The sequence below is a fragment of the Monodelphis domestica genome, chromosome 2, assembly GCF_027887165.1.
Source record: "Monodelphis domestica isolate mMonDom1 chromosome 2, mMonDom1.pri, whole genome shotgun sequence".
Taxonomy (NCBI): domain Eukaryota; kingdom Metazoa; phylum Chordata; class Mammalia; order Didelphimorphia; family Didelphidae; genus Monodelphis; species Monodelphis domestica.
Genome location: NC_077228.1, coordinates 61,427,153 through 62,003,868, shown reverse-complemented (window position 1 = coordinate 62,003,868; position 576,716 = coordinate 61,427,153). Strand labels below are relative to the sequence as shown.

General features: G+C 38.0%; 3 protein-coding genes, 2 long non-coding RNA genes and 1 pseudogene across 7 annotated transcripts; 5 read left to right on the top strand and 1 right to left on the bottom strand.

Annotated features, from left to right (window-relative positions):
- The first annotated feature begins 8,776 nt into the window (after nucleotides 1–8,776).
- On the top strand, nucleotides 8,777–21,224 carry CREG1 (cellular repressor of E1A stimulated genes 1). The gene is made up of 4 exons (XM_001371447.4): nucleotides 8,777–9,502; nucleotides 14,399–14,518; nucleotides 15,511–15,695; nucleotides 19,502–21,224. Coding segments are annotated over exons 1-4 (600 nt in total). The 5' UTR covers nucleotides 8,777–9,208; the 3' UTR covers nucleotides 19,503–21,224.
- A 25,679-nt stretch (nucleotides 21,225–46,903) lies between these two features.
- On the top strand, nucleotides 46,904–144,114 carry CD247 (CD247 molecule). The gene is made up of 8 exons (XM_007480707.3): nucleotides 46,904–47,172; nucleotides 125,411–125,514; nucleotides 125,966–126,022; nucleotides 127,821–127,904; nucleotides 132,718–132,750; nucleotides 134,470–134,526; nucleotides 135,131–135,172; nucleotides 142,756–144,114. The coding sequence occupies exons 1-8, from the start codon at nucleotides 47,115–47,117 to the stop codon at nucleotides 142,819–142,821; spliced, it is 501 nt and encodes a 166-aa protein (XP_007480769.1). The 5' UTR covers nucleotides 46,904–47,114; the 3' UTR covers nucleotides 142,822–144,114.
- A 5,919-nt stretch (nucleotides 144,115–150,033) lies between these two features.
- POU2F1 (POU class 2 homeobox 1) lies at nucleotides 150,034–411,586 on the bottom strand. Of its 3 annotated transcripts, XM_056815491.1 has the most exons (17): nucleotides 411,452–411,540; nucleotides 309,197–309,318; nucleotides 288,081–288,146; nucleotides 245,207–245,307; nucleotides 219,106–219,159; nucleotides 216,514–216,633; nucleotides 214,611–214,790; nucleotides 211,858–211,984; nucleotides 197,739–197,833; nucleotides 189,782–189,955; nucleotides 185,484–185,625; nucleotides 182,316–182,461; nucleotides 179,358–179,537; nucleotides 176,452–176,557; nucleotides 168,114–168,456; nucleotides 167,058–167,146; nucleotides 150,034–163,741 (listed from the first exon to the last, which is right to left on the bottom strand). In XM_056815491.1, exons 2-17 carry the CDS (start codon nucleotides 309,228–309,230, stop codon nucleotides 163,428–163,430), a joined length of 2,271 nt encoding a protein of 756 aa, XP_056671469.1. In that variant the 5' UTR covers nucleotides 309,231–309,318; nucleotides 411,452–411,540; the 3' UTR covers nucleotides 150,034–163,427. The 3 variants fall into 3 exon arrangements, with proteins under 3 accessions (XP_056671469.1, XP_056671468.1, XP_056671470.1); XM_056815490.1 differs by lacking the exon at nucleotides 309,197–309,318 and having other exon boundaries at nucleotides 411,452–411,586; XM_056815492.1 differs by lacking the exons at nucleotides 309,197–309,318; nucleotides 411,452–411,540 and adding an exon at nucleotides 292,055–295,395.
- A 176-nt stretch (nucleotides 411,587–411,762) lies between these two features.
- On the top strand, nucleotides 411,763–440,427 carry LOC130457092 (uncharacterized). Its single transcript, XR_008916093.1, has 2 exons — nucleotides 411,763–411,870; nucleotides 431,254–440,427. It is a non-coding gene; the product is annotated as an uncharacterized LOC130457092 (long non-coding RNA).
- A 56,641-nt stretch (nucleotides 440,428–497,068) lies between these two features.
- LOC130457615 (U2 spliceosomal RNA) lies at nucleotides 497,069–497,160 on the top strand (annotated as a pseudogene).
- A 36,282-nt stretch (nucleotides 497,161–533,442) lies between these two features.
- LOC103106422 (uncharacterized) lies at nucleotides 533,443–575,090 on the top strand. Its single transcript, XR_008916092.1, has 6 exons — nucleotides 533,443–544,864; nucleotides 545,846–551,109; nucleotides 553,568–553,630; nucleotides 558,036–558,150; nucleotides 560,444–560,500; nucleotides 561,437–575,090. It is a non-coding gene; the product is annotated as an uncharacterized LOC103106422 (long non-coding RNA).
- Nucleotides 575,091–576,716: the final 1,626 nt, after the last annotated feature.

Here is a 576,716-nt window from a genome sequence, read left to right as displayed (position 1 = left end):
GATGCAGAGGGTTTTATAACCTTGGCCTCTTCAGTATCTGACCAAGGTCTTCAGATACCTTCATGGCCATTGGAACAAAATGTTCTTATCCACTTATTCCACCAGGGGAAGTCTTCACATGCTTGGGGTGGACATATCCCACCTCACCAACTCACCTGGTTTAGCTTCTTTGCCAAGACAGTTTTACTGGGATGTGGCTGCTGGTCATGCAAAAGCTTCTTGGACCCAAAGGTAAGAAGAGTTGGCTGAAAGGTGAGCACCAAAGGTGGATGAAGAGCTCTGAAAGGGCTCAGCAAGCCCTCCTACGACACACTCCAAGATAATCTCCTTTTAAAAATTTTTTTAATTTTATTTTGTCAATTTAGAACATTATTCTTTGGTTACAAGAATCATATTCTTTCCCTCCCTCCCCTCCATTTCTCCCTCCCACCCATCCTTTCTGTAGCTGACATGTAATTCCACTGGGTACTGCAAGTGTCCTTGATCAGAGCTTATTTCCATGTTGTTGATGTTTGCACTAGGATGATCATTTAGAGTCTATATCCCCAAGATAATCTCAATTTGTGGTTTTCTAAATCAATATGAGGCAGGTCTGCAGGATCTGTTTTTGTTTGAGTTTGACAACCACTATTTTAAGTCATTCACAAATAATAATGCAGTCACAATTTTTAAGCACTTTTTTTTTTCTTTAGGAAATCATGCTGTGGGTCCAAGAAGCTAGGTGAGTACCATGCTTGGAGTCAGGAAGACCCGAGTTAAAATCTATGTCCTTAAACACTTACTGTGTGACCCTGAGCAAGTCATTTAATCCTATTTGCCTCAGTTCCTCATCTATAAAATGAGCTCAAGAAGGAAACAAAAATCCCAATCCAGTATCTTTGCCAAGAAAACCTCCAAATGGGGCCACAAAGAGTTGGACGTGACTGAAACTCCTGAACAACAAAAGTTGTCCAATAAGTCTTTAATTTCTTCTTTTGTAATGTCTTTGAATATACTTGGTGGCTACTCAGATTCCAAACTTCTTCCTTCAGTCACAGAGAGTTTTGCAGGATTATTTTCCTTTTGGGCTACCTTCCCATCTTTCTTGAATTTGGGGCTCTGTGATATTTGAGCTGTGAGAGTGTTTCTTCTTAATATCAGCATCTACATTTAGCTGCTAGATCTAGTTCTTCCTTCAAATGGGACACAATTGACTGCTACAAGGCTATAATTTCTGGTCAAGCCTCCAAAGAACCTGCCTTGAATCTGTCTTTACTTATGGGTACTATATGTCTGGCATCATCAGTCATCATATCATACTGGTACCAAAAATCATCCCATCTGCACTCTAGTCCTTTAAAACCTTCCCTTTTCTTTGGTTTCATCAATGGGTGCTCTGGAGGGGCTGTTGCTTGGGCTGAGGAGCCTCACAGTCCAAGAGTGATAGAATCATCTTACTGGCTGTTCCTCCATGCCTGAAATGTTCTCCTACCTCCTGGCTTCCCCGTTTTCCTTCAAGAACCAGACAAAATCAGACCTTCTTCGCAGGAAATCATCCCCAATCCTCCTTAATTCTAGTGCCTTCCCTTTATTATTTCCAATTTATTCTATATTTCACTGGTTTGCCTATAGTTGTATGAAGTCTCCCCCATTAGACTGTGAGCAAGGGCAGACTGTCTTTTACCTTTCTTTGTATCTTCAATTCTTAGCACAGTGTTTGGCTCATAGTAGGAGCTTAATAATTGTTTAGAATGACTGAAAGGCTCTGAACAATAACTCACAGCTGACACAGAGATCTGACATATGTTCATCAGTCAATCAGTCAACACATTTTTTATTAAGCACCTATTAGATGTGGTAGGACCTTAGGACACAAGTACAAGGAATAAAATTCTTTAGTTTTAAATAAAAGAATTTATTTTCAGGTACCTCAGCCCCTCTCTCCCATCCCCACGCCATAGAAGTCATTATCTGGCATAAAGATGTGTGTATATATATATATATATATATATATATATATATATAGATTATATCTTTTGTGTTTCCACATCTCGATTCTTCCTCTGGAGATGTACATTCACAAGTTATTCCTCAAGTATTAAATCTGTTGTCATATAGAATATTCTCTTGGTTCTACTCATTTCACTCATCATTATTCCACATTTTAAAAAAATTAACCTGCTCATAATTTTGTATGAAACAATAGTATTCCATCATAATCATATACCACAATTGTTTAGCCATTCCCCAGGTGTCAGACATCCCCTTGATTTTGTGAATTTTAGACTTACTCTACCCTGCTTAGTCTAACAAAACAGGAATGTCTACACCCTACTTAAGGATTAAGTTCTTTCAATCTGTACTTAGTAAGCTCCTTTCACATCTGACAATCTTGTACATTCCTTAAAAAGGAAAACTTAGAAGTTAAGTAAAAATGAAAGAGAAGATAGATCCATAATCTTATACTTCCTTCAGTGTCATACAGTTGAACCAAAGGTAGATGAGCACCCCTGAAAATGGCTGTGTAAACTCTCACACCAGAGTCCTCTTTGTACACCCCATCACCCCACTCTCACCTGTGGTGCCAAGAAGTTTTAGCATGCCCAGCAGCCACACCCACTAAAAGCATCATGGCGGACAAGCTAAATCATGTTGAGAGTAACTGACAAGCCTCAAACCCTTCAGTGAGTTAGAGGGATGTCTACCCCAAACATGTGAAGACTTCCCTTGGAGGAATGGGCTAATGAGAACAATTTGCTCCAATGACCATGAAGGTGGTGGAAGTAGTGCAGTGGAATGCTTAGAGCTTGGTCAGGCATCAAAGATGCCAAGGTCATCCATTGCACCCTTGGACCATTGCCAGTTATCCTGAACTTTTGTCTTGCCATTGGACTTCAATGACTCTGGAAGAAAGAGTGAGGTTGATGACTTTGCATAGTTCTACCTCACTTAAATCCAATTCACTTGCCAATCACTCCCTGATGTCACTGGTCCCTTTGAAAACAAAAGACCAGCAATAAGAAGTTGAATACAGTTAGGTAAACAGAGCTATAATCACATACTTCCCCATAGGAAATAAACTTCTCCTAACAAACTCTATAGATAAACCAAGTCCCATTAGAGCAGCAGTTCTCAGCCTCTCAATTTGTAGCAATGAGAATACATAATGCATATCAGGTATTTACATTCCAAATCACAACTGTAGCAAAATTACAGTTTTGAAGTAGCCACCAAAATAATTTTTTGGTTTGGGGTCACTGCAACATGAGGAGCTGTATTGCGGGGTCACGGCATTAGAAAGGTTGAGAACCACTGCATTAGAGATTAAACTACTGTGTCAGAGGATTCACAAACAGACTGATTGAAGAGGAGGATTTACATGTTATAAAGGAATCCAGGACAATTGAGATTCTTCCTCTGGCTTTTTATCTAAGGAATGTTTAAGTTCATAAGTAAATTTTCAGATCTCTTGGGACAGATTTTGGTCATGTGAGGTTAATATATAGGCTTTTCGGTTTTCTTAAATTGTAGGACAAATGGTCGGAAACCCAAATAATAAAAGAAATAAAAAGTTTCCATATCAGTGTCTAACTTTTACTTCTATCCACATTACTTATGTTACTGGCTTGTTCCCACATAATAGCATTACTCCATCTCTGTAAAAGAACCATATTACAGTTTGAGCTGCTTTTACAAGTTGGCAAACACCCTAATCAACACCTACTATATTAACTAATTCTTACAGTACTAAAATGACTAAAAAGACAGGGAGGGGCTGCTGCATGAGAGCAAAATTTAAAAAGACAAATACTTTTCAGCTTTTAAAAATAAAGAGTAACGGGAAATCAAGCTTAGAATTATGAAGAGAACATGATCTTACCAGTATAATCAAGACAGCCACATTACAGGATTTTAGAGCTAGAAGAGATTTAAGAAATCATTCGATCTCACCCTCTCATCTTACAGATGAAGAAACAGAAAATCTAAGAGATAAATGTATACACCTACGGTCATAGAACCATGCTCTTATGTAGATAGAGGCAACCCTTCCACATCCTACTATGAGATGAGTTTTTGTCCGTCTTTATAAATATTTCAAAGATCTCTTTCCTCTGGTTCTTTGAATACATTTTTAAAATTGTGTTATGTTGAGGTCTTTTGTCATTAAATTATCATTATTTCTTCCAATCTCTGTAGAACTTAACTGCCAGAAACTTCCACCTTGGAACTGGTAGTTGTTATTCACTAAATCCAGGCTCCATCTGAGCACTATACTGGGACTTCTGCCTTTTGGTAGGAGCTAGAAAAGATGTTCTGTAGCATTGGTGACGTCAACATGGAAATCTAGAAGTCCCCAGTTTATTTAGTTTGAGGGTAGAAACCCCAGGTTTTGACCTTGTCACAGGAGAGGTTTCCCCCTGAGGGAAGGTCCCTCTTCACCAGACAGTGAACTTCCTGGTAGTTTGGGTGGGAACAGCTAATCCCATACAATATTAAGCATCCCTTTTGTCCCAATGGTTTCTCCCCCTAGGCTAAGGTCCATGACCAAGGTGACCCAGGCCTGGGCTGAGTCTTTCCCTTTTGTGTCCTTTGTAGGGCATCAGCCCCTCACTATTATTCCTGCCTGGAACTCCTCATTTTCCTTTCTCACCATTGTAAAGTCAATCAACTGTCCCTCTAATCCTAAACCCCCCAGGTCATCTAGAGTGGTATATAGGTTCCCCAAGTTCTTTTGTTCCCTGGAGTCCACCCTGAGTCGGTGGCACTCCCAGGAGCTGGTGACCAGGGCTTGACTCTGTGCAGTCTTGGAAAGCAGCTCTGTTGTCCTATTAGTAGCGCTAACCCCTTTTCCCTTGAATGAAGAGTGATTTTTGACTATTTAATAGTTCTGTGTTTTTTCTAGTTGACAGTGACAAACTCAAGCAATATACTCTCTGAGAGCAGGGATTGTCATTTCATATATTTGTATTCTGCATTTGTATTAGTGTCTTGGGGGTTTACACACGTTCATATCCTATCAGCTTAGTCCAGTGGTACAATTTTTCTATGTAATGGAGAATGCTAGGATGTTTGCTTCTGGGAGACTCATGATAATTAAAAGGAATTGCCATGGATAGACTATGGAACATGTGGAGACATTATGCAGGGAATTCTGTTATTGTGTTTCTAGTTGTGTCTGACTCTTTGTGGCCCCAGTTGGGGTTTTCTTGGCAAAGACACTGGAGTGACTTACCATTTCCTTTTCCATTTCATTTTATAGATGAGGTAACTAAGATAAATAGGGTTAAGTGACTTGCCCAGGGTCACACAGCTAAGAAATATCTGAGTCCAAATTTGAATTCTCTTCAATGACTGACTCCAGGTCTGGCACTATTCACTATGCCACCTCACTGCCTTGAATAATTGTATATTGTTACTGAATCCTGTTTAAGATGCTTGTGAGTGCCATATGTTAAATATGTCTTTATATATATATATATATATACACATATATATGTGGCAAATAAATATCTGTTCTATACTTGATTCATATTATACAGTGATACTCCCTTATTTAGGAAGATCATAGATGAGCCAAAAATGAAGGCAAAAAGAGTCAGAGTATAGGAAAGGAGTCTAAATCTTCTCTTAGGTTGTTAGGCTCCCTCAAGGGAATGAGTGGTGTGTGGGTCCAGAGTAGACAGGTCCTTTAGTGGACAAAAAGATCCAGTCCTCCTGGACTATTTGTGATTTTAAACATTAGTGTTAACTTGTAAATAACACAGAACTATCAACTATCAAGAAAAACCAAATCAGGGGGCAGCTGGGTAGCTTAGTGGATTGAGAGCCAGGCCTAGAGATGGGAAGTCCTAGGTTCAAATTTGGCCTCAGACACTTCCCAGCTGTGTGACCCTGGGCAAGTCACTTGACCTCCATTGCCTAGCCCTTACCACTCTACACAGTATTGACTCCAAGATGGAAGGTAAGGGTTTAAAAAAACAAAACAAAAACAAATCTTTAATCAGGATAGGGCTAGGTCCAATATTTAATTCTTTACTCAGAGTTTGGTGGCACACCTTTTTCAGGGTATAAATCTGTTATCCCTGGGAATGCTACCATATTAGATGAGGACTCTGAGGAGCCATTAAAGTTAGGGAGTTTAAATACCTTTCTAGGTAAAACTTGGGGGCTAAGGATAAGAAGGACAGTTGATTGACTTTATAATGGTAATAAATGAAAATGAGGAGTTCCAGACAGGAATAACGGCTAGACTGATGTTTTACAATGGACACAAAAAGGGAAAGATCCAGCCAAGGACTGGGCCACCTTGGTAGAGGGCTTTGGCCTTAGGGGGAAGAGACCATTGGGACAAAAGAGATACCTAACATCTTAAAGTCTATTGTTAGTCTAAGAGGCAGTGAAATAGGACTTTCTCTCTGGGAGGAACTCTCATGTGACAAGGTCAAAACCTGGGGTTTCCAGATCTCACTAGGCCATTAGTTTGGGGCTTCTAGATTCCATCTTGACCTTATGACATGGGCAGTGTACCCCAGAAACTCAGGCGAACTATTATCAAGGAAACTCCCTTGCTCCCTTCCATCCTCCCGACTCTGAACCTGGAAACACCCAATGACCCCTCTTAGAGTCCCTAGATGACTATCTACCTTTGAATGTCCTCTAGACTTAAGATGGACAAAGAGATGAATCTTTATGCCTCCAGGCAGACCCCAGACAGATGACCACCTCAGCCCACCAAAAGCCTGAGGGCTTACCACTCTAAGTCACATCCCCACCAGGATGTAGCATCCTAGCCCCAGAAGTGATGTCCTGGGGGTGTGAACAGCCTTTCCTTTCATGCTGTCCTCCCAAGGAACTGCTCCCCATCTTGCTGTCCCACCTTGCTATCCTCCTAGCCATTCTCAACATTACTTCCTAAATTAATAAATTTCTCTTTTTGTTTTTAAGCTAAGTCTTGCATTCTTGCAAAAGGTATCCTTCCCGAACCCCAGGGGTACCCATCTAGACCCCCATAACATTTAGATATGCTTCATAGACAGTTATTTGTGTCAAGAAATGTGCACAAGGAACTACATAGTATTCCAGATTGTTACAATATTAACCAGTTTTAATAAGAAGGTAAACAACCACTTTTTTTATTTAAAAAAAAAAGGAAGTCTGCAAAATTGTGCAACAATACAGGGGTAGAACATAGGGCAACTCTACATTATTGCAAAACATGCTGGCTTCCTTGTGTTAAAGTACTTGAATGTAACTTGAGGTAAAAGAAGAAGTGGTTATGTTTCCTAGTCAAAAATGAAAATAAAGTAAATTTATTATATAACAAAAAATTTCTTATTGTGTTGTTTGGACATAGTTTTGAAAAAAAGAACTGAATTTTAAAAAATAAATCAATGCAAGGTCCTCAAATTCATATTCTATTTCAGAAATATAAAGTGAATAACTTTTTCAAGTCAGAGCTCTGAATAATTTTTAAAAATTATTCAAAATTTAAAACATACTTACCCAGAAGAAACAGAAGAAAATAAAGGCCAGCTTATTAATCACTTGACTGGTTTGTGAATGTAATTTTCATTTTATTTTAAAAACCTATATTTTACAAAATGCGAATGGATAAGGAGCCCATTTGTCATAAAAACATAAGAGAGCCACTGGAGTCCATATAATAGGGGAGATATATGCAAAATGGTTCTTCTTAAAGGAAGATTAATTTCACAGCTGATCGGTGTATGGATAGGACTCAGAAGAGTCAAGTCAATCAAGAAACATTTATAAAGTACCTATTATGTGACAAGCACCTAGGGTCTCAGTTTCCTCAACAATAAAATGGAGGTGTGGGAGTAGCATAGAAAAAAGCCCTAGGGTCCCTTTCAGTTCTTGGTCTATTACTCCAAATCCATTGCTTTTCACTGTAGTTCAATGGGACTTGCCTGACTAAAGTTACTTGCTTATTAAGTGATAGCGCTAGGATCTCTTTGAATCACTTATACAGTAATTTAAGAAGAAACCAATAAAATGCTTTACCCTCTGGATAATAAATTTTTAGAAGTCTTAGCTCAAGACTGAACATATATAAAAGGTTCAGATTAGGAGTTCTTCACTTGGGGTCCCTGAACAGCTCTCCCCCCCCCCTTAAAATATCTATATTTTAATGTATTTGGTTTACTTTTAACTTTTTTATTTTATGCATTTAAAAACATTACCGTGAGGGCCTCCAAAACTTCCTGAGTGACCCGGGGCAAATCACTTAAACCCAAAAGCCTAGCCCTTCACTGTCTAGGAGAAGATAATGTATCTATTCTAAGACAATAAGAAAGGGTTTAAAAATAAATAAACATTACAAAGGATACAAGAGATTTATCTGACTGTTCCGGGAGTTCACAACCGGTTCTCCCAGAAAGCTTTAAGAAAGCCTGATTAGATAAAACTTTTCAATTCAACCAACATTTATTATGCGACTACTGAGTTCTACGCACTGTGTTAAGCGCAGGGGATACAAAGAGACAAAGGACAGTCCCTGCCTTCAGGGAGCTCACAGGCAATCATATGCAAAACAAGTTCTATACAGGATAGTTGGGAAATGTTAAGACTGAGGGAAGGCACTGGAATTAGGAGGGTTGGGAAAGATAAACGCATGGATGCGCCAGATTAAGGGGTTTGGGTGTGTTGTGAAGCCCTGGATTCCCAACGCTCTGCTACCCCAGACGGGCCACTGTTAGGACCAGGCTCTGAGGCTACCTGTGTCTATCACAGTGCCACTGTGTGTGGTTGTCGTACCCAGTTAATTCCCGGAAGCCATTTGCTTCACCCCCAGTCAAAGAGGGCACGGAGTTTCAGTTAGCCAAGGGATCGCCGCTACCAACATGAGTTAACAAGGCTGGAAGGATTTATCTAGCGCCTACTGTACGCCAGGAATGGAAGTGGGAGCTGGGAATGCCTGGAAAGGCAGCCTCCTGGGGTCACACACTGGACAAAGGGGGCAGATCCCTAAAAAGAAAAAACCGACACCCGAAATCCCAACCCCGCCCCCCAGGCGTGGTCTCGAGCCGGCGGAAGACTGTAAACATCATATCACGTGCTCAGCAAGCGCGCATCCAGGCCCTGCCCCACTCCAAGCTCGGCTCCAATTGGCCCAACCCAGGGGCGGGGCTTCTCCGTTGCTTGGCCTCTGCCGGAGGTAACATAGCTAACCCGCTGGTCCCAGACTTGCTTCGGTCTGACCACTGGCACTATGCACTCTCCGACGACGGCATCCTCGCCCCTACTGCTGCTCCTGCTGCTCCTACTGCCCCCTGGGCCTGCGAAGGCGTTCGAACTGCCACCCCGTGAGGATGTGGCGCGCGTGGCGCGGTTCATAGCGCACGTCTGCGATTGGGGTGCGCTGGCCACCGAGTCCACGTTGACGGCGGTGCGCGGGCGGCCTTTCGCCAACATCTTCTCCCTCAGCGACGGGCCCGTGGACGCCAGCACCGGCGTGCCGTACTTCTACCTCAGTCCGTTGCAGCTGTCGGTGGGGGATCTGCAGGTGAGGCCCCCGAACCACCCTACCGGGCAGGCAGTGAGCAAAGAGCACCGACAGAGTGAGGGTCCCAGAGCAAAGAGCACCGACAGCAGTGAGGATCCCAGTCCCATGGGACTCTGGCTAGCTCCAGGGGCGGCTTCTTTCAGGACCCGAGGGAGGAAAGGGAGAGATTCGAAGGGAAGGTACTGTTCAGACAGCACTTTTCAACTGTTACTTGGTACTTACAACAGCTTTGGGAAGCTAGATGTTATTTAGACACTCGTTTTGCAGTATAGGAAACTGAGGCTAAGAGGGTTAGTGACTTGGCCAGGGCCCCTCGGCTAGTAAGTTTCTGAAGCTAGATTAAAAAAAAAACAAAAAACCACCAACATTCCGAATCATAACTGTAGCAAAATTAGAGTTTTGAAGTAGCCACCAAAATAATTTTTTGGTTTGGGGTCACCACAACATGAGGAACTGTATTGCGGGGTCACGGCATTAGAAAGGTTGAGAACCACTGGGCTAGGTAGTGGGGATTAAGTGATTTGTCCAGGGCCACACAGCTAGGAAGTGTCTGAGTACGGATATGAACCCAGGGGCCTATCTTTCCAGCCACAGATCCACCCAGGTGCTCCCTGAAGCAAGATTTGAATTCGGGTCTACTTGTCTGAGTCCAGGTCCCGGCTCGCCCTCTATTGTGGATAACTTGCCATTTGGGTAATTTACAACACTGAAATCACAAGTCAGTCTCCCCTCCCCCAAAACAAAACAAAAACTACACTACATAAAAATAAAAAACAAGGTAACTCTTTGTGATGATCTGCTAAATAAGACCTTCCACGTATTCTAAAAGACCCAATTTACATCTCAATTCTCTTTTTAATTAAAAATCTTTTTAACCCTTTACAGGGTGTCAATCATTTCTTAGGTGTCTTTCACAAGACAGACAAGCAATAAAGGCTAGGCAATGGGCTTAAGTGACTTGCCCAGGGTCTCACAGTTAGGAAGTATCTGAGGCTACATTTGAACCCAGGATCTCTTGGTTCTAGGGCTGGTGCTCTATCCACTGAGCCCCCTAGCTGCTCCTCTGTGTGGTGACTTTTCTTTATTTTTTCTTTTTTCTTTATCATATACATGTATGGAAGAGTTGTTTTAATTTTTTAGTTTCTTAAGGGCAGGCACCACATCTTAATTTTTTTTTTCTCGACAGCACCTTCAAAACTGGTTCTTAATAGTTTTTGCTTAATAGAAAAGTGGGATCACAACACTTCACTTGTCAGCCTTCATGGTAGTTGTGACTCAGGCCGATTACGGAGTGACATGTTGGCCCCAAGAGTGGGTGGGGTGGGTGATCCTTCTGAGGCTGGGGGAATTAACTGCTGGGTGGGGGTGCCAGGACTGCCTCAGGCCTGGCTTGGGAGTTAATGTTTTTGTTTTTTATTTATTTATTTATTTTTATTTATTTATGTTTAATTAATTACATTAATTACATCATTTCTTCAAAGATTTACAATTATTCTTTTGGGCAAGCTTTTTTTTCTTTAAGTTTTTCTTGAAATTTTAAATGTTGGTGTTTTTTTTTTTTTAAATATATTTTATTTGATCATTTCCAAGCATTATTCGTTAAAGACATAGATCATTTTCTTTTCCTCCCCCCCCACCCCCCATAGCCAACTCGTAAGTCCACTGGGCATTAGATGTTTTCTTGATTTGAACCCATTGCTTTGTTGATAGTATTTGCATTAGAGTGTTCATTTAGAGTCTATCCTCTGTCATGTCCCCTCAACCTCTGTATTCAGGCAGTTGCTTTTTCTTGGTGTTTCCACTCTGGCTTGGGAGTTAATGTAAAAAAAGTACAGAAAACCAGCACCAACTGAGACCCAAACTGTGACTTTATCTAGCAGTGGCACATTTTACTAGTCTTATATCCCAATAGATAGGAACTGTGACCTTGACTTGCTCAACAAACCCCTTTAGTTTCAGAAGAGCAGGTCTTATCTGGATCATACAACAGGAATAAACATTTTTAGTTTTTTATGGGTTCTGTCTGCCTATGCTATCCCAGTACATGGTGATTCAGCCACTTTGGACTAATGAATTTTAGAATTAGCTACTTGGGCAACTGCACTGAGTTTCATATCACAAACTCCTGGAGAGAGAGTGTTATGACTAAAGAATATAAATAAGTTCCTTAAGGGCAGAGACTGTTCCTGCTTTTCATTATATCCCTACCACTTTGCACATTGCCAGGCATATCAAACAAATGCTTAATTGCGTGTGGATTGATTAAAGACTAAAATTAGGCTCATAAACAGGGAAGAGCACTTGAAAAAACTTAATTGTATTGTAATTATTATTCTTTATAGACCTAGTTGCAAAACTTGTTTAATTCTATTGTAATTATTACCTCTTAATGAAATTTATTTCATTGATTTCAGTAAGGCAGGAATTTTACAAGCAATTACAATCTTACAAGTTTTTACAATTTATAAGTTTTATAATTTTATTTCTTATCAGAGACTCTACATAAATTAAAATTAATGGAAGCTTATTTTATTTACCTGAGTATCCTACGTATAGGCACAAAGAATTTAAGAGTGAAAAGGGACTTTTTAAAAATTTTTTTAAATTTAAAATTTTTTTTATTTTTATTTGGTCATTTCCAAACACTATTCATTGGAAACAAAGATCATTTTCTCTTCTTCCCTCCCCCCTCCCACCACCTCTCCCATAGCCCACAAGCTCCATTGGGTATCACATGTGTTCTTGATTCAAACCCATTTCCATGTTGTTGGTATTTGCTCTAGAGTGTTCATTTAGAGTCTCTCCTCAGTCATATCCCCTCCACCCCTGTAGTCAAGCAGTTGCTTTTCATCGGTGTTTTTACTCCCACAGTTTATCTTCTGCTTGTGGATAGTGTTTTTTAGATCCCTGCAGGTTGTTCAGGGACATTGCATTGTCCCTAGTGGAGGAGTCCATTACCTTTGATTGTAGCACAGTGTGTCAGTCTCTGTGTACAATGTTCTCCTGGTTCTGCTCCTTTCGCTCTGCATCACTTCCTGGAGGTTGTTCCGGTTCACATGGAATTCCTCTACTTTATTATTCCTTCGAGCACAATAGTATTCCATCACCAACAGATACCACAATTTGCTCAGCCATTCCCCAATTGAAGGGCATCCCCTCATTTTCCAATTTTTGGCCACCACAAAGAGCGCAGCTATGAAAATGAAAAGGGACTTTAGAAATGATTTAGCTTCTTCATTTTATATATGTGGATAATGAAGCCTTGAGGAGTTAAGTGATTTGTATGAGGTTTCCTAGACTGAAACCTGAAAAGATAGAATTTGAACCTGTGACTGCTTGGATGAGGAAACTCCCTGCACCCATGAAGCTCAAAAGCTGTTGGAGAGTGGCCAGTGCAGAAGCAGCCAGCTCACTAGAGGAGGATGTCCTTGGGAAATGGTTAATGCCATAAGTGAAAATACAACACAACATAGAGAATGCTGATCTGTGGTTTTCTAAGTTGGTATGTGGCCTCTTCTGAGCACTGTGAGGTCAGCATCTGAGGCTATGTCTCCCTATCTGCCTGTATTACAGTGAAGCTGTTTGGGGTAATGGAAGAGCTTAGGAGTTGGAGATCTGAGTTCCAATGCTGGTTCTGTTCTCTGGAAGCTACCTGATAGTGGGCAGGTGATTTCATCTTGCTGTACCGAGTTTGTTCACCTATAAAATGAGGTTGTACTAGATGGCCTCTGAGCAATTGAATCAGTGAGCCCTCCAACAGTAAATTAATCACTTCTCCTTCTAGACTCTAGGGTAGTGGCATCAGAGGTTTGGGCTTCCTTGTCATGTTGGAGCAGAGTAAGTCTGAGCCAACTAAAACCACTAGATCTTTTCCCCAGGAACCCATCTGTGTGTTGCTTCCAGCCTGTTGTGGCAAAGCTGGCATTTGTGAACCCGTGTTTTAATTCTTGACATTTATTTGTTAAATATTATCTTACTCTTCTTAACCCATTGACTAGCATGTCACGTTCTTTTTGGATCCAGATTCTAGCATCCAACTCTTTTCTCTTCAGGCAGCCTGCAGATTTGATGGCCTATCAATCTATGACTTCACTCAGCTAATGGATTAGAATGTTAAAAAAAAGTAGGGGACCGGGTAGATTCCGAGCCAGGCCCAGAGATGGGAAGTTCTGGGTTCAAATTGGCCTTGTGATCCTGGGCAAATCGCTTAACTCCAATGGCCTAGCCCTTACTGCTCTTCTGCCCTAGAACTAATACTTAGTATCCATTCTAAGACAGAAGGTAGGGTTAAAAAAAAAAAGTAAAAAGCACAGACCCAGGGATAGATTCCTCTTCCATTAGACGTCTCTTAAGTTAAATGTTGACCCATTACTCTTTGGTACAGTCATTCATTCATTTCCAAGCCTACTGTGCTTTCCTCCTTTTGCTTATTATATGCTGTCATCCAGCCCATCTCTTCAACCCTTATAATAAAATCTAAGTATACTATATAGTATTCCCTGATCGACAAGGGTAGATACTGGGCCAGAAAAAAGAGAATGGGGTTGTTCTGGCACGAACTGGTCTTGATAAAGGTGTAGGCTGTCTTTTAATAATTATTGCCTTCTCAGAATCTATCCTTTTTCTGTTTTTGAAAATTGGGACATTTGTCCTCCAGCCTTGTAGCACCTCTACCATTCTCCATGTTTTTTCAGAGATCTCTGGCTGGTCTTAAGCATGCCTGCCACGAGCAGAAGATGTTGTCTCTACTGGTGATTACTTAAAGCAAGAAAGTGAAAGAAGTGACTATTAAAAATCTGTGATAGTATTGGAGGTTGCATGTCATCGGTGAAATGTATTCCTTTTCCAGATGCCACTTAACAGAAAGATTTCAGAGTCTTCCTTGTCATTCTGCAGGTGAATCCCAATGCCTCTTTGACATTGACTTTGGCACAGACTGATTTTTGCAAGAAAGAAGGATTTGATCCTCAGAGTCCTCTTTGTGCTCACATAATGCTATCAGGAACAATCACTAAGGTAAGTCATTATGCTATAAAAAGAAAGATAGATTTAAAGGAATGTGACTTCATTTTTTTATTCACGTAAATAAGAACTTAGTGAACTTAATTATATTGATTTGTGATTTAGGCTGTAGAAGAAAAGTATCCTTGGTAGGCAGCACAATATAGATGCAACATTACTGGGACTGAATTTGAGAAATAGTGAATGATGGCCAGGTGGAAATGAAGAGACAAAAAATGTAGGTAAAAGGTCACCAGCATTTATCTTAAAATTACATGAGCTGTCACAAACGCCAGCTTTGCCACTGCAGGCTGGAAGCAACACACAGATGGGTTCCTGGGGAAAAGATCTAGTGGTTTTAGTTGGGGCAATCTTTATTTGAAGAGTAGTTGGGAATCACTAGTGGAAAAGGAGAAAATGGCAAAAATAGCAGAGGGAAATTAGATTCTAAATATTGTTCGGGCCAATTCTACACTTTTAATAAGTGTTTTGTTATTGAATTTTGCTTAAACATTTTAAGTATTTGCCTCCAAATGTATATTAGTTTGGGGGTTTTGGTATCCCTCCTTCAAATGCCCTTTCTACAGTTAATGTCTGTCAGTAATGTATGTAATAAATTAAACATGCATATTTGTATTAAGAATTTTAAAGATAGAGAAGCTATCATAAATTAAAACCATTGCAATTAGTACAAATTGTCTTAAGTATGCTCAATAATACCTCCCATCCTCCAGGGAGATAATCAGTTCTAATAGTGTTTTCCTTTTTCTTTATGGCTGTCATAATGGCCTACAAATAACTTTAATATTTTAAAAACTGAATTATCATTTTAAAACTTCCCTTATCTTATTTCTTATTCCTTTGGCTCCAAAAATCAAGATTTATAACTGAATCACTGTAGATTTTTAGAACTATATATTCTTAATATATCAGAGTAAAGTATTAAGAGGTAAGGATTTTTATTTCCAACAGAGAAAAATATTACAATCTTCTTTGATAATTTTTAGGTGAATGATACAGAAACAGCCTTTGCAAAAAAGTCATTATTCAGTCGTCACCCTGAAATGGAATCATGGCCTTCAGATCATAACTGGTTCTTTGCCAAATTGGCTATAACCAACATCTGGGTCATAGACTACTTTGGTGGAGCCAAAACAGTGACACCTGAAGAATATTATAAAGCCAAACCTTAGTAAGTACCTACCTTCTTTCTGCTAATTTACTGTTTCTAGTAGCTATGCACTTGTTGCCTGAGCTCCCGGAATTGCTTAAAGTTGAAAGCCTGTGTTGAATTTTATTACAGAAGAAGGTCTCAAATATTCCATTCTCAGAGCAGGTAAAGAAAGGGCTCAGTGGATTGAGAGCCAGGCCCAGAGATGGGAGGACCCGGGTTAAAGTGTGACCTCAGATACTTCCTAGCTGTGACCCTGGATAAGTCACTTAACCCCCATTGCCCAGCCCTTGCTGCTCTTCTGCCTTGGAACCAGTACACAGTATTGATTCTAAGATGGAAGGTACAGGTTTAAAAAAAAAATTCCCTTCCCTCCTTCCCCTAAGTGTATCATAATCACCAAAGGAGAAAAAAGGGAAGTGCTTATTATTGATCTACTCAATCTGGCTCTTCTAGTCAATGAGCTAATATCTTAATTAAGAACTGTCTAATCTATTAAACCTATAGGAATATTCCTAAAGTTTTAGGTCACTAGACTGAGTCAGTAGGCTAGTATATCAGGAAATCGGGATATTGGGTCAAATTGAAGAAGAACTACAGAATAAAAAGAACCATGGCAAAAAATTGAATGAGGAGAGAGGGTCCAGGGAAAGGGGAGAACACATTTTGGCAGAGGAACAGGCACTAGGGGTTATGATTAGATTCCATGGAATTTAGGGAAGAGTTACTGTTGAAGGAAAGGGGGAAATCGGGAATACCAATGATTCTCTCACAGCTCTGTGGCCATCTTCTGAAGCTATTTCCTGATTTCTTCAGGGATTAACACTTTCTTAAAATTACCTAGTTGGTATTTATTTAAGTTAGGTACCTGTTTTATCTTTCAGTAAAACAGGAAGCTCCTTGAGGGCAGGAACTATTTTGTTTTCATCTTTGTGTCACTAGCAGTCAGCACAATGCTTTACACAGAGTAGGCATTTAATAAGCGTTTGAATTTAAATGACTTGAATTTTGAGTAGCTGCTGCCATTTACAACATTTTTTATATTGAATTGTACTTTATACTGTCCTAATAACAAAAATAAACATGGAACACAGTACAGTCTTACAAAATACCTTATACACTTCTCATTTGAGACTCATAATAGTCCTTTAAGGTACAGAGTATAAATGTTGTTATTCTCATAATAAATGATGATGAGGAAACAGGCTGAGAGGTTGGCATGTGCCTGTAGTTACAGGATTAATGAAAACTAGAACCAGAACTTAAACCCAGGTCTCTTGGCTCCAAGTCCCAGGCTCTCTCCACAACACCACACCGTCTCTACACATTATAGAATTGTTTCATTTGCAAAATAATTCAAGTGGAATATAAATCAACTCAATTCTTGGACAAAAAAAAAAGGAGCATAGGGATTAAGATTTGGGCCAGCATGGTAGAAAGAAAACTTAAAAACTTAAAATTAATTTAATCCTGGACTCATCATTGTGATGTAGGAAAAGAGAACAAACATTTTTGTAAAGGAATGTTAATCAGGAAATTGGTTGGTGAACAATTTCTTTTGAGGGGAGAATTATTTACTTTATACAGAAATAATTTTAGTAGTCTCTTCAGGTGTCCTTTCAAAGTGAGTATTACATATTAGAAGTTAAATGCGAAATTCTAAAATTGCAAAGAGAAAAAAATGAATTTCTTTGAAAACTACAGCAACTAAATCACATCACACATCTTTTTCCCTTTTTCCCAAGCATAAGTATTTGTCTTTAAAAGTGCATTATTTTTCGAAATGGTAAAAAGCTTCTTAAACTAGAATTTAATTTTGATTAGTTGTGATACTTTAAGAAAAGTTTACTCTGTAATAATCACCATACATATCATTCATCAAGGCTAATACTTAACTAGGGTGAAAAGAAGAATATTCAAGTATTAAGTTAAATCAGCAAGCATTTCTTAAGTACCTACCATGTTTGAGGCACTGGTGCCACAAAGAAAGTCCAAAAATTGTTCTTGTTTTCAAAGACTTCCCAGGCTAAAGAGAAAACAACCTGCAAATAGCTCTACACATGACATAGATAAAGGATAAATTAGAGTTAATCAAATAGACTAGAGAGGACTAGGAAAAGCTTCTTTGCAGAAGGGGGGACTTTAGCTGAGCCTGAAGGATTCCAGAAGGTGACGATGAGGAACGATGCGAGACACATCAGAAAAGGCAGAGTTGGGAAGTGGACTGTCACATTTGAGGAAGTGCAGGCCAGGCTGGGCAGGGCTGAAAAGCCAAGTAAGTGAGGCTTTATTTTTGTTTTGGGAGGTGTCCTTGAGTGTAAGGAGACCAGGCAGTCCAGGAAGGAGCTGCCGGTCTTTGTGAGGCAGCATCAGGGTGACAGGAAAGGACAACAGGACTGGGAAACTTTGAATAAGGGGGCATGAGAAAGGGAAAAGCTGGAGCTTTTCATCAACTCATTTCATAGCATCTTGAATTTTATTGACCAGAATGTTTCTTTGCTAACCCTTCGGGTAGTATATGCTAAGTTCCCAAGGAAAACCATTCAAAGACAGAAGAAAAAACCCATGGTTTTTTACCATTACAAGGTCAGCATGAGGAAGTTTGCTTATAGGCCTCATTTTTTTTTCCCCTCGAGTGAACAGGGATAAAGACCCTATTATTAGGGGCAGCTAGGTGGATTCAGAGATGGAGATCCTGGGTTCAAATCTGGCCTGAGACATTTCCTAGCTGTGTGACTGGGCAGGTCGCTAAACCCCTATTGTCTAGCCCTAACCACTCTTCTGCCTTGAAACCAGTACACAGTGTTAATTCTAAGATGGAAGGTGAGTGGGTTGTTTTTTTTTTTTAAGGAACCTAATATTGTAGGCCACTGACCAACAGAAAAGTAAAAGCAGGCAAAATTTCTGAGTGACAAGGAGAAACAAAATGTTTAGATGTTTTAATCTAAAACAAGATTATTATATATATAATGATATTTTTAAACCCTTACCTTCTGTCTTAGAATTGATAATAAGTATCATTTCCAAGATGAAAGATCAGTTCAGAGTAGGCAATTGGGGTAACTGACTTGCCCAGAGTCTGAACGCTAAGAAGCGTCTGAGTTCACATTTGAACCCAAGACCTCCTGTCTCCAGGCTTGGCTCTCTATCCACTGAGCCACCTGGTTTTCCCCTAAGCTTCTATATTTTTTTCTAATAAATTCAATAATTTCAAATATTTTAGTTATAACATGATTAAAGTAAAAAAGGAGGGAGAAATAAAGGAAAAGGGAAACAGCTATAGAGAGAGAAGTAGAGAGGCATATGTATATAGAAAGAAAGACCTGGAGTTTTAGGGAAACTTGGTAGAGTAGGAGAAAAAAACATTAGATTTATAGTTAGAAGGATGTGGGGTATTAGGGCCATCTGCCACTTATTATGATTCCAAATCTGTGAAATGGGAATAATACTTGTATTATCTGCTTCATTGTTACTGAGTTGTTATTGATAGTTTAATAAACTATTCTTTTTATGTCTTCCTGTTCCTTGATTATCACCTATTCACGACCATATTCATGTTAACTAGTAATCTAACCATTATTTTCACCCAACTTTGAAAGGAGTTGCTTATTGAATCAAGGTAACCAGAGCAGCCCACCAGGTGGGACATTATCTTTTCAACTAATAATAACAAAAACAATATTGTTTCATAGATAAGATGAACTTAAGTAGAATTCTAATACTTTGATTTGAAAGTACTCTGTTTCTGGCCTAGAATAAATTATTTTAAAATACATGTTGTATTTTTAAACTCGGTTGAGTAAAAAATTATTTTCTCCCTTCCCCAGGTAAAGAGGAATATGATCAGTTCCATCAAGATGCTTGAGCCACTTTGGAATACCTAGAGAATCTGCTTAAAATTCCGGGTGTGATTTTGTAAAAGAAAGGAAAAAAAAAACAACTTATTTTTACATACTTAATATTTAGGTCAGAAGCTTGCTGGGAGAATTTTTAGATTTAAATATTTTTTATGATATTTTGGAATTTGAGCAAGTTTGTTTTTTTAATGAAATAATGTCATTAATGAATCCTGGTTCCATTGAGTATCGGTTTCCTTTTAGTTTTCCTAGAAATGAAAGTTGCACAATTAAATTGTCCTTGGAGATTGAAAGCTATTTCAGCATGTGTCCTTTATTCTTGAAAATCTCTTTGCCCACTAAACCTCTACTATTCACTCACTACCTATTAAGGCCTCTGATAGTTTTATCTGAATAGGATGAAAAGGGGTTAATTTGCCCATACACTGAATGTGCCTGAATCTTGCCAAACAGGAAAACTAAACTCAAACGGAGTTTCAAACAGCTAATCAGCTTATGTATGGTGATTGTTGGTGGGGAGGGTTCTTGTTTTACAGGAACAAAGTTGGACCATGAAGAAATTGCTGTGACAATAATATAGAATCAAGTAGGCATATGAAGTTTGCTGTTTATGCTTTTTTTACTTTTAGCAAACTTCATTCAGACTTCTTTAGAAGAAGTCTTGGTCGGCGAAATTTCCTTGTCTAGGAGTTCCCTACAACAATTAAAATCACAGGGCCAGTTCCCATCTCCTATTTGAGTTGTACAAAATTGATTATTGTTTTAAGATCATTTTCATTTTCTTCATAAATGTCACAGACTAAAATATTTCTTCAATCTCCAATAATCATTTTCATTTATTTGAAAGTGTGTGCAAGTAGTAACACAATACTTGGGATCTCTTCCTAGCTCTGTTATTGACTGCTTTTTTTTTTTAACCCTTACCTTCCATCTTGGAGTCAATACTGTGTATTGGCTCCAAGGCAGAAGAGTGGTAAGGGCTGGGCAATGGGGGTTAAGTGATTTGCCCAGGGTCACACAACTAGGAAGTGGCTGAGGCCAGATTTGAACCTAGGACCTCCTGTCTCTAGGCCTGACTCTCAATCCACTGAGCCACCCGGTTGTCCCTTGATTGATTTTTAAAATGCTTTATTACTAAGTTGTTTAAGCCATAATCAAGAGAATGAAATAAGGATGAAATCTTATAAACACCATATAAGGTCCTTTTAGAATTTCATTAAGATCAAGTCCTTATAGATTTGTCTTACCTTGAATTCTGCCTTAAAATGAATAATAGCTATTCAACAAATATTTGTATTGTAAATTGATTGCTTTTGAGGTTCTAGCAAATTTATGTAACTCGGGGAAACACAATATCTGAGAGTATTTAGCAAGCTCTTCAGATGCAGTGGGGTTTTTTGAAGCCTACTAGCTAGCTTCCTTAAAAATGTCTTAAAGGGGGGAAAATTATTAATTTACTATATACAGAAATAATTTCAGGTATTCATACTCTTAAAGTATGTTTTCAAAGGGTGTGTTATGTTAGGAGTTAAATGCTAAATTCTGAAACTGCAAAGTGAAAAATGTCTTATACTTATAGCATCCATCATGCTCAACTAACTAATGCTTTAAAAAATATTTTCCATAGAATTTCTTTATAAACTTGTTTTTTCAAAGAACTAATAATTAAAATTAACTTATTCTTTAATGAAAAGTGTGTTTGATTTATTGTCATATATAAAGTTTTCCTACTGATTTTTGCTTTCTTCTGGGCTTTCTCTTTTTTTCTTTCATTTGAACTGGGCTCTCACATTGACAGCCAGAAAAGATAAATTACTATTTCAAGGCTTGGCTGATGATCTTTTGATTAAGTACAGGATGCTTTTCTTCTTTGTTGCCAAAAAGCTAATCATGTCCTGAAATTTATGGAAAAGCCAGAGTCCAGCATGTCGTTATGGAATCTTGCCTATATAGTAAAGTTACCTTATGATATGAATTAGGATGAAGGTGACCAGGCTGGTTTTCTCCTTTTCATTTATTGTTAGCTTTGCCTTGGAAACATCTATTCCAGTCCCCTCTATCTACCATATTAAAAAGCCTTTTGGAACTCAGTTAAGTTTTCATTTTTCTCATAAAAGTAAAGTGAACCAGCAGGTGCTTGCTTTTCTTTTAATTAAATATAAAGACCATCAAAACCTGAAGCAATACATTCTTATTGGCCACCAGAGGGTACTGCAGACCATAGTCTTTTGAGTAGAGGAAAGTATTTTATGCTAGAATTGGGGATTTGTAGCTAAAAGACTTTAAAGATTGTTTAGTACAACCATCTCATTTATCAGAGGTTTATGGTTGAAGTATTGAAAGATAGGGATGCTGAATAACCTCTAATGTGGGTTCATAGAACAATTTAGAGACATTGTAGTGATTTAGAATTGGGGAAAAAGTAGTAGATGAGTATCAAAGTTGTAACAAGATGGAAAACTTGATGTGATATCCTCAGAGCAGGTGGACTAATTGTTCTTTCTGTTACACCTCCAAATCATTTTCCACTTAATCACCACAATAATCTTCCTTTGGCACAGGTCTGATTCTACCCAGACACCTTGAGTTGGCTCCTTGTCACCCCAAGGATGAAATACAAATCCCTGAGCCTTGAACTTGAGCCCTTCTACAGTTTGGCTCCAGCTTACTCTTCCCCTTTTCCCTCCCTAGTTATTTCATATCATATTCGTAGTTCTAGTCAAACTGGAATGCTGAGCTATTCTTCACACTCATACATCCCATGGCCCTCCTCCATTTGCCTTAGGCTGACTCATGTATTTGGAATGTTTTTTCCCACTCCACCACTTTCAGGTATAAATCTCTTCCTCCAAGGTTCATGAGTCTCAGGTGGCACCTGAATCTCCCAAGAATCCTTCCCTGATCCCTCATTTTTTAGCACTCTACCTCCTAAATTACTTTGTTTACTTTTTTTGTGTGTGTTGTATCCCCTGCCTCCTATAGGCTGTATGATCTTTGTGGACCCATTTTGTTTATTCCCAGCACCTAGCAAAGTGCCTTGCATAATAGTAGGCATTTAGCAAGTGCTCCTTGAATCATCTCCCATTTATAAGTACATAGAGCTCAGGAGTTGATTCAGCAATTCAATTCAAACATCTTTTATTTGTTAAATTCTTATCCAGGTTAAATGACTTGCCCAGAATCAATTAACTAGAACATAAGAGCCAGGTCTTAAAAATAGGTTTTTTGAGGCCAGGGCCTTCATGGCTGCATTTATTTGCCCTATAATTTGAACTTCACCAAAATGCTTAGCAGGAAAAGTCAGGAGGTCGGTGGGTGGGGGGGATTAACCCTCAAGAAAGGATGGTAGTAAGATGTTTTAAGATTCACATTTAACTACTTTTGAATTTGAATCTATCAACTTTATAATGCAAAATGGATCTTAGAATAACTTGAAGTTTTGAGCTCTAAAGGAAAAACACAGTTCTGTTCTTGGTCAGCATCAACAGAAATACATCCTGCTCATTGGGAATGTCTACGTGATGGGAAGGCTTCTCATCGTTCTCTGCCTCACATTGTGAGCTTTTCTTCCCTGTCACTGGTGAGAGTATCATTTTTGCCTCTAGTTTTATGTAGGTCCCTGGAGCAAAAATCCAGGGTCAAACTAGGGAAAACCTTAACCCTTCATCTTCCTTATCAGGACCCTAAGTACAACAAGCTAAGATCATAAACCCTTTTTTAAGGCTAGAATATAAGTTTTGCAGGACTTGGGCAGAGGTGATTCTGTTTGCCTATTGCTCATTATTCACTGTTTGCTCTGCCCTGTTTTTTCCTTTGTATCTGTCCAGCTATTTCCTCCTATTTTTCATTACCTTCCTCTGAACTTGGCTTTCTTGCTACATTTCTAATATTTTGGGGTTTCAAGGGTAACTTCAATTTGCTTGCATGACCTTTTGGGAAGTAAAGCTTTAATAAGAAATAATGCAATACTGTGATACAGCAGATAGAGTGCCCTTGGCCTGGAGTCAGGAAGACTGAGTTCAGATTTGGCCTCTTGTACTTGTGTGACCCTAAGCAAGTCCCTTAACTGTTTGCCTCAGTTTCCTCCTCTGTAAAGTAAGCTGGAGAAGGAAATGGCGAAACCATTCCAGGATCTTTGCCAAGAAAACCCCAAATGGGGTCACAGAGTCAGACCCAACTGACAAGTATCTGAAGTAGATCCTCCATTAAACTCCCCACTTAGCTGCCTAATGATGTGCATTCTACAAGGCAAATGCCAGTGGAACTCCAACTTTGGCAGGTCCTGCCAGCTAGAAAGGGTTTTTTTTGAGCATGCTATCACAAACTTGCTCCAAATGCCTGCCAAGGAAGGTGGGCCTCTCATCCTCTAAAGAAAAGCAAGCACTTTTCTTCAGAAATACTCATTTAACGCATCTGGCTAATGAGCTGATTCAACAAGCATTTTTCAAGCAACCTAGCAGGTGCCAGGCACTGCACACTGGGACCACAGAAAGATAGTCGGTTCTTGAGGTGTTTACAGGGGAGACACCATTCACACAACCATAAAGGAACCAAGTAGGCCCAGATTGGAATAGTCGAGAGAGAAGGCAGCAGGCGTGACTTGTAGAAGGTGGGATGTTGGCTGGGACTCGGAGAAGCCAGGGAGGGTTAGGGTTCTAAATGAGAAGGGGAGAATGAAAGAAATCTAGGATGGCTCGATGTTGGGTTTGTGTTTGGGGCAGGCTACGATGGAGTTTCTGATCATGAATAGGAGCAAATAAACACGAGAATTTGATGTTCTTATAATATTTTAGGAAGTTGAACAAAACATTCCTTACTTTATGCCTGGCTTACTCAACTACTTACTAGCTGTGTAACTTCTGACAAGTCACATAGCCTCTCTGTGCTGAAAAAATGGGAATGAGAACGCCTTACAAGCCCATGACTTGTGAGCAAATGGCTTTATTTCCATAACAGGACTGGGTAAAGTGAAACTAGCAACTAGACAAATGTGAAACCTTGCCCTTTTCTTATTTAGCTTAAAATTGGATAGTTTTAACTTTATGGTGAATCTTTGTATAAAGTGAATAATCACTAATATTATCTTTTAGGAGGAAGATCAAGGTTTTAATATATAGATTATAATTTTATATTATTAATTATAATTATATTATATTATTATATTATTTTATATTATATTTTATATTATAATATAATTATAATTATATATATTATATATAAAATATAATTATAATAAGCAATTATAAAATTGCTTAAAGTGATGTAGACTGACACAACCTGAGTTCAGAGACTGCTTTATTTTTGTAACTCTCCCAGTGCACAGCAGAATGTGCTTCTGCATATTGCAGATACAACATTGTTTGAATGAATGAATGAACCAATAGCAGCAGTACACACTGAAAGATAATCGAGGTATTCACATAAAAAAACATAGCTTGTGCTTGTGGTTACAGCTTTAGACTATAAAATATATATTTCAGGTACATTGAAGATTATAAAGCCTTGTGTACATTCAGATTGAGAGAGCAACAGACTTCTAGCACCATTTTATCTTTCTGCAGTATTGTCTGATGGATGGGATTTTCCCTCTTGAATAAAAATGAAATTTTTAATTCTTAGTAAAGCAATAAAATAAAGTGACATTTTTATTTCATGGAGCTGGTTATTAACATTTTTGGAGGTAATTACAAACTGCCAACCACCATGTAGCTTCCAACACCAATTATCTTGACACTACATTAATTGGTTTCTTGCTGTTAAGACTTGGGGTTTAATTAATTTTAATGAGATATCACCAATATGCTTATATCTTTGAACTTAGACATGGTCTTGACCTAGGCTTGGCTATGAGTCCCATGTTTGTAGGCCAAGAAGTTACTTAAACACGAGAGGGCAGTGAACTCCACATACTCTTCCAACAGATTAGAAAAGTTAAAGTTTTGGTTCTGTGTGGCTCAGCAGAAGCTGATTGTTCCTTGAACCTGAAAAAAACAATTGAATCTCAGGAGAGGCTCCTAAAAGTCCAGGAAACCTGGCAGAGAGATTGGGAAATGAGATCTCAAAAATTAGCTTAATACCCAACCCTTGATTGAGTAATGAAGTATCATGTTAGCAAACAGGAGTAAATATTTTTTGTTGGTGAGCTCACTGCTAACTGGCAGAGTGAAGAATTCCAACCGAACCAATTAGTGATTGTTTTCTTGACCTCAGTATCACATGCAATTATAAAATGGATTACACAAGCCACATAAGAAAATCCATCTCATGCCTCACGTTGCATATTTGAAATGGTATGCATCTTCTCAGAACAAATTAATATATGCACGTTCCATGGGTGGGTAAAGAGCTACTCGTCGGCAGACTATTCACACCCCTGACCCCCATTTCATGAGAGAGAGAAGGATTGTTTAGAAAAAAATGAAAAGGCTTTATTTGTCATCATTTGGATGTCCTGTCCAAGGCAGGAAAACTGATCTACTGACCCCTTCCTATTTCAACTGCTTGGGCATCTTATTCCAAGAAAGTGCTTGTACTTTTGCACTTTCCCGTCTTCCCTATCTTCACCCCTTGGTGAAACAGTTCAACTCTAAATTCTATTGTAATCATGAATGTTTTGCCTCCCTGATGCCACTGCTGATCACATCTTGTGGAACCCAAACCCTAGATTATTTCCACTAATTGCTTCCTCTTATTCATGTGCTCCTGAATGGACCCAAAGAATAATGAAACTGTTTATTTTCACTCACCAAAGTAGCTATTTCAAATATTCTCATCCTTCTTCTCACCTCCCATAGTACTCTTTCCTTATACCCTTTCTTCCATTTACTGAAAGTTCCCTCCTCTCCCCTTATCTCAGTCACTTGGATATCTTTCCCCATTGTCTCCTCCTTCACTCCTGTCTGATTTTTGAAGTGGCCCCATGACATGTGCCCATGATTCCATTTCTTCCTGTCATCTCCACTTTTCCTAATTTTTAATCTCTTCCTGATGCTCAAATCCCTCTATCCTTTAAAAAAACAACAACAAACAAAAAACCCTCCTTTAAATCTGGTCATTCCTGTTAGCTGTTGTCCAGTCTCTCATCCCCTTCTCAGCTACACTCCTTGAGAAAGCTGTCTACACCTTAGTCTCTTCTCAGTTCTCCTTATCAGGCTTCCAACCTCATCATTCAACCAAAACTACTTTCTTTCCAAAGTTATCAATGATCTCTTAATTGCCCGATCTAGTGGCCTTTTCTTAATCCTCATTCTTCTTTTACTCTGCAACTTTTTAGGATGTTGATTACTCTCTTTTTGGATCCTTATTGAAATGTGTAATGATTGAATTTAGGGGGAAACTGAGGCAAGGTAGAAATTAGTTTCTCTCTGAAAGGAGTATTATATTTTTAGAGGTTTATTAAAGATTAAAATATAAAGAAAACACAAGTAAGAAAGGCACGTGTCTAGGCCCAGAGAGCCTATTCACAACCACTCACATCTTGCCTGCTAGGTGGAGAGCCGAGTGTCCTCTGAAGAGCAAATAGGGAAGAGAGTCAGTAGCCTTTACAGCCAGGTTAAATAGAAATTTTTGACCTCGCCCAGGTGGAAATCTCAGCGGGATTAGAGGGCATTTTGGGAGCTAGCAAGGACTCCTGGGGTTTGGAGTCCAGAGTTCAAGTCTCCATTTTTATAAATGGGAGCTAATATGGCACAGTGAATAGAGCACCAGGCTTGGAGACAGAAAGACTCATCTTCCTGAGTTCAAATCTGGCCTCGGATACTAGTTGTATGACCCTGGGCAAGTCACTTAACCCTACCTGCCTCAGTTTCCTCATCTGTAAAATGAACTGGAGAAGGAAATGGGAAACCACTTTAATATCTTTGCAAAAAAAAAAAAAACACACACACACATACAAACAAACCCTAAATAGGTCACAAAGAGTCAGAAAGGACTAAAAAATATTATGACCTGGATTTTCCTCTGAAATTTTGTGACTGTTCTCTCCTGGCTTTCCATCTACTGTTTGATCACTCTTCCTCCCCCCCCCCCCCCCATCTCCTTTGCTTAATCTCATTCCTGGTCACTCCTGCTATAAACTATGGGTGATCTCCAAGTCTATCCTGGCTTTACTCCATCAGCTTCTACAGATTTGATGATCCTATCTATTCAGATGGTCCCTAGATCTCTATCCTGCTTTCATCTAATTCCTGAACTCTAGTCTCACATCACCAACTGCCTTTAGGGCATCCCACATTGTGTGTCTTATAGGCATCTCAAACTCAATATTTCTAAAACAGAATTCATTATCTTCCCCCAAAACTCTCCCCCTTTCCCAATCTCCCTATTTTTTAAAATCCTTTCCTTTTTTCTTAAAATCAATACTAAGTATCAGATATTCCAAGGTAGAAGAGTGGTAAGGTCTAAGAAATTGGAGTCAAGTTATTTGACCAGGGTCACAAAACTAGGAAGTGTTTGAGACCAGATTTGAACCCAGGACCTCCTGTCACCAAGCCTAGCTTTCTATCCACTGACCCACCTAGCTGCCCCAATGTCCCTCTTACTATTGAGGGCACCATCCCCATCATGCTCCCAGGCATCCAGGTTCATAAACTCAGCATCATCCACAAACCTTTATGTTCACTCACCTCACCTATCTAACCAATCACCAGATCCTCCGATTTCTATTGCTACCAAATCTGCCACGCTGGACCCAGCCTTTGCTACTCGTGTCCTGCTTACCTCTTGCTGGACTTCTTGCAAGAGCCTTCCGATCACTTCTCCCCTATTGGAGGTCTTTGAACCAAGCAGGGTGGCCGCTTTCCAGGATATCATAGAGAGGATTTAGTTCATGGGTAGATGGCTTCTTAGGTGCCTTCCAATGCTGAGCTTTTGTGATTCTGTGGACAGAGAATAATTTTAATTTAACCAACAGAATAAAGAAACTGAACAGATAGCGTACTACTGGAAAGCTTTCTCGTCCTTTAAGACTTTAAAAAATCTTCCACCCTGATTGACTTTCTTCCATGGCTCCATGTTATTCCACAGCACACATTTCCTTGCTATTCATTCCATTTGAGGCTATACTGATGGTTCAGACACATGCCCTCTCCCTATCCAAATGAGGCTGGGGATCTCCATTTCCTTTCCCACCTTCTACTCATCCACCTTTGCCTCCCTCCCACTCCACTCCCCAAATCTGGACTCTCACTTTCTCTCTCCTTCCCTCCTTCCTTTCTATGGCAACGCCCAGGGCTAGCCCCTAGATGCATGTGATTCCCGTCATCATTGCCAACAACAGCAGCAGCATCTCTAGTATTTAAGATTCACAAAGCACCTTATAAGAATTATTTGATCCTCACTCATTCTGGGAGGCAAGTGCTCTTATTACCCCTATTTGACCAATGAGAAACTGAAGTAAACAGGTTAAATGCCCAGGTCAGACAACTAATAAGCATTTGAGGAAGGATTTGAACTTAGGACTTCCTGATTCAAGGCCCAACATCCTTCTTTCGATCCACATCCCCTTCCTATAGAGATCACAGGAATGAATATAGACTTCTCTCCATTTCCATGTTGTCTGGTAGTTCCGTCTTCAGCTTTCACTTGGTGTGTCAGTCTCTATCTCCATTTTTGGGATAATCCCAAGAATGATCTGAGGTTTATGAGCTCTTGTCATTCCTGATGAAATTTTTGAAGCTCTGAAATTTATTCTGAACAAAGATTTAGTGGGACAGTGAGAAAGTAGTACTATCGAATTCGGACTCTGCCTATGCTGGGTTCTTCCCTTATTGTATGCCCCCAAAGTTTGAGAACCTCTGGTTTTCAGAAATAGTAAATTATCTTGATCTTTCAGCATCAATTAAGATATAGAACCATTCAAGCTGAAGAAGGTAGATCCATGTGAGGCTGTTCATGTAGAAAAGGAAAAAGGAAATAATAACTATCTGAGAATTCTTCTGGCGACCAGCTGGTTAATAGTATGGAAAATACAAGTCATATTCCTTGTCACTCTCTTGTGAATCTCCATCAACCTTTCTGTAGCAAAAATTATTTTCTTCACTTGGACAGTGTGAGATGACAAATGTGTGACAAGTTGTCTGAAACTCTTAATTACTTAGCAGAACCTGAAATCATCATGAAAAGCCAACATAAAAGTAGTTTAGCAAATCAATCATTCAGTCAATAAACATTTTTCAAGCACCTACTATGTGCTAGGAACTAATTATACTCTAGATATATAAAGAAAAGTGAAAGGTACTCCTTGTGCCTAGAATTCACAATCTAAAAGAAGAAATAACCAAATAACTCTGTCCCCCAAAAAAGCTATATCTAGGACAAATTGGGAATAGTCTTGGAGGGAAGGTACTGGAATTAAATATCAAAAAAAGGCAGGCAGAGTTGGGAAGGAAGAGCATTCCAGGCATGGCTGCCGATGAAAATGCTTAGAGAAATCAGGAGATGGAGTGTCTTGTGTGGGGAATAGCCAAAGCCAGTGTTCTTAAGTCACTGTATGGGGAAAGGAGGTATAAAGTGTAAAAATACTGGAAAAGTTGGAGTAGGGGGCAGTTTAAGAAGAGTTTTAGACATCAGAAGAATTTATATTTGATCCTGGAGAAGACAGGCAACCACTAGAGTTTATTGTGTAGGAAGATAGGTCATTGGTTTAAGATGCCCTTAACAGCCAAGCGGAGGATGGACTGGAATGAGGAGAGCCTTATGGCATGGTGAACAACCAGCTGGCCATTGTCCTAGTGGTCCAGGTGGGAGGTGATGAAGGCTTGGACCATGATGGTAGCAGCATCTGAGAAGGTGGTGTATTTGCAAGATGGCTCAAAAATGAAATTGGCAGACCTTGGCAATAGATTGGATGTGAGTGAGGAGACTGCGTAAGAGATGGTAAGGAGTCCAGGATAAACACCTAGTTACAAAAGAAGAATAGGAGGAAGATGGTATCCTTAACAGTAAAGAGAAGTTTGGAAATGGAGAGGGCTTTGGGGAGCAAGACAATAAGTTCAGTTTTGGAGATATTGAATTTAAGATGTCTGTAGAATATCTAGTTCCAGATGTCCAACAGGCAGTTTGAGATGCAAAACTGGAGATCAGCAGTGAGACTGGGGCTGGATGAGTTGACTTGAAAATTATCTGCATACAGATGACAACTGAATCTATGGGAGCCAATGAGATCTCCAGATGAAGTATAGAAGAAAAAAGGGAAAAGGTCCAAGACAGAGCCCTATGACATGGACACTCATAGACATGGCCCAAGTGAAGTTTCAGAAAAGGAATGGTCAGATAAGAGGAGATCCAGGAGAGAATTATGCCCTAAAAAACTAGAGAGAAGAAAATATCCAAGAGAAGAGGGCGATTGAAAGTATCCAAGACTTCAGAGAATTTAAGAGAAATGAAGACTGGGAAGAGGCCATTGGATTTGGCCATGAAGAGATCCATTCAAAAACCATCCAGAGCAGCTGCTAGAGATGTCCTTTTTTTTTTTTTTAGCCATAGTAAACCACTGGCAGAAGGAACTTTCATTAGAACTTTGGCAACATTGCTAAAGATTTAATTCTTCAAAAGCCTTATGAATTTTCTTAGAAGTAGTATTTCTATTGCCTCTCTGATTCTTCTCTTTCTACCCCTGAAAGAAATGAAATCTATTCCAGTCACAGATCTTACCCCACCCAGTCTCAGTGATATCTGTGAGGTCAAATTTGCCTTCTTACACATTAGAATCTCTGGTTCACTTTGCAACTCTAAGTTTAGGATATAGTTTCAAAATCATCCAGTGGCCCCTATCCCCCCACTCAGGAGGAAGCCCACTGGCCAATAATTAAAGAATCACCTTATTGCCTGAATTTTTAAGAGTGAAAGGGGAAGAAGAGAAAAGAAGAGATGTAAAAGAGAGGATGATAAGAAAGAAGAGGAGGATTAAGAAAGAGCAGGTCCACTCTTTTGGGCTAATGATAATAGCTGGCAATTTGAAGCTTTTTAAGGTTTTCATTGGGTCTGTCAAAGAGAGGATCCTTCTTTAGCTTGTTCCATTTTGCTTAACTATTATGAGACATTTTCAATCTTTAAAACCCTGTTAAAGAGGAAAGAAAGACAGAAAAAGAGGGATAAATGGCAAGGAAAGGAAGGAGGGAGAAGGGAAATGGAGGAAAAGAGAAAAAAGACAGTAAGATAGGAAGAAACTTCACTTTTCATTGCTATTATTGCATGCAGATTATGAGCTGGATTGAACTGATTGCAGGTTGCAGCTGGAGCAGAAAAGATGTGAGCAGCTTGTTAGGAATGGATTTGGAACCCAAAAATCTGCAATCAAACTCCAGCTCTGCCACTTAACACCTGTTTGACCTCAGGGAAGTCAATCAACCTCAGTGGACCTCAGATTCCACAACTATAAATGAGACTGTTGGAATTGATTATCTTTAAATTCCTTTCCATCTCAAAATCTATGATCCTATGATCTGCTTTTTCATTATAACTTGGTCTCTAAGTACCAAATTGTCCCAAAGGGCTAACACTTAGAATTTTTCCTTTGTAAAAGATAATCTCATATTTGCTCAGATAACTGAGAACTGAACTGGATGTTTTAGAGATGAATTTCAACCTCTTCTAGAATTGTCTTCTAATGATATCTCAAGATATCATTAGAAGATCAGTCTTTATTAAGTGCCAATTTATATCCAGCCCTATATGGAGAATACAAAATAGGAAGTGATGAGGAGAGGGGAAGACAAAGGTACTTTGGCACTTGAGGAACTTGAGAATTATTTTGACTCCCCATTGCATCCCCATTCTCCACCCCACCCCCACATACACAGGGTGTGCCTCCATACCTGTCTCCTTACCAACACCTTATGACAGCCATATCTAGTTTCCTCTATGTGTGAAGACAACAAAATAGCCCAACTCCTCTGAACTTATCCTTTCCTGGAATCACCTATATGCAAACATTTTAAAAAATGCTTTAAAAATTTATTTCTCTATATTAAATATTAAATAACATAATATTAAATATTTTTAATATTTTTACTGTTTACTTTTTAAAATTTTGTGTTCTAAATTCTCTTCCTCCTGCCTCTTCTCTACCTCTTGAGAAAGTAAGCAATATGATATCAATTATACACATGAAATTATGCAAAGCAATTCCACATTAGCCATGTTGTAAGAGAAAACACGCCCCCACTCCCCACCCCCAAAAGCTAAGAGAAATTTTAAAAGTGAATAAAGTATGCTTCATTCAATCTGCACCCCAAATTCATCAGGTCTCTCTCTGAAAGTGAAAAGCAGTTTTTGTGATGGGTCCTTTGGAATTGTCCTGAATCGTTGTCTTGTTCAGAATAGCTAAGCCTTTCAGAGTTGATCATCATTACAATATTTGCTGCTACTTTTTATGTATAACGTTCTCCTGGTTATGCTCACTTCATGATGCATCAGTTCATATAAGACTTGCTAGGTTTTTCTGAGACCATCCTGCCCATCATTTCTTATAGCACAATGGTATTACATGTCACAACTTGTACAGCCATTCCTCAATTGATCTCCAATTCTTGGCTACCAGAAAAAGAGCTGCTAGAAATGTTTTTGAACGAATAGGTCCTTTTTTTTTTTTATCTCTTTGGGATACAGATTTGTAGTGGTATTATTGCTGGTTTAAAGGATCATTTATAGTCCTTTGGGAATAGTTCCAAATTGCTCTCCAGAGTGTTTGGACCAGTTCCCAACTCTACCAACAGTACAATAGTGTCCCTGTTTGCCCATCTCCCCACCAACATTTGTCATTTTCCTTTTCTGTCATGTTAGCCAATCTGAAAGGTATGAAGAGGGACCTTAGAGTTATTTTAATTTGCCTTTCTCTAGTAAATTGTGATTTAGAATATTTTTTCATGTGACTACTGATAGCTTTGATTTCTTCTACTGAAAACTGCTGGTACACATCCTTTGGCAATTTATCAGTTGAGGAATGACTCTTGAATTTTTAAAAAATGTTCCCCTAGTTTCCTGTATAACCAAACTCTTAATCTCACTCCCATGAGTTCTGAGCCCTTCTCATGGACAATGACATGTGGAGCTTTGTTTAATGGTGCTAAAAGAATCCTTATCAAGATGTCCTAGATCTAAATGTCCAAACCCTTTAACAATTTGGAAACACTGTTCATCTTCCTTGTACTTCTGAAAAAAAAGGTGGGGGGGAGAAAGAAAGAGAAAAAAAATTTAGAAAAATTGGCTATAACTGCCCATGGAACAGGGTTGGTTTGGGATCAAGGATTTTTGAGGCACTGAATCCCCTCCCAGCTTCTAATATTTGTAGTACTAGAGGGTCATCAGGCCTAGAGCCTCCCCATGATATTTCCATTTAACACGGGTCCAGGAATCACAGATTTCTGACTCAAATTTCCACCCTAATCTAAAGAGTCCACAACTCCCCAGTCTTTTGCCCTATTGGGACCCTAGAGCCTATTCAAAATGAAATGTAATTACCGGATACCCTATTAGAGATGTAAAAGTTAAAAATAAATCTCAGTAATAATATTATATTTTAAGAGATTTATTAATGATCGTTAGAAATCAAGGAATAAAGAAGATACAAAATAAAGACCATGTGCCCATGACTGATTAGCCATTTTTTTAGTCAACCCCACTCACCACCATCAATGCTTATGCTACTTCCAAGAGAGGGAGCCTCCAAAGCCCACGCCCTTTATCCTCTGTCTACAGGAAGTATGTAATGACAGGAAGTCAGTGGGCTCTTGGGATATGTAGTTCTTTTTTTTAGGGTAACAGATTTTCAATCATACAGAAAGGTGTTTCCCCACCCCAGATAAAAGCACTGAGACTTGGGCACCAATAAACCTGTTGCAGCCTTACCCCTTGGCATTTCAACCACCAGGGTCTTTTCCTACCTCCCCTTTCTGTGCCTGTTTGGACCCATGAGTAGCTAAGGCCTTCGACCCCAGCTGCTACTGCCTCTGCTGGTCTGGGTGCATCAGTCTTAAAGCAACCACCCGTGTGTTAGCTCCAGACAGGTGACAAGGAATCTCCCTGCCACTAGAGTCCAAATAGCCCAACTTTCTGGCCTTAACCCCAAGTCTGAGACCCAGTATGGCTCCAGAGCCTGTTCAAGGCTTTATGGAGTCACCTGGTCCCAAAAGCAATGAGGATTCTTGCTCAGACCTCTATCATCTCCATTGTGCTGACAACAGAATATAATGGTGGTGAAGACTCTCAACTTTCCCACTGCCAGACTTCCTAGGATTTTATTGAACCAGAGGGAGAAAAGCATCCAGGTCGTTGCTGAAAGCCTCGACCTAGTTGAGCTCTATTCTCCTACTTCCCCATCCCAATGAAAGAAGTGGTATTCTGCATTTCCTAATTTCCTGTGACTTAGAGAAGACTCCCTGTTCCCCCACCCCAAGTTGTGGGGATTCCCTGTTTCTCTGAAAAGCTGACTGGACTTTCTGCCTCTTCCCTTCTTATCACCAATCAGATTGGGGAGAGTGTGGGGCTTCACTCTCACCCTTGGACAGAAAAATAAGTAGTAGATCCAATTTTTAAAAAAATGATAATGTAATAAAAATGCTGTAACCTAGAATCCTTAAATTATAAAAATTCTTCAGAAATACCAGTGGAAGGACTGATGTAAAAAATAGACTCGAATACAGGACTACAATCCCCATGAGCCTTTGCTCCACTTCCCCAGAATGCCTTGTAATCTCACCTGGGCCGAGATCGAGAAGATATTTAAGCAAAGGCTTTTGAAGGGCTCGGCCTTTTTTTTGGACTGCCGTTTTTGGAGCAGAGAGGTCTCTTCCATGATGTGAGGTTATTTTGTCTAGGCCTCTGGCCTAGGCACATGTTTCATACTTGTATATTCTTAATCTTTAACCTTTAATAAACCTCTAAAAAATATATATTCCTTGCAGAGAGAAACTAATTTCTACCTGCCTCAGTCTCCCCCTCTCCCCTAAATTTTATTCATTACACTAGTGAACAGAATGACAGTAAAAGAGTTTATGAAATATATTTATCACTGTTAATATTCCCTTTGTGAAAAGAAGAAGGAGATCCTGTGGGGTGAGAGAAATCTACTGGAATACTGAACAGTAACAGACAGAGTAGGGCTTTGAGGGAAGAGATGGTAGGGAGAGGGAAAAATTGAGCCTCTTTATTGTCTACACCTCTAACCATTCTCAATTTTTTCCTTTTCTACAAATATTGAGGAAAACATGATCTGGGTCTTTGGAGAAAGAGAAGCATTTGAAGTGGGCTGAAATATCCCACAAACCCTGCCAAGTAGCTATACGCAGTCAAAAGAACATAGAACTAGGTGGGATCAAGGGCCACCAGAAGAGGTATTTAGAAAATCATCCACTCTTCTGCCAGTTTGAGGATCTGTTCCAGCACAGCTTCTTGGTAATTGCCTCCTGCCTGGTATCCCTTTTAGGAGGAGTCATTTTGCTAAAAATGGGGACACATTTCAGCCTTGTTGGAGGTTCCTCCTGTGCTGGCACCTTCACACTCTCTGATGAAACTTTAAACAGCACCCACACATACACCATTCCCACCTCTGTACAGGAGGAGATTGGCCCCCAACTCTGGAACATGGGGGTCCCTGGAAGGACCATCCATGTAGACCCCATGATTGTCTGCCTGAAAGATCCTAGCCAATTCCCCCATAGGAAGCAATACCACAGCAGCCCAGAGGCCGGAGCAGGACTGCAACCTTTGATAGATACGTTTCTTCAGCATGAGCTTCCTCCCTATAAAAAAACCCCAGTGGGGAATATTAGATGGTGCAGGATTTAAGGTGCACCCAATTGTCCCTAACCCCTAAACGATGCTAGCTAGCCCAGATCTCTGGGGACACATTGTTTTTCCACCTTAGACATCAAGGATACCTTTTTGGTGGTCCTCAACTCTAGGACTCTCAGTTCCTTGTTGCTTTTGAGTTGACATCGCCATCTGACCCCCTCCCACAACAATACACATGGATGGTCCTCTTTTCTGAAGGCTTTAGGGTCTGCCTCCCTCTATTTGGCAATGCCCTTAGCAGGGATCTAAGGGATTTATGCCTCAACAACAGCATGGCCATCCAATATGGAGATGACATCCTTATCTGCAGCCCTGATTTTGAGTCCTCACCTAGAGACACCATCAGGACCCTAAACTTTCTAGGAGAAAGGAGATACAAGGTCTCAGTAAAAAAAAAAAAGGTCTAGATTTGCCAACAGAAAGTATACTATGTAAGCCATGAGCTAAACCCTACCTCCCGATCCCAGATATATGAAAGAAAGAAGACTATTCTGTCCATCGCTGCCCCAGTGACCAATAGACAACTTAGAACCCTTCTACACATGGCAGGCTTCTTTGGTATAATGGCCAAACCATTGTAGGAAGCAACTCCAGGCTCTGATTCTCAGCCTCTGCCCTGGTGACCTAATCATCGACTGCTTTCACTACCTTAAACACTCAGCTCACATCTACCCCAGCATTAGCTTTTACCCAACCTTGACAAACCTTTCCCTCTATTTGTGGATAAGAGAAGGAGACATGCTTTGGGGTCCTTCTTTAGACCTTGGGACCCAACCACCACCCCGTAGCCTACTTTTCTATGCAGCTAAACACTGTAGCTCAGGGGTGGCCCCCCTACTTTCAAGCAATTATGACCAACTGTCATGCTGGTGGAAGAGGCTGCCAAGCTGACTCTTGGGCAGCCCCTTGAGGTTCAGACTACCCCACTGGGTCCAGAGTGTCCTTGAAACAGAAGGCTGACCAGCTGCAGACTTACAAAGACCCAAGCCTTGCTCCTAGACACACCTAACCCAGCCTTGAAAGTGCATCACACCTCACCAACTATCAGATATACCGCTATCTTCCTTAGACTGAGGATGTAGTGCCCTTGGTTCCCCCTTCTCTTCTTTGCATCCCTAAGACTGTTATAATACCACAATGGATCCAAAGTATCATCTTCCAGCTCTCCAGGACTGTAGTCCGGGGAGAGAACTGGTGGGTAATCCAGCCTCCCTTTGTGACTCCTGTAAGGCTTTCCTCCCCTAGAGTACCCGGTGGTGTTCCTTCATACCCCATTTACTTTCACTATTGCATCTTTTGCTATTTGGCCTTTGACTATTAATTGCTTTGTTAAATTTGTTGTCTCTCAGCTTTCCCAGTTCCAGTTCCAGATGGTAACATCTGAGTGACAAGTATACTTCCAACCACTGGATGCCTTTGCTGTTGCCTTCCACTCCCAGAAGTAGCCTTGTGATGATCCTTATCGCCAGTACAGGACCCTGTGCTCATCCCTGATCCTGCACCCCTATTCAGCAGGAAGTAGTTCCAGAAGCTTGACCTTCATCCCCATCCCAGTTCTTGGTGCTGTTCTATTTGGAGTGGGAAATGACGTGGGCTGAAATGTCCCACAAACCCTGCCAAGTAGCAAACAATCGAAAGAAACAATGACCAGTTGATTAGAATGGGGCTACCTTTCATAGAAGACATGAGTTGCTTAGATTCACAATTATGAGAAAATTCATGTCAGTCTTTAGACATAATGTAGGTCATTGGTTGGGGTCTCTGGACAGCAAATACAGGTGGTTCAGTTTCCTAGGAACACAGGACTAGGTTCAAGCAATGCTCAATTTCCACAATCACTCCTTTGGAGTCTGCACAAATAAGAGCAAAACTTGACCAAAAGTAGCCCCAGAGCATCAAACATATTAGCATTCTATTTAAAATGGAGTTTGCTTTCCTAAGTGGACAAACAGAGTGAACTATGGGTAAAACCACACAGATCAAAGTAGACCATAGTTAGTTGACATCAGCTCCCTGGAGACACAGAGCAACAATTGTCCAAACAAATGACCCCTTCCTTAGTAACTAATCAAGATAAAAAGCATTCCTGAAAAAAACCCCTACACACTTTTCACACTTTTACCTTTATCTCTCTCTCTTTCTCTCTCTCTCTCTCTCTCTCTCTCTCTCTCTCTCTCTCTCTCTCTCTCTCTCTCTCTCTCTCTCTCTCTCTCTCTCTCTCCCTCTCTTTCTCTTTCTCTCTCTCTCTCTCTCTTTCTCTCTCTCCCTCTCTCTCTCTCTCTCTCTCTCTCTCTCTCTCTCTCTCTCTCTCTCTCTCTCTCTCTCTCCCTCTCTTGCTCTTCCTCTTCCTCCCTCCCTCCCTCTTCTCTCTTTCTCTCCCCAACCCCTCTCTCCAGTTGTTTCCTTTCAATGGAGTCAGATTGAGCCATCAATCAATTCTTTGGATGAGTCCCAATCACTTTGTCCCACATTAGGTTGATGAAGGAGGAATTAGGTGTAGAAACTTAGATGTTTGAGGTTGAGAAGTGGTGACCTAGAGAACCAGATGGATATCTATCTGTCTCTATGTCCTGAACAGTGAGGCAGGAGCAGCAGAGCTAAAATCATAGTGGGGTAATCCTGGGACCCTGAGTTTTCCCAGAGCATCCTCTCTTTTCTCCTACTTCCTACACAAAAATTTTGTTGTAGATGGCTGTATAAACATGGAATAGGCTCCAAACCAGATGTTTAAGGGCATCAAAGCAATAGCAAGGAGTCTGGGAAGGAATCTATGTGTGACAGGGATGTGAATACTCTGAAAGACTCCATTTTGAGTTTTCTGGGTGCTTCATTTAAGAAGGACATTGAAGAATGGCCAGAATGGTGAAGGGCATGCTCTATGGATTCATTTTTCACTTCTAGGATGGCCATTTGCCTGGTTCTGTGCAACAATAAAAACCAGACATCGTTAGTCTGACATCCATCTGAGTAGTTATTTGTACCATCAAACACCAGCTCTGCTCAGAGAGCTTTTGTTGTTGTTCAGTGATGTCCAGACCCATTTGGGATTTCCTTGGTACTTCATGAACCCATTTAGGGTTTTCTTGGCAAAGATACGCGTGGTTTGCCATTTTCTTCTCTAGCTCATTTTATAACATAAAGCAAGGTCAATAGAGTTAAGGGACTTGCCCAGGGTCACAACAGTTAATGCCTGAGATCAGATTTGAACTCAGGGAACCCTGTGTTCTACTCGCTTCACTACTTCTTTGCTTAACTAACTGCTAAGGCCATTTCTTTTGCACTTGCTCCTCTTCCAAATCTTTCAGTTGCTGCTTTTTAAATTGATGTAAACAGTTTAAAATTCATTATTGAATGAATGGTAGAAGACTGGTCCCACTGGTCCCTTGGGGTCTGGTTGGGTTGAGGATCCAGCTTTGCTTCATAGTTAAAAGGAATGTTGATTTGATTATCAGTCTCTGAGCAAGAGGTGAAAAGGTTATGATGGCACATATCTGTGAGGAAATTAAGGGCTGAGTGCCCAATGTACATAACAGAGCCCACCTATGAGTAGCATGAGGGGCAGCCCCAGGATCTTGGAGTACAAACACCCCAGCAGAGGCTCATCTTACCTGGGCTCAGTTCATGTCTGGTTCATGGTCAGGTTGTGTCTGCTATTCCCACCTAAAACTTGGTCCATACTGAAGCAGGGTTGTCTACTGTTTATAACTAAAAGGATTAAAACCTTTCCCTGAAAACTCACAACCATTATTAATCACAGCAGACAAGGCGATAGCAGTTACAAGATTTTCTTTGTTTATAAGGAGATATAGGACACCCCTGGACACTTTGGAGGGAGACAGAAAGCTAAATGAGCACTGGCTCCTTTGGCTGAAGATGGAGATTAAACTTCTTTCTCCTTCTGCTTCTTCTCCTCTTAGAGGCTGCTATCAAGTATACCATCAGTTCTGAGTGCCACAATCTTGCTGTTGCATTCCACCAGAATTCTGGAGAAGGGAGGAAGAAATGAGGGGAACTGGCCTCCACAAACCAGTCCAGGAGGGACTCTACCAATGACACTTCCTCCTCCATGGTGCAAGATGGATGGCCAACTCTTCTCAAGCTTCCTTTTCTCAGAAACCTGTAAAGTCAAGTTTAAAGTAATGCCCCCAAACTGGTGAATCCTAGGAAGATGTCTGCTTTCATACTCTGTCTCCATAGCAGCACACACAGTCCAATAAATGAAGAATCCATGGGCCTTCCTGATGGTCAAAAAAGGAGTTAGTAGAGACAAGATGCTTATAGAGGGGCCAGGGTTGTTTGAGGTACTCACCATCAACCCACTTGGGTCTGTCCAGGATTTCATTCCAGTCTTGAGTAAATTAGCTCTTCTCTCTCTCCCTCCCTCTCTCCCTCTCTCTCCTTCTCCCTCTCTTCCTCTCCTCCCTCTGTCTCTGTCTCTTTTCTTTCTTTCCTCCCTGTTCCTGTCCCCCCTCTCTCTCCCTCTCCTCTCTCTCTCTGTCTCTGTCTATCTCTCTCTGTCTATCTCTCTCTCTCTCTCTCTCTCTCTCTCTCTCTCTCTCTCTGTCTCTGTCTCTGTCTCTGTCTCTCCCTCCCTCCCTCCCTCCTTCCCTCCATCCCTTCTGCCTAAGGATGAAGTATGGAATGAGAGTGGTCTTTTGTTCCTAGACTGGGGGCCAGTAGCTATCTTTCTATCCTCATTATACATTATTACCCTCAACATACTCTATAGTTCAGCCCAAATAGTCTCTTTGATCCTCACATCTAGCATTTTGTGGTTCTTCCCATTTACATTACTGTGGCCATTAGGTATAAGATTTTTTTAGCTCTGCTTACTTTTCTCTCACCATATCATGTAAGCCTCTCCATGCTGAAGGAATATTCCATTACATTCCTGTACCACAATTTATTTGGTTGTTTTTTGTTCAGTCATATCTGACTCTCCAGGACCCCATTTGGAGTTTTCTTGGCAAAGATACTGGAGTGGTTTTCTATTTCCTTCTCCAGCTCGTTTTACAGACGAGGAAACTGAGATAAACAGAGTTAAGTCACTTTTCCAGGATCACACAACTAGTAAGTATTTGAGGCTAGTTTTGAATTCCAGTCTTCTTGATTCCAAGTCCAGCACTCTATTCACTGCCCCACAAAGCTATTTAACCATCTCCTAAATGATGGGCATATACTTTGCTTCTAATTTTTTGCTATCACAAAAAGTGCTGCTATTAATGTTTTGGTGTATATGAGGACTTTCTTCTTATTGATGATCTCCTTGGGATAAAAAGGCTAATAAAAGAGCTTCTGGGTCAAAGATTATGGCATCTTAGTCATGTTTTTTGCACAATTCTGAATTGCTTTCCAAAATGTTTATACTAGCCCAGATCGAATTGCTTGTCAGAGAAAAGAGAGAAGGGGAGGAAGACGATACAGATCATATGACTTTGGAAAACTTGTGTGGAAATTTGTTACTAAAATAAAAAATTAATAATAAAGAAAAATGATTCTACTGAGTCACAGCTCTACTAAAGGCCTCAAGGGAAGGAGAGACATTGGCCCTAAACTTTCAGCTCCAAGGCAATGTCAGAAATTGATAAAGGGCTGTGGAGGTAGACCTAGGCTAGTCTATAGGCTTTTTGAGAAAGGAATAAGGCAGAAAAAGGCAAGATAAAGAAATGTAAGGCATGGGGAGAGTCTATCTCTGCACATTGACCTGTCTTTGAGCTTAGCTTGTTTTTTTCTACTCAGAAGCAAGCAACAAGAATTGATCATGGGTCCTAGAATGCTGATCCAAGGAGAGAGTGAAGCTAGGACTGATTTAGAGGTGCCATAAACCAAACCAGTCTAACTGAGTAAATTTACACACCATAGTCTTAGTAAAAGAACATCAGGACTCCTCTGCCTCTATGAGGAGACGCAAGCTCTTCATTTCTTCGGAGCAGGGTTATGAGTAAATTGGGAATCATGACATTTTCTGTAAGAGCAAACTTCTTTCTGTTTAACGTCATTTTGTGAATGAGTCACATTGCATAGCTGCTTGCCTTGTAAGGGTTCAAAATTAAAAGTTGGACTGAATATATAAAAATGTGGTTGCTGAAATTATTACTCAAGTCAGAATGACTTTATAGCAATTTATTTATAAAATGGAGAGGGAAAGAGTAAAGTAGAGAGATGAAAGAGGGAGAGAGTAGAGAAGGTATCTATCCTACTACACTAAGTTTTTTGCTCTGGCTCCTGGCTCAATCCAGGCAGGGCTAATTAGTCTTCAACCAGATGGCCCTCAGCCTTCAGGCAAGGGCCTGGTGATGAATAAAGCAAGGGCTTCAAATATAAAGCCTCTTCCAAGACAAGGGCCTCTCTAGAGGCTAGTTCCCCCCAGAAAGCCAGAAAAAAGGAGTCAACCTTTTCACTCACCCATGTGGTAGTCCTAAGGGAAGGCCCAAGAGCTGCCTCACCAATGTCAGGGTCTTAGGTCCACAAAGAAAATCCTTCACAATCCTTCAACTCGAACTCTGAACTCTGAAGGACTGCCCCTCACAGGAAGTTACAACTGCTTTTAAAGACGCTTCTTTGCGGCACTTCCTGTGCCTTCCTCCACTTTATGTGGACCAATTTCAGTCTTAGAATTTTCTTAGGACTGCCCAGGGGGCAGTCAGTCATTTCTGATTTGTCACCCACTTTTAGCACATGTGGGTTATAGACCACCCCCCACTCAAGCACAAAGTGGGGTGTATACGCTTCTGGTGATTAAATCTAAAAGTGGGCAAGGGGAGAGTTAAGCCCATCTTCAAATCCCCACTGTGATCCTTTGGGAGACTAGTCTCCCCAATGGATCATTTAACATAATCATCTTGTACCCCTAAAAATCTTCTAACTACAGGTGCATACAATATTGTACCTTCTAAGAGGAAACTACAATAGTTAGAGATAAGAGAGAAATAGAAAAGAGAGAGAAAAAAACCAGTGTTTGCTAGACACTTTGACAAAAAGCCAACTAGGGGGAAGTCCCCTTTGGCATAAGAGTTTACCTTCAAAATAAATGTATTCAACCCCTTTCAGTTCAATCAATTGCACCTCAAAGTTCATTCTGGATCTTGTTGATGCCATGTAGGTTTCTGCAGGCATCTTTCTCTAAACAATTCTTTTTTCTGGATTCAAGGAGTTAGCAAGCTTCTTTCCCTGAAAATTTTCTCAAACAAAAATTTAAATTGTGCATTTTATAAAAATATATACAGCCTCTAAGTGCAACCCAAGTATATCTGCCTGCGAAAACAATATATCGAATTGAGGTGACTTATGTAAGTTCCATGATCCCCAAGAAAATAAAAATCTGTTGAATTTAGTGGCTGGGGACAATGATCAACTGGCGTATGGGAGCCATGACAGGGTCTAGGGCTAAGATGATTGAGTTATATAGACCTTACACATGAGATATTGAAACTATGAGAGAGCAAAGCTAGGATTGAGTTAGGGGCACCATAAGCCATACTAGTCTAATGGAATAAATCTACACACCCCAGTTTTAGAGTAAGGGACAATGTTTTGTGTGATAATGAACCCAGAGTGAATTGCTTGCCTGCTCCAGGAAAGAGGGAGGAAAGGAGAGAGGCAGACAATTTGGATCATATAACCAGAAAACTCATGCAGAAATGTATTATTCCATGTAATTGATTTGAAAAATTAATCAAGTAGAGTAAGGGGCATCTACTACTCACAAAAAGGGTATAACTAGGGGAAAGAGATATTCAGTCCTCCGAAAGTCACCAAGAGCTTAATGTTTCTCTGGATCATTTGCTGAGATTGGGTTCAGGGCATAAATGTTGGAGGGGGGGTGACCAAGAGGGGATGAATACCAGACTGGCCCTCCCAACTGAAGACAAACAGGTTCTTGGTCTGAATTGGTGATTAACTTTTGCTCTCAATAAGCCTATTTTAGGGTAATAAGAGATAAAGATTGAACCTGTAATTGATAGAGGATATTATTAGATGAGGAAACCTCTTCTATTACTGTAGGTCTCTGCAATTTATATATGCATGCAGCCTGCATGCAGCCCCATGCAGCCTGCAGAGATTCTAATGTATAGTTTAGTGGCCCTGGTTTCTATTTGAGTTTGACACCACTAGGGTAGAGAAGTAAGAGGTGGTGAGTTGCCCAGAGTCCCACTAAAGTACTTGTCAGAGGCAGGATGGGAAGGTGGGGCACAACATGTCAACAGATAAGTGTGTATTGACTATTTGAGGAGGAAAGAGCAAGCTCTAACGACTTCCTGTGTGAGATGGTACACCAAGAGAGTCTTGAAGGAAGCTAGAGATTCTGCAACTTGCTTGGGTCCCTTCTAGCTCAAATGATTGATTCTCTGATGCTGATGTTTTTTGACCACAGTGTTCCATTTGAGGTGGGAGAAATAAGGGGAAATTAATTTTTTAAATTAATTTTTCACATCAATTCACAAGGATCAAAAGTATGCCACACTGATGCCAGTTGAGATCCTTTCACTCTTGGCTGGTCCTGGTATTTCTTCTGTGTTCCATCATTATCTTCATCTGCTGCCATCCTAGGTCCTACATGGTTTCCTCTTCTGTTGGAGAAATGTGATCCATGATAGACTTTGTTCTCTGGAAGGCTGCATTGACTCGCTTCCAGAGACCCAGAATTTCCTCTCACTGGCTTTTTAAATCTCCATTCCTTTCTACACCTCTCTAGCTCTCTAGCTTTCCTAATTCCAAGGTCTTTTGATTTCATCTATTAGCTACAACTCACCGATACCAAGCAGTATTGGGGTCAGATTCATGGCTTATGAAGGAGACGTTTTCCTTGCCACTGCCAAGGTCTTAACCATGTTAATTTTGTTAACAGGGAGTCAATCTAGTCACATAAACGACACAGGAAGGCCTTACCACCATCCTCCCAAGTGACATATCCCTTGATCTCTAGCCTGAAACCCAGCCACTGTTGCTGTTGCTCACCAAAATGAAGCTAATTCCAGTGACACCAAAAGCTGTTTAATTTGCAACACCCCCAAGGTCATTGATATTCTGGTCAAATCAACCTTCAGCCTTTCTAAATCCCAAAGATTCTATGGAGAACAAATTAGTTCTGTGGCATATTGTGACCCAACTTCAATCCAATCTAATCCAACAATTATTATTAATTTTTTAAATTTAATTGTTTAATTTAATATTAATTGTTTTTATGTGCTTAATGGGTATCGGGGCTAGAAAGACTATAACAAAACAAAACCCCAATCTCAAAGAGCTGACATTCTACTAAAGAAAAAAAAAAACAGACTACAGGACCATGGAGTTAGGGCTGGAAATCTCTATTTATAATTGGAAGCTGTATCTGCCACCTAGAAGTCCTCTAGTCCAACATGCTTATTTTGAAGATAAGGAATGTCTGATTTCCAGTGATCATCAAAACAATATGGTACTGGCTAAGAGCTAGAAACATGGATCAGTGGAATAGTCTTGGGGTAAATGACCTCAGCAAGACAGTGTTCAGAATGTCTGATTCCCAAAAAGGCTTAAGGACCTGATTAAGGTAATATAGGTTATGTTAGCAGTCAAGATTCAATCCCAGGTCCTTTGACTCTAAAACCACCTTGCTTTGGCCTGCAAAACAATAACTTTTAAGAGTACCTCCCAATGGCCCATTCTACTTCATCCTCATTCAGCCATTTTTCAGTAGTGCCCAATACCTTGTGACCCCATTTGGGCTTTTCTTGGCAAAGAGACTGAAGTCATTTGTCATTTCTTTCTCCAGCTCATTTTACAGATAAGAAAACTGAGGCCAACAAGGTTAAGTGACTTGACCAGGGTCACATAGCTAGGAAGTGCCTGAGGGCAGATTTGAATTCAAGTCTTTCTGGCTTCTGACCTGGAGCTCTGCTCACTGTACTATGTAGCCGCCCTCTCATCCTAGTTAGTGTGAAAAGTGACCGATGAAGGCTGACCTCACTCTCCAATACCAAATCAGTCCTAATCTTGCTGGAATGTACTACTGAGTCTATGAAACACTCCCCTGTCTTGCTTATCACTCAATTCTCACAAATCCTTGAAGAGACTTGGGGTTAGTCGCCTCCATTCTAGCAGCAAAGTAGGACATTTCTTCTGCTCTAAGCCACAAGGTCGAGGGGGTGGGGGAGTCACATTTGTCACCAGCATCCCTGCTGTCATGTTGGAAAATGTGCAAAGGGTTGGCGAACATGGTTGGGGCGCTGGGGTGGAAAGAGCACCTCTGGGACTTCTTGAAGTGGCCAACTCTATTCTTTCGAATGTCCCTTGCAAAATCTAAAGCCTGATTTATTCATGTCAGTGAGTCCCTAGCACCCAGCAGGTTCTGTCAGTCAGATGGGCAACAGTATGGGGAGGTGCAAAAAAAAGGGGGGGGGGCAGGGAAGAGGCAGCTCTCAGTTTAGCAAGCAGCTGGGTCATGTCTGTCCGGGATCCAAACTCACCTGATCCCGAGAGCACGTAGCGTGCAATTAGCCATTTCGGACACCCCTCCGGAAGAAAGGAAAATGAAACATCAATCCTAAGATGAGAGAAAAAGAACACACACACACCCCTCCAAAACCTCAAACCTCTGAAGCTTCCTCATTGTGAACCGAAAGGGGGAGCGTGTGCTAGGCAGCCTCCCCGTTGGCAGGTGCTTTCTGAAAGATCTTCTAGTCCTCGCACTTCCTGAGGAGGCAGCCAGAAGAACAAAGCCCTCGGAGGTAGCTTTTCTCTTCATCGTCCCGGCCCCGGCTGCCAATTGGCCTCCCGTCCCCCCCAGCACCATCCTGGGGGAAAGAAAGAGATGAAGTGGAAGGAGATTGTTATCGCTGCCATCCTGCAGGCACTGGTCCCAATTACAGGTAAGGCCAGGTTTTCAGATAGCAGGGGGGACTCTTTTAGAAATCCATTGGAGAAGGGCGGGCAGAGAAACAAGTCTCCTCATCCAGTCGCCGTCCTTCGGGCATCAGAGAAGGGGAATGGTGATGGAGGAGACAGGGTGGGACGCTACCTAGGCTCCGTCTATCCTTCTCGTTAGAGGACAGTTGAGCACTGTTTCAGAGCTCGCCGATCTAAGAGGTAACTTTCCTACCGTCTCCTGCCTCTCCCAGATAGGGATTATTTTTCTATACATAAAGAAAAAGTCCACAAGGGGAAATGAGCAGGGATCAAGTCACAGGAGCTCCACAGTGGTGGCCCTGGGAAGGGACAAGAGGAGGCAGACCTGGACCAGAAGATGTCATCGAAGCCATATATCTTTTGGGTCTTCTACTTGTTATCAATCCTCTTCAGGTTCTTCTTTGTGAATAGTATTCTCAGGGTGAACAATGAAGGTTAAATGGGTCAAGAGAAAGAGTTGGGAGCTGGAGGGTAAAGGGAAGAGTGTTTCATTTACAGTCAGTTTCTCCTGAGTCCTCAGGAGGGTAACCAGCAACTTCAGCCACACCAGGGTTTCCTTTTGGGTGTCATCAAAAAGTGTTTATGAAAAGACCAGACTTCTAAAAGACTTTGTCACCATTGGCCCTGTGGATCCACAGATTAGAGACAGATAGACAGACAGACAGACACATCCAACATGGCCTCTATAACAGCCTCTCCTATCATTCCCTAGGCTTACAGGGGTTGGAAGGGTTGGGAAGCTAGAGGACAGTGAGGGAGTGTAAAGTTCTTGGTGCTGGCCTCTTCTAGAGACACCTCTGTTGGCAAAAACCATCAAGCAACTTTGTTCCAATATTCGGGATTATTTAATAGAACCTAAGGAAGAAGGTGAATGGGTAGATTTGGTATCGCCCATCTCATAGGTTTAGGGTTTTAATTTTTGCCAAGGGTGGGATGAGCCAGGTTTGAACTTAAGAGAGGTGGAAAAGGAAGCTGGAAATGGAAATGGCCTTCCAATAGATATAGACCTCTCGTCATATCTAGTTGCCACCACTTTACATAGTCAGATATCCAACTCTACATTCTCAAGCATCTTGGAGATGAGTGAGAAAGTTGGGACGTTAAGAGAACATCATGGCGACCCATGCCTCTATGAGGAGGCACAAGTTTTCTTTGGAACAAGGTTAAGGGGAAATGGGGCATCATGACATTTTCTGTAAGAGCAATCTTCTTTCTGTTCAATATTGTCATCTTGTGAATGAGTCACATTGCATTGCTATTTGCCTGTAAGTGCAACCAAAGTATATCTTCCTGTGAAAGTGCTATATTGGATTGAGGTGACTTAAATGAACAGTAAAAATGTGTTGAATTTAGTGGGTGGGGATAACTGATCAATTGTCATATAGGAGCCATGACAGGATCTAGAGCTAAGCTGATTGAATTATAAAGACCTCACCCATCAGATATTGCCACTATTCTGGTTTGTACCTTTCCTCCCTCAAACTAGGGGGAAGCTTAGCTGTAACTCCAAACTTCAACATCTACAGGACACTGATGGACAAATGTTTAGGGGATAGTATCACTAGGGAAGCTAGGGAAAGGAGAAAGGAAAGGCAGGTCATTTTACGATAGGGCAATGATGGCGAAGAATAAACCTGAGATTTGCCTAATGGGGACTGAATAGGGAGATGAACCCTTTGCCTTTAGGAGACAAAACAGAAAGCCGGTGGGCTAGCTTGTCCACTTCTCTTCATACCTATTGTTTCGATGTCTGACCATAACTGCCCAAATGAAAATGATTTCACTTAAGGCTGTTGACAGAAGGATTTTTTTTTTACACGGTGTCAGTAGCAGCCCAGGCCCTGATAGAAGAGCTCATGAGGAGTTTGAATACACACTCCAAATCCATTGTGGAAGAGGAAAAAAAACAAAGAGCAATTTTAGTCCCAGAGGCCAAGTCTGTACAAGTCCTTATTGAATCTAGCAGTGTGAAATGATAGAAAGAATCTTGGATTTGGAGTCAGATGACCTGGATTTGAAGCCTGGTTTCACCATTTTACTACCCATAAGACATTGGGTGAGTTGCTTCATCTTGATGGGCGTTAGTTTCCTTACCCATGGAACAGAGCATCAAATTAATTGACTTTTAAGATCCTTTCTGTCTCTAAAGCTATGGCTCTATGAAATGGCTACAAGCTGGAATTGGAATGGAGGTCTTTTGTTGATATACCTTTTTGAGGAAAAAAAAAACCAACTTAAAAATTATATTTGTTTCATTTTTACCGTGATTTTCACGGCATCGCCACCACCTCAAGTTTTTCTAAAGCTACAGTATACAGGTAATTCTGTAAAGCAACCAAAAAATAAATTAAAAAACAAAAACAAACAAAATAATTGCCCAATTTATTGGCTTTTTGGGAAGATGACAAACTTAAGTCTAGAAGCATTTGACATAATATACGTATTCACACTGCAATGATCAATTCTGTATTTGTATCCTGATTAATGCTTCTCATCTATGCTCCAGGGATGTTCCTTTTTTCCCAAGGTAGAGTTAGGGCAGGAGACTAAGAATATTATGTGTGTCCCACAGACAACCCCAAAGGACTATTAGCAGTGATCATAACCTTTGCAAATGAAGCCAAGGGATCTTTATGTTTGACTTCAGGAGACTAGCTGAACCTGGTCCTAATATATACTTGAGACTTGCAGAAAAGGGATATGAATACTTCCAGTTTTTCTTTGCTTATCATCATCCAATTATATTATAAAGCAAGTAATGAGTGATTCAGTCCATCCAATGATGCTCTACTCATAAATCTCACTGGAGATTTATAGCATAACTAGTCACAAATTTAGGAGTTTAATACTAATCCCTCTACCTTGACCCACAAATGTCAAGGATTTGACTGGTCCCATGATAATATATATAAGTATCTTGTTATTATTTGTTTTATAAGGAAATGTCTTCAGGAAAAAAATCTATTTGAGTAAATTTTTTGTCCTAGGACTCCTTACATAGAATTGACTCAATGAATATTTAAAAGAAGAATCTATCTGATTTTCAATGACCAGATTTGTAAAATCTAGTCATATTTATATATATGTAAATATATATATTATATATCAGCAAATATATATTATACATAAGCAAATATATATTATATGTATAATATATATGCAATTCTGGGTATAGATAAGAATGTTTATATGTGTAATATCTAACTGGGTCTTCAAGAAAAACTCTTTTAACATAAATTTAAGAGCAATCATTATACAACCTTCCTAGGATAAGTAACTTGCATCCCGCTGGGCTGACAGAAATGTTTACGAATAAGAGGGATATTCGATGAAAGTGAATGGGATCTTGTTTATGCTCCTAAACATTCTTGTTTCACTGACATATAAGAGTTGATCACTCTTTGTAACCTAGCACTTCTCAGATTTCTTGGCCCATGAGCTCCTTGGAGAAAGGCAAAAATCTCTTTGGATTTGCTCTGGCACTTAACTGTGCTGTTGAGTCCCCTACAAAACCCTGGAAACCCCATAACAATTTTGTCTTTTGCTTGAATAAGTAACAATGAGTGTGACTGTTTTAAAAAATGATATATGTACATGCTGTGTGTGCTTTGAAAAACTATTTGAAAAAACTAATATATAAAAGAAAAACCCATCAATAAAATGAAAAAAAAATAAATTCAACAAGGGACACAGAAACAAATGGCAGTTTTACTTCTACCCTCTTAAACTAAATATGCTCTGTTTTTGTTTGCTTGTTTTAAATCCTTACTTTCCATCTTAAAATCAATACCGTGTATTAGTTCTGAGGCAGAAGAGCAGTAAAGGCTGGGCAGTAGGAGTCAAGAGACTTGCCCAGGGTCACACAGTTACGAAGTGTCTGAGGCCAGAGATGAACCCAGGACCTCCCATTTCTAGGCCTGGCTCTTAATTCGTTGAGTTCCCTCACTGCCCCCTAAATATGTGCTGTTTTTAAGCCAATGTACATAGCCAAAATATACCATTTCATATATAATTCTCTTTTTTTCCCTGACAAGTTTCACAATAAAAAAGAAAATGTACTTTTAAAAGATATATTTCACAGTGTGATTTGCATTTTAGACCAGTTGAAAGATAGTCCAAGAGAACCCTATTTGGATCTAGAACAGCCTGGAGATCTCATTTTGAGAACTCCTATTCTCTTGGATCTATGTTGGCAAATAACTGGCAATAGACCGAAATTTCTTTGGTGAACTAGAACTAAATAATGCATTTATACAATGCTAATACAATTAGTTGATTCTGTTAATTTGGTCAATTAGTTAATTTTAAACACACACACACAACACGATGAAGTCTGGATTGTTAACTGCACAGTACTAACCAGGCTTTCATAGCAGGGGCTAAAGAGTTTTTCGAATTGCAATAAATCAAATATAGTCATTTCATTCAGCATAAAAAACAAACATACTTATTAAATGACCATAAGGTTAAAATAATTCTGATTTTACTTTCTATTGGACTGGGTTTTAAAAATATCTATCAGGCCTTTTTCTCTTAAGAACATAAAGACGCTATATAATATTTCCTTAAAAATGAAGCAGTTAAGATGGCGGGTCAAATAGTATATTACAAAGGACCCAACTCATACCATCCCCTGTGACAAGAGAAGGCGTTAATGAGAAAAAATCAACAGTTATTAAAGTAATCAAAATGGCGGGGGATGGGGGAGAGGAAGGGAAGGGCATTTAGTATATTCTCCAACTTGACCTAAACCATCATGGAAAACACAAGCATGTTTATGACTGGTCTCTTTCTCATTATATTACTTTAAAGTAGATCAGTGGAAAGACATGAATGAAAACAACTGAAAGACACCAGATCAGTGGAAAGCTTTTAAAAATCATTTTGTTGTTATTGTTAAGTTGTTTCACTTGCGTCTGTCTTTTTGTGACTATATCTTGGCAAAGATATTGGTGTGGCTTGTCATTTCTTTCTCCAGCTCATTTTACAAATGAGGAGACTGAGGCAAACAGGGTTAAGTGATTTTTCCAGGGTCACCCAGTTCTTAAGTGTCTGATGCCAGATATGGACTCAGATGAGTCAACTTGACTTCAGGTTTGGTGCTCTATCACTGCACTATCCAGCTGCCTTTTAAAATTCCTTAGGGGGCAGCTAAACTGTTAGTATGGAAAACAACAACAAAAATTTCTTGCTTTAATGACTATTATATGAATAAATATGTGGAACCCTCCAGAGGCAAAGGAAAGGAGATTGCAGGTAGCAATTTAGCTCTTATATATATTTGGCGCAGGCAGGGAGGAGACCTGGTCTCAGCTGAGCCTGCCGCTGACTTGCTGTATGAATTTGGGCAAATTCTTCTATTTTCTGGACCTCGATTTCCTCATCTGTCAAATAAGAACTTTGAAATAGATGATCTCTAAGACCCCATCCAGTGTGAGTTCATAAAATTAGATTATAAGCCAGGCTTTAAAAGTCAATCAGTTTAATCCTCTTAGTTTTGAGATGAAGAAACCGAGGCCCACAGTGGTGAAGAAACCCGTCCAGCATCATGAAGGTGGTCAAAAGTAGAAGAGGAATTTTAACTTGGGTTCTTGAATTCTAAATTCAGTATTCTGGATTTAGACTCTGAGGTCTATGACTAGGATTTATAGTTGAAATGGACAACAGGATAAAGAATCAGAAAACATGAGCAAGTTCTCGATCCGACCAGACTAACTTTGGTCTACTTAATCCAATCCAGATTCTGATTATTTCTTTAAGAAAAATTTGAGGAAAATTATGTTTTACGGAGACAGAATGCATCAGTACACAGAAAGCAATGGGCTATAAACTGGAAAATTTGGGGTCTGGTATTGACTCCATATTCTTCTACCTGAGTCATTTTCCCACGTGGTACCTCAGTTTCTCCAATAGAAAAAGGAACAGAATGCTTCCCTCTCCTCCCCCCACCCCCCAACCCAGAGTGGAAGGATCACTGGACTGGGAATTGGGTACCTTGGATTACAGTCCTGCCTATACTATGAACCAATTGGGTGAGGCATTCTCTGATACATCAATCAAATGAGACTGTTGCACCAAATAGTGTTTATGGTTCTTTTCAGTTCCTCTATTCTGTTATTCCCTCTCAAGGGAAAAGTAATAATTTTATAAGATTGGTGATAAGTTTTGAGTTCTTCAGAAAGGAAAGGGCTTTTATAAACCTTAAAGCACCTATAAAAGTGGGCCATAATTAGTTAAATAAAAGGTAGGAGTGTTATCTAAAAATGGAAATAATAATACTTTTTTAAAAGCTTGGGGGAAAATTATTGGGAAAGTAAACTTCAGTTCTTCAGGGATTCATGACTTGTGTGGATGCCCCTTGAACAAATTCAGATCTCAGTGCTGCCATGCCATAGTAAAGGATGGTCACAAATGGATTAGATCAAAATAATGACCTGGCAGCAAAATGCCTGAAAGTTAGCTGCTTTGAACTTAGCTCTATTAATTAATTAACTTAGCCCAAATAATAGGTGTACAGAGAATATATCCTAAATGTACATTTTTCCCCACCCGATTTATAACTCATTACCTCCTGAAAATCTAGAAAACAACCTCAGAGTCAGTCAGATTATTAGGCCAGACAGAGGTAATTCCTTTCTCTCCCATCTGTATTTTTTTCCCCAGTCCTCCCTTATAACAAATATAGTCAAGCAAAACAAATCGATACACTGGCATGGATCAAAAAGGCATGTCTCATTCTTTAAAGCAAGCATATTACCAGGACTTGGGTATCAGGATTGCAACGGGTCATTCTTCCAGCTTTTTCCTTTCTTTTCTAAGTAGGGGTTAATTTATCCTCTGGAGTTGTCTGTGATTCAGACCTGGTCTTCTTAATCTCTTGCCTCCATTCATTCTGTAGCTCTAGTGCATTACCAAGAAGGAAGGAGAATCGGGGGAGGGAGAGGGAAATAAGCATTTATTATCTACCGTGTACCAGGCACTGTGCTAAATGCTTTACAAATATTATCTGAACTGATCCTCTCAAGAACCCTAAGAAGCAGGGACACGTTTTATAGTTGAGGAAACTGAAGCAGGCAAAGGTGATCTCTGCCAAGATGTGGGTGGCATGCTTCTGAAGCCTCAACTGGCTGCTCCACTGATCAAAATTCCATACTCTTTCAAAGGGATTTTCCTTGAAATCAATGTGGTCAGTTAGTAAATTGCTCTCCTGGTCCAACTCATTTCACTCTATCAGTTGATACAAATCTTTCCAGGGAGCTTCTATTTAGACTGTAATTTACTCAGGTGCCTTTTCCTTGTGCCTTCGACAGGGAGGGAACTTCAAGTCATTTCAGGAGAGGGTGAAGGAACTAAAGATATTTCACCTGAAGAAAAACCTCAGAGAAGGGCATGATCGCTGTCTTTAAAAGTCAGTGTACCGAGGATGCATCAGTGAGGGATCGGATGATTAATCTAGGAGCTAGAAGCAGAGGGTAAAAATGACAAGAACACAGATTTCAGCTCAATAGTCAGATAGATTCTTAATCATTAGAGGAATGGTTGAAAAGGAAATGAGCAGACTCATGAAATAAGGAGTTCCCCATCCCTTAAGGCGTTCTACTGAGGCTTGAAGACTACTTAATAAGGATGTTGTAGAAGACATTTCAGGCTTTTGATCTGGGGATCTGAACCAGAAGACCCCTGAAATCAGCTACTCCAATGCTAGGATTCCATACAAGGACCCTGGTTTAGGACAAACCTTGGAACTGTTAAAAACAACCACCACCACCACCAAAAAACCCAACCACCCAAACTGTGGCATGGTAGTTGGATCACATCCTGTACTATAGGAGGTAGGTATTAATCAAAGGAGTGAATGTTGGGTGTGGAAAGGAAACTATCAACTCCTCCATTCCCTGCTACAAATCTTCCGTATCCCTTGTTCTTCATATCCATCATTTCTTTCCATAATAAATATTACATGGGCTAGAGGAGGTGTAATGGGGGGGGGCGGGGAAGGGAGGCTCTTGAAGTGCGTAAGACCTGTCAATGTGGAGCATGCTAATATAGGAAGTGGTCAAGGGTACCACAATGCTGTGAATAGCCATCCTCTATATTTGTTTTGTCTGTTATGTCCTTAGATAATAATTGTGCAGTTGGGCAGTTGATTCTTAAAACTTGAGGGAAAGAAAAGAAAGAAATGAAGGGGCAGAGAAAAAATAGAATATAGATTTGCTTCTTTGCTCAGTCCAGTCAAATGACCCTTGGCTATATTAATCAATATATTAGTTATTAATCAATGTATAAGATAATTTATACAGACTGATTTTTGAAGAAGATTCTTATGAAGAATTTACTTTGACAAACACGGCTTCCTGTTTGAGAAGTTAGAGATATTTAGTTCTTTGCTGGATATTTTCATTTAATGTAACTCTCCACTTTGATTATGGTCCAGTAGATTGGGTTTGAAGCCTAGGACCCTAGATTTTGGATCAGGGTTCTGTCCACTTGCTGCAGACCAGTAAGTTCAGCAAGTCTTGGGCGAAATTGCAGAATCATAGAATGTTAGAGGTGGAAGGAACTTTAAAGATTATCTGACTACCTCCTTCATTTTACAGAGGAAGAAACCGAGGCCCATAGAGGGCAAAGGATTTACTCCTCCAAATCACAGCTAGTTATGTTGTAAGAGCAGGACTCAAACTGAGGTTCTCTTATACTAAGCCCTTTGCTCACTCCTCTCCATAACTCCATGATGTTGGGCAAATCACTTCCTTTCTCTTGCTCTCAGTTTACTCATTTGTAATAATGAGTTTAGAGTAAATTACCTTTGAGGTTCTAGCTAGAGCTAAATTTTATAAATATTTTTATATATTTATATATGTCCTATATGTATTTCATGGTCATGTTAAATTGAAGTTAAAATATTTCTAAAATATTATTGTCCTTTGGAATTTTTGCTACAATTCTGTCAAGTGAGATTTTCAACATAGTTCTTTTTTTTCTTCACTTTTAAACCTTACCTCTGTCTTAAGGCAGAAGAGCGGTAAGGACTAAGTAACCAAAGTTAAGTGACTTGCTCAGGAGCACATAGCTAGGAAGTATCTGAGGCCATATTTGAAACCCTGGTCAGGTCCTCCTGACTCAAGGCTTGGCATTCTATCTCCTGAGCTACCTGTAATGCCTAATCTTTTTTTTTTTTAATCTAATGTCCCACTGTTAACCAAATATATTTTAGACTGAATGAAAGTCCAAGAGAACCCCTGATGAATTTACTTGGAGATATCACTCTGAGAATCTATTCTGGGTCTATAGTTGATTATAAATCAGCACCATAAATTGTCAGTGAATCTAAATTCCTTTGGTCAGTTTGGTAGGAACAAAGGTAGCATCTATAAAATGCTAAGACAAATGTTCCATTTGGTCCATTCGATCAATTTGCTAATTAATTAAAGGGGGTGGGGGAGGAGTAACAATAATTGGACAGGCAACTAGATCTTGTGAAATCTGCCTTCAGAGCAGGTACTTAATAAAAGTTGATTGAATTGAATGGGTCAAATGGAATTCAGCCACTTTATCTGGCCCGCCATATTTCAGGACTTAAAAGACAAAGGTACTCATCAAATGACTGTACATATGTATATGTGTGCATATAGGTATAGATGAGATGCATAAGATTATTTTATGTGTGTGTGTGTGTGCGTGCCCATTTATGTATAATTTGCCTTTTTCTTCTTCTATCTAGCCTGAGATTTCATTAGTGTTGGGAGCTTCCTTTGAAAGACTTTCTCTGCAACGCAGGTCAACTTTTACTGAAACTTAGCTTGAAAGAGTTACTTGTTTGAGCCTAAGAGATAATGTCACATAGTGAGTAGAGAGTAGACCTCCAAGCCAGGTGGTTAGACTAATTTCTATCCCAGATTCAGATTCGGCAAGTCACTTAACCTTTTAGTGCCCCAAGAAGTTCTCATATTTTATATCTAATATACAAATATTTTGGCTTGCTATGATCAAAGAACCATCTAGAGAAGGAAGGAAAGAACGAATATCTATTAAGCACCTACTTTGTGTCAGACACCATAGTAAGCACTTTACAAACATCTCATTTGATCTTCACAACAACCCTGGGAAGTAAGTGGTATTATGATGCCCATTTTATAGTTCAGGAAACTGAGGCAGAAGTTAAATGATTGTCCAGAGTCATGCAGCTAGTGTCTGAGGCTGGAGTTGAACGCAGAACCTTATTTATACCATCTATTTACAAGGCAGCCAAAAATACATAAGGAAGGCTGTCTGGACATTAGGTGGGATTGCCTGTGGCAAGTTTATGGGAGGACTTGGAAAGGAGTCTGCTGAATGAACAGATATGGGTGGATTATGATCTGCAATATCGGAAGGGATATCCTAATGGATGAGATCATGGGTCCTTTTCAAAATCCGGGTTTCTTATTGAAGTATAGTTATGAAGTACTGCTCATTTTATGTGCATGTAAATATTTACACGCATGCCCCTAGTTAATTAAAATTTTCATGTAAATCACATTTTTGCAAATCAGTTCACATTTTAATTATATGAGAAAACCTTCCAAAAAATGGCTTCGTAAAGCAAAGAGTGATCACCCCCTAATTGGTAAGTTTTGTAAATGTGGGCACTATTCCAGGCTTTCTTAGAACCAAGAATAGTAGTAGTCTCTCGGTAACCAAGGATGACAATTGTCTTTGTACACTTTCATCTGTGGTGTAGATGAGTGTGCACAAAAAAAAAACACTTGTGCGTGAAGGAGATTTAAGTGGAAAAGTCAATGCACAGAGACAGTCCCACTCTCTCGGCGTTGGAAGCCTGGGTCCAGTGGCAGGAAAAGTCGTTACACCTGGAGACTTCCTCAGCTGCAGTGGATGGCCGTGTTGTCCAAGAATACCTGGACCTAAAAGACCCATTATTTCAACTTTTGGTTCCTCCTTCTTGTGAGAAGGATTATTTTTGAATAACAAATGTTAGGATTTAAATAGATAAACCTTAGGCTGGCCTAATTTTAATCCCAGATTAGCTCTTCTGTAGGACCCAAACTAGATGTTTTCAGTTACACTACTAGTTCCTGATGCATGCTCAACAAATGCAAAGTTTTTTTTTTATGTTACTTTAGACAAATAAGGCCACAAAAAGAAAAACTAATAATATATAGAACACAGTTGAAGATCAATCAATGTTAAGGGTGGCTTCCATTGGAAGGAAGCATTAGAAGGCCACAAAAAATCTTTTGCCAACTTTTGCTTAGGAATTCAGAATTCAAATCTACTCCACTAATTAGAGGATTAAATGGAACACTACTCCTCTCCATCAATGTGGATAACTGAGGACTGACTGTCTATCTCTTGTAGATAGCATATTCTTATCTCTGAGCAATGTGAACCATAATCCGTTATATGTGGTTCCATTGAAGCAAATCACTCTATTGCCTGGATGAGAAATGATCACAGAGATTTTGGTCAGGAGATTGGGAGAAATGAAAGAAGGTGGAAAGTCCTGAAGATTCTGGAGCCAGTTGTGTCTTAATTCCAGCAATGGGTTCCAGTCAGAGCTGCTAACAAGGACCAGAAGAGGAGAGAGACTGAACCAGGAACCATTTGGAATCTGGACCATCTGGGAATGTTGTAGAATCCCTGCCTGTTCCTTAAATTACATTTAATTGTAGGGTTCCTCAGACAATTTCTACAGCTCTCAGCCATTGTTTTGAGTGCATGTGTGTATTTGTGTGTGTTCTTTGTTCTTTGGTGAATGAGGATGAATTCTGCTTGATCTGACTTGTGCAAAAGTGCCATATTATTTAGTAAACCACAACAAATTCCCTTATATAAAGAAGAGAATGGAGAAAAAATTTTTATTGAGTTTGGGAATCCATAGAACATAAAGAGCTGAGTTATAGGCAGATGGGAATTTCCCTGGCTTGTTGTTCATCTGGTTCATAGGTTGCTAGAGAGGGGGGAAATGGAAAATAATAATTCTCAGAACTCGGAGTTGAAGTTCCACATGTCATCTCCCATGGTGAGTGAGCCACTAGCGAAGGGTTAGGTCAGACTCAGAATGGCCAAACAAACAAACCCTAAATCTCTCCGCTTGTTAAAAAATATGTATGACCAGACTACAAAATGTTCAATGATTGTCTCCAATAGCTGTGCCTATGACTCTTTGTAGTTCTATTAAATGCAAAAAACAAAACAAAAAACACTTAATTTTCTATCATGTGAAGTTAATCAATGGCAAACCAGTTCCATAGAAGATACAACCTGGTTGCTAAGATTACTAAAAGTAGGCTCCCAGTTCTACAATCTGATTATTCAGACATTCTAGTTCTATACATAAATCAATCCATATCTATCACTGATCACTGAGTATGCACTTAGTCAAACAGTCTAGCAAACTGTTCGATTCAATCAGATTGACATGGCCAATCTTATATAGACGCCAAATTCAGGGATGAGAGATGCCAGAAGCCAATGGTAGGCACTACAGACATAGTGGCAATTTTTGTCAAAGTCTCAGTTTGCCTACAGATGGATTTCTTCAAGATCTCAAACTGAATTGATTTTTAAATTTGTGGACACGTGGTCATCTGCTCACTAGCGAATGACTCTGCTAAGGGAAAATCCTTAGCTAGGACTATTTTGGCTGGTTTCCTAGAGGAGTAGATGCTAGGAATGGTGATCTTTTGTTGATCAACTTTTCCAGAATCGCCAGGCCAACTGAAAAGATGCTCCATTTAGAGGTTTTGTCTGGTGCTCTAATAATATTCATAGCTCCTTGTACACTTCTCTTCCACCCTGTTCTCTTCCTCCCATAGTATTTCATTAAGCTATGCACAAACAAGCCTTGTCCATGCATCATGCCATGTTAGTTTCCACCTTAAATTGCCGCCATTTTGCCCATAGTGTTTCTAGCAATGATTGAATACTTTTGCCCCAGCTAAAGTCTTTAAAAGGAAAGAGTCAGCATGAAAATTAGGGTCATAAGCCAAACAGGTTGTACTGAGTCTGAGCTGGAAAATGCCACTATTATGCAAGTTGGCCTCACTTTATACAATAAATTCATTCCAGGGAGAGTTTGGTGTGAGACAAATCATATTTTAGATGCGACCAAGAGCATGCAATTTAAAGAATCTTATGGCAAATTATTTTGAAAATGGGTGGATCCTTTCATACTATAAACAATCCATACCTTCATGTCATTCATCTGGTTTTTAAGTGTGTCTTTAAAGGTTTCTTGAGGTAGAGATAGGTATACTGTTGTTTTGTTGTTTTTTAAGTGAGGCAAACCTGTTATTTTTTAAACTTTAGTAGCTTAAAATGTCACTAAGACGTTGGGGACATCTTGTATTAATCTGGGCTTTGGAAGGAGATGACATCATAAGAATCAGCTTGACAAATTTCCAGAGGATTGGAGAGAGGGGTTGTAGGAAAAATATATTTTACAGAGCCTGCCACCAATGTCCCACTCTGGAAAAGTATCGAATTCAAAGGTTGGAGATTGGGATTCAAATCTCAGCTCTTCAATTTTCCTAGCTGGGTGAATTTCCTTCCCCAGCTTCCCAGAACCCCTTTATGCATTCCTTATTTCTTCTTCCATTAGAATATAAGCCTTTTGAGAACAAGGACTGTCTTGTTTGTTTTTGAATCGATCCCCAGCATTTAGCACAGTGCCTGTGTTTAATAAGTGTTCTGCTTTTCTATCCGCCATATTCCTAAGTGATCCTTGGAGGCTTCATCCAATTTAAGCTGAAAGCTAGTACAACCTGATACTTCTTCCAAATTCCATGACCTCCAGGAACTCAGCTGAAAAGAATCTTCATTCCCAAAGCATTTGTTCATGCTCTGTGATAGAAGTCATATTTCCAAGGGCACCAACACATGGGTTTGGCCACTTTTTCCCAAGTTCCTATGGCTGGCAGGCCAAGGGTCCTAAACTAGATTGGTTCTTCTTTAAAGATCCTGGGCAAGTCACTTGACCCCCATTGCCTAGCCCTTACTTCTGCCTTAGAACCAATACAGAGTAGTGATTCTAAGATGGAAGGTAAGGGTTTAAAAAAAAAGCATTGGAGTTGTTCTCAAGGCTTAAATTGGTTCAGAGCACTAAGACTGGGGCAGTTTTCTGGTTGCTTGATTACAAAAAGGGCAGGGGTGGGGGGGGGGTCCCAGTAGTTCCCTCAGGCTCTTGACTCTGTGATCCTCATAGGCAACACAGTTAGCAGGAATCCCCATTCAACTGAATCAAGGCCAGGGTCTTGAGCGTCCTTTCCAAGCTACAATTAAATAGACCTTTTGTTAACTATTCCACAAATGCCTCATTGTGTCTTAATCTCCAATCTGAGATGCCAGACTGTCCCAGGATAAAAATTCCTTGCAGGTAGGAATTCTTAGCCTTTTTAGCAATCTGGTGGAAGCGATGGACTTCTCAGAATAATGCTTTTAAATACATACAATAAAATATGTAGCATTAAAAAAGAAAACTAATTATATTGACACATAGTTATCATTTTTTTTTTAAGTTTACTAACCCAGGAGTCTGCTAGATGGCTCAGTATATAGAGTCAGGCCTGGAGTTGGGAGAGTTTGGGTTCAAATTTGACCTCAAAATAGTTCCTAGCTGTGTGACCTTGGGTACGTCATTTAATCCTCATTGTTTATCCCTTACTTACCACTCTTGTGCCTTGGAACCAATATTTAGTATCACTTCTAAGACAGAAAGTAAGGGTTAAAAAAAAAAAACAGTTTGCTAACACCAAAGAACCCCGGCTCCAGGGCATGGTCTTCAGTTTGGGAATCAGCTTCTATTGTTTCTTTTTTGCCAGAGTATTTATACTAAATTTTTATACCTTTGAAATTTCAGCACCCACAACTATGACTAGTTATTTCATCCTAGTTAGGGCTGTTTAGCTCAATCTGAGAGAACAGATGTCTCGGGGTGTTAAATGACTTATCCAGAATCACACAATGAACACAGGACTTAGATACTCCTTACCCTCACCCCGCTAGCCCTACCCTTCTTTTAATCATAATTAAGGTTTCTGTTTCTTCTTTCTGGCATAAGGAGGCTCCTGGTTATTATCATGGCTACTTAGTCTTGTTAGTTAGAACAGCCGACCTGCCCAAATCTTTTTTCCATAGAGCTTATCATTCACCATGCTATGATTCCAATGGAAGAAGGCAATAATAATAATTAACAACAATAATTAACCAGAATTATGGTTGGCAAAGCACTTTATAAATATTATCTCGCTTGACCTTCCTAACAAACCCAGGCGGTAAGTGCTATTATTATTTTTCCTTTTTTTTTTCTTTTTTTTTAACAGTTGAGGAAACTGAGATAAACAATCGCGCCAGCACTAGAAATCCTGGTTCTTTTGATGCTGATCAAGGTCTCTGTTTCCTCTTTCTGGCTTAAGGAGGCTCGTGGTTATTATTATTGCTACTTAGTTAACTACGACTTGAAGGTTTCTGTTTTCTCTTTGAATCTTAAGGTGGCTCCGAGTTACTGTTGTTACTTTGTTCCTAGTGATTTGCCCAGGGTCACTCTGGCTAGTAAGTGTTCCAGGAGGGTTTCTGAACTTGGATCTTCCACCATCTAGCCGGCTCTGACCTTTCTGTCGGTGCTAAGGATTGCAGAGTATTTTCTATACGTTAACGACTTTGTGGGAAAAGGTACTGCTTTTTTTTTTTTTTTGGTCTCATTTTATCAGCCAGGAAACTGAGGCTCGGAGAGTTCACACTGCAGCTCTCAGAGGTTTGTCTGAACCCAGGTCCAAGTTAGGATCCTCTGAAGGATTTTCCCCACCGCTCTAGAGACGCCCAGGGGAGAACTCGGTCCAGAGGTATAGCTGAAGGCACAGAGGCATTCTTTTCTGACCTGGGCATTTAAGAGGCAGCATCCCCTGAAGAGATGTTGCTCAGCCAGTACTTGTACACGTAGCGATTTTTATCGTGGCTCAGCTGGTTCCTCCCCCAGCCCCTACCCCCACCTCCCACCCCCAAGAGATGGAGTAAATGAGTCTCACTCAGAAGTGAGGTAGCCTGCCTGGGATTCCAGTTTCACCAGGGGTTGCCCTTCGGAGAAATGTCTTCAGCATATTCTCTACTCTCGAAATGAACATGAGCACCCGTGTACACAGAGCCTATAGAGCTGCTTTTGGTAAAAAGGCAGCTTTCGTTCACATGGACGGATTCCTGCCCTGCACCTGACACCTCCGCCCCATAGAGCAGATAACGACCCGAGGCGCTCCTCAGTACAACGCCGCCCCCTCCCTTCCCCCCAGCAGGGAGAACTGGACCAAAGGCAGATTCTCAGGTCAATGTCCCAGGTGGCTCAGCTGAAGCAGGATGACCACTCAGGTCGGTTCCTGTCCAAAGAATCCGGTTGGACAAGTTCCTTGGGAGAAAGATCATTAGAAAAAAAGTCCCAGAAGGTCAGATCCCATCAGGACCCATGAGGTCAGACAGTCCACTGGCCGGTGTTGATCAGACCAGAAATTGAGTCAGACAGAAGTCATGAGATTTCCACAAGCAGTAAGTGGAAGAACAAGGATTGAAGTTCAGTTTCCTCTGACTACATATATAATATCCTTTTTTGCTACACCACATTGATCGTTGGATACAACCCACTTTACAGAAGAGAAAACTGAGGCTCAGAGAGAAGGGTCCTGTGGATGTCCAGTAAGGACCAGAGGCAATATTTGAATCCAGTTCCTCTGACTCTCATTTGATTCAACATTGGGGTCTAGAGCTATTTGAGACATACGATTTAAGGCTGACTTAGGCATGAGGAGGAAAATGGTCATCTTGGTGTGTTTTGACCTCTGGCCACGTGTGGGTCACCCCTGGAGGGTCTGGTGGATCAGTTTTTGTTGTTGTTGTTCAGAACAGGGACTTGGGCTGCAATCTAGGATTTCCCGATTTTTCTTGAATGTGACAGAAAGGTCGGAATGGGGAATCAAAAGCAACTTTATCAGAGGAAAACAAGCAACAATTTACCTGCTTGGTTTCTTTTTCCTCTTAGCATTCATGGGGAAATGTCTATAGATACATGGGGCATAGAAAATGGTGGAAGAGGCTCCTTTGCTTCTCTCTGCTGCTAGAAAATGGTGGTCATGCACACTAGCACAAAAAGGGGTTCTGAGCTTAGAGCACTGGCAAAAAAGCATCTCCACCTGCCTGCTTGGCTGGGGGTTAAAAAAAAAAAGCAAAAATACTGCCTTGGGGGCAAGTTTTCTTTTCTTTTAAAATATTTTATTGATAGTTTTTTTCACATATTTATAACAGCCACTTCCCAATGACTCCCCAGCACTCCTCTTCTCCAAATAGAGTCTTCCCTTGTAACAAGTAAGTCGAGTCACAGAAAATTAAAAAATATTGTCTGTCTGAAAATGCATGCCTCCTTCTGCACCTATAGTCCATCATCTCTCTACCAAAGAGCAGCTGAATAGCATGGTACATAGAAAGCTGGATTTAGCATCAGAAGGCCAGAGTGCAAATCTTACCCCACAAACCGGCTAGATGTTTGGAACTGGGCAAGCCATTTAACCATCGAAGCCTCAGTTTTCTCATCTGTAAAATGAGGATAATCATATAATTTATTTCTTAGAATTGTTGTGAAGATTAAATAAAACAATCTAAATGTGTGCAAGTTGATACAAAAATCTACATATTTATACAGCCAATTGTCACAGCCTTCCAGAGCAGGAGACAGGAAGACTCAGCTTCCTGAGTTCAAATCTGACCTCAGACACTTAGTAGCTGTGTGATCCTGGGTAAGACACTTAATCCCTTAAATTTTTTTTTTAAATCTTGTTAATTAATTAATTAATTTTAAATTTTTATTTAATTGATTAATTTAGAGTAGTTTTCTAGGATTACAAAAATCATATTCTTTTCATCTCCTCCTCCCAATCCCCTCCCATAGCCGATGCACAATTCCACTGGGTTTTACATGTGTCATTGGTCATCACTTAATCCCTTTTTACCTCGGTTCTTCATCTGTAAAATGGGACACATTAGAGAAGGAAATGGAAAATCACACCAGTGTCTCTGTCAAAAAGACCCCATAAACCATGGAAATTTTTTCTTAATTAATCAAAGTTTAAAAAAAAAAGACCCCATAAAGATAAAATCCACGAGGATATGGAGTTAGACACAACTGAATGACTGAAGAATCATATATGCTATGTTATAGGATATGTTCAGTTTTTCTAAGTTTAATTTATAGAATTAAATCCAGATTGTTTTCAGAAGAGTGGGACTTTTTCTTTACAACACCCACATTCTATCCCCTGATACCGATACTACATTTGACTGATAATTTCCATCTCTATGATAATAAATAAATGGCTGAGTTCCTGGGGGGATAGAAACAATTAAGCACTGGTAGATTTTAAATCTTAGCTAGGTTCCTTGGGCAGTATTTAATTGAAAGACGTCAATCATTAATTTATTAGCTATGGCCTTTCTTCATTTTTTGTCTCTTATATCGTCCTACTTTCTTACCTTACTTTTACAGCCTTATTTATGGGAATCTTTAGGACAAAGTCAAGAGGTCCATGTTTAGGTCCTCTGCCAAGGAGATATCCATAGATTTGTTCATATGGAGACTTCGACTGACTTGTGAGTGCCTGGCACTGTCCAGTAGAATGAGTGCCACCAGTATCATCCATCTCAAGGAACTAGGGAGCTATAGCCATTTCACATCCAACCACCTATAAGACTGAGGTGGATAGGGCATTGGAGTCATCCAGCATGACATTCCTCAATTTTGTATTTCTTGGAAGTTCTGTTCTAGACTCTAGAGATGGGGCAGGAACTTTAGATAGACAATGGAGTCTGATCATTGTGTGGATGAAGTAGCAGGGAGGAGATTTCACCAAATCAAACAATCAACAAGCATTTTTAATAAGTACCTACTATGTATCCAGCACTGTGAGGCTACAGAGACTAATAAAGTGAAAGGAGTCCCTGATCCCAATAGGCTTTCAGTGCTTATGAAAACTGTTTTCCTGGGTCCTGAAGAAGGCTAGCCATTCCCCCATCATCTCTCTCCCCAGATCCACAGCAGCACTGGATCTGGGGAGAGGGGAGACAGGAGATGGCTAGCCTTCTTCAGTGGGCACTGACTCCTTTATAATCTGGTCATTTGAGATCAAGGGAGATGGATGTTGATGATTTGGAGAGGAGACTGACAAGACCAAAGACTGTAGTGCCAAGAACAGGAACCCACAGGTTTGCCCATACAACTGCAGCTGCACACCTGTCGTGAGACCGTTGTTCTCAGACCTTGGTTCGTCTGGGGGGTCTCTGCGGTACCATTGGTCCAAAAGTGAAGAGGACATTTTCGTGAGTTTTGAAATAATTTTTTTCCCTGGATGGTCCGTATCACCAGTGGCTTTTGTGAGTATAGGAACCAAATTCAAAATTCAAAATGCAGCCAGTGCAGGCGAAAGGCCCAGCATTGTTGGCTGGTGGCCTTTATAAGGAAAGGGAAGCTTCAAAGAGGCTGCAGCAGGTGGCTGAAGGCATGAAAGGCACTCCTCTTAGGCTTTGTAGCTGCCTGATATGGAAGATTTAGTTTCATTTAACTCAAATATTTGGCACCTCAGCTTATAGATACACATGCCCAGAAATACACGTGCACCCATGCTCACATGTATATATGTACAAACAGAAACACACATGTACATGTATACATATTGGGGTATATTTACACGTGTGTACATATTGTTAGATTGTAAAGACAAGCAACTTTGAAAGTAGTATGAACTCTGATCACTGCAGAGACCAATCACAATGTCAGAAGATCAGTGCTTTACCATTGCTACAAATGAACCACCGATGAAGAAATTTACTTTGTGTGACTGTATATATTTTTTACAAGGGCTTTGTTTTTGTTGTCATTTTTCTGATGGGAGGGAGAGAAAATAGATGTTTCTGTTCACCTCCCCAACTCCACCCAAAATAAACAGATAATTGAGGGAGGATGGATCATGGACTCCTTTGGCAATAGGGTGAGCCTATGGATCCCTTCTAGGAATAATGTTTTTAAATGCATAAAATAGAATACACAAGATTATAACAGTAGCCAATTTTAATGAAAATATAGTGATTATAATTTTCTTAAAAACAAGCTCATGGATATGAGGTTAAAGATCTCTGAATTGGATGATCCCTAAGGGTTCTTCTAGTTCTACATCCCATGATATTATGAAATTGTTTCTATCTACCGTAAATCCATAGAAGGTCACTCAGTGCCCTGACTTCAGATTTTCAGGACATTGGATCAAACTAAATTATCTCCACTATCATGATAATCTGAAAAAAGACTAATGCCTTTTCAAAAACTTCATTCTTACGAAATGTTTCCATCTCAGTCACATTTTCAGCTCTTATTTACATGGTCATCATCTTTCACTTCCCTTCTAACATGTTGTCTGCTAAAAATTTTTCTTTTTTTTTTGGTGGACAGTTCCTTAAAAACACCATAACATGAGAATTGTATTTGAGACTGACTTTCATCTTGAATCTCTCCTTTATGCTTGGGGAGGTTAAAGTTATCCCTAATGTGCCTCAGCATTTTAAAGTAAGACGAGCCTTGATTCGAACCCTCATCTAGGGTCCTGGTCAAGGTCAGCCAAACATCTTTAGTATATGTTTATATAACTCAAAATATTCCATTGAGGAACAATCTATCTTTAGTTCTTGTCCCTTTAGTAACATCAGGGCTGAATCCATCCACAGAGTAGCAAGTAGCTGTTGGAAAGGTCAACATTGTCCCTATATTTAAACATAATATAGCTTTAAAGAGCTCAATCAAAAGCTCAAAAACCTAAAATGGTGGTAGAAGGCCAAGGAGCATCTCTAGCTGAAGGAGTATTTTCTGCTTGGTCCCAGACAATAAAACAGAGTAATGTGTGAGGAAGTGTTAGGCTGGATGGAAGGAGAAATTCCCTAAGAATCAAAGCTGCCCAGAAGTGGGATGGGGTGCCTCAGGAGGTGATGGGATTCCCCTCACCAGAGAATCTGGGCAGGAAGAGTGGGGGGCCTTTGTTGAATGTGTTGTATGCTGTGTGGCTGCTTGACTGTGCAGTGGATAATGTTGTATTTAGAATGAGGAAAGCTGTTTATAAATCCCAATTTACTAACTGTGTGAGCCCCGGCAAGGTATTTTCCCAGCCTCTGTTTCCTCATTTGTAAAATGGGGATAATAATAGTACTTCTCTCAAAGGGTTATTGTTAGGATCAAATGAAAAAATATATAAAGTGCTTTGTAAACTTGAAGCTTAGCTGTTGTTCAGTCATTTCAAACATATATGACTTTTGGTGACCCCATTTGGGTTTTTCTTGGCAAAGATACTGGAGTAGTTTGCCATTTCCTTCTCCAGCTAATTTTACAGATGAGAAAACTGAGGCTACTGTTATAATGATTCTTGTTCAGGTACTACTGAACTAGAATTCTGAGGTCCCTTTCAGCTCTGGGATTCTGGTATGATCTATGTGTCAACTAACTCTGACAATGACAACTCTGTCCATACTTCCTTCCATGGTTTCACATGAGGCAATAAGCAGAAGGTGTTTATTTTTTGAAAGAAGAGGATGACATGTATTCTTTCCCCCCCTAAAACCCTTACTTTCAGTCTTAGAATCAATATTGTGTATTGGTTTCAAGGCAGAAGAGCAGTAAAGACTAGGCAATGGGTTTAAGTGACTTGCCCAGGGTCACACAGCTAGGAAGTGTTTGAGATCAAATTTGAACTCAGAACCTCCAATATCTGGGCCTGGCTCTCAATTCATGAGCCATCCATCTGTCCCTTCATGTATCCATTTATAACATACCTGGGGTTCATTATCCCTGCTGTCCTGCCTCTAATACCTTACTGGGTGACCTTGGGTAAGTATCTTAACCCCCTGGACTTCAGTTTCCTTAGCTGTAAAATGACTCAAAGTGGAGAATTGAAATTATTTTGCCAACTGATGCAGGGGGAGATGGGTTGGAGCCCAAATGACAAGGACACTTACTTTAATATTATTTATTGCAAGAGCCTCCAGGCTCAATAATTTCAGCTTCCAAGACCTGAGAGTACTTTACTTCATGGGTCCTTGCTCCTCCTAACAATTAAATTACTTTGTCTAACAAGCTCATTATTAGGCAAGAGAGGGAGAGGTCTGGCTTATTTCTATAAAAACTGCTGGGTGGTACATTGCGATCATCCCTAACAGATGAAGACTTCCCCCCCCACCCCCATTTTTTCCTCCATGGAGTTGATAAGGGTGAGGAGAAAAGTAAGATGTTTTTAAAAAGAAAACACAACCTTAAAGTGAGGTTTGTTTTGTTTTTGTTTTTAATGTAAATACAGCATCCTGTCACACTGCAGAAAGAAGGAAGTAGAGCAGGAACAGCTGGATCAATATGGCAAGAATTATTGTAGTCCATTAGGCTGGTATGAGATGCTCAAGGATTTCCTTCGCTTGGAAAATGAAAAGCTGCCCCATAAAAGGTGTTGTCTGCCTAGTCATCATAAGCTTTCTCATTTTAATGGGATATATTGTCCTCCTGGAAGCAACAATCTCCTCTAGGTCATGGTTAAAATGATTTGGGTTCAATGTCGAAGTCGCATTACAGAGAGAACATTTCTACAATGCAGTGTAAGGAATAGACCATCACCCAGTATAAATTCTACGCTGGCCCCAACAATGTGCAGAGATCTCGTGATTAGGACCCAGTTACAACAGAGTGAGGCTCCCTCTAATGTGTTCAAAGCAACTTCGACCAAAAAACCATTAAAGGCATGCTCTATGAGAGGCTCATTGCTAGACAAGGAGGGGAGATCCCAAGATGGAATCATTCATATTGTCTGCCCCCAAAGCATTTATATTTTAATGGGGGAGATGGACACAAATGAATACAATGAAGTGTAGCTTGTGATAAGGGCAAAAGGGAGATGCTTGTAAGGTTCTAGGAGATCTAAAGAAGAAGGAGCCACTTCCAGCTGGAGGGTATGGGGGAAAGCTTCACAGAATGGAAGGCACCTAAGATGGAACCAGAAGTGTGCTGAAGCCAGCTCTCACTGCTCTTAAAAGCCGATAGTTAAATTTTCAATGTGAGCACTCACATTTTCAAAATTGGCAAACTCTTGGGCTTGATTTATTATATTTTTATTGTCAAGTTTTAAGAAAGTAATTGAGAAAATGTCAATGATGCATTTCCCCCTGGAGATCCAGTTGTTAAACATATGCCATCACACTCCTGGATAGGACCAAAGGACAGTGTGACTGTGTGTGGAGGGGGAGAGGTCAGTATACCTGGTGGTGGAGGAAGATATCTGTCCTAGAGGGACTGTGAGGAATAGTTTGTATATAAGAGAAAGAGGTAGAAAAGGATTGGTTGAAGAAAGAAGGAAGTAGAACAGCTGGATCAATATGGCAAGAATTATTGTGGTCCATTAGGCTGGTATGGGATGTTCAAGGATTTCCTTCGCTTGGAAAATGAAAAGAAATGGTGAGTGATTGAGTTTAGCTAGAATATAGATAATATTAAGGGTTATGGACAAGACTAAAGAGATAGGTTAGAGCCACATTGCCAAAAGATTTGAACTTGATTAAGGTTGAGGAATTTGTTCTTAATTTGGCAGGCAATGAGGAGTCACTCACTGGGTCCATACATGAGAGGATCAGGGCGATATATTAGGAAGATTGAGTGGAGGCAGATTACCCACTTGGGAGAATATTCCAATAGGAGACATTGACCTGCAATGGGAGTGGAGAGGAGGAATGGATTTCAGAGCTATTGAAGAAGCGTGGAATAATTATACTTCACATTTGTTATTTCTATGAACATTTTGCCCTAGTAGAATGTAAGCTCCTTGAGAGCAGGGGCTATCTCATTTTTGTCTTCCTGCCCCAACCACTTCTCACATTTTCTCTATCACTTTCTTAAAGCTAGACAATAAAAAATGCAATAAATCAATCCCTAGACAATAAATCAATTACATATAGGTGCCAACTCTGTACTGTGAGAAGTGGTTGGGATAGGAAGACAAAAATGAGATAGTCCCTGCTCTCAAGGAGCTTACATTTTAATTTTTTGAAGCGATTTCACATATATTATTTAATTTGATTCTCACAGAACCCCCCCATCAGATAGGCCAAGTTTTATTTGCCACTGTTTTGCCAGTAAGGAAACTGAGAGTCAAGTGACGCCCCAGATCAGAAAAATTAGTGGCAGAGTTGTTATTTGTGCCTCTGTCTTTCAACTTCAACTTCAAGCTTTCCATTGTACCACTGTTTATATGAGTACTGTAACCTCAAAGAAGAAAATAAGCTTTACTGAAATGTGCAAATCAACTTCCATTATTACACACTATTTTCATTTGCTATTTTGTTTTCAGAGACAGTTTGTTTTAAGAGGTTAAAATTTCCATTCCTGATTTTACCAGAAGAATTATATTTAGCTGTGAGTTTTGGAGCAAATTTGATCGATCTATTTTGGCAAAGGCAAACTAGAAAAACACATATGTCATAGATCTATTCTTTGTGTGGTATGTGTGTGTGTGTGTGTGTGTGTGTGTGTGTTTTCAGAGAAGTTAATCATATAGGATATAGATTTGCCTGATCTTTTCAAGGACCTCCCGTTAGGGCAGAATTTAAAATGGATGAATTTTCAAACTCAATCTGTTCCCAATGGGAGAGAGTCCCTAGAGCCACCATTTTTTCAGTCTATTCCTTTAGGAATTGATCATGTTGTTCCTGGATGTTCCTACATCATGGCCTGAAGTTTAGAGAAAACCTAGATTTCTCTCAACACTTCACTGGCCAGTAAGCAGCTATGGAGAATAAGTTTGGGGTGTACAACATAGTGGAAATTCTGACCTCCCAGAAATACCAGAAATATTTTCCAAAGCACATTTTTCCTTCTTCCCAACCCATAATGCTCAAAGGCATCCATTCTCCCTCCCTCCTCCATAAATACCACTCAAACAAGAGTCCAGGATCTGCGTCTATTGTTTACTTTCTTTTAATATCATCGACGTAATTTTGCACATGCCCAATGAAAGGTTTGTAGAACAGACTCAACTATCATCTCACTCTATTTAGATAGTGAATGCCATTAGGTTTTCTTAATTAGTCTCCAATAATTTCATAGTTTGACATTCCCGTGGGTTTCCTGGTGTCTATTCTGGTGTCCAAAGTTCCTCTGGGGAATTTGTTGGTGCCCATCAAGTATGGTTTATAATCCAAGGATTCCTTCTCATGAGTTCTTAATTCCCCAAGATAAAATATTTATCCCCCAAACCACTCTAGATAGTTCTAAAGGTAAGGTAAGCTAAACCAGTTGAAGATGCACTTCTAAGATCATAAAATCCTATCCTTATGTACAGGACACCTTCCTCCCTCAAGGTGTCCATTTCCATTTGCTCTTCCACTACTCCCCCTTCCCAACTCCTAAGACTTCTGTAGAATAATACCTTGGCTACCATTATAACTATGATCCTTAATAGCCAATCCTATGGGACTTAGTTAATTTAGTCATTGAAACAGTCTAATCAATCCATTGTTCAGCAGCCTGCTATAAAACTTTATATTGGTCCTAGTGATGCTTCATCTTATTAGACCCAGACATCTTTTTACATTTTTTAATTGGAAAATTTTATTTAATGAATTAATTTAGAATATTTTTCCATGGTAACAAAATTCATGTTCTTTCCCTCTCCTCCCTTCCAGAACATCTTTTTGGACCATCATTATCTTTTTGGATGCAATTATTTAGTCTAGTACATTGGCCATCACTCCCAGGTTTGTGTCATCTACAAATCCGGTGGACATACCTTTTATCCAAGACAATGATGAAAATGATCCCTTGTGACAACCTTGAGGCTTGACAAAGATAGTATAATCCAATGGAAAGGGATTGACTTTAGACTCAGAAGATGTGAGTTCAAATACTGTCTCTGATAATGATTACTTACATGGCATCAGATAAATCACTTAACCTCCATGAACCTCAGTTTCTTTGCCTATAAAATGAAGGAATTGGACTAGTTGGCTTCTAAGATCTCTTCCAGTTCACACAAACACTCATATTGGCAATAACAGCTAACAATTATATGGCTCTGTAAGGTTTTTAAAGTATTTTGCAGATTATAAGCTTAAAAATTAATATACAATAACTCCAAGTTTCATATTTAATAAGATTTATTAATAATAACTAAAATAAAAAGCTAAAGTAAAAAGGGAGCTAACTCAACTATGGCCCCAAGAGAAGAGAGTGAGAGGCAATTACACACAACTAAGCACGCAAGGTGGGGGATGAAAGAGGAAAGGGATGCTAGGAGATATAGTTCAAAGGCACACAATTTTCTATTTATACAAGATATCATCTTATTTGAGCTTCACAATAACCACGGGAGGTAGATTCTATAATTATCCCTATTGTACTGATGGGCAAACTGACATAGACAGAAATTAAGTTACTTGTTCAGGGTCCCACAATTACTTCCATATCTGAAGCCAAATTTAAATTCAAGTCTTCTTGATTCTAGACCTAGTTCTCTACCCACTAAATGATGCTCTATCTTGCTGCTTTGCAGCCTATTTACTTAAACTTCCATTACCCAATGAATGACCTACAATCTTGATTTCTCAGAAATTGTGGTATTCCATGATTCATAGTCACATGACCTCACTAGAAGGATATTGGTATTCTTAAAAAAAAAAAAGATTGAGTTTTTGTTTGAGGAGGAGCTTGGGGTCATTGGAAATGCTTGCTCTACAGTTTTTCAAATATAATCTTTCCCTTTCTCTTCTTCCTATTCATTTCTTAGCCCAGTTTATCTTCCACGTATCCAAGATATATAGACTGACAAACCCATTCTATGGGTCATCTATCTAATTGCCTGTAGTCCGGACAATAGGCGTAAAGAATACATCCAAACTAACATGTCAAGATTTATATTAATCTCAGTCAGTTCAAAGCCACAGAACAAGACTCTTCAGCAATGTCACCTTTGCTGTACGGTCCATAATCCAGCCTATGGATGTCAAAGTCCTCATTTCATCCCTTTGCGCCAATTTAGAATATGGTCCCAGCCCAAACCCTCCAAAGTGAGACCCTGATTCTCCACCAGGATTGAACAGACATCAAGGCATGCAAAGAGCTGGGGGCAGCTTCATCCCATACATTTGTCCCCTGATTGTTGCCATGGAGTCTTTGAGTTATGAATGATTGGGGGAGGGAGGTAGAGAAGAGATTTTAGGAGAGTCTGTGACCTTGATAGCCCGCTATGTTATCTAGGGCTATAGGAACAGTTGAATTGACTTGGAGGTAGTCCTCAAAGCCACAGAATCTTAAAGCCTCAAAGAGTCTTGAAGCTCACCTTTTCCTCCCTCTCACTCAGTCAGGGTAGCCCTTTGTCAGCATCCTCAGAAAGATGAGCATCGAGCCTCCTCTTTGAGTCCATAATAGCAGGGAGGGCTAGCTAAAAGTTCATGTGAAAAATATCTGAGGGTTAAGCGGTCTACAGACTTCGTATGAGTCAACCACCTATAAGGGCTGTCGAAAAGCAAAGGCTGTATTCATGAGGTATGAAATCTAAGACAAAAGAGCTTTGTGTGGAGCTCTACTTTCGCTTGGTCAAACTGAGTGGTATGTTGGTTTAACAACCTTTTTTCAGAGAGTGGGGAAATGCATACAATTTGCTTTTAAAAAGTATTCATTCAAATACCTTTACCTTCTGTCTTAGAATAAAAACTATGTTTTGATTCCAAGGCAGAAGAGCTGTAGAGGCTGGGCAATAGAGGGTTAAGTGACTGGCTCAAGGTCACATAGAGAGACAGTTATCTGGGGACACATTTGAACCCAGGACTTCCTATCTCTAGGCATGGCTCACAATCCCTTTGAGTCACCCGGCTGCCCCCTATGCAAGACATTTTTGAACCTATTCTATATTATTAATATTTTCTCCTCCACTTTCTTAAGTCTAAATAATCAATAGAACTATGAAATCAAGCTCTGATCTGTTGCATATTTGTTGATTTCCTAGATGAAAATTTAACAATTGACTCCTGTGAGTTGGTTTGAGCTGACTCCAGGATACTCCTTACTCGTATCATACCTGGAATATTGTTTCCACTTCTGAGTGCCTCATAATAGCTATTAAACCTTGAGAATCTTTTTTTGTTTGTTTGTTTTCCATACAAACAGTTTGGCTGCCCCTAAGGATTTTTAAAGGGCAGCTAGGTAGTACAATGGTTTGAACACCAGACCTGGAGTCAAGAAGACTCATCTTCTTGAGTTTAGATTGGCCTCAGACACTTGTTTTTCAATTTTGCTTTCTTCATTCCAGTGTTACCTTTTTGTACAGCATCCTCACAATGTCGTAAAGACTAACTGCTTTATTCGGCTTAGTGCAGCAGAGAGAATTTGAATTTATAAAGTTTGCTACTTTCTATTTAAACACTATGGTGGTTCAAAACCTTTCAGTCACTTAACCCTGTTTGCCTCAGTTCCTCATCTATAAAATGAGCTGGAGAAGGAAATGGCAAACACTCCAGTATCTTTGCCAAGAAAAGTCCAAATGGAGTCACAAAAGGCTGGACACACAAGAAACAACTGAACAACAACAACATTTTTTTCAAGATTTCCACTGGTTTGTTGTCATTCAGTTGTTTTCAGTCACGTCTTTCCACAGATCTACTTTAACGTAATAGAATGAAAAAGAGACAAGTCAGAAATGCACTTGGCTTTTCCATGATGGTATAAGTCAAGCTGGAGAATGTGCTGGACACCCTTCCATTTTGATTACTTTACTAACTGTCAGTTTCTCCTCATTAATAGCCTTCTCACCCCATAGGGGTTGGTAAGAGTTGGGTCCTTTGTATTATACTATTTGATCCACCATTTTAACTCTGAATTTTTTAGGTTCCTCATTTTAGGAGGAAAACCAACCAACAAGATTATATTCCGAGTTAGGCAATCAGAATATCAAGGGGAACGAAAGCCATACTCCACTAGGATGGGTTAATGAAACTATAGCTGCTTAGCCTGGAGAAGAGAAGATTTAGGAGGGACATGATAGCTGTCTTCTAGCATTTGAAGGATTATCATGTCTAAGAGGAAACAGACTTATTCTTCTTGTGCCCAGAGGGCAGGGGGAAGATTAATGGGAGGAAGTTACAAAGAAGCATATTTCAGTTTGACATAAGAAAAAAAGCTCCCTAACAAATAAATTTCTCCAAAAAGGGAATGACTTGCCTTAAGGGGTAGTGAGTTCCCCATCACTAGAGAGTTTTCAATCAGAGACAGAATGACTATTTGCTAGGGATATTGCAGATGGGCTACTGCAGTAATTCAGGTAGGTGTTGACATAGATGATTTCTACAATCTCTCCCAACCCTAAGATTATTTTAATCTTTCTGTGCACTGCGTGGATGCTCAGTACCCCCTAATAAGCCCTTTCCATTTTTAGAAAGTACTTCTTTACTCTGGGCCAAAACTTCTTTCTTTGTAATTTCTACTTCTTGGTCTTAGTGGTGTCTTTGGTAGCCACAAAATAAGCCTACTACAAACACCTGCAAATTGGTATTAAATACCTCCTTCTCTCTCTGGAGTTTGGGTATTCAATGTCTTCCAGTAGCCAGACATCTCCACTCTAGGGAACTGTGGAGAGTGGAGTGAGGCTGGCCACCTCCTCAGCCCCTTGTCCTGGATCAGGGTCTGCTGAGGCTAATTCATGGGCAGTGCCATGGTGGTGTTTTGGACAGAGCCTGGATGTGAAGTCAGGGGATCCTGCATCTGAATCGCACCTCTTCTATTTACTACCAGTGTGACCTCTTTGGTCCTTAGTTTTCTCATTTGTAGAGCAAAGCAGTCAGACTAGATGATCACTGAAGTCCTTTCTGGCTTGCTCTTTGATTTAATGATCTCAGACAAGGCAGATTGAGAAATTAACCCAGAAATTTGAGGCAATTCTTGACATCGGACAGCAAAAATAGATCACAGATTGCAGGTATATTTTCTTCCATCATCTCTGTATAAATCTTTTAAGTGCCTCGTTTTGTTTTGTTTTTTACTTTTTTGTTGTGTTTTTTGTTGTTGTCTTCCTCACTAGAAGGTGAGCTCCTTGAGGGTAGGAGTGGGGCATACACATTTAGCAGGGAAGAGAAAAGGAAAGGAAGAGAAAAATTTACAGGGCATCTGTCACGTGCCACACACTGTGCTAAAACACTTTTTACAAAAATTATCTCATTTGACTTAGTAAACATCTGTTGAATAACTGTCATCAGAGGAATGTGGTGTTCAAGTCTTGCCTTGTGCCTGAGGAATGAGAGATGTTCCACCATGAGTGATGTCTTGTAGATGGTGTGATCATGGTGGTCAACCAGAGAACCACCTCAGAGATGGGTAGCAGAAGAACATAGGGCTCCATCAGGCATGAGCGTATGTAGATGTATCTCAGACAGAGATCAGTGGTCTTAGTCCTGAGGTTTAGTGATGATGTTGCTGTCTCTATCCCCGACAGCTCTAAGTTATAGATGAAGAAGGGCTAAGAGAAAAAAAAACGATGAAAAGAAAATTCTCGTTTCGTGGGAAAAGAAGAATAGAGGAAGAGGAACCAGAAAGAATCAATCAATCAATCAATAAGATTAATCAAAAATCCATTCTGTACCAAGCCCTGTGCTAAATGCTTTAGGGTCAAAGACACAAATGATATGGTTCCCAACCTCAAGAGTTTATGTTGTATCAGAAGAGACGACACAGCCACATAAGTACTTATACACAAAATATAGGACCATAAGGAATAGGGACTAAATTGTAATTTTATTGGCAAAGGGAGCTTCTGGAGGAGGGAAATCCTTCTTTCTACAGAAAACAAACATAAGAGAGGAACACAGATCTCTCTGAAAAGAGAGGAAGAGGGAAACAGGCTGGATATTATCAAACCAAGTTTCAGAATCTATCCTCCCATGATCTAGTTCAGTAAATTATCAGCCAAGATAGTTCTTGAATAAAGAAGGTCATGAGGATCTCCCTTCAGGGAGGTGATAGCCAAGCAAATGAGTGAACTGGAAGGACTATTCTATCCCTCCTAGGTTCTCCCTGATGCTAAAGGAAGCTTTCAGTCCACTGTGGAATGAAGATACCATATTGAGGAAAGTGAGAGCTATGCATAGGGTTAAGTTATCAGTTGATTAACCAACAAGTATTTACTGAGCTCCTTTTGTGCCCCAGTCTTGTGAATATAGCACCGTACATCCCTTCAATCACTCTATCCCTAAGCATTTATTATCTAGTATGTGCCTGGCAAGAGGCCAGATACTGGGGCTATGAAGACAAAAATAAGTTTGTTTCTGCCCTCAAGTAACATATTTTAGCTACAACAGCACCATGTTCAATGTTGGAGCCCTGAGCAAAATTTTGCAAATGATGTCTTAGAATTTTAAGAATCAGTTCCAAGGCAGAAGAGCAGAAAGGGCTAGGCAATTTGGGTTAGGTGACTTGCCCAGGGTCACACAACTCAGAAATATGTAAAGCCACATTTGAACCCAGGACCTCTCATCTCTGAGCCTGGCTCTCAATCCACTGAGTCACGTAGCTGTCCCTAGGCATAGGCTTATAAAACTCAGGATAACCTTCAAAGGAAATCACTGCTTAAAGTTGAACTAATATAAGTTCTTTTAGAGCAAGGCTGGCATCCTTGGCATGTAGTACTGTTCCTGGAATATAGTAAGCACTTAATAATTGCTTTTTTTCCCTATTCCTTAATTCAATGATCTCTGGGGCAATAATTGGAGGAACTCTTGGGTGGGATTTCTATTTAACAGCTAAACTATAAAACTCAACACCAACAAAGGGACCTGCCTATGCCACTTGGTAATACTGGATATAGAATGCTGACTAGAGAGGCAGAAGCTCTGTGGTTTGAGCATTTTTCAAGCACCAACGTTCCCAAAAGGCTCCATTTTCTTATCTATGAAATAAATACCTCAACTGGACAGAGATGAAAAAAAAAGGAACTGGACGGATTTTCGCCTGCCTTGCCCCTCCTCCCAGTTAACCCTGTCTACCCTCACTCTCACCATGTCTCCAATCCCTAGAGAAAGAGAAGGAGGATTTGAAAAAAAAAAGATAATGAAAGAAAAACACAGAGAGAAGGAGAAAATGAAGGAGGAGGAGAAGGAAAGGGGAAGAGATGAATGAGGGAGTAAAGGGAAGGCAGAGATTAGAGGGGAAGGGAGAAATAAGGAAGGGAAGAGAGAAGAGAGGAGAGAAGGGGATAAGTGGAATTACAAAAGGATAAATGATGGGACAATGTTTTACTTTTGTTACTGCTTTACAACCTACACAATGTTTTCCCACACATAGTTTCAGTCGCTCCTCACAAAGACTAAATGAGACAGAGAAGATATTCCTATTTCACAGAAGGCAATGCCTTGACCAAGGGAAGCTGGATAATAGTGCAATGGCTAGAGGGTTGGAGTTAGCATCAAAAAGACCTGAGTTCAAATCAGATCTTTCCTATATGTGTGATCTTAGGCAAGTCAATTAACCTCTGTCTGCCTCTGTTTGCTCACCTTTAAAATGGGAGAATACTCATCACCAACCATTCCTCACAGGGTTGTTTTGATGATCACATGAGATAATGTTAATAAAGCACTTAGCACAGTGCCTGATACATAGCAAGTGTTTTCTCCAAGTTCACACAGTACTAAGTGGCATAGACAGGACCTGAACCATCTTTCAGGGATTCCCCAGATCTACAGATGGAAGGAACCTTATCTGGTTCAGCCTTTTCACTTGGAGAGGTAATGTGTTACTGGAGGGAGTCCGAGGGCTACAAAACTCTGGAGTGAACCCACCTAGAGTAAAATGTAATTGGGGAATACTTAACAAAATAAATTAAAATATACTATAGTGTTAATATGTGGTTTTCTAAGACAATATACAGTCAGTCTAACACTCCTGAATTAGAACACTAAATCTGAAGTCAGGAAAACCTTGGTTTGAGTCCCACCTCCAACACATTCTAGTTGAATGCCCAAGGGGAAGAAAGGGATTATGGGAATATCTAAGTAGATCTGGAAGGGATATTAAGATTTCAACCTCTTCATTTTACAGATGAGGAAGCTGATGCCCAGAGAAGTTAAAAGTTAAGATAACTGGAGTATCAGAAACGAGGTTCAAAGCCAGATTCTTGTGTCAAATAAACTATTTTTTTGCTGCTAACCATTTTCTGAAGGGACAGTGATACCCTATTTCCTACTGGATGGAAAGGAATCTATTCCTGAGAAGGGGAATATGTGGGTTGAGGTTTCCCCCCAAAGCTAGCCCTTCCTCTGGGATGCTGTTTATAATTTTGCCTTAGATCAAGCAAGCAGCCCATGATACAGTGGAGGAAAATTCTTGTGCCTAGGTAAGGGACTTTCAGAGAAGACTCACAGGCCATTTTGTTTTTGTGGTTCTTTATTTGTATCTACACTGGCTTCTGAAATCACTAGCCATAGCCTTTTTTTTCTCCCCAAATCAGTGGAAAATATTGGGGCCCCAAATTGGTGAACAGAAGTGAATCAAGCCAGCATTATCATTTCACTCAATACATTTCACTCAACTCAAACTATTACGCCCAGCATTAAGGCCCTGCCTAGGACTGTCTCTGTATTTTGGGGTCTCCGTGTATTTCTCATGTATGTGATATATGTGCATATACGTAAATACTCACATACATGTACACATATACAGATGTGTATATATACATATGCACACATATTCTACATATTTAAATCTTGTTTTGCTTTACTCTGGACCTGTGAATTCATTGATGAGAACTCCCAGTATGGAAACTCCATCCAACTATGCATATTAGCAACTCATCTACAATTAACTAAAAAAAAATAATCTATCAACTAGCAACTCATCTACAACTAACTAAAAAAACAACTATCAACAAGCTAATGTCTTAGGTATAGAGGTATAAAGAGTTTTAGTGACTAATCTGGCTTGTGTCAGAGTCAGGTCATAAACCCAGGTCTTTATGATTCTTCTTTTATGACACATGATAGATAGATACACAGACAGAAAGGATAGGCAGATAGTTCAACAGATTTCTAGATGGATAGATGGATACATATATATATATATATATAGATGGATAGATGGATCAATAGATTGACAGAATGATCAATGGATAGATGAGTGGATGGATAGATAGATAATGGGGATAGGTAGAACAGAAAGACAAACAGGATGGACCAGATATAGATTGATCAACTGATAGGTGGATGGATGAATAAATGATGGAGATAGGTAGGTAGGAAGATTGATAAGACAGACAGGATGGGCAGATAGATCGATAGATTTCCAGATGGATACACATACATACATATAGATGGACAGATAGATCAATAGATTGACAGATTGCTCAATGGATAGATAGTTGGGTGGATGAATAGATGATGGAGATATGTAGGTAGGAAGATTGATAAGACAGACAGGATGGGCAGATAGATTGATAGATTTCTAGATGGATACACAGATACATGCATATAGATGGATAGATAGATCAATAGATTGACGGATTGCTCAATGGATAGATAGTTGGATATAAAATAAATAAATAGATGTTAGAAATAGGTAGGTAGAAAGATAGATAAGATATACAGACAGACAAGATGGGCAGATAGATCAATAGACTGACATGCATCAATGGATAGATGGATGGGTGGATGGGCAGAAGGCTAGTTGGATTGACAAGCATGTATGAATTTAAATATACTTCAATACTCAGAAAGCCTGGGATTTCATTAGTGCCACATATTAACACACACACACACACACACACACACACACACACACACACACAATGCCACCTTAGTACATAATCTGAAGAATTGCTGAGGCTGAAAAAAAATCATCATCTAGTGGGCAACCTTTTGTTAATGACACTCTTCAGTTAAGGACTAGCTAAGGAATACTATTATTAGTTAATATTCCCAATAATTAAGGAAACTTTTCAGTTTCCTCCTCTGTAAAGCGAAGGGGTTAGAATCTTAAGAGTCCTTCCAGATCTAAATAAACGTGCCCTTTCTTCAACAGAGGTCCCCGGGGAATCCATAGAAGCCTGGGAGACTGAAGGTTGTCTCCATTCAGAAGAATGAGATGTCATTTGGCTTTTGTTGAGCCCACATCTAAAATGGATGAAAAATATCAAATACCCCCTCAGTCTCTGCCTCACAGGGTTTGTGTTGAGGTCAAGCAAGGGCAAGACACAACAGCTATTTTTCGTTAGACATGAATGTCATTCTATTTCTGAGTAAGCGAACACTGTCAGACAGCAGACAATCTGTTGCCAGAATGGTTCTTAAAGGTTCTCCAAAACAAGGTCAATAGAGTTCCCGTTTCATCACCCAACACTGGATTTAGTCAATGGGATATGAGTTCTAATCCCACCTCTGCCATTGATTACCAATGTGGTCTTAAGCAAGTCTCCTGGCTTCTGTTTCTTTATCTAGAAAACAAGGAAGTTGGACTAATGACCTCTAAGACCCCATCCACCTCTCACCTTTGCCTTCTGTCTTAGGATCAATATCAGATATTGATTCCAAGATAGAAGAAGGGTAAGGGCTAGGCAATGGGGGTTAAGTGACTTGTCCAAGGTCACACACATTAGATATGTCAGTGGCCACATTTTGAAACAGGACTTCTTGTCTCGAGGTCTGGCTCTTAGTCCCCTGAGCCACTTTGCTGTTCCCAGGCGTAGACTTTCATATTTCTACATTGAGGTTGGGGACTGGGCTATGGAGAGGTGGGGTGGGGGAAAGGGAGAATAAAGCTTTGAAAATATTTTTTTCCCTTTCAGGCTATACCTATAGTTCTTTTAGTTTAGGGGAATTCCCCAAATAGAAACTTCTTCTATCCTTGGTATCAAGTATTAGAGAGCTCCCTGGGAAACAGAAGTTTTGAGAGGTCCAAAGTCATACAGATGTATCTTCTAGTGGTAACACTTCAGCCAAGGTCTTTCTGACTCCAAAGTTGATTCACTATTTTGTTTACCTTACTACTTCTAAATATATATAAAATATGTATTAGGTGGACAGCTAAGCAGTGAATAAGAGCCCCCAATTAGATTTAGAAAAATCTGAGTTCAAATTTGGCCTCAGAAACCCTGGGTACGTCACTTAACCCTGTTTGCCTCAGTTTCCCTATCTGTAAAATAAGTTGGAGAAGGAAATGGCAGACCACTCTTTGCTGAGAAAACCCCAAATAGGATCACCAAGAGTTAGACACAATGAAACATAACTGAATGTCATATATGATGTATGTTTACATAATATTCTGGGGGAGATGCACCAAAGTGGGCATACATGAGGATAGGAGATCAATAATGAGGTTATGATGATAGTTAAGGCAAGAAGGTTGGGGCTGTGTCAGTAGAGAGAAGAGTTGGGATTTGGGAGATATTATGGAGGTAAAAACATAAAGATTTGGGAACTGATTGGTTATGTGCGATAAGAGTGAATTAAGCAATGGAACCAATATTCAGATTGATTCTAAGGCAGAAGGTCAGGGTTTAAAAAAAGTATATATATACTCTACAGAAAGTAATCCTATGTCTACATATCTATATGCATACACAAATATATTGACATATGTAATTTATTTATATTTTTATTTCATATATATTTGAAATTTCAGATCAGAAGAAAAAGTATTCAATAGCCAACTTTGACTTGTTTCTTCTTTCTTTCTTTCTTTCTTTCTTTCTTTCTTTCTTTCTTTCTTTCTTTCTTTCTTTCTTTCTTTCTTTCTTCCTTTCTTTCTTTCTTTCTTTCTTTCTTTCTTTCTTTCTTTCTTTCTTTCTTTCTTTCTTTCTTTCTTTCTTTCTTTCTTTCTTTCTTTCTTTCTTTCTTTCTTTCTTTCTTTCTTTCTTTCTTTCTTTCTTTCTTTCTTTCTCTCTCTCTCTCTCTCTCTCTCTTTCTTCTTCTTCTTCTTCTTCTTCTTCTTCTTCTTCTTCTTCTTCTTTTTCTTCTTCCCCCTCTTCCTTTTTCTCCTCCTGTTCCTCCTTCTTTTCCTAAACACCTTGTTCTCTGTCTTAGAATTGATACCAAGCATCAGTTCCAGGACAGAGGAGCTGTAAGGGCTGGACAATTGGGGTTAAGTGACTTGCCCAGGGTCACACAACTAGAAAGTGTCTAAGGTCAGATTTTAACACAGGTTCTCCCAATTCCAGGTCTGGTGTTTAATCCACTATGCTACCTCGCTGTCCCTTGCCATGTCCCTTCTGGTGAAGAAGGAAGGGCATGGACTGAAAGGGAGACCTTGATGCTGGACCATGTATCTCACACTGAACCCCTCATGTTGACATGATGAAAGCCAGCTGAAGTGGGGTTTGATACTGTGTTTTATGCATTTTTAAAGCAGTTTTTGAAGAGGAAAATGCATCAAACTTCTTTCATTTTAAACTAACTCTGAGGAAGGGCAGTAGTACAGGAGGAGCACTAAAGTTGGGCAAAAGCTAAGGTTGGCTTTGTGAAAAAAAGGAATATGGCCCTGGGGCCACTCACCTCTCCTCTTTGAAAACAAGGCAATTCCTAGGGCATTTTACCTCCTATGGAATTTCGTATATCTTATACATGAGATCCAGTCCCTGCTATATCTGAATTTAGCATTGGTGTCCGTCCCACACCTATATCTCCAAGAAAGGTCAGCCCAGGAGCCCGTTTCCAAGCCGCTCTCCCCAGAATGGAGCCAAACTTCTTTCAAAATCTACAGGTGAAATGTCTAACATTCAATCATTTTTCAGTCCTGTCCAACTCTTTGTGAGTCCATTAGGGGTTTTCTTGGCAAGTGATTTGTGATTTCCTTCTTCAGCTCATTTTACAGATGAAGAAACTGAGGCAAACAGAGTGAAGTGACTTGCTCAGGATCACACAACTAGTGTCTGAGGTCAGATTTGAATTCAGGAAGATGAGTTTTCCTGGCTCTCACCCTGGCCTCCTAACCACTATGGTAGCACTAGAAAGGACGTTGGAGACCATTTAGGGGGAAAACAGTGGAAAATGGGAAGTATAAACTGAAGTCAGGGGGCTTGTGTCCAAATCCTGCCTCCTCTGTGACCTTGGAGAAGGCACTTCACTTTCCTGGAACTTAGTTTTCTTTTCTATATAATGAGGGACTTGGACTAGGTGACCTTTGAGGTCTCTTTCAGTTCTGGAGCAAGGATGGTAGCGCAGTCCCTGCATCTTACAGATGAAGTAACTGAGGGAGCCTGGCAGGTAAGTCAACAGCAAGCCTTTAAAGGCTTGTTGATTTGACTTGCTTGAGGACATAGACAGGCATTCCTCATTTTATTGTACTTCCTTTTATTGCACTTCACAGATAGTGCATTTTTTACAAATCGACCGTATGCATGGAGCAAGTCTATGGGCACCATTTTTCATGTGAGTCTGTGCTCACATCTCGTCTCTGTGTCATGTGCTGGTAATTCTCACAATATAGCTAACTTTTTCATGATTATTCTACCTGTCATGGCGATCTGGGATCCGTGATTTTTGCTCTTGCTCTTGTCATTGTTTTGGGGCGCCATGACCCGTGCCCACATAAGACAGAGAATTTAATTGATAAATATGGTGCATGTTCTCCCTTGGCCACTGACTGGCCATTCCCTTCCCCATCTCTCTCCCTCTCCTTGGGTTTCCCTATTCTCTGAGACAACATGACTGTAGCTGGATCAATGAACACCCCAACGATGGCCTCTGAGTGTTGAAATGAAGGGAAAAGTCGCCGGGTGGGACCAACTTCATTGTCGTTTTATTCTAAGAAATCTTCCCAGCCACCCCAACCTTGAGCAGCTAACAACATGGAGCCAAGACCTTTTACCAGCAAAAAGACTACAATTCTCTGCCGGTTCAGATGATGGCTAGCAGATTTTAGGAATAAAATATTTTAAATTAAAGTATGTATATCCTTTTTAGACATAATACTACTGTACACTTAATTGCACAAATACAATTTATATATTATAGTATATAAAAATATGATTCGCATTATAATATATGTAGTATTTGTAGTGCATAGTATTCATATATACTATATAATATACCTAAAATATATAGAATGTGTGTGATATATGCATATTGATATAGGCATATTATATTGATATACACATCACATATTATATGTATATGATATACACCATATATGATTTATATTATATGTATATTGTTAAATACATATAGCATGTGTGTATGTGAGTATATATACTATACATGTATATTTGTAGAAATATATGTATATTAACTTATTTTATTATTATTTATATAAATTATACAATTTTATATATTTATATTATATATTAAGCACACATATAGATATATATACTATATATTATCTACATGTACAATAGGTATAATATGCATTTTATATAGTATATGCATATTTATATATACTACATAGCATATATAAACACACATGACTAAATATGGTTTTAATATACATATATTTATTTTTAATATACATTTTTATATATACATATATTTAATGTACATATATTAATATACTGTACATATGATAATATATTTATACATAATAATATAGTGTATATATGTATAAATACTCTATATTTTAAAGAGTGCAAACTAAATAATATAAACTATAGCATTATACACTACTTTCATATACATTGGAGAACCAAAAAATGTGTGGGTCTCGCTTTATTGAAGTGTTTTCTTTATTTCGGTGGTCTAGAACCAAACCCTCAACATCTCCAAGGTCTGCCTGTATAAGTAAGCAGAGGCAGGAGTCAACCCGAGTCCTCTCCAAGCCCGGCACATTTTCTTCTCTTCAGATTCTATGGGTCAAATAAAAAAGCAAAAATGATGTGTAGGAGGAAGGGAAGATTGGAATCCCCATCCCTGTCTTTCTTCCTGTCTTTGTCTCTGTCTGCCCTTTATCCCCACCTCTTTCTTTCTTCATTCGCATCTCCCCCTTCTATAAAAGCCGACGAACAGTGGAGTAGCTAAAAGAATAATATATCATGTATGTAAAAAGAAGCAGCCGGGCTATCTTCAATTGACTCTTATTCTAGATGCAAAGGGAATTAGAATTGCCTCTTGGAGGTACCAACACAAGCGAGTGTGACCGGGTGGGATTGCTCTCCTGCTTCCATTTTGATGGAGCTGGCATGGATTTTTATCCATATGTAAGAGGTCAAATATGTGTAAAATAGAAAGTACATACAAAATGTATGTACACAGTCTCTGCTCACATGTGTGTGTTTGTGTGTGTGTGCGTGTGTATTTATACAAATATACAACTAGTTCGTTATCCTTAGGCAGAAGTGAAGAGGGCTTCGCTTTAGACAAACCTCTCTTCCCTGTCTAATTCCGACACTTAATCGCTGGTGATTCTTGGCAAGCCACAACGTCTTTGAGGCTAAATTTCCTTGTCAGTATAATGGTAATATTTGTGCTCCCCGCCTCACAGAGTTGTTGTGAGGACACAATTTTGTAAACCTTGAAGCTGTCATTGTGATTACACACACACAGCCCCGGCTCTCCCTTTTTCTAAGAAACGAGTTTACGATGTAGAAAGCCCCTCTAGGAGTTGTCCTTTATCTCTTCCATTTTTATTCCATGATGACACATCCCTCCTGGGAGAATCCTGTCCTCAAATTTTTATTAGGCTTTTGTTGGAGGCTGGATATTGAGAACCCCGCAGATCCATTATGTGCTTCTCCGAGCTCTCTTTCAAGTTGCCTCTTAATGAGGTGCAAACTAATGAAATGTCCAGTAACACAGCTGCCCCTGCTGCTGGTGGGGGTGGGGACGGAGTTGGCTTAGAGGTGGGGGGATGCTCCCAGCCCACAGACATCCTGGTCTTTTAGAGAAGCTATACAGCAAGAACTGAGCTAACCCACTGGTCGCCTTCTGCCAGTAAGTGTACCCACACAGGATAGGGGGGTGTGTTTTGTACATAGCTCACAGGGATCACTCAGTAAATATTTGGTGAAAACGTGACTAAACATTTGCTAAACAAATTAGTGTGCTTACCTTGGATGGTTCTTTTCCACCACAGAACCATGAAATATTAACACTGGAGGAAACCTTAGGGACCATTTGGTCTATTATAGAGCCTGAGTCTTTGAGTTCATAAGTATTGGGAACTCCTGGCTGGGTAAACTCTCTCCACTAATACAGATGACCCACTTGTGTTTAATGTAAAGTAGAGAAAGGTTGGACCAAATGACAAAGGGTCACAACAGCTTCTAGGTCAAGAGTGTGTAAAAATTAAAATTAATCTACAATAATTTCAAATGTATTTTATAACATTTATTAATAATCATTAGAAGTAACAAAATAAAAAGGTAACCAAATAAAACCACGTGTCCATGGCTAATGTACCCATTCAAAAACCCCGCTCCACCACAGTCGTCGACAGGAAGTTTATGGACTCCTGGGAAATTTAGTTCAAAGGCACAAGATTTCCAATTACACAAGTGAGACTTGAATCCCAGTCTTTCTGCCTTCTAGGTCAGTTTTGTCCACTAGGGACACTCTGTCTTTGGTTCTGAGAACCATAATGAGATCCATATTGGCTACCATTACTGGAAAGGTAAGCTGCTCTACTGCCCTATGGTTCCACTTGACATCTAGGGAAACTTCCACACCAAAGTATCCCTTCCTGGCCACCCCTCTCCTCTGTGTATTATTTCCATTGGAATGGCAGCTTCTTGGTATCAAGTTCTGCCCTCAATTTTTTGGATAACTACAGTCTAGTGAGCAATTATGGGGCACATTGGATAGAGTGCCAGACCTGGAATCGGAAAGACTCATCTTCTTGGGTTCAAATCTAACCTCCAATATTTATTAGCTGGGTAACACAGAGCAAGTCATTTAACCCTGATTGCCTCAGTTTCCCCATCTGTAAAATGAGCCAGAAATGAAATGGGAAACCATTCCAGTATCTTTGCCAAGATGGGGTCATGACTGAAATGACGGAACAAAAAACAAGTGTTTCATTCTGAAGGTCTCCCACTAGTTCACAACCTCTGAAGTTACTGTTCTTGACAGTTCTTACCTCTGCAAAGCTCAGATGAGTTTTCAAGCAAGGTCTTTTCTTGCCTGGCCCCTTGGTCCATTTCTTTTAGTTTCAAGTACAAACTGCTTTCTGGATAGTAGCCCAGCCCATCCTTTTGGTATGGATTTTCCCTGGATTCTTTTCACAAATTTCTGTTGACCATTTCCCTTGGTTATAGAAGTTTGTGGCTCATTTTCCTTGAGCTGAGAATCTCCATCCTCAGTTCTACTCTCCCCTGGTCTGCTCTTCCTATTCTCATGGGATTGTAGATATAGAATAGAAAGAGACCTTCAAAGTCGACCATTTTACAAGAGAGATTGTGACCTGTTCAAGACCATACAGTTAAATTCCAGGGGTAGAAATCTAACCTCCGTCTTCTGTTGCTTGCTCTTCAATACCATGATGGGGTTTGGTTTTTTCCTGTCTCTGTCCTCACTCTTAGAAACACTTCTTAAGGGAAAGAGAACATCAATAATTTAAATAAGCCCACCTCTAAGTAAGGAAATAATAATTTATTAATAATTAGTATTCACCTTAATAATCTAATGTGGAATAATGATTTATTAATGATTAATAATTTATCAAGTACTTACCATGTGCCAGATACTATTCTAAGCCCTTTACAAATATCTCATTTTATATTCATAACAACCTATTATGATACCCATTTTACAGTTGAATAAACTGAGGCAGACAAAGGTTAAGTGACTTGCTCAGGAGTATGTGAGTATCTGAGCCTGGATTTGAACTCTAGTCTTCTTGCCTCTAGGCTAAACAACTCAAGTTTCCTTAACTATGCCTTAATCTGACATTATTTTGAGTCCTTTTACTTAGGAGAGGAAGCATGATGGGTAGCTTATTTGGGTTGGAGTCAAGAAGACTGGAGTTCTGATCCTACCTCTGATATTTGTGACCATGGACAAATCACTTAAACTCTCAGCACCCCTATAAAACGAGGACAATAATCCATGTAGTACCTACCTCAAAGAACTGAAAATAAGGTGACGTATGTAAGGTTCCCTATAAATGGTCGTTGTTGTTATTGCCTTCCTCTGACTCAGTTACAGTTTCAAAACGTCCATCTTAAAATGTGGTCACCAGAGTCCAGATATCATGTACATTAGCTGGCCTTCAGAGTCCCATTTATAAGGTAGATGGACATTGTTGGGAGGGTCCAGAAATTTTGACGTCCACTTTGTATTTGAACTGACTTTGTGTGCTAGATGACTGTGGGCAGAGTTGGAGAAGGGAAAAGAAGGTAATATGGATGTTAGGGGGAGAAAGCCCCCACTCAACTTCTCGAATCCTTCCAATACTGGGGAGCTCACTACCTCTATAAAGCTATCTGCTGCATTCTGTGATAATTCTAATACTTAGGAAGTCTTTCATTACCCTGAGCCAAATCTACCCCCTTATCATTCTTATTTACTGGTTCTAGTTTTGTCTTCTGGAACAGCAAAGAATAAAGCTAAATCATCTTTGTATTCTCTAGTGGTAGCCACAAAAGATAACCTGAGACTAGCAGTGATGGAAACCCAGAGGTGGAAACCTTCTGTTTGAATGTGAAAGCCTAGTCATTACTGAATTTTTCCTACAGTTATATTATCTGTACTGTTATCATCTATTGTTATTATTTAAATAACAATTTAAAATAATTTAAATAACGGCACCTCATTCTTTAGCATTTTATCATTTACAAAGCACTTTTCTCACAAACATCTTTGAGGTAGGTAGCACAGATATTATCATCTCCATTTTTCAGATAGAGAAACTGAGACTTGGAAAGGTTAAACAACCTCCCTGAGGTCCTAAAGCCACCACAGTACTAAGGGGTAGCTGGATTGGTGTCTGATGGATCCAACTCATCAGACATGTTTCTGACATAGGTTCAAGAATCCCCAGGCCACCTTTGCTTCCAATACTGACACAGAAATCTTTCAGTGGGCAGAGCTGCCTTCCCCTCGCTACTTCCCCAAGGAATTTTCTTCTCTTCCCTCTGGTTTATACCAAGAGGCGAGGAGAAGAAGGGAGAGAAAAGAGCTTGATCTAGTCTTGGCAAGTATGTAGGGTCTTGGCAATTTGGGGTCATTACCAAACAAAATGGGAAATGAATGTAAAAACTTAGCTAGATCTTTAAGTGCCCCATCCCCATCCTGGCTTTTCCCCTTCCCCATCAACCAGGTAGAATCTGCAGAGAAAAGGTCCAAGAACATTGCAGAAGAACCCTTGAAGAGGGACTGGACTGGAGTTCTCACTCAATTAAAAAACAAGCATTGATGTAGCATAGGGCGCTCCCCTTGGTGCTGGAGAAACAAATACAAAGAATGAAACAATCCATACTCCCAAGGAGCTCACCCTAAGGCAAAGATGGCAAGAACTAGAGTACAGAGAGGCCCAAGTTCCATCAGAGGGGTATCTTCAGGGTCATGGCATCTAGGGAGAGGTCCTAGAAATGTGAAATATGCTTCACTCCTTCTGGATCCATCTTTCAGCTTGTAGATACCTGCCAATGGGCAGTTAAGGTCAATCCTTTCTAACAATAACAGCATTTAAATAGCACCTATTGTGTACCAGGCATTACAGTGATTACTAACAGCTAACATTTATATACTACTTACTATGTGCCAGACACTATGTCAAGCACTTTACAATTATTATCTAATTTGACCCTCTCAATAATTCTGGAAGGTACTTTCTATTATTATTCCCATTTTACAGATGTGGAAATTCAGGTTAAGTGACTTGCCCAGGGTCACACAGCTAATAAATGTCTAAAGCTCGATTAGATCCCATGTTTTCCAGACTCCAAGCATAAATGCTATAACCATTATGCTGCCCATCTGCCATAAGTCACCCTTTTGGGGTCTCAGCTTCCTTATCTATAAATGAGGGGGTTAGATTTAATAATGGCCCCTAAAATTCTTTTTGCCATGGAGTCTATACTGTCCTAAGGTCCTTGGATCTCTCAGGTTCCTTCCCACTGTTCATCTATATGGTGACCAGGAGACTCTCTATTCTAACATCTTTCTAGCCCCTACCCCTACTATTTTAAAAAAATTATTATTATTTTTTTAAACCCTTACCTTCTGTCTTGGAGTCAATACTGTATATATTGGCTCCAAGGCAGAAGAGTGGTAAGGGCTAGGCAATGGGGGGTCAAGAGACTTGCCCAGGGTCACACAGCTAGGAAGAGTCTGAGGTCATATTTGAACCTAGGACCTCCCATTTCTAGGTCTGGCCCTCAATCCACTGAGCTACCCAGCTGCCCCCCCCTATTTTATTTTATTTAATTTATTTATTTATTTATTTTTTAAAAACCCTTACCTTCTGTTTTGGAGTCAATATTGTGTATTGGCTTCAAGGCAGAAGAGTGGTAAGGGCTAGGCAATGGGGGTCAAGTGACTTGCCCAGGGTCACACAGCTGGGAAGTGTCTGAGGCCAGATTTGAACCTAGGACCTCCCATCTCTAGGTCTGACTCTCAATCCACTAAACTACCCAGCTGCCCCCCCTACTATTTTAATAAAATATCAAAAAATTGGTAGGTGGTGAGAAACTATGTGGGAATGAGTATAAGGTGAAAAGGGGGGAGATGTGTCCTCTCTATCAACTACTCTCCAAATGGCAATGGCTTCTCTTTCTAGCAAGAAAGGAAATGGTATTTCTTTGAAATCCCTGCCGATGGAGGGCAAAGTGATGGATCTTGGTTGGTGTAGGGGTGGGGATACCCAAGCCCTGGAGTTTGATTATATTTGGAGGAGGGCAGGTCACTCCATCATTTGGGTTGCCCTCAGGTCCTGGTTCTCATCTCCTCTGTGGCTTCAGATAACTCATCCACATTAGTGCAGGGGAAGATGGTGGCCATCTTTTTGTAGGAAAATGAGTGGAAGAGAGAGGGGGGAATGAGAGATGGAGGCAGAGAGGAAGGGAAGGTGGGAGGAGGGGGAAGGAGAGGGCTATCCAGGAGAAAGGATGCAGAGGAAATGATGTGTGTGAATTATACTACTAAAGGTCAAGTTGCTCCTAGAAAAAGACCAAGCAGGAATGGAAGGGGGTGGGAGGAAAGGGTGCAGGGATTGTATGTGGGCCCAGATCAAAAGACCTGGCAACCAGCACTTGGTTGATGGGGGTAACAGCAACAGCAATTTTTTTCCCTGGCTCTTTTCTTTTTCTCTGCCTCCCTAATTCTCTTCTTCCTCCCCATCATAATGGGTAGCTCCATATCAAATAGACCTTTGATGGTGACCTTTCAGCCATCGGCATTAAGTCTGCCTTTTCTTTAATCCTGGCTCCCATCTGTTCCCAGCTCCCACCCAAGAACAGGCAGCCAGCCTGCATAAGAGACCAGGCTTTGAGAGTTTCCATTGCAAAGGACATCAGTTCTGATTTGTGGGCAGCAGGCATTTACACAGCTGCCACGTGTGGCCAAAGCCAGCCCCAGAAAGAGGGATCTCTGAGGAGCCTTGAATTGAGCAGGAAGTGGTCAAAATGATGCAGTGGGGGAGGAGGGACCCTAACACTGAGCTGTGTCTTCTCTGTGGCCATTTCCTCCTTTGGGGTACTTATTAGCCTGGTGGGGAGAGACAGAAATCTTCTGGGGTGTTTGCCTACCCAAGGAGGCACCTTTGAGAGTCTCCTTCCCACCGAATATGTGAAGGAAGGAGGAGAACTATTCTTTAGATTACAGATCAGTGGACTTCAAGCTGGACAGGTCCTGATAGGTCATGGATCCAGCCCTATTATTTCAAGTAGACTAGAAGTTCTTGGAGGGAATAGATCATTTCTTCTTTTTCTCTTTTTGGAATGTTTTCTTCTGGTCTGATAAGAAAAAAATAATAAAATTTACAATTTTATTAATGTACAGGACTCCTTGGGTGAGAAAATCCCTCCAGTGATGCAAATCAGCAATTTCTCTGTAATTTATGGTCTTGGGTTCCCAGGAACCCTGAGAGGTTAAGTGATTTGCATAATTCACAGAACTAGTTAGTTGGTCAGTCAACAAACACTTAACTGCTTACTATATGCCAAGCATTAAGCAAAGAGGTCAGGAGACAAAGAAAAGGGGGGAGAAATGGTTCCTGAGTTCTAAGAGGAGAGACATCATGCAAATAACTGCACATTTAAGGTCTGTCAGAAGCACGACTTGAATTCAGATACTTTATTTGAGTCCACTGTCCATTATTGCTTCTCTTAGGTACCTGTTTGTTGAAATTAAACTAATTTTTACAGATGAGGAAACTGAGGCCATCAAAAAACTCATAAAATATATAGATGCCAGATATGTGGTTAAGTAGTTCAGGGGTGAAAAAGCCCCAAAAGAGGATCCTTTGGCAAATTACAACTTGTATGCCATTCACATTTGAATTTATGTTAGACTGTATAAGTGAACATTACAAAGGATTATTATATTAAAGGTTTTAACATTTTTGAAAAAAAGCTTTTGGCTGGGGCAGCTAGGTGGCTCAGTGGATAGAGAGAGTCAACCCTGGAGACAGGAGGTCCTGGGTTCAAATCTAGCCTGAAATCCTTCCTCACTCCGTATCAATTCTAAGTAAGGGTTTTAAAAAAAAAGAAAAGAAAAAAGATACTGTCTTCTGCTGATAATAGGAATCCATTTTCTCAACTGTAAAATGAAGGTGGTGTATTTGATCTTTAAGTCCCTTTTCAATTCTGGCATTGGAATTGAAATCTAGAAATCGTTTCTAGAATTTTAAAAATGGGGGTAACCTGATAAACAAAGCCTTATTTATGCCCTGGGGTGCGCATGCGGAGGAACCCTTCTACTATCCTGGGGAATTTCCCTCTTTTCTTCTCTCTTAACACTCATTATTAACTCCAATCCTCTGGGGAAGAGGCAGGACTATTTTACATCTTATTTCCCACCCCAAAGATGATGATGTCTTGGTGGTGACTAATGTCATCCAGGGTAGAGAGAGGACACTTATAACACAGCCCTTCGGCAATGTCTGAAGGTCGGAGAGCATTCAGTCCAAAGGGATTAGAGTGGGTTTTTTCAGATATTCTCTTCACTCTTACATGGGGGTGAAAAGAGAAGGAGGACCCCTTGTGCACATGGCTCTCCTTCCCTGGAAATTCTCCCTGCTCTGAAAGGTTCAGCTTCTCCCTCTGGACTTGGGAAGTTTGGGTCCTTGGTGAGCAGAAGGGAATGGGGGAGGGAGGGGGGATGGTGAAAGGGAAGGTGAGGAGGAAGATAATGCTCACAGACTGCTAAAAAATGAACTTTGCTGGAAAGTCTGAGTGGGAAGAGAGGTTCACTCCACTCCACTCAATCTAAACAAGCTACAGATTCAAAACAAAGCCTGAGGGAGAGCCAGCAAGCCTACACTGCTGAAAAGCCTAGTGCCATTTATTCATAATGAAGGACACCTGGGGCCAGCAGAATCTGACCTTTCCTTTTATTTATTAAACAAAATTTGGTCATTGTATCTTGGTAATGTCATTAATTTTTCATATCACTTCATTTCTGAATATATTTCCTGCTGCCGCCCCCCCCCCCCACACACACAGTGAGCATTCTCTTCTAACAAAGATTTTAAAAGAAAGAAAAACAATTCAAAAAAATCAACCAATCCACTGACTGACAATATTCCCATTCATAGTAACGTCTGACTCTTTGTGACCCATTTGGGGTTTTCTTAGCAAGGATACTGAAGTGGTTTGCCATTTCCTTCTCCATCTCTGTCTTATTTTATGGAGAAGGAAACTGAGGCAAATAGTGACTTGCCCAGGGTCACAGAGTCATCAAGTTTCTGAGGCTTAATTTGAACTTAGGTCTTCTTGACTCTAGACCCAGCTCTCTCTCCATTGCTTCAGCTATCTGCCCCTCTCCCTACAAAAAAGGGAAGGAGACATTGTCATCTGTAAAATGGCAAGGATTTTAATTGTCCTACCCATCTCACAGGGTCATTATGAGAGTCAAATAAGGTTATACACATACAGCATTTGCAAATATGAGAGCACAATATAAATGTTATTTTATTTAGGACCTTATTTTTCAGAGTTGGGAGAGATCTCCATAGATTGCAATCTAGTCCAACCTGTACCCAAAAGAATTCCTTCTACAGTATTGATCATCCAGCCATTTCGGGGGGGAAACTCTCCTTTCTTAAGGAGAAACCTAGTCTACTGCCTCCCAAAGCCCTTCAATTCCACTTTGAGACAGCTCCAATAGTCAGAAAAACTTCCTCTAACATTCAAACCCAAGGCTGCAAATTTCTACAGGAACCAATAGGAATTAAATTAATATTTTGAAGGCAAAAGCCCAAGAAGCCCTGCCCCCTTCCTTTTATTGATGTACAGCCCATAATGGATGCAAACATGGTATAACTATGTTATATGAGGAATGTTGATGGACAGGTCAGGCTACTCAAGAGGGAGAGGGGATAAGATCCCCTCAAACAAACCCAAGTTCTTTTGGGGGCAAGTGGAACAAGTCAAATCTCTCTTCATCATGGCCACCCTTCAAATGCTTAAAGATGGCCATTATGTCCCTCTTAAATCTTACCTTTCTTTTCTTCTTTAAAGCACCTAGAATAAGCCAAACATGGTTTACAGTGAGGGAAATGTTTTCCTCTTTCTTCTTCAATCCAGCATCAACCTTTGGCCATCCCCCTTTGACAGAGTTTCATCACTCCAGCTTCTCTTACTCCAGCACTGTGAACTTCAGGAAAGTAAGAAGCCCAGCCTGTCATGGGCTGTGTAGACTAAGTGTGTGCTCAGCAACCTGCTGAGGACAAGCACTGCAAAAGAAATTTGTGAAAAATTATAGCATTATGTCAGAATATGAAGATATGCTATTTCAAGCACCTCCCTTTCCCTTGGGTGCGAGACAGAGACAAAGAGGGAGAAACAGAGAGAAACAAACAGACAGACAGATAGACAGACAGACAGACAGATAGAGACAGAGAAACAGACAGACAGAGGCAGACAAAGAGAGAGAAACAAAGACAGAGACAGACAGACAGACAGACAGAGAGACAAAGAAACAGGCAGAGAAACAGAAAAAGAGACAGAGACAGAGAGACAGAGAGAGATAGAGACAGAGACAGAGACAGAGACAGCGAGAGGTACAGAGAGATACAGAGAGAGACAGAGAGAGACAGATCTTGTCTTATACTAGATGAGGAGATACATCTGATTTAATTGCACAGCCCAGGATGTTATCTTTATAGAGAGAAAAATTCTGTTCACATTTCTCCTCTGGCTTACTGGCAGGAGAGTAAACTAGCCCCCTTTTTTTGTGGCAGTTCTAGAATTTAATAAGTGTCTTTGGGGGAGGGCATGCTTTTAATGATTCCAATTTAATAAGGCTTCTGAGTCTTTGGGGCAGGGGTTGGGGCGCCCACCCACTCACACCCTCCTGATAACAGGTGGCTCTGCCAAGAGGGGCATGGGCTCAGCTGGGCGGGGGCAAGTTGGGTGGGTGGGTGGAGAAGAGATTCATATCTAACTTTAAAAGAACTGGTGTAGACTAACTTGGAGGGCCCCCAAAGGCTTGGAGCCTGAATCAGGGGAAGGATAGAGGTTTTTGGGGTGGGGATAGGGGAAGGAGAAGGGCCGGGGAAGAGATAACAGTGAGACTATTTATATATCCTGTCCATATTTAGAATTTAGGCAAAACCAAAGCAGAAAGCAAACGAGCTGGGGGATGGGGTGGGGGAGCAGAGGAAAGGAGGGGGGTCTATTGCCAACATCTGTACATTGGGGGTGTAAGAGGAGACTAGGGGGAGGGGAAATGTTTTTAAAGGTTCACATGTTCGAAGGGCTGTTAGCAAGCTGAAGCCAGCTAGTCTCTTTTGTGCCAGAATAAATCACTAGACTCCACAGGAAGGCATTGGAAGGAGGCAAATTTGGGAATTTTGGCTTAATACAACAAACAACAAAAGAGCATTCCATCCAGCTAACAAGACTCATCCACCCAACACATGGGCTGGGTACCTTGTCAGATAATGAGCTTCCCAATCATCAATGCTTTCAAATCTAGAAATGTCTCAGGTTTCTGTATTGCACGGGAGGTTGCACTAGTTGGCTTGCAAGAGGACCTTACAATTCCCAGATTCTCTACGTGGTCAGAGTCTGTCCTTCAGACTGAGGAGAAATGAAGGAAGGGCACAATGCCCGGGGCTGGCCCCATTGGTGGTCATGGAGGAGGTAAAGAGACAAGAGAAACTTGGCAGGAAGGGAGGAGAGAGAGAGGTGAAAAGAGGGGGAGGAAGATGAAGAGAATGGGGAGGCAAGTCGGTCTTGGATGATTCAGCCGGGCTCCCCCTGCCCATTGCCCTCCACCCACAACAGTCCCGGGGGCCGATGGAGAGTATGGACACAGCTCCTGGAGCGATGCTGAGTATGCATGGTAGGATCATTTCCCAAGTGGAGGGGGCAAACTTTCTCCCTAGAGCAATAGATTGGCAAGTGGGATGGTGCAAAGTGATGGCTGGAGCAGCAGCTAAGGTGCACCTGTGTGTCCCCCAACTCCCCATCTGTTATTCTGGCTCAGCCCCGGCTCACACAGTCCCAGAATTCAGCACTAGGGCGCCATCAAGGCTTGAACCAGGCAATGTCTAGTATTGTCAGCACAGATAGAGAAATGCTTTCTCAAGTATACATTTTTATATTCTTTTCCTATGTCTTCCCACTGTAGCCTTTTGATTTATGAATTTCCTTTAAAGGAGCCCAATGCCAGCTTAAACCCCTCTAGATAGACAAGAGGGCAGATTTTGGAAGTCAGAAAATATCCATAACTGTGGATCAAGAATGAAACTCATTTTGGGTGGGTTCCAAGAGTTATCCCAGCCCTGAGTTAAACCCTCAAATTTTGCATTTTTGGTATTTCAGCAAAGCAAAATTTTCCACATCTGCTCCCTTAGCCAGACTCCCCTTATGTCTGTGTGTGCCCATGAATAACTAGTTATTGATGGACACACAAAAGGATTTTGAAAACCACCAGCAAACACTTCCAATTTTGTGAGTTGTGAAGGTTTTCTGGAGGTCATTCCAAATGGAATTTCCTTCCCCCCTCAAACCCCACTCCCTCCGCACCAGATTGGAGTCAATGAGCCAGACTTGATTCTCTCTGTGGCAAATCAAATTACGAAATTATGAAATCTTCTGAACAAGTCAAAGTCGTGAGTTGTTGCCGTTGAGTTTCATATTTGTTCCTGGGATTTTATTAGCGAATGATGATGAATTTTCGAGATCTGGTTATCTTGAAAATGAAACGTGAAAGGCCAGCCGTTCCTGGAAGGGGAGAGGTGTTGGTCTTGCCGCAAAGAAGGCGGTGTTTGGACAATGAAATATACCAGACTGAAAAATGGTTGACCCAGTATTTGTCCACTTTAATTACAAAACTGAATCTCCTACACACACACACACACACACACACACACACACACACACACACAGTTCTAGGAGCACGAAAATTGAAACAGCTGTCGTCTCTTTCTCCTAAGAATTCCTCCCGGCATATCAAAAATGATCTCACGACAGAAAACCCAGTGGAACTCTAAGCTTCTGTTTGACTAGCCAGTCCTTTGGTCTCTTGATTCTTCTAGTCAAACAGATTCTACTCATTCAAATTTGAATCACTCTCCAGCTGGCACAGATCTCACTCATTAAGCCAACAATTTTCAGAAGATGTATTTCTATTTTGAACCCTGCTTAGACATTTCTGTTATATCCATGTTTTGGGTTGTGATTTGTTTTCTCTGCTTAGATACAGCCACTCAGAAACTCAACCCAGTTTGCTAGTTAGGAGAAAGTGCTTTATTATTATTATTTATTATTATTATTATTATTATTAACCACCATCGTAACAGCTTTGTCTGGGAGCTGCTGACAATTTGCTAAAATAGAACTACAATTCAAATTACAGCAACTTGGCTTAGGGAGAAAATAGCCCTAGAGAGAAATACTGTAAATTCAGATCACCTCAACTCCAATGGAGAAAGGAGATTCTATTTAAAAATTTAGTGAGGGTGGGAGGAAAGAGAAGGGGATTTGCAGGTGGGGCACATGGCCCCCCAGAACTGCTTTAACGTACAAGGGTGGCACCCTTCTTCAGCTCTCAGTCTTTGAACTAGTTGTCAGCGATGTAGAGAGGGCAGAAAGAACAGTTAAGTCCTGAAACGTTCGGCAGATTTCCCAAATGAGCCCATTGACCTGAGCTCATTGTGTGTTCCTTGGAACTTAATTGAGAAAGTGAGATTCTATGTCAGCTTCTGTTGGGTTATCAGCAGACCTTCTTTTAGGAGTCTTCATATTAAATTGATTGATCATCTCCCAGTGGCCAGGAGAGATGTTTTGGCTCAGCATCAAAGCACCCTTCAGAGAAACCTAGGTTGTGGAAGATTTGAAAAATGGTTTCAGTGGAAAAATTGACTCTGTTCAATAATAAATTACAATGATATTTTGTATTTATATAGCACCCTTCAACCGAGGGAGCTCCCAGTGTTTTATGGATATTAACTTGCTGATCCTCACAATAGAGAAAAGATAATTTTGTTGATTTAATATTTTTGGCATCTTCTTTTTGGAAGGAAGTGAGAACATTAGATATTACAGTGAAGTTTTCTCTTATTAATTTGGAGGCAATAAACTGTCCTTTCATTTCTACATTGGAAAAACCTTTATTATTAGACATCACATATGAAATTAAAAATGAATAGCGATGTCTAAAATGTGTGTGTATGCATTTATATATCTGTGCGGGTAGGGTATCTACATAAATATTTAATTTTTATGATCTAAGCCTTCTCCCTCAGTTTTCACGAGCTAGAATTTATTAGCTGCTGAACAGTGGACCTATTATTTGCTTTTGTACCTAAATGATTTAAAAGTCAATTATGAATTGGTTAAGGGGATTGGTGAGCTATGGTGTGCAATATGAGTCTTGCAATTTCAATTTGTTACCAAATGTCTGGAATGAGAGAGGTGTTCGGGTGCTGGGGGAGCAGGGTGCGTAGAGTTGCCTACAGCCTAATAGTACCAATATCAAGACAGACAGAGGCTTTGGGTCACTGGGAGATGATCGATTCAGTCAGGTTTTATTGTTGGGACATTGTGTGTGTGTGTGCACGCGTGTGTGCACAGGGGGAGGATAGGTGCCCACATATAAATCTGAACACTAAACTGAGATGCTAAAATTGCCTGAAACGCCAGAATAAAAAACAGATCAACCTAGGGAGGGTATTGGTTGTCCCTAATGTGCTCAAATCCAATAGGTTGTGGTGTCTGCAACACTGGTGGCAATTAGAGAAATTGCCAACTAACTTGGGACCCAACTCCAACCTCAGTCTTAGCTCCAGGGAAGGAGTATAAACTTTTATGGCATTTCTTATTTCTCTTCAAAGTGCCTGTCTCCTGTGTCCCAGTGAGTTGAGAAATGCACCAAAGGGAAGTAATAACCGAATACACTGGAATTACCAGTTAGATAAGTCCCTCAGGGAATCTATATTCCTTGATCACTCCAAAAGGTATTTTTTGGGTGGCCCAATAAGTACAAATGAAAGAGGACATACGAATGGAAATCACAGTGTAAGATTCCTATTAACTCCTTGGACTGGTCATTTGTTGTTGCTGTTTGCTTATATTTGTCTAAAAGAGAAGTAAAGATTAGACTGTGGTTAATCTTCAAAATAGCCAGTGGCTAATGGTGAGACATCGTTTTAAAAAATTGGACAATATTATAAATAAAAAGTCAAATTTGTGCATGAAATTATTATGAAGAGAAAGAAACATAATGATGCTCTCTAAAAAAAACAGCATATACCTGGTTCAATTTCTAGTAGAATTCAGCAGGTTTGTGACTCTCCGATGGGTCTTGAAGGAAGAGAAAAATAAGTCAGTAGTTGTGTGCCTAGAGAAAATGAGGATGTCAGTTCACATCTGCCTTGTTTGATTGCAGTGAATGGTTTCTTTTTCCTAGCAATAATAGTGATTCTTCTCCTTATTTTGATGTTATTATTATGTATTTTAATGCTCATTTGTGTCGGTATTCATCTGGAGATGAACCTTTCTCAGCTTGGTAAGGCTGCTCCTTGGATGACAGACACACAGTCTGTCCTTTACTGGGTCAAGCCTTGTCTTTGAGCATCATAGCCAAGGTCACCATCATGGCATGCTGAGGCATAGGAGTGAGACTTTAGTGGAAGACTGTCATCATCATTACGGTTATTGTTATAATAAATTCATTTACATTTGGATGGCACTTTGTGATTTATAAAGCCCTTTCGTGTTCCCATCATCATCCCATCAAATTATTCCAATTCTGCTTCCATTCCACCATAGCATATGAAGAGGATCAAGTATATTTTCAAATATAAGGTTATCCCTTTTTGTTTCTTTAATGCTATAATCCACAATTCATTGCTTTTTGGTGGTGCCTTTTATTGATTTTTCTACCTTGTGGGCATATTTTTTTTAACTTTTATCTTCTGTCTTGGAACCAATATTGGTTCCAAGGCAGAAGAGTGGTAAGGGCTAGGCAATGGAGGTTAAGTGACTTGCCCAAGGGGTCACACAGCTGGGAAGTGTCTGAGGCCAGATCCATGGGCATATATTAAATAAAATATTTATTTTATATAAAAAAATTTAATGTGAAAAATATTCACAATTAAAGTCAATACTCTCAGAGGCAGCTAGGTGGTTTGTGGGTAGAAAGCGAGGCCAGGAGATGGAAGGTCCTGGGTTCAAATTTGATCTTGGACAAATCTTCCCTGTGTGACCTTGGGCAAGTAAGTAACTTAACCTCAATTACCTAGCCCTTACTATTTTTCTGTCTTGGAACCAATACTCAGTATCAGTTCTAAGACAAAGAAAGAGTTTTTTAGAAATCAATACCTTCTACCAGTGTCTTGCCCCTGTGCCATCATGGTATGGAGATGATTTTGGAGTCTTGAAAATCATATTGGTGGTCTTTGAGCATCATCCTGCTTCAAACACTTGGAGTCATGCTGAGTGTCTATCAATTTTGGGACTAGACTAGATAAATTCAGAGGGGGACCTTGACCAAGGAGAGCTATGTTATTCTAAGAATCCACTGAATGCAGATCCGTAAACAAGCAGACAAAAAAAAGCCCTAAGAAAACAGAAAATGGCTGGGAGGTTCTTCAACATGAGAGAGAGAGAGACAGAGAGAGAGAGAGAGAGAGAGAGAGAGAGAGAGAGAGAGAGAGAGAGAGAGAGAGAGAGAACCTGGGTACTCCATCAAAGCATCCTTGTTAAGGCATAGAGGGACTGTGATCTTCATGAGCAAAGGAATTTTCCATATCATACCAGTGAAATTATGGATCCATGAAATAGATAAAAGTAATTTATATTCCAAATTGTATGAGAAACCTAGCAATTCTTTGAGATCTTCTCAGGGATCATAGAAATAAATGATCAGGGCGGCTAGGTAGCATAGTGGATAGAGTATAGAGCACCAGATCTGGATTTAAATCTTTGTGACCCTGGGCAACTATTTAACCTCAGTTACTTAGCTTAGCATTACTTAGCATCAATTCTAAGACAGACCGTAAGTGTTTTTAAAATTGTTCAAGATATTAATTAGTTAAATAAAAAATTTCAATTAAAATGTACAAGATAGGAAGTAACATTTGGTTTTCGTTGCCACTGACACTGTGCACCATAAAGATGAATTTGCAATTAATGTCCAAACCATCTTTCATTCTTCTAGGAGAGCTATTTTGTTTGTTTTGTTTGTAGGCTGGTTATCGCCATCACTACAAAACTGCTTAAGAGACGTGCACAGGGGAAGTTGATGGCTTGGGTTTGGAGTCCTATTTAAAATTTTTTCTTAAGCATGACTATTAGCATTTCTCCTGTCGTGAGAGCTAATAATGAGCTGGGTGCAGAACTTTGCAAGGTGGCCAAAGATCCCACAGCTTCAGCCTCCAACAAAGTTAATTAGGTGTAAATCTCGGACTGAGTGGTTAGTTGATAACAGAATAAATCTACTCTGTTGTCAGCAGGATGAACCAGAAGAGCAGAGCTCCAACAAGAAATTTCTATGCAGTAAATATCACTTAAATTCCTCTCAAAGTTGGAGCCAGTGTCAAAGTCCAAAAAAGCAATATTCCCTGGCTATCGCTGTCAGGAGTGTGTGTGTGTGTGTGTGTGTGTACGTGTATGTGAGCAATGTATCATCTGAACACTCAAATTAACAGAGAAGAAAGATAGCAAGCTAATATAGCCCAGCCGAGCGCTCCATGAGCTGCTTTAGCACTAGCCTGAGAAATATGAAGAGGGCACGGTCAGTCATCAATGACCTCCGAATGACTGGATGCTTGGAATTTCCTGGCAGACCTGGCTAGATAAATAATTCCTGCTGTGAAATAAATCCCCCAAATATTTCAGGAAAGCCTGTGCTTTTGCCCCACAGCTAGTGTAGCCTAAAGATTTGAGAGGAAATATGGCAAATGTTTGAGGAAAGAGGATGGAATGGATCTTTTTGGTGACAAGCTCATTTCACAGGGTTAAGGGAGAAATGGGGGTAGGGAGGATGGAAGAGAGCTATGTTATTCTAAGAATCCACTCGATGCAGATTGGTAAACAAGCAGACAAAAAAAAAGCCCTAAGAAAACAGAAAATGGCTGGGAGGTTCTTCAGAGAGAGAGAGAGAGACAGACAGACAGACAGAGAGACAGAGAGACAAACAGACAGAGAGAGAGAGAGAGAGAGAGAGAGAGAGACAAACAGACAGAGAGAGAGAGACAGAGACAGAGAGACAGAGAGACAAAGAGACAGAGAGAGAGAGAGACAGACAGACAGAGAAACAGAGAGAGAGACAAACAGACAGAGACAGACAGACAGAGACAGAGAGAATAGAAAAGAAAAATTAAAGGAAAAAAGAAAAAAGGAGGAGAGAAAAGGAAAGAGTCATAGAAAGAAAGAAAATGGAAGAGATGCGAAAACAAAGAAAATGAAGGGAAAGGAAAACAAAGACCAAGAAAGGATGGAAAGAAAAATATGAAAGGAAAGCAAGAAAACAGATGAATACTGGTGTTCCACAGCCTTCTTGTTAGCTGAATAGCAACGTCTGCTTAGTGCTTTTTTTTTTTCCCAGAGCCATTCAGTAAGTCCTGTTCTATAGTATTATTTTCTCCCCTTCAGGGTATTCCATTTTGCTTTCTAAAACAGTGACCTTTTTAAGTTTTAGGGCTTATGTTTCCCACTCCCCACCCCCATCTCCCAGGTGCTTCAAAGCTAGACAGCCTCTAAGTAAAATTCCCCCTCTCTCTCCTATTTATAACTGTGGTATGTTTCTCCCAACCTGCTACTTCCAGGGATACAGAGGAACATTTTCCGAGGAAAAAAAAATTAGAAATCGATTTGGTCCATAAAAGTGCTTTGTTCTGTTTGTTCTTAAAGGAAACAGGTCCTTCTTCTCCTCCAACTTACGGGCACATCCAGATATACATACATTTTCAATTTCCCGAAAGGATCTATTCTGCAACTATGCCTTCTCAAAGCATCCCTTGGATGGAGAAAGGCAGGGTATGGAATTAGCTTGCACGCTGAAGCCAGGGTGGACCTAATGGCTATCTGGAGCACATTTTGATGGTGATGGCTAAGTGTTCATGAAACGTCTGCATTGGGGAAGTCAATAAGCCATCTTCAGTGGCTCGGATCAAAAATTGTGGCTCAGTAGCAGTACCCGGGCTTGTCGGCAATCTCTGGGTTACTTGGGTTCAAGCAAAGAGGCACCCATTTCAAAGTTCATTGTAGATGAATTCACTTGTTTCTTAATTAAAGAGCTATAGAAAAGACATTGCAGAGGAAGACTTTTTAGAATATGTCTAACAAAAATATAGCTGTAGAGTCCTCCGGGTTGACATATTTTGTCAGTATATACACAATTGTAGTAATAATAATAATAATAATAGCTAACATTTCTTTAGCACTAAACTCGGTAAAACTGGCAAATGCTTCTCATATATTATCTCATTTTAGCTACACACAGAGACTTTCAATTCCTTCATAGACTCACGCCATCTCCAACTAGGGTATTTTGTCTCTGGGCCGGCGGTACCAGGGAGATGTGTTTTATTAGCCAGTGTTAGAATTTCTGCAGGGCGTTCCATTTGCTCATTTCATCTGAAGGACGCTTCCAAGGCTGTGAGCTTCCTAAGTCAGCAAATAAAAACATGAATACCTGCTTTATAGATGCTACTTTGTGTGTTTATTGCATGTAGCTTTATAAATCTCTGTAAGATGCACTTACATGTGGTTTATAAATATATATGTATATATATATATATGCATATTATTTCTTTCAAAACCTACGTTATTCCTGCTGTCTACCCTGGGAAATCATACCTGAAAACCAGAGTTGTGACGAGGGAAACAGCCCATCATTTCAGAGCATATTTGAATGTTCTGATTTGGCTTGACAGTTTTAAGAAATATACATTGATTAAGTTCCAATTCAATCTGGTTCTTGCAATGGTTTTTTGTTTTGTTTTGTTTTTATTTCTTTTGTTATATTATTGTTAGGGTTTTTTCCTCTAAGAAAAGTATTTATTTTTTTAATTTTTTTACTCATTTATTTATTTTTTCAGTTACATGTAGAAACAATTTTTTTCCTCAATTTTATCTGGACTGTCAGTCTAGTGCTCTTATCTTTTTTTCCATTTGAATTAATTTATTTAGTCAATTTAGAACATTATTCCTTGGTTACAATAATCACATTATTTCCCTCCCTCCCCTCCACCCACTCTTCCCGCAACCAACGTGCAATTTCATTGGGTATTACTTGTGTCAAGAAAAATATTTAAAATATTTGGATTCTTTTTTTTTTTCAGGTAGTTGGTTCCATGTGGTGTTTGGCAAATTAGGGCAGCTCGTTTGGGCTTTTAGAAACCATAAATTCCTCAGGTAATGGGCCAGCAGCTATTCAAACATTTGCACCTAGCGGAGAGGCAGGAATGAGTTCTATTAATCGTGTGTCTTACCAAGTGTTCAAAATTACAGCGAATGTAAGAGTGGGCTTCTGTGTGCTCTGTCTGTCTGAGGATTATGGATAGCTAGAAGTCTGAGGGTCATGGGTCAGATTGGAGACCTTGCAAATCCCAGAGAAATTTCCTGTGCCGAATGACATATGGCATGACCTTCATTGCTTAATAGCCAGGAGTGGTTCATGCTTTCGTAGGCAGACCGTGCACAGAAGTCAGAGCAGCTAGGTCATTGAAGGGAGATGGCGGAAAAGAACTGGGGCTCAGCAAGCCCAGGACAAACCTCTGGTCATTGAAGGGGGGGATTCTCCAGAAACACAACCCCTTCCCTCCTCAGTCTTAAATAACGGTTTCTTAATAGTGCCTTACTTCTGGGTTCCTAATTGAAAAAGAACCTGGGAAGTAAGTGCTTATTTAGTTTTCCTGAAGGGGGAACGGTGGGAGCTCGAGGGTACAAATAGAGAAAGAACAAGAGGAAGAGAGAGCGAGGAAAGAATGAAGGAAAGAATAGACACCAGTGTGAAGAGCGAAGAATGAAGGAGAAATTGGGAGAACCGGAGATATTGAAATCGAGCAAAAAATAAGACTGAGATTGAGAGGCGGAAAAAGAGACAGGAGGGGGAGGTGGGAAGAGAGACGGCTGCAATAAAAGTAGGATGGTAGACCTCCTTCAAGGTGTAAATAAAACTCAGACTTGCCCCTCTTATCGATTGGGCTCTGGCTGTGTATATTCCGGCCACGTCCCTATTCCACTACAGAGGCAGAACTGAGACAGGCAAGAGTGGCACAAATGCCTCTCCATTATAAATGGGTCAGCAGCAGGAGACTGACTGTAATAGGAAAGACTGCTTTAACCCTCTTGTGACCAGGGCTCAGCCTCAGTGGAGGAGGCTGCTTTCATGCTGCTTCTGTTTAAAATCCCCACCACAGAGCCTCCCATGTGTGCCTCCCAATGGCACAGCCATACATATATATATATCCTCTTGTGTGTGCATTTATACAAATATATAGACAGGGACATCATTTACACATATTTGTGTGTGTGTACACCTAGGTTTGCACATTCACTCATGCTTACTTACAGGCATACACACTACTACTATACTGACACATGGAGGGAAAAGGACACACGGATACAGTCTTACTCTCCAACCAAACTGAGTCCATTTGCTAATGCAAAATGGAAGCCATATGCAAATGTCTGCCTGTGATCCTGCCTCTTTTCTCTTTAAACCATGCCCTTCCTGGTAGGTTACTTCCACCTTTACATGAATTTTTCCCTTCCATCCCCATCATGCCATCTACCCATTCCATGGTACCTGCCACCTTCTTCCCCAACCTTTTCATCTCAAGAAGTCAAGGAGATACCATTGATCTTTGGGACCATACCCAACTATCTCCTCAACTGGCCATTTTTCTCTTGAACAAGAGAACTTTGTACTCAAGGAAGCAAGGATGAAGCATCTTCAAACATGCTTGGCTTCAACTTCTAACCTCTTGTCTGGCCATAGGAGAACCCTTACAACCTTTTAGACCTCCTGGGAGCCTTACTGGGAGTCAAATCACCTTTGTGAGCTGATCATTTCACTGCAGATAATGTGCCCATGTTAAATCCTAGAATACCTTCTCATTGCCCAACACATTCCCTACCATCTCCCAGATTGTCCGGGCTCCAGGAATAGAAAGAAATTTGTATTCGTGTAAGTAAAATGTAATTAGAAGAGAAACCTCCCTGGGGAAAGAAAGTCATCAAAAAGCATTTTAGAATCAAATATGTATGGTTCTACCATATTTTAAGCTGTCTATACCACCCCCACCCCCATTGGTGCGGATGGGTGAGAGTTTGGCTCTCTTGCATTTATTGCTATGTTATCCCTGGGATACAGACTGGAGATCTATATGATTATCCTCATGTTACAGGTAGCGTGACTGAGTCAGAAGAGATACAATTGTCATACAGATATCATATAATGGTTTGTTCATAAAAATTTTTATACAGTCTGGTTTGTAGGTATTATCTCACTCACTATGTCAGTATGAAAGGATTGTAGGACCAGAGGCTTAAGACTGTAAGGGACCTTAGAGACTCAGAGGGCTCCAATCAAGCAGAATATTGAGTTTGAGAGCCCATTATTTCTGTCCTTTGTAACCCTTCAACCAAGAGTATAGACTGCCACATTCCTTCTGGAAAGAGCAGGTGTACCATGTAGAGGTTGAAGGTTTCTGGCTCCTCGCCAACTTTTGGGGTGTGAGGGGGGAGAGAGAGACAGAGACAGAGACAGGGAGAGACAGAGACAGAGACAAGGAGGGAGAAAGACAGAGAGACAAAGACAGAGACACAGAGAGAGTGTGTGTTTGCATACGTGTCCTTGTGTGCCCACCAGTAAGGTTGGTGGCAGCGGCGTCGGCGGCAGCCTGTGGGACCTTTGATCCATGATGAGTGCGTCACAAACGAAGGCTCTCATCGAGTGGGTTTTCTATGCTGTGTTGGCAAACTGAAAAACACACTTGTGTGTGTGGGAAATCTCTCTTCTGTTTTGTATTGCTCTCTGTCTTCAACTCCAACCCCTTTGATTCCCCCTTTGCCCATCTCAGAAGTGACTTGGATCTCAGAAGAGGAGAAAGTGTCCTACGAATCACAATGAATTCAGAGGGAACCTTAGGTTTGAGGAATCCCCTGACCTCCTTCTGACAGACTCAGCTCAAACCATGGCTCCCATTCAATGGGGATCCATTTACAGAACTTTGTAAAAACAGAAAACAGAGTTTTACTCAATCACTTGATTTCTTTGCTGTCTTAGTTAGCCCCTTTGCGGGGTTGGGAACAATGAAGGACCTATGGCTTGGGTAGAAGGGTATAGGTAGAAATTCTAGGTTCAACCCCAAATGTGAAGACACAGGTAACGTCTCTGTATTCTCATCTTCTTCCCTTGTGCTCATTCCTTTTCTCCTCAACCACTGAGGTCATCCTCAATGAAAACAAACTGAGCTATACTCTGAGGAGACAAAAAAGGCCCAGGACTGGAGGCCACCAAGGTAGGAAAACCAAGGCTTCCCAGAATACTTATTTTCTTTTGTGGGGATTGTGGAGGCTCATGAGGAATATAAAGATAGCTCTCTCTTCAGGCAATTATCTGACCGCTTGAGAAGGCTGCCCTGTCCCATCCTGTATTAATGTTAGGAATTCCAATGTAGAAGCATACTGTCATTCATATTCATTTATTTACAGTTTTATTTGGGGGTTTTGGTTTTATATGAGTATTTTCTTACAATGGTGACCAATATGGAAGTATGTTTTTCATGATAATACATGTATAACCCAGATCAAATTATAATTTTGGAAGGGGTATGTTGAAAATTGTTATTGCACGTAACTGGGAAAATACAATATCTTTGAATAAAAATTAAAATAAAAAAAAAGAATTCCAATGTAGGTCTCGTCTTCTCTGAAAGGTTATAGACTTAGAGTTGCCTAGGTTTGTTAATAGGTTTGATAATAAAAATTAGCATCAGAGAAGAGGCATGGTAGAATAGTAGATAGGAAAGCTGTCTTCAAATCAAAGGAGAACCTGAATTCTAGCCTGCCTCTGATGCATAATATCTGTATGTATCTCTATAATATTACATAATGTGTAAAATGTCATATTTGATCACCATAACAGTCCTGATTAGTCCAAGTATATGTACTCCCATTTTGCAGATGAGAAAACTGAGGCTCAAGTGGCATCATCATTTTTCCTCCTTCACACAGGACTTTGTACCTTTCTTCTACTTTCATTTATTAGTTTGTATCCAAGTTGTGTATCTGTATGTGAATATAAAATCCATAAAGATCGAATTCCATGATTAGCACAGGGCCTCACTCATAGTATTTCACAAATTTTAGCTGAATTAAACTTGTTTATTTTATTTTTCAAATGATGGTATAAAGGTATCAAATGATACCTTTAACTAGGTAACTTCATCTGGCTGGTGCCAATATTGCTATCTCTGGGGCAGCTAGGTAGCTCAGAGGATAAAGAGGTTCTGAATTCAAATCTTTTAGACACTTCCTGGCTGTATGACCCTGGGCAAGTCAATTAGCCCCAATTGTCTAGCCCTAACCACTCTTCTGCCTTGGAACCAATAAAGAGGTAAGATAAAGGTATTAAAAAAACAAAACAAAATTGTCTCCAACTTAGAGATGAGGAAACTAAGACTCAGAGAAAGAAGTGAATTGCTTCATTTCACACAGGTGGGAGAGCCTGGGTTTGACCCCAGGACCCATGTTCTTTTACTAAGTAAGCAATGGGCATTTCCATAAATAAGAGACCACTTTGGGTTCTCACCCGGGAAATAGAAAGCCCTCCCGTAGTCTCAAAAATATAGTCTGTCAATTCTGAGAACTGCTGTTGTGATGACGTTTGGAGTCCCCCTTTGTAAGAACAGAGAGAGAAAGAGAAAGAGGGGAGGGAAGAAAGGGAGGGAGGGAGAGAGAAGGGGGATGAGAGGGAGAAAAGAAGAAAGGGAGGGAGGGAGAGGGCGGAGAAGGAGAAAAGGAGGGAGGTGGGGAAGAAAGAGGGAGAAGGAGAGAGGAAAGGAGGAGGGGGAGAGAGAGGGAGAGCGGCACAGAGACAGACCAAGAGAGGAAGAGAGGAAGGAAGAAAGGCGGGAGAGAGAGGGGGAGGGAGAGACCCCCTCCTCCTTCCTGCCCCCTCTCTCATGGAGGGTTAGAAAGGCTCACAGAAAGGCTCACTGCACCTCATTTGACAGCTCCCTAGAGCTTTTAGGTTCCCCCATTAGAACCCGAGGGGTATCTCTGCTCCGCCACCCCAACCCTTCTGACAGAAAGAGCGCTGGTTTCCGAGACAGACCCAGGCATGTTCCTTCCAGAATGACCTCTGGCAAGACACTGCAAAAATGACCTGGCGATTGAACTAGATTTCTAAGGTCCTTTTCCGACACACACGCACAAGCGTGTCTAAGTGTGACTGTGGATTTACATGTGTGTTTGGGGGTGTGCTTGCAGTATGTGCTGAGGCTAACCAGGTCTCCAGAGTCAATCGATCAATCCGCAAGCATTTATTGGGCTCCTTTTAGGGACTATTTAGGGAGCTACCCGGAGCAGAACATGCCTCGAGGGTCGGACACCTTTCCTAGCCCGGGGCTGACAGCAGGGAGACCCTTAGGCGTTTGTGCCTGGGTCTCCACTCCTCCTACTCCTCGGAGAGATACTTCTCAGAGCGAACCTGGGTCGGGGGAGTTAAGGGGGAGGCGGGGATTGGAAGGGGAGAACGGTGTTGAAATAAGGGACCGCATGTGGGGGCGTGCGCAGGTTTCTCGGTGTGTGAGCGCCTCAGATGGAGAGATCCTGCGGTGATAACCCCCCCCTCCCCTCAGAATTTCTACGCTGCACAGGAAACCTCCAACTCAGAGACAGCTGTCAAACTCCGAGTAGAGGGGAGGTTGAACTGTTCTCTCTAACCACACTGAGAGAAGCTGGGAGGAGGGAGGGCAAGGAGGGACCTCACCAAGAAAGGGGCTCACTGCGCTCGGCTGGGAGGGAAGGCAGCCAGGGAAAGGCCAGTTGGCTCCTCTGGTCCTCCCTCCTGCCCCTAGGTTTCATCTCCCTCCTCATGAAGGTGTCTCTGGGTTTTTTCCCTTTTGAGTTTTTCCTTTAGGGCTCGGATCTTTGGACCCTGTGAACCCCAAGTCAGGAGAGAGAGGGGCTGAGCTTTTTCTGCCTGGAGAGGAGGAATGAAAGGTCTTTCTAGTTGTCCTGGAGATTTTCTTAGAAAATACTCCCCTCTGGGAGTTTACCGCAGCGACAGCTGCCTGATTGCGGGCGCTTCATCAGGGGGGACACAGATTAAGGGAATTGTGGGGGATATAGATGAAATTGCCCCCGAGCTCCCCCCTTAACTTCTAATCGACTCCTTGGATGATGCTCACAGACCCTCCCCTGGAGAGCCTCCTCCCCTCAGGGCTGAATTCTTGTAAGTCTCAGAAATGATTCTGAGAACAACTGTTTTAATAAAATTTGGAGTCCCCCTTCCCCCTTGACAACAGAGGAAGAGAGAAACCCTCCCCTCCTCCTTCCTGCCCTTTCTCTGACAGAATGAGGAGGGACTGGGCCAAGGGAGGAAATATGTAGGGGCTTGGCAATGATACTGATCATTGGTGCCCCTGCACCCACCGGTCTCTGGGATCTGCCCGAGGCCTGATAGGGAAGACATATCTCATGCTGCCCCCTCCCCAACTCCCATATGAATGTGGGGCTATGGGCATATGTGTGGGCATGTATGTTTTTCCGTATTACTAAAGATGAGCTCAAGTATGAAGACTGGACATGCCTAGAGCACACCCTGTCAGATCTTCCTTAATAATCATGGCTAATATTTATGGAGTACTTTAAAGTTTGCTTTTCATATTATCTCATTTGATTCTTATGACAACCCTACCAGTTAGGTGCTCTTATTACCGAAGTGATATAGTAAATAGAACACCTGCCACAGAGACAGAAAAACATGAGTTTGAATATAACCCCAATCCTCAGTTTCTCTATCCCTAAAATGGGGATAAGAGTACCTAACACCCAAGGTGATTGTGATGATCAAGTAATATAATACTTGTAAACTGTTTAGCAACTCTATAGAAATGCTATCCATCATTAACAACAGCAGCATTTTTATGGCTATCCATCTAATTAGTTGCCTCTGTAACCAGAGTATATCATTCCTCATACTTGGTTTCCAAAAACTTAAAATTGATATTTATGTAGAAGTTTAAAGTCTACAGAAGTGCTTGACATGCATTGTCCATTTAATCCTCTAGAATTATGCCCAAAAGACTACAATATTATTTTGTTGTTGAGTCACTATTCAGTTGTATCTGACTCTTTATGACCCCATTTGGGATTATCTTGGCAAAGATACTGAAGCAATTCACCACTTCCTTCTCCAGCTCATTTTACAGATGAAGAAACTGAAGTCCATAGAAGTAGAGACTTGTTTGATGCCATATGGGTAATAAGCAGCAGGACTGAGATTCTAACCTGTTCCTCTGACTCCAAATCCAGTGCTCTTCTCACTCTCCCACATTCTCTTCTCAAAGAGCATAACATTGGCAGAAAGAATGGTCAGGCTTACTCATTCCTGAATTTCACCGAGGGAAGACAAATTCCCAGTCTACTTGAGAGATATTTTTCCAGGATGTCATGTATTTCAGATGGTCAATGAAGATCAACATTTATTAAGCACCTACTATGAGCCAGGTACTATGCCACAAAAAGAGGAAAACAGACAAACAAAAACTACAGTCCCTGCTCCCAAGCACTCCATACTCCAATGGACAGAAATTATTCTTTTTGTCTAATCCAAATGTTTTCTGGTGTAATGAAATCCATTTGCTGAATGTAAGGGTGACTTTCCCAAGATTTAGAGTGTTCCAAAAATCTTAGTAAAGTTTTATTTTTTTTTTAAGCCCTTACCTTCCATCTTAGAATCACTACTAAGTATTGGTTCCAAGACAGAAGAGCAGTAAGGGCTAGGTAATGAGGGTTGTGACTTTCCCAGGATTGCACAGCTAGGAAGTGATAGGGTCAGATTTGAATCCAGTCCTATCTTCTAGGCCTGGTTCTTAATCCTTTGAGTCACCCAGCTGCCCCTCCCCACACCCCTTTGGTACAGTTTTAAATCCATACAGTTTTTAAAAATTGTATTAAGACTTAAAAACTGGATAGCTTTTGAAAATTGTACAGTTTTTAAACTGTGCTAAAACTTTTGGGACAACCTTTCTATTCCAAGATATGTCCCAGAATAGGTATTTTTGAGAGGAGCCTGGGCAGAGGGAGAGGAAGGATTATTCATCTGGGTATGTCTGAGCCTTTGGGGGCCTCTGTGTTGGTTCCCCTCAATCCCCTAGCCCTCTCAGGCATCTCTGTACTTTAGATTCCTCAAGCTGCTGCCTCCTCCCCAAGGGCACCAGATTTCCTGTTTACTAGGCAAGTAGCAGCATCATCAGTTGTGTGGAGGAAGCTGAGGGAATCCTAGAGTCCAGGACTGAGAACGGTTGTGTGGAAGCTATCTCACTTTTCTGAGTCACTAAGGGACTAAGATTGGCTTCAGGGTATTTTTGTACGTGTTAGACAGCAAGAAAAGGCTTCCTCCCGCTGTGTTGTTCTCTTACCTTTCTTTGTAATGGAAGGAAGGACTAGACCTAGAGTAAGGAGACCTAGATTCAAATCCCAGCTCCAGATCTATCTATCTATCTATCTATCTATCTATCTATCTATCTATCTATCTATCTATCTATCCATCCATCCATCCATCCATCTATCAATCCATCCATCCATCCATCCATCCATCCATCCATCCATCCATCCATCCATCCATCCATCAATCCATCCAATCTCTCTCTCTCCCTCTATCTCTCTCTCTCTCTCTCTCTCTCTCTCTCTCTCTCTATCTATCTATCTAGAGAGAGAGAGAGATTGGAGTAGCTAGGTGGCTCAGTGGATCTAGAGAACCAGTACTGGAGACAAGGGGTCCTGGATTCAAATTTGACTTTAGACACTTCCTATTTGTGTGACAATGAGTGAGTCACTTAACCCCAATTGCCTAGCCTTTACCACTCTTCTGCCTTGGAATAGATACTTAGCACTGATTCTAAAATGGAAGGTAAGGGTTGAGAGAGAGGAGAGAGACAGAGAAAGGGAGGGAGAGAGAGGGAGAGAGAAACAGACAGAGACAGAGAGAGGAAAAGAGAGTGAAAAGGAGAGAAAGAGGGAGGGGCCAGAGAAAGATTTTTAAAGAGTATTCATGATAGATATAGATGAATAAAAAGATAGATATAGATGGCTATAGACGACTGATGAATAGATGAATAGACAGATAAGATTAAGTGGACAGATTAGACAGATTACAAGCAAGTAAAACAGCTGCTGTCCACAAAGAGCATCCATTATAATGGAGGGTGGAGGAGCACAGACCATAAAGGGAACCAAGAAAGCAAAGGCTGAGGCAGGGGGAGGGTAGTGTTCCCCTTCAGCAGGGTCTAATGCTGGAGGGCAGGGAGGATGGTGAGCTGGAAAGTGTTGTAGAGGCCTGGTTCTGGGTCACAGCAAGTCACCTAAATGTCTCTGAGCACCTAGAGCATCATTCTCAGTAAGATGGGGATGATAATAATTGCCCTACCTACCTACCACACCTGGTTCTTGAAATGGGTAGCTCAGTGGCTTAGTGGATAGAGAGTCAGGTCCAGAGATAAAAGATCCTGGATTCAAATCTAATCACAGACACTTCCTAGCTGTGTTACCCTGGGCAAGTTATTTAACTCCCTATGCCCCAGCCTTTACTGCTATTCTGCCTTGGGACCAATACATATTATGGATTCTAAGTCAGAAAGTAAGGGTTTAAAAAATGGATTGGTTTATTAATTGATTTTTATTAATTACTTTTTATTCATTAGAATTTTTAGAGTTTCTTGAACAGAACATGTAATAAGTATGTGTTTGATGAAGAATATGGAAGAGTTCTTCAATTCTAGTAACACTTGACACCCTAAATTGGTACATGTCAAATTTGTTATTTAGTCAGATTTGTTTGTGTCCAACTATTTGTGATCCCATTTGGGCTTTTACCCAGCAGAGATCCTGAGATGGTTTTCCATGTCCTTCTCCAGCTCATTTCATAGAAGAGGAAACTGAGGCAACAGTGTTAAGTGATTTGTCCAGGGTCACACAGCTAGTAAATATCTGAGGCTGGATTTTAACTCAGATCTTCCTGACTTCAAGCCCAGGGCTCTATCTATTAACCCCTCTAGCTCTTTAGGTCCACAAATCCCCCCCAACCCTGATGTTTTTTCAGACAACTATTGTCTAACTGTATCTCTTCTATATTGTACCTCTGAAGCTGGTTTTTTAAATCCAAAAGTGAGACTTTATGAATACTATCCCTATTGAATCTACTCATATTAAATTAAATTTGGTTAAATCTTTTATTTAGCCTGTCAAGATCTTTCTTGGATACTGGCTTTCATCATCATCCTGTTTTACAGATGAAGAAACCAAGGCACAGAGAGACTCAGGGACTTCCTTAGGGTTTTCCTGACAGCAAGGAGCAGAGATAGGAATCTTTTGGCTCCCATTCAGCCCAGTGTTCTTCCTCCCACGGGCTGCTGGGTAGCCTCTCTGTTTAAATAACAAGAAAACACAATTCCATTGTGTTGGGAGCATCAGATCAGAGGTGACACAATACATAGTAAGATTGTTAAGTGCTTTGGAGGAGGAGTTGGCTGTGAGCTGAGATCACAACAATAGAGGAAGGAGTAGGTGGATGGGGGTGTTAAGGAGGCTAGAGCAGGTGGCATCCTGGTTGTTGGGTGAGCTCTGATTCCAGATGACTTGTTTGAAAGAACTCTGAAATGTCCCAGGCTATGCAGATGGTAGGAGATCTCTTAGTCTGTGAACTCCTTGAGAGCAGAGATGGGGCCATATTATCTTTGTATCCATTCTAGTGCTCAGGACATACAATGGCGATCCTTGGTGAATGTACAGGTAACACAATCCTTATCTAAATATCTGGGAGATTCCTTGACACTCCTAGAAGAACAAGAAGGTGTGAGGCTGTGCTGGGGGGGATAAGAGTATCTCCCCCCCACCCCTTTCTCTAGGACCAGGGCGATGTGTGAAACTCAAAATTAGCTATTCCCAGAGTTTGTACAGCAACAAATTTAGGACTTGATGCCTCATTTCCTCTGTCCATTTGTTGTTTAGTCATTTTTACTTGTGATCAACTCTTTGTGACAACTTTTGGGGTTTTCTTAGCAGAGATACTGGAGATTTGCCATTTCTTTCTCTCTTTTTATTTTTTTACAGATTTTTTATTTTATTTTATTTTATTTTTTTATTTTACAGATGAAGAAACTGAGACAAACGGGTTTAAGTGCCTTGCCCAGAGTCACACAAATATTAAGCATCTAAGGCTAGATTTGAACTCCAATTTTTCTGACTCCAGGCCTGGTGCTTTATTCATTCTGCCACCTAGCTCCCCTGCTAGCTATTTGTCCACAAAAAATCAGAAAACAAACAAGCTTTGTGTGATTCTGGGATATATTAAGAGAGGTATAGCTTCCAAGGGACAAGGAGGTGGTAGTTTTGCGTAGCACAGTGCTTGGCACATAGTAGGAATTTAATAAATGTTTATTGATGTTTGATTTTGCTATATTGCTATATAGAACTCAAGTTCTATGTTTGTTTTGGGGAGACACATTTTAGAGAATATGGATAAGTTGGAGAGCATCCTCCAAAAGGTAACTAGGAGGCACCATAGTGAACAAAGCATCAGGCTTGGAGTCAGGAAGATTCATTTTCATTGAGTTCAAATCTAGTCTCAGACACTTATTATGTGACCCTGTGCAAATCACTTACCTCTGTTTGCCTGTTTCTTCATCTATAAAATGGGCTGGAGAGGGAAATGGCAAACCACTCCAGTATCTTTGCCAAGAGAACCCCAAAACAGTCATAGAGAGTAGGACACAACTGAAAAACATCTCAACAACAGTAAAATCTGAAAAGCAAATAGAATAATGCAGAACCTTGAATTTATGCCACTGGGAGTAGTGGATACTTACTGGCTGTATCACCCTGGGAAAGTCACTTAATCCTGTTGGCCTCAGTTTCCTCATTTGTAAAATGAGCTGGAGAATGAAATGGCAAATTATTCCAGTATCTTTTGCCAAGAAAACCCCAAATGGGGTCACAGAGTCAGACACAAATGAAATAATTAAAAATTTACATGTGTGTTTCTTGTACTTCTGGACATATTCTGCATATACTTAGGTGGGCACATACTGTCTTCCATAGTCATGTGGAAATTACTGGAGAGGAAGAAATGTTTTGCCTTTGTATCTCTAGGTCAGGCTCATAGATAAATGTTTGATGATTGATCAATGATCCTTCTGACACTGTACATCAGTCAACTTCTGGTACAGGACACCATGGAGGGATGCAGGATCCCATCTCACTTGACTTCTGGGAAGATCTTTTGCTTCAGCTAAAATCTAAATGATGGGGTTAATCTCTACTGTGTGACCAAAACGCATGCGTCCCACTTGTCACTGGCCCTAAAGTTATGTCATCCCTTAAAAAAAAATCCAACCCTATTACTTCTCTTTCCATAAGCCCCCAATTCCCCCAGAGGTCTCCACCCTGCTGACTGTGCAGAGTGTGAAGAAATATTCCTTTTTATTTGTTCTGAATTTACAGGGCCATAATTTCACTGTTCTCATTTTATAGGATGAGTTAAGAAGGAACAGCTGTGCAGTTTTCAGGAGGACCTTTCAGAATTGACAACAACTCAGTATATTGTCCCCAGATCCTCCGGTCTAGGCTAAAAAAAAGAAAAAAAAGAAATTCTTATTTTTGTGTCTTTCATTATGAGAAAATCTGAGAGGCAGGCCTTCATTGCCTTCCCCTTAACCATTTCCCTTTCAGAGCTGACTTCAGGCAGCTTGGTGGCACAGCATTTTGATAGCCCTTTGACAGTGGCAAGAGACTTCACAATTATTATCTCATTTAATCCTAACAACAGTTCTTTTTAAAATTTCTTTAAAATGAAAATTTTTATTTAATTAATTAATTTAGAATATTTTCCCATGGTTCCATGATTCATGTTCTTTCCTCCCCTCTTCCTACCCCTCTCCTGTAGCCAAAAAGTAATTCCACTGGACTTTACATATATCATTGATCCAGTTCTACTTCCATATTATTGATAATTGTACTAGGGTGATCACTTAAAGTCTACATTCCCATTCATGTTCCCATTGAACCATGTGATCAAGGAGGTATTTTTATTCTGTGTTTCTACTCCCACAGTTCTTTCTCTGGGTGTGGATAGCATCTTTCTCAAAAGTCCCTCAGAATTGTCCTGGATCATTGCATTGTTGCTAGCAGAGGAGTCCATTACATTCATTAATAACAGTTCTAAGAGGTCAATATTATTAATATCCTCATTTACAGATGAGGAAACTGAGGCTGCGGGGACTTCAGAGACTTGCCCAGGGTCACACAGCTAGTGACTAAGACTGATTTGAATTATCCATGGCTCCACCTACAGCAGTAGATATGCAATCTGGAAAACCCAAGTTCAAATCCAGCCTTGGACAAACTCACTAGTTGGGTGACACTGGACAAGTCACTTCAGTTTGCCTCAATTTCTTCATCTGTAAAATGGGGATGATAATAATAATAGCACTTACCTCCTAGGGTTGCTGAATAGAGAAAATATATGTAAAATGCTTTGCTAACCTTAAAGTGGTATATGTATGGATGTTGGTTATTATCATCAAGGGGCAATAGCTAAGACACTAGGGCGAAATGGTCTTGGGCAGGCAGTGGAGTGTGGACAACTGGATCTGTCTATAGTTAGGGGGTCCGAATTCTCCTTCCTAGCTGTGTGTCCTGGAGTGAGGCAGTTTACCTCTCTGGGCTTCCTCATCTGAAAAAAAAAAAATGGAAATCAGAGTTCTGGTACTGTTTGCCTCCCCAAGATGGTTCTGAGGGAAATATTGGCTAAAACTATATAACAATGTAGGTCATTGCCATCGTCTGCTGATAGGCATGGAGAGAATGAACCCTTTGACCCGGAGGAGGAAGCCTGAGCCCCCTTGGCTCCCTGAGTGTGGCTGGCTTTGCTCCAGCACCCCCACCCCAAGCCACACCCCTTCTTTGCGGTGTATTCAGTGGTAAGATAAGAAAAGTCAGATCCTAGGCTTTAGAGTTGAGAGTGGCATCAATTTCTCTCTTTCTCACTCTTTCCCTCCCTCCTTCTTCCCCTCCCTCATTTGGCAGAAGCTCCCCTGTAACAGCAAGGCTAGAATTACCTGCTTGTAAAGTGTGCTGATCACTCCTTGTTCACAGTGTGAACAGAGTGCTAGACTGGGAACCCAGGACCCTGGAGTGGGTGGGAGGGAAGGGAGAAGAGGAACCCGAAGCTCAGAGAGGTAAGGGATTAATTAACTCAAAAGGCAAAGCTGAGCCTAGAACCCAAGTGTCCTGCTTTTCAGTCCTGTACTCTTTCTGTAAGACCATGCATGACAAAGGGCAGCATCCCTCTATTCTTCGAGGGCAGTTCCTCATCTGGGAGTCAGTCTAGCCCTACTGATGGATGGAAGAGTCCTGTACTTTTGTTGAAGTGGGGGTGGGGAGAGACAGGGAGAGAGGGAGAGGAGGGGAAAAGGAATGAGGGACAATATATATATATAGAGAGAGAGAGGCAGAAAGGAGAGTAAAAGGAGAGACACAGAGAAAGGGAGAGAGAGAGAGGGAGAGAGACAGAGAGACAGAGACAGGGAGAGGGAGGGAGGGAGAGAGAGAGAAGGGGAAAGGAATGAAGGACAATAGAGAGAGAGGCAGAAAGGAGAGGAAAAAGGAGAAAAAGACAGAGGACAGAGAAGGGAGAGAGAGGGAGAGAAGGGGAAAAGGAATGAGGGACGAGAGAGAGAGAGAGAGAGAGAGAGAGAGAGAGAGAGAGAGAGAGAGAGAGAGAGAGAGAGAGGCAGAAAGGAGTGAAAAAGGGGAGGAGGAGGAAGGGCGGGAAGACAGAAGAGAGAGAAAAAAGAGAGAGGAAGGGATGGGGAGAGAGGAGATAGGAGGGAGGTGATAATGAAAGAAGGTGACTCACAGCCCCCTCTCCCTTCTCCACTCCTGTGTCTAAACTGAGAGCCTGAGAGCCCGGGAATGAAAACTGACATGGTTGCTGGGAGGTGGGAAGGGGCTAGGCAGAGTGCTGGCAGAACAGAGCTCAGCCATTCATTTCCATCTCACTCGCTGTTGTCTCACTTCACAAAGAGGTCAACCCCCAACACTGTCCTAATTCATATTGCATCCCCTGGGCACTGCTGGGATGGGGAATTGCACCTGCAGCCTGCAGGTGTGCCAGCGTCCACTAGGGGGAGCCAGCCCCTTGTCTAGATTCACAGCAGGTCCCACCCGCTCCCAAATGAGAGGCAGCCAGGAACTTAAAATCTAAAGGAGAAAGATACCGAGATGATAGGGTCTTGGGGAAAGGACCAAAGAGAAAACGCAGCAGCTAAAATGCTTCTGGGAACCGGAAACCAAACCAAACAAGCAAAAACAAAAACAAAAACCGGACCCAGAACAAAGCCCAATAATTATGGTCCCAGGCAACGTTGCAAATGTGCAAGAATCGTGGGTTCTGCTAATGGCTGCCTGTGTGACTTTTGGCAAAGTGTTCCATCTCTCTGGGCTTCAGCTTCTTTAGAATCTTCTTTCTCTCCCTTCGAAGCTACTCTTAGGGGTCTCCTTAAATCTCCCCCAATTACATTCTTCTCTCTGGATTGCTAATATTCTTTCCTTCCTCCAATATGATCCAATCACTCTGTTTGTACATCTTCTCCCCCTCCTCATCTTTTATTATGCTTACATGCCATATACATTAAGCCCCCCCCCCCAATAAAATGTAAGCTTCTTGAGGGGAGGGATTATGTCATTTGAAGAATGATTTGGGGGGCAGCTGGGTAGCTCTGTGGATTGGGGGAAACAACACACATGGGAAAGTCCTGGGATCCTTAGATCACAGCAGCAAAGCTAATGGCTCTTCTTCAATGTCCTTTCCATTGACAGAGATATAGATATCAGATGCTCAGCCAAAAATATGTATCTGTGCCTCCCTCCTTCCACCTTGCATGGTACTTTACACACAACAGATGACTAATAAATGTTTCTCGATGAATGAACTATCAGGTGGTCAATGTGTATGATTCAACACTTATACTACCATTGCATCTAGCCAACTCCTTAGGATTCAGCAGGTGCTCAATAAAGACTCCTTGATGGATGCCAACCGTGCCAGATAAGCAAGGTGAATTGGTAGAAGGAGCATTGATCTTTGAGTTAGAAGGCTTGGGGACCTGGATTCAAATCCTAGCCCTGTTCTTTGCTTTCAGAAGGATGTTGGATTGCCATGAAGAAAAAGCTTCATAAAACTTTTATTTTAAACTCTTCCCTTCATCTTGGAATTAATTGGCTCCAAGGCAGAAGAGCAGCAAGGGCTAAGCAATTGGGATTAAGTGACTTACCCAGGGTCACATAGCTAGTAAGTGTTTGAAATCACATTTGAACCCAGGACCTCTAGTTTCTGTCCACTGAGCCACCTACCTTCCCTTCTTCATAAAACTGTAAAACTAAACCAAAAGGCATGTAAGTTATTGTCCTAAATAGGAGTTTACTGTCTTTGGCTTGACTTGGGGCTAGGTGACAGAGTGGAGGGGATGGAAGGATCTTTCTCTATCAATGGAGGGAGGCTCCCAGCAAGCTGAGAGACTTTTTTCTCATGAAATTACATTTTCCCCACATGTTAGTATACATAGATTGATATAAATGTAGTCCTTATAGAAGAGAGTTTGAGTAAAAGAAGAAGATAACATTTTTCTCCTTTCCCCTTTCCTTAATATTTACCTTTTCAGGTATTCCTTGCTCTTTGTTTTTCAGTATCAAACTTTCCACAGAGCTCTGGTCTTTTCTTTGCAAAAAGTTGGAAGTCTTCTATTTTGTTGAATGCCCATATTTTCCCTTGGAAGTATATAGTCAGTTTTGCTGGGTAGCTGATTCTTGGTTGAAGACCCAGCTCTCTTGCCTTTCTGAAGATCATGTTCCATGCCTTACGATCATTCAGAGTAGAACTTGCAAGGTCTTGTGTGACCCTGATTGGCATTCCTTTATATCTAAATTGTCTTTTTCTGGCTTCTTGTAGGATTTTTTCTTTTGTTTGAGAGCTTTGGAATTTGGCAATTACATTCCTGGGAGTTGTCTTTTGGGGGTTTAGTGTAGAAGGTGTTCTGTGAGCTCTGTCAGTGGCTGTATTACCCCCTTGTTCTAGAATCTCTGGGCAATTTTCTTTGATTATATCTTGTATCATGATGTCGAGTTTGGTGTTTATTTCTGGCTTTTCTGTAAGTCCAATTATTCTTAAATTATCTCTTCTCCCTCTATTTTCCAGATCTGTCACCTTGTTGGCGAGATATTTTATGTTCTCTTCTAATTTCTTGGTATTTTGGCTTTGCTTTATTAATTCTTGCTCTTTTACACGATCGTTGTCTTCCAGTTGCCTGATTTTGGCCTTTAAAGCCTGGTTTTCCTTTTCAGTTTGGTCATACCGGTTTTGTAGATGCGTGAATTTCTTTTGCATTATTTCCCACTTTTCCTCCCAGAAGGCTTCCATCTTTTTGGTCATTTCTGATTCAAATTCTTCATGGGTTTGTGGAGAGTTTCCATTTCCTTTGGAAGGTTTCGGAGCATTTTCTTGTGTATCATCTTCTATCTCCTCTGTATTTTGTATTTTGGCTCTGTAGAATGTGTCCAAAGTCGTCCCTTTCTTCTTATTTTTCTTGGGATTTTGGGGCTTCTGTGCTTCTGTGGAGTCTGCCATCTCTGAATGGGGAGGATTAGCTTTTCTTATCTCTGTCTGGTGTTCAGAGGCTTTAGTCCTGGGCAGATTGTCCGTTCTATGAGCTTTCCCTGGGTTAAACTGAGTATGCCTTAAGGCAATGACTTTCACTGGATTTGGAATGGAAGGGTCGGACCAGGGGGCCACACTCTCCCCCGGCTCTCTCTGTTTCCCTGCTGCTAAGGTGCCCCCTCGACTGGACTGGGTCGGGTTGCTTTCCGGAAGTTGCCTTCAGAATAGCTGGCTGTGAGGCTGTTTTGTCGGCCCTGAGGGTTGCTGTTGTTTCAGAGAACTCTGCTCTCTGAGGGGGTTGGGGCTGCGGCTTCTGGAGCCTTGGACTCTGCGCTCCTACCCCTTAGGTCCAAGTGATCTCGGGTTCTGGCTTTTGAGGAGGGCCTTACCTTTTGATCCAGGTCCAGGTCCAGGAGGAGGATTCCCAGGGTCTATGCTGTTGATCGTTTTGAATTTCAGCGCCTTAGGAGCTTATAGTTTGAGATCGGTCCAGAAGGGTTTTCCGGAGATCTGAACTTTAGCTTTCTCTAAGCTGCCATCTTGACCGGAAGTCCTTCTCATGAAATTATCATGCCTAGAAACAAGTCCAGAAGAAGCCTGTAAGTGGAGAAGGTAGAGAGAAGAGAGGGGAGGTCATCAAGTTTAATTCATTGTATTACACATGAATCTCACCATCTCTGAAAATGCAATTCCTTTCCACAGAGGCCCAGGATTTTGGATTGGCTGACCCCAGACTGTGTTATCTTCTAGATGGCATCCTCTTCATATATGGAGTCATCATCACGGCCCTATTCCTAAGAGCAAAGGTTGGTCTCTATTTGATTTTTCTTTCTCCAGATCTGTGATGTCACTGGTTTGGGGAATTCCCATTTTGGAAACTCCCTCCTCAGGTACCATCAAATGCTTGGTGTTATATTAGAAAGAGTGAATTTGGAGTCAGAGGGACTGTTTCTAGCTTCTTCTTTGCATCTAGCACAATGCTTTGTACAGAGCAGGAGATGCGCAACTGTCTGTAGGATTGGATTAGTTTGGGAGCTCCAGCTAAGGAACTTCTAACCTGCTGGACCTGATAAGTGACAAGTTACAGAAAAGTCATTTGGTGCCAGAAGCACCTTTATTTGGAACCCAGAGGAAACAGGGAGCTCTCTCTTGGAAGCAGTTGACATAAAGGCCAGCTGGCTAGTCCTTCATTTTCAGGGAGTCCTGGGCATATGCATATCAGGTCAATATTGTTGTTCTTTCTTCCTTTTTCTTTAGTTCTCCAAGACTGCCAGAGTTTCTGCCTACCAACGAGATCAGAACCAAGTCTACAATGTAAGTATCTATGTTGTATCTGCCTCTGTGTGTGTGTGTGTGTGTGTGTGTGTGTGTGTGTGTGTGTGTGTGAGAGAGAGAGAGAGAGAGAGAGAGAGAGAGAGAGAGAGAGAGAGAGAGAGAGAGAGAATGGAAAATGTTATTAGAGGTCAGAAAGAATCACTACATTATTGGTTTTATGGTAGCTATGTGAATTACGGCATTATACATATTATTATCTGCATTTTATAGATAGAGAAATTGAGGCTGAAATATTGATGGACTTCCCCAATGTCACACAGTAAGTGTGGTAGGCAGGATTTGAGTTTATAGCTCCAGTCTCCAAATCTATGGCCCCGCCATGTTTTCTTGCTGACCTGATTTTTTTAGAAGAGATCAGCCAGTCCATCACCTGGAGAACTCCAGGACCAAGTTCCTAAGCTGTGTTTTTCAGAGACAGCCTCCATTTTGATCCTTCTGTTCTCTACAGTCACATCCCCCCTTGAATGATAGAGTTACAGCATCTTCAGGGAGGCCGGGGAGCTACGCATCTTCTGGCACCCTCCCACTGTGCCCACGAATGCCCAGTCAAAGATTGAGGCTGATACCCACCAAAACATAACCGATACATATTTAAGACTTGGTGGAGTTAGTTTATAACCTACAAACATGTAGGTTAGGTGCAACAATATTGCAGTTGCCGTGGCTAAAGAAAGTTGCTCTGCCAAAGGAAAAAAAAGAACAGAATTTTGGTCCCCTGGTGTGATTTCTATTCTATCATCTGGATAGTGAGCCGGAGTTAGAGTCAAATAGGGATAGTTTACAGTCTCATGTCTTATAGGCTGAAGCAGAGAAGGCCAACCTTAGAACTCTGGTACACTGTTGCTTCTCCAATTCTCCCCGAGATGGCTCCCCGACTTTGGCACTGACATTTACCACCCCCATAGGGATTGCTGATATCTGTGATCATCTGCTCATCTGCACTGATCAGTGGCTTGTTAGCAGTCCCTTTGTAGTTTTCCTGGAATCAGCCTCAAACATCAGTTATAGTCCCCTAAGATTTATAGTTCCTGGGGAGCCAGCTGGAGACCTGTTCTATAGAGAGGATCACTGATCCCCTATGTACCAGAGCCCCCAGAGGGTTGGGTCTTAATGTGCCTGTGACAGCCTACAACCTTTATTTTACACTCTAGCAGCAAGGGTTTTTTTGGGGGGTACAATTATGCAAATTTGTGGCAATAATATACAAATTGGCCATGTAGTATTTTCTCCAGATTTACTAGGGGAAACCAGAGATTCTTACCTTAGATCCAGGGTAGATTCCTATCTGAGGCAAGGCAAATACAGCCCTGCTCAGAGGGAGATGCTCCACCTTCAGAGATCGCTTCCATTTCTACCATTTAATGCTCTCCAGGTTACTGGGAATCCCAGAGATTTCTGGAGCTGTTAATGACAGCTTTTTTTGATATGGCACATGTAGGATAATTCTTCACAATAATCCTGGGAGGTAGGGAGTAGAAATATCATCACCTTAATTTTGCAAATGAAAAAAGTGAGGTTTAGACTCCCAAGTGAGCTCAAGACACAAATTCTAGTGTTCAGGTGGCAGGAATAGTGACATACCAAACTGCCTGGGAAGAGTCAGGGTGTGATTGCTCTTCTTCTGGTGCCATTTCCATTACTTAGATCCTCTAAGTGTCTGTTTTCATCTTCCCTGTCTTCCCTAAACCCTGGACCCAAATTGCATCATTCTCTAGAACCTTTTCCTTTCCTCCCCTTGATCAGTCATGCTCTTCTGACGCTTGCCTTCCTCTTTCAGGAGCTCTCTATGGGACGAAGAGAAGAATATGACATTTTAGATAAGAGAAGAGGAGGCCATGACCCAGAGATTGGAGGAAAACAGGTACCGCTCTTTCTATGGCTCCCTTTGCTCCTATGTTACTCGCTTTTGGATTTTGCTCTCTGATCCCATGATGCTTTTTCTCACATGTCCATTCATTTATTTCTGCCCAGTGCTGATCTGAAGTGGATTATTATTCTTTATCCTCAGCTGCCAAGCTCCTCTCCAAATGATTGATTAACATGGAATTTGAGAAGCCCATCAGGAGTTATAAATCCTTAGTCTCTTCCCACCTACCCATAGGGATGTTCTTGACCCACCATTGGAGAGCCCTGATTTTGTTTGTTAAAGATGCTGGATGATTATTCACATTGTCAGTCAGTCAATATTTTTGTAGCATCTCTGCTGGGCCATATACTAAGTACTGGGGTTACAAAGAGGGACAAAAGACAATTTCTGAATGGGAGAAGCTTACAATTTACTGTGACGAGATCCAGCCTCCCCTGTGACCAGGATCACATACTTATAAGATGAATGATCAGGAAGAGGACCATGGCAGAAAGCTAACTGGCCTCATTTAGGGATAATTCTTCATCATTAAAGTTTCTTGAGGCATATCCTTCCAATGTTGTAAGATAAGTAGTGCCAAAATTACCATGAAATGATATATATAAAGCATATTTAAATAAAAATGCTAATCATTATGAACCCTGCCATATAAATAGTAGAACAGAAAGAAAGGATTATCTGTGAAACTACAAATGTCTATCCCATTTAATTTGCTATTCCTTTAAAAATCTACAATAAATTTATATAATATATTAAATATGAATTTAAAATCTATGATAAATTTGATTTATAACTTTCAAAGCTGTCCTGCTTGTCAGGGTTCAGTTCTCTTTTGTACATTTCAGGAGCACAATTCAATCCAATGTATCTTTTGTTGCCCCATGCATGCTTCTCTTCTGGAGCATTTTGGTCTAAATTTGCCATCTTAATTTGCCAACTTCACACTACCTTGAGAGAGGAAACAGTTAGGAGGGGTCTGAAGTGGCCTGTCCTGTTCATCTTTTCTTCCTGGGGAAGGAATTAAAATCATTATTTCTGCCTTAATGATGGGTGAGTTTCTTGTTAAAAAGAACAGAAAGATTTCTAAATGGGAAAAAGGAAAGAGCCAAGAGTGTTTCTTTCACCCAATTCCACTCCAAAGCCCACTGGCTGTCAGGTTTGGCTTTACTACTCTAGGCATGTATTCCCACAGAATTCTGGGAAAGGAAAAAAAGAAGACATTCTCCTTGCTGAGTATCAGAGCTTTCTCCCTGTGGTTGTCTAGGTTGGTCTAATATGTAGGTTCATGACTTTCCATAGACAGGCTCTATTTGGAGCATTTTCTTCTAAGCCCAGGGGATGAGACTTGATTTGAAAGAACTGCTTTGAGAATCTGGAACCTTTTCTCCTAAGCCATTAGTAGACCCTCCCTGTTCTAGTGCTCTGTGTCCCTGGGCAAGTTCACTTAACCCCAGTTGCCTGGCCTTTGCTGCATTTCTGTCTTAGAACTGATACTAAGACAGAAGGTAGAGATTTAAAAAAATACCCTTCATGAAGGCTTTACGTATTAATTCATTTTATACACTTTCCCATCCTCCACGACCTCTCTGAACCCCCCCCCCCCCGCCCCCGTCCATCCTGTGTGTCTTATTTGTACTTGAGATGCTGGCCTATTGTTTCCCCCGTTGGATGGTAAACTCTGTGACTGTCCTTTGCCTTTCTCTGAAATCTCTAGCATTTGGCACAATCTGGCACACAATTGACCCTTAAAAATATTTATCAACTGCTTGGCATAACTTCTGTACCTACCAGGTACATTTAGGGAAACAGAAATAAAAATGTATGCAAAGAATAATGAGAACTAACTTTATACAGCACTCACTAGGAGTCAGGCATCATGCGAAACACTTTCCTTACAAGGACCCTTGGAGGTAGGCTCCCTTGTTATTCCCATGTTACAGTTGAGGAAACTGAGGCAAAGAGTTGAAGGCACTTGCTCACGGAGCAGGTCTCCATATCAAAGCAAAGTCTTCCAACTATGGGAGTAGAAACACAAAAGAAAAACATATAATGAATCACTTGTATATGTGGGGATGTGATTTGGGGTTTGGGCTTTAAAAGAGCGCTCTATGGCAAAGATGAATACTATGGAAATAGTATCAAGTGATACTCAGTGGAATTTGTACAATTCAGTGGAATTGTTTGTTGGCTGCGGGGAGGGGGGGAGAAGGGGAGGAAAGAAAATGAATCGCGGAAACATGGAAAACTATTTTTAAAATAAATAAATAAAGCAAAGTCTTCCATCTCCAAACATAATGTTCTTTGGTGGTAGTGTTGCCTAGTGGATAGATCACTGCGCACAAAGTCAGGAAAACTTGGGTTGAAATTTCAGCTCCAAACCCTGGGAACTGTGTGATCTTGGCTAAGTCACTTCAACTCTGCCTTTGTTTCTTTATCTGAAAAATGGAGATAATAATGCACATCCCATGTAGGATTGTCCTGGGGATCAGATGAGTTAAGGTAGCTGAAATTCTTTTCCAACTGGAAAATACAATGTAAATGCCAGCTCATCACATTTTAGGATGTACAGAACTATTCACTCTGCCATTTGATGCTTACAGTCACTTGGTGGAATAGGCAATCACCCCCATTTTACAGATGGCTAAACAGAGTCAGAGAGGCCAAGGAAACCCAGACATGGAGCATCAGTGCTGAGATGCTCTGGGAAGGTCTCCAGGGTTGTCATTGGGGGGAGCTGAGATTTTCTGACATCCGTTCCAAAGGATCGTCTTCTTAAACTTCTAGCCACAGGTAGGGCAGGTGCTCTCCAGCCCTTCTGCTTGCCCCATGCTGTATATCCCACTTTTCTTGATAAGAAACCCTTCCTGCAGCCACCCCCGTGTCTCCCATACAGTTCACAGATGTCCCGTGCAGCACCTTCTCACATCTGGTAACCAGGGACCCAGGCAGCCTCTAGCTGGCTTCCTGGATGTCATTCTGGAGGTGTTCTCTCTGATGCTAATCTCCCCCTGGGTGGGGGGACCTGGGGGTGGAGAGAAGGGGAAAAGGGGTAAACAACCACAGGGAGGTAGCATATTGATGTGCACAAAGGGCTTCTCTTTCCTCTACTGTAGAAGGCACAGGGTACTTACTACACACTTGGGAGAGCAGCACCAGAATGCTTTGGGGTTGAGTTGGGTGTACGAATAGCTTTTTTACATTTTCTCCAATCCCTCATCTTCTGTTTTAAGTAGCCATTCTAAGATGATCTGTCAAGGGTCGCACAGCTAGGAAGAATCTGAGGTCACATTTGAACCCAGGACCTTTCATCTCCAAGTCTGTTTCTATCCACTGAGCTACCTAGAAAACATGATTGTCCCACTGAGTCAGACCACTATTCCATCCACTCCAGGGTTCTTCTCTATCAATGACTTCCAAGGACCATAGGATCATAAATGTAGAGTTAGAAGGGAATTTAGGACTCCTTATGGTCTAACTCTCTTAATTTAAAGCTGAAGAAATAGAGACCCACAGAGGTCATGATTTGCTCAGGGTATCACAAGTAAAAAGTGGTAGATCTAGATTTGAACCTGAATGCCCTCACTGCAAATCACTATGGCATCCCGCCTCTCACAATTCAATTCAGTTCTCCAATACTGCTCATGATACCTTGGGCAAGTCACTTAACCTCCCTTGGCCTCAGTTTTCTCATCTGTAAAATGAGAGGCTTGGACTAGATGACCTCTGACATCCCTTTCAACTCCAGAGTTATGACCCTATAATCCCATTTCAACAAATATTTATTTTTTAAATACATTTTTATTCCTACTTTTTTATGTTGCCTCAGTTTCTCCCTGTATCTTCCTATCCACTTATAGAAAGTCATCTCATGTAATAAAATTATTTTTTTAAAGAAGGCAAAAAGAGGAAGAAAAGGAAAAAATCAGCAAATTCATTTACTACATTGAAAAAGTCTGAAAATATAGGCCATGTTCTTTTTTTTGGGGGGGGGGGTATATATTTTAATAACTTTAAAGTCACAAAGAAAAGTTCAATATATATCACAATATTTTTAGCAGAACTTTTTGCAGAAGCAAAAAACACAAACTAAACAAACATCAAGTAGGGAATGGCTAAATAAATTTTGGAATATTGAAAATATAGGCCATGTTCTATACCTCTGCAAAGGGGCTGAGGGGAGGAATCTTCTCAAATAATATCAGTCAGCAAAGTTATGTAGCATTATAAGGTTTACAAAGCACTTTCTAAATATTGCCTCAATTTATCCTCATAATAGCCCTAGTTGGCAGTTGCTATTATAATCCTCATTTTGCAGAAAAGGAAACTGAGGCAGATAAGTTAAGTAAATTGCTCAGAGTCACACAACTAGCAAGCATCTGAGCCTGGACTTGAACCCAGGTCTTCTCAATTCTAGTGTTTTATCCATAATACCCCTTAGCTGACTCACCCTCATTCCATGCTGCTTTTAATAAATGCTTATTAGTAGCAATTAGCAGCTAGGTGCCATAAAGTGCCAGGCCTGGAGTCAAGGAGATCTGAGTTCAAAATTAGCCCCAGACACTAACTGTGTGACCCTGGGCAAGTCACTTAACCCCCATTGCCTACACTTACTGCTCTTCTGCCTTGGAACCAATACAAGGTAAGGTTTAAAAAAAAAAGTCTTAGGAGAAGTAAGGGCTTCCTATCCCCCAGAAGCAAAAACAATCCCATACATTATAGAAGACACAATAATTGCTTGTATTCATTCTCCATGCACTCAAGACCTTCCCCCTTCTGACTATTTTTGCTGTTTTTTTTTTCTTGGCAGAGAAGGAAGAATCCTCAAGAAACCGTGTACAATGTGAGTAGAGGAGAGTGAAATACATTCCTAAACCATATTTTTTTTCAGTCACCCCCCAGCCAATGGGCACCCAGTGTGCTTTTTTTTGGGGGGGGTGTTATAAGGGGAGGAAATGTGGAGAAAAATGGATCAGGGAGTTGAGGCAGCTGAAATCAATGTAATTCATCAAATATTTTTAAAATACATTTTATTTGTGCCTTTAAAAAATATCATATGTGTAGTGAAATGAGCAGAACCAGAAGAACATTGTACACAGAGACTGAAACATTGTGAGACGATCAGATGTATTGGACTTTGTTACTAGTAGCAATGCAAGCAAGAATCCAGGGCAATTCTGAGGGACTTATGAGAAAGAACGCTGTCCACATCCAGAGGAAGAACTGTGGGAGTAGAAATGCAGAAGAAAAACATATGATCAATCACTTGTTTTTATGGGTTTTGGATGTGGTTTCTAAAAGATTATTACAAAAATGAATAATATGGAAATAGGTATTGAGTGATAATACATGTATAACCCAGTGGAATTGCTTGTCAGCTTTGGGAGGGAAGAGGGGGAAAGGGGAAGGGAAGTACATGAATCATGTAACCATGGAAAAATACTTAAATTAAAAAACTATAAATAAATAAATAAATAAATATCATAGGGACAGCTGGGTAGCTCAGTGGATTGAAAGCCAAGCCTACAGATGGAAGGTCTTATGTTCAAATGTGGTCTCAGGCACTTCCTAGCTGTGTGACCCTGGGCAAGTCACTTAATCCCCATTGCCTAGCCCTTATCGCTATCTAACTTTGGAACCAATACACAGTATTGATTCTAAGACTTTTTTTTAAAAGTCACAATCATTTTAATCTTCTTCTCTTAATCATTTAGCCTTCATTTAGGAAAAACAAAAATAATTAAGCAAAAATGTTCAACAGAGTGACAATATCTACAATATCCAGTCCTAATAGTCCTCTGTCTCTCTGCCCTTGGAAGAACTTTCTGTTCTCAGGAGGCTTTTATTGGTTTCATGGTTACTCAGAATTCAGTTTGCTTTTGTTGGAATCATGTATATTTGTGGTACAAGAGAGAGGGAGGGAGTCAAATGAAGAACAACAGGGTCACACAGGGATAGTGGTTATTGAGACTTAGCTGCTTACTCCAAGGAGAGAGCAGATGCTCATGGGGAAGTCTTGGTACATGGTTCAGAGTCTGAGGGCAGCACAGAGTAGCCATTGCTTCAGGTATACAACTGGCCAGTGATATTTGCACTAAAGTCAAGTCCCAAGGCAACTGGAGGCTCACAGTTAAATAGTGTTTTAGATTAAAGTTTGATATGGCATTAATAGGAGACTTCTTGCAAGTTCAGGACTGTTGGAAAAGGGTCCAAGTGGCAGTCAAAGAAATAGCCAGCTTAAGAAAGATGTTTAAAGAAGGTCTGACTATTTATAGATGAATGGGCGATAGGGGAAAGGATATGAGACTTCAGTCACATAGCATCTTCCCTGGGCTGCTCTGCTAAGCTCAGCTCAGAGTGAGGGGGCCTGACCAAGCAGAAGAACCCCAAAGACAAGGCTAAGGAGGGAGAAAGGGAATGGAGAAGAAAGCAAGGAGAAGCAAGCAAATTGTGAAATGCTCTTTGAAGTAGGGTTTGAGGTTTGTGAAGGAGGAGAATGCCATTTTCAATATTGAGAATTTTCTTTTTTCTTCTTTCTCTTCCCAACACTGTTGCTGCTCAGTCACTGCAAAAAGACAAGATGGCAGAAGCATACAGTGAGATTGGAATGAAAGGCGAGGTGAGTACTGTTTTTTTTCCCCCCTTTCTCTTTGAAGGCTCAGAGGGGGATTAGAGCAAGAAAATTACCAAGAAAGTCCCCTAAACTGAATCTTGTCATCAGTGCCCTAAGTCAAAATCAACATGGTAGCTTTTAGGTTACTTATGCAAAGGGATTAATACTATAAATATTATGAGTCCACTGAATTTTGCACCTGTCATATGTACCTAGAACCTGCTCTCCTAATTTAAAAAAAGACAAACATCTGAGTCAATGGACTGTGTGCTATACAGAATGGGCAAGCCCTGTCACAGTAAATCCTACATCTGGCAAGTGCCATTGTTTAGTAAAACACTTTCCAGTTCCTGGAGAGTAGTCATCTTCTTTGAAATTCCCTTAGATAAAATTCCAGATCAATCCAAACACTGGCTAATTAACTCTTGGGAAGCTGATTTGCCTTCCATTATGGAAAAAGAGGTTAGTGCATCTCTCATCCAGAGAGGAGAGAAGAGATTTTTCCAGATGGTATCCAGGCTTTAGCCCTCAAGCATCATAGCCATAAGAGCTTCACTTGAGTGGGAAGTCTGCCTGTGTTGATCATCTTTTTCTTGGTTCCCTTCCATAGAAACAGCGGAGACGTGGCAAAGGAAATGATGTCCTGTACCAGGTAGGGACTTATTGCTTATGGCTGCACTCTAACATTCTCTGACACTTTAACTGCCAAAAATGTAGCATTTTCTGAGGAGGCTTCTGTTACCAGGACCTTGGGGTGTTTGGGGATGGGAAGAGGTCAGAGATCTTGCTTATTGGATATACTGGGTCATCGCTGAGAAGCTCATTCAGCCTCCTTGGTGCTCTTTGTGATTACAGATAATGTAGTATGGGAGGCTGTAGGTAAAATTACATCTGTAATATTGTGAGAACTTGATTAAAACAACTTTTTGAGAATTTAGGTGCAAAGCACTCTGGGTGTATGTGTACTCTTAAATTTATTTCTGGTTAGACTGGAATATTAAATTGATGGTCACCAGGGATTCATTTTATTTCATCAATTTAGAACATTATTCTTTGGTTACAAGAATCATATTCTTTCCCTCCCTCCACCCACCCTTCCCATAGCTGACACGCAATTCCAATGGGTATTACACGTGTCCTTGATCAAAACCAATTTCCATGTTGTTGATGTTTGCACTAGGATGATCATTTAGAGCCTACATCCCCAGCCATATCTCCCTCAACCCATGTAATCAAGCAGTTGTTTTTCTTCTGTGTTTTTACTCCCACAGTTTTTCCTCTGAATGTGGATAGTGTTCTTTCTTGTAGATCCCTCAGAGCTCTTCAGGATCACTGCATTGCCACTAATGGAGAAGTCCATTATATTCAATTGTACCACAGTATATCAGTTTCTGTGTATAATGTTCTCTTGGTTCTGCTCCTTTCATTCTGAATCATTTCCTGGAGGTCATTCCAGTTCACATGGAATTCAAGGATTTAATTTCTAAATCCCAAAATGAATTAATAAAGTAGAATGGAATTTATAGTAGTTTTATTTACAATAAAGGGAAAATATTAAGGATGAGATAAAAGGAGAGAGAGAGAGAGAGAGAGAGAGAGAGAGAGAGAGAGAGAGAGAGAGAGAGAGAGAGAGAGAGAGAGAGAGAGAGAGAGAGAGAGCTCTGGTTGCCTCAGAGCCACGTAGAAATTCTAAGCCCCAGTCAGGGGAAAGGAATCTCAAGACGATGGGCCTTTCTTGAAGGTTCACACCTCCAGAAAGACAAGGAAACTAAGCCAGCCTTTACATTCACCATGGTGACCATCTAAAAGGAAAGCAGTCTGAGGTCTCCTGTATGAGCTCCTCCAGGGGTCCAGTTCCACAGCCAAGTGTCTTCACTACAAGTCTGAGTGTCTGTCTTCCAATCTCTCCTCAAGTGTCTGTCTTCACTCCAACTGTCTTCCAGTCCAACTCCGAGTGACTGATCTTGATTCATCCTGTGTGTCTCTGTATCCTCTATTTAAAGACCCTTTTCTCTTGTGTCACCTCCCCTAAATTTTATGTCGACCAATCACAGCACACACTCCTCTTCAGGACTGCCCACTCAATGTATGAAATTGGTGTTCACACCTTTTGTAGTTAATTAACACCTTTTGTAGTTAGTTAACACCTTTTTGTAGTTAAAATGGGTAGATCAACTTTAAATACTGAGTTAACACTTTGGGGATTAAAATCTAAAAATAGAGGATTACAATTCAATCTTCACAATAAAGGAAGAGCTAAGTACCTTCATTGTTACAATCAGGAGATAGTCAAATCCAATCTTCACAGTACTCAGTGTGAGCATGCAAATGGGATGCTGGGTGAGAGTCCTGGGGAGGAAATTCTATCCACACAATCCCCCCTGTGATTCCATTGGGAGGTAAGCATGTTGGAATCTCCCAGATTTACATGCCTAGTCTCCCCAATGAATCATTACACATAACCAGCTTATATTTCAAAAGATCTCTTACTGAAGGTACATATGATATTGTACTTTCTAAGGGGAAATTACAATAGTTTGGTAATGAGAGGGAAATAAAAGAGAAAGAGCAAAACCAATGTTAGTTGGAAGCATTGACAAAAAGCCATTTAGGGGGTAATCCACTTTGGCATAAGAGTTTACATTCAGAGTAAATGAGTTCAACCCCCCACAGTTCAATTCACTATATCCCAAAGTTCATTCTGGATCTTTTTATGCAGTATGTGGTTTCTGTAGGCATCTCTATGTCGCATTCTCCAAAAGGTTCACTTTCCTGATTCAGGGAGTTAGCAAGTTTCTTTTCCTGAAATTTTCTCTAAAAGATTTTTAAACCCTTGAATTATAGGATAATGTCACAATAGGAAATGACAAATCAGAGTCCACAGGAGGCTGATCAAAATGATGAGGGAGTTGGTATTCTGGGAAACCTAAGAACAGTTAAAGGACTTGGGAATATTTAGACTGCAGAGGAAAAATCTAAGGAATGGTGTGAAGGCTGTCTTCAAATTTCAAGGACTTTTATGTAGAAGGATCACAGTCAATCATTAATCAATGAGCATTTGTTAAGTGCCTTTTTTGCTGTTCAGACTTGTCCTACTCTTCATGACCCTGTGGACCAGGGCACAACAATACTGTCCATGGGGTTTTTGTGGCAAAGATGCTGGACCATTTTGCCATTTACTTCTTCAGAATTTAAGGCAAAAAGAGTTTAAGTAAGTGCCTTGTGCAGGGGGAAGTCTTCACATACTTGGGACAGACACCCCTTAACTCACCTATGGATTTGTCACATATTGGTTACCTTTAATGGACCAAAATGAGTGGATAAGAAAAGTTTGTTCCAATGGCCATGAAGGTGGTAGAAGCAGCCACTGTGGAGTGCTTAAGGCTTGGACAGATATTGAAGATGCCAAGGTCATCAATGCATCCTGGGCCATGGCCAATTGTCCTGAACTTTGCCATTGGGCTTCAATGACTCCAGAAAAGAGAGCGGAGATGGTGACTTTGTATAACTCCACCTCACTTAAATCCGAATCATGCACAAATCAAGACATTACCCTGTGATGCTATTGGTCCTCTCCAAAAATGAAGAACAAACAGTGATCACTTGCTCAGGATCACACAGCTAGTAAGTGTCTGGGGCCAAATTTGAACTTGGATCTTCTGACCTCCATGCCCAGCCCTTTATCTATTGAGTCAGGCAAAAGCAAAACCATTGGCATAGGACTGTGCTAAACAGCTGGGAATAGAAAGAAAGGCAAGAAATAGTCCCTGCCCTAAAGGAGCTTGAAGTCTAATGGGAAAGATAAAATACAAACAATTATGTACAAACCAAATACTTACAGGATAAATAAGGAAATCATCTACCTAGAAAAGGCAGCAGAATTAAGAGAGGTTTGGGAAGGGCTTCCTGTAGAAGATAGAATTTCAGCTGGGACTTGAAGAAAAGCAAAGGAAGTGTTGGAAGCCAGTAGGCAGAGATGTGAGGATGGAGGGCATTCCAGGCACAGGGCAGCCAGAGGAAATGCCCAGAGCCAAGAGCGTCCTGTTTGTGGAGCAGCAAGGATGCTAGTGGTATTGTGTATGTGGTATGTATGAGGTTTAAGAAGACTAGAAAGGTAAGGGGGGCGTACATTTTATGTTGGAAGCGTCCCTAGTGCTCATCTAGTCTGATGCCTTCATTTTATAGATAATGAAAGGTAAGGTCAAGTTACTTGCCCAAAGTCACATGCCAGAGTTGCTAATGACTGATAAGGAAGAAAGAAAGAAAGCATTCCCCTTACTGCTGTCACCAGCGCCAGTAGGGGGCAGGGAGAGGAGGCAGGGTAAGAAGCACCTCTACGGAAGGTAGCTAAGTGGTGCAATGGCTAGTGCTGGTATCCAAGTGGGGAGTTTTTTAACATGTTTTTTGACTCCAAGATGACTGGTCCCATCACTTCCTGCAAATAAAGGTAGAATAAATGGAAGCAGTGTCAGCTTTTACATTCTTGGGCTCAAGGATCACTGAGGACAGCGACTACAGCCATGAAATGAATAGCCGTTTACTCCTCAAAAGGGAAAGCTATGGCAAATCTGGAGAACACGCTAAAAAGCAGAGGCATCGTCTTATTGGCGAAGGTCCATAGAACCAAAGCTATGGTTTTTCCAGTAGTGACGTATGAGTGTAAGAATTGCATTGAAAGAAAAGCTAGCGCCCCAGCCTCCACGTTTTTGAATTGTGGTGCTGGAGAAGACTTTTGAGAGTCCATTGGACTGCAAGGAGATCAATTCAGTCACTACTTAAAGAAATGAATTTAGATTATTCATTGGAAGGTCAAATACTGAAGCCCAAACTTAAATACTTGGTCCACATAATGGAAGACAGAAATCCCTGGAAAAGACTCCGATGTAGGGAAAGATTGAAGACAGAAGGAGAAGAGGGCAGCAGAGGATGATATAGAAAATATCATGGAAATAAATGAATATGAGTTTGGATGGACTTCAGAAGATAGTGGAGGATAGAAGGCCTGGCCCACCCCAAATATGACTGAATCACAAAACAAAATTTCCACAAATTTTATCCAAACTAAGATTTAAATTCATGGAATAATGGAAAGAACTTTGGCATCTTTCTTTAAAAATATTTTTTTTATCATCATGCAAAACCCACTTCCATATTGGTTAGAGACCACTTATACAAAACCAAAACCCTCCAAGAGAACCCTAAGTACACTGATGTGAAAGATGACTTCAATAGTTCTTTCTCTGGAGAATCCCAATTCTTTTTGGGAAACCTTGGTCAAATCACAACCTCTTTGGGCCTCAGTTTTCTCATCTGTAAAATAAGGGGGCCCAACTATATGAAAATCTAAGGTTTCTTGTAGCATTGATCCTATGATTTTAAAGTCTTCTGCTCTACCAATTGAGGTTGAGCTATCATATTTATAGATTATTATATGTAATATATTTATACATTTACATATTTAATATACATAAGTACATATATATATTTCTAGAGTACTTTAAGGCAGACAATGGGCTTTCTTCATAATAGCCCTTTGAGGTAGGTGGTACATGGACGGTTATTTCCGATTTACATAATTTAAAAATGGATCTTGGAGAGAGAGAGAGATCCAAGGTCATGCAGCTCCTGAGTGTCCAAATCTGACTTCAAGTTCTGAGCTCTTTCCCCTACAGTGATCCAGAACTGACCCTTTCTGGATAGTTTTGGACATCTGGAGACTAGCTCTCCTGCCTTCCATTTGCCAGAGGCAACAGGAGTTGGAGGATGAGAAGGAAGAGAAAAGGGAAAATGAAGGACCCCCCCCTCCCCAAGAAATTGGCATTATTATAGTTAAGAGCTTCATCTCTACAAATAGCTTCAAGTGATTTTGCAAATGGGAACCAACCTACCTGCTGGCTGGCATCTCAAATCCAGTCCCCAGTGACTTCCCTCCTCCCCTTCTCCCCCCTCCTTCCCCCAAGCTGTTCAGTTTTCACAAATGCTTCCAAGCATCAGAGTCCTGTGTTGCCTTACCAGGTGCCTTTAATGTTTGTCTGAAAAAGAAGTCTCCACTCACACTGGGGGTGGCAGTGGTGTGGAGGGAGAAGAAGCCAGAATAAGGCATTCTGGCCCTTCTGGTGGGCAGGACCACCGAGGGAGTCTGACCAGCCTGGGGACAAAGTCTGATACCAGGGAGGTCATGGGGAGAAGGCGAGCTCTCTCCAGCCCTCCCCATCTCTTGGGCTCATCTTCCTTGAAGGTGTTCATACCTGCGAGAAGTCCCAGCTGTTCCACCCTATTGTATATGGCGGAAGAGTCAGGAGAGCAAGACTGGAATCCCAGTTCTGCCACTTTCTGTGTGGGTGACCTCTGGCTGGTCACTTCTCATCTCCTCCCCTCTAAAAGGAAGGGGTTGGACAAGTCCATCCTTAAGGCTTTCCCCAGCTCCAGATGCTAGATTGTTGGGCCACAGATGGAGGGGACTGTTATATATACAACCACACACATATTATATACATCATTATTATACATTATTATACACATATGTTATTCATACATTATTTAAATTAATTTTATATTACATCATCATATTATATATTATATACATTATTTACGTATTTTATTTTCTATATTATTAATTATATTATGTTATATTATACATTATATAGTATTTAAATATTTATTTATCTATTATATTATTAATTTTATATTATATGTTTATGTATAATACAGACATTATTTAAAATAGTTTATCTATTATATTATTAATTTTATTATATTATTATATTATACATTAAAATATTTTATTTATCTATATTATTAATTTTATATGTTATTATTATATATTATATGGACATGATTTAAAATATTTTCTTTTATCTCTTATATTATTAATTTTTATATTATATTATTCATTATATAGACATTTACAATATTTAATATATTATTAATTTTAAATAATTTTTGTTTCTAAAATTTTATTTTTTATGAAACTATTTTAGACTATTTTTATATATATATGATATCACACCCCCTATTACTTGTCACCTTTGGGAGGGATCTGAATATTTGGGAGGGAGCAACATGGAGGAAATGAATATTTCCAACCATGCGTACCCCATCCCTGGCAGACATTCTAACAACTTACCCTTACTCAATCTTCCAAGAGGTCTGGTTTTGAGACCTGTCTGTTGTTAAGTCCAGGAGTCTGAGGCTGAATTTGAACTCAGGTCTTCCTGACCCCAGGTCCAGGGGTTTAACCACTGTACCACCTACCTGCCCCCCCTTTAAACCAGTAGCCTCCACCCTTATTCCAATATTCTCCTCTCTGATAAAGTCCAGCAGGATGAAAGGCTCACAAATCCTGTGACTTCCTCAGCAGCAACAGGATGAAGAGGTGGTAAAGGATGTAGGGATTTAACCCCAAAGGTCCGAACCAGAATGGCCAGAAGCTTTGCAACAGCTTCTTCAAGTCCTTGTGGTGTAGACAAGAAAGTTATCTGTGCTTTGGCAGCTAAGTGGTACCATAGTGTATAGAGCACAGGATTTGGAGTCAGGAAGACTCATCTTCATGAGTTCAAATCTGACCTCAAACACTTAGTAGGTGAGTGACCCTGGGGCAAGACACTTAACCTTGTTTGCCTCAGTTTCCTCATCTGTAAAATGAACTAGAGAAGGAAATGGCAAACCGCTCCAGTATCCTTGCCAAGAAAATCCCAAATAGAGTCACAAAAAGGTGGGCACAATTAAAAAAAGATTGAATAACAAAAAAAAAAGTAAAAATAAAGCATTGGACAGAGAGCTGATTTTGGAGCCAAGAGGACCTGAGTTCAAGTCCTGCCTCTGAAATCCTCCTTGTCTGGGAGGTCAAGTCACTCAGCCTCTTAGTGTTCCACTCAGTTTTCTAAAACTATTTTGCAAAGAAGGTGCTGACCAGTATTGGTAGAAGGAATTTCCTCACCAGGGAGTTCCCTGTGCCAATGACATTATAGACCTCATCTTTGACACTAATGAAGCCAGAAATTATTTTTAATTTTCTGGTTTCTTTTACAAACTTTGCACCCCCTCTGTCACTGTGTCAATGTTTTGTACCCGGCAGGTGATTCATAAATGTTTCTGGAATTTTGTTCTTTCCCACCGAGAAGACTTGAGTGGCACTCTTGGCTAAATGGTGCTCAGACTCTGGTGGCTGCTGGTTGTGGGTAAAGGATTCCAGGGAATCCAGCCCTTCTCACCATCTCTTTCTGCTTTCCCCAGGGCCTCAGCCCAGCCACCAAGGACACCTATGACGCCCTCCACATGCAGCCCCTGCCTCCCCGTTAACAGGAGTCTCCTGGCACCGACCACCTGGACAGGTCTGCAAGGACATTGACATTATAGCTGGCCCCACCAAGAAGAAAGTCCCTCATTTCCCAGCAACCAAAGCAGCCTCTCCTTACTTATGGAATGTATCTCAAGTTACCATTTGGTCCTGTCAAACTCCTGACTTCGGTGAACTTGACTTGGAATCTTGTTGGGGATTTCCAACCTCAGGGGTTGAGATTTTTTAGTAACAATAGTAAAAGAATAATATTTCCCCAAAAGGTTACCCAGCCCTCTTCTCAAATCCACCACTCCTGGTTCAGGTGTCTTTAGTTCCAACGTAGCCAATCAATCTCCATTTATGAAGTGCCTCCTAGCCTCCTAGCCAAAGCATCAGCTGGTGAGCCCGCCAAGCTAGGAGAAGACTTCCATCTCTGGTTTTCTCCTACTTCTGCCCATGTTTTTCTTGGGACTCAGTGCTCAGAGCTGTGCACTGGATGGATGTCCCAACCCTCAGAGGTGCTGTTGGCTTCTGTGCTCTAGAGCCTTCAAGCCACTGCTGGTGTTCGCTGTTGTTCAAAGAGTCTGTACTGACTCCCCCATTAGGATTTCTCCCCCCCTCCCCTTGGCTTGGCTCTTGCTCTAAATTTAGCTTCTCTGTTTTGTTGCCCCCACTCAATTTAAAATTTTTTTCCCTCCCTCATCCTATTTTATAGTGACTTGTCCATCCTAAAGTCTAAGAGCAAGAATTAGAAGGGACCTGACAAGTCATCCAGTTGGACCCCTTCATTTTACAAAATGAAGAAATTGAGTCAAGTGAGTTGCCTGGGGTCATCTAGCTGCAGAATCAAGATTCACACTCAGGTCTTGTGTCTCCCGAGTTCCTGTGAAAGGAGCAAGGAGAGGATGGAGTAGGCCGGGTGGCATGGTCCATGCCAATATGGTGGTATCTAAATATGACTGAGGAAAGTGGGTGCAGAGGATAAAACTAGGTGGGGAGCTAGGAGAAGTGATAGTAGTTTAGGCAGAACCCTACAGGAATAGGGATGGGGCATTGGAAGAGAGATTAAAGAGGCCATTGTCTTGAAGGCATCCATAGATAATCCAATGCCTCATGAGCTCATAAAGATTAAATCTGATGGTGGTGCAACTCTGGGGGGTGGGGGAGAGAAGGGAATGGAAGAGAAACCAACTGGAACTCATGTAAAAGGACACGGCATAGACGGAAAATCTGACATTTGGCCTTCTGGGTTTTATTTATACTTGTTTGCTGAATCCATGTGATTTCCCCCCAAATAAACGCTTCAATGAAAATGCTGTTTTATGTTTAAAATAATTAAAAGGTCACTTTGTTAGTCATAGAGGAATGGGCGGCTTAGTCACTGACAAATCAGCAGGCTGTTTTGGGGGTGGGGATGGACTGCCCTGGAGGACACTTGGGCAATTCCTGGATTTCCATCTGGAGTCCTAGGATTGCCTGGAATGATCCCAACATCCCCAGATGCCCAGATGGAACATAGTCTAGCTCTGCCCATTTGTATAGAGATGGGGAGCTTGGAAAAGCTGTAGCTTGGTCTCAGGGTCTTTGAAAACTAAAAGAATGAAAAAGGGTCATCAGTGGGGGATGAAAGGGGTAAAAGACACTGAGAAGCCCATTAAAGATCAGGAAATTAAAAGCCAGAAAGCTTTTTTTTAAACTACTATATTCCCTTTAAACTCAATAATACAAACATTGCTTATTTAACTACCAGGGAATGGAGTTGGGGCTTGACCTTTCCTATTCAACAGTAAGGACCAAGCCTGACAACCACCCCCACCACACCAGAGGCTGTTGTCTTTGTTGTTGAGTTCTTTCAGTCCCTTGTGATACCTTCTGGGGTTTTCTTGGCAGAGATGCTGCAGTGATTTGCCATTTTCTTTTTCCAGCTCATTTTCCAGATGAGGAAACGGAGACAAACAAGGTTAAGTGACTTGAGTAGGGTCACTCAGCTAGGAAGTGCCTGAGGCCAGATTTGAATTCAGGAAGATGAGTCTTCCTGATTTCAAACCCAATGCTGAGTGACTGGGGAAATTCTATGTTCTGTGTGTTCTCCGAGAAAGAGTTACCTCTCTCCTTATCGTCTCCTTTTTGGGATGTTTGTCTCATTTGTCTAGGAGTGTGAATAGGGGGTGAATTTATTAATTTAGGCTCAGTTCTTACCCAGTGAAAAAAGCCATGACATTCTCCCTTCCTCCTGGCTTTCATTCATTCACACTAATCTCTTATAATGGCCTCCATTGCCCATCATGGATCACTATCACTATCATCATCACCATCAGAGTTAAAATTTATATAGCTATGACCAGACCCTATGCCAAGCATTTATTTTATGATGATCATTTTAACAGCAACTCTGCCAGGTAGGTACTATTATTATCCTCATTTTACAGATGAGGAAACTGAGGCAAACAGTACCCAATTTGCCCCCCTTTTTTTTGCCCATACTTACGGCTAGTGTCTGAGGTGAAATCTGGATTTCTCACCCAGAAGTATCCTCTGGGGATCCACCCTCTGATTGGCCAATTCCTCCCAGAATTGTCCTTTTAGGACATCCTCCAGGCCAATCCTGATGTGGTTATTCTCCAGGCTTCTCTCCAGCCTCTGGGTTTTCTCTACCATGCCTCATAGGAGTATCTTCCTCCCTCCACACTTTCCTTCTGCATTGTCTTCCACATCAGGTTTTAAGTTCCTCGAGGGCAGGCACTGTCTGCTTTTATGTGCATTCCCAGGGCTCAGTATAACACACATACATATTTTACATCCCCAGTGCTGGGCACAATGCCAGGCAAGAATAGGCACTTAATAAATAAACTTGCCTAAATTTCTCCCCTGAGTTCCACTCTGGTATTACTAATGTGCTCGATGGATGTGTCTACGTGGATTTCCTATGGTGGCCGTCTAAACTGGTCCACAGAACTTATTTTCCCGCAGACCCATTCCTGCTCCAAATCTCCCTATTTTTGTTGCTGCATCACCATCCTTTGGTCAAGATCACCCTTGCCTCTTTCCTTTAACCCTCGTAGGCTACCAATGACTGAATCTTGTCAATTCTTCCTCTCCACCATCTCCAGCATCCCCTTCTCTCCCTTCACATCTAACCTACCCTAATCCCTGCTCCTTGCACCTCATCTGGGTTGCTGCCATAGCCTCCAGGTTGGTCACATTGCCTTGACTTCCTTCTTCAACCTTTCTGCCATCCAGCTGCTGGTGACTATGGGCTGTTCTGGTCAAAGAGGTCTTGCTGCTTAGTTGGTCCATCTTTGAGCTCATGTCTTTGCTGGGGGTCCCCCCCCCATGGCTACAATGTGGCCCCCTCTTTGCTTCTTGCTCATAGAATTTTCCTAGAGGCCTGATGGGATGCCTACGCTCATGTTAACACTTCTACTCTCCTGAAATTATTTTGTATTAACTCACTTTTAAAATTAATAATTTAATAATAATTTAATTAATAACATGTATTCCCCCTGTAAAATCCAAATAGAAACTTTTTTTTGGCCTTTGTTCCCCTAGGAAAGCAAAGTGTTTTGCTTGGAAGGTGATTAATATTTATTATCAGAGGATATGCAAGAGATATTAATGGGGGGGGGGAACAGTGGATCAGGGCTCAGACTGTGTTTGAGGGCAGAGGAAAGGGAGAGAATGGCAATGGTGAGAGAGAGAAGGAACGATTACTGAGTCAAGGGGAGATGGGATGCAGAGGACACGTGAAAGGGCTGGCCTTTCTCAGATACTTCTCCTTTGGAGACAATGGGGAAGAAAATGGTGGAGGGCTTTTTGATCTCCAGGACTGAGAGCAGGCAGGGAGGGTAGGACTAAGGGAAAGGAATAACCATTTATAAAGTACCTACATTGTGCTAAGCATTATACTGTATTTTTAAACAAACAATCTCATTTGAGACAAACAATTCTATGAAGATTATTGTTGCTATTATCTCCATTTTATAGTTGAAGAAACTGAGGCAAACAAGTGTGACTTAGCTAAGTGTCTGAGGTTAGATTTGAACTTGGGTTGCCTTGACTCCAGGCCCAGCACATTATGGTGCCAGCTCCCTTGCTCGGATTGGCAGGTGAGGGAACAAGAGAGCTGTGGGCAAAGCCTGGTTATAGTGTATATGTGTTTAATTTGAACTGGTAAAGGTAAGGGTAAAGGCTTTGAAGGGAGGTTCAAGGAAGCCGAACCACAGGTGATTGGGGCAGGAGTGGGGTGATGGTGGTGGAGACGGGGGAGTTGTGGGACAGAAGTTGCTGTGAGGCTATATTAAGGAATGAGGAAAAGAGAGATGAAAGAACAAGAGATGGATTAATTTTTGTTAAGGAAAGGCCATTTTTTCAGAGTTCAACATCACTGAGATGGTTGTTATGGGCGACAGTGAGATCTGCATATGCCCATTCCTGGTCTCTGAGGAGTCGAGATGGAGAGTACAGACATTTGAAAGGGTGATAAATAGGGAAGCCAGGGTGGTTCAAGGGCAGTTTTGTGCATCCGGGCACAGGTAAGGGTGAGGAAGATGGTTATGAGTGAAACTGAATGTGCAGCTGGTCCATGGGAGCAGCTGGCCAGTGATGGAGGAGGAGAGGCGGGTGGTTGATGGGCACAGAGGGAACTGCCAGTGGTGATCAGAGAGTACTGAGGTCAACTCCTCCTGGCCAGGACATGAAAATATGGAGCAACGAGCACCGGAGTAGACTAGGAAGATAGGAAACGTATTCTGGACAAGTTTCAATCAGTGAATCAATCAACCAAAAGCATTTATTATGTAGCTATCACATGCCAAGTACTGGGCTTAGCAGGGAGGATATGAAGGAAGTCATTTCTTCCAGGAGTTCACAGCCTAATGGGGGCAGCATATAAATGACTCAGTGGACGGAAGGGATCTCAGAGGGAAGGGGAAGAGGCTGGGGAAAGCCTCCGACAGAGATTTCTAACAACTACCTGCAGAAGTAGCTGGACTGAGTCTTAAACGAAGCCAGGGATGGAGGGGAGGAGGGAGAACATGGAGGGAGACAGCCAGCAGATGGCTCCATCATGGATGACCAACATCATGGATGTTGTGGCTGATCATTGCATACAGGAGAGTGAAGAGTGGCAACGCCGGAGAGGCAGGGAGGGTTGGGTTCCAAAGAGATTCAGATACCAAAGAAAGGGTTTTATATTGCATGATGGAGGTCAGAGGGGGCCACTGGAGTTTGCTAAATAGGGAGATCTTTAAGAAAATCCCTTTGGCAACTGAGTGGAGGATGCAGTGAGGAGAAACCTGAAGCCTGGGGGCCAAGTAGAAACCTAGAGCAGGGGATGAGCCCCTGAACCCAGCCTAGGCTGGAGGAATTGGGGGAAGAGATTTATAAGAAGCATAGTTTGAAGATAGAAAACACAAGACTTGGCCATTGAATAGGTGGGTTTGAGAAATGGGGCGAAGTTGACGATGACAGACTGCGGGATGACGGTAATGCCTTTGATGGTAATAGAAAGATGGAGAAGGTAGGGTTTTTGGGTAGCACAGAGGGCTGGAATCAGGAAGACCCAAGTTCAAATCTGGCCTCAGATGCTTACTAGTTATGTAACATCAGTCCAGTAACTTAGCCTCATTTGTCCCCAGTTTTCTCATCTGTAAAACAAAGTGGAGAAGGAAAAGGCAAACCACTCCAGCATCTTTGTCAAGAGAACCCCAAATGGAGTCAGTCATGAAGAGTCAGGCGTGACTGAACAACAATGAATTTTGTTTGGGACATATCAAGTTTGAGATGGTTATAGTACATCCAGGCTGAGATATTCCAGAAGATGGAAATAGTGCGATAGGAAACCTCTGGCCTAAGGTGGGGGTAGGGAGATATTAATAATAACAGCTTAAATTATACAGCACTTAAAGACTTTATTAATTATTATTTTAATTATTAAGATTTATATTAAGATAAATTAATAATTAAGATTAAGATAAAACAGCATTTTACAGGGGGTTTTTTTTCATCATATTTTACTTTATTCCTTACATTAAGTTTTATGAGATGAGTGGGGATAACCATTTTACAGAGGAGAAAATAAAAATTCAGGGTTTCCAAACTTGTATCCAAGGCAGGATAGAGCAGAGGTGAGGAAGATTGGGCCAGAGAGAGATGTCAGCAGAGGAGATACTCTCTGCATCACAGGGACGAGGAGCAGGAGGTACTAATGTCATAGAATATCTCCTAGCCATACGACTGGAGAAGACCGTAGACCCGAGATGCTTTGATGGAGAATTTGGGTCTGAGTTAGTAAATACCTGGTGTAGGGTCTCCGGAGAGCAGTGTAAATTTACATGGGATCAGTTCAGCCATTTCATCCCAGCATACGAAGGGATAAGGACACCGAAGAAGATAACTCACCTGTGGAGCTCCACAGCAGGCTTGCTGTTTAAAATTTATTCCAATTTAAGATCTATTAAGATTTGCTATTTCCTTCTCAATTTTACCAACCAAATAACATGTCAGATGTGAAGAATAATCTTTTTTTTTACTTTTAAACTCTCACCTTCTATCTTAGAATCAATGCTAAGTATCAGTTCTAAAGCAAAAGAGTGGTAAGGCCCAGGCTATTAGGGTCAAGTGTCTTGTCCAGGGTCACCCAGGAAGGAAGTGTCGGAGGCCACTTTTGAACCCACAACCTCTTAATCCCCAGGCCTGATTCTATTCTCTGAGCCACCAAACTGTCCAGTTGTGTTCCCGCTATTAAAGAGTAAGACGTTACAAATGTAGACTCAGATTTCTGAGAGGATTTCTCTAAGAACACTGAACATTCAGTATATGGTACTGGAGGTGGCACTGAATCCAGAAGAGTTAACTCAAATCCTCCACCTTCTGAGTAAAAGAGGGATGGGTACATGGGAACTTTGAAGAGTTCTCTTGGAGGGGTCCTCTCTTGGACGATCAATCAGGGCTCTGTTGTCAGATCACCAAAAGCAACCCAGATCTAAGGGAGGCCGCATCTCAGCTTGGTGGCTCTCTAATCCCATCAGGGGCCTGGGAAAGGAGGGTGACAGCTTTGACCATCAAACACATCTGACAGAGGTCATTGGAGACGAGACATTGGAGGAAGACTTGGAGCAGATGGAGCAGCTAAAGACAAGACGAGAAGGAATACGGTCTCTGTCTCTGACTCCCCCCTCCCCAAAGATATTGACAAAAAACCAACAACAAAACTTCAAAGAATTCATACGATGTTAAAACACTTGGAAAATGATTTAATGATGTTTACAACAGAAATGAACTGTACAGTTACAGTAAGTTTTATATATATAAAAAATTACAGCAGACAAATGCATCTACACAAAATCTACCATTTCATTCTGATTCACCGTCATCTACACAATCTCTCCAGGCCTACAGTCCCCTGTAGGTGGCCCCAGTGGGATTGGAGGGTGGGAAGAGGGGGGACAGGAAGGGTACTTTTAAAGAGAAAGCACCCCTAGTGTCCCCCCCACCCATCCACCCTCCCAGCCTCAGGAGACATCAGCTAATTTCCTAAACTTCAGGCCTTGCGCGTTTCAGGTTTTCAAAACCAAGAAGAGCTGTTTTCGTACGGGTACAGAGAACAAGACCTAAGCCTCGAAGTTTTTAGCTGATTCTCTTAAAAAATATTTATGTCAGAGGGAGAAGTGGCTGACCAGGCAGTCTGGGATAGGAGGCTATACAATAGCCACCTAGATTGCAAATTTATCTAAGGAGAAATGTAAGAGGACTCCCAATAAACCAAATGGGAATTGTCATTGCCTTGTTAAAGCTATTGGACAATTTGGGAAGGAATCATTTACACCCCATCTCAGTTTCCACAAAGAGGAACACAAACTCACATTTTAAAAGTAAAGTACACAAAAACAAAAAAACTCTGGGGGGCAAGGGCACTTATGGCCACTTGAGGCCCGCCATTTACAACAGTGGAAAAACACCCCTGAATCAATCTTCGTTTAAAGAAGAAGAAAAGAAAACATTTTTAGAAAAACAAAGTCACTGTCTCTTAAAAAAAAAATCCCAGCTGGGAATAGCAATCAGTGAAAACGTAATTCAAATCGAGAGTCTGGTGGAAGTTCATTACTGAATATTATGTACACTTAGAACTTTTTAATTTTCTTTTTTTTTTATTATGAACACCTAGGCAGTGAAAACTGTTGTGTTAATACATACATAGACACACCCAAAACATACAAAAATACTATTATTTCAAACTACTAAGAATAGGACAGTTCAGTTATTTCCATGCTATGACTTTAAGAGCATTACACTGAAACAAACAAGAATTTTAAACGACAATTTTTTTTAATATCCCAGAAATATACCAAAATATACATCTAAGCTTTGGAATTACTGAGGTTAGACTAATGCAAGTGCTGGGTAATCGTACTTAATACACGAGTCTAAGGTTCTGCAGGAAAGAAATTATCTTTGGTATCTGCATCAGGCTAATATTATTAACATTTGGATTTTGCTTTGGGATAGAGCTTGTATGACCCTAGAACCAAACACCCCCCCCATCCCCAATCAACTGAGATTAAAAAGATCCATGTAAAAAGTTCCTTCATTTGCAATCCCCCCACCCCACCCCACCCCCAAGTTAAAAAGTCACAGGCATCTACCTAGCACAAAAGGTTGAGAAGTACAATGCATAGTTGCACAGTAGGGCTGCAAAAAAGAGAGAGGGGGAGGAAAAAAACCAAAGAAACGAGAAGCTCTGATCATCTTTCATCGTGATTTCTCACAAACAGGGCAGCCGCTTCCAAGCAGTTGAAAGAAAGAAATTAAAGAACACAACCAAATGAGCCCTCAGAAGTGCACCTCAGCGTCTATCAATCATCACCCAGCCCTGAGGCTGAAGCACCTGGTGTCAGAGCCATCAAGCCTGCCCAGGTGCTCCAGTCTCTTCACCAATCTGTGGAGTAGCCCCTAGTGGCTGCCCTCACCCCCATTCCTCCCCCGGTCTCCGTGGCCGAACCCTGGTTATTGGAGGGCAGTTTCTGTTGGATTTTGTCGATTTTTCAAAACTGGGAGCAGTGCGTTCCCCTCAGAGTAGAAGAAAGCCATAGAGGTGGGACAGACCCAACTGGCTTTGTATCATCTCTGCCCTGGAAAACTGCTGAACAACCATTAGCCTATGGCAAGGATTCTTTTGTTTTTTGGTTGTTTTTTTTTTATCTTTTTATTATTATTATTTTTTTGAGCCAGCTAGGAGTCCCTCTGCCTTCCTCCCCACCAGCTCCCTCAAATGCCAGACCGCATCACAGATTGGAACAGTGCTGAAGACTCCCCTTTTCTTTGGTTTTTTTGTTTGTTTTGAGTTTATACAATCATTAAGAAATCTTTGGTTTTGGCTGGAAATTTTTAAAAGAACAAAACAAAACAAAGAAACCACCCTCCCCTGGCTTATAGCAGCAGTATCATGACCTGGCAAAGCTTTTTTCTCCATTGGGGGGGTGGGGTGAGGGAAACGTACATTCAAAGAAAAGGTGAAAGGACTGAAGACGCAGCTTCTAGACCGCCCGTTGGATAGAAGATTGTCAAATAATAATAATAATATTAATAATAATAATAATAAAATTAAATATTTGGATTTTTTTTGGTCATGTCAAAGAAAAAACGTGGAATGTGTATGCAGCAGTCAGCTGGGAGGAGTCTTTGATGTCCTTTCTTGGACCCCTGAGGCCTCCCGGGGAAGAGGATAGCCCCCAACCCCACAGGGAAAAGGCATTGTATACTTGATGGAAGAGCTGGGGCAGTGCTGGAGACACACATGGGTGGTGAGGGAGATGGATGGAAAAGGACAACACCGGACTGAGAACACCCCCGGGAAGCAAAGGAAGGAAGTAGTACGAGATTGCAATTTGCCCTCAGTTGCAGTAGCTTTTAAGCAGCGACATTCGGAGGCTTTGGGGGTCCCAGCCCAGGCTGCAGGTCATGTGATGCTATAGGCCAGAGTTCAGCAGAACTCCAGGGAGGGAGGATGTCCTTGGCACCTCTGTGGGGTTTGGAGAAAGTTAAAGCTAGTTACTCAGTCACGAGTTAGAAATGAGGTATACAATAAGAGCTTCTGTGCGGGCGCAGACGTCGGCCACCCCGAGTCACCTCTCCTCCTCTGGCCACTACCACAGATGGGAGAAATGGAACTACCGACGGGGGTCAGTGCTGGGAGGATCATTCTTCCGAGAGCAGGCCATGGGGCTTCCTACCCTGCTGCCCACTCAGACAGAGCCGGAGCGTTGGTGAAGAGCCCGCCTCTCCATTTACCTGAAGAGGCAAGACTTGCCCTACACCAACTAGTGCACAACTCTACAATCTGCTCCCTTTTCAAGGCTATCTTTGATGTCCTAAGTCCAACTAGGTCAGCACAGTCCACTTGGCTTCCTTCTGCCTACTCATCCAAGAGAGGGTGCCCAGGGCCAGGGCCCTTTTCGAATGGACACTGCCATTTTAATGATGGTGTACATTTCCCTTCCCTCCCTCTTTACTAATAAAGGGACAGGGAGTGGAGTGGCAAGGGTGGGAAGGAAGTAATTCATCATGTCCTATCCTTAGCTCTGCCATTTCCACCTGAAAGACATCCCAACTCAAGGAAGCTATAGGGATGGGATGCTCACTTCATAGTCTGGCTTTTGACAGCACAATACTCAACCAAAGAGCTCAAGACATACATGTTAGAGGACTAAACGCCACTGCCAAGTTAGCCGAAGAAACCCTCAACTGTTCCCATGGTGGTCTAAAAAAGGATATACAAGTAAATACAGAAAAAAATGGGGGGGGGACTTTACAGCAGATTTTAATAATTTTTCAGATAAGTTAGTTTTGAAATCTGAAACCTATGACGGTGTCCTGTTTTGGTAAAAAGAGATAGTGTGCCCTGTAGGAAGTGGGCAGATCCAAGGACGTGAATATTCAACTATACCCCCCTTTCACCCTTACTGACAGGTAAGTTTGATTTCCTTCCTCAGATTTATTTTCTGTAAAGCACACTTTGTTTTTCTATACTTTTTTGTTTCAAGTGCTCTTATCTTTGAGAAGTCATTTCTTTGAAATTCCTAATGCCTATCTATAACCCTACCTAGCTCTCTGCAAAGTCACACAACATTAATACCACTTTTACATAATGTCAGAACAGTAAGTCTTTGAATCACTCGGTCATTTTCTGATGGAAAGTACACTTCTTTACTCTCTTTCCTCCTCCTCTGGGCCACAACAGTACACCTGATAAACAAACTACTCAACTCCAAAAGTCATCTGCAGAGAACTTTTTTTCCTGAACAAATTGCTATGTATTAGAATAGTCTTTTAGTTCTCACACAGTCTTCACCATTCTATGCTACTCTTAAAAAATGCAGCAAGGATATAGGAATGCTATATGAATTCTAACACATTGTGCTGGTTTTATTACACTCACTGAGTATTCGGTTGACCAAGTTTCCTAGCAATTCCAAGACCACCATTGTGACACTGAGCAATTCTAGCTAGTCTTCACTGGGCCAGAGAACTGAACCACCAACAACTTTTCCCTAAAGCCGGGAGAAATTCACAAAGCTCCCTTAAGGGGGGGGAAATGGTGAATAGTGGTGAGCTAAGGGAAGGAAATAGAAACAAAGCTTTCCTAAGGTCCAGCTTTCCCCTCTTTTCTAATCTGCCCAATCCTGAAGAAAAAAAAAAAAAGCAGAGCCATCATTGGCCTATTGAAAGCTCTTGTCCTCCAACCAAACTGAGATGGATTTTCTCTAGAACTTGGCCTTTTGAGGCACATACATAACTCAAGACCCCCAGATGAGGTGTGCTGTCGTGAGGATGGAAAAGATCCTTAATTCTTCCCAAATAAGCATCATAACCTCCTCTAAATATCCTACCCCATGCCAAGAGAATGCCACAATAATAAATGTCTTCTATAAGAAAAACCACCCCTCTGACAGCCCAACTAGTTAGTTAGTCTCTTAAAAGTGATGTCTCACAGTAGCTAGTTTCCTTTGGGTACACCAGTTAAGTATGTTCAGGTGTGACGTGGAGGTTAGCTTTCGCTTCTTACATTTGATTTTTCTTTTGTTTGCATTTTTGGTCTAGAAATAATTAGCACTGCTATTAGAAAAGGAAATAAAGTTTTAAAAAGTGTTTTTCCTATCTGCCCTACAAGCACTACATTCAGTATCAGGACGAAAAGGGGGTAAAAGGGATCTGTTTTACTTTGAGCTTCCTATTTAGGTTAAGACACAATCATTCATTCACTTAACTTCTTTCCCCAAATTAAACAATATATCCCTATTCTTCCTTCCATTTTCCAATCGCCCAAACATTTGCAATTATACTCACTGAGTATCCACACATATACACTTCATTCATACATTCACTCTCTGCTGCCTAAGCCTTAGATCCTTACAGAGAAAATGATTCATTTGGAGGGGCAGGAAGAAAGGAGAAAGTCAGAAGGGAAAGAGAGGAGTGTATATGCATCTCTGTTGGACCCTGAACCCATGCAATACACTCTATCAACTTGTGTCCCACACTATGTGCTGTGCTGCAGTTTTAAAGCCACAGATAAACCAACCTAATTTCAATCACAGGAGTGATAGTTTCCTTTGGCAAGACAGAAAAAAAATCATGAGTAACATTTTCCTTCTAACATAATCAACTCTCTTTCTCATACCCTCCCCATCCCTCCCCTCCCAGCCCTATAAAGTTGTAACCTATAAACAGGATCCAAAATACATACAGCATAATCATGTTTATCAATCATAATAAACCTCAGTTCAACTAAACTCTACAGCTAGAATTATTTCCACTATTTATTTATAAAGTTTGATTTATTCTTTTTCTGATTTTTTTCCCATTTAAAATCAGTTCTGCAACAATGCTAAGCTATGTTGAGGTATTTCATGAAGGTGCCAGAAACTAGCTGCTACCTATAAGCATTATCCTCACAGCCCTATAGTACTATCATTCATAGAGAAGAGGGATAAAAGAATGGGAGAAAAGGGAGCCAAAGGCCATTTAAATCAGGGATTCTCCAATCAGCTATAAAATATCATACAAGAAGATTCACCTAAGATTATTGTTTCAAGTGGGGACCAAAAATATAGGAGTTAAAGCTATGAGATGTTGCCTGAATAGGACTAGTTGGAGGAAAGCAACAGGTCATGTGTTAAAAAGCAATCTGGATCTAAATTAGCCCATTGAGAAATGCTAGATCCTTTCCTCTTCTTATGTATTAGCTTTATAATTGCAATACATCTTTCCAAATTCCTCTAGGTGAAATCACAGGCTAGTCCAATACGGTCTCTTCTGAGTCCCATGCCTACTCAAGATTACACTGGAAGTGGGAATTCTGTGTGCCTTAACTAGACAAAGGATAAATACATGGTGCCTGATCTTTGTTATGACTGGATAGTGAGAAAAAGGATGGTATAAAATAAGTCAATCCTTCCTTTTCCATGAAAGTGAATATTCTATCTCCAGGTTTTACAGGATTGAACCCGAGGGAGATGTTTACAACGTGACCAGCATTTTCCTTGAAAATGTAAGATTTCAGTATTTTTCTCAAATGGCTAAGTTGCAATTAAATTCACATAGAGTGAACTCATCTAAGTAATTCATTTTCAAGCTTTTTTCTTTTCTTTTTTTTCCCCATTTCATCACCTTTCCTTGCTTTTTTGTAAAATTTGTCTTATATTTTTCTTCCTTTTACACTTTTAATAGATAGGCTAGAATGAGAGAAATAAAGTTGAAATACATTAATTTCAGAGATTGATTTTGAGAACTTTGATTAATCTACTTAATTCTTTAGACCTCTTTCTAAACTATTTCTTAAAGATTAATCTTGGAAGGTTCTTAGTGGTTCACAGAGATCAGAAGAGTCTGACAGCAACCCCCTTTCTGTTTTTTTGTTCATCCTCCCAGTCAGTCTCCTTAGGAAAAAAATGAAAAAATTCCTATACATTTAATATTTTCCTTTTTTTGTAAAAAAAAAAAAAAGTCCTGTGAGGATGAAACGAGTGGGGAATTGTACTTAATTCTGATCAATAAGTAGTTTAATTTGTTGGTTTTATAATTTTTACTTTACAGAAATGATTCTAATTAGGCCTAAGAGTTAAAAAAAGCTTACAAGAATGTTTTCTAGTTTTGCAAATGTATATGGTTTTAACCAGCAGGTTAAATGGTAATTTTGATGTTAAGTATTAGACTCTAACCTAAAAACTGAATTAGTTTTCTATGCCCTCCTCTATTTTTCTTGAATAACTTTGTCTAGATTTTTAAAAATGCAGAAGTTATTGACCACACACATTCCTTGAGCAGTCTAAAGGCTCATTGTGCCATAGACATCCCCCCCAAATAAGAATGCATAATTATATTTGTTTAAATAGGTATTATTTTCAGTAAACTGTTTAATTATTTTTAACAATGATTGGTGAAGCCCAATTTTTACAGTCATGCTAGATAATCTTACTAGAAATATTTGTCAGTTAAAAATCACTTTCTTCTTAGGATAAGCAATTTTTAAAGATGTATAGTATGAGCATTCCACATAGGCATGTCCATACCACATATCAGAGACAAATTCTTTTAGAGGTATTCTTTCAGGGATAAGATGAGCATATGTATTTGATCCATAGAGAACACTCTTATCAGGTAAATGAATTTTCAACAATATATTTTCAACTAATAGAATCCAAGATAATCAAACAGTAATGGTTTAGAATAAAATCACTCATAGTTAATTTCTATGTGAACTGTTAAAATGGCTTCTATAATGAATGCCAAATGAATGGCATATTAATTAATTAATTAAAATCAATTAAAGATAGCCTTCAAGGGGAAAATTATGTAAGTCTAGAAATCAAACCAATAATTTAGAATATTTAGAAGCGAAGAATTAGCAACAAAAAAGAAGGGGATATACTTTTTGAAAAACTTTTTATAAAGTTATAGTCCCAAATGGGAACAATAACTTAAAAAATTTCATAATTTCTCCCCCTTCCTCACAAATATTTTCCTGAAAAAGTGGAATGTTCAAGTGGAAGAAATATGCAAATGAGTGCTCTTCATAATCAACCAATTTAATTTCAGAAAGTATGTTTATAAAAACAATAAGCATAGGAATGGTGTAATGAAATCCCTAGGCTACCATTACAGTTTAGTGGATAAAGGGAAAGTTAATGTGGTATATTTAGAGATACTTAAAAGTTCATTTTAATGAGGTTAAAATTTGAGGTCAGTGTACAGATCAAAGCACACTTCACTTGAAGTGGTGATGTAAATATAACAAAGGATTTTAGGGGATGCTCAAAACACATGACTCTTGCAAAAAGAGTTTGGAATCAATTAGCTGAACTTTTTCTGGTACCATTACCGATATACTTCCTTTTTCCAGAAAAAGTCCATCAAGAGGTCATCCATTCCTTTCTATAAAAATCAATTAATGTGATATACTGTTCTGTGTATATCATGTGTGTTATCCAATATACCAAGTACAAGCAATGATAATGGTCAATTATTATCAATTTGAGTTCTTTTTATCCAGTTACAAATCTCAAATATGATTATTCCATTAGATTATATGTCATTCCAAATTTCAAGGGCCTAATGTATATGGTACTGAAATTTCTTACTAATACCTGTATAGCTTGTTCATTCAATGAATTCAAGGCATCATAAATTCTAACTAAACCTGTGTGTATTTTGTGTCAGGAACCAAATGTACTATGAAGAAAAGTCAATGCTGCACATCTCAGTCTGTTAATGTTTAGAAAGATTCATCCAACTGGCTACAAAGGCAAATGTGTTGGCTATTTGAAGCTTTTCCAGCCAGAATTATTTGAATATTGGGCACTTGATTATATTTTTTAGCTAAATCAGAACAACCAAGCATTTTATGAAATTATCTATTATGCTTGATATTCTTAATATTAATGTTACAAACCAAAGAGTTTTTATATGTTATGCAAAGAGGATTTCCATCTCTGTTCCATAAAACTAAAAATGAATATGCCCTGAGAGATTTGCTTTGTTGGAATCGGTCATAAATATTCCCTCTAAAATTCTACCCAAATTAACTTTATAGGGCCTGCAAAGTTTCTATTAAATCCATTCAATCCTTCTCTCCCAAAGAAGACTTTTTAAAATTACAATAGTTCACTAAGCCTGAATGTTGGTAATTTGGCCTATCTTTTCCATGCTGAAATGGGTTCCGACCTTTCCTTTCTTTATATTCTTACTAATTATATTCAGAGATTTTAAGAAGCAATAACAAAAACAAATAAAACAACCTAATTCTGAACAAATGAATGTATCTAGGCAGCAATTTTCTGTCATGTTTTATTTCCTCTATTTTAAGAAGCCAGAATATTTTCAGAGGATGTAATAAAATAAATTAATTCCAGTTCTACAGTATGAAAAGTGGGAGTTCAACTAAAACATAAAGTACTGCTGTTTGTCATCAAATTAAAGAGAAAAGAACCTGACCTAGGTAGCAATGGTAGATGCTGGGGAATTTGTACAATTAATAATTTTCCCCCAAGAAAAAATGTTAAATCAGCCTTGGGCATTAAAGGAAACAGGAAACAATTTTTCAATCTAGAAAGTGATCCTTCCATGTGAAGACATGATCTCAGCAACCTTTGTTTTTTTCTTACTTGTTAAAAAAATAATATTTCTTCTAAGCTTCAACTCATGCCAAAACCTCAATTTTTCAAAATCCATTGATAACAGGGTTGCTTTTGAATTTTCTCATGTCTATTTTGAGACCACACACTGACATATTTAAGTTAAAAGGGCAATTTTGAATTTATTTTTTACATTGGTACTATTAAACTTCATGTGTCCCACTGTCCCTTCTCTGAGTCCTTAGGTTATACTTTTAGATCAACACTGGAAGTGAACAAAATTTGTGATCAAATTTTACTTTTGATAGAGTCCAAGTCTACTGATGGATATGGGCATGTAAGAACAAGAGCCAAGTTTACAATGTGTTGGACAAATTAAATAGTGAGAGTTCAAGCAAAAGTTTTGTAAAGGAAGAAAGGACAACCCAGTTGAGCCCTAAAGAACTAATTTTATTCCTAATTGCAATCACTTTTCTGATAGTGGAAGTAGACACACTAGGCATCAATCACTGCATAGGCAGCTCCTTTTAACTTTTAGATCTCCTATAAAAGGCAAAAAATGTGGTTTAGGAGATGTTGCATCCAATTCAAAAAACACTTCTAGAAGTGATGAAAAAGCCTGGTATAAAAGAAGCCTAAACTGGATCAGCTAATTTTTTTTTTTAAAGCAAAAAGTGTGTGTGTGTGTGTGTGTGTGTGTGTGTGTGTGTGTGTGTGTGTGTGAATGCACAAGGAAATGGAATTTAAAATAAACATCCAACAAGCTATATTAGTGTTCTAGACATATTATTTATCAAGCTACCTTCTCTTATAACTCATATTGAAACAAACAAGGAAGAAATTTTTAAAAGTTATCTTTGTAGCCAATGATATAGTCCTTTAAAACCATAGAGATTCCTTATGTTGGCTTAAGGCCTATGTTATTAGTGGTTCCCCAAATAAAAAAAAAAAAACCAGAATATCCCTTTATCCCAAATTAGAATTATGAGGGCACTGATAGTACAGGAGAGAAAAGACCATCAGGTACTTAAAGCTTAGCATTTTCTTCAATAATAGTCTATTGGTGAATCTTATTTGGGAGAAGGACATTTTTGAGAATCAAATACAAAGCAAAAAATCCCTATCTTTTTCTATCCTCTTAATTCACTGAACTCCAGTCCCTGGGGACTTATCTCCTTTGGTAACAACTATGGAAAACCAATGCTGTAACCTCTAAACCAATATGGTGAGGAATTTAGCATCATCCTCCCTGAATCCTTCCCTCCTCATTCTTGCCGCTCCCAAAGGAGAGGCCCCATTATTACTGTGGGAAACTACAGTATTCATAGTCCTAAAAACATCTGCACAGACTAAAGCCATAGATGTTAAATCTCAACAGAATATTAAATTTATCCACATCAGAGGAATAATGGGAGGAAGAGGAGGAAAATTAGTAATCATGCTGCCATTTCTATTTACATACCAAACAAAAAAAACCAACAACCCCCAAACCTATTTATAAATCAAGTTAGAGTTTGCCCCAAGGATCATACAAATTACCAACAAAAAAGATTAAAAACAAGCAGCAACTTTTATATAAAATTAATAAAGGACAAATGAAAAAGAAATTGTCAGTAGCATCTATCTCCTCACTGTGTCTGAACTGCACTTATACAAACTAGTCCATTAGTACAGCAGCTTGCTAAAAAATTGACTTTGGTTCAAGCTTAGTTAAAAAAACAAACAACAAAAAAACAAAACCACACATAAAAAGGTGGACGGACATTTGTTAGCTTCCCTGCTTGCAGTTCACTAGTTTTGAAGGGTTTTCATGGGGGAGGGAAAAAGAGTGAGAAGAGGAAGGTAATTAAGGGTGGTAATTAAATACTCTGGGGAAAAGCATTAAAAAGCTTGAGGAAGAAATGGAATAAAGGAAGGGAGAAAGGTTTCTGACACTTCAGTGTTCACGTGAATTCCATATACATGAATCACAAATAACAGTGCACACTTGTGTCCACATTATTGTTTGTTTTTGATAGCAGGTAAAGAAAGATACAAATACACAGAATCTTAGATCCCTTATGGACCTAAGCAAAACTGAATAGTTATTTGAAAGAAAACTGCGTGCAAGCGTTTTCTGAACCCCTAGCACCCCACCCCCCCAAAGTGCATTCTTGGGCTCACCCAAGTTGAAAGCAAGCACACACAGACACAAAATGGAAGGAAACCTTTAGCTCCAACGGGCTGGGCAAGCTCAGGATGACCTGCATTGCAGCAATCCAGTCTCTTTTTGGACATTTTTTTGGTTCAGATCCTCTAATGGTATATTAAAGGAAAGAAATACAAAACAACAGTTCTAGCCTCTGAATTACCTCTCATCTCTCCTCATCCATCCTCTTGAACTTTTCCTTTTCAACTGGCTCATTTACATGGACTAGAAATGACCCTGAAAACACCTTCAGAAGCTGACTGCTACCTGCATTCTGAGAAGAAATGCCCATCGCTATTTGGATTTCTTTTAGCAGCAGCATTGCTAACAAACCACGAAGACCCTTCAGGTGTGTGCAAAGTCCCTGCATCTGTTCAAAGGACACGGCTCTCTCAAAAGTTATGTAGCTCCACTGGAGGGCCAAGGCCTCCTGTGTTCAAGAGTACCTTTAGGCTACGTTCTCAAAGCCCTTCTCTCTGGAGAAACAGAATAAATCAGTGGACAACCATCCAGCACAATTTCTTAAACACACACACACACACACACACACACACACACACACACACACACACACACACACACACACGGTAGAAAGGTTGTCATCATTTTAGTAAGTTGATTTGTACTTTGCCCAGTTAAGTTGGGTGAGAGAAACCTGAATATCATGATATAGGCCTCCTCCACTACATGAAATCATCTTTCCATGAAATAAGAGTAGAGGAGAACCACCAAGTCAGGGTTTGCAGTAGTCATTGCTCTTTAGAACCAAACCCTGTCCTGCAACACATCCATCTTCTCTGCAAAGTAAGAGAGAGCACAAGGGCACCCTGGGATCTGGATCTGAGGGTAGGTTATCCAATGGGTTGGGGTGAATGAGAGCTACAGTTCAGCAGGAATTTCTTCCCACACAAAAGTGCTCTAAAGGCACCGCCTGATGGGGGTGGGGTGGGGCTTGCACACACTGCCGTCCTTCAGCTTCTGCATCAAGCCTCTTGCATAAGTGGCCAAAGAAAATGATTTTCTAGCACCTCTGTAAGAGTCATCAAGGATGAGGAAACCAGCAAGAACATTCCCCAAAGTGAAGAACATATACTCTTCCCTTGTTGCCCCCCAATACTCCTCTCCCCACAGCACGGGAGCTCACTGAAAAAGGATCCAGGAGCAAGAGACAAACATGTCCAAACTATATATATATATGTATATATATATATATACACACACATAGATGTATGTATATATATATATGGATATAAAAAATAAAACAGCAACAACAATAATAATAAAGAGATACAGTAATACAGGCCTGCCTAAATTGTACCAGTTAAGAAAGGAACCCCCAACACAATTGATACGATTATAAACACCTTGTTATGACATAATGGCCTGTACAACAGACCCATAAAAATGATTTTTTTTTTAAAAAGAAAAAGATATTTAGACGAACAAGAAATCCCCTTCCTATGTTGGAATTGATAACCCACCTTAACTTGTCATCGTGACTGCTGGAAATGATAAGTAGTCCTTTTACTTAATTTTTTTTGTGTTTTTTTGTGTTTTTTTTTTTTACCATTTTTGGTTAGAAAGTTCTCCAATCCATGAAGCAATCCTGAAAAGACAGTGTTTATTACAAAATTAGGCAAATGTCTGTCCCATCTTTCCATCCTTCCTGTTTCTCTTTGTTTTCCTTCTCTCCCTTGTCCCCAGCAATATGGTGAGAGGAAGCCAATCAGATTTTCAGTTTTAAACCTAGCCAGTAGCCAAATCACCCTGCAAAATGAAGAAGGCTGGTGGCGGCCCGGCTGAACACCACTCACTGTGCCTTAGAGGCAGTGGTGGTGGTGGAAGCAGCCCCACTAGCAGAGGCCACAGTGAAGAGAGAGTTCTGGATGGACTCGGCTGAGGTGGAAGGGGCGTGAAGGCTGGCGACTGGCCCAGAGGTCCCTGCGGAGGAGGCTGCAGCTGCAGAGACCAGGCTAACGGGGTTGCTGGTGAGCAGAGAGAGGTTCTGAGGATTCAGGAACAGCGGGGCAGTCACGATGTTAGGAGTTCCTCCTGCATTGGCAAATACCAGGTTCCCAGTTGCGTCTAGAGATGTTATTGGAAGAGATCCACCAGATGCAAGAGCTAAAGAACAAAACCCAAATATGGGTAGGGATGAGAGTGTTAATAGGAGATAGGAAGATAATTTACAAAAATTATTTTATTATTTTCTGTGGCTAGATAAATAAAGGCTTATGCCACAAAATAAATCATATTTATAAATCCCAAATGGAGCAAATGGCTCAACGAAGCCCCAAATTCTAAGCAATCCAATGGTCTTGTTTTTCCAATATCCTAAGACTCTTGTAGGCTAGCTTTTAAGGGTTTATCCCCTTTTATGTCTTGCTGAGTTTCAAAATGATATATTATAGAATGAAACATGTTTTAAATAAAGCTTTCACTAGTTCTTAACTAAGTTGAAGGCTACAATTATTAAATCAAGTATCTACTTGCTTAGAAGGAATGTGGAATATTCTCAAGCACAACATAACTTTCATGTATTTTCTGTGAAGGAAAAAGAGCCCCTTAAACAATTACCTAGAAAGCTAGAAGGAACACTAGTGACCTAAGCAACCCTAGGTGAACTGACCAAAATTAGGAAAGGCTCCTCAAAGGAGCAAGGATATGTGTCTAAGGATAAGACCTACTTCTGGGTACCACCTTCACCCCACCCAGGTACCTAAGGATAGATAGTAAGTTTATGTCCTTTGGTATAGATCAAGTTCCTGATAGCTCTAGAAAAAGGTCACTGACACATATTATAAATGTTCCCAAATTAGAAGTTAGCTAATTTTTAAAAAAGGTCAAATCTTACTCTAACAATGTCTCTATAAGAAAAGTCTTCCCACTCTTGGCAATTAGTTTCATGTAACATGTCAAAATTCTAATAGAACAAAATCATTCAGCCCATGTGTAGTAGTAATTGTAATGAAAAAGTTTTGAGTGTACCATAGTAGGTATGGCTTCTAGATAGTTCATGCATTTTGTAATTTTTTAATAGGTCTCCTTTATCATTTCATCTTCCATTTTGTTGATGCTACACAACTATAGTGTCGATTTTTTATGATTGTACTTTATTGAAGTTAATAATTGTTCTCAATCTTTGATGATGCTGTGGAATTTTCTAAAACCATTACCTCATAAGCAAATAGGGACACTTCAGCTACTGTTTATGCCTTTATTATTTTTTTCTCTTATCTTACTGATAGTCCTGGCATCCCTGCTTAGTAGTAATGTAATTTCATGTATAATATTATCATTACTAAAGAGTACTGCATATGAAAAAAAAAAAGCAGCTCCAGGATCCTCAGAATTTAGTTCTAGCTGTCCCACTGCTTGTTTTGAAATGTGAGACAGAGTTTGACTTGGAAGAAACACTGGAGATCAACTGGTACAATAGTTTTATTATTCAAACTCTCCTAAGTCACATGGCTAAGTAGAAGGTTAACTCCATTTTAGAGAGGAACCTAAGGCTTTTAGAGGCTGATTGATTGGCCCAGGTCACCCCCAGCCCATAATTTAGGGTCACAGATCTCAGACTTACTTTGGTTAAGTGTCCAGTCAAAATTTGGACCCAGGCTTCTGGATTTGGCTAAGGGCTCTAATTTGATCATAATCTATATTAACTATAAAGGAAAAAACTAAAGGTCATTTCTCTGATTTAGAGCTATTACTTAGTTATCTTTCTTTGAATCCAACAACTAATCTTCCAAAACAAAGATTTTACAGTAATTAAATGAATTTTGGACACCATATGCCCTTTGTTTTGCACTATTTAAATGTATTTATTAGAAATCATTGTAAATTGTTGCTGAGTTGCCATCTCATTCCTTTTCTAGACTCAGCTTCCTGAGGACAATGACCATGATTCTATGTCCTCAAGCTCATAGTATAACTCTTCACGTAACAGGAGCTTGAGAAGGTTTTGATAAATTGAATGTTATGGGCAGCTGCAGCAGCCAACCTGCTGAAGAAATTATTTCATTTTGAACATTATTATATTCAAAATTATGTTGTAGGTTATTATGTTCCTTCAGATGGCATCGAGCAGATTTTTGGTCAAAGTGTTCTCACTTAGAGAGCTACAAGAAGCCAAGGATGAGTTGTGTACAGAATGGTAGAAATAGCTTTGCCACAGCAAAGTTCACTTTCAAGAAAATTCAACAAACATAACAGTTTTAACAAACACCTAACAGTATTAAGGAGACAAAGGTCTTGTTAAACGTTTGAATACAGTTGGCTCTATCGTTAGGCTCTTTATACTTTTAGGGAAAGTTCTGACTAGGAGACCAGAGTTCAGCAGGTTAAAATCTTCTTTAAAAAAAAAATTCTTTTTGATATGCTTATCACATTATAGGTCCTTTCACTCTGGAAAGCCGTAATTATTACAACATTTTTTCTTATAGCAAATTGAAATCTGCCTTCCCTCCATCTCCCACCAAACCTTCCCAGTAATTCCACAGGAAAACCTGGCAAACTGGCAGGAGTCAGGGATCCTGTTACTTCTTCCACAGCAGCCTTGCCTTTTACCTCCCCATACAACTTCTCTTTCAAACTGAAGGCCTTCCTTCCCTGATTCTCCTAAAGCATGATCTTAACTTCTTTTATCACCCTGGATGTTCTGCTAAGGATGCTCTCTAGCTTGTCAGTCTTTCTGAAAAGGTAGCACCCAAAACTAACTACCTGACTCTAGCTTTGCTCTGACCAGAGCAGAATACAATGGGATTATTCCCTCTTCTCAGATAGCCCTAGATGAGATGCACTGTTCTGTCTGCCAAATGACAAAGCTGGCTCTCAGTCACTTGAGTGCCACTAACTAAAACCAGTAAATCTTCTTCAGATGAGCTGTTACACTACTAGGCCTTCCTTGGTTGTTACTTATGAAGATAATAGTTGTGTAATGGGATGGGAACTATTACATTGCAGAAACCAAACAAAATTTCTCTACCTTATTCAATATTTTATTTGGGACAATTCTTTGATGAGGAAAAAAAGAAATCTAGATTAAGGAAAAAAAGTTTTTCTTTGAAAAGCAAGGCTAAAAATATCTCAACTACAGTATCTCTTGAATTTGTGAGACAAAAAAGTAAGCATTTTATAAACTTTATAAGCTATTCCTAGGGGATTCCACACCAGCCATAAATATAAACAAAACAAAATGTTGGTTTATTAATTTACCTATCTATGCCACCAGCTTCTTTCCAATCTTAAGCCAAAATGTGTTATTTTTTTTTGTTTTGTTCTGAATCCCCAAATAACAGCCACCCAAGTCCTGCAAAGCTTCTTTCAGTGCTGTTATATCTTCTTTGTCCTCAATAGTATGGATGACCAACAATCCTCTCTCACCCTCCCACCCCATTCCTAAAAAGGAATGGTCAATGATGAGAAAAATGTAACTGACCTTGAATTGTTGCGAGTGTACTGTTGCTCATCAGAGCTGGGCTAAGAGCACTGCCCAGTGTCCCTGGGTTGAGACTGAGTAAGGCACCTCTGTAGTTCCGAGGGAGGGAACAAAGACAGGGAGAAATAGTTACTTTCTAGTAAAATTTATCATCAGTCTGAGAATTAGCCATATAGAGAAAAGAAAATTCAACTGGGGCAAATGTATATGGAACTAGAAAAAGACTCCCATGGCTTTTCTTAGAACATCCAATTATCCTTGTACCACAGTATGATGAAATAGTGCTAGTGCTTCAGAGTGCTGTTTTTCTTCATTTTATTAAAGCAAAACTGTTGGCTGAGGTCATTGTCATTTTACATAAACCGTAAAATTTTATTTTAGTGCATTTAGATATTTTTCCCCCTCTTCTTTTTCAAGAGAAAAAATTTAACCTAAAGACTTAAATTTCCATGAAATTTCTCATTTTTTACAATAACAATATAAAATTGGGAACTGCAAAAATGGCTTTCTTTACAATCTGAGAAAATAGATGAGGAAAAAGCATGGCTGGAAAAAGATGCCTTTGCATCTTAAGAGTTAGAAAGAAATAGTTGATGTAGTTAATAGAAAAAAAAGTGATCTGGGTAGCTATCAGAATGATTTATATTTATTTTCTGATTCTACCACACATTAACTTTTTACCTCAGGATGTATACTGTAACTGACAATATAGTTGTGATATTTTGAGAGAATTTCAATTTCAAGAAAACAAAGAACTATTTTATGAGGGCACACGGGCCAGTTTTTGGTCTTGTAACTGGAGGTACATATTGTTTCTTGACTCTGTACTTCAAAGTATATTTTTGCAATATTAAGATATTGTCCACCTCATTTAAATATACCTAAGGCATTGTGAGTTTCTTGAAAGTGTGGTTCTAGAACAGCTAATTATGAAGGCTTAAAAGCAGAACATTTTGATTAAGAACTGAGGGTGGTGAAAAGACTGCTCTACATAAAAGGAACCCCTCCCTCCTTCACTCCTTTCACGAGAAGGCCTGAGAAAAGGCAGCTCCTTACCCAGCTGCAAACTGTGAGGGTGCCATCAGTCCTGGACTTAGTCCTGCTGCAGCAGCCATTGCAGCAAGACTGGCATTTGCAGGCAGCTGGGCAGCTCCTTGGAGGGCAGCAGCTGCTGTCTGCAACCCGGATGCTGTCACCATCACCTGGCTAGTCCCAAGAGGGGATGACAGAGGGGCGGAGGTGGTCTGTGTGGTGCTGGTCTCACTGGCACTGGACGCCTCAGAGGCAGAGGCAGAGGCAGAAGGGGAAGGGCTCAGAGAGGGGGGTGTCACTGCAGAGGAAGCTGGAGGTGCTGTAGAAATCACTGTTGCCGTGTTGTTGGAGGTTGTTTCTGTAGTGCCTGAAAGGAAGAGTTGGATTAGAAAGTGCAAACTTTATTTGAAAATCCTTCTTAAATAAAAATGGCTTTTTATCTGAGAAATTGAATATAGCCTTAATTAGGTCTTTTGTTTTTACACCATCTACTGTTCTGGTCTCCTACTCAGTGAATCTTGTTAGAAAAGAAAAAAAACAAACAAACAGTTCAGCAAAAACAACACATCCAGTACAGCTGAAACTCCAGATGACATACAATGAGTGAGGGACTGAAGAAAGCACATTTCTTCACCTTTTCTCCTGGGCTGAATTTCTTGGTCATTTTAATCAGATAGCTTTCAATTTCATTTGACTATTGTATAAATGGAGATTTTGAACCTTAAGACTTTATTCCCCAGAAGTCCTTAGTATTTCCCAGAATTCCCTATAATCTCTCCTGCATCTCCACGTTGGAGAGATCACGTTATTGGTATTTAACTGGCAGTAATACCTCCTATGCTCTCTCTCTCTCTTCTTGAATGATATAGCATCAGCAGTGATGGTGGTAAGGCAGGGATAATTTGAAAATGGCTAACCAGCCATGGGCATGTGGTTTTTATTTTGTATCCTCTTTATTCCTTGATTTCTAATGATCCTTAATAAACCTCATAAAATATAATATTTTTATTATTAGGGATATACATTTAATTTTTACATTGTTCTTTTCATTTACATTTCTGAAATCATCTATTGCTTCCTTTATTCAGCTTACTTCATTTTGTATCAGTATATATGTCTTCAGGTTTTTCTAAATTCTTTACTATTTGCCTTTTTATGGCACAGTAAAATTCAACTTCATTCATGCATCATAATTTGTTTAGCTATTTTCAAATCAACTGGGAATATACTTCATTTCCAATTCTTTGATACAAAAAAAAGTATAACAGTGAGCATTTTGGTTCTAGGGGGGCTTTCTATCTTTGAACTCCATGAATATGCCTAAAGGTGAGGAGCTCTTAGAAGAGTTGCTTTTCTCAAAGGCTATAGTATAATTGTATCACTAATCTACTACCATTCCTGTTTTATTTGGCTTTTTTTCTCTATAGATATTTCTTTATGTCTTCTCCTAACTTGATTTAGTTGTAACTACAAAAAATAATTTTAGTAAAAGAACCTTAAATAAAAACATATTAAAAATAGTTTTGAACTAGATCTAAACAACTGGAAAAACATTTAAATTAACCTACTTATTCAGTGCCATACCTATCAAACTATCAAGAAATTTTTTTTTTCTGAATTAGAAAAAAGCATAACAAAGTCCATTTGGAAGAATAAAAGATCAAGAATATCAAGGGAAATAATGAAAAAAAAGTGAAGCCTAGCAGTACCAGATCTTAAATTGTACTATAAAGCAGCGTTCATCAAAACAATATGGTATTGGCTAAGAGACAGAAGGGGGGGATCAGTGGAATTGCCTTGGGGTAAGTGACCTCAGACAGTGTATGATAAACCCAAAGATCCTAGCTTTTGGGACAAAACCCCACTATTTGACAAAAACTGCTGGGAAAATTAGAAAACAAAATGAGAGAGATTAGGTTTAGATCAACATCTCACACCCTACATCAAAATAAATTCAGAATGGGTGAATGACTTAAATATAAAGAAGGAAACTATAAGTAAATTAGGTGAACACAGAATAGTATACTTGTCAGATCTTTGGGAAAGTAAAGATTTTAAGACCAAGCAAGAGACAGAATATTATAAAATGTAAAATGAATAATTTTGATTACATTTTAAAAGTTTTTGTACAAAACCAATGCAACCAGAATTAGCAACAAATTGGGAAAAAACCTTTATAACAAAAACCTCTGACAAAGGTCTAATTACTCAAATTTATAAGGAGCTATATCAATTATACAAAAAAATCAAGCCATTCTCCAATTGACAAATGGGCAAGGGGCACGAATAGGCAATTTTCAGATCAAGAAATCAATAAGCACATGAAAAAGTGTTCTAAATCTCATAATTAGAGAAATGCAAATCAAAACAACTCTGAGGTAACACCTCACACCTAGCAGATTGGCTAATGTGACATCAAAGGAAATTAATAAATGTTGGAGTCCCAAAAATTGGGACACTAATGAATTTCTGGGAAAGTTGTGAATTGATTCAACCATTCTGGAAGGCAATCTGGAACTATGCCCAAAGGGGCACTAAAAGACTGTCTGCCCTTTGATCCAGCCATACAACTGCTTGGTTTGTACTTCAAAGAGATAACAAGGAAAAAGACTTGTACAAAAATGTTTATAGCTGTGCTCTTTGTGGTGGCAGAAGATTGGAAAATAAAGGGATGCCCTTCTATTGGGGAATGGCTGAACAAATTGTGGTATCTGTTGATGATGGAATACTATTGGGTTAAAAGGAAAAATGAACTGGAGGAATTCCATTTGAACTGACATTATCTCCAGGAAGTGATGCAGAGTAAAAGGAGCAGAACTAAGAGAACACTGTACACAGAGACGGATACACTGTGGCACAATCGAATGTAATGGACTTCTCTACTGGCAGCAATGCAATAATCCAGGACATTTCTGAGAGACTTATGAGAAAGAAAGCTATCCCCATCCAGAGAAAGTACTGTGGGAGCAGAAACACAGAAGAAAAAAAACTACTTGATCACATGTTTCGATGGGAGATATGACTGGAGATGTGGACTCTATAAACGATCACTCTAGTACAAACATTAATAATATGGAAATAGGTCTTGATCAATGACACATGTAAAACCCAGTGGAATTGTTTGTTGGCTACGGGGAGGGGGGTGGGAATAAGGAAGGGAAGAAGATGAATACTGTAATCATGGAAAAATAGTCCAAATTACTTAATTAAATAAACTTAAAAGTTTTGAATCTTTAAGATGAAAAGACAAATAAAAGAAAATAAAGAAATACAGAATAGAAAGAATTCACTATTAGCTTCCTACTTAGGAACAAAAACAGAATATGATGGATATCCTCTTAGAATGACGCTACCAAACTGCCCTGGAAAAAGAAGCTCCTAGAACCCCTTTCCCCTATCCCCATACAAACTTAGCATTTCTGAAATGTTTCCTCTCTACCAGGAACCCTAAGAATTTTTTATAGGTTTGAAAAGAGAACAAAATTAACCCAAAGATTTTGGGGGGGAGGGGGTAACAATAAATGTAAACGATCTCAGTTGGCCACTTAAATATCTTTTTTTCATTCAGGAAGTATTTGTAGCCTTACACCTGCTTATTATTGAGACAACAGACCATTCTAAATCTGACACTGATGTTATAAACAGGTGAGCTGTGAAGTTACTGTTGGGGAGTGGGTACAAAACCAAGTTCCCAGGAACACTAGGGGGGTAAGAAGAATGGCCAATATCTAAACAGAAATGACTGATGTCATGAGAACTTCTAAGACTAAAAAACCAATCCATCAAATACTAAGTATCAGTTCTAAGTTGGAAGAATGGTAAGGGATAGGCAATGGCGGGGGAAGTGACTTGTCCAGGGTCACATAGCTAGGACATATCTGAGGCCAGATTTAAACCTAAGACCTCCTATCTTGAGGCCTGCTTCTCTATCCACTGAGCGATCCAGCTGTCCGTATTTATGTAGTGTTTGCTTGGTCATGTTTATTAACATCAGTAAAGCTTGTTTTCCTCACTAAGCCTTTGGTATCTTATACACCCTTCTCTTCAGATCATCTGTATAGTGTTTCCTCTATACTCTCAAAAAACCGTGTCTGCTTCCAGTATGCATTTATTAATTATATATCTGACCCAACTTTGCTGCTTCTCCTGTTTTCATTCTCTTTACTGCCATTTCATCCTATCCTATAAGTATATATCTAGGACTGTGATGTTAGGTACAAGTGTGGTGGTATTATTGTCCTTGATAGAGAAAACAATTGTTATATTTCTGAAGGAATTTTGAATGATTTTGATGTATGGATAGGAAACACCATGATAAAAAAAAAGTCTGCAGGGACATTTAAAAATGACAAATCTTTGATTTTTCTTCTCTTTTTTTTTCAATCATTCTATTTTCATCCTTAAATTCTCTTCGAATTTCACTTAGTTGGACACTTTGCCATTCTTTCTCATAACTGTTTTATACTTGTTGCTTTTCTTTAGGAGACTGTGGGTATAAATGTATTTATACACACATATATGTATGTCTGTATATACATATATATCTGCATGCATTTTTAGATGAATTGTCTTATAAAGCAGAGCAATATATACCTATAAACACACAAACATATGTATATATGTACATTAATAAATATATAACACAACATACATTTATAAGCACATAAATGTATGTGTCAATATCTATCTGTATTTTCTTTTGGATATATTAAGTCTGAGATACCCTACAGGTTATCTAGTTTAAAATATCCAACACCCAACTGGTGATGTGGGTTAAAACTCAGAACAGAGAGAAGGCTGGATAAAAAGATCTGGTAACTATCTGCATACAGATAATAACTGAATCTAAGGGAGAGGAGATGAAGAAGAGGGTATATAGAAAAAAAAGAGAAGAGGGTCCAGGAAAAGTATGGAAGACACCTAAACTCTTAAGAGGGAAGAGGACAAAAAGAAATGACACTGACACCAAATAAAATAATTTTATATAGAAATTTAACCAATGTTAGGCCACAAAAAAATGAGATTGAAAGAGCCCAGAAAATTTCTTAGTCAGCAAGCAATTGTCTGCTGATATCAGAAAAATGGCTATTAAAGGCAATACTCTTTTAGACTACAAACTCACATACTGATGGATCTGTTCTATGAATTGTCTATTCAAGGGCATATCATAGTCTGGACAGTAGGCATTATTCATTCACTTGGACTTTCATATATAGTTAGGTTTAATTCTTGCTTAGAGTGTGTTTTTTACTTTAGAGGCTCAGTAATAATCTGGATGTTGACACAATTGGCACATCATCTAGAAACAGATATATCAGGAGAACTCCAACATGTAGGAGAATCCTTCCTTCCTTGTTAATTATGCAATGAACATGCTCCATGACAGTGGTAAAAAAAAGACTATGTTAAAACACCTTGCTTAATATTTTAAAAAGATTGAATCCAAATCATCTCTATTATTATAAAAAGGAATCTTGTACAAACTCTCATATCCATAGGATGCACTGAATCAATTACTTTTTAGTGTTAACAAACAATAAAGCACAGTGATACCTCATACTGTCTATACTTGGATTAAATTATGTGATTATAGAGTTGGTCTGTTTAGAACATCATTTCTAAAAGCTGCCTGTACCCATAATGAAGAAATGAAGAGGAAAATTTTGCAGATATGAGAAAACAGGCATTTGGATGGGCAGCTTTTGATCTTTCTCCTCTCACTTTTTAGGGAGATAAAAAGATATGATATCTTTTTCTCATCCTTTTGCATTTGCTTCTTTTTTGACAATCTTGAAAACCAATTCATCAATACACTTCAAAATTAAGTTGTCTACAGTATGAAACTCCCAGGTACATATTGGGATTACTTCAGTTCTTTTTCCATTTTTGTTTTCTTCAGTGTAACTTCTACTTCCTCGGTTCAAAAATCACAGGACATACAAAAAGGTAGAAAGGAAGAAACCTATCTTTATTAGCTTTGTTCAATTTCTATTAGGGCTAATTATTCCGATAGAGAGTCTGGGAATTTGGGCCAGTGTTTATATGAGGCTACCCCAGAGAAAAATTCCTTATTCTGTAGCTATTTGATAGGTTACTGGTCATATATGATGTGCTTGAGGGGGACTAATCTAGAAAAGCAGTGCAGTAGTCTATGGATCTAACAAACATTATTTATTTACAGAATTGAAAAGAGGTAGACAAAATAATTTTAGGAAAAAAATTGTGCAATTTTATCAATCTATTGTTTTCCTTTTACATCATATTTGAAAACTGTAATTCCTAGCCCCACCCTCAACTCAAAGATGGTCACTCTTGATCTTGCTATGATTATTACTTTCATGTTCGTGAACACTGAAATTCCTTCATCAGATTACAATCTATTATTATTCTACTTCTCCCTCAGCCTGGCAATTCCTCCCTAATTTACTCACTAGGGGGATGGATCTAAACATTTCAAACCTTCCAAGGCTCCAAAAGCCCACCCCCCCTTCTCAGTTGAGAACCTTTCTGTAAAAACCAAGGCCTTTTACAGTGTCTCACATCATCCAGGTTCCTTCTGTCACTGTTTACTCTTTCATTCCTGTCTTACATGGGGAGATAGTTTTTACTTATGACAAGGCAATCCCTCTCTATAAGTGACACCATTCCATCCCATTTTCTCGATCCGTTTGTTCTCTCCATCATCCTCTCCAACCTTTCCTTCTCTACTGGCTGCTTCCCTACTGCTTACACAAATGCCCATGTCTCACTGATCTTCAAAAAAGCTCTCACTTGATCTATTCAGGCCCACTATCTACCGGCCAGATTTCTTTTCTCTTTTGAAGTTAAATTCCTTGAGAAGGCTATCTATAATCAATGACTTCACTTCCTTTCCTCTTACACTTTTCAATTCCACAGTCTGATCTCATCATTCAACTGAAATTCTTTTTCCAAAATTACCAAGGATTTCTTTTAATTGCCAAATTGATTGGCTTTTTTTTTTAATCCTCATCTTTCTTGACTCCTCTGTAGCCTCTGAAACTTTATTACTCTCTACTTGTTGATAATCTTTATTTTAAGTTTCCCTGATACTACGTTTCCTGGTGCTTGCTTCTCCTTCCTGTCTGACAACTTTCTCTTACAGGGCTGTCTTAGGCCCTCTTCTTGTCTCTCATGACATTATTTCACTTGATGATCTTTTAAGCTCCCATGGATTCAATTACCATCTTCAGGCTAATAATTTTTAGACCTACTTATTTAACCCTAACCTTTCTCCTATAGATTTGCATCTCTCACAGCCTATTAAATATATCAAACTTATATCCCATTGACATATTAAACTCAACAGTTCCAAAACTGAATTCATTAACTTTCCTGCAAAGCCCTCCACCTTTCCTAACTTCCCTATTACTATTTAGAGTACCACCATCTTCCCAGTTACCCAGGTTTGAAACCTAGGTATCATACTTGATTTTTCCCCTTTTCCTCTCCTCCCCATACCTCATCTATTGCTAAGGCCTATTGATTTTACCTTCCTAACATCTTTTGTATATGCTCCCTTCTCTCCACATTACCTCATTTTGTTTAGACTGTTGCTATAGCCTGCTGGTTGGTCTGTCTAGCTAACACCTCTCTTTAGTCTAGCCTTCACTTAGTTGCCAAATTAATTTTCTTAACCTGTCATTTTCTTATTCAATTAACTCCACTGGTTCCCTAGCACCTTCAAGATCAAATATAAAATCCCCTTGATGGCATTTAAAGCCTTTGACATCCTGGCCCCCTCCTATCTTTCCAGTCTTCTTTTCCCCTATCCCACATATACTGTGATCCATTGATACTAACCTTCTAGTTATTCCTTTCATAAGACTCCATCTCCAGACTCTGGACATTTTCATTGGCTGTCTATCTTCCATATCAGGAATTCTCTCCTTCCCTCCCTCTACCAATTTCCTTCAAGTCTCAGTGAAAATGCCATCTACAAGAGGCCTTCCCCAATACTCCTTAATTCTTCCTTCCCTATATAGATCATTTCCACTTTATCATGTGTATTGTTGTCTATAGCTGCTTTCAGGTTCTCTCCCACTGGACTGGGAGCTCCTGGAGGGCAGGGACTATCTTTTTCCCTTTTCCTTGTATCCCCGGTGCTTAGCTTGGATCCTGGTCCATAGTAGATGCTTTATCATGGCTGACTGACTTAGAATAGAGCAACATTTCTTCTGAGGTATTTCTTTGATTTAGAAAAGGGGCATTTTTAAGGGGATCTCTCTGACTTTATAGTAGTATTCTTTAGAGTAACCCTGTCTTATTTGAATGTGTGCATCTTGCTGCACAGTTTGAAGCTTTCCTATGTCATTACAGCTACTGCTTTATCCCTGTCTCTTACCTGTAACAGAGAGATTAGTTACTGCAGCACTGGTTAGAGGGAGTACAGGATTGACAGTCAGGGTAGTGGCCGCACTGCTTGTCACAAGGCTTGGTGTGGTTGCCACCTAGAGGTGAGAAGGTGAAATATAAGTAAAAAGGCTTATACCTGAAAGGCAGTAAGAATAGTTGGGACCCCTTCAGGAAATGTTCATGGACCCATTGAAGGCTGAGGAGGACCCAATAGAATAACTTAGAGTAACCTTATACCTTTCGCCCCCAACACACAACTCAAGGGAGGATTTTTTTAAAGACATACAATACATTAGAACATTTTAAAAATTCTAGTTACAAAATACCAAAATAAGAAAACTATAATAAAAATTATTTTACATAAGCCACTATCATTGAAAAATAAATGATATTGATGTTACATAATGGAACTTTGCTATGATGGCTAGATACAGTTCTACTCAAATATCAATAAATCTTCATTTTATCTGTTTTTAAAGGTTAAGTTTTGTGGATATCATTTGTTTTTCTGGATATTCTTTTTTCCTCCAATCCAACACCAACAATCTCACTGAATTTGATAGCATGGATTGAAAAACAAGCAAAATCATAGGAATTTAAGTCCCCCCTTTTTCAGCTTCCCCAAATCAGTAAAAGATATGATACCAATTACTGGAATGTCTAACAAATCAACGAGCATTTATTAAACTCTTATAGAGAAAACTGTTAGGGAAATCTAGATTTCTGCTCTCTTACTGCCTAACTATTTCAAGCATGGGCAAGAAATTTACTGGTATCCCAGGTTCCTCACAAGTGAAATAACAGCAGAAAATATTTGCTCCTCTTTCCCCCCCCCAATATTGTGCACTGAAGCATTACTTAAGACAAAGCATGATCTATAAACCCAAGAATTACCATTAGCATCTGAGACTGCAGCATAAAAATCTGGGAAGAGTAAATTTGTGAAAATTATGAAAATTCATTGTATTAAGAAGTATTTTTTTTTTAAGAGAAGACAAACAGGAAAAATGCTAATAAGAAATGCTGTATTGTTTCTTCTGGTAGGACCATTACTCTGTACAAAATGAAGTTTTTACTTTATATCTAATTGGCTCCTTTATTTAATAATTATAGTCTAATAGTCTGAAATTACCTTTATCAAACCAACAAATAAAAACTTAGTGTGATTTTGGTTTATAAAACCCCCAAGTCCAAAAGATTGATTACAAAATTTTAAAAAAGAAACAAAAGTAGAGAAAGGCAAGTTGCATAGTCCTCTAAGTTTTAGGAAAATTGTTTTCAATTATGCACCACATTCACATTTAGCAATACCCAAGATAATTAAAATTACTATATATCTGACAAAGCCTAAGATAGTACTATATCCTTTTATAAAAATTAAGAGGTCATGATGGGTTGCTCATTACACTCTAAGGAGTCACTGGAAGAAATGAAAATTAAAATCACCTCAATGTTCCACTTCACACCCAACAGATTGACAAAAATGACAAAAAAGGGAAATGACAACCGTTGAAAGGAAAAACAGGAAGAAAGACATACTACTAATGCACTGGCGGTTGGCTTATGAATTGGCCTAGTCCTTCTGGGAATTAATTTGGAACTGTACTTGAAAAGTCACTAAAGTATGTTTACCTTTTAATGTAGCAATACCACTACTAGGTATATACCTCAAAGAAAGAAGGAAAGGACAAAAACCATCAGTAGGAGCTTTTGTTATAGCAAGGAATTATAAACTACAGTAGTGTCTATAAAACATGGTGGGATGACAAAACAATTTATGGTATCTAGTATATGAATGTAATAGAATACTATTACTCCTTAAGAAATTAGGAAAGGAATTGATTCTGAGAAACCTAGGAAGCTACATATGAAATTATATAAAGTGAAAGGAGCAGAACAGGAACAATTTACATAAGAGCTTATACATATGATGACATTCTATATAAGAAAAGAGAAAAGAAATTCAAACAATAATCAACCATGCCTCCAGAGGCTGGCCGATGACACCTACTTCCCACCTTTTGGCAAAGACGGTCATAAACTACAGAATTAGACAGGACAAACATTTTCAGATCTGCCAGCTTCTGTAGCTACCTTACTTATCTATCTTTACTTGTTACAAGGCAGTTTTAAATTCTTTTGTGGGAATGAGAAGAGGAGAAAGGGATAATGGTGCTAAAAGAAAACAAGAAAAGAGTATCAGTGGAGTATTTGAAAAAAATACATATAAGTGAACAGAAGGGAGGTCCAGTGGGAGAGAAAAAAGTAGGGCAGTTTTGGAATGGGTGTGCTGAATTTGTGATACATTTTTTAAAAAGCTGATTACAAGCAGTGTCATAGTTTCTCAGAATAGTCACATTTCTTTAGAACTACAGGATTTCAAAAGGTACTTAATTCAGTTGCCATTGAATCTTTATGATGTGGTCTGTGATAGCTTGCAACTACATAAAATACACATATGTGCATTCTTATTATCAATGAAGCAATCCAAATTTTAGTTTAGGAAATAGGTAAAAATGAAGAGTTTGCATTTCTTCTTCTTTTAGGAAACATCTTTTGCCCAATACAAGTAAGAAGTAACAATGTTTTGCTGGAGACCTTTGGAATCATATAAATATTATTTTCTGAATTTAGGTGATCAAATGACTAAAATAAAGGGAGAAGAGGCCAAGTGGAGTGAATATAAAATGGAGAAGAAACAAAGTGATTTACTTTTAACTAGGAATATCAGAAAGAATAAAGTGATAGCTACAATTGTAGATGTAAGAACATCAGCTTGGTAACAAATTTATGAATTGCATTCAATTAACAACAGTAAAACAGGATTAACTGACATTTAGATATTTAAGACATACTAATTTAATAAGGTTGTAGTGCCCTTTTCTTAATTCTTACCAATGAGGTTGGACTAGGGAAAATTGCTTTTATAGGTGAGCTGCTGGTCCCACCACTGCTAGGTGGATTGATCCTTTTCTCCTTCTGGCGGCGATTACAAAACCAAACACGGATCACCTCTTTTTCCATATTCAGTTGATCAGCAATCATGGTGATTTCTTCCGAGGTAGGCTTTTGATTCTTAAAGGAAGAAGTTTGGAAAAGAAAGAAATGACTATAACCCACAGGGTAAGATGGTATTTAATGATCAAAAAGCAGAGGACTAGGTTTTTTTTTCCCCCTTTTTTAAAGTACACATTTTAAAATATAGATATAAAATTAAAATAAGAAATTAGAAACTAACATAAAAGAGAACATCTTTTTAAACAAGGCACAGAGTTATTAAATTATTAGCCCAATGCCATACAATTAAATCTATGGCAGAGTCAGGAACTAAACTTACAACTTATTATGGGATCATGGTATTTTAAGCATTTGGGAAAAATACTGATGGATTTCAAATTTACAGAAATTTTGATGGACATATTTCTTAATTTGGAATAGTGTATTTTCCAATATTTATATAATGAAATCTACTATATTCAAGTTTTATTTCTATAATCCAAAAGAAGAAATATAATGAGATTATAATGGAGCCATAATGGAAAAGACAATAAAAATAAGAAAAGGTCAAAATATCGTTGATATTACAGCTCTGATCATGTTCATGATCATTATCCTGCTAAAAACTTTAAATGGATCCTCATTACAATAAATTAAGCCTAAACTTCTTAGGTCTCATTAAATACAGAACACTGGGTAGGCATGAAGATAAATGGATTTAAGACAGTATAACATAATAACAATGAATTAGAAATTCATTAGGGAGTTGCTATGCTAGTTCAAAAGGGGAGGTTCATTATGGACCCTGGTGGTTCAGTGGAAGCTTCATGGAAGAAAAGGCAGCTGAGTTGGGCTTCAAAGGACATTTAGTAATTCATTAGGCCTGGGGAAAGGATGAAAAGTAGTTAGTCAAAGTATAGGGATTTCTGGCATGAGTAAACACAGAGGAGAAGGGTATATATACAGTGCGTTCTAGAGACAGAATAGACTGCTTTGACTACAGCACTGAATATGTGGACAAAACTGGAAGAGTAGAATGGTGTGACAAAATTGTGGAAGCCTTGGACTTTACTGAGGAAGCAACAGATTACTGAGCAGAAAAGTGGTAAGATCAGATCTATTTGAAATGAAAATCCTTCTGAAAGGATGGATCAGGAGAAAGAAAGCCAGGAAAATCTATTAGAAAACTGTTTTCTAGATAATAGAATAATTATAGATTCTAGATAATAGATTATATACCTATGTAGATATATATAAATTCTAGATAATAAAAAACACTATTATGATGGTGTAGGAAGGAAGTATAATGGGATTTGTCCTAGGGAAGCAGCAATGAAGTAGAGAAATGCGTGATAGGTTAATTGGTGAAACTGAAAGGACTTGGAAATGACTGCATGAGTGATGAGGGAGAGGTTAGAGCAAAATATAACTAAGGCTGTGAGCAAGGTAAATGGGTAGACAGTAATAAATTTGGTAGATATTGGAATCTGGAAAGGCTTACTTTGGATTAGGACTTGAGTTGTTGGTATGAGTGCATTGTAGGAAAATGGTCAGGGCTAGAGAAATAGATTTGTGTATCTTCTACATAGAGCAGCAGATGAAGTTAAAGGAGTGAACATGTTTGTTAAAGGAAAGAGTTAAGAAAGAGAAGGGGGACTGAGGAGAAATTCTTGAAAAACAGTCGCATTAATATGTCAGGAAGAGAAAGAGCCAAGAAAGGAGACAGAGAAGGAACAGGAGGAGAGTACAATCTCTGAAGTCAATCAAAGAGAAGATGTCCAACATGAGGGAGTGGTCAACTATGTCAAAAGCAGCAAAAAGGTAAAAGGAGAATAAGGACTAAAAAAAAGGTCTTTGGATTTGGTAATTAGAAGGACATTGGCAATGCGAGAAAGCACCTGGTAGAATGATGGAGGCCAAAACCTGACAATAAAAGGAATGAGGAGCTGGGGAACAGCAGAGAAAGGAAAAGCATCAGGTGTAGACAACTTTTTCCAATCTGTGTGGCAGCGGCTGAGGAAACAGATGAGATGGTAAGAAGGGCCAAGGAAGTTTTGTTCTTTTAAAGTGGACCTGAGCATGCTGGTAGAAAGATGATAAGTAGTCCACATAGAGGAAAATGTGAAGATGTTTGAGGACAAAAGGATGGTAAGTTAAGAAAGGTCTCAGAAGAAGGAGGGAATAGTATCAAGAATACAAATACAGGAGGGATAACCCTTAGTGAAGAGTGGAGAAAACTTCACAGGGAAAGAGAAGCAAGGGGAAGAATATGAAGGAAGAAAGGTGGGAGGTGGTAGAGAAATCACATCTTTAATCTTTTTAATAAAATAGAAAGTCAGGTTACCTGTTATAAGTGAAGGGACAAGAGGGAGTCACAATCCATTCCAGGCAAATTAGCCTTCTCTTTATACCCCACATATGCCATAACATTTTCTGCTTTTACACTCTTGTCCATGCTACATGTTGTCATTCCTCCCCATTCTAATCCCCCCATACCTTCACCTACTGAAAACCACTACCTCCAAGGCCCAACTCAAATGTTACTGTCTCCAAAAGCCTTCCCTGATGCTCTCAACTAAGTGGTTGTCTTTCCTCCAGCTTCCATGTCACCTTGGACTTATGATTATGGAACATAACACACTTGTTTTTTTTTTTTAATTATAATCTCTGTCAACTTCATTCCTTTAGTTTCCATAACTATCCCCTTGAGTTAGTTGAAGTGTCTGATTCATCTTTGTATGTCTGCAACATCAAACATAGTGTTTTGTTCAAAGCAGAGGTTCAAAATTCACTCTTGAATAAATTGATGACTAATATTCAGATGTATATTTCCCTATCTGCAAAGTAAAAACCAACCTCCAGGAAACTCTTCTCTAAGGCCACACGAATGTTGGTCTCTATGCTGGTGCGTTTCTTCCTCCTGCGGTTCAAACCCTCAATCCCTGGCCCTGGAGAATTCAGGGCATTTGGGCTAGAGAGTGCTGAATCAGATGAGAGGTTCTCTGTATGAAAACAAATAGTAGCAATTGGTTTAGCTCAATATCTCAAGCTCTTGGTACTTATTAGCAAGAAAATTTAAAAAGTGGGAAAATAATTGAGTATCTTAAGCCGAGTTAAAATAGGACAAATCTTTAAAATACACTTCTAGACTGAGTTGGACACTATATTCCTACAGAATTCTGTGAATGGAGAAGACAAATCAGACTTTCACACTTAATCCACAGGACCCAGCAGGAGAAGAAAAGTACTCAAAAAACTTAATTCTTAGCCATTCTTGACATCTAAAGCCTTTCCCTGGTGGGCTCTGCTCTTTTGTTATTTCTGAAAGCATGGTGGGTGCTCCATACATTCTTTGTCTGTCCTTCATGGATGGTTACTAATAAATTCACTAGGGGAAGTAGCAATCTGGAAGGTCCTAGACTTAGGGTCAGGAAAGAACTATGCTCAGATTTCTATACTTATATTTGCTTATTCTGTGTCCATGACCGAATCCCCTGACCTCTCTGAGTCAGGGTTTCCTTAGCTATAAAATGGGGATAGTGACTATATAACCTACCATATGTTTGTTGAGAATCAAATGAAATAATGTATGTAAAGTACACTGAAAACCATAAAGGTAGCTTACATTGGAGAGCACTGATTTATAGAATATTATCATTATTCTTAAAACATTATTTTTTAAAACAACTTTTTCTGTTCTAGTAACAACTCTAAGAAAGAAGAGCAAGGGCTAGGCAAATGGGGCTAAGTGACTTGCCCAGAGTCATACAACTAGGATGTCTATGAAGTCACATTTGAATCCAAGTCTTCTCAACTCCAGATCTAGTGTATCCACTGAGCCATCTAGCTGCCCCTTTCTTAATTCATTATTACCACTGTTTTGATTTATTTTAGTTTCTGTCTGTGGGTCAAGATTTGGCATCTTGGGTAGACAATAACAATCATCTGCACCCATCAGTCTTTCCTCAGTTTGACCTCTTCCCATATCTCACTACTTGATCTCTAAGGTGTAAAAGAGTAAAGAATATGGCATTATCATTGTTTGGTATTACTCTTTATATTCCTGTCCACTAATTCAGATAATCAAGAAGGGCTCCTTTAGAGTAAAATCATGCAAAGTAAGAAGTCTGTTCTAAAAAATTTCAAGGGAAAAAAAAAAGAAGAGACACAAATATAATTGATTCCAATGATCTAAGAAAAGGAAGAACTGTCTAAATAGATCAATAGGATTGCATAGGGAACTCATCAACCAATTCAGATTTAAACAAGTTATTTAGAGGAACACAAAACCCAAGGCAGGTTAATACGATAAACACAAAAGAGAGCTGTGGTCCTTAAAGAATATAACTACGAACATTAAAGCTAAAGTTAACAGATGCTAAGAACAACAAAAAGCTTTTGGCAGGGATTGTGTTGGGGTTGGAAGATCAAAGAACCTCAGCTCAAACAGGTGGGATATTTCACCTGGTAATAATCTTTAGATTGAGAAAATTATGGAACAAAAAGTAGATGCCCACAGAACTAAACAAGACAAACTACATGTCATAATTTGCAGTTGTGCTTGCTAAACAGTCATTAGAAAGTTTTTGAAAAAAATCATGTAAAATTGGGAAAAGTGTCACGTACCAAGAGGAGGGCAAGATCCTGATTTTCAAAAAGGAATTAGGTACCAGACATTGAGGACACAAATACAAAATCTCTTCTTTTTGTAGCCGCGATGTCTGGTACATAAGAGTTTAAATAAATGTTTGTTAATCAACTCACTTGCTTTTTTGGACAGACTTACAAGACTACTAGATTGCAGGAATGCTAGTCATAGAATTTTTGGATTTCAAGAGGGTATCTGGCAAAGTCTTTCACAATATCATTGTAGATAAGATTAATTCAAGTTGTTTAACCATTTGCAAATACACCTAAGAGTATTTTTTTCCAGTTTGTTATCAACTTGGCTCTCTTTTGTCCAATAATTTTTTCAATCACGGGGTTGAAGACAGAGGTCAAAAGGATTATTAAACCTGAAGATGAAATGAAGCATGTGTATCTCATGTGTCAGGATCACAAACTAATGACAACTCACATTTATACAGGGCTTCAAGGTTTACAAAGATTCTGACAAGTTAGAATAATTGACTATAAAACTTATAAACAAAATTTAAAAGGAATACATGTAAAATCCAAGACTTTACTTAAAACTAAAAGCACACAAATGATGCTGGGGTAGCATGACTAAACAACAATTTATGTGAAAAGACTTAGGTGCAGATAGTCACAAAGTAGAACAAATTAAAAAAAAAAAAGAAAAGATTAAGCATCTTCAGTGTACTCTTTGACTCAATGAGCCAACACTGTGCCATGCTGCCAAAAAAGCAAATGTCACCTATAGCTGCCTTAACATGAACATAGTGCTGATTACTCTGCTGGGTTCTGGCCACATCATATTTGGTTATGTCTTCATTTCTGAGCATCATATTTTTGAAAAGACATTGACCAATTTGAGGTCAGATAGAAGATGTAACGAAGACATACGAAACCATGAGATGAGAATCTGGGGCATCTGGGCTGAAGAAGATATGAGTAGGTGAGGATGTTATCACACACTAATTTTAATTGTAAATAATTATCTGAATAGCTATAATCTAGCTATTAGAATTGTTTACGTTGGTCTTAAAGGATAAATCTAGGACTAATAGGTAGATGGCTGCATGGAATCTATATTTTGACTTGATCTAAGGAAAATCTTCCTACTACCTAGGAGTGATTAAAAGTATAATGGGGCTACCTAGGGAAGTAGAGATTTCATCCACTTGCACTGCCAGAATTTCCACAAAACATTTAAGTACCAAATTATGGAATGTGTGAAGTCATTTTTTATTGACTAATGGTAAAGTCAAGATGTCATATGCCACTTCTCCCTGGATTACTGGGGTTGAGGGCTTTGTGATACTGGCAATGCAATGAACAATACAGAGGATTCCAATCCAATAGCACCCAGTGGTGGCTTCCCTTTGTGATGCAGTCACCCACCTGCGTCATTGAGCCACTTCTCTAGAAGGGGCTTTAACTTGCACATGTTCTTAAAGCTGAGGTTCAAGGCTTCAAAGCGAGAGATGGTAGTTTGGCTGAAGTCATTTCCATAGAGTTTGCCCATAGCGAGCCCAACATCACCCTGCACAATGAGATAGAACAAAATGACAGAGTAGGGGGTGGTGAAGGAAGAGTGAAACAGAAAGACAAAGAGAAGAAGAGAGAAAGAGGGAGGGAGGGGAAAAAGAGAAAGATTCAGTTTACTAACTAGATTGGTTACAAATTTAGATGTCTAAGCCAAGTACAAGTTACTCAATATTAAGAAGATTCTCATCATGGTGGTCAGTAAAAATATGTGTTCTTTACAATACATACAAGTAGCTCACTTGTATGTAAAACAAAAACAAAACAAAACAAAAACTCATCAACACTACTGTATCAGAACTGTTATATTTTAAAATCTGTTTCCCTTGATTCCTTCCTTCCTTCCTTCCTTCTTTCTGGACTGGGGGTGGGGGGGGGGCAGAGGGCAGAAGGGTCTCCTTTTCTTGCCAAGACTGGAAGTGTAGGGGCCACTCCAAGGACCTATCCTATTGCTTATTTAGCCTGGAAGCTTTGACTCCATTTCCAACCTGGGTCGGTTTTTTCCCATCCTTAGGCAGCCTGATGGTGGTTTTCTCTTCAGGACTCTCTCCCCAGGTGAGTCCTAGAGACTCACCACCATAGTGAAAGGACTTAGCACAGCCCCCTGATCAGCTTTAATTACAATTCAGAATCCCTGAGCTCAACAAATCTGTTTCAGCTTCCCTCAGGTGCAGGGATTACAGGTGTGTGCACCATCACATCTACTCCTTCTCTGAATTTCTTTTTGCTACTTTATATCATAAAGGTGATTTTAAACATTTTAAACTGGTTATCTAAAAAGTATTCCACATATTCTAATTTACCATGGGTAACTAAGGCAATTAATTTATATTACTGTGTAACATTTATTTTGTTCTTAGACTGATTAAAAATGTAAGCTTCAAAATCATTTTATGTATTTCTTTCCTAACCCAATTTTCAATATAACAGCGCCCTATGATAAAATAACAGAATGTTGGAACTAAAACACATCTTAGATCATTGATTCCAAATCTTTCATCTCACAGATGAGGAAACTAGGGACAATGAAGTCAAAGAGTTAGTGAATGTCAGAGCCAGGACTTGATTCTATCCAAATCTAGTGCTTTCTTCGCTCTATGAAGCTACCCTTATAGTCAGATTATTGTTCTTTTCTTAATATTATTGCTGGCAACAATGGATGTATCTATTTTTTTAATCACTAAGTGTGGATTTCAAAGTTGATCCCTAAAAGCATATAACTGAAGAGATCACGTCTTTGACCATTAAAAGAATATATTCAAGAGCTCACAGTAGAGAGTTTTGACCCATTTAGTTATACTTTCTCAGAACTAGTAAACTTGCTAACCTTCTGACAAAAAAAAAAACACAAAACACCAGTGTCCTGAATATAATTTTTATATACTGGGGCTCTATATTTCTTGTGAATAAGGTAAAAGAAAATTTTTAAACACCAGGGAAAACGAAGACTCAGGCAGTTTAAATGACTCATCACAAAGCTGTCACTGCAGAAAGCAACCATCTTTCTGATACAAAGCATAATAAAATGAACTCTTATTATAAGTTTTGTCAATTCCCAAATAACAGGGACCAAAGATTTAAATTTTTGTTTATTTTCCAAGTCTTCTGTCTTTGCTTGTTCCTGTCTATTTGCTGTCCTTTAGACATTACACTCCCCCACTATATAGTGGGGGAGATAAGGGAGATAAGGATGGGGGTACCTAGAAGGAAGAAAAAAACTAAAATAATTCCTTTTTTACACTTAATAATAATCCTAATAAACAGAGAGGCACATTATTGAAACTACAAGATTAAAAAAGAGGCTTGGGGTGCAGTCAGAGATAAAGTATCTATACATTAGTTGCTTATTAATTAATTGATTGCTTTTCAATTAAAAAAAAACATTACTAAAAGGTACCAGGCCTATCCATTTATTTAAATATTTCTGTCCTGCTATATCACATACATGTATATATTTAGATAATTTTTGATGGTGAAAACTAGGTTTTATAAATCTTTTAGCACACTGTTTGGCACACCAATCAGATGCTTAAATAAATGGTTCTGATAATATTTTAGTTGTACCACCTCTCTAAATGCTTTGCAAGCATTATTTCAAAAATCTTTACGAAATTCTTTTATATTCTTAAAAATAACAACAATTTTGACAAAAAAGAGAAGTAAAACACTTATCAAAATGCATGTAAGACAGTGGTATAATAGTGAATAAAGCTATGTGATCGCCTAATTAAAACGGATAAGAGATACATTTTTTAATCTGCTTAATTTATTATTTGATGTTTTCCTAACTCAGAATTCAGTTTCTCATAAGTTGCTTTACCCATTTGGTTCATGTATAACCTGAACTTCATTAGACATCTGGCAATCTGGGAAAAAGAAAAAAAAAGGAAACAGGAAAAAGACAAAGACTGAGTTTGGAAACTATCTGATGTTCCATGAAATGGTTGTGTTATATACTAAGCCCTGTTTTCTAGTTCTAAAATGTTGAAAATGAAGTCATAATAAATATATCCAATTGTGTAATTGGATTGCTACTATTTAAACTACCTAATTATATGTGTATTTTCTCAGAAAATATTTGCATTTGATGCTTTGATCAAATGAAAAATATGCATACTTAATTTTTCTTTGTGAATTTCAAGTAAAACAAAAAATACATGAAACTACCTTTGATTATCTAAAATTGAAGTGTATAACCTTGCTTTTCCCATCCTTTGTCAATTGTGCTTTCTTCTCCTGATGCAGGTAAGGCCTCAGTATTAATATGTAATCTAAATATATTGATCTTTGCAGCTTTGGACATGAGAGTACTTAAAATCACCACTATAAGGAAACTCCTTAACATGAAAAGAAAAATAAAAGCCCATCACTGCTGCCAGAACATTAGGTCAACTTCAACAGAAAAACAAACTACTCTGGGCAAAAGTTAAAACACTGTTATAAATGTATTAAACGAATTTTCTCAATTTGGAATGTAGCACTTTGGAAATGTGCATTCTAATACACTAGACCATTTTCTTGGTTGTTTTTTAAACCCTTATCTTCCATCTTAGAATCAATACTGTGTATTGGCTCTAAGGCAGAAGAGTGGTAAGGGCTAGGCAATGGGGGTCAAGTGACTTGCCCAGGGTCACACAGCTAGGAAGTGTCTGAGGCCAGATCTGAACCCAGGGACCTCTCAAGTCATAAAAAAATGTGAAATGTTTTATACACAGATATGAGTAATTAATACAAATCTCACTTATTAGGATCATCTCATATGTACTTAATTACTTATAGCAAGCTCTTAAATTGCTCAACTATCCTAAAAGCAAACTAGTTTGTGTAGATACTTCGATCACCTTTATAACCTTTCTAAACTATGGACTCAACTTCTCAGCCATACCCTTTATCTTCTACTACATAATTTCTTCTCCTTTTAGATGCCAATTCATTCATTCATTCATTCATTCTCTCTCATACAGTCCTTTCTATTCTAATTGTTTTTTATAAAAGAATTTCCTATTATTTCACATGAATGTCCACATAGTTCATTTCTTTTCCTGCTTCAAACACATTATAATGATACTTTAGTGAAAGTATATAAGAAATTAGTTTTGGTGCTATAAGCAAACTCAGATTTCCTTTTAAGAATCATAATATTTGAAGGAAAAAATCTTATTAAATTGATTGTTAAATGTCAATCACATAATCCAATTTAACCTTATTAGAAATAATCTTTATTTGATGGTTTGATTGAAATTTGGGTATTTTTATTCCTTTGCAAAGTCTTCTAAGGGATGCCTGAAATCATCAATGTACTAATCTCTTATATGGTCTTAAAGGAGATGAACTTCAAGTAGCAAAACTCTCAGAACACTCTATAGCTGTCATCACTTATTACAATCTTAAACACAACCTACTGAGATAAATATTTATTTCAGCAACTATAATTTTGCTGAAAATCTTAGGGACTTTGGTCTGTTAACTTTAACTTTAGTTAGAAAATAAAGCCAAAATTGAGAAGGATATCACTTAACACCAGTGAGGTGCCAGAGCAAGAAATAAGAGCTCTTAAACAAACAAGCCCCCGCCCCCTTCCTTAGAAGTTATCTAGTGACAGAAAAAAAAAAGGTATGAAGGAAAAGACACGCAGAAGGGAAGTTTCACCATACCTGAGTGAATCCAAGTTTGATCCGTCTTTGTTTGAAAGTCTTGGCAAACTGCTCAAGCTCCTCAAGGTCACTGGGCTCCTCCAAGCTGGGTGTATCGATTCGCTTTGGTGTTGACTGGCTCTGTGGGAGTGTCTGAATTGGGGTTGCTGCTATTGTGCGTGTTGGGGTTGCTGGCTGTTAGACAAGGGACAGAAAAGTGACCTTCAATTTTACTATTACACAATGAAGAATGAAACTAATTTAAAAATATCAATACTCTTAAGAGATCCAGATCTGGATGCCAGTGAAAATAACTGTCAGTTTTTGAGTCATTTCTTCTCTATTCTCATGTATTTCAGTATCTGGATACCAGTCTTTCTTTCCTTCCTTCATTCTGTTCTTATACCAAATGATATGTATGTTTAAGAGCTCTTTAAACCTTAAATGTATTAGCTTTTAATTTTATTGTAGGCAACTTCAATATACATATTAATATTCCAACAAGAAACCCAGCCTCCCAATTCCAAACTCAATTCAACTCTCAAGGCTTCCTCCTTTGTACTGTCTTAGATCCACAGGGACAACTATAACCCATCTGATCATGCCTTCATCCTTTCCCACAATCTAGAAAACTGAAATTCTTCTTCTGACCATAATTTGCTATCATTCACTCTCTCTGGCTTTTTCCTCCTTCAATCTTATTTTGTCCTTTCCTTAAAATAACCGTTAGTCCCCTGAATTCTCTACTCTACAAGATTTTAATTTTTGTTTTATCTTCAATTTTCTTCCTTCTCCAGCCTTATCTCAATCATTAGCCCATTCAACACCACACTGTCTTCAGGGACTCTTAAGTCCCTGCTCCATTGTTTCCTCACTGTTCATGCCTTGCCAAGTTCCAATAGGTGGATGACTTCCACCATCTGCTTCTTCTGTTTCTACTCATAAGCTGCTGGCTAAGTAGGGCTGGAGAGTCCCAAAAATATATTGAAGAGACTTTTTCACCTTGGTTGGGCTCTCTTTGCAGCAAGGTAGCCCTTTGGATTCCTGTCTTACTGATCCTTTACCACCCTTCCCAGCAATGGTCCAAATCTTCCTTAAGTCTCAAGCTTCCCCCACTAGAGGCCCTCTCCCTTATACTTTACAGAGAAAAAAAGAAGATATTATCATGAGTTCTCTTTGTTCCTTTTCTCTACATGATAAAAACCTCTTTGTTTCAGCCTCTGATAAAAAGGTGGCCCTTCCCTTATCAGGGCCAAACCCCAGTTGCCTTCTTCTGTGAACTGCTCCCACAATCATTCTCTGCTCCCTCTGCCTCTAACATTTGTGGGGAAGTTGAGTGCTAGGCCTAGAGTCAAGAACATACAAGTTTAAATTCATCTCACACACTTATTAGCTATGTGACACTGGACAAATTACTTAGCTTGTTTGATTCAGTTTTCTCAACTGTAAAATGGGAATTACAACAGCACTGATATCTTAAGGCTGTTTTGAGATATTTGGTAAAACACTTAGCACAGTGTCTGGTACACTGTAGGCTCTTAATAAATGCATATTGCCTTCCCTTTCCCCTTTCTTCCTACTGACAACAAATATAACTGTCTTCCCTCCCACCCTACCAACTTCTATCATCCCCACTGGCTATCATCCCATATCCCTCCTCTCAAATGCCAAAAAAAAAAATCTGTCTACCTTTGTTGCTTCCCATTCTCATACTCTTTGCCTTTTACAGCCCTGCTTCTGACTGAAATAATTTTCTTCAAAGTTACTAGTGACCTCATTATAAGAGATTTTTTTTTTCAGGCTTTATCCTCCTGGTCTCTCTGTGTCAATCGACACTGCTGATTGCTTTCTCCCTCCTGACTTTCTTTTCCTCTCTGGGTTGTCAAAACATTGCACTCTCTTGGTCTCCCTCTTGCCAATCTGACCACTCCTTCAGGGACTCCTGTGCTAGACAATCACATTAATTCTAAACCCCTGAATGTGTATTACCCCAAGACTCTATGTCTTAGGCCCTATTCCTTTTTCTCTCTCAACTTTATCTTGGTGACCATCCCTATCTCTCAGAGGCTTAATTATATCTCTGGGTAGAGGATTACAGTCTTGTATACTGTAAACCTTAAAATTTCTTAGACTTATGAATGTTGGAAATTTCACCATTGGGAAATTTCATACTTGGAAAAAATTTCCTACTGATAGTAAGAACTCTATTGGAATGTGAAACCCCTTGGCATGGGAGGATCTTTCTCCTCCCTACCTAAGACTACTTTAGGACAGAAACCTTTTGCTAAACAATGGAAAGGGAAAGAACAGGAAGTTCTTTGAGTCATGATTGATTTGAGAATTGATACAATAGAGATACTTGGAATGACAGAACCAGGTCTTGAAACTACAATCTCCACCCTACTCAGAGTAAAAGATTTAGGAAGGGCTGCAGCAAGGATCAAGATTTAATTATTTGAGAATATGACCTTCAACAGACATGTGCAAAGGGGCAGACCTCTGGGTGGTCCTGGGTTAAGCTAGAGCCACCATTGGCAAAGGGAAGACATGGACAGTGATTGGTAGATGTGAGAACTGAGGGGAGGGAACTTAGATGGTGTCCTTAAAGATAGTGGGGTCTGAGGACTGGGGGAGTAGAGAGAGTTTTTTGCTCTGAGAGGTGGTTCTGAAGGAGGACTGAGGAGGTTGCTCTGTGGGAGGACCAGGAGAGAAGGCTGGCTCTGAAGGAGGAGAATTCTCTGGAAACATTGCTTGAAAGGAGGCTCTCTTGAAGGTGGAGCCTGAGGTTGGCATGAGAAGCCTTACCTAGAGAGATCTTGGGTGAGTGATAAAACCAACTGACTGATTTATTCATTCTTATTCCTTTCTTACTTTCTCTCTTTTTCTATTGATTAATCAGTGTATTATAAATTAAGTTTCTCTATAAAACCCAGTTGGCTTGGGCATATTCATAAATTGGGAATATATTCCCTGGTGACCATATTATATTTATATAAAACTAAGACACAGTAGAAAACATATTTCAGCGGTCATAATTGATATATATATTTCCCTTGCTCCCAAACATTTTAATTATCACAGTTTATGGCTCCCACTCTCTTATCTACAACTATTTAACACTCAAAACTATTTTAAATCTAACAATACAGTTAGTTCTGCAACAAGACTTAAAAAAAAACCCTCAAATTTGTTCTAACATGATTAACATATTAGCAAACAATCTGAGCATAAATAAAATTTTGCATTTGCTATTGTTGTGAGGCAGAAAATTATCCTACTGCACAATATAATGCATGAGCTCCAACTCTTCTAACTCCCACAAACTTCAGTTCTTTTTCAAGGTGAAGTGCCTCCTTATTATTTAACTGGTGATGCACTAGAAGCTGTGGCTTGAGGAGGGCTGTTCAGTAGCCATGTGTTTCTTCCCTCTCTTTCATTAACAGCATGTCTAGGCTTGTGTAAGGTTGCTCTCTTATTGTTAGGTAGCCTTTGCTTAGCACCAGGGGGAAGGCTGCAAGTTGAGACTGTAAATGCCACCATTATTTACTGTAATATTTATGTGTTTCTTAGCCATTTAACATGAGCATAAAATCATGCTATTTTGTGAGCATCGATATACATTTATTAAGTGTCTACTATGTGCCAAGGCATTGTGTGCTTTGTTTTTAAGATTTATTTTATTAGGGCCTCAGGCACTTCCTAGCTGGGTGACCCTGGCAAATCACTTAACCCCCATGCCTAGCCCTTACCACTCTTCTGCCTTGGAACCAATATACAGTATTGATTCTAAGATAGAAAGTAAGGGTTTAAAAATTTTTTTATTAGGCTTATAGCTTTTTTTTTTTGTATAACTGATGGAGGTTTTGAATGTTATACTGCTAAATTTCAGTTTCCCCAGGAGTGCTGTATTTTTTAATCATGCAGTTTTGAATGGCATGGTGATTATTAGCAATGCATATGTTGAATTATAGTAGAACTGTCTAAGACTAGAGTCTTAGCCTTCTACCTCAGTTCCCCCCACCCCGGTGCATCATCAACTGGCCAGAACACATTTTTGACTGGATTTCCCAAAGGGACCTCAAACTTAAAATGTCTAAAACAGACTTAATCTTTTTTTCTCTTCAAAATTCCTTTATTTCTCCATATTTGCCACTTCAGAGTTATCCTCTACTTTTACTTTTTCTTTTACTCGTTCCACACCCCCCAGCCAGGTATCTAAGCTTTCCATGCTATCTCCATAGCATCTGCCTGCCCCCCTTTACTTAAACGAGCTAGGACTCTGGTTCATGGTTTTATTCTTTCTCACCTGAGTGACTATATTAATTCCCTAATTTGGGCTTCCTTTCCCAAGTCTTTTTCTTCAAACCACACTCCATAAACTTGCCCCTGTGATTTTCTTTCAGCGTTCTTTGACCACACCACTGCCTTACCCAAGGGCTCCCTATACTCCCTCCCTCAAGGATCAAACAGAAGCTTCTGTTGGGCACTGATGTCCTTCACATACTTGGCTGTGATGTGTCTTTCCTGACTTTTCATACATCCCTTTCTTTTGTAAATGCTGCCTTCCAGTCAATGGGACTTCTTGCTTTCTCTGTGCATACAATGTGTCATCTTCTGACTCTAACTTTACATAGGCCTCCTGTCCTCCATATCTAAAATGCTCTCCCTTCTCAAATCTGCCTCTTCTGTTTTTTCAAAGACCAACTCAACACCACCTCCAACATGAAGCCTTTCCTGTTTTTCTCAGGTGCTAATATCTTCTTTCCTTACAAATTACCCTGAATTTATTTTGTATATTCCTCTATATAGTCATGTTGTCTCTTCCAAAAGAATGCAAAGTAAAATAAGAGGGTTTAATTTTTTTGTTTAATTTATATTATATAGATATATAATATAATTTAATTAATAATGTTTAATTTTTACCTCTCATTACCAGAGCTTGGCACATAATAATTATGTGCTTAACAAATTTTTGCTGATTGGTTGATTATAGGACTCTGAGATATAGGTCACTTAATATAACCTAATAGTTCTAAAATTTGTGAGATGCTATTTATTTGCACTTCTTCAATACAGTCTGTGTCATCTTAAATTTATGAAATATATTTATTTAGTGATCATGAAACATTCAATATACTTTTAATTTAATTATAGTTTCATTTTTTTTCTTAATAAGAAATCAGATACATTAACTTCTCAAATAACCTTAAAACTAGTTGCTGGAACATTATTATTATTTTTTTTGGGGGGGGGGTTACCATCAGGTTATATATGAGCTTATATGTAGGGTTAGATCCTAGGTAATATCTCATCGTCCTGAGATGGGGTGGTGGATTGTGAAGTTATGCTAAAGATACATAGACTAAGATCTTTTAAAAACAATTTTAGGGAAAGATATTACCAATAACCTGTACTAGGAAAGCAGACCTCCTAGAGAAGATGCTGTAAGGACTATCATGATTCCAGATGGGCTAAAAAATGACAGTAATAGAGGATGTTCCCAAAAATCAAATAACAACATCATGAGACTCTGAGAGAACCTTTGGATATAATGAACTGAATTGTCAAAATTATGTGATTATGTGACTATTTTTCTCTCTCTCTCCAACTCCAACCTTTATTATCTTATAAATAACTATACATTTATATACAATCTCCAGAGAATCTTAATCCTAACACAGTTAGGGTTAGAAATAGAACTATTGCTTTGGAGTTTTTTTTGTTTTTTTTTAAACCCTTACCTTCCATCTTGGAGTCAATACTGTGTATTGGCTCCAAGGCAGAAGAGTGGTACGGGCTAGGCAATGGGGGTCAAGTGACTTGCCCAGGGTCACACAGCTGGGAAGTGTCTGAGGCCAGATTTAAACCTAGGACCTCCCTTCTCTAGGCCTGGCTCTCAATCCACTGAGCTACCCAGCTGCCCCCATTCAGAGTTGTTTTTAATACAAGTACTACTGAGTTACTGTGAGCCCCATATTCTTTTCACTTGTGAATAATCACAAATATATGCTGTGGTTAAAGATGGAATCTATTGTTGTGATTTCTTTTCTTTTTTAAATTAACAATAGCATGAAGGATCAAACTTCTTTGACCTGTGTCTCAACAGGCTCAAATGGATGAACTGGCCTTGCTATCCAAAGAATAGGGTAACACAGATAATAACTGAAGTAACTATTAACCTGTATTAATCACCATCCTGCTCCAGTGAAGTAAACACAGTTTAAGCTCTTTTCTATAACCACATTTTGGAATAGAAAAACCTTCTCTGACTACATCTGGAGAAATAGATAGTTTATCTCCTGTCACTGCACTGTTCTGCACTCTTTGCAACTAATGATGGAATGAAAAGTGGAAGCGATCCCTAATCATAGGCCTCCATTTCACCTCTTCTAGCCTCTGATCAGGTCCCAACAATTCCAAGCAACAAAGGGCTAGTCTAGTCCATTTTTTGATAGTGGTACCAACCAGGACATTGTAGACCCAGGAGGCTAGACTGAAGCTAGACAAGCCCCAGAATGGTTTAAATAAGCAGGATTCATGTCCCTTAATTCTAAGCTGCCTTGGGGTTCTGAATAGTCTAGCCCTGGGTTCAACAGGTAGAAGGCCAAATGGAGGTCAACAATACTCTCTTGTAGGAGGGTAGCAGTTTTGATATCCAGAAGATGAGAGCTAAAGGGCCTATTGAAATCACTGAATTAAATTCAATTGTTTTAGATAAGACAAAAGAAGAAACTGAGGCACAGAGGCTAAAGAATTTCTTCAAAGTCATAAGGTTGGTAAACATAAAGCTAGTTAACTAGAAATGAGACTCTTGAATCCCAGGACTGTTTTTCTACTATAGCAAGCTGCTAGAGAGAGACTAACGATAAGCAAGAGGGGAAAGAGGGGATAGATTGGTTTCCAACAAAGGATCAAGGCCAATGATGGGCATCAATTGTGACATGAGTTTTCTGATTCAACTTGTAATCCCTATTGCCAATAGGAATACCTTTTAGTTTATATTTTCTCAATGTCTTAGTTTATGTGTGGTTTTTCTCAAAATAATCAATGCTTGTGATGGTCAGGAATTGAGGATCAACATCTATTAAAGAAAAGTTCACATTTCCTAAAAGTTTTCTCTTAAGGAGCTACAGGGTGCCATAGGACACAAAGCACTGGGTCTGAAGTCAGAATGATCTGAGTTCAAATATGATCTCAAACACTTACCAGCTGTGCAAACCTGGACAAGTCTCTTCACCTGTGATAACCTCAGTTTCTTTAACTGTAAAATGGGGAGATTCATAGCACCAGCCTCCCATGTTGGTGTGAGGATCAGACACAAAGCAGGCTCTATAGAAATGCTTATTTCCTTCCCTATTTTCTCTCCCTTTGTCTTATGGTTAAATCAGTCATTATTTTAAAGATCTTTATTACTTATCAGGATAGAGGAAGTGGTCAGAGCTAATTAAATTATATTTTTCTCTATGATCAACCTATAAGAAACCAATTAAGACCCATATCTCCATATGGTACTTTTAAAAAAAAAAAAAGAGCTTTCTTTGAAGGTTGAGTTGTTGCCAATGAGAAGTCAATGGCACAGCTGACAGAGGTCAGGGTCTGCATTCCCCTGACTCACACTTGCTATGTGATCAATGGAATTATATAGTATTTTAGCCCCCTTTTCTTTATCTGCTTTCTCTGTACACAACATGTATTTTATCACTGTACCTCAGATGGAAATGTGAGACTTGACTAAGGAATTAGATAGAAAGCAAGCACTATGCTAAAATCAAAGTGCAATTCCCTTTTATAAATAAATATGAAAAAAATTTTGAGGCGGTGTTTTTTTTTTTTGGATTCCGAGAACTTCTAGGATTAATTTTATCATCATACTTTTTCTATATCATTATACAAACCATCCCAACAACCAACCAAGTCCAATAGCCCAATAACACAAAATAATCAGGGACAGTAGTAATATCTGTGAAAGAAAACTGACCTGTGAGGTGAGGGTGATGCTTGGCTGAGACTGCAGGAGGTTGGCTTGGCTTTGCTGAGGTAGTTGTGTTAAAAGATTCTGCGCTTGTAAGAGGCCTGGAAAATGCAAGTTTTGTTTCTGAAACATTAATACTGATATTGAACACTGGCAGAAAGAACAAGCAATAGGAAAAAAAACCCCACCCCCATCCCCCAAACAACCCCAAAACCAAACCCCATTTCCCAGTAATATCATTATCTTAAATTCTTTATAACTTATTCAAGGCTTAATCAAATTAAATGTCATTTGTGCAATAAATTATAATAAGAGAACCACAAGAAAATGAACTTTTTAGGCTTATTTTTATAAGGAATTCTTCTATTTAAAAATTCAGTATTGCACTAACTCAGAGATGATACTGTGGACAAAGCCTATAAGAACAGTCCAGCAATCCAGGTTTGATGTTGGAGGTAGGGTGTGGGGGAAAGGCATGCACTGTGTATTATAAAATAAAATAAAAACCAAATTTATCAATAGGAATTTAAAAGAATACATTTCCATGTTTAAAGTACACAAAATGCTATTACTTTACATAGTCAACAAGTCAGGAACATAGGGGTGTCAGGAATAACCTCTCATTACACCATAATAGTATTTCATCGTATTTATATACTATAACTTAGCTATTTCAAATTTATGTGCACCTCCCTCAGGTTTCTACTCTTTGCCACCTCAAAGAGTTCTATTTTTGCATAACCTAATAGTTTATTTCCCTTATAACTAATCTACTCTTTAATCTACTTTACCTCTAATTCTCCCTCATCTCTTTCCCCCATTTCTTCTATTTCTTTATTGAGTGAAAAGTATTTTTACATCAATTCTATATGTATTCTTCTTTCCTTTGACCAGTTCAGATAAGAATGAGGTCCAAATGTCCTCTCACTCCCTCCTCTTTATTTGCATAGAAGTCTACCTGTATACCCTGATTATGTGAGATAATTTTCCTTAACCTTTCTTTCCCTAGACCTTAGATATTTTTTTCCATTCTCACCAGGCTTTATATAGTTCCTCTGACAATGATAGTTTAGAAAGGACATAGCTATCACCTCCATATATTTTAATGTAGTAGGTTATTCTTGTTTAATTCCTTATGAGTATTATTTGTTTCTTTTAGTAATTCTCTAAATTCTTATGTTTGATGTTCTAAATTTTGACACAGTTCTGGTCTTTTTATTTTAGATATTCTTGGAAATCCTCTAATTCACTGAAGATTGATCTCCCCTCCCCCCATAGGATTAGTTTTACTGTAGTCAGTTTTGCTGGGTAAGCTATTCTTGGTTGCAAGTTCATATCTTTTTTCTTCTTCTTCTGGAATGTAGTATTCCAAGCCTTCCATTCTTTTGAAGTGATGGTTGCTAAATCTTAGCTTCTGGATACCTGAATTCTTTCTGGCTGCTTGCAGTATTTTTTTTAAAACCAAGAATCTCACAATCTTATCTATAGTGATCCTGAAAGTTTGCATTTTAGTGTTTCTTTTAGGAAGTATGAAGTGGATTCTTTCTAGCTTTACCTTGTCCTCAGGTTCTAAGAGATCTGGAGAGTTTTTTAAAAAAATATTGAAACACAATGTCAAGGCTCTTCTTCTTTTTTTTTTTTTTTTGCTTATGGCATTCAGGTGGTCCAACAATTCTTAATCCTCCTGCCCATTTATTTTTGCTATGAAATATCTTTCATTCTAATTTTTTTCAGTCTTTTGACTGTTTTAGTATTCTTGTCTTATAATAATGTTGGCCTTTCAGTGGAATTCCTGCCAACCATCAAAACAAGGCCTCCATTTTTAAAACATTCCCTCTACTCCTCATCCAGTCTCTTACAGGCTCTTCTCTTCATGAAAGACCACAGGCTTTACCTTTTCCTCACTGCTAGCCCTTGGTTTAACCATGGCCCATTATGTACACTTCTGTCTCCCTCCTCTCCCCCTTGTTTTCACACAGCTTCTCATTTCATAATGAAAAATACCCCAGGGGTACCCCTCCACTATTACCTCCACCTTATTTTCATCCTTACCTCTGACTCATGTACATTTAGAAAGAAGCATTCTACTTACCTCTTTATTAACATTATTGCTGTCATTGACAGTTGCATTCATTCGCCCCTCCTGTACTTCTATTGTTTGGGGGAATTTCAGAAGCAAATAACCTTTTGAGGTTTGATTTTCTAAGAATGTTTCGAACACCTCTTTATTACTGAATGTTCAATTTTTTTCCTTTAAAATTGAGCTCAGATTTGCAGGCTAAGTTACCCTGGACTGCACCTTGAATTCCACTGCTCTTTGGTACACACTATTCCATTCCCTCCAGAGTTTTCTGGTGAGTGCAGAACAGTCCTGTGTTATTCAAATTTTCTATCCTCTGTATTTAAAGGTTTTACTTCGGACCACTTGAAGAATTTATTTTTTGTATTGAGTGGTTAAATTTAACCATTTCAGAATTTTCAGCCTTGGTTTTTTTTTAATTTCTGGAAGCAATTCGTAAATTCATTCAATTGGTATTTCATTTTCTATGTTTGGAAGTTCTAGGCAGTTTTTAAAAAAATATTATTTCTTGCATTATGGTGTTCAGCTTTGTGACTTGTCATGATTTTCTGTAAGATTTATAACCCTTAGGTTGTCTGTGCATTCTGTCTTCAAGATCAGAATATCTTGCTTAGATATAGAGCATATTTTCTATTAACATTATTGTTTTTTGCTTCTCTTCTTTCAAATTATCATTCAATTCTGAGTATTTATATTACCAATCCATTGTTCTTTCATTTGTTTCTTTGGTAACACTTGCCATCACATATTCATGTTTTTCTATTTCTCTAATTTTTTGGTGGGCAAGCCATAAATTCTCTTGTCATAATTTTTTTAAAGTCATTCAGAAATATATGTTGTGGTTCCATGTCCTCAGATTTCACAGGTTCTGCTGTTTCAAGTGTTTTATAGTTTTCTTTCATTTTGTAATATTTATTCATGGTTATCTCAACATTTTCCCTAGATTTAGAGGCCATATTTCCCTCTGTTGTTAATCTTTTCCCCATTTTCCTGAGATCTTTGGTAATTTTGGTCTCTTTTTCTCTGTATTTCTCTCATTGTTCATTCCCTGACTCCCTGCCCTCTGACAGTGGTTTCCCTAGAGACTAGTTCTTCAAAGCACTTCAGCCTCTTTCCATGCTGGGGAATTCATGATTAACCAGCCTGTCTTTACTCCCACAAGTGATTTTTTGAGGGGTAGAACTGGCTCTTTCCATCAGGCTTAGTAGAGTGTCTCATAGCTACTTTTCTTCTGTTCCTCAGTTCTCTGGCCTGGCATGTTGCTGCCATAGTAACTGGGGGTGGCTTCAATTTTGTCATTTGAGAGTTCAAGGCTCTATGAGGGGTGTAGTGTGGGACTGAGCTATATTCCAAGCCTAGATATGTGTCCTGCCCCTTTCCCTCTTTTCCTTCATCCATCTGCAGAGATCTTTTCAGCAGATCATTCTCTGGGGGCAAGGGCACTATCTACTATAACCTCAGTAAATTTTTGCATTTTGGATCCCAGATCTTCATGGTACTGAAAAGAGTATATAGTCTTGTTGTCAGGAATGTAGTAGATAATATGGAAAGAGTGCTGTGTGAGCTTAGAATATGTCAATTCATGATTTAAAAAAAATTTGTTTTGGTTATCCTAGCCTAGTAAAATTCCAACAGAAATGGATGCCATGGGGGCAGTTTGGTGGCTCCAGTGGCTTTGACAGCCAGATCTAGAGACAAGGAGGACTTGGCTTCAAATCTGACCTCATATACTACTTAGCTGTGTGACTCTGGGAAAATCATTTAACCCCATCACTGCCTAGCTCTTAACTGTTTTCTGTCTTGGAACCAATATACAGTATTGATTATAAGACAGAAGGTTAAGGGTTAAAAAAAAAAGAAAAGGAAAGAAATGGAGGCCACTAAACCATACATAAGAATTCCTATGGGCTGCATGTTGACTTGGAAAACCACATATGACATTATTCACGTTCTATTGTACTTTTTATTGATTTTCTTAAATATTTCCCAATTATATTTTAATCTGGTTTCAGCTGCAGGCTGCAATAAAACTCTGTCACAGAGATATCTGAAGTTAGTTTTTGTTGCACAGTTTTGGCTTGGAGAGGTTTCAGAGATTGTGGGGATTACAGAAAAAAACTGGTCCTCAGTCTTGATCACATGACTCAGAAGTCTATTGAGTTATTAGTTTTTATTTGGGTCATTCTAATTTTCAGAGTGTTTATTTTCTGGGCAAGGTTTTAGCAAGTTGTTAATTGCCTTTCCAAAATTCTTTCTTCCATGGCTCTCATTTCTTTTCCAGTGTTTTCCTCTAACACTCTCATTTTATTGATAATATCATTTTAAACCTTTTTAAAACTCTTGCTTTATCTCTTCTAGGAATTTAAATTGAATTTGTACTCAAGCTATATTTTCAGTCCAGATATATGGTACAATAAAAGGTTATAAGAAATATTGTTTCATAAAATAATAATAAACAATGGAGGGGAAAATTAATTTGCATAAAGCTTGGCATAAGACCCAATCTGAGCCAAGGTCACCTTAAGGGCACTTGTGAATAAAACTAGAAAACAAACAAAAGAAAAAATGGAAAAGAATTCTCGATTTTCTTTAATAATTTTTTTCTCTCAACAATGGAAAATAATTTGTTAAAGAAACCTAGGCTGATATTTGCTCATAATCTTCTACTATACGTTTTTGTAAGATTTTACAAATGTGTTTATACTTTAAAATGGCATTGCCTTTGGCTGCCACATCTTTTTGTTTGACACAGATCATTTGCTAGCTGAAGTGGTTTTCTAGGATCTTTTAGTCTTCTTGTTCTTATGATTGCTTTGTATACAATCTCCAGTCTGTCATATATCCCTTTATACACATCTAATTTTTCTTAATCAAAGCTTATTCAAATAGGTCATGTTAGAGAGCTGTCAAGACCACCCACCCACCCACACATATTCCTCCCCTCCAATTTAATGTTGGATTTTAATTTTCTTCAACAAGTCAAAAGTCTAACAATTTACAACAGGAAGACAAAGTAGAAATAATCCCCATATTGGCAATCAATCAATCAATCAATCAATCATCTTTGTCTCAAAATATAATATCTTAATCTTTTGTTATGTTGTTTGGTGTTTAAAGTCTGGTACTTTATGAGGAAAAAATTTATATACATATATAGTGATATATATGTATATGGTAATATATACAAACACACACACACACACACACACACACACACACACACACACACACACACACACACACACACCTGCATACAAATTTTGTGGGTCGCTAAGAAAATGAAAACAACCCCATTTTGACTGCAATTCCTCTATTTGTCCTTGATCCTGTTTGTACTGCTTCCAAGCTATCTTAGAGATTCTTTTCTGATGAAACAGCAAGGATAGTCCATCTATTAGGCCCTGCCCAATCAAGGATTATCACATCTCCTATTCCTACCCTGAAAGCCCCCAAGCAACAAGTCCTGTTTGATCCTAAGGAATCCTATACCCAATTTACCTCTTGCTTAAATTGAAACCTATATAAAACTTTGTCCTTTTGTTCTTCAAGGAATCTCTCTTATGTAGCTAGGGCCCCCTTGCTGGCAAACAAAATAAACTATTTGGCATCAATAATTTAACCTTCAATAATTTAACCTTCAGAGTGGGTATGCATGTGTACACATGTACTTATATATTTGTGTAGTCTTTACCCTTCCTAATTTCTTGATCCACAGCCAAATTACTTTGTCATCTTCCTAATTTCTACCTTCATAATAATTTCAGAGAATAAGGATTATACTGATTTAATTTTTTGGGAGGGCTTATTCAGTTTGTTGCATAATTTCTCTTACCTCCTTATCATATGCAACAAATGTTGAAACAAGAACCATCATTTTTATGATTGTTTTCCAAATCAAGCACATGAATAACTGAGTGTCCCAAGATGTTTCTTGTTGCTTTTGGATGCACAACAAAGCCAACTCTTCCAATTTTTATGAGACTCTTCAGGTAAAGTCTGTTGAGCCAGCCTTCTACTTCTTTCTTCTGGTTTAACTTATAGGGAAGCTGTCAATGTTGATACGATTTGGTTCCTTCCATAATATGTCCACTCACTGGACCTTGGATAAGGAGTTCATATTTCAATTACCAACCATTAAATTAATGTTTACATTTTTTCTAAAAATTATGATTCTTATCATCCTCTGCCTTCTTTTCTGTTACTCTCCTTGTAGAAGAAGAGAGGAATTGGGGGAGTTGGGGAGGGGGGGCACAGCTGGGTAGCTCAGTGAATTGAGAGCCAGTCCTAGAATTGGGAGGTCCTAGGTTCAAATCTGACCTCAGACACTTCCCAGTTGTATGACCCTGGGCAAGTCACTTAACTCCCATTGCCTAGCCCTTATCACTCCTTCTGCCTTGGAACCAATATACAGTATTGATTCCAAGATGGAAGGTAAGGGTTTATTTAAAAAAAAAGAAGAAGAAGAAGAAGAAGAAGAAGAAGGAGAGAAGAATTGGACAACAGTGATGCCTATCTATTTGGTGTGTTTCTTTGTTTCACGGGTTGGCATAAGCCTACCAGGCTACCAACGCCGAGAGAGTGGGACTGTCTCTGTGCATCGACTCTTCCACTTAAATTTCCTTCACGCACAAGTGTCTTTGTGCACACTCATCTATCATAGATGAAAATGCACAAAGACAATCGTCATCCTTGGTTACCAAGAGACTACTACTATACTGAGGATAAGACTGTCTGGTCTTGGCTGGTCTGTGGTTCAGAAATAAGACAGTCTATCACCAAATACAATACTCAAAAGAATCTTTTCAGAATGAGATATCTACAGTCAACTGAAAAAAGCCTTTGAGAATACAAGTTTCCTTCAAACCACAATGAGACATCAGAGGACTTTACATAAAAATGTAAAAACAGGCATATACCTAAAAGACAAAATCACAAAGCTATTTTCATCCAACCATTTGTTGAATCAAAGTGTGGAGAAAGCTTTGTATACCTCGATGCAATATGAAGATACTAGCTTTAATTATTGTTTTTCTAAGAATTTCATTCTTTGGCCAAATTGATAATGTAAACACTCAAGTTATTAGTCTCACATTGTTTGGATTAATCATAATTACTAATATACCTACAAACATTTAAAAATATAGTTATTTCTATAGGATTATTCGGTCATATAGGCTCAATTATCTTATGAAATCTATTTTAGGGCAGCTGATTATTAACCTAATGGTTATGATACCTCAATATCACACAAATGAAATATACCAGTCTTCAAAGCTGTTTTTCTAACTTCAGATAAAAACACTCGCTTTTTGCAAGATACGTTGTTGTAATGCTTTATTAAGCTCTGGTTATCAATGAAGTAGACTAATTCTCTTAAAAAAATCTGAAAGAACCTAGAAGCATCAGAGGAGTATGAAAGCAGACAAAAAACTCACAAAGCTATTATCAGTTCATTATTTTAATCACCTTAATTTAAAAGATGTTCCTTTACTATTCATAACATGAACTTTAGAAAGTTAACGCTATACTCTTTCAATTTGTTGGAGGTGCAAAGGCAGATAGTTTATGTTTAACCTTTTTCTTATTTAACCATTGTAAGTATTTGATTATCAGTGGAAGACACTGTACTATTCGTATCAATTGTTTCTGATCACCAAAGACATTTTCAAAATGGCCAGTCAGCAAGATAGGAAAAAAGATCAGGCACTTTTGAGTTATAAATACTTTTTTATGACTGTCCCTTGGCAATGACCAGGGGGTCGGGATGGCGTTATACACAGATCTTTCCTCCATTCAGTTAATGTTTATGGAACATCCAGGTAGAGCTATCTAGCAAGTAGTTAGAGATACAAGACTAGAACTAAGGAGAGATAGATTAGATGCTAATTTGTAGATTGAGGAATTCATATACATAAAGATGATAGTCAAGTCACTACAACAGTCATATGCAGGGGTTGGAACATGATCTTGAAAAGGTCACTGAGGACTGGTTTAGACAGGTAAGAAAAGAACAAGCAGAGACCAGTGTTACAATAATCCAGAGAGGAGACATTATTCAGATGATGGTGGCTAAAATTGGCTGGGAAGAGGCCCAGAAAGATGAAGATAGAGAAAGGGAGGTACTTAACTACCCTAGGGATCATCTTTCTTCTTTTGGAATGCAGGAACTGGACTAGCTAAGTCTCTTGGTTACCTTCTCACTCTCCATTTATAAACCTACAACAACTCACCCCACACAACAACTAGACTATTCTGGGTGGCTGATGTCTCATGACTATCTTTCCCCAATTTTTAAGAGGCTTCATTTATGCATCATATTTATTGAGCACCTATAAATACTTACAGAGAATCTATCACATATGCATAAATGGAGATTTTGAACCTTTGACTTCATTCCCTAGAAGTCCTTAGTATTTCCCAAAATTCCCTATAATGTCTCCTGCATCTCCATGTTGGCGAGATCACATTATTGGTATTTAACTGGCTGTAACTCCTCCCACTCTCTCTTTGGCATGATGCAGCAATCAGTGGTGATGGTGGTAAGGTGGGAATTTTGAAAATGGCTAACCAGCCACAGGCACGTGGTTTTTATTTTGTATCCTCTTTATTCCTTGATTTCTAATGATCATTTAATAAACCTCCTAAAATTTAATATTTTTTACTATTAAGATCTAATTTAAATTTTACAGTTGGCGACCAGAAGGGATGAGAAAAACTCTCAATTGTTTTTTAAGATAGCCTAGATAATTTTTTTTAAGCCATGTTTCTCCTGCCAAGGCTTTTTGACCACTCCACCCACCCACCTACCCTCCCAAACTTCAAGAGAACTCAAACTCTCTTTGGAGCTGTTGCCTTTTTCTTTTCTTACTTTTGCCCAGTTGCTTGCTCTCCCTACTGGCCAGGCTATTTTTAGCCAGGGGACTCTTGGCGAAGAAGAGATAAGCCACTTCTCTCATCCATCTGCTTGAGTCCATGTTCCTTACTTCCTCGCTACTTACTCAGGCATGCTGAGCCCCCCATCCTGATCACTCATTTAGCCCGGCCCCGGCCCCAGTCCCCAGAAATCCTCCTTCTGATCTCTGGCTCTGCTTCTAAAATGGGCCCCTGACTGGACCCTGACCCTAGAAGTCAGGACAGATGGTAAAAAACTGGGGTGTTCTTTCCTTAGGTAACAATTAGCCTCCACATGGCAGGGGACCTGGGGGAGGGCATGGTGGGAGGGGGGGGGGACGGGGAGAAGGAAGTCATTCTTCCAAATAGGAAGTTGATTACAAGTATGGCATACTCTATGAAAGAGCAGTACCTTGCCTATTTCAAACAGCTTCTACCATTCATGAGTGCATTGATCCCTTCACTTATCTTACCTGAGATTCAGGGGAGAATCAACCCTTTGCCATTCTGGCCTGCCCAGTCTCTAAGATTCATTCAATTTGGGATTCCTTCACACTATGCTCAGCAAGGAGTTCTCCCTCGCTATGGGAGATCCCACAGCGCTGACAATAGGGATCTGAACGGATAGAAAAAGGAACTTTAAAGAGACTGGAGGTTAAAATTTTAAGCCTTTTTAGACTCCAGTTTTCTTTAATTAAAGAAATTTGTATCTGTATTTCATTGTATTTTGCTGATTGTTTTGTTTAAGATTGAATTTTGTTCTTTTAAGTTCATATATAAATGTATTCAATACTATTCTGTTACACTGAATTATTTTAATGTACTGGGTTTTAAATGCTGTTACCTTTCTCCTATAACTATACTGAACAAATATTATTGAATAAACCCATATAAAAAAACAGCTTTTTTTTTTCTTTTCTATTTTGGCTTTGTAAATTGTCACATAGAGGATGGATAGACTTCATCAAAAAATGGTTACAATTGTATAACAACCTTTGGAAAATTTAATGAGTTAAATATCTCAAATTGAATTTAAGGGATCATTAGACATGATTTTTAGATTTTTTTTCTCTCACCTCTAATCATTTTGTCTGCCTCTTAGTTATTTGTAACAAGAGGTAAGATCCATTTTAGTAGCTGAAATGAAGTACAATTATAATCCCCACCTCCTGATGGGATATTATAGTCTCATACCAAAGGACCTGGGAAGTTGATCCCAGGACAAGGTACCCCTGGATGGCTCCCAAAAGAGGGGCATCTTTCATTTGTCAGCTAACTTTATCCTTTCACCAGAATGATCTCTAGATTCTTAGTGACATTCTTAGATCCAACATAAACAGTATAAAGGTTTTGATTTTTCTAGAACCCTATGCCACATTTTTGTAATGATGGCAGTAATAGATTTTTTAAAAATATCTCAGCCAAGGTTGAAACATTGCTACACCTGAAAAACTTGTGACAAGTATATATTAGGTTCTAAGGGTTTTTTCTTTAAATGTCATACAGCAGACTCATATAAAATATGATAGTGGGGATTTTGATACTTTTTGAGTGTGCATTACATGCTGTAGTACTATTCCTTATAAAAAAACTATTACTTTGTGAAAATCATTTGCTTACACTCACAGAAGATCATGGCCAGGTTTAAAGAGGAAGTGGATCTCATTTTTGATGAGAAACTTTTGTCTGCTACTTTTCCTTAGCTGACACAGTGTGCCAATGATTATAAGCTATATATTTTTTATTTAGGACCTCCCGTCTCTAGGCCTGGCTCTTAATCCACTGAGCTACCCAGCTGCCCCCTATATTTTTTATTTTAAAAACTTTTTTTTTATTGTTTTTGCTTGCATGTGCAATATACTATTTCATTTTTATTTTTTCTCTCCTTTTTATATTTGAAGCACATGTCACCTGTACTGAGATTTTCTTTTAACTTTTATAGTAATATAAGTTTAAAATACATTAGCTATAATGTCAATACATACCTAAAAAGCTTTAGACTATAAAAATGATGCCATTGATTGTTTAAAAAATTTTTTTATGGGACTTTGCTTAATGATTCTATCTGATTCCAGGAGAAGGGAATACAAAAAGAGCCATTGAACTGTGCCAAAGAAGCACAAAGCTACTTGCATAGTGCCAAAGAGCACAAGGTCAAACCCAACGAATCCCAATGGGATTGATGAAATTTTGAGCCAAGAAGCCAAGGAGACGTGAGGTTGTGGTGCTTGACATATGTTAAGATGCAGGACTCCTTGAACCACACCCCTTGTGAAAAATACTTTCTATAAAAGAATCTAACAATTGGCTGTTCTGGCTCCCCTATCCCTTAGAGTGAAGGTAAAATCAGACCAGGGAATGCCACTTCCCTATCACACAAAAATCTAGTCTCTATTCTGTCTTTCATAATGTGGCAGCTTTCTGTAATCTTGGCTAATAATTGGGTAAGTGAATAATTCCATATCACTTTAATTGGGCCCTGATTCAAGGAGCTGTTATAGCTTTATTTTCCTTTACTTAGAAGTTTTAATATAAGACTTTGATAGTCTATATTTCATCTACAAATTATTTTATCTTTTACTTGGATGTTTTAAAAATATTTTTTATTTCTCTTGCCAATTGATTCATATACCTCATAACTCAGCCATGAATTCCTAAATGATCCCTGTGTTCAATACCCTCTTTAGGAGGGAATGTATAATTATTCTAAAATGTAAAGTTTAAATTTTTTTTTGAGAGTAATTTTAGGTTGAGAAACATGCTGCCTCTCCGAATCCAGAAAATGAACTCTTTGGAGAAGGCACCATGAAGATGCCTGCACAGACTACAAGCTACACCAGAAGATCCAGAGTGAACTTCGGGATGTGGAGATTTGAACTGTGTGGGGTTGAATGCATTTGTTTTGTATGTATATGCTTATGCCGAAGAGGGCTGCCCTCTAACTGGCTTTTTGTCAATGCACCTATCAATCTTGGTTTTATTTTCTTTTCCTTTTATCCTCAAATTATTGTAATTTCAAAGTTGACACATTTATAAGACCCACTGGAGAGACTAGTCTTCCACGGATCTCAGGGGGAGGGGAGGTATGTATAAATGGAGATTTTGAAACTATGACTTCATTCCCCAGAAGACCTTAGTATTTCTCAAAATTCTCTATAATCTCTCCTCTGTCTCCACATTGGTGAGATCATGTTATTGGTATTTAACTGGCTGTAACTCGTCTCATGCTCTCTTTGGCATGATATAGCAATCAGTGGTGATGGTGGTAAGGTGGGGATTTTGAAAATGGCTAACCAGCCACGGGCATGTGGTTTGTATTTTGTATCTTCTTTATTCCTTGATTTCTAATGATCATTTAATAAACCTCCTAAAATATAATACTTTTTACTATTAAGATCTAATTTAAAATTTTATACATAGGAGGCAGTAGCTCTATAAAAATCTCCTAATTTTCTCACTTTTTCATTTAGTTTAGTTTGCTCAAGCATTATTAGATAACAGAAAAAAGTTTGTACATGTTATTTACTATTCTAATTTTAAAAATTATTTCAGTCATAACAATATTATTCTTGATTATTTTTCACTTCAAATTGGCTACATCTGGGACATAAAATGAGGGTTTGTGTTTACACAAAGATTTTAAGTTTATAACACTTTATTCATAACTCCGTAACGTAGGTCATGCAAGTTATTACACTTATATGCACTTATTTTTTAAGTGAGTGAACAAACAAATAGTTAAAGTCAGAAAGGCTTAATACTTATTAAACCATTTACTAAGATATGAAGAGGTCCTGTCTTATATTCCCTCCCTTCTTTCCATCCATTTACTCATCTATAGAATAAGTACACTCATTGGTAAATGATCTTCAAGCCCTGATGTATGAGTTAAACAGATATCCATGGTTAGATTGAGAATTTAAAAAGCATTTGTAATATATTATTATGGAAAAATTAATTCTGAGTTCTAAACAGCTAACATATTTCAAATGAGCTTTTGCCCATTTGTAAGATGGGGACTTCCTTTATAAGCTATGAGCATAAAAATCATTATAATGCTTGGTTTCTGTAATAGTCTATAAGAAATTTCACAAAGAAAGCAAGACTTGAACTGAGCCTTGACAGAAGGGATTTATAGTCCTGGTAAGTGGAAAACTAATGAATGCATTTCAAGCAAGCTAGATGGCACAGTGGAAAGAATATTAGGACTGTTGTCAGAAAAACTTGAATTCAAATTCAGACTCAAACACATATTCCCTGTGTGAACTTGTGGAGGTCATTTAACTTCTGCCCAGTTTCCTCTTCCGTAAAATGATTGATAATAACTATGAAGCAGTTAGCACACGATGTCTGACACAAAGTAAGTGCTTCATGAATGGGAGGTATCATTATCTTCATCACTACCATTATCATTGGAAAGCCAAAGTGGCAAGAACAAGTATGAAATATGAGACAACAGTAAAGAGATCAAATTGGAAATATATGACATGCAAAGATTACAGAAGAGCTTGAAAGGAAAGGAGTTTAGGTAGTAAGAAATTACTTTAGGCTTTCTAACAATGGAGAAATATGATAATGGTGGAATTTTAAGGAAGGTTAATCTGACAGAGGCAAGCAGATTGAAAGAAGGTTTAGAGATTGGGAAATATGGGCACAGAAAGGAAAGCATTAATTTAAGGTACATTTTAAGGAAAAACCAATCAGGCAATGAAATGGATGTGAGGTCTCTACTGATATCTATTATCCCCACCCCACCTGGTTAGTCGTTCCTTTAGAAGCTTATAGAAAAGGCAAAAGAGTAAGTTGGATGCACAATTTCTTGTGGTAATTTTTATGGCTGGCCCTTAAGAGTTTGATTCTTCTTCATGTGGTATGGGCCAGAAAACTCTCACTCTTATCATAGTAAATGATCAAAATAGCAATGTAGAACCTTGGGTAGCAGAATCACAGCTGAAGGTTAACATTTTCCTTCATGTACAGGGTCATAGATATTAATTTGAAGTTGCTCTGAAACTGACATCAAACAAGAATACTTTGGACAGTGCCATTTAAATTAAATGACTGTGCTAAATGGCAGGAAATGGAAAACTGTCTCCAGGACCACTGTGAAACAAGTAAAGACTACTGCAAATTATAGCTTTCAGATGGACTCACCCTGCTGCCCCTGTGGTGTCTGCGAGATGATAAACTGTGCTGGTTGCAAGTTGGTGGTTGGATGCACCAACACGAACTGTTGCAGGTTGAGATTCTGCTGTTGTAGCTGTTGTAGCTGCTGCAGATCCTGAAAAAATAAAATAAAATCTGTATCTGAGATGTTGAGGAAAGGGTTTTTTTTTAAATCTTTTAAATTTTATTTAGTCAATTTAGAACATTATTCCTTCCAAGAATCATATTCTTTCCCTCCCTCCCCTCCCCCCATCCCTTCCCATAGTTAACGTGCAACATGTGTCCTTGATTAGAACCTATTTCTATGTTGTTGATGTTTACACTAGGATGTTCATTTAGAGTCTACATCCCCAATCATATCCCCCTTGACCTATGTAATCAAGCAGTTGTTTTTCTTCGGTGTTTCTACTCCCACAGTTTTTTCTCTGCATGTGGATAGCATTCTTTCTCATAGATACCTCCGAGTTGTTCAGGATCACTGCATTACCACTAATGGAGAAGTCCATTACATTCGATTGTACCACAGTGTATCAGTCTCTGTGTACAATGTTTTCCTGGTTCTGCTCCTTTCGCTCTGCATCACTTCCTGGAGGTCATTCCAGTTCACATGGAATGCCTCCAGTTTATTATTCCTTTGAGCACAATAGTATTCCATCACAATACCACAATTTGTTCAACCATTCCCCAAATGAAGGACATCTCCTTATTCTCCAATTTTTTGCCACCACAAAGAGCGCAGCTATGAATATTCTTATACAAGTCCTTTTCCTTATTATTGAGAGGAAAGTTTAACCAGATCAATGCTAACTATAATTCCACAAAGGGAAAATAAGATAGACAATATTACAAATTCATTTACATCTTCATAGCAATGCGTATACTTCACAATTGCCAAAGAGCCTTCTTTGCTCTTGTGGTAGAGCAAATATTATTATCCCTAGATTATAGCTGAGTAAACTGAAGCGCAGAATTTCAGGAGAGGAAAGAATGCCAAAGGTCACCTAGTCAAAGCTATATAAGAACAAGAATTCCCTCCACCAGCATTTGTTCAAGACCAGTGTTTTCTTGAAGATCTCTAATAAGGAGGTCACATTGCCTCTGGAGGCAGCTTGTTCGGCTTATGGGCAATTCTAATGGTATTTTTTCCTAAGTGAACCCCAAAGTGTCTCTGCAACTTCCCTCCAGGGCTCCAGTCCTGTCCTCTGGAGGTAAGCAGCAAAAGCCTCATTCTTTTTGCATATGGTTGCTAAACCTCCCACTTTGGGAGCCAGCTGTCCCATATTCTCCCTTATTCCTACACTCCTTGTCCCTTTTTGGTTCTTTAGGCTAAACACCTCGTTTTCACCAAATTTTCACATGGAATGGGCTTCTGGCTTCTCATCTTTCTCTGGATGACATATTCAATTTTTTCCTAAAACAAGTGAACACAGTTTTCTAGATGTGGCCTCTTGAGAACATGACACATGTAGAGCTATTGTTCGATACTTTAATAACCATGTCCTTTCAATATAGTCTAAGACTAGATTAGTATGGGGGGGGGGGCACTATGTGGTACTAAATGATTAATAAAGAGGGACAGTTACCAAACCCTTGGATCTTTTTTCTCATGAAACACTGTATTAGAGAGGTAGAGTCGCCCAAGGTCACACACCTTGTAAGTGGTAGAGCTGGACCTTCTGAATCCAAGTCCAGCAACTTTTCCACTCTGACAGGAGTTTTTTCAACAGGTCTATCTATCATATTCAATGACAAAAACATACAAACTGGCACAGGAAAATAATAAAGCATATGTTCAGCTAAATATAGTATCTGTTGCTTCCCACTGTCCCTCCCCAGCATATACAGTATCTCAATAAAAAAATTATGGACTTTGGTGTGTCAGAATCCTCACTGTAAATATACAGAACAAATGTGTTTCTTTTTTAGAATCTTATTCATACTATTCAACCTGAAGAGACTGAAATGGGCTTTAAAAAATTATAGATTTATTTTTATCTAGATGTTTATTTTTATTCTAGATATGAAAATATTTCAACACTTCCATTATCTAAGCATTATTCATAATCATAATTTCTTTTTTAAAAGAAAAAAGAAATTGGCATTATATTTAAATCTTTTATTTTGTTCTTGGTAGAAAACTTTTGCTCAGTATCATTTTAAAAATAGCCTTTCATATGTTTTTTTACATCCATAAAACTGGCACACCATAATCTTGGCTTTTTTCTTAATCTAAGCAACTTAATTAACTATTCTTGACAAGTTATTTTCAGTTTTCTAAATAACTCTGATTAGTATTCTACGGATTTTCCCCATTTTGGACTTGCAATGTGAAAACCCAAACTAAACTAAACTGCTCTGTGTGCCTGACCAATTCTAGAGACCATAAAGCTCAGTGACTACTTCTTGTTTCTTGCAAACAGATGAGGTGTCTTACCCTAACTGCTGAACACATTAAGCAATCCATATCTGCTACAATTAACTTATTAAAATATAGTAATCCTTCTGCTGTAGAGAAATGCCAATTAATTATTCAAGAACTGTCAGTTAGATAAACAGTCAGTTATTAGGTAATCAACTCAATGTTTACAATATAGTCAAACAAACAGATACATTATTATATTTGTAGTAGTATTACATTTATAGCACAGTGACAAGGAAAATAGCTTGGCTCCCTCCTCTGTAACTCCATAAGATAGACAAAGGTCCTGAGAATGCCCATGCCAGCTCTCCTGGGCACTCACCTGTGCAATCTGTATGGGCTGTGACAGGGGGATCTGCGTCATCGGTGTTGCAGCGGAGGCCGAAATGGTGGCGCCTGCGGCACTGTGCTGCTGGCTGGCTGAATGCTGAACTGCGGCTGCCAGAAGCTGGGCCTGTGCCTGCTGTAGCAGTAACTGCTGCTGGGCCGGTGTCAGGGCAAGCTAAAGACAGAGCAAACAGTGATCAGTGGCCAGAGGCAAAGGCCCTCCTGGTCTTACCAATTCACAAAGAATTAGGGAGGAGGAACTCAGGGGCTCTGAAGTGTAGTCTTCCTACTCACTACTGAACCTGATGGTGGCATCATCCAGAGCCAAGTGCTGAGGTTGTCTAAGCAGCTAAGCTTGTAGTTCCAAGATCATTTCAACTTAGAGTCAGCCATCAAGCTACACTTAGGATTTAAAGATAACCTAAGCTTTTCCAAGGCTCTGGGGTTTATACAAAAAGGTAAGTAACTGGAAAGCCAAAAAACCTTTTTTTTTAATTAAAAAAATCAGTGGTGACAAAATACAAAAAGAAATTTATACTCAACAGAACGGCGAGTGATTAGTCAGATGAATGAGAAATGAGAATGCTGGATATGGTCACAAAAAGAAGTGATAAGGCCCCAGCTGCTCCACATTAGCATGAATCCCTGCCATAGTCCATCATTCCCATTATGTCTAAAGATATGACTAAAGAACATGAGCTCTATTTGTTTCCTCTCCAACTCTCCCTCCAGCCTCTGCCCCACACAATCTTTTTTGTTGTTGAAAGGATTGTCTCCAACTTTACATCCTTTTCCAAACACATTATCTCTGTGAAACAGGTGGTGAAGGCCTGTCTCTTTACATGCAAATGGATCCTAATGCTCAGGTTTAACAGAATCCCCAACTACACAGACCTGGAATCCTAAGTGCTTCTTGCCATGACAATCATTATGGAAAACAAATCACATATAATAATAATAATAATAATAATAATGAAACTTGGTTAGAGCAAATTAAAAACCTGCTTTCATAATGTAAATTATTTAAAGTATATTTTTTAAAAAGTAAAATTAAATCAGTATGTTTACTTGAATTTATCATAGCTATATTCCCCTTACTGATGTTTCCATAACAAATGAAGTGGAACAAATCTGTAAGGGCCATTCAAACAGAAGATGCAATTTCCATTTCTCATTCTGAAGTGTAGGGTCTAGTAAGTTATAGGAATCACCCTTTTCCTATTTAGTCCAACACTTAATTGTACATAAAATATTTTAGACTCAAAACTGAATCTTATCTCTCCAAAAAATCTGGTGAGCTCCACAAAATACTTTAAAAACATATTTCTCATTTCTAATGCAAATTTTATTGAAATGAAAAGCGGAAATTGAACGGGGAGTTCAGTGTGACTGAAAATAAAGAGAAAAAATTTCTTAAATATATATTCTAATATTAGAAAACATTTCAGTATACCAAAATGGTGGCAAAATAATGAGTCCAACATAATACCAATATACTTAATAATGATCACAGTTAATATGAAAACAATCCCTCCAATAGTAGTGTTTGAAGTTATAATGTTATATTGACAATGTTAATTATTTCTCTAACACAGTTGCCTCAACACTGAATAATGATTCCATTGCATGGAAAAAAACAACTTAAATGGGGGTGAGAAAACCCTTATTTTACCCAAAACATCTGCTATCATAACAAGTAATGCACTGAACACTTTTGACAAAGAAGACTTGCTCTTCCAGTGTGATAGTTCTTTTTTAGGGATATAATAGTGTCAGGCATAGCTGTATTACTGATGGGCTTGACAAGTCTTATCAGACAGTGACCAATGGCAGCTTTATAAGTAAGTTTACTAGAATTCATGGAAAAAAACAACAACAACAAACCCCCAACAACTTACCCCTGTTATTTGTCCTCCAGCCAGCATGAGCTGAGTTTGGGGGATGGGTGCCTGCACTGAAGGCTGCTGGGAAGGCTGGCTTGGCTGCTGGGAATCCCCAGATTCTTCATTAGATTTAGACTAGGGGGAAAAAACCACAAACACACACACACACACACTACAACTCTATAATAGTTTTAAAAGTCTGTAGCTCCCAATTTAAAGAACAAGGTTTCATTCAGTCTTTTTTGATCCCAGTTGCTAGAACATTGCCCATCCTGCCAAAATTCACCTTGTAATTTTACATATTACTTTACATACATGTTATTTCAATAACAGAATGAAAGCTCTCTGAGAGAAAGAGTTAATGTACTTTTGTCTCTATAGCTCTAGCATCGAGTGTAGAACCTCACTTTCTGTTAATGCTTGTTAGAGTGGCTGATTTTAAAATCTGGAGTTAGGTCTATTAGGAAAAATATTATAACTAAGGAAATTTAAGCTTTTGTTTTGTCTAAGTCCTTTGAATCTATATTTTATATATCTCAATTTTCATTCCTTTGTTTCAATGTCAACAAAGATATGACTAATTTTCAGAATAAAAAATAAATGAAATTATTCAAAAGTTAAAATTCTTAATTACAGAAATGTGCAGGATTATATACATATATATTTAATTCACCACTGCATAAAACCCTCTATTGTCATCACTTCAAAATTTACCTGGTGGTCAGTTTGAAATGTCTTCAAATGTCAATTTGGAGATGACTCACCTGACCTCCAGGATCTCTAAATGGTGTTTTCAAAGTAGTTTAGATTCAGCATTTCCAATCAAGTAAAAAAAAAGTTTAAAGAGAAAATACTGCATTCAAGAGGGAGAGCACACTCCCTAAAGGGGTACTGAGAGAAAATTCAATGGTAATTAAAACTGGTTATGCAGAGCATTAAAATTCTGCATAGATTTGCATATTTCCCACCACCTGTTTCAGGGACTGCAGAACAGGATAATTAACATAAAGGCTCTGATTAATTCTGCCAGTCATTGAGAGATAATTACTGAACAGGACTGTAAACATTCTGCATTGGAGATACAGCCTGTTTGCCAACATCTCTCTCAGGGATGAAAGTTTACCATGGCAACCAAGGCAATTTTCTGCCTCCTCTCCCTCAGAAAGGAAGGCCATTCACTATCTTCTTTTCCCTTCTTCAGGTTGTTTCCTTCTATTACTAGGTCCCTGTTCTGTTAGGATCCATGGTTTGCTTAATGCAAGTTCTTTAGTGTTCAGCATTACTAAACTCATCTCCAGTAACACTATTTTTTATTTTTGTTGCTCAGGCATCACAGTGAAAGGAAGCAGCATCTTGATGAAATCCTACAGAGCCCCTTGTAGAACTCAACTCAAACTCCAAATGTAATTTTGTTCAATAAATAAAAATGTGCATGTGTGTGTATATGTATGTGCCGATATGATTTAGTGCTCTGAGTGGTGGCTGGTATTCCCAAAAGTTCTGCCCTAGGCTCTTCTATTCTTCTCCTTCTATATTCTCTCAAGCAACCTCATCAGCTTGGTTGCAAGCACTAGTCTCTCTTCTGATGTTTATTTTTGGACATTTCAAAGTGAATATTCCAGAGACATCTTTAACTGAATATGTCTAAGCCAGAACATGTTATGTTTCCCCCTCAACCTTCTCCTATGTTTGATGAAGATATCTTTCAACTCTCCCAAGTTCATAACACTGGCACTATTCTTGTTTCTTCACTCTCCCTCAGCTGTTCACTACCGCCAAAATAACTTCCCTTAAACACTGATCATACCATTTTACACTCTGACTCAATCAACTTCAATGGTTTAATGCTTCTATGATGAAAAATAGAAACTATTCTGGGTATCTTTTAAAGCCCTATATACCTGGTACTAACCTACCTTTTTAGTTTTACTAAGTATAATTCCCCCCTCCCATAATACTCTGAGATCTGGTCAAAAGGAAGTCCTTTTTTCTTTCTGTACAACACTCTAGGTCCGATCTCTAGGCAATGGCACTGGTTATTTCACAAGTTAAAACCATACTTTCTCCTGACCTTCAAACCTCATAAAGCCTCTTTCTTCCTTTAAGACATAGTTCAAGCACCATCTTTATAATGTATCCCTTCCAGAATTTCCTTAGTGCTTAACTACTCTGTATATATTTGTGTTTGTTAACTTTATACTGAACATTTTTATAGGTATATCTTTCCCATTAGAATGTAAATTCATTACCAGCAGGATTGTTGCATTATTTATACTTGGATCCTTAGCACCTAATACAGAATCTGGTGCACAGTCAACATTTACTAAAAGCTTACTGCTTCACTGACCATTCCAGTTTTAGTAAAATTTAGCAAAGACAATAAATAAAAACATACAAAATGCATTCTGAAACTGACATGCATTAAGAAGTCATTTGGTTTTTATTTAGGTATATGCTATAATTTTACAAAGTATAACTAATACTTCTAGATGCATGTAATTTTATGGTCCAATTGTATTCTATAACTGTGGCAGATATTATTAACTTTAACAATGGAAATGAGGACATATGTGGGATTCTGAATTTCAGTGACAGGATAATCCTTACCTGTACATTTAAGGACTGAGCAGCAGCCTGTAAACTTGTTCCAGCGAGTTGGACCTACAATAGAATACAATTCATTTTAATAAAGCGAGTATGGAAAAAAGGCTGCAATATTACTAAATCTCTCACACATCCTGGAGTAACCAAAAGTATTAATTCTCAGAAAATACGCAGAAAATACAAAGCCTACCATATGTAAGCTACAGTATTAAGAATTGGGAATATGACAACAAAAGTCATGTTGTTGTTCAGTCATTTCAGTTATGTCTGACTCTTTGTGACCCCAGTTGTGTTTTCTTGCAAATATAATGGAGTAGTTTACCATTTCCTTCTCTAGCTCATTAAACAGATGAAAAAAAACAGAGGCAAACAGGATCAAATGACTTGTCCAAGGTCACACAGTTAGGAAGTAGGTCTGAGGCTGGATTTGAACTCATCTTCCTGATTTCAGGGTCAACATTCCATACAGTGTACCACATAGCTGCCCCTTCTATAGAAGGGCAAAAAGCTTAAGAGACTAGTTTCATATAGTCTTTGAACAATATTATCTCTCCCATTTCTTTTCTGAAGGTAATTATTCAGTTCATCATTTCTGAATATTACTAAAATTAATCTTGAAGATTATAATCTTATAATAATTTCATAAAGATTATAAATATTATGTTATTATTTAAAGATTTATACTTATTGAGGGGAACCTTATATAGTATCCTATTTGTTTTAACACACAAATATCTATCTTCCACATTGTACATAAATAAACATATAAAACCACATCACCTGAATATACCACTTCATGTTATATAATCAGAATTATAGTGACATACTTGTCAAAATATCCATTTACACCAAAGAAGTGTCATAATATTATATGTGCAAATTCATAATTACATTTTTCAGACATAAATGAGCTACAAAAAAACAAATGATGTGACTCTTCCATAAGCACACATTAACAATGAGTTTCATGACTTCACAGCCTCACATTTATCAGACAGTACACATAAACCAAGGAAGGTCAAGCCAAAAAAGCATTTTTGATTTTGGTCCAAAACTCTGATTTCATCAGTGTAGGGAGATCCTGGTATGGCATTTCCCTCTAATCTAGGCAGATCTGCACTTCATCTGTAACAACTAAACTTAGAAAGTTGTGTAGGGCACTCAGAGGTTGTGACTTATCTTATATCATATAGTCAGTGTATATCAGGTCATCCTGACTCTAAGGCTAGCTCTAACATCTCAAATTAACAAATGAAATTAAAAGTTAAAAATTAAAAAAGAATTTAATTCTCTTTTGCAAAAATGGTTATGAAAAATGGTGGGATAAGTACTAAATGAAAGATTTAGTTTTTTTTTAAGAAATGAAGATTAGGAAAATTAAAACTAAACTGGCTTATAAAGAAGAGAATACTGTGTACCATTTCTACAGGCATATTTTTTTCCCTTTTACCAACAACAGATCAAACGACAGGCCTAAAGATACAGATAAGGAAGTCCCATAAAAGGCTGAATTGACTAAAAAAAATGTCTTTAGTTTACAGATTATGTGGATAACCACCAATCTAGTTGATATTTGTTCCAAACAACCTATTGTACACCACATACTCCACTACCTTAACTAAGAATCCTGCCTTACATCCCATAAGATATACTTAACAATAAACATTAAAATTTCTATTTTGAAAACTAGACTTTCAAAAGTGGAAGATAACTTAGAAATAATTTAAGCTCGTTATTTACAGATGAGTAAATAGCAAATTGTAGGTATTAATTTACTAGCCCAAGGGGAAAGATAAAGGTGAGTCAGTTAATAGAGCTCTTTCTAGAATGCAAGTCTTTTGGCGATCCCAAACAACCCATAGCTCCTTTTCTACTGGAAAGGTTGTAGAATGTAGTATAGTATCCAGTGCCATCCAATTCAATATATATTTATTAAATGTCTCCCAGGTGAAAGGCTCTCTTCCATGCTGAATGATAAGGAGACCATATCAAAATGCCTACCATTCAATAACTTTAAATTCTATAGGAGGGATACAACACATAAACAGCTAAGTATAACCTAAGGAGTAAGTGAACAAGTAACAATTAGTGGATCAAGAAAAGCTTCTGATAGAATATGGCCTAGAAGTTTAATCTTAAAGGAAGCCAGGGATTCTGAGAGCTGGAAGTCAGGAGGAAGTGGTTTTTACATGGGGGACAGTGTGTATAAAAGCAAATACTTTGTTGAATAAAAGGTTAATTAGAAATTCCTTTACATTTAAGCTTGTATATTGAGAAATTCTTCTAAAATAATTTCTACTTCCTATCCATATTTAGGGTTGGAAATCTGGTCAAACAGGATAGGAAATGCTCTTTCTATATGCTAGCCTGTCCCTGTCCAGAGCCCACTGGAAACTCCCTTTACCCTCCAACCTTCCTGCCAATGTTCCCCTCCCCTGCAGCTCCTCTCAACCTGATGCCCAACCTTGTGGGAGGGTGGTCCCAATGATCCATTCCTACTCCATACTCTAGGGCTCACTCTCTTTCCCCCAATTGTCATAGATCTGTCTTGCTCTAGCTCCTTGGCTATAGGGTAGAAATGGCCATTCACACCACTTTGATGAGTAGTGAATGAGATGGAGGACTCTAAGACCCTACCATCTGATGCACTACTGTGCCTTAAAGGTTGTTAGGCTTTACCATCTTTCATGCCCCTGTGCTATCTGAACCACCAGGTATTCTCATTGGCCCAATTTTTACATCCAAACAGAATTTTTTCATGCGCCCTGGAGCTAAATTAGAATGCAAGAGATTTGAGAGCAAGAATTGTCATGTTTTTTAACTTCTATCTACAGTTTTCAGCAGTGGGACATTAATTAGATGATACTAGAATTAATTAGACGATACTAGAAAGAGAAAGTACATAGGTGACTATGCTAAATTGGGGAATTCAGATAAGAAAAAAAAAAGATAGAACCTGCCTGTATGGTGGAGTCCAATCCAAGGACTGCATGTGATGAGAAATGAAGAGCTCTTGTCCTGTAAGCCCTCCTTAGATGAAAACTCTGGGATGAACTCATGGAGTGTTAGTACCCAAACTAATATAATACCAAAGGGTGAGTTTCCTGAGAACATGATTATGGTATAGACCACTTCAAGTAGTACTTAATTAAGTTTCTTGACTGACTGACTGACTCAAAGAGGTTGCAAACTTGAATGACCCAGCAAAGGAGATCAATCGGGAGTAGTCAGACTGGATGAAGGATAATCAAGAAAGCAATGTTAGCAGAAACAAACAGAAAAGAGGAAGGCTTTTAATAGAAGAGGGTGGTCAATGGTGTAGAATATGATATAGAGGTCCAGAGGGATACAGACAGAGGAAAGGTTATCAAATTGTGCAATTTAGAGATCACTAAGCAAGACATTGAGAATAAATCCACAAAAATTAACAGCAATTCTACCTAGTTAAAATAAAAAAACAAACATCTGGCAGGATGCAATAAGAAAAGTAGTTTCCATTCAAAATAACTACAAAATACATAAAACATCTAGGAGTCAACTCAATAGGTCACAATCAAGACCTGCATGGACAAAGCTAAAAAACATTCCTTAAAGAAAATAGATTTAAATAAATGGAGAGATAATCACTCCTCATAGCTAAGCTATATAAATGTAACAGAAATTATACTAATTTAATTAGTTTATAAATTTAGTATTCTACCAATCAGATTAACAGGGGAATAGTTAAAGAGCAGGACAAAACAGTAACAAAATTTATAGAACAAAAGATCTAAGGAAGTAATGAAAAATTGCAAGAAAGAAGGGGGAATGGTACTTCTAGATATCAAATTATACGATAAAGTAGAAATTATAAAAACTATTTAGTACTGGTTAAAGTTTATTTTTTTTTATTAAGTAGATCAAGGGAATAGACTAGGAAGAAAGGAACGAATCAAATAAGTATTTATATGCTAGGTGAAATGCTTTTACAAATATTATCTCATTTGAACCTTACAACAAACCTGGAAAATAGGTGCTATTATTATCTCTATTCTACCATTGAGGAAAGTGAAGCAAATAGAAAATAAATTACTTGCCCAAGTCATAGAGTCAGGAAGAACTAAATTCAAATTTGGCCTCAGAAGCTCCACACCCAGTGCTCTATCCATGAAGCTACTAACTGCCCCTCAGACTAGATAAAGAAATCATGACTAAAACAATACAATAACACAATGTTTAATAAGCCCAAGAATATAAATTTGGGCAAGAACTACTTATTTTATAAGTACTGTTATCATATACCACAGTAAATAAAAAAAAAATAGAAATATAACCTGAATATTAGGTCATGATATGTATTTAAAAAAAAAAGAATCAGATTAGGTGCTTTTCACAGGTATGGTAAGGGACAGAATTTTTAATCAAAGAAAGATTAGAAGTGATCAAGGGGGCAGCTCAGTGGATTGAGAGCCAGGCCTAGAGTTGGGAGGTCCTAGGTTCAAATCTGGCCTCAGATACTTACCAGCTGTGTGACCCTGGGGAAGTCACTTGACCCCCACTGCCTAGCCCTTACCACCCTTATGCCTTGGAATCAATACACAGTACTGATTCCAAGATGGAAGGTAAGGGTTTTTAAAAAAAGTGATCAGAAAATGAAAAATAAATTTAACAAAACTGAAAAGCTTTTGTAAAAACAAAATAAATGCCAACTAGAATAAGAAAGGAGTCAATTGGGAAAAATATTCACACTATCTGACAGATTTTAATATCTAAAATCTATAAAGAACTAAAAAAAAATCCCAACAACTAAAAATCATACTTAATGGATAAATTATCAAAAGATATCAATCAACAGGTCCTCAAAATAATTGCAAAGTATTAACAGAAGGTTTGTTCCAAATTAGTAATAGTGAAATACAAATAAAAAATACTCAGATTTCTATTGTATAAAGCAAATTGGAAAAGATAGAAATAGTCACAGATGGATAATAATAAGAAAAGACAATCCAATATTTTTGGCAGGGCATGTAATTTTGACTGTTTGGTAAATTGACTTGGAAATATGTTAAGAAATGTCTAAAGTCTTTGCTTTTAGTAGCAATGCAATGATCCAGGACAATCCTGAGGGACTTATTGGAAAGAATGCCATCTACATCAAGAGAAAGAACAGTGGGAGTAGAAACTCAAAAGAAAAACATGATTTATCAATTGTTTATATGAGTATAGGATTTGGGGTTTTGGTTTTAAAAGATTTCTCTATTAAAAAAATGAATAATAAGGAAATAGGTATCAAGTGATAATATATGTACAATCCTATAGAATTGCTTGTCAGCTCCAAGAATGGGGAGTAAAGAGGGGAGGGAGAGAACATGAATCATGGAACCATGGAAAAATATTTTGAAATTAAATTTTAAAAATTAAATTAAAATTAAAAAAAGAATTATCTAAAGTATTTATATCCTTTGATGCCAAGATCATACTGCTAGGCACAAATCCAAAGGAGATGGAAGTCAGAAAGGTTCCACATACATCAAAATACTTATACCAAGGCCTTCTGTGGTAGCAAGGAAATGTAAACTAGATGTCCTAGACCAGAGAATAGCTAATTGAATAAGGACATAGAACTATAAAAGACTATTAATATGCTGTAAGAGATGAATATGAAAACTGCTGAGAAGCATGGGAAGTGTGAAGATTGGATTTAGCTATCTCCTGATTATAACAATGAAGATACTTAGCTCTTTCTGTATTGTGAAGATAAAATTTGTAATCTCCTGATTGTAACAATGAAGGTACTTAGCTCTTCCTTTATAGTGAAGCCAGAATTGTGAGCTACAATCTATTTTTAGATTTTAACTACAAAAAGGTGTTAAGTAACCACAAAAGGTGAACTTAACAAAAGAGATAGTAACCCAAAGAAAGTAACCCAATAAGATAAAATCTAACCAAAGAAGGTAAGAACTAAAGAATGGGCAGTCCTGGAGAAAAGCGTCTACCAATCACAGAAGATATATAAATTGATAGAGAGTGGAGTAAGCAGAACTAGAAAAGCATAATGTAAATCGAAAAATAACCATCACACACAAAAAGAAACTGAATATTGTGAAATTATAATGGCCAAATTTGATCTGAAAGAAGAAATCTAAGAATGCATTCTTTGAAGACACTAGACTATGGTTATAGAATACTGCATAAACCAGAGATGGCGAACCTATGGCAAGGGTGCCAAAGATGGCATGAAGATCACTCTCTGTGGGCATGTCTCCCACCCCAGTTTGTTACTAGAAAGGGAGCGGGACTTGGGCAGAGCTGCTCCCCTCCCCCTCTCAATACTTGCTGAGGACATTCCTCACTTTACCCATCCCTCTGCCCAGCAGAACAAGAGGAGTGTTTTCTCCCTCCCCTCTGTGGGGTTAAGGTGTGTGGGGAGGCACCTAGCACTCACTAGTAGGGAGGAACATGGCATGTGGTCTGGAGGGGGGGCACTCCATCTCTAAAAGATATGCCACCACTGGCATAGACTATCAGGCTATGATTATAGTATTAGTTTTCCTGAACTGTTTTTTACCCTCCATTTTTGTTGTTATAAAGGAAGGTTCTCTTAGATTGGGCAAAGGGAGGGATACTGGGAAATGATATGTAAAAATCAATCATTTAAAAAAATTTGGAGAGATCAGTTACAATTGATGAATTTGAAAGGCAGAGCATAGAGATTTGAGAACTGAGAAGGAAACAGAAACAACGGGAAGAAAGCTTTTTAAATTATTTTTCTCTAAATAAAAAAGCTAAGAAAATCTCCAACTTTTTATTGTCCTTGATGTTTCTCTACAGTCTCAATTCATTTATTAGCTTTGTGTGTTCTTCATATTCTTCTAAATCTCCTTTACCTGTCCCCTCATTTCCATCTTTTGTACAGGAAATTTTAAAATCCAAGTTGGTTAATTAATTCTCTCTGAATTCAAAATAGCCTCTAAAAAAAAGTTGGGACAAACTTCTACTCTAGACAACTCCTTTCTCTTCTCAGAATTGTTTTTTGTGTCTTTAAATTTTTAAATTTTAAATTTTAAAATTCTTAAAAATTTCTTATTTTCCTAACACAACATCCTTTATAATTTTAGGGTATAGGAAAACTATCCATTCGTTCTCTGAATTCTTTGAAAACTGATATCCAAAAAATAGAGATTTATATGTCAGACTATACTGAACTTTTTTTCCCTTTTGTCAAACAAAAATTCTAATGAGCAGCTATTTATTACTCATGTTTCCTATGATATGCACTTTAGCAACTAGCTCCTTATTTTTGGTCAAAATCAGTTTTAAAGCATTAGGTTTTCTTCCTGGAACCTTTAACTTTTAAAGGATGCCATTACTATTTTCTTAAAGTCAAGAAATTATAAGTTGTTTTGCTTTTGGAAAGAAAGAACTCTGGGAGATGTCTTAAGAAATAATAACTTAGAAGGTTGGTGTGAAAGGTCTGTGTCACTGGGTAAGAGTGACGAGCAATAAAGGGCTGGTCATGCCAGCTCACGTCAAGAAATAGAAAGCCAGCATCAGGCTCTGGGTGAAACTGAATTGGCAAAAGTGGCTTCCAGAGCTCTTAGTCAGTAAGAAGGTGTGATAATTGTTCAAAAGGAGATTACAGGGGACACAGCTGGCACTGGGTGTAGGATTCTGTCACCTTGCCCATATGACATTCTGGATTGTAGTCTAGTCTCAGGGCCAGAAAGGGCACTGGCAAGAGTGAGAATTTTGGTAACAGTTCCAGAGAGGAGAAGGGTATTTGTGGATGCTCATAGACCAGAGCACAGGCCAAGAGAGCAATGACCATACTTCTTAGATCATACCACCTTGTGTTACAAATAAAAAGAGTGGTTTCCTTAAACTGTGACCATGAAAATATGGTTTCAAATAAAAAATATAGTGGTCGCCATGGGAAAATTCCCAAATATTAAATATACTCAAGTCAGCTGGGTTTTATAGAGATTTTAATTAATACAAATTAAGGAATTAATGAAAGGGAGAGAGAGAGTAAGAGGAAATAATGAGAAACGGGCTAGGCCAGCCTAGGCTTAAGCCTTTAGGGAGAGATCAGTCAGTCTTTAATCCACTCACCACAAGATTTGTCCCAAGCAAGATTCTAGTGTTCAGAGACACCCACCAGTTCAGCTCCTCAGGTCAACTAAGCTCAGCCACCGAGCCCATCAATTCAGCTTTGGCAAGCTGCACTCCTTCAGAGGCCTTTCTGACCTCCTTTTAAGAGAATTTTCTCCTATGTCACCTCCCCTAAGTTCTCACATCTACCAATCACAGTAGACGTTTTCACAGGACTGACCATTCTTAATTCACATCTTCTTTAGTTCTCAACTTCTTTGGGTATACTAAAACTTCTGAATAAGTTCATACCTCTTTGCCCCTTGCAAGTTTGCAAATTGCTTGACCTTTTAGTGATTAATTTGACCTTCATAGGTACTTAGCACCCTTTTGTATTAGATCTAAAAACAGACCTAACTTAGGGTTTTTGCCTCACTATAAACATGGGTTAAGTACTTTTTCATTGTTCAGTAAGGAGTTCACAACTTTATCTTCCCCTAAAGTATGCTTAAGTACGGGTGGAGTAATGTTAGAGTGCTCACATTCCTGATCGAGTACCATTGTTTAAAATGGGGAATGGTCTTAACCAAATGTTCTAAGGTAGAGTCTGAGAATTTTTAACATTCAAGTCCGAGAAATTTTAAGATTCACACTTGGAAGAATTTAAAATGTACAGACCCCTAGAACTAGCTCTGAAAATATCAGCACAAAAAAATATGAAGTTTGGAACAGTGCTTTCTTCATTCACTCCAGAAGTAGAGCCCAACTTTAATATAAAGTTATAAATTTAAAAAACAGGCTGGAAACATGGGCAAACAACAACAAAAGAAGCTGACCAGAGAAGGAAGGTTATTATGGTGACAAAGAAATCAAAATACAAACTCAAAAGACAACCAAGATTCAAATAACTTCATCCAAAGTCTCAAAGAAAAATATGAATTGGCCTCAGGCTCTGGAATAGCTAAAAAAAGTTTTAAAAATAAAGAGGTGGAGGAAAAATTGGGAAAAGAAACAAGAATGATGCAAGAAAATCATGAAAAAATAATCGTCAACTTGGTAATGGAAACACTAAAAAATACTAAAGAAAAAATCCACTGAAAACAACTCCATAAAGAGTAGAATTGGAATTGGAAGCTGAAGGGATGTCTATCAATTGGGAATGGCTGAATAACTTGTGGTTGTGATTGAAATGGAGTACTATTGGTGGCATAAGAAGTAACAAACAAAATGATCACAAAAAATATCTAATAAGACTTATATGAAGTGATGTGAACTGAAGTAAGCAGAACTAGGAGAATGTTGTATACAGTAACAATAATAATGTAAAATGATCAATTGTGAGTGACCTACTTTTTATCAACAAGACAAAGATCTAAAACAACTTCAAGTTATTCATGATGAGATAACCACCATAGAAAGAACAGAGTCTGAATGAAGACTACAACACACCATTATTCACTTTATTTCCTCAATTAACTTTTTTTCTAGCGTATGCAACAACATTTTTTAACAACATAATAAACAGGGAAATATGTATTATGTAAAAATATATGTACAATCTATATCATATTATTAGCCTTCTTTAGGAGAGGGGAGAGGAGGAAAAAAGAACAAAACAAAGATTTCTGAACATAGCTAATATAAGAATTTATTTTTCTTTAATATGTATATTTATAACAAATCACATATTCAATATGGTTACAATATAATTATGTTACATGTTATGTTATCAATAAAAAATAAAATAAATGGGTACCAACTGGCCAAAGGGAAAAGGATGTAAAAAGCCCTACGGAAAAAAAATTCCCTAAAAACTAAATTTGGGCAAGTGAAAGCTAATGATGCCATAAGATGTCTAGAAACAATAAAGATGGGAAAAATATAAAGAAATTTAAAATGATTCATTGAAAAGCCATCTGAAAAATAGATTGGGGAGAAATGATTTAAGAATTATTAGAGTACCTTAAAGCAATGATCAGAAAAAGAGTCAAGATGTAATATTTTAAGAATTTATCAAGGAAAACTGTCCTGATATTCTAGAACCAGAGGGTAAAATAGAAACTGAATGAATCGACTGATCACTTCCTGAAAGAGATCCCAAAATGAAAACATCCAGGAATATTAGAGCCAAATTCCAGAGCTTCCAGGTCAAGAAGAAAATATTTTAAGCAGCCAGAAAGAAATTATTCAAATACCGTGGAGTCATATTTTGGAAAATAACACAGAATTTAATGGTTTCTATCTTGAGGATCAAAGAGTTGGGAATATGATATCCTAGAAGGCAAAGGAGCTAGAATTACAAGCAAGATCACCCTACCCAAGCAGAACTGAATAGAATTCTTCTAAAGAAAAAATAGGTATTTAATGAAATACTTTCAAGCATTCCTCATAGAAAGGCAAGTGCTAAATAGAAAATCTGACTTTAGAATATCAGAGAAGCATAAAAGTTAAATAAGAAAAAAGAAAATATTAAGTACATAATGTGGCGAATCTACTTAAATTCCTTAATACTTAATTCAATGATACTTCTAATTCCTGAGAACTTTATAATTATTAGGGAAATTAGAAGATATTTTCATAGAATGAAGGCATGGATGAGAATTGACTATGATGAGGTATCTAAAAAAAAGAAAATTAAGGAGAAAAAGGGATGATTATGATGGGATGGTATTTAAAATAAAAAATAAAATTAAGGAGTGAGGAAAAAATAAAATTAATGGGTAGAAGAACAGGAAGAGAGAGGTAGAATGGGGTAAATTATCTCAAAAAAAGTGGTACAAAAGAGAATTTACAGAGTAGGGGAAAATGAAACACAGCAAGCAATGTTTAAACCTTACTTTCATCAGAATTGGCTCGAAATGAATATAACATACATATTCTGTTGGGAATAGTAATCTCTTAGCCTTCAAAAAAGTCAGAATGGGAGGGGAAAGGGATAGGTGAGTGGGAAACTGATAGAGGGGAAGGCAGATTGGGGTAGGGTCAGAAGCAAAACACTTAAAAAAACCCCAACAATTAGAATCAATATTGTGTATTGCTTCCAAGGCAGAAAAGCAGTAAGGACTAGGCAATGGAGGTTAGTTTTGAAATTCACAAAGGGTCACATAGCTAGGAAATATCTGAGGCCACATTTGAACCCAAGACCTTCCATCTCTAGACCTGGCTCTCAATCCACTGAGCCACCCAACTGCCTCAAGTAAAACACCTGTAAGGGTCAGAGTGAAAGGAAAGGATAAATGAGGGGGGAGAATAGTACGGAGGGAAATTAATAGTAATCATAACTGAAAAAATATTTATAGCAAATTTCTCTGACAAAGGTCTCATTTCTTAAATATATAAGAATTGAATGAAATGTATAAAAATACAAGCCATTCCCCAAATTATAAATGATAAAAGGCTATGAAGAGGCAGTTTCCTATCCATAGTCATGTAAAAAAATATTCTAAATCATTAGGTGAGACAAATCTAAGATACTACCTATCAGATTGTCTAATGTGACAAGAGGCAAATGATAAATATTGGAGGAGATGTGGGAAAACACTAATGCACTGTTGGGGTAGTTATGAACTGATCCAATTATTCTAGAGAAAAATTTGGAACTATGTTCAAAAAGTTATAAAACATGTATTCCATTTGATTCAGCAATACCATTACTATTTCTGCATCCCAGAAAGATTAAAGAAAAAGAAGAGAACTTATAAGAATAAAAATGTTTATAGCAGTTCTTTTGTTTGGTGGCAAATTTAGAAATTGAAGAGATTTCCATTAATTGGTGAATGGCTGAACAAGTTGTGGTATATGATTGTGACAGAATGTTATTGTACTATAAGAAATGATGAGCGGGACGGTTTCAGAAAAACCTAGGAAGAACCACATGAACAGAATGAAGGGACAGAACTAGGAGAACAGTGTACAGTTACAGCAATAATGCAAGAACTGATCAAAAGTGAATGACTTAGCTATTCTGATTTGGAAAATGATCCAAGATAAATCTGAAGGACTGACTTATGCTGAAAAATATTATCTACTTCCGAAGAACTGAGGTGTCTGAATGCAGACTGAAGTATACTTAAAAAAAAATTTTTAAATTTAATTAAGAAAAATTTTCCATGGTTACATGATTCATGTTCTTTTCCTCCCCTCCTCACACATGCCTCCTGTAGCCAATGAGCAATTGCACTGGATTTTACATGTGTCATTGATCAAGACTTATTTACATATTGTTGATATTTGCACTAGGATGATCATTTAGAGTCTACATCCCCAATCGTATCTCCATTGACCCATGTGATCAAGCAGTTGTTTTTTGAAACATACTTTTTTAGGGCGTGGTTTATACTTTCTTTCATAACATAGATAATATGGAAATATATTTGGCATGACTTTGCACATATAACAACCTATATCAAGTTGCTTGCCTTATCAAGGAGGGAGAAAGGGGAAGGAGGGAGCAAATTTGAAGCACAAAATTTTTTAATTAATGTTTAAAATTGTTTTTAGGTGTAATTGGGAAAAAATACAACTTTTTAATCTTTTAACTAGTAGTAACAAATTTTGATGGTTATTGTTATAGTACATTTTGAGATACTGAAATACTATTCCTCTTTCCTTTCCCCAAACACTTATTTCCTTTGAGATTCTCAGCTTTTTCGTTCTTCAAATTAATTGTTATTATTTTGCCTCAATCACTGAAGTATCTCTATGACCATTTGATTGGGATAGCAACAAATTGGTAAATTAATTTAGGTAATATGCTCATGTTTGTCATATTGGTGTGTCTTTATTTGTGTGAAAAGTATTTTGTAATTGTATTCATATAGTTATTGAGTTTATCTCGGCAGGAAGACTCCGAACTATTTTATTTTGTCAGCAGTGGAGAGAGGGAGGGCAGCAGCCCCTTCTGCATAGGTTCACCAACATGGTTTTAGGGTATCAGGGCAGTTTTCCTTGATAATTAAAAAATATATATAATATCTAGGCTCTTTCTTTGACCATGACTTTTAGGTAGTAGTTCAACAATTCTTAAATGATTTCTTCTTTATTTGTTTTCCAGATGAGTTATTTTTCCAATGGGATATTTCAAATTTTCTTCAGTCTTTTGATTTGATTTGATTGACGTCTCGTAGAGTTATCAGATTCCACTTGCCCGATTCTAATTTTTAAAGAATTATTTTCTTCAGAAAAATTTTGAACTTTTTTTTTTCATTTGGACATTTTATTTTTTAAGATTTTTTTCTTTACTGTTTTTTTGTGCTTCTTTTACTATACTGTTCTCTTTCCATAATTTTCTTCTTTTGCTCTCATTTCATTACAGCTAATTTTCACTCTATTACTCTGACTTTGATAATCAATATTAAGCTCTTCCAAGAATTTTTGTTAGGCTTCTGTACAATTCTCTCCCTCTTGCCTCTGTCTGTCTTTTTCTCTCTCATACACATGTTTTGACTCTGCTTATAGTTATTTTGCCTGCATTGTCTTCTGAATTTGTGTCTTGCTCTTCAGACTCACCATAATAGATTTTTATGGTCAGGTACTTTTTTTTTTTAATGTTTGCTCTTTCCCCTAGCCTATTTCTCTACTTTGAATTTGTGAGTTTAAGTTGGCTGCTCTTCCTGGGTTAGGGCACACTTTCTCAAATTTAAGTTTTTTTTTAGCATTGCTATTTTTTAGAGCTAGTTCTAAGGGTTTAGTTCTGAAGTTTTAAGTGCTTAAAGAGATTTGGGGAGAAATGTGGTGACTGTTCTCCTTGTCTGAACTCTGTCCTTACCTAGGAAGAGCCTCTAATCTCTTAGGATTGCAATTAATATTGTTCTTCCTGGTTCCTTCCTCTTTGAGACTAGAAGTGACACCACTTCTCAGGGCCCTTGGTCCATCATGACCAAAAGTGTTATTCTCTGTTCCTAATTATGACCCAGAATTGGATACAGGCAATTGACTTGCCAAAAAGCAAAAAGCTAGCACAGGACACTGTAATCTCTTTCTGACCAGTTTTCAGGTCCCCTTAATGCCTGAGAGCTCCTGAGATTGCTGCTGCTTCTGTTACCAGCAGCTAGTCCCACCATTGTTGTTGCATTCATGTGGGCTCCAAGCTAGCTTCCAAACCCATGTCAGAGATCTCTTCCAACCCAATCTTCTAAATTGTGTTGGTGTGGAAAAAAGTCTCACCTTGACTTTTCCTTGGTTTTGCCATTTCAGATTTTGATTTGAGGGGTTAATTTAAAGTTGTATGGATGAGAACATTGGGAGAGATCAGCTTTCTATACTTGACTATCTTGGATCATTTCCAGGAACACTAGATAAAACACTGATTAAACACACTGTATGGAAAGTGCTGGGGATACAAAGATAGTCCTAGTAGTCAGTGACCTCACATATTAATGGGAGAGATGATATATTTAGAAAGTTTCAGTAGCAGGTCAAATTGAAAGGTCTCATGGTCCAAAATGCAGTGGATAGAATAGATATTAACATCTCTCCTTTAATGTCATTTCCAATGATAAAATCAGTGGTTTCTGATGCTAAGCCATCTGATACTGCCAAGGTCTTTGGAAACAAGAACTTTCTTTTCTGTGTCTTCAGTAGCATTTACTTATCCAAACCTAACCACTCTGATGGCTGATAGTTTCATAGGATATTCTGTAGACATCTTAATAGCAAGATGTCCAAAACTGACATTTTTCACTCCTAAATCTCTCCTTCCTACTTCCCTATGACTATGCTCTCAGTCACCCTGGCCACCTCACTCTCTTATATCTAATCTGTTGTCATATATCCTTTTGATTTTGTCTTTCCAACATCTTTCAGATATAGCTTTCTCACCTGACACTATCACTATCTAGGTTATGCCTCCATCACCTCATGCCTGGAGTATTGCAACAGGCTGCTGGCTGTTCCCCCTGCCACAAGTCTCTCTGCACTCAGTAATGAAAGTGATTTTACTTAAGGTGCAGGTCTGATCATGTCATTCCCCTATCCAATAAACTCCAAAAGCTTCCTATTACCTTGGTAGTGAGGAGGCAGAGTGGACAGAGGGTTGGATGTGTCTACAGTCAGGATGACCTGAATTCAAAACAAGCCTCAAGCACTAGCTATGTGTATATATATATATATATATATATATATATATATATATATATATATATATATATATATATATATATAGTATATGTGTATAGGGCAAGTAATATAACCTTTGTCTCAGTTTCCTGAACTCCTCCCAGAATTGTTGTGAAGATCAAATGAGGTAGTATTTGTAAAGTGCCTAGTACATAGCAGGTACCATGAAAATGATTCTATTGCTTTTATTATAATTACTCTCTTTTCCAAGGTTGAATAAAGAGTCCTGTTTGGCTTTTAAATTCTTTCATAACTTAGCCCCTTCCTACCTTTCTAGTCTTACACTTTACTCCCCTCCCCACATTCTATAATATGGTGACACTGCTCTTCTATCTCCTAAATTATACATTTTCATGGGCTATCACTCATTCCTAGAGTGTTCATCTTTCTGGGTTCCTCTGGCTTTCTTCAGGTCTCTGCTAAAATCCCACCTTCTTTGTGAAGCTTCTCCACCCCCCCCCCACTTCCAAATAAAAATTAAATTAACCTTGGAGGTTTATTACTAGATTTATAAACATTTATTAGGAAAGAGAGAGAAAGAGAGGAAAGAAGGTTTCAGCCTTTCTAATTTAAGGTAAAAACCCAATCCTCCATTGCAGTCAGCACTCTGAACTGCCACAGCTCACCAGAGATTGCAAGATGAGATAAGGTAAGAGCTCAGAGAAAAGCCCCAGCCCAGGTTTAGGTATGTAAGCAAGGAGCCCTGTTTCCTAGGCTAGCTTTTCAAAATGTCAGCTCCTCCCTCCATGGCAATGTTGCCAGAAAGTAGGCACTGCAACTGATGCTGACTACATTGGGATGTTGGCTCTGTGACTCCTATGTTGAGTCTTTCCAAGGAATAGTCCTTTTATACCTATGTTTGCAGGGTTTTTAGTAAAAATGATTGCTATTTCTTGTCAAAGAGTAGGTTGTTGTTCAGTTTGGGGGTCGGGGGCTAGGGAGATGAGGCAATAACTGTCATATGCTCTCTCAGATTTTAATACGATTACATTTATCCCATCAATTTGAACCATCTGTGAATCTCCTGTAATAAGCAATAATTTCTTTTCAACATAGCGATGCAGTGTTTTTACAAAGATTTAAATACTTTTGACTCATTTGTAATTTACTCATAATGTTAGAGTATAATTATCTATCTTAGCCTTATCTTGCTTGATTTAAGTTATTAGGTCTAATATTTTTTTTAAAGAGCCAGATACAATGTCTTACTTCTTAGGTTTTGAAAATGATTTCTGTAAAACTAATTTAAATAAGCAAATAGATCTATAATTGCATCAATATGGGCATTCCTTCGTATAATGCAGATTACAACCTGCCTATGTCTGCACATCCTGTGGGATTCTTGTTCAGGTGCTTTCACAAGTTTTACCACTGACCTCTCCTAGGTAATTTCCCCTTGTTTATTTCAAAATCTCTGACCTGGGTCCATGCTTTCCCACTCCTCTGGATGCCAATTGTCCAAAGAAGCTATGATTGCCTTTCTCTTAAGGCAAGATAATTGGTTATTCTAAGTATCAAATTCCTACAGATTCCCAATATAAAGTCCCCATCTCCCAATAAGAGAATCTCTCTATAGAAATATTTACTAGTGGTACCATTCCCCCAATTCCACTGAAAAAAGATTTCCATTCCTTTTTTAATCCTTCTTTTTACCTGTTTGTCTACTGTCATATAGGTTTTCTTTTTCCTGGAAGACTACGGTAGTGATTTTCCCTTTACTATTAAGCCTCTGATTTCATTAAGACTCTTTATATATTCTCTTCTAACTTCTTCCTTCCACCTCTCTTCTGTGTCTTTATATTCTGTACTTTAGTCCTCCCAAAAAACACCCAAAAGCAAGTTGTTGTGAAGTTTAGTCCCTGATGAGTGAGGTCTCCATCAATTTTATTTGACTTTTGCTTTCACTCATCTCAGGTCCATTTAGAAAGAAATTTCTAAGTGGCTCTCCGTTTTTGTTGTTTGTGTTGTTTTTGATGGTTATATTTGTCAATCCTTTTGCTATTTCTGTTGTCTGCAGTGACCAAGAAGCAAATAATTTTCTCTTGTCTAGATTTCCTTTAAAATATGAATGCTGCTTTTATTTTTTAATTAAGCATCCAAAATTGGGAAACTAATGCATTGCTGGTGGAGTTATGAATTAATCCAACCATTCTAGAAAGCAATTTGGAATTATGCCCAAAGGGGTTTAAAAGACTGCCTGCCCTTTGATCTAGCCATACCACTGCTGGATTTATACACCAAAGAAATAACAAGGAAAAAGACTTATACAAAAATAATTATAGTGTAAAGATAATTTTAGGATTGTGACTTAAAATCTAGATTTAATTGGTTGCCAAGGGAAAATCTCAAATAAAAATACCTGTTAGTTTGGAAATTTATGGTACTTTAATTAATATAGAGGGAAGGAATTTACGGAGAAGGAGGGAAGAGGATATAGGATTTCTCTTGCCTGGCCTGTGCCAGGGAGAGTTTAAAATCTCCAACTCTAGGTCTCTGAAGAAGATTAGAGGCTTCTAAGAGGATAAAGTTGGAAAGTAAAGAAGGAAAACTCAGCCAGAAACTCACCACCGGACCGGACAATAGCTTGCAGCCACGCTAATAAGATGTTGAAAGGCCCAGCACGCTACCACCAGCCAACTCTCCACCGCCAAAAAGGTGCCCAAGAGAGGAAGTGTGCCAAATATCTAGACCTTTCATTCTTGTGTCTCCTCCTCTAAATGCCCATATCTTTTAGAGTTTTCATCTTCTTTGATTAGATTATATCTTTAGAGTTACTTAACACTTCTTTGTTAAGTTCACCTTTTGTGAGTTACTTAACCTTTTTGTGATTAATTTAACCTTTATAGTTACTTAACACTTTTTTGTATTAAGATTTTAAAATAGACTTAACTTAAAAGTTCTAGCTTCACTATAAGGTAAGAGTTAAGTACCTCTATTCTTCAATCAGGAGATTACAACTTTATCTTCCCCTAAAGTATGATCTAAGTAGGGTGGAGTAATTTAACGTCATAACCCCTTCCACCCCCCCCCCCCATTTTGTTAGACTAAGTATCTTCATTGTTAAAATCAGGAAATAGCTAAATCCAATCTTCACAATAGTCATGTTCTTTTTGGTGGCAAAAAAATTGAAAATATGGAGATGCCCTTTGATTGGGGAATGGCTGAACAAATTGTGGTGTCTGTTGCTAATAGAATACTATTGTGCTAAAAGGAATAATGAACTGGAACAACCTCCAGGAAATGATGCAGAGTGAAAGGAGCAAAACCTGGAAAACATTGTACACAGAGATAGATATACTGTGGCACAATTAAACGTAATGAACTCCTCTACTAGCAACAATGCAATGACCCAGGACAATTCTGAGGGACTTACATGAGAAAGAACACTATCCACATACAGAGATAGAACTGTGGGAGTAGAAACACAGAATAAAAGCAACTGCTTGATCACATGGTTTCATGGAGATATGATTGGGGATATAGACTCTAAATGATCATTCTAGTGCAAATATTAATAGTATGGAAACAGGTTTTAATCAATGACACATGTAGAATTGCTCGTTGGCTATGGGAGGGGTATGTGAGGAGGGGAGGGAAAGAACATGAATCATGTAACCACGGAAAAATATTCTAAATTAATTAATTAAACTTTTTTTAAAAAGAGAAAAAATAAATTAAGCATCCATCCTTTTTGCATTTATGGTTAAGATCAAACTTGCAGGCTAGGTCACTCTGGGCTGTATTCTGAGCTCTTCTTTTATCTGAAGAACACAATTCTTCAACTTCTTCCTGTGACTTTCTGAGGATACAGCATAGTCTTGCATTATTTGAATTTCCTGTACTTTATATTTGAAGATTTTTCTCAATAGGTTGAAAAAATTTGATATCTTTCAGTGGAACTCAAAAGTCAACTACTATGTGTCTTGGAGTTTGTAGAATAGAGGTTTTATTTTTTGTTTTTGTTTTTCCTGGAGGCAATCTATGGATTTTTTTTTAAATTTTTAAACATTATTTTATTTGGTTGTTTCCATACATTATTCACTGGAAACAAAGATCATTTTCTTTTCCTCCTCTCCCCACCCCCCCGCCTTTCCCTCTCCCATAGCTGATGCATGATTCGATTGGTTATCACATGTGTTCTTGACTCGAACCCATTTCCCTGTTGTTGGAATTTGCATTATAGTGTTCATTTAGAGTCTCTCCTCAGTCTTATCTCCTCCAACCCCTGTAGGCAAGCAGTTGCTTTTCATCGGTGATTTTACTCCCACAGTTTATCCTCTGATTGTGGGTAGTATTTTTTAGATCCCTGCAGATTGTTCAGGGACATTGCATTGATACTAATGGAGAAGTCTATCACCTTCGATTGTACCACAATGTATCAGTCTCTGTGTACAATGTTTTCCTGGTTCTGTTCCTTTCGCTCTGCATCACTTCCTGGAGGTTGTTCCAGTCTCCATGGAATTCCTCCACTTTATTATTCCTTTTAGCACAATAGTATTCCATCACCAACATATACCACAATTTGTTCAGCCATTCTCCAATTGAAGGGCATCCCCTCATTTTCCAATTTTTGGCCACCACAAAGAGCGCAGCTATGAATATTTTTGTACAAGTCTTTTTGTCCATTATCTCTTTGGGGTACAGACCCAGCAGTGCTATGGCTGGATCAAAGGGCAGACATTCTTTTATCGCCCTTTGGGAAGGGAAAAACTTCAAAACCAAGCAAGAATTAGAAAGAGTTACAAAATGCAAAATAAATAATCTGGATTACATCAAATTAAAAAGTTTTTGTACAAACAAAACCAATGTAACCAAAATCAGAAGGGTAGCAACAAATTGGGAAACAATCTTCATAAAAACCTCTGACAAAGGTTTAATTACTCAAATTTATAAAGAACTAAATCAATTGTACAAAAAATCAAGCCATTCTCCAATTGACAAATGCGCAAGGGACATGAACAGGCAGTTCTCAGCCAAAGAAATCAAAACTATTAATAAGAACATGAAAAATGTTCTACATCTCTTATAATCAGAGAGATGCAAATCAAAACAACTCTGAGGTATCACCTCACACCTAGCAGATTGGCTAACATGACAGCTATGGAAAGTAATGAATGCTGGAGGGGATGTGGCAAAGTGGGGACATTAATTCATTGCTGGTGGAGTTGTGAATTGATCCAACCATTCTGGAGGGCAATTTGGAACTAAGGTATTACTCCAACCTTTAATTCTAACCTTGTGAGTGTCAACCCGTCTCTTATGTGTTTCTTGAAGACAACATATGGTAGGGTTTTGGGTTCTAATCCAATCTGCTATTTGTCTACGTTTTATGGGTGAGTTCATCCCATTCACGTTCAAAGTTATGATTGTCATTTGTGGATTCGCTGGCATTTTGATATTTTCCCCTAGTTCTGACCTTTCTTCTTTAGCTTTCTCCTTTTGAACCAGTGATTTACTTTAGGTCAGTCCCCCTAGTCCCCTCCCTTGAGATGCTTCCCTTTCTAGCCCCTCCCTTTTTATGCTCCCTTCCCCTCCTCCCTCTCCTTCCCTCCCTTTTTATACTCCCTCCCCCCTCCCCCTCCTTAATTTTCCTTTCTTTCTTGCCCTAATGGATAAGATAGAATTCAGCATCCCACTGGATCTAGATGTTCTTCCCTCTCAGATTTGCTTTCATTGAGAGTAAGGTTTAAGTAATTCCACTTCACGCTCTCTTCCTCTCCTTCTCATATGAGAAGTTTTTCAGGTTTCCATCTTTTGCATAAGTACCAGTTTGAGATCTTCCAGAGCTTGTTGATAGTTTCCATTTTGGGAGGCATGTTCTGATTTTTTTTGGATTTCCTCCTCATTCTCCTCTTTTCCTTGGGTACTTCCACCATAAAGTTTTCAATAGTCACTTTTTTCCCTTTCTTCCTGGAGGTTTGATTTTGGGCCATGTGAGCCATCCCTTTGGTGGTTTTATTCCCCTTTCCTTTTTGGTCTGGGGTCTGGGTGATATGGGCGGTTTTTCTGTGAATTTAGGTTGCTTCAGACTAGTTCTTCCCAGCCTCCGAGGTTTCTTAGAGCGCTGGGTCCCTAATCACAGCCACACTGCCCAGGTGTTCAGTTCCACCCAGATAATCAACGCATGGTCCTCCCCTGGTGTTTAGCTCCGCGGAGATGTTCAGCACAGCCGCCCCAAGTACAGCTCCGCTGACTCCCGTAATCAGCGCTGGATTCTCCAGTGAAACCGCCCTGAGACGTTTTTTCCTGGCAGTCCCCAGATTCCAAGGACCCTGGAGTGCCCCCCCCGCCCCCCGACAGAGACGTTCCCCACTCACTCGCTGTCCCGGTGAGCGCTCAGGTAGCTCACTCTGGTTTGGTGGGGGAGGTGGGGTGGGGAAAGGGCGGCTCAGTTCACTTTTCTGTGCAAGCTTTTCCTCCTCATTATAGTGTGGAAATGTTCAAGCCCCACGTACCTTCGCCTCTGTGGGGTACTGGGAGTATTGGGGTGTCCTTCTGTTCCTCCAAAGGTGATTTTTATGCTCCTTTGATGTAGTCTATTTCGTTTGGTGCCAGGGGAGAGGAAGCGTGTGGCGTCTAGATTGCAGCCATGATTACCCGGAAGTCCAATCTATGGATTTTTAAAATGTCTACTTTGTTCTCTATGTTTGAAAGAGGTTCTGGGCAATTTTAAATATTATTATGACATTCAAGTTTTTAAAATTGTGTTCTCTTTGGACACACACCTATAATCTTTAAGTTGTCTCTATAGAGTATCTTGTAAAGAGACTGTATTTTCTTTTAATATTACTAATTGCGGCTTCTCTTCTTTTAGAATGTCTTTCACTTCTTTGTATTTGTATTTATATTTGCATTCCTAATCAGTTATCCTTGCTTTTGTTTCTTTGGTGAAACTTGCCACTGTGAATTCAATTTTTTCTATTCTGCCAATTATTTTGCTCTATGAGACATAAATTCTACTCCTACAATTCTCTTTCCTCTTTTAAGACATTTAGGAACATCTTGGTGTGTTTCCATGTTCCCTTAGGGCATCCACAAGTTCCTCTGCCTCAGCAGGTGTTGGTTCATTTTCCTGTTTCTTGTAATGCTTATTCATAGATGCCTGAACTCTTTTACTTAGTCTGAAGGCCATATTTCCTTCTGGTATTAATATCTTCCCTGTTGGTTTATCTGTTTATGTTCAAGGTCTTTGAATTTTATCCCTCTTGAGATCACTGGTAATTTCAGTCTTTTTTTCCTTATTTTTTTCCTATTGCTTTCTGACTCCCTCCCCCTTTGATGTGTCTTCCCTGGGAGCTGGATCTCAAAGAATCTCAGTCTTTGGAGGTTGCTGAAATTTTGTGTCTGACTGCCATACAGCAACAGCAGTAAAATATTGGTATTAAAATCAGTCTTTTTTTCTTTGGGAAACATGCTGTTATTAATGTTGACATGCAATTCCCAAAGACAATTCAGTCAGTGTTTCTGAGGGGGTTCAAAGAGATTAATTCTAACTCCAGATTAGAACTTCTAGCTCTTAATCTTTGATCCTAAGGTCCTTTTTTTTTAGCTTTTGGCCCAATTTACTGCTCATCTATACCACGTGTTCTAGATATACATACTACTGGACATGCTTCATAGGCTGTCCAAAAAAATGAATGTAATAATCTGGGCAGTTCTTGATCTTTCCTCTGTGAACAAACTCTTTTGGATGTTGATAGATGGCTTCTAGGAGGCTATGGACGTCATCATCTACAAAGATTCTCTCTCAATTCGGGCTCTGTGCTGAATTTCCTCCAAGTCCCTTTGCCAAGCATTTCTTTCTCATTTTCAAAGGCTTGGTATTTGTGATAAGAAGTTTGTTAAGCATGGTTATTGCTGTTTTATCTTTTTAAGAAATTTTGAAGCATGGATGGGAGATATTTTTTTGGCATTTTGCTCTAGTAACTTAAATCTAAGTTAGGTAGTACAGTGATAAAGTGTTGGATTTGGATTCAGGAAGCCTTGAGTTCAAAACCTGATTCAGACACTTAATACTAGCTAGGTGACCTTTGGGCATGTCACTTAACTCTGCCTCACTTACTTCATTAGTAGAAGAGGAATAACAGTCTCTCCTTCACAATGTGGTGAAAATCAACTGAGATAACATGTAAAGTACTTTGCAAACATTATGTTAGTTATTACTGATACTTTTTCATAATTAAAAAAACAAAAGGAATAGTGAGATCTGATGTTCTTTCCACCTTTCACACAATTCTTGAAAGGTAGAGATGTGGAATATTGATGACATTTGTGAAAGCTTGCTTATTTTCTCTAGTGGTCTCATCCAGGATGCTATCAGTTCATGTTTAGAAGACTCATAAAATTTTTATATAGATTGGAGAATAGACATATAGGAGTCTGTCTGTAGTTGTTGATGTTTTCTTTGTCAGATTATTATTATTAATAAGATCCAAGATTTTTCCAATCCCTTACCAGATTCAGATACCTTGAATAGTGATCCTTCTTCATTTTTGTTAAATAGTTATATTGTATACTTGGTAACATTCACTTCTAAAGTTATTGATATCCCTTCCCTCCCTTTTGGGGGGCAATTCTTTTACAGTAAAATTCATTTGCTACAAAGGGATTAAAATCCCCATTTCAAGATCTGTTACTTTCTGTATTTAATACCTTCATATATAGTACTCTATTTCTTTTGAAATTCTTAATTTTATTTGAATGTAATTCGGTTCTGCGGGCTATACATTCTTTTATTCCTCTCATTTATAGTGATTTCAGTTTGTTGTTATATTCAGTTTATTATTTTTAGTTATTTGATTTTTTTCTCATTTCTTTTTGATCATATTGGCTAAAGATGTCTATATTTGTTAGTTTTTTTCAAACAATCAGCTTTTAGTTTTTAATCAATTTTATAGTGTTTTCCAATTTATCTATTTCTCTTCTAAATAATGCCTTATCTGCATTAATGTCAAGATTATTTGTTGATTTTTTAATTTTAAAATGACATATTCAGTTCACTACTTTTATTTCTATTATTATAATTTTTTCTCTAAGGTATGATTTAGCTGTATCCCAGAAATAATATTGTTTGTCACCATTTATTATCATTTCTATTACTTGTATTTTGGTCCATTCATAATTTAGCTTTCATCCCTTTATTATTTTCTATTTTTATTGCATTATGAAATGTCTTTTAAATATATACTGCTGATCTCCCTTTTCCTATTCTTAAGTAAGATTTATCCCTGAACAGCCTTTTTCTAGGCACAGGTCTCTCCAGTAAGATTTAGAGATGCATATAAGGTGATACTTACCTCCTCATAAAAGGATCTTTAGCTCATCTTGTTTGCTACCATAATGTCAGCAAATAAATATCAAAATCTGAAGTCATGGGTTCTAAAGGCTTCTTCCTTGGACTCTGTGTCTTTTGGGAACTCCCAGGGTATTTCTGTTGCTATTGCTTTGTCCTATAATGCAGCTAGCATTTATGTCATACAGCTTAATGGACAGACTTCGTTTTCTTCCTCCCCTCCTCTCCTATTGATTTTGATCTGGTTAATTTTATAAATCTCCAAGTAAATACAGTATTACTAGCTATTTGATAGATGTTGACTATCCCTAGCCAGAACCTTGTAATTCATATTCTTTAATCAATGGTCCAGTGTTCAGATCATATCAGATTATCAGAAAGAATTTTCTTAACCACTTTACCAAGGACCAGATTCTTCCTAAGTCTCTGCCCTTCAAGTAGCATCAGTTATGAAAACACCATCTAGCAAATGATTTCAGTTTTTTGCCCAAGGCATAGTGAATAAGTGTGTCATTATACCAAGACGCAACATTCTTGTAACGCTGTATAGTACATTAGCTCCCAGGTTTAATGGATGAAGAGATGAAAATAAAGTGCTGGAGTTACACAAAACAATGAACTTGAAAATCCCAAGGGAATGAAACAGGAAAATGTTTGTTATATCTCATCTCCACTATTTTAGAATCTATTTCTCTTTCTTCTTTACCCAGATCTTATACAAACACTCTTGTTAAACTCAACACTTTGTTTTTCTATTGCTTTTTCGTTTTTATTCCACCTAAAAAAATGGAGAAGTGGAATTTAGACCACAAAAATTCTTGTGAACCTGGAAATGCAACAAAGTGTGTGCTTTAATAAAGGCTTGTTCTGCATACCTGGAACAAAAAGTCTTAATACAAGAGCAACAAAGTTGAAGGATACTTATTTTACACCAAACAAGGATTGATAATAATTCTTGTAAAATTCCAAAGGACAATGAAGGTATATGGTGTTTTCACCTTGTCATCTCACATCAATCCTGTGATGAGGGTAAAAGAATTTTCTTCACTCAAAACAAGAAACAAGCTCAAACAGAATATGGGTCATATTTAATAACCCAATGGTAAAATGTCAGATTGGGCCTCACACTATACCATGCTTCCTCTGAACCAGTATAGTAGGTAGGAGTGGTTTATATTAAAAGGTGTTTTAAAAAGTTATTAATGGAATAATATTATGTGCAAATTGCTACTTTCTTTGTGAAAACAAGCATGCTGGAGCAGTTCCAAATTGTTTATCTGATTTTGGACTATCATCTTAACTGGCCCTTATGCTACTAACACAAGTAATTTAGTTATCATACACACACACACACACACACACACACACACACACACACACACACACACACACACACACATATTCAAAGCAAGAGAATCTTTTTGCCTGCAGCATGAGGTCTGTGGCCTAAAGAACCTATTAAATTATAGCCACTGACACAATCACATCAGTTTGTAAAACGCATGCTTCAAATTATACTTTTGTAAAAGGAAAATTAGAAAATTCTTTACTGTCTTCCTTATGTATTAATGCTGCTATACTCCCAGTTTTGTCTTGAATTTTTCCCATTTAAGCAGAATGTTTTACCTGATGGAGGTGTCCAAGGAAGGCCTGAGCCTGAGCTGCAGAGATTGCTCCTCCAACAGGAACAGGCTGCTTCTGGAAGTCCAGGCCATTCGTTTGTGTACCTAGAAAGAAAGAAAAGTAATTATATCTTTTCCTTTTCCTTCTGGAATCCTTATACTCTCAAAGGACTTTAGCAAATATCTTTGTCTCTTAGATATCACCACTTAATTTTCTTCCCACCTTCTGATATTAACAGAAATTTGGTTCCTTTACAGAAGATGCTACATCCCTGGTCATCCTCAACTAGTACTGTGTATTTCTTTCAAACCACACTGTGCTAGAGGAGTAGGTACACTTCTCACTGCCACTTTAAGACTGTCCTTATGATTGTATTTCCCTGAGCAACAGAAATGAATTTTTCAGTGAATCAGCAGCATCATACCAGGATGCAACACTCCTGTAACACTTAAATCTCCCAATGTTAATCAAAGAAAGAATATACGAAAAGCAATGGGAGTTACACAAAACAATGAAGCTCTCTTTTAGGAGGTCAACTTCTTTCCCACTTTTATCCAGATCTTATTAAAGAATACAATCTCATTAAACTGGGCACCTTGTTTTTCTATTCCTTTCCCCTCTATATTCTAGCTTAAAAAAAAAAAAAGGTGTCAGGGAGTAGAATTTAAAATATGAAAATCCTTGTAACTCTGAAAATGTAGCAGTATACTTTCTAATTGTTTGTTTTGAATGCTAGGAAAAAATTCTCAACAAAAGAGCAACAAAATTGAAGGACCCCTTATTTTACTCAAAAGTCATTACTTCTTCTCTCTTGAGATTTACTCATTTAAGTCATCTATGCCAGAGCAGCTTCTAGGTCATTTTTCTGGTCTTTCCTTGAATGCTTTAGTATATGGTTCATAGTGTTTCTCTCAATTTCAACTCCTATCCTCATATTTGAGGTCTTCAAACCCATGCTGGACAACCTAAACCTTTATTTGATCTCACTTATAAACTTATCCAAAATTCCAAAATCCTTTTTTCTAATCATAGTTTTCTCCCCTTTCTCCTCTCCTTCTGCCCTTTTCCTGATATCCTCCTCCAATCTAATTCTTCATCCTCACTGTACTTGTCAATCCCTCTACCTTTCCCCTCCTTACCCAGTCTGCAATCCTTATTTTGCTGTCATTCTCCTTCCTTCATAATCTTGACCGTATGGTTGAAAAGTTCAATTATGAATTGAGTCCCTTACATCCTTGGACTTACTGCTAGCTCTGGAATCAGGAAGATCTGGGTCTCAATTTGGACCCAGATATTTACTAGCTCTGTGCTCCATGACAAGTCATTTAACCTCTGCCTCAGTTGTGAAGATCAAATGAGCTATTTGTAAAAAGTGCTTGGCTGTATGTGTGTGTGTGTGTTGTAGCAGTTAAAATTAGTTTCTTTGTTAAAAGTATTATATTTTTATGAGGTTTATTTAAAGATTAAGAAATAGAGAAAATACAAAATAAGAAAGCACGTGTTTAGGCCCAGAGAGCCCATTCACAATCACTCACTGTACATCCTGCCTGGTAGAGACACGTGTGCCCAGACTAGACGTGTGCTTGGAAGGGCAAGCAGGAAGAGAGAGAGAGCGAGAAGAAGGCAGAGTCCATTTAAAAACCCCTCTCTCCTCGGCCCAGGTGATGACCTCACCTGAGATTATGGGGAACCCTGGAAGCTACCAAAGACTCCTGAGAATTGAAGTCTGGGGTTCAAATCTACATTTTTACAGTGTGTGTGTGTGTGTGTGTGTGTGTGTCTTCCTAAAATTCTCCAGGGAAAATCAGCCAAGGAAATTCTCAACAATGATGTTCTGAGGAAAAAAGAGAAATAATTCTGAAAAATAAAGGGAACTGTCTCAAGAGACTACTGTGGATATCCATTCATCAACCAACTTTTTTTTTTGGACTTTATATCTTCAGCCAAGCAGAATGCTTTATAAATGTTTCCTTCAGACAATAAACATTTATTAAGCATCTATGATGTAGCAGTCACAGAGATATTCACTGGAAATAAAAGAAATATAAAAGGCAGTCCTTGCTCTCAAGTACCCCACAGTCTAATGGGAGAGACAACATGCAACAACAAACCAAGTACATGCAGGATAAGTAGGAAATAAAGATTGGGAAAAGCTTGCTGAAGAAAAAGGGATTTTAACTGGGATTGAAGGAAGTCAGGGAAGCCAGGAAGCAGAATTCCAGGAATCCAATGAAAATATCCAGTAAGGAGGAATGTCTTGCTTAAAGAACAGTAAGGAGGCTAGCATCACTGGATTGCATGCTATATGAGGAAGGAGAATGCTATAAGGTGTAAGAAGACTGGAATGGTATGTATGTGTGTGGCAGAGGTTATGAAGGGCTTAGAACACCAAATAGGTAGTTTTTATTTGATCCTGAAGGTGACAGAAAGTCACTGGAATTAAAATGAGTGAGAAGTGGGAATATGGTCAGGCCTGTGCTTTCAGAACATTAATATGACAGCTGAGTGGAGGACAGAATGGAGTGGGGAGAGACTTAAAGCAGGAAGACCAACCAGTAGACTACTGCAATAGTATAGGTGTGAGGTGATAGGGGCCTGTACTAGAGTGGTGACATGGTTAGAAGAGACGAGGGAGAACATTTGAAAGATGTAAAGTTTACATTGACAGGCCTTGGAAACACGCAGAACCGTGCAGTTTGAAAGAATAAGGAGTCAAGGATACTACTGTAATAAATGAAAAGTAAAATATTGAATGTGCTATTAATTTAAAAAAGAGATTGTGGTCATGGTCTATAAAATTAACTCTCAAGTCATGAGTCTGTTAGTAGCTCTTAACAATTAAGTTTTTATCAAAATTGAGATAAAGTAAACAGAAGAGGAAATAGAATTCTTAAATAATCCCATATCAGAAATTGAAATCCATCAAGCCATCAAAGAACTTCCTAAGAAAAAATCCCCAGGGCCTGATGGATTCACCTGTGAATTCTATCAAACATTCAGAGAACAGTTAACCCCAATACTATACAAACTATTTGACATAATAAGCAAAGAGGGAGTTCTACCAAACTCCTTTTACGACACAAACATGGTACTGATTCCAAAACCAGGCAGGTCAAAAACAGAGAAAGAAAACTATAGACCAATCTCCCTAATGAATATAGATGCAAAAATTTTAAATAGGATACTAGCAAAAAGACTCCAGCAAGTGATCAGAAGGATCATTCACCATGATCAAGTAGGATTCATACCAGGGATGCAGGGCTGGTTCAACATTAGGAAAACCATCCACATAATTGACCACATCAACAAGCAAACTAGCAAGAACCACATGATTATCTCAATAGATGCAGAAAAAGCCTTTGATAAAATACAACACCCATTCCTATTAAAAACACTAGAAAGCATAGGAATAGAAGGGTCATTCCTAAAAATAATAAACAGTATATATCTAAAACCAACAGCTAATATCATCTGCAATGGGGATAAACTAGATGCATTCCCAATAAGATCAGGAGTGAAACAAGGATGCCCATTATCACCTCTACTATTTGACATTGTACTAGAAACACTAGCAGTAGCAATTAGAGAAGATAAAGAAATTGAAGGCATCAGAATAGGCAAGGAGGAGACCAAGTTATCACTCTTTGCGGATGACATGATGGTCTACTTAAAGAATCCTAGAGATTCAACCAAAAAGCTAATTGAAATAATCAACAACTTTAGCAAAGTTGCAGGATACAAAATAAACCCACATAAATCATCAGCTTTTCTATATATCTCCAACACAGCTCAGCAGCAAGAACTAGAAAGAGAAATCCCATTCAAAATCACCTTAGACAAAATAAAATACCTAGGAATCTACCTCCCAAGACAAACACAGGAACTATATGAACACAACTACAAAACACTCGCCACACAACTAAAACTAGACTTGAACAAATGGAAAAACATTAACTGCTCATGGATAGGACGAGCCAATATAATAAAAATGACCATCCTACCCAAACTTATTTATCTATTTAGTGCCATACCCATTGAACTACCAAAATACTTCTTCACTGATTTAGAAAAAACCATAACAAAGTTCATTTGGAAGAACAAAAGATCAAGGATATCCAGGGAAATAATGAAAAAAAACACATATGATGGGGGCCTTGCAGTCCCAGACCTCAAACTATATTACAAAGCAGCAGTCATCAAAACAATTTGGTACTGGCTAAGAAACAGAAAGGAAGATCAGTGGAATAGACTGGGGGAAAACGACCTCAGCAAGACAGTATACGATAAACCCAAAGATCCCAGCTTTTGGGACAAAAATCCACTATTCGATAAAAACTGCTGGGAAAATTGGAAGACAGTGTGGGAGAGACTAGGAATAGATCAACACCTCACACCCTACACCAAGATAAATTCAAAATGGGTGAGTGACTTAAACATAAAGAAGGAAACCATAAGTAAATTGGGTAAACACAGAATAGTATACATGTCAGACCTTTGGGAGGGGAAAGGCTTTAAAACCAAGCAAGATATAGAAAGAATCACAAAATGTAAAATAAATAATTTTGACTACATCAAACTAAAAAGCTTTTGTACAAACAAAACCAATATAACTAAAATCAGAAGGGAAACATCAAATTGGGAAAAAATCTTCATAGAAACCTCTGACAAAGGTTTAATTACTCATATTTATAATGAGCTAAATCAATTGTACAAAAAATCAAGCCATTCTCCAATTGATAAATGGGCAAGGGAAATGGATAGGCAGTTCTCAGATAAAGAAATCAAAACTATTAACAAGCACATGAAGAAGTGTTCTACATCTCTTATAATCAGAGAGATGCAAATCAAAACAACTCTGAGGTATCACCTCACACCTAGCAGATTGGCTAACATAACAGCAAAGGAAAGTAATGAATGCTGGAGGGGATGTGGCAAAGTAGGGACATTAATTCATTGCTGGTGGAGTTGTGAACTGATCCAACCATTCTGGAGGGCAATTTGGAACTATGCCCAAAGGGCGACAAAAGAATATCTACCCTTTGACCCAGCCATAGCACTGCTGGGTCTGTACCCCAAAGAGATAATGGACACAAAGACTTGTACAAAAATATTCATAGCTGCGCTCTTTGTGGTGGCCCAAAACTGGAAAACGAGGGGATGCCCATCAATTGGGGAATGGCTGAACAAACTGTGGTATATGTTGGTGATGGAATACTATTGTGCTCAAAGGAATAATAAAGTGGAGAAGTTCCATGGAGACTGGAACAACCTCCAGGAAGTGATGCAGAGCGAGAGGAGCAGAACCAGGAGAACATTGTACACAGAGACTAATACACTGTGGTATAATCGAACGTAATGGACTTCTCCATTAGGGGCGGTGTAATGTCCCTGAACAACTTTCAGGGATCCAGGAGAAAAAAAACACCATTCATAAGCAAAGGATAAACTATGGGAGTGGAAACACCGAGAAAAAGCAACTGCCTGAATACAGAGGTTGAGGGGACATGACAGAGGATAGACTTTAAATGAACACTCTAATGCAAATACTATCAACAAAGCAATGGGTTCAAATCAAGAAAACATCTAATGCCCAGTGGACTTACGCGTCGGCTATGGGGGGTGGGGGGGAGGAAAAGAAAATGATCTATGTCTTTAACGAATAATGCTTGGAAATGATCAAATAAAATATATTTTTAAAAAAAATTGAGATAAAGTAAAAGGAGGGAAATGTAGAAAGGAGACAGAGGATATCACCTAGCTAAATTACCCTAAGCCAAATCAGGAAGCAGAAAGTTGAAGCCTGCCAAGTTGCTTGAGCTCACAAAAGCCCTTGAGCAGGTGCCCTCGCTCCTGTTCCCCACCATCTTCCACCACAGTGTTAATCAAAAGGAAGGCCCCACACCTTTTATCCCCCACACCCATACATCCTATAATGCAGGCAGGCAAAATGGGATGTGGGGTAGGAAAAGCTGGGTTGGATGAGCCTAGGAATGGATTCTATCTACACACTACCTAGGTTGCAATTTGGCAGACAGAGAGAGGAGGAGGATGAATAAAAGAATGATAATGATGATAATAGCTAATATTTACATAGTACCAAGCACTATTGTAAGGGCTTTTATATTATTGTTTCATTTCATCCTCATAACAACTGTGGGAAGTAGGTATTATTATTATCATCATCCCCATTTTATAGATGAGGAAACTGAGGGTTAAATGAATTTACCAGGATCCTATAGCTAGGAAGTACCCAAGGCTAGATTTGAACTCAGGTCTTTCTGACTCCAATCCTAGCATTCTGTCCCTAAGCCAGTTGCTTACTCTTGATAGCAATATGGATGTTTGGAAGAGAAGTACTGAAGGGAAAGAATATGAGTTCAGCGTTGGACATGTTGAGTCTAAAGAAATCTAGTTCAAGTATAGGAATATAGGAAATCTAGTTTGAACTGTTGGCAGTTGGAGATGTGAAAATGGAGGTTGACATTTAGGGCTGGATAGATAGATTTGAGAATCTTCAGCACAGAGGTGGATAACCATGCTTAATGACTATTGCTTAGAAAAAGACCTACCAAAGAAGATTAAGGAATAGTCATTTAAGCAGAGTAATATAAGAAAACCCAAGAGAGGAGAGAGTGTCAAGGAGAAAAAGGCATATAACAATTTCAAAGCTACATGTAAATGAAGGATAAAGACTGAAAAAAAAAAGCCATTAGATTCAGCAAGTAAAAGATCACTAGTGGGGGCAGCTAAGTGGTAGCTCAGTGGATAGAGAGCCAGGCCTGGAGATGGGAGATGCTGGGTTCAAATATAGCCTTTGATACTTCTAGCTATGTGACCCTGGGCAAGTCACTTGACCCCCATTGCCTAGCCCTTACTGTTCTTCTGTCTTGGAACCAATATACCACATCATTGAGTTAAAAAAAAAAAAGATTACTGGTGACTTTGCAGAGATCAGTTTTTGGTTAAATGATAAGGGTAGATATCAGACTGTAGGGTAAGGAAGAGAACAGAAAGAAGATTTCTACTCTAGTCTTCAAAGTGAGCTCTAAAAGTTACCTAAAATCAATGAAGTATGAGATATCTATCGGTAAGATTCAGGGCAATTACTATTGTATGAGCATGATTTTAGGCACCAAGGGGAGTAATAAAGAACATGGGTGCTTTATTTCAGTATTTAAAGAAGAACTAAGATAAACAAGATAAAAATAGAGCAGAAACAAATAAATAAAAATTAATTATAACTTTGTGTACTTGTGGAGTGAATGATGATTTATGATATTTCAGAATGCACCAAAGAAGCGAATCATTATTAAGTTTTAAGACCTGAAGAGGCTATTAAGAGAGGGTTGTAAAACATTACAGGCAAGGGTAGTAGTCTGTCAAATGATTTAAAGAAGACATTTTGGTGGGGTCAATGTATAAGAAAATTAAGTTGCCTTTTAACTGTTTGTGAAGATTAAATTGGAATTCATTAAGATAAGTAGGTAATTAATTAAAAGGATGTGGATGCAAAATTACTTTTTGGGCTTTAAATCTGTTACAAAGGGTAACTTTGATCCACAAAAGGCTAAGTAAGAAGTTGGTGCTGTAACTGGAACAATGTTTCAGAATAAACGTTATTGTCATGTGCCAGGGGGGTGGTGTTCATCATGTTTCCCTAGGTGGGCAGGACACTAGCAGTTGACCAATCGAAGGAGAAAGTTTTAGATTGCTAATTCTTCCTGATGTGTTTACAACTCAAAATCCTATTTCAGGACTAGTTTATCTCTGTTTTTTAAAATCTTATTTTTATTTGTTATATTACTTTATTTTACACACAAACATATATGTATATTTCTATTTCCCTTCTACTCCAAGCAGTGGTTTATTCCTTGTAATAATTTTTATTGCCAATAATTATAATAGATAGTCTTTACATGGTACTTCAAGGTTTGTAAAGCAGTTTACAAATATTTTCTCATTTTTATTCTCACCACATCCCTGGGAGATAGGTGCTATTATTGTAGCATGTCTATGGCTGTGGGAATGGAACAGAAAAGGTGGATTCCAGAAATACTTGGTAATTGACTTGATATTAGTGGGGAAGAATTGGGTGCATGTGGGAGTAGGATACAAACTCATGTTATTAAAGGGGATTCCAATGGGGTTTTCAGCTTGAGAGGCAGGAAGGATATATGTGTGTGTGTATATAAATATAAATATATAAATATATATAAATATATAAATATATATTTCCAAGAGTTGGGGAGGATGATCAGAAAATTTAAAATCAGGAGATAAGAGTAGTGGTCCTAGAAGACAAAGCATTGTTCCTGAAAACTCTAGTCCTATCCTACTTTACATTTTAGTTTATCCAGAAGATTTTTAACTGGACATCTGAAAAAAACATGAAGGATTTACTATCATTGCAATTTTTTTATTGGTTACAACTTATTTGTAAAAATCTCAAATCTAGCTTGGGAGAAAATCCTACTGTTATTTCCACTATGAAAACACGCATCTCTATTTAAATTCTTGAGCCCTAAAATATACCACTCACCGGCACAAAGAGTCCTCTGATTATATTTCACTATGTTGTTCCAATGTTTGCCATTTATACAATAACTTGATGCTGAGAAAGCTTCTTAATAATGGAAAAGTGATATTTTCTGCCAGTAATCTTCCACCAAAGGCTACTTGTGCTCTGATCTCATGGCTCTCTACTTGAATAAGGAAATCTTGTACCACATTACCAGTAAGTGAGCATCTAGTATTAATCTGAACGAGATCCAATCCTTTTTGGAGGTATTAGGATATTTCTCCTTCCAGTGAATCTAAATTCACACTGGTGACTGGTGCTCCCAGTTCTGACAGCTACCATGTTTCTCCCTTCTAGTCTGTCCCTCTCAAGTCTTCCCTTTTCCAGAGTAAATATCCTCCCTTCCTTTAACTGCTCATTATATGGAAGGGAAGACTATGTGCCACGTAGTGGTGCGAAGTGTTGTATAAATCTTATTTCATCTGGTATATGACAGGATCTCATGGCTCTTCATGATTACTGTCTTTCTTCTGGAAGATGCTTATTTGTATCCCAAACTGTGGTATCTTGCACTGAATAGGGAAGATTGTTTATAATCTCTCTCTTAATGCAGCTGAAAATTGTATCAGTTTTTCTGTTTGTCAAAGCTTATTGTTGACATAGCAAGCTTCTTGGTCCACTGACACCCCCCCCCCCCCCGCCCCGAACTTTTGCAAAAGATCTGGCCATTGTGGAATTAATTTTTTTGAACCCACATGTAAGAATTTAAATTTGTCCTTACTCAATTCATTTTATGGCTCAATGCCAGGCTTTTGAAACTCATGTATAACCTGTCATCCAAATGCATTGTTATTGCAATGCCCTCTTGGCTTTTATTTCATCTATGAAGTGATGAGCCTGCCATTTATGTCCTTATCCAAGTAACAGACAAAAATGCAATATAGTCCAATGCCCCTGAATTATGTAGTTTTCTAAAAAAAATTTTTTTTGGAGAAAAAACGCATTAGAGAACTAAAAGGAAGGGGGCATGAAAGGCATGAAAAATCACTCAAATAATGGTTTTCAAAAAGTATCACTAGCTTTTAAGTTAAAAAAATGAGAAAAAGGTTAGAAATGAGCAAATAGTAAGAAAAGAAACAAAAAACAACTAAAGCCCCCAAATTCGTGCCAAGAAAAATATAAATTGGTCTCAAGCCCAAAAAGAATTACTGGAAGAACTCACACAAAGGATTTTAAAAATCAAATGAAAGAGGGGGCAGGTGGGTAGCTCAGTGGATTGAGAATCAGGCCTAGATGGGAGGTCCTAGGTTCAAATCTGGCCTCAGACACTTCCTAGCTGTGTGACCCTGGGCAAGTCACTTAAACCCCAATGTCACTTAACCACTCTTCTGCCTTGGAACCAATAGGCAGTATTGATTCCAAGATGGAAGGTAAGGGTTTTTAAAAAAATCGAATGAAAGAGAAGAAAAATTGTGAAAAGAAATGAGAGTGATCCACGTAAACTGAAAAAAAAATTGACAGCTTGGTAAATGATGCATAGAAAAAATACTGAAGAAAATAATACTTTAAAAAACAGAATAGGTCATAAATGAAGCACAAAAATCCACTGAAGAGAAGAAAAGGCTGAATTGAGAGCAGGTAGGTAGTTCAGTGGATAGAGAGCCAGGTCAAGAGATGAGAGGTTCTGGTTTTCAATCTGGCCTCAGACACAGCTATAGAACACTAAGCAAGTCACTTAACTTTAATTCCCCAGGCATTTCTTCTCTTCTGCTTTGGAATCTATACTTAGTTGAGAAAGGATATATTGTAAAGCCCTCCAGATGTTCCTCTTTGTAGAAGTCATTGTGTTGACTGCATTAAGCCTTGGGACACTATAGAACAGTGGTTCTCAACCTTTCTAACGCCGTGACCCTGCAATACAGTTCCTCTTGTTACGGTGACCCCAAACCAAAAATTTATTTTGGTGGCTACTTCAAAACTGTAATTTTGCTACAGTTATGATTCGGAATGTAAATACCTGATATGCATTATGTATTATTATTGCTACATATCAAACATAATTTAAACATAGTGATTAATCACAAAAACAATATTTAATTATATATTGAGAGATATTAATCCAGCAGGAGGCAGCCTGAGTGCTGGGGCGGGAGGTAAGTCCTGCCTGGGGAGGGGATCCTCAGACGCTGCCTTCTTCTTCCTGTTGTCAACCTCCAGCTCGAGCTGAGGCTTCACTTTGCTGGGGTTACTCGGCTCCGTTATCTGCTCTAGGACTCGTTCTTAACCCCTCCAGAGCCAGCTCTCTGGTGCTCTCTCTGGGTCTCTGTTTGAGTCCGGTCTCCTGGCAACAGGGTAAATCCATCGCCCCTCATAGGTAGAAGGCTGCTGATAGGTAACTAATATTAGTACAATATGCGGGCAGCAGGGTCCCTGTTCTTTCTGAGATCTTGCTGTAAAGTAGCGCAATTTCTCAGCAGCTAAAGCCATCGGAAATATGTATTTTCTGATGGCTTTAGGCAACTCCTGTGTTTTGGTTGTTCGACCCCCGCCGGGGTCGTGACCCACAAGTTGAGAAGTGCTGCTATAGAACCTCCCGAGATCTCTAGTCACTCAAAGGAATTTGTTCTGTCCATCAATTCAGGAAAAACCAAATGGATGAAGAATGCCAATTACTAAGATTTTTACCATACATTTCTATGAACAGTCTATTCAAGTCTGTTCAAAGTAGGTATATCTGGGACAGACTGTACAGATAGAGAATTATTTAAGCCAAGGCAGGTACACAACTTGCATATACTGAGTGCTTAAAGAATAAATTGAACTATGAAAATTGCAATTGACTAAAATCAATGAAGCATGAGTTATCAGTTAGTAAAAGTCACTGAAGAAAAATAAAACACATTCAAAACGTTAAATTTCCTATCTTTTTTCTACTCCCCAACCTGATCTTTAAGTTTTGAAGGCATGAGAGCTCATCATTTATGTCTCAGAATCCCAAGATTCTTTCAAAACTTAGCTTACCACCTCTTACATGAGGACTTTCCGTATCTTTCCAAATGCCAGTGACTCTCCCATCTGTAGTTTCTTCACAGGTGTACATGTTATATTTCCAAAACAAATATAAAAACCTTGAGAGTAAAATGTTTGTTGATTAATGTAAAAATGGAGATTTGAACCCCGTACTTCAATTCCCAGAGTTGCTAGCTCCCAGAATTCCCTCTAATCTCCCTGAGTCCTCACCTGAGTTCGAGAACACAATGGCTATTTAAACTGACTGACACAGTCTCTCTCTCTCTCTCTCTCTCCTTCCCCCCCCCTTCTAGGGACAGGTGGCTCTCTACCTAGCGGGAAAAATGTAGGTTACATGTACTTTCTTATTTTGTATTTTCTTTATTTCTTAATCTTTAATAAATCTCTAAAAATATAATACTTTTATTACTAGAAACTAATTTTAATCTTAACAGTTTGGCGATCTAACGGGACAAAAAAATTCAATTAAAAAAAAAAAGATAGCCTAGATAATGATTTCTAAGCCATGTTTCTCCAAGCCTTTTTAGCAAGCCTCTTGACTCATCTCGCTCCCGGCTCCGACCCTGGCTCCCGGCTCTGGCTCCTGCTCCTGGCTATTGTTCTCACCTGGTCTCAGTACTGCCCACTCTTCCAGCCCGGCCGGGCTCGGCCAACAATCCGGACCTGTGCTCTTGATCACCTGGCAACCTGCCAGCCAAGCACCAGCTGAATCTAGCCTCGGAGCCTCAGAGTAGACCGCTCATCGCCCCAGGCCCAGGACTCACTTCCACCGGCAGCTAAAAACGGGGATGATTTTTCTTTACGCTACAATTAGCCTCCATGTGGACTGGGGGCAGGGGATCACAGAGAGGGAGAATGAAAGAAAAGAAGGAAGAGGATTTTCCAAACAGGAACTTAAAGCACGGCTACTTTAAGAGGTTATCTTTTGACTGTATTGATACTTTCATTCATCTCACCTGAGTGCCAGGGGAAAAAATTCAGCTCCCTGCAAATCTTTAGCCAAATTTTAGATTCCTCACTATGGGGAGGCAACTCAGTGGCTCAGTGAATTGAGAGCCAGGCCTAGAGACAGGAGGTCCTTGGTTGAAATCTGGCCTCAGACACTTCCTGGCGGTGTGGCCCTGGAGAGGTCATTTAACCCCCATTGCCTACCCATTACCAATCTTCTGCCATCTGACAATAGGCATCTAAATGGATAAAAAAGCCAAGGAACTTTAAAGAGACGGGAGGTTATATTTTTAAGGCATTTCAGACTCCATGTTTTATAAAAATCTCTGTATTCTATTGCATTTCGCTGATTGTTTTGTTTAAGGTTTAACTTTGTGATTTTAAGTTCATAAATTATTGCATTCAATATTCTTCTGTTACACTGAATCATTTTAATGTACTGGGTTTTAACTACTGTTATATTCTGTTGCTTTTCCCCTATAACTATAATGAACAAACATTATTGAGTAAGCCCATATAAAAACAGCTTTTCTATTTTTGACTTTGTAAATTGTCACATAGAGGATAAATGGACTTCATCAGAAAATTGCTATAACAACCTTTGGAAAATTTAATGAGCTAAATATCTCAAATGGATTTTAAGGGCATGATTTTTAGAATATTTCTTAACAATCTCTGGTCATTTTGCCTGCCCCTAACACGAGTTAAGGTCCATTTTAGTAGCTGAAATGAAATATAATTATAAACCCCAACTCCTGCATTTATAAAAATGTGAATGGAAGTTTGGGAGTTAATCCTGGGGCATATAGTACCCCTAAAATGCCTCCCAAACAACAAAAAAAGGAAGCATCTCTCATTTATTCTCTTCAGCTCACTTTACAGAGGTTTGGGTTTTTTCCTAGACTCCTCTGCCACATTTTTTGCAATGATATCTAGATTTCTTGATAATGTTCTAAACCCAAAATAAGTTTTATTTTATTTAAAAATATGTTTACCAAGGTTGAAAGATTTGCTACATTTGTAAAAACTGTGACAAATATCCATCAGTTCATAGGCTTTTAAAAATGCCATACAGCAACTTATGTGAAATATGATAGTGGGTTTGTTTGTTATTGTAATTAACTAGACTATTGAGAATTTTGGAGATACCTACATATTTATACTACTTTTCTTTATAAAACAAAATGTTACCTTGTAAAATTCATTTGCTTGTACTCACAGTGAATCATGGCAAAATATGAAGAGGAAATGGATCTCATTTTGGTGAGAAAGCCTTGTATTCTATATTTTCTTAGCTGACACAGTGAGTCAATGATTATAAGCTACATTTTTAAATTTTAAAACTCATATTTTTCTTGCATGTGCAATATACTATTTCCGTCTTTTATTTTTTCTCTCCCTTTTTATAGTTGAAGCACATGTCACCAGTATTAAAATTTTCTTTAACTTTTTGATTTTGCAGTAATATGAGTTTAAAATACATTTGCTATAATGTCAATGCATGCCCCCAAAGCTTGAGACTATAAAAATGATGCCACTAATTGTTTAAAAAAATAATTATGGGACTTTGCTTAATGATTCTGTCTGATTTCAGGACAAGATATACAAAAGAGCCATTACACAGGGCCAAAGATGAACCAATCAAGGATGGATTGATGCACTTCTAAACCAATACAAAGGACTTAACCTAGTGTGAAGACTCAAGTTTGCGATGATTAACATACTTTAAGACATAGGCCTTCCTTGTATCCACACTCACTCTGAAAATATTTACAGACTAGTATCCCAAACTTGGCTCTTACCTGGCTCCTATAATCTAGTCCCTTTTCTGTCTTTTCATAGTGTGGCAAACTTTCTGTAGTCCTGGCTACTGACTGGGTAAATGCATCATTGCTTAGATCATTTTAATTGGGCCCTGATTCAAGGACCTGTTATAGATTTATTTTTCCTTTACTTAGAATTTTTACACATAAGACTTTGATAGTCTATATTTTCGTCCAGAAATTATATTTTTTAATTTGGATTTTTCTGATGTCTTTTTAATTTCTCTTGCCAATTGATTCATATAACTCATAACTCAGCCATGAATGCCTAAGTGATCCTGTGTTTTTCAATCACCCTCTTCATGGGGAAATGTAAAAATATTATTTTAAATTGCAAAGTTTAAATTCCTTTTGAGAAGAATTTTAGGTTAAGAAACATGCTACCTCTCTGAATCCAGAAACTGAACTGTTTGGAGAAGATACCATGAAGATGCCTCCAGACCACAAGCTGCAGGAGAAGAGTAAGAATGAACTTTGGGTGTGGTTGATTGAACATTTATTTGTATGTATACTTTCATGCTAAAGGGAACTGTCCCCTAACTGGTATTTTGTCTATGTGTCTAGCAATTATTGGTTTTGTTCTTTTTTCCTCTTATCCTCAAATTATTGCAATCTTTAAGTTGATTATGTTTTCATGATCCTTTTGGGGAAACTTTTCCCAAAGGATCAAATGGAGAAATGTAAAAATGGAGATTTGAACCCTGGATTTCAATTCCTAGAAGTCTTTGGAACTTTTTGCTAGCTCCCAGAATTCCCTCTAATCTCCCTGAGTCCTCACCTGAGTTCGAGAACACAATGGCTATTTAAACTGACTGTACCGCCTACTCTCTCTGTCTCTCGGCTTCCGCTTCTAGGGACAGGCGGCTCTCTACCTAGCTGGCAAAATGTAGGTTGCATGTGCTTTCTTATTTTGTATTTTCTTTATTTCTTAATCTTTAATAAATTTCTAAAAATATAATACTTTTATTACTAGAAACTAATTTTAATCTTAACATTAACTAATAACATATATTATTATAATAATAATGACAATGGCTCACATATATAAAGTGTTCAGTTATACTGTGCTAATTATTTTGTGATTTTTGCCTCATTTGATCCTCACAACAACCATGTGAGGTAGGTGTTAAATGAAAACTAACTCAAAAGCTATATAATTCATAAAGCCTAAGATATATAAACCATGTATTGTACTACACTGGCTGTGATCTTGGGTCACTCTCATCACTTTATGATTACCTTAATATCAGACTACCTTGATTTTATATAATACTGGGTTTTAAATATTATTCACATTGATGTAGGGCATTAAAAAAACCAAAAAAACTTTAAAAGAACCTTATAAATAATTAATGAATCTGGTCATATCAACTAAACAGAATAATAAGTATTTCACAATGTATTTCTACCAGTAAGATTAATGAGTTCCTATCTGGCTAGACTTTGGATGAAAAGCAATAAATGCCAGGGAATTTCTAAACTATGGAAACTGAGGCAGATAGATTTTGAACTTTTAAAAGAACATAATAAGAAGTAGTATTAGAGTAAGAAATGGACTTTAAAAGACTAACATCTTTTCTCTATAGTACACAATAAAATAAAAATGGGTATATCATCTGAATATTAAAGATCATATAATAAAAAACAAAATGTAAGAGAAGTAGATCATATAGCCTTCCCAAGGAGGAGTAATAGATAAGATAAATGCTTAACTAAACTAAGAACAGAAGCAATTCCTCTTATTGCTAAGTAGTTTCAGTACTGTCCAATTCTTTGTGACCTTATTTGGGGTTTCCTTGGTAAAGATATTGGAGTAGTTTGTGATTTCCTTCTACAAATCACTTCAAAGATGAGGACACTGAGACAAGCAGGGTTAAGTGACTTGTCCAAGGTCACAAAGCTACTAAATGTCTGAAGCTAGATTTGAACTTAGGTCTTCCTGAATCCAGGTCAGTTCCTTTATCTATTGCAGCATCTAGCTGCCCTTATAGAAGTAATTACAAAAGGTAAAAGATTTGCTTACAAGAAATAAAAAAAAATTTTTTTCCCATAATAGAATGAATGCTTTCCTGACTAGGAAAAGGAAAGTGTTGACTAAGCAATTATCTTATTTCAAACACCTCTCATACGGACTTTATGTCCACGATTTATAGAAAAGAGAAACATATAGGATTCAAAGCTATTCTCCAAAAGATAAATGATCAAAAATATGAGCAAATATTTTTCAGTGGCAAATTATTAACAAATATATAAAGGATAAATTTAAGATTATAAATAAAATGAATGAAAATCAAAACAATCCTGACATTTTACCTCATACACAGCAAACTGACAAAGAATTAAATAGGACAAGAGAGGTTATGGAAAGAAAGAAAAACATCATGGAGCTGTGAAATAGTATGACTATTCTGGGAAGCACTTCAAATAAAGTGGCTAAAATGTGGCACGTACTGAAAGCAGGTCACTGATTAAAATCAAAGGCTCCATATACACCGAAACATTTATAATAGTATTTTTTTTTGTACTAACAAAGAGTTGGAAACAAATTAAATTAAATCCTTGCAGAATGGGAAATGGCTAAATAAAATTTGGTTCATAAATGTTACTCTTTTTTAAGAAATGAAAAATATGGTGGTGCCCAGAAACATGTGAAGAATGATACAATGCAAAGTAGGCGGGATAAAGAATAGAAATGACATTAACAATGCAAATGGAAAAACAAGCAAAAAATTAGTACAAAAATGAATGTCGCAATATTTTAGGTAATAAGGTTGGCCCAAAAGAAGATGATACCTTGCTAGGTTCTTTTGCATCTGGGGTGGGATGGGAGGAAGGGACAGTGTCATGGGTGCCAAATACTACATATCATATCAGTTCTGTTTGAAGAATTTGTCAATTTTGCCTAAATTTTTCTATTCTTCTTGCCCACTACTCTCCTCCTCTCTCTTTCCCACCCCCCTTTAAAGCCCTTGGGCTAGGCTATGAGTGTTATGTGACTTACCCAGGGTTTAACAGCTAGGAAGTGTCTCCAAGTTTGGCTTTCTATCCATTGAGACACTTAGCTACCCTCTCTCCCTTAATTCTTTATTGCAAGGGATGGTTCTAAGGGAGAGTAGAGTAGGAGGGCAATAGGAGGAAATGTGGGAAATTTCAAAATGATAATTATTCATCTTTCCATTACTGTTTATTCTCTTAAAATATTTTTTTATTAGTAATCTCACTAAAACATCAAAACAACATGGATTGACCAACTGTTTAACCTTGGGCTGTTCTGCATGAAATCACTGATGGCTGAGGAATGTAAACCTCAAATTTCCTTAGACTTATAATTGTTGAAAATTTCACCATTGGGATATTTCATACTTGGAAAATTTCTTACTGATAGTCTATTGGAATGGGAACTCCATTGGCATGGGAGGTTCCTTCTCTTCCCTTCTTAAGATTACTTTAGGACAGAAACCCTTTGCTGAACAATGGAAAGGACTTTGACCTATGCTTAAGCATAGAACAGGAATTTCTTTGAGTCTTGATTGATTTTAGAATTGATACAATGGAGATACTCCACCCTATTCAGTCCTAATAGGATTGAGTAAGGGCTGCAGCCTAGATCAAAATTTAATTATTCCAATCTCTACCATACTCAAGTTAACAGGATTTAGAAAGGGCTGTAACAAAGGAGTAAAGATTTAATCATTTGAAAAATATGACCTTCAACAGACATGTGCAAAAGCCAGAAACCTCTGGGCGGTCCTGGGTTAAGCTAGAGCCTCCATTGACAGGGAAATTGATGAAGAGTGATTGGTAGATGTGAGGACTGAGGGGAGGCAACTTGGATGGTTTCCTTAAAGATAGGAGGGTCTGGAGACTGGTGGTGGTTGAGTTTTTAGTTGGTGTGGTTCCTGGGCTCTGAGGAAGCTTGCTCTGAAGGAAGCTGAAGGTGGGGGCCTCTGAGACTGTTTCTCCATTTTGGACACGTGAGTAATAGGGACTGATCTCTTTTCTTTGCCCCAGCTATCTAAGGGCTTGGGCCTTTTGGCCCAGCCTAAACAGAAGGGGTATTTAAGCCCTATTCCCTTCTCTCCCCTTTCTCTCTATATATATATCTCAAATTCCTTTCTTGCTCCTATTGTAATTAAACTCCAAAAAAGGCTGACGGCTGACTTGAGTTTTTCATTTAGGAATTACATAGCTGATTCCTTGGCGACCTTAAATTAATATATATCAGTCTTTTAAGCTGATTCCCTTGTAACAGGAAGAGATAGCAAAGTCTACTTTTATTTGGAATATTTACCTGAAAAGGTAAGAAATAAAATTTAAAAACTAAAGGCACAATAAAGGAGATTAGTATACCTTACGGGTATTCAATTCTGAGCCTTTTGCTATTCTAGTTATAGTACAGCAGGACAAAAGCTATGCTGAAAAAAATGTTAAAACGAGGTTCCCGCTGTTTCAAACAGTACTACTCCCTGAAATTGGTGAGAGAAAATCATAGGTTTTAAAGTGCATCAAAATCAAACTTCTGAAATCAGCTTAACATATGTTGTCATGGTAAAATTTACCAAAAAAGATCTTATGTTTTAAAAATGGTAGAGAAAATAAATGACCACATATATGCTTGAAACACTGAGTAGTTATTTTAACTCTAACTAAAAACCTTGTTAATAACAAGAACAAAAAAAGGGTATGTAAACAGATGTAGAAAATGCTTGACAAAATAAAATACCTATTTCCATTAAAAAATACTCAAATAGGAAGGGCAGAGATAAGATGGCTGTGCAGTAACAGAAACTTTCTAAATCTTCCAAGTGATCAAAACAAAGCATCTTAAAAGGACAGAAATAAAAATCAGATGAGTAAAGGGGCTCTCCCATGGGACACAGCCTTAAAGGTAGGAAGTTTTTAGGTATTTCCATGCTATATGGCGGGGGGGGGGGGGGGGGGGGGGGAGAGAAGAACTACACTTATCAAAGGGTGAGCTGTTCACTCCTCCTCCAAACCACCTCTATTGTGCCAGGGTCAGAGCAAGGACCTGGAAATCTCTAAATTCTACAGGACTGGCTGAGACTTACCCCTAAGGGCAGTGCAAGGCCTTGGCAGTTAGACGTGGGACCCGAGACTGAAGAGTTTGGAGTCTGGGCAGCAAAGCACAGAGACTGGGCAGAAATAGGGCAGGCTACAGCAGAGGCAGCAACTACTATAAAAATAGCCTCGGGGCAAAATGCTTTAAAGTACAGTATATAAAGAACTGCCTGGAATACACTACTAAGGCAAAGCTCTGCAAGAAAGAAGCTAAAAAATCAATGCACCAACACGCAGGAATCCTAATCCACAAGTAGCAAAAGAAATAAGAAGCAAAAAAAAAGCTTTTGACCCAGGATAATTTCAATAGAAAAAAAGAGAAAAATACAGAAGCAACAGCATAGAGTGACAAACAAAATACAGCCAAACCCACCCCCCCCCAAAATAGAAATTAGTCATAAGCTCTCAAGGAATTCAAAAAGTTCAAGAACTAAGTAAAGAAGATAGAAGAAAAGTGGGAAGAAAAATGGCAAAGAGAAATGAAAGTAATTCAAAAAGAAAATAACATCTTTAAAAATTTGCTCACATGGAAAATGAGGTACAGGAATCAAATGAACCAATAAGCAAATTGGAGACCAGAATTGACCTGCTGGAAGCCATGGAAAGCAAGAAAGACCAAACCGAAAGGGAAAATCAAAAGATCAAAGCTGAAAACCAGTCTTTAAAACTAGAATACTACATACTTTTAGGGGAAAGTATGGGCATTTAATAAAACAGAAGATTTCCAAGCATTCCTAAAGAAAAGACCAGAAATAAATGGAAAATCTGACATCCAAATACAAAATTCAAGAGAACCACAAAAAGGTAAAAGAGGGGTAAAAATGCTAAGGGCTTTCAGTAAGGTTAAATTGATTATAATTTTATATGAAAAAATGATATCTGTAACTCTTAAAAATTGTTTTCATGATCACAGTAGACAGAAGAATTGAATAGGCAGAGGCTGTGGTACTAAGTTATTTAAGATGATATTTAAAAGAAAAAGGGGGGAATAGAGGATGACACTAAGAGAAACTTGAAGGAAGAAGAAAAATAGGATAAATTATACCACATAAATAGGTGCATGGGGGGAAGAATATTATTATAAGAAGGAGAGGAAGAGAGTGGTAATACATAATAAATAAACCTTACTTAGGGTGGAATAAGTTCTGAGATGGAAGATCTATTGTAGAATTCTATCTTACCCTATAGGGAAGTTGAGAGGGAAAAACAAAGTAGGGGAGAGAAGCAGGGTGTATTAAAAAGGTGTGTGTGTGTGTGTGTGTGTGTGTGTGTGTGAATTAATAGACTTTAAAGAAAAATAAGAGGGGAATAAGAAAAGAAGGTGTGGGAAGGAAAGTAAACTAAGGGTGGGGAATAGGGAGACTGAGTGAAAGCAAAACACTGGTGGAAAAAGAAATAGGGAAAGAAGAAAGGGCAAGAGAATATCAAAATCATGGGGAATACACAGGCAGTAATCATAACTCTGAAAGGGAATGGGATGAACTTACCCATAAAATGAAGTAGATGGCAGAGTGGATTAGAAACCAAAATCCTATCATATGTTGTCAACAAAAAACACATATGAAGTAGGTAGACACTCATGGTAAAGATAAGAAGTTGGAGCAAAATTTATTGATCATCAACTGAGAAAAAGAAGGCAGGACTCACAATCATGATATATGACACAGCCAAAGTAAAAGTAGATATGATTAAAAGAGACAAGGAAGGTAATTACAACCTGATAAAAGGCAAGTAATATTAGAAATATTAGTACTCAACATGTATGCACCAAATGGTATAGCATCCAAAGTTTTAAAGAGGAAAGTATTGGAGCTTAAGGAGGAAATAGATAGTAAAACTATACTAGTGGGAGACCTGAAACTTCCTCTATTAGAGCTAGATAAATCAAACCAAAAAATAAATAAGAAAGATGTAAGAGACATGAATGAAATTTTAGAAAAAATAGTTAATAGATATATGGAGAAAAATAAACAGGAACAAAAAGGAATATACCTTCTTTTCAGTAACACATGGTACTTTCACAAAGACTGACCATAAAAATATTGTAAACAAATGCAAAAAAGCAGGAATATTAAATGCAACTTTTTAGATCATAATGCAACAAAAATAATAATTAGCAAGGGTACCTGGAGAGGCAAATAGAAAATTAATTGGAAATTAAATAATATGATTCTCCAAAGTTGGTTGGTTAAAGAACATAGATCATAGAAACAATTAATGATTTCATTAAAGAGAATGACGATGGGGAAACAACACATAAAAATCTATGGGATGCAGCCAAAGCAGTACTAAAGGAAAAATTTATATCCCTGAGTGCATATAGCAGAGAGGGAAGAGGTCAATGAATGAGTGTATGACTTAAAAAAAAAACAAAAAACTAGAAAGAGAACAAATTTAAAATCCCCAGATAAAAACTAAATTGAAAATCCAAAAAAAATCAAAGGAGAAATTAATAAAATTTAAAGTAAAAGAACTATTATATTAATGAATAAGACTAGGAGTTGGTGCTTTGAAAAAAAAACAAACGAAATAGATAAAGAACTAGTTAATAAAAAAAGAAGAAAATCAAATTAACAGTATCAAAGTATGAAAAAAGGGTGATCTCACCTCTAATGATGAAGAAATTAAGGCAATTATTAACAACTATTTTGCCCAATTATATGGCAATTAATATGACAATGTGAAATGGTTGAATATTTACAAACATATAAATTGCTTAGATTAACAAAAGAGGAAATCAAATACTTAAATAATCCCATCTCAGAAAAAGAAATTGAACAAGCCATCAAGGAAGTCCCTAAGAAAAAATCCCCAGGGCCAGATGGATTTACAAGTGAATTCTATCAAACATTTAAAAACGACTAATCTCAAGACTATACAAACTATTTGACAAAATAAGCAAAAAAGGAGTTTTACCAAATTTCTTTTATGACACAAATATGGAACTGTTTCCAAAGCCAAGTAGACCAAAAACAGAGAAATAAAACTACAAAACAATTTCCCTAATGAACATAGATGCAAAAAAATTAAATAGAATACTGGCAAAGAGACTCTAGCAAGTGATCATGAGGATTATTCACTATGATCAGGTGAGATTTATATCAGGAATGCAAGAATGGTTTAATATTGGGAAAACCATCCATATAATTGACCACATTGGCAACCCAAACAACAGAAATCACATGATTTATCTCAATAGATGCAGAAAAAGCCCTTGACAAAAGTACAATACTCATTCCTACTGAAAACATTAGAAAGTATAGGAATATATAATAAGCAGCATTTATTAAAAATGATCAGCAAGTATTGTTTGCAATAAGGATAAGTTAGAACTCTTTCCAATAAGATCAAGAGTGCAACAAGGATGCCCATTTTATCACCTTTATTATTTAACATTGTACTAGAAACACTAGCAGTAGCAATTAGAGAAGAAAAATAAATTAAAGGTATTAAAATAGGCAATGGGGAGACTAAACTATCATTCTGCAGATGATATGATGGTTTACTTAAAGAGTCCTAGAGAATCAACTAAAAAGTTAGTGGAAATAATCAACAACTTTAGCAAATTGCAGGATACAAAATAAACCCATATAAATCATCAGTATTTCTATATATTTTCAACACAACTCATCAGCAAGAATTAAAAAGAGACATTTCATTTAAAATCACCTTAGACAATATGAAATATTTAGAAATCTATTTGCCAAGACAAACACAGGAATTATATGAACACAACCACAAAACACTTTCTACTTAATTAAAACTAGATCTAAATAAAAGGAAAAAAAAACATTAATTGCTCGTGGGTAGGATAAGGTAATGTAATAAAAATTACAATCCTACCCAAAATAATTTACTTATTCAGTGCCATACTTATCATACTACCAAGAAACTTTTTACCAGTTCTTAAACTGTACTATATAAAGTAGTGGTCATCAAAACAATATGGTACTGGCTAAGAGACAGAATGGAGGATCAATGGAATAGTCTTGGGATAAATGTGCTCAACAAAGGAAAGTAATAAATGTTGGAGGGGATGTGGTAAAATTGGGACACTAATGCATTGCTGGGAGAGTTGTGAATTGATCCAACCATTCTGGAAGATAATTTGGCACTATTCCCAAAGGGCTTTAAGAGACTGCCTGCCCTTTGATCCAGCCATACCACTGCTAGGTTTATATCCCAGAGATAATTAGGAAAATAGGTGTACAAAATTGTTCATAGCTGTACTCTTTGTGGTGGCAAAACATTGGAAAACGAGGGGGTGTCCATCAATTGGGGAATGGCTGAACAAATTGTGTTATCTGTTGGTGATGGAATACTATTTTGCTGAAAGGAGTAATGAGCTGGAGGAATTCCATGTGAATTGGAACAACCCCCAGGAAATGATGCAGAGCAAAAAGTGCAGAATCAGAAGAACATTGTATACAGAGACAGATACACTGTGGCACAATCAAATGTAATGGACTTCTCTACTAACAGCAAAGCAATGATCCAGGACAATTCTAAGGGATTTATGAGAAAGAACACTATCCACATCTAGGGGAAGAACTGTGGGAATAGAAATACAGAAGAAAAACAACTGCTTGATCACATGGGTTGATGGGGATATGATTGAGTATGTAGACTCTAAATGATCACAACTATTGCAAATTTGTAATAATATGGAAATAGGTTCTGAACAAATATACATGTAAAACCCAGTGGGATTGCTCATTGGCTCTGGGAGGGGGGATAAAGGAGGGAAGGGTGTGACAGAAGCTAGCACTAAAGAAAAAGTGCCAGGCTAAAGAGTGTGCAAAACAGATCACCTCGATGGGGGAGGGGCCCCAAGGGATTGGAATCTGGAGATGAGGAAGACCCTGGCTGTTAGAGGAGCTGCTCTCAGTCTTGAGGAAGCCAAAGGGAGAGGATAAAAAAAAAAGAAGACTTTCTACTGAGGGTTACCCACTTTTCCTGCTAGTGACTGGAAATCTTTCCCCCCAACACTTCCCAATTGAAGGGACTTTCTGCAGAGAAACCTGAGCAGACTTTACCTCGGCTCCTGTTGCCCAGGGGTGAGTCAACCTGACTCTCGGGAGGCTTAGGCTACCAAGGCCTGAGTTCTGCCCCAAACTTGAGGAGGGAGGAAAAGGGTTTTAGATAGAGCCAGAGACCCCCTTTTCCCAAATTCCTTTCCCATTCTTCCCTGCCCATTATTCCTTTTGTATTTCCCTTTTTGAGTTGACATTAAAAGTTATATGTTCCCCAAGCTGAGTGTGAGTGAACAGATCAAGGGGAGACCCTTTGGTCTCTAGTAGTGGAGAGGGGACAAGAGGGAATTGGGGAAAGCAGCTTTAGCTAAGGAGGGAAGGCAGAAGGGGGAAAATCTTCAAACCTCCTCTCCTCTCTCTGAGCCAACCCTAAACATTAGCTGTCTCCCCTGTACCCTGCTTTGAGAAGGGGGGGGTCTCCACTCTTTCTCTCTCAATACTGAAAGACTGAACCCCTCGAAATACAAATTAACCCCCCCTTTATAATACAAGGGAAAGAACATAAACCATGTAACAATGGAAAAATCTAATAATTAAATTAGTGTTTTTAATATTCAAAATACATAAAAAATGAATCTTTTTTAATATAAATTAAATCTAAACACAAGAGTATATGTGTGTATAAACACATACTAATGTTTATTAACAGTGTTAGAAATACTAGCAATTGCATAAAGAAATCGCAGTAATAAACAAAGAAGAAATAAAATTGTTGCTTTTTTAAAAATTAATTGAAACAATTACCAACTTCAGCAAAATCGCAGGACATAAAATAAACACACAAAAATTATCAGTTTTTCTGTATACCAACAAAAGTCAGTAGGATGAGATAAAAATAATTAAATTAATGATAACCACAAAGTATTCAAAATTTGGGGACTCTCAAGACACATAGAAGCTATATTGATATAACTACAAAACACTCTTTAAAGGTACATTTAAATAATTCCAGAATTATAGGTTGGGCCAATAATACCAAAATATTTTCTATATTAATTGATTTAGTTCTATACTAATTAAACTAATGAAGAATGCAAATAGCAGCAGACATCACACAAATGCTAGAAATGTCGATATCTTAACTCATACACTCATATTACCTGCATTATTCTCCTCAAATTTAATTTTTTAAAAACATTTCATATTTGTTTTGAAATTTTTAAATTAATTTTTCATACAGTATTTTTACTTAACATTGACCTAAATATAGCCTTTGACCAAATACTTAACCCAAATTTTATAATAAGGTACAGTAAATACCCTATAAAAGAAAAAGATTCAGGTTTCTTCTCTGTGTATGAAGGGCTGGAAAAGTTACACAGATTTTCTAGAATGTGAGGCTGCCATGCCCCTGATCCCCTTGATGAGGGAGAAATGTTTATAATATCAGATAAGCTCCAACTGGATATATGAGTCATATATAAAAGATCATACCAAAAGCAAATTAGAAGAGCAAGGAAGAAATTACCTTTCAGATTTATGGATAGTGGGAAAGTCCATTACCAAGTAAAGAATAGAGAGGATAACAGAGAAGACAAAATGCACAATTGATTATATAAGATCAAAAAGTTCTGCATAAACAAACCAATGAGGCTAAAATTGGAAGGAAAAGTTAACTCTAAAAAGAATATCTGCAGCTAGTTTCTCTGATAGATATATAAATAGATATATAAAGAATTGATTCAAATTTATCACAATAAAAGCCACTCTCCAAATAGTATGTAAAAAGATAGGAAGAGTAAGATTTAAAAGGAAGAAATCCAAGCTATCAATAGCCTTATAAAAATGCTTCAAATCATTATTAGAGAAATGCAAATTAAAATACCTCCATTGGGGTGGCAAAATGATAAAAATGGAAAATGTTGAGTTGGAGAGTTTGCAAGACAACAAGCACTCGAAAGAAATTAGGAGGGGAGTACCAATCTGGTATGGCCATTCTGGAAAACAACCTGGAACCAGGCCTATAAAGTTATTAAACTTTGTCCCACAGATACTACTACTAAGCTTATTCTCCAAAGTGATCAGAAAATGAAACAAGAAAGATTATATATATATATATATATAATTTTTTTAGCAGCAAAGAACTGGCAACTAAGAAGGCTTCACTTAAGGAAAGGCTGAACAAATTATGGTCTAAGAATGTAAAGGAATACTATTATAGCACTGTAAAAAAAAAAAGCACAGAAGAGATAGTTACAGATAAATTTGGAAAGACCTAGATGAACTGAAACATACTGAAGTGGGCAGAATAAGTTTTATAATAATGACATGGTAAAGACAAACAACTTCAAAGGATTTAAGAACTGACCAATGAAGTACCAATCACAATTCTAGAAATTTGATAATGAAGAAGTTGACCTACCTCCTGACAGGAAGGTGACAGATAGAAGATGTAGGATAAAATATTTTTTTTGACATGGTTAATGTGGGAATTTATTTTGATGGTTTATACATATTTGTTACAAGTGTTAACCTGCCCTACCCTCAATTGGAAATAAGTGGACAGAGAAAATAAATGCTTGTTAACTGGTAATTTACAAAATAAAAAACAACTTCATCAGCAAGCATAGAAATAAGCATAATTTATTGCTGTTCCAAAACTCCACAATTTTTGCGTAGGGTCTTACTTTCCTCAATAGACAATATATCACAAAGTGTCTCAGGTTAGTGTAATAATGGATAAAGCAACAAATCTGGAGTTAAGATCATTCATAGCTATTAAGAAGATATGGAATTTAGAAATAAAGAGTAGAAAAAATTGACAACAGACCTCACTTGTAATGCTGGTCATGATTGTGTAACTGCTAAAACTTTCCACTTCAATTAACCTGTATACTTTCCACTTCCTGAGTTATTTATGTTTCATCCCTTAAATACATGTATGTACATATGTGTGCACATGTGTGCCTATATGCTTCACATGTAGATGACAATCTCAGTGGTGCATGACCTGATTTCTATGGTTGGTTTTTATAAATATTATTAAATCCTCTGGCTTGGAGATGATATAAAAATGGATTCTTATTCATCTTACGCTTGAATAATGAGAATAATGGCATATATCTTCCTACCCAGAGATAAAAACAACTTCATACTGTTTGAAAATTCTATTTATAGGAGACTATTCTGAAAACAAAAATACCTATAGTAAGCTTTTGCTCTCAAATCACATTAGACATTAGTTGCCAAAGAAGAATTTGGCAGATGTGTTTGTTAGGCACTATCATGATTGATTCTTGCATTCCCTATTATAGTCAAATAGTTCTATTTAGCTGAGAGCCAAGCCAAAGCCAAAGGTGGAAACTGCTCTGCCTTCACAGGAAACAATGAAAAGGGCAAATTGTTCATTCAACAGAAAGCTCTTTCCATGCTCCTTCTCTCACTCAAGATTCTGACATTCTGCTGCATGATCTCCTTGCCCAAGTCCACTATTCTACTTCTCTATCTCCTCCATCTGACTTATAAAACCAGCTTGATTCAATCTGAGAGCTGCAGCTTTAGAAGGAAATTCATGTGCCATCTAGTCCAAATCTTACCTGAACAAGAATCCTCTATATAACAACCCCCCCAAAAGAGTTACTCAGACTTTTTTTTTAAGACAGAACCTTCAAAGAGGGTGCTCAGTGCCTCCCAAAGCAGCCCACTCCACTTTTGGACAGGAAACTTTTGCTAATACCAAGCTTAAATTTGACTTTTCTGATCTCTGAGGTTTAACATCATAAGTTTAATTCCTCTTTCACAAATACTTAATGCAAGAAAAGTATTGTGTTTTCCAAAATATTCCCTTTAAATCTTCCCAATTTACTGATTCTAATTTCAGATGCCATCTCCTACATGAGGTCAGCCCAGATGTGAGGATCTCCTCTGTAGCCTCAAATTACTTTGCATAATTTTTGAATTTACTTACATAGATGCATAAATTTTGTATTTACTTAAATAGATATTGTAATCCCATTGTAGGATGTAAATGCCTTGAAGGCAAGACTTTTTTTTTCTCTTTTGGTTTTTGTGGCTTGTATATGGTAGGCACTTGACTGAACTGAATTCCCATGAAACTTCTAGGCAAATGGGGCATTGATGAAATGAATCAACCAGTGGTCATTGACAAGTTGGAGTTCTCTCGGTGAAGTGTAATCAAGGATGTAGGAAGAATTTGAAATATCATATGAGGAGTAGCTGAATGAACAAGGGATGGCTGACCTGAAGAAATGGCAGGAGTGGGGTGGGGTGAGGGATAATGACAGGAAGAAGCTTTATTCAAATATTTGAAGGACTAACATATGAAAGGTGGAATAGTTGATCCCAGGGGGCAGATGAGTACAAAATTAAGGCAGACAAGAACAAAGCATAGGAGATGAGCACAAAATGGAGAATGATGGGAAAGTACTACAGGAAGGCATAGATGAGTTTATTAAAAGAAGGAACTTCCAAACAATTTCAGTAGTCTGATTATGGAACCAATCATTTTATGAGGCGTTAAGCTCCCGAGTGCTAGTGCTATGGTTTTTAAGCAAGGATTGAATCTGAAATCTTGGGAAATGTTTCTGAGGAGATTCATGCATCATATAAAGACTGGACTAGACAATTAACCCCTGAGATCCCTTCCCAGAATTCTAAAATCCACAAGACTGACATAGATGATCTGGAAGCCATCAATAGCTATTAAGTCTATGTGTATTTTCAGAATGCTACAATCTTCAAAGAATCAAAATTGTAGGTGACAATGAAGAGAAGCATAGTAAGGCCATGTAAGCTATAGCTCATAATCATAAATGACCTGAATGAAGTGGCAGAAAAGTATAATCCAGAAAATATACAGCTGAAAAGAGGTGGCTAGAACATGTAGGAAGAGACCAACAGGCACTCCATCACTGCCCTAGTTGAAACAATGAAGCAGGTGACTAAAAAAGGGATCACATATATCCTTCTGAAAAAATAATAGGTTCATATGTTAATATATTTTTGCATTTCAAAGGGAAGAACATGGAATAACAGAACCCCAAAGGTCTTACTTTAATATTAAAAGCTCTCCAGTTGGTCATGTTCCCAAATTAATGAATACTAGTTAGATCCACTCATATACCAAGTGTAAAACTAACTAAAATAGGATTTCACCAATTTAGAATTTATGATAATTTAAATGTCAGAAGTTTAAAATTAGAGTCATGACCGTGGGCTTTTATGTTCACTACATGTTACAAAGTACTATGTGCCAATCATATAAGTTTTTTTCTCTCCTAATAAACTTAACAACTAATATGTAGAGTACCGGAAAACACTGAAACTGCTTTGCTTTAATACCAAATTCAGCCTTTTCATTAATTCATACATATAATTTTAGTGTATATCTGAAATTTTAATATGAGAAAGATGTATGCTGGAATAACAGTAGTTACTTTGAACATAAATTCCATAGCTGCCACCAAAAGCTATTAGAATAATTTCACTTAGGGCAGCTAGATGGTTCAGTGGATAGAGAGCTGGACCTAGAGACAGGAGGTCCTGGGCTCAAATCTGACCTCTGACACTTTCTAGCATGTCACAACCCCAATTGCCTAACCCTTACTGTTCTTCTGCCTTGATACTAAGTATCAATTCTAAAACATATGGGAAGAGTTATTTTTAAAAAAGAAGTTGGCTTTCTTGAGGAAAAAGATATTAGCTTTCAACAAACTCAAAGGGCTTCTAAAAGGACAATATGAATCAATATATGGAATGATGTTTGACAATTAAAGGTACCATATAATTACAGCATGTTATAATTTTTAATTATACTAACTACCCTCCCAAATACTATTATTGATACAATTTTTTTTTCAACTGGGTTAATATTTCCTATCCAGACTGATCTAAAAAACATCACTAGAAAAAAACAAATAAAATAAAATGCCACTAGGACCACAGTCTTCTCCTTAGCCATTTTTATGTTAACGAGTAAGAGATCTAACCAATTTTAACAACCAGAGGTGGCTCAAAATAATTAAATCTAAATTTTGAAGGTTTTGAAGACCATAAACTTCTAGCTTTTGCTTCAGTCCTGACTATACTCAATGAGCTCAGTAGTTCTTCTCATGACTCGTAGGTTTCCCTACCTAATCATCTAAATCCATCTCTCCCTGTGCCTTCTCATACCAAACCCTATTCTTTTTCTACATCATGACCTCTATCTGCTACACTGACTCTTCAGTTCTTTCCCAGGCTATCTTTTCTGCAATAACCACTATTTCCTCTTTTCTCTATTTTGATTCCTTGATGAACCAGTTTAGTTCTGTTATCTTCTTGAGTCCCTAGCTAGCCCCCTAATATTCCGATTGTGCTCTGCCAAGCCTCAGCCCTAGATGACTTCTACTACCTATCACCTTTGCTCCTACACATTGGCTGCTGAATGAAGGTAGAGAAAAACTATACAACTATTCTGCGTGTCTTACAAATTTATGTTGTACAACTTCAACCTGGCTTTCAACTGTCATTAGGCAATCCTACTCTTCCCTTTCTTCAAAGCCAATGCACTCTGAATGAAGGGTCTTACCTTATATTTCACTGAAAAAATTTAGGCCATTCACTGAAAGCTCCCTTGTCTATCCCTCTTATTATCTAACATACTCAGACATCTTCCCACACCTTTTCCCATGATCCTACATCACCTTTTCCAGTAGATTGATTCCTGTATTGCCCTCTCCCAAGTTCAATCTCTCCTTAACTACTGGAAACTTTTTCCTTGTTGCCTATAAACAGACCCACATCCAACCAAATCCTCAATAGAGCCTATCATTCCAGTTGGCGATTGTCTTTTATCTCTCCTTTTGTTCTTAGCCAAACTCCTTGAGGAAGTAATTTTCATTGGCTGCCTCCTTCCTCCCTTTTCACTCTCTTCTAAACCCTCTGGCTTTCAATTTCATCATTTGACTGAAACTGCTCTCCACCAAGTCATCAATGAGGGGGAGGAAAGGCTCAAGTATTTATTGAGGAACAATGTCTCAGGCCTTGTGCTAAGTGCTGGGTGACATTTAAAACCTTTGCTTCTTCTTATCTTTCTAGTTTTCTCCCTTCCACATACTTTATAATCCAGCAACATCTGCTTTCTTTCTATTCTAATGAGACACTCTATCTTTCCTTTCCAGGCTTTTCCAATGGCTGTGCCCTAGTCTTAAAAGGTTCTTCTCTTCCCCCCTCAGTCCTTCAAATATAGCTCAAAAATTTCTTTCTTCAGGAGGCCTTTTCTGTTATCTCTTCTTCCATTCTTTCCTCCCTCCCTCCTGTTCTCCTCACTACTACTAGTGTCTTCCTTCTGAAATTAAGTTTCACTTAATCTGTATATATCCTATATCTATAGAGTGGTTTTCTTGTTGTCTCCACCATTAGAATATGATCTCACTGAGGGCATGGGCCATGCTTCTGCCTTTCTACACAGCACTTATTGTGCTTGGTACATAGCAAATACTTTAAAAATGACTTGTTATTCATTCTAGCCATAGAGGGGAATAAAGAACATTTAACTACAAAACCAAGAAAATTTTGGTTTTAAAATATTACTCTATTATAAAAATCAATAAGATAGAAATAGGTATCAATGCATGTATAACCCAGTGGAATTGCTTGTCAGCTCTGGGAGGGGGGAGGGAAAGAAGGAGGGAGAAAACATGAATCATGGAACCCCAGAAAAAAATTTTCAAATAAAATGCTTAAAAAACTTTTAAATAAATAAATAAAACCAAGAAAAATAATGTCACTTCTTTTTATAATTGTTGGAGAGAGGAAAGGATTCATAAATGAAGCTGAAATTCTCTATGAAAATCTGGATAAGATCAGTTATTTCATTAATATACAGACTCCCAGTAAGAAACCGCCTTCTAATGATGGAGAAATTCTTACCTGCTTTGAAATGTGAAATTTCAAGGGGTCTGCCTTGCTCAGAGTAAACAATTGGCCCTTTTCTTCCAGAAGCTGTACAATAATTTCAAATGAAGAGTGGTGAAATCTAATTCAAACAAAGTAGTATGAATATTCATGGATGAATGGAAAGGACCATTTTCAAAAACAATGAAGAAAATATCCTTCTACTCCAGTTAGAAAAGACCAAATCACAAAGAACTACGTCAAATATCCTCTAAGGTGGAGTATAGAAAATCTCTGATCATATAGTTCTTATCCCAATTTAATGCAACAACCTTCTACAGCAATAAATTCTTTAAGCTTATTCAAGACAGTTCTGCATGAATATGCTTTTATCCTTATTTTTGTTGAGGCTAGTGATGACATTGAGGTAGGATATCTCCACTATCAAGACATCAGTGCCTTTTCTGCAACCTTCTAATGTGGCTTAGGTGACTTTTCCTGGGTCACTTCAGTCTTTCTAATTCATGCCAGCTCTTTATCTAATTGCTGAGTCACTTTCTCCACTATTATTTTGATGTAACTCTAGGCAGGAACTGTTTTACTTTTTTTGTATTCCCAGGGCATAGTGCTTGGAACACAGTTGGTGCTTAATAAATAGGCACTGACTAGTTGCTGTGGAGACATAAAAAGATTAGAGTCTCATTCGAATAACTTTATGAGAATTAGCTCTAAAGTGAGGTGAGAAATTCCTATATTCAGAATGTTTTAAAGAAAATAACTACAGCTTTAAAACAAACAAACAAACAAAAACACTTTGCAGCAAGGCAAGCAAATTCATCAGTCAGAGTGGTCAGAATACCACTGTCACCAAACAAATACTAATTTAAGTACAGCCTTTTAAATTTTTTCTTTTCATTTATAGAAGACCCCAAAAAGCATCATTTACTTAGTTATGTTTCATGTTATCTAGAAAGGAACTTGACCAATTTTAATGATGTAGTAGTGGCCCTGAGCAATTGAATCTTAACTCTGAATGTTTCATATGCAACTCTGATAGTGATTAATACTTTTATCATATAAGAAGTAATTCTATCTAGTGCTAACTATGTGGGCAATTTTTCTTAATATCATTAGGAGACAGTATAAATTACATAAATTAAATGCATAATAGTATTAAAAGTGAATAGCAATAAGGTTCTTTGAAACAGCTATAGTTAAATAATAGTTCAAAGGAAAAAAATAACCAGCTCCTTTTTCCTAAATCAGAACTATAATTGTTCTACTCTGATTTCATGTTTTTACTCATTTGACTTGTATTTTACCAGTTGAAGTTAATTCATCTGTTATGGCTTTCTTAAGATTCATTTGATGATTGATATTTTATTCTGTTTTTTAAATTTAACATAAACTTCTTAATTAAGAAGCATACTCTGGTATGCTTAAGATCTTTCACAACCAACCTAGAGAAACTGATTTTGAATGGAATGTTCTACTAGTATGATCTCTTGATACAGAAGTTTCCTATGATATTGTTCCCCACATCATTATAAGTTAGGAAATTCAGTTGATAATGTTGCTGAAGTGTTATTTCATGAATTTAGAATAGGCTACATGCATCAATTCTCATTGGCCTTTTCACATGAAAAAATTTTAATGTGGTTTTTACTTAAAAGTTTCTGCTGGAAAATCTATCATACAAATAAAGGATGAATAAAGGGACTAGGAAGAGAGAGCTTGACAGAAATTCAAGTGAAAAAGACCTAAGAGGATTAAGTTGACCACAAAATCAATTTAAAGCAAAGCAATGGTGTGGTGTTATGGTGAAAAAAAAAAACACAACACCTAATAATATCTTAAGTAGTATTAATAGATGATAGAGGCAGGTATAAACTCAAAACATCTTAAACATTTGTCTGTTAATAACCATATATTAAGCACCTCCTATGTTCCAAGAGAATGGCAAAAACAGTCCCTACCTTCAAGAAGTTCACAGCCCAAGAGTGGAACCAATGTACTAAGAGAATTAGAGAAGTGGGGACAGGAATGTGGCAGGACAGGAAATTAAGAGATGGCTAATCCCTCCCTAAATGGAGGTTCTGGGAAGAGAAGTCTATACCCTCCAATCAGAGGGAAAAGAGCCCCAAGGGTGCTGAAAAGAAAGGAATGAGTTGTAAAACCTATAGGATTTTTGTAGGCTAAGGAGATTCCTGGGGTAGAATGGAAAAGTCCAAAAGAAGCCCCAGCAGGTGGGAAATGAAAAGACTACACAAAAGCAGAATGGTCTTCCCTGGGAGGCAGTATATTCCCGATAATTAGAGGTCTTTATACAAAAGCTGGATCAATCAATCAGCAAGTGTTTTATTAAATGCCTACTATATGTGAGGTACCAGAATACAAAGACAAAAATGAACTAAGACCTACACGGAATGAATTTACATGCTATAGATGATGACAACCACCTATCAGTTGTAGATGGAATTCATGCTTCTGGTGGAGGAACACTGGGGGTGGGGGTGGGTGAGGGAAAGAATGGAAGACTAGATGACCTCTGAAGCCCCTTCCAACTCCAGAAAAATTATAATCATACCATTCTATAATTACACTGTCTGGGTTGATATGAAATAATCTAGGTGTCACATTTTAGAAAGGATATGGATAAAGTGAATGGCAATTTAATATAGGTAGAGAGAATTCTTGCCTTCTAGTCAGGAAAGCCTGGCACCCAGGCCTGCCACTGACACCCGTTAGCTTATGTGACCAGAGGAAAGGGATTTAGTCTATTGATAACTCAGTTGATTCTCTGAGACTTTGAAATTACAGAGATGCCAAACTTCACTGACAGAAGGAGTTTTCACATTGGGAATTCTTAATATTAACAATATTATAAGCCTGGACCCAAACTGATGAACTAGAATGTGCCTAGAAGACAGTGAAGGGAGAATAAAAGGTCTGAAATTTATGCTATGTGAAGAAAAACAGAAGTAACGGGAGATATTGTGCCTGCAAAAGTAAAGGTTCTCATGAAGAACATGAGAAAAGTTTACAGATCTTAAACTAGGATCAGCATGTGCAGATATAAAGATGCAAAAGTAAAATTGATATAACCAAAAACTTTCTAACAGTTGGAGTTATTCCAAAAGGAGAATGGTCTGTCTTGTGGGGTAAGGAAATAATACCATTTCTTCAGAAACTAGGATATAGGACCCTGAGAGAACTCCAAAATGAGACCAAATCCCCATATAGAATGAAAACCTGCTTGAATTCATTCCTTGATGATTAATAAACCTCCTCTGATCAAACCTTCCTCATCCTAGTAATTATGAATCTCCTAGAAATAATTATTCAAACTCCAATTTTGGTCCCCTAGTACCCAATCCCTTGTTGCCATTTGCTTCAACCTACCTACTTTATCTCAATCCAGCTCCTTTAAATCTACATAACTCTTCCAATGTGCTTTCTAGAATGCCTGTTTCAGGTAACAAAGTTCCTTTCATCTTAAATCTTTTTCTTTCCTACTCTTTCCATCGTCTGGCTATTATTGAGGCCTGGCTCCCTTCTGATGAATAGCCTTCTTGGCCTTCCTTTCCCAACAATGGCTATACTTGCTTTCATTAGATGGGGAGAGATGGAATACTTTTTGTTCCCCATAGCCACTTCCTGTGGCACAAGGGCTTTTCAGTCCCTTTTCAGTGCTGCTATTCCACTTTTGATGTCCATCTTTCAGCCAACTCTCACCTGTGACTCTTAAGAAGTTGTGGCATGTGCAGTAGTCACACTGTAGTAAAACTCTCAGAAAATGGACTACATCAGGTTGAGAGTAACTAAAAGGCCTCAAATCTGTCAGTAAGCTGGGAGAGAATGTCCCCTCGACCATTTGAAGTTTTCCCAGGCAGAATGGGTGGTTAAGAACAATTTATTGCAACAACCATGAAGCAAGTGTTGTGGAACATTTAGAACTTGGTCAGACATCAAAGATGTCATGGTCATCCATTGTATCCCAAATCATTACCAGTCATCCTGATTTTGTCTGGCCACTAGACTTTGATGACTCTGGAAGAGTGGGGCTGATGACTTTGTGCAACTCTGTCTCAATGGAATCCAATTCATATGCAAGTCAAGACATCACCTCATGATGTGACTGGTTCTCTTTGAGAACAAAGGAAAACACACATGAACAGACAAACTCATCTCCCTACCTTAGCCTACCATTTCTTTATCCTACCCTTTGATGGACCAATGAAACTCTGTCCCTTTGTCTCCGAGTCCCTGGCTCCCTTACTGTAATTTTACCTTGGCAAGCCTCAGGTTTGGATCATTCCTACCAACCTTTCCTAAAAACATGCTGCTAAAAGAAGTTGGAAAAAATCATGAACCCATGCTGACTGGGTCCATTACAAATTTATGCCACATAACCTCAATAGAGCCCTCACTGATGCAAAGCAATTTTTCTACTTTTGCATAAATAATTCACTTTCCACTGCCCTCCTCAGTCCATCATACTCTCAGGTTCCCCAATTCTGTAGTCTTTCTTGTTGTTCCTCAAACAAGACATTCCATCATCTGACACCTGGAATTTTCATGGGCTGTCATCCATGTCTGGCATTTTCTTGCTCCTCATCTCCCCCTCTTGACTTCTTTGTCTTTCTTCAAGAACTATCTAAAAATATCACTTCTATAGAAAAATTTTCCTAGTCCTTCATAATTCTATCCTTTCCTTCTGTAGATTATTTCCAATTTATCCTATATGTATCTAGTTTGTATGTTGTCATTTGCATGTGGTGAATTTTTTGAGAGCAAAAGCTCTCCTTTGCTGTTCTCTGCATCCTCAGTGCTTAGCACAATGCCTGGCACATAGCAGCATTAATAAATGTGTATTGACTGGCTGATCGAGAGAGACATCCTATTTTTTATTGATTTTGGATATCAACCCTCTGTTAATCATTGTGGTTCTGTCAACTCCTCCTGAAGTTTGTTTTCCTTGGTAGAGTAAAAAGAAGCAACTTATAAACTGAGCAGTTCTGATTTCTCTTTGTTGTCAGTTAATAGGCTCTCATTGACACCAAAGATCTTTTACTCCCAAAATCTTAGAAGGGAAAACACTCCAACTAATCCCCTCCCCCTTTGTCTTTGGCTTCCTTACAAGCCTTAGTTTATCCCAGAGTTGGCGTTCATGATATATTTTTTTACAGTACTCTACCATACCATGACATATATTCTCTGTTACTTGATCTTGCTTTCATCTTTTATACATTTCTCTTGTCAATATAAGTAAGTTTTGTGATTTGAGCATCTATATCAGTCTCTTCAGACAAATCTCATTTTCCTTCTGACTAAAATTGTTTCCCTGTTTATTCTAAAGCATCTTCCATCCCTTCTGGGAAATTTTAATCAAAGAATCATACCTAACCAAGACTCTACACCTTTTGAAATTTTCTTTTCCAAAAATTTTTCACATGCATTTCAGACAACTGGATCCTTTCCTCTAACTGGATTCTGACTCCAGGAGTGAATGGACATATTTTCTCTAAGGTTCCTATCACTTACACTCCATTAACCAGTTATTTCCTATTAGATTCCACAGCTACTTCTGCCTAAACTCCATGATATCTGATTATACTATTCTTCCTATCTTTATCATCAACAACCTCTTCCCCAGGGCACTCTTCCGCTTCTATCAATGACTTTCAAAAGTATTCATTATTTTCCTTTCTCTCATCTCTTCTGTTCTCTATGACTCAGATAAGTCATCGGCACAGATGGTGAACTCGCTGGTCTCACAGTTCTTCAACCTTTTTAAGTCCAATGATCTCCTTTCATAATTAACTACAGTGACCCAACCACAGTGCCATACCTTATATCCAAATATGCAAAAATCTATTACCTCACCTGTAAGACAAATTCTCAAAATCCCTTTTCTTTTCCTTTCATTGCTCCTACTCCTTCATTCCAACTGAACCTGATCTATATGCTCTTTTCTTTCATCCTCTTTTCTCAATTAAGATATGTTGCTCTTCTTTTTTCAAATGCACTCCCACTTTACTCTTGATTCCCCCCCCCCAGCCACTTTTTCCATTAATAATTATCTCCCGGCTCTATCAACCTTCAATTAAATATTTTCCCCATACTTTTAAAAAATTCTGAACTTAAAGCCAAATAAAACGAGCATTTCAATATACAAAATTAAAAACTGTACACGAAGTGGCTAACTTTTATTACATATAGCTGGCTTTCCTTATAAATTGTGAATGCAATTAAGTTCCAAAGCTGCCTTTGTCTGTGATTTTGGCCTTCTTTCTATTTTCTTCTATGACTTTTTAAAGAAATGCTTCAATAATTTTGTTTTGTCCCTTTTATATTTCTCTTTTTATTTTGGCTATCTTATCCCCAAATACTTTTTTTTGTTGCACCTAACCTCCAAATTGAAAAGGGAAAAAATAAAACCTTGTAACAAATGTATGTATAATTCCCACATTGGCTATATTTAGAAATCCCAAAATGTATGTCTTATTCTATATCTTAAATCAATTATTGTTACTAAGGAGGGTAATACAAGAATACAAAAGAAAGAGGTAAAAACCCCCATTTTAGTCGAATTAACCCATAATGTTCAACATATATAATTCCCTGTCTCTGCAAGGAAGGGAGAAATATGCATCTTCTAGATTCATATTTATGTCTCTTTTTGGAGCAAGCTTGCTTGTTATTTGGTTTCTAGTCACAGCCATGTTCCAAAGAGTATAAATAATTAGTAGTTAATTCCTCTCAAACTCAAATTCACACTATACATTTACTGGGCTAAAACTAAAGACCTTACTTTAAGTATGTTATTATCACCCTGAATAGTACAACATTATTCACAATAATCAGGACCTGATATAAATTGCTGTAACCACTGTATATATTATTTCCTGGTTCTACATACTTTGCATCAATTAATACATTTTTTATCCTTTTCCATATTCTTCATATTCATTGGTTCTTAAGGCAAGTAAAATTATATTATATTCATATACAACTTATTTAGCATGCTCCAATCAATGATCATGTACTTTGTTCCTCCTCCTTTGCTACTACAAAAAGTGGGGTTATAAATATTTGGGGGGGGGGGATAGAAATATATATAGTTACATACCTCCCTGATATTCTTTGGTACTTTGATTTGCATGGAACTGAATAACCGAATTAATTTAGGTGCTATTACCATTTTTATTATATTGGTTCAACTTATCTGTGAGAAATTAATATTTCTCCAACTTTTTCTATATTTTTCAACCATTTCTATAAGTATTTTGTAGCTGCAGTAATATAGTTCCTCTGTGTGCCTTGGTAAGTAGACTCCAAAGTACTGAAATGATAATACAATGGCTTCTTTTAATGTTTCCAATGACTTTAGTCATCTAAGAATAGCTTTTTCCTCAGTGTTCATCCTCCTTGGCTCTAACAGAGCTTCTGACACTGCCAACTCAGGTTTGAAACCTAGACTGTCATCTTCATTTTCTAATTCTATTTCATCATTTCCTTTCTCTCCCATCCAATTTGTTGCCAAGACTTGTTGAGTTTATCTTTCGAACACCTCTCTGATACTCTTCTTTCTCTATTAGTGTCATAGACCATTCCAGTCCAGGCCTTCTTCCCTCATGCCTGAGTTATAAATCTCTGCCTTGAGTTTCTCTCCATTCAGCTATCAAAGTATTTTTCCCCAAGGACAGGTCTGACCATGCCCTATCTTCCCCAACACCTCCTCTCAACAAACTCCAGAGATTCTTTATTACCTCAAGGATTAAATATAAAATACCCTGTTCCATGTTCAAAGACCTTCATAACCTGTCTCCTTCCTACTCCGGAGACTGTGCATTTTCATGACTGTCTCCCATGCCAGGAATTCTGTCCTCCTTCATCACCACCTCCTTCCTTCAAATCCCAGTTAAAATCATACCTTTTATAATATTCTCCTTAATATCAATTTATCCTGTATATATCTTGTTTATATGCAGTTGTCTGCATGCTTTCTTCCTCATTAGATTGTGATGCTCCTTGAGAGAAAAGATCGTCTTTACCTTTCTTTGGGTTCCCACCACTTGACATAGTGCCTGGTATGGAGTAGGTGCTTAATAAAATATTGTTTAATGATTGATCATTCCACGTTCTTCCCCCCCTAGATACCCTTCCCTCATCCATATATATTTGCTCAAATTCTAATGATTTTCATAGTTGCAATGCCAAAGTTATTTCTTTAAGTTTTATGCAAGTCCCCTTATTTTTAAGTATGTTTTTTCCCCTAAATAGCTCCTCTCTCCCATCACCCTATGTTTAGGGTTCAGATCTGTTACTTAACATATTTTGTCTTATGTTAAGAGTTATTTGTGAACTTTTCTTATCTCTCTACAAAACTAGAAGTTGCCTGATGGCAAGTATATATATATAACATATATATAATATATATGTTATATATATATAAGGAATATAGATTCCTTATTTATATTTTTATTTCTGAGAGCACCTAACACTTAGTAAATATTTGTTGAATGACTAAAGCAGTAAGGGATTTCTAACAAAAGTACCTTCATTTGGATGTAATAATTACTGTAAATTTATATTACTGTGTTCAGTCATTTTAGTCATGTCTAATTCCTCATGACACCATTTGGGATTTTCTTGGCAAAGAAACTAGAGTGCTTTGCAATCATCTTCTCCAGCACTTTTTACATGTATGAATTTATACCAAAACAAGTCATACACTATGAAGTTTTAAACAATTTATCTTATATGTACTGAAGCCAAGTAGCTACATAATGAAACATTTATCTAAGGATTTCATTCAAGATTTTTATAGAAATGTAAAAATACAAAATTTTCTGAGGGGGGGAAAAAAAACTTCTTAAAAAATGGAAATCTCTTTTGTGAAGGGCATTAGTTCCAGAAACATATGGATTTCTTTTGCTGTAAAGTTGATTGATGGGGATTTTTTTCTTCTCAAATTTTTGCCCCCTCATATGCTGGCAAAAATAAAAAAAAATTTTTAAGTTAAAGAATTGAATAACTGGAAAAAACATCATATTTTTAAAAAGTTTCTAAAGTTGATTGAACAAACTACCTACTAGTCCACCATTTTGCCCTTAATATTACAATCATGTTATGAGCAGTCATACATAATATACATGCTACAACATTTTAAAAGTTACTTAAAGAACACAAAATTACATTTTCATTTTTCTACTTTTTTTCTAAAGAAAATGCTTACTTCATCTTAAGTTCCCCTATACCTTGAAAATTTTGGAAATTTTATTTCTAAAAGAAATGTAGCTCAACAAGTTTTTCTTTGATCTTCATACAAAAATGCTCTTCCTATGTCCTACTTCTTTCATCAATTAGGGTTAATTTCTGCACCTGAACACATCTGAAAATATATTCTTAAACTGTACACATGTATGCACAAAACATTTCTTTTCCCCTCCTCCCCCAGAAGTAGGTGACAGAAGGACAATGGGTTCTATCCTTGGGAGTCAAATCAAGGATATAGAGCATTCCTTTATCAATGTAGGGATTCAATGAGAAGGAAGGATATTTACAGAAGGTGCTAGTGAAGTGAAAATAGGGGTTATGATTATAGTATGGTAAATCTGTGGTTGAGTAAGACTTTGGAAAAATTAGGTCTTCCCTTACCCTCTTAGCAGGCTTATCAGCAGAAGAATGGCTGATTTATCACAAATTCAGAAATAACATGAGATTAAAAAGGGAGCTAGAGGGGTTATCTGGTGGCTCAGTGGATTGAGAACCAGGCCTAAAGATAGGCGGTCCTAGTTCAAATCTGGCCTCAGATACTTCCTGGCTGTGTGGCCCTGGGCAAGTCACTTAATCCCCATTACCTAGCTCTTACCACTCTTCTGTCTTAGAACCAATACACAGAATTTATTCTAAGACAGAAGGCAAGGGTTTAAAAAGGGGGGTGGGGGGGGAGAAAGAATCATACACAACCCTACTAAGTTCATTTTACATAAGCAAATGAAGAGGCCTGCATAATCAAGTGGAAGAACATGCACACATTTTCAGAGGCATTTTTCTGTCATAAAGTTATTAATGGATAGTAGCCTGAACGCTGTTAGAGGAAGGGTTTAAGTCTTGTTAAGAATATGTGAACAAGGATAAAAAGTAAGGTTGAAGGTAACTCTGAATATGTCCACAATAACAAACATAGTTCCCCAAGCCCAAATAATTACTCAAAATCACAGAATCTCAGAGTTAGAAGGAAGCTTAGATGTTTGATGGTTCAACCAGTACCTTAACAACTGACCAATAGTGGTCATTTAGTCTCTGAATATCAACAATGAAGAATACCTAATTTCCCTGGGGAAGTCCATTTCACTTTAAATAGGTGTTAGGAATTTTCTTGAATCCACTGAAATCTGTCAATGCAACTTCTGATAGCTCTCAATTCTGTCCTGCACAGCTCCAAATTCTGCTCATAATATTTAAGATAATTCAATGTTGCTAACAGTTTTTTATATGCAAAATATTTGGCATAGCAAGGGCTATACTTATGTGACAAATTCCCTTTTCTTTCTCAATCTGATATAACAGAAAAGATAGATCTGAAGACATTTTTCTCTTACCTGTATTGGCATCTCCACTTTCCATTGATGGTTTACTTGTTTCTGACGGATTGTTCATTCTTGAGTCTACATTAAAACAGAGATGAATGAAGTTCAAGGAGGGAAGCAAATAACCATTTATTGAACACTCACTATGTACTAGGTATTCTGTGTGTGTTTTAACAAAGTTACTTTGCTTACTCCTCACAACCCTGAAAGAAAGGTGCTCTTATTCCCATTTTATAGTTGAGGAAACTGAGGCAAACAAAGCTATTTCTGAGTGTTGTGTTTTCTATTTCATACTTCATTTCCTATCCACTCCTTGGATTCCACTCCACCAATCATCAACATGCTCCCCATACAGTGTACCTTTATCTATCCCTCCCTGTTAGCTTCCTTTTGAGTGTAAGCTCCTTGAGAGTAAGGACTATGTCTCTTTTTCTCATTTTTATACTCAGCACTTGACACAGTGCTTGGCATTCTGTAGTTACTTAATAAATGTATATTATATTATGTTGTGTTGTGTTGTACAGAGAAAAGTCAACTAAATAAACAGTGATGGTAGGGAGAAAATAGGAAATTTATTTGATAAAGGAAATAACTTATAATAAATAATGAAGAACTTCTGTGCTAGTCTTTACCCTTTGATGTTTCACAAGTAAGAAATAGATATACCAAAACAACATTGGACAAAGTGAGCAAAGGAAACCTAATAAATAAATACAAATCAAATGTCTACTGTGAAACTAGAGGAATGACATGAATGAGGAATAAAATTTCTATTATGAACCATGATACTTTACTAAAAGAAATAAACTTGTGGTAACAATTGACCTCCATGAGTCATTGATGCTCCCAATACAGTCTGAGTATTTACCAGTAAAGGAGTACATCAGCAAATGTCTCACTAATTGAGACAGGGCATCAATTTAACCAAATATAGAAAATTAAGGCCAATATGCTAACTTTGGCATACAAAAGCTTATTTCAGAATCAGGATAAATACTGATACACAATAATCTCAAAAGGAAAATAAAATATAAAGGAACCAAAGTATCTATCTCTAGTGACCATTTCAAATGATAATCTTTCCTTCTATTTTCAAAAGAAATGTCAAATTACACAAATATTAGTATCATTCGATTTTCTATTAGTTGGGATAATTTCAACAATGAACAGGTGAACATAGCTATCTATTTGATCTGCAGTGACAACAAAATACTGTTATATACCCCTAGTGAATTTTGGATAAACTCACTAATTTAGGTATATACATTTAAAATTAATATTGTTCTAGAGGATTTTTTTTAAAGAAGGCCTATTGCAATACAGTGTGAGAATATTCTCCTACTCTATCTTCCAAAGTGTCAAAAGCAAATATTTTTTAAAAGAATGTCTTTATTCTATATATCTACTGGAAACTCGGCACACTCATTCTCAAACAAGTAGCTTTTTTCTATTGAGAAGAACTAGTTAGTAATTATCAATAGACAATGTTGTTGTTTTAGTTTTGTGAAAACAGAAAACTTTAAGTGTTTTTTATCTATCTGTCAAAACATCCAACTAGGAAATCAAATTGGGAAATACTTATTTGGTACCTAGTCCCTAATGAAGGGCTCTGACAGGTAATGAAAATTTAAATATTGCAGCAAAGCTTAGGGGTTTCAGTCAGGGCAGTTCAGTTTGAATTCCCAGCTGTGGGGCTTAGCATCTGTATGATTTAAGGAAAGTTTCTTCACTTCTCCAGACATCAGTTTCCTCATCAGTAAAATAAAGGGATGAGACTAAATGACCTGAAAGATCCTTTCAGATCTAATCCTATGATTCTAATGTATCTGTTCCCAGTTGCTGAGACATCTGTCATCCTCCTTATCACAAAACTTTTATTTCCAAGTATGAAGGGTAAGAATAGCAAAGATTTTTCAAATATAAATTCCACTTCCAATGAAAAGAATACCAGTTATTTCTGTGACATAAGCTATTACCTATACATATAAGAAATCCCATAGCATCATTCTCTTTGGAAATTTAAAGGGCAACACCTGATTAGTTGGAAGGGATGGCCTTCCATCCCTCAAGTCACTTTTTGACATTAAAACAAAATCTATTCAGAAAATGACACTAAATATTAACTGAAAGCATGAAGTGCTAGGATTGAAAGCAGCAGGTGCTTGACCCTCTGACTAAAATCTGGCTTTCCGTGTGACCTAACTAAACTTTTATGAGACAATGTAGAAAAACAAATGCAATGGGAAAGGTAAACAGTTACTGCTGTTATGTATAGAATAGATTTGAAAAAATCATTGGAAAGATGATGAACTAGCATTAAAGCTTGAAAAGAGTTCAAATGAAAAAAAGAACTCCCAAGAAGGAGTGGAATGTTCTGGGCAACCATAAACTTGGATTAGGAAGCAGTAGTATCTAGATATTAACTGTGAAATGCCATCCTAGATAACCTTAAACAATGACAATCTTTAATTTATGTTACAGGTAGCCAATAGGAATCTCCTGAAAATATCCTATTATTTTTTCAAGACTTTCACAATCACATCAGATTATTTCAAGACAATCTGGAAAGCAAGAGGCAGAGTGGGTAGTTAGGAAAGAAGTACCAGGAAATTTTGATTAATTTTTCCTAGCTTCCTAAGAATTCTGAAAAAAAAAAAATAAACCTTTTGGTTTTGACCTTTATTGTTTAGAATTACTTTAAATTATATTATTTTTAGTTTCTGAGTAAATACAATACTTTCTTTGATGGTTAAGGAATTTATAGGGTTCCTAGGACATTGTTCTAAACATAGTTTCTCAATATTTAATATTGAAGACAGAGAATCAAAGAATTGGAAATGATAGAGGAAACTGGGCTGTACCCAAGGCATACCCTAAAAGTTGCTGTTTTTAATAAATGCCTCATAGGAACTTGTTTCTTCTTAAATTCCTCTTTTTCCTCTAAGGAGGCATCTAAGTTGAGTTCCAGATGTTAGGGGTTTTACTATGCAATTTAATCCACAGTTCAGGTTTATGAAGCGCTCCTTTTCTACAAAGATTAAAATGATATTTTTCCTAACCAATCTTTCATTCTGTCAACACTCCTTTGAAGAGGACACATAATTATAATGAAGAAACAGGTATAAAAAAGTTAAGGGCTTGTCGTAGCCATTATCACAAGGATCTCAAAGGTTCCTTCCAACTTTTGATCCATAATAAATGCTTTCTGACTGGTCTGATCCTATGAACTTTAGGGCCTATGACTATGATGACAAATCACACTATCCTTAAAATAGGTTTCCAATAGTTCATGAATAGTTTTTTCTGTTATTATGAAAATGGCAGTATATCTGCAAACCAAAGTGTCTTAGATATTCACGTTAAAATATTGACCACTCAAATGTGCAAAGCCAAAACACTCAAATGTTCCAGTTTTCCACAATGCATTGTACTTTGCAGATCCTAAAAAAAAGGTTTCAGAGCCCTGAAAAAAAAATAGTTTTCAAGAACTACATATAATTATTTGGCACAAAGGGAAGTAAATAAAAATTGGCTTTAAAAAAAAGCAATCACAGTTTACATTGTAGCATCAGAGGAAATAATTATCCACTTTATTTTTTATTGTTATGTAGATCACATTTTCAAAATGTTTATGATAGTCTATGATTTGGAGTATGTTTCTAAAAACCAAGAGACTTGGTTAGGTGACACAAGTTTCCATGGCAAGTCAATTTTAGGGGGGGAGAAAATCACAAAGCAGAAATCTTATCAAAAATGCAAGATATTTGTTGAAAACATCCTCTGAACCAAAAGAGGGGGGGGGGGGGGGAATAACAGAAAGAGACCCACAGATAGGACTGAGCTTTAGCTTTGCAAAAGCTTTCCTTCCCCCTCCTTCTATTCCCCCCCTCAAAAGTGGTTGCATATGTGATTAAGCATTTATGCATGTCAACCCCCCTCTTATTTCCATATTAAGCTTATAAAAAAAGAAGTGAGTGGGTACCCACCTAGAACATAGTCACTGCAGTCCAGCATTGCTCAGAAATCCTCTACAGGTTAGAAAATCCAAAGGAAGGAAGAAAAAGCAAGGAAGTTGGGGAAAAGGATGGACGATTTTCACAAATCTACACTACAGCTTTAAAACAGAATGAGAAAGGAATGGGGGTTAGGGGTGGAAAGGGGACAGGGAGAAGCAAAATACACAACTTCAGTTACACCATAGCAATCTTCAACTGAATAAGGAAACTTCAGTTGCTCTGGGGAGTTTTAGGCTCTCCTACTAGCTAGGACTGACATTGTCAAGGCAACTGAAGCATGAAAAGTTCCCCTTTTTGTAATAAAATAGAAACAAAGATTGCAGCTGGCAGTTTCCATAATGAAGCTTAATCAGTATGCGCATGATTAGGGCCTTATGCAAATCTCCTCTCGTTAGCACAGCAGCCAGCACTTTGAAGTCCAGGAACAATTCATTTGCAGAGTACACTGAAAGCACTCTCTGCATAATTTAAATCACCACATAAATATTTATCATCTCATTTGCATATTAATTGGCAGTGCATGAAGGGAAAAATTATCTCCTGAGTGCCAGCATAATAATTAGGAGAACAAAATGAGATTTCTTCCAATGGCTTGGCTTTTCAGACCTACCTCAGCATAGTACCACAGGGAGAAGGAGGGGAAAAAGACAGAATTCTGTTAAAATGCCACTAAAATGACATGTACAAATTAGAAACAACTCTGCAGACTTAAGCACCTTTAATCTTATTCTGGCTGGCAACAATGACTTCAATAATAAAGGGGATTTGCCAAAAGCTTTCTACACCATCCAAATAATCCCAAGGAAACAATTAGGAAGGTAGATGCGGAACTATGAGCTGTCAGGATGGTACTAGCCCATCTCTATGGAATTTCCTAAATGTTAACATGAATTGTCAGGAGAGGTTCCACTTAAAAGCAGGGCAACATTAGGAACTTGAAAAAATTATCTAGGAGTTCCTGGCAATTCATTATCTCTTAATCTCTTTATACTACCAGGTTAACAGCAAGGGATTAGGTGAGTACTACCTATTATTCACTATTTTTTAAAAATCAATCCCCACTGATACATAGATTAGAAAAGTTTAATAGGTAAGACTCTAGAAAATAATCAAAAATCAGGAAATGCCAACTGCAGAGCTATCTAACATATTCTGATCATCTTAATTAAAATCTAAAATGAATTTAGATTAAAAAAAAAACTTGACTAGGTAGGCCACACCAATTTTGAGTGAATTTAAAAGCCATAACTCCATATCATAAGGGCTATGCAATGGGAATTAAGTGATCTGCCCTGGGTCACACAGGTAAGAAGTAACTGAGGTCAAATTTGAACCCAGGACCTCCTATCTCTAGGTTTGGCTCTCAATCCACTAAGTCACCTAACTGCCCCAATCATTAAATCTTTAACTGTAACTCTGAGAAAACAAAGAAACAAACAAACAAAACTAATCATCTCTTTTTGAAAACAGGTTTTGGCTATACTCAAAATATTTACCACCTGGTATCTCACTTTCTCTGTCACCAAGGAGATTATTACTGCTAAAATAAAAAGATCTTCCTGAAAACAAAATTGTCTTTCATAGTCCTACAAAGATAAGTTCATTCTTAAGAAAGGCAAAAGAATACAAAAAGGTTTCATTTATATAGCATTTTAAGGATGACAATGTTTTGAGCATAGATTACCATATCACTTCCATGGTACATAGAGTCAATTAACTGTAAGGATAAACAATCCTTGGAAATGTCCTCACAAAATAAGATCTCATTTACTGTATGTCATGGAAACCAAGAATTTCAGCTTTATATGTCTGAACATTTTATACCACACCACCCAAATGATTAATAATAAGAAATGGTCAGCTGTTTTTCTAAACTAAATGTCTATGCTCTTTCTATAAAATATAAATCTTTCACCATCTATTACTTAATATAAATTAACAAATATTTATGGAGCACCTATAGTATATTCTGATAGCAATGATAGGTAAGGAAGTAGTAAAATACAGGGTTTCTCGTCCACAAGAACTTTACAGTTCTGATGAGGAGAAAATAAGACATGAAATAGCAAAGAAGATGACAAAATTGTAAGAGTAGGTAATAAATTATAAATGTCATTTCTTTGTATTTAGAGAAGAAAGATCAAGACCTAGAGTATCCAGGGCTGTTTTTGTACTATAGCGATGACTTCAGGTAGAATTTGAGAGAGAGAGAGAGAGAGAGAAAGAGAGAGAGAGAGAGAGAGAGAGAGAGAGAGAGAGAGAGACAGACAGACAGAGAGACAGAGACAGAGACAAACAGAATATGTGTATACACATGCCCCATTTATATATATAGCAGGGTAGGTATGTGTGTGAGAGGTGGGGAAAGAGTTGTAAATAGGCATATCCAGAATATGGTAAATGATTCTGTGGAACAAAGTTTGAAGCAAGAGCGAGAAGCTGAAAGTAAAGAATGTCGGGGGAGATGGAGAGAGGGAGAAAATGACAAGCCTTATCAAGATTTTAAGAATATGATGTTTCTCCCATACAATACTGATTTTACTTTCTATCAATTTTTCAAGATTTTTTACACATGGGAGTGTAATTTTATATTTGATCTCAATATCCCCCAAAAGAAAAGTCAGGCAATCAATAAGTGCCCATGTTCTGTGTGCTAGGAAACCAAGAAGGGTAAAAGTGAAGCAAAGACAGAGAACTTGTATAACATTCTAAATCAGTGATCTGGCAACAGAACTGAAACCTCCTAATTTTTAAGTGCAGTGCATTGCCTAAATTGGGGATTTTTCCATGTCTTGAATAACATCATCCATAAGAAGTAAAAGGTTCCTTGGGAAAAGGAGATAAGACTTCTAGCATAGCTTCTTCTTTTTTAATTTTTTTTTTAAACCCTTACCTTCCATCTTGGAGTCAATACTGTGTATTGGTTCCAAGGCAGAAGAGTGGTAAGGGCTAGGCAATGGGGGTCAAGTGACTTGCCCAGGGTCACACAGCTAGGAAGTGGCTGAGGCCGGATTTGAACCTAGGACCTCCTGTCTCTAGGCCTGGTTCTCAATCTACTGAGCTACCTAGCTGCCCCCCTAGCATAGCTTCTTAAAGCACTTCAGTTATGAGGAAATAATGAAGATTGTGTGTACTGGGAATAAAAGGAAAAGAGTGTAGAACTTTAACTAGAGAACTGTTTAAAAACAGGCTGAATAAATCAACTTTTTGTGTGATTTTATTCTTCTTACATTTGCACAAAATCTCTTGTAATTAATTTTGGATGTTGTACTTCAATACTTGCAAAGGATCCCCTAGGGCAGTGATGGGGAGCATTTTAGAGATGGAATGCTAGGTCCCCCTCCCCCCAATACCATATGCTGTGCCCCTCCCCATACTGAATGCCAGGTGAACTACTTCCCTCCCCTCCCCCCCTTACTCCACCTAGGGGAGGTAGGAAGCACTCCCATTGAACTGCTAGGCAGGGGGGCAGGTGATGTAATCAGGCTTGGGGAGAGGTAGAGGTGAGGGATGCAATCACTCTGTCTCCTCTCTAGTTATGTGAGCTATGATCCCCTCAAACCTAGAGAAAAAGAGCAACCCCTCCCCAGTTTAGAGAAAAAACCCTTATTTATAGAAAAACATAACCCTCAGGTCAAATGACATCATCCTGACACATTTACCCCATCATGTTCCAGCCTTCCTAAAGGGGTTATCCTCCAAATTAGCCTTTTTAGCAAATGGTCAAGGGTTGAAATCAGGTTTTAATCTGGATATAGGGCTGATTGGGAGATTGACAAGCCACTATTATGTTTTCCAGAGCTTCTAGCCCACCTGTTCTCCCTCAGGCAGGCACCCCCCCCCCCCCCTTTGCCATCACAGGTCTAAGAGACACCATCTCCACAGAGAAAGTAGTAAATCATATTTATTTTTGTCCCTAAGAGTTGCAGATGCTGAGGAACCAAGGTCACAAATGTTATATGAAAACTTCTTAATCCATCATCTTGTTCATGCTCAATAGACCTGGTTTACAAGGATTTACCAGAGTTTACATTTACACTCTTCTGAGTCATCTCCACTCCATAATGATGCATCAGAGCAGGGCTCTAGTAAGATCTAAGAACTTTTAAGAAAATTTTCCATTATATTCAATTCAATTCAATAAAAATTTTTTTATTAAGTATTTACTAAATATAAAGACAAAAATCAAAGTCAAGGGGTTTATATTCAATTGAGGGTGGCAAGAATATGTACACAGATAAATACAAAGTAATTTGGAAAATGGGGAAAGTACTAACACCCGAGACCAAGGGAAAGGCCTCACATAACATAAAAGGTAGCCTCTAAACCAAATTTGGAAAGGAATTAAGGATTCTAAGAACTAAAGAAGGGGAAATAAAGCAATCCAGGCATGAAGGACTCCCTGTTCAATATCATGCATGAGGAAGTGAAAGTTAATTTTGGGTGAAAAGCAGAGGAATTAATGTGAAATCAATCTGGAAAGGAAATTTGGAGTCAGACTATAATGGGAAATGAGAATCTGTATTTCCCCCTAGAGCTGATAAGGAGACACAGGAGCTTCCAGAGCCAGGGATATGGAATGGTCACACCTGTTTTAGAAGCAGAATGAAAGCAAATTAAAGAGGAAAGAGACGAGGCAAAATTAAGAAATTCCTCCAATAACCCATGTCTCCCAAAGTTTCCCTTCTTCCCCACAAAGCAGCCTTGCTTCCATGCTCCAGCAGCCTTCTCAAGCAGGAAGTTCTTTCAGGCTATGCAGACCCCCCCACCCCCATCCCCACCCCCTGCTCCTCTTTTCATTAACCATTTATATGTAACTCTGTCATTAGAGTACAGGCTCCCAACTCTGTCATTAGAGTACAGGCTCCCAGAGGGCAGGGATTGTCTTTCTTTTTTATTTCTCTTAGTTTCCTGAGCACTTAGCACAGTTCCAGAGACTTTTGAAGTTATTAATAAATGCTTGATAACTTGAACTCAAGTAGTGATTGAATGAGTATAAATGTAAGTGATATTTTGGAGACAGAATAGATTAGAACTTCCAACAAAGTGAGGGAGAATGAAAAATCAGAGGATATGAACTTGGATGTCTGGAAGTATGGTAGAGTCCTCAAAAGGAATAGGGAAAGAAGGAAAAGAGAAGTATTTAAGGAGGGAGATAATGAATTCAGTTTTGGACATGCTGATTTTGGGATGCAAATAATAGTTAGTTACAGATAGATCCACATGGTAACTAGTAACTGAATTTGGAAGAGTTAGTTTGTTACCTAACCCAACAAGTTTCCAAACAAAACAGGAAACAACACAGATCAAACTTTATGCTATTAAAAAAAAGTCCAACCCAACTATAGCAAATTCTTTCAAACACTACTAAAAACAATAGTATTAATACAAGATATGATCCTATGCTATAAAGCAGATGTAAATAACAAATAAGTACTGGGAGCTCCCCACTTACAAATAGCCCATATACTCACATCTGTCTCTACCCTATATTCTCTCTACTTCCCTATTTCTGAATAGATGCTCCTCCCCTTCATCCCTGATAAAAATGAAAGCTTACAAAAAAATGTGAATTCTACAAAGAAAATGGGATTGGATTTAGAAACTTTAGAGATGATTCAATCTGTAACATTCCTTTTACAGACAGTTAAAATAAGGCAGGTAGTGACAAAAACGAGATGTTAAAAAGCTAGAATTCAAACCCAGGACTCCTTTTCCATACTACTGGTGGATTCTATCACTTATGCTGCCTTAATTTTTTATTTCGTCACTCTGCAAAAGGTTCACCCAATTAAAGACTTATTTAGTTTAAAGAGCATCCTCTTCCAAAAACACAAAAACTCCTGCCGGACCTAATAGAAAGCATAATGTATTTGTAATCAGAAGACCAGAGTCTGAAATATGGCTCTGCCACTTATCAATGTAACACCTAACAAATGATTGAAGGTCTATGGGCTTCCGCTTTCTCATTAAGTTGGAGAATATGTTTCTTAAACCCTTTCTAAATCTAAACCCTTGTCATCATGGAATCTAGGAACCCCAAACTTGTAGCCTAGTAAGATCTGATGAACACCAAGTTTTAGGAATAGCTTGTAAATTGGAGACCCCAAAGCTTGTCCTTGTTCCCTTTTCCCATGAGAATCTACCCTGAGGGAATCCCAAGCTAACAGTTTCAGATTGAGTGGCAGATCCTCAAGTGAATGACAATCCTAGTTGGGTGGGACTAAGCATATGCTAAGGACCCTCTTTATCTTGGGTAGTCTCCCCTATGGTATCAGACCCTTTACCAAGAAGACCCCAGACCTGGGCAGGAACCATCCTTTAGTATCCATTGGAAGCAGCTCCTTCTTTTATGCCCTGGCCTCTAGGTATGATTCCTTTCCCAAGCTTGACTGTATTCAGTCAGTGTAGTTTGAACACTCCCATTTTCTTTGTAGCTATAGTAATGTCAATCATCTCTCCCTGCCCCTGGTTTTCACCCAAATGGTATATATATTCCCCAAATTCTTTTGTTCCTTGGAGTCTTCATCTAGCATGGTGGCACAACCAGGGATAACATCCCCAGAGTCTAGGCTTTATACCCTGGAAAAGTTGTGGCACCAGGCTCTGACTAAAGAATTAAATACTGGATGTATCCCTATCCTGATTAAAGACTTGGTTTTTCTGACTATTTAATAGTTCTGTGTTACTTCCATTACTTCCAAGTTAATACCCTCAGATTCATTAATTAATATTAGATCTCAATATTGTTAGTTTCATGGTTGGACAGAATATTTAATTGGTCGCCAAGGATTTAATTTCTAAATCCCAAAAATAAATTACTAAAGTCAAATGGAATTTATGGTAGTTTCTTTTACAATAGAGGGAAGAGAGAAAGAGAAGAAAAGGGGAGAGAGAGTGCTTCAGCTTCCTCTGACCCATGTAGGAATTTCTAGGCCCAAAGGCCAAGGAAAGGAAGTCAGCCTTTTACACTCACCACCTGTCAGTTCAATCAGTAGATTTTTTTATCAGCCTCAACTCCAGCAGGCACCTCTCCAAATGTGTCTCTTTCAAAACTCCAAGTGTCTCTCTTCAGACTCCAAGTGACTCTCTTCACTACAAGTGTGTCTCTTCACTACGAGTGTGTCTGTGTGTGTCTCTGTTTCCGCTTTTAAAGACCTTTTTCTCTTGTGCCACTTCCCTTAAGTTTTTATGTCTACCAATCACAGCCGATGCTCCACTCTAGGACTTCCCACTCTTTCACATGTGGGTCACAGACCTCCCTCTCAATGTATGAAATGGGTGTTCACACCTTTTTGTGGTTAAAATCCAAAATGAGTAGATCTTCATACTCAACTCTAAGTACCATGCTTACACATTTTGGGGGATTAAAATCTAAAAATAGACAGGGGATTACAATTTAATCTTCACAATCAGGGGAGAGACAAATTCAATCTTGACAATATCTATTTTTTTCTTAAAATACAAGTTTTAAAAATCTCTAATTAAAAAACAGAAGTCACCTTTTATAAAAATTTGCCCAATCTGGCCTTATACTCAGTAAAAAAGGAAGCTCTTATTCTTCTTTCCAGCAGAATATGGGGGACTAAATTCTGGAGGTAGAAATATTTTTTTCTTCTTTCCTGACTGCATTTGTAGAATCAGTACTATTCAGACATACTTTATACAGAATTGATATGGTTGGTTTACTGATCATAAATGCAGAGAGCTAGAAGAGAACTTTGAGGCAATTAGTTTCAATTCATTCAGTTTATAGATGAGAACACTAAGGCCCAGAGAGGCAAAATTTGCCTAAGGTCACACATATCTATCTCACTGCACAAGTCTAGTGTGCTCTATCTGTTATGCCCAGCAGGAGAACCCTGGGAACATAACAAGCTTTATGACCTTATTTCCATGAGACCTTCTTTAGAAACTTAAACATCTTTAAATGAATTTTTGTAAAGTGGTCACTATCTATAGAAATTCTGTCCAAGTTATAATCAAGAAGGCAAGTGTGAACTTTGGATTTAGCTCTCCCCTGATTGTAACAATGAAGATACTTAGCTCTTCCTTTATTGTAAAGATTAAATTGTAATCCCCTGATTGTAACAATGAAGGTACTTAGCTCTTCCATTATTGGGAAGATTCAGTTGTAATCCACAATTTATTTTTAGATTTTAATCCCCAAAAGGTGGTAACTCAGTATTTGAAGTATACCTACCAAATTTAACTACAAAAAAGTGTTAACTAACTACAAAAGGTGAACTAACCAAAAAAGGTATTAAGTAACCAAAAAAGGTTTAATCTAACCAAAGGTGTGAACTAAAGAGTGGGTAGTCCTGGAGAGGAGCTTCTGCTGTGATTGGTAGACTTGAAATTTAGGAGAAGTGACACAAGAGAAAAGGATCTTTAAAAAGAGGACCAGAGGCCAGAAGAAGATATATTTAATTGGATTTGAGTTAGAACGAAGAATTCTTGGAGGAGAGACTGGAAGATGGACACTCAGACTTCTCTATGGAACTAGATCTGTCTCTCTCTCTCTTTTTCTCTCTCTCTCACATTCCTTAATATCTTCCCTCTACTGTAAATAAAACTTACCATAAATTACATTTTACTTTAGTAATTCATTTTCCCTGGCAACCACCTAATTAATATATTTCAGTCCAAAGATAAAAAATCTAACAATAGCAAACATTTAATAGCATTTACTATGTGCCAGTCAACAAGCATATTAAGTGCTTACTATGTGCCAGACACAGTGCTAAGCATTAGGAATACAAGTACAGCCAAAAAGAAATGGTTCCTGCCCTCAAGGATCATACATTTTAATGGAGGAAGACAATGTCTAGAAGGAAGCTGAAAATGGAGGAATTGTGATAGAGAAATTCAGAATGCAGCCCTATGATAGATGGAAGAAATGGCTGGCCTGGGCGGCCTCCTTAAATGCAAAGTCCAGGAGGAGTTATCTGTGGAAAACTAATATTGAAGTGGGACTTTTTTTGAGAAATGGTTCCCCTTTTGGCCCTGAAAGAATGGTTTGATTTTAAACCACAAAGAGTCTCTTCCTCAGGTTATGAACCTCAGTTGGGTCCTCTTTTCTTTTATCTAGATTTTTTATAGGCAAGATGGAGTCTTGCTCTTGATTTATCTATAAACAAGAACTTAATTACATAATGATATCAGTGTGCCAGGCAGCTGTCATTCTGGATGGCAGGGACTGACAGAAGAAGAGGTCCTTTCAGTGCCCTGAAGGCCTGCCTTTTCTTGTGGTTGATGCTGAGTTCATGTGAATGTTCTACAGCTAGAGATGTCCTGGAGAGGGACTGAATGATGATGTCATAAGGAATATACACTGGCTTTTATGACAGGAAGTCAGTCCTTTTTTATTTGCCCAGACTAGTCTCTTAGTTGTTCACTTTTCTGCCCCTATCGTCTGGCTTTGCCGTTTCTCTCTCCTACTCTAGACTAGTTGCTTAGTTGCACAGGCTCACATCTTGTTTTTGGGCTCCACTCAAGTTTTAGGGGCCTGTTCAGACTGTGAAGGGAGTCTGCCAACTAGTTAGAACTCTTTACAATTATTAATAAATGGATATCTTTAAAAAATAAGAGTCTCCAGAGAATTTCATTCTTTATACATCCAACAAGACAAAAGATTCAGGGATAAAAGGTACATGTGTTGAGCACTGTATTAAACAATAGGTATAAAGAAAGGCAAAATCAGACTCTGCTCTAAAGTATATTAATTTTTTAATATTTAGATTGCTCTAATTCTATTTCTTTTTAAAAACAAAATTTTAACTTATATTTTCTGTTTCTTACATCACTATAGTATCCCACATCTCCTTCTTTCTCTCTCTCTCTGTAAGAAAAAAAAATCTAAAAACAAGTGCAATGTGTAATACCTGTCATCCTCCCACCTCCACAAAGTGATGCACTAGGGGTACCTTCTCAGATCCTTTCATTTGAGTCCCACTTGGTTTCATTGACTTGATTTTTTTGGTGTAGTTTTGTCCTTTCCATTTATATTGTTTTGGTTACTATGCATGTTATATTCTTGGTTCTGCTTAGTTTCACTCTGTATCAGCTCATGTATATCTTTTCATGCTTCTCTGTATTCATTACACATATCATTTTTTAAAGTACAGTAATACTCCAATTCATGTACTACAACTTGTTTAGCCATTTCCAACTATTGGACACCTACTCTGCTTCTAATTCTTAGCAGAAAAAAAAAAGATGCAATAAATATTTTAAAGTATATGGGAAATTTCCTCCTAATCAATGGCTTCCTTGCCCTACAAGTTCAGTAATAGGGTCTGGTTCAAAGAATAGGGACTTTTTTGTCATTTTATTTGCACAATTCCAAATTGCTTTCCAAAGTCCCATTACGCCATCTCATAGCTCTACCAACAAGAGTATTCATGGCTATTTTCAGGTTGTTTCTGAGGAGAATCTTGAAGGAATTCTAAGAGACAATGGTGAAGGAGGGCATTCTAGGAATGAGGGACAGTGCTATAAATAAAATGTTACTTCTAGATTTATAAGCATTAATTGAGACAGAGAGAAGGTTTTCAACCTTTCAAACTTTAGGGAAAAATCCAATCCCCCCACTGCCCAGCGGAACTGCTGCTTGCCAGAGATCAAGAGATAAGGCAAGAGCTGAGAGGAAAACCCCAGGAGAAAGCAAAGAGACCTACTCAGTTTCCCTTGCTGGCCTTTCAAAACCTCTACCTCCCTCCCTCCATGGTGACTTTATGCTGATCCTAGCATGTTGAAGCTGGGGCACTAGGGGGCCCATGCATCAGGCCATCAGACATACCCATGTGACTCTGTGCCTCCTATGTCCCTCAACTAGAGTGTTTGGGATCTAAGTCCCCTAAATAATTACCTCACACAACAAATAGTGCAAAGGTGCAGAGAAAAGAAGATGGAATTTCAAGCACTGGCTGCTCTTTTCACTTCTGATCATTGGTTGGAGGTGGGAAGGAAAAATACTCCTTGCTTCCTTCCACCTCTGACACTTCAGGCTCCTGCTATTCCTTTTTTGGAAAATTGTATTTAATTAGTTAATTTAGAATATTTTTCCGTGCTTATAATAAGATTCATGTTCTTTCCCTCCCCTTACCCCAAAACTCTCCTGAAGCTGACATGCAATTCCACTGGGTTTCACATGTATCACTGATCAAGACCTATTTCCATATTATTGATATTTGCACTAGGATGATCATTTAGAGTCTATATCCCCAATCATATCCCCATCGACCCATGTGATCAAGCAGTTGTTTGCCTTCTGTGTTTCTACTCCCACAGTTCTTTCTCTGGATATGGATAGAGTTCTTTCTCCCAAGTTCCTCAGAATTGTTCTGGGTCATTGCATTGCTACTAGTAGAGAAGTCTTACATTCGATTGTACCACAGTGGATCAGCCTCTGTGTACAACGTTCTCCTGGTTCTGCTCCTTTCACTCTGCATCAATTCCTGGACGTTGTTCCAGTTCACATGGAATTCATCTAGTTCATTATTTCTTTTAGCACAATAGTATTCCATCACCATCAGATACTACAATTTGTTCAGCCATTCCCCAATGGAAGGACATCCCCATATTTTCCAATTTTTTACCACCACAGGCAGCATAGTTATGAATATTCTTGTACAAGTTTTTTTCCTTATTATCTCTTTGTGGTACAAACCCAGCAGTGTTATGAATGGATCAAAGGGCAGGTAGTCTGTTAAAGTCCATTGGGCAAAGTTCCAAATTGCCTTCCAGAATGGTTGGATCAGTTATATCTCCACTAGCAATGCATTAATACCCCAATTTTGCCACATCCCCCCCAACATTTATTACTTTCCTTTGCTGTCATGTTAGCCTATCTACTAGGTGTGAGATGATACCTCAGAGTTGTTTTGATTTGCATTTCTCTGATTACAAGAGATTTAGAACACTTTTTCATGGGCTTATTAATAATTTTGATTTCTTTCAGGCTCCTGCCATTCTTAATCTACCGCCCAAACAAAATCCTGGTAGATGTTGTCTACAGATGTCCAGGTCACTCCCTTTCCTTCTTCAACAAGTTCAACACATGGCTCACAATTTTCTTCTCCTCCCTAACTCTTGCTCTCAATATATATATTCTGAGACATAATTACACACATGTGCGCGCATACACACACACACACACACACATATACACGAACACATACATAAACTCGGTAGTAGTAGCAGCAATAATAATAACAATAACATTTATACAGTAATTACCTTGTGCCAGGCACTATGCTAAGTGCTTTACAATTATCTCATTTGATTCTCACAACAACCCTGAAGGGTATTTTCATTTCACGGTTTAGGAAACTGAGACAAACAGAAATTAAGTGGTTTGCCCAGCATCACACAACTAATAAGTCTCCGAGGCCAAATCTGAAGTCAGGTCTTTCTGACTTTAGTTTCCACGCTATTCACTGCACCAACTAACAGCCTTATTGCCCTAACCACTCAACTCCCCAACCTACTCACTGTAAATCTTAAAATCTCTCAGACTTGTGAATGTTAAAAATTTTCCCATTGGGGAATTCTTAATTGGAACAAATTGCCTACTGAGAAACATTCCCCATTTTGATGTGAGAACTCGCCAGGATCAGAAATGGGAGGACCTCTACTCCACCCATATGTAAGACTGCTTTAGGGGAGAAAACTCATTGCTAAACAAAGAAAGTACTTGGATCCATGCTTATGGTGGGGCAAGGAGTTCTTTGAGCCAGGCCTGGTTTTAGAATTGATACAATGGGATGCTAAGTGCCTATAAAGGTGGGGCAACTTGTAAACTACTTAGACTTAAAAGGTGAAAACTTACTCAGAGGTTTTTTCTTAATGAAATTTGTCGACACAGCAATATTTTTTTCTAACTTACTAAAGAGATTAAAACTACTCAGCTGTGAATTCAAAATGGGCGGTCCTTTAGAAACATCTACAGTGATTGGTAGATGTAAGGACTTAGGGGAAGTGACAGAGGAAATTTTTGCCCTTAAAAATAAGAGCTTGGATCTTATTCGAAAGCATCTCGATTCGATTTCTGACTCTCATTCTGAAGGAGAGTTCCTTGAGGAGTTCCTCTGAGGGGCTCTGTCCCTCTGGGGTAGGAGCTCTGGAGGCTCTTCAGAGAGGCCCTTTGAAACAATCTCTGACTGGAAGACTCTTTGAGGAAGGATGCTGGCCTGGTGTTACTAGAATCCTTGTTTAGTCAGACCTTGTGGTGAGTGTTAAAAAAACTGACTGATTTCTCTTTTAAGACTCAGGTCTAGGCCATATTGGCTTGAAGCCCTTCATATTTATTCCTTTCTTACTCTCTCTCTCTCTCTCTCTCTCTCTCTCTCTCTCTCTCTCTTTGATTACTCATTGTATTGTTAATTAAAATATCTATAAAACCCAATTGACTTGGGTATTTGAATAATTGGGAATATTTCCCTGGCGACCACCTTATATTTGATTTTAAAACCCAAGACATTGTAGTGAAACATATTTCTGCAGTCAAATTTACTCACCCTCTCTTATATCTATCACAATTTATATCTTCCACTATTTTAATCACTACAGTTTAAGACCTCAACCATTTTAAATCTCACATCACCATAACGTATTCTACCACACCTCAACCACACAAAGAAAACCTTCCCTTTATCTTGCTATCACTCACAAATCCACTATCTCTATATTCAGGGATTCTAAAATTCCCTCATCTGACCATAATTTATTGGCTTTTTACTTCTCTCCTCAGTTTTCCCTTATAAAACCCTACTCTTTGTCTACATCATGACCTCCAATTCTTTGATCCTTCAGTTTTCTCCCTTGCACTAGCAACTCTTCCCTCTTTTCCTCTGCTCTTGTGTATCCTGTACTCCTCCCTTGAAACCTATTCCCAATTCATTTTGCCATTAAACCATGCCAAGCTCAGCCCTCAGATCACTCCCACCATTTGCTGCTTTCATTCTAACACATATGCAAGGTGGATAAAATCATGGATCCTCTCCACATTTATGCCATACAATCTTGATTAGTACTCTGCTTAATAAAGATATTAAATATTTATTAATTGATTGGGTTCAGAAGTCAAATTGCAAATAAAAATAATAATTGAAATTTGAAGTAAAAGCTTAATGGGAAGAACATATTTAGAACTAACAACAATACAATACCAATATTTTGGTAATATGGAGGACAATGAATTTAAACAGTATTGTGAACCTTAAAATTCTCAGACCCTACTTCATAAGGTTGGATTGTAAACCTTAAAAAATTCTCAGACCCTACTTCATAAGATTTGGTTAAGACCATTCCCCATTTGGGCAGTGAAGGTATTTGATCAGGAATGTGAGAACTCTACTTCACCATTCTTAAGCATGCCTTAGGGGAAGATAAAGTTGTAAACTCTTTGCTGAACAATGAATGAAAAGTATTTAAACCCATACTTATAATAAGACAAAAAGTTCTTAAGCTGTGCCTATTTTTAGGACTAATACAAAAGGGTGCTAAGTACCTATAAAGGTCAGGCAACTTGTGAACTTACAAGGAGCAAAGAGGTGAGAACTTACTCAGAGATTCTAGTCTACTCAGGTGTGAATTACTCAAAAGATTAGTCTACTCAGGTGTGAACTAAGAATGGTCTGTCCTTTGGAAAATGTCTACTGTGATTGGTAGATGGGAGAACTTAGAGGAGGAGACATAGGAGAAAATTCCTTTTATAAGGAGATGAAAATCTGAGAGCGAAGACAGTCTCTTGAAAAACAGTCTCTTGAGAGAGTCTCTTGAAGACAGTCTGAGGGAGGCTGACTCTGGCTGGAACTCCCTCTGAGGAGACTCTGTCCCTCTGAATCCTTGCTTGGACAGATCTTGTGGTGAGTGATAAAAGACTGACTGATCCCTCTCTTCCTAGGCTGGCTCATGCCGGCCTAGGCTGGTATAGCCCTTTTCTCATTATTTCTTTTTTCTCTCTTTCTTTAATGCCTCATTTGTATTAATTAAAATCTCTATAAAATCCAGCTGACTTGGGTATATTTAAATAATTGGGTATTTTTCCCTGGCGACCACCTTATATATTTGATTTAAAAACAAGACACTGTAGTGAAAACATATTTTCTGCGGTCACAACTTACTCATCCACTATTTTAACTCCTACAAATATCTTCCACTATTTTAATCACTACAGTTTATGACAACCAACTATTTTAATTATCACAGTATTCAAATGAAAACATAGGGCTCATCATCTCAAAGCAACTATTAGAAAGATGCACAGGATAAAATACTTTAGGAACAAGCATATCTAATGCTGAAAAGCAATAGCACAGGCTGACAAAAGGAATGTGCCACTAAATTTGTTGACTGTGATCAAAATGGCTTTATCTCTGAATAAAGGTTATAAAATGTCTCAGGTCCAACAGAAGTTTCAAAAGTTGCTAAAGGGGTGAGATCCAAAAAAACTCAACTTATTCTATGTTGACAACAAAGAAGCCAACAAATGACTGAGTCTTGATTTATAGAAAAGAAAATTTATGATAGTGACCTAGCATCATGTTACTGCCACAAGAAATTATTAACAGGTTATTTTTTTCTAAATGAATGCAGAAAATGAAAGGAGCAGAACCAGGAGACAGATACACTATGGTGCAATCAAAGGTAATGGACTTCTCTAACAGTAATGCAATGATCCAGGACAATTCTGAGGGACTTATGAGAAAGAATGCTCTCCACACATCCAGGGAAAGAACTGTGGGAGTAGAAACACAGAAGAAAAAAAAACTGCTTGACCACATGGGTTGATGGGGATATGACTGGGGATGTAGACTATAAACGAACATCCTAATGCAATTATCAATAATATGGAAATAGGTCTTGATCAATGACACAAGAAAAATCCAGTGGAATTGTGTCAGCTGGGGGTGGGGGAGAGGGAAAGAACATGAATCATGTAACCATGGAAAAATATCCTAAATTAATTAAATAAAAAATTTCAAATAAAAAATAAAAAGTTAATTACTGCTTTTGTTCTATCCCATACAAAATAAAAATAAAAACTTAAAAAACTTATTAAAAAAAATGAATGCAGAGGGGGGCAGCTGGGTGGCTCTGTGGATTGAGAGCCAGGCCTAAAGATGGGAGATCATAGGTTCAAATCTGGCCTCAGACACTTCCTATCTGTGTGATCCTGGGCAATTCACTCAACACCCATTGCCTAACCCGTACCACTCATGCCTTGGAACCAATATACAGTATTAATTCCAAGACTGAAGGTAAGGACTTCAAAATAAAGAAACAAAGAAATAAATGAATGAAAAAAATTAATAAATAAATGAATAGATAGATAAATGCAGAGGAAGCAATGATGGGCTATAAACGGTGAAACATAATACCGCAGGTGGCAAAAATGTAGCACCTACCAGATACTCAGAAAGTCATAGGCAAGTGGCTACAATGACACAAGAGATGCTTACTGTCCTCTATGTAAATGAATTTATAGAAAATGCTACAAATACAAACCCCAACCTTGACACACCTCAATAAGTGAGCTTAACTGGTGTCAGAGACTCATCACCCCACAGAATTGTTGCCCACAAACATTCCATATGCAACATTCATCCAATATCTAAGAAAGCACACAAAATACTCAATCTCCAAGATACTTAAAAAGTGAAAAGTGTTATAACTACAGACCAGTAGAAGAAATCAATTATACAGAAAAAGAGCTACATATAAACTGTTTGCTACTACAGTTGTCCCAAATAATGCTTTCAGTAATTTTACAGATAAGTTTATGTGCTAATACTTATGTTAAGTTTCAAAAATATTAAATTTCTTCATTTCACAAATTTTATTAAATAGAAATATGGTAATGAAACAAGTAACTTGTAAGATATTTCCCCTCATACAAAATATGAAGTCAAGAATGATAGGAGAATTTTATAATCCTCTTGTTGAGATGGAAATTCACTTATTTTCAGCCACCTAACCAACTGATGAAAATTAAAAAGATTTAATTTTCTACTGGCTAATTACAAACATTATATTAAGTGATAAATATACTTAAAAGTTTAATTGCATATATTCCTTCATTTTTTAGCAGTCTACATATAAACTAACCTTTGCAGGGAAAGAATCTCTTCAGATGTGACATTCTTCTCTTCTACCAATGACACATGAGCTACACTCTCATGTAAACTCTACAGAACTGACTAGTGGTGCCGACCAGTTCATTTGAAAATCTGCCAGATAATAAAATACTAACATAAGCAGAGAAGTTGAAATCAGAAATCAGTTTTAATACTGCTATGAGAGGCAATAGAAAGTTTGTTTCTATAGAATGTTTTATGGAGGCCTATGATAGCTTGTGATACATATACCTAGCAATCATGGTTTCAAACAGCCTTGCATTTGAGTTGGGAGAACACAAACATTCCTATCATCTTGATCACATGATTGTTCACACAATCCCTATGGGGAATTAGGAAGCTATTCTGGTGGTACAGTGTACAGAATGCAAATGAGGGGGATGTGGATGCATTTGACCATATGAATTGGTTTTGCTCTAATGCTATGCCTAATGGCACTTTGGAAACAATTTGATAACAGGTTGAAAAACTGCATGAACACATTGTGCTTCATCAGAAGCAGTTAAGAGTTTGATATGCTTAGTAGTAGTATATATACACAAAGATCATTGTATGCATGATGACAACTTCAAATCACTGCATAAATAAACCTATAATGCTCTAAACATGTACATGCTTGTTGTCACAAATACTTATAACAGTTATTTACTGCTTAAGGTGCCATTTAAGAATTTTAGGGAAACTACTAAAGGAGAACTATTAGCCTAAGGTGACACTACAGTATGTAACTGAGATGCAATTTGAAGTCTGTTTCTGAGGCTAGATTTCTAATAATTATAGCTCTCTAGCTAGTACTAAACTTCCTCATTCCAAAAATGTATAATGCCATTGATTGATAAAATTATTAATTAAAATAGTTTTTGCTCCTTTTCCCAGCTAACTTTTATAAGAAAGAAAATTTCAAATGGTACCCTATATTTAGCTTTTCTAAACCAGCTCCTTTAGGATTCTATTAATAGAGCTATGAAAAACATTTGATAATACTGTTTTAGTCAAAAGTCAGAAATTATGGAGTAATTAGTGATCATCTCGTACTACATGTTTTAGTTCTTTGAGAATGAAAAAGAAAAAGATTCATAATTAGAATGGCATCTAGAAGCAAATCATTAATGAATAAAAGAAATGATCCTGTCTTCTCAAACTTAAAACAAAATGCCAGTTCCAGAAAACAGGATTACTTAAATATGTGGCTACATTTTCAAAAACCAGGGCACTCCATCAATAAATTACAATATTATCAAGTTTCTTTAATACTTTGAATAACTTTAATACTAAAAAGAAAGTTTATGTTATTCTTTAAAGCATTTGGTAAACTCTTTCAGTTCTATGCTCCCACCAAATCCACTCAGTGTTGCAAATGAATGTAAATAAGTATCCCAAACAAGCTGAAACAAGAAGTACGGACAATTATTCACATAATCTAATGAGATTTAACAAAAGATGTCGTCTGCTTAATTGTAACATGGTTCTTAGAACTAATCTAATCATTATAAAAATAAAGTATTGCTAATATAAGATAACTTGCATATAGTAGATTCTCAGTAAATGTTTGCTAACTGTTTTACATGAAGTATTTATAATGTAAAAGAAAGTTGGAAACTTTAACAAACTCATTTTTACTATGAAGCAATTAAAATTAACCAATATCAGAAAAAGCATCAATTTAGAGCTCATAGGTTATTTTTGCCAGGTGACTCAGAATTACTGACTTCTATCTTAAGCAGATTTACTTTAGAAAAAGTTTTTAAAATATTAACTTCTGGCTTTTTAACCAAATCAAAAAAAGATAATGGACAATTAATACCTGTAACATCATCAAATGAAATAAGGTCATCATGCAGGCTTAATGAAACATATATATGTAAAAATGTTTTATAAATATTAAATCAATAAAAAAATCATGCATCATTATTATAGTACCTAAAAATTTTTTTTTAATTATTTTTAGCAGTTTGGTTATATTTAAGGTAAGACATTATTTAAACCACAAAAAAATGTTCTTAATAATGAATGATTTACTGGAAAAGAAAAACATTGTAGGCTATTTAATAGGAAAGAGTAAATAACCATATAAGAATAAAAAATGAATATGCTGCAAAATTATTAAAATAAGCTTAGCCCTAAAGAATAGATAGGAAAAGGCACCTCCTCCAGTTCCTTTGCAAAGGTTAGGAATCCATGGCTATGGATCATCGCATCAGATAAAAAAAAATCACTATATTGCCTGACTTTTAATTATTTCCTCTTCTTTTTTTGTTCCTCCCTACCCCCATAATTCTTTGTTATGAGAGATGGCTCTATGGAGTATTGAGGATACAAAGGTAAATCTAGAATTGGTAAAAACAAAAAAGAGCAATAAAAATCTAGTTTGTTTTTTAAAGTCTCCATCAGTACACAACTAATAGCATCCAAAACAAGGAAGATTTTAGTAAGATATAATTAGCCAAGGTTGTTTCATTAAAGTAACTCAAATTAAACCTAATATCAATTTAAAAAATAATAAGCATGAGCAACAGGTACTAATCAGTGTTTCAGTTTTAGTTTTATAATGGAAGCTCAATTCTTTCCCCCCAAATTTCTTAATTTACAATTAATTTACATTAATACAAGCAAAGAAAGTGTAAAGCATAAAAAAAAAACCTATGGAATTTCTAGGCTTATAAAATGTTAACCTATGTGTTCGAAAAGTCATTTTTCACAAATTCCCCTTGAAAGGCCCTAATTTACAATGACCTGTAATAACTTAAAAGATTTTCTGAATAATGGAAATCTGAGATTCCAAAGGAGAAAAATATTAGCACTCATTCTACTTGGGTTTTTAAGACATAAAATATTCTATTAAAGAGATAAGAGGCAACTTTTTCTTTCAATCAACTGACAAAACATTTGTTAAGTATCTACTGAATCAATTATGCTAAGTATTGGTGATACAAAGACATAAATGAAAGACTCCCCTCGAGAAGCTTATAATTTATAAAGGAGAACAAATAAAGGAACAGCTAGGGAGCAAACTGGATAGAGTTCCAGGCCTGGAGTTGGGAGGTCCTGAGGACTTCCAGCTATGTGATCCTCAGGTCACTTAACCCTAGCCCTTACCACTCTTCTGTTTTACAACTGATATAAGGCAGAAGGTAAGGTTTTAGAAAACAACAAAGACACAAATATATTTACATATATGTCAGAGGTTCTTACGGGACCATAAATAGATTTTAGAAGGTCTACAAAGTTGGATGAGAAAAAAATTACATCTTTATTTCAATAGTTTCTTTTGGAATACCATATATTTTAATGTTGTTTGGTTGGTTTAGTCTTTCTGACTATGACTTCATTTAAGGTTTTGGGAGTTATTGGAGTGGTTTGCCTTTTCTTTCTCTAGTTCATTTTATAGAAAAAGAATTGGGGTAAACAGGGTTAAGTGATTTGTCCAAGGTTACAAAGCTAATAAGTATCTGAGTCAAGATTTGAACTGAGGAAGACATAGCTATCTATAGCTGCATAACATTTTATATTATGCTTTTAAAAGAAATATTCTGAAAAGTTCACACAAACACAAATGGTGTAGAAATACATCTAACTCATCACATCTAACTCATCAGGGAAAAAAGTGTGGATGAAGGATGGTATGAGACAAATGGCTGAATAAATTGTAGTGTAAGAATGAAATGGAATATAATGGCACCATAGGGAATAAGGAAAGATATAATCTTAGAGAATCCTGAGTAGAATGAACTGAGTTAATAAACATAACTAGAACAATTTATATCAAGAAAACAACATTGTAAAGAAATAACAATTACACATTACAATGTAAGAATGTATAAATACATTCTAAAGAACTTCAAAAGACTTAAAGACGGCTGATAAATGCAACTACCAAGGATGTCTCCAAAGGACCTATGAAGAAGTATGTTCATTTATGTCCTAATAGAGAGGTAAGGGTTCACAGGTAACAGAATGAAACACATTTAAGGACATGTGGCTTCATCTTGCTTGGCTATGTTTATTTTTGACAAGCTTTTCTTTCTTTTTTTTTAATTTGGAGAAAATAGACATTGGAAATATTAATGGTAAAAAAAAAAGGAAGAGTATTAGAACAAATTCAATTCTCATGACTTATCCCCCCCCCCCCCCCCTTCACTCCACTTTGTACAGTCTGGTATCACATAGTATGTATGAATGGTAACACCATTTCACCATCCCTCACAAATGTTCCACTTCCAAGATAAAAAAACTCTGAAATTCCTTTATCTGATAGTAATCTCCTATTACTCTATTTCTTACTATGCCACATGCCTCCTTAACCTATTCTCTGAACTCACCATGATCTTTAATCTATCAATTAGTATTTTATAAGAAGGCCATTACCCCAGCTCTGGGTTACATTTTTCACCTTTCCCAATCTTGACCCCTTCAACTATTAAATTCTACACTGTTCCCTGTTCTCTAACCCTTTCTTCCTTTATTCTATTGCTCTTTAGGTCTTGTCAAACATCAAACCAGAATTACTCCCACAACCCACCACCTTTATACCAGAATAAGGCAGAGGAAGTGATCAACTGTGTTATATCCATGACAAATTTATGTTATCTAATCTCAAATGGGCCCTCTATGAAGCCAAGGTAACCCTTCTGGTTTTCTCTTTATCTCAATTCTCACAGTGATGTTTTCAAACTTTTTCTTTTTTTTTTTTCAACACCTTCACCTCACCCTTTAAGTTGAAGTCCTAACTTTATATTTATTGGTGTCCTCCTCAACTTATAACATCTTGACTTCATCTTCCCAAATTTGTTCCTTTACTCCATTAGTCTTTGGTATAGAATTGACCATTCTTCCTCACCAAGAAAAACTCTTCTGCACATACTTTTAATCTCATCCCCTTGCTTTCTATAAGAAATAGAGCCTACTACATTCTTTAGCAGAGTAATTTTCACTATAACCCAATCCATCTTATTCCCTTCACCTTAAAATATACCCTGACTAGATCCTCCCATCTCTGTTACTGTTTTAGAACTCTCCTCTATGTTAGCCAAATTGTTTGAAAAAGTCATACATTTGTTACGTTGATTTTGTCTCCTTTCAACTCTTTGACTTCTAGTATAATTATTCTAATTAAATTTCTCCTCCACAATTAATACTATTATCTTCATTGCCAAATTAAATATTGATATCCTTCTTAGTCTTTCTAGAGCATTTGATAAATACTTTACTCTCCTAGGTACTCCTTTTGGGTTTTCTTGATACTTGTTTACTATTGGTTTTCCTTTTACCAATATTGACTCCTTTGTGATATCCTTCACTGGATCAGGATCCATGTCATACCCATTAAACTTGGATCTCTGCCAAAACTTTTTTCCCTCTATAATCTTCACAAATTTCTGAGGATTCAATTAGCATCCATATTCAGATGACTCCTGTATCTATATCCAGCTCTAGTCTCCCTCTGAGCTATCCCATAGCCACCCCAAATTCAATAGAGCTCACTCTTTTTCTCCTCTTAACCCCTCTTTAAAAAAAACAACCAACCAACCATACCTTCTGTCTTAAAATAAATACTAAGTATTAGTTCCAAGGCAGAAAACCTATAAGGGCTAGGCAATTGGAGTTAAATGATTTGCTAAAGTTCACACAGTTAGGAAGTATCTGAAACAAAATGTGAACTCAGGACTCTCCTATCTCTAGACCTGGCTCAATAGAGATCTATGTATCTATGTATCTATGTATCTATGTATCTATCTATCTATCTATTGAGCCACCTAGCTACCCCATTTCACTCCTCTTCCAAACTTCTTTAGTAATGCTGATACATCTCTAATCACCAGGTTCAGAAATTCTTGGATTCCCTGGATTCTTTATTGTAATCCAACTCATATTTGATTACCTGTCAAATTTTGCCATTTCTATTTCTACGTGATGGCTCATTTCTGCAAATTTTCATAATTATCATCCTGGATCAGGCCCTCATCAATTCTCAACTGTACTGTTATAACAGTTTTCTAACTGCTCTCACTATATTAAGCTTCTTCTCCACTTGAATCCATCCATCACATAGGTGCCAGAGCTTTTCCTAAAAGCCAGGACTGACCATGTTACCACCTTCCTCAGGAAACTCTAGTGGCTCCTTATTCTCTAAAGTATCAAATATAAATTCTTCCATTTGACATTTAAAGCTTTTCACAACTTGGTCCCTTCCTATCTTTCTGGTCTTTTTGCACTTGACTCCTCTATACATATTGAGAGTCCAGCCATAATGTAATTTGTCATCTGACTTATCTCTATGCCTTTATACTGGCTGTCCTATCATACATGTACAGATTGTACTGCTTCCTCATCTCTTCCACTAAAAATCCCTGGTTTCTTTCAAGAATCAGCTGAAACACTATTGTAGATGTGAAGCTCTTTCTGATTTTCCAGCTACTAGTACACTCCAAAACAAACCTACTTGATATTCATTTTGTATATATTCTATGGGGTGTATGAAGTGCCCCAGGAGGACTAGCACCTCTTTCAGGGTTGCTCATGCACCTTTGGTGTCCACCGGTGTCTCCAAGAAGCTATAGCATGGCAGTGGTTACACCGTGGTAAAACAGTCTCTGTAAGTAGGTGAAACTAGGTTGAGGGTAACTAATAGGCCTCAAACCCATCAGTGACTTAGGTGGATATCTGCCCCAAGTACACATGGCCTTCACCTACAGAATGGGCAAATGAGAACAATTTGTTCCAAAAGGCATGAAAATGGCTAAAACAGGCAATGAAGAGCGCCTAAAGCTAAGTAAGACAATAAAGATGCCAACATCATTCATTGCATCTGGGACCATCACCAGTTGTCCTGACTTTTGCCTTGCCACTGGACTTCAAAGACTTCAGAAAAAAAGAGTGAGGCTTATAACTTTATACAAATCTTCCTTATTTAAATCCAATTGATAGGCAAGTCATGACATCACCCTCTCATGATGTCATTAGTCCTCTTCAAAAAAAGGTACAATTCTGTAACTTACATATATTTGTGTTGTTTCAATGTATAGAATTTAAAGCTCTTGGGGATAGGAACTAAATCACTAATATCAATAATATCTTTGAAATGACAATGGCTGATACTGTGTAATTAGAATCTGTTACCCTAAAACCTATAAGCCCCAGAAAAACTAAGATTCCCAGCACCCTATTCACGTCCTGTTGTTATGTGGTGAAGAAGACAGTATATAAATTGGGTGTAGTTCCATCTCTCTTTCCTTCCTGTTGAGGCTTTGGTGAAAGGGGAGATTTTTGAGCAGGTAGAAAAACTTAGTCAAGTGGTTCTATTTTGTCAGATAATAAACATTATAAATAATACTTGAAGTATTGCACATTTTATTTAAATCCTACATTTATGGCAACCACAGAAGTGGGGTTTAGAACCCTTAATTAAAAAACCACATATCTCCTACCTTGGCCTTCATGTCCACACCCCCACCCCCACCCCGAACTCCGGGGAACTCCAACTGCTAACTCCGTGGGTGGTCCCAGCTGAGCTACTGCTTCTGCTCCTGCTCCTGCTCTTCCTACTGATGAGGATGATCCTGCTGATCCTCTACTGCTCCTGATTGTTGTCAACAAGTTGGGAGTCCTTGGAGGCACTCTCCAAACAAGCTGGGAAAGTATAAATCCCTCTTTCCCTTACATTGTCAATACCTGAGTGCTTGCCCTGGAAGCTTGGGTGTGTTTCCCTTAGGCAATAATTAGCCTCCTAAAGGGCTTTTACCTGAGGAGAGCTTATACCCTCTTAACTCCCTGTCCACATGGCAGGGGAAGCAACCTGCTTACTGGCATTTTACCCCTAGGAGGGAGGGGAAAGAAGGTTACTCTTCCAAACAGGAAGTAGAATTGCAAGCATGGTTCACTCTATGAAAGAGCAGTACATTGCTGATTACTTATTTTAAGATTTTATTTTAAGTACTGTTACACTGAATAATTTTAAGATACTGTGTTTTGGCTATTAGCTACATATTGTTACACTGTCTGTATTTGTACCTTTCCCCTATAACTGGACTGGAGAAGATACCATTGTAAAAGTACTCTTGAGTTGTTTTTGTAAAAAGAGGTAGGGTCCAATTAGAACTGAAGTAGAGTGCTATAGCACTACTCCTCACCTCCACAGTACAAAGGATGGGACATATAAAAGACATGCCTTTAGAACTATTACAGCCCCATGCCAAAGGAGGGAGAAAATCCAAGGGATTGGTTACCTCATGATGGGATATAGTCTTATAATAAATTTTCCTAAGGGGCATCATATCCCTAAATGGTCCCCAAGAGGGAGCAATTCAGCCAAGATTAAAAGCTATGAGCTTCAGTGGTTACCTGAGTGGATGGTCAACACCCTCCTCAGGGGAGATTGTGTAATTGTCATAAAACTAAAAAAAAAAATATATATATATATATATATATATATATATATATATATATATATATATATATATATTTTTTTTTTTTTAAAGAAAGAAACATTTCAGGAAAAAGATCTCGATAAGTCTTTGGATCTAGAAGATGAATTGTTTGAAGAAAGCAACATGAAGATGCCTGAAGAAACCTCCACAGCATCAGAAGACCCAGAATGAACCTCGGAGCATAACTAATTGAAATGTGGGGGGGTTGTAACACATTTATTTTGTATGTATACTCACGCCAAAGGGGACTGTCCCCTAATTGGCTTTTTGTCAATTCGCCTAGCAATCATTGGTTTTGTTCTCTTTCCCTTTTATTCCCAAATTATTATAATTTATAAGTAGGTTTACAAGATCCATTGGGGAGACTAGTCTCCCAAAGAGGATTGTGTAATTAGAATCTGTTACCCTAAAACCTAAGTTCCCCAACAAAACTATGATTCCCAGCACCCTAGGCACTTCCTGTCAATACATGCTGACGTAAACAGGCTATAAATTGGGTGGAGTTCCTTCTCTCGGTCTCTCCTTCCTTCCTGTGAAGGCTTTGGTGGAGTGGGGATTTTTGAGCAGGTAGAAAAACGTAGTCGTGTGGTTCTATTTTGTCAGATAATAGACTTATAAAATAATACTTGAACTATTGGACATTAATTTAAATCTTACAATACAAAGCAGAAATTTAGTGAATGCTTATTAACTAGAACTCATTACTCAATTGAAACTATTTTCTTCCCAAAATTCTCAATTTTTATTTGTCAGATCAGCAGTTTTTTCTCAAGTTATACTCTTTTGACGTCTTTACAGCATCTGACACTTTTGCCCAACTTATTATCTTAAATTCTCTCTTCTCTTTGTCTACCTTCTCTAGTTCTTGCTAGTTCCTCCTAGCAACTGCTAACTTTTTGGTATAGTCCAACGCTCTATTCTAGGCCTATCTTTTCCCTCTAAATAGTCTTTCTCTTATTGCTTTCATCCACATTCATAGTTTCAGTTATTATCTTTAAGCCAAAGAGGAAGAGGTGACAGGGAAGAACATTCTAGATAGAGATATGAAAGGAACACGAGTATGAGAAGGAATAAAATTTATAAAATAGCAGAAAAATAGTAAGGGGTCAGGTTATAAAGAGCTTTAAATACTAAACAGGGGACTTTAGATTTGATTCTGGAGGCAAGGGATCAGGGTGGGCACTGGACCTCAATGACTTTCTGGAGGTAGACATTCCTTGCTCTAATATTTCTAGACCATGTATTTCCATAAATGTACCACAGACTTTCCACGTAGCTTGATGACAGTCGGGAAAAATTTCACAAATCAGTCACAAGGGAACATCAGTTTTACTAAGGATTAATGTGGGTGCCAATGAAAATATAACTTCTAAAAATTGCTTGATGTTATTGGAGCAACCAATAATTACTACTTTATTACACAAATTAAAAACAAACAATAAATTTCAGAGGTAAAGGTGAAAATATCAAGAAGTACATATCTTTACAAGATTTTAATTGAAGTCACAACAGAGCTAGGAAGGACCTTTAAAAATAATCTAATCCAGGGGCAACTGGTGGCTCAGTGGATTGAGAGTCAGGCCTAGAGACGGGAGGTCCTAGGTTCAAATGTGGCCTCAGACACTTCCCAGCTGTGTGACCCTGGGCAAGTCACTTGACCCCCATTGCCTAGCCCTTACCACTCTTCTGCCTTGGAGTCAATACACAGTATTGATTCCAAGAGGGGAGGTAAGGGTTTAAAACAAAAAATCTAATCCCATCATTTTACATGGTGGATTAGAGGCTTGAAGGAACTTGCTAAAGATCATCTGGAAGTAAGTGGAAGAGTCAATATTTATAGTCAGGTCTCTTGACACTTAATTCAGTGCTCCTTTCACCACTGATTTATCAGAGAATGCTTAGATAATACCCAGTTTTTATTTGTTATTATTGTGAAAAAGTTTGGAAGTTAGAAATGGGGAAAAACTTATCTTTCTTTGCCAATTACAAACAATTAGGAAAAGAAGGTAATGTTGAAATAAGTGTATAATAGAATATTTTAAGGAAAGGCAATAGGAGATTAAAGTTTTGGCTTTGTCACTGTGTGATACCTGAGACAAGTCACTCAATTTCTTTGTGTGTCAGTTTATTAAGCTGTAAAATAAGAATAATTATACCTGACCTACATACATAACTGAACATATAGATCAAATAAAATAAGTAAAAGCCTTTTGCAAATACAAGCTCTTATATTGTTATTTTAAATTTGTCCTTTTTGGACATTGTTTTCACAGTAATCATAAGTTTAAAGTACCTAAACAGAATTGCTCATTGTCAAAATGTATGATGAAGAAAAGCATGCCAAATCACCAATTCAGTGAAAAAAATGGAGCTCTTTTTCTTCTTTATCCCACAAAATAATTTGCAAGTAGTAAGCATTCAGTAAATAGCTTTTAAACAAATGAATTGCTATTTTAGTGACATAAAACAAATTTAAATTTTTATTAGCTTAGATAATGACTAAATATAGTTTACTAAAAAAATCCCTGCCTAATACCCATTTTAACCTGTTAAATTAAAAATGGCTTGCCTCCAAATGATTTAAAAAGAATTTTTTTCAATGAGTTCAGCAAAGATGAAAATGCCAACTGCTTTTCTGTTGTACCTGCAAAAATTAGTTTGAAAAGTATTTTTAAATTCTATCTTTAAATTTTAAGTTTGCTTTTTTAACAGTATCCATCCATTAATATTGCTTTCTGAATTAGAAATATAAGAATATGCAGGTAAAGTTGATGAAATTCTTACAAATTACATCATGTAAAATAAATGTATCCATATTTTATATAAGAATACTTAAAGCTTACAGAAATAGCACAGATAATTTTATAGGATATTTACAACTATTTCAAGTACCAAGTAGTGGCTACCAATGATTCAGGATCAATGTTTCAATCAGAAAAAAATGTGTAGAAATTATTTGAAAGCCTTCTTATAAAGAAACTGCTACTTATTGTAAAAGAACAAGATTGTAATAGCTAGGAATGTTTGAAAGCAGAGACCAAAGAAAAATTCTGTTTTAATTGTCCTAGTGTGTTCATAAAATTACATAGCCACAAATTAATATTATACTGTACTTAGGACTTAACTAAAAAAAAATTGTGGTCAGTATATATTTAGTGTTCTTTAAGCACTTAGCATTTACTGGGAAATAGTATTATATTTCAACAAATAAGCATATAAAGCTGGATCAAAATTTAAGCTTCAATAAATACATCACAAATGCTCAGAAAGCCATCCTCCTCCTTTCCTTCTTAGTCTACTGTGACCGTTACAAAATGACAAGCCCTTTCTGGCTGCCCACTGACAAATCTACACACTCTTTCTTCTTTTGAATTTCCCCCAACTTAAATTGAATGCAAATAAGCCAGGTGTGGTCCTTAGCACAGTAATCACACACAGACCCCACTGAGTTCCCATAGCAACATACACAGCTGGCAATGGGAAAGAGATTGGAATGGTCTCAGATTGGTTAAAAAAAGTTTAAACACTCAGTGAATGAAATACCAATTATAGTATCTTTTTAAAAGAAAATCCGTCCCTCAACCCCAATAATAAATCCCATTCCCCTTCCTTGACAAGTCAAGCAAAATAAAGCCAAGTATTTTCTGACAATCCAGTAACCCCTCAAAACCTAGGAAGGGCAACAATTAGTGTTCCCCATGCAAATCAGAAAGTGCCGGTTGTTAAGAAATGAAACCATTTTTCATGAAGAAAGATGATTTTAAAGACCTTATTCTCTTCAGGTCAAGTTAAATGTAGTGATGATAATCAGAAACACCAGAAAACCAACTTGACAATGATAAATAGTAACTCCTTTTCTATGCATTTCTTTCAATTATCAACTAAAAATGGCTTTGTTTTCTATTAAATATTTTATAGTAGCCAACTTTTGGGGGAAAAACTGGATAGTTTCAATAATCAGATTGCCACTGTACCTCACACCCCACTCAGAACCAAATAATTTGTAACAATTCAAATAAAACAGAGAAACAAGAACTCACAGGCCTTGGTTGAGTTGAAGTCCCATTTTCAAAATGATATTGTGAGATGACCAATCCCTTGCTGTTGCTTTTAAATTAAACTATTCCCATCCATATCAGGCCCCCAAGAAGATGCTGAAAGTGCCCATCATTAGTTAGGGACACAAGAACATTCACTCTCATATACACTACAGTACTCCATCAACCTCCCACTATTCAAAAGGACTGCTGCTGAGTCCTTCGTTCACACAGTGCCAAGTTGCAAATGCACTTATTAATTTATAAAAGAATAATTATTTTCACAAGAGAAACTTAATAGATATGTAAGGATGAGAAAAATTGAGTCATCAATGTTATCGCTATAATACCACTTGTAGGATTTTTTTTTTAATAAAGGACTTTTCTAGTATATAAGCCACTGACACAGTTCTGTAATTCTTCAGATCACAGAGATCAACCTGCTACTTTTTGCTTTAATTTCTCCCCCTCTATATATACTTACAATTTCTTCCTATATTTCCCTTTCAGGCTAATGGGCAGTGCTTCAAAGAAACAGCTGAGCTAGTGACATTAAAGTGACCAGAGACACACAGAGAGATTTAATGGGGAACAAACCACTGGGAAAGTGAAACATGCCATATGCTGTTAAAATTGATGAATTCAAGCCAACAGAATAAAGAGTTTTCTGCAGCTCATTATTAAAAATAAATTACTAAATCCCTTCAGGATAGGGCTGGCACGTTTTGAAAATACAATGTAAGAAAATTTGGAGATCAATTATACTTAAAATTAAGAAAACTGAAAAACCTCACCCTAACTAAGTTTCCTTCTCTCCACCTTGTTCACAGTTCACTTTGTAAAATAATTTAAAATGAAAAATAATGATACGTAAGACAGAGGTCAGATCCTTCACTTAAAAAATGAGGCAGGAAACAAAAGTAGAGGGCAAATATTATTAGCCTTTTCTGCTGCTTTACTATCCTTTTTCATCTCAAAATTGCAGAAGAGGAAGAAAACCTTCATATACATTCTTGCCTAAGGCAACATCAAATGGCAAGGTCTAGACAAATAAAATGCTTACAAATATTTGATCCTCAAGTAAAATTAAGTGCAAAAAACAAATCTTGGGATAAGGAGGCTAACAAAGAGAAGTTTAACATTTTGGTTTTTATACATGAAGATAAAGGGGAGAGAAGGGAATAAAATTTATATAGAGCCTACAAAGTGCTGGCACTATGCTAAACACTTTACAAATATCATCTCATTTGATCCTGACAACAACCCTGGAAGATAGGTGCTGTTGTTATTCCCATTTTGCAGTTGAGGAAACTGAGGAAGACAAGGCACTTGTCCAGGGGCACACAGTAAAAGTGTCTGAGGCCAAATCTGAAGTTGGGTCTTTCTGACTCCAGGCCAATGTTCTATATGCATCATGGCACCTAGTTGCCCATAAAAGTGAAAAAAAGAAGGGGATTCTACACAATGAATAGAGTTTAGTAAAGATAAAAGCCAAAAATTTAATTCTACAAATTGAAATTGCTTGAATACACAGAGGGATTAGATCTTAACAGACCATTTTGGGGGCAACATATACATCTAAGGGAGAATAAAACTGAAAGTCCCTGGAGGCCAGGAATCATGCCTTTGTGGCAGATGTATCTTTTAGTATAGTGCCTTACTGAAAACAGGGTCTTAGATTAAGCCTGAATAACTAGCTAGAACTGTTTGACACAAAAATGTAGATTCAAATACCACCTCTTACATTTAAGCTTTGTAACCATGGACAACTCACTCAATCATACTGAGCCTTAGTTTTCTCATCTGTAAAAGGGTAATAATAACAACTATAATACTTACCTAACAAAATTCTTATGATGCTTCAAAGAGACAATTATGTAAAGTCATTTGAAAACCTTAAGTTAATGACAGATATTTATTATTTGTGGAATAAATATATAGCCCCTTTATTTTCCTAAGGTTTTTTGAGGGGTTCCTGAAATTTGACTAGTTTCAACCTCCTCTGCCTTCAAAATGCCAAAATGGATCTTAATGTACAGCACAAAGAATCAATTTTTCTCATTATTTTACTTGAAGAAATTATACATAAATAGTAGTTAATTGTGATGTCCTCATTCCACAAAAATGAAAGGCTGTATCTTTAAATTTTTAAATCTTTCTCAGTAAGTAGTAGAGTGTTCCACAAAGCTTTGCATTTCAATAAGTATTTCTTGAATGAGTAAATGAAGGAATCGTGGCTAGTATTTCAGAAATTTCAGAAAGGGTTAGAGAATAGAAAATATAGGCCAGTTAGAAGAAGCAGGAAGATTGGTTTGGAGACTTCAGCAGTAGTCTAAGCAAATTACTTGTAGTATTAGTTATTAACCAAGCAATGTAATGGCATCTCCATTTTACAGAAGTGAAGCAGAATGACCAAATGTCTTACTTGAGGTTATAAAGTCAGTAACTATCAGAGTCAGCACAGAAATCTGGGTCTTAAGTATAAGACCAGCCTTCTGCAATATACCATGTTGCTTTTGATATGGCTAAATTTAATAAGCTATAAAGTAACAGAATCTTTTTATCTAGGTAGCTACTTCAATAATCTGTCCTCCTCTCAGCCTTTTGGGAGTAGTAGATGGAGAAAAACAAATGACTTTGTTGGATTGTTAGAATATTCCTTGTCTGTTGTGAGGAGAATAAAAATTTACAATACTGGCAAAGAACCTTTCCCTATTTTTTGCTATTCAAGATAGTGATTTTTGGAGACAAAATGGCACTGGCCTGATAAAATTTCTTTCACATCACATCCCAACCAGGATGGCACATCATTAAACAAGTTTTGTTTTTACCCTAGGACATTTTACTCAGGAGGAAAATAGGAAGTGAAATGTGGATGGGTAACTATTGAAAAAAAGGATCGTCTAGGCTAGTTATGTCACAAATATGTCAGTGTATACGCTCCAAATTGGACCTTTCCCCAGAATTCAGCGTTAGCCGATAAAAATTTATTAAGTACCTACTATGTGTTAGGTACAGTTCTAAGCACTAGGGATACAACAAAAGGAGGCAAAAAAACAGTCCCTTCCCTCTAGGAGCTCACCATCCAAAGGGGGTGGGGGGTGGGACAAATATGTACAAGAAAGCTATATATTGGATAAATAGGAAATACTTGAGAGGGAAGGCAGTAGATTTAAGTTAGAGAAATTAGGAAAGGCTTCCTGTAGAAGATGGAATTTTAGTTGAGAATGCTTAAAGCAGAGGCAGTGTCATGTTCCTGGAAGAGCAAGGAGACCAGGGTTTGAAGGGAAAGGGGGCAGAGAATAAGGTTTGAGAAGACTGGAAAGGAAGGAGTGTGTTATATTATGAATGGCTATGAATAACAGAGATGAAAGTTAAGGCAAGCCAATTAGCACTTATGAGTTTTCTAAATAAAGGCAATGTACTAAGAATGGAGGATAAAAAGAGAGGAAAAAAAGAGTCCCTGTTCTCAACATGCCAATGACTACATACAAACTAGAAACTAGACACATGCAAAATAAATTGAGAATGTGGAGGAAGCACTAAGATAAGGAACATTGGGACAGGCTTTTTGCAGAAGGTGGGACTTTAGCTGAGGCTGGAGAGTTGCCGACATAGGAGACAGCCAGTGAAAATGCTTGGAATTAGAAGATAGAGTATTATATCTGAGGAACAACAAGAATATCATTAGTAACATTGGAGAGCAATTTTGGCTGAATGATGAGGTTGGAAGCCAGACTACAAAGAATTAAGAAAAGAGTAAGATGAAAGGGAGTAGAGGCACAAAAGAGAGGAGAGATGGATATAAGACAATAGCTAGTGAGAATAGATGGATTAAATGATGCTTTTTTTTTTAAGATAAAGGAGAATTGCAAGTGTCAGTAGTCAGTAGGAAAATAGTAGAAAGGAAGTGATTGAAGATAAGTAAGAAAATAGGAATGATATAGGGAACAATATACTGGAGAAGACAAGTTAAAAACATTCACACTAAAAATCATGCTTATTAACAATCAACATGAAATAGTTAAAATGAACTACCCCAGGAAATAAAGAACAATGATGTCAAACTCAAATAGAAACAAATCCTTTGGGCTGGCATACTGATTTAGAAAACCACAAATTAGCATTATCTATGTTATGTTGTATTGTTAAATCTGTTAGCGAATGGCTAAATAAATTATGGTATACTAAAGCACTGGAATATTATTGTGCCTTAAGAAATGATGAAACGGACAGTTTCAGAACTGGGAAGACATCTATGAACTGATACAAAGTAAACAGAAATGGGAGCATCATTTATAAAATGACAACAATATTACAAAGAAAAACAATTTACAAAATTTTTGAACTTGAGTAAATGTAATGATAAATCATGAGTCCAGAGAACTAAAGATAAAGCATGCTATCCACCTCCTGAGTCAAATGAGGGACATCTTTGGGACATAAGTTAACACGGGTATTCAGTTTTTCTTGAATATATATATATATATATGTGTGTGTGTGTGTGTGTATATATATATACACTTCTATACACACATACATATATGTTATTGGAGTTTCATTTTTCACTTATGGAAAAGGGAATGTGGGGGCTATGGAAGAAGATAATGAATGTGGATCAAATAATTAAAAATTTTAAAAGTTAGTAAAAGATGACTTACTAATGAAAAATTTAAGTAGTAGAAGAAAAACTGTAAATTTGGGAGTTTTAATATTTTTAGCATGAGTATTACAATTATAGATGTTCCACCATCATTGTCTCAACTTCTTCACCTTCCATCAATTTATCATTCCCTAAAAGCCTGGCTTTGAATTCTCGTCATTCCAATGAAACTATTCTCTCCAAGGTTATCAGTGACCTCTTAATTATTAAATCCAATGTCCTTTTCTCAGTCCCCCCCCCCTTTTTTTACATCTCTGCTGAATGCAGGTTTTCATAGAGAATAAGTCAATACACGTAAACCATGTGGCCCACACTCTGTATACCAATGATGATGGTCACCTCTCTTTCTCTTACATGCTCAATACTCTCCTAGGACACTATTCTCTACCACTTCATTTCCTATTAGGCTGACCACTCCTTCTCTGGTTCCTTTGCTGAATTATCATCCAAGACTCATCTCCTAAGGTTGAGAATATCTCCAAAGCTCTGTCTAGTGTTCTCTTGCCTTCTTTTCCACATTCTAACCTTTTGGTAATCTCATCAAGACTCATAGTTTCAATTACTCTCCCCACAAAAATGAATTTATAAATGTGGTCCTAATCTCTTGTTGAATTTCAACCCTATTGCATTAACTGTCTACTGGACAGTTCCATCTGAACATTTCATAGGCATCTTAAACTTAATCCGTTCAAAACAAAACTCATATCTTTAAACTTGTTTTTCTTTAAACTTTTCTATTTCTGTTGAGGATATTAACATCTTTCCAGTTACTGAGATATACAATCATCTACAACTTCTCCCTCACTTTCATATTTGAACAGCTGCCAGTAGCTATCAGTTTCATTTAAACATCTCTTGAATCCATAATCTTTTCTCTACTCATTCAACCACAATTCTAGTCCAGATCCTCATCAATTCTTATCTGACAACTATAATAGCTTCCTAATTGAACTCCCAGGAGATGGGTAAAAGAAGAGTATGATAAAGTAAGGAAATGATCAAACAAAGGAAAACCACTAACACAATGAAAAAATGCTCTATAGAGTATGTGATTCCTGTAAAACTACTAAGGAAGAGAATAATTCTTCCAGAACCCCAGAAAATACTTGGGAATGGCCAAAAAAAAAAACCAAAACTTGATGAGTGGTTCAAACCCCAATATAAGGACTAAAGTAAAAGATAACTATTGGAATAGAAGACAAAGAATGGAAGTTGGAACTCCTTAGGAAAAAGCAGCAATCTGTCTGGGCAGAGGAAAATGGAAGAAAGAATTTTAAAAATCTAATGATACAAAAAATAGTTAAGAGAAAAATTCAGAAAATATGTGATATCTACTATCAAAATAAAAAACAAAACAGGTCAGACACATAAATTGTTTTTCCTTCATAAAATCCTATTTAAATATTTATTTTCTTGCCTCCTTCACTCTCTTAGCTTTAGGCTATCATAGTCATGAATGTAAATGATTTTAATTCACCCATAAAATAGAAGAGAGACTAAAGCAGAAAGCATAACTTAATGTTATTGATTGAATCAGACTATGTACTCACATCTCTTGATACCATCTGACACTCTGGATCTTCTGACTGAAGGATGGGGCCAGGGGCTCCAATGAGCCAAAAAAAATTAATTTTTAATGTAGATTCTAGGACCTCTATTTATGGAGGGGGGTCCATAGCACAATCTCTTCTCCATTTCACCAGTTACGTTGTTTTAAGACTTCTTTCAATTTCTATATTATGAATTTCCTTTCCCCAAGAAACTCATTATTCCACAAGACTGAGTCTTGGTACTTAAATCTTATCAGTACCCATTGTCTCTCTAATTGGATCCTCTGCTTGGAGAGTCTCTCTTTAAGGAGTGGAGTGAACACAGTCTTCACATTTCTCACTAGTTATACTGTTTTTTGACTTCTCTGTCATGTGGGTGCCTTCTTTTGTGTATGTTATCTTCCCCCATTAAAATATAAGCTCCTTGAGGTTAAGGACTGTCTGTTTTTTATTTGCATTTGTATTTCCAGCACTTAGCACAGTGCCTGGAAACGTAATAAAATGTTTACTGACTGATTATAAGAAACAGGCTTAAAGCAGAGACTTATACAGAATTGAAAATGAAAAACTGGAAGAGAATGTATTCTATCAGTGGAATATCACCTCCCCAAAATAAGAGTAATTATATTTCAAACAATGGCAAATAAAGAGGTTAAGGAGATATGTGAAAAGGCTATATTATACTTTAAAAAATCATTGTTAATAAAATTATCTAATGTTGAATGATATAACATTTGAGCATTTAAAAGCAAAAGGATTACAAGAAGACTCAGATTTTTAAGTCAATAACTATTGGGCCATCAAATATACTTCACACATTTAACAAATCCAAAAATTAAAAAGAATTTAATAGTCCTGGGTAAAAGTCTAGTGGTCAACCTAAAGATTCAACCAGCATTGGTAAAATTGATATCTGTGATTTATAGTCTTTCAAGGCTTATTAAGTACTTTATATACATTATCTCATTTCAAGCTTCCCAACAACACTATGAAGCAGGTACTAAAAATGGAATAATCAGATACTATTTCTAAGATCTTTTCCAAATACAAAATTGTGTGATTCTACTAAATTATCAAAGTTCTGAAAAAAGAAAAAAATTTTTATAACATGAAACTAGCTTAAAAATTATATTTCAAGAAGAAAATACAAGTGGTTGTCTGGCCAGCTACCTAGGGAATATATCACAAGTTGGTGACAGAAACTTAAATATTTCCTGCCTAATGTGTTTCAATATAAATTTTAATAGAATCCTGATAAGAAATTATAATGAAAATAAAATTAACACTGGAGTTATTTATCTTTAAACTAGCTTGGTAAAGGATGATGAATTCTGTGCTAGAAACACCTCATAAAGAAGATTAAGTATGTGGATAATGAACAACCAGTGTAATTTTACATCTTCAAAGTCTCAAATCGGACAACAGTTTTTATTAAACATTATATCACAGGTCCTATGCTTGGCAATGAAGACACAAAGACAAAAAGGAAAAGTCCTCACATTCAAGGAACTTAATTTTTACTGGCGGAGATATTTACATATAAATGTATATACAGAATAAATTATATAAATGAATAGTGGGTATTTGAGAAAAGGAAGGCACCTAGGAGATAGGAGTCTAGGAAAGGCTTCATGGAAAATGTGGTGCTTGATTTGAGATTTGAAGGCTACAAAAGTATTCTGTGAGGTACAGTTGAGAAGAAAACATTCTAAACATAGTCGATAGCCAGAGAAAAGGACTGGAGATGAGACTAAAAAGAGCAGTTTGACTATATTGCAGAGTGCAAAAACAGACAATAAGACTTATGTAGGATAGAGACAAGTTGAGGAACCTGTGGAATTTGAGTAAGGGAGTGATGCAGTCAGATGTCCTTTAGCAACTGGTTAAATATAAACCCAAAGCAAGGAAACCAAAGGTCACTCCAATAGTCTAGGCAAGTGATGACAAGGGCTTGAACTATAAAGAGTAAATCTAAAATTCACAGAACCCAAGTGGTGGCAATGGGAGTAAAAGGGACAGAGAGAGTTAGTCTTGCCAGGGCTAGCACTCTACTTGGGTTAGTTAAAAAGAGCCCAAGATTCCTTCTACATTATGAAGGCAGCATCAACAAGGACCTTTAAGAACAGCGCACAATTATATAGTGTTTGTGGCTTACAAAGTCCTTCACATACACTGTCTTTGACTTGACCTCCACAGCTAATATAATAGGCTAGTAGTTTAAGTATTATTACAATTAAGACAACTGAGGTTCAGGACTGGTTGCTCATTGGTCACCCAGCTATTCAGTGGTAGAGCCAGAACTTGGACCCATATCCTTTGATTACAATCTAGGTTTTGTTCCAAGCCAATGGATCTATGATTGAATTCATGCAGGAACTCCCTCTAGCAGACTGTAAGCCAGGAAAAGTCTCTCCATTCTGGGTTACTCTTGTGTTCACTCAATTAGTAGGATAAGATGAATAGTCTTTGAAGGAAAAAACTTACCTTTGTGAATGTTAGGAAAGGTAAGGATAGTGAGAATACTACTACTGACACACTTCTTTAATAAGGACACTACTTATCACAACTAACAACAATCTTGTGGGATTTGGGCCCCAAAGAGACCTTAAAGACAGAATATTTAATTAACAGCTCTTCATTATACAGACAAGTAAACTGAAGCTCATAAGTAAAGCAATTTGACTATGAAGGGCATACGGATATAAAACAGCAGCTCAGGTCAGAGCTGGGAACTGTCCTCTGACTCAAAACCTAGCCTGCTTTCCACATTACATTAGCTTTCTGGAATTCTATATCAAGAATGAAAGATAGTTTAAACTTCACTAAGTTATCCAAACTACTTTCTTGGACATTAAAGTGGCTGCCATTAAAAAAAAAAACGCCAAGGGGGCAGCTGGGTGGTTCAGTGGATTGCAAGCCAGGTCTAGAGAGTGGGAGGTCCTAGGTTCAAATCTGACTTCAGACAGTAACTAGCTGTGTGACCCTGGGCAAGTCATTTAAACCCCATTGCCTTACCACTCTTCAGCCTTAGAACCAATACATAGTGTTGATTTTAAGAGGGAAGGTAAGGGTTTAAAAAAATAATAATAAACTGACACTATACAGTATCAATTGGCTATCCATTCTGATGTAGTGGAAAGTCTTTGAAAAAGAGTCAGAAGAAATTTAAGGTTAGAATGTTGCCTCTGATATAACAAACTGTGACACAATAGAAAGCTGATTTAAATTCTGAGTTTCAGTTTTCAAATCTGTACAATGGGTTAATACTATCTATTCTCTGTGTGGCTGTAAAGATTAAATGTACATGAAGTGTGTTTTATTTCTATATAAAGTGCTTTTAAAATCATTTATTAATATTATGCTAAGGGGGGATCGGAGAGAGGAGAAAATAGTCTTTGCTCTTCACATTCTTATGGGGAAGACAATATGTAAGCAAATATATACACACAAGACATACACAGTATTACTGGGAAATAATTTCATAAGGAAAGCATAAGCAGTTGCAGGGGGCCAAAACGGAGTGGGGGAAGACAGAGCAGGAAGGAGACCAGGAAAGGCTTCTTACAGAAACTGGGATATGAGTTTTGTCTTGAAGGAAATCTGCAGAGCAAAGAGAGAGAGGTAAGGAAGGTAAACATTGCAAGAATAGAGAACTGACATTGAAGAGGCAAGGAGTCAAGAGACGGAGTGTCCCAAGCATTACAAATAAATGTTAAAAATTATTATTTACAGATTCCAGTGATTAAGCAAACTAGATAAGTATATCAATGGATAGTGGGCCTAATAAGGACATAAGTTAATGGGAAAAAATTACCAAATCTAACTTCAACAAACTAAAGAAAACTGAATATATATTTCCAATTCACTAAAATTTCCTGTATGCTTTAATTTTGACATCATACCTTAATGACCAAACTAATACAATGTATTCAAACATTTTTATTCTTACATCAGCAAGCACAATAATTAGATTCTTTTTATGTAATTTTATATTTTTTCTACTTAATCTTTTATTTGTTTACTTTATTTAAGTCCTTACCTTACTTTATTTAAGTCCTTACCTTCCGTCTTGGAATCAACACTATGTATTGGTTCCAAGGCAGAAGAGTAGTAAGGGCTAGACAATGGGGGTTAAGTGACTTACTTGCTCAGGGTCACATGGCTAGGATGTATCTGAGGCCAAATTTGAACCCAGGAGTTCCCATCTCTGGGCTTTACTCTCAATCCACGGAGCCGCCTAGCTGACTCTTGTTTATATTATTTAAGCTTGCATATTTTCTTCTACATATAACCAGGTTTTATCATTTAAGAACAAATTAAAATAAAGAAATATTAACTCAGTATGACTTTAGGATAAAAGGAGATTTTGCTATTGATGTAGTGAACTGTCAGAAGAATTCTAGTCCTTACTCTGCTGCTAACATGCTGGTGACCTTGAGTAAATAAATCATTTAGTATTTTTGACTCTCAATTTCCTCACGTGGAAAAAGGCACATTAAAAAGTCACACAATTAGCACCTCTATGGTCCTAATCAAATTATTTAACTTCATTGGGACACAGGTTTTTGATAAATAAATTTTATTGGCAGCTTTTGTGATCATGTCACCTGTATTTCCCAAGTATTGCCTTAGTCTTTTATAATGAAGCGTTAAAAAAAAATAGCAGGAAAAAAGTTCAACAAAATTAATTGGCATATCAAAGTTTCATATCATATGTATATAATTATACATATATCATAATACCTTTTGACAAATTGATCACTTCTGTTTCTGTATCTCCAAGACTAATATTATTAGCACAGCACCCAATACATGTTAGGTTCTTTAAAAATGCTTATTGGAGGGCTAATCCACTAAATGGGTTATCTTACCTACCAAGATTAATGAAACTGAAAATGAAAGAAAAGAGCCTAAATAAAGTAGTGATAGCAAAACAAAAAACCAAAAAAAACCCCAAAACACATACATACACAAAAAGTGGAAATAAAGTATAACACTGATTGAGAATGGCTAATTAAATTATTATATATTTCAATAAAGAGGCATCTAGATGGCTCAGTGAGTGGCTAAGGCACCAGGTCTGGAGTTAGGAAGATATGAATTCAAATATGACTTTAGACCTCACTAGCTCTGTGACCCTGGGCAAGTCACTTAACCTCTGTTTGCCTTAATCTACTGGAGGAGATGGCAAACCACTCCAAAATCTTTTCCAAGAAAATCTCATGGACAGTAGGGTCCATGGAGTCACGAAGAGTCAGACGTAACTAAACAACTGAACAACAACATATGTTGATATAAAGGAATCTTATTGTATTGTAAAAATGATGAATATAATGAAATCAGAGAAAATAAGATATGTATAAAATGATGGAGAATTAAGAAGGTAGATCAACTAAACAATATACATGAACATAATAATATAAACATGGCACAAAAAAACAGTTGAATTTTTATGAGTTGCCATGAATCCTAGAGAACCTTAGAGGTCCTAGAGAACTTCTAATGAAGTACACAGCCTTTCTTTCAGATCAGCCAAATTGGTCTTCAACCTCTTTCCTCATATATAGACACCATCTCCTACATCTATGCCAGAAATGCATTCCTTTCTCATTTCTAACCCTCCTAGAATACCTTCCTTCAAGTACCACCTTCTATACAAAGTCTTTTCTGCCATTCCCACTCCAACTGTCCTATCTTAACAACTTGTATGAGTTTTACATTTATTTTGTTTAAACTTTATAAATAAATATATGTGTACACACACACACACACACACACACACACACACACACACACACACACACACACACACACACCCGTGAAGCTATTATTTAAGCATGACTTGGAAGGAAGAAGACCCAGATTCAAATACAGTCTAAATCACTTACTAGCTTCATGACCCTAGACAGTCTTTTTGTCTTAGTTTTCTATTGGTAAAATGAGAAAAATAACAGCACCTATCTCTCAGAGCTGTTGTGAAGATCCAGTGAAATAACATGTGTAATGCTTTGCCAATCTTAAAATGTTACATAAATTGCTATGTATGAATTAGCTATGTACACACACACTCACCCTACTACAGAATATAAAGTTCTTGATATTACTTGTTTCATTTTTTGACTTATCACTAGTGTTTTGTGCCTGTCAGATAGGAACTGTTTCTGATCAACTGATTTCAGTTGAATATATGGGGACCATATATATATATATATATATATATATATATATATATATATATATATATATATATATATATATAAATTATATATATGGAAAGTAGTATATACTTTAGTATATACTTTCTGCTTTACTGGTTGGTTTGTAAAATAATTTTTCTTTGCTATGTGGGAAGGAATTTGAGGATCTATTCATTAAAGTACAAAAAAAATTATAAAAAATGATTGAGATAACCACAAAGTGAATGAAATAAGCCAGCTGACTTTTAGAATTGATCAAGGACCAATTCTGGTACCTGGGAATTGAAAATGATGATGTGCATCTCCTGCTTCTTGGTAGAAGGAATGTTGCACAAACCCTGGCAGATGCTGTAGCTGGGATAGATTTTTTTTTTTTTAATAAAACCTTACCTTCTGTCTAGGAAGGCAGAAGAGTGGTAAGGGTTAGGTGACTTTCCCAGGGTCACTCAGCTGGGAAGTGTCTGAGACTAGATTTGAACCTAGGACCTCCCATCTCTAGGCATGGCTCTCAATCCACTGAGCTACCCTGATGCTCTTTAGAACAAGGGAGGATTAGATTTCAGAGGAAGTTATTAAGTGAAAGCAATATTAAAACAAAAACATCAATAAACCATAAAAATAAATATGGGCATCAAGGAAAATTCTGTAGTTTCTTTCCTAATTGAAAAGCTGTTACTTCCATTTGGTAGAGGTTTTGCCATATCCTGCATAAACGTTTGCTTTTGTGAGCAGAAGACTACAAATCACAGGTAGAAGAGAGGATCAGCTCTGCCACCAAATCTACAATTTCAGGAGTCTGAACCACTTTTTGACTTCAGCCATCTTTCTGATTGCTTTTTGATGTGCTTATTTGTGGGACATTGGGAGTAACTTTCTTAAAGTTCATTTTTTGGTCTTGGCGATTTTCTTGACTGCCAGTTTTTGCTTAAAGTTCTAAGAATGAACTGCTGACCCATTTATTATTCTTTCAGAATATATTCTATAGTTTTGCTTATTCTATTAGAATTTGGCTCTACGGAGTATTTCAAAATTTGCTCCCAGAATGACATTTCATAACAAATAGCATTTTTTAAAAGAAAAACAAAACAAAACACTGGTTATGTGTGGAAAAATTTGAAAATGTGTACACCTACAAACTTCCCAACTCCATGAAAGGTTGGATTGTCAGTATCTTTTCACGCTTCTTCATTTGAGTCCCACTTGATTTTTCTAATTTGTTACATTTGCTTTTTGTGTGTCATTCTTTCCATTTATATTATGTTACTGTGTATGTTATTTTCTTGGTTCAGATTACTTTGTTTCCATGCTTCTCTATATTCATCACATTGATCATTTCTAATAACAATCATATTCCACTACACACATGTACTATCACAAAAATGGCTGCCATGAATATTTTGGTATAAATGGGAACTTTCTTCTTATTTATATTTTCCTTGGGGTTTAATAAACCCTGTAAGAGTCTCTATCTAAGTCAAAGGATATGAACATTTTAGTCACATTATTTGCATAATTACAGATTGCTTTCCAAAATGGCTGTATCATTGCACAATTTGACCAACAATATAGTAACATGCTTATCTCTCCACTGTGAATTTTAGATTTACTCTACCCTGCTTAGTCTTTAAAATTTTAGCAACCAGGAATGTATACACCCCCACTTAAGGATTAAGTATGGGGGAAGAAGGTCTATGACCCACATGTGCTAGCAAGTGACAAATCAGAAACAACTGACTGACCCCCTGGGCTGTCCAAAGCCAAGTTTAAGCCACCATTGGTACATGTGAGACACAGGAAGTAACATAAAGAACTGCCTTTAAATTTCGTGTCACTTCCTATGAGAGGAACTTGACTTGGCGGTAGAACTTGACTGTGAGACCTTTGACTGCTTCCCTTAGACTGTCACATGGTGAGTGCAAGGCTTACCTCCTTTTCCTTGGCTTTTTCTGGAGGCAACAGCCTCTGGAAAGGCCCCTTGGCTGAGGTCTCTGAACTTCTGCTGGGTTCAGACCCTACCAAGGCAGCTATCCCTCCCTTCTCCCCCTCCCCCATTCTTAATTTCTTCCTTTTATCGTAAATAAACCACCATAAATTTCCAATCTGACTTGAGTATTTCATTGGGATTTAGAATTTAAATCCCTGGCGACCAACCGAAACATATATTCAGTCTCAACCCTAAATTTTACTCCGAACACCACAACCCCTCCAACACTAGTAATATTTTGGTCATTTTGGTCAATTTACATACAGGGTATAATGCGAAACCTCAGGATTGTTTTGATTTACTGTTCTCTTATATATTTACCTTTCTCTTGTTATATTTCTCATTATTCTCTTGACTTAAGGCATTCTTTCATTTGTTTGTGAACACTTCATAGTTCTTTCAAGAACTGTTTATTCATATCTTGAACAGAAAATGGATTCTAATACTTATAGACTCCAGTCTCTTCACTCTTTAATCTATCCTCCATTCAGCTGAAAAATTATTTTTGTAACGTATAGTCTCAGTAAAAATCAGTGGCTCCCTAGATCAGACATAGTCTTTTGGTTTGCCATATTAAACCTTTCACAACCTGATTCCTACAATTTCAGCCTTATTATTTATTGTTTTTATTTATGCCCTCTACCTTTGAGCTAAATTAGCCTTTTTGTTCTTCCTCATAATACAACTCTCCTTTCTGTGCCTGTCTCCCACACCTGGAATATACTTTCTTTATACCTCTACCTTTTAAAATTGCTAGTGTTCTTCAAAATTCAACTCTTGCACCACTTTCTTGATGAAGGCTTTCCTGACACTCGAAGTTTCTATTAACTTCTACCCATAAAATCTTCTACATGTTTTATGCATGCTTATATATATTTTTATATAATAAGAGTGGTCTCCCGCAAATTAACATAAACCTCTTGCTGTCAGTGACTTATGTTTTTTTTTATCCACAGTTGTTGATAATTTAGTGATTTTTCATATAGTTCATAAAAGCTTATAATTCTTCTTTAAAGAATTATGTTTACATCCTCTTACATTATTCATTGGAAGAATACTTTTTTGTCATGTTTTTGTCAGTATTTTATATATCTTGGGTAACAGGTTCTTGTCAGAGGGAATTGATGTAATAATTTCCCCACAATCTATATTATTCCTTACCTAGGCTCTAATGATTTATTCCTAAAATACTTCTCAATTTCATTAATCAAATACAGATTTTTTTTTAATTACCTCTACTACTCATTTGGTTTAAGAATTTCCCCCAGGGGGCAGCTGGGTAGCACTGGATTTAGAGTCAGGCCTAGAGACAGGAGGTCCTAGGTTCAAATCTAGCCTCAGACACTTCCCAGCTGTGTGACCCTGGGCAAATCACTTAACCCCCATTGCCTAGCCTTTACCACTCTTCTGCCTTGGAACCAATACACAGTACTGATTCCAAGATATACGGCAAGAGTTAAAAATATATTTTTTAAATTTCCACCCTATCTGTAACTGTATAATGTACCTGATCTTATTCCTCTAATTTTTAATATGTGAATTTTTATAATTAGGTGGTGTATATATTTTTATTTTGATATATGGTAACATATTATAGCATATACTTAATTTATTCCAAACTGCTCTAATTTTCCCCAATAATTTTTTTGTCAAGTTAGTAGTTCTTTCCCAACCAAGTAGTTTATAAACTTTAGAACACTTAGGTGAATTCAATGATCACCAATTCTTTTTTATTTGTTCCAATGTTCTATATATTTTAAAATTAGTACCAAATAGTTTATTACTCCTTCATAATTTAAATCCTGGAAGTGGTCTTCCTCCCTTCATTTCTATCTTTTCCCCCATTGTTTTCCTGGGAATCTTAATATTTTGTATCTTCCAATGAATTATTATTTTTTCAATATTTTATTCCCCTCCAATTCCATATGAAGACGTTTTTTAACATTAGTTTTCTAATTTTAAGTTGTAAGTTCCAAATTCTCTCCTCTTCTTCCTCTCCTAGAGATAGTAAGCAAAGCATTATTTCCATACTGGTCATATCGTGGGAAGAAGACATAAAAAATGAAATAAAAACACACAAAGAAAATAAAGAGAAAAATAGAATGTTTCAATCTGCTTTCAGACTCCATCAGTTCTTTCTCTGTAAATGGACAATATTATACATCTTAAGTTCTTCAGAATTAGTTTACATCATTTTTTTGCTGAGAACTGTTATGCCTTTCCCAGCTCATCATCATACATATTGCTGTTACTGTGTATAATATTCTCCTGGTTCTGCTAACTTCACTATGCAATAGTTCATGTAAGTGTTTTCAGGTTTTTCTGAAATCATTCTGCTCATCATTTCCAAAAGCACAATTCTATTCCATTACAACCATATAATACAAACTTGTTCAGCCACTTCCCAGGTGATGGATATCCCTCAAGTTCCAATTCTTTGCTACTACAAAGAGCTGCTATAAATATTTTTTTATTTACAAATTACAAATTTTACTTATGAATAGGTCCCATTCCCTGGTTGTTTTAAAAAATATTTTTGGTTTATACACCTAGTGTAGTGGTATTGCTGATCAATGGGTATGCACAGTTTTATAATTCTTTGGACATAGCTCTAAATTGCTCTGCAAAATGGTTGGATCAGTTCACAACTCCATCAGCTGTGCATTAGTGTCCAAATTTTCTCCCATCCCCTCCTACATAAGGTCATTTTCCTTTTCTGTCCTATTAGCCAATTTGATAGGTATGAGGTGGTACTCCTGAGTTGTTTTAATTTGCATTTATCTGATCAATAGTAATTATGAGCATTTTTCATATGACTACAGGTGGCTTTGAGTTCTTTATCTGAAAACTGCCTCTTCCCATCCTTTGATCCGTTTCAATTAAGGAATGACTTGTATTCTTGTAAATTTTACTCAGTTGTCTGTATGTTTGACAAATGAGGCCTTTATCAGACATTTATTGTAAAAACATTTTCCTCAGATTTCCACTTTTATTCTAATCTTGGTTGTGTTGGTTTTGCTTGTTCAAAACCTTTTTAATATAATCAAAAATTTTTTTAATCTTATAATAATCTCTATCTCATTTGGTTGTAAATTCTTCCCTTGTCTATAGATCTGACAGGTAAACTATTCCATCCTCCCCTAATTTGCTTTTCTTTTTGTATTCATCACTTCATACAGTATAGTAGGATTCCATTTCATTCATATATCACAATTTGTTTAGCCATCTCCGAATTGATAAGCATCTACTTTGCTTCTAAATCTTTTCTACAAAAAAAGTGCTGCAATAAATATTTTGGTGTAATGGAAACTTTCTTATTAGTGGCCTCCTTGTGGTATAAGCCCAATAATGGAATCTCTGTCCAAAGGTATGAAAATTTTAATCACTTAATTTGCATAATTCCAAATTGCTTTTTCAAATGGTTATACTGATTCACAGCTCCATCAACAATGCACACTTAACCCATAAACCTTACAACACTGTATGTTTGTCAGCTTTGCCCATTTGCTAAGTGTGAAATAACAGGGATTTGCATTTCTCTAATATATTTCAAGTATTTCTTTATGTGGTTAATCATTTGATATTCTTGAGAACTGTTGGTTCATATTGTTTATACATATGTGTGTATATATAAATGTATGTATATTTGCATATGTATGTGTGATAATTATTTATACATCTTAGAATCTAGATCCTTAGCAGAGAAATTTAATACAAAGACTTTTCTTCCCCATTCAACCTCTTCTCTTCTCATAGGCACATTAATTTTATCTGTACAGAAACTTTTCAGTTATAGGTAATCCAAGTTGTATCTTTTATAAATGCTTCTATTCTTTGGTTAAGAATACATCTTATGATCACAGCTGTGAGAGGTTTATGATGTTTCTCTTCTAATTTTATCATGATGTTTAATATTAATGTCAAATATCTACTTAGAATGCATAGTGTAAAGAGTTGTTCTAAGTCTCTCCAGTTTTTTGAGCAGGTATTAGGGCTAGTACTGGGAACAGAACAGAAAGTTCTTTCCTAAATAATTTGTTTCCTATTTTATTGAGCTCTGAGTTTCTGAGTTCCACTGCTTCTGACCCTTCCTTGTCTTGTCTCGTCTACTGATCTACTTATTTTTTTTTGACCAACATCAATCACATAGTTTTGAAGACGATTGCTTTTGCAATCTAGAAGTGCTTCCCCCCCTTCATTTCTTTTCATTATATCCCATAATATTCTAGATCTTTTGTTTTTCCAAATGAACTTATTATTTTTCCAAGTTCTTTAAAATATTCATTTGATAATTTGGTTGGTAAAATATTAAAAGAACAAATTAACTTTGGTTGTATTATCATTCTTATATTGGCATGGCCCAGGCATGAGCACTGAATATTCCTCCAGCTACATATAAATACCCTTTACTTATTTGCATATTGCAATTTAATCTATACAGTATTTTGATTGCTTTCTTAGATCACTCCCTAGATATTTCAAGCATTCTTTAGTTGTTTGGGATAGTACTTTTCTTTCTATTATTGCCTCCTGCTATTATATAGAAATTATAATTTTTTGAAATGTGGATTTTTGAAGGTACATTTTGTAACCTACAACTTTGCTGCAGTTTCTATTAATATCTTTGCTGACTGTCTCAAAATTTCTTCCTTGAGTCCATACTGTTATTACTTGTCCTCAAGAACTGTGATTCATCTCCTCCCAAGGCAGGATGATTGATTTTACTAAGCATGAAGTTCCTGCAGATAATTCACATTGCTCATTGCTAAACTTTCATCTTTTTTATCATCCTTTTAAAGAATCTTTTTTCCATCATCATCCATCAATAGAACATTCTCCCATTACCAAAACAAGATTTACCCTTTCTTTTACTCCTTTTTCAATTTCTCTTTGTCTCCTTCCCCATTCTAAGGTAGGTTCTCTTCTTAATTACTAACTATGGGAATTATTTTCCCTTCATTTTTAGGCTGACTTCATTAGACCACATCATATACTGTCCCCTCTCTTTATGCTCCTATTAAACTCTACCCTTTACTCCATTCTAAAACTCAATCTGACCAGAAAACATTGATTCACTAGTAGGGGGGATGTTATAAAGTTTAGTTCATGTGTCAAACCAGTTTATCCACCATCACTTCTATTTGATTTCTGCTTTCACTCATCTCCTCATATACATTTTGAAAGAAATCTCTCAATGTTATCTGTTGTCATTTGTGGTCACATTGTCCATAGTTGTAAATTTTTTATCCTTCTTGTATTTCTACTGTCTGGGATATTTGAGAAGCAAGTAATTCCTGCAATTCTGGTTTTATTTCTAGGAATGTCTTCAACAACTTTAAAAAAAAATAAATAAATGCCCATCGTTTCTCATTTTTGGTTAGGTTAAGATTTGCAGTTAGTAATCTTGGGCTTCTTTGTTCTTTGGAACACATTTTATCATTCTGTTTCCTACTGGGATATGTTTTGGGTAGAGAAGTTTTTTTTGTTTTTGTTTTTTATTCAAAGTTCCTTTCCTTTATATTTGAAGGTCTTTTTCCTGGATGCTTGTAGAATGTGGTGTTTGCATTTGGAATTGTTCAATTTGTCTTGAAGTCTGTAGCAAGGTTGTTCCCCCCCACCCCCTTCTAAAGGGGTTCTATGGTTTCTTTCAGTTGGTACTTTATCTGTTTTCAGAGGTTCTCAGCAATTGTCTGGCATTTTTCTTCCACTAAGGTGTTCAGGTTTCTTGATGGATACTTCTGGGAGACTCAGAATCTTTAAATAGTTAACACATATTCCATCTTTGAAATCAATGCTATTTTTTGGAAAGATTTTTAATCCTTTTCATTGTCAGAATCCTTCCCAACCCTCTCCCAAAGACTTTAAATATAACAAATAATTTTTAAAAGAAAAAAAGAGGAAGAGAAAGAGCCATCAACAAAAGTAACCAATATATTGAACAAATATGAATTTATATACAAAGAGCCACTTATATTAGCATCTCACACTGAAAGAAAATTAGAGAAGTATCTTGAGATGGGACATACTTTTTGCTTATATGGTGATCATGCTTTCTTTTAATACTGCTTTTTATTTCTCTTCTTCCAGATTGTCCTTAACTGCTGTGTATATTTGAATTTCCAATCAGTTATTGTCTCTTGTTTCTATGGTGAGACTTGCTATGGTGGAGTCAAGTTTTTCTATTCTGACAATCATTTCTGCTGTGTGGGTCATCAGTTCTGCTTTCATAATAACTATTGTTCTTTTAAACTGTTCAGGTTTATCCTACTATAGTTACACGTTCCCTTGGGATCTAGAGTCCTCAGCCCCAATGAATGTTAATTCATTTTTATCTTGCAATACTTATTCATAGATGACTGAATTCTTTTCCCTGATCTAGAGGCCATATTTTGTTCTGCAATCAAAATTTTCCTAGTTGGTTTATCTGCTAACATTTTAAATCTTTGAGTTTTATTCCTTCTCAGAACTCTGGTAATTCAATCACACCTTATTTTCTTTTGTTATTCCCTTGACACTGACCTGTGGTTTCCCTTCAGAGCTGAATTTTTTTTTTTAAACCCTTACCTTTCATCTTGGAATCAACACTGTGTATTGGTTCCGAGGCAGAAGAGTGGTAAGAGCTAAGCAATGGGGGTTAAGTAACTTGCCCAGGGTAAACAGCTAGGAAGCCAAATTTGAACCCAGGACCTCCTGTCTCTGGACCTGACTCTCAATCCACTGAGCTACCTATCCCCAGAGCTGGATTTTAAATAACCCACAGCGGGCAATTCACGGTTTAAAGAACTTTTTCTTCATCAAGTAACTTCTAAGAGGTAGAAGTGGGGAGTAGAACCAGTTGCAGCTGGAAGTTTAGTGGAGCACGTATGTCCTACTCTTTGTTGTGTCTGTTCCACAGTTATCTGGTCCATCGACATGAAGCACTAACCACATTATCACAGGCTGAGTACATTTTTGTTGTTTGGAGTTGGGATCCCCAAGGTTTTGAGAGGAGGTGGAAGTATAGTGTACAGAATTGAATTTTACTACAAATAGGGACATGTGTCCATTCTCTGCCCCATTTTCTGTTTATTTTTGGGTCTGTGTAATTTGAATCTGTTACCCTAAAAACTATGATCCTCAGCAAAATCATGAGTCCCAGCACTCCATTCACAGCCTGTTGTTACGAGCTAATGTAGACAGGATATAAATTGGGTGGGGTTCGGTCTCTCGATCTTTTTTTCCTTCCTTGTCACAGCCTTGGTGGAGGGGAGTATTTTTGAGCAGGTAGAAAAACTTAGTCGAGTCATTCTATTTTGATAGATAATAAACAAAAATAATACTTGAATTATTGCACATTTTATTTAAATCCTATATTTATGGCGACCAGAAGTGAGGTTGAGTACCCTGAATTCTCTCTCAGTAGATTAGTTTGAAAAGAAACCACCTGCAACGGATTTTCTGCCACTCCCAACCCCCACCGTCTCTGCCCCCCTTCCCCACAAACTCTCTTCGGAGATGCCCATCTATTGCTGCTAATTCCCTGGGTTGTCCCAGCCGCCTGCTTCTGCCGCTCCTGCCACTCCTGCCTTTCCTACTGATTCATCTCCCTACATCCCCTTGCTATTCTGGCCTGCCCAGTTTCTACAACATACCCAATATGGGATTCCTCCACACTATGTTCAGCACAGAATTCTCCCTCACTATGAGAGATCTCAAAGGTATGACCAAAAGGAACCTGGATGGATGATGATCCAAGGGAGGGGAAGGAACCTTAAAGAACCTGGAGATGGATTTTAAGCCTTTTCAGACTCCATTGCTTTATGAAAAATCTCTGTATTGGGATTGGGAAAATAGAACTCTTGAATTCAGTGCCTGTATCCTGTCACATATATTGTATTTGCTGACTGCTTATTTTAAGATTTTATTTTGTCAAAGTTCTGTTACACTGAATAATTTTAATATACTGTGTTTTGGCTATTAGCTATATATTCTGTTACACTGTCTGTATTTGTTGTACCTTTCCCCTATGACTGGACTGGAGAAGATACCATTGTAAAAGTACCTTTGAGTTGTTTTGTAACAAGAGGTAGGGTCCATTTAGTAGCTAAAGCAGATGGCTATAAGCACTACTCCTTGCCTCCATAGTACAATGGATGGGACACATAAAAGATATATGCCTTTAGAGCTATTACAGTCCAATTTCAAAGGAGGGAGCAAACCCAAGGGGTTGATTACCCCATGATGGGTAATCTTATAAAGTTTTCCTAAGGGGCATGGTATCCCTAAATGGACCCAAAAGGGAGCATTTCAGCCAAGATTAAAAGCCATGAGTTTCAGTGGATCCGAGTGTTAGTCAACACCCTCCTCAAGGGAGATTGTGTAATTATCATAGCGATTGTATAATTGTCATAAAAATAAAAAATATATATTTTAAGAAACATTTCAGGAAAAGGATCTCGATAACTCTTTGAATATGGAAGATCAATTATTTGAAGAAGGTACCATGAAGACGCCCGAAAAAACCTCCACAGCATCAGAAGACCCAAAATGAACTATGGAGGATAACTAATTGAAATGTGGGGGGTTGTAACACATTTATTTTGTAGGTATATTCTTATGCCAAAGAACTGTCCCCTAATTGGCTTTTTGTCAATTTGCCTAGCAATCATTGGTTTTGTTCTCTTTCCCTTTTATTCCCAAGTTATTGTAATTTATGAATAGGTCGTGTTTACAAGAGCCATTGGGGAGACTAGTCTCCCAAAGGATCCCAGGGAATGATTGTATAATTAGAATGTTACCCTAAAACCTAAGCTCCCCAGAAAACTATGATTCCCAGCACCCTACTCACTTCTTATCATTACATGCTGATGTAGACAGGATATAAATTGGGTGAAGTTCCATTTCTGGGTCTTTTTTCCTTCCTGTTGCAACCTTGGTATAGGGGTGTGATTTTTGAGCAGGTAGAAAAACTTAGTCAAGTGGTTCTATTATGTCAGATAATAAATATTATAAATAATACTTGAAGCATTGCACATTTAATTTAAATCCTACAGGCCAAGTCTAGTTGTGGTATATATTACCTACCACTTTTCACTACACTGCACTGCACTTTTTATTACTATTGAAGCCTGAGTAAATTTCTGTTGTTTAGATCCCCAAGGCACTGGCAGAGAGGCAGGGGAGGAGAGGCTGAGCTAACTTCTGTTGCAAGGGCATGGGTTGGCTCATGCAGCCCTATTGTAGGTAGTATGGTGAGTGAAGTAATGTGCGTATATGCACATTAAGAATTATAGATTTGCCTCCAATATGATTAGTTCCGTTTTTACCATAGTTTCTTGGCATCCTAGATTGTGGATATAATAGTAATTGCTTTATTTCTTGCACAGAATTTCTATTTTAAAGACAGGGTGAGGATCAGAGAAAATGTCTAGTCCTCCATCTTGTTCATTATATGATATGGAAATTCTGATATTTTCTTTTGCATTGATCTGTGTAAAAACTAGCATTTATTTAGGTTGTTCAGCTAGTTTCTTTCTAATCCACCTAATTATGCCATAACCTAGAGAATGTTTATTAATCTTGTTTCTATCACAGGCTCTCAAGAGTTTAAAGAGTTCTCATTTTCAAACAGGAATCATATCTACAACATCCCTGAGAGGTAGATATTCAGACTCTATTTGAAAACCTGCAGAGAGGAAGAGGCTACTGCTGCTCATTTCACTTTTATAATTCTAATCATTTATAAATTTCTTCCTTAAACCTGAGCAAAAATCTGTCTTCAACTTCTACATGTTATTCATTCAGTTGCATTTCTTTTAGTGTCCCTGGAACACTCTAATGGTTTTGATTTTGCCAATTCCTTTTGTCTTATACTTTCACTTTCTAAGGTGTAATCTTCCTGCTAAATCACTTTTGTTTTGTGCTGAGAAATGTTGCAGTTCACTGTTGCTTGAATATAATCTTTTATGTTCTTTGCTTTCTAACTTAGTTTCCTAATAAATTCAAAGTTTGTGTTCCAGAGATTGTTGCAATATCTGTATTCCCTTGCCCTTTCTTTGTATCTTGTTCCACTGTTCCAAAGATTTTGTCTCTAATCTCTGTTACATCATTTTCTAATTGGATTTCTTCCTCTATCTGCTCTTTAGTTTTATGTTTTGTTTTTGAATTCCCTAATTCTATTTCCATGCATTTTTCTTCCCCTTCATTTTCCCCATTTCTCTTTCCCCCTTTGCTTTTTGATGTTACTCCTTGTATCTGGCTTCATAATTGGCATTGTTTGGCAACACCTGACAGGACCTGTGAGTAATGTGGCTTTGCTCCTTGTGCATGAATTTTTGCCTGCTTTGGAGATCTGGCACATGTGACATGCTTTTACAAGTGTGATCACAGCACTGAGAATGATTTTGAGTATTATATCTGGTGTTGTTGTTCCATGATCTCTTGCCATTGTTTTTTAAGTCTAATTGTGCCTTTAAGTTGCCAAATATCACTATATGCCCAATTTTCCAACAAAGGAAGCATCTATGGCCATTGGATCTTTACCTATATTGTTGGACGTCTCTTCTTGGTCTGTAAGCTTGTAGAGGGCTAGATAGCAAATTTTTGTCAGAGGTAGTTGATGCAACTATTTCCTCCTGACTTTCTCTTATTTAAGCCAAACTGAATTAATTTAGGTAAAAGCCCTTTCATTTTATGTAATAAAAATACCAGGATTAAATATTGTGTTTAAGATGATTTTGATTTGATGATGGATTGACTCTCCCCGAACTCTTAAGTCCTGACTGTGTGTGTAAGTTCATTCTCAGATATTTTATGAATTTTCTAATTTTGAATACAATTTCTCTATAATTTCCTCCTTAAAAAAGTACTGCAGAAAAACAAAAATTACTTTTGTGGATCTACTATGTGTCTTACTACTTTAGTGATCCTTTGACCTAAGTTTTTCTTCAATGATTCTCTGAGAGATTCTCATTGCTACAAATAAGGATAATAATTTTGTTCCCTCTTTGCTTGTGTTTGTAGCCTTTACTTCTCTTGCCTTATCCTGACAGTTAGCATTTCACAGCAGTAAAAAAGAGCATCTTTCCTTAATCGCAAGATTATTGGAAAATTTTAGTGTTTCAGCATTGCAGATAATTAAGACAATATTATATATAGCTCTTTAAGGTTTGGAAAGTACATATATTTGATCAGATATCAAGCTGGAAGGAAAGTCTAAAAATGAGATTGACCCCTTCATTTCACATATGAGGAAACTAAGGCTCACAGGAGTTAACTGATTTCCCTAGGATCAAGCAGCTACTGAATGTCTGAGGCAGGCTCTCAATCTAGGATTTCCTGTCTTCAGTTCTAGGAAGCACAAATGGAAGATGGAGTGTCATGTCTGAATAATGGAGTTGAGACAGGTTTGGCTACATCATTGAAGTGTAATGTGTGGGGAGAAGAGGAGATGCAAAGAGATATATCCAATATTTTTTCCTAGAGACCACAGGAGTTAGTTGAGTAGGAAAGTCACAGGTTCACATTTAAAGAAAATCACTTTGATAAGATTGGAGTGAGAAAAGATCTGAGGTTTAAAATAGAAGAATACTTAATAACTGACTTTGATGATGATGTTTTTTATATCTAATATGAAAATTTATAAAAATTAATCCCAAAAAGCATGTTGGACACCATTTCCACTTCATATGAGAAGTTTAAAATACATAGTACTTCTACATAGTGTTAAACTCAGGGAAGATAATAGTCCCACTGTATTTTGCAATGAAGGGTAGGTAGGTGCAGTGGATCCAGCTCTGGAGCTGGAGTCAGGAAGATTCAGTCTTCCAAAGTTCAAATCTGGCCTCCCACACTTATTAGCTGTGTGACTCTGTGCAAGTCCCTTCACCCGGTTTTCCTGTTTTCCTGATCTATACAATGAGATGGAGAAGTAAATTGGGAACCACTCCCCTTAACTCTGCCAAGAAAATCCCAAACAGGGTCACAAAGAGTCAGACATGACTGAAACAACCAAACAACAAAATTCTGCACTGAACAAACAGGTGGTCAATGGATAGAGTACTTGGCCTAGAGTCAGATCATAAAGACTCATCATCTTCGCTCTAGGCAAATCGCTTAATTGTTTGCTTCGTCAGTAAAATAAGTTGGAGAAGGAAATGGCAAACTACTCTGATATCTTTGCCAAGAAAACTCCAAATGGAGTCACAAAGAGACAGATAGGTCTGAAAAAAGCAGCCTAAGATAGTGGAAAGTACAAAGGTCTAGGAAATCACTTCAACAAAACGTGAAGGTTCAAAGGGTCTTCAATTACACACATTAGGTGACTTTTTCTTTAAAGCAAAATTAGTTTAGGATATATCCTAACAAGGGCAGCTAGGTGGGGCTCAGTGGACAGAGAGAACCAGGATTGGAGACAGAAGGTTCTGGGTTCAAATGTGAGCTCAGACACATCCTGGCTGTGTGGCCATGAGCAAGTCTTTATTTAACCCCATTGCTTGGGCTTTGTTGCTTCTTCTGCCTTGCAACCAAGACTTAGTATCAAATCTAAGACAGAAGGAAAGGATTTTGAATAGAAGAATATATCCTAATATTCACCTCTAAGTCACAAAAAGTATCAAAAATTTTTCAGAGTATTGTCATGATACTGTTCATTTTGGCTGTATTAAACATAGAATAGCTACTCAAAGGAATTGTTTTACTAAGATTCTAACAAAATAATTCACTAATGAAGTATGTACAGAGTTGGTATTTTTTTCTTTCTTTGAATGGTCGGGGGTGGGGGGGTGGGGGGGATTTGAAAGAGTACCTAAATAAGAGAAATAGCAATAAGACACTTTAAAAAAAATCAGACTCAAATGCCTTACATCTTTACTATCACAAGATGACTATATGATTTTCCTGTCCTTACATCTGATCTCATCCTTGTATCTCGGAATTTAAACTAAGTCCATCAAGAAACACTTTTAAGATTACAATTCATGATCCAAACATTCTGGATGGCAATTTGGAACTATGCTCAAAGGTCTTTAAAAGACTGTCTGCCCTTTGATTCAGCCATAGCACTGTGGGTTTGTACTCCAAAGAGATAATAAGGAAAAAGACTTGTAAAAAAATAATTCATAGTTGCACTCTTTGTGGTGGCAAAAAAAAAAAATTGGAAAATGAAGGGATGCCCTTTCAATTGGGGAATAGCTAAACAAATTGTGGTATCTGTTGATGATGGAATACTATTGTGCTGAAAGGAATAATGAACTGGAGGAATTCCATGTGAACTGGAATGACCTCCAGGAATTGATGCAAAGAGAAAGGAGCAGAACCAGGAGAACCTTATACACAGAGACTGATACATTATGGCACAATCAATTGTAATGGACTTCTCTAGTAGCAATAATGCAATGATCCAGGACAATTCTGAGGGACTTATAAGAAAGAACGCTATCTACATCCAGAGAAAGAACTCTGGAAATAGAAACAAAGAAGAAAAACTACTGCCTGATCACATAGGACAGTGGAGATATGATTGGGGATGTAGACTCTAAATGATCACTCTAGTACAAGCATTAATAATATGAAAATAGGTCTTGATCAATGACACATGTAAAACCCAGTAGAGCTGCTCGTTGGCTATGGGAGTGGGGTAGAAGAAGGGGAGAAAAAGAACATGATTCATATAACCATGGAAAAATATTCTAAATTAATTAAATAAAAATTTTCAAATAAAAAGAATAGAAAATTTTTAAAAGATTACAATTCAAAGTCCTCTACAAATTACCATACCTTTTGAAAAATCATCTAAATATCTCATTATTCTTTGGCTTGATCTGTTCATTCCAGCCAAAGTTAACCTGTTTGATGGTCCCCATAAAAAAAGCTTCAAGAATGCCTTTTTTTAATCAAGCTATTCTCCAATTGATAAATGGGCAAGGGACATGAATAGGCAATTTTCAGATAAAGAAATCAAAACTATTAATAAGCACATGAAAAAGTGTTCTAATTCTCTTAAAATCATAGAAATGCAAATCAAAACAACTCTGAGGTATCACCTCACACCTAGCCAATTGGCTAACATGACAGGAATGGAAAGTAATAAATGCTGGAGGAGATGTGGCAAAATCAGGATATTAATTCATTGCTGGTGGAGTTGTGAATTGATCCAACCATTCTGGAGGGCAATTTGGAACTATGTGCAAAGGGCATTAAAAGACTGTCTGCCCTTTGATCCAGCCATAGTACTGCTGGTTTTGTACCCCAAAGAGATAATAAGGAAAAAGACATGTACAAAAAATATCCATAGCTGTGCTCTTTGTGGTGGCAAAAAATTGGAAAATGAGGGGATGCCTTTCAATTGAGGAATGGCTGAACAAATTGTGGTATCTGTTGATGATGGAATATTATTGTGCTGATAGGAATAATGAACTGGAGGAATTCCATGTGAACTGGAACGACCTCCAGGAATTGATGCAGAGTGAAAGGAACAGAACCAGGAGAACATTGTACACAGAGACTGATACACTGTGGTACAATCAAATGTAATGGACTTCGCCATTAGTGGCAATGCAGTGATCCTGAACAACTTGGAGGAATCTACAAGAAAAAACACTATCCACATTCAGAGGAAAATCTGTGGGAGTAGAAACACCGAAGAAAAACAACTGCTCGAATACATGGGTAGAGGGGATATGGTTGGGGATGTAGACTCTAAATGAACATCCAAATGCAAACACCAACAACATGGAAATAGGTTCTGATCAAGGACACATGTAATACCCAATGAAACTGCATGTTGGTTGCGGGAAGAGTGGGTGGAGGGGAGGGAGGGAAATAATGCGATTATTGTAACCAAGGAATAATGTTCTAAATTGACTAAATAAATAAAAGAATGCCTTTTTTTGGCTTTAAAAGACTGCCAATCCTTTGACCCAGCCATACCATTGATGGTTTTGCACACCAAAGAGATAATAGTGGAAAGGACTTGTACAAAAATATTTATAGTTGTGCTCTTTGTGGTGGCAAAAAATTAGAAAATGAGGGGGTGTCCCTCAATTGAGGAATGGCTGAATAAATTGTGGTATCTGATGGTGATGGAATATTATTGTGTTAAAAGGAATAATGAACTGGAGGAATTCTATGTGAACTGGAATGACCTCCAGGAATTAATGCAGAAATGAAAGGAGTAGAATCAGGAGAACATAGTACACAAAGACTGATATACTGTGGTACAATCAAACATAATGGACTTCTCTACTAGCAGCAATGCAATGACCCAAAAGAATTCAGAGAAACTTAGGAGAAAGAATGCTCCACATCCAGAGAAAAGAACTGTGGGAGCAGAAACACAGAAGAAAACATATGATGATCACGTAGTTTGATGAGTACATGATTAGGGTTTTGATGTTAAAAGATCACTCTACTACAAATATGAATAACATGAAAATAGGCTTTGAACAATGATCCATGTACAACCCAGTGGAACTGGTTGTCAGTTTCAGGAGGGAGGAGGAAAAAGGTGTGTGGGTGTGGGTGTGTGTGTGTGTGTGAGAGAGAGAGAGAGAGAGAGAGAGAGAGAGAGAGAGAGAGAGAGAGAGAGAGAGAGATGTAACCATGGAAAATATTCTTTAAAAAAAAGCCCCCTTTCACCAGATGAGATATTTCTTTTCTTTACCTTTAAAACTCTACATGAGGGGTAAGCTGAGTAGCTCACTAGCTTGAGAGCCAGACCCAGAGATGGAAGGTTCTGAGTTCAAATCTGACCTCAGACACTTCCTGGATGTGTGACCCTGGGCAAATTAAATTACTTAACCTCCATTACCTAGCTTTTAATCAATACATTCTAAGGTGGAAGGTACAAGTTTAAAAAAAAATCTACACAAAACTTGTATCTTCTATGAAGCTTTACCTGACTTCTGTAATTCCCATTAATTTCAAATTCAATTCAATCCCTCATGACCAGTTTGCAACGCTTTCTTAGTGTTTTATTGTAGAACATACTGTAACCAGAGTAGATCCTTAAAAAATGTTTGTTGAAATGGGTTAAAAAGCAAATCTCTTTTACTTCAAGTCAGGAATCTAATTTCAGATGCAAGTAACTCAGAGAGAGCAGAACTTCAATTAGTACGATCAGAGTCCACTTTTTTTTTGTCTAAGAAAAGATTAACCTAAGCTGAAAAAGTATAATTTCAATGAGGCTCAAATTATGGATACAATCTCTAAATGAAATATTAAATAATCTGTAGCAAACTTCTCAGGTCACAGATTGTACCCCTAACCATGTCAAATACCTCAGAAATACAAACCATGAATTTTAAAGGAGAAATAGAAATAATTAAATTGAATAAACATTCATTAAGTGTTTACTATTTGCAGGGCCTAGAGAACAAAAACAACAAAAAGGAAACTGCCTCTATTCTTAAAGGGCTTAGATTTTTAGTGGGTAATAGAACCTTTGCATAGATAAGTAAAATAAGGTAATTTGAGAAAGATGACACTGATAAAAAGGCTTCATGGAAAAGGTAGTAACTATGAACTGAAATAAAGACAAAGATTCTGAGAGTTTGAGATAAAAAGAAAGGGAATTCCAGGCACAGGGGACATCATGTGTAAATGTACACAAGTGAGATAGGGACTTAAAGTCTGGAGAACGGCTGGAAAGTAGAATTTTCAAAGGGCAGTGAATAGTGCAAAGTTACACTACTAAGGGAGGTGGAAAATAGACTGCAATGGACCTTAAATGACCAGTTAGAAAGAATGTATGTTTTGAGTGTGTGTTTACAATACGTATTGAGGAAACACTGAAGAGCTGTGGCTTTAGGAATATCAAAATAGAATATATGGATGAATAAAAAAGCATTTAATTACTTACTAGGTGACAAACTTGGCACAGTGAATATTGTGCTTGGGGTGACATTAGAAAGACACATTCTTGAGTTCAAATTTAACCTCAGATACTTACTAGCTGGAACACCCTGGTCAAGTCATTTAGCTCTGTTAGCCTCAGTTTCCTCATCTGTAAAACTTGAAAATGGCAGTCTCTGCTAAGAAAACCCAAGTGGAGGCAATGGGAGTCATTTGAAAGGAGAAGTGAGGGCAATACAGTCAGATCTGCTCTTTAGGAAAACCACTTTGGCAGCTGAAATCTCTCATTCAACTGACCTGAGGCAAAGAGCCAAGGTCACATGAGAGCTGAGAACTAGAGCTGTGTATGTGTGTCCCCTTCTTCTCCCTCACACACTGGAAACATTATAAAGGTAGAAAACAAGGTCTAGCAATGGCCTGAACTTGATACATTAGTGAGGGAGTCTTGAGGAGTTAAGAAAAATATAGACAAAAAGATCATTCAGACAAAACATGCCTGCAAGCCTGGGTGATCAGAAAAACAGTTGTAGTCTCAATAATACCAGGGAAGTCTAGAAGAGGGAAGGGTTAGGAAGGAAAGATAATGCTATGTTCTGGATGTGGTGATTCTGAAACACCAATGGCATGTTCACAGTTTGAATCCAGTTGGGATATATGACTATAGCTCAGCAGAGAGAGAAGGGCTAGATACAAAGATCAGCTCTGGGAATTTTATCTACAAGAGAGAACTGAACCCACTGGAACTGATACTTAAATGACACAGGACAGCAAAAAGGAGTCCCAGGTGTTGGGGGATACCTACAAAAGAAACAGAAAAAGCAGGATAAAGCAGCCAGATAGGACAAACAGGAAACAGCAGTGGCATTGGTGAAATAAGGAAACATGAAGAGTAGATAAAATCAATAGGACATCGAGGGGCAAACAAAAGTGATGTTAACGAGTATAGCAAAAAAAAAAAAAGAGTATAGCATATATGATCTGGTCAAAGAGAAGCAACATATGCGAAGTTCAAGAAATGATATCATAATCCTAGCACACTGACATCATACAGTAGCAATGTTGTTGTCCAATTGTGTCTGACTCCTCATGACTCTTTGGGGCTTTCTTGGCAAAGGTACTGACTGCCCTTTCCTTCTCTAGCTCATTAAGATGAGGAAAACAAGGCAAACAGAATTAAATTGTTTGCTCAAGGTTATACAGTTATTAAGTATCTGAGGTCAGATTTAAACTGATGAATCTTCCAGACTTCAGCCCCAGAACTGTAAAAAATAGACTCGAATACAGGACTACAATCCCCACAAGCCTTTGCTCCACTTCCCCAAAATGCTTTGTAATCTCACAGGAATTCTGAGGTGGGCTGAGATAGAGGAAGGATTTAAGCTGGTGGCAAAGGTTTTGGGGGCTCTTTTTGGACTTCCGTCTTGTCTAGGCCTCTGGCCTAGGCACGTTTTCCTTATCCTGTATTTTCTTTAATCCTTAATCCTTAATAAACCTCTAAAAAATATAATACTCCTTGCAGAGAGAAACTAATTTCTACCTGCCTCAGTCTCCCCTAAATTTTAATCTTTACAGAACTCTATCCACTGCTCCACCTAGCCACCCCAAAATAGCAGTGAGGGACTTCGATTATTCAAACATCTGCTAGATCTTTCTGCAAAAAGCAACAAATAATAATTTCTTGCCTTGTCTTAATGATAACTACAGCCTTCAAATGGCAGAGGAACCAACAATGACAATTATATTCTGGTCCTGATTTTTACTAGCAGGCAGGAACTGATTATTTCAGTGGAAATGATAGCAACCTTGAAGTAGAAGCAACCACTACCTATATGTGATAAACATGCAGAAAAGTCAGGTAATCTAAAAGATTTTCTGACTTAAGACTCCTGGGAAAGCAGATCAAAGGATATGAAATTTAGAGCTGGAAAGGAACAAGCAAAAAAAAAAAAGGCAAGTTATCCTGTCTAAACTCCTCATTTACAGTTGAAACTAAGGACCACAGAGGCTTATAACTTGAACAAAATCACAAAGGTAGTAAGAGGTAGAATTATGATTTGAAGCCAGATCCCCTTACTCCCAAAATCCAGTTCCTTAAGATGTACCCACAGTAACAGAGCAACAGAATCAAGATTTGAATGAGTGTTTTTGTCTTCAAATCTAGGGCCTGTAAGAGGTAATGAATATTATTATTCTTGCATGGGAAGTCAGAACAAGTAGGATATGAATTCTCAAGACTGAAATTAGAAAGACACAAAGGGAAGTAATTTTGATATAGAAAATGGAAAATGTCAGAAAAGACCAAAATGGATGCATAAAGAACTCAGCAACTAAAAGATTTTAAAAATATATCCAAAGACAATAGAAGCAATGGCAAGTAACAAACAATAAAATACCAAAATGTACTTTGGTCCTCTATGAATAATAACAAATATTAAACTCATAATGGGCAACATTGATGAGAAAAGTCCAGGTCAACAGAAAGGACTATTGATTTTATTTTTATTTTTTGATATTCTGGGAGAAAGAATCATCTCAAAGAAGGGCTTGGACCACTAGCCAGGGTGGCTGAGATGACAAAAATCAACAACAAATAGAAAAGTAGAATGACTTCATTCTCATTTTGCTTCCACCTTCTCTGCATAAGTAAGACTCCTAGACCAGAAAGAACAACAAAAAAAGGCTAATCAGGAGTTGATGCCCTCGATACAAATAAAAGAAGTATAAGAGAATATGTATTTGCCTTGTAGAAATCCCACACACATGGCCCTAGCTGAGCATCCACTGGAAGAAATAGCAAAGAAGGAGGGCAGCAAGGCTGGAAAAAGCATAAATGACCAGATTTTCAAAGAGGGAAGATGAGAGCCTCAGAAAACAGTGGGTCTGTTATCTTGATTTAGGTTTCTATCCAAAAAAGGTTAAAACTGGCATATCATTTGATAACCAAGTTAAGCCTCACAGTAGTAAGGTTTGTGATCCCCTGGGGGAATGTCTAATACTCAATGAAGATGAACATTCATTTCTAATGTGCTCTTAGTAAAATAACTAATCCTGAACATACCTAGGATCCATTTCAAGAGTTTTAATATACATCTCTCTTCTTTAAACACAGAAAAAAAGTAATTCCTATGCAAAGATAAAAAAGGATAGGGAACAGGGTAAACACATAAGTAGAAAATTAATTTTAAAGGATCAAAGGAGATATGAATTCCTAGGTTTATAATGACTAGGATCTTTTGAGCAGAATCAGCTTTACACATCAATCTACACATATTCGTGAGGAAAAAAAGATTGCTACCAAGTAATAGCAGGTTTCAAGATACCTATTTCTAATGATTGACAGAAGGTAAGGACACAGCTGACAAAATATTCATTAAGGTCCAACATACATAGAGCAAAAAGAATACTAAAATATTATAAACAGTGCTAACTAGACCAACTCATTCATTATGTAATGGCAGTAACCAAGACTCAGAACATTAAATGACTTGCTAAAAGCTATGAGACCAGGTCACCTGACCCCAAATTTAATGTTTCCACTAAAGATGAGCAAAATGTAAATTTTGTTGTTCATCAGCATTTCTAAGTCCTTAACAGTATTTTGTTATGCCTATGGGGTTAACAGTTTCATACTTAAAATTACAAAAACATTCCAAAAAATATAATAAATTCTTGTAAGGATTGGAAAAAGTGATATAATTCTCATTTACCCTTTTCTTGCACAGGATGACCATCCATTCCTAAAACTTTTCATAGAATTCTAGGACTTCCTGGATAACTTCAAATCAACCTCCACATCCTTTTAGGAATAGGAGAAGAAAACTAAAGAGGTGGATAATCCCAAAAAAGAAATTAGAGAGGTCATACCACCCACTTAGGTCTAATGCGATTTCACTGTTGATCTTTAAAATGGAGAGAAAATTAATGTAAGAAGAGCTTCAGGATATGTCTAGAATAGAATCCTCTTTGATTAACTGAAAGGTTTGTGGATTTTGGACAGTGAGGTATTTCTAAGAAGTCCTAAGTAGGACTATACTGACTTAAGTGAATGGTAACTTTCTTTGGGAGATAGGTAATACATTTATGCAATCCGAAAACCATTACCACAACAATATTTTAGACATAGAACCCACAAGAGTTCATGTCAAATAAAATTTAAAAAGCCAAAAAATCCAACTGCCTAAACCTCTCCATATAATAAGAATACTGTACATTATTCTTCAGACATTTGGGGATATAACATAGTCTCTTTTGGGGGGGGGAGGCCAGAATAGCAGTTTTCTAGAAATGTTAAAACCTCAGACAACTTAACAGGAAAATAACTCGAGTCCTAAATATAGTTTTTTCTTCAGCTTCCTGGTGAGCACGTAATACAAAACTTGAGTCCATCATTTACTCTCTCTGAGGACCAAAGTAACTGCTACAAGGAAAAAATTAAAATGACTAAAACAATCAATATGCAGTTTGAAGAGACTTTCTGGAAGGAAATGAAAAGAATTATTTCTAAAAATGTCCTAGTGGCAATAGTTTTAGAATTAAGAGGTAAACTATTTTAGTGAACAATTTGTTCATCCAAATATGAAGTAGTTTTGAATACAGTGGGGTGATACTTATTTTTCTTAGGGAGTGTAAGTGGGTAGGGGAAGATATCCACATGTATCTGAATATATACTAACTTCCTTTAGTGAAATATCAGTTCCATAAATCTCATCTTTATAGGACTCCCACAGAAATTTTAATTACCATTTTATCAGAAGTCTTATGTTCCTAAGGAGATGACAATGCAGCATGTCTCCATATAAAAACCTACCTATATCAGAATAGAAGTTAAGTCCCATTGCCATTTATTACTGTTCCATCCCATTTCATTCTCCTAAACTACTCTAATTTTCCTAAACCCCTTTCAGGATCAAATTCTAGAGTGTGTGGTCAACATTATTATGCCCTTCCTCTTTAAATAATTATTTGAACCTAAATGTACACACAATGAGAAGCCTGCAAGATCTTTGCTTGGTTGAGAAAGCTTTTATAAAATGAGAGGATCAGATTGATCTTCTCTAACATTTTTCCTATCTCTAAATTTCTATAATTTCATGGCAGGTTTTGTTGTAAATTGTATTGGTGTTAAGACAATTCCAAGAAAAAAAGTAGTGATTTTTCAGACTACTTAGGAAACCTGAGGAAACAGTCATGATTATTATTACTCTAAAAGTTAGCTTTCTACCATTTCAGATAGGTCACTGTTTTGGTGAAGTGAAACATTTTCAAGTTTTGACAACTCTCAAATTTAAAGGACTGAATCTTTCCAAGTATTAAATCATTTTAATGATGAAGAGTTCAGACATTTATTGAGTTTAATAGTGTATAACATTTAAAACAGCAATGACAAAATTAGTGTATTTTAGAGAAGCATATTATCAAAAACTTGAAATGTGTTATTTACTTCATTTAAGTCATCCTAGACATAGAAATTGTGGAAATGTGTAAACTCCTTCTATACTTCAAAACTAACATATGGGAATATAAAGAATCAATAAAATATCAAGCTGTATAGAGTATTCTCTAATAGTGATCAGGGGATGGAGTAAAAAAGGAAAAAGGAAAAGATTTTACTCTTCATGCCAATGGGAATCTTTAAATGCATCAATATGAAAACTGCTCACAATGTGAATTCAGTTCAGCAGCAATAGCCAAAATGCCACAGCTCAACAATCTCTGCTTGACTGTGCAGGGAGTTCTCTTGAAGACAGATGCCACTCGCACAACAAAAGCAGAAAAACAATCCAATGTCTGAAAGATTAGAACTGAGAGTCTCTTTCCCCTCTGAGGCTCTTAGGCTGCATCTTTAGAACATCCTGCACAGACAACAGAAATGTTAATTTCCAAACCCTGTACAAAGCAAGAGGATCATGCTGCTTTATTCTGTTGCCAAGACTTGAAACCAAAGCATTCCTGCTAACTATGGTACCCCTCCCCCTCCCCCAACACCAAGACATCAAGTAATATGGTTCCTAAAAAGCAAAATGCCAAGACCCACTCAAGGTAAAAAAAAAAAAGCATTTTCTCAAGTAGTTTACATATTTAATTTTTACCACGGATGCAATGGTAGATTTTCAATACCAAAGCTATGGAACAACAAAAAAAAAAGAAACTGATTTGAAAGGCAGGTAGGCAGGCAGGGAGGAAGGGAGGAAGGGAGGAAGGGAGGAAGGGAGGAAGGGAGGAAGGGAGGAAGGAAGGAAGGAAGGAAGGAAGGCAGGAAGGCAGGAAGGCAGGAAGGAAGGAAGGAAGGAAGGAAGGAAGGAAGGAAGGAAGGAAGGAAGGAAGGAAGGAAGGAAGGAAGGAAGGAAGGAAGGAAGGAAGGGAGGAAGGAAGGGAGGGAGGGAGGGAGGGAGGGAGGGAGGGAGGGAGGGAGGGAGGGAGGGAGGAAGGAAGGAAGGGAAGGAGGGAGGGAGGGAGGGAGGGAGGGAGGGAGGGAGGAAGGGAGGGCCCTGTAAAATCTGTTCACATTAAATTTTATTTCTATCCAAGATTTCTTTTTAATTCCTTCTCACTTTTTCCTCAAATCCCATCAATTAAAAAAATATTTATTAAACACTATGAGTCAGGTACTAAGCAAAGTGCTAGGGGATAGGATGACTAAAATGAAAACGTCTTTGTTATCATTACCTCAAATCAGACCCTTTGAAAGGGCTGAGGACAGAAACTCAACAAACTAATGGGAATTTGAGTGGCTAAGTGAAGGCCATAAGAAGTCTTTACCAGGCCATAAACAGATAGCCCACAAGCAATAGTTTTGGGGAAAATAGTGAAAACTGTTTACAAATTCAATTCCAGGTTAATTCAGATCACACATACTGCTCAAGAGAAACAAAACTTGACTTCAATATATTAAAATAAAAGTTTTAAATCATAAATTTCATTTATAAAAAAGAGTGCTAATAAAATCAATAATCCATTCTCTCCCCCATCAAACTCAGGACTGGCTATACTATTCCTTGGAAGAAATTATTTTTAAACCCCCCTCCCAAAAATACACAACTGTAGATATATATAGTTCTCAAAGTGAATCTTTCAGCTTTACAGTAAAAATGAAATCCCCCCATATCCCATTAACAGAAAGTATACAGCTTCTAAAACCACACACATGCTCCATGTCAAAAGCAGTTGGCATTGGCCAGGAATGTTAAAACAACTGTATAATAGATACATTAATTACAAATGTCAGTGTTTAGAGCCTGAAGGTCCAACAGTTTTTCTCCCTTGAAATCTGTTTCATTCTACATAAGTTTCTCTCTTTAAAAAAATATTTCTTTAAAGCTTTATATGTAGCTTCTCATTACACCTTCAACAAGAATAAATTTAAAGACAAACTATAGTTAAAGCTAAAAGTCAAACATACTATAAGTAATGTAAGCAGATTAGCAAGAATTTCTCATTATTAACACAAGATCTGTTCTCAGAAATTAAAAGTACTTCCATTTGTCCATGTTGGTGTTTAACCAAATAGAAGTGAAACTAACTCACCTGTCTAACAAGTCCTCTGTGATGAATATAGTGAAAATTAATAAAAAGAATGGTTAAAGAATAAATATAGAGATTTGTGTGGCCTTTGGTTCCTTCTACCTGCCATAGATTCCTGAGCTGTAATTTCTCTAATAGCTATTTTTCCTCATTTCAGGTTTTTACATGGTATCCACTTTATCCACTTCCATTCCTACCCCTATAGTTTTAAAAAAGGAGGTAAAGTGCCTATATAAGAATAACTGTGGACATCAAAGACATAAGGTCCTACTGACTATATGTGGAAACGGCTTGGTAAAGGAAGAAAAGGAGAAAAACGTGAGGTAATGAGGATCTACTGTATTTACCTTATGTGCAGGGCATGTGGACAACAATAGAAACCATGTAGGGAGCACTTTTGGTCAAAAAAAAAACCAGGGCAGCCTAATGGGAGGCCTTTGTTCTTCAAAAGGGTCTCCTTTCCCCCTTTTGTGCTTCACTTAATTCATGGCATCCGAGCTGCTCTTGAACTTGACAGACGGGTGAGAAAGGGAGGGAGGAGTGAGGGGTAAGCTAGAGACACAAAGAAAAGAAAAAAGGAAGGGCTTTAAAGAGATTTCATTTGAAAAATACAGTTCTTTTGCTTCTGTTGATTAAGTTTCTTGACTTTAATGGAGCCAGAAAAGTATGACCTCTGAAATAAAAATTATTTTAATATTCTTGGAATGATACAAAGGAAGATTGTATCTAATAAAAATGTGGATAGATACTATAAATTATTACCTTCTAAGAACTTTCTAAGCATTTTCTTTTCTCTGAATCTATAGATTTACTATAACAATGCCAAGAAAACAACAGGTTGACAATGAACTAAAAAATGTGTCTTTTACATACCAATCTAATGAATCAAAAAATTCTCAGCACTGGCAATTTTTACTTGAATAAAAGCTATAAGGAATTCTAAACAACAACCAGCGCCATCTGGAGGATGCAATGGATTACACTGAAGTTTTCAAAAATAAGTAATCTTTGATATATTCTTATGCAAACATAGATGTACTAATTACAAAGTACAGTAAAAAACTATACTAACAAGACAACTGGTCAAATTTCCAGAATGTTCTAGCAAATTTTAGGTAATAGAATTAGGAACTCCACCTCTGGGGGGGGGGGGGGGAGAGAAGAACAGTATTAACAGTGGCTGATGGTTATGGAACATGTTAATACTAGTCACTATTTCACAAGTAATGAAATTTTAAAATGAGGTATCCTTGGACATAAATATATACTCAATGAAAAATGAGATTGTCAGGTCAGAGATAAACACAATCTAGAATATAAGAATATGTGTTCAAATCCCACATTTTATACTTATTTCCTGAGTGATCTTGTATAAAGAGACTTCAAGTCCCTGGGCCTCAATTTCCTCAACTACAAAATGAAAATGTTGTACTAGAGTTTTTTCCAGATTTAGATATATGATACTATTATCATGGAGGAGGAAGAGGGAAGAGAGACCTATAGTCATACTAGAACCTACTAGAACCTTTTCAGAATTTTTTTAAAAGAATTATTTCAGAATATATACAATCAAATACACTCTGTCTTTCAGAGTCATTCTAGAAGTCTATATACTTATTCCAACAAGGCTGATACTGTCAAAAGTATTACTGGAGAATTTTTTTGTGAACTACCCTCAGAGCTTTCAAAGACCATACAAGGTGTCTGTCTGGCTTCAGTATAAGCAAATATCATTTAACATTTAAAATGGTCGCACAAAAACACATTCTTAGGCAAAAAGATGAAAAGAATAGTCAGTTCCATAATAGCAATAATGTTGTAAATGGGAAATCAGGAGAACATTATAGGGAAATTTTGTTATAATGATAATTGAGCTGAGACATTGACAATTTTGTGAAATGTTTAGTTAAGAAAACAAGTTATCTTTACAGCCATATCTTATTCTAAGTCATACTACTAAGCATGATCATTCGCCTACTCAAAAAACAGCCAAGAATTGTCTATGTGTCCAAAATCACATCTACCTTCATTAGATGAAGATTTACCACTACTGTAGCATCCCAAGCATATTCACATCTATGAAATATAAATGACTGTATGATTACTGTGTCTCCAAGCATAAGGTTATACCAATGAGGCTTGTGAATGTAATCTTGAACTGGCCATGCGGCCCTTGGCTAAGACAAATTCATTAACATGCTCAGACTCAATTCCCCTGGAAAGCACCACGGTTTGCAATCTACACGCCCAAAGGTGTTCCCTCTACCTTGCCACCCAATCTTAATTGTCTATACTTTGTGATGTGGTTACTACGTGCTTGGGAATACGCCCAAGCAGGACAGGAATAAATTCAGAGGCAAACCCATGAACTTCCTCTTGGCTTTTCTCTCCCCTTCCATGGAGCTCCACTGGGCTCCTCAATGACTATCTCTCTCTCCTCTTAACCTTCTCCTTCCCCGAGGCTGTAACCATCTCGGCCTGCATTCCCTATCTTGATCTTCTCATCCACCTCCTGTTCCTTTGTACTCATACTTTCCTATCAAAGGGAGTATCATAGGGATTGCCTGCCCTATTCAAACACTGACTTGTCCATGTCTTTCATTTCCACCCTGGTTTTCCGTTCCTACCTCTCCTCGGGTCCCATTACAAAGGTGAGCCCCTTCCCTTGTGGGACCCTGCTGGTCAGGGAAGTCCATTAAGGAAAACCCCACAACTACTCAGAATATTCAAGATGCCAAGAAGGAAAGCAATTCCAAAACAAAAGTTCCAAATGGAAGGAAGGAAGCAAGCAAGCTCTTACTATAAGCTAGGCAATGTGCTAATAGGCAATTCACAAATGTCTCATTTGATCTTCACAATAACCCTGGAAGATGGATCCTATTATTATCTTCATTTTACAGTTCAGGAGACCAAGACAGACAGATGTTAAGTGACTTGCCAACAGCATGTACTCCAGATCATGAAGGAAAACAATGTATACTATAGCAACAAAAATGTAAATGAAAAAACAACTATCAACGCTACCCCACCCTCAAACTGAACACTGTTAAACTACAATGACCAAGGATGGGCCTAGAGAAAAGTTAAAACAAATGCCATTTCCCTCTTTTTCTTTGTAGTGGTAGTCATAGATGCAGAATTTGGTTGATGTATTATTGGTTTTGTAGATCTCTCTCTCCTCACATAACATAAATGTAATGTAGGCTCATGTGCTAGAAATGACTATACTTTCCTTTTCCAAATACCATTTTAAATGCAATTTCTACTTAGAATAGCCTTCTGGGGGATGCCCATCAATTGGGGAATGGCTGAACAAACTGTGGTATATGTTGGTGATGGAGTACTACTGTGCTAAAAGGAATAATAAAGTGGAGGAGTTCCATGGAGACTGGAACAACCTCCAGGAAGTGATGCAGAGCGAGAGGAGCAGAACCAGGAGAACATTGTACACAGAGACTAATACACTGTGGTATAATCGAATGTAATGGACTTCTCCATTAGTGGCGGTGTAATGTCCCTGAACAACTTACAGGGATCCAGGAGAAAAAAACACCATTCATAAGCAAAGGATAAACTATGGGAGTGGAAACACCGAGAAAAAGCAACTGCCTGAATACAGAGGTTGAGGGGACATGACAGAGGATAGACTCTAAATGAACACTCTAATGCAAATACTATCAACAAAGCAATGGGTTCAAATCAAGAAAACATCTAATGCCCAGTGGACTTACGCGTCGGCTATGGGGGGTTGGGGGGGGGGAGGAAAAGAAAATGATCTATGTCTTTAACGAATAATGCTTGGAAATGATCAAATAAAATATATTTAAAAAAAAAAAAAGAATAGCCTTCTGGTGCACCCTTCCCTCTCATGGTTCAGCTATTAGATGATGAGTTTCACTGAACATAGCTAGGCTGATCTGTAACAAAAGACTGAAAAATCTTTTCTGATTGTTAAAATCTGACAATTAATCAACAAGCATTTATTACGTGAATTAATTAAGCTCCAGACTTCTGGTAAAGTGGTTTTTACATACTGTGAATTTGCCCACTGACATAAGAAAGAAAGAGAGGGACAGGTGGGGCAAGGGATTTAGAAGCAAGAATAGGAGGAACACTCTGGGGCTGGGGCCTGTAAACCTCAAAATTCCTTAGACTTATAAATGTTGGAAATTTCACCATTGGGATATTTCATACTTGGAAAATTTCTTACTGATAGTCTATTGGAATGGGAACTCCATTGGCATGGGAGGTTCCTTCTCTTCCCTTCTTAAGATTACTTTAGGACAGAAACCCTTTGCTGAACAATGGAAAGGACTTTGACCTATGCTTAAGCATAGAACAGGAATTTCTTTGAGTCTTGATTGATTTAGAATTGATACAATGGAGATACTTGGAATAAATCTCCACCCTGTTCAGTCCTAATAGGATTGAGTAAGGGCTGCAGCCTAGATCAAAATTTAATTATTCCAATCTCTACCATACTCAAGTTAACAGGATTTAGAAAGGGCTGTAGCAAAGGAGTATAGATTTAATCATTGGAAAATATGACCTTCAACAGACATGTGCAAAAAGCCAGAAACCTCTGGGCGGTCCTGGGTTAAGCGAGAGCCTCCATTGACAGGGAAATTGATGAAGAGTGATTGGTAGATGTGAGGACTGAGGGGAGGCAACTTGGATGGTGTCCTTAAAGATAGGAGGGTCTGGAGACTGAAAGGGGGGTTGAGTTTTTGGTCGGTGGTTCCTGGGCTCTGAGGAAGCTTGCTCTAAAGGAAGCTGAAAGTGGGGGCCTCTGAGACTGTTTCTCCATTTTGGACACGTGAGTGAAAGGGACTGCTCTCTTTTCTTTGCCCCAGCTATCTAAGGGCTTGGGCCTTTTGGCCCAGCCTAAACAGAGGGGGTATTTAAGCCCTATTCCCTTCTCTCCCCTTTCTCTCTCTCTATATATCTCTAATTCCTTTCTTGCTCCTATTGTAATTAAACTCCAAAAGGCTGACGGCTGACTTGAGTTTTTCATTTAGGAATTACATAGCTGATTCCTTGGCGACCTTAAATTAATATATATCAGTCTTTTAAAGTGATTCCCTTGTAACATTGTGGCTGACCACACGGGAGTCTAAAGAATCCTCTCAATAAAACTTTTTCCTTGCCTTTTTACTATACTGTTTCACCACTTAGTCCTTTTTTTTTTAAAAAAAAAAAAACTTGGCTTAAAGACACAGCTGCTAGAACACGTGAGTATAAAAAACTTTTTCTCTTTTCTCCTTAAGTTAAATTGGAATCAGCAGTTTTTTCTTTTTTCTTCCCTTTAATCTTAAGGGACAGCTGGGTAGCTCAGCGGATTGAGAGCCAGCCCTAGAGGCAGAAGGTCCTGGGTTCAAATCGGACCTCAGATACTTCCCAGCTGTGTGACTCTGATAGACAGAAAACAGCTGTTTTTAAATCTCAGCAACAGGACTCTAAAGTCCTGGCTGGAAGAACTGTTTCTAAATATCCTTTCCCTTAAGGAACAACTTCCTGGATTAAAAAAAAAAAAAAAAAACCCTGTGGAAAGTTTGTTGCTTTGCCCTGCTCCCCACGTGTTTTGTGAAATTACAAAATATACATATAAAAATGAGTACTACATTCTTTGACAATTATATGGCAGCTGAAGAAGTAGGGGCATTGAGGAATGAAGGATACCTCCAAATTTTTATATTAATAGGTACTGTCATTTTTGTACTCCTCAATACTATATTTAGAGATGAAAAAATAAAAAATATTGAGGATAAAATAAAACAAAATGAGGATAAAATAAAACAAAATGAGGATAAAATAAAACAAAATGAGGATAAAATAAAACAAAATGAGGATAAAATAGAAAATATTGAGGATAAAATAGAAAATGTTGAGGATAAAATAGAAAAAAATGAGGATAAAATAGAAAATATTGAGGATAAAATAGAAAATATTGAGGATAAAATAGAAAAAATTGAGGATACAATAGAAAAAATTGAGGATACAATAGAAAAAATTGAGGATAAAATAGGAAATATTGAGAATAAAATAGAAAAACTTGAGGATAAAATAGGAAATATTGAGAATAAAATAGGAAATATTGAGGATAAAATGGGAGATATGGAAGATAAAATAGGAAAAATTGAGGATAAAATGCAAGCCCAATTAGAAGACCTAAAATGTTTCTTACAGGATCAATGGGCAAACACCCACTCTACCAGAAACAGACCTGTTTCTGAACCTTTGAATGAGGAAATTTCCTTCCCTGAAATAGAGATGGAAAACACCTTCCCTATAGCCCAGTTAACAGACTGCTTCTCTCGTGCAGTGCAAATCTTGTCTGAATTTAATCCCCAAAACCCTTCCCCTGCAATCCCAGCTTCTCATGTTCCTTCTCCTACAGAAAACCAAATTCCAATGCAAGGGAGATCTTGTCCTCCTAGAGAAACCTGTCCTTGTCAAACTGACCCACAGGTGCAAAATTCAACTAGAGGCCTGTTTCCTCTAAGAGAAGTACCTGAAATAGGACGAAATGGGGATGTGGTGACTTTAAGACATAGGATACCGTTTACTCCCCAAGAAATAAATGAATTTACACGAAATATCCCCACATATGAACAAGATCCTTTTCTAGTAACAAAAAAGATGGGAGACATATTTTTTCAATATAATCCGTCTTACAAGGACGTTGAGAGCTTACTACAGGCTTTTTTAAGTGAACGTGAAAAAAATAAAATAATTGCTCATGTCAACAAAACCCGGGGGCGTAATGCAGCACATTGGCCATCTCAGGATCCCGAATGGGACTATAATAATCCTGAGGACTATCTACAACTATACCGTTGTAGAGAGGCCATCCTCACAGCCATGAAGGAATGTGCGGACAGTACAGATAAGTGGATGGAACTGGAAAAAATTAAGCAAAAGGAAAACGAAACACCCTCCAGATTTATGGACAGAATTATCGAGTTTGGGGACAGATACTTAGATTGGGACTTAAATAAAGAGAATAGTTTAAGACAAGTTAGAAGAATCTTTGTAAATAATTCATGCAAAGTAATTAAAAATTATTTTAAAACACAATGCCCAAGATGGTCAGATATGGACCTTGAAGAATTGCGAAAAACAGCTATATATGTTTTTAAGGGAAACGAAGAAAAGGAGAAAGAGAATAATGATGACATGGAGGAAATGAAGAAAAAAATGAGATGTGTAATAGATAGGATAACTAAATTAGAAAGTGGGCATGATAATGAACCAACGACAATTGCCCCTCTCCAGAAATCCAATTATCAATCCATTACTTGCCACTTCTGTGAGAAGAAGGGCCACAAAATGATGGAATGTAGAACCTTTCTTAAGATGTTTGGAAGGAATACACAGTTTAATAATGGTTTTAGAAATAATAACTATAGAAATTATGATAATGGTTATAGAAACCAGAATTCTAGAAATTATAATAATGACTATGGAAATAACTATAATGAATATAGAAATAAGAACTTTAGAAACCAGAATTATAGAAATAGGAATTGGGAATTTAATGACAATGCTCAAATTGAAGAAAATTTTAATGATAATACTCAACAATATATGAGAAATGGCGCTCGTCCAAAAATTACTCGAGGTACTAATGACCCTCAGAGAGGTGCCCCTCAGGGGGGTGCCCAAGGAATATCCCAAACACAATGATGGTGCCCGGGGGGGGCTGGGGCACAGGAATCAGAGGATACAACCTTTGATTTCCCAGACCCTGATGTCCTACTACCCGTTGTCCCTATCCACTGCCCTCCCCATACTAATGAACCCCATGTTACCTTAAAAGTGGGTAACACTTATTATGATTGTCTATTAGACACCGGAGCTTCCTGGTCTGTATTAAAGAGAACACCTGATTTACAATGTTATTCTATTGGCTCAGAGAATGTAATGGGAGTATCAGGAATAACCCAAAGAGTTAAAAGACTTCCTCCTAGAATGGTGTCTGTAGGACCCCTAGAGGTACAACACTCCTTCCTTTTGATGCCTGACTCCCCTTTAAATTTACTGGGGAGGGACCTTCTATGCAAACTCAGAGCCACAATAACCTGCTCCCCAGATGGCTCATTATCATTAGAAGTACCAGAGGAATCTTTAAATTTACTCCCTGTACTTCTCTCGGAAAACCAGGAGGCAAAAGAACCTTCCATTTTTGAAATACCTAAAGATATACCGGAGTCTCTTTGGGCCACATCTTCTTCTGACGTAGGCTTACTCAAATCTGCTGTTCCTGTGCAGATAAAAACTAAATCTAGCCCACCTCCTTCTATCCCTCAGTATCCCCTCTCAAAGGAGGCAATTGAGGGTATTACACCAGTTATTAACTCATTAATAGAACAGGGAATAATAATCCCTTGCAAATCTGAATACAACACGCCCATCCTGCCAATTAAAAAACCAAAAAAAGGACCCGATGGCAAACACATCTATAGATTCGTACAGGATCTAAGGGCAGTGAATAATCACGTTATAAAGAGACACTCCGTAGTTTCTAACATACATACTATTATTTCATCTATTCCTAGCACAGCTACATACTTTACAGTAGTAGACTTGTGTTCAGCTTTCTTTTCCATACCAATACATGAAAACTCCAGGCATATTTTTGCTTTCACCTGGAAGGGCTCACAATATACCTGGTGTCGGCTGCCACAGGGTTATGTCGAAAGTCCGAGCTTATTTGAGCAAATTTTGAGCCAAGACACAGACAATATAACATTTAAAAATAGCAAATTAATCAAATATGTAGATGATCTACTCTTGGCTTCAACAGATGCAGAAACATGTCAAGAAGATAGCAAACACCTTCTTTTGGAATTGCACAAAAGAGGACATAAAATCTCTAAGGATAAAGTTCAATGGTGTCTCCAAAAAGTAGAATATTTGGGATTCATCTTGACTGCGGGTGCTCGTTATATTTCTCCAAAACGAATTGAGAACATTCAAAAATTGAGTGCTCCTACCACTAAGAAACAGCTGAGAGCAATTTTAGGAGCAACAGGGTTTTGTAGACAATGGATTCCTTGCTATGGGGAAATCACTAAACCCCTTATAGCATTAACAAAGGATTCGGTTCCTGAACCCCTCAAATTAGAGCCTGAACACTTGTCAGCTCTAACAGATCTGAAAAAGGCTATCATGTCTGCCCCTGCTCTAGGCATCCCAGATTACAACAAGCCATTTACTTTATATGTGCATGAGCGAAGAGGAGTAGCCTCTGGTGTGTTAACTCAGGCTTTGGGACCTTCTCAGCGCCCAATTGCTTATTATTCTGCCCAACTAGACCCAGTAGCAGCAGGAGCACCACCATGCCTTAGAGGAGTAGCTGCTACAGCCTTACTAGTAACAAAAACCGTTGATTTAGTATTGGGATGTCCATTAACAATAATGTGCCCACATGAGATTGAAGCATTATTGGTAAAACATAGAACACAGGCATTCTCGGATCAGAGAATTACAAGGTATGAAATAACCTTATTAAATAGTGAAAATATTACCTTGAAACGCTGTTCAACTCTTAACCCTGCCACCTTGCTTCCAGATTTACCTACTTCAGGAGAACCACTACATAACTGTGAAACATTAGTGTCCATGGCAGAAAAGCCTCGAGATAATCTCTTGGACACTCCCTTAGACAATGCAGATCTGATTTTATTTACCGATGGTTCCTCTTTTATGAGGGATGGCATACGTTACACTGGAGCTGCCGTAGTCTCAGAATTTGCCACTGAATGGTCAGCTTCACTACCTTCTAACATTAGCGCTCAAGGAGCAGAACTCATAGCTCTAAAACAAGCTTGTATAATTGCCAAGGATAAAAAGGCAACAATTTATACAGATTCTAGATATGCTTTCGGCATTTGTCACTCAGTCGGGATGCTATGGCTCCAAAGAGGATTTTTAACCTCAGCTGGAAAATCCATAGCTAATGCAGAAATTATTAATGAAGTTCTTTCTGCTCTCAAACTGCCTAAAGCCCTAGCTGTAGTTCATTGCTCTGCCCATACAGGTGGCTCTGACCCTGTCTCTAGAGGAAATGACCGAGCAGATGCCGCTGCAAAACTAGCAGCCATAGAAGGACCTGGATTAATTTTAACATTAACAACCACTGATAATTTAAATTTATCACTCTCCTATAATGAAAAGGAAGTGGAAAAATGGAAACAAAAATTTAAAGCAAAACAAATTAATGGAGTATGGGTGTCATCTGAAGGAAAACCCCTGCTCCCTAGAAGTTTCTATAACCAAATTTGCCAATCTATTCATAAAAATGGTCATTTTGGCACCCAGGGCATCGTGGACTCTGTCAAGAGAGTATGGATAGCCCCTGGTATAACTACTGTAGCCTCTAAAGTATGTTCAGCCTGTCCTATTTGCCAGGCATATAACCAACATGCATATCGTGGAAAAGCCTTTGGGGGACGTCCTCTGGCTTACACACCTTTTGAACACCTACAGATAGATTTCATAACAATGCCAAAAGCTGGACGTTATAAATTTTGTCTAGTAATTGTAGATCAACTAACCAGATGGCCGGAAGCATTTCCTACGACCCGAGCCACAGCAGATTTTGTTGCAAAGATACTTTTAAAAGAAATTATTCCTCGTTTTGGCCTACCAGCACGTATTGACTCCGATAGAGGGAGTCATTTTACCGATTCTGTCTTAAATCAAATATATTCTTGCTTGGGGATAACTCCCAAATTCCATGTTCCATATCACCCCCAGAGCTCAGGCCAAGTGGAGAGGATGAATAAAGAACTTAAGACTATGATTGGCAAATTATGCACTGAGACCCATTTAAAATGGCCTGAAATTCTCCCTCTGGCCCTATTTTATCTTAGAAGCAGGCCTAGAGGAGACTTACATATTTCACCATTTGAGATGCTTTTTGGACATCCGCCTATACAGGCTAAGCCTTTCTCCCCGGCTTATACATCGCTATTAGGGGGAGATATTACTATTGCTTCCTATATACAGGAGTTACAGCACAAACTACGTGAACTTCATGAATCCGGAGCTGCAGTACAAGCTGGACCATTAGACTTTTCTCTGCATGACCTGAACCCAGGAGATAAAGTTTATATCAAGAATTTCAAGCGAACTGGAGCAACTCAACCTTCATGGGAAGGACCATTCCAAATATTATTAACTACTCCAACATCTATAAAGATTGGAGAAAGAGACTCTTGGATTCACTGCTCACATGTGAAGAAAGCATCTTCTGCTGAGACTGATTGACTCTATCCTATCATATGAATTGTGACTCTATCTTATCATAAGAATTGGAGATAATAATCCATAGACAAATGGATGCTGGTTTTTTTTTCTTTCAAGAATATATTGAATTACTGATTTTTTTTCTTATTTTTTCTTATTTCTTTTCTTTTATTTTTTATCAGAATATTTGATTTTTTTTTCATTTTTGTACTGAAGGTACACATAATTAATATTAATTTTTTTTTTCCCTGCAGTAATACAAGTTAATATATATACTCTTGCTATAATATCAATATATGCCTAAAAGCTTTAAGCTATGGGAACCTGCCATTTATTGATAAAATATTATAGGACTGTGATTAATGTTTGTGTCTGATTCCAGAAAAAGGGATAAAAACAAGGAGCACAGACTAAACCTGAATAGTGCCAATAGAGCACACATGAAATATTAAAGTGAGACTCAAGGTTGCGACGCTTAACTTATGTTTAAGTCGTAGGACTTCCTTGTATCTACACTCCTTTCGAAGTACTCAAACAAGTACAAAGCTTGACTATCATGCTGGCTCCCTATATCTCTGAAGAAAAAAAAATCAGACAAGGGAATGACATTTCCCCATCAAAATAGAATTCTAATTCTTTTCTTCTTATATTATGGCAACTTCCTGTAGTCTTGGCTACAAATGGCTAAGTGAAATATTACTGCATTCTGTCCTACATACTTGTGGGATAGAAATTACTTTAAACTGGACCTATACAAGGTCTATTTTGAATTTTTCTTATGTTTTTGATTATTTTTCTATTTTTTTGATAATTGACACATACAACCCCATACCTGAACATTGCATTCTGAGCTTAACTTGATATTTTTTTTTTTTAATACTTACTTCAGGGGGGATTGTATTTTAATTTAAAATCTAAGAATTTTTGAATTTTTTTTGTTTGAGATTTTATTTTTATAAAAATCCAAGACTTTTGTTTAAGATTTTACTTTTATAAAATTTTCAAAGATTTTGATTTTGTTCCAGAAAAGATCTTCAAGAAAGAAGCTTGAAACTTTTATATCCAGAGAATGAACTGTTGCAGAAAGATGCCAAAAACCTACACTTCATCAAGAAGATCAAGAATGAACTTTGGATGTGATTGACTGGACTGAACTTTTGATTGAACATTTATTGTAACATTTATGCCAAAAGGGACTGCCCCTAATTTGGCTTTCTGTCAATGCGCCTAGCAAACATTGGTTTTGCTTTCTTTTCTTTTCTATTTCCTCTCTCACTATTCTAATTTCTCCTAGAAAATTGAATATTGTGTATATCTTTAGTTAGAAGTGAATTTAGAACTACAAAATGATTATGTTAAATGATCAATGGGGAGACTAGTCTCCCAATGATCATCAGGGGGGATTGTAAACCTCAAAATTCCTTAGACTTATAAATGTTGGAAATTTCACCATTGGGATATTTCATACTTGGAAAATTTCTTACTGATAGTCTATTGGAATGGGAACTCCATTGGCATGGGAGGTTCCTTCTCTTCCCTTCTTAAGATTACTTTAGGACAGAAACCCTTTGCTGAACAATGGAAAGGACTTTGACCTATGCTTAAGCATAGAACAGGAATTTCTTTGAGTCTTGATTGATTTAGAATTGATACAATGGAGATACTTGGAATAAATCTCCACCCTGTTCAGTCCTAATAGGATTGAGTAAGGGCTGCAGCCTAGATCAAAATTTAATTATTCCAATCTCTACCATACTCAAGTTAACAGGATTTAGAAAGGGCTGTAGCAAAGGAGTATAGATTTAATCATTGGAAAATATGACCTTCAACAGACATGTGCAAAAAGCCAGAAACCTCTGGGCGGTCCTGGGTTAAGCGAGAGCCTCCATTGACAGGGAAATTGATGAAGAGTGATTGGTAGATGTGAGGACTGAGGGGAGGCAACTTGGATGGTGTCCTTAAAGATAGGAGGGTCTGGAGACTGAAAGGGGGGTTGAGTTTTTGGTCGGTGGTTCCTGGGCTCTGAGGAAGCTTGCTCTAAAGGAAGCTGAAAGTGGGGGCCTCTGAGACTGTTTCTCCATTTTGGACACGTGAGTGAAAGGGACTGCTCTCTTTTCTTTGCCCCAGCTATCTAAGGGCTTGGGCCTTTTGGCCCAGCCTAAACAGAGGGGGTATTTAAGCCCTATTCCCTTCTCTCCCCTTTCTCTCTCTCTATATATCTCTAATTCCTTTCTTGCTCCTATTGTAATTAAACTCCAAAAGGCTGACGGCTGACTTGAGTTTTTCATTTAGGAATTACATAGCTGATTCCTTGGCGACCTTAAATTAATATATATCAGTCTTTTAAAGTGATTCCCTTGTAACAGGCCCAAAAAGGGCCCCAATATGTAGAGGACTGACAGGGACAAAAAACAGACAAGCCAACAAATGGGCAGGGCTAAGGTCCCCTCTTTCTGCCCTGAGGTTTGAAGTCAAGCCCCCATCCTGCGGTAGCTCTAGATGTCTCTCCCCAGACCACTTAAAAAGTGGTTGGGGCATGAGGCTGGAGCACCCAGTCTAGGGACAGGAGTAGGGAGGGAGGGAAGGAGAAAACAGGTGGGGGGAGTGAAGGAGGAGAGGGGGAAGACAGAAAAAGAGGGGGCAGAGATAAAGGAGGGAGGAAGGGGAAGAGAGGTAGAGAGGAGAATGGGCACAGTACTATATGATTAACATAGGTATCTTCTGAAATACCAAATTCTTTCCGATTTCTCTATGTAAAGTCAAATTTGCGTAATGCAAATTTACATAAAGTGAGAATTGATTTACTAAAAACTATGTTACATGCTGAGGATACAAAAAAATGAAATGGTCCCTGACATTAAGGTAGAGGCAAGTGGCAGAAGACAATATTGGGTAGGTTTACACAATATATATAAAATGGACACATAGTAATTTGGAGGGGAAGTCATAGCAGTTAGCTGGATCAGGAAATACAGCTTAAACAAGTCCTTGAAGGAAACAAGGTATTTTAAGGATAGGTGAGGAGGGAATACATTCTAGGCATGAAGCGCAGACATGAGAGACAAGACTATTGCACAGGAGAAACTGTAAGGAGACCAGTTTGTCTGGATCACAGGGTACATAAAAGGAGTTAATATGTACTAAATGAAGCTGTTAAAGTTGGCAACTGTTATGATAGAGTTGAACTTGAAGTAAGGATGAATTGAGTTCAAGTTCTATCTCAGACCCTTATTGTGTGACCCTCGAGAAGTCATCAAACACCAGTTTCAGTTTCTAGGTTTCCATTCTACGAAAAAGGGGTTAATGGAAACAGGTATTTCACATGTTGACATAATCAAATGAGATTATATATATATATATACATATACACACACACACACAATACTCTGCAAACCTTAAAGTCCTGTGGTTAGCTATCTTATTAAGTAATAGAATTAAAGTACTTTGGAATAATTAATGGTTAGCATTTATAGATCACTTTAAGTTTGCAAAGTGCTTTACAAATACTGTCTCCTTTTAATCTCACAACAACCTTACAGGTTGTATTAAACCTAAAACCAGCTTGTAAAGGACTTTCTGTGCCAAACAAAGAAGCTACTATTTGATCTAGAGATGACTGGAAGTCCCTGGAGTTTACAGAAAAGGGGGCTGACATGGTTAGAATCACTCCAGGAACATCACTTTGGCAGCTCTATGGGGGCACAGACTAGAAAGTGGAAGTTTGAGAGAGGGAAACTAATTAGGAGGCTACATACAACCCAGGCCATAGAGATGAGGATATGAGCTATGATGGTGGTTGTGTAAGCAGAAAAAAGGGCAGATAAAATAGATGTTATAAAGGTAGAAAGGTCAAGATTTGGCTAATGACTTGATAAATGGGATGAGTGAGAGTGAAAAGCAGAGAATGACACCAAGGTTGTGAACTTGTGTGTCTGGAAGGAAATAGATACCCTCATCGAAAAGAAGTTTGAAAGAGTACCGTTTCGGAGAACAATAAATTCAGTTTGGGATGTGTCGTCTGAAATGCCTACGGACTATTCAGTTCAAAATATCTGACAGCTTGTGATGTATGTTATGGAGTTATGGAGAGAAAGGATTTGATGTATACATCTGGGAGTCATGTTCCTAGAGATAATCCATGGGAACTAATAAGATCAACAAAAGGGATTGTGTGGAGAGAAGAAAGTCTGGGAAACAAAGCAAGCATGGGATATAGTAACAGTTACAGGATGCAAGCCTACCAGACCAATGACAAAAATGAAAGCAAAGGCAGCAGAAGCACCAATCATAGAGTAGTTGCAGGCTTTCTTCAAGGAGATCCCTGAAGAGGAGACTCTGAGAAGTAGCTAACATGTAAAGGAACCAGCATTTTGATATATGCCTGCATTTCAGGTTGTTTTTGTCTTGTCTTGTCTTCCCTGTCAATTTAAAGGGATTTCTACTTGAGTGATGTCAGGACTAAGCTATCTAGATACCAGTAGGAGAGCTTATCCATTCTGCCTGGTATTTAATAATCTGTATGACTTTTCTAATTTCAGTCTGTTATTTGTTTGGATAAAGGGGATTATTCACCTTTTTTTAAAAAGAAAAAACCAACATGTTTGTTATATGCTTGTTTAAAAGCTGTTTCTTATTAATTCAGTTTCACATATAATCCTCTTTTCTGTTCTCCTTTGTATGTGGAAATATATTTGTTGAGGTTTGTCAAGTTCAAAACAAGTAATATATTTAAAAAATTAGTAATTAAATAAAGGGTAGAGAGTAGGAATGGAGAGAAAAGTGATGTTTTAGTAGAGGTAATAGCCTAAAGAATGGGTGAAAGGATGTGAAGTTATGATAGGAGGAATGAAATATAAGGATAGATGGGAAAATCTGAAGTTCTTATTGCAGAAAGTAATGAGTTCCCAGGTTCACAGATGATTTTATCCATAAGTATCCATGAGAAAACTGAGGTCCAGGGAGGTTATATGATATTCTTCTTGGTCACACAGAGGCAACATTTGAACCCAGGTTCTCTCATTCAAGAGGCGGTGCTTTATCCTCCATCATGGAAGAATTTTTGTGGCTAATGACAAGAGGAAGATGACCATCCCTATGACCCTCTAGCTGAAGTACAGCATAAGAGTACACAAAGGAACTGAAAAGATTGAGAAAGTAGTAAAAAACAACAGTTATGTAGAAGTCCACAAAACATAAAAGGATAGAAATTGGAGTGTTGTGAAATTGAGTAAGAGTCATGCTCTGAAGTACTTGAGAAAGGAGAATGACTTAGGAGCCAAAAGAGAACAGTCACCAGGATTTATAATAAATGATAAAATGTATGTGAACTGAACCTCAAAGGGGGAGGTTTCTGAATAACGGTGGTAGGAGAGTTTGGGAGTGGCAAGGAGCAAAAAAATATTTAGATTCCTTCCTCCTCCAGGACTGATTTATTGTATGTCAATGGTCTGATATCAGATTTTATTGTATTTTTTGTCATATAGAATAAAATTCTCTGCTATTGGATGACTTGTTAGCCTGGTGCATACAAATAAATTGCAAACATCTAGATGAGAGCCAGAAATAAGACAAATTAACATTTTCCTAGAGCAGAGACTCTTGAAGGGAAACAAATAATAACCTCCAAGAATGAATTAGATTCTGATCTGGCTAGTTTTGGTTCTGAGAACTGGTGTTACACAGGCACAAGACTGAAAGAGATTGCACTAAGTGCTAAACTTAATACGGTCATGTACAAGTGCCAGAAGCAGTTAGGAATAAAAGATATTAATTTTGTCTAGAGTCAATGAAGAAGACTTCATGGAAGTAAAATAGAAGTAACTTTAAATTTACAGGGAGTAAAGTCAGGGTGAGGCCAAAGAGCAATTAGTTTCCCCTCAGTTAATTAAGCTTTCTTTGCCTCCTTCATCTGCATGACTGAAAATACCATATTTCTGACTATTTCCACTTACTGAATCTTTTCACTGACTGGTACTAGACACTGAGATGCTCATAGGTATAAAATTGTCCATGAAAGAAATTTCATTCTAATAATTACAACATAAATTCTGGTTGCCTATGGCACCTAGAGAACTGGAAATTTCTAGCTGTTTCAGGACAGAACTTTAGGAATTCCAGCAAGATGGCTCTTATGCTCAAAGTCTATTAAATTGCTAGTACCTTTCCGTCTAAAACAGCCTTTGATACAATGTATGCTTCATTTGTCTACACAACTCCCCACATGTGAACCATGTCTGCATCACCGAGTTCTACATTTTCAACTCTTCTAGTTGCAAATATTGAGAAACCAAGAGAAAGAATTTTACTCTTGGGGAAAAAAATGTTTAAAAAGATTTCTCTGACATTGGAATTTCTCCATTTGTTATCTAGTTCTAGTCATTTAGATATTGTTATGCTATTCTTTGGCTATGCTATTCCTTCTCTTTTCTAATGTCACAAAATAAATTCAAAAGAATCAAAGGTTTGAATGAAGTTGTTTTTCAGTTGTTTTTTCATATTAATCTCCTAGTTTTTCTGTTCATGTCTAAAAAAAGAGTCCTGATATAAAATTTCTAACTTAGAGGCCATATAATGGCCATATAATGGGACTTGATTTTCTTAATATTACTTAGTCTTATATAAAACAATAAATTTCTTCTTAATGAACAAACTGTACAACTCATCTATCCAACTAATGACAATCTTAACTTCCAAAGTACCCTAAATACTAGATAGTTAAAGAAGTCTCTGTTATGGGGACAACTGGGTGGCTCAGTGGATTAAGAGCCAGGCCTAGAGACAGGAGGGCCTAGGTTCAAATCTGACCTCAGACACTTCCTGGCTGTGAGTCCCTGGGCAAGTCATTTGACACCCATTACCTAGCCCTTACCACTCCTCTGCCTTGGAACCAATACACAGTATTGATTCCCAGACAAAAGGTAAGGGTTTAAAAAAAAAAGAAGCCTCTGTTATAAATTTAAAAATCCCATTACAATGAAATTTGCTAAATTAACCCCATGCTGACCTCTCATGTCTCTGAACCAGGATCTTTCTTAAGAATAGTCTGTCATATAGGAGCACCTCTGTCCTTCTTATGCAATCCCTAGGATTTCATTTCTCATCCATAAAGTAAGTGGGCTGGACAAACTGATCTCTCAGTTCCCATCCAGCTTCATAAATGACAATCAGGAGAGGTAATGGTTTCAGTCTCCCCTCAATGGAGGTCTTTAAGCAAATGCTTTTTAGATGTCTAATGGTCAGGTATAATGTAAAGAATATCTTTTTTAAGGTATAGTTTGAATTAAAAGGACTGTAAGGTCTCCTCCCAATTCTCAGATTCTGTGATCCTATAAATTATTTGGTTATTGTTTAGTCATTTCAGTCATGTCCAGCTCTTCATGGCCCAATATGGGATTTTCTTGGCAAAGATACTAGAGTAGTTAGCCATTTCCTTCTCTGGGGTCATTTTTCAGATAACGAACTAAAGGCAAACGGGATAAAATGACTTGCCCAGGGATACATGGCTAGTGACTGCAGTCAGATTTAAACTTCGAAAGATCAATCTTCCTGACTCTAGGTCCAGCACTACATCCTCCTCCTCATCTACTCACCTAAAAATTATTTGTCATAATTATCTGACATATTCTATTTATAGTAGGAAGGTAATCAATTTCAAAAAGATTTTCTAAGAAGATATAGATAGAAAATGCAGTACTAGGAATTAGGGTTCATGGATTCTTTTCTTAGATTTGCCTCTTACTCACTACGTGATCCTGAAAGAATCACCAGCAAGTATTTGTGCTCTTACTCTGTGCCAGACACTGTACTAATGGCTAAGGATACAAGGCCAAAAATGAAAGTCCTTGCCCTCAAGGAGACCATACTCTTCAAAGGGAAATCACATATGCATATAAATATTTATCCAATATAAATACAACATTTTAAAAAAGGCAGTTTAGGGATGAAAGGTTATCAACAGCCACAATTAGGAAAGGGAAGATCAGAGAAGGCTTTACATATTAGGCATTAGAGTTTGGGCTTGTTTAAGGCAATATAAACTTAAAGAATTTGAAAGGAAAGAATTTCAGCGGCCAATGCATCCAACCTATGTTTTAAAAAAATCCCTATAATAAGATATCAGTCTAGGGTCCATTCAGCCTCTATAAGAATACTTCCACAGAGAGGGAACCCTCCACCTCCCAGATAGCCCATTCCACTTTTGGACGGTTCTAATTGTCAGAAGTTTCCCCCACATCAAGCCTAAATTGGTCACTTTATAACCTCCTCCCACTGTTCCTGGCTCTGCCTATTTAGATAGCTCCATATGACAGGCCTTCCAATACATGGAGATAGTTGTCATTGCCCCTTGGGAGTCTTTTTTTCTCCTGGCTAACCATGCCCAGTTCTTAGATGCTTACAAGACATGGACCTCTTTTGCCATCCTGGCTTCCCTCCTTTGAATAGTCCAATTTAACAATATGGTCCTCAGAAATGAACATAATGCTCCAGAGTCTGTCTGCTGAGGAAAGAGTACAGTGGGATTATCACCTCCCCTGTTTCTGGATCTCATAAATTATTAGCACTCTCCTTCCTCAAACTCTCTCGTACTGACTTATCTATGTAAGCTTCTTGAGATCAGGAGCTGTTTTTAGTTTTGTTTTTTAATCCTCAACACTTAAAATAGTACCATAACATTTATTCTAGACACTATACTCTTCTTTAAACAAACTCTTAAATCTTAGAATCAAATACTAAGTATTGGTTCCAAGGTAGAAAAGGGTTAAGGAGTAGATAATGGGGGATTAAGTGACTTTTCCCAGGTCACATATTTAGGAAGTGATTGAGGCCACATTTGAACCCAAGAGCTGCTGTCTGCAGGCCTGGACCTCTATCCAATGAGACACTGAGCTGGCCCTCCATACACTATTCATTCATTCATTTATTTAAAAACTCTTCTCTTCCCTTCCCTCTTGGGAATCAATACACTGTATTGATTCCATGGCAAAAGAGTGGTTCAGTCTAGGCAATGGAGGCTATGTGACTTGGCCCAGGGTCACTCAATTACGAAGTGTCCAATGCCATTTTTGAACCTAGAACCTCCCACTGCTAGGCCTGGCTCTTAATACATTGAGCCATCCATCTGTCCACCCCCACCTGCCTGCCCCAATACACTTCTAATGTAGCCTAAAACACATTAGGCCTTTTTTGGAGCCATAGGGTTAAGGATTCATGGTAAGCTTGCAAGATGACAAGATTTCCCAATGCTGAATATATTGGTGATGATAGAGAATTCAAAGAAATTCAAAATAAGTGCTGCTGAAAGATGTCAAAGCCAAGAAAGCAAATAAGTTTGAAATGAGCATGGCCAAGTGGAAAATGAGATGATTACTAAAAATAAGATCACTAATAACTGAAATATAATTTTAAAAACTCGACCTTTTGTCTCTCCACTTTGGCAAAGTTGACAAAAGATGGGACTAAACTGTGGAAAGAACAAGCACAACACTACACTGTTGGTGTGTCTCCGAGTTGGTACAATCATTCTGGAAAGTAAGTGGACATAGACTGCTTAGAACAGAGTGGGTGAAGGTTTTCTAGTTTGAGTGCCCAGAGGGCAAATTCAAGCTCTCTGTAAACCCTCCCTGCATTACTAGAGAAGAACTCCCTTTGGGCAAATGGACAACAGGGCCCGGCATGCAAAAAAAACAAAAACAAAAACCATTCATAGGCACTGGGAAGAGGGGAACAGAAAGCCCACTGGGAACACATGCCAATACTTTACCAGTGCTGGCCTAGAACATCCATCCCCTTTGTCCTAGTGCTAGGTACATAGCCAAAAGTAGTTAATGAGAGGAAAAAAAGTTCTAGATACAAAAAAATGTCCATAGTGCCACTTTTTTTGTGGGAGCAAAGGGCTGAAAATAAGTAGATGCCAATTAAATAAGTAAAAGACTAAAGCAACTGTGGAACAGTTGTCCTAAAAGTCAACAAGTCAAGGTTGGTATATCACACATACCTGTGTCATCAGTGCCAGAACTTTAGGCTAGAATCTTGGACTTTTACACAGAAGATGAGGGATCACCAGATATTGTCATTTTCAGATTTACAAAAAGTATCTTTTTCACTTTTTGAAACATTAACACTAAAGATTTTCTTATTCTAAAAAGGATGACACTACCTAAGCTTGAGAGGGTAGGAGATATGCTCAGCAAATCTTAAAAATTTTAATTTAAAAAATAGATTGAATAAGTTGTCCTTTCCCCTACACATATTCTTTTGTTTTTAACAGTTTGAAAAATGAGTAGTAGATACACACACACTCACACAAACATATGAATGACTGGCACAAAGGACCTTAAAAGTCTGGAAGGAATTGCTCCCACCTTGTCTACAAGGGCAGACAATAATAGATGAAACTAGATCTAATTCTAAAATATGCTACCTTAAAAATTGTATTTAGGACCAAAAGCTTTGGATGAGGGCAAGAAATCTAAAACTGAAAATTTAACTGAACATTGATGGGTATTACAACCTTTTCTAAACAGTATAACTTCAAATATATGAAATCTCTTCAAGGTCTAGTTTGCTAAAAAATTTCAGAAACCCTAAGAAATGCTGGTGGCAACAGCCTAGGAGGCCAGTTGTTTTCATTCAAATTATTATCAGATATCAAACTAGAAGTTATAAACTACTCATCTGTGCCATCTGCTTACATTATGTATAAGAAACTATTAAATTTTGCCTTGCATTTAGAAAATAAATTTTTTTTCAATGTTTTCTAGACTTTACATACTTTGGTTAAGTTAATTAGCAATGTGTTGTTAAGATGTTTGTGTATGTGTATGATATCTATAAACTCTTTTAGTGTCTAAAGGTTTAAACCTCACCAAATCTTCATACTTTATAATTGCCTTTTTAAAATAGCATTGTCCTGGTGGAGAAAAATGTTTAATTATGCAATAATGTAACCCACAGGCCTTAAGTAAAAAAGTTACATGGCTGACATTTTCCAAACATCATAGGAATGTTCTCCATACATTGTGGGGAAAATTGTTTAATCCTGAATTCCTGAATTCCTGCTCCAAAATGCACTTTCTGGACGTAATCATCAAAATATACAGAGCTATGGCAGAAAGTAGGAAAAGTTTGGATTAGAATCCCTGAGACCACTCTTTAAAGAAGGAATTAATGTAAACAGGATCCTCTTTAGATAGGATCCAGAAAAACTCAGGAAGTATGTGATTTACTTTACTTGCAAAGATTTAACACATGGAGATTCATCTTTCAGTACTAACTAAAATATTCTTTCTATAAGCTGTCCACAATGTTCCAATTTTCTTTTAGAAAATTTCCTAAAAGTGACCATAAGCACTCATGTATAAGGTACAAAAATAAAGCTCAAATGAAAAAACAAGGTGGAACTAAAACAAGCAAAAATTTGATTCAAATTATCATGGTAGAAAAATTAGAAAAGAAGCAACAGTGAAATTTCTAATAACAGAGGTAATAATTTTGAAATTCATACAATCCTTAAACAATGAAGAATAATTTTATTTCATAGTTGCTATCCATTATTAGACCTATAATATTATTACAAAGAGTAAACAAAAAATTTTAATGGTGCCTTTAACTATTTTGCTAAATCAAATATAAGGTAATAATAGTCTTAATTTTGAGGAGTTGTAAAAGCCAACAAGTCAAGGCTGACATATTAAGAAATGGTTCAAGAGCTGTATATGTTCAATGGAAAATCCTAATGTCCTTTTCCCTAGTCCATTAGAGCTTAAACACAGGAATCATCAAATATAAAATAATTTATAAACTATATTCACATTTTTTTAAAAAAACCCTTACCTTCCCTCTTGGAATCAATACTGTGTATTGGCTCCAAGGCAGAAGAGTGGTAAGGGCTAGACAATGGGGGTCAAGTGACTTGCCCAGGGTCACACAGCTGGGAAGTGTCTGAGGCCAGATTTGAAACTAGGACCTCCCGTCTCTAGGCCTGGCTCTCAATCCACTGAGCTACCCAGCTTCCCCTTATATTCACATTTGAAGGTAAACTCAAACAGAAATCTACTACCAACACAAAGAGAGTTAACACTTTTAAATGAATTTGAAAACTTTTATTGGAAAAATAAATCTATTCCTTTGGCAAATATTAAATCACTGTACCCGACAAAGAAGAGTAATCTATCATGCTAAATATTCCTAGGTTCATAGACTCTGATCTTTAAGGAACCTCAGAAACCATCTAGTCTCCACCACACCTGAGGGCATTTCTCACATAAGCTGTTCTTCTGCCCAGCAGCCCAATGGTAGTGCTTCCTTCCTCCTTCCCCTGCCTGGGATAAGGTGGTGGGCTCACATGTGGCATGAGGGTTGTAGTCTGGGCACTCAACCTCTAAAAAGTTTGTCATCACTGATCTAGTCCAACTCATAATTTTCACAAACGAGTGAGGCTCATAAAAATGAAGTGACATCACACAGGTTGTCAACTTCAGAGGGTAGGTAGATGTGAACCTGGGTACTCTGACTCCAGAGTGAGCTGCCTAAGAAAAGTCTCAAATGCAAACTATTTGTTAGAGAATCTAATGAAACTTTTCCCAAAAGAGATTGTCTTAAACTACAAATTGTTACTACCTGAATACTAAATGCAATATTCAAGTTTCTAAAGGGACCAATTCTACAAGCTGATAGGGACAATAATTCATTTGCGGCTCAGAAAATAAATTATTTCAAAGCAAAAAAGAATCTACCCTCACCTGGAAGAAATCGCCACAGCAAAGGAACAAATGAGGAGGCAATGAAATATAACTCACAACAAAGCCAGTTTTAAATCCAGTTACATTAGTATTAGTTAGAGATAATATATTTCTCTTGCAAGATTAAATTAGGCCTCTGATATCTTACAAAGAAGAGGGATAATGTGTATTTCCTTACTTTACTAGAAGCTGTTTTTGAGTCAATTTGCTCCACTCTTGAGATAAAAAAAAAAAGTTTCAATATTACACTGAGTTTATAACAACCCCCAATTTTACTAAAAACCTATTGACTAAAACACCTATTTGTTAATACTATCACACTTTAATTTGGGGGGGAGGGAGGTATAGCACCAACAAATCATGTTCTATCTAGAGGACGTTAACATAGTATCAATTTCCTCTCAAGACTATATATATATATATATAACACACACACACACACACACTCTCTCTCTTACATGTAATTGGGGAAATAAAATCTTTAAATAAAAAATATGTGTAAATAATGACAATGTCAAGGGGAGAATTGCCCCCAAATAAAACTATTACTAAACCAATTTTTTCAATTACAAATAATGGTAATGTTTGTTCCATCCTAAAACTTAAATAGTCCCAATTCTGGATTCTGATTTGGAGCCTACAAGTAGCGTTTGGACTACATCTGCCTACACTACCACCACACCATACTAGCTGGCACATGCTCATATACACACACACCCAGATACAAAATCAGTCTATCTACTCTCCCTCTCCAGCTCCCCTTTATGTTCTCTCTTCCTCTGTCACAATGTCAGGCAAAGTATTAAGTGTTGGGGATACAAAAACAAGAAAACAAGAAGGTACCTACTCTTGAGAAGCTTAATAAGTACTTCATCTCTACCTAGCTACCTATCTGTCAAAATAAAGAACAGGCTAGAAGCAACAGGGCAATCAGGGCAGATTTCCCCATATCCAAAAGAACAGCCCAATAGTTACCACTCTCAGTTCCTCCCTAGCTGGTCAGCGATGTGCATCCAAAATTCCAAACAGAACATAAAATATCACAAATCAAAAGTATAGCATTGGGAAGGAAGCATGTATGTTTTGCTGGCTATGTGGCAGACACTATACTGAGTGCTTTTTACTAATATTAGCTCATTTGATCCTCCTAACCCCTACAAGGTAGGTGCTACAATTATTCCCATTTTATAGTTGGAGAAATTGAGACAGACTGAGGTTAAATGATTTGCCCAGAGTCACAGAAGCAATACATGCCGGGGGCTCAATGGAACTGTGGGCTTCCTGATTCCCAGAACAGTGTTCTTTCTAGCCACTTTATCACCATTTGTTTCTCAACATAGTATTTGAATTTGAATCCAGGTTCAGACACTGACTAGCTAACCATGGGCAAATTGTTAACCTCTCTCAACCAAGGCTTCATCTATAAAATAGAAATAACTGTTATAGGTCAAATGAAACAATGTATATATCAAGTATTTTGCAAACCTCAAAGCACTATATAAATATCAGAAAATACAATTCTCTCCTTCCAAATTTATGCTTCCTAATTTCCCTATTTCTACTGGGGTGCTATACCACCATTTTTTTCAGGCAGCCAAGTTACCTAGGAATCATCCTGTTTTTAATTCTCACTCATCCTGCTCCACAACATCCACTAAACTGTCATGTCTTTTTATCCTAGCTCCCTTCTCTCTCTTCACACTATATTCATCCTCATTCAAGTCTTAATCATATCTGGCTGTTCAGTTCCAAGGGCCTCCTAACTAGTATATCTGCCTCCAGCCTTGCCTCAATCCTGTCTATTCTCCCCATAGTGGTTCTATTCATATTCCTGCAGCATAAGCCTTCTGGTAGGTGCCTCCCTACCTCAAGCCTTTCTTCCCATCCAGCCCTTCTTCTTCCACTCAGTTACTAAAGTGATCTAAAAGCACAGGTCTGATGTCATTCCCTGCTTCTCCCGACTCAAAAAACTCAAGATCATTTAATAAGGTGCTCTGGGTTTTAAAGACCTTTACAACCTGTCCTAGTCCTACATTCGTAGTCTTTTTATCCTTTTCTCCCCTCCACATACTCTATGTCAGACACTGGCATCTCTGCTGCTCCTAGCACAAAATACTCCATCTTCTCCTTCTGCATCTTCACTGTGCTGTGCTATTCTCTCCCTCGTTGCTTCCTGGCTTCTTTCAAGTCTCATTCAAGATTCCACCTCCTACAAAAAGTCTTTATAGAACTCACTCAGTACTAGTGCCCAACCCATGAGTTCCAATGCAGCCTTGTATATATCTTGTATGATGTATATAGCTGTTAGCATGTTATCTCCCCTATTAGAACATAAGCTCCTGGAGGGACTATTTTCACTTATCTTTATTTCCCCAAAGCTTAATACAGTAACCAGAACATAGTAATAGCATAATAAATGGTTACTGACTTGTTGATCTGACTCACATTCTTTTTTTTTTTAACCCTTACCTTCTGTCTTGGAGTCAATACTGTGTATACTGTGTATTGACTCCAAGGCAGAAGAGTGGTAAGGGCTAGGCAATGGGGGTCAAGTGACTTGCCCAGGGTCACACAGCTGGGAAGTGTCTGAATCCAGATTTGAACCCAGGACCTCCCATCTCTAGGCCTGACTCTCAATCCACTGAGTCACCCAGCTGCCCCCTCTGACTCACATTCTTGGTCTTTTCCTAAGTGAAAGACCAGACCAAAGAATTTTGTCTTGGAGGTTCTACTATAATCAATCTGCAGTCACTGGGCAACAGGAGTATCTGGAGAACCTCCCTGTCTATAAATAATCCTTCCCTGACCTGTAATCTGTGGGGGCCCTCCTCCCCATGTACACATAGGTAGATCCCTGTCTGATCCTTTGAGAGGAATAGAAATCTAATTCTGGCACTGTACAGAGTAGGATTGCTAATTATGATTATGAAATCTCAAAAGGGAAAAAATCTTTCAGAAAGTAAGAAATATTTCAAATTTTAGGAAGAGTAAAATTAATATTTTACAATAACTAAAATTAGGAGTAAAGAGTAAAGATCAGCTTTGTTCCCCAATATCACTTTACTGCCAAAGTTTGACCTAAGGAAAATCCTGAGTGTTTGACAATCTTTTAGATGAATTCTTGTTTAGTAAAATATGCTTATCACAAAATAATGTTTAAACTGGGTAACATACTATCCTAGCCAGATGTGATAAGAGCCTATTAAAAAAATTAACAGTAATATGAATCACAAAAGAACTCATTACAGACCAAGAGACTGTTAGTCCTACAAAGAGTTTCCTAAAATTTTGCCCTAGGTAATAGAAATATATACTTGACAAGAATTTGGTTGAATTTTTAAAATTGCTTTTCCATGTACAAGTACATAGAATTCCAAAATCCAAGAAATAACAGGAGGACAATAATGGATACAATGCAAGACAAGCCCTTTTCTTTCTGGGTCTATGACCTCACTATTGAGGGAGTACCCTCTAAAAAGCCCATCAGCCACTGTTGTGCCACTTATACTCTTTGAGATTAATCTGTGGCACTGAGAAGTAAGTGACCTTACTTCCCCAGAGTTTCTCTGTCAGAAGAAAGACCTAATGCATTTCTTTCAGACTTGGGAGGCAGACTCTCTGCCCACTAGTCTTATTTATTTGTTTCCTCACTTTAATAAAAGTGTATGTACACATGCATGTGTATATGTGTGCTGGTTTGCATACATGTGTAAAAATGGAGATTTGAACCCCAGACTTCAATTCCCAGAAGTCCTTGGAACTTTTGGCTAGCTCCCAGAATTCCCTCTAATCTCCCTGAGTCCTCACCTAGGCCGAGAAAAAAAGGAGTATTTAAACTGACTGTACAGGTGGCTCGGGCTCTCTCCCTACTTCAGCTTCTTAGCACACGCAGCTCTCTACCAGGGAGGCAAGATGTAGAGTGAGTGGTTGTGAATGGGCTCTCTGGGCCTAGACACGTGCTTTCTATATTTGTATTTTCTTAATTTCTTAATCTTTAATAAACCTCTAAAAATATAATACTTTTATGAGAGGAACCAATTTTAATCTTAATACATGCATGTATGTGTACAGGGGCAAAGAGCAAGGGAAAGGAGAGTCTATTTATAGATATCATTATAAAGTTATGTTACACCAGGATAAATGGAGTTCATATAGAATTTATTCCACTGGCATATTCTGAGGGAAAAGAAGTGGTATGAAAATTAAGTGAAATTTAAATAAAACAGAAAAGTATAAATACACCATTTTTATCAAAGCAAATAAGGCAATGTGGCATATTGGATGGAGAGAGGGTCAGCTTTAAATTGAGAAAATCATAAGAATTCCAGGGGTTAAATTCTGCACCTAACAATTCTGCCAGGCAATTTACTTAACTTCTTAGTGCCCTAAGCAACACCTTCAGACAATCACTTCCCAGTGGATAAATGGTCAAAGAATATGAATAGGCTGTTTTTTTGGAAGAAGAAATCCATCATCAAAAGTAATATTAAAAAAATGTTCTAAATCATTAAGTATTAGAGAAATACAAATTAAAACATCTCTGAAGTACCACTGGATGGGCTAAGATGACAAAAAAAGGAAAATGATAAATACTGGAGAGGATATGGGGGAAAAAGGTATGCCCATACATTGCTGATAGATCAGTGAACTAGTGTCCAATGATTCAGAAAAGCAACTAAACTGTGCATTTCTTTTGACCCAGCAAAATCACTTTCCAGGGTTATAACCCCAAAGAGATCATGGGGAAAATATTCACATTTACAAAAATATTTATAGTACCTCTTTTCATGGTGACAAAGAAATTGAAAGGGATGCCCAACAATTGGGGAATAGCTGAACAAATTATGATATGTAAAAAGAATGGAATACTAAATGTGCTATAAGAAATGTTGAAGGTATGGTTCTCAAAAAACCTAGGAAGACTTGTACTAAGTGGAAATAATTAGAAGAACAACTTTTATAATAATAACAATATTGTAAAAATAACCAACTTTGAAAGACAGTAATTCTGCTCAACACAATTAACAACCATGATTGCAGAAAATCAGGATGAAATAGTGCTATACATACACTTCCAGATTGGGAGCTGATAGACTCGGGAATACAATCTGAAGCTTTCATCCTTCTTTCTATCTTCCTAGGGATAAAAGCTAATGCAATAACTTTTTTTTGCATGACTACTTATTTGTAATGGATTTTATTTTTCCTGCTTTCTCAATAAGTGGAAGAGAGGTAGGTAGTGCAGGGGAAGAGAATTCAGAACTGAAAATAAAATTGAATTTAAAAAAAAAAGGAAGTTATAAATTAGTTGCTGATCTTCATAATGGATCTTCAGCTATTTTTACCACAAGTGTTTCCTTTCCATCATGGATGAACTGATAGATTTGTTCACCCCAAGAAAGACTGTTTAAACATAGTTTACATAATACACAAATGCTATTTTGCCTCATTTTGTTGAAATCTGGCTCCCCTTTTATGTGTGGCCTTCCCCCAACAGAATGTAAGCTCCTAGGGGACAGGGGCTGTCTCTTACCACTATTTCTATGCATAGTTTCTGGCACATAGTATTAATAAATTTTTTATGCAGCTATAATAGTAAACAAAGCCCAATCCTTTGGGGAGGAGATAATAAAGAGGGGAGAGATGGCAAAGTAAGGAAGTTTCATTCAAGGTGACAAGTAGCAAGGATTTTGTGTATTCTGAGACTGTTATGATAGATGTGGAAGATTAATTGAAAAGCTGAGACATTAGCCAATTTGGCTCTGGTGATACCATTAATTGGGTAAGCATCCTTACCAGTGTGATGACACTGCTCTTATGAATAAAAAAAAAAAGGAGTTCCTCAATGCTGCAAGATGGCCTTTACTTGAAACCATCATGACATCATCAGGCTTAACACTGAAGAGAGCAGAAAAATGGTGCTCCTTCTTTTCTGGGTACCACAAGGAGGTAAGATACATCAGAATAAATCAGAAATATCACAATACCCTACATGCTGGAATTGCTTTGGTGCAAATGGCTCTGACCACTAAAGCAGGCAAACTATAAGTGAATGTGAAATAGACTGAATACGGACGCTTTTATTATACGATAACTGGAAACATTTCACAAGCTACAACCAAGGGCTTCATTCTGTTGTTCCTTGTTTTTGTCAGCAAAATGCTAAGCTCCATATTGTCCTACATCGATCTGCAATACAATTTAAAATGAAGAAATAACTTCATTCCTAAATGCAGATTATATTATCAGAACAGAAATCTAGGAGTTAATTTAAAACATTAGAAAAAAGATGAACAATCTGAAAGCACTGAAAAGCTACACTTCAAAACAAACTCCAGAAGTGTTATCTAATAATTTAACAGATGGTAAAAATGTTTCAAATGATTTTGAAGACGAAATGGACATACTTGAATGGCATTTCAAAAATGTACTTCCTCGGTCACCATATTCCAACTGATAGAGCAAATATATCAAGACAGACTACCCCAACAAAGTTAAGTGCTACAACCCTAATGAACCAAAGCATTCTTCCAAAATAATTGATTGCATATGGAACTGTTCCATAAATTGCCCACAATGGTATGTGCTGTCATAATGAGGAAGAGGTACTATATCATTAGAGTAAAGTGGAGCTTTCCAGAAAGTACAAAAGTCAAATCTCATTATGGCAGAAATGGCCTAAGAAGTCTCTGAAGATCACCAGAAATACAGCAGGAGATTTCATCAATACCCAATCAATATGTACAATCAACAATGCCCAAATAAAGGGCACCAAAAAGGAACCTTGAAGGCCAAAGTTTATCAGAAATGCTTTTAACAACTGAAAGTGAAAGCAAAACAGTTAAGCCAATACAGGGTGTCAAAGCAGGGAAAAGTAAATTTTTCAACAAAAATTGAAAGAAAAGTGGTTGAAAAGAAAAAAAGGTTAATCTTAAGATATCAAACATTTTCATCTATATGGCTGAATAAAGTCCAACACCACAAAAGTACATATAAGTTAACAGATTTTTCGTCAATCTAATAAATGACAGAACAGTTAATATTAAGAAAGGTGGCAAGCTTCTCTGCAAAACAAGAAAACAGTGGTGTGGGCAAGTTCCATAATTATCAGTTTAAACACTTCACAATGCTGCATGAATTATTTGCAAAATACTTTTACTAGTTTCCTTCCTGAGGCAAGCCTGATGCCATCATTCTTAACAGTAGAGGGGGAAGAGAGTAAGTATATAGTGCCTACTATGTGCCAGGCTAAGCACTTTTTATATAAAGTATCTCTTTCGATCCTCCCAAATAACCCTTTTGAAATAGGAGTGAAATGACTTGTCTAGAACCACACAGCTATTAAGTATCTCAACTTGGATTTGAAGCCAGGTCTTTCTGACTCAAGGCCCAGTACACTTTCCATTGAGCCACCTCTTAAGGGAAGACATTACATATTTGTTACCCAAAGAGGAAACCCCCCCAAATATAGGGAAATTATGAGTTTGTATATTTTACATACAGCATTTATAGCTTATAGAGCTAAAAAAATCTATAGCAATTATAAGAAATAATATGTTGGCTGAAAAACAAAAGGGGTGTCTAAAGGATAGAAAGAACAACTGAATACTGATTTAATGATTACTGATAAGCCACCCAGAGAAGTCCTAACATTTACAAATGCTTTTAATAATTCCTGTAATGCTTTTAACTTAGCTCTGCACTCAGAGCTTAGTCAAGGCACTATACATCTAGAAAATGTACCTCATCATAAAGAAAATGCTAGAATACTTGAAGTCCAGATGGAAAACCATTTTCTTTTTAAAGCATGTCACCAACAACTGACATAAAATGTGCCCTCTTCCACATTTAAGTATATTCTTCGTCTTCTGCCTACCCTTAAATTTATCATTACTCGAGAATAGAAAATCCAAGTATGGCTTTAAAGTCAGAGAAGCAGTCATACCAAAACACTGTACTAATCACTTAATATATAATGATTACATCAACTATATGTTTAATCTAAAAAGCACATAAAGCAGTTTACTTCATCATATGAAAACTGGGCTATATGTCTTATACTTATGGTCTTAAGTACAAAGTTTTTATTATGGTCTAAAGAAGAATAAAAACTAAAGGCTGTGAGCTTGAAGCCTAAGGTCAAATTAAATCAACAGACATAATTAAAAAATGCCTTGGTGTTCTTTAAGCAGGAGAGAGATCATATCATGGAGGAAATTCAGGCAGTATACATTAAGAGGATAAAGTCAAAATTTAATAGGAAGAACACATTCAACACATATATAATTGCCAGACTTACTATATCCTTTATGAGATGCTAAAATAGATGACAATGGATCTTACTGTAACAAAATTCTGTACAATATTATTAAAGCACAGGGCTCATCAAATCCAAGAAGATTAACTCTCTCCTTTTAAAGAGGAAGGAGATTAAAAGTTATTCCCAAGAGCACATCATAAGTAAGTTAAACATGTACAGGAATGCTTTTGTAATAAATAAAACTTACTTTACAAAGTGAACATAAAGGTTAACAGGACTACAACAAGCAACCAGACATGTCAAAATGTGAAAGAAAATTGTAGATCATTGTAAAGAACTTATGAAACAGCTAAGAGCTAAGAATGGAATCAAATATCCACAAGAACTCAACAAACATGTCAATAAAGGAGAGTCCAATAAATGGCAGTCATGCATATTTGCATAAAGAAATAAACAGTTTCTGATAGCAACTACCAGAAATTACAGAAAAGTTATCCTTAAGGAACTCAAACACCAAATAATACAGATTTTGATATTAATGGTGGCAAATGTACACATTTCTGAATGTTACTTAACAATCTGACACCTATCATATATCTAGAAAGACAATCAGGTGGCTACAATCATATAACAGAAACTGACTATCCTTAGTAAATTAACAATATGCCAAATCCCATTAAAATTAAAATTACAACCCTTAAAATATCCTTGAGAAGTGGGGAAATGGTGGGACCAAAGCATTCTTACAAACAGAACCCTTATCCATAACTAGCTGGACATACTGACCCCACAAAAATTTAAGAATAACATTTTGAAGTAGATGTTATAAAGAGTTTTCAATTTCAAAGTGTTCTAAATCTCTTATAATTAGAGAAATACAAATCAAAACAATTCTGAAGTACCACCTCACACCTAGAAGATTGGCTAAAATGACAGCAAAGTAATAAATGTAGGAGGGGATGTGGCAAAATTGGGATACTAATGTGTTGCTGGTGGAGTTGTGAACTGATCCAACCATTCTGGAAGACAATTTGGAACTATGCCCAAAGGGTGATAAAAGACTGTCTGCCCTTTGATCCAGCCATAGCACTGCTGGGTTTGTACCCCAAAGAGATAATAAGGAAAAAGACTTGTGCAAAAATATTTATAGTCACAATCTCTGTGGTGGTAAAAAATTGGAAAATGAGGGGAACGGCTGAACAAATTGTGGCATCTGATGGTGATAGAATACTATTGTGATAAAAGGAATAATGAACTGGAGGAATTCCATGTGAACTGGAATGACTGCCAGGAAGTGATGCAGAGTAAAAGGAGCAGAACCAGGAAAACATTGTACACAGAGACTGATACATTGTGGCACAATTGAATGTAATGGACTTCTCTACTAGCAACAATTCAATGATCCAGGACAATCTTGAGGGACCTAGGAGAAAGACTGCTCCTGCAGAAGAAAAACATTTGCTTGATCACATGGTTTGATAGGGATATAGATTCTAAACGATCACTCTAGTGCAAATGTTAATAATATGGAAATAGGTCTTGATCAATGACATGTAAAACACAGTGAAAATGTTTGTTGGTTATTGGAGGGGAGGGTGGGAGGAGGGAAAGGAAAGAACATGAATCATGGAATCATGGGAAAATATTCTAAATTAATTAAATAAATAAATTTTAAATTTTAAAAGAGTATTCAATTTCAACCTATATGGAGCCAAAATCTTTCAAAATATATAAAGACTTAGTGGAATAAATTAAATCATATAAGAAAGTGAAATATCATCTCTATCATTGTATCTGGGCAGCTGGGTGGCATAAGAAAGTGCCAAGCCTGGTAGAAGTCAGGAATACCCAAGTTCTAATATGGTCTTAGACACTTAACTAGCTGTGTGACTTTGGGCAACTCACTTAACCCTATCTGACACATCTGCATAATGAACTGGAAAAGGAAATGTTAAACCACTCCAATATCTTTGCCAAAACCCCAAAGGTCAGAAAAAGTTACACATGACTGAAACAACTGAACATTATCCTATCTACTTGGGAATTGTTTCCAAGAATGTTTCTAGTGAATATATAGAAGATGAACTTTCATCCCAATATTCAATTACAAAAAAGCAATGTCTTTAATCTACCTCCACAGTAGTCTGCAAAACATTATATTATCTCACCCGATTCTCAGAAAGACATTATTTTCCTTATTTTACAGATGAAGAAAGTAAGGCAGTTAAGATTACATGATTTACTCAGTCACACAGCTATATTTTAGGATATGATTCAAAGTAAGGTTTTTCTGACTCCTAATCCACTTCTCTATTGATTAAAAAATACTACCTGATTAAAAAAATCTTTTAATGAGAGAAAAAAATATGTTGGGAAGGTGCACATGGATCACAACAGCTTATGCTAGAAAATTCATCTCAACACCACTGAATAATTAATATATTAGCTAGCTACTTTTTCCTTTAACAACATTATCTTCATTAAAACTGCTAACATACTTAGAAATATATGAGGTTGCCAGTTATCCAAATGTTCATTTTCCCAATAATTTGCAGAGCTAAACTGATTTTCTTGTACAATAGAATAAAAAATTATAAATGGACCCATTTCTCCATTCATTCCTTAGGTCATAAAAACAAAATATTCAATAGTCCCCAAATAAACACTTTCTGGATTATTAAATTTGCATTTAAGACAGAATGAATAATAGTTTTGATGGAAATCCAGACGATAGCTCTAAATCTTCAGTATTTGTATTTCTCAGTGCTGGTCTAACAAGTTGGCTAGATCTCATTACATAAGTATAATTAAGAACTACTATGGTCCCCAGAAATAAACTACACTTGTTCACTCACTACCAAATACTTATTAAAGAATTAAATAAACCACAATCCTAGGCTAAAATAGTTTAAGATTTTGTTCATTTTCAAAGTAGGACTAACATTTAAATATCTGACTAGTTTAATATTTTCACATGGTCTATCTTCCCTCCAAACAGAAAAGGAGCCTAAAAACAAGAAGAAGTTATTTAAAGTAACGTTTTCTTTTTTTTTTCCTTCACATTTTTAGCATGGAATGGTAACTTCATGTAAGATGATACTGATCTCTGTAACAGAAAACAGAAATGATGAAAAGACAGAAGGACACAAACAAAAGTAACATTCAACTACTTTGTACAACAAATTTCAAAGTAATAATATCACCTTTCTGTCACATAAAAATCAAAGGACAGAGAAATTAGTTATCAAGTATTGACTAACCAATCATAATTCAGCAACGAAGGGGAGGAGCAGACAAACTGTTAAATGGTACCAAGTAAGAGTAAGAAAGGAAAAAACTCAAATCAAGTCTATATTTAGCAAAAAAATTGATCAATAAGTATTTCCTTATCTTTGCAGCAAATTGTCATGCCTAAAAAAGCAAAACATCAGTATTTACAAGCTGCTTACTAGTAGTTTCTGTGAGATAATAGAACAGAGAAAGTCTATATAAATAAAAAAAAAAAGTGTTAGCTAATTGAAAGATCTGAAAATTCAATTTTTAATTATGAAGAGCTACAAATAGTGTGTTGGTGGTGGGGGAAGGAACCAATGGATTTTTATCCTTTTTTCTGTTCTAGAACCTTTCTTCTTTCTTTTGGGAATGTTAACTAGAAGGGAAGGAGAGAACAATGAGTTAAAAGCAATGGAAAAGAAGTGACAAACAGACCATAAACTAAAAAAGGTGGCTCTTAAAAATGGACTTTAGTATCAACAGCTGGTAATGTAAGAGATATCCAGAGATCATCTATTACTTCAGAAAAGTGAATATCTAAACCAGCTAGAGACAAAGAATGACTATAAATTGATGAGACAATCTTTAATAAGCATGGCAGGATTTACACATCCTAAGAAGTTCTTTGTCAAAGAAGTCATTTTAGGAGCTGTTTATTCCAATGATATGGTCTCTCGATATGTCTCTTTTGGAACTCTTCTTTTCTAATTGTCTTTGGGGACAGTTAGAGAGTTCTAACAAAAACCAGTTCTCTTGATATAATCTCCCCTCATTTTGACTAAAAATATACCAAAAGATTCCAAATGACATTCAGATGTTTCCAAAAATCAAGGAACAAAAATTTGGCACCATCAAGAATATACTATGTTATGACATGACTTATTACATGTATATATAGGTATGTGAGATTTGGTGTTTAGGCTTTAAAAGAGCACTTGATGGCAAAGATGAATAATATGGAAATAGGTATCAAGTGATAACTTCTATACAACCCAGTGGAATTGCTTGTCAGCTCTGGAAGAGGGGAGGGAAGGAAAATGAATCCTAAAATCCTAAAATCAATACTGTGTATTGGTTCTAAAACAGATGAGTGGTAAGGGCTAGGCAACGGGAGTCAAGTGACTTGTCCAGGGTCACACAGCTAGGAAGTGTCTGAGGCAAGATTATAATCCAGGACCTCCTGTCTCTGGGCCTGGCTCTCAATCCACTGAGCCACCCAGCTACCCCCAGTAGTTACTTCTTAAAGCTTTTCTAAGTCATTCAAGACAAAAAATGGTACTTACTCAAAAATCAAAGGTTTGAAGATCTATTATATACACCATAGTGATCATGCCTTTCATACTACATGATACCTGCCTCTATGCCAATGATTCTCAAATCTACCTTTCCTGCCCCATTTCCTCTGCTGACCTCTAATCTCACATCTCTAATTTCCTTTCAGACATCTCAACCTGAATGTGCAATAGACACCCACCAACCCCCATATCCAAGCTGTTTCTAGGCCTGTCTTTCCACCCCAGCATCCTCTTTCTTGTCCCCACTGTAAATTTTAGATTTACTCCACCCTGCTTAGTCTAGCAATCAGGAATGTATACACCCCTATTTAAGGATTAAGTGTTGAGAAGCATGGTCTATGACAGATGTGTTAGCAAATGACAAATCAGAAACAACTGACAGAACCCCTGGGCTGTCTGAAGTCAAGCTTAAACTACCATTGATACATGTGAGACACAGGAAGTGATATGAAAAAAAGTCTATATATTTGCATCTTTTCTCTCTTTCGTGATGGAGACGTGGCTGGTAGCAGCGTGCTGGGCATCTTGGTGTAGCTGCAGCTATTGTCCAGGTTTGGTGGTAAGCATCCTTGATGGGGTGACTGGGAGAAACTTAGTATTGTAGTTCAGGTGAGGCGTCTTCCCTGAGCTCTCTTGGAGTTTAGGTTGATTCTTTTTTTCCCTTTACCTCCTAAAAATGCCATCCTCCTAGGAAGTTCCTCATCTCGGAGGAAGCCTCATGACTGGAAGGTCTCTGAACTCCCCTTGGCTCAGGCTAGGCCAGAGAAATCTTATGCCCTTTTCCCTCGCTCTTCTTAATTCCTTCCCTCTATATTAATTAAACCACCATAAAATCCCCAAACTGACTTGAGTATTTTTATTGGGATTTGAATTAATCCCTGGTAACCAAAAGAATAATATATCAGTCAAAAACCCCTAAATTTACCCCTTACGCCACCATTCTCTGACACAACCACCACTCTAAGGCAGGCCCTCATCACCTCTCACCTGGACTACTAGAACAGACTGCCTCAACTCTCTACCCATTCCAATGAGCTACTAAAATGTTTTTTCCTAAAGCAGGCATAATCATGTCACCTCTCCTACTCAATAAACTCCAGTGGCCTCCTATCTCCTCCAGGATCAAATACAAAATGCTGTTTGACATTCATAGCCCTTTGTAACCTAGTCCTACTCCACACACACACTTTACTCCCCCATTCCCCTGCACTCTTCAATCCATTCCATGAACAAGGTCCTCTTTCTCTTAGCTAGGAGCACCTTCTGGCTGTCCAACCATGCCTAGAACGTCCTCCCTCTGCTGCCCTATCTAATGACCTCTCAGGTTTCCTTTATGTCCCAATTAAATTTCCTACCTTCACCAATCGTTTTTAATTCCAGGACCTTTTCTCTGTTAATCACTTCTTTATCCTGTATATAGTTTGTTTTGTATATATCTGTTTGCATGCTCTCTCTACCATTGGACTATAAGATCCTTGATTGTCTTTTGCTTTATATAGCCCCGGTAGCCTGTTCTTAGCAAATTCCCCAGCACATAGTGGTCAACATACTGAGGATACTTAATAATGACTTACTGATTGATTGCCTTTAAAGAACTTACAACCTAGTTAGAAGAATAAGACTTAATGAAAAGAGACCAAGAAGTGTATTTAATCAAGACCTAAATTGATTACATTTAGATTAGATTAAATGCTATATATTTGATCAAAGAAGAGTGCCACTAACTTTGGGTTAAAATACTTCAGAAGTCTTCATTCAAGGAGGTGGTAAATCCTGAGCCAAATCTCAGTCAATTCAAAATTCACCAAGCTTATATGTAGCTTAACTTTATCATTTACATACACAAGTAAATAGTAGCTAATTTAAGCTAATTTTTTAAATTAACATTTTAATTTAAAAAAGGTTGGGGGAGGGAGAGAAGTGATAATTGGTGGGGAGATACAAATGCTACAGAAACCAGGGTTAAAGGTCTATTAGAGGCCTTAGGTATTCAGAGACAGATGTTGAAATGCTGTGAGCTGAGGAGTTGGAGTCCAAAGAGGGAAAATGAGAGAAGTAGGTGGTTGTGATCTCCCCAGTCCCTTGACTGAAATTTTCTTTAGTTCAGTTCAGGAAGGGAGCTGGAGAGGATGTGGAGGTAGGTAGCAATCAACAAAGCCAGGTTCAGCTTTGGCAATGCAACCTCATCTACCCCATGAAGACAATTCCTAAGTTAGGGGTCCAAGTTAAAGAGCAGCCCAGTGCCCAGACCATCATTAAGGAACCTAGACTTTACCCTTGGTTCCTCCCAGGAGTGGGAGAAGGTATAAGGGCTCCTATCTCAGGTCAGTTGGGTAGCTAAGGCTAGTTCTGGCTAGCCAGTGGTCATTTGGTCAGTCCTGCTGCCTTGATGCCATCTCCAGGAGGGGCTTGACCTGAGAAGAGGGGCAATAGAAGCTACAGAGAAGAGTGGGCAGGAAGTGGGACTGGTAGCAGTACTCCAGTAATTCCTAGAAGAGGATTCAACTCAAAGGGGGGGGAGGGGGAGAAAGAGGTTCAATGCTTAAAGACAAAAGCTGAAAAGATATGTTGAGTTCAGCTAAGTAGTCCAATTGGCTAGCTGGTCAATCAAAAACCATTTTCAAAAATCCCACTATATGCTAAAAACTGTGCTAAGGGATGAAAATTCAAATAAGGCAGCAATCTAGTCCAGTGATGGTGAACCTATGACATGGATGCCAAATATGGCACACAGAATGCTCTCTGTGGGTATGCAGTTGCCCTCCCCACCCCAAGTTTGTTACCAGAAAGGCAGAGGGACTCGGGAAGAGCTGTTCCGCTCCCCTCTCTACTGTGCCTGATGACATTTTTTCACAACCCCACTCCTCTGCCCCAGCAGCTCAATGTGAATGTACAGGGGGTTGGCTCACAGGCAGCAGAGTTGGAGGGGAGCAAAGCACTTGAGCCACTCACAGGCGGTAAGGTGGGCAGCTCAGGGGTGGCAAAGCTGGAGGAGAGCAGAGCACTTGGGCCACTCCCCTCCCCCTCTCCACACATGGCTTTTATCACCTGCCCCTCTGCCCAGCAGTCCACTGGGAGGACTTGCTTCCTCCCTCCCATGTGTGGGATGGGGAGAGAGCACCCAGTCTCTAAAAGGTTCACCACTGGTCTAGACCCTGCTTTCTTAGAGCTTACAATCTAATTGGGGGTAGGGTTCAAATAATACCCAAAAGAAAGATGAAGGTGAAGAGTGGGGCACTTCTCTGGTTTGAGGGCATGGTAGAGAAACCAAAGAAGTCCAAAGTAAGTGCAGCCAGCTGAGAAATGAGATGTCAAAGGTTATAAGTATTGTTCCCCTTCTCAAATGAAGCAGTTTTTAAGGCGTCACTTCACAAATCAGAGGAGCAGAGGGGACTAAGGAGGTGTGAGTAACAAAGGTAATTGGATCTTACAAGATGATAAGATTTCTCAAAGATGAGTTTGCTGGGGGCATGTTAGAAAAGCTAAAGAAGTCCAAAGCAAGTGAAGCCTGATGGGAAGGAGGAGATGCTTAGCTAGCAAGTAGAATGGGAAGCAAGGCAAGAAAAATGGATGAGAGCTGGATTACGGAAAGACTTTAAAACGACAGGCTGAAAAGTGTTTATTTTCTCCTAGAAGCCAAAGGTTTTTATACAGGATATGGACTCAGTCAGATCTGTACCTTAACTAAGATTATTTCCAGTATCTCTGTGGAAGATTAACTGGAAAAGGGAAACACTGGATTTGGGAAGGCTAATTCAGATGAGGAGTGATGAGGTACTGATATAGGGTGGTGGCCAAGGAAAGGATAGCAGGGTATAGATACCAGAGATGGTATGAGTTGGGTCTAAATAAGCAATGGGAGGAAGGCATTCAAAGGAGGAAAGAAATCTAATAGTAGCTGGGCAGATAGGTGGCACAGTAGATAGACTGCTAGATCTGGAGTTAGGAGGAGTCATCTTTCTGAGTTCAAATCCAACCTTAGATACTTACTAGCTCTGTGATCTGTATAGAGTGAATCAAACTCTCTGATTAATTTAAAAGTTGCTGACTGACAATCAAAAACTTAAGTAGCCCTACTTAGTACCTAACCAGTCACTAAGTTTGAATGTTCACAAGTCATTTGCTAGAGTAGGTGACAACTGCAGAGGCCAATGCCCCGCCTGTGGACAGTGTTAGGCAAATTGAAAGATTTTGATTGGTTCCTGTAAAGTGGGGATGTGGCAGGAAGTAACTTGGAGAAAACTGCTTTTAAAAGGCCAGGTCAGGGAGCAGCTGGGTAGCTCAGTGGATTGAGAACCAGGCCTAGAGACTGGAGGTCCTAGGTTCAAATCTGGCCTCAAGACACTTCCCAGCTGTGTGACCCTGGGCAAGTCACTTGACCCCCATTGCCTAGTCCTTACCACTCTTCTGCCTTGGAGCCAATATGGAAGGTATGGGTTTAAAAAAAAATTTTAAAAAAAAGGCCAAGTCAAGGATGAGGATTCGGTCTGGGATTCTGCCTCGGTGGGTTGGACTGGAGGAGGAGTCTCTTTATTTGGATCCTGCAGGGGTGAGTGGAGGGATTCCTTCCTTGGTTCTTCGGTAGGAGACCCTCTCTGCCTGTTGGCACTTTGAAAGGACACTCTTCAGCATGAGTTCTGGTGAAATTCTTGGCAGTCTTAGCCTCATGTGCACTGAAGGTTCTCGGCAGATTCTTCAGCATTACCTGACTCTTAGGATTTCAGTTTCCTAATTAGAACTTTGGATTCTGGTGAGATTTGCTTTTGGATTGGCATTTGCAGTATGGAGACATTAAGATTAAACTCAGTGTATTGATAGCTAGGCAGTACTTTTTGTCTCTTTATCTACATTTTTCCACTTTTACTCTACCTCTTTGTAAATAAAGCTGCTAAAAGTCATTTTGACTTAAGCTGTAATATTTTTAAATTGGTGACCACAATTATTACTTTAGAATTCACATATTTAGATAAAACCCAAATTTAAATTCTTATAGATACTAGACAAATAACTTAACCCTGTTTGCCTCAGTTTCCTTTTCTATAAAATGAGCTAGAGAAAGAAATGACAAATCACTCTGTTATCTTTGCAAGAAAATCCCAAATGGGGTATGAAGAACTGGACACAATTGAAAAAAACAACAATAACAACAGAGAATAGTATAGAAACTAGTACAACTGTTACAGAGGACTATGATTACATTAAGAATTCATAGGAAGTGAGTATGAATAGCTAGAATATGCCCAAATTATAGAGGACCTTGCAAACCAGATAGATTTTAGTAAATAAAGTAAAGCACAGAACTGAAGACCATTTAAAATTTTTCTTTGTTTCAAATGCTACAACAAATATAACACAAAGGTCAATGGAAATGTACACAGTGAGTGTGTGTGTGCAGGCTGCACTATATATAACCAGTGGAAAGTTCGGAATAACAACAATAACAGGAGTAATAGATGCTATCAAGGGTAAAGGGTAACAGGGCTAGAAGCTCAGTGGAAAATGAAGAAGGCCTCTAGCACATTGGAGATAAGTATTTTTGCAAAGTCCTGCATAGCAGCAGTATGTAGTTTGTTTGGATAATTATATGCTTGGACAAATGGCTTTAGGAATATAGCAGGAGTACAAATTTTGGGAACTTATTAACTATTGTACCTATACACATTGTACAAAAAGGACTGGCCCATAATATGTCACCAATCCCCAGCCAATCAATACATGTAATAAAAATACTTTTTTTTTTTCATCTACCCAATATAAACTATTACTTCAAAGATTTCTTTTAGCTGGAATTTGTTCTTTCCCATAGCATGTCCTTAATATTGGTATTATCACCATTTTATCGACACAATTGCCATAAAAAAGTCACATGGCAAGTGAGGGACAAAGCTAGTACAAGGCATAGAGAGGCCTCCCAGTCACAACAGAGCCGATATAAATCTCAGTACTGGATTTTTAGCTAAAATTTATATCATTAGATTATGTGCTCCTTGAGGGCAGTGACTATATTCGGGCTCTTTTTGTATCCTTTGATGTATATGAGGTGCGCAAGGAGAACTAGCACCCTTTCAGTGCTATATAGCCACCTTTGTCCACTTGGCACCCAACTCTTGCCTATGCCTCCAAATCAAGGCAGAAGCCATGTGATCTCATAGTTCCTCTTCAAAAAAAGAATAAACAGTAACAATAAATGTTTACTAACTGATTTATAATTTTAAACACTGAAGCCTTTGCAAATAATCTAGATGACTTCAAAATAAAGCAATACCCATGGAATTGTATAAAATTTCACATGACCAAAATTCAACCCAGCATCTTACCAAAGTCTCTTTTCCAAATTCTCCACTAATGCTATTATTCTTTAAAATGTATCCAGTTTATTCCAGAATTATCTGTATCTTTCATTCCCTGCGTCCAGTAAGTCAACAAGTCAGAATTGTATTTTAAAGCAAGAAGGAACTTCTTGGGTCTAGCCCAACTCTCCCACTTTTCATGAAGAAACTGAGGCAGATATTAAATAAATTGCCTAAGATCACATCCTTGAACAGATTAAAAACTCAAGTCTTATATCCTAGCCACATGTTAGTGAAGATGCCACACAGGTGCTAAAGGAGCACAGAGGGGGCTGCTCCCCTAACCCTAACCCTCTGCCCAGCAGCCCAATACAAGCACTTCCTCCCTCCACTGTCTGGGGTAATGAAGAGGGGCTCACAGGCAGCTTGAAGATGCACTTTGGGCACTAGATGGGAAAGGTTCACCAATGCTGCCCTACCCTCACATAAATACAAACTTCATTTTTAATTTTTCTTTTTAAAATGTCTCTCCTTCATATTCATCCTATCATTCTCATCACTTCCCTAATTTATTCAGCAAATATTTTCGGAGTATCTACCACGAACAGTTCAGATCTTCAATAAAGAAAAGCCATGCCCTAATTATTATTGTAACCTCCTATATGACTTCCTGTGAACAATCTTTTCTATCTACAATATATCTTTCATATCATATCACCTGTCTGTTCAAAAACTTACAATATGGTTGCCAAGAGTCAATAGGATAAAATTCAGCCTTTTTTTTCCTTTGCTTACCTGCAATGCATATCTCTGTCCTCCATGGTTCAGCTCAAGTCAAGTCAAACCTCCATAAAGCAGCAAAAAGTGAAGAGTCTGGGAGTCAAGTTTATTTTCCAGTATCTACACAACTCAGCTATATAACAATATCTTCATAATGCTTAACCTCTCAGGGTCTTGATTTACTGCTATTCTCTCAGTGGTTCTCAAAGGGTATACCTGGACATGTGCCCTGAAGTTTTGCCAAGTTACATGTTCACTATGCCAGGATTCCTCATGCAAAAAGTAATATTGGGACATGAGCAAAACAATCTGAAAACTGCTGGACTGTATCATCTATAGGATCCCTCCAATACAATTCTATAATACTTCAACCCATTACAATAATTTCCTAGTCTAATCTAACAAAATAAGGAACATATTTGGCCAATTCATTATATATTATCTTGCAATGTTCTCTAAATATTCTAGTAGTATAGGCCTTGCCTTGTTAATGAGAAAATCTCCAGGGAAGAGACCTTATCTTCTATTTTTCTAGGACATTTCAATAGCAAATGATATAATCCATAGCAAATGATACAATCCAAAGTAGGTACTCAATAAATACTCACTTTAAATACTCACTTATTTAAATAATGAAAAGATGCAAAGGTGAGCTATAGTTAATCACAGAATTTTGTTTATAATATAACCTCTAAGGATAAAAAGAAATGGCATTTTTCATTGAGAAACTGTAGTATTAACTAATAATAAAAAAGTAAGCAATAAGAAAATGATTCAATCATTTTACTCTGTGCTGATAGGATACTCTTTCCCTTGAGTACTCCATAAACAAAAACCAATTAGTAAAAACCTGATCCTTCATGGAGTAGTGCAACTGAACACAAATGAAACCAAATATTGCATAATTAAAAATAAACTCTAGTACCATAGTGCTTATTTTCTAGTCATATATTTGTTCATCATTTAAAAGAAACAACTTGATTGTATCTAAAAATGGATCACCTAATTTATTTTGTAACTTTGCACACAACAGTTCAAATTCCAACAAAAGTAACAAGAACCTTCCAGAGGGAATTAAGTCAAGCAAACTAGAAAAAAACTGTAATTTCATTTTCCATTTCAAATTTCAAGACAGCCATCTAAATAACAATCTTAATATATCCGAGTGGGATAAGCTGAGAAATGGGAGGTTTTATACACAATTAACATAAACATATCTTCAATCATCATAAATTCATATCTTTTTCTTTATTAGTTTTCTCTAAAAGATAATCCTGATGAGCTTGGAAATTTGTTGAATTCTGTTCATTACTTTTATGGCTGGCAAAATCTAGGGAATACTACGAGTTTCATTATTATCTTGAAAAGAATAAAAGGAACAATCCACATTTCTACTAGTTATCCTTCTATACTAGGAGGAGTTCTGGTTCCCAAAGCTCAGTCAACTATCACATGAAAATACAAAGAACATCAGGAGCCATGTACATTTTTAAGAGAACTTCATAAAATCCAATTTATACAACTAAATTCTAAACATAAAGAATAATATTAAAACAATCAATGTCTCTACTCTCCCCATATCATTCCTTGTCTTTTTTCTCAGAATTCTTGATGAAAAATGTGCAAGTTAGATCATGATCAGAAATTCCTTAATTCAGAATGAAAGCACTGTGTTTCTAGAAAATGCCTGAAGTGTACATAACTACCAAAAAAAATCTGGGTTAATTTAAAAGAAATACTGTTTTTCTATTGATAGTGACCATTCTTAACAAGGTACTAAAAAATACCTTGAGAAATTAATGCATTAGATACAATAGAAACGAGAACAGGGCTAAATGAGATTCTGCAGGCAATATACCAAAAGTCAAAGAAAAAGAGGACTATGTGTCTTGGAGATTTTAGTACTATCACAGCACCAATAAATAGTACATATCAAATATGCTAGGTTAGATGTATCACTAAAGAGAATTATATTAAGTATGAGCCTTAAGTTATTTCTTTAATCTTCTTATGTAGGGAAAAAGTATTACGGCAGGTTCTGGAAAAAAATGGAAGAAATTATTTATTGTATATGTTATGATAGTTTTTTTTTTAAGGCATTTTGTATATTCTTAATGTATCAAGTAAAGCAGAATCCAATGTTTTGTTTTTGAATCTCACAGGTGACCAAAAGGGGGAGTACTTCCTCTGTTTTGTTTCAAATAACCCATATCCTGATCAATAATTCTGTTTTTTCTACATTCAGTTCTTAATTCTACTATGAAAAAATACATTCCAGGATAATAGAGGGCTCCATTGTGAAGGTTAAGTTATTTTTATTGAACCAGTAATCCTCATACAAAACTGTTCAAGTAAAATAAAGTTGCTGTTCCATAAATGCAAATAAATGAATCACACATTGTATTTTAAAAATAAAATTATTTTAGTGTTGCCTAGGGAAAGATTAAGAAATAAAGTTAATATCAATGTATTTTAATTTCTTTTAAAAATACAAGTAAAAACTACTTTTTGCATCTAATAGAATAAAGCAATCTACTTCTTCCTGCAGCATCCAAGGCACAGAGGAATAAGAAACTTGTGAAAACATGACCAACATTCAAAACAAAAATATTACTTATAAAAATGATGACTTCTCACTGGCTACATGGCTTTAAAAATAAATAATACTTTAGTAGAAAAGGTAATTCTAGTAACTGACAAGTCAATTGTTTAAACTTCTTTAGAGATTAAAGGTTCTAAACTCATAGATAATGTATTTGTGTTTTAGAAGTAGCAGTGGGATACAGGAAACTGAACTGGACTCCTCAAACAAGGTACGAAATCTCAACCAGTCACAGAACTCAATAAGAGTCACTTCAACTCATACCCCAGGTTCCTTTTTGGTAAAGAAGATATCACAAAACTCCCTAAAGAGTTAAAATGATAAATTCTAGGCTATTATAAATGCTGGGAGGGGCAAAAAAATCCAAGTCTCCTTTAATTCATAATAAGATACCTTACCCAATTTGTAGAAAGAAAAACATCATAGAAAATTCATCTAATTAAGCCTTCAAACTTCCAGTTTCACACTAGCTTGTTGAATTTTTTGATGCTACTATACACTTAAATTATCTGAGCATCCTGCTATATAATTAATCTAAAATCCATTTGTCAAAATAACCTAAATCCACAATCATCTCACTTTGCTTTCACTGGTCCTTTTATACTACACTTATCAATTACAAGTCAGTAAATTCAAAATATGCAATGACATACCATAGCATAAAAAGGAAAATCTCTACTATCCTTCTTTTAAATAGACTGCCAGTAACAATTTTAAAAAGGTTTCTAGATCCTTTCAACAATTTGATAAAATGAAACACACAAAAAAATTTGGCCTTAAGGTCCTTTAAAAAAAAGTATCTGGCTTTTTGCTACATGATATTCAAAATCTAGATTCATATAATTAGAGTGAAATACTGTAGGTGGGAAAGCAGTGGCAATGTGTTTTCTTGAAATCTATGGGAAGTTACCTCAAAGCTACACAAAAAAAGTAGATGGGCCAGTTTGAGCTCTACCTAATTATTTCTGCCTAGGAATTATGGATACAGAAACTGTCATACTGTCATACAACATACACACAAAATTGGGGGGGGGGGCTCCCATTCATTATAAAAATGAAAGGAGCTGCATGTGTTTTAACATATTTTAAATAAAATACTTTCAATTTAATAATATAAATGGACAGCACTAATTCTCAGCATCACTTTGTTCCTATAGTCAAGTCTAAAAGCCAATTGGTTAGCTTAGGATCATACTGATCTGTTTAAAGCAATCCTTTGGAAAGGTTGGGATTAGAGACTTTTATGTTTACACAATTCTTCTATTTGATAATTTGGGGAAATCTATTTCTACAATAGCAGGAAAAGTCAAGATTCATAATTCTAGCTCTGCCATATCACAATACACGACAAAAATTCAGCAAACCCTCCTTTTCCATGTTACTAAAATTGTCTATGTAGTAAAAATTTTGTTTCTAAAAGGTGATATACATTTTTATCCTCTTGGATAAAATATCTACAGTCTCAGTAGTGGTTAAATTGCAGCTATAAAGGAAATTGTCCTGAGATAAATGGTTTCCCTATGAGAAGGTTTCACTGCTACACTTCACCTCAGGCCAATAAATCAAATTAACTGCACCTTGTCCTCTGTCCAATGACATCATCAGTTTGACCACATCTTGGGAAGCGGGTGCAAAAACATATACTGTTTAAGGAATTAAATCATATTACTGCTTTTTGTCCACCCAAACCTCACCCTATCAGCCTCTGAAGCAGTCATTCACCTCAATCTTCTGAGTAAATCTAGATTTTTTTCCTTTCATGCAGCTTTCAGGATTTGTCTTTACCAGGAGCAAAAAAAAAAAAAGTGTGAACAGGTTATTTGAAAACTGAATTGCTTTAAGTCAATCAAGTCAGGGATTTTATTTTGATGCTTACTGCCAGGAGCATCTGAATGTAAAGCCTCTTGACATGTTTCCATGATGTTTTAACACATCCAAAAACAAAACAAAAAGCAAGGCTCTTAAAAGAGGGCTGTTGTTTACTATCTTCCTACAATAGTAAATGAATGGTCACTAATCAGAACCGTTACCATTTCAGCATGCCACTAAAGCTACAAAATGAAAACCCCCAAAATTTGCCCAGGAAGAAATAGAAATCAGAGTATTAGTTCCAAAGAATGTGAACTAATCTTTTTTTTTAATTTTCAATAACCCCATTGTCTCAAATCTTGATAAAAATCAATTCTATTTTGGAAGAGGAAGAGAATAGGAAAAGTCCTACTAAACCAAGAGGCTATATATATATACATACACATACATATACACACACACACACTTTTTTCCCTAATAATTACCCATTTGGCTATAACATAAATAGCAAAGAAAATAGCCCCTTTTCCTCCCACCAAAGATTTCCTACATTCAAGTACCAGGTACTGATTTAATTAAGTCAATGAGGTTGATAATATAAACTTTCAAAAGCACAAAATTACACTAATCTTAAATTAGAGGGAAAATAGCTAGCATTGCAAAATTCTTTATGTTCCAATATTACTATAGTGAAATGTCTAGAAATCCTAGGATTTTTCACATCCCCTAGGAAACTTAATTTTTACAAGTAAAAGAAAGATGGTGCAGAGTGTTAATTGGAAGTAACTGTTCCTCCAAATCAACCCATATTAAAAATTGACGGGATTTCAAATGTTTTAGCTCCCCTAAAAATAAGAATTAAGGCCAGGTTTCTACATTGCTACAAAGTATAAGAAAACCCCTTTTAAAAGAAAATATAACATCCCAGAGCCTTCTGCTTAGCCAAGAGCAGACCGGTTTTGAGACTGGCCAGGCCCCAGGGGGGTTTTGTTTTGCCCGCAGGGGGTGGGGTGTGAGTGTGTATAAGAGAGTGTGTTTGTGTGTATGTGAGTGGTAGTTTTGGGGGGGGGGGTCATTTTGGTTATTAGTAAATAAATCAAGCGGCAGAGAATATGAGGCCTAGGCATCTGCTAGAGGAACAAGGCCTAGCTCTCCCCCCTTCTCTTCCCAGCACAGTCTGGGTTTGATCTTGGAGCCCTGCGGATTGCCAAGAAGGGAAAAAAAAAAGAATCATATCGAACCACAAAAGCACATGGGGCGAATGTAAAATATAAACACGGCGTTGGGCTGTGAGTGGCTGTTATTAAAGGTCTGAATTACTAAACATGAGAGGCGGGGAAAGCCAGGCGGCCATTTCAATAATATAAACCTCCCCGAATTAGACATTATTCAAATGAGAGAGGTACCGAGAGGGAGCGAGCAGAGAAGACTCGGGGCAGAGCACCAAAGCACCACAAAACAAGGGAGGGAAATCCCCTTCCTGACCCACCAACTCCGTCCCGACAGTCCGAGAAGACACCAGAGGAGCAATCAGGAATGTCACCAAGTTATGAGGGGCCAGTCCAGGGACGAGAAAGCTGCCCCACTTCCTAGTCCAGCTCCAGGGAGGCCGCGGTGGGTGGGGGGGTTAGGGTACTCGAGGGCTCCCCGTGGTCCCCAATCCCGAGAAGTAAGTCTCCTGAGTGCCCTCCCCCAAACTCTGCGATGGTGGCCAGGTCCTCCGGGAAGGGACCCAGGAGTCCTTCTTCTAGGATCCCCTGGGTCCCGAGGCCAAGGAATAGCGAGGAGGGGGCAACGACGCAAATCCCTCCGGAGATCCTGCCCAGGTGGCTCTTCCTGGTTGCACCTTCCACACCCAGGTGAGCCAAACCCACCCCAGCACATAATCTCTCCACGCCCCCCACCCACCCATCCACCGAGGTCCCCCGACCAACCCTTACAGTTTCTTGGGCACCTCCCGGAACGGGGAACAGACCCCCCCCCCCGGGTCATTCACAGCCTGGGGGGTGGAGGTAGAGGGACGCGGCCGCGGGAGCGCGGAGGGTGGTAGGGGGAAGGAGTAACCTTAGGATTTTAAACCTCAGACCCACGTGCGGCGGGGCGGGCTGGCGGAGGGACGGACGCGTGGGGGCTCCCTCCGCCCCCACCCTACCCGCCGTGGGCACCGCTCCCCCCCTCCCGGCCCAGCGTCCGGCACGGCGGGGTCCCGGTCCGGCGGCCGCAGCCGCCGCCCCCGGCCCGCCCGCGGCATTGTGCTCGCCCGCCCCCTCCCCCTGGCGACACACCCCCCGGCCCGGCTGCTGGGGGCCCCTGGGGCCCGGCCCCAGCCGGCGCTGCCTCCCGCCACCCGCCCGGCTGATCGCTGATGAATATGTAAAATGTCTTTATTGTCCGCACCCGCGGCCCCCCGCCGCCGCCGCCACCACCGCGGACCCGGCAGCCGGGCCGGGAGGGCCGGGCCGCCGGCGAACGGGGGCCGAAAGAGCCAGGTGGCTCGCCTCCCCCTTTGCCCCTTGTCTTCCCCTCCGCCTGGACGCACGGAGCCGCTTTCCCCCTTCGCTCGGCGCCCGGCGGGGGCTGCGAGCTCCCCGGCCCCCCATCTCCCCGCCGTTAATTATAATAATCCTGAGTACTAATAAATTATGCTAAGTCGCAGGGGGGGGCAGCGGGAGCCGGGGTTGAGTATGAATATGAATATGTAAAATGCTGTAATGATTACCTGCTGCTGCTGCCGCCGCGGCTGAACTCTCATCTTGACTCGCTGCTCCTCCGTCCGCCATTTTGAATATTTTAACCAAAATCGGCCGGTCGATAAACCCTCCCTCGCTCCCTGCTCCCCTCCCCCCTCCCGCCCTCCATGCCTCCTCCCTCTACTTTCTCCTCCTCCTCCTTCTCCCTTCCTCCTCCCCCCCCTCCCCGCCCAGCTCCCTCTCTTCACACCAGGCGCGCGCGCCAGGGGGCGCGCGAGGCTGATGATCGCCCCGCCCAGCTCGGGTCCCTCCCCCCACCCCCAGGCCCCCGCGATTCCGCGCCTGCGCCTCTCCACCTCGCGCCTCTCCTCAGTTCCCAGCGCCTCCCTCCCCCTTCACTTTCTTGATCTCTGCGTCACTTTCTCTTCAGGGACCTAAAAGGATTCAGGTACACACATGCGCAGTCTTTTCTCCTCTCCCTTACTAGCGTAGGTTTTTCATGTTCAGTGGCTTTTTTTCCCCTTCCCCTCCCATTACCCCCTCCCGCCCGCCTTCCCTCCGGCGGCTCTGAAAACATAGGCGTTTGCGCAGAGGGCGTGAGTAGGGCTTCAGTTCCGCTGCCCGCCTCAGCCTTGGGAGGGAAGTTTGTAGACTAACACGAAGGAATGGTCTTTGGAGTAAGGAACTCACAGACCATTTCTCCCCTCCCCTTAGCGGAAATGGGCTGCAGCATAACCTCGTGGGCTACGATGTATATAAGTGCCAGGGCAGCCACTCGGCGAGTCGTTAGCGGCCAAGATCTCTCTCCTAAGCTGGAAGGCCGCAGGAGCGCGCCCGCGCCGCAGGTTACGCGCCGCACCGAGGCGTGCTCGCACGCGCGCAACGCGCGCTTCCCTCTCACCCATCCCCTCTATGAACCCCCGCCTAGCTGACACCTGTGGCGCCTCAGGTAGCTGTCCCGCTTTAAATTTGAATCCCTGAATTAATCCCGCCCCAAAACATTCAGGTGACCCAGGCCTGAAATGTTTAGTGACTGGGCTGGTTGTCATAGGTTTGCCTTGACCTCTCATATAAAGCGCAGTGTCCCCAGCCCCTAGTACACTGTCAGCCATACTGTTGGCGCTTAATGTTTGCCACCTGCTTGCCCCATTTGTACCCAGCCGACGCGTGGGTTTCCTCTTGCTAACTGCCCTTTTCCTTGGGCTTTTGGGAAGGCGCAAAACTGAACCCCTCAATGAAGCTGAAATCCATGTCTGAACCTGGAGCATCTCTGAAAAGTCCCCAAAGTGGAAATGAAGTCCTAAAGGAAGAGGTCGGAAAACCTAGGAGCCTCTTTGAGACTTCTCTGCACCTTTGAGCTCTAGCATAAACCTAGCCAGGGCGATGACAAAAGGTTTTCCATTATGAACATCTTTGTTCAGTTCTTAATTTTGTTAAGATTCTTCCTTTGGAGCTGAAACTACTTGGCTGAAACCCAAAGGCTTAATTATTTTAGCCTGAGCAAACTCCTTCAGACATGTCTAGGCTTCCCCACCCCCCACCCCTTTGGTAAGTAAAAAAAAAAAAAGTACTTTATAGTACACAAAAGAATCACTTCAACCTTATACTGTCATGAAGACTAATCTGGTTGAAACAATGATGTTCAAAATTGGTAGATTTAAAGCCTACAGTGTAGCAGGGGGGAAAAAATCAGTCCTTATGTGAGAGAAAAAGTTTTTCATATAGAAAAAAAGGAGGTAGGGGACTGGATTTGGAATCCCAGCTTTCCCACTTGCAAACTTTGAAAAACTCACTCCATTTCTATGGGTTTCAATTTTTTATTCTTTAAATGAAAGGGGCTAGACTAGATTTCTAAGATAGTCTCTTCTAGTCTAAGTTCTGTGGTTCTGTGAAATTATATAGAAGCATGCAGTTTTGATGGATGGATTGATTGTACCTGCACATTAAAGCTACCCACAGTTAACAGCAAATAAATCTTAAGGGGATAGCCCTTTGACTTAAACAAGATTCATTTGGAAAAATCAAAGATAAATTGAACAGACTATTAAAGACCCCCTCAAATGCCTTTTGTGGCTTGGTAGGTTCTCAAAAGACTATGCCAATGGTACATAAGTTAAAAAAAAAATCTTATCAGACTGGAAGGGCTTCAGGTTCGGCAGCAGATCTTTGGTCCAAGTCTTGTTAAAGTTAGTAAGATTGGTCACCCAAGTGGTGATTTGGGGAGCAAGATATAGAACACAAAAATCCAGGAAACTTTCCTAAAAATGAAGGGGTTGATCACTCCTTCAGTGGATAGAATGCCCATACAGATGAAATCATGGATCTCTGGAAGACTTAAAAAGATAATCTTCAGGTCATGAATATGTTAAGCAATAGAAATTGAATCAGCATGTAATGAGTAGTTATTTTGGTCATTGACTTCACATTATAAGTTCTCAGAGGGTAGTGATGAAGTTTTATTTGAACTTTCTCCTTATTAGCATCAAGCACAGTGCAATCTTGATGCCTGATTGGCATTTCAAACTCAACATGTCTAAATTGGAATTAATCATTTTAATTTTTCTTAAACCTGTTCTTTCTCCACATTTTAAAAACTTATTTTGGAGTTGCTATCACCCTCTTACTTGGGTTCATAACCATGAAGGAGCCAAGTACAATTCCTCTCTTTTTCCTTCTCAACCCCCATATTAAATTAGTTGCCAATTATAATTGATTTTATATACATAAATTTTCTCATTTGTCTTTTTATATTTCTACCTCCCTAGTATAAACCATTCCTCATTTGAACTATCAAAATAATGTCCCAATTGAGGCAGCTGGGTGGTGAAGTGGATAAAACACTAAATCTACCAGAAGACAGGATACCCGAGTTCAAATCCAGCTTCAGACACTAACTAGCTATATGATCTTGAACAAATCTCTTTAATCTCAACTTGCCTTATTTTCTTCAAATGTAAAATGGTAGTAATGATGACATTTACCTCCCAGGATTGTTTTAAAGCTTAAATGATATATTTGTAAAGTATCTAGTACATGGTAGTTGCTACATAAGTGCTGGTCCCATGTTTTTTACATATATGAGTGCTTCACTAGTGCTGTATTTTAATTTTGAGCCCATTACTTCTAAGGACTCTGTGTGTGTGTGTGTGTGTGTGTGTGTGTGTGTGTGTGTGTGTGTGTAAGGGAAAGGTGTGCCTTTTAATTTGAGGTATTGTCAGATTGTCTTATAGCTACTGTTCTTTCTTAAATTACCTCCTAAAGCTAGTTGATATTAAATATTATCTGTTTGACTGATAATGGGGGCACCCTGAATAGGGACTCATGTGCAACATTACTAGAAACCCTCAACTCCTGAAAATTATTCCTAGAAGTAGCATTCTCTCCCCTGGGAACTGTAAGGGTTAAAAGGGGTTAGTTATAAAAGGTTGGACTGGATTATTTAAGAGTGTGGTTGCCAGGAATTCAATTAATTGCAAAAAAGATTTTTTACAATTTATTTACAAAATGTAGAAAGAGTGAAGTAAGAAATCAGAGAGAAGATAAGGTAAGATATCTAGCCTAAACACTAAGTAATTTATCCCTGACCCCCTGGCTCAACCCAGGCAGGGGAGTTTAGTCCTCAATTGGACAGGCCTTGGCCCTTGTAGCCTAGGACCTGGGGAAGTCTCTACAGAAAAATCCAGCAGTTAAGAGTCAGCTTTTCACTCACCACATGACAGTCTAAGGATTAGGGCCTCAGGTCTAGTCAGCAGATCATTCTGCCCCTCTTTACCAGCCTCAACTCAAAAGCATGAAGAATATCTTCAGGAAGTTGTCACTCCCTTTTAAAGACATTTTCTCTTGTGCCACTTCCTGTTTCTTCCCTAATTTTATGTCTACCAATCACAGTTGACGCTCTGCTCTAAGACTGCCCAGAAGGCAGTCAGTCTCGATTCTGATTCATCACCCACTATCACACATGTGCTTCACAGACCTCCCACTTAATGATTAAGTAGGATGTTTACACTTTTGATGATTAGATCTACAAATGGGCAGATCTTCCCACTACTATAAGTAAGATATTTACATTTTTGGCGATTAAAATCTAAAAATAGGTAGGGGTTACAATTTAATCTTCACAATGGGGAGAGAGTTAATTAATTTTATTGTTATAATAAGGGGAGAGTTAAATTTAATCTTTACAGAACCTAACTTGCCGGTCTAGCAGCTGGGTATCTCAGTAGATTGAGAGCCAGGCCTAGAGACAGGAGGTCCTCAGTTCAAATATAACCTCAGATACTTCCTAGCTTTGTGACCCTGGGCAAGAAGAAAGACCCGAGAGGGATCTACATCTAAAATTAAAATATTGAACTTTATGATCCTAAAGTTGTTTACAGGCCTAATATTCAGCAAGTCTTCCTATTTTTATTCTTTAATCATTTCTCTAGAGCATTATAGTTCCAGAGTAGGGCACTATAGAGACATATGGCTATAGTAGTGCTATGGAATCCTAGTTATCAGAATGAATTCAACCATTCCTAGAGTCATCATAATATGTTCTTATGTGCAAACTCATAAAGATTTTAAAGAGTTAAATGGGTGATCACAGTGCATTAAAGAACTGCTATTCTGTCTGAGAGCTTCAGGAAACAACACTATAGGAATTTTGAGGTCACCAGAAATGACCTCCAATTTTACAAAAGTGAATTTATATCACTCTACCAGCATACACACTTGAGACTATCCTAAAGAAAAAATGCTATCCTGCTTTCCAGACTCACCTTATTATTTCCACTTTTAAAAAGCAGTTCCTGGCATTTCATTAGTCTCAGGAGCCAAATTTTCTAATTAAGGATTTTATACATCATACATAAGTGAATAGATAAGTGATTTCATCAATGTAGGTACAACAGAACAAACTATCCACAGATTGCAACCCATTCACGTTCTCATCCTATTTAAATCTTACCCATATTCTTCTATAAATCCCATAAAATAGAAGCCTTCCTGAATGCCTTTTTGTGTTAGAAAGGTACTACTTTGGTCATATAGTCACTGAAAAAGAGAATCCTCAATATAACAAAATGCTTTAAGCAACATTTTTTTAGTATCAAGTAATTAGAAACCAAAAAGATGTCTATCATTTTGGGAATCTCTAGACAAACTTTGGTACATGAATGTAATGGATTATTACTATGCTGGTAAGATGTGATGAAAGGGTGCAGCTAGGTGGCTCAGTGGATTAAGAGCCAGGCCTAGAGATAAGAGGTCCTTGGTTCAAATATGGCCTTGGACACTTCCTAGCTATGTGACCCTGGGCAAGCCTGCCTAGCCCTTACCACTCTTCTACCTTGAAACCAATACATAGTATTGAGTCTAAGGTGAAAAATAAGGCTTAAAATGTTTTTAAAAATTAAAAAGAAATTATGAATCTGATGAATTCAGAGAAGTATGGATAGATCTACATTTACTGATATAGAGTGAAATAAGGTAAATATATATATATATATATATATATATATATATAACTACAACAATTCAAATGGAAAGAACAAAAATCACAAAACAAATGTTAACATTACAAAATTACAAAGAACAAGCATAGCTTTAAAGAAGAAAGATAAGAAAACACCTAATCGCTATTTGTCTAAAGAAATTTGGAGTCCATAGTATAATAGTTAAAATGAGTTGGGCAAATGTAAAAATTTTATAAATTGTGGACACCTTTTATAAAAATTAACTCTTAAGTCATGAGGCTTTTGGTACTTTAGTAGCTTTATTACAGCAAGGTAGAGATAGTTAAGGGAGAAATGTAGGAAGGAGGTAAAAAACATTGCCTAGCCAAATACCCTAAGTCCAGATCTGAGTGCCTCCACACCGAAGAGAGTGTCCCACCAAAGACAGGAGAAGAGCCAAAGAGTCACTGTCTCTGGCCAGGTTCTCCTCAACCCAACCAAGTCACCTAAGCAGAACTCCTCAAGCCACCAATGCTAAATCTAAGGCAGAATTGAATGCCTAATCAAGCTAAGGTGAGAAAGACCAAGTTGCCAAAAGATTCTGAGCCACAAAAAGAGCCAAAGCTGCCAAAAGACTCTGAGGGTCCCAGAGGCTCCTACTTATATGCAGTTTTCTCCACCCATCAGCTCTCCCCATCGCATCTCAGGAATCAATCAGTTTCTTAATTTGCTTGGCACTGCCCAGGGAACAGTGTCTGTGGGATCCACCTCTGGTCCTCTGAGGGAATGAACTTATTCAAAATGATCTTTGAGTTGCTGACTGATTAAGTTAAAAGCGTAGAGCACTCATAAGTCCTTGATTAAGTTAAGGTAAAAAAATTCCCTTTCACAAAGGACATAGAATACTGTATGTGTTTCTAGACATTTTCAGTGTATTAGTTGTTCTTTTCCTCTCTTTTAGTTACAAAAACTATTTTTGTTATATTATGATCTAAGAAGGAAGAGGAGGAAGAAAGGAAGGAATAATGGAAGAAATTCTGGCAATGCAAAAAAATTGTCAATAAAATTTTATTTTAAAAAGTATAATCCAAAATCAAAGGAGAAATCAATAAAATTGAAAGTCAAAGAACTATTGATTTAATAAATAAGACTAAAAGTTGGTACTTTGAAAAAACAAATAAAATAGACAAAGTACTAGTCAGTCTAATTAAAAAAAGGAAAGAAAAAAACCAAATTGAATGTAAAGGGAGACCTGACCTCTAATGAAGAAGAAATTAAAGCAATCATTAAAAACTACTATGCCCAATTATATAGCAACAAATATGGCAATCTAGGTGATATGGATGAATACTTACAAAAATATAAATTGCCTAGACTAAAAAAAGAAGAAATAAATTACCTAAACAACCCCATATCAGAAAAAGAAATTGAACAAGCCATCAAAGAACTCCCTAAGAAAAAATCCCCAGGTCCAGATGGATTCACAAATGAATTCTATCAAACATTCAAAGAACAACTAATCCCAATATTATACAAACTATTTGACAGAATAAGCCAAGAAGGGGTTCTACCAAATTCTTTTTATGACACAAACATGGTACTGATCCCAAAGCCAGGCAGGTTAAAAACAGAGAAAGAAAACTATAGGCCAATCTCCCTAATGAATATAGATGCAAAAATCTTAAATAGGATACTAGCAAAAAGACTCCAGCAAGTCATCACAAGGGTTATCCACTATGATCAGGTAGGATTCATACCAGGAATACAAGGATGGTTCAATATTAGGAAAACCATCCACATAATTGACCATATTAACAAGCAAACTGACAAAAATCACATGATTATCTCAATAGATGCAGAAAAAGCCTTTGATAAAATACAACATCCATTATTATTGAAAACACTAGAAAGTATAGGAATAGAAGGGCCTTTCCTAAAAATAATAAACAGTATATATCTTAAACCATCAGCAAACATCATCTGCAGTGGAGATAAACTTGAAGCCTTCCCAATAAGATCAAGAGTAAAACAGGGATGCCCATTATCACCTTTATTATTTAATATTGTACTAGAAACACTAGCAGTAGCAATTAGAGCAGAAAAAGAAATTGAAGGTATTAAAATTGGCAATGAGGAGACCAAGATGTCACTCTTTGCAGATGATATGATGATTTACTTAAAGAATCCTAGAGAATCAACCAAAAAGCTAGTTGAAATAATCAACAACTTTATCAAAGTTGCAGGATACAAAATAAAACCATACAAGTCATCAGAATTTCTATATATCTCCAACACATCTCAGCAGCAAGAATTAGAAAGAGAAATTCCATTTAAAGTCACCCAAGACAGTGTACTTAGGAATCTATCTGCTGAGACAAACAGGGGAACCATATGAACACAACAACAAAATACTCTCCACACAATTAAAACTAGATCTAAACAATTGGAAAAACATTGATTGCTCATGGGTGGGAGGAGCTAACATAATAAACATGACCATCCTACCAAGACTTATCTAGCTATTTACTGCCATACCCATTGAACTTCCAAAAAACTTTTCTACTGAATTAGAGAAAACCATAACAAAGTTCATTTGGAAGAACAAAGGATCAAGGATATCCAGGGAAATAATGAAAAAAATACAAAGGAAGGTGTCCTTGCAGTCCCAGATCTCACACTATATTACAAAGCAGAGGTCATCAAAACAATTTGGTACTGCCTAAGAGACAGAAAGGAGGATCAGTGGAATAGACTTGGGGTAAAAGACCTCAGCAAGACAGTCTATGACAAACCCAAAGACCCCAGCTTTTGGGACAAAAATCCCCTATTTGATAAAAACTGCTGGGAAAATTGGAAGACAGTGTGGGAGAGATTAGGTTTGGATCAACACCTCACACCCTACACCAAGATAAACTCAGAATGGGTGAATGAACTGAACGTAAAGAAGGAAACTATAAGTAAATTAGGTGAACACAGAATAGTATACATGTCAGACCTTTGGGAAGGGAAAGATTTTAAAACTAAGCAAGACTTAGAGTCACAAAATGTGAAATAAATAATTTTGACTACATCAAATTAACAAGTTTTTGTACAAACAAAACCAATGTAACTAAAATTAGAAGGGAAGTAACAAATTGGGATAAAATCTTAATAACAAAAACCTCTGACAAAGGTCTAATTACTCAAATTTATAAAGAGCTAAACCAGTTGTACAAAAAATCAAGCCATTCTCCAGTTGATAAATGGCAAGGAAAATGAATAGGCAGTTTTCAGCCAAAGAAATCAAAACTATTAATAAGCACATGAAAAAGTGTTCTAAATCTCTTATAATCAGAGAGATGCAAATCAAAACAATTCTGAGGTATCACCTCACACCTAGCAGATTGGCCAACATGACAGCAAAGGAAAGTAATGAATGCTGGAGGGGTTGTGGCAAAGTTGGGACACTAATCCATTGCTGGTGGAGTTGTAAATTGATCCAATCATTCTGGAGGACAATTTGGAACTATGCCCAAAGGGTGCTAAAAGACTGTCTGCCCTTTGATCCAGCCATAGCACTGCTGGGTTTGTACCCCAAAGAGAGAATAAGGAAAAAGACTTGTACAAGAATATTCATAGCTGCACTCTTTGTGGTGGCCAAAAATTGGAAAATGAGGGGATGCCCCTCAATTGGAGAATGGCTGAACAAAATGTGGTATATGTTGGTGTTGGAATACTGTGCTCAAAGGAATAATAAAGTGGAGAAATTCCATGTGAACTGGAACGACCTCCAGGAAGTGATGCAGAGTGAGAGGAGCTGAACCAGGAGAACATTGTACACAGAGACTGATACACTGGTACAATCGAACGTAATGGACTTCTCCATTAATGGCAATGCAATGTCCCTGAACAATCTGCAGGGATCTAGGAGAAAAACACTATCCACAAGCAGAGGACAAACTGTGGGAGTAAAAACACCGAGGAAAAGTAACTGCTTGACTACAGTGATTGAGGGGATATGATTGAGGAGAGACGCTAAATGAGCACCCTAATGCAAAAACCAACAACAAGGAAATGGATTTGGAACAAGGACACATGTGATACCCAGTGGAATCGCGTGTTGGCTAGGGGAGGGGTGGCGGGGGGGGGGGAGGGGGGGAAGAAAAGGAAATGATCTCTGTTTCCAATGAATAATGTATGAAAATGACCAAATGACCAAATAAAACAATGTTTAAAAACTAAAAAAAAAGCATAATCAAAAAGTCTATGGATACTCATATAACCCACCATAAAATTAAAGATTTCCTTTCCTGAAAAATACCATAAAGTATCATGTATGTATATAAAGTATGTATATAAAATTATATACACATGTGTATATATAGACATATACATACATTTTATTGTTTGTTTTTATCTCGGTCACGTTTTACCTTCTCCATATTGAACTACCACTTGTGAGAAGAAAAAACAATTTAGTAAAATAATTTGATAGTCCCACATTCTGTCCTAGAAGTCCTCAATCTCTCCTCTGTAAGGGAGGAGGCATATTTTTCTAAAATATTTAAAACTACTGACTTCTAGAAGTTATTAACTATCTAACACAGCTTATAAGACATTTATATTTCCATCTTTGTTCTAATTCTATTTCCTCTGCTCACATGGTCCTGAATATAGATAAAAGATGCATTATTCCCCTAAGAAATAAAAATTGGAACTTGTGACAAAAAGGAATATATCCTCTAGGGACAGCTCCCTGGCCAGGTTTACTATTGCTATTTGTCTTATGTTAGTCCTTGATTAAGGGATGAAGGAAAGGAAGGGGGGAAATTTTGAACCCAGTTAGCCTTCCCCTGCTTCTCCTGAAGTTCTTTCTTTTTTCTTCACAGTCAGTACACAATTTGAACTGGGCTGATGTGAGGCAATTCAGGGAACAAATGAAATACAAGTGAAGTAAATCACCCTTCGGGGCTCATGTTACTCAGTTTTCTTGGCACAGGGTCAAAACATTAAGTAATCCTTTCTAGGCTCCCTTCATTCTGTTCACTCATCCCTCTTCTACCCTTGGAATTCTTATTCTTTTAACTAATTCACCTTTACTTTCCACTCTCTTGTCCAATGTGACCAATTTGTATATAGCTTCCTTTTAGTTTCTGGAGAAGTAATTTCTTTGGGAGACTCCTGGATCAAGTTGTGAACTTTACTTGGTGGACACTTCTTACTAGTCTTCTCTGTTTGGGGGGCTGTTTTGGGGCACTCAGCCTCTTGCTCTGTTTCCCTGAGATGAACTGTCCATCTTGATCCTTGTTTCCATTCCCTCAAATTTTTATTCTTTACATTTCCTTTCCGTTGAACTGTCCTGATTGATTAGTTAGTTAGAGCAAAATTTACCTAATCTACTCACAAAATCTAATTAATCCCAAACCAGGCTTCCCATTCCATTCATATATTTTCCCAGAAACCCAGAAGTACTAGAACATCTGGCCATCTTTCCTACCTCTACACATGTAACCTATTTTTAACTTCTTGCCCCAAATCAGAAGTCAAATAAATACTATAATTCCTATTAGAAAAAGCATTTGATTAGCTCTATGACTTCACTTACATTCCCTGCAACTTTACAAACCAAAACGTCCTTCCCTGGTCATCATTTTCATATATGTGTGTGTGTGTGTGTGTGTGTGTGTGTGTGTACACATTATCTCTGCCATTAGACTATAATCATCTTGAGGCCAGGGTCTCTGTAACTTTTATATCTGATTCCTCAGTGCCTAGCATATATCATGTACTTAATAAATGCTTTTTTGTTTCTAGAAAGGCTCCATGGTAGGGATGAAAACTGAGTACTGTGAGCCCCTAAGGGTGATTTACTTCAGCTATATGTCATTTATTCCCTGAATAGCCCCACACCAACCCAATTCAAATGCTGGGGGTAGGAGAAAGGAATTATGGCCAAAGAAAATATAAATATGAATAAGACACTGAAAACACTAGAAATTGGAATAGAAGGGCCTTTCCTAAAAATAATAAACAGTATATATCTAAAACCATCAGTAAACATCATCTGCAATGGGGATAAACTAGATGCATTCCCAATAAGATCAGGAGTGAAACAAGGATGCCCATTATCACCTCTATTCTTTGACATTGTACTAGAAACACTAGCTGTAGGGATTAGAGAAGAAAAAAAATGAAGGTATTAAAATAGGCAATGAGGAGACCAAGCTATCACTCTTTGCAGATGATATGATGGTCTATTTAGAGAGTCCAAGAGAATCAACCAAAAAGCTAGTCGAAATAATTAACAACTTCAGCAAAGTTGCAGGATAAAAAATAAACCCACATAAGTCATCAGCATTCCTATATATCTCCAACACATCTCAGCAGCAAGAATTAGAAAGAGAAATTCCATTTAAAATTATCCTAGACAATATACAATACTTAGGAATCTATCTCCCAAGACAAACACAGGAACTATATGAACACAACTACAAAACACCCTCTACACAATTAAAACTAGATCTAAACAATTGGAAAAACATTGATTGGTCATGAGTAGGAAGAGCTAACATAATAAAAATGACAATCCTACCCAAATTAATTTACCTATTTAGTGCCATACCCATTGAACTACCAAAAAACTTTTTTTACTGAATTAGAAAAAAAAAACATAACAAAGTTCATTTGGAGGAACAAAAGATCAAGGATATCCAGGGAAATCATGAAAAAAAAAATGCAAAGAAAGGAGGCCTTGCAGTCCCAGATCTCAAACTATACTATAAAGCAGTGGTCATCAAAACAATTTGGTATTGGCTAAGAGACAGAAAGGAGGATCAGTGGAATAGACTTGGGGTAAATGACCTCAGCAAAACAGTCTATGATAAGCCCAAAGATCCCAGCTTTTGGGACCAAAATCCGCTATTAAAAAATGCTGGGAAAATTGGAAGACAGTGTGGGAGAGATTAGGTTTGGATCAACATCTCATACCCTACACCAAGATAAACTCAGAATGGGTGAATGAACTGAACGTAAAGAAGGAAACTATAAGTAAATTAGGTGAACACAGAATAGTATACATGTCAGATCTTTGGGAAAGGAAAGACTTTAAAACCAAGTAAGAGCTAGAAAAAATCACAAAATGTAAAATCAATTTTGATTACATCAAATTAAAAAGGTTTTGTACAAACAAAACTAATGCATCCAGAATTAGAAGGGAAGTAACAAGTTGGGATAAAATCTTCATAACAAAAACCTCTGACAAAGGTCTAATTACCCAAATTTATAAAGAACTAAATGAATTGTACAAAAAAATCAAGCCATTCTCCAATTGATCAATGGGCAAGGGACATGAATAGGCAATTTTCAATTAAATCAAAACCATTAATAAGCACTTGAAAAAGTGTTCTAAATCTCTTATAATCAGAGAAATGCAAAACAAACAACTCTGAGGTATCACCTCACACCTAGCAGATTGGCCAACATGACAGCAAAGGAAAGTAATGAATGCTGGAGGGGATGTGGCAAAGTTGGGACATTAATGCGTTGCTGGTGGAGTTGTGAATTGATCCAACCATTCTGGAGGGCAATTTGGAACTATTCCCAAAGGGCGCTAAAAGACTGTCTGCCCTTTGATCCAGCCATAGCACTGCTGGGTTTGTACCCCAAAGAGCTAATAAGGAAAAAGACTTGTTCAAGAATATTCATAGCTGCACTCTTTGTGGTAGCAAAAAATTGGAAAATGAGGGGATGCCCCTCAATTGAAGAATGGCTGAACAAATTGTGGTATATGTTGGTGTTGGAATACTGTGCTCAAAGGAATAATAAAGTGGAGGAATTCCATGTGAACTGGAACAACCTCCAGGAAGTGATGCAGAGTGAGAGGAGCAGAACCAGGAGAACATTGTACACAGAGACTGATACACTGTGGTACAATCTAATGTAAGGGACTTCTCCATTAGTGGCAATGCAGTGATCCTGAACAACTTGGAGAAATCTATGAGAAAAACCACTATCCACATTCAGAGAAAAAACTGTGGGAGTCTAAACACAGAAGAAAAACAACTGCTTGAATACATGGGTCAAGGAGATATGGTTGGGGATGTAGACTCTAAATGAATATCCTAACGCAAACACCCGCAACATGGAAATAGGTTCTGATCAAGGACACAAGTAATACCCAATGAAATTGTGCGTCGGCTGCAGGAAGGGTGGGTGAAGGGGAGGGAGCAAAATAATGTGATTATTGTAACCAAGGAATAATGTTCTAAATTGACTAAATAAATTAATTTTAAAAAATAACATAAACTATTTTTAGGCAATAGGGAACTAATTAAGATTTTTGAGCGGAAGAGGGATATGACCAGATATATGTACAAAGTTTGGTCCAGCAGCAATATAAAAGGGAGTTTAGAAGGGAGAGGCAGAAATAGACTTAAGTAGATGGCAGAAGAAGTTTTCTACTGTTAGTTGTTATTCGCCCTTCTTTTTTTAAAAGGACCAATGACATCACCCTGTGACTTGCATGACTTATGCCTGAATTGGATTTAAGTGAGACAGAGTTGCACAAAGTCTTCAGTCAGATTCTCTCTTCTGGAGTCAACAAAGTCCAGTGACAATACAAAAGCCAGGAAGACTGGCGATGACCTGGCATGCAGAGGATGATCTTGGCATTTTCAATATCGGACCAAGCTCTAAGCATAGCATCTGCTTTAGCAGACTTAATAGCCTTGGAACAACTTTTTGGAGCCACAGGTGAGAGTTGAATGCCAGGTGGACACCAAATGTGGATAAATAGCCCTGAAAAGTATGTAAGGGTGTTCAAGGAGGACTAGCATCTCTGGCATGAGGGCTTACTATGGTAATAGTGAGAATAAAGAAGAGGGATAAATTACAGGAGAGATTATGAAGGTAAAGTCAGTAGGGCTTGGCAACTGATTAAATCTGAAAAGTGAGGGAGGAGGAGTCGGTGATAATGAATGTCAGGGTTTCCAGCATAGTGTTAGGAGCCTACTTCCTTAATATCATAATTGATATTATAAATTAACAAGTTACCTTCTGCATGTTTGGAATAGTGTGGGGAAAGGTTGTTATAAATATTTCACCTCCATACTCAGATCTAGTCAGGAAAAGACAGTCATTTTGGAGGATTTAAAGGAGTGACTTTTTGTAATGAATGAGGTAGTACTTTTATTAAAAATTTACTTGTTCCTCAGTAAAAAGGTCCAAAGGAACATTTCCACTGCCCTTCCAGGCTAGCAGAACTTAGAATTCAGAATCCAAGCCATAAAAGGGCATAGTTGATAGATGGTAGCAAGAAGAAGCATGTGACCTGACTACAATAAAATCCAGGCTTTCTGGAGTCATATCTTCTCTACCTAGTATTCAGGAAAGTGGAAGCTTTTTAGTTCTTTTCTCTTTGTCCCACCTCTCTTCTGGAGGATAGAAAGCATTGTGGCTTTTGCTGTGACAGCAGTAGATAAAAGATTGCTTTTCTGGTAGGTGGAGGAACAACAATCTTTATGGTCTTGTGTCAAAACTCAAGAAAAGTATCAAATTGATATGTTCCCTTCAGAAATATTTTAATTCTTATATTCCTGAGAGTGTTAAGGATTTTACTCTTCCTGTGTAGGAGTCATTTCTGATAAATTTGTGTATTCACTTAATCATCTAGCTTTACTTAGTGCCTCCTATATGCCAGTCCTAAGTGCTATGGATACAGAGTCTATATATATACTTGGTAATGCCCACTAAATGTCTCTCTCGCCTCTTTCCTTCTTCTTTCTCCTCTTTCCTTTCTAAAAATTGTATATGTTTATTTAATGGGATTCACCCTAAATGTCACTTTAATCTCAAAAAGTTGTTGCAAGAAATCATAGTTTTGCTAACAATGAATAACTAAATGAATTTAGTGTTGTTACTAACAAGATGAATAAAGTTGGAAAGAGGAACAGGTTTAGTGTCTGCATAAAAAACTCCACTTTAGTGTGAGATTTTGACAAACATAGTAGATGGAAGAAATGTACAGTTAGACAAGAAGGAACCAATAGGGAGGAAAGGAATGAAGATGGAAGATAGAGAGGAAATATAGTTAAAGTAATTTTACTACAGGAATCAGGAGAGAATGAAATCAAGAATACAGATTAGACTTGATGAGGAACAGGGATACTATTCTTCTAGCAAAGGAAGGAGAGAGCTAGTGATAAAGCTAAAAAAATTGAGGAGCTCCTGTTGTTTAGAGTTAGGTATGTGACACAAAAAAATGTTAATACCCCCCTAAAACAGATAGTCAATAAGAGTAGATTAATTTGATTGTATGTTACTATATCTTGTTCAAACAAATGCAGGTACTTGCACTGTGATTTCATTAGCTCATCCTCAGCATTGAACAGATAAGGAATAAAATCCATTCACTAATTGAAATTAGAAGACTTTTACCCCTAATCATTATCTACTTCTCCCTGACCCAGGACCTTGTTGCCAGTCATCTTCTTTTTCTAAAGAATCTTTAATCATTTCATTGTTCCTTCTTAGTCATCCAGAAACATGCTAATATCTCTCTATATGAAAAATAAAATAACTACAAAAACCAATTTCCTTTGACCTGATGATCCTCTTAAGTCAGTGATGGTGAACCTTTTAGAGACCAAGTGCCCAAACTGCAACCCTCATGCTTCATGTGAGCCCCCCATGTTACTCCAGACAGGAGAGGGAGGAAGAGCTCCCATTGGGCTGCTGGGCAGAGGGGCGGGATATGATGGAGAGGGAGAAGGGAGCAGCCCCGTCCAGAACATGTGCCATCAGTTCACCAACAGTCTTAATTAAGCTAATTTTCTCCCTTTCCAAAACTTTTAACAAATTTATTGGAAGAACTGACTATATTTGCTGCTCCTAGTTTCTTACCACTCATTCTTTTCTTTAATGTCTGTCAGTCTGACTTCCATCCCTACTTATCTATTTTCTTGAAAGTATTCATTGACACTCTAAATTGCCAAGTCCAATTATCTTTTCTGTCTTCAATTTATTTAACTTCTCTGCAGTAAGTGATTCTGAGGACTACCCTATCAGTCCAGACACTTTCTTTTACCTTGATTTTTCAGAAACTACTTTTTCCCAGTTCTTCCTCTTCCAACTTGTAGCACTTCTTTCTTCTTCCCCAAGGTTATATCCTTAGCAGACTTTTCTCTTTTTTAGGTTCAACCTTGGTAGCCACTTAATAAATGCAAACTGATTGATTATAGTGAGTGGATAAGAATAATCAATCAGTATACATGTATTACAAACTTGTCATCTTTCTTCTAAAACTTATTCTTTATTTCCTCATTCCTGTTACTATTGTTACTATCATTCCCAGTTATTCATGATTAGTATAATCTGACTTATCTCTCCTTTGAACTCACGTCTAATCAATCACCCAGCAGCACCACCTCAATTTAGGCCTTCATTATTACTCACTAGGAATACTGTAATAATCAAATAACTGTTAACCATTTTCACATTTTTCCATCAAATACTTACTATATAATACTGCCAGATTAATTTTCTCAGTGATATCACTCAACTGTTAAAAATCATTCCTATTATCTTGATTCTGGACTCCGCAGCCAACTCTTCAAGGCCCTACACAATCTGGATTCAGTGTAGCTTTATAGCCTTACTATACTGTAGACTCCAGTCTAACTGAAGTGGGCTTCTCTCTCTTGCTTTGCTTCTTTTATGCCTTTGCTTAGTGTTTCTCCACTCCTTCACCTTTTCCTATTGAAATCTTACCCATCTTCTAGGTTCAATTCATATACTACCTCTTCCCATGGTACTTTCCTAATCACTCCACAAGTGATCTCTCCCTCTTTTGAATATTCATAGCATTTTGTTTGTGCTCCTCTTCTGTATTTACCATATTCTATTTTGAATCATAGTTAAATGGAGGAATTATTTTTTAAAATAAGTTTTGTTGATTATTATATTATTAAACTTTCTCTGTGTCCCTTCCCATTCCCTTCCAGAGAGCCATCCTATATAATAAATAATATTATTTTGAACACAGAAGAGGAAAATAGATTTATACATTGAAAAAGTCCAAAAGCATGCATAATATGCAACACCCGTGGCTCTAAAAAAGCCTGGGTTGGGGATGTCTTCTCATATCTCTTCATTTGCATCATACTTAATCTTTATAATGTTGCCACATTCACTTTTAACTTATTTGTACTGTTGTTCTTTCTAATTACATTGTAGTCATTGTAGATATTGTTATCTAGGCTCAGCTTACTTCTCTCTTCATAGGTTTATATAAATATTTCATGTTGCTTTGTATTCATCATATTCATTATTTCTAAGAGCACAGTAACATTTCATTCCATTTATGTACCACAATGTATTTAACCCCAATTAATGAGCTTCCATTTTGTTTCCAGTTCTTGTCTATCACAAAAAGTGCTGCTATAAATATTTTGTTGTATATAAGGGCTGGATTCTTTTCCTATGTCTTCCTTGGGGTATAAGCCCAGTCACCTACATATAGATATATGTTTATATATCTTGGAGACCAAACCCTTATCAAAAAAGTCTTATAAAATTGTTTTTCCTAATCACCGACTTGCCTTCTTATCTGAGATGCATTAATTTTGTCTGTGCAAAAGCTCTTCAGTTTCATGTCATTAGAGTTAACTTTTATATTCTGTAATTGCCTCCATTCCTTGTTTAGTTAAGAATACATATCCATTTGTAACTGTAAGAGTATGCTCTTTAATATTAATGTCATGTAACTATTTTGAATGAATTGTGAAATACAATATTAGGTATTATTCTAAGCCTAATTTCTGCCAGACTGTTTTCTAGTTTTGCTGGCAGTTTTTATCAAATTACAGAGCTTTTATCCTAACTAATTTTTTTCTTTGAATTCCATTGTTGCTGTTTTCTCTTCACCAAGTCTGTTCTATTGATTGCCTTCTCTATATTTAAACAATTATAAATGGTTTTGATGACTACTGCTTTATAATGTAGTTTGAGGTCTAGAAGTACTATTCTTCCTTTATCCCTAACTCTTCTTTTCATCATTTCCCTTAATGGTTTACATCTCTTGTTTTTCCAAATAAATTTTGTTATTTTACCAAGTTCTATGGGGCACCCTCTTGGTAATCTGATTGGCATAGCATTAGAAGTAAATGCACTTTGGTCATATTAGCATGTTTATTATATTGGCATGGCTCAACCATGAGCACTGGATACTCCTCCAGCTATTTAAGTTCTTTATTGCTTTAAAGAGCAAATTATAATTGAAACTATGGAAGTCTTTGTGCACTCAGTAGGTTATTTCATGCATTTTGTAGTTATTTGGAATATGATTAGCCTTTGTGCTATTTTTTCTTGGATTTTGCTATTATTATTAAGAAATGTGGTTGGTTTTTGAAGATTTATTTTATAACTTGCAACCTTGCTGATGCTGTTATCTCAATTAATCTGGTTCAACATTGGGGTTCCAATGTGGATTTTCGGTTGGCCAATAATTTCCTCTCTTGCCTTGCTTCTGATTAGCCAAAGAGATGACTTTATTTTTCTCTCTGTTTGTCAGAAATTTTTCTAATAAATTTTCAACATCTATCTAAGTGGGGTCAAAAGTTTTGAATATGTTTTCCAATCTTTTTATAATTAATATTGGCTCTTCCTCAAATGAGGGAAGGTCTTCCTTGTATTTATTTAAATTCTCAGGACTGAAAGGTATATGTTGTTTTATAAATACCAAGTTCCCATTTTTATTGAAAGTTGGAATTTCCCTTAAAGGGAATAAACTTCTATCTGAATTTTCTTGTGTTTCTGTCTCTAGGTTTCTTGCTCCATTTTCAATGGAGTAGGTATGAGAAAGGGAAGTAGTGGCAAGCTGAGAGGGAGGGGTTGTTGGCCCATAGTGCCAGAAGGATGAGAGGTAGAAGCAGTATGGTGTAAAAATAGACTTGAACTCTGGACTTCAATCCCCAGAAGCCCTTGCTCCACTTCCCCAGAATGCTTTGTATTCTCATGTGGGCCGAGATCTAGAAGGAGTTTAAGCTGATTGCAAAGGCTTTTGTGTCTTCTTTTGGACTTCCGTTTTGGAGCAGACGTGGCTCTTTCCATAATGTAGGTGAGGTCTTATCTAGGCCTCTCTGGCCTAGGCACATGTTTCTTATTCTGTATTTTCTTTAAACCTTAATCTTCAATAAACCTCTAAAAATATAATACTCCTTGCAGAGAGAAACTAATTTCTATCTGCCTCAGTCTCCACTAAATTTTAATCTTTACAGTTGGTGACCATGAAGGGACAAAAAACTCTCAATCAATCTTCTGATTTCTGATCTTTAGTTCAGCTTTAATAGCTAGTGCCTAGACATTTTTTTAAGCCACGTTTCTCTGATCAAGGTGTTTTGTTTTTTTTTACCCTCGCAAAGCTGCTGCTCGTTCCAGCCATTAGATAGCTCCCCCACCCGACTCGGCCGGCCGGCCACTTCTCCTTTCCTGCCTGCAGTCCCGATCCAGACCTGTTGCGTTTGCTGCCCACCTGGCTCCTGGCTGCTTCGTTCTGCCTGCCTGTTTCTCTGCTGCTGCTCCTGACCTCTCTCTCGCTCATCTAGCCCCCCTGATTCAACCAAGATTGCAATCACCTGGTGACATGCCTGCCCAACAAACCCAGATCCTCGGAGCAGATCAACCAGCTGGTAACAGGGGATTAGGCTCCACGTGGGCGGAGTGGATCGGAGGAGGGGAAGAGACTAGAGGAGAAGAAACATATTTTTCAAGCAGAAACTTAAAAAGCAATGGGCTATTTAAAAGGATACCTTTAGACTGTTCTGGTAATTTCATTGATTTCACCTGTGTGCCAGAAGAAAGATTCAGCCCAAAGATTCAACTTTGAATTTGCAAATGGGTGGCTCAGGGAACTGAGAGCCAGGCCTACAGACATGCGGTCCTGGGTTAAAATCTGGCCTCAGATACTTCCCAGCTGTGGGTCCCTGAGCAGATCCAATAACCCCCATTGCCTAGCCCTTACTACTCTGCCTTTGGACAAAAGACATTTAAATGGATAATTAATTAAAAACACACACACACACACACACACACACCTAAGGAACTTTAAAGACTGGAGGTTATGATTTTAAGGCATTTCAGACTCCAATGGTTTATAAAAAATCTCTGCATTCTATTGTATTTTTCCTTATTGTTTTGTTTAAGATATAACTTTGTGATTTTAAGTTCATATATTACTGGATTCAATATTATTCTGTTACACTGTTCATTTAATGTACTGAGTTTTAAAAATTCTGTTGTTTTTCCCCTATAACTGTGCTGAACAAATATTATTGTAATTAAGCCCATATTTTAAAAAAAACAGCCTTTCTATTTTGAGTTTGTAAATTGTCACATAGAGGATAAATGGACTTCAGGACTGGTTATAATTGTATAACAACCTTTGGAAAATTTAATGTGCTAAATATCTCAAATGATTTTAAGGGTTTTTAAAATATGATTTTTGTAATTTTTTTAACAATCTCTGGTTATTTTGCCTTCCCCTACCACGAGGTAAGGTCTATAGCTGAAGTTAAATATATTTTATAAACCCCAACCTTCCCACATGTGAATGGAAGTTGGGAAGTTAATATCAGGGTATTTGTATCCCTAAAAAGCCTCCAAAAAAGGAGCACCCCTTTATTTATACTCTTCAGCTCACTATTTTACTTCCACCAGAATGATATATAGATTTCTTGATTATGTTCTTAACCCAAGATGAGTTTTACTTTGTTTAAAATATGTTTATTACCAGGTTGAAAGATTTGCTATGTTTGTAAAACTTGTGACAAATGTCCATCAATTCATAAGTTTTTAAAATGCCATACAGCAACTTATGTGAAATATGATAGTGTGTTTCTTTGCTATTGTAATTAATTGGGCTATTGAGAATTTTGGGGATATTGATACTACATATTTGTACTACTATTCTTTAAAAATGAAAAATATACCTTGCTCAATTCATTTGCCTCATACCTACAGTGGAGCATGGCTAGACATGAAGAGGAAATGGATCTCAGTTTTGGTGAGAAAGCCTTGTATTTTATATTTTCTTAGAATACAAGTTTAAGATACATTTGCTAATGCATGCCCTAAAAAGCTTGTGACTATAAAAATGATGCCACTAATTATTTAAAACTTTATGGGACTTTGCTTAATGATCCTGTCTGATTCCAGGACAAGATATACACACAAGAGCCATTGCACAGGGCCAAAGAAAAGCAAATCCAGGATGGATTGATGCACTTCTAGGCCAATACAAAGGTCTTGAACCTAGTGTGAAGACTCGAGGTTACTGTGTTTAACATTGTTAGACATAGGCTTTCCTTGTGTCCACACTCACTCTGAACATACTCACAGACGAGTATCCCCAAAACCTTGGCTCCTATAATCTGGTCCCCTTTTCTGTCTTTCATAGTGTGGTACCTTTCTGTAGTCCTGGCTATTGACTGGGTAAATGCATCATTGCTTAGATCATTTTGATTGGGCCCTGATTGAAGGACCTGTTATAGATTTATTTTTTACACATAAGACTTTGATAGTCTATATTTTCATCCAGAAATTTTTCTTTCTTTATTTGGATTTTTCTGATATCTTTTTAATATCTCTTGCCAATTGATTCATATACCTCATACCTCAGCCATGCATCCCTAAGTAATTCTGTTTTTTTTTTTTTAATCACCCTCTTAATGGGGGGAATGTAAAAAAAATAGCATTATTTAAATTGCAAAGTTTAAATTCCTTTTGAGAAAAATTTTGGGTAAAAAAGAAGCTACCTCTCTGAATCCAGAACTGAACTGTTGGAGAAGATACCATGAAGAAGCCTCCAGACCAGCCAGCTGCACAAAAATTGAACTTTGGGTGTAGTTGATTGAACATTTATTTGTATGTATACTTTCATGCCAAAGGAGACTGCCCCCTAACTGGCTTTTTGGCAATGCGTTCAGCAATTATTGGTTTTGTTTTTTTTCTTCAAAACACATGCAACGCTCATTCCACCAGCACCTGGTGCTCTGCATGAATGTTATCCCCAGTAGGCCAGCGATGTTTGCTGTTATTATAGCCGCCTCCACCACTTCCTCCTCCCCCAAGCTGCTCACCATGCTGCCTCTGAAAGAAGTAATCCACCATGGCGTCGTCCTGGGAGCGGCCTGCAACCCCTATGGATCCTGGGACCGGGCTTGAGTGAGTCCCTGCTGTAAGCGCCGCTGTTGCTGTGCCTGGGACCCTGCTGTTCTAGATGTCAAAACAACAGGCATGTTGGGATTAGCTGTTTCTTGCATGTGCTGTTTCAGGTGGGGGCTGAAGGAGTCCTGCCAGAGCACTGCTAAAATTAAAACAGTTGTGTTCTATCTAATTTAAGGAGAGAGAAGAAAAAAATTGAACTTACCTCTACAGCTGATCAAAATAAGCTATTAAAAGCTGATTTCGGGATAGTCACAATAAAGAAGAAGTATAGGAAAGTTAAGAAGATTGAGAGTATTTCATCACAACCGATGTGGTCGGCCAAAAATATTAAAAATTTAATTGTGGTTGGACTCTGAGAAGGAAGATATTAAGAGAGAAAGAGAGAGAGACAGAGACACAGAGAGAGAGACAGACAGAGACAGAGAGAGAGTCAGACAGAGACAGAGAGAGACAGAGACAGAGAGAGAGACAGAGAGAGAGACAGACAGAGACAGAGAGAGAGACAGAGACAGAGAGAGAGACAGACAGAGACAGAGACAGAGAGACAGAGACAGACAGACAGACAGACAGAGAAAGAGAGACAGAGAGAGAGAGAGACTTCACATCTCCAGAAAGGCGGGGTCACTAAATCAGTCTTTCACTCACCAACAGTGATCACCTAAAGGGAAATAAGTCTGAGGTCTCCTGCACAGGTTCCTCCAGGGGTCCAGTTCCTCCAGTCCAACTCTGAGTCAGAGATCTCCTCCATCCAAATGTCTTCTTCTGGCCTCTGGTCCTCCTTTTAAAGATCTTTTTCTCTTGTGTCATCTCCCCTAAATTTCACATATAACAATCACAATAGACATTTTTCCCCAGGACTGCCCACTCTTTAGTTCACACCTTTGGTTAGATTATACCTTTTGTGTTACCACCTTTTTTGGTTAGTTCACCTTTTGTAGTTACTTAACACCTTTTTATAGTTAAAATGGGTAGATCTACTTAAAATATTGAGTTACCACCTTTTTGGGGATTAAGATCTAAAATTCGATTGTGGATTACAATGCAATTTTTCCAATAAAGGAAGAGCTAAGAACCTTCATTGGTACAATCAGGAGATTACAATTTAATCTTCACAATAAAGGAAGAGCTAAATATTTTCATTGTTACAGAGGATTACAACTTAATCTTCACACTAATATTTTCCAAACATATAATATCATCAATAAATAGGGATAGTTTTAGCCCTTTACCTATCTTTATACCTTTAATTCCTTTCTCCTGTTTTAGTGTTGCTACTTGCATTTCCAGATTATATTAGATAATAGTGGGAAAGAGTGGGCATCCTTGCTTTATCCCTGAATTTGTTGGGAAAGATTCTAGAATATCTCCATGGCATATGATACTTGCTTTTGGTTTTAGATAGATGCTTTTTATAATATTAAAATAGTTCCCTCTATAACTATTCTTTGCAATATTATTAGCTTAAGAGTGTCCTGGACTTTATCAAAGGCTTATTCTGCATCTGCTGACATGATTATGTGGTTTTGGATCTTTGGGTTTTATTTACTTATTTTTTAAAACCCCTATCTTCCATCTTAGATTCAGTACTGTGTATTGCTTCCAAAGCAGAAGAGTGGTTAGGGTTAGGCAATGTGGGCTAAGATCAGACAGCTTGGAAGTGACTAAGTCCAGTTTTGAAGCCAGAACCTCCCTTGTCTAGGCCTGGTTCTCAATCCACTGAGCCACCTAGCTGCCCCCAATCTTTTAGTTTTTAATATGATTTACCACATTATTACTATTCCTAATGTTGATCTATCCTTGCATCCCTTGTATAAATAGAATTTGGTCATAATGAATAATTTTTTAAATAAATCTCTGTAGGCTTTTTGACTGGATTTTGTTTAAAATGTTAAAAGTCAATATTCCTTAATGATATTGGCCTACAGTTTTCCTTCTGTATCCTGCTTTAGATTTTATAACTATGTTTGTCTCATAAAAGGATTCTGACAGGGTACTTTCTCAATTTTTAAAATTAACTTGTGCAATACAGCTTTTAATTATTTGTTTGTTTAATTTGTTTAATTTTTTTAAAAGTCTGATAGAATTCTTTTGTGAATTAATCAGGACCAGGAATTTTGTTTTTAGTTTTTTCCTTTAGTAGTTTCTTTTTAACTAGTTCTATTTCTTTTTCTAAGACTGAATATTTAAGATCTCTATCTGGTTTTCTCATAGTTTGAGTATTTCATATTTTTAAATATACTCCTTCATTTTACATACTCAATTTTTCAAGCACTTAACTTTATAATATATTCTGATTATCCTTTTTATTTCTTCAAGTTCTGTTGTGATTTCACCTTGCTCTTTTGCTAATTTATTTGATTTTCTGCCCTTGTCTTTCTAACTAGAATAGCTAATCAGTATTATTAGTTTTATTGCCCCCAAAGAATCAGCATTTGGTTGTAATTTTCATGTACATATTCTTTAGTTACCAGTTTTTTTCTCTCTTAATTCTTGATGTCTCCTCTTATGCACTTATTTTAGGTTTGTTTATTTATTTGTTTCTAATTTTATTCAGTTCATTAATCCTCTCTTTTGCTATTCTGCTAATGTCCGTTTTTAGGGCTATGATTTTTCCCTGAGAACTGGTTTAGCTGCATCCAAGATATTTTTGGTATGTTGTTTCATCATTATTATTTTCTTTCATATAATTATTAATTGTTTCTATGATTTGTTCTTTGACCTATTCTTTATTTAGGATTTCTTTGTAAAAGCTCAATTGGGTATGTGTCCTTTATTTATTGAGTTATGATCTATAAAGGACATATTTACTATTTCTGTCATTTTACATTTGTTTGCAATATATGTTTCATAACAAATGGTCAGTTTTTTGTAAAAGTTCCATGTCATTCTGAGAAATGCACCAATTCTTTTGCCTTCCAATTTGAAGATACCATATGTTGTTTAACTCTAGTTTCTCCAGAAATTTATTCGCTTCCATATTTTCTCTTTTGTTTATCTTTCTGTTAATAAAATTGAGAGAGACCTCTGAAGTCTCCTGTCACTATTATGTTATTGTCTCTATTTTCTTGTAGCTCAGTTAACATTTATTTTAAGAATGTGGATGCTAAGGCATTTGGAGTACATATATCTCTTACAGATATTGGTTTGTTTTCTCTATGGCTCTTTTCAACATAATGCATTTTTCTTATTTATCCTTTTTTTAAATTTTTCAAATGTTTTTATTTTGTTAGAATTGTTGTTACTGGAGACAGTTGGGTGGCTCAGTGGATTGAGAGCCAGGCCTAGAGACAGGAGTTCTTAGGTTCAAACCTGGCCTCAGACACTTCCTAACTGTTTGACCCTGGGCAAGTCACTTTGAAGGTAACACAAGCACTGACAAATCCTGAGATCAAAGATGTGATCACGCTATTCCTCATGGCAATGGCCAAGGGTCAGTAAAACAAAATATCTTTGTAAAAGCAATTTTCTTGTTGTGACCATATCAGAAACTCACAGGGTTAATAAGTAATGAAACCTTCAATAAAAAGAAATGATTCGGGGGTTAATCCTAAATTCTTGAGTTTGGCTTAATTTGACTTTCTCAAAAGGGACCCATTCTGGCTCTCCTAATCAACATTGCCAGGGCCTTGTAAAATTAACATATCATATGGCCTTTACCTCTGAGAAGGGAAGCTAGAGATAAGATACCTTACTTGGAGCTTACCAAGGTTCCTATAAAGTCAGTTTCCAAGAATTGTCTCTATCACCTCTTACATATTCATATAGTCATAAGAAAATGGGTATCCACCCTGTAAAAAAGAGAATTTTGGCTAATCTTTGTTAACACAAGACTTGTACCTTTAATATGACCTATTGTAATGTTTATCCCCGATAGCAGTGAGAGATAATGGATTTACTGGCAAATAAAAAGTTGGAATTGGAAACCCCAAATGAAGAGGCTGAGAGGCTTTTTCCTAAATCTACCTTTGTCTCTGTTTTTCTTCTCTCCCTCCCCTATTCCATATTTCCTGTCTGCAGCCCCTCCACAGTTCAAGAACCAGCCTGGTGTTTATGATACATCTGGATGAAACATACTTAACCCTCATTGCCTAGCCCTTACTGCTTTTCTGCCTTAGAACTAATACATAGTATTATTAGTTAGATTCTAAGATGGAGGGTAAGGGTTTTTCATAAATTGTTGTTACTTCTGCTTTTTAAAAATTACTTTGGTACATGGTCAAATTTTTCTCCGTGTTATTATTTATTTAATTATTGTTTATTAAATCTCAGTTTTGTTTTTATGTCTTTGTTTTTTAAATGTATCTTATCCAATCTGTAACTTTTTTTTCATTTACTGGATTATTTAATCCATGCACATAATTTCTTCCATTTGTTTCTGATTTTTTTAAACCCTTACCTCCCGTCTTGGAATCAATACTCTGTATTGGTTCCAAAGCAGAAGGGTGGTAAGGGCTAGGCAATGCGGGTCAAGTAACTTGCCCAAGGTTATACAGCTGGGAAGTGTCTGAGGTCAGATTTGAATCTAGGACCTCCTGTCTCTAGGCCTGGCTCTCAATCCACTGAGCTACCCAGCTGCCCTCTGTTTCTGGTTTTTTAAAAGATATGATTTTTCTCTCTTCTGCTGTAAACATAATATTGTGTCTCAGCATTTATTTTAATTTTTTTTAAGTGACCCTATTCCTAGATAAGGAGTAAATGACCTCAGCAATCTAGTGTTTGATAAACCCAAAGATGCCAGCTTTTGGGATAAGAACTGACTATTTGACAGAAACTGCTGGGAAAATTAGAAAACAGTATGGCAAAAATTAGGTTTAGATAATTATCTCACACACTATATCAGTGATGGTGAACTTTTAGAAGGGCCAGTGATGATGTTGAGAAATGTCCTCAGGCACTGGTAGAGTTGGGGAGACTGCCTACATCCCTCTGACTTTCTAGTAAGGAACTCCCCTGAGTTCTGTACTAGGGTGACAGGCATGCCCGCAGAGAGGGCTCTGAGTGCCTCTTCTGGCATGTATGCCATAGATTTGCCGCCATGACCCTATACCAAGATACAGGCAAAATGGGTCCATGATTTAAACATAAAAAGTGATGTTATAAGTAAATTAGAGGGATGTAGAATAGTTTACCTGTCCAATCTATGGAAAAAAGAAGAATTTAATATCAAACGAGAGATAGAGAACATTGTAAGATATAAAATGAAATTTTTTGATTATATTAAATTAAAAAGGTTTTATATAAACAAAACCAGTGTAAGGAAAATTAGAAGGGAAGCAACATACTCAGAAAAAATAAAACAAATTTCTCAGATAAAGGTCTAATTTCTCAAATATATAAAGAACCAACTCAAATTTATAAGAAACTAAGTCATTCCCCAATTGATAAATGGTCAAAGGATACAAATAAGCAATTTTCAGCTAAAGAAATCAAAGTTATCAATAATCCTATTAAAAATGTTCTAAATCCCTCTTGATTAGAGAAATGCAAATTAAAACAACTCTGATAACATCTTATACCTAGTGATTAGTCAATATGACAATAAAAGAAAATAATAAATGTTAGAGGGACTGCGGCAAAATTGGAACACTAATGCATTGCTGGTGGAGTTGTGAATTGATCCAACCATTCTGGAAGGCAATTTGGAATTATACTCAGAAGGCATTAAAATAATGCATACCTTTTGATCCAGCAATACCACTACTAGGTCTATATACCAGAGATAAAAAAAAAAACAAATGGGAAAGGACCTGTTTTTTCAAAACTATTTAAAGCTGCTCTTTTTTGTGATGGCAAAGAATTAGAAACTAAAGGGATGTTCCTCAATTGGGGATGGCTGAACAAATTGTGGTATATGATGATGATAGAATACTATTGTGCTATAAAGAATGATGAGCAGTATGATTTCAGAAAGAACTGGAAAGACCCAATGTGAATTGATACAGAGTGAAATAGCAGAACCAGGAGAATGTTGTACATAGTAACTAAAATATCATGGGATGATCAAATATAATAGGTTTTGCTTCTAATAACAATATAATGATCCAGGACAGTTCTGAGGGACTTATGAAAAAAAGAATGCTATTTATATCCAGAAAAAGAACTGTTGAAATGCATTTATCACTTGTTTATTTGGACATATGATTTGGGGTTTTGATTTTAAATGATTATTTTCTTACACAAATGAGAAATATGGAAATATGTTTTGAATGATAATACATGTATAATTCAGTAGAATTGCTTGTCAACTCCAGGAAGGGGGAGGGAAGAGGGGAGGGAGAAAACATGAATCATATAATTTTGAAAAACTTATGTGTAAATTTGTTATTATAATAAAATAAAGATAAAATTTAATAAAAATAAAAAGAAATAAAGTGATCCTATTCTCATTGGCTCTCTTCTTTTCACCTGATTCTTCCCTCCTGTGAATTTTTAAATCTCCATCTTGCTTGGCCTAGCACCCAAAATTGTGCACACCCATACTACACGGGCATGTGCTAGTCAGTGACAAATCAGAAATAACTAACTGCCCACCTGGGCTGTCCTAAGCCAAGCTTGAGCCACCATTGGCACTTGTGAGGCACAGGAAGTGAGGTAGGGAACAGCCTCCGGAATTCGCTCACTTCCTGTGGACAGAGCTAGGCGGGAGTTGGTGCTAGGAGCTTGAGCAGGGAGGGGGCCCGCAGACAGCTTCCCTTCAGATCGGTCACGTGAGTCAAGGACTGATTTTCTTCTCTACCATGGCCCTTTGGGCCTAAACTCCCTCTGGCTCAGCCAGAAGGTTGAGTTAACCCTTTCCCCTTTTCTCCTCTCTCCTTCTCTCCCTCTCCCCTTTTCTTACTCCCATTGTGATTAAACCACCATAAACTCTGTTCTGACTTGAGTGTTTCATTTTAGGAATTTCATAAGTAAATTCCTTGGCGACCATAACTTAATATTATAACAACCTTTAAAGGTGATTTTTACCTTAACACTACTTTATGCTTACTCCATGGATTCCCCATTTCCATCATACCACACTCCCAGAAATATACCTATTTCTGCAGATATTAGAAAGAACATGGTCCTGTGGCAGGATTCCCCCCAAATTCCCCCCATTCTGCATTATACTGCCCACCACTAATTTATATTCTCCTTGGTTACTACTTATTTCCCATTTGATTATAGATCTCCTCTTTGGATTGATGTCTTCCCAGTTCCCCAGGAACTAGTTGCCAACAGGAGCTCCAACTCTTCCCTTCCTGAGGCAGGATGAGTGGTCTTTTGAAATCTCTGCAGATGACCCTTGGCATAAAGTCCCTATCTCCTTTCACAGAACATCTCTCCCCATCCCGCCTCCAAAATATGGCCTTCTTCCTTTCCTCTTCTTTTTTCTCTTCCTCTGCTTCATTACCCACTCCCCTGAAGACTCTTCTTTTTCTGAGAGACCAAAGGAGTTACATTCCCTTCATTTCTCACCCTCAACTAGGCCAGGGCACATCACACACTCCCCCTCTTATCATCCTTTTACACTCTAACCTTTGATGCACCCTTCTATTTTGAAATTTAGTCTTCTAGAAAACAATAACAATAATAACATTGGTTTATCTGTAGGTGGGGGGCTACCAAGTTCTGTCCATAATACCCCTGGCCTGCATATACACCATTATATCTACCTGCCTTCTGTCTGATGTATAGAAGAAGCAAATAATCTTTTCAGGCCTAGCTCTCTCTCTCTCTCTCTCTCTCTCTCTCTCTCTCTCTCTCTCTCTCTCTCTCTCTCTCTTTGCTTTTCTTTTTTTTTTTTAAATTAAAACCCTTACCTTCTGTTTTGAAGTCAATACTGTGTATTGGCTCCAAGGCAGAAGAGCGGTAAGGGCTAGGCAACGGAGGTTAAGTGACTTGCCCAGGGTCACACAGCTAGGAAGTGTCTGAGGCCAGATTTGAACCTAGGACATCCCATCTCTAGGCCTGACTCTCATCCAGCTTTCTTTCTCATAGAGTTTTGAATGCCTCTTTATTACTGATTGCATTCTGAGCTCCATTGCTCTTTAGAACACATTAGTTCATTCCCTCCAGTGTTTTCTTGTGGGTGCAAAATAGTCTTGTGTTATTAAAATTTTCCTTCTTTTGTATTTAAAGGTCTTCCTAATTGAATTGTTAGATTTAAACATTGTATGTGTTTTAGAGTTTACAATCTTACATGTGTTTCTAGAGGCAATCCATGTCTTCTTTCAATTGGCATTTTGTCTTCTGTGTTCAGGAGTTCCCTGCAAGTTTCCTTGTGTTATTTCTTGCATTATAGTGTTCAGATTTTTTGACTTCTCATGTTCTCATGGGATACCTATGATTCTTAGACTGTCACTATACATCCTTTTTCCAAGATGAGTATATTTTGTTTCAATATAGAACACGTTTTCTTTTAATACTTTTGCTTTTTTGCTTCTCTTCTTCCAGATTGTCTTTTGCCTCTGTGTATTTGCATTCTCAATTAGTTCTCTCTTTTGTTTCTTTGATGTTTTATCATAATGGATCCAAATTTTTTTATTCTGTCTATTGTTTCTTCTGTGCAGGCCCTAAAACCGTGATGGTGAACCTATGGCATGCATGTCAACACTGACACACGTAGCCATTTTCAATGACATACTGCCGCATGCAGGCTCAGCGTGCTTCGGGCCTGGGAGCCACATGCCCACAGCCGTGGCCATGGTGGGGGTGGGGGGTGGGGGGGCTGCTCCATGCTCTGGCCATGGGGGCGGGGGTGGGGTGGGGTGAGCCACCAATAGCACCCACCAGACAGCTGGGGCATGTGGGGCTCCCAGAGGGGGCAAGGGGCAGGAAGGAGGAGCATGGGGGAAGGAGTGCAGTGGTGGGCAGGCTGGCAGGTAGCACCCACCCCCAGCTGGCTGGGGAGGGGTGGGGTGGGGCTGGCTGAAGACTGGGTGAGGCTCTGGCCCATGTACAATGGAGGAGTGCCTGGAACCAATTACCAGACACTTTTAGCACCCTGAAAAATATAGCAATAGCTTACTCACAATTTTTCCCCTCTATGTACTTTTGTGAGACCTTATTCTCAGCATGAAATAATATTAAAACCAACAAAAGAAACAGATTGACAGATGAAGTTAGTAGCGATTGCTTGGGCTTGAAATTTACAAAATACCAACTTTCAATTGGAGATTTAGCCATTGAAATTCAGCAACAAAAAAGTCACTAATCGGCAGGTTAGTTAAAGAATTCCTCCTCCCTCTCCCTTATCTTAGTTCACGGCACCCCATACAAACTAAATAATATCAAGACCAACAAAAGAAACTGATTGACAGATAAAAAAAGAAGTCACTAAGCAGGTAAATTAAATAATTAGTTTTTTGTTTATTAAATACAGTTATATATTGCAATTATACATTTTTGTTATTTAAACTATAAATATTGTGAAGTTATGTTTTTTTTTTCTCAAAATGACACACTACCCAAGTTATGCTCGATTTTTTGGCAAATTTTGACACACCAAGCTCAAAAGGTTGCTCATCACTGCCCTAAAAATCTACTTTCTCAACACTCATTTATTTTTTAAACTGCTGAGAAATAGTGTATTGTGGTTCCATGTTCTTCTCAAATTCCACAGGATCTTTTGTTTCATTAAGTGTTGAATAATTTCTCTTTCTTAGACAGTTTTTATTAATAAATTACTGAACTTGCTTATTAGATCTAGAGGTAATATTTCCTTTGCTATTAATGTTTTTACTCTTGATTCATTTGCTTATAGTCAAAATCTTTGAGTTTTCTTACATGTGAGATCTTTGGTAGCACTTTGCATCTTGGCATGACAACAAATTCCAAGAAACCTCTTGGTATTCTTCCCTGCATTGCCAGCAAGGTGGGATCTTATGTCAGCTAAAAGAAGAAATAGCTCTTGGATCATATACTCTAACAACCTATATGTCATCATGTAAATTCAAAGCTTCCAGTAAAGGATGAGAAAGAACTGACCCTATTTACCCTAACATCATGACACTCTCACTCACATGGCAGATGTTCTAGGAAGAGTCAACCAGTTGAGTTCATGCCCAAATTATTGGTTGTCTTTTCTGCATTTGTATTTTTATTTCCTGATTTTAGGTGAATGAACTGTATATATTCATACTTGAGGGCAGTCTTGTGAGTTCAAAAGGTCCCAGAAGTTTTGGATCCATTGGACTGGAACTGAATGCAGCAGATAGCAGGGGAGGAGACACCAGCTAATATTCTAGTATCCTCAAAGAGGATGGCCACCAATAATAGAATTCTGGTGGGCAGAATATACATTGAGTTTGGATCTAAGCACAAGATCTGCTGACTTTTGCATCAACAGTACTGTGGCTATGACTGCTCTGAGTCACAGGACCATGCCTTTTGCGATGTTGTCCAGTTGTGAGCTATAGTAAGCTACTGGTCTGAAATTGGGTCCTAAAGTTTGCATTAGGCTTCATGGACAAATAGATGGAACTCTTTGTCATAGTCTGGGATTCCTAAAGTTGGGCTGCTATTATTGATTCTTTAAACTTTACTAGTGCTTGGGAGGTGCTCAGCATTGAGTCGCATTGGTTCTGTTACATTGTTTCTTCTAAGATCTGTCAGGCATTTGGTTACTTGATTATAGCCTGGGATCCATTGACTACAGAACCCTGTGGCTCCTAGAATCACTCTCAGTTGCCATTTGGTTCTTGGCACACTGAGCTTTGGGATGTCAGCTACTCTTTTCTTGGATATTTGCCTCACCCCCTTCTCCAGAATGAATCCTAGATATTCAACCTTTGGCGTGACCCATTGCAATTTAGATTTGGATACTTTATGGTCCCTTTTGTAAAGTTCATAGAGGAGTTTGGTACTATCTCTGAGACAAATCTTCACTGTTGGACTAATGAGGAGAATGTCATCCACAAAGTGGACCATGGTATTGTCTTCAAATATAATGGATTCCAGATCTTGCTTTAAAATTTGGCAAAATATACTGCCACTCTCATACCACCCTTGAGGCAGACAGGACTAGCTGATCTGAGTACCTTCCCAGGTAAATGCAAAGATATTTGGGCTTTCTTTATCTATTGGTATTGAGAAATAGCCAAGCTGAGATTAATAACTGTTTAAAATTTTTGCCTTGCTTGAAATTTGAGCTAAAATACTTGCAGGGCTAGGAATTACAGGATGTGACTTTATTACAAAATCATTCACAGCTATTAGATCTTGCACGAATCTCCATTGTGTATTTCCTTGGCTATCTGTCTTTGTTTTTTCGATTGGCATTATGGATGTGTTATATTCAGATATTATTGGTACAAGTATCTTTTGCTCCAGCAAACTTTTGATTATTGGTCTTATTCCTTCTTTGGCTTCTTTACTAAGCTTGTACTGTGGAATTTGTGGCGATATTCTTTGCTTAGTTTTTGACTTTCACTGGTGTTGCAGATTTTAATAATCCAATATCTGTGGAATGCTTAGCCCAAACTCCTTCTGGAATCTCTTTTGGTATTTCAAAAATCAAATTCGTTTCTTGATTTTGTTCACTTTCCAATTGCTCTAGAAATAATAAAGGATAAGCTTTCAGTGCATCCTTGGGAAGATGTAGGAATATTTTGCCTGAAGGATCACACTTGATTGTTGCGCTAATTTTGCACAGTATGTCCCTCCCTAAGAGATTTACCGGACATTCTGGAATTAATAAAAAAGGTGTGGTCCAGTGTCAGAGGACCCAGGATTACCATTTTAGATTGAAGTTTTGGTACTCTGAGTTTTCCCTGTAGCTCCCATTACTTGCACAGACCCCACAATTTTACTATTCTCAGGAGATGTATAAAATGGATCTTGTTGCACTGGTATCCACTAATGCTGGATAAGTCTCTTCTACTTTAATCATTACATGAGGTTCTTTAGTATTGGGCTGTTGGAATACTTCCAACATTGGTACTTCGAATTCAATTTTGCCTAGATCCCAGTCACTTGCTATGTGAGTTTTAATATCAGCTACTGAATCATCTTTTGATCTTCAACTTGCAACTTGTATGCTGTTTACATTGGGATTAACTGAGTTTGGGGACTTGGAGAACTTGGGATGCTGCTTTCCTTGTGCACAGACCCTAGAGATTTTGAAGGATTGAACTCCTTGACATAGGTGTTCAGTAATGACTTCTGTATTAGATAAGTGACATATTCCCCTGCTATGTCATCCCCTTTTTTTTATGTCCCCAGGTGGTCTGCTCATTTGGGTCTTTGAACTTGTTGGTGCCTGTTCTAACCCCTTGGTCCTTACTTTTGTTTGCATAGACACCTTTTTCCCCTCTGCAGGAAAAGATTTTGTTTTGGAGGAGTTATTACTTTGAGGCCTTTGACTCATTAACTCTTGGTTTGCTACTTTGTTCTAAACATTCAGGGTTCGGTTCTATAATGTTTTCCAGTTGTTATATTATACTTGCTAAGTGCTAAGATCTCTTTTATTTCACTGTCTTTAGGGTCTGCAATTTTTGCACTCTTTCTCATCTAAAGTATTGCTCACTAGCAACTGTATTACTTGTGCACTATTTGTTGTAATTTTATCTCCATCCATTTCCTTTTCTATACCATCAGTTTCTTTTACCACTGTTCTATGTACCTCACACTGTTTCACTAATACTTTTGTGCATTTGTAACTCTTCCTCCTCCTATGCTTTCACTTTCATATTTCATATCTTTACCCACTGTTTCTATCTCTCTGCTTTTCCCCTCAGGACTATTTTCTTCACTTCTTTTGCCATTATTCTTTATTTCTTCCACCCCCTCAGTATGGCTTCATAACTGAATCTGTTTAGAAGTTCCAGCAGCAATAGAAGAATACTTTTGCTTATCCCCCTGTTGTATGTATCTTTTCATTGTTTCTAAATCTGAGTCTTGAATTGCTGAATAATTACTAGTATAGATATGGGAACAGCACTGCCCATGTTCCTGTTTATTGTTTCAGTTATTATAGTTTGAATTATTCTTCCATGTTACCTTCCTGTCTTTCCTTGCATCTATTTGGACTTTTAGTATGCACATTCTCACAATGTGTCCCAATTTACCACTGTAAAATGGAGATTTGAACCCTAGATTTCAATCCCCAGATGTCCTTGGTATTTCCCAGAATTCTCTATAATCTCACCTGAGTCTCCACCTGGGCGAGATCACCATGAGTATTTAACTGGCTCTCTGCCTCACACACAGGCTCTCTTCCATTGCAGTGATGTAGTGGGTAAGATAAGCACAGGGGTTTTGAATGGGCTAATCAGCCCTAGGCATGTGGTTTTTCTATTTTGTAATTTCTTTATTCCTTGATTTCTAAAAACCTTTAATAAACCTCTTAAAATATAATATTTCTATTACTAGAGACTAAATTTAATTTTTACAGTTATGGCAACCACAAGACTCGGATGAGAACTTCTCAATTTTTTTTTAAGATAGCCTAGATAATTTTTTTTAAGCCACATTTCTCCAAGGCTTTTCAGCAAAGCCTCTTGATTCAGCTCGCTCCTGCCTCCATTCATCCGCTCCAGACCTGCTTGACCCAGATCACTCTCCCAATCCCGACCCACCCTGGCCCAATCCCAGCTGATCTCCAGCCTCTGAGCCAGATCACCTCAGGCCAGCCCCAGGACCCAGGCTGCTGGTAGCTGTCCCTTGTGTCTTCAGAATAAAAAACCAGCTGGTAAAAACGGGGGTGATTTTTCCCTAAGCTACAATTAGCCTCCATGAGGCAAGGGCCCGGGGGGGGGGGGGGTGGGGGGGGGAGCGCAATGAGGAGAAGAAAGAGACTTTTCCAAACAGGAAGTTGATTACAAGCATGGTGTATTTCAAAGAATACCTTTTGACTGCACTGATTCTTTTATTTATCTCACCTGAGATTCAGGAGAGAAATTCATGTCCCTGCAACTCTGTGCCATGTGGTCCTACCCAATTTGAGATTCCTAAAACCCACTCTTACTATGGGGGAGTAACTCAGGGGCTCAGTGGATTGAGAGCCAGGCCTAGAGACGGGAGGTCCTGGGTTCTAATCTGGCCTCGGACACTTCCTAGCTATGTGACCCTGGGCAAGTCACTCGAACCTCATTGCTTACCCCTTACCAATCTTCTGCCTTCTGCCAATAGGCATCTAAATGGCTAAAACAAACAAACAAACAAAAAAACCAAAGAACTTTAAAGAGACTGGAGGTTATATTTTTAAGACTTTTCAGACTCCAATGTCTTATGAAAATCTCTGTATTTTATTGCATTTTGCTGATTGTTTTGTTTAAGATTTAATTTTGTTGGTTTTAAGTTCATATATTAATGTATTCAATACTATTCTGTTCCACTGAATCATTTTAATGTCCTGGGTTTTAACTACTGTTATATTCTGTTGCTTTTCCCCTATAACTATACTGCACAAATATTATTGAATAAGCCCATATATAAAAACAGCCTTTTCTATTTTTGAATTTGTAAATTGTCACTTAAAGGATGGATAGACTTCATAAAAAACTGGTTACAATTGTATAACAACCTTTGGAGAATTTAATGAGCTAAATATCTCAAATTGATTTTAAGGGCTCTTTTAGACATGATTTTTAGATTTTGTTCAACAACACTGATCATTTTGCCTGCCTCTTAAAGGAGGTAAGGTCCATTTTAGTAGCTGAAGTGAAATATAAATTTAATCCCTACCTCCCACATTTATAAAAATGTGTACAGATGAGACATCACAGTCTCATATCAAAGGAGCTGGGAAGTTAATCCCAGGGCATGGTACCCCTAGATGACTCCCAAAAGAGGAGCATCTCTCATTTATAACTCTTCAGCTCCCTTTACTTCCACCAGAATGATCCCTAGATTTCTTGATGATGGCCTTGACCCAAATAAGTTTTACTTTGTTTAAAATGTATTTTCCAAGGTTGAAAGATTTGCTATGTCTGTAAAAATTGTGACAAATATTCATCAATTAATAGGTTTTTTTATGTCATACAGCAACTTATATGAAATATGATAGTGGGTTTGTTTGCTATTGTAATTAATTGGGCTATTGAGAATTTTGGGGATTTTGAACTACTGTTCTTTATAAAAAACTGTTACTTTGTGACATTCATTTTGCTCATACTCACAGTGGATCATGGCCAGGTATGAAGAGGAAAAGGATCTCATTTTTGGTGAGAAACCTTGTATTCTATATTTCCTTAGCTGACACAGTGTATAAATGATTATAAGCTATATTTTTGAATTTAAAAACTCTTTTATTATTATATTTTGCTTGCATGTACTGTAATGATGAAAAAAATCACCTTTAAAGTTTGTTATGATATTAATTTATGGTCGCCAAGGAATTTACTTATGAAATTCCTAAAATGAAACACTCAAGTCAGAATGGAGTTTATGGTGGTTTAATCACAATGGGAGTAAGAAAAGAGAGAGGGAGAGAAGGAGAAAGGAGGAAGGGGAAAAGGTTAACTCAACCAGAGGGAGTTTAGGCCCAAGGGCAAAGGTATAAGGGAGAATCAGTCCTTGACTCATGTGACCGATCTGAAGGAAAGCAGTCTGCGGGCCTCCTCTCTGCTCCAGTTCCTAGCACCAAATGGCGTCTAGCCCTGTCCACAGGAAGTGAGCGAATTCCGGAGGCTGTTCCCTACCTCACTTCCTGTGCCTCACAAGTGCCAATGGTGGTCCAAGCACATGTCTGTTGAGGGCCATATTCTCAAATAATTAAATCTTGAGTTTTTCTGTAGCCCTTCCTAATCTCTACCTGAGTAGGGTGGAGATTGCAGTTTCCAAGACCTGACTCTATTACTCCAAGTATCTCCATTGTCATTGATCAGGAAATAGCTAAATCCCATCCTCCAAAGAATGATCTGAACACTGTGGAATAGTTTTGAAATTCACACTGCAATATACTATTTCAGTTTTTTTTCTCTCCTTTTTATATTTGAAGCATGTCACCAGTATTAAGATTTTCTTTAACCTTTTTTTGATTTTGCAGTAATATAAGTTTAAAATATATTTGCTATATTGTTAATGCATGCCCCAAAAGCTTGAGACTATAAAAAATGAGGCCATTTATTGATAAAAATTATGGGACTTTGCTTAACGATTCTGCCTGATTTGAGGACAACATATACAAAATAGCCATTGCACAGTGCCAATCAAGCACAAGGTCAGAGACCAACCAATCCTGATGGGGTTGATGAAAATTCTAAGCCAATACAAAGATTTTGAACCTAGTGTGAGACTTGAGGTTGCGATGCTTGACATACGTTAAGATGTAAGCCTTCCTTGTATCCACACTCTTTGTGAAAATACTTACAGAGAAGTATCTAAAATTTGGCTCCTACCTAGCTCCTATAATCTAGTCCCTATTCTGTTTTTCATAATGTGGAAACTTTCTGGAGCCCTGGCTACTGACTGGGTAAATGCTTAATTGATTATATCATTTTAATTAGGCCCTGATTCAAGGACCTGTTACAGATTTATTTTTCCTTTACTTGGAATTTTTACACATAAGACTTGATAATCTATATTTCATCCAGAAATTATCTTTTTTATTTGGATTTTTTTATGTTTTTGACTTCTCTTACCAATTGATTCATATACCTCATAACTCAGCCATGCATCCCTGAGTGATCTCTGTATTTTTCAATCACCCTCTTCGGGGGTGGGTGGGGAATGTAAAGTTATTATTATTTTAAATTGTAAAGTTTAAATTCCTTGAGAGAGAAATTTTAGGTTAAGAAACATGATACCTCTCCAAATCCAGAAACTGAACTGTTTGGAGAAGACACCATGAAGATGCCTCCACAGACCACAAACTTTAAGAGAAGATCAAGAATGAACTTTGGGTGTGGTTGATTGAACATTTATTTGTATGTATACTTTCATGCCAAAGGGGACTGCCCCCTAACTGGCTTTTTGTCAATTCATCTAGCAATTATTGGTTTTGTTCTCTTTTCCTCTTATCCTCAAATTATTGTAATTTCAAAGTTGGTATGTTTACAAGACCCAGCAGAGAGAAGTCCGCCTTGAGGGGAGGGGATGTAAAATGGAGATTTGAACCCTAGACTTCAATCCCCAGAAGTCCTTGGTATTTCCCAGAATTTCCTATAATCTCACCTGAGTCTCCACCTAGGCGAAATCACAATAAGTATTTAACTGGCTCTCTGCCTCACACGTGGGCTCTCTTCCATTGCAATGATGTAGTGGGTAAGCTAATCAACCCTAGGCACGTGGTTTTTCTATTTTGTATTTTTTTTTATACCTTGATTTCTAAAAATCTTTAATAAACCTCTTAAAATATAATATTTCTATTACTAGAGACTAAATTTAATTTTACACCACAAAGGAAACATTTTGGCAAATTGCTCCTTTGTTGTTTCTGCCCAAAGTCTCTTCTTGGTCTATATGCTTGCAGTGTTGCCAGATTTTTGACTTCATCAATCTCTTTCTGTCTAAGCTTGTTATTGGGCTGCTTTAACTGTGTCTTGAGCTTCTGTTACTAACTCATCTCTCTGTTCAGTCCAATGTTCTTTCTCTCTAGTCAAAATGTAAGTGGCTGTTTTTCTTAGTTCCTCTAATCCTAGGGATTCCCAATCTAGGCAATGGAGTCTAAAGTAAGTTCTGACTGGAAGATAACTGCCTTTTACAAATTGCCTCCTTATGTGTTGCATGCTTTGCTTAGATAAATCTGTGAAGCTTAGTAGATTCTCCACAGATTCGACCACACAATCAAGGAATATGGAAGGATATTCCCTAGCTTCTTGCTTCAGCCTCTCAAATCTCCCCCATGTGTCAGGGTGCTTTGTGAAATTTTGCATTGCCTCAATTAGTGCATGTCTAGCTCTGCCTAAGAAGCTTAAATTTTGGTTGTCTGACAGTTCTAGATTACCCCCCTCTTCTGGCCATGATACTAAATTAGGGTTGTCCCTAGTCTCTTTGATAAACTGATCCTTCTTCACCTTTGAGAAAGTAATTCCGAAAGAAGGATTTCAGTGTCCTCAAAAGTGGAGTCAAATAACTGAACTGCATGCTTAAATTCTTTTATACATTTCATGGAGTCTTTGAAAAGTTTAGGCATACGTTTCCTGAGATGTTCTAGGTCTCCAGTACTAAAAGCTTTGTGTGTTTTTATGTGGAGAATGCCACTCTCTGTATTCAAACCTGTCTTGTCCCTTAATGGAAGAAGTGATGTTGCCCCCCCCACCCCTTAACTTCTTCTGTAACCTGTTTGCTTTCAGTACCTTGAGTTGTGGTGTTTGGTTGTTTGATTTGGTTGTTCTTTAGAGTTTCTAGTTCCCCAGTAACTTCCTTAAGCTTATTTCCCATTTGTTTTATTTCTTCCTTTAATGTGCCAATTATTATCTGTAAGTCATTGTCCATTGCCACAACCTCGTTCCCCACTATCATTTTAATGAACTTTTAAAAAGCATAATATTATTGCAGCAGTGAAAAAAATACCCCTGCAATCTCTGGTAACTAAAATATTGCCCTTTCCTTCTCTATTTTAAGTCATTGGATATTGTCATATATATTAAGCAAAAAGTATGTGTATTCAGATATGGTGATGAATATTAGATTGTAGCATATGTATTAGAATTGGGAAATGATGGCTAGCACTATTTTGATTGCTGTTGCTATGTTGAAAAAGCCTCTGTAAAAGAAAATGTGCATTTTAAAACCAGCCCTTTAAGAATTTGCCCCCCCTCCCCTTCTGTAATAAAGAATGGATAATCTGTGGAGAATATTTCTGGTTGTGGTAAATGGATACTCTGGTTATGGTAAATGAATACTCTGGCAGACTAGAGAATTACTAGGGGAACCTTCAGGATGCCAATTTGTTATGGAGATAGAAGTACTTCTTCAAAGATGAGAGACTGATGCTGATAGAGGGGTACTCTGGGGTATTCTGGGGTTGTGTATTGATCATTAATGGCTAATAAGTCAAGATATTTCCTACCCTTCTCCTCCCTTCACCTCCCAGTTTCCACCTACGCCCTTTCTGCCTCCCTTTCCCCTTCCCCGATCTTAGTCAGCCACCTTCTAAGTAACTTGGGGGAACTATGAGATTTCAGAGAAATATTCTTCACTCTTCCTTTCTCAAGTAAAGGGGTTTATTGGGAACAACTGGATGGAGAATTGAGGGAAGAGGGATAGGGATCTCCCTAGTTTACAAGGAGAATTAGGAGGGTTTGGGAAATATCTGTCCAGTCACAACTGTGACTCAGAGACAGCCAGAGAGATGGAGGACAACTGTTAAATCTTCTTTCTTCTTCCAATTACACAAAACCACCAACAAAAGTTAATTTCTTCTCAGATTAATTCCAGAAGCCCTCCCAAAGGTCTCTCTCTGCCTAGATCAGAAAAAGGCAATCTCTCTTGGTCAGGAACCCCGGAGAAGAAGTTTAGTTCCTTTGGTCAGTAACCCCCAGAGAAGAAATCTCAGTTCATCTCCTCTGGCCAGCTCCAACTGCCTTTTCTGGGAACATTCTGTTTGGAATCTTCACCTTGATTGACAGATCAGGTCCCCAGCTTTCTTTTGCAAGCTTGAAATTCTCTCTTCCTCCATGCCTCTTCCACACCTCAGAAGTTGATGGAGTCTTCTGATTGGGTGGCTAATTGCTGGGTCGAATGTATACTGCCTAGAGAAACCAGAGGGAAAAAAATGGCTGACAGATTTCTTGTGGCAACAACTGTCTTCCTGACCTCCAAATCTTTTCAAAATTAGGTAGGTTTGAAACCTGACATGGCTCAGCCAACTGTTAAAAGGGAGGGAGACACTGGGATGTTAATACAGATGAGTGATCAGGAATTTTACTTAACCTGATCCTACCCTCTGAGACAGAGGGTAAAGATCGTTATACTCTCAGCCCTAAGCCAGTACAGTCTGCTGGGCAAAGAAACTCAGTTATGTGGAAGAGAGACCCTACAATGATGGATGTAATGGTTTGCAAGGATTTGATAGACCTTGCCAAACAGAGCTGTTCTCTCCACTGGCTCAAGACAGAGATGGCATTGCCCTCAGCCTAGGCCAACATAGATCTGACAGCAAGTTAGAACAGCAAGGGTTTATTCAGAAAGATGTCAGGGAAGGCTATTAGGAAGGTGGTGTTGAGGAGAAATCCCTAGATCTAAAAATGTCTACCTTGATGTCCCCTTCTGTCTTCTCAGTAAGCCTACTCTCCACTGCTCTCTTTAACTATGGATCCCCTTGCTAAATATCTAGTCCTAATTAAAGCCACTCAGGAGTCAGAGTTTGTTAGAATAGACTTGTAGCTCAGGACATCCTAGAGTCCAAGTGGTCTGGTTCACCTCTAAGAGGAAACCCCCTTAGAGTCTCCCATAATCAGTTCAAACTTCTTCCCCTCTCAGATTAGCTTTTCATATGCAGAAGTAGAGAGGAATTCAGCAGCAATTCTATGGTAGAGGAATCAGCAGCAGCTTCTGTGGATGACAGGAACAGACCAGGAATGGAGTTTGGGGAAGATTAGAGATCTCCAGGAACTCAGAGCTGGATCCCAGAGTTGGCTTCCACCCTTAAGCTTTCAACTGACTCTCCAGTTCCACCGTTGGAATTCTCAGACCTCTTCCTTTCAGCATTCTAAACAGGGTTACCCCTGATTGTGTAAGTGCATCCAATTCCATTCCCCTTTACTGCCACCCTGATTTTCTTCCTTTAAATTCCTTATCACTGAATGCAGCAGATAGCCCCTGAGGAGACACCAGCTAGTATTCTAGTATCTTCAAAGAGAATGGCCACCAATAATAGAACTGGCATAAGCCTGCCCTATTTACCAGCAAACATGAACTGTGTGTTGATTAACAAGGTGAAATATAAGTTAATTAACAGTTCTGTAAGCTGCTTTATGTTTTGATGAAGTTTAAGTGTTGGCCTCCCAGTAGAGGGTTAACAGCAGTTTTACATTAAATTATTCTTATTTTAAAATAATTCTATTAATATGCCCTATAAGTCTTTTATATTTAGCATTTCTTTTGTTTTATCTACTTTGTTTTATTTTTATTCTTTTCAGTTCCAAATTATCCCCATCTTTCTTCTTCCTTATGTACCCATAAAGGATATAAGAATAAATTATCTATTTGACACTTGACTCATTTCATATTGAGTACTTTTTTTCCCTCATTTTGGGAAAACACAGAACCAGAACATAATCTAAGAATGAAATCATTTCCACATATTCAGTTCAATTTCCTATGCCTTCTACATCTGTATCTATAATAATCTACCATAAGAATTGATACTCAAAATTATTACCCTAGACACTTCAAAATCCTCCATCACTCAAGAAAATTAAAATTATATTCAGTACCAAGTTTTTTAAGGCAAGACATTTGAAGGATTTTTTAAATAAACATTGGAACCCAGAGTTGTGGGGATAGGAGGGAGATGAAGGAGGAAAACCTGTCTCTATTATCTTTATTTAACCAGGAAGTCCAACTAACCATATTATGCTATTCCATGAGCATTCCAATTAATTGAGGGTCTACTGTAGCGCCTCAAGAGTCAGTCTTTAACATAATTCAGAAGAAATAAAACCTAGTACTGTAAATCTGACTGCCCAATGTTTCTTGTAGCCATTCACCTACTTATCTATTTCAGATTATGATAATGGTTTCCTGGAATTGAATGATATAATACTAGAAATGGAAGATGTTTATTCGCTACAAAGATTCCATATGCAGACTTCCTGTCATAATCAAGTATAGTTACTCACATCATTTATGATTTCCAGTCTTCCCTATAACTCATGCTGTGCATTTTAGGAGGTTTTTTTTTCCCCCCTTGAGCCTTCCTATCCTCAAAAGAAAAACAAACACAAGCTGTGTGTGTGTGAGAGAGAGAGAAAGAGAGAGGGAGGGAGGGAGAGAGAGAGAAGGAGGGGAAGAGGGAGAGGGAGAGGGAAAGACAGAGGGAGAGGGAAAGAGAAAGAGAGGAAGAGAAAGAGAGAAAGGGAGAGGGGGAAAGGGAGAAGAAGAGAAAGAGAAATGGAGGGAGGGAGTGTTTTCTAGTATTCTGGAAAGTCTTGATTATGAGCATATTATGATAAAAGGTAAAAATATTGAAATGATACTGTGTACATTCTCTTTTATAACAGCATAGCACTAGAATGCTGCAATTGTGTTTGATTCAAATGAAATAAATTTAAATAATAAGATACGGTTCTCATATGTCATACTCTGCAGTCTTAAAATTGACAGATGATGAGATCATTTTACTCAACAGATGGTGATGTTTGACCAAGCTATGGTAAAGTGACTCCTTCTCAATCATGTGTATAAATTAAGTTTTATCTGGCAAACACCTTCTCAGCATATAAGAACAAAAAATGAATGAAAATGGCCTCAAACAGAGGAAGCAGCTGAGCCCCAGATAAGTGAATTTCCTGGGATAGTCATACAGGTGGTAAGTCAAAACCAAGCCTTCTGACTCTTTATCTTTATTTCTTTCTTGACCACCAGGCTGCAATGCTGACTCCAAAAGTTAAGTAGTTAACTTATAAGGCTTCTCTTAAAATTTTTTTTACTCTTATTTCAGACACAGTTCTAACAAACTAATTATATTTCTCAGACTTTAACAGATTAAAAGTAGTTTATTAGGAAAGGGGAAATATGGAGGGAAACTCATAGAATCATAATAGAACTTAAGAAGGCACTTTAGGCCAATCTATATTTGAGAGATAGCCTGGAAGCAAAGGATAAAACTGCAAAACTACAAAAAATAGAAAGAAGAACTCAAAAAACCCCTATTGTACTATGAGAAAATTTACTATAAGGAAAGCATAGCCTATACTTCTTTCCTTGGGACCACCACCATTTTGTAGTTCAGGATAATACAATTATTGAGGTTTTTTAATGATAACCTTTGGAGTTTCAATTATTTATTGAACACCTACTATGTATAAGATATTAATAAAAGATTAAATTGTAAAAAATTAAGCTCTTAAATACTTAGCTAAAGTTATAAGTTATGCTATGTTAGGATAATGAATGGGATGCCAATTTTCAGCTTAGATATAGCTCCTGCCTCCATGGAGCTGACATGTGTCATAGAGAGATATGATACCTGGACAGATATAAATGATACTTTTAGGATTAATTAAGCCATAGGGCTAATGAGGACCATTTGTAGTAATTGGGATCTTAGCAGCTAAGGACGAGGTAAAGAATAATGGGTAAGGTTTCTTTAAGGCCATATAGAATCTTGGGAAGGGTGTCTCTTGGAATTCTGGGTAACCTGATTCAGTTGGGATTTTCCAACTGTCAATGGACTCCTGGAAGTTTTTTTTCCTAGGAGGAGATTGGTGTTTCTGTTCCCTGAAGCACCAAAAAAAAAAAAAACCCAGTGACAGGTGAAGGAGGAGAACAGGTTAGAGTTTCTGGGAATAAGTTTGTGGGAGAAATCAACAGAAAAGAGAAAGAGAGAGGCTGTTTTCCCTCTGTGTGACTGCTGAGAGTACCAAGCCATTTTGGGGCCTGCTTAGGCCTAAAAGTCTAGCTAGACCCTGAAGGGCTGACAGTGGGCAGAAAGAGTGAATAACCTAATAGATTTAAAGCAGAAAGAGATCTAAGGAGACAGTATACTTACTTATATAACTGAGAGGATTGGAAATTAGCATAGATTTATTTAGTATAGATTTTGGGGTTTTAGTGATAGATTTAAGGAGTTTAGAAAAGGCCTGTGACCCCAGGCAGAAGAGACTCTGTGAGAGGTCCAGTTTGGGAGTGGGATACGCCTTAGTGTTAGGGATCCTATCCTCAGCCTTTTTATCTATCCTTACCAATCCTTAAACTTTTTAAACCTTATTAAATAGAGGTGTTTTTTTTTACATCTTTCTCCAGCAGTTATCCTTGTGTAGGCCCATAACAGTTAAACAGAGCTTCAGTAGCCACTAACTACTAGGCACCTGCCTGATCTATTACAAGCAGTAAAAGATACCATATCCAATCTGCGTCACCCCCCTCCCTCATCCTTAACATTCCTATACTAACATTCTTGGCTATTCCTATTTGTAACAATACAAAATGATGCATGATATAGACATAAGGGAAATACCAATTGAGTGTGTTATATAAGTTCTGATTGGGAGGATAAGGGAAGATTTTCTGGATTAGTGTGAATTAGCTTTTCAAGGATACATAGGAATTCATTAGGCAACCTAACAAAGGCATGGAAGGAGAAGAGTAGAGGTATGAAGGTCAAACAATGCTTGTAATAGGAGATAAAACTGAATAGAAGAATGTCATCATATTTCAGACCTTGAATATCAAACAAAGGAGTTGAAACTTTATTTGATATAAATGGAATGGAGAGTCATCAAAGGGTTTTGGGCAGTGTGCATAACTAATAAGTAAATGCTGATTGAACTGCAATGCTTTTTATTTTTATCTTTTGGTTATTTATTTAATTATTTAAAATGTAAGGGTGAAAAAAGGGATTATTTTTAAAGGGTTGGACTTGATTATTTAAGTGTTTGGTTGCCAGGAATTTAATTAATTCCAAAGAGATTTTATTTACAATTTATTTACAAGATGTAGAAAGAGTGAAGCAAGAAATCAGAGAGAGGATAAGGTAAGATATCTAGCCTGAGCACTAAGTAATTTACTCCCAGCCCCTCCGGGCAGGGAGAATTAGTTCCAACAGACCTCAGCAAAACCGAGGACCCTGGAAGTTTCATCAGAAAATCCAGCAGTTAAGAATCAGCTTTTCACTCACCAAGTGTCAGTCCAGTCAACAGATTCTTCTGCCCCTATTCACCAGCCTCAACTTAAAAGCATGAAGAATTGAATCCAGGAGAAGTGGAAATCCAAGTTGAACTCCACTCCAAGAATCCCAGTTCCAAGTCGAACTCTACTTTTAAAGACATTTTCTCTTGCGTCACTTCTCCTAATTCCACATCTACCAATAACAGCTCATGCTCTGCTCTAGGACTGCCCAGAAGGTAGTTAGTCTATTCTGATTCGTTACCCATTATAGCACATGTGTGTCACAGACCTCCCACTTCATGATTAAGTGAGATATTTGCACTTTTGGTGATTAGATCTAAATGGGCAGATCTTCATACTTAACTTTAAAGTACTGTGTTTGCACTTTTTGTGATTGAATCTAAAAATAGGCAGGTCTCCATAGTTAACTTTTAAGTAGGGTGTTTACACTTATGGAGATTAAAATCTAAAAATAGACATGAGTTACAATTTAAATCTTCACAATCAGGGAAGAGCTACATACCTTCATTGTTACAATCAAGAGAGAGCCAAATCCAATCTTCACATTACCAATTATGTGTAATAAATTTTCACATAAGATTCCCAAAGTTCAATGATTCAAATCTTTTCTCTTCCACCTGGCATGAAATTCAATCTTGGTTATACATGTATTATCATACAAAATATTTCCACAGTGTTCATTTTTATAAGGGAATATCAAAATACCAAAACAAAAAACCAATGCACAAGTTGAAAATTGTATGCTTTCATCTGCATTCCAACTTCAATAGTTCTTTCTCTGGAAGTAAATAGCATTCTTTGTCTGAAGTCACTCAGAATGGTCACGGATCTTTGAATTACTGAGAGTAGCTGAGTCTTCTTTCACAGTTGATCATCCCACAATATATATTACTATGGACAGTGTTTTCCTGGTTCTGCTTATATCACTCAGCATCAGTTCATGTAGGTCTCTCCAGCTCTTTCTGAAATCATTCTGTTCATCATTTCTTAAAGCACAATAGCATTCCATCATCATTGTATACCATAATTTGTTCAGCCATTCCCCAATGGAGGGACACCCTCTCAATTTCCAATTATTTGCCACCACAAAAAGAACAGCTGTAAATATTTTTGTGTAAATAGGTCCTTTCCCTACTTTTTTTTAAATCTCTGGGATATAGACTTAGTAGTGCTATTATTGGATCAAACTGTGTGCATTGTTTTATAGCCCATTGAGCAGAGTTTCAAATTTCCCTACGGAATGTTTGGATCAGTTCACAATTCCACCAGCAATGCATTAGTGCTCCAGTTTTGTTATATCCCAACACTTATTACTTTCCATTACTTTAATATTACTCAACCAGATAGGTGTGAGGTGGTACCCCAGAGTTGTTTTAATTTGCATTTCTCTAATCAAAGGCAAGAGAGATTGCAGGAATAGAAGAGAAGAATGGTAACTAATTAGCTCTGTATGTTAAGGGACAAGGAAAATTTAAAGATTACAGCAAAGTTTCAAATACAGAATATTGGTTTAATCATAGGTGCTACTAAGAGAAATAGTAAAGTTAGGAGTACCGTTATCCCTTCCACATCATGATTTTCCCCATTGTGATCTGATATGTAGCAGGTCAGCATTAGAAATTAAATGGGAATTTGGGGAGGAGTTTTGTAGAAGTCTCAGACAACACACAAAGACCATCAGACAACACTAAAAAAGTTTAGGATCTCAAAAATGTATACTTAAGCCAACATGTACAGTAAAGTACTGTAAACACTCAATAAAAGAAAAGAAAAAAATCAGACTTCTCTGGTATGATGTATGATGGGAGGGCTAAAAAGTTTTATGAGGATTTTCCAGATCACCCTAACCTCCACAATGTGGAAAAGACAGATATAGTAGGTTTTGGAGGAAAGATCAGAAACTCCATTTGGGGACATATGAAGTTTGAGGTGCTGATAGAACAACCAAGCAAAAATGCTTTGTGGTCAACTAGAGATTTTAAGGGGGGGGGGCTTTTATAAAAGATTGGATTGGATTATTTTAAAATAGGGTTGCCAGGAATTTAATTAGATCCAAAGAGATTTATTTACAAGATATAGAAAGAGTGAAGTTAAAAAATCAGAGAGAGGGTAGGGTAAGATATCTAGTCTGAGCACTAAGTATTTTGTTCTGACCCCTGGCTCAAAAACAGGTAGGGGAATTTAGTCTTTAACTGGAGAGGCCTCAGCTTTTGAGCTGGGGACCTGAGGATACAGGGAGCCTCTCTCAAGAGGATAGGTCTCTCCTGAGGCTAGTCTTTTCAGAAAATCCAGGAAAGGAATCAGCTTTTTTCCCTCACCTTGTCTCAATCCAAAGGGAGAGAATTTAAGAATAGTCTCACCAGGAAAGGTCTCAGGTACAGTCAGCAGATTCTTCACATGCCTCCAACTTGAACTCAGAACTCCAGAAGAAGTTGAAGTTTGTTTGTTTTTTTTTTTATCCCAGGAAGTTGTAACTCCCTTTTAAAGTCACTTTATTTTGCATCACTTCCTGTGCCTTACTTTTCTTTCAAGTGGACAAATCATAGTTGAAGCTTTGCTTAGGACTACCCAGGAGGCAGTCAGTTTGATTCTGATTCATCACCCACTATCGCACATGTGGGTCATAGACCTCTCACACTTAATGATTAAGTGGGATGTTTACATTTTTGGTGTTTAAATCTAAAAATGCATAGGGGAGTTAATTTAATCTTCACAAATCAGGGGAGAGATTTAATTTAATCTTCACAAGATGCTGGTGTGGGAACTTAAAAAAGAGGTCAGGGCTACCAGAAGAAATTTAGTGATGCTGTGTATAGTTGTAATCATTGATGTCTTGGAAGTCAGCAAGATTCCCAAAGAATAGGATAGAACATTGATTAATACATACATTAAGGGACTGGGAAAAGGATGACAAACCAGGAGCCAAGAAGATGCAGGAAGGTACAAAGATAACCAGAAGTATGCATTACATCAGAAGCCAAAGGAGGAGAAACCAATTAGAAGGAGGAAGTAGTTAAACTTGTTGCATAGAGGTCAAGGAAGAATAAGACTTTTAAAATAGTCATTGGGTTTGAGAATTGGAAAGTCATTAAAACATTTCAGAGAATATTTTTGTTAGTATGATGAGAACAAAAGTCAGATTGTATTACCTTGAGGAAAAGGCAAATGATGAGAAAGTAAGAGTATCAGAAGTAGACAATTTTTTTTCCCCAGAAATTTGGCCATAAATCACAGGATAACAGAATTTCAGAATTGGCAGGCATCTTAGCAGCTTAGCTAGTCCAATCGTATCCAAAAAAGAATTCTCACCACAAAATATCCCCAAACTGACTATACAGCTTCTGCTTAAAAATTTCTTTTGAAGAGCAATATGTTATTTCCTGAGGCAGCTCATTATACGTCTGAATAACTTTAATTTGTAAGGAAAATTTTCTTAATGTCAAGCCCACATTTGCTTCTTTAGAAGAACTTCCACTCATTGCTCTGAGTTCTGTCCTCTGAGGCAAATGGAAAAAAGTCAAACTCCTCTTCAGATGATAACTTTTCAGTTACTTGAAGACAACCAGCATATTCAGTTCCCTTCCCCATTCCCACTTGTACTACCTCAGCTTTCTTTTCTCCAAGCTAAACATTTCCAACTGATTCTATTTGTTCTGGTTGTTCTCTTCAGAGCAGTCTCCAGTTTATCCATGTCCTTTATAAAATATGGTGCCCAGAACTGAACACAAGTATCTAGATGTAATTTGACCAGGACAGCAAAAGTGAGCTATCACCTCCTTGTTCCTAGAACTTCCCTTTTTATTGAGCTCTACTGAGGTGACATGAACCTCTCTGGCTGTCATGTTATGCTATTAATTCATATTGAGTTTGCAGTCACCTGAAACCCCTAGAAAGAAATGTTGTCTTTCCAAATTTCCCCATCTTGTATTTGTAAATTTGATTTCTTGAAGCCTAATATAACTTTAGGGTTATTCCTATTAGCTTTCATCTTATATATAATTGAAAGTTCTAGTCTATTAAGATCCTTTGGCATCCTGTCTCTGTGACACAATGTATTAGCTATCCCACCTAGCTTTGGGTAATCTGTCTATTTGATAGGAATTCGTACCTTTTTCTAAATCTTTGAAAAAATGTTAAATAGCACAGGTCTAAGGACAGAGCCTAGACCCATACCAATAGAGACCTCCTTCCAAGTTAATAAGATACCATTAATAACTACTCTTTGAGTCCAGCTCTTACCATTCTATTATATTTTACTGTTATATAGGCTAGTGGTGCTCATTTAGAAGCTTATAAACCCATATATATATATATATATAATACAGATATATATATTTTTTTTCTCTGTGACAACAATCATGAACTTGTTTGAAGCATTATAGGCTTGCTTCTGTAATGATTTAAAACCATTGTGATCATGCATCCAACAATTTGGGTGTTCATGCTTCTATTACATCAAAATATTACCCCTTTTGACTCAGCACAATGTGTTCTTTTTTTTTTTTAAACCCTTACCTTCCATCTTGGAGTCAATACTGTGTATTGGCTCCAAGGCAGAAGAGTGGTAAGGGCTAGGCAATGGGGGTCAAGTGACTTGCCCAGGGTCACACAGCTTGGAAGTGTCTGAGGCCAGATTTGAACCTAGGACCTCCCATCTCTAGGCCTGGCTATCAATCCACTGAGCTACCCAGGTGCCCCCACAATGTGTTCTTTTAATTTTTCAATTTGTCATCAAGTTGTTTCTAAACTACCACAAGGACTTGGTGTTCAAATTCCCAGTGCCCACCCAGATGTGAGCACATACCCTCATTTACACTTGGTACTGCAGGGGCATAGTTCCCTCATTTTCCTCTGTTATGGAGTACTTTATCAGCTATTTCATTATGTGATCAAGATGGTAGGAATGTTGGCTCAAGTTTCAGGCTGTTTGAAACCACCATTTCTGGGCATGTACATTTCAAGCCATCTTAAAACCTTTGTGGACCATCAAAAATGTTCTGCAGAAACAAATCTTATCTTGCCTCTTGTTATAGTATTATTAAGCCTGTTTGCTGATGTAAACCTATTCTCTTAATATATTACTATTCTTCTAGCTGATGAATTTTCAAATGAATTGTTTGGCAAAATGTGTCAATTGTTCTATGAAAGTATAGCCAGAGTGGGCAGCTAGGATTCAGGCTTAAGAGACAGGAAGTCCTAGGCTCAAATCTGGCCTCAGCTACATCCTAGCTATGTGACCCTGAACAAATCACTTAACTCCCATTGCCTAGCTCTTACCAGTCTTTTGCCTCAGAACTAATGCATAGTATTAGTATTGGTTCTAAATGGAAAGTAAAGGTTAAAAAAAAAGAAAAAGAAGGCATAATCAAAAAGTCTGCAGTTGAAGGGGGAAAAGTCATGTCTGAAGAGATTTCTTCTCTTACAAAAGTAAGTTTCTATATAAACATTACTAAAAATTAATAACATGTAATTTGAGCTTTAAGTCCATTATTTAACATTCATTACCCAGTAAGAAAGGAAATGTTTTATATCATAATGATGTATGAATTTTCATCAAATTGCAAAGTAGCTAAAAATAGATAGAAATTAATTGTTATCTCAACATATTTGTATGAGATAACATTTTTAGTTATTCTTGTTTTAAATCAAAATACTGAAATAAACTCAATATAGAGCCATATTTAAGACTGTCTGTCTGGTATTGAGCCATATATTGCAATCCTTCATTCAAATAAAAAAGTCCAAAATCAAAATTAAGTTTATATGTGATGATTATATTATGCTAAACATCTTCAAAGCTTCATCTTAATTCATCAAATTGTTATTTATATTCAATAAAATTTGAAAAATAAAGAAATTTAATATGAAGTCTGGCAGGCAATAGTAAGCACACAAGGTCTGGGTGAATTCTTTTAATTTTTATAAAATATCCCACATGAAATATTCATGATTATTTTATAATTTTCTATTTTGAGGTTTCCTAATTATAGGTAGAATAAAATTTTAAACTGAACAGTTATGTTTGTAATCTAAATTTAATTTGAAACTCTTTTTGGCAAAAGTTATCATTGTAGTTGTTGTAAGGACTTAAAGAATGATGGAATCTAAAAAAATATTATGGGGGGCAGCTGGGTAACTCAGTGAATTGAGAGCCAGGCCTAGAGATGGGAGTTCCTAGGTTCAAATATGGCCTCAGATATTTCCCAACAGTGTGACCCTGGGCAAATCACTTGACCCCCATTGCCTAGCACTTACCACTATTCTGCATTGGAACCAATACACAGTATTGATTACAAAAAAGAAGGTAAGGTTTTAAAAATAAATAAATAAAATAATATTATGGTGAGTATATTAAGTCACTATAAAGGTTCATAACACCTTTCTGGTGTTGAAAAATGTTTAAGGAATATTGGGAACTATTGATCTAGAACTAATTTATTAATCTTTTAAAATAAAAATGATAGGAGTTATTTTACTCAATGCTTTATTGAAAGAGGAAGAAAAAGGTGGGGCAGTAGTTAGATAGGATGGAATTATCCAGTGAAATGCTTTTTCCTTTCCTTTTCTTTCCTCTCCTCTTCTCTCCTCTCTCTTCTCCCCTTTCCCCTTCTCTCTTCTTTTCCTTTCCCTTCCTCTTTCTTCCCTTTCCTCTTCCTCCTCCTTTTCTTTCTCTCAGATTGAGAAATCATATATATGTTTGTACATAGATAAGATGAGTAGCTGAGAAGGCAGTAATGGAGACAGCAAGATAGAAGACAAAGGAGATGATTACTAGACAGAATTCTTAGAAATTTTTTAGGGAAGCAGGAGACATGAGGAAAGGAAAAGGACAGTGGATGGAATTAAGGATTGTGAATCTTAAAATTTCTCAGATTGTGAATCTTAAAACTTCTCAGACGCTACCTTGGAACATTTGGTTAAGGCTATTCCCCATTTTAAACAATGGAGGTACTTAGTCAGGAAAGTGAGAACTTTATATTACTCCACCCATACTTAAGCATACTTTAGGGGAGATAAAGTTGTAAACTCCTTACTGAACAATGAAAAGTACTTAACCCATATTTAAAGTTAAAACCCTTAAGCTAGGTCTATTTTTAGATCTAATACAAAAGGGTGCTAAGTACCTATGAAGGTCAAATTAATCACTAAAAGGTCAGGCAACTTGCAAACTTGCAAGAGACAAGCTTAACAAAAGAGGTGTGAAGTTTTAGTCTACCCAGAGAAATTGAGAACTAAAGAAGATGTGAATTAAGAATGGTCAGTCCTGTGAAAACATCTTCTGTGATTGGCAGATGTGAAAACTTAGGGGAGGTGACATAGGAGAAAGTTCTCTTTAAAAGGAAGTCAGAAGGCCTTTGAACGGAATTCAGCTATGGAACTGAATTGGAGGCTGGTCTATCTCTCGGTGGCTGAACTTAGTTCAGCTTCCTGAGCTAAACTGGAGGGTCTCTCTGAACACTAGAGTTTTGCTTGGAAGGATCTTGTGGTAAGTTGATAAAAGATTGACTGATCTCTCTCTTAAGGCTTAAGCCTAGGCTGGCCTAGCCCTTTTCTCATTATTTCCTCTTACTCTCTCTCCCTTTCATTAATTCCTTATTTGTATTAATTAAAATCTCCACAAAACCCAGCTGACTTGGGTATATTTAATATTTGGGAACTTTCCCATGGCAACCATTATTTTTTATTTGAAACCATATTTTCGCGGTCACAGTTTATGGTAACCACTCTTTTAACTGTAACAGGATACAGGTAGATGAATTACCTTTAGTAATATGCAGTAGTTTTGATTTTCTAATTATAAACCCTACTGATTTATATTACTCTTAAAGAAGGTGGGGAAGGAGATTTTGAAATTGTTGTTTTTGATAAGTTTTTTTTTTAAACCTTTACCTTCTGTCTTGGAGTCAATACTGTGTATTGGCTCCAAGGCAGAAGAGTGGTAAGGGCTAGGCAATGGGGGTCAAGTGACTTGCCCAGGGTCACACAGCTGAGAAGTGTCTGAGACCAGATTTGAACCTAGGACCTCCCATCTCTAGGTCTGGCTCTCAATCCACTGAACTACCCAGCTACCCCCTTTCTGATAAGTTTTGAAAAGGGGAGGAAGTAAGGGTGCTGCTAAAGATTGGCTTTTATCTTTTCATTGAGGCAGAAGCCTAAGTTATGTGTTGTAAGGTGTTAGGGGAGATGTGGTTGAAGGCTTTAGGAGAAACTAAAATGTTCAAAGTAGTCATTTTGGCAAATGAGTCAATAAGAATAAAACAATATTCTGGGATTACAGAGTAGAATTGATGAGTTAAAAAGGCAAGAGACTGAGTAATACATTTTAGAAAGATTTCCTTTAAAAAATTCAAATAAAACAAGTTTTGTTATTTAAAGTGGCAAGCTTCAATTATCTGGAAAATTCATGTTTGTGAGACTAGAGACCACATCCTGAATGTTGTGGCTTAACCAAGAAGGGATTTGTCAGAACCATTTTGGGACCATACCAACAAATCAGGGAAGGATGTTGTGGTGAGCCCTTACTGCTGCCAAAATCATTTTCCAAATGCCCTCATTTTGTGGATAAGAAAACTAAGGTGCAGAAAGTTTTAATGACTTGGCAAAGTCATACAGGATGGTAAAGAGGAGATCTAGAAGGAATCTAGTCCCCCTCTCTATTTTATCATGACCTCTCCCCAGTTTACTACTTTTATCTCAACCCATTAGATTGTGATATGTCAGGAAACCCTAGTTCCTAACCTGGCCCTACCTCTGGTTTATATCCACTCGGATACTGAATTGATGCCAACCCTTTTCTCCCCAGGAGAGGAGCTTTCATTCAGTTCCTATTACTGCTTTAATTACCAGCACATACCAGGCTCCCCACTGTAGGGATTACAAGTGCTTTTTTCATTTTCTCTTTTTCCTTGGTCTGTCTTATTTTCCTTTGAAGAATGCTTTACCAAGGTCCACTACCCATCATCTCACCTAAAAGGCATTCATTCCTTTAAAATAACCCAGTTTAAGGATTCACAATACATATTTGCATATTAAAAGAAAAATCCAACTTGGCTAGAGAAATCCTCATTTTCCTGATCTGCCACCATTTAGAAACAGCCATTTCCTTAGAGAGTAAGATTGCCCTTGGTGGATGGAGCTGTCCAGCTGCAAACAATTTAGAAAATGTTGGAAGCCTGGGCTAACCTTGTGTGGTAGGGGCTAAAACTCATGCAAACACTTCCCCAGGAAATTGATTCTGACAAAATGTGTGAACTTTCTATCGTACTAAGAGCATCTCGCTTCTCTCAGTGCTGAAACCATAAGCATGATAGGATTCCCCCACCCCCTTGATTTTTGGTACCACCTTCTGCTGTTGACCCAGACTCTGTTTTCCTTCTTTAGCCCCTTGTGATGGCTACTGCAGTAACTAACTCAGGCTTTTTTACATAATCATTGGGATGCTTTAAACCTCTCACACAATAGGAATTTCCCACTCTTTGTGGACTGGATTAGCTTCATACTTTGCAGCGAAAGGGAACAACTCAAGGCTCCAGATCATAGCAGGATCCCGTTCACAGCTACCCCCTAAGGAAGGACCGAGTTAAACCCTGAACACTGTTAAATAGTTAAGACCCCACATTTTAAGTTAAGTTAATCCTACATTTAAACCTTTGAGACACTCTTCTGTCTGGTGTAAGTACATCATGTACAATCTGTTTTAAAATAAAGTTATCATTTAGAAAGAAATAAAGCTAGCATAGCACTGTAAGGTTTACAATGTCCTTTATTCCATATGCTATATCTTTGATCCTCACGACTACATTGTTAGATAGATACTATATTATCCCATTATTTTAGATGAGAAAACAGACTGATAGAAAAGTTAGGTCACTTACCCACATAGCCAGTGGCTATCTAAATCTAAAATTTCATGTCTTCCTGGATCCAAAATCAGTACTGTATCCACTTTGACACCTAACTGCCTTCATTGACTAAATCATCTCCCCCTCCCCCATTTTTGTATCTTCAGCTCTTAGTGGGGTGCCTGGCACATTGTAATGTGTGCTTAATGCATGTTTAATGATTGTATGCTAAATAGATTTGAAACTCTGAGTTTACCAACTTATAGGTAGTTTTTTATCCAAAGATTTCCCCACAATTAAGTAAAAATCTGTCTCTAGTCTATTTTTAATTTTTTTTTTACTGATTACATATAATACCACATTTTCACATAAGTTTTCCTAAGTTATATAATCCAATTTATTGCCTTCTTTCTCTTCCCTTCCCCCTCTGGTGCTGGCAAGCTATTCAGTCTGGGTTATACATATAGTATCATGCAAAACATATTTACATATTGTTCATTTTTACAAGTGAATAATCTTATAAAACCAAAATCCCAAAACATAAACCCAAATAAACAAGTAAAAATCATATATTTTCATCTCCATTCTGACTTCAACAGTTCTTTCTCTGGAGGTGAATAACATTCTTTCTCATAAGTCCCTCAGAATTGTCTTTGGATCATCATATTACTGAGAGTAACTAAGTCTATCATCGCTGAACATTCTAGAGTATTGCTGTTACTGTGTACAATATTCTGGTTCTGCTTATTTCACCCTGCATTAGTTCATGAAGGTCTTTCCAGCTTTCTGAAATCATTCTGTTCATCATTTCTTACAGAACAATAGTATTCCATCACTGTCATATACCACAATTTGTTCAGCCATTCCCCAACTGATGCACATCTCTTCAATTTCTAGTTCTTTGCCACCACAAAAAGAGCAGCTATAAATATTTTTGTACAAGTAGGTCCTTTTCAATCTTTAAAAATCTCTTTGGGATACAGACCCAATAATAGTATTATTGGATCAAAGAGTACGAATTATTTTATAGCCCATTGAGCATAGTTCCAAACTGCCTTCAAGAATAGTTGGATTAATCCATAACTACACCAGCAATGTATCAGTGTCCCAATTTTGCCACAACCCTTCAACATTTTTCACTTTACTGTCATATTGGTCAATCTGATAGGTGTGAGGAGGTACCTCAAGAGTTATTTTAATTTGCATTTCTCCAATCAAGAGGGACTTAAAACATTTTTATATGATTATTGATAGCTTTGATTTCTTCATCTGAAAACTGCTTATTTATATCCTTCAAACATTTGTCAATTGGGGAATGACTTGTATTTTTATAAATTTGATTTAGTTCTTTAAATATTTGAGAAATGAGACTTTTATCAGAGAAATTTGTTATAAAAAAAAACTTTTTCCCAGTTTGTGGTTTCCCTTCTAATCTTTGTGGCATTGGTTTTGTTTAAATTATTCGTTTTATATCTTGTAATGATCTCTATCTTATTTGGTCATGAATTCTTCCCTTCTCCATAGATCTGACAGGTAAACTATTCTGTGTTCCTCCAATTTACTTATAATATTGCTCGTTATGTGTAACATATATTCAATTTGACCTTATCTTGGTATAGGGTGTGAGATATTGATATGAACCTAATTTTTGCCATACTGTTTTCCAATTTTCCCAGCAGTTTTTGTCATATAATGAGTCCTTATCCCCAAAAAATGGCATCTTTGGGTTTATTAATACCACATTGCTATGGTCATTTACCTCTAATCTATTCCATTGATCCACCCTTCTATTTCTTAGCCAGATCAGATTGTTTTGATGATTACTGTTTTATGGTATAGTCTATGATCTAGTATCACTCGGCTACCAGCCTTCACATTTTTTTTCACTAGTTCTCTTGATATTCCTGATCTTTTGTTCTTCCATATGAATTTTGTTATTTTTCTTGTTCTATAAAACAATTTTTGGTAGTTTGATGGGTATGGCACTGAATAAGTAAATTAATTTATATGGGATTGTCATTTTTATTATATTAGTTCAGCCAACCCATGAGCAACTAATGTTTTTCCAATTGTTTAGATCTAATTTTATTTGTGTGAAAAGTGTTTTGTAATTGTGTTCATATATTCTAATTTGTCTTGGCAAATAGATTCCCAAATATTTTATATTGCCTAGAGTTAGTTTAAATAGGATTTCTCTTCCTAACTTTGCTGCTAGACTGTGTTGGAAATATATAGAAATGCTGATGACTTAAGTGGATTTATTTTGTATCCTGCAACTTAGCTAAAGTTATTAATTTACCTTGTTTTTTAGTTCATTCTCTAGAATTCTCTAAGTATACCATCATATCATCCACAAAGAGGGATAGTTTAGTTTCCCCAATGCCTACTTTAATTGCTTTTATTTCTTTTTCTTCTCTTATTACTAAAGCTAACATTTCTAGTACAATATTAAATAATAGTGATGATAATGGGAATCTTTGCTTTACTCCTAATCTTATTGAGAAGGCTTCTTATTTATTCTCATTGTAGATGATACTTGCTGATGGTTTTAGGTACTACTTATTGTATTAAGCAAAGGTCTTTTTATTCCTATGCTTTCTAGTGTTTTTAATAGGAATGGGTGTTGTATTTTGTTGAAGATTTTTTTCTGCACCTCTTGTTTACATGTGATTTCTGTTAGTTTCGTTATTGATATGGTCAAGTATGCTGATAGTTTTCCTAATATCAATCCAGCCTTGCATTCCTGGTATAAATTCACCTGGTCATAGTGAATAATCCTTGTGATATATTGCTTTTGTCTCTCAAGCATTTATTTGGTTTTGAGCTACACATTTTAATGGCTTGGAGCAAGTCCTCCCTGCATTTCTTTAGATAGATCATGTTGATGGGATTAGAGAAATCAAAAGTCTTCCCTTTGCTCCTCTGTAGGCCAACTTGTTAGGGCAGTTTCTGACCTAGTCCTATCAATGAACTGATGATGCTCATGGGGGCTAAAAAGTTCAGCCAAAAGAAATTCCACATCCTGAAAACTGGGTTCAAAAATTCGAAAAGCACATTTTAGCTCCTTATGAGTTTTATAGGGCTCATTGTTAAACTTTGGGAACCTTTTCTTTATTGAATCCAATTCCTGGGTAGTAAACTGCCTATGAATCTTTGAATGCAAAACACCAGCTATGTTAGCAATCTTGGAAATGTCTTTTAGTGGAAAGATGTTCTTAGCTTCACTATTTGCCTTAGTGTCCTTGTCACTGTCATTGCGTTGTGCACTGGATTTTGCTTTCTTGGATCCTTTATCCTTTATCTGATCTAGCCCTTTTGCCATCAGGAATTCTTCAAACATGGTCTTAATTAGTCTCCAAGTTTGTATCCACTACCATGATCTGTGCTGTGTATGTTTAGGAATCACACATCTGTAAATGTTTTTAAGGTAGGTCACAGCTTGTATTGAAGCCATGGAAATGAGGTAGATCTGTTTCAGAATTTGCCAGAGAATGGTTTCTTTTTGAAACGGCATGTTAAGTATAAACATTGTTGTGTTGCTTATGCATTCTACAGAATCTACAATAATATTTGTCATTTTGCTATATGATATATTATAAATCCAATAGCCTGTAATAGCTGCCAGCACAACTACCCCACAGATCACTTGCTTGTACATCTTAGCCTTTAGGAATTGTGAATTCAGTCAGTCTGGGTGCCAAATTGTAATAAGGGACTATTTTGATTGCTAATTGATAACTAAAAAGATCAGGCTATTTCCTACTTCTTCCTTCTTTCCTCCCTTTTCCTCCCTCCCTTCACCCTCCCTTTTCTTCCCCTCTCCCTTCCTTCTTCTTCTCTCTTCTTCTAAATCAACTTGGTGAATTTATGATGTCTCAAATGAAATACTCTTTCTCTTCTTTATTTTAAGTAAGGGGTTTATTTGGGGAAGACAGGAAAGGATAAGAAATGGAGGTAATAGGGTTGGGGACTTCCCTAATAGTACAAAGAGTCTTACATTGGAGGATGGTGGAATATTTCAATTGGAAGAAATGGCTGATAGGTCTGGAAGTTCAGTCACTATCACAACAGAGTAAATCAGATAGAGAGAGATCTGGACTTTTTGTCCTTCTTTCTTCTGTCTTCAATGTCAAAGACCACCTTCCTTTCTTCAGTCTCCAAAGTCAAGAGAAAAACAGCTTTCTTCCCTCTTTCAAGCCAGAAAATTCCAGCCATCAATTGGTTTGCCTCCAACTGCTTCTCCTGGTCAGATTCCAAATCAGAATACTCTCATTTGAATGACAGGTCATCAGTCTCAGCTACTCCTGTCTTGTTGCATGCTTTCCCACTTCCTCTCTTCCACAGCTAGTATTTTATTTAAGATTTTTGCATAAATATTCATTAAGGAAATTGTTCTGTAATTTTCTTTCTCTGTTTTTGGTCTTCCTGGCTTAGGTATTAGCACCATACTTGTGTCATGACAAGAATTTGGTAGGACTCCTTCTTTGCTTATTTTGCCAAATAGTTTATATAGTATTGGGACAATTGTTCTTTAAATGTTTGCTAGAATTTACTTGTAAATCCATCTGACCTGTAGATTTTCTTTCCCCTTAGGGAGTTCAGTGATGTCTTATTCAGATTTTCTTTCTGAGATAGGATTATTTAAGTATTCTCTTTCCTGTTTTGTTAATCTGGGCAATTTATATTTGTCATATAATTGGACGAAATATCTCCTAATGATTGTTTTAATTACTTCTTCATTGGAGGTTAATTCACCCTTTTCCATTTTTGATACTGGTAATTTGATGCTCTTCTTCCCTTTTTTAAAAATCAAATTGACCTGTACTCTATTTTTTCTTATACAACCAACTCCTACTCTTATTAGTTCAATAGTTTTTACTTTTGATTTTATTAATTTTTCCATTGATTTTTAGGATTTCCAATTTATTCTTTAATTGGGGATTTTTAATTTGTTTCTTTTCTAGTTTTTTTTTAGTTGCATACCCAATTCCTTGATCTATTTTTTCTCTATTTGATTGATATAAGCATTCTGGGATATAAGTTTTCCCATAAATTTTGTCATGTTGTCATCTCTTTGTCATCATTTTTATGGAAATCAGTAATTGTTTCTATTATTTGTTCTTTGACTCCCCTGTTTTAAAGAATAAGATTATTTGGTTTCCAGTTAATTCTTTTTTTTTTAAACATTTTATTTGGTCATTTCCAAACATTATTCATTGGAGACAGAGATCATTTTCTCTCCCCTCCCCCCTTCCTTTTCATTATAGGAAAGTGGTAAATTTAAATCATTAGTAGTTGTTAATGTTAAAATTAATTCAGGCCCTTCTATGGCTGCTAGCTTTGCAGCGGCATCTGCTCGATCATTTCCTCTAGAAACAGGGTCAGTGCTACCTGTATAGGCAAAGCAATGAACTACAGCTAGGGCTTCAGGAAGCTGGAGAGCAGAAAGAACTTCATTAATAATTTCTGCATTAGCTATAGATTTTCCATCTGAGGTTAAGAATCCTCTCTGGAGCCATAACATTCTGACTGAGTGACAAATGCCAAAAGCATATCTAGAATCTGTATAAATTGTTGCCTTTTTATCCTTGGCAATTATACAAGCTTGCTTCAGAGCTATGAGTTCTGCTCCTTGAGCGCTAATGTTAGAAGGTAGTGAAGCTGACCATTCAGTGGCAAATTCTGAGACTACAGCAGCTCCAGTGTAACGTATGCCATCCCTAATAAAAGAGGAACCATCGGTAAATAAAATAAGATCTGAATTGTCTAAGGGAGTGTCCAAGAGATTATCTCGAGGCTTTTCTGCCATGGACACTAATGTTTCACAATTGTGTAATGGTTCTCCTGAAGTTGGTAAATCTGGAAGCAAGGTGGCAGGGTTAAGAGTAGTACAACGTTTTAAAGTAATGTTTTCACTATTTAATAAGGTTATTTCATATCTTGTAATTCTCTGATCTGAGAATACCTGTGTTCTATGTTTTATCAATAATGCTTCCACCTCATGTGGGCACATTATTGTTAATGGACATCCCGATACTAAATCAACAGTTTTTGTTACTAGTAAGGCTGTAGCAGCTACTCCTCTAAAACATGGTGGTGCTCCTGCTGCTACTGGGTCCAATTTAGCAGAATAATAAGCAATTGGGCACTGAGAAGGTCCCAAAGTCTGAGTTAACATGCCAGAAGCTACTCTTCTTTGCTCATGCACATACAAAGTAAATAGCTTGTTGTAATCTGGGATGCCTAGAGCAGGGGCAGACATGATAGCCTTTTTTAGATCTGATAGAGCTGACAAGTGTTCAGGCTCTAATTTGAGGGGTTCAGGAACCGAATCCTTTGTTAATGCTATAAGGGGTTTAGTAATTTCCCCATAGCAAGGAATCCATTGTCTGCAAAACCCTATTGCTCCTAAAATTGCTCTCAACTGTTTCTTAGTAGTAGGAGAACTTAAATTTTGAATATTCTCAATTCATTTTGGAGAAATATAATGAGCACCTGCAGTCAGGATGAATTCCAAATATTCTACTTAAGGAGACACTGCTGAACTTTATCCTTTGAGATTTTATGTCCTCTTTTGTGCAATTCCAAAAGAAGGTGTTTGCTATCTTCTTGACATGTTTTTGCATCTGTTGAAGCAAAGAGTAGATCATCTACATATTTGATTAATTTACTATTTTAAATGTTATATTGTCTGTGTCTTGGCTCAAAATTTGCTCAAATAAGCTTGGACTTTCCACATAACCCTGTGGCAGCCGACTCCATGAATATTGTGAGCCCTTCCAGGTGAAAGCAAAAATATGCCTGGAGTTCTCATGTATAGGTATGGAAAAGAAAGCTGAACACAAGTCTACTACTGTAAAGTATGTAGCTGTGCTAGGAATAGAAGAAATAATAGTACTTATGTTAGAAACTACAGAGTGTCTCTTTATAATGTGATTATTTACTCTGCCCTCAGATCCTGTACGAATCTATAAAGGTGCTTGCCATAGGGCCCTCTTTTTGGTTTTTTAACTGGCAGGATGGACATGTTGTATTCAGATTTGCAAGGGATTATTATTCCCTGTTCTATTAATGAGTTAATAACTGGTGTAATACCCTCAATTGCCTCCTTTGACAGGGGATACTGAGGGATGGAAGGAGGTGGGCTAGATTTAGTTTTTATTTGCACAGGAACAGCAGATTTAAGTAAGCCTACATTGGAAGAAGATGTGGCCCAAAGAGACTCCGGTATATCCTTAGGTATTTCAAAAGTGGAAGGCTCTTTTGCTTCCTAGTTTTCCGAGAGAAGTACAGGGAATAAATTTAAAGATTCCTCTGGTACTTCCAATGATAAAGAACCATCTGGTGAACAAGTTATTGTGGCTCTGAGTTTTCATAGAAGGTCTCTCCCCAGCAAATTTAAAGGGGAGTCAGGCATCAAAAGAAAGGAATGTTGTACCTCTAGGGGTCCTACAGACACCATTCTAGGGGCAAGTTTTTCAACTCTTTGGGGTATTCCTGATACCCCCACTACACTTTGTGAATCAATGGAATAACAATTTAAATCTGGTACATTCTTCAATACAGACCTGATAGCTCCAGTGTCTAATAGACAATCATAATAAGTGTTACCCACCTTTAAGGTAGCATGGGGTTCATTAGTATGGGGAGGGCAGTGGATAGGGACAACCAGTAGTAGGACATCAGGGTCCAGAAAATCAAAGGTTGTATCCTCTGATTCCTGTGCCCCAGCCCCCCCCCCAGACGCCATCATTGTGTTTGGGATATTCCTTGGGCACCCCCCTGAAGGGCACCTCGACTATTTTTTGGACGAGCTCCATTTCTTATATTTTGTTGTTGGTTATTATCATTTTCTTCATTTGGAGCATTGTCATTATTTTCCCAGTTCCTATTTCTATAATTCTGGTTTCTAAAGTTCTTATTTCTATGTTTATTATAGTTATTTCCATAATCATCATTATAATTTCTAGAATTTCTAAAATTCTGGTTTCTATGACCATTATCATCATTATAATTATTCTGGTTTTTATGACCATTATCTTCATTTCTATAGTTATTTCTAAAGCTATTATTAAACTGCGTATTCCTTCCAATCATCTTAAGAAAGGTTCTACATTCCATCATTTTGTGGCCCTTCTTCTCACAGAAGTGGCAAGTTATTGATTTATTTGTGAATTCCCGCAAAGGGGCTATAGTCTCTCCCTCATTTTTCAATTGTCTTTTTAACATTTCAATTTCTTTCTTTAAATCTTCCACTGATGTATCATCTTCCTCAGGTCTTTTTACACGACCTTTATAAACATAGGTTGCTACTCTCCTTAGTTCATCGAGGTCCATAGAGTCCCAATTAGGACAGCTAGTTCTAAAGTAGTCTTTTACCACTGAACAACAATTCTTAACAAATTGCTTATGTATTTGTCTAATGTCTCTTTCTCTGGATAAATCAAGGTCCATATATGTATTCCCTATGTCAATAAGTCTGTCCATAAACTGGGAGGGTGTTTCATCAATATGTTGTCGGGTTTTTTCAAATTTTGACCATTTTTCAGGTCTATCAGAGCAAGCTCTCATGGCTGTCAATAATGCTTCTCTGGCCTGGTTTAGTTTTGTGTGATCTAGTTCAACATTGGGGTTCCAATGTGGATCTTCAGTTGGCCAATAATGTCCACTTCTACCTTGTTTTTGATTAGCCAGAGAGACGATTTTATTTTTTTCTCTCTTTGTTAATAATTCTTCTAAAATATTCTCAACACCCAACCAAGTGGGGTCAAAAGTTCTGAATATGTTTTCTAATTTTTTTATAATTAATATTGGTTTGTCCTCAAATGATGGAAGATCTTCCTTCAATTTTTTTAAATCCTCAGGGGTAAAAGGTGTATGATGTCTTACAGATATCAAGTTTCCATTTTTATTAAAAGTGGGTACTTCCCTTAAAGGAAATAAACTTTCTAAATTATTTGGTACTCCTGTTTCTAGACTTCTTGCTCCATTTTCAATTGGGTAAGTCTGAGACATAGAAGAGTTGGGCACATTAAAAGGAAGGGTTTGTTGTCCCATAGTGCCAAAAAAAATCAGGGGTACGGTGTGAATTTAGGTTGGAATGTGAACGTAAAGTAGATTGTGTAGAATGAGAAGGAGGAGCCAAGGAAGAAGTGTGAAAGGATACAGAGGTTTTTGGATTGGAGGAATCAGTAAGGTGATTAAGATCAGAAGTATGGGTGGGGTGTGAACTTAGAGTTGATTGTGTTGTGTTGGAAGCATGAGCAGTGGGAGGGGTGGGTGGGTTTTCTGAGGCCGAGGGGGCAGGGGGAGGGGTGGGTTCGTTAGGAGCAGGGGGTTCTGAGGTCAGGTTGGCAGTAGGAGCTGTGTCCAGAGTTTCTGATAATGTTCTTAATTCTCTTTTAATGCTTCTCATAAAAGCTACAATCTCTCCCTGACCTTCTTCTATAAACTTAAGTTGAGTATTTAGTTCTGCATATTGTTGAGTAGTAGAAGGACACTTAGTTGGTTTGACTGAGAAATGGGTTTTGTAAAGAAATACCATATTACAGCTCTAACAATCAAAATCCCAAAGGGGAGTACTGTGTTGATTATATTTTGCCATAAATCCCATGGTATGAGAAATTTTAGAGAGAAAAAGAATGCAAATTTTACAAGGTTGGTCATGGAGCTGAAATGCCAATTGTTAAATATGTTGTGAACTGGTTGTAACCACATATTTCTAAAGTAAACACGTGGGGAGAAGGACAAGGCCAGAATTTTCCCCAGGTTTTGTCTTAATCTTAATTTCCCTAAAGGAGAGGATTTAGAAATAGTTCTCCTAGCCAGGACTTTAGGGCCCTGTTGCTAAGATCTAAAACAGCTTAAATTTAAGGAGAATCAAAAAGGTTTTTTTACTCACCCGTTCTTGCAGCTGTAATTTTGATGTCAAGTTAAAACAGAAAACAAAACTGACTGATAGGCAAGTAATAAAGCAAAGAGATAAAGGAAAGAGATTTCACAGAAGTCTTTTGAGGGTTTCTCACCAACTTCGTGAGGTCGCCATAAACTGTGAGATTTAAAATGGTTGAGGTCTAAAACTGTAGTGAGTTAAAATGGTGGAAGATATAAATTGTGATAGATATAAGAGAGGGTGAGTAAATTTGACCACAGAAATATGTTTCACTACAGTGTCTTGGTTTTTAAATCAAATATAAGGTGGTCTCCAGGGAAATATTCCCAATTATTCAAATACCCAAGTCAATTGGGTTTTATAGAGATTTTAATTAACAATACAATGAGTAATCAAAGAAAGAGAGAGAGAGTAAGAACGAAATAAGTATGAAGGGCCTCAAGCCAATATGGCCTAGACCTGAGCCTTAAGAGAGAAATCAGTCAGTTTTTTAACACTCACCAGAAGGTCTGACTAAACAAGGATTATAGTGACACCAGGCCAGCTCCATCTCAGCTGACTTCACCAGAGAGCCTTCCAGCCAGAGACTGTTCCAACGGGCCTTTCTCCAGAGCCTCTCTCAAGAGATTCTTCCCAAGCGATCTTCATCAGAGATCCTCCAAAAGGATTTCTCCAAAAGGATATCTCTAAGAGATTCTGCTTTTTCTTATATAGGGGTTTTTCTCCCATGTCACCTCCCCTAAGTCCCTACATCTACCAATCACTGTAGACACTTTCCAAAAGACTGCCCATCTGAATTCCTGCTAAGTCGACAAATCTCCTTAGTAATTCTGAACCAGTGAAAACACAGCTGAGTCAACTAATCTCATTAAGACAAAACTTGCCCGACCCTTTTAGGTACCTAGCATCTCATTGTATCAATTCTAAAAACAGGCTTGGCTCAAAGATCTCCTTGCCCCACCATAAGCATGGATCCAAGTACTTTCTTTGTTTAGCAAGTTTTTTTTCCCTAAAGTAGTCTTAAGTATGGTTGGAGTAGAGGTCCTCCCATTTCTGATCCTGGTGAGTTCTCACATCAAAATGGGGAATGTTTCTCAGTAGCGAATTTGTTCCAATTAAGAATTCCCCGATGAGAAAATTTTTAACATTCACAAGTCTGAGAGATTTCATGATTTACACATGTTAGCCAATCTGCTAGGTGTGAGGTGATACCTCAGAGTTGTTTTTATTTGCATCTCTCTGATTATAAGAGATTTAGAACACTTTTTCATGTGCTTATTAATAGTTTTGATTTCTTTATCTGAATACTGCCTGTTCATGTCCCTTGTCCATTTATCGATTAGAGAATGGCTTGATTTTTTGTACAATTGGTTTAGCTCTTTGTAAATTTGAGTAATTAAACCTTTGTCAGAGGATTTTATGAAGATTGTTTCCCAATTTGTTGCTTCCCTTCTGATTTTAGTTACATTGGTTTTGTTTGTACAAAAACTTATTAATTTGATGTAGTCAAAATTATTTATTTTACATTTTGTGACTCTTTCTAAGTCTTGCTTGGTTTTAAAATCTTTCCCTTCCCAAAGGTCTGACATGTATACTATTCTGAGTTCGCCTAATTTACTTATAGTTTCCTTCTTTATGTTCAAGTCATTCAACCATTATGAATTTATCTTGGTGTAGGGTGTGAGGTGTTGATCCAAACCTAATCTCTCCCATACTGTCTTCCAATTTTACCAGCAGTTTTTATCAAATAGTGGATTTTTGTCCCAAAAGCTGGGATCTTTGGGTTTATCATATACTGTCTTGCTGAGGTCACTTGCCCTAAGTCTATTCCACTGATCCTCCTTTCTGTCTCTTAGCAAGTACCAAATTGTTTTGATGACTGCTGCTTTATAATATAGTGTGAGATCTGGGACTGCAAGGACACCTTCGTTTGTATTTTTTTTTCATTATTTCCCTGGATATCCTTGATCCTTTGTTCTTCCAAATGAACTTTGTTATGGTTTTTTCTAAATCAGTAAAAAAAATTTTGGAAGTTCAATGGGTATGGCACTTAATAAATAGATTAGTTTGGGTGGAATGGTCATTTTTATTATGTTTGCTCGTCCTACCCATGAGCAGTTAATGTTTTTTCAATTGATCAGATCTAGTTTTAGTTGTGTGGAGAGTGTTTCATAGTTGTGTTCATATAGTTCCTGTGTTTGTCTTGGGAGGTAGATTCCTAGGTATTTTATTTTATCTAAGGGGATTTTGAATGGGATTTCTCTTTCTAATTCTTGCTGCTGAGATGTGTTGGAAATGTATAGGAATGCTGATGACTTATGCGGGTTTATTTTGTTTCCTGCAACTTTGCTAAAGTTGTTGATTATTTCGACTAGCTTTTTGGTTGAATCTCTAGGATTCTTTAAGTAGATCATCATGTCATCCGCAAAGAGTGGTAACTTGTTCTCCTCCTTGCCTATTTTAATGCCTTCAATTTCTTTTTCTTCTCTAATTGCTACTGCTAGTGTTTCTAGTACAATGTCAAATAATAGAGGTGATAATGGGCATCCTTGTTTCACTCCTGATCTTATTGGGAATGCATCTAGTTTATCCCCATTGCAGATGATGGTAGCTGATGGTTTTAGATATATACTGTTTATTATTTTTAGGAACGACCCGTCTATTCCTATGCTTTCTAGTGTTTTTAATAGGAATGGGTGTTGTATTTTATCAAAGGCTTTTTCTGCATCTGTTGAGATAATATGTGATTCCTGTTGGTTTGCTTGTTGATATGGTTAATTATGTGCATGGTTTTCCTAATATTGAACCAGCCCTGCATCTCTGGTATAAATCCTACTTGATCATGGTGAATGACCCTTCTGATCACTTGCTGGAGTCTTTTTGCTAGTATCCTATTTAAGATTTTTGCATCTATATTCATTAGGGAGATTGGTCTATAAGTTTCTTTCTCTGTTTTTGACCTGCCTGGCTTTGGAATCAGTACCATGTTCATGTCATAAAAGGAATTTGGTAGAACTCCCTCTTTGCTTATTATGTCAAATAGTTTGTATAGTATTTGGATTAGCTGTTCTTTGAATGTTTGATAGAATTTGCTTGTGAATCCATCAGGCCCTGTGGATTTTTTCTTATGAGTTCTTTGATAGCCTAATGGATTTCTTTTTCTGATATGGGATTATTTTAGAATTCTATTTCTTCTTCTATTAGTCTAGGCAGTTTATATTTTTGTAAATATTCATCCATATCACCTAGATTGGTATATTTATTGCTACATAATTAGGCAAAGTAGTTTTTAATGATTGCCTTAATTTCCTCTTCATTGGAGGTGATGTCCCCCTTTTCATCTTTGATGCTGTTAATTTGCTTTTCTTCTTTCCTTTTTTAAATTAGATTGACCAGTACTTTGTCTATTTTTTTTTGTTTTTTCAAAGTACCAGCTTCTAGTCTTATTTATTAGTTTAATAGTTCTATCATTTTAGCTTTTATTAATTTCTCCCTTAATTTCTAGGATCTCTGGTTTTCTTCTGGGGGGTTTTAATTTGTTCACGTTCAAGTTTTTTTATTTGTATTTCCAATTCATTGATCTCTGCCCTCCCTAGTTTATTAATATATGCACTCAGGGATATGAATTTTCCTCTGAGTACTGCTTTGGCTGCATCCCATAAGATTTGAAAGGATGTCTTACCATTGTCATTTTCCTTGATGAAATTATTAATTGTTTCTATGATTTGTTCTCCAACCGACTTTCTCTACCTACCTTTTATGTTGTTTTTCACAGGAGAGCCACTTCATTCTGTCCCCTTGTAGGGTTCTGTGACTGCAGACATTTCAAGACACTGATTTTAAGGTTGGTTTAAGGGAATTCTCAGAGTGGTTCCAGCTTTTGCTGCCACTAAACTGGCACCTTGGCTCTACCCCTTCTCTAATCTATTTTTCAATTCAACTCAATAAAATCAATATTTAATATGATTATATACAATTCACTTAGCTAGGTATCTTGAATAAAAAGATAAAACCAAAATATATCCTAACCTCAAAAAGTTTTCAATCTAATTAGATATGAATGTCTCAAGTACACAAATAACTGTACAGAAGTTAGAAAATTAGCAAGTTTGTAGGAGAGATTAAAGTAGGTCATGCAATTTAGGGAGGAGAAATCTCTTCTGACAAAGATAATCAGATGAGTCTGATGGCAAAGGTAATATTTGAATTGGCCTTTGAAGGAAGATCACAAAAGGTTTATTTGCCAGGGAGAGGTAGATAGTCTGTTCTAAGCATGAGAGACAGCATTTACAAAAGCTCTGAGATAGGAGAAGCAAATTAAGACAGTAGTCTGGCTTGTCTGGAAGTTAGAGTGCACAGAGATGAATGCCATGGAAGTGTGTAAAATGGAGCCAGATAAAGAAAATCTTTAAATGACAAATGAAGGAAAGCTTATTTTATTTGGTAAAAGTGCATCATAAAAAGTTTTAAAGCAGGGAAATGGCATAGTTGGAAATGGATTTTGGAAAATAATTTTGCCAGTATTGTAGATGAGTGGAAAGGAGAGATATTGGAAGTGGGATATCCGGGGAACTATTACACCCCTTGCTTGGAGTCAATTCAGCTGATATGCTATGCAGAGGGAAATCTGTCCTGTGTTTACTATGCTGGTGGAGGGAAGGGTCCTGAGAAGAGGAATCCACCACTCTAGGATTTTGGGTGGTGGAGGGAAGGAAGGCAGGTGACCTGGAACTGGCAGAGGGCGTAGAAACAGCCCTGCTCATGATGTGCCAATGAGCCAAAGGACATTTCAACAGCCTGAGTCAGAACCCCAGGCACTCTGCCCTGGTTATAGCTCTCAGGTGACAGGAATAAAATCTTATGATTATAAAGCCTGAACTAGAGTGGTTACCATGGAAAGGGTGAAATGGATTGTGAGCTATTTCAGAGGTAAAGCTAGTTAAATCTGGCAAATAACCAGCAACAGGGGACAAGGTTGGGGAGGGCAAAGAAAGAATCAAGACTCACTCTAGCCTTTTGACTAGGAAAATGGCGAATCATCAACAGAAATAGGAATTTTGTAGGGGCAGGTTTTGTTGGGAAGATTGATGTAGAGATGCTGCAGAATGAGATATTCAGCTGGAGATATCAGGGAAAGGCCTGGTCTAGAGGATTGCTACTGTCCCTTCTGTCTCTAAACCTGTCACCCTTCAGTATTATGTCTAGCAAACATGCAGGTCTGAATTCGTAGAAGTTTGAACATCTGGGTTCACAGAGGTCTTGCCTTCCAGCTAAGTGAAAGGGCATTGGATTGAACCGTTAGTCTCCCTGCTACTGCTTCCTTCTCCCCTGAGCTCCCTTGTGTATAATTGGTGTGGACGTGTTGGAGCTTTATGTTCATACTCAGCCCCTTTCCTTCAAGCTTGTGATTTTCTCCAGGTCTGCTAATCACCTAGCAAATGGGTATTCTGCTCCCTTTCTAACGTTGGAGGCAAAGACAATCTTGTTTCAGAACTGAACAAAAACAAATAAATACCTCTTTACCACAAGAGTAGCTAAAACTATAGGCCTTGCATGGCAGCAGAAAGGTATGGGAGATGAATGTTCAGCACAATGGACTCATCCATCAACTGAATCAATCTTCAGGACACACTCCGTGGAAACTTTTTGCAGGGGAAAAAATGGTTTCCAAAGTAGGGGTGAGCATACACCAGGAGTACAGAGAATCTCCCAGGTTAGTTCATTCAGAGCACAGAGGACCTCCCAGGATTTCCCAATAATACTCCACTGTTTACAAATATCTCTCCAAGGGAATCCCCCACAACCTGGGCCAAGAGACAGCCCTCAACTGCTGGTTGCCCTTATTGAGTGGCCTCTTGTTGGAAGTTTTGAGGGAAGGAGTGTAGGGAGATTTTTGGTTCATTCTTTAAATCCCAAAGAAGCAGCTATTGGATTTGTCAGCCCAGACAGAGGGTAGAAATTGTGTTGTGGTATGTTAATCCCTTTAGGAACTTGAGAGCCTAGACTGACTTTGAAAAATACCTGTACAAGTGAGTCAATTTTTAGAAGGCTTTCCTAGTCCTTTTCATGGCCTGTTTATTGTTAACCACCCACAATAGCCATTAGACTTTACCTTTAGACTGACTAATCTTCATGCCTAGAATACTTTTCCTCCTTCTATCTTCTTAGAATCTCTGGATTCCTTTAAGACTCAGATCATATTATCTTTTACATGAGAACTTTCCTGATACCTCAGAGACCAATGACTTTTCTTCTAAGGTTAGGTAGTATCTATTTGTTTGTATCTTGTATATAGCTATATATTGATGCATTGTTTCCCCCACTATAATATGTACTCCTTGAGGGTAGGAGCTGTTTTTAAGAAAAGAAATATTAATAGTAATACTGTTCTTGGTACCTTATGCTCAAGTCTATCAAAAACAATTTTATTTAATTTATCATTAATATAATTTCCAAGCATTTCTGTCTTAGAGAGATGTCCGAACTGGACCCTTTGCCCCTCTAACTTTTGACATCATATTTGTAGGCATTTGAAGAAGAAAACCATGATATACAAAAATATGGCTTGGGTTATATTCCAGAAGAATGGAGTAACCAAGTTACCATCATATTTTCTCTTGAACTTCTCCCCTACAACGAATTAATAGAAAATCCATATCAAGAGATTTTTCTGAATGGGAGGTGAAAAGGTTGCCTCCATTTCAGCAGAATAGAGGGTAGTAGCATTGTTTGAGTCAGGAAAGAAGGAGGCAATGATTTTATCTACTTCATAATTAAAATTGGCTATCAACCTTAGTCTGTTTCTTTAAAAATTTTTTTTAGTTTTGGCTCTATTCAGTTATCTAAAGGGAATGGGCTTTTAGACTAGAGAAATATGGTTTTCTAATTTTCCAGCTAAATAAAAGGAGGGTTTTTTTTAAATATGCTTCCATACTTTGCGTATCAGCAGTATTTAATGTAGTCCATAGTGCCTGGCATTTAATAAGTGCTTAATAAAGGCTTCTTAATTTGGTAAACTGGTTAATTAGACCAAATGGAGCTAGCCATAGACCTCCAAGAGTACCTTTAACAGTGTGCTGATATAATTTCACTTTTGGTGACATCTGGAGTCCACTCATCTGAAACAGAATGCTTGAGAAAGGGGAACCCATTCAGATTGGTGAGCACCAGGCTGGGAGTAACTACTTCAACCACAAGGGTTTCAATCTCAACCAAAGGGACAATGCTGAATATTGGGATGGATCATATACCCACTCTTCACTCAGATGTTCTCTCCTTCCATATCCCATGGAGCCCTCCAGTGGTCCACCTTTCCTGGACCCATGAGTTCAGTCTTCTCTGCCACTGGATGCCCTTGCATCCTTACATGGTAATTAAAGGTCTCAATAGTTATCCTTTTCTTCAGAACCTGTGACTTACAAGATTAAACAACTATTATCTCAAGTTGGAAAGGGGTATTGTAAAAATTTTCAACCTCAAGAATTCAAGCTAGATTGTTTCCCATCCCCTTGAAATGGACAATTTGAGTGGCATAGAGTTGGCTCTGGAATCAGTAAAAGCAGGAAGTTATCTCACACCTCTGACACATGCCTTATTCCTATAACTATGTAATCCCAGGCAAGACTTCTTTGGGTCAAGTTATCTCTAGATGAGTTCACTCGGGTCTTTGAACTTTGATTTTTAAAAAATCTTTATTTTCACTAACCTTTGTTTCATTTGTAAGCCTATGAGTTTTATTTTATGCATTTCAAAACACTATTCTGAAAAAACATCCTTAGATTGTTTAGGCACACCAAAGATCCATGACACAAAGATGGTTAAGAACCTCTGCTCTGGAATATGGGTTGATATGAATATAATGAATATAAAATGTTGCTTAAATAAAATTATTATTTATAATTTTCTCCACCTGTGCTCACACTCTATCTCTGCCTGCTGATTGTCTATCCCCACTCTCTTTACTTTAAGACCCAGCTTAAATAGCATTTCCTTTATGATCTTCATAAGTAGAAGTGATTTCTTCCTCATTGACTCTCCTACCACTTCTGAAAACCCATACTTCAAGAGGCCTGAATCAATGATTTATTTATAAAATTATAAAATAGGATAGGCATGCTTTGTTCTTTTGGTACTTGCCAGAAAAGATTATGATTGGTAGTGGGTATCAAGGCAGCAATGGCATTTTAATTAAATGAAGAGGATATAGGGACCAAAAGCCCACAAAGGCAGAGGCAAATGGCAAAAAGTGATTCAGAGGTGGATGGCATCATGGAACAAGGGGAATGTGATGGTGAAGGGAGACAGGGAATATGGGAAGGGGGGGAAGGGCAGAAGCACAAAGTATCACTCATATCACCATGGATTAGGGATGAGAACTCTGGGCAACATGGACCCAGTGGAAAAGGAAGAGGTCTGGGTTGGGGGGTAAGGAATTTGAGATCTCATTTTTATAGAATTTGGGAATGAACAGACCAACTCTTGGTTGGGGTTAGTTCATTAACATATCCAAATCATCTCAAAATTAATTGTAAAACTTCAAAGTCAAGAAGTTAGTGTCGTCTCAAAGTTATTACCACTTTTTTGATGTTCTGCTTATCTAAAGCTGTGGAGGTTTGGAATTTGTGTGGAATTTGCATATCATAGGCCAGAAATCTTGACAAGCAGTGCTTAGACAGCTTCCTTTGATTTATTTTCTGGTTATTATGATGTGAATTTTGACAAATATATGATATAATTTGTAAATTATGCTCCTTTGTTTTTTGGGATAATTTGTATAAAACTTTCAGATTTCCCTTTGCAACCTTATTTCCTGCTATTGCCCCTTTATAATTTTTACTTATGAACTTATTTACTTTATTGACTGGAAGCAGGGGTAATAAAGGGATCCAGAATAAGATATAATTTAACTCAAGGCCCCTTCACACAGTAGGCTTTCATTTTAAATTCATGAAGAGCCTGGATTCATCCTGGAGACAATGTGTGCTTTTTATGTCTCCTCCTCCAGAAAGAAGTCTAGGGAGAAAAAAAAATCTCTAAAACAGTGTTTAGATATGATTCATGTCTAAGATCTCCCTAAAAGAGATCTTCTAGAAAAAGTTGCTCAATATACAAAAGCAGGTATTAAGCATAAGACAGCTATTTATGTCTTCTACCACAAAATGCTCATGTATAGGTCTTTTTTTTTAAACCTTTACCTTCCATCTTAGAATCAATACTGTATTGGTTCTAAGGCAGAAGAGTGGTAAGGGCTAGGCAAGGGGGGTTAAGTGACTTGCCCAGAGTCACACAGGAATATCTGAGGTCATATTTGAACCCAGGACCTCCCATCTCTGGGTCTGACTCTCAATCCATTGAGCCACCCAGCTGCTCCCTATATATCTTGATTTACTTAAAACATGAAAGTCTCATAAGAATGTCTTTATCTACTTTAATTAAACGGCCAAAGTATCCTATTAACATATTGAATATATAAATGATATTCCATCATCCTCATCATTATATTCTCCTTGAAAGGTACTTTGTGAGATTGCTGAACATATATTTTATTTTCACCTCTGACCTGTACTATCACCCAGATCTGGTCAGCCAGACATAATTTTCTAACCCTTTTTGGTTTGGATCATTTTCTCCTCTGAGAACTAACTAATGTAGTTACAGGAAGTACATCACATTAGATAGCCTACAAAGACTCCTGAACACAAGAACTCTCAAATCCAGGCACTAGGAGTTAATCAGTTAAGTAATGTGAAGAGATTGCAAATTTATTAAGAAACCAGGAGATGATATACACCTTGCTCTCCTCTACCACCTTTTTGCCCCTTTCAACCATCTCAGCTTCTTTAAAGGTTGTTTTATCCTGTCTGATCCTTGTTGCTGTGTAGAAAAAGTAGTGGATAAAGTAGATAGTATAAAGATAAAACAATGTTCCAAGTTTTATGGCCAACCTTTTGTCAATGTCTCAAGGAGACCTTGAGTACCCAGACCAGCAATGGTTGACACATAGTGGTGCCACATTTGAGGGTAACTGTGTGACCTTGAGCAAGTCACTTGGCCCCCATTGCTTAGCCCTCACCATTTTTCTGCCTTGGAACCAACACACAGTTGAGGGTAAACTTGGTTTGACCAATGCTATGTAGAAACTTCATGAAGTTTGAATATACTCTTCCTGCAGATGGAGATGAGATAGGGAAGAGTGTGCTCCTGAGGTTATGTCTTGGAAGTAGATATAGCTTTTGCCTTTATAAAAACAAATAGATATTAATCAGTTAAGTAGAACTGATACTCTAGTCATTGGAGGCTAATCATAGGAATAACACACTTGAATGGAGGATGGAGCCACCTGCATTAGAGAAGAAACACCCTAACCCATAAGAACTCTGAGGTGAACAGGCAGCTAGTCTTTCTCTAGAAGACTAAAGTCTTCCACAAAAAACCAAAAACAAACAAAAAAACAAAAAAAAAAGTTAAAAAAGTAAAGTAAAGCAAGGATGATCACCATTCCATGGAGGGCCTCATCTGGGCCCTTTGCTTCTTGATACCCTCATTTGTAGAATTCTAGAATTATCAGGTTTTTTCCTTTTCCCTTTGCTTTAGGTTATTATGGTACAATCCCCCCCCCCCCCAATATGTTTCTTTTATAAGTCAATTCCTCTTAAGTTTTTTTTAGAGTTTTTCATTTGTTGATTTGTTAAATGTTTAAGTGTACTTGTGTGTCATTTATTGAATCCTATTCAAGAATTGAAATTAAGGGTAATGTGAGAAGTATGAAGTTTCTGTCATTAAAATGCTGGTGCCTAATTGAAAAGTGTTCATAGGTTTTTTTTTTTGCATTTAAAAAGACTTGAACTGGTTGTTTTATTATGAGATCTTTATAGCCTGAATATCCACAGGGTAAGATTTACCTGCTTGCCTAGAAAACCCAATTAATTATATCTCTTTGTGTTTCATCCATATTCTTGGAAGTCTGGCCTTTGGGGCTTATGTGTCCTTGATATTTTTTCCAGCAGAGCCTATTTGTTCTATTGTTGGATGAGTTTTAGCATTTCAGTAAGACTGTCCTTAGATGACAAGGATCTACTGGGGGAAATTTGGAGGGCTCTTTGGACTAAGTATCCTGAGGATATTTGCCCAGCTCTCTAAGGGGATCTTTATGGTGCAGGGTTTCTAAGAGACATTTCACTGTGTCTTAAGTCTTAAGAAGAAAGGAACCCTTAGAATTTTGGCTGGATCCCAGCCGGATGGTTTTATTCAATAAAGGATTCAGGGAAGGGTTTTCACCCAGTTGAGGCTGATGAGGTAACTTTCAGTCAACTTCAGATCCCTAATCCCACATGCACCAGGATTTTTGGTAGGGACTCAGCTTTGCAAAGTCGGGAAATTTTTCATTATCTTTGGAATGTCTCAATTATTAACTTACTCTGTGGATGTGGGTGTGGGTTTGGGTCCTGTCTAAGGGATTGGTGGGGAGTGAGGGGCTGGGAAGAAAGGGAGAGGGTGAAGTCATTCTTCCAGGGGGCAACAAGGACTTATAAGTACCAAGAGGAGTTACGGTTTAATTTCCCGCCCAGGAGAAAACTTCCGATTGACCCCAGATCCCAAATCCCTTTGGAGAGAACTTCATAAGGTAGAAGAAACTCTGTTGGGTTCAGATCTTGGCTTCTTAAAAAGGAAGCCAATTTTCTTCATTTTCTTCTTTGTCTTTGGGCTGGGGAAAGTCATTTAAAACAGCAGGAGAGGCAAGGCCCTCATTGAGTATGTAGCAGGCCGTCCCTTCGGTAAACATTTTGAAATGTGCTTTGCTGAACCTACATCACTTTATAATTTATGGGAAATGGTGCTTTTCATCGGTTCACGTGAGACCTTAGCCACACAGGGGAGCAACAGGACTTTAGACACGCTCCTCCACTTTCTCCCGCTGGACTGCATTTTCCTTAGGGACCAGCCTTCCTCCTTAGCTTTACTTCTCGGCACACTGAAGTTAGAATCCCCCTGAGCATGACTGGGCGCCTTTGCTGCCTTGCACTGTCCAACATGGCGGAGGATTGTAGACCAGTCATCAGTTTCTGCTGCCTCAGCGGCAAACACTTGGCTCCGCTGTAGGAGATGAATGGTCAGTGTCGCGTCCACTGGCAACGGGCATCTCAACAAGAAGGAGGTGTAAAAGAGAAGCTGTGGCCAGCCGTCTCTTATTTGTCTTCGTGACTGGGCAGAGACGGCAATCTGGTTTCCTTGGTATTTTCTGCCGGTGTCCTAAACACCTCAGAAGACACGGGAAGATGATGAACAATAATACTGGCAGAGCAGGAGCTGCCAAGTCGGCGTGGCCCGCAGCTTTCTTAAGTGACTGCGTGTGTAGCCCTGGAGAGAAGAGCCCGTCCTGAACTTGCACGTCTCTACAAAGAATGGCCAGCCAGAGGAGAGAGTCCGCGCGGCCCCAGGCTGGGTCAGTTCTCAGGACTTTGTAGTCGCACTTCACTGTCTGTGTCATCCTGGAATACAAAGGAAGGGGAGATAGACGGTGTAGAGTTAGCGGCAGGTCGCTACGGGCAGGCTGCCTTTTCCTCGGGCTGGAGCATCCCGCCTGTTTATACAATGTCCAGGGCGCCGAGGGGCACAGTGTCCCCACCCCACCACTTAGCACAGCTGCTGTTACGGAGAGAGAGCCGAGAGCCTGCTTGCCAGGGCTTTCCGGGCCCCCTTTGAGGGTAATTTCCAAGGTGTCAAAGCGCTCTCTTTGGCTGTCAATAAAGGTAGACCCAAACGACTCTCACCCCTTTCTTTCCCTTTCTTAGCTTTTATCCCGTTCGGATGCATGCTTCCTGGGGTGGAGACAGAGGAGAGGTGGGGGATAGAGAAGGCAACTAGCCTTGATTAAGCAGGTAGAGTCCATGCCAGACGCGGCGCTACAGTGAGGGACTCGAAGAAAGCCAAGGAAGAGAAGGAGGCTCTGGAGGAGGAGCTAGGAAGCGCACGGGGTGGGATAGGAATCCAGTCTTTCTTCACCCCAGTCTGACAATCAATCCACTTCCATGGTGACCTCCGGGAGGAGGCTCTGGGTCTCTGGACTGGCCCTTGGAGTCGGCTGGTGTGGAATCCTTGTTTTGTCTTTTTCTCTACATGCCTGGGATCTCCGAGGACTGGAGTTCAGTCACTTCCTGCCCCGTCTAGGCGCTCAGTGGAGCGTGATCTGGATGGCTGTCACTTCTGTGTCTCTGAGGGCGCAGTTCAGACAAGGCCCGAAGGAGATGATTCTGCAGATCCTGGGCCTTTGGCAGCCTTGGTCAGCTGAGACTGGTGCGGACAAATCAGCCCAGAGCCCCAGGGCTGAACCTCCTTCACTTCTATGGCCAGAAAAACCTCCCGTTCTCTTGTAACTTCGTCCTACGTCCCATCTCTAATTAAGGAAAGAATCCCATGCTTCTTCCTTAGGCCCCCTGCTGGACTCCCTCCGAGGTTTTCTGTAGTTGGTGCGCTGCTCATTCCTTCTTAGTTTCCAGAGAGGACCAATGACGTCAGCAGAGCGGTGACTTGAGTGGGAATTGCATTTAAGTGAGGCCTAGCTGCCCCAAGTCAACAGCCTCCGGCTCTGCAAGAGTCCAGTGGCAGGACAAAAGTCGGGACAACTGGCCACGGTGGCATCTTCCATGTCTGACTGGGCCCTGCGCTGCCCTGCCGGTGTCCTTCAGCTGTCTTCTGAGCCGGGCCCTCCAAACAAATTGTTCTCATCCACTCGTTTCACTTGGGGGGATTTTTTCACATGCTTTGGACAGACATACCCCCGCCTAAATCACCGACCTAAACAGCCAAATAGAGTTATAATCTGGTTTCTCAGGGAGTGTATCAGTTCTTTCTGGACATGAACGTGCCTTTTCAGCCCTGATTGTTGCAAAATTTTGGGTATTATTTTTCCAACATAGGACTATTGTTGAATCCTTCAAAACGATAATCCAGATTGCTTTTACACCCTTGCTTTTCTGTTTCTTTAAAAATAACCATTTAATCAAGAGTCAATCTCTTTGGGCCTTCATTTCTTCACATAAAACGTTCTATGGTTTTTAATGCAACCCCCTGAAGATTAAACTAACCTTGATGAATTGATTCAGATGAATTTATCCCCCTCTGGTGGCATGATCCGGCATTTCTTTGAAATTGCTTTGATTAATTATATCCAAAGTACTAGTATACAGATTTTTGGTCATGTAGAGATAACAGAAGTTTGAGGGATTAAAAAAAAGCAACTTTGAACTTGAAATCATAAAATCTAGGTTGTTATCTCATATCTGCTACTCATCATCTATAAAACCCTGAGCAAATCTGGCCTCGGGTTCACTCATCTGTAAAGTGAGGTGTTAGAGTAGATGATCTTTAAGATCTCTTCCAGATCTCAATTTGTGGTCCAATGATCCTATGAGTCAACAGCCCATCAATAAATTATTAGCCTCATGACATCTCTTAATATTCAGAAATCTCTCAAAAATTTTACCTTAGCTGGAAACTTTCTATATTTAACCTCTGTTGTACAGGCGATTTTTCACTATTTATAAATGTTGAATTTTTTTTTTAAACCCTTACCTTCCATCTTGGAGTGTGTATTGGCTCCAAGGCAGAAGAGAGGTAAGGGCTAGGCAATGGGGGTCAAGTGACTTGCCCAGGGTCACACAGCTGGGAAGTGTCTGAGGACAGATTTGAAGCTAGGACTTTCCGTCTCTAGGTCTGGCTCTCAATCCACTGAGCTATCCAGCTGCCCCCTAATGTTGAATTTTTTAAGACCACTTGAAGAAAGTCCCATGCCCCCACCCCTTTTTGGTTGGGTTTTATCTCATTTGGGAGAAAGATATATTTTCCTTCAAAGAAAAAATCACATCTAGGAAGTAGCTCCTTTAATATATTCATTGGATTGGTAGCTTCAAGAGACCTTAGTGATAATGTAGTTCAGCCTCCTCCTTTTACAGACAGGAGCCTTAGATCTACAGCTTGGAAGAGACTTGCTTGGGAGTCTCACAGCTAGTACACATGAGCTCTCTGATTTGAATGCAGGTCTCTCAACCCAATTCTAGTGACTCTTTCCAAGTCAGGATGTACCTACTAAGAGTCCAGTCAAACAGGCTGTTGTGAGCATTAGTTGTACAGAACTTGGTTCTGTCCTGCAGCATCGTACCATCCAGTAGGAGAGAGAAGATGGACTCACAGATATCTGTAATGATTGGAGTCAGGGTTGTATGGTGGGGTAAGGATGGAGGAGATTTGCCTTTGAATCTTAGCTCCCAGGGGTCTACTGGCCAGCTCTCAAGATCAAGTTGTTTGGAGCAGCTGGGTGGCTCAGTGGACTGAGAGGTCAGGCTTAGAGATGGGGGAAGTCCTTAGGTTCAAATCTGGCCTCAGACATTTCCTAGCTGTGAGATCCTGGGCAAGCCACTTAACCCCCATTGCCTGGCCCTTACTGCTCTTCTGTCTTGGAACCAACACAAAGTATCCATTCTAAGATAGAAGGTAAGGATTAAAAAAAAAAAAGATCATATTGTTAAATTTTTTCAGCATAATCATTTTAACCTCCGAAATCAGCAAATGCTACCAATCAGGCTTTATTGTTTTGTTGATTAAGAAAGTGGTGGAGAAAATATTAATAATGCAGATTAAAGTTTTAAATGTCAACCTACATTTTTCCCCCCAGAGAGCTGGTTGTCTTTGCCAGCAAGCTGAAACTTTTAATTAGCAGAGGACAAAATACTTAACTATGCTGAGCCTTAGCTTCCTCATCTATAAAATGGGAATAATAATAGTTTGTTTACCCAACTCACAGAGTTGTGAGAAAAGACAGTCTATAAACTGGGAAGCACTGTGAAACTGTGAGTTATTATCTCAATATGTGAAAGGAGAACAAGAGGCACCTTTATAAGTTGGGAAGACTGAGAGGGAAAAACACTTCCAGACACTTCCAAACAAAGGCACCTTTTTGGAGAGACATCAGAAGATCATGAAAAGCTAAAGCCTCTGCTCTGCCTGCGGTGATTGAGAGTGGAGGGCAGACCCAGCTTCCATAGCAGCTGTAAATCTTTCATTACTCCCACACACACTGTAAAAGCCCCCTAAAAAGGGGTCCTAATTCAGTTCTCTTTACAGTAACAGCTCAAGAAGGAACAACCAAAAAGTCATCTGGCTTTTCCTTGTCCTATTTCCGCCTCCCAGAAAGCCCAGTCACTTCTGACAGAGTATTCACCCCAGCTCCTGAGGCTCCCAATTTTCCATTTCTCAGCATGATTAGACTCAAAGCATCTGCAGTGTAAACGAGGATGACATGGATTATTTCGGTGGAGCACAGAGAAACTGAAACCTGAGGATGAACTGCAGAGGGACTCCGGTTTGCTGAAAAGGCACCATCTGGGCCTGGAGTCAGGAAGATCCGAGTTAAAATTCAGCCTCAGATGCCAACTAGCTGTGTGACCCTGGACAAGTCATTTAAACTCCATTTGCCTCACTCCAGTAGAGAAGGAAATGGCAAACTACTCCGGAATCCTTGCCCATAAAATCCCATGGACACACTGGATCACAAAGAATTTTTCCCTTCTGAAGGACTGAACAACAACAACCTTCTGATAGGACTGATAGGACCAGCCCCTTTGCTATTGTAAGGTATTTTGGAGGAAGAAAGCTAACATTTCCTTTCCCTATTATCTCTGCCAGAGGCATATGGAAATTAAGTGACATGAAAGGGTCACAAAGCTAGTGAGTGTCCTGTTTGGAATTTAAACCTAGACTACAAAATGTAGCACTCTCCATTAAGCCTTTCTTTTAATAACATAATTACTACCAGTGTGCCTGTTATGGCAGAATAGAGCGTCTTGGTAAGCTAAGCATCTAAGAAATTAAAAAGAGAAAATACAGGGTTTGCCTTTGAAAAAAAGGAAATGGGATAACTTTGGTCATTAGAAATAGGTCAAGTTAAAGTCAGTACTGGAGAGCAGAAGAGCATGAGTTCATTTTTTCCCCCAGGAATATTTTTTTTTCAGGTACATGTAGAAACAATTTTTAACATTTATCTCCTGACATTTTGTGATCTACATTTTCTCCCTCCCTCCCTCCACGCCCCCAAGATAGGACAGAATCTGAAATAGTTTATACATGTGCTATCATGCAATACACATTTCCATATTCATCTTGTTGTGGAAGAAGACACAAAACGCACATACAAGAAAAAAAAATGAGTTAATTTTTTTTTAGTCTATTTGTAACCATCTTAGGACAGCACAAAGCACTAAACAGCATCCCCTGTAACTTTGGGAAGAGCAAACCATGGCAGACCAATTTAAGTTCCTTCTCTGAAAGAGCGACAGGCCTTAGAGATAAAGGAGAAGCAATAGATTGAAGTGATCTAGTTTTCTTTTCAACAAACAAGGCAGATATAGTCCAGTTATATAGGAACACACCTTGTTGGAAATTGTCAACTTTGGGGACTATATTACATAATGGCCTACAGGATTTCATATTTAATATCTTGCTTGGTGATTCGAAATACGAAATGGAGAAGATGTTCATTAAGTTTTCAAATAAAACCAAGTTGGGCAGAATTGCTAATGCCCTTGAAAGTAGAAATAGAATTGAAAAATAACCTCAGTACATGAGAATACAAGTCTACTAAAAACATATTAAGGATGTTATAATTCAGAAGGAAAAAAAGAGCCAACGAATCATGAAAACAGGCAAGGTGGAGAAATAATGTCAAAGGAGTAAACATGGCAGGAAACAGTAGCAACAAAGGGTTAGGATGGATGGCAAGCAAAATTCTTGGGGTTTATACTGTTGCTTTCTTAAAAAGAAAATATGGCAACAGTATGAGCGAGCCCTAGAATTGGAGTCTGAGGACCTTGGTTCAAATCCTAGCATTAACACTACCTATGTGACTATGGGCAAATTGATTAACCTCTCTGGGCCTCAGTTTCCTTTTCCATAAAGAGAGAGAGAGAAGGCAAGAAAGACGGAACAAGCATGTATTAAGCACCTATTTTGTGCCAGGCACAGTGCTAAGCATTTTACAAATATTATCTCATTTGATACTTTTTTATGTTCTCCAAATTCCTTTCCAGTTCTAAATTCAACTATCCTCTATAATCCTTACAACACATTTCCACTGTCTTCTGCAACAAGGATCAATGTGCATGAATATTTAACTCTGTAGCAATCTCTTCTAATCCAGCATATGCTTGAAAATGACTAGCTTTATTTTTTTTAAATGTATTTCACGTGCATTATGGCAACACACAATGTATGCAATTCTCAGAGGCTATATAAATTAATTTTTTCTCTCCAAACTTAGATACCGTCAAGCTCAAAATACAAATGAGTATTTTTGACCCAGAGACCTAGCACTTCTATTTTTAAAGTCCTACAATACTGATACTAGAAAACACTAACAAGGATGGTGTTTGTGAAGGTTTTGTAGTTGAAGCCTTTATAGGTTTCCTTGCTTATAAATTTTGCTAAAAATTCCCAATAGGTCACCAAGAGAGACTGAGTGGCTCAACTCCTCCATGCTTTCTTTCTTTTTAAAAAATATACATATTTGTAATCACTTCTCAGCCTTTTGGCTAAGATCAAGTGTAGAAAATGTCTGTTATATCTTTATTTTTAACACTTATTTTTTAAAAATTTGAATTCTAAATTCTCTACTTCCCTCCCACTCCTCCAACCACTGAAAAGAAAAGCCATGGGATCTCAATGGTTAAATCATGCAAAAAATGTCTATAGTAGCCATCTTACATGCCTTCCTGAGATACTCTGCAGGCTGTTTTTGTTTTTTTCTCTAGCAGGTAGATAAGGGCAAATACATAAATAAATAAATAAATGGAGTTGGGAGAGAAGAAAAATTTAGTCTCTTCCAGCGCTCACTCCTAAAGTTCTTGTGATCCAAAGCCTCCCAGGTCCAGGGAAGAGAGATAAAGGAAATGGGGTTACCAAACAGTCCAGGGTCCTGGCTGAAGGAGAGCCTTTGCCCATCAAGGAGGATGCCGTGCAAGAAGGGAACAGGCACCATGTTCGAAGGGGCACCTGGTTTGGCAGGGATGCTGGTAGGGCAGCATAAGATGGAGCAGGCCAGGGATGGAGAGGATAGGGCAGGGCAAGGCATGGAGGAGGAGGGGAAGCAAAGGCTCCGGGACTCGGGGCGGGCCTAAGTGAAGAGCCCACCCAGGGAAAAAGTCTTCTGTTTGAACCAAGACCTGGGGGTTTCAGTGGACTTCCAGTTCAACCTGAGACAACAGCCTGCTATGGCAGCCAAGACGCTGAATAGGCTTTAGGCTTCCCTGTGCTTTTGCCTTGTGCTTGGCATATCCGGGGCCCAGCCTGTTGGCACGCAGCGCCTCATAAAAATGCTTTTGATGGATTTTGAGAGGGATCCTCCACCCTGTGCTTTACTGGCCCTGGCCAGGCTGTGCTGAGCTCTGGGCAGGGCGCATCTGAGAGACATCCAGAAGGTGAGGGAAGGGCCAAGACCAGGGGAAGGAATCAGAGACCCCGACAAGAGGAGACTCTGGGGGATGACAGACCGTTCTGCAAGGACGGGAAGCTTTTCACGGGAAAGAGGGACGAGAGGAGGGTTGTTTGGCCACAGACTGCAACATGAGAAGCGCGGAAATGGGCGGAGGTGAGCCAGGGCGAGCTCCACAAAAGCAAGGCGGCCGCTCTAGGAGGGAGGCGATTCTCGTGTAGGCTTTTAGGCCGCGTCACAAGAACCATTTTTAGGGTCTGTGGTAAAGGGGACCTTGTAGTTCCAGCTGGGCCCGGGGGGCTTCCGAGGCCCCGTCTGTCAGTCTGCTGTGGAAAGAGCCCAGGCAGCCACTCTCCTTGGAGCCAGAGGGCCGCACCCTGGAGATCTTCAGTCTGTGCCCGCTGCGCTATCCCACCTGGACCCCAAGTCACATCTCATCTGGTCTCGGGTCTGCTGCTTCCGAACCTTTTCCCTAATAACTCCTGTCTGGTGTGGGCTATGCTATGGAGCCTTTCTGCTTCTGTACCAAGCAGCCTAGTGTACAGCAACCACCACTACCACTACCACTGCTACCACTGCCACCACTGCCACCACTGCCACTACCACTGCCACCACTGCCACCACTGCCACCACTGCTACCACTGCCACCACTGCCACCACTGCCACCACTGCCGCTACCACTGCCACCACTGCCACTACTGCCACCACTGCCACCACTGCCACCACTGCCACTACTACCGCTACCACTGCCACCACTGCCACCACTGCCACCACTGCCACCACTGCCACCACTGCCACCACCACCACCACTGCTACTACTACTGCTACTACTGCTACTGCTACTACTGCTACTACTACTACTACTATCACTACTACCACTCTACTACTACTACCACTACTACCACTATCACTACTACCACTCTACTACTACCACCACTACTATTACTACTATTACCACTGCTACTGCTACTATCACTACTACTACTACCACTACTACTATTACTACTACTACCACTACTGTTACTATTACTACTACCACTACCACCACTGCTACTACTACTGCTACTACTACCACTACTACTACTACTACTATCACTACCACTACTACTACTGCTACCCTTTGGGTATAGTTCCTAATTGCTTTCCAAAATGGTTGGATTGTTTCACAACCCCTCCAAAGCTTCTCAGCTATGGAGATCATAGATGAGAGAATCAGTGGATGATGGTTAAGGAATGTTAAGAGAAACCAGCAAGGAAGAAGAATGGGCGTCTGATTCAAAGGAGTTTCTGGTTCATGGTGGGAGAGGGAAGTAGAAGTGACAGACCAGATGCAGAGAGAATTTCCAAGAGCAAAGAATACAATAACAAAGGACTGAAGAATCAAAATGATGCTCTGAGCCAATGCATCCCAGAACACATCCATGAAGACAGACAATAGTTGGGTTGAAAAACATCAGGTGGTTTTAGTGTATTACAAACTCAATACAAGCAAGAGCATGATAGTATAGCCAAGAAAACCAATGCAACGAAGAGAAACATAGTTTCTAGGAAGGAGTTAATATGGCCATGGACTCTGTCCTGTTCAGACCAATCTGGAACATTTATTGTGTTCAGTTCAAGACATATTTAGGAGAGACATCAAAAAACACAATGCCCAGAGGAGAGCAACTAGGAGAGTGGAGGTTCTTAAGACTGTCTATGCCAGATGAGAATCAGTTGGGGAAATAGGGGGTGTTGAACCTGACGGGCAAAACATGATATAAAAATCTCTAAGTCTGTGAAAGTCATGAGGAAGAACTAGAATTGTTTTGTGTATCCTCAAAGGGCACAAAATAAGAGAAATGAGAAATGTAAAGAGAATAAGAAAAGGCATTTCTAATTATCTGAGTTGTTTCAAAGTTTAATGGAATATTTCGGCATGTAATGGATTTACTCCTCTTTGAACATCTTTTCCAAAAGGTCACTGGTCATAGGCAGTAAATGAAAGGTTAAATGACTTGTGCTGGAGCACAAAGCCAGGTCATTTCAGAAAGAAGACTTGAAACTAGATCTTCCTAATGTTGAGTTCCATTCACAATAACTTTGGTGGACACCATTTTAGCAGAGAATATGGAAAGAACATTTGGCTTTGGAGTCTGAAGTCTTGAGTATGAACTCCAATTCTATTGAGACTTCCTAGGCCCTAAGGACTCTTCCAGTTCTAAAGCTTCTGGTTTAGAGCTTCCAAAGTACTGTTAAATTTATTTGTGGTTGGATTCTGAATATTTAAATAGGTGGTCACCAGGGATTTAATTTCTAAATCCCAAATGAATTACTAAAGTTAATGGAATTTATGGTAGTTTATTTACAACAGAGGAAAGATACTAAGGAATGAGAGAGAGAGGAAACTCTGGCTTCCTCTGAGCCAGGTAGAAATACTAAGACTCTAATCAGGGAAAAGAGTCTCAAGGTTTACACCTCCTAGAAAGGCAGGGTCACTAAGTCAGCCTTTCACTCACCAATGGTGATTGTTTACAAGGAAAAGCAGTTTGAGGTCTCCTGCACAAGTTCCTCCAGGGGTCCAGTTCCTCCAGTCTAACTCCAAGTCAGAGAATCCTCCATCCAATTCAAATATCGAATAGAATATCCCTTCTTCTGGCCTCTGGTCTTCTTTTTAAAGATCTTTTTCTCTTGTGTCACCTCCCCTAAATTTCATGTCTACCAATCACAGCAGATGCTCCTCTCCAGGACTGTCCACTCTTTAGTACACACCTTCTTTGGTTCGATTATACTATACTTTTGGGTTACTTAACACCTTTTTTTGGTTAGTTCACCTTTTGTAGTTACTTAACACCTTTTTTTGTGGTTAAAATGGGTAGATCTACTTAAAATACTTAGTTATCACCTTTTGCAGATTAAAATCTAAAAATAGATTGTGGATTACAATTCAATCTTCCAAATAAAGGAAAAACTAAGTACCTTCATTGTTACAATCAGGGGAGAGCTAAATCCGATCTTCACAGTACAAAGGGCAGAGATGATGGTAGCAGTGCATTACAGAACAGAACTAAGGGATCATGAATGAGGTGGAAAAAATCTAGGCACCAAATTTGAAGTTTCCCCTGGTTTCAGCTGATGGTTTTATGACTCCTTATAAAAATAGATGATAGATAGATGAGGTGTGGGGAGGATAGCACAGCTTATAGTGTGAATCAGTCAGTCAATAAACATTTATTAAGCACTTACTTTTTCCAGGCACTACTCTAGGGATAGAAAGAAAAGTAAAACACAAGTCCCCAATCTCCAGGAGCTCACAGTCTAATGAATTAGATGTAGAATGGGATTCACTGGAAAGAAGCAGAGCCGCTGGTGCTTGGAGTTGACATGTAGGAGCACAGTTTGTATATTCCTTTTTATTCCTTTTCAATTTTCTCCAGATATCTATTAACTCTAATTTTTCTAGTATTTCATTCACTTCCCTTACTTCTTTCTTATGTATTTTTTTTGTTTGATTTATCTAGTTCTGAAAGGGGAATGTTGAGCTCCCTCACTAGTTTGGTTTTACTATCTATTTCCTCCTTGAGCTCCTTTAATTTTTCCTTTAGAAATGTATATGCTTTACCATTTGGCGAATAAATGTTTAGTAATGATATTACTTCATTGTTTATAGTACCCTTTAGCAAAATGTAATTTCCTTCCTTATCTCTTTTAATCATATCAATTTCTATTTTGGCTTTGTCTGGTATCATGATTACTACTCCTTGCTTTTTTCACTTTAGATGATGCATAATAAATTTTGCTCTAGCCTTTTACTTTGAATCTGTGTGTGTCACCCTGCCTCATATGTGTTTCTTGTAAACAACATATAGTAGGATTCTAGTTTTTAATCTACTCTGCTATCCTCTTTTTTACCCTTTGATTTTGTACATATAACTTTCATATGCATAGATACCATACATACATATTCTTTCATATCATCACATTTACATACATATTATATCACCTTATATTATCATATATATCATATCATCATAATCAGCTTACTTTCCCACCCTCTTTCTGGGTAAATTCCTTCCATCTTCTCTACTACTAAGAGTAATTTTTGAGATTTACAGTAATCTTCTTTCCATGTACACATATAAACATTTTGACTTTATTGAGTCCCTTAAATTTTATCTTTCTTATTTACCTTTTTGGTCTTCTCTTGTGTCTTGTGTTTGGGCTTCATATTTTTTATTTAGGTCTGACTTATTCCTCAGGAAGGTGTGGAAATCTTCTCTTATTGAATGCCCATTTTTACCCCTGAAAGAATATACTCAGTTTTGTTGGATAGTTGACACTGGGTTGTAAACCCAAATCTTTTGCCTTCCTGAATATCATATTCTATGCCTTTCAGTCCTTTAATGTAGATGCTGCTAGGTTCTGTGTGATCCTGATTGTAGGTCCATGGTATTTGGATGGTTTCTTTCTGGGTGTTTGAAGAATTTTCTCCTTAGCTTGATGGTTCTTGAATTTAGCTATTACATTCCTGGAAGTTGTTACTTGAGGATATCTTTTTGGAGGTGATCTGTGAATTCTTTCAATTTCAATTTTATTTTCTTGAGGATCTCTGGGCTGTTTTCTTTGATAATTTCTTGTAGTGTGATGTCCAGGTTTTTTCTTGATCATGGCTTTCAAGAAGTCCAATAATTCCCAAATTGTCTAAATTGTCTAAGTCAGTTTAAAAAAATAAGATATTCCATGTTTTCCTCTGTTTTTTCCATTCCCTTGATTCTGCTTTATTATTTCTTGGTTTCTCATGAAATCAGTTTCTAGATGATCAATTTTTATTTTTGAGACCTGATTTTCCTCTGTCTGTTTTGAGTTTTTGGCTCTCCTTTTTCAATTGGCCCATTTCTTCTTGTATCACTTTCATTTCTCCTTGCATCACTTTCATTTCTCTTTCCTACTTTTCCTCTGCCTCTCTTAATTGGTTTTTGAAGTCTTTTTTTAGTTCTTCCAGACTTTATGTACAATCCATATTTTTCTTTTGGACTTTGTATATGTTTCCTTTTCTTTCACTGTCTTCTTCTGTGTCTATACCTTACTCTTTGTCTCCATAAAAATTCTTTAGAGTTAGGTGCTTTTTTGTGGTTTGCTCATTTTCCTATCTAATTATAGGTAGGCTTGGGAGATGATGTGATGGTCTAAGGGCTGAGAACTCTGAAAGCCCCTTCCCACTGATGATTTAATTGACCCTCAAGATGCTGATAACTTAAAGACTTGTCTCAGGCTTAGGTGTAAACTTTTGATCTCACTCTGCTCTTGATCAGGTCAGGGGCGGATCAAATTCTAGCCCCAGACTTAAGCTAAAGTTTTGGGTCTCACTGTGTACTTGATCCAATTAGGCACACCCTTAATTATCCTGTCTTAGAGCTCTGCCCTGAGCTTTAGGCAAAAAGATTAGTACTTAGTACTTTAGTACTATCAGCCACCCCAAAGTGTGAACTATGTCCTTATCCTAAGCCAAGACTAGAATTCCCTGGGCTGGGGCTCCAGACATCTCCACAGGTTTGAAATTTTAAGTGTTATGGGTTGGCTTGTACCTCTATTTGCCTAGGCAGGATCTTAGTGTATAGATGGAGGATGTTGGCTTGGGCTTAGGTTCCGAACCTCAGACAGCAGATGTGGGATGGGGGTATGTGACTCGCTCTTGGCTTGCTCTTCCCTCTTTGCCACATAGCTTATTGCTGGGTCTGCTCTCCTCTCACCCCAGTGCCCCAGATGTTTTTTGCCTACCTTTTTGGTTTTTCTTTTCTTGAAAGTTGTTTCATTCTGTCTCCTTGTTGGTTCTTTCACTCCTGTATTCAATTTGGGCCAATATTTTAATCTTGGTCAGAGAGGATTCTCATTGTGGCACAGAGCTGCTCTGGATTACTCTGCCATCTTGTCTCCACCCCTGGAAGTCTATTTGTCTATTTACATTATTCCTTATGGAAAAATTCATATAATCTCTACCTCTTTGGTATTCTGCCTCTGGGAACAAATTAATGACAAGTACCAAGGTATCACTGTAGTACAGAAGGGGTAGAAGGCCTAGAACAGAGCCTTGAGGAATAAATACACCAATTTAGGAGATGTGGATGAATATATACAAAAATACAAACTGCCTAGACTAACAGAAGAGGAAATAGAATTCTTAAATAATCCCATATCAGAAAATGAAATCCAACAAGCCATCAAAGAACTTCCTAAGAAAAAATCCCCAGGGCCTGATGGATTCACAAATGAATTCTATCAAACATTCAGAGAACAGTTAATCCCAATACTATACAAACTATTTGACATAATAAGCAAAGAGGGAGTTCTACCAAACTCCTTTTACGACACAAACATGGTACTGATTCCAAAACCAGGCAGGTCAAAAACAGAGAAAGAAAACTATAGGCCAATCTCCCTAATGAATATAGATGCAAAAATCTTAAATAGGATACTAGCAAAAAGACTCCAGCAAGTGATCAGAAGGATCATTCACCATGATCAAGTAGGATTTATACCAGGGATGCAGGGCTGGTTCAACATTAGGAAAACCATCCACATAATTGACCACATCAACAAGCAAACCAGCAAGAACCACATGATTATCTCAATAGACGCAGAAAAAGCCTTTGATAAAATACAACACCCATTCCTATTAAAAACACTAGAAAGCATAGGAACAGAAGGGTCATTCCTAAAAATAATAAACAGTATATATCTAAAACCATCAGCTAATATCATCTGCAATGGGGATAAACTAGATGCATTCCCAATAAGATCAAGAGTGAAACAAGGAAGCCCATTATCACCTCTACTATTTGACATTGTGCTAGAAACACTAGCAGTAGCAATTAGAGAAGAAAAAGAAATTGAAGGCATCAAAATAGGCAAGGAGGAGACCAAGTTATCACTCTTTGCAGATGACATGATGGTCTACTTAAAGAATCCTAGAGATTCAACCAAAAAGCTAATTGAAATAATCAACAACTTTAGCAAAGTTGCAGGATACAAAATAAACCCACATAAATCATCAGCTTTTCTATATATCTCCAACACAGCTCAGCAGCAAGAACTAGAAAGAGAAATCCCATTCAAAATCACCTTAGACAAAATAAAATACCTAGGAATCTACCTCCCGAGACAAACACAGGAACTATATGAACACAACTACAAAACACTCTCCACACAACTAAAACTAGACTTGAGCAATTGGAAAAACATTAACTGCTCACGGATAGGACGAGCCAATATAATAAAAATGACCATCCTACCCAAACTTATTTATCTATTTAGTGCCATACCCATTGAACTACCAAAATACTTCTTCACTGATTTAGAAAAAACCATAACAAAGTTCATTTGGAAGAACAAAAGATCAAGGATATCCAGGGAAATAATGAAAAAAAAAACACATATGATGGGGGCCTTGCAGTCCCTGACCTTAAACTATATTACAAAGCAGCAGTCATCAAAACAATTTGGTACTGGCTAAGAAACAGAAAGGAAGATCAGTGGAATAGAGTGGGGGAAAGCGACCTCAGCAAGACAGTATATGATAAACCCAAAGATCCCAGCTTTTGGGACAAAAATCCACTATTCGATAAAAACTGCTGGGAAAATTGGAAGACAGTGTGGGAGAGACTAGGAATAGATCAACACCTCACACCCTACACCAAGATAAATTCAGAATGGGTGAGTGACTTAAACATAAAGAAGGAAACCATAAGTAAATTGGGTAAACACAGAATAGTATACATGTCAGACCTTTGGGAGGGGAAAGGCTTTAAAACTAAGCAAGACATAGAAAGAATCACAAAATGTAAAATAAATAATTTTTACTACATCAAACTAAAAAGCTTTTGTACAAACAAAACCAATGTAACTAAAATCAGAAGGGAAACAACAAATTGGGAAAAAATCTTCATAGAAACCTCTGACAAAGGTTTAATTACTCATATTTATAAAGAACTAAATCAATTGTACAAAAAATCAAGCCATTCTCCAATTGATAAATGGGCAAGGGACATGGATAGGCAGTTCTCAGATAAAGAAATCAAAACTATTAACAAGCACATGAAGAAGTGTTCTAAATCTCTAATAATCAGAGAGATGCAAATAAAAACAACTCTGAGGTATCACCTCACACCTAGCAGATTGGTTAACATAACAGCAAAGGAAAGTAATGAATGTTGGAGGGGATGTGGCCAAGTAGGGACATTAATTCATTGCTGGTGGAGTTGTGAACTGATCCAACCATTCTGGAGGGCAATTTGGAACTATGCCCAAAGGGCGACAAAAGAATATCTACCCTTTGATCCAGCCATAGCACTACTGGGTCTGTACCCCAAAGAGATAATGAACAAAAAGACTTGTACAAAAATATTCATAGCTGCGCTCTTTGTGGTGGCCAAAAACTGGAAAATGAGGGGATGCCCATCAATTGGGGAATGGCTGAGCAAATTGTGGTATATGTTGGTGATGGAATACTATTGTGCTAAAAGGAATAATAAAGTGGAGGAATTCCATGGAGACTGGAACAACCTCCAGGAAGTGATGCAGAGCGAGAGGAGCAGAACCAGGAGAACATTGTACACAGAGACTAATACACTGTGGTATAATCGAAAGTAATGGACGTCTCCATTAATGGCGGTGTAATGTCCCTGAACAATCTTCAGGGATCTAGGAGAAAAAAACACCATTCATAAGCAAAGGATAAACTATGGGAGTGGAAACACCAAGGAAAAGCAACTGCCTGAATACAGCGGTTGAGGGGACATGACAGAGGAGAGACTCTAAATGAACACTCTAATGCAAATATTATCAACATAGCAATGGGTTCAAATCAAGAAAACATGTAATGCCCAGTGGATTTATGCGTCGGCTATGGGGGGTGGAGGGGAGGAAAAGAAAATGATCTATGTCTTTAATGAATAATGCTTGGAAATGATCAAATAAAATATTAAAAAAAAAACAGAGCCTTGAGGAATATGCATGGTTAACTGGTATGATCTGGATGAAGATCTAGCAAAGGATACTGAGAAGTAATAGTCAGAAATGTAAGACTAGAATCAGGAGAAAGTAGTGTCATAAAACCAATAGAGGCAAAATTATCCAGGGAAGAGGCTGACTAACAATGTCAAAGACTGCAGAGAGGTCAAGAGGGTTAAAGATTGAAAAAAGACCATTTAATTTGTCATTTAAAGAGATGAGTGGTAAATTTGAAGAGCCAGATTTAGGGAGTATACTTTATAAAGGACATGGAAAATCTGGAGAGTATCCAAAGGCAGGAAACTAAGAAGGTAAAGGGCATTGAGACCATTCCACATAAAGATTAGTTGAAATAACTGAAATTTTTGGGCCCAGGGAAGGGCTGATAGGAGGAACTATGATATTGTGTAAGTAGACTTTAAGAATTTGGGATACTGCCATTTGGAAAGTGATTTATGGCTGCACTGATCCCAGCAAGACGATGCAGGAAGAATGAGAGAAAGTATCAAATAGTCCTATTTTGGTGAGATATCAAAAAATTCTATCCAAAACTAAACGGGAATACCTTAAGAGAGAGAAGACTTCCCCTCATTAGAGTTCTTCAGAGCAAAATCTAAATAAACACCTGCTATGATAGTGTAAGGGAATTCTTTTATAGGTATGGGTTGGACTAGATGACCACCAAGGGGTCTCTTCCAACTCTAAGATTCTATGATTCTGATATTCTAGTTACCTAGGCAACTAGATAATTCCTTGATGGAAGCTGGGAACCTTGAGGTTTTCTGAGCTCATCTGATTAGCTCTTCTGGTGGAAGCTAATGTCATTTCTTATTATTAGAGGCCTCAGGTCTTCTGCTATGGAAATAGAGGTATGAATCTTTAAAAAGCCTGTCAAGTTTGGGGTTTGCTTTTCCTCCAAGATTCAGAAATACATTGAGAAATGGACCTTGAGGTTTTCCTCCCACCTTTACTCCAAACAACCATTCCAGTCAGTCCATGAATCCTGTTTATCATCAGGATTAGGGTGAATGATGCCCTAAGGATCCTAGATGAGAGCAAGAAAGACAGATGGCAAATCATTGTGCATTTCTAGAGATTTTACGAAAATAGAGATGGCAGCGTTCCCCAGACATCTGGGGGAAAGATAGGAAGAGGGAGGGAAGAGTTGAAGCAGGGGTGGGAGGACTAGAAAGAAAGGAAAGTGTCAATTTAAGATGTGTGGAAGAAAATAACAGAAAAGGCTGATATGGAGAAATGGTATCTCAGGAAAGAAGCCTCATTTACAGAAATAAATCTGCCTATTGTTGGGGGAAATAATTTGTAAAGGAAAATATTTGGGGTGCTTTATTTGCATAGGCTTGCAACAAGAAGACCCTTCCATTTAACCTCCCTATCTTTTACTTTTTTTTTAACCCAGGTATTATTAACTTCTTAGACAAAAACCATTACAAACATACAAACAAAAACCCATTGTTATCTCCTCTCTTTCCTATCCAACATGACTTCAAATCCACTAAATCCCATTACTAGCTCTTAGTATAAAGGACAGTGACATTTTGAGGGAGAATTGGAAAAGCTCATTGAACTTTGTACTCATATGAATGGAGTTAGCATTCCAGCTCTGCTATCTATTACTTGTATGGCCTAAACCCAGTTACTTAACCCCTGGGCCTCAGGAGTCAGGTATTCTATAAGAGGGTTGAATTATAAATGCCTCTACATTTTCTAGCTTGAAATGTATGATCTAAATCTCCCCAATCATGGAAAACCAAAATAAGAGAACCAGGGAAATTATAAAAGTCAAGGTCATTTGTGATTGAAGCATGAGGTCAGAGATCACTGGCCCATAGGGCAGAGAAGGAGAAGATACATTTTTGATACATTTTTGACCTGATCTTTAGTGGTAGTAGTAGGGATCAGACTAAAATTTAAAAAATGTATATACACATACACATACATACACAAAGATAGCACTGATCAAGGATGAAATTGGGAAAAGATGAGTGGATTTACCAGGAATAAGTAGAATTCCTGGGATTCAGAGATGATTTACATGTAGAAGACATCTGGAAGTTGACAGGACTTCATGCTCAATATAAAACCAAAGTGGTTGGCAATCAGAAAATGTAATGGGATCCTGGTCTTAATTTAGAGGACTATAGCTTCCACTGAGAAGGGGCTGATTTTGCCTCAGAACACATCTGGAGTACCATGTTCAGTTTGGGGTACATAGTTTTAAAGACACTGAAAAAGTGGAGAGTGTCTAGAAGATAAAAATACAGAGAATAAAGGCAATCTATGAGGATTAGTTCAAGGAACTGGGGATGTTGGTCTTGTAAGAAAGAAGATGGGATAAACATAACATAAAGGTCTTTCAAGTACATGAAATGTTCTCATGGAAGAAAGATTAAGCTAGTTTGGTCTTAGAAGACAAAATTAGAAGCTTTGATGTCAATAAACTTTTCCACAGAGCTATCCAAAAATAGAAATAAATTGCCACAGGAGATAGTGGATTCTGCCTTACTGGAGGTCCTATTGGCAGAGAAAAACTGGTAACCAGTAGCTGGTTGGGAATGTAGTTGCAATTCTGTGTTTATGATTCTGGAATTCTGAGATTCTATTAGTGCAATGTCTTGGGAGGCCAGCACCTCATAAGAACGAGGCTGAGTCCTTGAGATTCTCTCATTTCATCCAAGTCTGAGAGTAGCTATCTTGGTTGATTAGACATTGTATCTTCAGACACCTTAGATCTCCTGCCTTAGAAATTTCAGATTCATTTGTCCATAATCTCTCATGCTTGGTCTCTGTTCCTTTTCTTTGTTTCAGGTGCATACTGAGAGATGAAGGCTTTTTGTTGTTGTTGTTGTTGTTGTTGTTGTTGTTTGCAGTCAACATCCTGGGTCAACCTTCTTCAGCAGGATTAAGTGAAAGCTGCCCTGGAGGATCCTAGGTAAGAATCAGAAACCAGAAAGACTCTGAGCAAATTATTGTGCCTTTTCTGAGAGAAAAATAAGGACAAACACAGTATTGGGGAGAGGGGAATGGGGGAGAAATGGGAAAATTAGAAGAGATCAAAGAGATGGAGCAGTGAAGAAGAAGGAATTTGAAAAGGCAAATGACTTATTTGAGGTCAGGAGAAGGAACAATGGGTAAAATACAGAGGATATTGAGAAATGATGACCAAGGGGAAAGAAGCAACTCATAAAAAGAAAGATACCAATGATTGTAGTAGAATGCAAACTCAAGAAGGGTCTGTAGCGTGATATGACAGCCGGAAAAAAAAAAGAACAAGATTTGGAGGCTGTATGAAGAGAGGCATAGACTTCCAGGAATAAGGGAATCATATTTCCCCCAGACATTGCCCTGCTCAGAGCAGGTCTGCATTACTCCATTCAGTTCTGCGCACCACTGTTTGGGAAGAATTCTGAAAAGCTGGAGAGTGTACAGAAACTTCAGTGCATTTGCCAACCCAGTCCCTCATACTACTTGGTCTCTGTCACTCTTTTTTGACCCTGGGGTTCACTGAGATTTTTGTGTTGTTTTTTTTCCCATCTGTCACACAATGAAATATAACATTAAAACCTTTTGGTCATCAGGAATGAGATGGAAGCTGCCCACAGGATCCTAGGTGAGAGTCAGTGATAAGCAGAGTTGATTGGCTCATTCTACTTTTTCTGGGAGGAAACTCTAGATGGGCCACATTGGAAGTGAGCCAGATAGGCAGAAACAGTGAATTTGGGGAGAACTGGAAGAGTTGAAGCTAGAAAGGTAGAATTAGAGCAGAAGGATGACTGGTTATTGGGAAGAGGCATAAAAAAGAGTAATGTAGAAAACAAAGGTCATGGAACACTGATGATCAAGGGAAAAATGAATCCATGGTCAAATAAATCTGCTGATTAGACTTTGGGTAGCTTAATTTGAAAAGACTATCCTAGTAAGATCTTTCAGTCTAGCCTGTTTCCTTTCATATCAGTTCCAGAGGTCAGAGTTAGGAACAGTAAGTAAAAATTGCCCAAAAGGATAGGGTAAGCTAGCTATCAGGAAAATGTCCTAAGCATTAAAGCTATCCAAAAGTAATAGACAACCTCCTGATAAGGTAAAAGATTCCTTAAGAGGTGTTCAAGCAAAGGCAGAATACCCACTTGTGGGGTATGTTGTAGAGGGAATTCTTTTTCAGTTATGCCTTGGATCAGAGGGCCACTAAGGTATTTTCCAACTCTGAGAGTCTATGATTGTGTTACTCTGATAATCTAAATAGGCTCAGCCTCCTCTGAGACAGAAGGTTGGTTTCTCGAGCTCTTCAGTTCTCATTTTGAGCTATAGTTTAAAAGTTCTTTTCCTGATTGAACTCTCAATGGTATCTCTTCAAGAGCCTGAGGTCTTCACCTTTAGAAACATCAGAGTCCTTTGCTCTCAACCCTTCATCTTTAGATTCTGTTATTCATTTCAGCCTCAAGGATTCACTGAGATGAAGGGTGAGCTTCCTACCCATCAACCTGGAGTACATGTCAGATCCTCACAGGACATCCTTCATCATCAGGAATGAGAAAGAAGCTGCTCTGAGGACCCCAGATGAAGGGGCAAAGCAAGGCGGAGCAGAATATTCTAATTTGGAAGGGAGGATAAAAATGGAAATGGGAGAGCATTTGAAAAAAGGCTATTAGAAGAAATAGAAAGAATTCAAGAAAGTGGAAGAATAATAAGAAAGAAGTGTAGTATTAAAGAGTATCAGTTTGAGAGGAGTGAAGGGGAACAATGGAAAAGGAGATCATTGAGAAATTATGACCAAGGAGAACAGGAAGACACCCTGATCAGAAAGAAGACTCTCTTCTAGTTAGGAGTTCTTTTTTTTTTTTTTAACCCCTGGGAGGTTGAATTTAAATAGGTCAGCCTAATAAGACTCTTCAGCCTAATCTTACCTCCTCCTTCCTTCCTGACATTTATTCTTTTTCTATTTAAAACTCTTTAGTAATGTTTTACTTTTTCTCAATTACATGTAAAAACCATTTTTAGCCTTGACTTTCTAACACTTTGAGTTCCAAATTCTCTTCCTCACTTTTCTGACTTCTCCACCCTGAGATGGTAAGCAAGATCAGATTGGTTGTACATGGACTGCAAAGTTTCTTACAGAAGATGGGATTTGGGTGGGGATGTGGAGGAAGCTGGGGAAGCCAAGTGGTTTAAGATGAGGAGCCAGAGTATCGTAGGCATGGAAGAGAGCCAAAGAAAACATACAGGGCTAGAAGACAGAGTGTCCAGTGTGGGGGAACAGCAAGGAGGGCACTGGAAAGGCAGGAAAGGTTCAGGTGATGAAGGGCTTGGAATGCCAAATGGAAGATTTAATAGGTTAAGTACTTTTAGATATACTTATGAAACAATATGTGGAGACATATGAAACTTCGTTTTTCCTGTAAGCTGCCCAAGTAAATGTAGATGCTTGTAAAATCCCTAGAGAGATAAAATATTTGAAGAGAGATTTGTTAAGTTTCCTTCTGATAAAGAGCACTTACTTGGCCAGTTTGAAGCCTTACTGGGCAGAGAAGTTTACCAATGAATAGACATTGATTAATGAAAACAAAAGAAAAATTACTTAATGTAAAATGCATGCTTAGAATAGGTACTGGTCCCAAGGATGTTAATGAATTTAGATTCCCTCAATTCAGGAGCATCACCTGGGAAAGTAGACATTTTGCCATTAATAGACCCACGTCTTCCTGGATAAAAACCAAGTAAGCCTTGGGTTGACCATGCAATCGAACAACTGCATCCCTGGCCAGCAAATGATATTGAAAAAGGGAAAAACTTCTGGCAAATGTGAAATCTGTGGTTTCTGGGCTTGTGCAGAATCTGCACGCAGCATATCCTAAAGTACTATTTCAAGAAGGATTGCAAAAACATATAGAAGAATTTTGACAGTGAGCAGATACCAGAGTAAATGGATGCTAAATTTCAAAATGAAGGGTAGAAGCCTTCTGCTTTGGTGGTGTGTGGACAGTCTGTGACAGGGATTAAAACTATGGGCAAGGATATGTTGAAATGGAGCAGAAGTGGTTGGATGATGACCACTTGAGACAGGGTCAAGATAATTTGATGATGGATTGGGGTCTGCCAAGAATGATCTAACACTAGAAGATATAATTTCAGCGAGTCTCAGGACCTTCTATGTCTGGGGCAAGAACCTCTCTCAGGTAGCCTATGTTCAAATTTGCAAAAGGCCTCTTTAGAAAGGAGCAAAGCTCAGTGGATTGGGAGCCAGAGCCAGAGACAGGAGGTCCTGGGTTCAAATCTGGCCTCAGACACTTCCTAACTGTGTGATCCTGGCCTAACCCTTAAACTCTTCTGCCTTAGAACTAGTATACAGTATTAATTCTAAGGTGGTAAGGGTTTAGGGGGAAAAAAGAAAGGAATAGAGGCACCCTATACCATGATAAGGTCAAAATGGATTTATGAATTAAACATAAAGGGTGATGCTGTAAATAAATTAGGGGAACACAGAATAGTTTACATGTCAGATGTATATATGCAGAAGAGATAAATTTGTGACCAAACCAGAGATAGCAAACATTATAAGATATAAAGTGGATAGTTTTGAGTATGAAATTAAAAAGGTTATGTACAAAGAAAACCAGTGCAACCAAGATTAGACAGGAAATAAGAAACTGAATGAGGAAACTTTATAACAAATTTCTCTGATAAAGATCTCATTTCTTAAATCTATAAAGAATGAAGTCAAATTGATAAGAATACAAGCCATTCCCCAATTGCCAAATTATCAAAGGATGTGAACAAGAAGTTTTCAGATGAAGAAACCAAAGGTATCAATAATCATGTGAAAAAATATTTCAAATCACTTGTGATTAGAGAAATATAAATTAAAACAGCTCCGAAGTACTACATCATTTGTCAGATTGGCCAATATGACAGTCAAAGAAACTGATAAATGTCAGAGGGCATGTGGCAAAATTGGGTTACTAATGCATCGTTGGTGTAGTTGTGAACTGATCCAACCATTCTGGAGTAGAATTTGGAACTATGCCCAAAGGGTTAAAGAACATTGCATATCCTTAGATCCAGTAATACCATTACTAGATCTTTATCCTAAAAATATAAAGAAAGGGTAAAATATCTGCTTGTACAGAAACATTTATGACTTACTGAACTGATGCATATAAGTAGACCAGGAGAGCATTATACACAGTAACAGCAATATTGTGGAATGATCAGTTGTGAAAGACTTAACTATTCTCAGCAATGCAATGATCCACGGCAGTTGTGAGGGGCTTATGACACAGAATGCTATCCACCTCCAGGGAAAGAACTATTGGAGCCAGAATGCAGATCAAAGCATATGATTTTTCACTTTAGTGTATCTGAGTTTTTGTTTCAATTTTATATTATATTCTCCTAAAAATGAACAATACAGAAATATGTTTTGCATGATAATACATGCATATCCCAGGTCTTTATCAGTTTCAGGAAGAAGTAGCAAAAGGAGTAAGGGAGTTAATTTGGATTTTATAACTTTCAAAAACTTATATAGAAAATTGTTGTTATGTGTAATTGGTAAAAGAAAATATCTTTTTTTTATTTTAAAAGGAGATCATAGGACATGAAAAGAATGGTTCCACTTGCAGGAGGACAGTATGAGACCCAGAAGTCTCCAACATCTAATATTAGCAGAGAATATAAGTTGAATCCATTCAAGTTTGATGAGATCACTAAAACAGTATGCTTGGAGAAGAGAAGAGTCAGGATAGAGTCCTGGGGAATATTCATCATTATGAAGATCCAGCAAAGGAGAATGAGGAAGAATGTTCAGATTAATAAGAGGAGGATCATGAAAGAGGAGTGCAACAAAAGCTTAAAAGAGAGCATTATTGAGAAGAGTAATTGACAGTGTCACAGTCTGCAGAAAATTCAAGAAAGATGGAGAAAAGGTCAATGGTAATTACAAGCCATCATTGGTAACTTTGGATAGAACAGTTTGTGTTGAATTATGGAGCTGGAAACCAGATTTTGGAGAATTAAGAAGATAGTGAGAGAAGTAGAGGCATTGATGTGGATGGCCTTCTCAAGGAGTTTTGCCACAAAATTAGAAAAGACATGAGAATAGTTTGCAAGGATGGAAGGTTGCAGTGAGTGTTTTTTGAGAATAGAGAAGGCTTGGGCACATTTATAGGCAGCAAGGAAATGGGTTAGGGAGATAATGAAGATAAATGGGCGAGAATGAAAGAAGGGGCAATGTTATTGAGGAGACAGGATGGAATGGAATAATTTGTGAATATAGAGAATCAAGTCTTGGCAAGAAGAGCCACCTCCTCATGTGATATAGATGGTTCATAGTAGGCTTTCATAGGGCAACCCATACTGAATTCCATTCAATTCTCTTGGATGCAATGGATAATTCCTCTCCAAGAAGAGATTGCCCTCTCTCCACCAAGATACACACATGGAGGGGGTGACTCATCCCTTCAAAGCTCCAGATCAGCCTCTGCCTTCTGGTGGTAGTAACAATCCTCTTCAGACCTGCTCCCCCACTGGCTCTTCCTGGTGTGAGTTTCTGCTATGTGGAAAATTTAAGTCAGCCATGAAGAAACCATGTGCCTGCCAGGCATGTGGATCTGGTCATAGTCCTACATTTATTGTGTATATGTGCTCTGCAGCCAGCTTGCTAACCTACAATAACGGTGAAGAAATAAGGAAGAATATTAGCAAGGGCAAGGTATGTGGGGGTAGTAGTAATATGGCATTTCCCCTTCTCTTATCCTTGAGAATCTAGTAGAGAAACTAAGAGGAAAAAATTGTATGGTCTTTCAAAGGTCTGAGAGGGATTCAGAGCCAAGATGCGTAAAAGGTACACAGACCCACCTAATCTCTACCAAATTACCATCTCAAAAACTATGAGATAACACCTCAAATTGAATTCTGGAGTAGCATAACCCAGAAAAAGATGGGGTGAAATAATTTTTCAGCCCCAAACAATTTAGAAGACATGCACAAAAGATCTAGTGCCCTGGGGTGCAAGTGGAGTGCAAAGCAGCACCCTAAGGCAGGAGTCCACCATGTACCAGGCATGGAGGGAAGCTGAAAGAGCAACAAAGTCTTCTGGAGCTCTCCGCCACAGCCAGTGGAGAGGGGTCAGACAAAGCAACTCATAAGTTGATTCCAGGGATCCCTTTCCTGGCTCTGGGTGCAAGATTCCTGTTGCATTGTCCAAATGAAGAACCAGATCAGGGTAAGCAGGAGCACTAGTATACACCAGGGTTTGTAGCCACATTGGAGCAGGGGACCATGGTCACATTTCCAAGGCAGAAAAGAGTGCTTATGATTACTTATAGACCAGAGTATAGGCTGGGAGAGTATTAAGCACACCTCTCCTTACATCAAACCACCTTGGAAGATGAAAACTTGTAGATCCCCAGAGCTAGCTCTGACGGCTACTGCACAAAGAATCTGAAGCTCCCTTTACAAGTATACAGCCAAACGTTAACATTCATTTTTAAATAAAAGGAAAAGAAAAAAGACTGGAAAATGAGCAAACAACAAAAGAAACTCAACATAGAAAGTTATTTTGATGATAGGGAAGATCAAAACACACACTCAGGAGGAAATCAAGTCAGTATTGCTACATCCAAAGGCTCCAAGAAAAATATGAATTGCTCTTAAGCCCCAAAGAACTAATGGATGAGCTCAAAAAGTATTTTGAAAATAAGAGAAGTAGAAGAAAAAATGGGCTAAGAAATGAGTGATAAAACTATGAAAAAAAGAATCAAGTGTTTGATAAAGGAGGCAGAAAAAAATAATGAAGAAATTAATATCTTAAAAAATAGAACAGGACAATTGATAAAAGAGGCCCAAAAATCCAAAGGAGAAAACTTCTTAAAAAGCAAAATTGGCCTTCTGGAAAAAGATATACCAAAAATGTGCTGAAGAAAATTTCTTAAAAGGCAGAATTACCCATAAGGAAACTTTAAACTGTTTGCCACAGGTTTCTCAATTGTCAGAAGGACATGGTAATAGAAAATACTTCACAGGAGTTGTGTGAAAATCAAATGAGATCCTATTTTTAAAGCTCTTAGTACAGTGTTTGGTCTATAGAGCAGTATAAATACTTTCTGCCTTCTATCCTGCTTTGCTCCACTCACTTTAGGGCACTTCTCTATTATTGAGTTGAATCTTAAGAACTGTGTAGAAAAGACATCTAAAAACTCAAGACTGTCTGGAGGAAGAAAAAAGTCCTTAGTACAGCACTTGGCACATAGTAGGAGCTTTAGAAATACAATATATAAATATAACCCTTCCATCTTCCTTTGCTCCACTCATTTTAGGCCACTACTATATTATTTATTTACTTATTTATTGTTTTAAGAACAAGAGTGTTGAAAGGACATTGAAAATCTGAAGATGGTCTGGAGGAAGAAAACAGTAAGTTAACCAGGCTCATGAAGACATAGCATTTAAGGATCAGTGGAAAGATCCTGGCACATTGAAGCTAGATTGAAAAATCAGGAGAAAATGTCATAGCAAACTTTATCTGGTTGAAAGTTTGGCAGATAGGAGAGGGTTTGATTGGCTTTCGATTCAGTAGGCAAAATATTAGGGACCATGAAAGGAAGAGACTGCAGAGAGTCAAAGAATAGAAAGTGAAGAGAAACTCCTTAATAATTCTTTCTTCTTAACCAGGGGAATGTGAGCTGCCTTAGGATTCAGCAGATTCCTTTCACTGGAGATCTTTTAGTCAATGTGAGATAACCACTTATTGAGTATATTGAGGAAGGACTGATTTTTCTGTTGTGGGTTGGACTAGAAGGGCACTGAGATCTCTTTGAGTTCTAAGTTTCTAGGATTTTTCTATCATTGTGGTACCCTATGCATCCAGGCTTCTCAAACAAATGTAGCTACTGAGATCCTTTGCTCTCATTTGAACCAGGCATTTACTTGCTCTGTGACCCTAACTTTGTCAGCAAAGTTCTCTGCCTCACTTTTCTTAACTGTGAAAAGAACGTGGTAAAAGCAGGTTCATCACAGAATTTTGGTGAGGACCAAATGAGATAATATTTGTTAAAGCCCTTAGCGTAGTGCTTAATATAGTGTAGGAGGTATAGAAATATTCATTTCCTTCCATTCACTTTTGCTCCACTCATTTTAGGTCATTCGTATATTATCCATTTGAGTTCTAAGAACAAGAGAGTTGAAAACACATTGAAAATCTGAAGGTGGTCTGGAGGAGAGAGTCAACCAGATTCATGAGGACATAGCATTTAAGGATCAGTCGAATCATCATGGCACAGTGAAGCTAGATTGGAGAATTAGGGGAAAAAAGTCAAAGAAATCTTTATCTGATTGAAAGTTTGGCATTTTGGAGAGGGTTCAATTGTGTTTGGGTTCAGTGTGAAGAAATAAGGAACAATGAGAAGGAGAGCTTGAAAAGAATCAAAGGATATGAAGTCAAGGAAAACTCCTTTACCAATATCTTCTTCAATATGTGGATGGGCTATGTTAGGATATAGTTGATTCCCAGTCACTGGATATAGTTTAGCCAATGTGAAATAAGCATTTGAGTGTTTTGAAGGAGTTTTGAATGAGTATTTTGATTTATCTCTTTCTGTCATTTTGGCATCCTAAACAACCAAGCTTCTCAAACAACATGAAGGGCTCATGAGGTACTTTGCACTCCTTTAAAGCAAAAACTTCATGTGTTCCTGAAGTAGTCACTTGAACTCTTTGCCTCAGGTTCCCTGTCAGGAAGACAAAGTACAAACAAATAATTCACAGGATTTTACTGAGGATCACATGAGATGATATTTGTTAAAGCCCTTAGCACAATGCTTGGTACATACATAGCAAGACCTATAGAAATACTTACTCCCTTCCATGGTCTTTTGTTCCATTTTATTTAAGTTGCTTCTACATTATGGAGTTGAATATTTAGAAGTAGAAAGTAGAAAGGCAACTGAAAAATTGAAGATTATCTGGAGGAGGGAATTCATTATGGTTAACCATGTACCTAGCATTTCAGAATCATTTGAAAGATCATTGGCCCCTGAGGCTAGGGTGAAAAAGAGGAGAAAATATGATAGGGAACTTTATGTGTTTGAATGGTTGGCAAGTACAAGATGGTTAGACTATGTTTAATAACAGTGGGTTAAAACTATGAACATTAAGTTAAATAGTCAACAGTCAAATGTTATGAAGTCAAGAAAAAAAAATCCTTAAGGATTATTCTCATTTTCAAGCATTCATGATGAAAAGACCAGACCTAAACAGAAAATTTGATGGCTAAATATAAAACCCAAGAGAAGCCTAAAATATAAATATGAAAGAGAAAATTTAAGGGATTCAATAAAGTCAAACTATGTATTCCTACATGGAAAGATGATATATGTAATTCTCAAAATTTTTTTATCTATTAGAGCAGTTAGAAGGAGGAGTATAGATAGTGTGTAGGAGTAAACTGATTAGAATGATATGACCTAAAAATAATTTGAGGTGAAAAAAGAGGAATGCAGTGAGAAAAAAGGGAAGGGAAGGCAGAAGTGAATGGGGCAAATTCTTTCACCTAAAAGGTGTAAAAAATATCACAATGGATGGGAGGATGAGGCTGGCGATAGGCAATGCTTACACTTTACCCTCATCATAATTGACTCAGAAAGGGAATAACCTCCATACTCATTAGGGTATAGAATCATATCTTACCTTATAGAGAAATAGGTGGGAATAAGACAAGGAGGGGAGGGGTATCAGAAAAAAAATAAGGGGTAGTGATTAAAAACAAAACACCTCTGAGGACAGAGTGAAAGAGAAAAAAGCAGGATCAAAAGGGAAAATAAGATGGAGAGGAATACACAACTGGTAATCATAACTGTGAATGTGAATGGGATGAACTCACCCATTAAATGCAAGAAGATAACAGAATGCATTAAACACCAGAATCCTACCTTATGTTGTTTATGAGAAACACATTTGAGGGAGGGAGACACAGAGAGTAAATATAAGGGCTAGAGCAGAATTTATTGTGCATCATCTGAAGTAAAAGCAGTAATCATGATCTTAGATATAGCAAAAGCAAAAATAGATCTGATTAAAAGAGATAAGGAAGGAAATTACATTTTGATAAAAGGTACATTACACAATGAAATAGTATTATTAAACATATATGCAGCAAATGGTATAGTCTCCAAAAATTTAAAGAAGAAATTGAATGAGCTTCAGGAGGAAATATACAGTAAAACTATACTAGTGGGGGGACCTCAACTTCCACCTTTCTGATCTAGATAAATCAAGCCAAAGAATATACAAGAAAGTAAAGGAATTGAATGAAATTTTAGAAAAATTAAGGCTAACAGATCTTTGAAGAAAATTAAAATTAAATGGGAATAGAAAGGAATATACCTTTTTTAAGCAGTAAATGACATCATAAAAACTTTACAACCAAATGCCAAAAAGCAGAGGTAATAAATGCATCCCTTTTAGATCATAATGCAATAAAATGATATGGGTCCATGCAAATACAAATGAAAAATTAATTGAAAACTACATAATCTAATGGTTAAAAAAGGGGTGAGTCAAAGAACAAATTATAGAAATAATACATAATTTCATTAATGAGAATGATGAGACAGTATCAAAATTTATGAGATACAGACAAAGCAATATTTAGGAGGAAATTTCTCTAAATGCTTACATCAATAAAACAGAGAAAAAGCAGATCAATAAATTGGGCATGCAACAGAAAAAAAAAAAACTAGAAAAAGAACAAAATAAAAATCCTCAATTAATGACTAAGTTGTAAATCCTAAAATTTAAAGGAAAAATTATAAAATTGAGAGAAAACCATTGAACTAATAAATAAGCAAGAAGTTGATTTTATGTGGGGGGGATAAATAAAATAGGCTACTGATTAATTTGATTTAAAAAAGAAAAGAATCAAATAATCTATCAAAAATGTAAAGAATGAACTCGCTATGAATGAACAGGAAATAATCATTAGGAGCTATCTTGCATTATCTATGGATCTAAGTGAAATGGATACATATTTACAAAAAATTTAATTGCCTATATGAACAAAAGAGGAAATAGAATACTTAAATAATCCCATCTCAAAAAATAAATTGAACAAACCACCAATGAACTTCCTAGGAAAAATCTACAGGGCCATTTGAATTCACAAGTGAATTCTATGAAACATCGAAAGAACAATTAATCCTAATACTAAATAAATTATTTGTGAAATGGGCAGAAACAAAAATCCTACTAAATTATTTTTATGACACAAATGTGAAACTATTACCTAAGCCAGGAAGAGCAAAAACAGGAAAGTAAAATATAGGCCAATTTCCTTAATGAATATAAATGCAAAAAATTTTAAATAAAACACAAGCAAGAAGACTATAGCAATATATCACAAGGATCATTCACTATAACCATGTGGGATTTATACCAGGAATACAGGGCTGATTTAATATTAGGAAAACTATCAGCATATATGACTATATGAATTACTAAACTAAGAAATCACATGATTATCTCAAGAAATACAGAAAAAAACCTTTAACAAAATATAACATCCCTTTCTCTTAAAAATACCAAAAAGCCTAGGAATTAATGGGCCATTCCTTAAGTGATAAGTAATATCTACCTAAAATCATCAGCAAGTATCATCTGTAATGGTGATAATTTAGAAGCCTTCCCAGTATGATTAGGGGTAGAGTAAGTTTGCCCATTGTCACCACTGTTATTTAATACTGGATTGGAAATGCTAGGTTTTGCAATAAACAAAGAAAAAGCAAGGGAAGCAATTAAAGCAATGAGAAAACTAAACTATCATCCTTTGCAGATGATATGATGGTATATTTAGAGAATCCTAGTGAATCAACTAAAAAGCTCTTTGAAATAATTTTAGTAAAGTTTCAGGATACAAAATAAATCCACATAAATCATCAGCATTTCTATAAAATTCCAACAAAGATCAGCAGCATGGGATAGAAAGAGAATTTAAATTTTAAGTCATTCTAGACAATATAAAATACCTGGGAATTTACTTGCCAGGTCAAACCCAGGAATTATATGAGCAAAATTACAAATCACTTTTCACCCAAAGAAAGATCTAAACAATTAGAAAAATATTAATTGCTCATGAGTAGACCAAGTAAATACAATAAAATGACAATTCTACCAAAATTTACTCAGTGCCATTGCAATAAAACTCCCCCAAAATGATTTTATAGATCTAAAAAAATATATAAAATTTATCTGGAGAAAAAAAGGTAAACAATATCAAGGGAATTAATGGGGGGAGGAGGGAAATGTGAGGGAAGGTAGCCTAGCAATACAAGATCTCAGACTGTACTATAAGGCAGTAATCATCAAAACAGACTGGTACTGGCTAAGAACTATTATGGTAGATCAGTGGAATAGATTAACTATATATATGGAGATAAATATCAGTAACCCAGTTGTTTGATAACCCAAAGACCCCAGCTTTTGGAATAAGAACTCAGTGTTTAACAAAAATTGCTGGGAAAATGGGAAAAGAGTGTGACATAAACTAGGTATAGACCAATATCTTATATCAATATCTTATACCAAGATACAGTCAAAATGGGTATATGTTATAGAAATCAAGAATGATAGCATAACTAAATTAGGGGAACAGAATCAATTATCTGGGAGATCTTTGAAGAATGGAAGAATTTATGACTAAATAAGAGATTTGGAACATTATAAGATTTTGAATGAATAATTTTGATTACGTGAAATTAAAACATTTCTGTATAAACAAAACTAAGGTAACCAAGATTAGAAAAGAAACATCAAACTGGGGAAAAATTTTTTTTAAACCCTTACCTTCTGTCTTGGAATCAATAGTGTAACCCTAGAAAAGTCACTTCTTTATAAAAATGAAGAGATTGGACTTGATGGCTCAATGTTTCTTCAAACTTCTTTTTAACCCTTACCTTCCATCTTGGAATCAATACTGTTTATTGCTTCCAAGGCAGAATAGTGGTAAGGGCTAGGCAATGAGGGTCAAGTGACTTGCCTAGGGTCACACAGCTGGGAACGTGTGTGAGGTCAAATTTGAACCCAGGACCTCTCATCTCTAGGCCTGGCTCTCAATCCACTGAGCTACCCAGCTGCCCAGCTGCCCCCAATAATATTTTTTTAGATTCCATCATTCTTGGGCTGAAGGAGGAACCAATTTTCTAGAGTTAACAGTTGCTGATCCTCAGAGTTAAATCTTGGAGGGTAGATAGAGCATTGAGTTTTCAGGAAACCTACAACTTGTCAATAGTTATCAAATCAGGAAAAACTCCTTTATTCCTTTCCAACAGGGAGATTGACTGCCTCAGGATGTAACTGATTACTCCTCAAAAGAGAAAATTAAGCTCTGGTGAGATAACCACTTGTTTGCTGTTTTGTATGGATTATTCTGTTGTGGGTTGAACCAGAGGGACACTGAGGTGTCTTTGAATTAGAAGATTCTATGATTCTGTTATGTTGGTATCCTCTGTAACCAAAGTTCTCAAACAAAAGTGGCTCTTTAGGTCCTTTGCTCTCATTTGAACCAGATACTTACTTGACTATAATCCTGAAGTAGCTACTTAAATGGTTTGCCTCAGTCACTTTAGGTGTAAAAAGAACATGGTAAAACCACCCATCTCCATAGGTTTTTGGTTAAGATCAATTGGAATATTTGGTAAAGCCCTTAGCACAATACTTGGCACATAACAGGAGCTAAAGAAATACTTCTTCTCTTCCATCCTCCTATGCTCATTCTATTTAGGACATTCCTACATTATTGAGTTGTGGTTTGGAAATTTCCCGTTCAAAGGATATTGAAAAACTGAAGATTGTCTTTGAGTCTGGAAAGGCAGAGGATCAAACAGATCCATGAGGACATAGCTTTTGAGGATCAGGTGATGATCTTGGGACATTGTGTTTAGAGCAGAGAAGACAGAAGAAAATTTCATAGACATCTTTATGTGGTTGAAATGTTGGCAAATTTTAGATATAAGGCTGGTTTTGGTCTCAATGGGCAGAACTAAAATCAGCGAGAGAGACAGAGAAAGCCTACAAAGTGTCAAAGAATACAAAGTGAAGAAAAACTCTTGTACCATTATTTTTTTCTAATAGATGGATGGGCTTTCTAGGATGTAGTTGATTGCCCCTCACTGGAGAACTTTAAGCCAATGTGAAATAACCACTTGTTGATTCTTTTGAAAGACTGATTCTTCTATTGTGGGTATAAGATGGGAAAATCAAGGTCTCTTTGAATTCTTAGAGTCTATGATTCTGTTATCTTGGTATCCTAGGCAACCAACCTTCTCTGCCAACAGGAGGCTCTCTTGAGGTCTTTTCTCCAATTTGAACATGAGATTTCTACTATTTGAACACGACAGAATAGGGATGGAGAACCTTTTAGAGAGGTGGATGATGTGAGAAATATCCTCAGGCGCAGTGGAGAGGGGGAAGGGAACAGCCCAGTCTTATTTCCCTCTGGCCTTCTAGTAACAAACTCTGGTGAACTCTGTGCTGGGGTAAGATAGCACATGCCCACAGAGAGTGCCCCCTGTGGCATGTGTGCCATTGGTTTGTCACCATGGCTTTAGAACATTTCATTATGGGCCTGGGATGGTTCAGAGGTTTTTTTTTCCCAAACCTTTCAACTTGTTCTTTTTGATTCCAAAGTACATTAAATGTTTGTTACTGAGCTTTTTCCATACTGGGGTGCTCAGCGGGCCACCATTGGGGATCACCTCTATTGAGATGGAAACTGTCCTGAGGCTAAAAGGTAAGTGCACTGATCCAGAAGGTGAGGTGTTCAAGGGAAAGGAGAAAGAGGATCTGAAGTTGAAGTGGCCCTTTGTCCTTCCATAACTCTGTTAGGTAAATGAAGAAGGAAAGAGAAGGTAAAGAGAGAATAGCTCTCAATGGGGGGTGAAAACTAAAAAGCCTTGGTTTTCATGCTTCCTTATGAACATTCCACTCATGAAGGATGATGGTGAACATCCTCTTAAAGCTGTGCCTGGTTTAGGTGAGCAGAAGGTGATTGTGAGAGAACAGGATATGGCAGTCCTAAATTAATCTTATTTAAGGGCTGGAGGAAAGGCATAATTTTCCCAAGTAAAGAGTTACTGATTCTCAGGGGCAACCACCTGGAGATGGAGATAAGAGCATTGAGTTTTCTGCGAAGAGTGTAAAGAGTTAAAATTTATGAAATAAGGAAAAATTTCTTCATTCCTTTCTATTAGTTATATGAGCTTCCTCAGGATATAGTTGATTCCCCTTACACTGAAGAACTTTAATCCACTGTGAGATAACCCCTTGTTAGCTATATTGAAGAAGGATTGATTATTCTGTTATAGGTTGGACTAGAGGGACATTGAGTTCTTTTTGAATTCTAAAATTCTAGAAATCCCATTATTTTGGTATCCTAGGCAACCAAGGTTCTCAAATAACAGGAAGGGCTCTTGTAATACTTTGCTCTTATTTGAACCACATACTTCATGTTTGATCTTGAAGTAGTCACTTAAATTATTTACCTCAGTTTGCTTAACTGACAACAGGGCAATGAAAAAGCACCTAATCCACAGATTTTTAGTGAGCATTAAGTAAGATAATATTTTTTTAGAGTCATGATTTCAGTGCTTGGTCCACAATAGAAGACAAGTAATTTATGTACTCTTCTTTGCACTTCATAGTTTATGCCACATCTTTATTATGCATTTGAGTTATAAGAAGAGTATAATAAGGACATTGACAAACTGAAGATTATTAAAGGTGGGTAATCAAGAGAGTCAATGAGAACCTTGGGGGTGTAGGTTTTTTTTTTTTTAATATTATTTTATTTGGTCGTTTTCATACATTATTCACTGGAAACAAAGATCGTTTTCTTTTCCTCCCCTCCCCTTCCCCTCCCCCCCCCCCCCCCCCCCCCCCGCCTTTCCCTCTCCCATAGCCGACGCATGATTCCACTGGTTATCACATGTGTTCTTGACTCGAACCCATTTCCCTGTTGTTGGAGTTTGCATTATAGTGTTCATTTAGTCTCTCCTCAGTCTTATCTCCTCCAACCCTGTAGTCAAGCAGTTGCTTTTCAGCGGTGTTTTTACTCCCACAATTTATCCTCTGCTTGTGGGTAGTATTTTTTTTAGATCCCTGCAGATTGTTCAGGGAAATTGCATTGATACTAATGGAGAAGTCCATCACCTTCGATTGTACCACAATGTATCAGTCTCTGTGTATAATGTTTTCCTGGTTCTGCTCCTTTCGCTCTGCATCACTTCCTGGAGGTTGTTCCAGTTCACATGGAATTCCTCCACTTTATTATTCCTTTTAGCACAATAGTATTCCATCACCAACATATACCACACTTTGTTCAGCCATTCCCCAATTGAAGGGCATCCCCTCATTTTCCAATTTTTGGCCACCACAAAGAGCGCAGCTATGAATATTTTTGTACAAGTCTTTTTGTCCATTATCTCTTTGGGGTACAAGCCCAGCAGTGCTATGGCTGGATCAAAGGGCAGACAGTCTTTTATCGCCCTTTGGACATAGTTCCAAATTGCCCTCCAGAATGGTTGGATCAATTCACAACTCCACCAGCAATGAATTAATGTCCCCACTTTTCCACATCCCCTCCAGCATTCATTACTTTGCATAGCTGTCATGTTAGCCAATCTGCTAGATGTGAGATGATACCTCAGAGTTGTTTTGATTTGCATCTCTCTGATTATAAGAGATGTAGAGCACTTTTTCATGTGCTTATTAATAGTTTTGATTTCTTTGGCTGAGAATTGCCTGTTCATGTCCCTTGCCCATTTGCCAATTGGAGAATGGCTTGATTTTTTGTACAATTGATTTAGTTCTTTATAAATTTTAGTAATTAAACCTTTGTCAGAGGTTTTTATGAAGATTGTTTCCCAATTTGTTGCTACCCTTCTGATTTTGGTTACATTGGTTTTGTTTGTACAAAAACTTTTTAATTTGATGTAATCCAGATTATTTATTTTGCATTTTGTAACTCTTTCTAATTCTTGCTTGGTTTTGAAGTATTTCCCTTCCCAAAGGTCTGACATGTATACTATTCTGTGTTCGCCTAATTTTCTTATAGTTTCCTTCTTTATGTTCAAGTCATTCACCCATTTTGAATTTATCTTGGTGTAGGGTGTGAGGTGTTGATCTAAGCCTAATCTTTCCCACACTGTCCTCCAATTTTCCCAGCAGTTTTTATGAAATAGTGGATTTTTGTCCCAAAAGCTGGGATCTTTGGGTTTGTCATATACTGTCTTGCTGAGGTTGCTTGCCCCCAGTCTATTCCACTGATCCTCCTTTCTGTCTCTTAGCCAGTACCAAATTGTTTTGATGACCGCTGCTTTGTAATATAGTCTGAGATCTGGGACTGCAAGACCCCCTTCCTTTGTATTTTTTTTCATTATTTCCCTGGATATCCTTGATCTTTTGTTCTTCCAAATGAACTTTGTTATGGTTTTTTCTAAATCAGTAAAAAAAATTTTTGGAAGTTCCATGGGTATGGCACTAAATAGATAGATGAGTTTGGGTAGGATGGTCATTTTTATTATATTGGCTCGTCCTACCCATGAGCAGTTAATGTTCTTCCAATTGTTCAAGTCTAGTTTTAGTTGTGTGGAAAGTGTTTTGTAGTTGTGTTCATATAGATCCTGTGTTTGTCTCGGGAGATAGATTCCTAAGTATTTTATTTTGTCTTGGGTAATTTTGAATGGGATTTCTCTTTCTAGTTCTTGCTGCTGAGCTGTGTTGGAATTATATAGAAATGCTGATGACTTATGTGGGTTTATTTTGTATCCTGCAACTTTGCTAAAGTTGTTGATTATTTCAATTAGCTTTTTGGTTGAGTCTCTAGGATTCTTTAAGTAGACCATCATGTCATCTGCAAAGAGTGATAATTTGGTCTCCTCCTTGCCTATTTTGATGCCTTCAATTTCTTTTTCTTCTCTAATTGCTACTGCTAGTGTTTCTAATACAATGTCAAATAATAGAGGTGATAATGGGCATCCTTGTTTCACTCCTGATCTTAATGGGAATGGATTTAGTTTATCCCCATTGCAGATGATATTAGCTGATGGTTTTAGATATATACTGTTTATTATTTTTAGGAATGACCCTTCTATTCCTATGCTTTCTAGTGTTTTTAGTAGGAATGGGTGTTGTATTTTATCGAAGGCTTTTTCTGCATCTATTGAGATAATCATGTGGTTCTTGTTGGTTTGCTTGTTGATGTGGTCAATTATGTGGATAGTTTTCCTAATGTTGAACCAGCCCTGCATCCCTGGTATGAATCCTACTTGATCATGGTGGATGACCCTTCTAATCACTTGCTGGAGTCTTTTTGCTAGTATCCTATTTAAGATTTTTGCATCTATATTCATTAGGGAGATTGGTCTATAATTTTCTTTCTCTGTTTTTGGCCTGCCTGGTTTTGGAATCAGTACCATGCTTGTGTCATAAAAGGAGTTTGGTAGGACTCCCTCTTTGCTTATTATGTCAAATAGTTTGTATAGTATTGGGATTAACTGTTCTCTGAATGTTTGATAGAATTCGCTGGTGAATCCATCAGGCCCTGGGGATTTTTTCTTAGGAAGTTCTTTGATGGCCTGTTGGATTTCTTTTTCTGATATGGGATTATTTAAGAAAACTATTTCTTCTTCTGTTAGTCTAGGCAATTTATATTTTTGTAAATATTCATCCATATCACCTAGGTTGGTATATTTATTGCCATATAGTTGGGCAAAGTAGTTTTTAATGATTGCCTTAATTTCCTCTTCATTGGAGGTGAGATCCCCCTTTTCATCCTTGATGCTGTTAATTTGCCTTTCTTCTTTCCTTTTTTAAATTAGATTGACCAGTACTTTGTCTATTTTGTCTGTTTTTTCAAAGTACCAGCTTCTAGTCTTGTTTATTAGCTCAATAGTTCTGTCACTTTCTATTTTATTAATTTCTCCCTTAATTTTTAGGATCTCTAGTATGGCTTTCTTCTGGGGGTTTTTAATTTGTTCATTCTCAAGTTTTTTGATTTGCATTTCCAATTCCTTGGTCTCTGTCCTCCCTAATTTGTTAATATATGCACTCAGGGATATGAATTTTCCTCTAAGTACTGCCTTGGCTGCATCCCATAATGTTTGAAAGGATGTCTCGCCGTTGTCATTTTCTTCAACGAAATTGTTAATTGTTTCTATGATTTCTTCTCTAACTATCCGATTTTGGAGTATCATGTTATTTAATTTCCAATTAATTTTTGATTTGGGTCTCCATGTACCCTTGCCGATCAATATTTTAATTGCCTTGTGATCTGAAAAGGCTGCAGTTAATATTTCTGCTTTTCTGCATTTGAGTGCCATGTTTCTATGACCTAGTGTATGATCTATTTTTGTGAATGTGCCATGTGGTACTGAAAAGAAGGTGTATTCTTTTTTGTCCCTATTTATTTTTCTCCATATGTCTATTAATTCTAATTTTTCTAAGATTTCATTCACCTCTTTTACCTCTTTCTTATTTATTTTTTGATTTGATTTATCTAAATTTGATAGTGGTTGGTTCAAGTCTCCCACTAATATGGTTTTACTGTCTATTTCCTCCTTCAATTCTCCTAGTTTCTCTATTAAAAATTTGGATGCTATACCATTTGGTGCATACATGTTGATTAGTGATATTTCCTCATTGTCTATACTTCCTTTTAGCAGAATATATTTACCTTCCCTATCCCTTTTGATCAGGTCTATTTGTACTTTGGCTTTGTCAGATATCATGATTGCAACTCCTGCCTTCTTTCTATCGGTTGAGGCCCAAAAGGTCTTACTCCAACCTTTAATTCTAACCTTGTGAGTGTCAACCCGTCTCATATGTGTTTCTTGAAGACAACATATGGTAGGGTTTTGGGTTCTAATCCAATCTGCTATTTGTCTGCGTTTTATGGGTGAGTTCATCCCATTCACGTTCAAAGTTATGATTGTTATTTGTGGATTCGCTGGCATTTTGATATCTTCCCCTAGTTCTGACCTTTCTTCTTTAGCTTTCTTCTTTTGAACCAGTGAGAAAGTGTCAGTCCCCCTAGTCCCCTCCCTTGAGATGCTTCCCTTTCTAGCCCCTCCCTTTTTATGCTCCCTTCCCCTCCCCCCTCTCCTTCCCTCCCTTTTTGTACTCCCTCCCCCCCTCCCCCTCCTTGATTTTCCTTTCTTTCTTGCCCTAATGGATAAGATAGAATTCAGGATCCCACTGGATCTAGATGTTCTTCCCTCTCAGATTTGATTTCACTGAGAGTAAGGTTTAAGTAATTCCACTTCACGCTCTCTTCCTCTCCTTCTCATATGAGAGTTCTTCCCCTCCCCTTCCCATGTGTATCTTTATATGGGAAAGATTATTCTATTGATTCCCCCCCTATTTCTTGAAGTTAATCTTAGTATTATCGCGGTTCCCCCCTCCCTTTTCCTTTCTTTGCCCCAACTTTCCCCAAATCTTCTTAATGCCCCAATCTTTCCCTATGCATGTTTCTTCTAACTACTCTTATCATGATACAATTTATGAGAGTTACACAAAACGTTTTCCCCACATATTAATATATATAATTTGATGTAAATGTAGTCCTTATAGAAGAGAGTTTGACTTAAAGAAAAAGATAAGATTTATCTCCTTTTCCCTTTCTTTCATATTTACCTTTTCATGTTTCTCTTGCTTTCTGTGCTTAGATATCGAACTTTCCACAGAGCTCTGGTCTTTTCTTAGCAAATGCTTGGAAATCTTCTATTTTGTTGAATGCCCATACTTTCCCCTGGAAGTATATAGTCAGTTTTGCTGGGTAGTTGATTCTTGGTTGGAGACCCAGCTCTCTTGCCTTTCTAAATATCGTGTTCCATGCTTTGCGGTCTCTTAGTGTATTAGCCGCTAAGTCGTGTGTGATCCTTATGGGAGCCCCCTTATATCTGAAGCTCTTCTTCTTGGCTTCTTGTAGGATTTTCTCCTTTACTTGGAAGCTCTTGAATTTGGCAATTACATTCCTAGGCGTTGTCTTTTGGGAATTTAGTATAGAAGGTGTTCTATGAATCCTTTCTATTTCTATTTTGCCCCCTTGCTCCAGAACGTGGGGGCAATTTTCTTTTATAATCTCCTGTAGAATAATATCCAATTTGTTGTTTACCTCTGGTTTTTCTGGGAGACCGATAATACGGAGATTTTCTCGTCTTCCTCTGTTCTCCAGGTCTGTGACCTTCTCAGTGAGATATTTTATGTTTTCTTCCAATTCATTAATTATTTGGGTTTGCTTTATTGATTCTTGCTGTTTTATCATCTCACTTTCTTCGAGGTGCTTAATTCTGGTCATTAGGGACTGGTTTTGCTTTTCAGCCTTGTCTGCCCTTCTATCGGATGCTTCGAGTTCTTTTTCCAATTGAGCATTCTTATCTGTCAGACAGCTGATCTCTTTCTCCCATTTTTCTTTCCAGGTTTCCATCTTTTGGATAAGTTCCAGTTTGAGATCTTCCAGAGCTTGTTGATAGTTTCCATTTTGGGAGGCGTGTTCTGAATTTTTTTGGATTTCCTCCTCATTCTCCTCTTTTCCTTGGGTACTTCCACCATAAAAGTTTTCAATAGTCACTTTTTTCCCTTTCTTCCTGGAGGCTTGATTTTGGGCCATGTGAGCCATCCCTTTGGTGGTTTTATTCCCCTTTCCTTTTTGGTCTGGGGTCTGGGTTATATGAGCGGTTTTTCTGTGAATTTAGGTTGCTTCAGACTAGTTCTTCCCAGCCTCCCAGCCCAGGTATTCAGCTCCGCCCAGATAATCAGTCCGCGTTGTTCAGCGCAGCCCGCCCCAAGTACAGTTCCGCTGGATTCTCCAGTGAAAGCGCCCTGAGATGTTTTTTCCTGGAAGTCCCCAGATCCCAAGGACCCTGGAGTGCCCCCCCAGACAGAGACGCTCCCCACTCACTCGCTGTCCCGGTGAGCGCTCAGGTAGCTCACTCTGGTTTGGTGGGGGAGGTGGGGTGGGGAAAGGGCGGCTCAGTTCACTTTTCTGTGCAAGCTTTTCCTTCTTATTTTAGTGTGGAAATGTTCGAGCCCCACGTACCTTTGCCTCTGTGGGGTACTGGGGAGTCCTTCTGTTCCTCCAAAGGTGATTTTATGCTCCTTTGATGTAGTCTATTTCGTTCGGTGCCGGGGAGAGGAAGCGTGTGGCGTCTAGATTGCAGCCATGATTACCCGGAAGTCGGGGGTGTAGGTTTTAAAGATCAGCTGAAAAGTCCTGGGACATTGATGATAGAGTGGAAAAGATAAATAGTTATATAGTTGAATGGTTGTAATGTACAAGAGGGCTAAACTAAACTGAGTTTGATATCAGTGGGCAGATCTAGGAACAATGAGAATCAGAATCTATAAAGAGTTAAAGGATATGATGTTGTCAACTAGAAAAAACACAGAACTATTAAATAGTCAAAAATCACTCTTTAATCAAGGGAAAAGGGGTCAGAGCTGCTTTCCAAGACTGCACAGAGTCAAGCCCTGGTCACCAGCTCCTGGGAGTGCCACCCACTCAGGATGGACTCCGAGGAACAAAAGAACTTGGGGAAACTATATACCACTCTAGATGACTTGGGGGTCTAGGATTAGAGGGACAGTTGATTGACTTTACAATGGTGAGAAAGGAAAATGAGGAGTTCTAGACAGGAATAATAGTGAGGGGCTTAGGCCCTACAATGGACACAAAAGGGAAAGTCTTGGCCTAGGGCTGGGTCCTGAAGTCTTGTCTCTCATTTTCCCATTTATCATTGTTATTTTGGTGTATTGACCCTCATTTATTATTGGTATTGGTATTAACAATAATTGATACTGCTATGGACAGGCTCTTGACTTTGACCATTGAGAAAAAATGGCTGCTCAAGTAGTTGAAGAAAAACTCCTGCTCAGGCCAGTTATAAAAAAAAAATCCCATTTATTATAACTGTAAAAGGGAAAGTAAAAGTAATTTCTTTCTTTTTTCTTTTTTTTAAAATCCTTACCTTCCATCTTGGCATCAATACTGTGTATTGGCTCCAAAGCAGTGGAGTGGTAAGGGCTAGGCAATGAGGGTTAAGTGACTTGCCCAGGGTCACACAGCTGGGAAGTGTCTGAAGCCAAATTTGAATCTAGGACCTCCTATCTCTAGGCCTGGCTCTCAATCCACTGAGCTACCCAGCTGTCCCAAAAGTAATTTTTAAATAAATCTCAATCAATCTTTCCCTTGTGGAAATTCTTCATGATCAGCAAGGGTGATTGTATCTTAATCTACACTACCTAACTAAATCCCTAAATAACTATCTTTCTATCCTGTAATAGGATATTTGTAAATTAAGAATCAATAAGTAAGAGTTCAGTGTATATATATGTATATGTGGACTTTTGTATAATTTTTCAATAGGAGTTACTTTTCTGTAAATGCATACCTATGTTTATAGGTATATATATGAAATTATGTATAATTCTATAAAATTGGTTGTATACATAGTTTTGTTTATATGCTGTTGTGTTGAGTTTAGTTTGCATTAATGTAGGAATAGATTTTTTGTAAATAGAATAGCATAGGAAAAGTTAGCAGTTTCTATAGTGGTAAGATGCTTTGCAGTTTTTCTTTCACTTTATATATGTGTGTGTGTGTGTGTGTGTGTGTGTGTGTGTATATTTCTTTTTAATATATATTTTGTATATATATAAAACACCCTGATCCTACCAGTTAAAAAGCCAAAATCGGATGAAAATGACAAACCAATCAATTTGTGCAAGATCTGAGGGCCTTAAATAATCATGTGGTAAAATGGCATGCAGTGGTACTGAATCCAGCCACAATCATATCATCAATTCCCAGCAATGCAAAATTTTTCACCATTGTAGATCTCTGTTCTGTATTTTTTTTCCATCCTGATTTCATGAGGATTCCCAAAAGATCTTTGCATTCACCTGGAGCAGTATTAAATACTCCTGGGGGCATCTGTCCCAGGGGTTCTGCAAAAGCCCTTTGTTGTTCTCCCAAATCTTAACTGAGTTCCTGGCCAAGATACATTTTAAAGAAAGCAGGCTGATTCATTTTGTTGATGATCTGCTAGCCTCACCACCAGCCAAGGCATGCCAAAGAGACAGCAAGCACCTTCTAATTGAGTTATTCAAAAGGGGATATAAGATTTCCAAGTCCAAGGTGTAATGGTGCTTGCCAAGAGTAGATTATCTAAGGCTTTATTCTAACTAAAGGGGCCAGGCATATCTCAGGGAAAAGAATAGCATGAATTCAAAAGATTACAGCACCAAAGACCAAAAAGTAACTGAGAGCTATTCTGGGAGCAACTGGATTTTGACAATGGATACCAGGTTTGGGGGAACTGGTGAAACCATTGACAGAACTAAGAAAAGACTGTGTAATAGAGTCACAAAAATTAACATCAGAACACCTGAATGCTATTTCACAATTAAAGTTTGCCATTTTATCAGCACCAGCTCTGGGCAAGCTATTCATTCTGTATGCCCTTAAGAGAAAAGTTGTGACCTCTGGGGTGCTAATGCAGGCTTTTGGTCCAGTGCAAAAACCTATTGCATATTATTCAGCACAACTGGATCCAGTAGCTATGGGAGTGCCTCCATGTCTTAGAGACATAGTGACAAAAGCTCTGTTAGTGATTCTGGGGAATCCGCTTACCATCATGTGTCTGCACAAGGTTAAAACTCTTCTATGAAGGCATAAGACTCAAGCCTTTTCAGTTCAGAGGCTGGCTAGATAAGAGCTAACACTTTTAGCAAATGCAAACATTACCCCCAAAAGATGTGGAAACTTGAACCCTGATATGTTGTTACCAGACCTACCAACTTCTGGGAACAGCTGCATGAATGTACTAAAGTGGTTCAAATAACTTAGAAACCGAGGGACAATCTCTCTGATACACCCCTAGAGAAACCAGACTTTATTCTTCTCATGGACGGATCCTCCTTTATGAGAGATGGGGTATGGTTCACAGGAGCAGCAGTGGTAACAGAGTTTGAGACAGTGTGGGTAGTGGCTTTGCCATCACATCTGAGCATGCAGGCTGTAGTTATTAGGTGTAAAGCAAGCGTGTACCATTGCCAAGTACAGGAGTGTGAGTGGTCTACACTGATTCCAAATATGCATTTGGGATCTGTCATGAAATTGGGAGCCTATGGTTACAGAAAGGCTTCTTAACATCCCCTGGAAAATTGGTTGCCAATGCACAAATCACAAGTGAACTGTTAACTGCCTTACAACTCCAAAGTAGATAGCAATTATGCACTGCAGAATGCATACCAGAAACATAGATTCTGTTGCTCATAGCAACAACAGAGCAGATGCCACTGCAAAATTTGCAGCAACTAGCAGACCTGAGCTATGCTTGAATCTCGCCCTGATAATGCCACAAGATCTGGCTATAGCATATAATGAGAAGGAAGTGCTAACAAAACAAAATTACCAGGCAGAAAACAAAAATGGTATTTGGGTGGCTTCCTATGGAAAACCAATACTGCCAAGAGCCTTTTGCCTTTTATAGCCAGATCTGCCAAAGCATCCATAAATGGGATCATTTTGGCACAAAAGGAATGGTTGATACTGTGAAAAAGGCCTGGATAGCCCCTGGAATAATAACAATAGTATCTAGGATTTGTTCTTCTTGCCAGACTTGTCAGAAATTTATTCAAACCATGTTCAAACAAAAAGCCTTTGGATCCAGACCTATAGCTTTCTCTTCTTTTGATATTACAATGCCCAAAACTGGAAACTATTGGTACTGTTTAGTGCTTGTGGATCAGCTGATAAGATGGCCTGAGGCATTTCCAAGTTATTAGAACACAGCTAATTTTGTTGCCAAGGTGTTGTTAAAAAAGATAGTGCCACGATTTGGAGTTCTATCTCGAATTGATTCGAACTGTGAATTGCACTTTACAGACTCGGTTTTGCAACAGATCTATGCAAACTTGGGTATAACACCAAAATTCCATGTCCTGTACCAAAGATCTGGGCAAGTGCAACGCATGAATCGGGAACTTAAAAGAATGGTGGGAAAGCTCTGTGCAGAGACTCATTTAAAGTGGCCAGAAATTCTATCTTTGGCTCTTTTTTACATAAGAACACGGCCCAGAAGTGATTTGCACATTTCACCATATGAGATGTTATTTGGCCATGCCCCACAACAGAGGATTTTAGCCCTGTCTATGCCTCCTTGCTAGGTGAAGATTTATCTATTGCACAATAGATCTCACAACTGCAGAACAGAATCAGAGAATTGCAAGAGCTGGGAATACTCATTCAGGCTGGACTGATAGATTTCACATTGCATGACTTACATCCAGGTGACACTGTGTACATAAAAAATTTTACTAGGACTAGTGCCACTGAACCAGTGTGACTAGGACCTTTTGATATTTTGTACACAACGCCTACGGCTATAAAGGTTGCTGGTAAAGATTCGTGACTGTATTACTTGCACGTGAAGATTTCATTGGGAGAAGAGATTACATCAGTTGAAGAAGCCTGCAGGTGAAGTTGGAAAGAAGAGGAAAAAAACATCACAACCACACAACAACATAAAAGATGAACAACAACACACGGATGTGGACAAGATTTCTTAAGGACAATGAACTGTTTGAAAAAACACATTATAACAACTTTGTTACAATCACAAACACACTTAGGAGGGAAAAAGTTGCAACGTTCTATGAGAGCAACAATCAATAAGACAAGCTGGCAGTATAAAATTTCCTAGCAGGCTGCAGCAGGTTAAAAGGAGACAAACTGTGGGCAACATTCTGAGGATAGAACTCTGTGTTTTTCCTTGCTTTCCATCCGCACAGATTTGTATTGCAGGACTTATGCAGCGATGACTGGTGAGTATGAACACATTATTAGATGAGAAGAGTTATCAGTATAACACACACCATAGCACATAGCAATATTAAGTATTCTAGTTAGCTACATATTATATAGACAGGGAGGATGTTATATCCTCTCTATAGACCCATTTTACTCACAACAGTGGGGGAATTTTAAATTCTTCAAACAGCGTGATTTCTTTTCTGTACATATGTATTTATATGTATATGTACATATATGTTTATATGGACTTTTGTATAATTTTTCAATAGGAGTTACTTCTTTTCTGTAAATATATATGTATATTGGGCTATATATATATGAAATTGTGTATAATTCTATAAAATAGGTTGTGTACATAGTTTTGTTTGCATGCTGTTGTGTTGAGTTTAGTTTGCATTATGGTAGGAATAGGTTTTCTTTTCTGTAAATAGAATAGCATAGGAAAAGTTAGCTGTTTCTGTAGTGGTAAGATGGTTTGCAGCTTTTCTTTCACTTTAGGTAAGCATTGTTTTTTTAGAAAAGTAAAGTTTAGTTCTGTTCTATTTTCATAGTATTGGTAAGGTAAATTTTGGAGTTTTCTTTAGATAGGATTTTCTTTTCTGTACTAGGGAGAGGAAAATTGTGTTTTATTTGTTCCTTTGTTTTGAATTTTGCATTTAGACTTTGTAACTGCATTTGTATTTGACTTGCATTTTGCCAAGATTTTTCCTTACTTTCTCTTTTCTTTTCTGCCCTAAGAATAGGCAAATCTAGTTAGGTGTAAAATAGTTTAAGAAGGCTTAGGAATAATAATAGAATGCTATAAGATTAAGGACATAGTTGTATTTGGGGAAAATTATTAGCTTAGGTATGAGATAGTTACATTTGGGGAGAAAATAAATTTTTTCCCAAATTTCACATGGGGGGATTGTAATAGGATATTTATTAATTAAGAGTTAATTAAGTAAGAATTCAGTAGGAAATAGAGTTAAGTAACATAAGTTATTTTATAGATGCATAAGGGGGTTAAGTTGCGTTTCTTTAAATGGAATCTTACAGATGGATTGTGGGTAAGAGAATTTTCCCAAAGTTACAGTTACCCAACTGACTTTGCACTCTTGGGGCTGATCCTATTATGATAGGAGGTCTCAAGAGTGGCTTGGCTAGACTGGGAAATTCTCAGTTGCTTTCTACATCAAAAATTTGACTAGCAGACCATAACATCAAAGATCATTAGGTGAAAATTCATTACAAACCTAGATGGTTTGCTGTGAGTTTGGAAGAAGGATATGGAGATTCTGGGCTTTTTTTTTTTTTCAAACTACACAGCTAAAAAGAGAAACCAACTTACTCTTTTGTGTATAAGTTAAGAATTTAGGATAAGATAGTTTAGGTATTTGGGGATAAGATAGATAGGAAGAGAGTTTTGGGGACCAAAGAGACCCTTGTGGGTCAGACTGATTGGGTGGTTAGAGAAGAATTTATTAGATTAGGGATCAATATATTATAAGAATTTCTTTTCCACTTATTTTCTTTTTCTATCCTTTGTCTTTAGGGGCTTTTTTCTTACAATAAATATATTTTTGATATATCCTGCCAAGTCGGAATTCTTGAGACTGCTCTGAGAGCCATTTTTCTCAACAGTCACAACACCCACAACCTATCTAGGACAAATTAATAGTGATACCACCCTATATAAATAATCTAGTAAGGGAACCCTTACAACAATCCTAAAACTAAAAATATAAACTTATAAACAGAGAGGAATAAGTTAGATTTCTGAAAAAGCAGCTTGTTAGGATCTTCACTGACTTCTCCACTCAAGCAGTTCACTCTTTTCTGCAACCCACTGGGATTCAACACCCAATTGGGTACTATACCCAATACTCTTGGTCTTTGGTCTGCTAGGATGGTTTTAAGAGATAAATTCACCAGAAATTCTCCCAATTCAGAGCAGCCTCCTTAAACAACATTCCTTATTCAGGATCGTTTTGAAGAGTTGAGTTCGTTGGTCCAACTGTCCTTCCCAAGAACCTCTGAGAAATTCCTTTTATTTCCCAGCATTCTCTGTGAAAATTCCACTCTGACTTAAAGAAATCCAGCTCACTCAGCTCTCTCTAATTCATCTATCAATAAATTTTGTTAATTAACCCTATTTCCTAATTAACTCTTAATTCATGAATATTCTACTACACTATTCACCAGATACTTGATGTGTGACCATGATGTAATCCCTCATATAGTTTGCCTCATTTTCCTTAGCTGTCAGAAGGGCGTGATAAAAGAAACTACTTCATAAGATATTTTAATATATTAATTTTATTAATTATTATATATAAAATTAATTTTATTATTTTATATATGAAATAAAATATATAATAAATGATTAATAAAATTAATATAAGAATATCTTATTTTCATAAGATATGAGGAGCAAATGAGATAATTGTTATAGCCCTTAGCACAATACATTTGGTACATAGTAGGAGCTATCAAAATACTATTCCCTTCCAGACTCCTTTGCTCCACTCTTATGTTAGAAAATTGAGTTTTAAGAAGTGCTTTTTGTAAGGACATTGAAAAACTGAAGATTGTCTGGAGGATTGAAATTGAGTTAACCAAGTCCATAAGGACATTTTTTTTTAATTTGAAATTTTTTATTCAATTAATTAATTTAGAATATTTTTCCATGGTTACATGATTCATGTTCTTTCCCTCCCCTCATCTAACCCGCCCCTCCTGTAGCCAACTAGCAATTCCCTGGGTTTTACATGTGAGGACATACTATTTAACAGAACATGTAAGGATCAGTTGAAAGATCCTGAGATACTGAGGCCAGAGTTTAGAAGACAGGAAAAAATGTGGCAGAGATAATTATGTTTGAAAGGTTGGCATGTAAGAAATGATAGATTGTTTGGTCTCTGTGGGCAAAACTAGGAACAATGAGACTAAAGATAAGAACCCAAGCCAACCTCTTAGCAATTATTCTCCAATTTATGGATGGACTACTTCAGGATGTAGTTTATTCCTCATCACTGAAGATTTTTATTCAATTGGAGATAAATACTTATTGGACTGGTATTGGGGGTAGGAGGTGGGGTATAATCAGGTCTCTGAATTCTAAGATTCTATAATTCTGTTATCTTGGTACCCTGGGCAAACAACCTTCTCTGACAACAGGAGGAACTCTTGAGGCCTTTTGCTCTCATTTGAACTTGAGGATTAGTCTCCTGTTTGAAACCTAAAGATCATATCATCAGAGGTCTTGGATAGTTAAGTCATTTTTCACCCTACCCCTTCAGCCCAGTCTTTTTTTATCTCTAGAGAACAGTGAATGATGGAGGCAGATCTTTTCCCATTCTCCAGGTTGCAGTTCCCACCAGTCCACCATTGTAGATCACTTCTCTTGAGATAGGAGCTGTCCTGAAGTTGAAAGAAGAGTACAATGAACTTTGAGGTGAAGGTTTTAAAGTAGGGAAGGAAGAGGGTCCTAAGTTGAAGTGGCCTTGGTCCTTTGGTAACTCTTCTAAGTAGATGTAGAAGGAGAAAGAAACTGGAGATAGAATATTACTATGTAAGGAATGAAACCTAAGAAGTTCTGGTTTTCAGGAATGATCCTTATGAAGAGCCTCTCCATGAAGAAGGATGGCAATCATCTTGGTGAATATGAACATGTTTAAAGTGACTAAAAACTCACTATGAGTTAACAAAATATAGCAACCTTTCAAATTAATTATGTTAATGGTTTAGAAAAGAAGCATAATTTCTTTGAGTAAAGAGTTGCTTCCCCCTTGGGGCACCTACTTGAGGAATTGAGTTTTTGTGGAAGTCTGCATAAAAATGATTAAATCAGGAAAGGCCCTTTTGTTCTTTTCTAATGGGTAGAAGGGCTGCCTTGGGATGTAGTTGATTTCCCATCACTGGAGAACTTTAATCCAGTGTGAGATAATCACTTTATTAAAGGACTAATTCTTTTCCTGTTAGTGGGACTAGTGGTGCCCTCAGGTTTCCTTGAATTCTAAGATTCTAAGATTCTGTTATCTTGGTGTCCTGGGCAACCAAGGTTCTCCAACAACAGTACTTTGCTCTCATTCAAACCAGGTACTTAGGAGCTGTGTGGCCCAAAGCTAGTCATTGAAGCTCTGTTTGCCTCAGTTTTCATAACTGTCCAAAGGGCATGGAAAAGGACCTAGTTCAGAGGATTTTGGTGAGGATCCATTGAGGTAATATATTTATTAAAGCCATTTATTTGCACAGTGCTTGGTACATAGTAGAAACTATAGACATACTTATTTCCTTCCATTTTCCTTTACTTCACTCAATTTAAGCCATTCTTATTTCAGTGTGTACAGTTTTAGGACCAAGAGTGTTGAAAAGACATTGAAAAACTGAAGATTGTCTGGAGGAGGAAATGGAGAGAGTCACCAGGTCCATGGGGACATAGCCCTTACGGATCAATGGAAAGTTCCTGGGATATTGAAGCTAGACTGGAGAATTAGGAGAAAATGTAATCAAAATGTTGATCTGTTTGAAATGTTGACATGTTGAAGAGGGGTAAGAGTGTGTTTGGTCTCAGTGGGCAAAAATAAGGAACAGTAAGAGGGACAGCCAGCACAGAATCAAAGGGTAGGAAGTAAAAACAGCTCCGTAACAATTCTTATTCTTCACCAGGTGGATGGGAGTTGTCTTAGGATGCAGTTGATTCCTTCTCCCTGGAGATCTTTTAGTAAATGTGAGATAACCACTTTTTTAGTATATTGAGGAAGGATCGGTTTTTCTGGAGGGGCACTAAAGTCTCTTTGAATTTTAAGATGCAAGAATTCTGTAATCTTAGACCTGAGGATGGATGGCAACTACATGCTTAGTATGATCCAGGGAGATGTCAAACCCTCAAGCTAGGAGAAACCTAATTCTCTTGAATAAAAAGTTGTTGATCCTCAGGAGAAGCTGGCACAGGAGTGAATAGAGCATTGAGTTTTCAGGGAACTTATAAATTGTCAGTGGTTATGAAATCAGGAAAAATGCCTTTACTCCTTTGAAATAGGGAGGTGGCCTGCCTCAGGATGTAGCTGATTACCCATCAATGGAGAACATTTAGCCCCAGTCAGACAATCACTTGTTTGCTGTTTTGGATGGTTTATTCTATTGTGGGTTGGACTAGAAGGAGACTCTTTGGTGTCTTTGAATTTAAAGACTTGATGATTCTTTTATATTGGTATCCCAGGTAACCAAGGTTCTCAAACAAAAGAGGTTCTTGAAGTCCTTTGCTCTCATTTGAACCAGATACTTACTTGACCTATAACCCCGAGGTAACCACTTAAACTGTTTGTCTGAGTCTCCTTAGGTGTACAAAGAATATGGTAAGACCACCCATCTTCATGGATTTTTGGTTAAGATCACTTGAGATATTTGTTAAATCCCTTAGCACAGCACTTGGTACATAACAGGAACTAAAGAAATACTTCTTCCCTTCCATCCTTCTTTGCTCACTCTGTTTAGGTTATTTCCTACATTATTGAGGTTTGTTAACAAACAAGTTCAAAAGATACTGGAAAAACTGAAGATTGTCTTGAGCCTGGAAAGACAGAGAGAGTCAGCCAGATCCATGAGGATGTAGCTTTTAAAGGATCAGTTGATGATCTTGGAACACTGAGGTCAGAGAGAAGAAGAAAGAAGAAAATTTGATTCATCTTTATGTGGTTGAAATGTTGGCATATACGAGAGGGTTAGGCTGGTTTTGGCATCTATGGGTAGAACTAAAGTCAATGAGAGAGACAGAGAAAGCCTACAAAGGGTCAAAAGATACAAAGTAAAGAAAAACTCTTATACCAATATTTTTTTTCTAATAGATGGATGGACTTTTTAAGGTGGTAGTTGATTGCTCCTTAGTGGAGAACTTTAAGCCAATGTGAGATAACCACTTGTTGACTATTGAAAAATTGATTTTTCTGCTGTGGGTTGTAAGACAGGAAAATCAAGGTTACTTTAAATTCTCAGATCCTATGATTCTGTTATCTTGGTATCCTAGGCAACTAGACCTCTGCCAACAAGAGAAGATCTTGAGGTATTTTCTCTTATTTGAACATGTCTTATCCTGTTTGAAACATTTAGAATATTTCATTAGTAGCCTTGGATAGTTAGGAGACTTTTTCTTCCCAAACATTTCAACTTGGTCTTTTTGACTCCAAGGTACATTGAATGTTTGTTGCTGAGCTTTTCCCACATACTAACTAGTCTGGGGTGCCCAGCAGGCCACCATTAGAGATCACTATCTCTATTGAGATGGAAACTGTCCTGAGACTAAAAAGTAAGTGCACTGATCCAGGAGGTGAGGTGTTCAAGGGAAAGAAGAAAGAGGAGCTGAAGTTGAAGTGGCCCTTTGTCCTTCCATAACTCTGTTAGGTAAATGAAGAAGGAAAGAGAAGGTAAAGAGAGAATAGCTCTCAATGGGGGATGAAAACTAAAAAGTCTTGGTTTTCATGCCTCCTTATGAACATTCCACTCATGAAGGATGATGGTGAACATCCTCTTAAAGCTGTGCCTGGTTTAGGTAAGCAGAAGGTCATTGTGAGAGAACAGGATATGGCAGTCCTAAATTAATCTTATTTAAGGGCTGGAAGAAAAGCGTAATTTCCTCAAGTAAAGAGTTACTGATTCTCAGGGGCAACCTGGAAATGGAGATAGAGCATTGAGTTTTCTGAGAAGAGGGTAAAGAGTTAAAATTTATAAAATGAGGAATTCCTTTATTCCTTTCTATTAGTTATATGAGTTTCCTCAGGATATAGTTGATGCTCCTTAAATTGGAGAAGTTTGAATTGAATTAAAGAAGGATTAATTATTCTGTTTTAAGTTGAACTAGAGGGAGACTAAGTTCTCTTTAAATTCTAAGATTCCAGGATCCTGTTAACTTGGTATCATTGGCAACCAAGATTCTCAAACAATAGGAGAGACATGCCAAATACTTTGCTCTTATTTGAACCAGTTACTTGATGCCTGATTCTGATGTAGTCACTTAAATTATCTACCTCAGTTTGCTCAACCAATAAAAGGACATCATGGCAAAAGCACCTAATCCACAGAATTTTTGGTGAGTATTCAGTAAAATATTTTTTAGAGCCATGATCACAGTGCTTGATCCACAGTAGAGGATATGTAACTTTTCATTCCCCTCCATCCTCCTTAGAGCTTCATTTAGGCCATGCCTTTATTATACATGTAAGTTTTTAGAACAATAGTATAATAAGGACATTGGAAAACTGAAAATTATTGAAGGAGGGAAATCAAGAGAGTCACTGAGGGCCATGGAGTATTTAAAAGTATTTAGAGATCGCCTGAAATATCCTGTAGCATTGAGGTCAGAATGGAGAAGACGGGAGAACACACATCTATGTGTGGTTGAAACATTGGCACATATGAGAGGATTAGACTAGTTTTGATCTCAGTGGGCAGAACTAGAAACAATGCTATGGAGAGAAAGCCTGCAAAGGGTCAAAGCACACAAAGTCAAGAAAAACCCCTTTATATTTTTTTTAGGTGGATAGGCTTTCTTTGAATGTAGTTGATTACCCCTCACTGGAGAACTTTAAGGCCATGTGAGATAACCACTTGTTGACTCTTGTAAAAAAGTGATTTTTCTGTTGTGGGTTATACTTCAGGAATAATCTTTTAAATTCTGATAGCCTATCATTCTGTTATCTTGGTTTCCCAGACAGCCAACCATTTCTGCCAATGGGAGGCACTCATGAGATCTTTTGCTTCTATTTGAACCTGAGAATTGTTCTCCTGTTTGAACCCTATAGACCATTTCATTAGGGGCCTAGGATAGTTCAGAGGCGTTTTTTTCCTCCCCAACCCTTCAACTTTTTCTTTTTGACTCCAATTACCTTAGTATATTATATATTAAAATACATTTCTTTACCTATACTCCAACTAAGGTACATTGAATGCTGGATGCTGAGCTTTTCCTTTACACTAGCCTGGGTGCCTGTCAGGCCACCATGGGGATCGTCTTAACTGAGATGGAAACTCCTGACACTGAAAGGTGAGTGCACTGACCCATAATATGAGGGTTTTAAGAAGAAAAGAAAGAATCCCTTAAGTTGAAGAGCCTTTGATTCTTTGGTTTCTCGGTGGGTAGAGGTTGAAAGAGACAAAAATTGGATAGAGAATACTCTGAGAGGGGGGAATAAAATCTAAGAAGTTCTGATTTTCAGGGCTAGTTTTGTGAGGAGCCCATCCAAGATGGTAATCATACCAATGAAGATGTGCATGGCTTAGTATGAGTCAACAAGATATGGCCAACCCTGAAGTTAATCTTATTTATTAGTGACCCAAAGAGGCACATAATTTGCTTGAATAAAACAGTTGCTTATCCTGAGGGGCAACTGGAAAAGGAGTGGACTGAGTGTTGAGTTTTTAGGGAAACTAATAAATTGTCAATGGTTATCAAATCAGGAAAAACTCCTTTATTCCTTTCCAATAGAGAAATTGGCCACCTCAGAAAGTAGTTGATTACCCCTCACTGAAGAACTTTAAGAGATATATTTGTGTGTTTATATATATATTTATATATATATATATCTACACATAATATTCATACACTTTATACATTGGAAGCCCCTTTAACAAGAGGCTCTTCCTTAGCTGTCTTTTTTGTCTCCAGATCTAAGCTCAGGACATCACTGCTGGGTTCAAGCTCTTTTAAACAGAATGGCATCCTAAGGGAAATAAAGCAAGAATCAAACAGGCACCAAGCTTATAACACCCTACTGATGACACCATATTTGTCACACCATTCTCATTACAATAACCAATAACCAAATCCTTCTAACGCCATGCTTATGACATCGCACTTCTGACACCATACTTCTAGCACCATATTTGTTTGCAGTGTCAGAGCAGATAGTAGCCCTGGGTTCAAGGGAGGCCATCCCTGTATGGTCAAGAAGGACCCTTGAGAATGGAGATGGACCTTAAATGATGACTTGTCCATTACTTATTTTTACAATCTGTTTTCTCCTAGACTTCAAGGTAGAGTGACCCAGGGAATAGATGAAGAAGAAGAACCAAGAGCAGAGACAGTCCTGGCAGAAGGGGAGATCTTGGCTGCTCTATTGAAGCTGCTTTTCTGAAGAAGTCTACAGGAGAGACTCAACAAAGAGAGCCAAAGGCAGACCAGTTCTGTCTGGTCAAAAGCTGGAGGCTCCTGTTTCCTCCTCTGAGTATTGTTCAATGAGAGGGAGATGGGAGATCCTCAGAGCCCCTCAGGGAGCTGCCTGAGAAGGCCTGGGGATTGTCTTCCCCCACAGCTGCCTCTCTTAGTGAGGTGAAAGGCTTAGGCCAGCCCAGCTATAGAGCCTTTCTCTCAGTCCACAGGTATGTATGGATGGGCAGAATCCTCTCCCAGGATGCTCTGCTTGCTTAGAGGAACCTTACACAGCTGGAGTGTAGGAGAGTACATGGCCGTCTTTGCTTGTGCTGGAAAAGAGATAACATTCAGCACAGCAGTGATTCTGAGCCTGTCAGGAGAGTCCCAAAGAGGCACCCACCCAAGGATGGTAGTTCCTGACCTTGCAGTTCCTGACCTCAACTTCTTCCCAAGAGCTAGAGCAACTCCAGGAGCATGTATGAAAGGAACCAGAGGAAATCTGTCTCTGCCACTGACATGAACAGATGAGGGGCTGAGGGGATCTGATGCAGAGGAGATGAGGCAACTCAAACTGAATTCTACAGTTAGCATAACCCAGAAAAAGATGGGGTGGAATAATTTTTCAGCCCCAAACAATTTAGACCTGCACAAAAGATCTAGAGCCCTGGGGGGCAAGCAGAGCACAAAGCAGTGCCCTAAGGCAGGAGCTCACCATGCACCAAGCTAGTAAGAAGGGCTCAGGCAGAGACTCAGAAGTAGATTCCAGGGTCCCTTTTCTAGCTCTGGGGGCAAGATTCCCATTGCATTGACCAAATGAAGAACCAGATCTTAGGCTGGGTGCACAGTATCTGGGTAAAGATGAACACTAGTACACACCAGGGTTTGAAGGCACAGAGGAATGGCACCGGGACCCTGGTCACAGTTTCAAGGCAGAAAAGTGTGCTTGTGATTACTTGCAGACCAGACTGGCACAGGCTGAGGGAGTATTCAGCACGCCTCTCCTTAAACCACTTTGGAAGAACTGAAAACTTGTAGATTCCCTAGAGCTAGCTCTGGAGGCAATTGCACAAAGAATCTGAAGCTTGGAACAGCGTTCCTCCCTTCACAAGTATACAGACCAACATTAATATTCATTTTTAAAGGAAAAAAGAAAAAAGCTGGAAAAAGAGCAAACAACAAAAACTCAACATAGAAAGTTATTTTGGTGACAGGGAAGATTAAAACACACACTCAGAAAGAAACCATGTAGTTGTTTGCCCCAATTGGATAACTTTAAGCCAGTGGAAGATAAACCCTTGTTGACTCTACTGCAAGATTGACTTTTCTACAAATTGTTGTTCTGCAAGAACATCAAGATTTCTTTAAATTCTCAGATCCTATGATTCTGTTATCTTAGCATCCTAGGCAACTGATCTTCTCTACCAACAGAAGGAGCTCTTGAAGTCTTTTATTCTTATTTGAACCTGAGACTTGTTCTCCTGTTTGAACCCAATAGAATATTTCATTGGGGACTTATTGTTGGTATAGTTCAGAGGCTTTTTTCCCTCACAAACCTTCAACTTGTTCTCTTTGACTCTAGGGTACATTGAATGCTGGAGACTGAGCCTTTTGTGTTCACTAGTCTGGGGTGCCCACCAGTTCACCCTTGGGGATCACCTCTATTGAGATAGAAACTGTCCTAAGTCTAAAAGATAAGTGCATTGATCAATGAGGTGCAAAGAAAGAGGCTCTTAAGTTGAAGTGGTCCTTATCTTTCCATAACTCCTTTAGTTAGAAGAAGAAGAAAATAGAACTGCACAGAGAGAAGAGCTCTGAATGGGGTGGAGGGGAAAGAAACCTAAGAAGCCTTGGTTTTCATGCTTCCTTATGAAGATCCCACTCTTGAATACGGATGGCAAATATCCTCATAAAGATGTGTATCATTTAGATGATCAGAAACTCAGGAGAACAAGATATGGCAATTCAGAGTTAATCTCATTTATGGATCAGAGGAAGAGCATCATTTCCTCTGCAAAGTTTTGCTGATCCTCGGGGGCAACCAGATGGAGATGGGATTAGTGTTGAGTTTTCTGAGAAGACTACTCAGATTCAAAATTTATGAAATAAGGAAAATTTCTTTAGTTGTCTGGACTTCCACAGAAAATAGTCAATTCTCCTTAAACTGGAGACCTTTAATTCAAGGTGAGATAACCTCTTGTTAGCACTATTGAAGAAGGATTGATTATTCTGTTTAAGTTGGACTAAAGGGACACTGAGGTCTCTTTGAATTCAAAGATTCTAGGATCTTGTTATCTTGGTATCCTAGCCAACCAAGATTCCCAAACTACAGGAGGGGTTCTTGAAATACTTTGCTCTTCTTTGAACCAGATACTTGGTGTTTGCTCTTGATGTAGTCACTTAAATTATTTACTTCAGTTTGCTTAACTGACAAAAGTGCATGGTAAAGACAGCTACTTCACAGAATTTTTGCGTGTATTAAGTAAGATGATATTTTTAGTGCCATGACTCCAGTGCTTGGTCAGTAGTAGGAACTATATAACTACTTATTTTCTTCCATTCTTCTTGGTTTTTCATAGTTTAGGCCACTCCTTTATTATATAGAATAAGAGTATAGTAATGACATTGAAAGATCATTGAAGGAGGGAAGTCAAGAGAGTTAAACGTTTCTGTGGGAACATTGTATTGAGAGGTCAATGGGACTTGGAGGCTAGAATGGAGAATATATAGGAGAAAATGTGATAGGTATTTTTATGTAGTATTAAAAGGTTGGCATGTACAAGAGAGTTAGGGTGAATTTGATATCAGTGGGCAGAACTAGGAACAATGAGAGTGAGTTTGCAAAGAGTCAAAGGATATGAAGTCAAGACAAACTCCTATACCATTCTTCTAATATAGACGGGCTCCTTCAGATTATGTTTGATTCACCATCAATGGAGAACTTTCATTCATGATGAGATAACCACCTGTTGATTTTTATTGAGGAAACACTGATTATTCTATTGTGGGTTGGACAAGAGAGGCACTATGGGCTCTTTGAATTCTAAGATTCTAGGAATCTGTTATCTTGGTATCCTAGGCAGCTATGTGTTTTTTTTTCAAAGAAGTGACTCCTGAAATTCTTGCTCTCATTTTTCCAGATATTTGATGTGTGACCATGAGGTAGTCCCTTAAATAGTTTGCCTCAGTTTCCTTAGCTGTCAGAAGGGAATGATAAAATCAACTACTTCACAGGAGGAGCAAGTGAGATAATATTTGGTAGGGTCCTTAGCACAGTGCTTGGTACCTAGTTGAACTAGCAAAATACTTATTCCCTTCCATTTCACTTTGTTTTGCTCAGGTTCAGCCAGTCTTTTATTATAAAGTTGAATTTTAAGAACAAAAGTTTCATAAAGGCATTAAAAACTGAAGATTGTCTGGAGGAGGGAAATGTAGAGAATCAACCAAGTCCATAAGGACACAGCATGTAAGCATCAATTGAAAGATTTTGGGAGGTTGAGGCTGAAGTGTAGAAAAGAGAAGAAAATATGATAGAGATCTTTATGGTTGAAAGATTGGTATGATTCCTTAATCAACAAATGGTCAAGGGTCATGAATAGGCAGTTCTCATAGGATGAAATCAAAACTATCAATAAGCACATGAAAAAGTGTTTTAAATCCCTTCTGATGAGAGAAATGCAAATACAAACAACTCTGAGGTACCACCTCACACCTAGCAGCTTGACCAATATGACAGCAAAGGAAAGTGATAAATGTTGATGGGGATGTGGCAAAATTGGGACACTAATATACTGTTGATGGAGTTGTGAATTGATCCAATCATTCTGGAGGGCAATTTGGAACTATGCACAAAGGGCTTTAAATGAATGCCTGCCCTTTAACCCAGCCATATCACTGCTGGGTTTGTACCCCAAAGAGATATAAAGAAAAAGACTCGTACAAAAATATTTATAGCCATGCAGTTTGTGGTGGCAAAAAACTGGAAAATATGGGGTGTCCTTTGATTGAGGAATAGCTGAACAAATTGTGGTATATGTTGGTGATGGAATACTATTGTGCTGAAAGAAATAATGACCTGGAGGAATTCCATGTGAACTAGAACAACCTCCAGAAATTGATGCAGAGTGAAAGGAGCAGAACCAGGAGCACATTATACACAGAGACTCATACACTGTGGCACAATTGAATGTAATGGACTTCTCTACTAGCAGCAATGCAATGACTCAGGACAATCTAGAGGAACTTGGGAGAAAGAACCCTATCCACATCCAGAGAAAGAACTGTGGAACCAGAAATGAATTAGAAAAATATATGAGAAATCACGTAGTGCAATAGAGATGTGATTAGGGTTTTCTGTTAAAGGATCACTCAACTGCAAATATGAGTGTCATGGAAATAGGTTTTGAACAATAATACATGTATAACCCAGTGGAATGGCTTGTTGCCTTTGGGAGTTGGGAGGAGAGGGGAAAGGGGGGGGAGATCATGAATCATGTAACCATGGAAAATATTCTAAATAAAAATTAAAAAAAGAAAGAAAAAAGAAAGATTGGAATGTAAGAGAGGAGTAAAATATTTTTGTCTGAGTGAGCAGAACTAGGAACAATGGGAAGGAGAGCCTGCAAAGAGACTAAAGACATATAAGAGACTAAGAATATAAACTCAAGCAAAATTCTTGGCAGTTATTCTTCTCCAATATATGGATGGGCTACCTCAGGAGGTAGTAGATTCCTCCTCACTGAAGATTTTTACCCAATGTGAGATAACCACTTGAGTATTTTGAAGTACTGCATTTTCTGTTTTGGGTTGGATGGGGGTGGGGCAAAATTAAGTCTCCAAATTCTAAGATTCCATTAATTCTGTTATCGTGGTATCCTAGACAACTAATCTACTCTGACAACTGGACAAGCTCTTGAGGTCTTTTGCTCTCATTTGAACCTGTGGCTTGGTCTGCTGTTTGACCCCTTTAGAACATAGCATCAGAGGCCCTTTTCACCCAATCTCCATATCTCACTCTCTTTGTCTCCAGGGAATTTAGGATGATGGAGGCCAAGTTTTTCCAATTCTCTAGTCTACAGTTCTCACCACTCTACTATTGTGGATCACCTTTATAGAGATGGGAGCTATCTTGAGGCTAAAAGGTGAGTGGGCTGATCAATGAAATGAGGTGGCTAAGGAGAAAAGAAAGAGACCCCCAACCTGAAGAGCCTTTGATTTCAACTTTGGCTTCTCTAGTAGGCAGAAAGAGGCAAATCCTGGAGTAAAAATACTTTGAGTGAAGAGTAAAAGCTAAGAAATTCTGCTTTTCATGGCTGGACCTTGTGAAGGAGACCATTCTTTTAAAAATTTATTTATTTAGTCAATTTAGAACATTATTCCTTGGTTACAAGAATCATTTTCCTCCCTTCCCTTCCCATAGCTGACTCACAATTTCACTGGGTATTGCATGTATGAAGGAGACCATTCATGAAGATTGATAGTCATTCTGAAAAAAATGTACATGGTTTCAGAAATTATTATTCAGTATGATTCAACAAGATATGGAAAACCCTCTAATCTTATTTGTGAGCTAGAGGAGGAGCACAATTAGAGTAAAACCATAGCTTATCCTCAGGGGCAGCTGATAGAGGAATGGATTGAATGTTGAGAGTTCAGGGAAGCCTGTAAGGGGCAAAGTTTTTATTATCATGAAAATCTCTTTATTCCTTTCCAAAAGAGAGATAGGCTATCTCAGGATGTAGTAGATTTCCCCTCACTGGAAAAATTTAAGCCATGGTGAGATAACCTCTTCTTGACTGTTTTGAAGGATGGATTGTGGATTGAACTAGAGGGGTACTGAGATCTCTTTGAATTCTTAGATTCTATAGTCTAACATCTTGGTATCCTAGGCAACCAAGGTTCTCAAACAACAAGAGAGACTCTTAAGGTCTTGCTGTTATTTGAACTAGATTCTTCCTTAATGTATGACCTTGACCTAGTCACTTAAACTCTGACTCAATTTCTTTAATTGTAAAAGGCATGGTAAAAGTATTATTTTATGGGATTTTTGTGAGTATCAAATGAGATATTTGTTAAAGTCCTTAGCACAGTTTTTGATACGTAGTTGTAGCTATATAAATACTGATTTTGTTCCATCCTCCTTTGTTCCACTCTATTTAAGCTATTTTTGTATTATTGAGTTTAGTTTTTAGAACAAGGGGCACAAAGTACATTGAAATCCTGAAAATTGTCTCGGAGAGGGAAATTTTGAGAGTCAACCAGGTCCATGGGGATATAGCATTTAGGGACAATTTGGAAGATCCTGGGACATAGAGCTATTGTGAAGAGAAGAAGGAATGAAGTTGAGATTTTTTTGTGGTTGTAAGTTTGACCTGTAGGAGAGGGTTAGACAATGTTTGAACTCAGTTGGCAGAACTAGGAATAATGAGATGGAGAGCCTATAAAAAGTTAAAAGGTTGTAAAGTCAAGAAAAATTCCTTCATAATCAACTATTCTTTTCTAATAGGTACATGAACTACCTTAGGTTATAGCTGATTCCCCCTCATTGGAAAATTTTAAGGCAAAGTAAGATAAACCACTAGTTGCCTGTATTGAAGGAGAATTGATTTTCTGTTATATGTTGGTTGGATGAGAGGGACACTGAGATCTGTTTGAATTCCAAGATTCTAGGATGTTTTTATCTTGGTATACTAGGCAGCCAACCTTCTCAGACAATAGGAGGAGCTCTTGAGGTCTTTTGCTCTCAGATGAACCTGAGAATTATTCTCTTGCTTTTGAAACCTTTAGAATATATCATCAGATGGTTCAAATAATTCAGAGGGTTTTTTTTTTAACCAATCCCTTCAACTTGGTCTTTTATTCTCCATGGAACATTGAATGATGGAAACTGAGATTTTCTAATTCAGTAGCCTGTGGTTCCCACCAGTCCACCATGTTGGATCACCTCTATTGAGATGGAAATTGTCCTGAGATTGAAATTTGAGTGCACTGATCCATGAGTTGAGGGGCTTAAGAGAGAGAAAGAAGATGCCCCTTAGTTGAAGGAACCCTGGTTTTTTAGTAACTCCGTTAGATAGAAGTAGAAGGAGATAGAAGCTGGAGAAAGAAGAGAGATCTGAGTGAGGAATAAAATCTAAGAAGTTCTGGTTTTCAGGTGGGATCGTTGTGAAGAGCCCATTCAAAACAGTAGTTATCTTTGGGAAGATGGATATAGTTTAGGTCATTATAAGCTCTGGATGAGTGAAGAAGATATGACAATAAGGTAATTTAATTTATGGGATATTGGAGGAGCATAATTTCCTTGAGCAAATGATTGTTGCTCCTCAGGGGCAGGTGATGGATGAATGGATAGATTGCTGGGGTTTTAGAAAAGCCTGCAAATAGGTAATGGTTATGAGATCATTGTAAAGATATTTTGATATTTTTGTTTTTATCATTTACGTGTAATAACTATCCACATAAGTTTTCCAAAATTGTATAATACAAATTCTCTCCCTCCTTTCCATCTCTTTCCCCTCCTGGAGCTGGCAAGCAATTTGATCTGGGTTATACATATATAAAGGTTATGAAATCAGGAAAAATTCCTTTATTTCTTTCCAGGAGGAAGATGGGCTGTCTCAGAATGTAGTTGATTCCCTCTAAACAGGAGAACTTTCATGCAAGGTGAGATAACCACTTGTTGACTTTATTGAAGAAGGATTGATTATTCTGTTGTGGGTTGGATTATAGAGGAGCACTGAGGTCTCTTTGAATTCTGAGATATTCTATGTTTTGTGATCTTGGTATCCTTGGTAACTAGGAATGACAATGGGATATTGAGGTCTTTTGCTCTCATTTGAACCAGGTGCTTGAAATATGATCCTGATGTACCCACTTAAACTGTTTGCCTCGGATTCCTTAATTGCCAAAAGGACATAGTAAAAGGAAATATTTCACAGGACTTAAGAGAGGATCAAATGAGATCATATTTTTAAAGGTCTTAGTACAGTGCATGGTACACAGTCAGAGCAGTATGTGTACTTTTCTCCTTCCATCCTCTTGCTCCACTCACATTAGGGCACTCCTATATTATTGAGTTGAGTTCTAAAACTAAGCAGTAGAAAGTAGAAAGGGCATCATAAAACTAAAGATTGCCTGGAGGGAGAATAGTGAGAGGGTCCACTAGGTTCATGAGGACATAGCATTTAAGGATCCATTAAAAGATCCCAGGACATTTTCTAGAGAGGAGAACCGAGGAGAAATTGTTCAAACAATCTTTATGTTGTTGAAATGTTGGCCAGTATGGGAGGGTTAGACTATGTTTGGACTCTGTGAGCAAAACTACGAACAGTGAGAGGGGTGAGTCTGCAAATTGCCAAAAGCATATGAAATCAAGAAAAACTCCTTCATAATTATTTGTTTCTAATAGGTGGATGGTCTACCTCCAGATGTAGGTGATTCCCCTTCCCTGCAGAACTTTAAACCAACGTGAGGTAACCACTTGTTGGTTGTATTGAAGGATTGATTTTTCTGTTATCATTTGGACTAGAAGGGCACTGATATCTCTTTGAAATCTTAAATTGTAGAATTCTGTTATCTTGGTATCCTAGGCAACCAACCTTGCCTTCAACATGAGGAGCTCTTTAGGCCTTTTGCTCTCACTGAACCTGAGACATGCTCTCTTGTTTGAACCCATATAAGAACATCTCATCAGAGACCTTGGATAGTTCAAAGCCTCTTTTCATCCAATCTCTTCAACTTGGTCTCTTTGTCTCTAGGGTATATTGAAAGATGGAGGCTGAGATTTTCCCATTCACTGGCTTCAGTTGCCCACCAGTCTACCATTGTGGTTCTTTTGTATTGAACTGGGAGTTTTGGGGGGGCCAAAAGGTAAATGCACTGATCCATGATTGAAGGGCTTTTAGGAAGAGAAGGAACAGTCCCCTCATTTGAATAGAGGCACTCATTCTTTGGCAATTTTGTCAGGGAGAGGTAGAAAGGGACAGAAGCTGGAGAGAGAAAAGCACTACTTGGAGAATGAAGCTTCAGAAGCTCTGGTTTTTAATGCTGGTGTTTGTGATGAGTCCATACATGAAAAAGAATAGACTTCATCATGATGAAAATGGGCATACTCTAGGGAACTACAAGTTCAACACAAGCTAACAGGTGTGGCAACCCTTCGAGTTCATCTTATTTATGGGTCATCATTTTCTTGAGGAGGAGTTTCTGATCCTCTGCAGAAGTGTGGAGCAGATCTATCTAGATCATTTCATTTGACTGTTCACAATGGTCAAAGTTTATGGAATCAACAAAAACTCCTTTATTCTTTTTGAATATGTGGATGGTCTTAGTTGGTTCCCTTTCAATGGATAACTTTCACCCAAGGTGAGATAACTACTTGTTGACTATATTGATTGATTGATTTTTCAGTTGTACTAGAGGGGAACTGTGGCTTCTTTGAATTCTAAGATCTTAAGATTCTTTTATCTTGGTATTCTAGGGAAATAACATTCTCAAGCAACAGGAAAGTCTCCTAAGTTGTTTGACTCTCAGTCACTGTTTGCCTCAGTTTCCTTATCTATAATGAGATTTTTTTAAAACCCTTACCTTTTGTCTTGGAATCAATACCAGGTATTGGTTCCAAGGCAGAAAAGTGGTAAGGGCTAAGCAATGGGGGTTAAGTGACTTGCCCAGGGTCACACAGCTGGGAAGTGTCTGAGGCCAGATTTGAACCTAGGACCTCCCATCTCTAGGCCTGGCTCTCAATTCACTGAGCTACCCAGCTGCCCCCTTATAGCTCTTTATAATGAGATTTTAAAGGCATATATTTCACAAGGTGGTTATTTGATCAAATGACTTAATATTTGTTAAAGCCCTTAATACAATGTTTGATAAAAAGCAAGAGATATATAAATACTTTATCCTTTCTATCCTCCTTTGCTCCATTCAGTTTAGGCTACTTCTTTATTACTGCATTTGAATTTTGAATTAGAATAAGAATGTAAAAAGGGCATTGAAAAACTGAAAATTATCTGGAGGAGGAATATCAAGAGAATCCACCAGGTCCCTGGGGACATAGCATCTATGGATCAGTTGAAAGTACCTGGGATATGGAGGCTAGAGGGTAGAAGACAGGAAAAAAAATGTGATAATATCTTTATGTGGTTGAAAGGTTGGCATGTACAAGGGGGTTAAACCATGTTTGGTCTCAGTGGGCACAACTAGGAACAAGGAGAGGGAGAGCCAGCAAAGAGTCAAATGTTATGAAGTCAAGAAGAACTCCTTCACAATTACTCCTTTCCAAAAGGTAGATGGGCTGCCTCTGGATTTAGTGGATTCTCCCTCTGGAGAATCCTTTAAGTTGTTGGCTGTTTTGAAGAAGAATTGATTTTTCTGTTATGGGTTTCACTAGAGGGGCACTGAGTTCTCTTTGAATTCTAAGATTCTAGGATTCTGTTATCTTGGTATCCTAGGCAACTAACCTTAGACAACAGGAAAGGATCTTGAGGTCTTTTTTTCTCATTTGAACTTGAAACTTGTTCTCCTGTTTGAACCCTATAGAACATATCATCAGAGGCCTTAGATACTTCAGAGTCTTTTTTCTACCAATCCCTTCAACTTGATCTCTTAGTTTTCTGGGTACCTTAAAAGATGGAGGCTGAGCTTTTCCCATTCACTAGCCTGTAGTTTCCACCAGTCTACCATGGCAGTTCATTTGTATTGGAATGGGAGCTATCCTGAGGCTCCAAAAGAGAGAGGGAAAAGCAGAAATGGACAATATACTATGAATTCTGTATAAGAGAAATGGGGATGGTTAGAATTAGAAGTAAGGGTGAAAGATAGAAGTAAGGGAGGTAGTTGAGGTGGAAACAGCTGAAGCATCCAGATTGTGTGAATTAGGGATGAAAGGCAAGTGCCAAATTCAGAGATGTAACAGGGTACCATAAAGTAGAGTATGGGCATGGAGGAAATGATAATCAAGGAACCGAAGACCCAAATGATCACATATTAAATAATTTTCTGCTACGAGGCTTTTCTTTTCAAAGCTTGACACTAGAGGCTAATCTTTTTAGGCCAAAACTATAAGGCTTTTCAGTGTACCTTCCTTTCCTTTCTCTCTCTTTTTCTTACATTTTGAATTCTCTTCTACTGATCCATTTTTCTTCATCATCCACATGAGCATTTCTCAAGATTCATTTCTCCACCTCCTTCTCCAAATAGTCTCTCACTTCAATTTTCACCTCTAGTTAGATGTCTAGTAAATGTATATCAATGTATATATCTCATATGTCCTTTACCTTTCCCTCAAGCTCAAATCCCATAGTTCCAAAAGTCTGAACTATATCTCTCCTTGGATTTTCTTCCAGTTTCTCAAATCCAGTATCTTATCTTCTGTTGTGAGCCCCTGCCTCAGAATCTTTTTTTCTGTTAATGATACCAATCTTCTCTCATGAATCCAGGCTCCAAAAGGTGTTATCTTTGATGCATCCCCTCTCCCTTGATGATGCCCTCTTTATCCAAATTGTTGCCACATCTTAGTTCTGTCTCTGCATTATATACCCCATATCAATCCCCTTACTATTCCCAATGCTTGACATCATCCTATTTCTGGCCCTCATACATTTCACTCTTTTTTTTATACTTACTTTACCCATTAGCCAAACTAGATAGCTAAGTCTTCTCCAATATGCCCTCTGCTTCACCAACTCCACATCTTTCATCATGCTGTTTCTTCTTTATGAAATGCTCACCACCCTCTCCTGTTAAAATCATTCATTCCCCACTAGGTTCAAGGATGTATTCTCCATGGAGCTTTCGCTGATTTTCCCTCATTGGGACAGATTTATACCTCCTCTCCATCTTCAGGTAGAGGTTTCTCCATGCTGCTTATGGCACTAGAGACAAACATACCACCTTGTATCATGGTTATTTTAGATATATCTTGTTATTTCGGTAAGAATGTGAGCTTATTGAGGGCAGGGGAAGTATCTTAGTTATCTTTGTCTACTCTGTAAATCTGAACCTTTTAGATAATAAGTGCCTCCAAATATCTGAGTAAACAAATGAAGGAAATGGGCTTATTTCACAGGATAACTCCACAACAAGATAAGCCCTGACTTCATGTCTTCGAAGTGCCCCTTGTGGAACTGGAGGATTGAGAAGGGACTTCAATGAGCATCTCCGATACTCAAGATGTTGTCACTGTAAGCAACTTAGCTATAGACCTTTCCTTCTGCTTCCCATAATACAGCTCCAGCTCCAGCTGTGGCTTTTTATAATAATTCAGTGGCATAGTATTATAATACTTGAAGATTATAAAATGCTTCCCTCACCACGAGTGTGGAGAAGTGTAAGGATTATTTATCCTCATTTTATAGGTGAGAGCTAAGAGCTCATGGTCACCTAGCTTGTCAGGGCAAAAAGGAGAATAGAGAGAACTAGGTGTCTTGATGCTGTGTCAACACTGTTTCCGTCAGAGGATGCTATCTCCCACTGTAGGTATTCACCTAAGCCTTCCATGAAGGATGGGGGAGTGGGGTGATTTGTTTCTAAAGATCCCTAAGAAAAAGAGTCTGTAGCTATTCTTTGAGTTCTTTTTCAGGTTTAAGAGAAAGAATGGGATTTCTTGGGGAGTCAGTAGTTAGCTAGCAATTATACAAGTAGCCAGCATTTATGCAACACTTTAAATCTGTCAAAGTACTTTGCAACTATTGTCTCATTTCATCATCCCAATAACCCTGGGAGATACTAGAAGAAACAGTGCTGCCCCAGCATCAAATCTTGGACCTTTCCTAGATGTGTGACTCAAGGAAAGTTACTTTAACCTCTGTCCTACTGTTTTCCCATTTTACAGATAAGAAAATGGGCAGACTGAAGTTAAAGTGTCTGAGGGTGGATTTGAACTCAAGGCTCCCTGACACCAGGTCCAATACTTTCTAACATACCATCTGAAAGAATTTTAAAACATTCAAACATTGCTTAAATAGATTTTTATTTTTCATTATTTTTTGAAAGTAAAAAAAAGCATGACTTATTTTATATCTAGATTCCATCATATAACTCTCTGGAGTTAAATAGATTTTTAAAAGAGGATACATGATGGTTTTCATTTCAGATATTCTCACCTACAGTCCTTTTTACCAACAACATTTTAAAGGGAGGAGGTCTTCCTGAATTCTGGAGCAAGTTGACAGGGGTTTGTTTTGCAAAGCATTTCTATATGTTGGTGAGGAGAACAGACTCCTTAACTCTCTGGTTTCTGATTCCCCAAGAGCATCCTTTTTTTTGTGTCTGACATGCAGAGCAGTCTGGTAAAGCCTATAGGTACTTCCTCAGAATAATGTCTAAAGTACATACAATAAAATGACATAATGTTACATAGGAAACCAATTGTGTTGAAATACAGTCATGAAAACTTTTAAGTTCATGGGGCCCCCCCAAGTTAAAACTCCAGCTCTAGATGGAGACATTGCTCGTTTAGTGTACACACACGGTAGATGGTTAACAATTGTCAATTTTAATTGTGCTAATTTGGCCTGTCTTTGGGGGTTTTTCTGAGTGGATAGCGGATGTCTTTCTCCATTCCTCTAGCCTTACCTTTCCTGAAGACCTACACATTGATTTTAGAAATTCTGCCCCTTATCTCCCATTTCTTCCTTGTTTTCCTCTTCCCAAAGCATCCAATGCTTAAGAGAAATCTAGGTGATGACATCGAGGTCAGTGCGTGATCAGGCAAGCAGAGCTCTGATACATGGAAGAGCAGAAATTCTTCAAGGCATTTCCTTGAGAGAAGAGGGTGACAAGTTAGGAAATCCTGGGTACCAGGCAGAGTCCAAGAGAGTTTCCTTTCCCCTTGCCAGATAGCTTTCTGGGGATCCAAGGGGAGATCTAAAGAGACCTTAGTCAAAGGCATTGCTGCAAGAACATATATAAATAATAACATCTCCCTCCCAGAGTAGTTGTGAGGATCAAATGATACAATATATAAAAAGAGATTAGAAGACCTTAAAGCAGGATCTATATGCTAGCCATTATTTTGTTATTTTCCTGGGGAAATGTTCTCACCCCACACACACATTAATTTCTCCTCACCAGTCTACTCAGTGCAGTGATTTCAACTTAATCTCCTCTGTTCTTTTCCTCAAGAATTTTTCAGCACTGAGATCTGGGACTGCAGATCTCCCAACACCTTATCTCTCTGACTACCACTAGTCCTGTCTCATTACAGCAATGGCTTTGATTAGGGTCCCTTTGACTTGGGATTGGGGAATTTTAGAACTCTTGGTGTAATAACAAAGCAAACAAGGTGACAGACTCACAGCCAAGGGATCAGACAGGTAAGCCAGGCTCCTCTGCACAGGGTTCTATCATTACAGGGAGTGGCAGGGATCCCCAGGGTCCTTCATTAACACGAATTTAGATGGGGAGCATCATTAAAATATATTTGTCATGCTATAATAGCAATAGTAGCTAGCACTTCTATCTCCTCTTTGCCAGGTACTCTGCTAGGAGCCTTACAAATATCTCTTTTGATCCTCACAACTATCCTGGAAGGTGGGTGCTATTTTGGTTCCCATTTTACATTTTGGGTGATAGGCAAATGAAGGTAAAATGAGTTTTGGGGGGGTGTCACGTAGCTACTCAACATGTAAAGCTGGGTCTTCGTGAACACAAGGTCTAGTGCTCTACCCCTGGAGCTATCTAGCGGCCTCCTGTGTATTTTGTGTGTGTGTGTGTGTGTGTGTGTGTGTGTGTGTGTGTGTGTGTGTACTGTGTGACTAGGAAGGACTATAATTCTACAAGGTTTGGTTTATTAACATTTTGTGACTGTGACCCGGAAAGGTGGACTTTTACCAATTTTAACAAAGTTATTTTTGAGGAGCACCTGAAGAAGCTCAATGGTGAAACCTTTCCATGAAATATTTCTACCTTGCCATGAGAAAGAAATAAACAATTTTCACTAAAACATATTGATGTGTGTGTATGTATAGATGCTGCTATATTTCTGCATACCTACATATTTGTGATCTATTCATGTGTTCATATACACACATAATATTCACACACTTTATACATTGGAAGCCCCTTTAACAAGAGGCTCTTTCTTAGCTGTCTTTTTTGTCTCCAGATCTAAGCTCAGGACATCACTGCTGGGTTCAAGCTCTTTTAAACAGAATGGCATCCTAAGGGAAATAAAGCAAGAATCAAACGGGCACCAAGCTTATGATGACACCTACTGATGACACCATATTTGTCACACCATTATCATTACAATAACCAATAACCAAATCCTTCTAATGCCATGCTTATGACATCACACTTCTGACACCATACTTCTAGCACCATATTTGTTTGCAGTGTCAGAGCAGATAGTAGCCCTGGGTTCAAGGGAGGCCATCCCTGTATGGTCAGGAAGGACCCTTGAGAATGGAGATGGACCTTAAATGATGACTTGTCCATTATTTATTTTTACAATCTGCTTTCTCCTAGACTTCATGGTAGAGTGACCCATGGAATAGATGATGAAGAAGAAGAAGAACCAAGAGCAGAGACAGTCCTGGCAGAAGGGGAGATCTTGGCTGCTCTATTGAAGCTGCTTTTCTGAAGAAGCCTACAGGAGAGACTCAACAAAGAGAGCCAAAGGCAGACCAGTTCTGTCTGGTCAAAAACTGGAGGCTCCTGTTTCCTCCTCTTGAGTATTGTTCAATGAGAGGGAGATGGGAGATCCTCAGAGCCCCTCAGGGAGCTGCCTGAGAAGGCCTGGGGATTGTCTTCCCCCACAGCTGCCTCTCTTAGTGATGTGAAAGGCTTAGGCCAGCCCAGCTATAGAGCCTTTCTCTCAGTCCACAGATACATATGGATGGGCAGAATCCTCTCCCAGGATGCTCTGCTTGCTTAGAGGAACCTTACACAGCTGGAGTGTAGGAGAGTACATGGCAGTCTTTGCTTGTGCTGGAAAAGAGATAACATTCAGCACAGCAGTGATTCTGAGCCTGTCAGGAGAGTCCCAAAGAGGCACCCACCCAAGGATGGTAGTTCCTGACCTTGCAGTTCCTGACCTCAACTTCTTCCCAAGAGCTAGAGCAACTCCAGGAGCATGTGGAAGTATGAAAGGAACCAGAGGAAATCTGTCTCTGCCACTGACATGAACAGATGAGGGGCTAAGGGGATTGCAGGCCAAATGCCCCTTGTCCTGGGGATCTTCCTTGTGCCCCTGAAGGAGAAGTGAGAACGGTTAGGCCTGGGATCCTGAAGGAGGAAGTACAGACTTGTCAGTCTTAATCCAAGATGGGAAGAGATGGAGAGTCTGAGTAAACAGTTTCCAGCCATTATTGATGATGTATGAAGGGAACCAAGAACTTCCAACATAGGGTGGGTACCTCATGGGCTAGGCTGCCCAGATGGGACAACTGGCTGCCTCCTCCTGAACATGTCCATCCCCCTCTCGGGATTCTGCTCAGTTCTCTGTTCTTGCCACCTGGACAAGAGGGAGAAGCCTCTCCCCATCGTCTTGGAGAGCAAACGCCCATTCCAACCACCACAGACCTCCTTATGGCAGTCAGCCACAGGGGTGGTTTCTTCCCTCCACCATTTGCCTCCGGTTTTTCCTGCCTTCCTAAAAGAGCTGTGCTATGCTGTCCCCACTCAGCTGGAGACTCTGGCTGAAGGCAGGAGTAGGAGGCTCAGGGGGTCGCCACCCCTTGCTCTTCCTGGCAGAACCACAAGCCCAGTGGAGGGACCCTGAAGGGTGCCCATTCCGGAGCAGTGGGGATGACACCCAGGAGAGGCAACATGGCGGGTAAGCACTGAGCATTGCTTCTGCATGTCGTGTGTCTGATGAGGACTGCCTGCCTGGCAGAAACAACTGCCAGGGAGGACAGAGAGCAGCAAGCCTGGTGAGCATGGGGCAATGACACCCTGAGAAGGCATGGGCATGCCCCAGAGGGGTGAGTCCCCTGTCCATGCATGAACCTTGGCCATTCATTCCTCTATGAGTGCCCCTCTACAGCTGTGGCACCTTTGTCCCCTTTGTATTTCCCTTTCCATACAGGGAGCACACACTAGAGAGGCATCTGCAGGATGAATGGGTGCATCTATTCCTCTACTGATAGTATGGATATTTGTGGGAACCGGGCACACAGAGTGATCACACTGATAGAAAGCCCTGCACAGAAGGAATATTGGCATCCATTCTACCCACTCATAGTATGTATATTTGTAGAAAACTATTCCCTGGATTTAGGACAGGTTAAATAAGATGCAGGGATAGATATCTGGATACAAAATACTAGTCACTAAGTATTAAGCAACAGCTATGTGACGAGCATTAAATCAATCACCGAGTATACAAAGATAAGCAAAAATAGACCCATTTCCTCAGGAAGCTTATAATAGAATAGGGGAAGCAACATGCAAATAGCTAGGTACAAGCCAAATATAGAAAAGATTAACTGGAGAAAATTTCAGAATTAGCCTTTTTTTTTAAACTCTTTAGTCACGTTTTATTTTTCCCGAATTACATGTAAAAACCATTTTTTTGACCTTGGCTTTCTAACATTTTGAGTTCCAAATTCTCTTCCTCCCTTTTCTTTCTGACTCCCTCATCCTGAGATGGTAAACAATATTATATTGGTTGTAAGTGGATTGCAAAGTTTCTTGCAGAAGAAGGGATTGAAGCGGGAGATTGGAGGAAGCTGGGGAACCCAGGTGGTTTAGGATGAGGCGTCAGAGTATTTCAGGCATGGAGAACAGCCGAAGAAAAAAATACAGTTAGAAGATGGAATGTCCAGTGCGGGGAGAAAGCAAGGAGGACAGTGCCACTGGATCAAAGTGTGAGAAAGGGAATAAGGTATAATGAAACTGGAAAGACAGGAAAGGTTCAGGTGATGAAGGGCTTATAACGCCAACTGGAAGACTGAATATATTACTTTTAGATATACTCATGAAACAGTATGAGAAGACATATGAAACTTTTTTTTTCCCTGTAAATTGCTCAGGTACATTTAGATGCTTGTACAATCCTAGAGAGATAAAATATTTGGAGACAGAGCATTGTTTCCTTTTGATGAAGAGCACTTGTTTGACTAGTTTGAAACCTTGCTGGGCAGAGAAATTTACCAATGAATGGACATTGATTAATGAAAATGAAGGACTAATTAATTAATGTAAAATGTATGCTTACAATAGGTACTGGTCCCAAGAATGTTAATGAATTTAGATTCCTTCAATTCCAGAGTATCACCTAGTGAAAGTAGACATTTTGCCATCAATGGACTCATATATTCCTGGATGAGACCCAAGTAAGCCTTGGGTTGACCATGCAATCAATGCACTTCATCCTTGGCCAACAAATGATGTTGAAAAAGGGCTAGACTTTTGGCAAGTGTGAAAGTTGCAGCCTCTGGACTTGTGCAGAATCTGCAGGCAGCATATCCTGAAGTACTCTTTCAAGAAGGGTTGCAAAAGCTTATAGAAGAAATTTGACAGTGAGGAGATAGAGTAAATGGATGCTAAATTTCAAAATGAAAGGTAGAAGCTCCCTACTTTGGTGGTGTGTGGACAATCTGTTACAGAAGCCAAGAAAAAAAAGCAGTAAGATCAGATGAACAAAATGAAGTCAAAACTATAGGTGAGGATACTTCTAACTGAAGCAGAAAAAGTGATTGGATGATGAACACTTGAGACAGGGTCAAGGTGATTTGACGATAAATTGGGGAGTGATCTGATACTAGAAGGCGTAATTTCAGCTAGTCCCAGGATCTCTTATGTCTGGGGCAGGAACTTCTTATTGGCAGCCCATGCTCAAATTTAAAAGTAAAGTCTCTTTAGAAAGGAACAGAGGTACCCTATATCAAGGTAAGGCCAAAATGGGTATTTTATTTAGACATAAAAGGTGATACTATAAATTAGGGGAACATAGGATAGTTAACCCGTCAGATCTATGGAAAAGGGAAAAATTTATGACCAAACCAGAAATGGAGGACATTACAAGATGTAAAATGATAATTTTGTGTATGAAATTAAAAAGACTTTGCACAAATGAATGTAACCAAGATCAGAAAGGGAACAAATGGGGTGGGGCAGAGAATTTTTATAACAAATTTCTCTGATAAAGGTTTCATTTCTCAAATATATAAAGAACTAGGTAAAAATTTTAAGACTACATGTCATTCCCAAATTGACACATGATCAAATGATAAGAATAGACAGTTTTCAGATAAGGAAATCAAAGCTATCAGTAATCATATGGAAACAAATGTTCTAAATCTCTCTTGATTAGAGAACTACTAATTAAAACAGCTCCAAGTTATCACCTTACATCGATTGGACTGGCCAATGTGATGGTAAAGGAAAGTGATAAATGTTGGAGAGGATATGGCAAAATTGGGTCAGTAATGCAATATTGATGGAGTTTTGAACTGATCCAACCATTCTGGTAGACAATTTGGAACTATGCCCAAAGAACTATAGAAAAATGCATAACCTTTGGTCCACTACAAGGTCTGTATCACAAAGAGCTAAAAAAGGGGAAGGGGGAATATTTGTTTGTACTAAAATATAGCAGCTCTTTTTGTGGTGGAAAAAAATGGGAAATTGAGTGGATTGGGGAATGGCTAAACATATTGTGGTATATGATAGTGATGGAATACTATTATGCTGTAAGGAATGATTAAAGGGCTGAAACTTATGCATAGTGAAATAGGTCGAACCTGAAGAACATTATAGAAAGTAATAGCAATATTGTGGAATATGAAAGATTTAGCTATTCTCTGCAATACAATGATCTAGGACACTTCTGAGGGACTTAATATAGGGAATGCTACTTATCTCCAAAGAAAGAACTATTGGAATCTGTATGTAGATCAAAGCATACTATTTTCATATTTAGTTTATCTGAGTTTTTATTTGGGAGTTTTATATGTATTACAAAAATGAAGAATATAGAAATATGTTTTGCATGATAATATATGCATAACCCAGATTAAATTGCTTACCAGCTCTGAGAAGGGGAAGGGAAGGGAAATAGACAATTTGTATCATATAACTTCTGGAAGCTTATATGGAAAATTGTTATTACATATAACTGGTAAAAGAAAATATGTTTACTAGAAAAATGAACAGATGTAATGAAAGAGTAGTTTCACTTGGAGAAGGAAAGCATCAGACCCAGAGGTCACTGAAGTCTAATATTAGGATAGAGATGATAATTGAATCTGTTCAAGCTGATGAGACCACTAAGTAAACCAATATGCTGGAAGAAGAGAAGAGGGGTCAGGATAGAACCCCGGGGGAATATTCATCACTATCAGGGATGACCTGAATAAAGATCCAGCAAAAGAGACTGAGGAAGAATGCCCAGATTAATAAGAGGATCATGAGAGAGGAGTGTGACAAAAACTTAGAAGAAAGTATCACTGAGAAGAGTGTGATTAGCAGTGTCATAGACAACAGAAAATTCAAGAAATATGAAGATGGAGAAAAGGTCAATGGTAATTAAGCCATTACTAGTAACATCAACGGTAATTGAATTATGAAGTTGGAAGCTAGACTTTGGAGAATTAAAATAGTGAGAAAGAGGAAGTGGAGGCATTGATTGTGGATGGTCTCTAGGAGTTTGGCCACAAAATTAGGAAAGATATGAGAATAGTTTGCATGGATGGAAGGATGCAGTGGGTGTTTTTTAAGGATAGAGAAGATCTGGGTATATTTATAGGCAAAAACAAAGATAAATGAAGATAAGTGAGAATGAGAATTATAGAAGGAGCAATGTCATTGAGGAGATAGGATGGAAATGTAATGAAATAGTATTGTGCTATAAAAAATTGACAAGCAGGAGGAGCTCAGAAAACCTGGAGAGACACAAACTGAAGCAGAGTAAAATGAGCAGAACCATGAAAGCGTTGTACACAATGACAGGAATACTAGTCAATGAACAACTGAATGACTTTCAGCAACACAGTATAGCAGAATATTTGTTGGTTAATTAAGAACTAATTAGGAAACTGTATACTATCATTGATTGATGGATAAATGAGAGATTGAGTGAGTTGAATTTCTTTAAGCCAGAATAGAATCTCAAGAATCACTCATGGGAAGTGTAAGAATTAAAGTTTAATGGTTTGACTAAAATATATGAAATTTATAAATAATATGGTAGTCCCCGATTCAAAGTTATTGCTTCAAAGTATAAATGACTTCAATAGCTTTTATTTACAAAAGAGGTGGAAAGAAAGCAGAGAAATACAAAAGGGTAGAGAAGACATTAGCTTATTTAATTAAGTATTGCTCAGGTACTTGACTCAGCCAGGACTTGTTGACATTCAACCAGAATTTAACTCTCTCCAGAAGACAGGGAGGGATAGCCAGCTATCCACTCACCCAAGTTCCTTCCAAGAGGCAAGTCAAAATGATGACCCGAGCTGAAGGTGATTCCTGAGGGCTACTTCCTTGAGCTACCCTTCTTCCTTAAGCAGACTTCCTTCTTGAAGTCCAACTCCTTCTTTGACATCAACTTCCTTCTTGGAGTTGACTCTCCTAGCCCCAGAAATTAAGGGCCTTTTATAGTGGCTTCTTATCCCTTCCTATTTTCACAAGGGCCAATCACAGCTTCCAAATTACCCAGCACTGCCCAGAGGGCAGTGTTTGTGTGAACCACTTATCTTCTGGAGAGGTTAATACTCATCAAAAGAGTTCACAAATTCCTGGCTGACTGTGGTGTGAATTCTCATTTCCTGGCAGATTGAGTTGAAAGGGTGGAGAGCTCCTCCACCTAGTGCTAAGTAGGGTGTTCAAGCTTTTGTTGATTCAATTCAAAAGTAGAGAAAGGAGAGTTAATCCTGTCTCACAATTTAGTGAGGTACTAAGTAGGGATACTTAAGTTACTGTTAACCAAAGTGTTAACTTAAAATAGACAAAGGGAATAAAGGATTCCCTTTTACAAATGTAAACTCAAAGAGAACAAAGAATTTCCTTTTATATGAAGAGAATTTTCTCAAGGAGCTTTGGAAAGGACAGTTGGACCAACAAACTCACTCTTTGAACAATTCTGAATAAGGATGATTGTTTGAGGTGACTGCTCTGTGAGTTGGGAGAAATTTCTGGTCAATTTACTCTTGAAAGCATTCTAGCAGACCAGAGACCAAGGATTGTATTGGGTGCAGTACCCATGCTGAGCCCAGTAGGTGGCAGAAAAGAGTGATCTTGTCTGAGTGAAGAAAGTTTGTGAAGATTCTAAAAGCTCCTTTTTTTCATCTGGGCAGCAAGAAAAGAAACCTGCCTGATTCCTCTCTATTTATAAGGTTATATTTAATACAGGATAGAAAGCTAGATATTTGGGGATTTAGATAGAGTAGAATAAGAAGGATCACTCTTGGTGATCATGAAGAAATCCCTTGCGGGATAGATTTTGGGGGTTGGTTTAGTTAAGATAATTTTAGAGTTAGGGAATTGTAATTCTTATTTCAAAATCTCCAATTTCCTTTTCCTATCACTGTTTTATAGAAGATTTATCTCCAGTCAAGTGTTTTCAACTACTGGTCCATCAAACTCTCAACTCTCAACTCCTAACAACTAAATTTGTTTATAGCCTAGTAATAAGCTATTATATCTTCAATCTATAACTGAACAACTCGCCCTCCCCCAAATAACAGTTGGCAAGCCATATATAGGAAAAAAAGGATCTAGAAACAGGTTTCTAATATTGTACAGAGCAGACATAAACAGAGTGTCTGAGTATAATGGTTTGCCTCCCTTAGCCACAGGGGCACCAAAGGGCAGCACCTCTCTCCACTGCCAGCACCAATTAACACAGACTTAGATTCTGCAGAGAATATTATGGAGTACTTATACTTGGTAAACGTTACCACCATGTTTTCAAAGACAATTTCAGTTCCATCAGAGGAATACCTGTACATGACATAATATACCAAATTCTATGTTTGACCCTTTTGGAAGTCTTACAGTGGCTTCCATTAGGGGGTTTTGGACTTTTGACACTGATTTTATTTAGGATGTTTATCTATTACATCCTAAATATTTTTACCTCCATAAAATTAAAACATTTAAGGAACTATGAAAGAGATCTAAAGGTGCAATATTTGGAGGGAGTCATACAAGGCCAAGGCCAATTGATTGAGGAAATGAGAAAGAAGTTGAATATGGGCAATGAGGTAGAACAGGCAACAGCAGTAGACACAAAACTTCAACAAGAGACAGCTGAGTTGGAACATGTTGTGGGAGGGTTTTTCTCACTGTGTGAGGTATCTATGCTTACAAATAACAAACAAATGGTTACTATTGAACAAAGAAAGAATTTTACACAATCAGACCTTGATAGTTTAAAGAAAAACACTTCCCTTCGAAGAAGAACCCATTACTGTAATAAGGAAATTTAAAAAAATCATAAAACAGTATGACTCCACTTAAAATGATATGGACATTTTGTTGAATGAATTACATGACAAATGCGAAAAAGGGAAAATTGTCTCAGACATAGAGAAGTGGCCAGAATTTCCCCCAGATTGATACATGAATATTCCTGAGGATTATGAGGAGTTAGAGCACGAGAGGCACTTTTTAACAGAAAGAGGCAAAATTCTAACTGACCTGGGGCTTGGTCAAAATTTGAAAGGATTCATGAACAAATAGATAGACATGGGAAACGTTACCTGTCCTTGGACATTCTGAAAGATAAAGATGTTAAATAGTTGAAGTGACAATTCATGAAAAACTCATAAAAGGTTATCGGGCAATATTTTCAGCAAAATTGTCCTGACTGGGTGGAAATGACCTTAGATATCAAGAGTTGCTACATATATTTTTCAAGCTGACCAAGACAAGAGAATGACACAATAGATTTAGTGGAGAACCTAAGAAAAGAGATTGGAGAGCTAAAAATGAAAATTGACAAAAATGACAAGCAAGACAAGACTGTAATAGTACCAATGAAGGAATTTAAGCAACCAAGGCAGTTTTTTAAGCACCAAAGAAATTATAGGAACCAAGGTTTGCGTTGCTACTTTTGTGGCAACTTTGGTCATTTCATGAGACAATGTAGATCCTGGGGAAGGCAAAACGGAGGTTTTTACAGGGGCACTGGAAATTACTATTGTGGCAATAGATTTTATGACAGAGGGTATAATAACCACTATCCAGGATTTAGAGGCAGTGGGTTCCCTGATAGGTTTCAGTTTGGGTATCAAGACAGGAGACCTAGTTATCCAAATGAGTATGAAGGAAGGTATTACCCAGGGTCTGCCAAAACTGAAGACATGTAGAAAATGCAAAATCACATAAAGGAGACCATCCCAAATACTCCCAGGTGGTCAGTAGCAGCATCCCCAAACACAATGCACAAAAGGGGGAACATGGGGGAAGTACATTATGAACGTTTCCCCGGGGAAGTAGACTAGGTGATAATGATGAGAACCAGGATATACAAGCACAGGCTATAGATATAGAAGAAATGCAAGTGGAAATAAATGAATGAATTGGAGAATGAAGGACAGGAAGATGAGTTTAAATTTCCTGATCCAACAATCATGACTCCTGTTATCCTGGTCTACACTTCACCTTGAAGTACAGAACCCCATGTCACTCTAAAAGTGGAAAATGTAATTTATGATTGCCTTATAGACACTGGAGCCTCTAAATCAATGTTGAAGAAGTCACCTCTGATAGATTATATGATAGTGTGGGATCTATGCAAGTTGTAATTTCAGGAACACCACTAGAAGTGAAAAAGTTAACACCTCGTATGGTCTCCTTGAGGCCACTGAGTATGAATCATCCCTTCCTGCTCATGCCAAATTCACCTGCAAGTCTTTGGGGTAGAGATTTACTTTGCATACTGTGGGCTACTATCGTTTGCAAACTGTGGGCTACTATCGTTTGCAAACTGTGGGCTACTATCATATGCACACCAGAAGGAGACATTTTTCTAGAACTGCCAGAAAAATCTTTGGAACTTTTTCCTATATTGTTATTGGAAAGCCAAGATCCTGAGATAGAGAAGTCAGAGATATAAGATTTCCATATTCCTGAAGGTTTATGGGCTATGTCATCTACAGATGTGGGATTATTAAAGTAAGCAGTGCCTGTAAATATTATTACCAGAGATTGTCCACTATCATGCATCCCACAGTACTCGCTATCAAAAGAAGCAATAGAGGGAATTACACTTATTATTGAATCCTTGATACAGCAGAAGATTTTCATAGTATCCTTCATGTCTGAATATAACACCCCGATCTAGCCAGTGAGAAAGTTGAAACTGGATGAAAAGGGCAGACCATTCTATCAATTTGTTGAAGATCTGAGAGCCATTAACAATCATGTGATCAAAAGACACAACCATCCAGCCACAACAATATCCTCAATTCCCAGCAATGCAAAGTTGTTTTTTTTTTATGGTAGTTGACCACTGTTCTGCATTTTTCTCCATCCCTATTCACGAGGATTCCCAAAAGATCTTTGCCTTCACCTGGAAAAGTATTAATTCATATGGCATCAAATGCCTCAAGGATTCTGCAAAAGTCCTTGTTTTCCCAAATTTTGACTGAAGACCTGGCTAACATCCATTTTAAAGATAGCAGACTGATCCACTTTGTTGACAATCTCCTGTTGGCTTTACCACCAGCCAAGGTGTGCCAAAGAGATAGCAAGCACCTTCTGATTGAATTGTTTAAAAGTGTAGAAGCAACATCTCTTAAACATGGAGGTGCCCTGGCTGCTATTGGTTCCAGTTGAGCAGAGTAGTATGTGATAGGTTTTTGTACTGACCAAAAAACTCTGTAAGCACCCCAGATGCAACTCCCTTTCATGGACATACAAAATGAAAGGCTTTTTGTAGTCCGGAATGCCCAGAGCCCGTGTAGATAAAATGGCATGTTTCAATTGTGATATGGCATTGAGGTGTTCTGTTTAATTCTTTAATACTATCTTTTTTCAGCTCTTTTAATGGTTTTACCAGTTCCCCCAAACCTGGTATCCACTATATACACAATTCTGTCATCCCCAGAATGACTCTCAGCTGCTTTTTGATGTTTGGAGCTGTTACCTTTTGAATATTAGCTATCCTCTTCTCTGAGATATATCTGGACCCTTCTGTTAATACAAAGTCCCTGTATTCCATTCAGGGTAAGCACCATTGGACTTTAGATTTAGAGATTTTATTAACAACTTCTACAACTGTAAAGGTTGTGGGAAAAGATCTGTGGTTGCATTGCTTGTATGTGAAAAAAATATCAAGTGAAGAAAATAACTGTTGAAAAAGGCTGCAGGCACAGTTGGTAATCAAGAGGAAGAGGAGACAAAAATCAACACAACTACAACACAACAAGGACAATGCAAAGACAACTGAACACAGATGACAGGCTTACTACAGACAAGGTTTCTTAAGGACAATGCACTGTAAAAACACATTACAAGAACATTGCTACAATCAAGAGGACAAATTTAGCAACATTCTATAAGAGCAACACTCCAGAAGAAAAACTGGCCACATATACTTTTGCAAGCAAACTGAAGAAGGTACCGATGAAGATTCTGATGATAGGACACTGTGCATTTCAATGGAACAGATTTGAAATAAGACGAGTTTGTATATTAGCATTTATATGGTAAGTATAAATCATTTGGGGTTTAGGAATAGTTATCATTAGGATACATACAAAATCACATAGAAACGTTAGAAGTTCTAGAAAGCTGCATATAATACTAAGGACATACTAGTATAAAAGATAACTTAATTCATAAGAATTTTATATCCAATTTACAGAGACTTACTATTCACAACAGGGGGGAGATTTTAAATTCTTCCAAAGGAGTGAATTCTAGTATGTAAATATGTATATATTTGTGTGTGTATGTTTATATATAAATATGTATAATATATATATGAAGATATGTATGTTTGTGTAAAATAGGTTGTGCATAGTTTTTATTACATGATGTGTTCTGAGTTGAGGTTGCAATAGTGTTAGATAGGTTTTCTTTTTTTGTAACTAGAATAGAATAGGAAAAGTTTGCAGTTTCTGTAGTTTATAAGTTGATTTGGAATTGTGTTATTCTTAGGTAGAAATTGTTTTATATTAGAATACTAAAGTTTGGTTCTGTTTCTATTTCCATAGTGTTTGTAAGATAAATGTTAAAAGTTTTATCTTTAGAATAGAAGTTTTCTGTACTAGCATAGAAAAATTGTATTCTTTTGTTATTACATTGTTTTGAATTTGGAGTTTTGTAATTGTAATTTGATTTGTATGGATATAAAATTTTCCTTACTTTTTCTTTTCTATCCTTTTGATTCTCTTTCTGTCCTTAGAATAGGATAGCTTAGAATAGGGTTAGAGTGGTGATAGAATAGTACAAGGTTATAGTTCTATTTGGGAAAAACTATTGCTTTAGGTATAAAATAAAGTAGTGTGGTTTATTAAGAGTCATTTAGGGAGCCATGGCTCCCAAAAGACTCACAGGGGGGTTTTAGCATTTAGTTAGTTAATTAATTAAGAATTAATTAGGAAATAGGATATTCTTATTCATTGATGGATAAGTGAGAGATTGAGTGAGTTGGATTTCTTTAAGCCAGAATAGAATCTCAAGAGAGAATTTTATCAAGAAGTTTTGGAAAAGACAGTTAGACCAACAAACTCACTCTTTCAATGATCCTGAATAAAGAAGGTTGTCCTAGGAGGCTGCTCTGTGCGTTGGGAGAAATTTCTGGTCAATTTATCTCTTGAAACTATCCTAGCTAACCAGAGACCCAAGAAGGATTGTATTGGGTGCAGTACCTGTGCTAAGCCCAGTAGAGAGCAGAAAAAGAGTGAGTTTGTCTGAGTGGAGAAAGTTTGTAAAGATTCTAAAAGCTCCTTTTTTTTTTTTTATCTGAGCAGCAGGGGAAGACATCTGACTGATTCCTCTCTGTGTATAAGGTTATATTTAGAATAGAATAGAAAGCTAGATATTTGGGGATTTAGATAGAGTAGAATAAGAAGGATCACTCTTAGTAATCACGAAGAAATCCCTCATGGGATAGATTTTGGGGGTTGGTTTAGTTAAGATAATTTTAGAGTTAGGGAATTACAAATCCTAAACTTCCCATTTCAATATCTCCAATTTTCTTTTCCTATCACTGTTCCTATAGAGGTAAAAATATAAATAGGTTCTTATAGAAGATTTATCTCCTGTTTACCTGTTTATAGCCTAGTAAGTAGGCTATTATATCTTCAATCTACAATTGAACTCCACCCCCCAAATAACAACAGTGATCCTCAACCTCAACACACCCATGATAAAAGTGCCATCTGTTTCCAGAGATGAACTAAGGAGTCTGAATTCAGAGCAAAGCAAACTTTTTTTACTTAAAAAAATTTTTTTTTGTTGGAGTTTCCTTCTACAAAAGGATTAATATGTAAAAGTGTTTTACATACTTGCACTTGTAAAATCTATATGAGACTACTTACTATTGTGAAGATTAAATTTAACTCTCCCCTGATTGTGAAAATGAAATTAACTCTCCCTTGATTGTGACCCCTGCCTATTTCAGATTTAATCACCAAAGGTATAAACACTCCATTCAAACTTGAGTGGGGGAGGTCTGTAACCCATGTATGCAATAGTGGATGACTAATCAGAATTGACTGACTACTTCCTGGGCAGTCCTAAGCAAAGCTTTAGACTATGATTTGTCCACATAAAAAGTGGAGGAAGACACAGGAAGTGATGCAAAAGAAAGTGTCTTTAAAAGGAATTACAACTTCCTGTGAGACACAATTCTTCATTCTTTGGAGTGGAGGCTGGTGGAGAATCTTCTGACTGGACCCAAGACCCTGTTCCTGGTGAGGCTGTTCTAAAATCTCTTCCTTTGAACTGACATGTGGTGAGTGAAAAGCTGACTCTTTAACTGCTGAATTTTTCTGAAGAAACTGGTCTCAGGAGAGACTTGCCTCTTGAGAGTGAATTCCCCACCTAAGGACTAACTCTCCCTGCCCAGGTTGAGCCAAGGGCCAGGAGTAAATTACTTAGTGCTTAGGCTAGATATCCTACCCTATCCTCTCTCTGATTTTCTTACTTCACTCTATATTTTGTAAATTGTAAATGAATCTCTTTGGAATAAATAAAATCCCTGGCAACCCTATTTTTAATATAATCCAGTCCAACCTTAAAAATAACCCCTTTTCCCCCTTATACTACCACGTGGAGGCAGGGAGGGGGAGGAATAGAATTTAAGACTCAAAATTCTTTTTGAAATGTCAGAAATTATTTTTACATGTAATTGGGGAAAATATTAAATTTCTAAAAAGGTTTCTGGGTCCTTTTCCTTTTTTTTGAAATTTTTATTTAATTAGTCAATTTAGAACATTTTTCCTTGGTTATAAGAATCATATTATTTCCTTCCCCTCCCCCCATCCTTCCCTTCCTGTAGCTGATGTGTAATTCCACTGGGTTTTACATGTATCCTTGATCAAAACCTATTTCCATGTTGTTGGTTGCACTAGGGTGATCATTTAGAGTCTACATCCCCAATCATATCCCCATTGACCCATGTAATCAAGCAGTTGTTTTTCTTAGGTGTTTTTACTCCCACGGTCTTTCATCTGAATGTGGATAGTGTTCTTTCTCATAAATTCCTCTGAGTTGTTCAGGATCACTTCATTGCCACTAATGGAGAAGTCTATTCCATTCGATTGTACGACAGTGTATTGGTCTCTGTGTACAATGTTCTCCTGGTTCTGCTCCTTTTTCTCTGCATCAGTTCCTGGAGTTCATTCCAGTTCCCATGGAATTCCTCCACTTTATATTTCCTTTGAGTACAATAGTATTCCATCACCATCAAATATCACAATTTGTTCAGCCATTCCCCAATTGAAGGGCATCCCCTCATTTTCCAATTTTTTTTGACACCACAAAGCACAGCTATAATTATTCTTGTACAAGTCTTTTTCCTTATTATCTCTTTGGAGTAAAAACCCAGCAGTGCTATGGCTGGATCAAAGGGCAGATAGTCTTTTATTGCCCTTTGGGCATAGTTCCAAATTGCTCTCCAGAATGGTTGAATCAATTCACAACTCCACCAGCAATTCATTAATATCTCAACTTTGCCACATCCCCTCCAGCATTCATTACTTTCTTTGCTGTCATGTTAGCCAATCTGCTAGGTGTGAGGTATTACCTCAAAGTTGTTTTGATTTGCATTTCTCTGATTATAAGAGATTTAGAACACTTCTTCATGTGCTTATTAATAGTTTTGATTTCTTTATCTGAAAATTGCCTATTCATGTTCCTTGCCCATTCATCAATTGGGGGAATGGCTTGATTTTTTTGTACAATTGATTTAGCTCTTTATAAATTTGAGTAATTAGACCTTTGTCAGAGGTTTTTGTTATGAAGGTTTTCCCCCAATTTGTTGCGTCCCTTCTGATTTTGGTTGCATTGGTTTTGTTTGTACAAAACCTTTTTAATTTGATGTAATCAAAATTATTTATTTTACATTTTGTAATTTTTTCTAACTCTTGCTTGATCTTAAAATCTTATCTTTCTCAAAGATCTGACACATATACTATTCTGTGTTCACCTAATTTACTTATAGTTTTCTTCTTTATATTCAGGTCATTCACCCATTCTGAGTTTATCTTGCTGTAGGGTGTGAGATATTGATCCAAACCTAATCTCTCCCATACTGTCTTCCAATTTTCCCAGCAGTTTTTATAAAATAGTGGATTTTTGTCCTAAAATCTGGGTTTGGGTCCTTTACCTATTGGGTTCTCAGAGACTA

Bases quoted from the DNA above. Each gene is read 5' to 3' on its own strand.
- CD247 (XM_007480707.3), top strand. From the start codon at position 47,115: ATGAAGTGGAAGGAGATTGTTATCGCTGCCATCCTGCAGGCACTGGTC. The intron at 127,905-132,717 runs GTACCGCTCTTT...TTTTCTTGGCAG, and splicing joins CAGAGATTGGAGGAAAACAG to AGAAGGAAGAATCCTCAAGA. The intron at 132,751-134,469 runs GTGAGTAGAGGA...GTTGCTGCTCAG, and splicing joins CTCAAGAAACCGTGTACAAT to TCACTGCAAAAAGACAAGAT.
- POU2F1 (XM_056815490.1), bottom strand. From the start codon at position 411,512: ATGGCGGACGGAGGAGCAGCGAGTCAAGATGAGAGTTCAGCCGCGGCG. The intron at 185,626-189,781 runs GTATGGTGAAAC...CTCATTGTGCAG, and splicing joins TCAAACTTGGATTCACTCAG to GGTGATGTTGGGCTCGCTAT. The intron at 176,558-179,357 runs GTAAGAATTAAG...TCTCACCTCTAG, and splicing joins TCCCTAGTCCAACCTCATTG to GTGGCAACCACACCAAGCCT.
- CREG1 (XM_001371447.4), top strand. From the start codon at position 9,209: ATGCACTCTCCGACGACGGCATCCTCGCCCCTACTGCTGCTCCTGCTG. The intron at 9,503-14,398 runs GTGAGGCCCCCG...GTCATTCTGCAG, and splicing joins TGTCGGTGGGGGATCTGCAG to GTGAATCCCAATGCCTCTTT. The intron at 14,519-15,510 runs GTAAGTCATTAT...GATAATTTTTAG, and splicing joins TATCAGGAACAATCACTAAG to GTGAATGATACAGAAACAGC.